This window comes from Miniopterus schreibersii (genome assembly GCF_964146895.1).
Source record: "Miniopterus schreibersii genome assembly, chromosome: 8".
NCBI classification, from domain to species: domain Eukaryota; kingdom Metazoa; phylum Chordata; class Mammalia; order Chiroptera; family Miniopteridae; genus Miniopterus; species Miniopterus schreibersii.
Genome location: NC_138109.1, coordinates 30,543,408 through 31,056,414, shown reverse-complemented (window position 1 = coordinate 31,056,414; position 513,007 = coordinate 30,543,408). Strand labels below are relative to the sequence as shown.

General features: G+C 38.7%; 5 protein-coding genes and 2 pseudogenes across 11 annotated transcripts; 3 read left to right on the top strand and 4 right to left on the bottom strand.

Annotated features, from left to right (window-relative positions):
• Nucleotides 1–4,983: 4,983 nt before the first annotated feature.
• TTC39A (tetratricopeptide repeat domain 39A) lies at nt 4,984–54,144 on the top strand. Of its 4 annotated transcripts, none has more exons than XM_081144579.1 (18): nt 4,984–5,068; nt 23,280–23,384; nt 31,771–31,902; nt 32,752–32,828; nt 34,087–34,154; nt 35,887–35,951; nt 37,820–37,919; nt 39,351–39,416; nt 41,003–41,111; nt 41,599–41,666; nt 41,746–41,805; nt 42,587–42,748; nt 47,136–47,227; nt 49,518–49,638; nt 51,438–51,549; nt 51,959–52,073; nt 53,184–53,300; nt 53,617–54,144. In XM_081144579.1, the coding sequence occupies exons 1-18, from the start codon at nt 5,016–5,018 to the stop codon at nt 53,738–53,740; spliced, it is 1,746 nt and encodes a 581-aa protein (XP_081000705.1). In that variant the 5' UTR covers nt 4,984–5,015; the 3' UTR covers nt 53,741–54,144. The 4 variants fall into 4 exon arrangements, with proteins under 4 accessions (XP_081000705.1, XP_081000706.1, XP_081000707.1 ...); XM_081144580.1 differs by lacking the exon at nt 4,984–5,068 and adding an exon at nt 13,841–13,959; XM_081144581.1 differs by lacking the exon at nt 4,984–5,068 and adding an exon at nt 14,812–14,866.
• A 9,726-nt stretch (nt 54,145–63,870) lies between these two features.
• Nucleotides 63,871–103,074, bottom strand: RNF11 (ring finger protein 11). The gene is made up of 3 exons (XM_081144750.1): nt 102,422–103,074; nt 67,602–67,771; nt 63,871–65,809 (listed from the first exon to the last, which is right to left on the bottom strand). The coding sequence occupies exons 1-3, from the start codon at nt 102,542–102,544 to the stop codon at nt 65,638–65,640; spliced, it is 465 nt and encodes a 154-aa protein (XP_081000876.1). The 5' UTR covers nt 102,545–103,074; the 3' UTR covers nt 63,871–65,637.
• Nucleotides 103,075–131,532: 28,458 nt separating this feature from the next.
• LOC308560229 (uncharacterized protein C1orf185) lies at nt 131,533–150,507 on the bottom strand (the record flags this gene model as incomplete). Of its 2 annotated transcripts, none has more annotated exons than XM_081144013.1 (5): nt 131,533–131,828; nt 133,254–133,290; nt 144,976–145,111; nt 149,067–149,172; nt 150,420–150,507. In XM_081144013.1, the coding sequence occupies 5 exons, from the start codon at nt 150,505–150,507 to the stop codon at nt 131,533–131,535; spliced, it is 663 nt and encodes a 220-aa protein (XP_081000139.1). The 2 variants fall into 2 exon arrangements, with proteins under 2 accessions (XP_081000139.1, XP_081000140.1); XM_081144014.1 differs by having other exon boundaries at nt 150,365–150,422.
• A 129-nt stretch (nt 150,508–150,636) lies between these two features.
• On the top strand, nt 150,637–151,765 carry LOC308560439 (large ribosomal subunit protein eL8 pseudogene; annotated as a pseudogene). The gene is made up of 2 exons: nt 150,637–150,650; nt 150,881–151,765. The product of its transcript is annotated as a large ribosomal subunit protein eL8 pseudogene (transcript).
• Nucleotides 151,766–170,496: 18,731 nt separating this feature from the next.
• LOC308560107 (small ribosomal subunit protein mS33 pseudogene) lies at nt 170,497–170,814 on the bottom strand (annotated as a pseudogene). Its single transcript has one exon. The product of its transcript is annotated as a small ribosomal subunit protein mS33 pseudogene (transcript).
• Nucleotides 170,815–220,897: 50,083 nt separating this feature from the next.
• On the bottom strand, nt 220,898–226,906 carry CDKN2C (cyclin dependent kinase inhibitor 2C). The gene is made up of 3 exons (XM_081144859.1): nt 225,653–226,906; nt 225,060–225,199; nt 220,898–221,650 (listed from the first exon to the last, which is right to left on the bottom strand). The coding sequence occupies exons 2-3, from the start codon at nt 225,186–225,188 to the stop codon at nt 221,273–221,275; spliced, it is 507 nt and encodes a 168-aa protein (XP_081000985.1). The 5' UTR covers nt 225,189–225,199; nt 225,653–226,906; the 3' UTR covers nt 220,898–221,272.
• A 6,605-nt stretch (nt 226,907–233,511) lies between these two features.
• Nucleotides 233,512–505,727, top strand: FAF1 (Fas associated factor 1). Its single transcript, XM_081143762.1, has 19 exons — nt 233,512–234,019; nt 258,496–258,564; nt 287,465–287,511; nt 294,505–294,722; nt 312,067–312,158; nt 314,279–314,370; nt 337,043–337,148; nt 370,788–370,874; nt 399,449–399,544; nt 408,255–408,381; nt 409,359–409,422; nt 410,390–410,471; nt 426,293–426,447; nt 449,713–449,849; nt 451,133–451,221; nt 467,949–468,029; nt 469,039–469,116; nt 473,245–473,457; nt 503,680–505,727. Exons 1-19 carry the CDS (start codon nt 233,975–233,977, stop codon nt 503,761–503,763), a joined length of 1,962 nt encoding a protein of 653 aa, XP_080999888.1. The 5' UTR covers nt 233,512–233,974; the 3' UTR covers nt 503,764–505,727.
• Nucleotides 505,728–513,007: the final 7,280 nt, after the last annotated feature.

Sequence of the window (513,007 nt, the reverse complement as noted above, 5' to 3'; positions counted from 1 at the left end):
TAAATACCACCTTTTGATGTAATAAGTGTACCCTAATCTTATGTATGTTTAACTGGATTACATAGATTCTTATCTTTTGTTAAAATATGTATACTCAGTGGACCATTATTATATTAAAGTATGTATATATTATATAAATATAAATATATATCTCTATCTTGATGCTCACTTGTGTAGGATGAATGTCTTAGAGTTGTTTTTGATTATATTTTACATTGTTGACTCTGGCTCCACAGCCTGTGCGTGAAAAGGACAGATGAGTATTCCTGCGAGCCAGTGGCACTGCCTACAAAGTGTTAACCATCTTCTACATACTTATTCAGGTTTCTCTCTTTATAGAATTTTCTCTTATGTTTCAAACTTCTAAATTGTAGCCTGTAACTATGAGAACAATAAACTTTAAGTAATAATAAAACATACTATCCATACATCTTATTTGAAATGGAGCTTGTAGGACTGGAAGTTGCTCTGGGTGAGTCAGTGAGTGAGTGGGGACTGAATTCTAGGACATTACTGTGCACTACTGTAGATTTTATAAACACTGCCCCACAGCCCTCCCCCTGCTCCCTTCTGATAGGGTCAGAAATAGAACAGCAGGGCTGTCAATGCTGCTCCATGGGCAGGGCGTGGGCTGGATTGATTAGAAATATCGAGGAGGAACTGGCTGGGTAAGGCGTAGACTATCATCATAGTGACTGTCAGGAGGGCGTGAGAGGTGGCCTGACCAGTAGGAATAAGAAATCAGGATGGATCCCAGCCAGGCGTGGCTCCAGGAGATCGAGGTTCGATTCCTGGTCAGGGCACATGCCCAGGTTGTGGGCTCCATCCCCATTTAGGGGTGTGCAGGAGGCAGCCGACAATGACTCATCATTGATGTTTCTGTCTCTCCCTCTCCCTTTCTCTGAAATCAATGAAGATTAAAAAAAAAATCAAGATGGAGAAAGAAGATAAAGGATCACACAGGATTGTTATGGCAATGTGGTTTTGGCTAGTATATGTTGGGACAGTTGTGAGATGAAGGAACTATGTTATATTCATTTTTTTTAAAAAAAAGAGGGTGTTGAACATGCAGAGGGTATAGAACTCATGACTCATATTTTCACTTTGAAATTTGTTTTTGGTTCGTTCCATTGACCCCATCTGGCACAAAGGGGTCTCTCTGGCATCGAATCGATGGAAAAAGTAAAACTTATCTGTGCTTTACATCATTACAACCAGAAAATATATCCAAAGTACGGAGACAGGCTTTTACTCCAGTGGCAGTGGCACTTAATACTTGGGGTAGCTCCTGTGGACCCATGTCCTTGTACAGGATCCTAGGTCCTCCGCAAAGAACGTACAGCAGTGCACTCTGAAGACCATCAGGCTAGATCTGGGGGGGGTGCAGCGCCCTCTGGATATGGTGCATGAGGGGGGTGGGGACAGGCTCCTCTGTGCGGATAGGTCCGTGGCCAGCTGATTGGGATGTCATCTAGGCACTCAAAATTGAGGTGCTGTGAGTGAGGGGATCTACTGCCAAGCCTCACAGATACTGCTCCCGTCAGAAGTGTTCTTTCTCAACCGCATACCCTTCCATTTCTTACAGCTCCGTTATAGTCTTATGCGACCACTGTCCTTTATGCATTCCATCCTTGACCAAAACATCGTTATCTGGTGCGGGACTATTTTGTAGAAAGGAAGAGACAAGGAAAAGTAGCTGAGGAACTTCTCTGAGCCTGGCACTAAGGCTGTCAATATATTATGCCATTTAACCTTCATAACACTTAGGAAACATGACTTACTAAGAGATGGAAAAGACTTGGCCAAGACCTCCCTTTCTCACTGCCCCTCCCTCCCCCCAGTAGGGACCAAGCCAGGTTCCAGCCCTGGTGCCTCAGCTCTGGGACCTGCTCGTCCACCACACCAGGCTGCCTTTTGCACACCTTACGAGACTAAGCAGCAACAGAAATCAAACGCAGCAACCCTGGGCCCTGAGCAACAACTGATGTTCTCAAAGAAAACCCTGATTCTTTGCAGCTTCCTGAGGTTTCCTGGCCTTGTAGAAAGAACCCAGACCTTGGAGTCTGATAAACATGGGACTAAATTCTGGTCTTACCATTTCCCAGCTATGTGACTTTGACTAAATCTCTTAACCTCCCTGGTCCTCAGTGGGGATAACAGTTACTTCACAGGGTTGTGAGGATTAAAGATGATGGATGCATGTCGTTCCTTCACGTGGCAGATATTCACTGGGAGCTCTCATGTCCATGTTTAAGAAGACAGAAAAGCTAACAATACATTTTGGGGAAATGTCTATGATTAAAGGGAATAAACTTAAGTCATCTGAAAGTTTATTAATCCAGAACACATCATTCACTAATGATGGATAAAACTCACATAGTAAGAGTGCACATAACACACACAATGTGTCCAGCACTGGTCTGTACTGTTTGCGTTAACTCATTTAGTTCTCACAATAATCCTTTAGATAGGTGCTGTTATCGCCATTCTACAGAGAGGAAACCGGTTGAGTAACTTGCCTGAAGTCACACGCAGGTATCAAGTGATGAGGCCAAGATTCCAACCCAGGCAGTCTGGCCAGAAAGCAAGGGCAAGAATAAAACCTTGGGGTTGAGATTAAAAATAAGATCAGCTTTGGGAAAGTGGTTCATAAATGCTGTATGCGTTCTAAGAGCTTGTGTGGCAGGAAGACGGGCTGGGGTTGAGATACAGAAGAGTCTGGCTGCTTGGGTTGAGTCCTAGCTCTGCCACCTAACTAGCCTTTGTGATCTTGGGCAAATTACTATAGCCTCAGTTTCTCAGCTGTAGAAATTGGGATTGTAAAAGGAACCACCTGTTAGGGTTGTTTTGATGATTAAACATGTAAAGGGTTTAGAATAATGCCTAACAGTTTTAAACAAATGATGGCGATAATGAAGAAGATGGAGAAAAGGGGGGAGAAGAACAGGAAACAGGCTTTGAAGTGTGAGAACCCTGTACCCTGGGACCAAATCCTAGCTCCTAATCTGAACTCAGGAACATTACATTTCTAAACTTCTGACTCAGATATTCTCCAGAGTTGTTACCCAGATTAGAGACAGTGTATGTAAAGGCTCTCAGTGTAGTGCCTGCCGCTGAGTAGAAACCTGATAAATTTTAGTTCCTTCTTCTTTTACTCAACACTGCCTGCAGCAGTGGTGCTAGGGTCCACGGGGGAGACAGATGTGAGGCAAATCTGAAGAGTGAGACTAGTATGGTACTTGATAACTAGTATAAGGATTAAAAAACGTAGTGCTATTTGCTGTGAGAAAGATAAAAATGTAACCTCCAAAAGGAGTGATTCTTCCATTGGGGAGACAGAGGAGGGCTTCCTGGAGGAAGTGGTGTTGGCTGTGGGCTCAGAGGCTGGGTGAGACTTTAATCCCACCTGGGATTGGACTAGGCTCTGGGCCTTTAAGAGACCAGGCTTCTGAGGCCCTGTGGTGGTCATACCTGTGATCTGGCTGTCTGCAGTGTCCAATGCCGTCAAGCTGGACAAGGCTCTGTGGGCTAAGGGGTCTGGGCCCCTGGGCACACTGTAACTGGAATTTCCAGATCTGGAAGCTCTAGCTTTGTAGTCAGATAAGCAACATTCTTGGGCCCTTGTTGATCTAAGACTATGACATAAGTGCTCAGAGAAAGGGGGAAAGGTGGTATTTTCTCTGCTACCTACCAAGTAAAAGTGAGAGAAACTTCCCAGATGATCCTTGAGGCTTCTGCCCTCTGCTTTGCCCAGGCCTCCCACTCCATGCTCAGCTCACCTGTGGGCCACCGGCAGGGTAGGGGAAGCACCAGATGGAGCAGACAGACCTGGGTGTAAGACCCAGCTCCAGAGTTTGGTCTCAGGGAAATCAGTTGCCCCTCTGAACCTCAGGTTCATCAACTGTAAAAATGGGGGTATTTCAAAAGATGAAATTAAATAAGAATTGGTGTAAAACACCTGGCTCGGGGCTTGGCATATTAGAAAATGTCTCCTACTTGTCAGAACCAATCACCATTTATTAGACACACGATTTGTGTTGCACAAGTACCAGAGGATAGAGACCCAACCCAAAAGGAGACAGAAATGGCCCCTTAGCCACCCTGCCCCTTGCCCTGTGTTCAACCCCCATCCTCTCTCACCGAGGGAACTCTCCAGGGGCCCCTGAATCCATCCTTTATGCTAGAGCAGGAGCGATCCTTCTCAAGTACCTCCTGCAGGTGCTCTCCTGCTCCATGTCCTTCGCTGAGCCTCCCAGGGAAGCCTGCTGGACCGCACTGCACTGCCAGGGGCTCACCTTGCTCCAGAGCCCATTCTTCTACGTGTTAGCTATGGAATATAAAAATTTTAAATGCGCATGACCTAAGACAAAATATGGGATTGCAAAGAAAGTCTGTACGGGAGCCAGGCTGTGGCCCATTCTCCTCTGACCACCAACTCCCACCGGGGTTCTGGGCCTCAAAGGCCTGTGAACAGGGCCGTAGGCAGCTTCTCCGCCTCTGCTCCCGGCCTCCCCCCGCCCCTCTCCTCTGTGCCGCACACTGGGCAGTAGTCCCAAGCCCCTGACCCTATTCCGGTGCCGCCCTGGCCACGCAGGTTCTGCACTTAGGCAGAAGGGAAAGGCGTCGGTGACCCCATCGTCCATCTGAACAAGCTCTAGACTGGGAGTGGAGGGGCCTGGGGTAGGTCCTGGTGCTTCCACCACTGACCCCCTTTGTGACCTTGAGCAAATCCCTGCTCGTCCCGGGCTCAGTTTCTTCTTGTGACTAATGATGACTCTTGGTGGCTCTGGACCGAGGTGGTCTTACCCTGGGACCCCGGGTTTGCTCGCGGGAGGGGACACCGACTCCCTTGCCAGGCAGGAAGGCGCCCGGCCCGGCGGGGCCGGGGAGGAGCCTCCAGTCCGGCCCCGCCCCGCCCCGCGCGCCCCGTCCAGGTGCCGCCGGAGCCGCAGCGCCCGCCACCCAGCGCCGCCACGAGGGGCCGCCCGCGCCCCCTCCGCGTCCGGCCGGGGCCCATGGCCTTTCTGACCGCCTGGAAGGGAGCGGCCTCGGGGAAGCGCGACCGCAGGTACCGAGCGGGGCGGGGACTGGGCGAGAGGCGCGGACGGGACCGAGGGCGGCTGGGGAACCACCGGCGGGGGCAGGGGCGGCTGCGGGGCACCGCTGAAGACGCGGTGTGCGGGCTGCTGGGCTCGGGAAGCCGCCCGAGGGGCAGTCCAGCGCCTCTCTCACCCCCACGAGCCCCCTGCTTGCCGGGTACGACCCCCAGCAGGGCCCCCATCCAGATCCCACTCAAGCCCCACTTTCCCTGCTGCAACCTGTGGGCACCTGCAAGGGCAACTCAAGCCATCTGGACCTCGGGCGGGTTGGGAGTCAGGTTTGGGCAGCGGAGGCCCCCCTCGTAGGCGCCCCTTGTGCATCTGGTCCTTCCCCAGGGAAGCATGAGTGGAGAGGTGGGGACCCTTTGAGCCCTGACAGGCAAGAGCAGGCACACTATCCCCCTGAGGGACTGTCCACATCTAGGGGTAGCAGTGGGGGAGGGGGGATCCTGGGTCCCTGTTCAGGTCCGTGGTGGAATTATATGCACCACAGATCCTCCAAGGTCAACCCTTCAGAGATGTGTCAATGCCTCCTGTGTGTCACCTCCACCTCCCCAGTTGTCCCCACCTCCTAGATGAGTTGGTGTCTCTAGATGTGTTCCCATGAGACACGGAAGAGGAGACAGCCCTGATCTCTCTTCTGAGCTGTCTTGCCCTCCAACTCCTTACCTTTACATATTTAAAATTTGCCGTTACCCCCGGAGGAAGACAATCCAACTCACCTCTCAGTGCCTCCCTCTGATTGTCCTATGAGCACCTCAAAACTTGGCAAACCCTAAGTCAAACTTCCCATCTTCACCCCCAAACCTGTTCCTCCTCCTGCTTTCCCATCTCAGAGAATGGCACAGTCATCCACCCAGTCACCTAATCCTGGAACCTGGGAGTTATCCCTCTCCCTTCCCTCCCCTCCCTCCAGTCTGCAAGTTCTGCTGGTTTTATCTCCTGGATGCTTCTCAGAGCTGTCCATTCCCCTTGGAGTGTTGCAGCAACCCCTAACTTTCCCAGTTCCTCCAGTCTCCTCCTTTCCATGCATCCTTCAGATTGGTCTCTTCTAAAACACAAACCAGACTAGTCATTTTCTGCTTTAAAACCCTTCCATGCTCAAGGTTAAAGTTCAAGACTCTCAAGGGGGGAGGCTGTGGCCTGCCCAGGCCTGTTTCCCATCATTCCCTGACCCTCACTCTGGTCCACCAACGCCAGATGGCTTTGCAGTGCTCTCACAATGGTGCCAGGCTGCTGGGGTAGCTCTGCATGGAATGCCTTCCTCCACTCCTGACGCTCACCCCGTAAGACTCAACTTTATGTGACCTCTTTTAGACAGGCTTTCTGACCCCACCCTTGAGTCAGACTCAGGGGTATTCAGGGCTCCAGCATCTTTGCTTTCCTCTCGTGGCTCTCATTCAGTCTTTCAACAAACATTGTTGAGCATGTACCATGTTCCAGGCAATTGTAGTAGGCGCTGGAGATATGCTATTACTTCACACATACAAGTCCCTACTCTCAGGAGACCATGTTCTAGTAGGAAAGAGAGACTAAACTAGTAGGCAGATAAACAAGTAAACACCAGATAGATGCTGTCTAAGGCTTAAAATGGGGTGATGTGATAAACTGTAAAACTGACCATGCCCAGAGCATTCCTGGAAGAGAGGAGAGCTCATGTCCAAGCCTGAGGTGTGCCTGAAGAGCAGAAAAGGATTGTTGAGGTTCAATGCCTGATGGGATCCCAGAGGCAGGCTGCCCAGAACAAACAGGACAAGGTGTTAGGATTTCATGGTGTGTTGAGAAGCCACTAGAGGGCGTTAGGGAGGAGATTTGCATATTTTAAGGTGACCCCGCTACTCCATGGGGAAAGGATTTTGTGCACAGACAGACCTCTTCAACACTGGGTCACAGTCACCCTTTTTTGTCTCCCCACTGCACGTGGAGAGTAGACAGGTTTCATCAGCTCCCATGTCCCCAGAGCCAGCACAAAATGGGGCTTAGAGTATGCTTCAGTTTTGATGAGGGGATGGGGGAATGGTTTTTGAGGAGGGTGAGATACCCTGGCTAGGGTGGTGAGGAGTGTCTGTGTCCAGATGGATTTCTTGTCCAGGGCCTGCCCTGCCTGTAAGAATCCAGCTGTGCTCTGTCTTCTAGGCACCTGGGAGCCTTCTGAGTTTCAAATGTATATATACTGCTACTGTCACAGTGTGGAGGGAGGCAGGGAGACCAGAGGGGAGGCTGGTGTGATTACCCAGGACAGAGGCTGGGTGTGGATTAGTAGAATGGAAGGAATGGGGGAAAAGAAGCTAAGAATGGACAGGCTGGGAGGTGAGATCCAGAATCACTAATGATGGGAGGGAGGTGAGAGACAGTGAGGAGGAGGGAAGAAGGGGGACTCTGGCCAAGTAGAGTCCTCTACATCCCTCCATGGGCCTGTGTGAGAGAGTATGCCTGAGGGACTGACCACATGTACCTTTGTACTTCAGGGAACTTGCAGGGCACAAATGCCCAGAAAATTCTTTGCACCCATTTGCCCCCACCAGGACTCACCCTGAGGCACAAACCCAGGTCTCCATTCTCCCAGCTTAGGACCTGTGACTTCTCCACTCTCCCCTCACCCACCACACTGCCTTGTCTCCCACAGCCTGGGCAAAGGGTGAAGAGCTTGGGAGAGTCCTCAGACTGTACTCTGCCAATTACTTATTGGCTCTGTGACCCTGGTTCAGTTACTTGACTTGTGTGAACCTCAGTTTATCCAGCTAAAAAGTAATAGCTACTCACTGAGAGGTGGAATACCTAGTGAAGTCACATTGGTAAAGGACCTAATAGCCACTGGGACATATCTGATCAGTGTTCTGTAAATGCGAGGTCATTTCCCTCTTGCACTGGTATGAGGTAACCTTCCTTCAGAGATATTTGCATTGAACAGAGGGGATTTCTGAGAGGTTTGGGAGCTAATTATGGGATTCTGGGCACAGGGTTAGGTAGTGTGAACTGAAGGTTGTTGGCATCAATTTGACACCAACAGAAATCCCCAAATTGGGGTGTGGTGAAAAATGAAACTTTATTCAGTGCAAACAGCTCAATTGTGATACCTCCCTGAAAACAGCATGGCTCTTAGGTGGCGCTGGGACCAGGGGGCTCCGGGGCCAGGCCCCTCTCTGGCTGGACAGCTCTGCTCTGCTCCTGCATTGGTCTGCTCTAGCTCCCTTCAGCAAGACTCCAACCAGGGGAAAAGTGGTCTTAAATCTTCTGGAAAATAAAAGTGTGCTCTCAGAGCCAGAGGGGAGCTGACTTATATAAACAGAATGCCTTGCCCCTGGTCCATGTTTCAGTTTGTCCTCAGGCAAATGAGGACTCCAAATCTTCACAATTTGATTGGTCCAAAAGGCACTGTCCTGATTGGTCAGAATGGAGCCACTCTGAGTGGTCAGTGAAGAAGCTGATGGGGATGTAACTGCATAGCTCCAGTTGGATGGGAAAAGCCTGGTCCTACTGGTTGAGGTAGGTTCCAGGAACTCCTTTATAAAGGCTGGCTGGTCTGGCAGAGGCAGAGTGCGCAAGGCAGCTCTGTGCAGGAGCGGGCAGGTTAGTGCAGGCTTCCCCCTGAAGTGCAGTTTGCCTGAGAGGCCCCTGCGTAGAAATGGCTACTAGGCTCTGTTTTTTTAATTTGTGCCCAATTAGCCACCGGAAGCCATTCTTAGTAGATATCCTCTTTCTCATAGTCCACAGTAGCTGGGAACTGTTACATGAGGGAAATAACACCCATGCATCTTACACAATGTAGACCACTTGGCCTACAAATAGGGCCCCTTCCCAGCCATACCAGTAGCCCCTGCTCCTGTAGGAGATAGCACCTGGAACAAAGGGGAAGTGTGGGCAGGCAGGTTGCTTTTGAGAGAGTAATTAAGTGACAGAGCTGCTCTGGGAGGGAGGGGCATCCCCAAGAATGGAGGGCTGCTGTGGCTGCTGTGGACAGAATTCTTGCTCTTGGTTTGAGCCTGAGCTCAAGGAGCTCTCCGATGCCTCCAGATAGGGAGTTTCTAATTTGATGACTGGAATCCTTGGGCATCTTTTGTGTCTCTTCCTTGGGACTGGATCTGGACTTAAGGCCAGTACTGAGTTTTCACCTCTGTAGTTCTCAGATCCTTTGAGGTGATTACCAGACTTGTCATTTTAAAATCCAAGATTCTCTGCTGTTGCAGCTTCTGATTCCAGGATTCTGATAACCCCTGTTGCCTCTTAAGAAGCAGGGAAGCGTAACAGAAGATTTTTATGATTCTATGGCCCTTCTCCAAGCCCCTCAGCCATCCCGGAAGGAGCCCTGTTCCAAGTGCTTTATGTATATTACCTCATTTGATCCTTGCGACAACCCAGTGAGGTTGGTGCCACCAGTATCCCCATTTCAGAGATGAAGTCAAGGTATCAGAGTGGGATTGTAAGCCCTGGCTTGCACACCTGCTCTCTAAACCACTCCCTGCCCTGCCTCAAGCTAGTAGGGTGACTTGCTTGGTGCTTCACAGCTAGACATGGTGGGCCGGGAGTCTAGCCAGATCTTCCTGGCTCTGCAGCCCAAGTTCTAATCCCTGACAAGATGCCACTCAATGCCAGAAATTCCTCATTAGAGCTCTGCCTCCTCTTTCCAATCAAACTGTTTTAGGGCCCTAGCCAGTTTGGCTCAGCAGTTAGACCATCAGCCCGAGGACTGAAGGGTCCAGGGTTTGATTCCGGCCAAGGGCCCATACCTCGGTTGCAGGCTCGATCTCCCGCCCTGGTCGGTGCATGTGCAGGAGGCAGCCAATCAATGCAACTCTCTCACATTGATGTTTCTCTCTCTCTTTCACTCTCTCTGAAAAGCAATGGAAAAAACATCCTCAGGTGAGGATTAAAAACAAAAAAACACACACAAAAAATGTTTGTGGTCCGTGGTGCCTAACTTGGGCTCCTTCCCTAGACCTACCCTTGGCAGCTCCTGGAAACCAGACTTTGGTAGAAGAGCTCTGATCCCAGAACTGAGAACAGGGAGGACCCTTAATCTCCTGGTCCAGTCTTCTCTCCTCTTTATATTGGGCAAGAGGATGAAAACTAAGGGCCAGAGTGGGGCCGTAACTTGACCAAGGTTACTCAGCTGGTGCGAGTGAGAGTGGGTGGTGTGGGAGGAGACTGGCCGGAGGAGCAGGCCTAGATCTTCCCCACTGGCCCCTCTCCTGGGAACATTTAAGAGCTGTGACTGTTACAGCCCTCTTCAAGAGCCCTTTGTTGCGGAGCCTGTTGTTGTGAATTATTAACGAGCTTGTAACCTGCTGGGTGGGGCTCACTCACTTTAAGACAGCCCGTTTCTCTGCCACCAGCTCCTTCTGCTAAAGGGGGAGAGCTCAGGAGTCTGAGGGCTCTGGGAGTTCTGGCTGGCAGACACAGCAGGGTGGGGGCAAGGGCACTTCATGCAAGGGAAAAACATAGAGGAAGGGACTAAGAAGGGGGCTGAGAATGGTGAAAGGGACAAGAGGTCACCCAAGTAATGCACAGCAGGCTTCACAGTATCCCTAAGAGGTTGGGACATTTATCCCAGGTTTACAGATGGAAAGACTGAGGTTCAGAGAGGAAGAAGCAGTGCTGACTTCACAGCTTAAGCTCTTTCTACAACAATGGCACCACTTTTCACACGTTACACCCCCATTTATGTGATCCCCATATCCCCACAATTTCCCCAAGGATAAATAGTCAAGACCTGGGTTTATGCTATGGCTAGACCTGAGTCCAAGTTACACTTGGTACAAGCCTGTTTTCTCATCTGTAGGATGGGAGATAAAGCTACCACAGAGCTTTCTGGAGCATTCTGAGGAGGTTTCACTAAACAAATATTTTTAGAGGGCCTTCTTAAGCTAAGAGATGGTACAGGTGAAAGCAGTCCATGCGAGGTCCTTAGGGCCATGGAAAAGTGCAGTGAGCCCAGTGATTTGTCCTTGTGAGTGGGAGGAAATGAGGGAGGAATGCAGGCCTGGTATCTCCGAGGCACACAGAACCAGGAAACTGGTCCCTGGCAGGGGAGGAAGGGACACAGGACTAGGATGCTCTCCTGGTCCCCAGAGCTTGGCTGTCAGCTCAAGTTGGGGATGGGCAGGTGGGTTGGGAGGTGGAAATAATGGTGACTCACAGACTCCTTCCTCAGGGTTGGGACTAGGCCAGAGTTCCTGGGGGCTGGGAACTGCCCCAGTGGAGTCCCTCTAAGGGGTGAGCCACTCTGATGCTCTGACTCACCAGGGGAGTGGCTCCAGCATCTGTCACTGCCGGGGTGTGGGGAGAGTTCCAGCTCCGAAGGCAGCTTGGCTGCTTATCTTGCTGATCCTCAGCTGTCATCTGTAAAAGGCAGAGAATGACAGCATCTGCCTCACCACCACCGCCACCGTCATCAGAGCACCTACATGGCAGTGTGCTCCACGCCAGGCACCATTCTTTACATTTTACACACATGGATCTTGATCCTCACAAGGCCCCATTGTAGTTATTATTTCCATTTAACTGATGAGGTAACTGAGGCTTAGAGAGGTGGTTAAAAGTGAGCATTAAATGAGATAATCTCTGTTATACACTTAACATGTGTGATTCATAATAAACCTTTGAGGACTGTCAGTTGTTGTTATAATCACCTCCGAGGGAAATGGTAAGGGGCCCACCCCAATGTTCATGTTTAGAGGTTAGTCAGGCACTGACAGAGATGTCTGGCCAGGCCCGAGCCTCCAGAAGCTCCCAGTCTGACGGCGGAGACAGATACAATCCTCGCTCCACCACCAGCACACACAGATGGTGTCAGACCAGGCAGATTAAGGCAGGTCAGAGAGGATTAGGGCAGTGTGTGCCCAGGGAGGGAGGGCCTCTGGGAAGAGGTGGCTTCTAAACTAAAACCTGCAGGGCCAGTAGGAGTTTTGACATATGGCAGGTTCTTAGTAAATGTTGGTTGAGTACAGTGAAGATTTACCTTGAAGTTAATGTAGCATAAAGAACCTCTCTCTCACTCACATGGTTCCTGCCAAGACTCTGGAGGATCCTGGCAATTTTACATTTTTTGTAAATTTGTACTTTTTTTTTTTTAAAGAAATCTTTCAATTGTAAACTTCTGCATTGACCCATGGTTAAATGAATGAATAAGTGACAAGGGAGGAAGGTGTGTTCCAGGGAGCAGGAACAGCATGTGCAAGTGCCTAGAGATTTGAAAGTGCATGGCATGTGATAGCGACCCCCCAGCCACATCACCCAGGCCCCTCTTTACATATGTTGCTGGTCTTCTCACCAGCTTCATAAACTGCAGCTGTCATCAGTGTGCCTTTGTCCACCTCCATGCTTTCATCCACGCTGTTCTCCCATCTGGAGCACTCTTTCCATGACTTCATTGTATATAAATAATATAAACTTCAAGGGTCAACTCTGTGCCCACCTTTTGCAGGAAGCCCCCAGGCCCCTCCGGTCTATGTAGCACTTTCCCGTATCTGGATTTCTATAGCCAATGGTGGACGTCATCATAGCCTGCGCCTTGTAGTTAATTATCTTTTTGCGCCTATGCCTGAGAATCCCAAAGGTGGGATGAACTTTGGAAGTGAGCATCTAGCCTCTGCTCATATCTGGGCAGGATACGACCTCGCCACCTTTGCAGATAGCCTGTTTAGATTTAAACAGCACTCCCCGAGCCTCTCCCCTGTGCCACCAGGCCCTATCTTTCTGCCTCTCCTGGGAGCTAGTCCAAACCCTCTTCCCACCACAGCTGCTTCGGCAAACTCCTCCTGCTTCCTCTTCTGACATCCTAGCTGAACCACTGGTGCTACAGTCCCTCCTCCTCCTGTCCCCTGCCTTGGTGAACCCACAGCTCTAATGGCAGCCACGTGGTCTGATGAGTCACTGGTTAAGAGCATCTGGGGCCTAGGGGTGGTGGCTGGTTAACTCCTCATGGGCCAGTGGTTCTTTCTGCCAGGAGACCAGGTGGGCTTCAACCCTGGCCCTAGACACATACCTCAGGTCTGGGCACAGTGGGCATCTGAGGGGTGGTATAGGTGACTCTCACGTAGGCACTGGGGATTCAGCGGAGAGGGAGCCCAGGGGGCAGCAGGCAAGAGTGTAACCTTTGTCGTCAGAAGGGCTGGGTTCCCATCACAACCTGCCATTTATTAGGTGAATGCCTTTGAGCAAGTCACATGAGCTCTGTGCCTCAGTTTTCCCATCTGTAAAATGGCAGTTAGGGGGATTTTTTTGAGAAGGCGAGTGTGACCTGTTGGCTAGCAGTGAGTGCTAAACCGCATGATTTCTACCTTTTTGTCTCCGCAAACACAGTCACCAGTGGGCAAATCCAAGCCTGACTCTAGAGGCCCGGACTTTCTGTGCATGAGTGCCCCCCACCAATGAGCGCGGGCGGGTGCCAGGGCTCGGTCGGGCGCTGCGAGGCCGAGGCCGAGGCCGAGCGTGGAGGCGGGGGAGTGTCGGGGAGAGCGGGAGCCTAGGGAAGAACTTTCTGGCCCCAAATAGGTGGGGCTGTGCGGGGAGCGCGCGAGCTCCGGGTCCCCGGGGGCCGCGCGCACAGGGTGCCCGGGCATGGGCCTCGCGGGCCGTGGCGCCCGCGGCTCTGGCCCGTCGGAGCCGGGGTGGGGGCGCTCGGGGCGGGCGGCGGCCGCGGCCCCACCGCGCGGGTGGGCAGCCCGAGGCCGGCCCGGCCCCGCCGCCTTCCCCGCCCCCGGCGCGCCCCTCCCCGGCCGCCGCGTCCGCAGCTCCGCGCACAGCGCCCGGCTCGGGTCCAGGCGGCAGCACCTGGGCCGCGTCTGGCGTCCGCGGGGGCCCGCCGCCCGCCCCCCTCCGCGATGACCACGGCCGGCTCCCCGGGCGCCCTGCCCGCCGGGTAAGTGCGCGGCGGGGACGGCCCGGGGGGCGCGGGCCGGGGCCGGGCCCGGGGCGTGGGGCGGGCGCCCAGCCGGCCTCCCCGCGCCACCCACCCGCGGCCCGCACTGCGGCGTCCAGCCCCCCGGGGCACCCCGCCCGCCTCCCAGCGCTGCGGCCGAGGGGAGCGGGGGAGGGGGCTGCGGGCGCTCCTGCGGGGAGAGCGGAGGGGGGCGACCCTGGGTCGTCACTCCCACCTGGGTCCCAACTTTCTCACGAATCAGTAGTAACAGGCCATCCACCTTCAGGGCCGCCTTCCTCCCCTAGTGGCCTTTACACCTGTGGGTGGACCCGTTATCACCTCCGTTACAGACGGGGAAACTGAGGCATAGCTTTTAAGTCACTTGTCTCAGGTCACCCAGGAGGTGAGCGGCGGGTCTGGGATTTGAACCCAGCTCCCTTTGATGCCAGAGCCCCCACCCGCAGGCCACACTACCTCATCTTCAGGGATATTTAGAGGAATTAAAAGGCTAAGAAATGAACCAGCCAAGCCCATTGGGCACAGCAGGAACCAGGGGAGTAAAGGTGGGTGTTGTCACTTTCGGTGTGGCTCTCCTGCCCACCCCTGCGCTAACCCCACTGAGCAACCCTGGACGACCCCTCCTCTGCCCCTGTAGCAGTGACAGCTACTAATTGCTGGGACATAAGGAGCAACTCCTCCCCCAGTGGGTAGGGGGCCGCTGCTGGGAGCCTGTACTGCTGGGAAGTTGCTGGTTGGAGATCTCGCCCAGGTGAACTGGGAGGGGTGCCAGCCCTGCCTGGAGCCTCACCACCAGGGACAATATTTGCCAAGGGCCTCAGGGCTAACACTTGAACAGGGAGGTGACAAGGCTGGTGCCAGCCGTCAGCCGGGATCCTCCACAGGACCTGTGAGTGTTCCAGGCCAAGGGCTTGGAAGGTGGGTGGCGGGGGGACATCCTGGACTGTAGAAGGTTGACTGGTGAGTCTTGTTTTGACTCTGTTGTATGGCTTTGGCCAAGCTCTTTATCCTTTCTAGACTGATTCACCGACTCTTTTATTTTTACTTGAATTTATTGGGTGGCATTGGTTAATAAAATTATATAGGTTTTGGGTGTACAGTTCTATGATACATCATCTGTGGACTGTGTTGTGTGTTCACCACCCAAGTCCAGTCTCCTTCCATCGCCATTTAAACCTCCCCTTTACTCTCTCCTGTCTTCCCCACCCCCTTCCCTCTGGTACTCATCATACTGTCGTCTGTCTATGAGTTTGTGTATATGTGTTTTTTGTTTGTTTAATCCCTTCACCTTTTTCACCTAACTTCCTAAACCCCTCCCCTCTGATAGCTGTCAGTCTGTTCTCTGCATCTATGAGCCTGTTTCTGTTTTGCTTGTTAGTTTATTTGGGTCGGTAGATTCTACATATAAGTGAAATCATATGGTATTTGTCTTTCTCTGAATGGCTTATTTCACTTAGTATAATATTCTCCAGGTCCATACTACCCAAAGCAGTCTATAGATTCAGTACAGTTCCTATCAAGATACCAATGGCATATTTCACAGAATTAGAACAAATAATCCAAAAATTTGTATGGAACCACAAAAGACCTCAAATAGCCACAACAATCTTGGGAAAGAAGAACAAAGTTGGAGGGATCATGCTACCTGATACCCAAATATACTACAAGGCCATAGTAATCAAAACAGCATGGTACTGGCATAAAAACAGACATACAGATCAATGGAACAGAATAGAGAGCCCACACCTATATGGTCAATTCATACTTGAAAAAGAAGGCAAGAACATACAATGGGCTAAAGATAATCTATTCAATAAACAATGTTGGGAAAATTGGACAGATACCAGCAAAAAAAAAAAAAAGAAACTAGACCACCTTCTTACACCATACACAAGAATAAACTCAAAATGGATTAAAGACTTAAATATTAGACTTAAAACCATAAAAATCCTAGAAGAAAAAACATGGACAGTAAAATCTTGGACATTTCTTGTAACAATGTTTTTTTCAATATATCTCCTTGGGCAAGGGAAACGAGAAAAAATAAACAAATGAGACTACATCAAACTAGAAAGTTTTTGCACAGCAAAGGAAACCATCAACAAAATGAAGAGACAACCCACTGAATGGGAGAGCATATTTGCCAACGATACATCTGATAAGGGGTTAATATCCAAAATTTACAAAAAACTCTGACAACTCAACACCAAAAACCAACAACGATTCAATTAAAACATGGACAAAGGACCTGAATAGACACTTCTCCAAAGAGGACATACAGATGGCCAGTAGACATATGAAAAGATGCTCATCCCTAATCATCAGAGAGATGCAAATTAAAACCACAATGAGATATCACCTCACACTTGTAAGAATGGCTGCCATCAATAAATCAACAAACGACAAGCCCTGGCAAGGATGTGGAGAAAGGGGAGCCCTCATGCACTGTGGGTGGGAATGCAGACTGGTGCAGCCACTGTGGAAAGCAGTATGGACTTTCCTCAAAAAATTAAAAATGGAACTACCTTATCACCCAGTGATTCTACTTCTGGGAATATATCTGACAAGGCCCAAAACACTAATTCAGAAGAATATATGTACCCCTGTGTTCGTTGCTCCCTAGACTTCCTTTTTTGTCCCTCCCCCGCCCAATATATCTCTATTGATTCCAGAGAGAGGAAGGGAGAGAGATAGAAACATCAATGATGAGAGAGTCGTCACTGATCGCTGCCTCCTGCACGCCCCCAGCTGGAGATCAAGCCCACAACCCAGGCATGTGCCCTGACCAGGAAATCGGACCACGACCTCCTGGATCCTAGGTGGATGCTCAACCGCTGAGCCACACCCAGCCAGTGCTCCCTAGACTTCTTGTCCCTCCTTTGGAAAATTCAGGGAGGCTGGGCTGGCTGCTCTCTTCCTGCTCTGGGCTGGTCTTTGTAAATCTGGAACCTAGTTAGGTCTCTTCTGCCCAGCCCTGATGGAGTACAACCCCACTGGGTCCAGAAAAGCAGTTTCCAGATCAGAAGGCAGGCGGAGCAGGGAGCCTATCAAAGAATTCTGAACTCCCAGGCTCAAAGCCACATTCATCCCTCTTCCTTGCAACTCACATCCTAGCCTGTGCCCTCTCTCTAGCTCCAGGCTCCTCAGGCCCCTTGCAGGCCTCCAGGGCAGTGAGCTCACTCTTTTAGCACTGGTGGGTCTTCCTCATACTGAACCATTCCTGTTCCCTTGCATGCCCTCCAGGTTCCACTTTTCTTTGAGGCCACACACATCTATCTTCCACTTCCCTTGCCCCTGGTCAGTGCCATCCTGGTGGGGTCTGAACAGAGTAGGGGCAAAGTCACCTTCACTGCAGACACGTATTCAGTCACTCAAACACCCCTAAGGCCTGCTTTGGGCCTGGCCCTGTGTATGAAGGTAGTGGAGAACAAACTAAGCTTTTAATCTGCACCACTTTAAAATTCATGAAATAGCCCTAGAAGTTTTTTTCTCAGTGGTTAGAGTACCAACCCTCGTACTGAAGGGTCCTGGCTTCAGTTCTGGCCAAGGGCACATACCTATGTTGCAGGCTCAGTCCCTGGCCCTGGTCGGGGCGCATGCGAGAGGCAACCAATTGATGTGTCTCTCTCATGCCGATGTTTCTCTCTCTCTCCCCCCCACTCTCTCTGAAAAGCAATGGAAAAAAATATCCTCATGTGAGGATTAAAATAAATAAATAATAAAAATAAAAATAATGAAATATTTTAAGCCTTCAGAAAAATATAGCATATAATAAAATGAACTCCATGCTCTTGACACCCAGCTTTTTCATATAGTCACATTGTCCCCCTTTATTTCATAGTCTTCTTTTAAAGAAATAAACTGTGACAGAGACTGTTGAAGCCTCTGGTGCACCTCCTCCCCACTTACCTCTACAGAGATAATTGCCATCCTGAATGTCAGTTTTATCACTTTTTTATTCTTTTGCTGAGTGTGTGTAAGCCTAAAAAATATGTAGCTTGGTCTTATTTTAAAGTTTTCATACAAATGGAGTGATACAGTATGAATCATTCTGCAGCTTGCTTTCTCTCACTCAGCTGCAGGTTTCTGAGATTTGGTCTTCTAGATCCTGTGGCTCTGATCCCAACTTGCCCCGATGGATGATATACCGCTCGATGTGAGACCCCCATTTGCTTATTTATCCAGCCTCCTCGATGAGCATTGAGGCAGTTCCCATATTCTCATATGATTGTCCTTTGCACATATGTGAGTGCTCTCCTAGGTTCCCCATAGGAGCATAATCACGGGGCCATAGGATATGTATGCTTAATCTTTTAAAGTTACTTAGTTTCAACATAGAAGCAGAGCTGCTCAGTAAAAGAAATGATGGAAATATATAATCTTAGAAAAAAATAACAATCAGTGATTTTTCTAGAGTACTTCTTACTGTGCTTTACATTGTCTCAGTTGTTCTTCACAGCGACCCTGGGAGGTAGAGCTGTTCCCCACCTCCCATTTCATTGATGGGAAAACTGAGGCTCATTGAGATTAAAGCACCTTGCCAGGTTTCTCCAGCAAGTAATTGTTGAGCTGCAGCTCAAGTCCACGGTTGTCTGCTTTCAAACCTCTTGAAGGCCATGCTGCACTCACTCCATGGCATGTGATACTTGCTTTATGCAGAGCTAAGGGGGATTCTTTGGAAGTAGAGTCACAATCATATTTGCAGTTTAGACAGGTCACTTTGGAAGTGCTGGGTCCCCATAGACACATTGCCTTACTCTCTGAGCCAAAGCTCCCCCTGAATGGTGAAGGAAGGAGTAAAAAGCCATCTCTGACTCCCATCTGCTCCCTGAATGATGGCCTTGCCCTGCCTCCACTGTCCCATACCCACCTCACCCTGACTGGAGGCAGGGCAGAGGAGTTTTCTGTCCCCAGCAGGGACTGAGGGTCCCCAGCTCCTCCTAGCCCTGCCCATCAGGCACTAAGGTAGCAGCTTCCAGGCAGATTAAAGCAGGGAGGTGGGAGGGAAGGAGAGAGTGAGGTGGCTCCAGGCTGTCAGATGCTGCCCCTCAGCTTCCAACTCCCTTCTCACCTCGACCTCAAGTCCCCCTCCCCCACTGTGCCAAGGCTCCTGGCATTGGTCACCAGCCCTGCTTCATGCTCCATCCAGTTTAGTGCCCCCTCTGATCCTCTGTTTCCCCAAGGCACAGTGGAGAGGGCACTGTCACCACTTGGGAGCTCAGGAATATATTGGCCTGGACCCAGCGAGGTGGCCTGGAGCAGAAAGACCTTGAAGACACGGGGAGAGCCTGTGGACAGGAGGGGGCCTCAGTCAGCCAGGGAGGAGGAAGGCTTGGCAGGGCTGCTTTTGCAGAAGGCATTCCTGTCTCCTTCCAGGCTCCTGGGAGGAGCAGACTAAGTTCCTGTCTTCACTCCCTTATCTTTCAAATGTAGATAAGAGCACCTGCCTCTCTGGGCTGCTGGGAGGATTGGGTGAAGTAATTAGTCACCAATTTAGATAACTTGAAATGATATTTTTGTGGTGGTGGTTAATGCTGTTATTAAGCCAACGGGGCAAACGTCCCTAGCCTCCCTGAGCGCCCCAGCCAGCCAGCCTCCCACCCCCACTATCCGCTCGGCAGGCCTTCCAGAGCCTCTGTGTCCTGCCCTGTCCTGCGGCTTGCGCCTGCTCTTCACTCTGGTATACCTCCAGCCCTTTCCTCACACTCCCTCCCCTTCTTGGACTTTTTCTCTGTCTTGTCCTCAACTCAGTTCCTCCTTTTCCAGAAAGCTTCCTCTAGTCCCACCCTCACTTCTGGGCCTCTCAGGGCCGGTGATTCCCATGAGGGCCCTGGCTGTCACTGCCACTCCCTGCATAGTCCTTCCTGTAGACTATGAGCTTCTCAAAGGCAGGCCCAGGTCTGAGTCTGCTCTATGTCCTGGGCCTGGCCCAGAACTGGAGATTAGTGGGTATTTGTGGGAGGGAAAAAATCAGTCCTAGGGCCTCCCCAGAGCAGCTTCCTGTCTGGAGAGGTCAGCTCAGACCCACCTCACTACAGTTGAAGTAGAAGAGGTGCTGGGAAATGTGTGCCTCTGTGTTGTCTGTCCATCTGTCTGTGCTTCGTTCTCTCCAGGTTATCCAAATAGGCAGAACCTCTTCCTTCGTGGGGGGTGGGGGGGGGCCATGTTGCACAGAAATGGGAGGCAGGCTCTTGGCTCTGGGATTGTGCAGAGGTGGACATAAGCCAGGACAACAGACTGGACTCCCTGGGGCTGAGCTGGTGGGCATAGGCTCGGGCAGAAACTTGGGGTAGAACCCATGCTTGGGCATGCGGCCTTGGCCGAGTCACCTCTCCTCTGTGCCTCAGACTCCTCGTCTGTAGTGGGGGTAATAACCCCACTTCACAGGGCTTAGTGAGGGCTCAAGGAGAGAATGCCCATTAAAAACCTGGGGCTATAAGCGCTCACTGCTCTTCACTGATTGATCAACCGGGATGGGTGGACTGAACACCAGGCTAAGCCCCAGGCACAAAGGAAGACACTGTCCCTGCCTCATGAAGAGAGGGACAGGGGCTGCTTCCAGTGGGGCCTTTTGGCCATAGAAAGGAACTTGGTCTTTATCCTAAGAGTAATGAGAAGGCAGTGAAGGAGTTCAAGTCCAAAAGTGTGGCATGGTCATATTTGGATTTAAAAATAATAACTTTGGCTGTTATGAGAGGAACAGATTAGAGGAAGTAACACTTCCAACATTCTCCTTTAGCAAAACTACCTAGAGGCTCGATGGGTTACAACAAACATCCTTTAAAATACACTCCTGGGCTTCTACAGAAGTAACAGAAATCCTCTCGAGCCAACAATAAAGAGGGAGCTGAAATCAGGCTGGCAAATGAGATGACACCACAGAAACATGGGGGTATTTACAAATTCCAGAAATCCAGAACCTTGAGTTTTAACTGTCACTCAAGGGATGGGAAATAAGGACCTGAGCCCGCCCAGCCACAGTTCGAGGAGTTGGAACATAGCCTCCCCGCCCCCACCACATGAATCTGGGACTTTCCAAGTGTGTGTCCTTAGCAAATAGGGGCATTGACCAGAAAAAATATCTGCCCACCGGCAAAGGGAGACAACAGTTCTGGTGGGAACAAAAAGATTCCCTAGAAAATTATAAATGTTGCCCTCACACAAATTTTGGGTCCTGAAAATGCTAAAAAAGTAACAAGTGGTCTCAGGGTGGTGGTGCTCCAGGGAACCCTGGCAAAGTGAATGAACATCCTCCCTGGAGGAACGTGTTCTCATCCCAAATGGATCCATCAAATAGTAGCTCATGGTAAAATTACAAAACACACAAGGAAACAAGACACTGTGAGCAATAGGCACCAGAAGCAAGAAATAGCAGAATTAGTTTCTCTGAGAGTCTAAGGTGCTAGAATTATGATACACAGAATAGAAATAATTGTGTTTAAAATGTGTAAAGAAATCAAAGATAGACTTAAAACAAAAAGTAGGGAAGAAAATACTGACCCCAATGGCCAAGCAGATTTGAAAAAGAAACAAATGGGACTTCTGGGGATGAAAAATGTAACCATTGAGATGAAAAACTCAGTAGACAGGATACTAGCAGATTAGACACGTCTAAAGAGAATTAGTGAAATGAGCTAAAGAAATGACTCAGACTCTAACAGAGTCAAAGAGGGAGTAAAGAAGAGAGTTAAGAGATGTGAATAGAGAATCAAATGGTCAAACAGAGAGAGCAAGGGAAGGAGGGGGCGGGAGTGGAATGGGGGGCCTCCCATCAGACCTGGGTGAAGATGATGGTGGCCTGCGCTGGAGGGCACTGGGCACTGAAGGAGGTGGGTTAAGATGTTCAGGAAGGAGAATTGATAGGGCTTAGCGATGGAGTAGGTGCTAGAGGCCAGGGAGAGGGATGTGTTAAGGATGACTATCAGATTTCTGGCTTGAGGAGCTCGGTATAGGGGTGTTATTTTTTAAAATTTAATTTTTAAAACTCCTCACCCGAGGATATTTTGTCATTGCTTTTCAGAGAGAGTGGAAGGGAAAGAGAAAGAAAGAGAAACATTGATATGAGAGAGACACATCAATTGGTTGCCTCCCGCACAGGGTACTGGAGATCAAGCCTGCAACCAATGTATCTGCCCTTGGCTGGAATCGAACCCTTCAGTCCAGGGGCCGGTGCTCTATCCACTGAGCCAAACTGGCTAGAGCAGAAGGGTGTCATTTATTAAAGACGGGGAGAACAGATTTGGGAGAACAAACAAGAGTTCAGTTTTGAACAAGACATGTTTCAATCTGCTGATGCATCACAGAAGAGGAGACATTAGAGCTGGGCTTTAAGGTATATGTAGTTTACCTGGTGGAAAACTTAACTTTTGGGAAAAAGGATCTCCTTTCAGCAAAATCACTGAGGCCCATTTTGGAAGCTTCTCTCTTCAAATGAGACCTCTTGAGAAGAGACCTTCTCAAAATCATCAGATAGGACTTTGGGATCCTCTAGTTTTCATCTCTCATTTTCAAATAGGGAACTGAGGCCCAGAACGGTCAGAGATTCGCTCTCCTAGCCTTAGACTCTTCATTCATTCATTCACTCACTTAACAAATATTTATCAAAAACTCATTTTGTATCAGATACTAGATGTTGGGGATACAGCAGTGAACAAAACAAAGATTCCTGCCCTCAGGAAGCTTGTATTTTAGTGGAAAGAGACAGACTATAAACACAAAAATAAATTTAAAAATATATGTCAGAAGGTGGTAAGAGCTATAGGAAAGTGTGAGGACTGGAATACATGGAGATGCCGTTGGGAAGGCCATCCTTGAGCGTCAGGGCCCTGGGCGGCGCCGCCCACTGGAGACCATTGTGACGGCGTGTCTGGGTTCTAGAGCGCAGGCCTGAGGCGGCCGGAGAAGGCCTAGGGAGCAGGAAGACAAGGACCGAAGTGGAATTTAGTGGGTGGGCTGTGCCCCCAGGGGGCGGGGCAGGAAAGCCCAATGGGGCAGAAGGGCCACAAAGATCCCCTTTACCCTTGTGATAGGTAAGATAAATTTATTTCTGAGTCTTCCTTGATCCCCGGTTCTCATCCCCCCAAACCCTCTCCGCCAGATCTCAGATGTCACCCCATTCTGCTCTCCTCCCACCTTCAGGAACACTTAGAGGTGGATCCAAATTATCCTTGTATCCTTGTATCCTTGGAGCTCGTGACAAGCATCCAAGGCCCACTAGGGAGGGCACGTGGTCCCCTTGAGGCCCTGTTCAGCCAGCGGGGGGGTTGAAGTCCCCGTCTCACAGCCCGTGTCTCTCTCGTCAGGACCCCCGTGAACAGCCTCCATGAGGCCTTGGATCAGTGCATGACCGCCCTGGACCTCTTCCTCACCAACCAGTTCTCAGAAGCACTCAGCTACCTCAAGCCCAGGTGAGGCCTAAGCCCAGGCCGGGGTAGGAGGGGCGAGGGCACATGTGCCTGTGCGAGCCGCATGTGAGGGTAGGGACAGGGTGGTTGGGCCGCGGAGAACCTGAGGTCTTCTGTGAGAGGATCCCCGTGGAGCCGAAAGCTTCAACCTTCTGGGTCACCGTGACCCCTGAGAGTCCCATAAAAATGGCTCAAGCTCCCCATCCCACAGCTGTGAGCAGCCAGGCCTCCCCAAGGTCACTGTGACTTCCTTCTCCTTAGGTCCTTTTGGCCTCTTCTACTTTGACTTCTTGTCCCCACTGAATCCACTTGGGGTTTCTCTGCCGTCAGTTAACACAGTCCCTTTTCTTTATTTTTCTCCAAACTGCTGAACACTTGAGTTGCTTTTACTGAAACCTTTTAGGGTAATAATGACGGCTAGTCATTTTGCCAGTTCTTCTAGCATTTACTGCCTTCTTTCTAAATAATATGCTTATACTGCTCTTTTTAGACTTTTTCAGTTTTTCAAAAACAGAAATTGAGATAAAATTCAAATATAAAATTTACCCTTTTGTTACTTTTTACACTTAAACATCACTATTGGTAAATAAGAAGTTAGCTTTCTTTTTTTAAAAAAAATTATTTATTTATTTTGAAAAGAGAGAGGAGAAGGGAAAGAGAGGGGAAAAACCCCTTCAATTTGTTGTTCCACTTATTTATGCGTTCCCTGATTCTTGTATGTGCCCTGATCAGGGATCAAACCCGAAACCTTGGTATACTGGGATGACGTGATAACCAGCTGAGCAACCCAGCCAGGGCAGAAGTTAGCTTTCTTATCTCTCCCCATCTCCCTTCCTTAGCCTCCTCTTATCATTATATCACAATATTTGGCTACATCAATAATAAATGTTTACAGTACTATAACTACGGAGTTAATGCTCATTGCAGAGACAAGTCATACATTGCAAGACTACATTTCCTTTCTAGAGTTAATCATTGTCTCACTTTTTTCATTGCCTAATTTATTATACATTTTTTCTGAACTCTATATAACCACTCCATCAGGTCTTACTATTATGAGTTTTCCCCTAAATGCTCAGAACCTGTCCCCTGGAGGACAGACACCTTTACCGGCCACCTCCCAGCTGTCTCCTGGAACTCTCTCTGCTTCTTTCCTCTTTGCTTGACCCCAGCCTTTTCTCTCTTGTCTCCTCCCTCATTTTACCAGAGCATGCCCTCTAGAAAGTTCTTTTTTTTTTTTTTTTCTGGTTAATCCTCACCCAAGGATATGTTTTTTCCATTGTTTTTCAGAGAGAGTAGAAGGGAGAGAGAGAAACGTTGATACGAGAGAGACACATTGATTGGTTGCCTCTCGAAATCGCCCCAAGGGGAGGGGGCAGGAACCCGCAATGAGGTATGTGCCCTTGACCGGAATCAAACCCTTGACCCTTCAGTTGCTCTAAATCCCTGAGCCAAACTGACTAGGGCTAGAAAGTTCTTAAGCAATTGTTGCATGAATATAATTTTCCTTATCAGAATTTTGAAGGCATTGCGCCTTGTTTTCTAGCATCTGCTGTAGCCGTGAGAACCCTAATTCTTCTTACTTTGCATGTGACCTTTATCCCCTCTCCAGAAAAGTTTAGAATCTTCTCTTTCATTCCTGCAAATCTGAGCTTTTACTATGACATGCTAGAATGTAGGTCTTTTTTATTTGGTACAGTTTATTTGAAACCGGTCTTTCAGATCTAGGAACTTCTCTTGTGTGATTCCTCCATGTAGTCTTTCCCTTTCCTTGGCTTCTTTTAAGTCAGATATTAGACTTCCTGGATCAGTCCTCTTCTAAACCTCTTATCTCTTCCTGCCCCTGGTTCAAAATTCTTTATCTTTTTTTTCTCTCTGATTTTAGAGAGATCTCCTCAATCTTATCGCTATATCCTTCTATTGACTTTTCTTTTTTTCTGTTATCATATGATTAATTTCCTAGCACTCCTCATTGTTCTCTGGATGTTCTTTTTTCCCTAAAACATCTTATTCTCAGTTTACGGGTGCACTCTGTTCTTTACATCTATATTTGGAATATGAGAGTCCTTAGGACAGGGCTTGGCATGTAGCAAGCACTCTAATAAGTACAGGGTGTCCCAAAAAAATGTATACACACTTTACCAGCGGGTAGCTCAGTTTCGAAAATGAAATGTGCTTTAATAAACACTGCCTTTATAATTATTCAAAGTGTGTGTATACATTTTGGGGGGACGCCCTATATTTATTATTATTATCACAGAATATTATCTCTTTTTAAAATGTTTTATTCTTTTCCTTCATAATCTCAGCTTTCTCCAGGTCCCCTATTTCTGTTTGATGAGGCAAATCCTCTTCCCGTGGGGGACTTTCCTTAATGCCCACTGTTCCCTGGCTGGCTATGTGGTCATATTAAAGAGCGAGTTCACTCAAAGGCCGACTGGAAAGTCCGGGCCAAGCAGCCTTGTAACTGGTGGCATCAAGTTTGGGATGATCTGGCCGAGAGCTGGCCCCAGATGTCAGCTTCTCCAGAGAAGAATCCTCCATTCCTCGGCCTAGGCAGAGAACCCCTGGCTACCTGCATTCTAGGATCAGGGTGAGGGGTGAGGTCTAATCATGTCTACTGTCTGCTTACCCTTAAATCCCCTCTTTTTAGCTCCTAGGTTGTCCTCTGCCACACCTGGTTGCCCCCCGCTCCCAGGAAAAGCAAATAATGAGGCAGGGGGATCTCTTTCCCCAAGTCCCCAAACCTGGTCTGTTCAGTTTCTCTAGTCTTAACTGACTCATTGTTCTGGGGGTTCCAAGGTGTGATGATCGTCATGAGTCTTAAAACAGTTGCTCAAGCCCAGCCAGAGTGGCTTGGTCGTTGAGCATTGACCTATGAACCAGGAGGTCACGGTTTGATTCCCAGTCACAGCACATGCCAGAACTGGGGCTCAATCCCCAGTGGGGGGCCGTGTAGGAGGCAGCCGATCAATAACTCTCTCATCTGATGTTTCTATCTCTCCCTCTCTCTTCCTCTCTTTGAAATCAATAAAAACATATTAAAACCAACCAACCAACCAACAAAAACAACACAGTTGCTCAGGCAGCAGCCCCCACACCTCTTCCCCACCCCCTGAGGGTGTCTGGGCTTGAGGTGGGGCAGGGCTGGGCAAACCAGGGTCTGCAGCAAGAGTAGCCCCCATTTGAGGCAGGCCAAGCCCCTTCTTGCTCTATCACCAAACATCCAGGTTCCCCTTCCAGTGTTTTTGGAAGGCTCCCCAGCTCCACTTCTATCCTGGCACTTGACCCTGAATCCCAGACTGTGGCCACCTTCCCTCTCTGGCCGGGCTGCCCCAGGTCACAGCTGCTCAGCCTGGCCTGCTGCACTCCCAGCTCAGACCCGGCCTGTCCCTCATGGTGTACAGCCCAGCTAAGACGAGGCCCTACCTTGGCCTACCTCTAAACTGCCCTGCAGACATGGGGCCAACAGAAGGGAGTCAGAGCCCAGAAGAAACTGTTAGAACCAGATGCTGTGGCTGCATCCAGGCCCTCAAGCTGGACCCACCGCAGAGCCCCTAAGTGACCCCTCCATGTCCCCTCCTCATTGAGGGGCTGCCTCACCTTCCCTCATCCTAAAGAAGGCACCACAGAGAGACCGTCTTCCCATGAGGCCGCCTTTCACCTCCCATAGGAGGCAGTGTAGCTCCATCTCAATCCCTGTCCCATTCCAGAAGAGGATCTTTCCTTTCTTTTTAAGTTTAAGAGTTTCCCTCAAAACAGTCAATGTCAGTAGCACACTCCCCACACCCCTTGTGAAAACCAAAAAATGTTTCCCGATATTGCCAAATGTCTGGGAGCAGCAAAAATACCTCCCCTCTTCTGATGAGAACTGCTGGTCTTCAGAAAAGAATTCTTGCTCAAAACGGCCTCCCCTCCCCAGTCCCAGCCATTGAAACTTTGAAGGATGTTGGGGTTCAGTTTCATTCACTGTTCCTTGTTGAATCCCACGTCTCATTTAATTGTTCTCACCCCGTGCAGTGGGGGACGTTACCCCTCCTGCTGGGCACGGAGCTCCGCTTGCCCGGCTTCTTCAGTCGTCACTTCTTTGAGTAGCACTGCCTTTGCTTCAAGTCCATTCTATGCCGTGTCTGCCCCTGAACACTGTCTCTGGAACATGGTAGCTACTCCATTCCGTTTTTCTTGATGAAAAAATGATCACGAGCCAGGCTTACCCAGCTCCGTGACCCAGGGCCTCCTGGGCTGTCTCAGGTCTGGAGCAGGTGGAGGAGTTTACCTTGGACAGAGGGCCTGGCACCTGCCCCTCCACCACGAGGAGGGAAGGAGGGAGAGCGGGGTGTGCGGGTGCAGGAAGTTCAGGGTGTGTCCATGCCATGTCCCAGTTCTGCTGAGGGAAGAGGCTAAGTCCCTTGCCCAGAGTGAGGGGCCAGGCTGGTGTTGGGAGTGATGGGGAGGGAGGGGAAAGTCTCAGTGTGACAGGCCTGGCTGGGGTGGGGGCCCTCCGCTCAGAGTGGGCCTGTGTGGCTGGCAGCTTCCTTCAGGGTTAGTGGGGGGAAAGTGGGCAATTGTGTGGCCAGGGTTCCTAACTGGGTGCAGCAGGAGATGGGAACGCCCAGCAGTGAATATTTCACAAGTGGCTGGTTTGAAGAAGTTGGCACATCAGGAAGAGAAGACAGGCTGGAGGTGAGTACTGAGCCAAAGCAGGAAGGTGGGGAGGTTGTGGTTGGGAGGGTAGGTGGCATCATTTAAGACACCAGAGACAGAGCCATTCTGTGGAATGATGAGGTCAAGGTGTGATCCAGGGGATGGGGTGATTGGGCACCTGTTGCTGGTTCATTTAGCAAAACCTCATGAGTTCCCCCACATGCCCAGCAGCATGCTGGGTTCTGGAGCTGCAGTTCTGAGCAAGGCATGGGCTGTTTGCAGTGAAACAGGTCATAGGGGTGCCAGGATTTATAGCTAGACCCCAACTTTTGTGGGGGAGGGCTGGTCAGGAAGGCTTTAGGACTGGCCACATAATTTCTGGGGCTCATTGCAAGATGAAAATACGCATTCCTTTGTTAAAAAATTATTAAGGATTTCAAGACAATAACAGAACATAAAACCAAGCATGGGGCCTTTTTAGGCATGAGGCCCAATGTAGCTGCACAGATCACACACCATGAAGCCAGCCCTGGAATGCTTCCTGGAGGAAGTGACATTTAAGCTGAGATGGGCTGGATGAGAAGGAGTCAGCCAGGTGGAGAGGATATTTCGAGGCAGAGAGAACAAATTGTACAAAGGCCCAGCAGCGATGGAGGGAGGGGCTCGTGTATTTGAGGGACAGACACTTGGCCTGGTTGCAGTGAGGGAGCTGAAGCAGGTCCCAGAAAGGAAAGGGTTGTGTAATGGAAGGTGGACTAGGGGAATGAATCCCCTAGAAGGTGCTTGGGCTGGAGAGGAGGGCAGTGAGGTGGGGTCTGAGAGGACCAGAAAGTGGAGGGGGCTTTAAGGAAGAGGAAGTGAGTAGAGAGGCTTGGAAGCAGAGGCCTGCCTGTCTTCCAGCCCAGAGCAGTCTTGCCCAGAGAGGCCCTCAGACCTGCGGCCTTAGGCTGGGACTGAGGTGGGGGCGTGTCCTAGGAAGGATCAGTGGGGGTTGGGCCAGAGTTGGGAGGCCCAGATGATGGGGACAGGGCTGGCTGACAAGTAGCTGACAAGGCCCTGAGCCTTGACTACTGGCAGAGGAAGGAAAGGCTGGAGGCCACTGGGCTTAGCTGACCTCCAGATGGCCAAGGAGTCTCTGGTTCCAATACCACCTCTTCTGAGGGCTCTTCCAGTGCCCCCTCTCCTATCTTGGTAGCTCTCCTGAACCCAGAAGGTGAAACCCCAGTGGGCATTATGTTCCATAGCTGGATCTGGCTCAGAGATGAGGGGTCTGTTGCTCCCAGGGGTCTGGATGCTGTAGGTGCAAGGAAGAAACTAACTTCCTTAGTTAGTTTCTGGGTGGAGTGCAAACTAACTAAACTTGGAGTGTCTGAAGTCAGGGAGGTTGTCGTACCTCTGTATCCCAAATCTCAGCCCATACCATAGTTGGGAAGCTTCCAGGTGGTGGGCTGGGGAGGGGCCAGGAGCACGTCGTGGCCTTGGGCCTCAAACTGGAAATTCCACTTTGCCTGCCAGCTGCCCAGGGGGGCTGTTCTTCCTTCTGGGCCCAGCAACAGGTGGGGCTGAGCGGGTGGGGCTGAGCACCTGGTCTCAGCCTGTTAGGGTGTGGGTTCGGGGGCAGAGAGGAAGAGAAAGGCAGGGGTTTGAGAATTAAAGAGGCCTGGTGGAAGGGGGTTATCTGGGGAGGCATGGGTCTGTGTGCTGCGAGAGAAACCCCTCTTCGAGGAGAAAGCTTTTATCTGGGGCAATGACCCATGACCCTGGCAGGACTTGGTGGGACTCACATTTATTGATCATCAGCAATATGGCCCTGGCCTGGGCATCCTATTTAAGCCACCCATAGTCCTGGGAGAGAAGGGTCATTGTATCCATTTTACAGAGTAGAAACTTGAGGCTCAGAGAGGCTACAAGACTTGCCAGAACCCCACAGCTGGTAACTGGCAAAGCCCAGATTCCAACCTGTTTCTGAGAGACTCTGAAGCCCGTGTTCTGCCCCTACTGCAGGCCGTGCCCTCCTTTCCACAAGCCATTGCCCTCAGATTAAACAGTGCCAGCAAAGATCTGGGAGGTGTCCTGATAGCTACCGGGGCTGGTAGGGGTGGACTAGCCATTGGTTTCCTTCAAAACTTTTGACTCCCTCACCTGAGGGTCAGCCAGAAGTAAAAGAGCAGCTTAACTTACAAAGGTGTTTTGTGAATGAGAAAAGCAGGAAAATGGGTTAAGTCACGTGATTTCCAATAGCGCAGCCTATAAACACCTTCGTCATCCTCTTTGCCCTGAAGTTCCCAGCATAAGCCTGGCACTGAGGAGTTTCTTAAATAATTAACAAGGGGATATAGAGGAGGGAGTGAAATCACTGCAGCACCTACTGTGTGCCAGGCAAGGGTACTCCCCAGGCAGCCCCACCTGGCAGGCCAGCATTATTGCCCCCATTTTGCAGAAACAAAAATCAAGGGCCAGACACATTATGACTTCCCCCAATACATCCCTCCTTGCCTGCTGCTCTCCCCATGTTAGACTAAGTGTGCCCCACCTCACCCCAGCCCCAACATGCCCTTAGTTGAGGGAGCTGGAGGGGAAGGCTTCCTGCCTGAGGTAGGCTCGTTTTGTCCTGTACACTGCTGATGAGGACAGAGAAGCATCTCACACAAGCTCTGTCCCTCAGGTGCCCACAGTCTGAGGAGAGCTGTGCCTCTGCTGATATAAGTTCAGTGTGAGCCTTGCCGCAGGTATAGACACATGCTTCCTGAGGAGGGAGCCCTGGATTCCAGTGGCCTTGGAGGCATTTGAAGGCCTTGACAGTTAGGGGACATGAGAGGAAGGGAAGGGCATTTCAACCTGAGGGAACAGCATGTGCAAAGACCTGGGAGGAGGGAGAGTGTGGGATCTTCTTGAGGAAAGCATGTGCGGTTCATCTTGAATGCAACCGGATCACAGGGCAGAAGCAGAAGTGACAAGCCGACTGGGCTGGAGAGGTGGGCAGGGCCTGCATTGTGTGGAGCCTCTGACCCAAGTGTTATCTCATGGGACGTGGAAACTGCGGAGGGTTTAACCCACGGGTGGGGAATGCCTGGCCTGAGGGCCGTATATGGTGTGCGAAATCATTTGGTCTGCCCCTGCCAAGGCAACTGCAGGCGGGACTCAAAATTCAATAAATCCAGGAGCTTTTTTCATAGCTAATTTTTAAGTTGATAATTTTATGTGGCCCGGGAATGATGTTATAAATATCCAAACAGCCCTTGGCAGAAAAAAGGTTCCCCATCCGTGGTTTAACCGGAAGAGCGACATGATCAGATGGTGGAATAGAAGAGGCAGGAGGTGGGGGGCCAGTGAGGAGGCCTAGGGAACAAGCACTGGACAAGCCCAGGGGTGGGGCTGAGGACAGAAGAGATCCCACAGACAGGACTTGGGCTCTGCCTGTGGAAGGTGAGGCAGAAAGCTAGAGGCAGGACCTGGCTAAATGCAGGGAGGTTCGGCCTCAGGCCAATTTTGAGTCTTATAGCAGCCTTGTTGCTACTTTCTCTATGGAACAGAAGAGAAACTGAGGCTCAGATTTGGAAAGTCATTTAAAGCCACTCAGCTGGCATCCGAGGTCTTTAGACCTTGGGCAAGTCTCCCCCGCCCCTCGTTGGACCTCCCTTTCCCCCCATGCAGAATGGGAGAGGGAATGGTGGGGAGCTGGCACAGGGCCAGCTGTTTCTGGCATTCTAGGAGTTGACACTCTTACGTCCTTTCTCTCTGGCAGAACCAAGGAGAGCATGTACCACTCCCTGACATATGCCACCATCCTGGAGATGCAAGCTATGATGACCTTTGACCCTCAGGACATCCTGCTTGCTGGCAATATGATGAAGGAGGCGCAGTTGCTGTGTCAGAGGTCAGGCCATGGGACGGGCAGGCTGAGGAGTCATGAGGCCCATCCTTCTGACACCCTGGCCTATCCCAGTGTCTAAAATGCCATTATGAGTGCTGCTGCTTTTGGCTAAGAGGATGTGCCCCCAAGTCCTAATAGCTGTCGGAGTCAGCACTGCCTCGGGAATCTTGTTGTCTGAGCCACTCACTGAGGGGCTCCCAGAGGCCAGGCCTGACTGGGAGGAGACAAATTCTGTCTGCCACTTAATAACTCTGACTTTGGGCAAGTCCCTCTGGGGATTTGACTTTCCCTGTCTATAAAAGGGTTGTCATGGTGACTGAGTGAAAATACCCATCACAGGGCCTGTTATGTAATTGGTGTTCTGTGCATGTTAACTGCTTAAATTAATGGACCAGTAGACCCTGAATGTTTGTGTGCAGGCGGTCGTTATTCATTGGGCACACAATCATGCTTGCCCTAGGCTAGGTTATGTGCCAGGTACTGACCACCCAGGGAATCATCAGACTCAGGCTGGTTTAATACTCTCACTGCCTGGTGTTACGACAAGCAAAAGCAGTGACATAGAGCATGATTCAGGGAAGCTCAAGGGGTTCTGAGGGTTCAGCTGGAGGAGCAAGGAAGGCTTCCTGGAGGAGGTGATTCCAGAGCTGTTTTGTGAAGATTGACTAGGAGCAGAGGAGGGAGAGGAGGTAACAGCAGGGCACGGGTGTGAGAAAGCCCTGGATTTGGGAGAGTTGCCAGGAGTTCAGTGTGTGTGGAGTCCTATGGGAAGGGCAGAAGATGTGGTTGGAGCCCACCTGGGACCCTCACATACCTTCCCTGAATGACCAGAGGCCCCTTTTTCCTCTTCAGGTACCGGAAGAAATCCTCAGTAACAGATTCTTTCAGCAACCTCATGCACCGCCCTACCATGGATCAATTCACGGAAGGTGTGGCATCCAGATGTCCTCTCAACCCTGCTGGCCCCAGGCAGCCCAGTTTCAGGCCCTGGCAGGGCAGGAAGGGGCAGTTATCCCCTCAGTTTTACTGAGGGGGCTGAGCCCTGGCCTGATGCTGGGACACATATGGGCCAGACCTGGGGCCTTTTGAGGAGTGGCTCTCAGGTGAAGGGGGAGCAGATAAGACTCCCTAGCCTGATGGCATCACCTGCTGCAGACTTAGAAGTCCAGGAAAGACAATGCTGTCTTCAGGTCTATGTGCTCCGCTCCTCAGGCCAGGGTGGGCTGAGCATCGTGTATGCAGTTAGGGCCGCTGGTTAATTATGGTAGTGACCTCATGTGCCCAGAGGGAATGTGGTTTTAGAAGCTGGCACACGGGACAGTGCAGCTGAAAGCAGTGGAAGAGATGGTTTGGGCTGCCGGAGCCATGCGGTGTCTATGCCACATGTGGCAGTCCTGGAGGTAGCAGCGGGCAACCATGAACAATTTGGGGCTCTTCAATATCAGGGCAAATGGCTTTCCCCACCTTGAGAGCCCTAGAAGGTTCCAGCAAGAAACAGTGCATATGATTGTGCCATTCCCTCCTTCATACCTCCCATGGCTCCCTGCTGCCCACAGGACCAAATCTGGAATCCTCCACCAGTGCTCAAGGCCCTCTGCAAGCAGTCCTCTGCCCCTCCTTGTCTTTCCCTGGCCCCTCTCTCTCCTCACCTCACCCCCACTTCAACCTCCTGGGCCTCAGCTGTCCCTAAGCATCGGAGTTGTTTGGCTGTCCTGGGCCTCTTTCTAGAAAGCTATTCCTGCCTCATCCTTCATTACTTTTTCAACTCAAATGTCCCTTCTGAAAATGTTCCCTGACTACTGGGCTGTGTTAGGTCTCCTTCCCTGACTCCCACAGCTTCTTTTTACATTGGTTCACCCCAGTGCCTTCTCCTTGCCCAGCACCATCGGGGGGTTGGTGCAGAGCCATGGCGATGCTTGCAGAACAAGAGAGCAGGCTGAGGGCCCTGTGCTGACATTCTGGGTGGTGGGGTCGGGGCCAGGTGGAAGACCAGGGAGCAGGAGATGTAAGCTAGTTCAGAACCGTGTGAGTGCTGCAGAACCTGACCTCGGTATTGGTGGAGGGGGATGAGAAGGGTGCTGACTCAGGCTCCCTTGGCCTTTTGGGAAGTGGGGGTGGGGAGAATTTGGCCCCAGCCTTCTGCCAAGAGTCCCAGGAGGCCCCGGGGCTTTGTTTTTCTCCCCACAGAGGAAATCCACGCTGAGGTCTGCTACGCAGAATGCCTGCTGCAGAGAGCTGCCCTGACCTTCCTGCAGGTAGGAACCCTCTACTCGTACAAGCAGCCTGGGGATTTCAGAAGATGGGTCTCCATGTCAAAGACAGAAGGGTCTTTAGCAGCCACGATCAGCCCCCTTGGGGTTCAAGAGAGGACTGAGGCTCAGTCACCTGGACACTTCCAGCCCTGCCCGGGCTCAGTGGTAGAGGTGATGGGCTTTATCCCTCCACACTGAGCACATGGGCTCCATCACTACCAGCATTCACATCTACCTCGTGACTTCTGTTTTCCTGCTAAAGGTCACATGGGATGACAGGCGTTGTCACAAAGCCTGCTTTACACCTGACTTATTGGAAAGCAAGTTGACTCGATTCATTGAAAAAGTTGACTTGTAGCATCTACAACAGGCTTTGCGAAAACATTACAGCTATGTGGTTTTTACATACCTTACACACACTGCATGTTTGTCTTTATGTACGTTTACATATATTATCTAATCTTCATCTCACAGGCTTGCAAAAGGGAGGGTCTGAGGGAAGGTGCCACTTTCCTAAGGTCACGTGGTTAGCAAATGGCAGGGCTGGGATTTGAACCCAGGTCTGTCGGACTAGGAGCCCATGCTCCTTACCACACAATGGTAATTATGAGACCATCGCCTCATGATTTTACCAAAAAGTTTGGGTTATAATTATCACACATAATCATCATGTAAATATGCATATGAGTGTGGGAAAGCACACATAAATTTTGTTGTTGGGGTGCTGTTTGTTTTTGTTTGCCGTTTTTCTATCTTTTTGGACCTCTAGTGATTAGAACTGGATTACTCCTAATCCTTCATTAGGATCACTGTAATAGTTGCACCATGAATGGCCTTTTATTTTATTTGTTTATTCTAGTATCACACATGATAAGTAAACACTCACAAACTTCCCACCCAACCAAGAACGGAAAACTGCTACCAAGTCTCCTCCCCCTGGGCCCCTCCCCACCCTGTGCCCTGCCTCCCTACACAGGAGGAAACCATAGCTAGAGTTTTGTTTGTCACCCCAACCCTCTTTTTTAAAAACTACCTTTCTCATCTGACTCGCGTCTGAACAGCTTATTATGTTTTAGTTGGCGTCAAGCTTTCGTAAGGCCTCCAGCTGTGCGGGACTTGCTTTCTTCGCACAGTCCTTTGTGGCTGCGTGGTGTTCCTTCGGGGAATACACCAGCCTGTTCATTCTCGCGCTCAAGGGCATTTGGGTTGATTCTGGTTCTTGGCTGCTTTGAGCAGCAGCGCTGTGCACACTCTTGAAGGTGACTTCCACAGCCCATGTTCATCCAGTTCAGGAGTGGAACTGCAGGGTGGGCTGTCGGTATTAGGGCTTTAAATTACAAATGTGATAAAAACACAAACAATCCAAACGAACGCCCGTCTTCCTTTCCCACATTCCTCCACCTGGAGGAGGCACTGTGAACCGCGCCTGATCGTGGGGAGCATCTCCTCCAGGCCTTTCTCCAAGCACACAGTATGCGTACATGCAAGGCTGGTAAAGGGGGGTTGTAGTCAAGCCCTGGGCATTTTGGAGGTCTTGTTTGGTAAGCAAGACCCTCATCTCAAGTCCCAAGGGTAGGGAGAGGTGGTTTGGCTGACCTCTGACCCCATTCCCACGGGGACCCCTCATAGAGCTGGACCCAGGGAGGGGAAGGCAGGGCCCATAGCCTTTTACGATCTTTCTCAAGCCTCTGGCTACCCACCCAGGCCCAGCTCTGAGCATCTCTCCCTCCTGCAGGATGAGAACATGGTGAGCTTCATCAAGGGCGGCATCAAGGTTCGAAACAGCTACCAGACTTACAAGTGAGTGGGGCCAGCTGGGGGCCTGGGGCACAGCACCTGCTACCTTGTGCCCCTCAGGCTGCTCTGTGGGAGGCAGGAAGCCTAGAATGCTGTGTGACCTCAGGCAGATTTCTGCACCCTCAGGATCTTAGCTTTCTGGAATATTATTCCCCTGGTTTTCCTGGGTGTATCTGTTGGTTCCCCTGAATGCTTACTCTGTGCCTGACCTTGAACTAGGGGAACATAAGACACAGATTCTGCACAAACACCTTGGTCTGGTGGGGGAGGAACACAGCAGCAGAACTCCTACAGCTCCAGTAAGGCTCAGTCCAAATGCCATTTTCCCCATGAAGCCTTCCTTCACCTCTCCCAGTACATAGTGATGGTGTCCACAAAGCTCCCACCCCCCTCTTAAGATGGGTGTTACCCAAGCGCCAAATCATTTCATCTCAGCACTGGGCAAGGCATAGGCCATATTTATGGGTGAAAGAATGAAGACTCAATACAGAGCACTTTCACCTAACATGGTACCACAAACATCCAGTATTCCAAAATCCAAAAAGCTCTGAAAGCTCATCCACCCCCAGCCCAGGTTTGGCATCAAAAATCATTTTCCATTAAAAGTTGACTTGAGACTATTTATCATCTCTATTTCCCCCATTTAATATGACCATTTCCCAGCAGAGATATTTTGCGTTTGACTGTAGGGTACTGCTGGGTGTAACGCACCATGCAGTATGCGGGCACCGCATACTTTGTGGGTCTGTGCTGGAATCTTGAGAGGGGAACCAGACCAGCATTCTGGCTCCTCCAGTCTCCCCACCAGCTGCCGGAGTGATGTTTCCAAAGCACAAACCTTGTCAGGTCACCCTCTGCCAAGTCCTGAGGCTCCTCTTGCTCTTAGAATAAATTCCCCAGTCATTGCCAAGTCATTCCTGAGAGCCCCACTGCTCTCCTTGCCCCATTTCCCACCCTGTTCCGCCTCCGACATTTAGGCACGCCTTCAGTTCTTCAAACATGTTAAGCTCATTCCTACCTCACGGCCTTTGGACATGTTCTCTGCCAGGAACACTCTTTCTGTGCCAGGCTCATTCCTACTCATCCCTTGGTTTTCAGCTCAGATGTCAGCTCCTGAGGGAAGACTTCCCTGAACCCAGACCAGATCAGGCCCTGGGACCTTCTTTGAGGCCCTTCTTACCTACACAGTGACTCGATGGGGGTCAGTCTCCTAGAGTGGGAGACTTGGGAGGGCAGCAGCTCATGGGGGGAGGGAAGAAGGCAGGCGCCTCTTTAAAGCCTCTGTCCTGTCCCAGGCAGGCTGTGATAGTGGCTTTGTACACTGGTGGCCAGGGGAAAGAGGGCTGGATTCTTCTAACCAGGAGACTGCAGGAAGACTTCTGGAAAGGGGGTGTTAGAGTTAGCTCAGTGGTTCTCAACGGGGTAGTTTTGCCCCCAATGAGACATTTTGGTTGTCACAACTGGCATCTTGTGGGTGGAGGGCAGGGATGCTAGTAAACATCCTATGATGCACAGGACAGCCCCCTCACCCCAAAAAAGAATGATCTAGACTAAAATGTCAGTAGTGCCGAGATTGAGAAAGTGTTTTAGACAAAATGCAGGGCACAAGCAACTGCCTAGATGTTGGACAAGGCAGGTGAGCTATGGCTGTTATGACTGAAATTTAGGGGAGAAGAGTATGTTATTAGGGTGGGAGATGTGGTTGGAAACTCCTGAATATCAGCTTTCTGGATTGCTGGAACTGTTATAATTCTACCACCAGTGAGCTCTGAGATCAGCTGGGAATGGGGCAACGTTAGGCCCAGCTGGAATGGCCCCCAACATTCGGCCCCCAATATGTGGCTGAAACAGGACTTTGCTTCCCTCTGCAGGGAGCTGGACAGCCTCGTGCAGTCCTCACAATACTGCAAGGGGGAGAACCACAGGCACTTTGAAGGAGGTGTGAAGCTTGGCGTGGGCGCCTTCAACCTGGTGAGTGGGAGTGGCCCTCCCATGTCCACAGTGTCTGGGCTCAAGATTAATCTTCCTTCACATCCCAGCTCCACACACGGTCTTTGCTGAGCTCCTGGCCCTGTGCCAACGCTGGGCCCAGCGATGAAGCAAACATGATGCAGCCTGGGGGACTCACAGCTGGGATGGGAGTGGGGTGGGCGCAGGCATTGGCTCCAGAGTCCCTTCTGTGCATTTCTTCCCAGGTCAAGTTGAAAGCTTAAAATCTACCATAGTGCCAGTATTTATAGCATTAGAAATTGACAATAAATCAGGGCCTTTTCAGCCCTGGAGAGCTGGTGGTTAAACATTGACCAGTGGCAGGGAAGGAGACAGGCCCGGAAACAGCTGGTAACCCACAGGGACCGGGGAGAGCCAAACTCCTTCCTGGGGGAGTTGGGGAAGGTTTCATGGAAGGGGTAGTATTTGAGCTGGATCTTGAAGCATCCATAGGTGGGGGGAGTTTTCCGGGCAGAGGAGGGCATTCTAGGTTGAAGGAACAGTGTGAGTTGAGGCAGGGAGTCTAAGAAGAGCTGTGCCTGCTCCAGGGACATGCCCAAGGGAACTGCTTGTGGACAATTTCCTCTCCTAGCCTGAGGGCCTTTCCAAAAATGTGTGTGTGATGGGGTAGGGGATAAGGGGTGGGAAGCTCTCTCTCCACTTCAGGCAAAGCCTCGTTGTTCCAAGAGCAGGCCTTGGGGTGGGGGTCCCTGCTGCACTCTGAGTTCCAGTTTCCTCATATGTAAAATGGGAGCAGGGATCCCAGGCCAAGTGCTGAAAAATACAGCTGCAAAGTGCATTGGCTGCTTTAGCACGTTATAGCCAGACCATCTTGGGTTCAAGGACTGGCTCCACTTCTGATGAGCTTTGGGGCCTTGGACATGGCCTATCACTTACCTGTGCCTCTGTTTCCCCATCTGTCAAACGGTTCAGTAAACCCTACTGTGCAGGGCTATTCTGAGGATCAAATGCAATGATGGAGCCCCTGGTGCAAAGTAGGGATTCAGTGTGATAATGACGACAGTAGCCGACTATTATGTGCAGCCCCTTCTATGTTCCCAGGGGACATGCCCAAGGGAAGCCCTTCTATGTGCTTTACATAGATTAATTTGATCCATCTGCACAGACCCCTATTCAGTAGGGGCTATTATTATTTCCATTTTACAAATGAGGGAACTGAGGCATAGAGAGGATATATCACTTGCTCAAGGTGACCCATCTGGGAGTGGTGAGACCAGGGTTTGGATGTAGTCCGCTCCTGTCGTGCTGTAATACCTCTCTGTCTGGGGAAGCTGGCTTTCCAGGAGACCGGGGGCATTGCAGACATGGGGCCTGCACCCCAGGGTTCTGGAGGTTTGGGGAGTGGGAACGGCAGCCTGCCCTTCCATGTGCCCACCTACCTCTGTCCTGCAGACGCTGTCCATGCTTCCTACTAGGATCCTGCGGCTTCTGGAATTTGTGGGATTTTCAGGAAACAAGGTAACTGCCTGTTTTCTGGGCCCCTCAGCCCCCCCGCCCCAGAAGACCTGAAGCAAGACCCTTCCCCTGGGACCATCTGGGACATGCTCAAGGGAAGCCCTACTATGCATCAGGCCTTGAGAGTGGAAACCAGACTCACTTTACTGAGGCTTTACTGAGGGCAGGAACCTGAGTACCAGATAGCAGATCGGGGAGGGCTCCCTGGTGGAGGAGGCCTGGTGTGAGGGAAGGAGCATTGGCCTAGAAGTCATCATCCCCTTCTCCCTGTAAGTCTGAGCCTCTTTTCAGTAAAACAAGGGGCTTTTTTAAGACCAGGTCAGTGTTTCTCAAACTTGAACTTTTTCTGGCCCTTGCTGATTTTTGCCATGTCTATATTATTATTACTTAGATATTATTTTTCTCAAAAGTAGCTCATAATTTTTACTTAAGCTTATTTAAAGTAAATATACAACATAGAACACCTATATTATTTGGCATGATAAGAGCACAATCATAACTAAGTACTATGAGGACCAAAGTCTTACAAAAGCCCAGCTGGATTGTGTGGTCTGCCAAGGCTATTCCCTTCGTGAGGAAGGGAGCGCAGAGCCAGAGCCATGTTGGGCACGCACCAGCACAGGGCTGAGGTGTCTCCTGGACACCGTCAGATGGACAGAGAACTAAGGAGGGAAGGCCTTGCATGGGACCCTCTGCTTCCTGACACCTGTCTGCAGACCTCTGAAATCTTTGTTGCCACCTGTAGTCCACGGCCCAGGCCAGGAAACTGGCCACAGGCTCTGAAGGTCCCTTTCAGTTTTGTTTTCTTAAGAAGGCCCTTGGGTCAGGAGTAGGATTTCAGGATGATGATGGCGGGGAAGAGCGGGAGGAAGGCCAAGAGAGGGGACAGCATGGCCTGCCTGGCCAAGGAAAGAGGGTGACGAGGCCAGAATGGAGAGACCTCCAGCACCATCTCCAACTCTGACTTTATCCTGAAAGCAGGGAGCCGTGGAGGGTTTGCAGGGGGGAGGCAGGTCAGATTTGTATAGTAGAGAAAACAAGAACACCCTGGAGGATAGTCTGCGAGGCAGAGCCTGCAGACAGGGATACAAGTAGGGCCTGGCCTCTTGCTCCTTCCCAGTCAGGCTCTGGAGCCTTCTCCTCCAGGAAGCCTTCCCAGACCACAGTCCTCATGATCCCTTCTGTGCCCTGAGCCTGTGGTTAGGATTATCTGCCTCCCTGTCATTCCTCATCCCCTTACCAGACCTGGGTCTGCTCAGGGCCTCAGCACCCACCACAGGCCAAGCAGGTGAATAAAGGGAGGGATGGGTGACGGGCTGTTGAGGAGGTGGGGACACCCAGCCCAAGACTTTGCGCTGGCCTTGGCAGCAGTGTGCGCCCCATCCGGGAAAGCAGCCCAGGCACCAAGAGGGGTAGCCCCTTGCACAGCCTGGGAGAGCTACCCCGCCTCCTGGGCCTAGAGCTGCCCCCTGCCCGCAGCTCCAGCAGCACTGCCCTCACGGCTGTCCATGACCTCCAAGCCCCTGTCCCTCCCTGGCCCCAGGTGGGCCCTAGGGAGCGCTGGCCTCAGCCTGCCCCCTTGTCCCCAGGACTATGGGCTACTGCAGCTGGAGGAGGGGGCCTCGGGGCACAGCTTCCGAGCCGTGCTCTGCGTCATGCTGCTGCTGTGCTATCACACCTTCCTCACCTTCGTGCTCGGTAAGCATGCTCCTGGGGCCAGCGCGGGGTGCCTCGGGTATGGGCAGGGGTCGTGGGGGTGAGGGACTACACACGCTGACTGGGCCCGAGACTGGGGGTGGGACACTGAAACCACAAACAACAGAGCCACGCCAACTGTCCTGAGGCCTGCTGACCACTTACTTCCTCAGAGTTTGACTGGGTTCCAGCCTCAGTTTTCTCCTCTGTGAAATGGGAATGTTCATGCCCACCTTGTAGAGGGTGTGAGGACACTGTAGGAGGCTCCTTGGGCTTCTGGGCACGGACTCTTAGTTATTGAGCCCTGGGATATGCTAGGGTGACATCTGCACTATCTTATTTCATCTTCACATCTTTCTGGAGATAGAAGAGTGTTATCCCCATTTCACAGTGGGGGAAACAGAGGCCCTGAGGAGCCCCTGGTAGGCGCTGGGAGGATCACAGGAGCTGGTGGTGGCAGTGACAGGTGTTGTACCCCTACCTCCTTCAGGCACCGGGAACGTCAACATTGAGGAGGCAGAGAAGCTCTTGAGGCCCTACCTGAAGCGGTACCCTAAGGTGAGCTCCGCCTCCTGCGCCATCCCCCCACCACCATGAGCGACCCAGGGCTCCTGGACCCACACTGGTTTCTTTGCAGGGCGCCATCTTCCTGTTCTTTGCAGGGCGAATTGAAGCCATCAAAGGCAACATTGACTCGGTGAGTAAGGGGATCCCCCCGGCCAGCGGGAAGTGAGACGCACAGACATGCTCAGGGACAGGGCCTGCTGGGAGCGGGAGAAGCACTGCTAAGGCAGTCTGGGAAGTCAAGGGAGGAGGTGGCATTTGTGGGTAGGATTTTGACAGGGAGAAAAGGAGGTGCCGGAGTGTGGCAGGAACATGGGAAGACACTTACTCAGGGAGTGGTGACAGGCTGGAGCCTGGGGAGTGCAGTGGAACCTGGTGCCAGGAGGTGAGGGCTACATAGGTGAGGGAGCCATCCAAGGGGCTGGAGAGGGGAGGGTCACAGTCCAGGCAAGACCCTGGCACTGAGCCAAGGCCCAGGATGGACTCTGCAATGGGGAGTCCTGGGGTCTCCCGCTGGCCTGGCTGTGGCTCCTCAGGGAGCAGGACAGATGCCCCAGGTCCAGGCTACTTCCTAGTAGCTACTGAAACCTTTGGAGTCTGCTCCAAAGCACAGATATTATATCATTTTAAATTAACACTTTCCACTGCCTGTTCTCCCTGTATTACAGCTCTGTGCTGTCCTTTCACTGTGTGACTGAGAGACTAGAGCCCCAGAGAGGGGCACTAACTGGGCCCAAGGCCATGTAAGACTCAGGGTATAATCAGGACTGGAAGCCAATCTCCTGGCACAGGGCTAGACCGCCGTGTGCTGGAGGAGGCTGGGCCTGCAGCGGAGTTGGGCCGATGCAGAGGGTGCAGAATGGGGCGGGCATGGGCCTGGGCACCAGCCGAGGCTGACCAGCAGGTGCCCACAGGCCATCCGGCGCTTTGAGGAGTGTTGCGAGGCCCAGCAGCACTGGAAGCAGTTCCACCACATGTGCTACTGGGAGCTGATGTGGTGCTTCACCTACAAGGGCCAGTGGAAGATGGCCTACTTCTATGCCGACCTGCTCAGCAAGGAGAACTCCTGGTCCAAGGTAGGCTCACATCAAGTGCTGGGGGACATTGGGGGGGCCAGGTCAACCCAGATTGGCCCTGCAGCCCTAGACCAAAGGCCTAACTGAACACAGATGTCCCAGCTGGAATTTAAACAGAGCCATAACTTCTAATAGGACTCAGGGTTGGAAGGAACTAAAGACTTTGAGGAACAGAGAAACTTCAGAGCTATAATGTGTCAGGATTTTTAGTCACAAGGGACAGAAACGTGGCCTACACTGCCTAGGTGAGTGCTGTCGAGTAGAACCTTCTGCTTTGGTGGAAATTCCTGCATCATCCAATACGGTAGCCACCAGCCACATGCCCACACTGAGCACCTGAAATGTTCCTAGTGCAACTGGGAAACCGAGTGTTTTCAATTTTATTTCATTTTAATTCAAATTTAAATTTTAAAAGTCGCATGGGCTAGTGACCACTGTATTGGACTATGGGAGTTTAGAACACAAAAGGCTCATTGGTTCATACAACAGAAAATTCTAGGCAAACTGACTTCAGGTAGGGCTGGATCCAGGAATTCAAATGATGTCATCTGGGCTTGGTTTTTCCACCTGTGACTGTGCTCTCCTCTATGACATCTTTGTTGGACAGGCAGGTTCTCTTCATGTGACAGGCAGGGTGCCCATGGGCTGCCTGCCCCTAACTCCCATCTTCCCTTTGGTTTCAACTGAAGCCCCACGACAGAGCCTCATTGGTCTGGCATGTCAGTGCCTGGAAACGGGGGTGGGAAGACTGATGGATGGGGAGCAGAAGAAGGGTGGTTCCCAGAAGAAAAGTGAGGTGATGTCCCCGAAAGAAGCATTGGGGGGTGGGGGTGGGTGGATTAAAGAGATGCCATCTAGGCAAAACAAAGCAAAACAGGTACCCACTGTAGGTGAAAACATAACATCCAGGTAAGTGGGGAAATAAGGATTAGCCATTGTTGCCATAGTAGTGATAGCACAGAATTCTGAACAAAGAGTTTTAGAATCCTCTAGATCATCAGAGAGCATCAATCTGGTATTGGCAAATACATAGCACATGTGTCCCAATGTCCTTAAGTCCCTATTTCTCACCCCTCCCACCTCTGTACAGAAGTCCTTCTTCAGTACCCCTGCCTGGGGACCAAGCTGAAAGGAAATGCCCTGGGGCTGGGGCCTGTGGGGCTGGGGGAAGGGCAGGCTTTTCCTGAGCTCTCACCGAGTGCCCAGCACTTGCCATTTCTTCCACACTGCACCCAGTGAGGTAGAAGTTATCTCCAATGGGCACACAAGGGCCACTGTGGCTAAGAGAGGGTATGTGGCTTTCCTGGCCCACATGGCTGTTGGTGACAGATACTGGATTTGAAGGCACCTCTGTGTATCTCAAAGGCCTGTGCTTTTCCCTTGTTGGAGGCACAGCTTGCCCTGAGACCACTCTGCTAGTAAAGGTTCCTCCTCAGGCCCAGCCTCTGTGGGCCCGGCCCTCATTCCTCAGCACTTCCCACTCCCAATAAGAGAACAGACTTGGGGAACCTTTTTGAACAAGTGACCTAGAAGCCTTCCTGTGGAATAAGTGGGTGGCTGGGTCTACCCACAGGGGAAAGAGGTGGTGGTGGGGGTGCACACAGCTGCTGAGGGGAGGGCCAGGCCTCCCAGGTGTCAGGAAGTCTGGCTGTGAGTCAGCTCAGTCTCTAGCTCGCTGTGTGACTTTGGAGTAGTCACCCCCTCTCTCTCCAGCGCTTTCCTCAGAAGGGTTTCCTGTGAAAGTGGGGGTTGTAGAACCCTGAGTTCGGGGGCCTCATTCATTCCTAATCTCCAGTCTTTGGTCACCACAGAGTCCACTAACTTTCAGCTCTAGGGGCTTGGCCTGTGGTTATTGCATCCCTCTCTGCCCTGTGGAGCCTTTGTGTTTCCCTCAGCTTGAGATGGCCAGAAATTAGGTGGTGACAACTGTGGGCTTAGTGCTGCAATGGGGGAAACCAAGGGGAGCTCAGAGGCAGCTCTGGGCAGCACAGCCACAAAGACAAGGGAGGCTTCTGGAAGAAGAGACATCTGAGCCAAGCTTTGAAGGGGGAGGAATTAAGGTGGAGAATGGAGGAAGTAAAAGGACACCCCAAGCCAAGAGAACAGAAAAGTCAAAGGCTCGGAAGCCAGGGTGCTGCTAAAAGGTTCTGTGTCACCAGGTGAAGGTTTGGTTTATGGGTAGAAGTGTAAGGGACTGTGGAGAAACCATCCCCTTTAAGCCACTTGCTGTAGCTTCTTGAAGACAGGACTGACTGCACAAGCCCTGGTAGAGTAATCCAGAAATATTAATGTGTGGAATCAATGGGCAAATAGTCTGATAACCCTGGGGAGACAGGACTTCCATCAGAGGCGACGGCTGCTGCTTTCCATCAATGTGGCCCCATAATATCCCTTGATAACTTGATGCCCATGGGTGTCACAATTCTAGGTCACTGTATCCACCCCACCTCCTGGTAACTCAAGGGGGGTGAGCTGTCGGGGGGCTGTTAGAGCAAGCCAGTGGGTAAGTGTGGCAGAGAAGGAACAATGACATCCTAGGCAGAGGAAAAATAGAGGGAAAGGCCTGGGGTGAGTTTAAGGGGTGATGGGGAGTAATTGGCAGAAGAGGAGCCAGAAAAGCAGGTCACTGGGGGCCCTACATGGCTGTTTGGGCTTTAGTCTGACAGTGAAGGAGCCCTCGATGCTTGGGCTTAGATTTGGGCTTTAAGAACTCCCTCCTGTAGGTGCTGGGCACCCTGGCCTGAGGCTGAGTGCCTCTGATGTATTCTGGAAACAGCCGAATGATGTGAGGGAGGGGGAAACAGTGGGAGAGGAGACTGGAAAGGAAACTGGGGGAGACTGGGTGGGGCCTCGCAGGCCATGAGAGGGGGTGTGGGCTTTATCCGACGTGTGATGGGACAGCGTGAGAGCACTTCAAGGACGGACTGATGTCATTTGATGTAAAAAGATCTGACTGGCATGGTGTGGGAATGGCTTGCAGGGGGCAGGAGTGGGAGCAGGAAGATCGGTGAGGAGACCATATAAACGAGGGCACTAGAAAGACATCCCTGGTGGCCTGGAGCAGGGAGCCGTGTAGAGGCTGGTGCAGTAATTGAGGTGACAGCACGAGTCCCGTGGGATTCAGAGCTGGATGGGAGGTAAAATTGTGAGGACTTAGTGACTCAGAGCCAGGATGGGGAAGAGGGAGAAGGCAGGGGTGACACCAGGAATTCCAATGCGGGTTTCAGCCAGGGGAGATTCTTCCCACCACACCCCACAAAAACCAGCTGTTCCGCATTTTGTGGAGGGCGGACTGAGGTGCTGAGGTCAGGGTAGAACTGGAAGTAGCCCTGGGCTTCAGCACGGGTGGGGCTGCCAGGTGGAGGCTGCCTTCCACCTTCCCCAGAGACTAGCCTCCAGGATGTCCTGCCCCGGTTCCCCCACCCACTGCACTTCTTTCTGGGCTAATGGCAGGTAGTTCCTTGGCAGCAGCCCCGGTGGCAGGAGCTGTGGTTCAAGGCTTGGCCACTGGGGAGCAGCACAGAGCCGGGCTCCTCTGGCACTGGACTTAGGAGAAGGGGCGCAGCTCTCAGGATGTCTGGGAGGGGGAAGGGGGGGTCTGCACAGCTGCACCTTCCCTATCAGGGGCGGCTGTGGATCCGGTGGACAAGGTCTTTAAAGGCACACAAGCCTGGGGTCACTCCCAGCTCTGCCCCCAGCAGCTCTGAGGTCCCAGGAAGCAAAGGGTGGGCACAAATTCCTTTCCGGCATTGTCTTTGGGATCGAGTGACGTGATGTAGGTAAAGCGCCCAGCACACAGTAAGGCGGTTCCGCCAAGGGATCCTGAACTGAGCCCTGACCCCGGGTCCGGCGCCCTCTTACGGCCTCACACCCTTTCTTTCATGCATCCCATACTTTATGCTACCTATTTGAGCCTCGGTCATTCACAGGCTCTGCTCAAGCTGTTCCCCTTGCCCGGAAAGTCCATCCTCGGGGTCCCTGTGAATCTTCCTGCCGGCCTTCAAGGGCCCCGTCTGAAGCGATTGCTTCCCAGGAGCCCCTGCCGCCCGCCCTTGTGCCTCCACCCTCAGCGCCGGCTGTGCGCCCCCTCGTTGCTTGACTCGCGCTCTCAGTTGCTTCAGAGCGGAGAGGGGCAGCTGCTTTGACACGGCCCGTCCTGGATTTAACATCCAGTTCAAGTCCTCAAGTTGCCTCAGCTCCCTTTCTCCCCTGGGGCCTGGGGATAATGTTAGCACCTACGCTGGGCCAAATGAGGTATTTGTGCCAAATGAGGTGCCACGTGGGTTGTGGCTTCCTCGGCCGTTTCCAAGGGCAGCGACGGGCCTGCAGCTCGGCCAGCCTCCAGCTGGGGCCTCGGCACGCGCCCGACTCCTGCTCTGCCTCACAGGCCACCTACATCTACATGAAGGCTGCCTACCTCAGCATGTTTGGGAAGGACGACTACAAGCCGTTTGGGGATGACGAAGTGGAGTTGTTTAGGTGAGTCCTACCGCTGCACCCCCGCCGTAGGCCTCAGCCAGGCTCCATCCAGACACCCCGGGCTGTGGGCACAGGGAAGGAGGCCCTGGGGCTGTCGTCACCCCTGGCCCTGAGCTCCCTGACCCTCCCCCAGGGTTCCCCACATGCCCGTCGTTCCCGTCCATCACCACCTTCTGCTGCGGCTGCCGCTTGTTAGAGCCCTAGGAATCTGTTCAGAGCTTTCTTCCACCAAAGTGGTCTTGTCAACATCCTTTCCACTGAGCCTCTTTCGTCAGGTCAGTAGGACAGATGTGGACACTGAGGTCCAGAGACGTCACTTCTGTGTTAACCTGATACCACTCAGAGAAGCACAGTAACGAGCCAAAGAGTTGGATCAAATAAACAGGATTAAATCGGCCTTTGCCATTTCTTATCTGTGTCACCTTGGACAATTTCAGCATCGATAAAATGGGAATAACCTCTGCCTTGCAGGGTTGCTCTGCTAATCAAATAGAGAATATATTTAAAGGGCCTGGTGTAGGGCCTGGAGCCACTAAACGGTGGCTGTTTTTATTCTTACCTGTGCTGCTCTGTTTGCCTTCTGCAAAGGGTCCAGAGCAGGGCCCAGCCTTGCAGGTTGAGAATGGAGCCTAGGGCCTTCCTCCAGTTGTGGTGAGGGTTGGCCTTGAAGTGGGGGTAACCTGAGCTTCTGGGGCTACCAATGTCATAGTCATAGGGCATCTATCATTTACTGAGTGCCTGTTTCTCCATCTCACATGACTCTACAAGAAAGCCTACAAGGGTAAGTATCTGTTGGGGGGAAGATAATTTCCCCTCTATTCTTCTAGGTTTTTGGCTTAACCCCCCCACCTCCATAATAAAAGGCAGATTAACAGGAGGAAAACATGCCTTGGCCGGTGTGGCTCAGCAGTTAAAGTGTTGGCCTGTGCACTGAAGGGTCTCGGGTTCGATTCCCAGTCAAGGGCACGTACCTGGGTTGCAGGTTCAATCCCCAGCTCCAGTCGGGTGCATGTGGGAGGCAACCAATTAATGTGTCTCTCACATTGATGTTTCTCTCTCTCTCTTTCCCCCTCCCTCCCTTCCACTCTCTCTAAAAAAATCAATGGAAAAAATGTCCTCCGGTGAAGATTAACAAAACAAATAAAAATAAAAAGTTAAAAAAAAATTAAAAACCAGGAGAAAAACAAACCAAAGTTTAATAACATCTATACCTCCTGAATACATGGGGCGACCCAGGAAAACTGAGCAACTCACCAAAATGGCTGAGGCCAGCCCCTTAAACACCATCTTCAGCTGAAGACTAAAGACAACGTTGGGGGTGGGGGAGTCAGTTATGTGGGGTTACCAGAAAAGCACAGTAAGCAAGGGTAAGGTTGTGATGCACATTCAAGTCACTAACTTCTGCACTGATAAGAGTATCTAGAGATTAATCATCCCCCTCTTCCTGATAGAGAGATACCTTAACAGATGGGGATTTCCTTTATAAACATATCTCACAAAAGGTAACTTCTAGGTCTTCAAGAGTTTTTCCTGTGTCTGCTCTCTCTTAAAAATAACCAGCCTAAAATAATCCTTATGTCAAAGAGGCATGTTGTGGGTAACGAATTCTGCTCCCCTTCATATCATTATCTCCATTTTAGAAATGAGAAAACAGGCCCAGAGAGGTTCTACCGAGAACAAGCGGGGGAGGTCCAGCTGTTTCCTGGGCCTGGCCAGCTAGAGCTTGAGGGTCACAGCCACACCCAGTGACTGTGGCAGAAGCTGGAGGGTGGGTTGGAGCTGGGTGAGTGAGGCCCAGATGTGGAGGCTTGCCGAGCTGCATACCACACTTTGCTCTGCCCTTGGAAACAGCTGAAGAGGCCACAGCTCCCGTGGCAAGAGCTAATTAAAGCTTCGAGCTGTGCGGTCTTGGGCAGGTCCCTCCCTCCCTTTCTCTGGGTGTTAGTCTCCCCTGTGAAATGAGGTCAGACTTCCACGGGGGCCTCCGGAAATGGGACCTGGGGAGTGGAGGGGAGAAAACGAGAAGGCAGAACAGGCCTGGGGCGTTTGTGTGTATTCTCATCTCTGCCAGCTGGTGTAGAGGAGCCCATTCCCGAGCCACAGAAACTGGTCAGGTCTTGGGACAGGGTGTGTGAAATAAGGCCATAGCCATAGGCTATGAGTCCAAAACTATCATCATATAGATGGGGAAACTGAGGCCCAGAGAGGTGCCAAGCAGACACTGGGCAGTTTGGGGACTCTCAGTTCTCTTCTGCTTTTTCTCACCCTGCCCCACCCTCCTCTTTTGCAGAGCTGTGCCAGGCCTGAAACTCAAGATAGCTGGGAAATCTCTACCCACGGAGAAGTTTGCCATCCGGAAGTCCAGGCGCTACCTCGCTCCCAAACCCATCTCATTGCCAATCCCTGCTCTGGTGGGTAGGGGGGTCTTGACTGGCCCTGCGCTCGTTTGGGATTATAGGGATTAGCTGAGAGCCAGTTCAACCACAGACCCAGAGCAAGTGGATGAGGGAGAAAGACCTCATTCCTCAGGGGCCTGGAGAGGATTTCACAGCTCACCTGGGATAGGGGTACAGATGAGTCTCAGCCAGCCCCTGCCTCTGAGAAAGTGCTGATCTACTGGGGCTGGGGGTGGGGGTGGGGAGACCACAGCCCTCCTAGACAGCCCACACCGTCCCCAGGCGGAGGCTGTTTGTGTTCCTACCCTGATTGTTTCAGTCTTGTCACATGATTGTAATTGTTGTTTACACTGTTCCCTTCACTGGACCAAGCTTTTCTGAGGCCTGGGACAGTGTTATTGTCAACTCTGAAATAACAATAATAGCTGACATTGTTATTAAGCATTTGCTGTGTTCAAGGTTCCTTACACCCGCTGCCCATGGCCTTATTTGATCCTCACAATAACCCTCCGAGTAGGTGCTAGTGGTATGCCCATTTTACACATGGGGATACTAAGTCCCAATAGATAAGTAATAAAAGTAGAAAGATATCTAGTAAGTGGATAAGATATAAGTAGAAAGATAAAATAACTTGTCCAGGTCACACAGCTAGTGAGTTAGAGTCTGGATTTGAGCCCAGACAGTCTGGTTTCTGAGTCCATATTCTAACCACTGTTACGATGCTAATTCCATGCACGCTGTTAGCGAGCATCAGACAAGGTTCCACTTTGTTAGGAGTCCTCGTTATTCAAATAGTAAGGCAGCTAAAAAAGGAGAAAAGGCCTTTAGAGACCTTTTACTGGTCCTGGATCTACTATTCCCTAATGTGTGCCCTTGGGTAGGGTCCCCTTCCCTTAATGTAAAGTGAGGATAGCATATACCTTGCCCATGTCATAGAACTAGCTGATAAAATGTGTTAGACACTTTATAAAATCAAAAAGGTCAGTAGTTATAGAATTTATTTAGAACTCGTATCCTAAATATCTCTATTTAGAAATATTTTATAAAGTAAAGCTATTATCATCAAACGGGGGAGGGGGGGTTGTAAGGAAGGGCAAGGGAAGCACCTATACCAAAACTTTAGGAGGGTATTTCCCAAACTACAATCTGAAAAATGCCATGTATGCATAAAGTGATTAAATATATTGGGTAAGACTGTTCTAAACTATGATTATAAAATGTAGACTTTTGAAGCTTTTACATACCAGTCAGCAGGGTAAGTCTCCAAAAAGCTTGAATACGGTTTTCCTCTAACTCATTTGGCCATAGAACTTTTTAAAAATGGGACATTTGCTAACTTGGGACCATCCAATTTTCAGAAATACTGGTCTACTGGTCTAAACTTAAATTCCTTCCCCAGAACATAACAAGAACCAAAACAACATTGTATTTCTAGAACTTTATGTATACAAATCACTTTTACATCTATTACTTGGTTTGAGAGTTTAGAAAATGCTAACCTAAGCTAATAGAATTGCTATGAATGAACATGTTAGTGCTCTGAGCATCCTAGCAGTCAAGGCAGAAAAAGGAATCAGGATGTGTTTCATAGTTTTCATGATGTTAACTCAAGCCGAGTGCCTTGGGAACAGGAAAGGTGACACAGTCTTAAACTCTACTGGAAATCCTGAAATGCTGAGGTAAATTATTCCCCCAATATTTTGAAGCTTAGAAGGGCCTTTAGTGATCCTCTGATCTGAGCTGCCCGTTTTACAGATGGGGAAACTGAAGCCCCGTTGAGGAAACCTAGGACTGACTTGCTCCCCTACCCTCAGGAAATGATGTACATTTGGAATGGCTACGCTGTGATTGGGAAGCAGCCAGAACTCACAGACGGGATACTTGAGATTATCACCAAGGCTGAAGAGATGCTGGAAAAGGGCCCAGGTGACTACCCCAGGCCCTGGAACCTGCCAGGCTGGGTCAGACCACGGGACTTTCCGTTGAAGTTTCCCTCTACCAAAAATGTCCTTCTTTCCTTCTCTGCCCTGGTAACTGACCTTTGCCTTTCTAGACAGTTTTGACGACAGCTCCTCCAAGCCGTCTCTTATCCCCCAGGTAGAGTCAAGGCCTCTGATGGGCTCCCACAGCCCCTGAGCTTCCTTCAGTCAGCCTTGACTTCACTGTATTGTCATCGTCTCAGTACGTCTTTCCTTCCCAGATGTGAGCTCCCCGAGGACAGGGATCATGTGTGAGCCACCTCTGTGTCCCCAGGGCCCAGCACAGAGTAGGGAGCCCATGAGTAACTTGCAGAAACGAACACGCCTGTTTCCTTCTCTCACTGTACCGTTCTCAGAGAATGAGTACTCGGTGGATGATGCGTGCTTGGTGAAGCTGCTGAAAGGCCTGTGTCTGAAATACCTGGGCCGTGTCCAGGAGGCCGAAGAGAATTTCAGGAGCATCCCTGCCAAGTAAGTGCCTCTGTGGCTGCTCCCGATCCAGAAGGCCTACTGCTGGGCCCGGTTCTCCTGGGTAGAATTTGCAGGGCTTCTTCTCCCTCCTGTGCACTCCCGTGCCTGGCCCTAGCCTCCCCCTATGCACTATGTGTGTACTAGTGTCTGCTCTGTGCCAGGGCCCCTGCTGGGCACAGATCATTCAGACCTCATCCTGTAGGGCCACCAGATTGCTCAGCTACAGGAGCCCATCCACACTGAGTTTCATGTGAAATGTGCCCCTGAAGTTTGTAATTCACCAACTCTGCCCTTGCCCCTGGGGATCACAAATGTTACAGATAGACAGCTACAGACAACTCCATCTGGTGTGATCAGGGCTGTGGCTGAGGGAAGCAGAGAAGACAGCAGGTGTCCTGAGGAGGGACCTAAACCTAATGCAAGATACTGAGAAAGGCTTTCCAAGGATGCCTTTTAAAGTGTGAAATTTATCAGGCAGAGAGAGCAATGGAGGAGGAGTTGTTAAGTGGAGCAGGTACAGCATGTGCAAATGCTTGGGGACAGAGATGCCTGAGGCTGGAGGGATAGTGATTAGGCTTTCCTAGCCTGGGTGAAATTTATAGAGGGAAAGAGTTACAAATGAAATAAGGGGGCAGGGGGCTAGCCTGAGAAGAGCCTGGCTATTTTGCTTACAAGACTGAACTTTATCCTGTAGACAGGAAAGAGCCAGAAAGGATACTAGGAAGGGCAGATCTGGGTTCTAAAAAGAAGGTTCTGGGGCAGCATGGTGGGTAGGTTAGAGGGGCCAGGTTGGAGAAAGGCCACTTCCCAATATAATAAATCATTCAACCTGGAAAAAGGGAGTTGGGGACTGACGTGAGAGTGGCTATGACACAAGCCCCATAGGTTGTTAGAGAGTTGGGTCCCAGGTGCAGAGACCTGAAAGGCTCTGCTGTGGATCCTAAGCTTTTCTAGGGCTAGGTAGTGGGAACCTTCCCAAATTGGAATTCAGAGCTGGAAACCCCACTTGAGGGCATGTGTTGGATCCTCCCATTTGGGGAAGGCCCAGGAGAAGCCTGAAGGATGTCTCAAGGGCAGAGCCTGTAAGCCATGTCCTCCTCTGCCCCACAGTGAAAAGAAGATTAAATATGACCACTACTTGATCCCCAATGCCCTGCTGGAGCTGGCCCTGCTGTTTATGGAGCAAGGCAGAAACGAAGAGGCTGTCAAACTCTTGGAAACTGCCAAGTAAGGTTTGATTAACCTTGACGAGTCCTTTGCTGCTCATGAGGTTAGGAGCTTCACCCTGGCTGGGACAGAAAGCTCAGGCGTCAGTGAGGGAGGGTGCTGGCAAGCGCAGTAGGGCAGTCCAGAGGCACCCATGTCCCTGGGAACCCAGCTCTCACCTAGTGTGGGAAGGCTTCCTCTTCAATTAACCGATGATAGATAGATGAGCTTTAGGCCTCTACAACTCTTCCTCGGCTGGTGGGCTCCCACAGCTCAGGCTGAAGAAAAAGCACTTCCTGGAGCAGCTTCATGTGTCTGATTCTCTGGTCTCTTCCAGGCAAAACTACAAGAATTATTCCATGGAGTCAAGGACACATTTCCGAATCCAGGCAGCTACACTCCAAGCCAAGTCTTCTCTAGAGAACAGCAATAGAGCCGTGGTCTCATCAGCGTCCTTGTAGCTTGGTGCCACACTCCCAAGCTAGAAGACAGACAGCTGGACAGAGCTGCTGGAAACATTTCAAAACTGATCCCCACTCCCTGCCCTGCCTTTGGGGTCCACTGGTGCTCCAATGGGATGGCACAACATGAGAGTATCCGTAATGAAGCCAAGCCGGCGTTTTCACCAGTGTGGCCAAGGTCCTTTGCCAAGGACAGAGCAGGTGGAGCCCTCTGCCTGCCCTATCACATATACGGGTACTTGTTTTTCACTGTGATGCTTAAGAGAATGTATGAACAGTTTACATTTTACTTAGAAATACAATGATGGGATCATAGTTGGCTTTTCAAAAAACCACCAACCACCCACCTGTAAATCTTTGCTTTAACCCATACTGATCGGGAGGTAAATCTGTATGCTGCCAAAGACCAAACTGCTTTTCAAACTTCAGCAAGGTCTCAGCTTCCAGGGCTGGAAGGACTCCAAGGATGGTCTGTACCTCAGGCTTCAAGGCTTCTGGGGTTGCACGTAAACACACACTATCTTACTTCTTACATTTTAACTCCCTTTGTATCTGTCCAGTTTTAAAAAAATCAAACATCTTTTTAGTGAGATAATTTTCACTTGAGTTCCTCTTTAGCAAAAATAATCCATCTCTATCAGTAAGGAATGGGGATGCCGAGGCCTGACAGAAGGGGAGCTATATGGCTCTTTCTGTGCCAAGAAGTTGGGGGGGTGGGGGGCAGTGTTTCTCAGACTGAAACCTTTGGGAATAATTTATAGAATCTTCTGTACTTCACTCCGAGGTACATTTATTTACTGAAAGCATTTTTCTTAGAAACAGAATAGTAATTCTTGGCTATTTTATATGTTTAATTTTTTTCAGTTAAGAGAAAATAGATATTTAAGTAATAAAACTTATATACTTAAAAGAGATCATGCAACATCTATTTCAGTAAAATATGTGTTGCTTGAATTCTTAGGCATGGGAAAAAGTTTGGATCAGAAATCATATGGCCCAGGTATGTTTTATTTAGACATGATATTCTAAAAAACTTACAGAAAGTTAACATTTTAAAGTGGGGAGATTTCACAAATAAATCTGGTTTCTAGGCTCTTATTTAAAAAAGATCTGGCAACATTGGGCCTCATTACCATAAAGCAGCAAGGCAACAATCAGTTGGAGCTGAGTAGAAACTACTTTGAACACTTTCTCGTCCCTAAAAGCATCTCTGCATTTGCAACCTCTGGGACTGTTCAAGTTCAGTGACCAACACTAGGTTTTACCATTCACAATGTCATGATAGCATATTCCAATTTAACCATTTCCCTAGAAAAATCATGGACACAGTAAAGATACTCATGTGTGAACATGTGACTCCCCAAATACATGAAGGCAGTTTCTGTAAGGGAAGACCACAGACAACTTTTCCAATCTGCCAGCATTGCTGTATTTAGCAAACACTTCTGAGCATCTGCCAGTGGCTGGGTGGGTTATCTATTAATATACAGTCAGCTAGCTTCGTCTGACTGACAGTGAATGAAGCAGTGGGCTTTAGGTAAGGCACGTTCTCATTAGGGAAAGAAAACAAAGCAGAAAACCCTCATTCAAGGTCCTCCTTTGCATTTAGTACTGTCAGAGCAGAAATGCTATGGAAAATTTTTTTCATTTCGTTAGAACTAGACAAAAGAATACTCTCCACAGAACAGCCCTTTGCAAGCTCAGTCTCCTTGAAAGCCTGGGTGCTGGGAGACCAGCCTGCTTCTTCTAGGTTGCTGGGCAGGGCAGGGGTGAGAAGGTGACAAGAGCCAGGCTGCCGAGAGGATTGCCTCTAGCAGCTCCCCACATTTTAGAACCCTACCTACTGCTATATAAAAGCAGCACCAGTCATAAGATACCAAATATAATTTGCAAAATAGCTTATAAAAAAAGCTTTTATTTCAACATTTATTTTTGGTGCTTTTGCTTGTACTTTAAAATTTATGCCAGATAACCGGTTTCCTTGTCCCTGTTTGTGGCTGATTTCTTGCTGGGCTTCATTAATTAGCCTATGTCACCTTTACCTCTGTTTGCTGCCTTGGCTGCAGTCTGGCTGATAAGAGAAATCAGTGGATTTTGTCTCCTTTATCCCATCTGCAGCTTGAGATAGTCTATGAAAAACATGTATGTGAAGGTGGGTAGAGGGTGAACATGTTGGGTGTCTGACGCCATATCCTCGTGCAGAGGCCTGTGAAGGTGAGAATTCTGCTACAGGCTTCTCACTGTCTTCTTTCAGCCATTTCTGGTTGCTTCTCTTACAGACTTCAGGCACACCTGCCCTGCAAAGGCAGCTGACCAGGTGGGGAGTTTTGGCCTAGAAATGAGACTTGAATTCCAGTCCTTGTTTTGCTACTGATTTTCAGAGTAACCTTGGAAAAGTCAGACCCTCTAAAAATTAGTAATTTAGACTACTCTTTCCTGCTGTCAACAGTTCTGATTCTAACTCTGGTAAAGTCTGTTGGTGGGTTTTCATCTCCAAAATGAGGCAACAGATATATAACTCCTTACTTTTTGCCAAAGCCTTGTGTCCCTAACCTACTCAACCAGAAATGATAGGCTTCTTCAATCAGGGGTCTCGGCAGAAGCCCAGGATACCCAGAGAGCAAATAATCCTCATTTGGGGCAAGTCTGCATCCTGTGCCACACAGAGGAACTCATGTGTTAGTTAGAAGCGACTGTGTAACATGACCTGAATAGGCCCTTGACAACGGAAAGTCTACCTCCGCCTCTCACCGGTCACAGGCCCTGGGCCGGCTGGGTGGTTGTCAGCAGTGTGCTGCACCCTATCAGCTCTCCCATGTGTTGGCAGGATTCCCTGTTCCTTATCTTTCAAGTCAGAATGGCAGTGTTTCCAAGACCTCTACCGTCGTTCACAGCAGAAAGCCAGGACGCCAACCCAAGACTTGGCTGAGGTCCAGGTGGGCGATTCCCAGCAAATGAACAGCACCAGGAGTTTTAGAAAGCCCTGGCCTGTGAGTACTAGAATCATTCAACAAATAAAATCCAAAGGCACTTTTTTCTGAAGTTACTCCCAAGTTTGTTTATTCTAAAATGATGAAGAATGGACAACTTCTCCGTTTGCTTCAAAATTAAAGCTTAACAGGGTACCTTTCAACAACTGTTTCCTTATGTCCTTAGCACTATCACACTAATGCAGTAATAAATGAGAGGTGCCTGGGTTCTGAAAACCACATAGCAAATGGGAACTTCTCACCCCCGTCCCCCGCTGCAGCTTCTCAGTGTTGGAAAGGGCCTTTCTGCATGGGTTAGCACAGCTCCTGGGAAACCTGGTGCAAAGTTCATTACTGCCCAACAGGGTGAGTCCACAAACAAGCAGCCTCATTTGGGGGCTTGAAAAATTCATCTCTAAATTAGCAACCTATGAATTGCTTCCACTGTATAAAGTCAACTGTCAAGTGACAAAATAGAGTCCTTCCTTTGGGAAGACACACAATTACTGAAGGTCACTATGGACTTCTTAAAGTTGACATTCAAGTTTAATCAGACACATCACAGCTAACACCTCACGAATGACTGAACTGGGTTGTCCTGTTTTTCTTCACATCATTAACAAACACTTCTAAACACCAGACACTATATGCTCTGGGTGGAAGAATTAATATCAAGTGCTCGTTATTTACTAGTTGCTAGTCTAAGCACTTCACATGGTTCTAATCCACATAACCACATTATGAAGTAGGGATTAGTATTGCCATTTTACAGATGAGAAAACGGAACCAGGTTAAATAACTTGCCTAAGACCACACAGTTACTATGCAGCATAAAGTCCAGCTTTGCTTAACTGCTGGTTGAGCTTAAACGATCAGCTTAAAGGTGGGTCTGACTTATAGGGACTTGGGCCACTGTTAGGGTACTGACTGAAAACTCAAACACTAGAAATCCTTGGCTTGGAACACAGAGCACATGTCTGTGTGGCAGTTCCCCCAGGCCACTTGGCTTCATGAGGTAGGACAGGGTCTAACTTGGACAAAGCCAAAATGGGGAAAAAAGGCAAACCTTAAGCAACAGCATTTGCTCATAGCCATCAAGGGATATTGGAGGACAAGGCATGATCCAATCCCCAGATGGACAGGTAGAGTCTGGTCAGCTATTCTGGAGACAAGTGAGGCCTGAACAGATGCAGAGGATCAGGCCTGGGCTGAGGCTTGAGGGGTAGCAAACCATATGCTAGAAGAGGTTTGGTATAAGACAGTAAGAGGTAGGAACATTTGAAAACTGGGACACATATGCTAAAGGCACTCGATTTTAAGTTTGGCAGCATCACATCTCTGGGTCAAAGTGGTCCATGGGCCAGAAATCTGTCACTCCTGTACACAGCTTTCAGATATCTATGGGAAGAGAGAGGTTGTGAGCAAATTCACAGAGAAAAGCTTGACCTACTAAAAAAACCAACTTTAAGTTCTATTCATTAAATGGGGGAGTGGGGGAAAAGCACAGACTAAATTCAAATTTAGTTGGAATAATGAGAAAATCAGTTTACACTTCCATAAAACGGGGCTAATGCCAACTGCTTCCCAGGATTGCTGAGAAAAAAATCAAGAAATCATGACAACAGCTAGCATAGCCCTTAGTCCATTAAGGTGGCAAATGCATTGGGCCACATACACTGTGGGAAGGCAGTGGTGAGTTTGGCCTAGGGGATGACTGAATCAAGCCTCTAGCACTTCTCCATCTCTCAGATTTGCTCCTGTGTTCAATTGATTCTCTTTAACTGGTTTTTCTGAATGGCAGGGGTATATGGCAGTTCAGACCTCACATCCTCACAGCTTTGTGACCAGGGGAAACGGGCTGCTTTTCCTACCTCCAGTATGAAAAATCTCAGATAAGAACCCTGATTGATCTAGCTTGGTTCAAATGTCCATCCCTTAGACCAGTGTTTCCCCAGATCAGCATTAGATCATCAGGGAATTTGTTAGAAATGCAAATTATCAGACCCCACCCAGACTGTAGGGGTGAGACCAGATAATCTAAATTTTAACAAGCTCTCCAGGTGGATGTGATGCACATTGAAGTTTGAGAGCCACACTGCTTTAGAAAGGGAGTGAGGTACTACAGTTGGTCCAGCTGTCTCATAATCCAGTGGAAGTTATTACTACAAAAAAGACAGGGTACTAGGCAGACAAAAACAACATGTATCCACTGTATGTCCTTGTTTTCAAAGTTCACATACAGGAACTCTGGTCTGCCACACTCCTAGGTGAAGGGAAGGATGAGGACAGTGGGTATCATCTGCGGTACTGGTTAGTGACAAAGCTTATCAGAAAGTTGCCTTTGCCCTTCTTGCCACCCTCAAAAATCCTGTTTATAAGATCCCTGCTTTCCAATGGGAACTTCCTTGATGATGGCTTCCTCTCAATCAGAAATGTTCAGATTCCTTAGGGCCTCTCTTCTTCCCCATTTTCTCCTTCCCTTAACTGTTGACACCCAAATGTCTTGATTTCAAGGAGCTTAGTCTGGTAAGGAAGTCATACCAATAAACAAAGAATTAGAGCCATGGAGTAAATAAACGGGATGTGTCTGGTCCAGAGGATAAGCCAACCATTGGAACAATCTGGGGAAGTGAACTATAGGGAAGAAATTATAATTCCAAAAATTACGAGACAGGAACAAGCTTGACATTTTAGAAGGCACAAAAAGAAAGTCTACAGGCTAGAAGATAGAGTACTACGAAAGAAGAGAGGCAGAAAGCCAACTGTCTCTTAAGAAGCTTGGATTTTACTCTCAGCACAGTGGGAAGCTATACAAGTTCTAAGTAGAGGAATGACATCATCCAATTTACTAGAAATTATTTTAGCTGCTTTGTGAAGAATGGATTCTATAGCGTTAAACATGGAATTTAGGAGGCTGGTGCCATGCCAAAGGCTTCTAGTAGCACTTGCCTCTGCTTTGTGTAAACTTGCTGATAAAAATATATCTTCCCTTCACCAGCTACTAGACTTAGGGAAAAAAACTTTCAACATGCTAAGTGACAGGCTCTAAGAGTCCATGTGAACTGGCACTTCATGTCCTTTACTCATCATAGACATCAGAAACCCAGTGTATCAAAATCCATACTCATAAATGTGATTTCTTTCTTCAAAGATATCTTCAAAGCCATTAACTCAAAGTTTAATAAATAACCCCGAGAACAGTACTTGCAATAACAAACCACCTCAAAATGCCTACTATAGTACCTGCTCACTACCAGAAAGGACGTTTATAAATTATTCTTCCTCATGTCAAGATCACATTGTAGTTATTAATGTAAGCGAGGGCCATGAAGACAAATGTTTGTGAAAAACAATTTCCCTTCCCCACACACTACACATCCTAAACTTGTAGCTGTTAATTTATAATCTATCTGCTGAGTTCAGCTACCCTCATAGAAGGTCATGATGGTGCAGTGTCAAAGCTCAAAGACTGGCTCTGATCTGGAATTGGCAAAATGTAGCCTATTCTCCCACCTCGAGTATGGAGAGTTATAGAAGCCAATCTCAATGTCTTTCTGATAGCATAGTGTAGGCTTCCCAATTCACACAATGCCTTCAGAGCCCAAATGACTAAGTTAATTATGTGGCCCCCAGAGAGATGCTGGGCTCATCACTTTTGCAAAGTCAACCAAATCTTCTCACAAGCATTCAGACTTCACTACTATGACAAGAATCTTGAGGGGAAAACCCTCAATTAGCTATTTGAACTTCTTTTTTCAGTGCCAAGAAATCTGGAGCCTATAAGCCCTGGTGTTACAGAAGGGGTTCAAAGCAAACTGGTGCTGCTTGTTCCTTTGAACACAGCCAGTCTTAGATGCCTAAAATGTGTGCCTTATTCATAATGCTGCTTCATTCTTCATTCATATGCAGAGGAAAACACACTTTCTGTGGAAAGCATCCAAAGATGACTAAATCTTCCAGTGGACAGTAACTTTTCTCAAGAAATAAAAATGTAAATGAAAGTATCGCTCCTAAAGTTTCCTTGAAAACTTTATGAAATGGTAAATGGTTTTAGTCTATCAGTAACAGTAGTCAGATGGTTCCAGTTATTATCCTGAGCTAATGCCTACTGCTCAGTGATAAAGCAAGAACAATGTGGACAAATAAAATGCACAGATAAATCCAAAACCCTTTTGTAAAATTTTACTAATGCCTCTCACAAAAATTTTATGAATCAGTTAATGGGTTTTAAAGGGATTCATCAGGATTTTCTATTTCCATGCTAAAGAACAAGGAAATAGCCAAGGGACAAATGGAAAAGCGAAGTCTGGATACACTTACCTGAACAATCAAACTGAGCGCCCAATACTGTTGTTATTTTTTAACCTACCCCTATATGGTTTTTAAAAGGACTGGTTAGAATTCCGTGCGCTAATCAATTTTTTGTGTGTGATGCTTTTAGTCAGAGGCTCTCATAAAACGAATTACAAAGTATATATAACTTAATATTCCCCAAATACATGTGCCTCATCCATTTACTAACTTCTATATGTTGTTTTACTATAAACCTTAATGTATTGTATTGTAACTCCTAGGAGCTAAAAAATAGATGGAGATGATTTTTCTCTAGTTAAAAATACTGTATGTGCAGAGCTAACAAACAGTCCAGCAAAATTTCCCTAAATACATAAAATTAACTTACTGTATCTTTTAAACCACTTAGGAAAAGTACTAATTTAAGATATTTATACAATGCAATATGACCAAACATTTACAGTTACTCCATTTAAACCCGAACCTTTCACTTAAATCATCACAACCTAAAGCCCTGTCTAAATCTGAACTGTGAGCACTAAATCACTATCTGAGCATAGGCAAATACGTATTTTGATGTATACAGAACCAAGAAAAAATTCTTTCGGAAACTATCTTTGATAGCTCTCAGAAAAATCTCACTTACTGGAATCAGTAATTATATTTAATGCAATGATAAAATTTTGTAGTTGGACATTTTTACTCTATACTTTAACAAGAATTTATTAAGCACCTAAGTTTTGAGTATACCTTCCTAAAGAAAAAAATGTATTTAAAGAGATAAATGGGTGGATCCAAACTTTTAACAGGCAGGCTAGCCTGTAATACTAATTCATTTCCAAAGGGAGTGGGAGCATCCAATAGCCTTTGTGAGAACAGGGACATGAAGTTAACAGAAACAAGAGGCCTCAATGGCAAAATACTTAGAAACTGGACCAAGTTGGGGGAAAAATAAGAAGGAATTCAGGTAAGGCCCCAAAGGATTAATATAATGCAGTCAGTAGAAGACTGGCTCTCATGCCCATGGCCTTTATGATGGGGACATCCTGAACCAGGCTTATGTCTTAGGGCAGTCCAGCTGAGTATATGACTAGAGCAGGGGAGCTGTTTAGAGAAGGTACAGAGGAGGGCTAAAACCAACTATCTTCTCTGGCTTTCTCTCCACCCAATAAAATAGTTGATGATCTTTAAATTCAGGTAAGTAAATTTTTTTCTTTTTAATCCTCACCCAAGGATACTTTTTCCATTGCTTTTCAAAGGGGGGGGGGGGGAGAGAGAGAGAGAGAGAAACATTGATGTGAGAGAGACACATTGATTGGTTACCTCCCCCGCACGCTGGGGATCAAGTCTGCAACCAAGGTATGTGCCCTTGGCTGAAATCGAACCCGGAACCCTTCAGTTCGTGGGCCGATGCTCTAACCACTGAGCCAAACCGGCTAGGGCTCAGGTGAGTAAATTTAATATTACTTCAGGAACCACTAACCCCAAATCCAACTTTTCCAATGTCCACTAATTTCAAAATTAAAGGCTTAAAAAATTAGTTGAGGTTATTATGTCAGCTATGATGCACTTATATGCAAGTGAATCAGTTGACTCAGAAACTTACTACCCAATCCCCTTGTAAGCAGAGGTAACCATTAAACTGCAAACATTTCTAAACTATGCCAAAGAAACTTGCCTTCTTTTCCTGTTTCCTATTTTCCTCTTTTAAAATGCATGCTTCCTGCCCTAGCCAGTTTGGCTCAATGGTTAAGAGCTTTGGGCTGAGAACTGAAGGGTCCCAGGTTCAATTCTGACCAAGGGCATGTACCTTGGCTGCAGGCTCAGTCCCCAGCCCTGGTCAATGATGTGCAGAAGGCAACCTATCAATGTGTCTCTCTCACATCGATGTTTTTTTTCTCTCTCCCCCTCCCTTCCACTCTCTCTGAAAAACAATGGGAAAAATATTCTCTGGTGAGGATTTAAAATAAACAAATAAATAAAATGCATGCTTCCTTAAGAAGGAGCTTTGTACACTGAGAATTTGTTACTTCAGTGCTCACTGTATTCTGTAAAATCATACTGTTTTAATATCACGCGGTATATACTGACAGTAGGAAGAGCGTTATAATACCTGGTTTAAGAGATTCTCTACAAACAACACTCACAGAATTGAAAAGGTTTGTGTGAACCAAACTATAAGTATCTGAAAGTATTTCAATTTGTTGGATTTACATTTAAAAGAATAAGATTCTTTTATTTTTTCATCAGGCTTTTCAAGACATTTAAAATCCTGTAGCCAAGCATGAACACAACTTGCTCAAATGTAAATATGATGAGCCTATCATTTGGCTTTAGGAAATTTGAAGCTATCAAGCTCCTAAATTTATGGTTAAATGGTATTAAATGCCAAGCCATAAAAATACTTTCCCAAAAGTATATACACTCAGAGATTTAAAAGTCATTAATTAAATCTATACATATGTATTTTAAAGAAAAGATTAGATAACTTGGGGAATACTGTCGTATAATCAACTCTAACTTTAGCCCTTTAAAACTGTATTATAACTTTATTTAACTTAGTAAAAGCCAAAATTGATGGTTCTTAACATGGTATGTGAAGATCAAAATCAAAGAATACAAAGTACCTAAAAAAAGCATTCAGCTCAATACTGATTCCTTCAATATTACCACCAAACTTCTGTGAAAGAAGCCTTGTATAAAGAAAGACTAACAGCAACATAGAAAATGATTTTTTTAAAGTTCATTTACCAAATTTAACGATCTAGAAAAAACGAAAGTCTGACTATAATACTTGATAACACAGACATCATATTTAAGTAGAAAACAAGGATAAAAACAGTAATATCACTAAAAATATTGCACAACTTCAGGTGTTTCCTCCAAATTTGCTTTATGTAATTGGGTGGATATAAATTAATGAACAAAAATTAAGCAAGATACATATAACAATTTAGCAGAACCTGACAATCTAATTCCTTTCATTTTTCTCTCTCAAATTCATCTTTAAGCCTTTCCATCATGGGGCTCATAAGAAAATTAACCAACATATGGATACTACAGTCAAATGTCAAATCTTTATGACATACTTATGACATACTAAATTCCTCTATAATGCAGTTATGAAGAACCTTCAAGATACTTGTGTTTTTCATGTAGAAAAGTGTTAGAGTCAAATATTCAACTCAATATAAAATAAGAAGAAACATTTCTGATTTGTTAGGTTGAAAGTGCTTCTCCTTCTGCTAATGAATGATTTCTTTAGCTGTAATATCACTGAGCTGAACAAATAAATCACCTTTGAGTACATAAGGAAAAATAAACACATGCTAAATGGATAAACATTAACAACTACATCTTTACTCAACCATCTCTACCTCTAACACTTAAGAAGCTTAGAGATTCAGTGTTCTTACAGTAACTGCAAGAAAAAAATAAAGGAGAAATTCCTTCTCTTCTGAGATCACAATTATGAAGTCATGTGGTTATACAAATTCTGCATTTGTGTGCAAAACATGAAATACATATATCTTAATTCTTCTTCCTTATACTAGACTTGTCAGTCAGCTAGCAGGACTTTCCAAGAAACAGAGACTGAGATGTGTTTTGTATAACTTCAGTAACCTCAGTACTACAATAATAAGAGATGCAGTATCCTTTTGCTGTGGTTCAAGACAACAGGGAAAGAGGTCACAAGAAAGATTAAATCAAAATTGTTAACACTGAGAAACTTTTCTCAGTTTCACCATGGTGCCACTTTCATTTTTACATAAGCATCGTGGCATAATTCAAGCTCAATAAATCAGAAATCTTAATATTTAAAATTTACCTTGACTTTTAATTATCACCATATTAACCAAAATAATTAGATAAAACACACAGGAAAGGGTAATATTAACCCCACTTTACTAGAGTTGGTTTCTTGACACATTAACTCATTTTTTTTATAGAAAGGGATAGTGCATCTCAGTTTGCTTACAAGCTAGGAGATCACTTTGAATTCTGCATTTCCTAACTGCAAACAGATATAGCACTTATAACAGGTTATAAATAAACTGGTTTTCAAGCATAGAGCCAGCCCCAACGATAATAATACACTATTTAAAAAGACCTAAGGCAATGAATTCCATTTCCAATGGAAAAAAAGAACTGTGCAAACAAGCTTAAAACTACTTTTTTGTGCCAGTGTTATAAAATGTAGCTTTTAATAAAACCTTGACCCAAATGCCAGCAACTTCAGAAAAGAATTTGGGTGGGGGGAAGAAGAAAGTTATTTCATTTAGGAAAAACAACCACTATCTTTTTCCTAATCTTCAACACACACAATTTAAACATATACAGCTGCTGTAACACTTTACACAATTCCTATGTACTGGAGCAATAACAAGATCTAAATACAATTATATTTTTTTAAACACTGGGTCAAGGCTTTACATAAAAATACCATCCTACTTTTCCCCCTAAGTTTCTAAAATATGACATACTTTTCCCCAACATCTGCAGCCATTCAGGAAACTTTTAGGAAACTTTTGTGCATGATCTTAATTCCTAATCCCTGGCTCTTTGGGCTCAGTGACAAAAGATCAAAACCACCAAAAATGATGGTTCACTTGAAGTCAGACGAGAAACCCTGGCTCAATTAGTCTCATAGGACGAAAGCAGTGCTGCATCAACTGGCTCCATGCAGGAGGGACACGTGAAGGATCTCATCAACCAGTCATCTATACAGTCCAGGTGATAAATGTGCATGCACGGCAGAAATCGAATCGGGTCCCCATAAACAAAGTCCATCATACAGATCACACACCTGTTGGGAGTGAGGGAGAGAAATCAGAAAGCATTTTTAGAGAAGTGATCTATCTAGAATACTCTTTAAAATCCTATTACAAAGAGTGCTAATCTGAACAGAAAAAGTGGCTTACCAGTCAGTCATCCTACCACCAAAGCAAACTGAAATTTTTTTCCTATAAGTAAGATCACCTACAATCTCTTACTTCAATCCCCTGGAAATATGCAGAGTTTGAGAGCAATCAACAGAGCAAAGAGAAATGGACCACATGGGGATCAAGTCTATTGCTAGAACTGTGTTATAAAACAGCTACATGTAGAAGACACGAGGAGAACGTGATGCTTTAGGTAGGAAACCACCAGCTAGATAAACTTCATTTACACGAAACTGAGTTTTTAGTGTAAGTCCAGGAGTAAGATTGTTTTCATTTTAATAACTATAGATATATAAAAACAGAAACACTAATTTCAGCCTATTTACTGGTCTGCTATAGGCTGGAATTCTCTTCATCAACCCCAGTTTCAAGTTCACTGCACTTTTCTTCAGGTTCAAGAAGCAACTCAATTCTGCAGTATTTCAAGTCAGTGTTCCAGACAGGCTATGATCTTAAGTGCTAGCACTAAATGGTGCTCTGGTTCAAACAGTCAAACATCAACACAGTAAATTAGATTATGCCTGTATTGGCAAGACCACTCTCAACCTAAAAAGGAGTATGGCTGTCTTCATTAGAAACTCTCAGATGATAACTCTGAGGACAAAAACTCCTCAGTAGTAAAATGTTATACAGTATTAAACTTACCAGGCTTAATAAAATTACTGTGCAAGTTAAGAAATGGGTATAAGATTTTCCTCCTATCACTAAAAAAGCTCTAACCACTGAGCCAAACCAGCTAGGGCTAAACAATTTTATTTTATTTTCAGTCTGATAGCTTTTACTTATATATACACACAAAATTCTAAGAATAAGCCAGCTGATTATGGCTACATAATCCACCAGAGTATTCCTATACCACAATTTACTTAACTATACCTCTACTATTGTTTTTCACTGAATAAAACTACAGTGAATATCTTTATGCATAAAGCTATAGGAGTTAGAGTGAAGTAGCATTTTGGGCTAGATCTCTAGAATTAGCTGTCTCAACAGGTATAGACCTGAAGGTCCCTGATACATTGCCAAATTGCTTTTCCAGATGACAAGGCAATGTTGGTACTAGTCCATAATCACATAGATGAATTGTTGTTTTTTCCCAAAATGTCTTTAATTAGGGTTTATTCCTTTTTTTATTTTAAACTTTCATTATTACAGTACATATATATTTTTTAATCCTCACCCAAGGATATTTTTTCCATTGCTTTTCAGAGAGAGTGGAAGGAAGAGAGACAGACAGAGAGAAACATCGATGTGAGAGACACACGTTGATTGGTTGCCTCCCACAAGTGCCCCGACTGGGGCAGGGGATCAAGCCTGCAACTGAGGTTGCCTCGGCCAGAATCAAACCCAGAACTCTTCTGTTCAAGGGCTGATGCTCTAACCACTGAGCAAAACCAGTTAGAGCCAGATAAATTGTTTTTTAACTGACATCAACTTTCATCTAAATGGACACAAGAAACATATAAAATGATCAGAACTCATACTATCATTTTAAAGCTATTTTTACATGAAAATTCTTTTTAAATTACTATATCTAAACATTCTCTTCCATTAACTGTTTATATTATCTGACTTCCAAAATGCAGGAGAATATTTTTCAAAAGAAAATCTCTTAAAATACACCTTTAAAACACGTATAAATTTATTGAAACTTACTCCCGGATCTTTTTTTCTGATCCATCTCTTCCAGGGTCATAAACTCCTTTAGGCAGATGCTGTATAAGGCCTATTCTTTGAGCTATCCTAATTTGTTCCTCTTCAGTCAGCTGAGTTGCTAGGCGAGTCTGGCTAGGTGTTGGGTGATAGACTGGAACTGGAACTTGTTCCTAAATTTTAAGAAATGGAAAAAAGGATTACTGAGTGAGCCAAAATGTGGCCACCTTTCCTCCCAAATGAAATACATAGCTTTTAGGGATATAAATTAAATAGCAAATATCTATTTACAACATTCATTTACTTGCATATATTACTATATGAAAGACAGTAATTTAGACATATTGCCATACTGCTTTTTTCTACTTACATTTATAAGATAATTTTATTCATACTCTTCACACATTCTTTTAACAGATATTCACTGAGTATCTATTATTTGTCAGGTAATAGGGAGTTGAGAATAAACAAAGTTCAAGTTCCTAGAGTGATGGAGGATGCTACTTTAGATAGGATGCTCAGGGAAACCTCTGATGAGACATTTGAAAAGGCACCTCAATAAAGTAAGATAGTGCATCTTTAACCTAATAATTTCATTGTGGCTAGAACTATTTGAGCCACCTAGTGTTTTCCAGAGAACAACTCTACTGAATAAACTGAGACACATTTTCAATCCATGTATGAAACTTTCACGGGAAATATGTCAAATCACAACTACTGACATTACATTAGAAAATGCTATTTCCATTCATCCTGTAGGATCACTCATGATCTCTAAAATTAAAGCACTTGTTTACAATGACAGTCAACATTTGCAACTGCGAGATTTTGCTTCCACAAATAACTGCTAAATTTGTGTTGAGCTTTAAAAAAAATTCTATAAAATGACCTCCATAATCATCCAGAGAGCTAGCATCAATTGAGGCTGTTTTGAGTTAACGGCTTCTGCAGTTGAAAATAAAATAATAGAAGACCCACAATAAGAATTTATAAGGGTCCAAGTATAAATATTCTCTTCAAAGAGAAATTTTAGGGGAAGTCTCAGATAGATATTAGGCTCAAACACTAAAATATTTCATTCAAGGAGAAATAATCTTAAACACAATGTCTCCTAAAGATACCATTATGTCTCTTTAAGTTAGTCTTATCATTATAAACCCCTTTTATGACAGTAGTTACTGAGTTTCCTATTAAAGACAGTTCAACATAAGACTTTAAATATTCCTTTTCTCTGAGATTCAGAACAAATGTACAATTAAAGAGCTCAAACCCAGTAAATCCCTTATCAAATAATTAAGAGTATATTCTCTGGCACAAGTAAAATGCCAAAGTTTCAAGTTCTATAAATTTCCATATAAACTCATTAATAGTTATTTTAAGTACTTTCATACTTCTATCTAATCATTTAGAAAATAATAAACAAGCATGTGAATGCTTATCAAAACTATTTTCTTCATCCAAATATTTATTTCATGCATATTACATGCAAAGAAGACATCATATGATTAAGTATGGCTCCTGGATCCTGAAACCTTGGGCTTAAGCTACTTCTCTGCCACTTAACAGAGTGACTATGTTTAAGCAATTTAACTCATCTGGATTAGATCCTACCTTACTTATAGTGTTGTTATAAGTCTTAAATGAGGAAGGTGGTGAACCTTGGAACTGCAGGAACTCAATAAATGGCAGTTATTATATAATCATTAATATTGCATTCAAAGAGCTATATCTATTATTACAGCCAAACTAGCATGCTTTTCCATCTTACTGCCTTTACTCTTGCTATATATTTTTTTTTTTACCTTCCCCTACAAGTCCATTGGTCTAAATTCTACCCTGTCCAGTAGGTTGTTGACATGAATGAAGCCTTCCCAAATCCTCCTCCCTGGCATCCAATATTGACAGACTCTGCCTCTAGTCTCAGCGTAATTACATAGGTGTTGTCTACCTATAAGAGAATTAGGAAGATTATAAAGAATACAGGAAACTTCAGTTACATGTGTAGTCATTAAGTGAGAAGACTGTCAATTGTTCTTTCTTTTTTTAAATTTATTGGGGTGACACTGGTTAACAAAATCCTACAGGCTTCAGGCGCACGATTCTACAACACATATGTACACTGTATTGTGTGTTCACCACCCCCAGTCAAGTCTCAGTCCATCACAATTTATCCCCCATCCTCTCCTCCACCTCCATCCACCCACCCTGTTCTAGCTTTCACAGCAGAAGATAAATACCAAACTAACTGCATTTCTCTGGTAGAGCTTGAAAGCTTTCCTTCAGCCCTATATATCTACAACAACACTATGACTACAGGCAATATTTTTTTTTAATTATTTTTTTAAATGAGTATTTCCCTTTAAATGAGCTTTGTACATATACAAAACTTTTCAGTTTGTAGCTGAAACTCAGAATATTTTATATGCATAAAGTATTCTGAAACCCTATTTTATACACTAGAAAAATAACTTTGTTAACCAGGCTTTACAGTGCATATAACAGTTATATGACTTTAGTTATTAACGATCATAAATATGGCCATTTCATCTCTGGTTTAGATAGTCACCCTTTCAAGGTTTTATACCTAGTAGGCAAGCTTTCACAGCAGAAAAGTTTCATGGTTCAGAGTAAAAAAGATTGACCTTGCTCTGCCACTTATTAGCTTTTAGGCTTTGACCAAGTTATTTAACCTCTATGAGCCTCAGTTTCTTCATGTGTAAAGTGATAGGACCACTATATGAATTAAATGGGAATTGTAAGTATCTCTGGTACAACAAGAAACAAACACATAAAGGCTCTTTAAATAAATGTTAGCTATTATTACTGCAGTTCTAATATATGACTATAGAACAGTATTCCAATGTTTACTTCTAGAAATGAATTGGATTTACAATTTTATATGTCAGTCATACCTCAATAAAGCTGAAAGTCAAATAAATAAAATTTAATTTAAAAAAAGGAATGGATTGAAAGAGGTAAGCAAACTTTTCAAGAAGGAATCTTAGAATTCATCTAAGGTCAACTCTTTGTATCGGCCCAAGCTTGTCTACCTACAGTTACATAATTACCGACTATATTGGAATTAGAATTCTGGTCTCCCTTTAAGTCAGTAATTTCCAATAAACTATGCTTGGTTGCTGGATAGCAAGAAGATTAATAAGTAAAATGATTTGGATTTTGTCCACTTACATCATTTTGAAGAACAGTACACTGAAATAACATTTCAAGAAAGCCATCAAAATAAGGCATTTCTAATAAATGGTTCTATAAAGGCTTTTCATCTTCAATAAAGGTTTTATAATTTTAATAATGTCAGAATTTAAGAATTTTAAAGAACATCAAATCCATCTATAAACTGTCCATGTAAAATCAGATTCTATTACTGGTAGAAAAATAAACTCTAATCATACCTTCTCTGTCTGTCCTTTGACTGGAACTCCTGTGGGCTACTTCAGATAGTTCTTACTGTAAGTTTGGGGGAAGGTCAAATTCTGCTGCTATGTAAGCTAAGAAAGTTGTTTTCAAACACTAGAGGACAGTTTCTCCTTGTGCTCACTTTGGGAATTTCTAGTCTCCAGTGTCACTTTCATAAACTCTCTGGTCACCTAAAAGGGATGGGCATCTCCATCCCCTCCCCACCCCTTATCTGGAGTACCTTGGCAGAATCTTAGGCATCAATGGCACACACTTTTAAAAATACTTTTATCTAAGAATATAGGATTTTCAACCTGAAAAAAGACTGGAGTCTCTGCTATTTACTGTCGTGACTCAAACCAAGTCTCTTCATGTTTCTGAATACAGGAGATAATAGCAGCACTTTAGAGGGTAATGATATACTTCTATATAAGGTAACATAAAGGGCTTTATAAATGTCAACATTTGTAAATTATTCTAATCCTTAGTTTTCTCCCCATCATCAAATGACTCTGGTTTGCAGACTTTAAGCTAACTGCTACTGTCCCTGGCTTTGGTCTTGGCTTTTTGGCTTGTCCCTAAATACAAGAAACATTTTGACCTCTGTTGTGACCCCTGCCAGCTCTGAGTTTTTCAACCCTTGGTTTACCATTCCCAATTTAAACTACCTTCCTGACTCTCAGTCCTAGTCCAGCTGACCAGTCTTGATGAGCTGTCATGTGCACCAAGATATACTGCATAAGAAGTGACAATGTAACAACTGGTATAAGACTATGGGTAATAAGGGACTCCAAAATCCTTGCACACACCTACTACAAACAAAAAGAACTAAACTGTTTATAAGTAGTATCTCTAAGCATGTGCTTTTTAAGAGGATAGATTTCTTCAGTCTTATGGTTCACTTTTATGCACAGGGAACACAAAGTACAACAGAAAAGGAAAACTATACTTTATGAAGAAACATACTAATAGATATTAAAATTAAAACCCTATCTTTTAATTATTCACATTATGGATGCATTTTCTTATTTGCTATGTTTTGGTTAAACCAAAGAATCCCTCTAAGTACCACCAGATATTTTAAATGATTTAACATTCTAATTTCAATTTATATGCAACTTTTCAGAAAGCCATAGAGGGAAGGAAATGACTAAGAACTCCTGCTATTTTAAAGATGAATGTGGCCTTACCCTTCTTACCACACACACCTAATTTTAATTGCCAGCATATTTGTTTAAACTGGCCTAATGTATGAGTTACTGTTTAGTAACTAGAGATGCGATGGTATTTTCAAGGCGGCAAAATGGAATCTTGTTTCTAATATAAGCTAGAAGCGATTGAATGGAAAATTAGACAGAGATATAAAAACCACAATAAGATATAGATTCCAGGACAGTTCTCACCATTCTAACTGATGGCTCACCGTGCCTAAACTCTTTGTATAAATAATATGATTTACGCTGAATATCTGCTTTCCTTATGGAAGTCTGGAATTTTGGTATGTGCTAGGCAGTTAGTGCCTACTCAGTATGTTGGGCTTCTCTGGTAGACAACTGTTCACACATATTGGTAGCATTCAGTGCTGGAGGAATTAAGTGGATTCTGTTTGACACCACTAAGAGGGGAATCTTGGAAGCTTGTGCCCGTTTCCTATGGACTAATGCACCGTTCCCCTTTGCTGATTCTGATTTGTATTCTTTTGCCATAATAAATCATAGCTATGGTTACAATGATATACTACATCCCATGAATCCCTCTATGGAATTAACATTCTGGATAATATTCAGAGTGAGGAATAATGTCTGCATTGACGCCTTTGTTTTCAAATAGTTTATCTGGAGACGTTCGTTAGAAATGCTCCTTTGTGAAAAACATGTTGTGACAACAGTAGTTACACTTGTGTTTTATTCCTTTTCTTGAAGTAAATTTAAAAAGATCCCTGAAGGAACTAATATTTTGAACATTTATTATTTAGCATAGAGAAAAACACTTTTGAGATAGAAGTTATGGGCTAAACACTTTTGAGATAGATGTTATGGGCTAAAATCCATATGTTGAAGTCCTAGTTCCCAGTACCTCAAACTGTGATTATTTGGAGTCACAAATCTGACTGGTTTTGTTCTGGTTTCTTCTGCCCTATACTCTTCACCTAATAACTAGGTCCATGTTAGCAGCTAAAGTTACCAACTAAATATAAATAATTCACAGATATATACTCCAGTTTAAATCTCCCTTTTAAATTCCAGGCTCTACTTAACAGTTCTAATTCAATGTCCCGAAAGTACTTCAAATTCAACGCGGCCAAAAAATGAACTCCCCTCCAAAATCTGGTTCTCTTTAAGACTTCACTGTCTCAGTGAATGACACTTTCTTTCCAGTTTTTTAAGACAGAGACATCCTTGGCACCTTGGTCTCCCTTACCCTCTCATAGTCAACACACCACCAAATTCCAGTGAGTTTATTTTCTATTGAAATACTGACAAAATCTCTTCATTTCTTTCTGTCTATTGTCAATACTTCAGTCTAAGCTCCCATCTCTTTCCTGGTATACAATACTAGGTAGCAAAATCTCAATTTGTTCTCTACCTAGAAGTTAGAGCAATCCTTTCAAAACAAATCCAACCATATGCCCTCCTCACACATACCTTAAAACTCTTTCAATAGCTTCCCACTGCTGTTAGGATGGAGGTCAAAGTTCTTAACAAGACCTCCAAAATCTGGTAACCTACCTACCTATCTCTCCTTCTTCACCTAACAATTCATTCACTGTTGTCTAGCCCCACTGGCCTTTCAGATCCTTTCAAGAACCATGGTCTTTCCTATATGAAGTCATAGCACCTGCTGTACTCTCTGCATGAAACATTGTCCTCCATCACCACTCCGCTTAAATACCTTCTTTTCTTCCTTTGGAGCTAAGTTGAACAACTACTTTCTCAGAAACCTTTCCTAACTAACCATTCTCTCCTATTATAGGTTCTTATACACCAAGTTACTTTCCTTCACAGCATCTGTCATAGATGTAATTTTATATAGTTATAATTTGAATGTTTGCCTTCCCTACCAGGCTGTAAGATCCATAAGAATTGTCTTGGCTCCTTACTGAACAGACAGATGAATAAATGGTCTACTAAAAATGTTATCTACAGCCTAGCAGGTTTGGCTCACTGGTTAGAGCGTTGGCCCACTGACTGAAGGGTCCATGGTTTTTTCAGTCCGTGGTTCGATTCTAGCCAAGGGCATATACCTCGGTTGCAAGCTCGATCCCCAGCTCCAGTCAGGGTGAGTGCGGGAGGCTACCAATCGATGTTGTCTCTCTCACATCGATGTTTCTCTCTTTCCCTCTCCCCCCCTTCTACTTTCTCTGAAAAGCAATGAAAAAACATCCTCGGATGAGGATTAAAAAAAAAAAAGTTACCTACAAATGCCAAGTAGTCACCATTAACTTGCTCCAGTATTTTTCCATTTCTGGAGACCCCCCTGCCAATTGTTAGATACTTAATAAAGTTAGTGTACATGCCATAACTGGGATCATAGAGTTGTTTTTGTGTTGCTAAGTATATTCTATAAGAATGACTGATAATAATTCCTACCTCCACCATTACTCCCAAATGTGAACCTTAAATATGACTTTAAAGACCCATGCAAAATAATGTTTAAAAATTAATCAATCCCAATGTACAAGGACACTTAGTATGAAAAGGAATGCTATGAATCAGTTTATGAAAATCTAAATCACCAATGTACTAAATTGCTAATTAATATAAATGCTGGCACCCTCATCTCTGTCTATGAATATAATTCATGAGGTATTTTGTGCTTGGGCTAAAAAGGTATGTGATTATCTGTACGATTACTTGATTAATGTACTTCCTCACCACTAGACTATAAGCTTGATAAGGGTAGGGACTGTGTCTGTTTTCTTACCAGTGTATACTATTTACTCAGCACAGTATCTGACACATAGTAGGGATTCAATAAACATTACTGGGTAACTTAATGATTTAAACCAAGGCACTCATCATGTTCCTGTAATTCATATCATATATTTGTATCAGGAATTTATAAACATGATATGAAAAAAATTGCTAATGATTTAGATTAAGCCACAATAAAACCAAAATGGGAAACTTGATATACACTATAACCAAGATTCTTACTGCAGTACCTGGTTTGTTGTCTCTTTCAAATTTCTACCTATCTATCCCACAGGAACTTCAAGACACCTAAAACCAAACTAATTATCTCTTTCTAGTTCCATAATCCTTTTCAAACTCAGTATCTATGTCCACTATCTAGGTTAATGATAGAGAAGTATAACGGAAAGAGCACAGACATTTCATGGAATTTCAGCTCTGACACTTATCAGGTATGTAACCATACTACCTCTAAGTGTAAAGGTTCCTCATCAGAAAAACGAATAGAATACCTATCTTCAAAGAGTGTTAGAAGGAATAAGTAAGAAAACGTTAAAGTACCTACCAAAATAGGGGCTCAATATCTGGGCCCTCCTCTAATGACATCATTAGTCATCCAAGGTAGACAGCTCATCCTTCCTGACTCCTCTTTCTTCCCCTCTTCCCTTTATCCCTATTTACTACTTAAATGTCTTACAATTTTATCTATCTATCCTCAATGTTGATAGAAGACACACAAGTACTTGCCCTGTGGGTTTAAATTTTGAGAAGGAGAATTCATAATAAAAGCAGCAAATATATTTCAAATAAATTTAAACACTTTTCCCCCTCCTTAATGCTTTCTTTAATTCTCCATACAAACAATAAAAAAAAGCAACACAAGAGAATCCAAGGAAAAACATTTATCTTAAATAAAATGAATAATTTAACGTTAAAAATGTGTGTTAGGAAAAGAAATGCAGCATCATGGAAGGGGGTAGAACAAAAAAGAAACAAAGGATTATAAAATATGCTGAGGCAGAGCAAAGGAAAAAGACAGGGTCAGTCACACAAAAAAGCAAGGTCTGACCTTCTCATGAGAAAAATCTCTGAAGCATTCCAGTTGCTTGTTAATATATAATGATGCACCTATAAAATGATGGCTGTTGTGAAAAATATAATGGGCCCCAATCCTAGGGAGTTTACAAGCCAAGAAAGAAACAGACCAAAGTATAAAAGTGTCTATCTGAAAGGTACTGCATTAAAAGTTGGGTTGAATTTAGGGAATATGATACAATTTCAGAAACTAAAACAATGCAGTGGGGAGGTGCCTAAATAATGTGCTGAGGCTGGAAATAGTACAAGTCTGGTTTGTGGTGAAGGAAAAATAAAGTCACTGCTAAAGAATGCAGCTTGTCACCAAAAGCTGTATCCTTTCCTCCAGTAGGAAATAAGAGTCAGCTCTTCTGATTTTTTCCTTACAGCCTGACAAGCTGCTGCTGGCACCACCCCCTCCCCAGCTGCAGTCTCCCACTGGGAATGTTTTCTCTGAATTTTGCCAGACTGAAACTCAAGGCCATAAAATGGAGGATTTGGAATAGGTGGTCTCGGTGCATATTCAAACTGCTGTTCAATGAATCTTGACCAAAAAAATCCCAAATCAACCAACCAACTGAAACACCCAAAGATTAGAATTGCAGTTCCTGAACCATAATGGATAATTTTTACATAAATTACACAATTATACGTATAGAGGGGGAAAAAGCCAGTATCCCATCTATGATTCTGACAAATGATGTTATGTTTAATGAGAAAATATCCAAACCAGTGCATGGGGAAAAACACTGCTTCCAGAGAGGTAGTTCAGCATTTATTTGCTTTTTAAAGAAATGAAAAAGTTGGTTTTCTTCATTTATTATATAAATATTCACTGACCACTTATCATACAGAGTTATAAACAGTGTCCTAATTGGAGGAGGATTGGTAAGCATTACCACCACAGCACTTAGCATTAGCAAGTCACTAGATAAGCTTATTCATCCATGGAAATCCCAAGGCAACTGAAATCAAGGTCACATTTTCAGCCCAGGCACCAATTACAGTATTTCTTGAACATCCAATCACATTTCAGATGCTGTTTTAGGCAAAGAAGAGAGATACTGACCAAGACAGATAAGGTCTCTGTCTTTATGAACCCTAAATCCCCTATAGTAAGGGGATATAGAAATAGTAAGCAAAGAGAAGATAACTACCTCACTCACAGCTCCTGCTATTCCTAAAATGCCCATGATCTGGAAACTTCTGGGATAGGTATACATTCTAGTAGACCCATAGGGTACCCATCATTTAATGATGTGTACCTCCTGACTGGTGAAGAAAGATTGAACCAATCAGAATCTTCTTTTAGAATTAGAATTGGAAAACGGGATCAACTGACCTGGAAGGTCATTAAGCAGCAAATAAGAGGCATGTGCATGTGTAAACTGAGGTTATGAGGAAACCGACAGATTAGAAATGCTGAGTGAAGCAGATATTAGGAGAACCCACAAATGAAAAACCCTGAAGCCCCTAGGTAAGAGAGATGGGTCTCGGTTCCTTGAAAGCTTTCTGATTCTAACCTATGTGTATTATTAAAATAAGCACCTCAGAGTTAATTTTGTCTAAGACAAGACTCTCCTAAGCACCACCAACCATTTTCTTTCCTAAGTTAGACTACCTTTTCCTTCTCACCAAGCAAACTGGTTTCCAGATGGGAAATAGTACCCACTTACTGAAAAAGAATTGCTCACCAGTGGGGCAGATCTCCAGGGTAGTTGTAGACCAAGAAATATTAAATGCATGAGTTATTGTTGGAACTACTTATTTGCTACAGGCAAAAAACACTGGAATTTTTCTCATTTAAGCATCCTATCTTTGAATTTTATCAGCTCAAAAAATAAAAATATGCATTTCATAATTTGTCTTTCATCCTTAAATGGAAGATGCAATATAATATTCCTATTTGAAAGCTAAGAGTAATAAGCCCAAGAATCTTTGCGAAACCAATCAGAGTCAGAATATATGTAGCCTTTAAGGAGTTAAAAGATGTAAGCTTTAAAAAAAAAACCCAAACGGTATTAATTCCAAAAAGAATATGTCTGTAGCAGCCAAGGGTTGGCTTTGGAGCACAGGAAATCTGGTATTACATTTACTGCACTAAGTTCTCTAACAGATACCATCCCCCCCTTTTTTTTAAAGTTATTTTTTGAAGGGCCAGGGCTAATATCACCAATAAAAATTAATTTCCTCCAAAGACTGCTGAACTTAGGTTGAAAGAATTTTGCAAAATAACTCTTTAGAAAGTATATTTCTTGGATTCTAACAGTTTTTGAGGCCAAATGGAAAACCATTTCAGTCTAGTAAATGTACATACCGATTAAAATATACATTCTGATTTCTAAAAGCATTGAAAAGTTTTAAAAAGTACATCTCAGTATTGAGGAAATATATCACTATGAGGAAAAAAGCCTACATTTAATATAATACCTTTATTGAGATATAAGTCACACAATATAATTAACCCATTTAAAGTATACAAGTCAACGATTTTAATATGTTAAAAGTTATGTAAAAGTTATGTAACTATTATTACAACTTTAGAATATTTTCATCATCCCCAAAAGAAACCCCATATACCCATTAGCAGTCATTCCCCATTTTCCCCCAAATTCCCCAGCCTTAGGCAACCACTAATTTGCTTTCTGTCTCTATAGATTTGTCTATTTTGGATATTTCATATAAATGAATTATGTTTTCAAATATCACACATGCTGTAGAATGTTTCAGAACCTCATTCCTTTTTACTGCTTAATATTGCATTGTATGTATATACCACATTTCGTGTAGCCATTTGTCAGCTGATGGACATTTGGATTGCTTCCACTTTATGGAATTATAAATATGAGCATTTGTGTACAAGTTTCTGTGTGGATATGTTTTCATTTCTCTTAGATATATAGCTAGGAGCAGAACTGCAGAGTCATATGATAACTCTAGGTTCAATCTTTTGAGGAACTAACAAAACTTTTCTAAAGCAATTGTACCATTTTATATTCCTACCAGCAGTGAACAAGGGTTCCTTCCAATTAATCCAAATCATTGCCAAATCTTATTTTGTCGTTTTGGTGTTTTTTTTCCCAATCCTCACCCGAGGATATGTTTAGAGAGAGGAAGGAGGGGAGAGAAAGAGAAACATCACTCTGTTGCCCCACTCCCCACATGCACTCCAAACTGGGGATCAAACCCGAAAACCAGGTATTTGCCCTGACCAGAAATCAAACCTGCAATCTTTTGGTGTATGTGATGATGCTCTAACCAACTGAGCAACCCGGAGGGGCTTATTTTGTCATTTTTATTATTGTCACCCTAGTGATTCTGATTCACATTTCCCTGAAAACAAATGATGTAAAGCATCTTTTCATGTGCTGATTGGCCATTTATATCTTCTTTGTAGAAATGCCTATTCAGATTCTTTACCCTTTTAAAACTGGGTTTTGTCTTTAATGAGTTGTAAGAGTTCTTTAAAAATTCTGGACCTCAGTCCCTTATCAGATTAATGATTTGCAATTATTTTCTTGCATTCTATGGGTTGTGTTTCCACTCTCCTGATAAAGCACATGTTTTTAATTTGATGATGTCGACCTTATTTATTTTTTGGTCACCTGTACTTTTGGTATCATATCTAAGGCTTTGCTTAATCCAAGGTCATGAAGACTTACTCCTATAATTTCTAAGAGTTTTAGAATTTACATTTAGGTACATAAACCATTGGGCTAATTTTTTTTATATGGTGTGAGAAAGGGGTCCAACTTTATTCTTTGTACTATGTGGATATGCATGTATCCTACTACCATTTGTTGAAAATTGTTTTGTAAAAGCCTACATTTTAACATGAGATTTTTCCTAGAAGCATAAAATATTTTAGCATGGTGGTGAAAGGAATAGGGATCTTACAAGACTGCTTAGCTGAAGGAGGCCTAAAGTTAGTATGACCAAGTAGGTTTTCTACATCGTCTAGTTGAATCAGTTGTTGCAGCTTCTACAAAGGTGGTTCCTTTTTTCAAATACATGATTCATTCAATACCACATCCCTAGTATTTGCCTTTTAATTGTTCATGTTGTTTCATGTAACATATTCTAACACAGAAAACAAGAAAAATTAGTTATTTTATGATGATCTTTAAGATACAGATATCAAGAATGCTCTGGATGCCAACGTTAAGACTGTACTAAACCAGGGGTGGGGAACCTTTTTTCTGCCAAGGGCCATCTGGATACTTAAGACATCATTCACAGGCCATACAAAATTATCAACTTACAAATCAGCTATGAAAAAAGCTCCTAAATTTATTGAATTTTGAGCCTGCCTGTGGTTGTGTTGCCTTGGCAGGGCCAGACCAAATTATTTGGAGACACATACAGCCCATGGGCTGGACATTTCCCACCCCTGAAATAAAGAGATGGTGATATTTATCTACTGACTACTAAGACTGTGTTGAGTGTCAGCACCTACATGTCTGGAAGTAGAAACTCAGGTTTAGTCTTTAGATTCTTCCTCAAGTTCAATTCCAGGGTTGGGTCATCAGGAAACTGTTTAACTAGTAAGAGAACTGGAAACTAGCAGAACATGAAATATAAAGTGCTTAAGTCCTTTTGGTAATGTACTTCGGAAAAAAAAAAAAAAAAGGAAAAAAAGCTTCCTAACCTTACCTCAGCAGTTCAAATGTAAGTAAAGCAAAAGTTAAAATTATTAGAGTTCTTAATCTTAGAACCCAAATGTAAAGTTGTTCTAAACAAGGCTATCTACCCATCAGCCAGCTATGTTATTTTCAAACTGAAACTGTGATCACACTATTTTTTCATAAAATGGCCCCGGCACAATTTCTAGATAATAAATACATCTCACTATCTCCTCTACCTCTACCACTACCAGGAATCAAGAAATTAGAGCTCTAAAGACCGTGGTAACATGAGAAAATACTTATAAAAGGACACTGAGTAGGTTGTGGCAAGATGGCAGCAGATTGAGTGGAAGCTACACTGATACTCTCCCAGGACCAAACTGGAATTACAACTAAAATATAGAAAAACCACCCTGAATAATCAACTGCAAACTACTCTTAGTTTAGAATTATGTAAGGAAATCTAATGGTAGAACATGCTGTGTACCGTAAGTCAGAAAAATTTGGCTCAGTCTGATGTTAAAGAAGAGCTGTGTGACTCTGTCACATCTGTTCAAATTTCCAAGAGTAGGCGACTTCAAATGTTCTTAAGTATTTGGCCTTTATATTAAGTAACAGGCATTGAGGAATCATTGAAGAGCTGTAACATAAGGGCTGTATTTTAACAGGCTGACAGTGGTAGACAACATATATTGAAGAAGGCAATGAAAGATGGTAGGAACAGAAGTTTGAGATAATAGACCAGAGGTTGTTAATCTGAAGTATAGGGCTTAAGGGATTAAATGTATTCCTTAAAATTGCACGCAAAAATCTGTGCTTTCTAGAAAGAGAATTTATAATTTTCGGCTTCTCAAGAGTTACTAAATTTTTAAAAAAAGGTCAAGAAACACTTACATAAACTTAGATGGCTGTCACAGAAACAAAAAAAAATTGAAGAAATATATGGAAAAAATCCAAACAAAGGGATGAGAAGTCTTGATATATATATATATTTTTTAAATAGGTCTTTATTGATTTCAGAGAGAGGAAAGGAGGGGGAGAGAGAGAGACAGAAACATCAATGATGAGAGAGTCATTGATCAAGCCCGCAACCCGGGCATGTGCCCTGACCGGGAATCGAACCCCGATCGCCTGGATTCCAGGTCGATGCTCAACCGCTGAGCCACACCCGGGCAGGCAAGTCTTGATTTTTGATACCCAGTCCAAGAAGCCCTTTCATCAAACAACTCTAACCAAAAGTTAGCTCTCCCATCTCAAGCCTCCTCTAGCACCTGTGACCCCATGACTGTGCACTGTTTCATATTTGTATCTTATACTTGGCCCATCGTACCCAACAGTGTGACAGCACAGACACACTAAAACTGTTGAAAAAATTATAACCACTTGAAGGTAACTTAAGTCACTCTGCAAATAAGTATAACTTAACCAATTTTTCTATTTTAGATTAAAATTACAAGTTCTATAACTGAAAAACAATGGTAGAAAAACAAATTATTTGGAAATTAGGCAATAATGTCTTCTTACAGTTTCTGAACCCAAAACAGTCTTTTCTGTAAAGAGGACTCCTTGCCCTCCAGATGGGCTAGATCCATTTAACCTTGAATAAAGGGTACCAACTTAAGACAATCAAAAGTAGTCCTAATTCTTCTCTATTAAAAGGGTCTTCTGAAAGTGACTTTCAACTGACAAAACATGTAGTTTCAGGAATTTTCCTGGCTGTCTCAGACACTGGTCCAGTGTCTCTTCTCTGTCTGGTTTACTGGCCTGGCCAGATTTCCCTAGGTGAGGTATAATTACTGCTCATTTGATCAAGTAAGTTTCCACATATCAGTTCTTTAACCTAAATATTCAGGTCGATTGTTCTATATTTTAGTTGTAATTCCAGTTTGGTCCTGGGAGGAGGACCAAATATTCAATTTCCTAACCTAAATATTCAATTTCCATCTGCTGACGCCAAAATGGACCACCTAGCTCTTTGAACCCAGCTCTTTGGGCCCCTTAACTTCTAGAGTCAAACATACAGCCCTGCTTACATGTTTACGTATCTCGAGTTAGTTTTTCATCTTGCTAAAATGCATTATCAAAAGAATGGTAACCACCCAAATGTCCATCAAATAAGGAATTGGTTAAATAAAAAATGGTACATACAATAAATACTATGTAGCTCTAGAGAAGAATGAAGCTTTTTTTGGTACTGATTGGGAAACAGCTTCAAGATATAGTAAGTAAAAAAAAAAAAAGGGGCAGAATTGTGTGTACAGTGGGCTACATTTTGTGTAAAGGGTTAGGGAGGAATATACGTATTTCTTTGCATGTGTGTAAAATCTCTTGAAGGATCCACAAATACATTAACATCAATTGTCTATGGAATATGGAACTCAGTGTCTGGAGAACAGAAGTAAGATGTTACATCTCTGTACTCTTGTAGAATTTGGCCATATGAAATGTACTATTACTTAATACTTATTAAAATGTAATTTTAAAGATTTTGTTTTATGTTTGGATCCCACTATAGAGTTTTGCTGCCTGCCCTTTTCAACCTCTTCTTTTCACTGGATCCTTCCTATCAGTTTATAAACATGATCAAGTTTTTCTCATTAAAAAAAATTAATCCACCTTCAATTCCATATCCACTATTGCCCTTATTCCTATACCCCTTTTAGAGCCAATCTTCCCAATCTGTTCTTGATGTTTCTATATCCTAATCTCCTGGACACATTCTTTCCATACAATCCATTACTAAATTCTGCTGTTTTTCTCTCTTGAATATCAACTGAATTCATACATAACCCTTAATCTCTAATGCCAACACCCTAGCTAAGATGCTATATCTAATGCAGTGGCCTCCTAACTAGTCTTCCCATATCCACTATCCCCTTTCAATTTGTTCTCAGAGATCTTTTTAAAACACAAATCTAATTTATATAACCTCCCCACCCACCCACCCCCACCTAAAGTCCTTTAATGGCTAGCTTTCCACTGCTCTAGGATAAAGTCCAAAATCCTTAATAAATAAAATAAATGTAAAGGACGAGGCATAAGCATCTTAGTGACTACCCCCAGGGTATAAACATGTACCCATTTCTCTAAAATGCTTTTCTAGAGAGGCAAGTTTGGATTCCTAAGAGACCTTGTTCGAGATGTGGGACATACAAAATATTCTAAATATATTTCACAATCTTATCTTCTTGGCTCTGCATCATGAAATGTTTTCTAAACTGCAAGTCAAGATCTACCTATGGGTTGTGAAATCAATTTTAGAGGATCACAGCTAGGACTTTTTAAAAAATGGAATATACAGAACATATAGTAAAGGTCAATACTGTTTTATGAAACTGGTTTCCAGATATATAAACTGAAGCATGGTGTAAATGTATTTTTTATAGTGAATTTCAAAAAAATGTTTGCAAGCCCAAAGTCTTAGAAGCAAATTTTTTGAGATTGTGGTGCAAAATTTTTTCATCTATGACTAAGAAATTATACTTCAAGTTAATTTTCTCAATAGATTTCAGAATTTCAGCCATTTTAAAATGGCCCCATTTCATGCTACCAATCTTAATGAAGTCTGCCTATTTACCTAATAGTGTTGCAACAGCAAAATTTAACTGAATTCCTGTACCACATACCTTTATCAGAACTCTGTGGCTCAAACCCCAAAGGCTTTGTGGTTTCTGGCAGCAGTGATATGAGCTCATGACCTGCAACTCAGAGACTGCCTCTTAGGGATTCTTAACCTTCTTTGTGGCACAGAAACCTTTGGCAAGCTGATGAAATTTATGGACCCCTTCTTGGATATTGTTTTTCAATGAATACATAAGATTACCTAGGAAATTGTTTATATTGGGATGCAGTTCTATCCCTGACCCTATAAGGGATCTGTGGACCTAAGGGTTAAATATTCATCAATCTAAAGATTACAATGAGCTTAAGAATTTAGATCTTATAAGGAGCCCTAGCTAATTAAAGCATGTTTTAAAGAATAAAGAAAAAGCATTTTAAGAAACAAAATCTAGGGAAGAGAGGAAATTCCAGATAATGAAACACAGTGAGGGGAGGGGAGAGGTATGTGAAAAATGGAACACTGATAAGCTTACCTCAATATTAAAGAAGGTTTCCTTTCCTTTATCTTTTTCTACTGTCACATGCACGTGGATTACCTACTAAAATTGACTTTATTTACTTAAGCAAATTTGTGCTAAGGAAACTAAAATAATACATCTTTTAAACTTAAAAAAACCAAGGTGTCCATGTATGAAATCCCCAAATAGTTTATTCACAAATAAAAATGCTTCTTTACTGATAGGTACTGCCTTTGGGATCTCGCTATTGGCGGTTGCTAGGAAATATGACAACCTTGATTATCTGAGTCTTCCAATATGCAGAATTGTTACTGCAAGGGTTGACACATTGATAGGAGATGAAGAACCAACTGACGGTGGGAAAAGATAATGAGAATAAAATTATTAAAACCAAGTACAAGAATTAAAAGCAGAATTGACTTCACCCAATAACACAAATAGTCCTACATAATTCAAGACTCTAGAAGTGTCATTCTATTACTTCCAGAGTATAATAACTAATCTAGCAATTTTGAAGCAATAAAATGAGATGAAAATCTGCTCAGAAGTCAACATTTCAGTGATTTATGGGAGAAAGAAACTGAAAAGTGAGTGTTCTGAAGTTTGAAAAAGGACCCAGTTGAGAAGCAGTCTTAGTAAGACACTGTTACCAAAGGTATACTGGAACCAAAAATGTTGACAAAGGGGTTATAAAATTTTATAATATATGTTTTAAGGTTTTTTAAATCCAAAATAAATCCTGTTTAAACTGGAAATTTTCACTTAAATCTAACTGCAGTTGTGCTTTCTGTAACTAGATCCATTAGATTCTCTGTGTGATTTTAATACCCCATCCTCTTTTTTTACTGTTTCAGAGTCCTGTCCTGTTTTTTTAGATATCCTTGTTCTTCCATTACCCTATAGCTTTGGGACTCTCTTAGCTCCAAATCTACTACTGTTATACTTTCTACATTTTTAAAACAATTACAGTAAAAGGCAAGAAACTAGGATACGAATGACCAGTGGTGATAATGCTAAATAAAACACATACACACCAGACAGTAAGTCCCCACTTAATGTGTTTTGGGAATTTGCAACTTTAAACGAAATAATGCAGTATAAAGAAACCAATTTTACCATAGGCTAATCGATATAAACAAGAATTAAATTCCTATGGCATATTTTGGGTTACAAAAACACCACCAAACTTCTAAATAGACCTAAAACACTTAAACATTGAATAAATATATGCTTTCCATACATTTTAAGAAAGATTAATAAAAACAAGAGAATTCTTTTCCAATCCACTTATTCCAGTTCAGGGTCCTGGGTGAACAGAGCCCATCCCAGCAGCTCAGGGCACAAGGCAGGAATCCACCCCAGGCAGGATGCCCTTCCATGGCAGGGCCACTCACACACATACCTACACTCACTCATTCTAGGACAACTGAGACACACCAATTCACCAAAGTGCACATCTTTAGATGTGGGAGGAAACTGGAATACCCGGAGAAAACCAAGCAGAAGTGAGAATGTGCCAACTCCGCACAGATAGTGGCCCCAGCCAGGAATCCTTTTTTCTCTCTCATTAATGTTATAATAAAACCACATTGAAGGAAACGATGTTATTCAAGGACCTGCTGTACTACAATTAATTGACAGGAATTGGTGCTTTAATATCAATTAATGATAAATGTACCATATTTTTAAAAAATATGTTTTTATTGATTTCAGAGAGAGGAAGGGAGAGGAAGAAAGAGATAGAAACATCAATGATGAGAATCATCAATCAGCTGCCTCCTACACACCCCCCCCTACTGGGGATTGAGCCCGAAACCTGGGCATGTGCCTTGACCAGGATCGAACGGTGACCTCCTGGTTCATGGGTTGATGCTCAAACATTAAGCAACATCGGCCAGGCTAAATGTACCATATTTTATTTTTATTTGAGAAAGGTTAGACAGGAAGCCCTGGTCACTTAAGGGAGAAAAAAAAAAAGGTAAAAGGAGAATCAGCAATTGAGGATATAGAAGAGGACATGGGAACACCAAAAACACACTTTGCTAACTTTAGCATTTTGCTGATTGGCAGTTCTGCTTATCTTCAAGTGACAAAGTAGATGTTATACACAGAGATATTTTTGTCAGTTTAGCAGAACACTGTTGTGCAATATGAAACCTACCATTATGATTTATAAAATATTTTTAACCAACCCACTTCATTATAAAGATGTTTCGTTACCTCAGTTATCACTGTATCCCAATATCCTGTTTTCTGGTAGATTTCACTCTACTGCAATGGACTCCCAGGTTCCACGACTGCCTTTGAGCCAAATCTAGGGTATCATATCTACTTTTATTCTTCTACAATTCCTTTGCCACACTGCACAATTACCTCTACTGTCTAAAACTCAATTCTCATAAGATGCCCAGTTGTACTGCAAATCTATAAGATGGGAAAAACAATAATCACTTTCACAGAAATATTACGAAAATAAAAAACTTCTGGTTTCTGGTCTGGCCTGTAAGGAGTTTGTAAGTCGCCACTCTACCATAACAAATTTCAAAAAGCTGAACAAACTGAAAAATCAACAACTCTTCTTGATCAATCAGAGAAGTGAGGTCACAGTGCAGACTACTGATCCAAAAATTAAAGACAGAAAATCACAACTTACTGGATCAGGAACCATGAGCAGAACCGGCGTTGGGATAGGAAAACCTGAACTATAAATTGATGGACTGCTGGGGGCTCAGAAAGGACAAGTCTGAGTTAAAAACTCCAGGGGTAATTTACACTTTTGTAAGTTTTATCTCCAAAAGCTCTACCAGATCCTCAGTGAATATCAAAAAAAATATCCTCGTGCTTCCAAAAGGGGGGGGGAACCACTTTGACATATACCAGAGCATTCTACGCTAATAAGGCCTGCCCTCAGGAGATACTATTTTGCTAGAGCCAACCTGCTGGGGTTTAACAGATGCTAACCTGAGGAAAGGGTAATAATAAAATCCAGCTGGTTCTAGCCTTCCATGTGGGGAAAGGGAAAATATCCAATGCCATTCACCTCTTGCCATCCTGTTCCACCTAAAGGGGAGCGGGGGCTTTCACACTGAGAAACACTGGGAATTACAAATTAAAATAAGCAAATAAAAAAATTCCATTCTATACACCTATTAGATTGGTGAAAATCCCAAACACTAACAACATCAAATACTATTTAGGATGTAGAACAGGAACTCTCATGCATTGCTGGTGGAAATGCAAAATGGCACAGCCACTGTGGAAGACAGTTTGACATTTCTTGCAAAATTAAACATACTCTTACCAAATATGATCCAGCAATTGTGTTCCTTGCTACTTACCCAAAGGAGTTAAAAATTTATGTCCACCCAAAAACCTGCACATGGATGTGTTTAGCAGCTTTTTTCATACCTGCCAAAAGCTGGAAGCAACCAAGATGTCCTTTAAAAGGTGAATGAATAAATAAACTGTAGTACATCCAGATAATGAAATACTATTTGGTGTTAAAGAGCTATTAAGTCATGAAAAGACATGGAGGAACCTCAACTGCATATTACTAAAGGAACCTTAAATGCATATTAGTAAGTGAAATAAAGCCAATCTGAAAAGGCTACTTACTGTATGATTCTAACTATATGCCATTCTCATAAAGTCAAAATTATGGAGACAGTAAAAGGATCACTGGCTGCCAGGAGTTAAGGGGAGAAAAGGATGAACAGGTGGAGCACAGAGGATTTTTAGGGCAAGGAAACTATTCTGTATGATGCTATAATGGTGGGACCATGTCATTACACATTGTCCAAACTCATAGGGTATATATAACACCAAGAGTAAACCCTAATGTAAACTATCAACTTTGGTTGATAATGATGTTTCAATGTAGATTCATTAAAAAAAAAATAAAAAATTCAAATGCAGCCCTATCAAAACCCCAGCTGGCTTATTTGTACAAATTGACAACTGATCCTAAAATTTATATGGAATTACAAAAAAACTAAGAATAGTGAAAACAATGTTGAATAACAAGAACAAAGCTGGAGGATTCACACTTCCTGTTCTCAAAACTTATTACAAAGCTAGTGTAGTACCAGCATTAAGGATAGATATACAGATCAATGGAGCAAAACTGAAGAGTCCAGAAATAAAGTCTTAAACTTACGGACAATTGATTTTGGGGAGGAACGCCAAGACAATGGGGAAAGAATACTCTTTGCAACAAATGGTGCTGTAACAGAGGACAGTCACACACAAAAGAATAAATTTGGGCCTTCCTTACACAATACACAAAAATTTACTCCAAATGGACCACATACCCTAACTGTGTGAGCCAAAAATAACTTAGAAGAAAACATAGGAGTGAACCTTTGTGACCCTAGGCTAAACTTAGACATAACCACCCAAAGCTAAAGAAACAAAAGAAAAAAATAAACTGAATTTCATCAGAATTCATAACTTTTGTGTTTCAAATAACACCATCAAGAAACTAAAAAGACAACTCACAAAATGGTAGAAAGCTGTTGCAAATCATGTATCTGACGAGGAACTAGAATATATAAAGAACTCAATAATAAAGAGACAACCCAATTAAAAACAGGCGAAGGATCTGAACAGACATTTCTCCAAAGGTATACAAATGGCCAACAAGCACACAAAAAGATGATCAACATTATCAGCCTTTAAAGAAATGTAATCAGAACCACAATGAGATACTTTACAGCCACTAGAATGGTTATAATTCTAATTTAAAAAAAAAAAAGATAAGTTTTGGCGACAACGTGCAGACATTGGAACCCTTGAGCACTGCTAGGGGTATGTAAAATAGTACAAGTGCTTTGGAAAACAGTTTGGCAGTTCCTCAAAAGGTTAAACATAGAATTACATGACACAGCAATTCCGTTAGTAGGTGTGTGACCAAGAGAAATGAAAACACATCGGTATAAAAACTTGTACACAAATATTCATACCAGCATTCATAAAAGCCAAAAAGCAGAAGCTCAAATGTTCATAAACTGAATGGCTAAACAAAATGAGGTAGATCCATACAATGAAATATTTCACAATAGAAATGAAGTCTTGCCCGGCTGGTGTAGCTCACTGGCTGAACATTGACCCATGAACCAGGAGGTCATCATTCAATTCCTGGTCAGGGCACATGCCCAGGTTTCAGGCTTGATCCCCAAAAGGGGGAGTGCAGAAGGCAGCCAATCGATGATTGATTCTCTCTTATCACCGATGTTAAGAGGTAACTCTCTTTCCCTCTCTTCCTCTCTCTGAAATCAATAAAAATATATTTAAAAAGGAATGAAGTCCTGACACATGCTACAACATAGATGAATCTTGAAAACATGCTAAGTGAAAGAGCCCAGCCACAAAAAAACACCTATTAGCATGCATACTGGATGCATTTCTTATTGGGGAAGTGCAAATTGAAACCACAATGAAATACTTCTACACATTTATCAAAATGTCTAAACTAAGACTGACAATCCTGATGGGGTAGCTCAGTTGGTTAGAGCATCATCCCGATATGCCAAGGTTGTGGGTTCAATCTCCAATCAGGGCACATACAAGATTCAACCAATGAATGCATAACTAAGTAGAACAACAAACTGATGTTTCATTCTCTCTTAAAAAAAAAAAAAAAAAAAATCAATAAAAATCAATCAATAAACAAATATAAAATAAAATAAGACGGACAATACCAGATGCTGGTAAGGATGTACTGTAAATAGAACTCCCACACATTGCTGATAGGAGTGTAAATTGGTGAAACCACTTTGGAAAATGATTTAGCAACTTATTTTGAAATGCATCAAAAAACTGGATGGATTGATAGAGGGATGGATATGTTAAAACAAATATGGCAACAAGATGGCAGTGTAGGTAACAGCGGTACCCGCTGTCTCCCACAACCACATCAAAATTACAACTAAAATACAGAACCATCATCATTCAGAACCTCCTGAAATCTAGCTAAACAGAAGTCCCACAACAAGGGAACTAAAGAAGCACATCGAGATGGGTAGGAGTGGCGCAGACTCAAGGCAGAATCTGGGCTGAATCGCGGAGAGGGACGGTGACGGTCCCACACCCAGTGCTGCAGTTTAAAAACGGGGGCGGGAGGGATATCTCTGCCATGGAGGTTTCCTGCAGGAGCAAAGGCTCCCAGCCAACATCAGGCCCCCCAGCCCAGGGTTCCAGTGCCAGGAAGAGAAGTCCTCACAACTTCAGGCTGTAAAAATCAGCGGGGATTGTGGCTGAGTGAGCAGAGGATGCTGAAGTCCCAGGTAGTTCCTCTTAAAGGGCCGGCACACAAACGTAAACAGAATCACTCCCTCAGAGCTCCAGTGCTGGGCAGCCGCTTCACAGGAACCTGGGACATTTGGGGAGGAACTAACTTGCCTGAGATTGGGACAAGAGGTGGAGGGGCAGCTTTCTCCCATACAGAAGAGCTGGCAGAGGCCACTGCTCCTTTGGCGAGCCCTCCCCCAACAGAGCCCTCAGGCAGATGCCATATTTGTGAATCCCCAGCAACCTGTTTCACAACTTTTGCCAGCCGTGGTGCTTCCTGAAGACCCCACCCCTCCCTACTTGCAAGCTCATCCAAGCCATTTCCAGTGGGTTTTCAGTGCAAGTGGCCTCTCTAGCCTCAGGTTCAGGACTCTCCTAAAATCCCTCAAACAAGCAGCAGTTGGCCTCAGTGTGCCCCATGCCTCTTGATAAGTGGCCCCAGGCACAGCACTAGTGGCAGCCTGCATTGATTCATAGCTTGGCCTCTCCTGGACACCTCCAATCCCAGCACAAGTAGCAGACATCTAACGTTTTCTCTGAAGCTCATGCTGGGTGGCCCTGGGCAAGGCACAGGCAGAGGCTGACTTTGCACCTCCTAAGAGGCCCTAGAGTCAATGCACCTGGTGGTCAGGCTCGATCACTCTGGATTACAACCCTACCACATCCACGAGTGATACACTCAAGGGGCACACTTGTTGAACACCAAAGCTCCACTGAAGTAAGTCCTGCTCCATAGGGGTGTCTCCAGCACAGCAGCTCTTTGGCTGTAGTTGCAGCTGGTCCTCACACCCGATTGGCCTGGAGGTCAATTTCTCCCAGCAACGCCAACAGCAACCAAGGCTCAACTACAACAGGACAGTGCACACAGCCCACACAGGGGAGCACCTAGAAGGCCCAGCTCAGGTGACTGGGGAGGCTGAGCCACGGGACCCTACAGGACACATACTACACAAAGCCACTCTACTAATTCCAGGAGACACAGCAGTTCTACCTAATACACAGAAACAAACACCTGGAAGAAGCCAAAGTGTGGAGGCAAAGAAACATGTCACAAAGGAAAGAACAGAAGAAATCTCCATAAAAGAAACTAAATGAAATAGAGCCAAGCAAGTTACTAGATACAGAGTTCAAAATAATGGTTATAAGGATGCTCAAGGATCTTAGTAAGATTATTAAGGAAACTAGTGAGATCATCAATGACATAATAAAGTACCAATCAGAAATGAAGGCTACAGGAACTGAAATGAAGAATAACTTACAGGGAATCAACAGCAGAGTAGAGGATGCTGAGAATCAAATCAGCAATTTGGAATATGAGGAAACAAAAAACACCCAACCAAAAGAACAAAAGGAAAAAAGAATCCAGAAATATGAAGATAGTGCAAGGAGCCTGGGACAACTTCAAGCAGCCCAACATTCGTATTATGGGGGTGCCAGAAGGGGAAGAAAGAGAGCAAGAAACTGAAAACCTATTTGAAAAAATAATTACAGAAAACTTCCCCTACCTGGGGAAAGAAATAGACTTACAAGTCCAGGAAGCACAGAGGATCCCAAACAAGAGGAACCCAAAGAGGCCCACAGCAAGACACATCATAATTAAAATGACAAAGGTTCAAGACAAAGAGAGAATCTTAAAAGCAGCAAGAGAAAAGCCGTTAGTTACTTACAAGGGAGCACCCATATGACTGTCAGCTGATTTCTCAACAGAAACCTTGCAGGGCAGAAGAGAGTGGCAAGAAATATTCAAAGTGATGAAAAACAAGGAACTACAACCAAGATTGCTCTACCCAGCAAAGCTATCATTTAAAACTGAAGGTCAGATAAAGAGCTTCACAGATAAGAAAAAGCTAAAGGAGTTCATTACCACCAGACCAGCACTACAGGAAAAGTTGAAGGGTCTCCTTTAAGAAGCTAACGAACAAAAGAATCTGACAAACAAAACAGACCAGAGACATTGAAGCATGCAACAGACGGTCATATTTCAGAGGAAAGAGGGAAGGGGAGTGAGCGGTGGGAAGAGATTAACCAAAGAAGTTATATGCATATATGCATAACCCATGGAAACAGACAATAATGGGGTAAAGCCCTTGGGGAAGGGGTGGGAGGAAGGTGGAGGGGGTCAAAGGGGGAAAAAAGTGGGATACCTATAATACTTTCAACAATAAAGATAAATCTTAAAAAAACAAAAACAAATATGGCAAATGTTAACTGCAGAATTTTAGTAGTGGGAACATGGATGTCCAAACAATTCTGTTAACTTCTCTGCGTTTTTGAAAATTACTGTAATAAAATGTGGGAAAAACTAAATATATACCTACTCCATTACAAAGCAATTCCATTCTTGGATATATACTGAAAATAAACAGGTGCTTATATACATTATGTACATAAAAATAATGTTCACAGTAGCCCTGCACAGTTTTGCTCAGTGGTTAGAGCGTCAGCCCATGAACCAAAGGGTCGCAGGTTCAATTCCCAGTCAAGGGCACACACCTCCATTGCAGGCTTGATCCCCAGTCCTGATTGGGGAGTGTGTGGGAGACAACCAATCTATGTGTCTCTCTCTCTCTCTAAAAAAAAAAAAAAAATCAATGGAAAAAATATCCTCAGGTGAGAATTAAAAAAAAAGAATGTTCAGAGCAGATTTATACAGCCCAGAATTAACACAACCCAAATGTACATCAACAGAAGAATAAAAAAATATATACTTATACAATTGAATATTGTACAGCAATAGAAAATAATATTAACTACTGTCACATACATATAAAAACACAAATGAATTTCACAATGCTGAACAAATTATTCTATTTAACTTCAAAACTAGACAAAATTATGGTTATAAGAAGTCAAAATAGTGGTTACTTTTGGGGAAGAGGTATCGACTGTTGGATGGGGTATGAGGGAGTCTTTTGGGGGGTGGAAATAGGCTATTATATGTTGATAGTGGTTCTAATATGTAAAAGTTCATTAAGCTATTAAGATACTATTAAAGATATACTGTTTATTGTATGTAAGCAATAAAAAGGTTTATACACACATATACAGGGTTGGCAAAAGTAGGTTTACAGTTGTGAGTATGCAACAGTTTATTCTTGTATTATTATTTATTATTGCAGTAGTTGTATTACAACTGTAAATCTACTTTTGCCCACCCTGTATATTACACTCTAACTGTATAAGATTATACAATTCATGGTCACCACCTACTCATTATTCTTTTGGCTACCCCACTCATAGTTTAATAAGGGCAGCTCTTTTGTTTTTACTCTTTTTTTTTTTTTAATCCTTACACGAGGATATTTTTTCCATTGATTTTTAGAGGAAGGATGGGAGAGGGGTAGAGAGAGGGAGAAACATCAATGTGAGAGAGATCTTACATCAGCTGCTTGCCTCCCACATGCACCTAGACAAGGGCCAGGGATCGAACCCAGGTTCGTGCCCTTGACAGGGAATTGAATCCGCGACCCTTTGGTGAGCAGGCTGACAGTCTAACCGCTGAGCCACTGTCCAGGGCTGCTTTTATTTACTTTTTACACTGATGTTGACATAAGACTTCATTTAAAGTCTTCAGAACCTAAAAAAGTAAATTTGTGATTCACTGCTTTATCACAAATTGATCCTCCAACTTCAAAGTTTACAACAATGTAATACTTGATTATATACTATTTTACACTGAACTAATAAAAGCTTTGTGTATATACATTAATCTTGTCCTTTCCCCTTGGTGCCTAACACATACTTGCTGACTGATAGAAAATAGCTATCAAGCCTCCTGCTTTTTAGCCTTAAAGCCTTGAATCTTAGTTATGGTAAATTGTCATCCCCCCCCCAAATATAATTAAGTGGTTATACAAAATTATATGTAATTTTAACTAGCTGGATCAGTTATAAAAGTCTCATTCTTCTTAAAGCCATTCAGCTTCATAAGAAATTCAGAAAATTTTAATAAATTTAGAAACAAATATACCTGGAGGACTGCTTTATTTCCCACACTTTCAGATCCCTTAGTTACCTTACTGTATGCTCTCTGGATTAAGTAACAAGACAATTACTCAACTGGCCCCTGGGAGGACACTCAAGGTTTGCTATTTAATTAAAAGACAGGTATATGTGCATTCACATTAAACTGAACTTAAAGTATTCTTTTTTTTTTTTTTAATCCTCACTCGAGGATATATCGTTGTTTTTAAATTCATTTTAAAGAGAGGAAGGGGGGAGGAGAGAGAGAGAAACACTGACCCATTGACTCCCATATGTGTCCCAATGTGCGGGCGGGGGGAGGGAGTACGGATGGAACCCACAACCTAGCTATGTGCCCTGACCAGGAATTGAACACTCAACCTTTCGGTATAGAGGACAACACTCCAACTCACTGAGCCACGTGGACAGGGCTGAACTTCATGTACTCATAATCAGTTAAAATAAAGGAACTCTTCTAAGACTTCAAAAGCAACATATCATAAAGCCAAACTGAATGTCAAAATCAAAAGGTCAGGCAGATTCTCCAAGAGCAGAAAATATATTTAGTTCTCCCTTATCATTTTACTTCTCAACTGCACATAGCAAGCTCTTCTACCATTAAAAACACACACTTTGGCTGTCTATAAATCAGCTTTTCCTTACACCTTTCATTCACATTTCTACTTTCTGTGAGTCTTTAGTATCTTCATCACCTCACTCTTAACTTCATTTATATTATAATTGCAAAAATCCTGAATTCTGAGCATGTTAGCACTATCATAAGTGTCTGTTAAATTCATTATTAAAAGTTACTGGTAAGGAATTGACTTCTGGAAATTTGTTCCAGCCTATTCTTTTTTAAAGAAAGTCAAGTTTTTGGATCTTATGTACCAAGTAACTTATTATCCCATCTTCTCAAGTTACCCTATAATTAGCTCTACAATTAAAGTGACACACAGACTGTCCTACTCTTAAAGGTACATACATGCTTAACGGCAAAGAATGAGCCTTAATTAAAGGACATCTAGAGTGGGAGATCAGGCATAAATAAACAAAACCCCCGCAACAAAGATTGTAAGTAAATAAGCAAACAATTAATCTTCGCTTATTCATTTTAAAAAGACCAAGGCAAGCTGAACTACATAGAACACAAACCAAACTTGAATCAAAACTATATAGAGAGATTAACTTTCCCAAATCTCATGCACTTTATAAACTAAAGTGAACAGGACAAAACTGAATAGTCAAATAAAAATAGTTAATGTGGGAGAGGAAAATAGCAGAACCCTTTAAAGTACAAAGACCAAACACTAAAACACATGATTCTGGGAAAAATTTATATAGAAGCAAACAACCAGCCTGGTCGGGTAAGTCTGCTAGAGCGTCATTCCCATACATCAAGGTTGCAGGCTTGACCCCCAGTGAGGACACATACAAGAAGCAACCAATGAATGCATAAATGGGTGGAACAACAAAATCAGTGTCTCTCTCCTTCCCCTTCCTCTCTCTCTCAAATCAATAAATAAAATCTTTTTTAAAAGAAGCTATACTCTTACAGAAAAACAGAACTGATTTTTACATTTACAATGCCTATTATGTGAAAAGCATAGTTCTAGCCATGCAAAGATGAATCATCAGACTTGGATTCCAGTAAAGGAGATGTGACATTGTTATAATTAAAATCAAATAGCGCCCTGGAGGGTTTTGCTCAGTGGTTAGAGCAGACTGAAGGGTCTCAGGGTGGATTCCTGGTCAAGAGCATGTACCTCGGTTGCAGGCTCCATCCCCTGCCCCGGTCAGGGCATGTGTGGGAGGCAACCAATTGATGTCTCTCTCTCACATCGATGTTTCTCTCTCTCCCTTCCACTCGCTCTGAAAAGCAATGGAAAAAACATCCTCAGGTGAGGATTTAAAAACAAAACAAAACTGGGAAAGTATATAAGGAGCCTGATTATGACTTTGACAGAGATTTAAGACAGAGCTCTTCAGTGACGAGTCATGAAGAATCATTAAGGACTAAGAGGCAAGGGATCTGATTTGGAAAGAATTTCTCTAGCAACAATGAATGAAATGAATGGGGAGTAGAGATGTTAAATAGGTTACTGTGTGAGGTAATGAGGACCTCAATTATGGGGTGACAGTAAAAGGGAGATGGCACAGTTCTAAGATAGTCATTGGGTGTCTACAATGTGTAAGATACCATTCTACTCCACTAAGAAAATTTAAAATTTTACATCATTCTAGTTTTTAAGGAAACTGAAATCTGGAATGATAATAATTGTTAAAGTATCAGAGCTGATTTATGAGGTAATATGATTTCTAGATAAATAATACAAACAAATTCAGGAGTGAGGGGGGAAAATGGTCAGGGAAGGCTTTATTAAAGAAGCTGGGCCCAGCCGGGCGTGGCTCAACAGTTGAGCATCGACCTAGGATCCAGGAGATCGGGGTTCAATTCCCGGTTGGGACACATGCCCGGGCTGCGGGCTAGGCAGCCGATCAATGACTCTCTCATCATTGATGTTTCTCTCTCTCTCCCCCTCCTTTCCTCTCTCTGAAATCAATAAAGATATGTTTAAAAAAAAAAAAAAAAGTTGGAGCTGATCTGCAACTCAGTGAAAAGGTAGAACTCTAAGAGGGGAAGGATAAAATTTCATACATAGGGCATTTTTTTAAAGTTAAATAATCTGTTCATAAGACCAAGATATGTGAACTGCGTTTTGGGGTAATTTCCGCCACAATGGTAAAAAAAATACCATTGTTTAAAACATAAAGAAATCTTCAATTACCTGAATTTAACTTCATAAGGGTATCAGAAAAACAAGATATTAATATATTATTATCACTCTGAATGCTTTAAAATAAGCACTATATTATAGTGATTATATTATAGACTTTTAAAGGATGGGGTTTACTTTTAATGAGTTGTAAAGAAGGGATCATGCCTTTTTTTTTTTAAAGTATCTTGAAGAAAGCTTTATTCAGTCACAATTTGAAATACCCAAAATGTTATGTTTTGTTATTTGAGAAAGAAGCTCCTCAAAACACAACATAATCTAATAAACTCTCTTCATATTTTACATGTGACAACCAGAATATGAAATCTGATCTATCAGACTCCAAAAACAGAGCTACACCTGCATTCACTGCTGTATTAACAATAACTAATTTTGCTTCTGATTTTAAAATCTCAAATGTGTTAATCACAAAGTATAGGACAGGAGGAAAAGATAAGTAAATCTCAAGTTACATAACTGCTACAAAACTGAGAGAAACCAATATTTATATATATAACCAGAGAGAAATACTGTTAAATGGCTTTTGTTGTTGTTCAATGAAGTATTAAGCTCTTTTAATACAATGCCACTCCTGAATTAGCTTATAACAAACAGGGTCTTAGAGTAACAGTAGTACCTCAACCTGTTCACATATACCTTTGGGTGCTGGGCTGCCTACCAGTCCCTTTCCTTCTATTTTATCATGACTTATCCTCCCTCTCACAACCCTTCTAAGACAGCCCTTGATGGGCAGATTTCCTTTGTATTCTTTCTAAACACTCCAGAAAGAGAGAATAGAGGGCATGCTAAATTTCTTTGTTTTTACCTTCTAATTCAAGCAAAATTCTAACTTCTTCCCTCCCATTTCTTTAGGAACAAGCATTCAAGTACTTTCTTATGAAATAAACATTTTGTTATAGAATATATACAGGGTGAACAAAACTCTAAATTAAATTATTTTAAACCCATTCCTATATTTAATATTATTGAGATTTTATTTTTAGAATTGATTCCTTAAAAATGATCCATGATGAAGAAAAAAAGGCACTAGGCATATACATAGTTTTTATAAGACATTCAAATGCACTTGCCTCAAAATAAATACATTAACTCATTTAAAAGAAATCAATTCATTCAACCAATAATTGAGTGCCTAATGTGTGCTGAGCACTGTTCTAGATACTTGTAAAACAGTATTTTTTAAAAATCCCCTTTCCTCTGGGAGTTTACCACTTAGTGGGAGGAGACAGATAATAAAAATAAACATAGTAAGTAAAGATAGAGTGTTAGTGATAAATACTATGGGGGCAAAAAATAAACAGAGTAATGAAGAATTCCAGGATGTTGTGGCAGGCTGCAATTTTAAAAAGGGTGGTCAGAAAGGGTTTAAGAAGGTGTCATTTGAGTAAAGACTTGAAGGAGGTGAGGGAGTCAGCCATGGTGATACCTGGGGTAAGAGCACTCCAGGAACAGAAACCAGGGCAAAGGTCCTGGAGTATCCTAGGAACAAGAAAGCCAGAAAGGCTAAAGGGAAGCCAGCACTGGGGAGAGTAGTAGAGGTGTAGAGAGGTATGTGTGGGGCAGAGGGTGTAGATTGTAGAGTTTACGGGACACTGTAAGGACTTTGGCTTTTATATTGAATGAAATGGGAACCCACAGAAGGCTAAGCAGGGTGTCATGATCTGTTTTATCAGAATCACTCTGGCTGCTGAGTTAAGAAAAGACTTATTGGGCCCTGGCCAGTGTGGCTCAGTTGGCTGGGCACTGTCCCATGCATGAAAGGGCTGCTAGTGCTGGTTCCATTCCTGGTCAGGGTACCTGCTTGGGTTTTGGGTTCTATCCCTGGTAGTGGGGCGTGCAGGAGGCAATCGGTGTTTCTCTCTTTCTCTTCCTCTCCCTTCCTCTCTAAAAATGAATTAAAAAATCTTAAAAAAAAGAAGAAAAAAAAAGAACAGACCTACTGGGAAGGCAAGAGAGACCAGTTAGGAAGCTACAAAAGAAACTCCTCTGACTGTAATGGTACAGTGCTTACTTTTAAACAAAATAAAAATCTCTCAGATCCTGCTAATAAGAAATAACCAGAACTTGGAGCTCTTAGCATATATTTACATTGTGAAACACAAACACAAAAACCTCTTTTCACTACAGAAAAATACCAGTGTGTTCCTTTATACTCAGCTATTTCCTTTATGAAAAAAAATTTAATCCTAGTGCAGCTAAGACTATCCTTTAAAGAAATTAGTCAGTATTTCTGTAACTCTGCTAATTATATACTATTTAAGGGGAAAAAAGGTTACTGCTGTTTTCACTGAAAATATTAATCATTTACCTTGGATTGGTGGATCTCAGGTCATCTAAATAAACCATTCCTAAAAATCTTATTTCCTTCATGGGGAACAAAATTTTTCCTACTAAAATTTCTCTTTTTATGTTCCCATTTTTAAGAAATTATTTTCTTTCAGTTGATATCAACCAAATTTGCGTATCAGCATCTGGGTCATTCATTTCAGGAAAGGACAACCACAAAAAATTCCCACTGTCACAAATAATGTGTTTCAAAAAATGTTACTCCATGATACGAAAAAAATAAAACCCACCTCTCATTATCATCTAGTCCTCCTGGAAAAGACAAATACAATTCTCAACACTTTATCATAAGGATAAGAGAAAAAGGGCAGTAAGTCAAAGATACTCAATTTGCCTGGAAAGGGGCTAAGAACATGAAAGGAGATTTTGAAGTAAAAATCCATACTTCTACAAAAATTTGCTCATGAAACTGAAATAAGCACATACATAGTCTTATAGTACTTTGAGGGAAACAAAAAGTGAAATATAAACAATTTAGTTGCTTCAAAGATACAGAAAGACATCCAAATTTAGCTTGGATTTTTTAAGAGACTTCCCCTATGACAATTCTTTGGCAGAAATGGGTATGTAAACTTACAAAACATAACACCAAATTCAAAGTCATTAATTCATTCAACAATGAAGTGATTTTCTGTGCCAGAAATTGCACAAAGCACTGGGGACATGTATCCTGTTCTCAAGGCTTACAGTCTTCATTTATCCCACAGTTACAGGGTATCTACTATGAGCCAGATGCTGGGGATACAACAGCAAACAGGAGACAGACACAGCGTTCCTACCTGTATGCAGTTTACACTGTGGGAAGAGGGAAATGCCCTAACGATGAGACACACATCTAACTAAACAAGGATATTAACACTCAAGTGTTATACGTGCTGTTTGTGGAAGTGTAGAGGGCTCAGGGGGACACAAACAAGGGAGTGATGGATTCAGAGTGGGAGGGAGGGGAATGCAGAGACTCCAGATATGAGGTGACAGGAGAGCAGTCATCAGAGGTTTAGATGTTCACCTGGCTGACCTTGGGGGAAGGGCTGGCTCCAAGCAGAGAGAGCAACTGGAGCAAAGGCAGAGAGATATGAATAGGCTGGTGTACTTGGTAAGCCTGGGATACAGAACGTGAGATAAGTCATGGAGGCTTCTGTACGCCACAATTAAGACTGGACTTTATTGGTATTTATGAAAAGCTCCTGAAGGGTTTTATTCAGAAAACCAGCTTGTGTGATCAGGTTTTTCTGGTGTCATGAGACACTGGTTTACACAGGAATGAGAAAAGAATAACACTAGATAATGATGTCACCAAGAAATAACAAAGGAGACTGCCCAATTAAGAAAACTAAACCCCCTCAGGAAAAAAATTAAGTCACTTAACTATGCAAGTTTTTCTAGAAAAAAAGTTTTTAACCAACATCACTTAAAACTGAAGGAGAGGAAAGGTTTGAATATATTATGAATTATAACATCTACATATCTACCTTGAGATTTCTCAAGAGGGCTTAGCTCTTTATTAATTGTGCAAACACATCTGGGGATCCTGATTGCTGCACAAAAAGAAACGAAACTATTTAGGACAAAGTCTTTGATACAAAGGGAGAACTACAAGTAACAGAAGGTATTTATCAAGTCATGTCTAAAGGTTTCCAAAGTTCAAGATAATCAGGTTTTATTAAGCCAGAGTGTTTAAAAGGTGTGTCATGGGGTGGAGTAAAGGAGGAGGGGTTTAAAAATTAATATATACATATGTAAACAAGTAACTTAAAATACACACACACACAAACAACTAACTTGATAATGGTGGGACTAAAATCACTACTTGAAGATCTTCTCCCAAGTAGGAAAAATGAACACCTACCAGATCCAGTTAATACAAACAGGAAAGGAGGAGAAGAGGGAGGGAGAAGAGGATAATCACACACAAAAACATAAATGGGGTGGGGGGCAATCACCCATCCAGAACCCATAATCCTGTTGGCAGTGCGATGAGGAAATCTCGATTCAGGCATAAAGGCAGGAAAATGTCACTCCCAACTCTACAAGCAAACCACCAGCAGCTGGCCGTGGGGATATATGACCACATACTAGGCTCTCACAACTCAAGGACGGAGTACCATACCCACACCGTGCTTGAGACGAGGTGAAGGATCCCCCCATTTCTGGGAGTGGGGAGCAACCAGCCTCAGATCCGGCCCTAAGCGGGTCAACGCGCCCCCCAGACCAAGCCTTGCCGACGCAAGGGGCAGTGACAGTCTCGAAGCCCCCTCAATCTCGGCCGAAGCTGCCTCTAATCCTCGCACCCCCTCTTCCCCAACACACACCCTCCCCTACCTGATATGGCGGCGGAGGCTCCTGATCCGGCTCCGTCCCCTCGCCAAAACTAGCCCGGTCGGACTGAGACTCGTGGAGCAGGGATATGTCATCCGAAGTGGGGGATTTGAGGCAGTTCCCCATCTTCCGGGGCTAGGGTGTGTGATTGGGGGGTGTGGGGGGAAGGGTAGAAAGCAGTGGCGGGGTCTTTCGTAAGCTCCGCGGTCAGCCTCGGTCGGCGAGGTGGGGTCGGGCAGCAGGCCGGGGCTCAGGCGGCGGCGGCTCCCCCGCCCCCCGGCGCCGCCGAAGGGCCGCTCATGCCAGCCCCCGGGGGTGGGGGCTCAAGGCTGGGCCGCGGGCTCCGCTGGGGTCGCGGCAGTAGCCTCCAGCGAGGCGTTGAGGTGGTGGGGGGGGCGGGCGGGGAGACGAAACACTTCCCCACCCCGCCCCCCCGCGGGGCGGCGGCGGCCACGGAGCTGCTGGGCCTAATCCAGGTCAGGAGGAGGGGGCGCGGCCGTCGCGGCTGCCTCAGCTGCTGCCTCAGCTGCCGCTGCCCCTGCAGACGCCGGAGCCGCGGCCGCGGGCCTCATCCTACTCCGCCTCAAAGCGGCGGCGGCGGCGGCGGCGGCCAAAACGAGGCCAGCTGCGGCCCTGCGTCACGCCGCCGTGCGTGCTCTGGGCCCGCCCCCGGCGCCGGGAGGCGTGGGCAGCTCGGGCTGCGCCACCCCCACCCCCGAGCTTCCTCAGCTGTTCCCGGAGCTGCGTCCGTCTCTGCTGACGCTCGGGTGGTTCGGTACCTGACTGCACACCTTTGAAGTTTCCGGCGTCTCCCTGCCGCGGCTTCTCCCTCCCCGGCGGCCTCAGCTCCTGCTTGCGCACTGCCCGGACAGTCTCCTCACCGCCTTCTGCCCAGAGGTTTATGAACCTGTATCCGAATATACCACTCCCACGGAACGTCAACATCACTCCTGTTAGAATGTTAATGGCTTCCCCTTTATCCCTTAAAGTCCAAGCTCGCTCATGAACCTTCCCTATCCAGTCGCTTCCTATCCTCCTACATCACAGCCAGAGAGAGTCTTCCTCCAGCTGCGTATCTTAGGTTGTTCTCTTCGCTTTCCCACCGCCGGGCGAAGCCACCACCATTTCGCGCGCGCGCTGTCGCGCTGCTCTCGCCGCGGCTCTCCCTGCATTCACCGTTGCCCCGTCCAGTCCACTATTGACAGTTGCATTACCTTTTAAAATGCAAATCTGATCGTCATTCTGTTTAAAACCTTCGATAACTTCCCAATACGGTTATGACTAAGTATTAATTCTTAAATGGTTTACAAATCTGCCTACCTCCCTAATCTCATTAGCACCGTTGCCTCCTCACACATTCTAAACTCTAGGCTGGCTAAATACTTGCGGTTCTCTAGAAAACTGGTTGAGGCCTTTACTCATATTATTATTATTTAACAGAAACTCACTCCAGACCTCCCTCCCTCAGGCCAACCATTATTCCCATTCAGCCTTCCTGGGCTCAACTTCATTTCTCTTGGGAAGCCTCTCCTGACCCTCCAGCCTCGGGTAGTCGCCTCTTCTGTGCTTTCAGTACCTGGGCTTTTCTCTGTCACAGTCTGATCAAGCTGAACCATCTGTCCCTCCTCTGCACAAGGCCTGGCACATTGCCTGAGGTAGAGCAGGCTCTCTTCTTGGTTGAATGAACAAAACTCAAAAAGCAATGTATGCAAAGGAAGGGAACAAGAAAGATGAGAAGGCTTCTAATATTCATGCAACAAGAAGACAGAGTTGGGCCTTGACTCTCTTTTATCCACCATTTACTGATTTAATTAATTAATTAATTAATCCTATAGGCTCCAGACGCTCCGTTAAGCACTAGGACAACTGATTTACTAGACCTGGCTTGTTGCTGATGGAGCTCAGGCTCCAGCTGGGAAGACAAAGAGACGAGTCCTCTGTCTCATCCACCCAAGGTTTTTAGAAGACTCAGGGGAGAGTAGTAATTAGACCACTTGGGTGAGGATCTGAAAGGATTCTTCGAGTCTCTATTCTACAAAATCACTATCTTATTTAAAGGCACTCATATCCCATATTAAATTTAATTCTCTTGCTGTATTCCCTCTGCTCCAAGACTTGCCTCCCTTCCCATTAATAGCTCCCACCTAATAAGGTGTAAAACTTATGCCATGTTTGCATCAGAATCTTTCACACATACCGCAAAATGATAGCTTAATTCTCTCTAACTTGGAAAAGTATAATCATTGGGTCTTTTGGGGAGAAAATTTCAGGCAAATGTCTTTTTCCCCCCATTGCCATTTTCCTTGTATCCTCTAAACTATTGCAACAGCTTCTTAAAGAAGACTTTGCCTCTGAATCATCACCCTCAAGAAAAAGGACCCAGCACATGCTTTCCCTCTCAGGCAGGCAAGCATCTTTACGTTTCTCTCCTAAACTCTTAAGGGTCCCCACGAGATTTGCAACTGGGGGGGGGGGAGTTAATGGGCAGTGGCAGCTCCTACCAGGCTAACCCCCTGAATCTGTCTCCAAGGCCCCCTTTCCTCTGACTTTTCAGTGAGCCAACAGCAACCCCACCTTTGCTCACTTTTTCCTTTATGTCTCTAGAGAGCCAAAGCAGCCCTGCCTAGGCTCTCTCCTGTTGGCTCCTTTTGATTGATGGATGAATTTTAGAGAGAGAGGAAGGGGATGGGAGAGAGAGGGAGAAAGAAAAGAACCATCAATGTGAGAGAGACACATTGATTGGTTGCCTACCATATGTACCCCTGACCGGGAATAAAGCTTCCAGTGCATGGGATGACGCTCCAACCAACTGAGCCATATCGGCCAGGACCTGTTGATTTCTTTTATTCTAAGCCCCTCCTTGTTTCACTGTCCCCAACTTTAATAAACATACTCTCAAAATCACCTGGACTTGTGCTGTGAAATCTTTCCTACACAAAGTCAAGGACCCACACACTGCAGGCTGGCCAGAGGCAGACCCACTCTGGGCCGTTCCAGTTCAGTAACAACATGGCTATTAAGAGGTAAAGTCAGGATTTGAATTATATACCCGTTGCCTTTATTAGGCTACGGGAAAGGACTACATCTTTTTTCATCATGGTACTCTTCCTTCAGTGTGTAAAAACAAGGGAATGGGGAAAGATTTAGCTTGAATGCCTGTGGCATCCACATGTACCTTTGTAAGGAGGTAGCTATTCAGTGATCTCTCTCTGTAACCCAACTTTAGAAAGGAGTCCTTGGGAAGTGCTCTGTAGACCAGAGTGGGATCTAATCACAAAACATAATATTAAATCCGAAATAGTAACCAGGACTATTGCAGTGACAAGGACTCTCCCTGACCTAACTCTGCCAGGCTCCTCTAAGCCTAAAAGGTCCTGACTTGGGTTCTGTGCTTGGCCCACATATTCCAGTTTTAGAAAGAATCTAGGTGAGTCAGTTTAGCCAGAATCTGCCACGCTGGGTATCTGACCACCTTGACTTGCCTTGAGCAAAAATTCTATCAAGTAGATTTAGCTAGAATTCCCCTTATCCCTAATGTTTCCTCTTAGTAACATTGCATCCACTGACTCCCCACCTTGCTCTTTATCCATAAATCCCCACTTGTCCTTTTTATATTCAGAATGGAGTGCAGCTCTCTACAGAGATCTCTCTTCCCCTATTGCAATAGTTCTTGAATTAAATTTGCCTTTACTACTTTAAGTTCTGTCTGGCTCTGGTTTCCTCCGACAGCAGAAGATCTAATGCAAAAGCAGATATGAGAGCCATATTTTTAAAAAATAGACTTTATCTTTTAGAGCAGTTTTAGATTCATATCAATATTAAGCAGAAGGTACAGAGGCTTATCCCCACACATGCATAGCCTTCTCATTATTAACATTCTGCACCAGAATGGTACATTTGTTACAATTGATAAACCTACAAGGACACACCCCTATCACAAAGTCCTTGCTTATGTTAGAGTCACTCTTGGTGTTGTACATTCTGTGGATTTGGACAAACTTATAATGACATGTATTAACCATTATAGCATTATACAGAATAGTTGCACTGCCCTAAAAATCCTCTGTGGTCTGTCTATTCATCTCTCTCTTACCCTAACTCCTAGCAACCTCTGATTTCTTTACTGTCTCCATAGTACCTTTTCCAGGATTTCTCATAGTTGGAATCATACAGCATGTAGCCTTTTCAGATTGTCTTTTTTAACTTAGTAATATGCAACTAAGATTCCTCCAGGCCTCTCCCTGACTTGATAGCTCATTTTGTTTTAGCACTGAATAATATTCTGCTCTCTGGAGGTCCCACAGTTTATTTATGCATTTGCCTACTGAAGGACATCTTAGTTGCTTCCAAATTTAGGGGATTTTGAAAAAACTGCTATAAAATCATAGTACAGGGTTTTTCCCCATTTTTTTCTTCATTGTGATAAAATACACTTAACAAAAAATGTACTATCCTAACCATTTTTTTAAAAGAATGTTTATTGGTTTTTAGAGGGAGAGAGGAAGAGAGAGGGAGAAAGAGAAACATCAATGTGAGAGGGCAACATCAATTGGCTGCCTCCTGCATGCCCCCTACCAGGGATCGAGCCCACACTGGGCTTGTGCCCTTGATCAGGAATCGAACCGGCAACCTTTCAGTGCACAGAATGATATCCAACCAACTGAGCCACACCAGCCAGAGCAACCCCTAACCATTTTTAAGTGTACAGTTCAGTTCACCACCATCCATCTCCAGAACACTTCTCATCATATAAAACCAAAACTACCCGTTAAACAATAACTTCCCATTCTCCCCTCCGCCAGCCCCTGGCAACCACCATTCTACTTTCTGTCTCTATGATTTTGACTACTCTTAAGTATCTAATATGAATGTAATCATACAGTTTTGTCCTTTTGTGACTGGCTTATTTCACTGAGCATAATGCCCTCAAGTTTCATCCATGTTGTAGCATACTGCAAAATGTCCTTCCTTTTTAAGGCTGAGGAATATTCCATTGCTTACCCTTTCATCCATTGATGGACAGTTGGGTTGCTTACATGTTTTAGACATTCTGAATAATGCTGCTATAAACATGGGTACACAAATATCTCTCCAGACCCTGATTTCAATTCTTTGATTTTCTACCCAGAAGTGGAATTGCTGGATTATATGGTAATTCTATGCTTAATTTTTTGAGAAACTGTCATACTGTTTTCCACAGTAGCTGTACCATTTTACCATCCCACAAACATTCTGTTTGCAAGCTTTTGTGTGGACATGCATTTTTAACTCATTTGGGTAAATATCAAGGAGCACAATTGCTGGATTGTATGGTAACGGTATGTTTAGTTTTGTAAGAAACTACCAAACTGTCTTCCAAAGTGGCTGTACCTTTCTGTATCCCCACTAGCAATGAATGAGAATTCCTGTTGCTCCATATCCTTACCAGTATTTGGTATTGTCAGTGTTCTGGGGTTTGGCCATATTAAATGTAGTGGGATCTCATTGTTTAATTTCCATTTCCCTGAAATTTTCCTTTCATATGCTTATTTTCCATGTGCATGTTTTTAATTGATAGGGTGTTTGTTAAGGTGTTTCGCAATTTTAATTTTTTAAATTTATTTTTAATTTTTTTATTGTTCAAAATATTACAGATGACCTTTTTTCTCCCTATTGACCCATTCCATCCTGCCTCACTCCCTTCCCCAGACCCTCACCACACCATTGTCTGTGTCCTTGGGTTATGCATACATGCATGTAAATTCTTTGGTTAATCTCTCCCCCTCCACCCACCGGCCCCCCTCCCTCCCTCTGAGATTCAACAGTCTGATCCATGCTTCCATGTAATTGCATCATTTCTGTCCTGTTTGGCCAAATTTTTTTAAATTCTTTTTTTTTTTTAATTTATCTTTACTGTTGAAAGTATTATAGGTGTCCCATTTCCCCCCCCCCCCAACTGACTCCCTCCACCTAGCTGCCTGCCCCCCCCTCCAGGCCTTCACCCCATTGTTGTCCGTGTCTGTAGGTTATGCACATATGCATATAACTTCTTTGGTTAATCTCTTCCCACCCTCCACCTCCTTCCCTCTTTCCTCTGAAATATGATCGTCTCTTGCATGCTCCAATGTCTCTGGAACTATTTAGTTTGTCAGATTCTTTTATTCATTAGCTTCTTCTTAAAGAAGACCCTTCAACTTTTCCTGTAGTGCTGGTCTGGTGGTGATGAACTCCTTTAGCTTTTTCTTATCTACGAAGCTCTTTATCTGACCTTCAGTTTTAAATGATAGCTTTGCTGGGTAGAGCAATCTTGGTTATAGTTCCTTGTTTTTCATCACTTTGAGTATTTCTTGCCACTCCCTTCTGGCCTGCAAGGTTTCTGTTGAGAAATCAGCTGACAGTCATATGGGTGCTCCCTTGTAAGTAACTAACAACTTTTCTCTTGCTGCTTTTAAGATTCTCTCTTTGTCTTCAGCCTTTGGCATTTTATTATGATGTGTCTTGCTGTGGGCCTCTTTGGGTTCCTCTTGTTTGGGATCCTCTGTGCTTCTTGGACTTGTAAGTCTATTTCTTTCCCCAGGTAGGGGAAGTTTTCTGTAATTATTTTTTCAAATAGGTTTTCAATTTATTGCTCTCTTTCTTCTCCTTCTGGCACCTCAATAATATGAATGTTGAGCTTCTCAAAGTTGTCCCAGAGGCTTCTTATACTATCTTCATATTTCTGGATTCTTTTTTCTTTTTGCTCTTCTGGTTGGGTGTTTTTTGTTTCCTCATATTCCAAATTGCTGATTTGATTCTCAGCATCCTCTACTCTACTGTTGATTCCCTGTAAATGATTCTTCATTTCAGTTCATGTAGCCTTATTTCAAATTGGTACTTTATTATGTCATCGATGGACTCAGTTGTTTCTGTAATACTCTTATTAATATGATTGAACATCCTTATAAACAAAATTCTGAACTCTGTATCTGTTAGCTTGCTTGGTTCTGTTTCATTTAGTTCCTCTTCTAGAGATTTCTTCTGTTTTTTCCTTTGTGACATGTTTCTTTGCTTCCACATTTTGGCTGCTTCTAGGTGTTTGTTTCTATGTATTAGGTAGAACTGCTATGTCTCCTGGAATTTGTACAGTAGCTTTGTATAGTAGGTGTCTTTTAGGGTCCAGTGGCTCAGCCTCCCCATTCACCTGAGCTGGGCCTTCTAGGTGCTCCCCTGTGTGGGCTGTGTGCTCTGACCTGTTGTAGTTGAGCCTTGGTTGCTGTTGGCGTCACTGGGAGGAATTGACCCCCAGGCCAATCTGGTGTGAAGACCAGCTGCAACTACAGCCAAAGAGCTGCTGTGTTGGAGACACCCCTATGGAGCAGAATTTTCTTCAGTGAGGCATTGCTGTTTACCAAGTGTGCCCCTTGAGCATGTCACTTGTGGATGTGGTAGGGTTGTAATCCAGTGTGGTCGAGTCTGACCACCAGGTGCACTGTCTCTGGGGCCTCCTGGGAGGTGCAAAGTCAGCCTCTGCCAGTGCCTTGCCCAAGGCCACCCAGCATGAGCTACACAGCAAACCGTAGTTGGCCGCTACTTGTGCTGGGCTTGTTGTTGTCCAGGAGAGGCCAAGCCATGAACCAATGCAGGCTGCTGCTGGTGCGAGGCCTGGGGCCACTTATCAAGCCGTACGGGGTATGATGCTTCTTGTTTGAGAGATTTTAGGAAAGTCCTAAACATAAGGCTTGAGAGGCCACTTGCACAGAAAAGCCCCTGGAAATGGCCTGGCTGAGCCTGCAGGTGGGGAGGGGCGGGGCCTCTGGGAATCATGGGCGGGGCCAAAGGTGTGAGTCAGGTGCTGGAGATTCAAATATGGCGCCCGCCTGCCGGCTGTGTGCGGGGAGGACTCGCCACAGGAGCCATGGCCTCCGCCAGCCCTTCTGCCTGGGAGGAAGCCGCCCCTCCGCCTCTCGCCCGGATCTCAGGCAGGTTAGTTCCCCCCGAGTGTCCCGGGTCCTTTCAGGCTGCTGCCCGGCGCTGGGCTCAGAGGGAGCATCCGAGTGAGTCCGCGCCGGGCCCTTTAGAGGAGCTGCCGGGGCTCCCGCAGCCTCCGCGACCCTCAGCCACAGTCTCCGCTGGTTTTACAGCCCAGAGTAGTGGGGACGTCTCTTCCCGGCCCTGGAGCCCTGGGCTGGGGGCCTGCTGTGGGGCTGGGACCGCTCCCGCCTCTGGGAAACCCCCACCGCCGAGATTCCCTCCTGGGTTTAAACCGCGGCACCGGGTGTGGGCCCTCGGCTGTGTCTCTGAGATTCAGCCCCATCCGCCCGCATCTCTGCCCCTCCTACCGGTCTCAATGCTTCTTCAGTTCCCTGGTTTGTAGGGCTTCTGTTCAGCTGGATTTCAGGAGGTTCTGAGTGATGATGGTTCTGTATTTTAGTTGTAATTTTGATGTGGTTGTGGGAGGCGGAGGGCTCAGCTGTTACCTACGCCGCCACCTTGTTCCCCCCCCTTTTTTAAAGAAAGCATCCTAGTCTTGTTTCATGAATGCAATATCAATTCTTATCTAAACACTTTGATGAGAAAAAATAAGTACATTGATGATCATTTAAATTTTATCTTCTGTTCTCTAATTTGTCAGTTTCCTTTGAGTTCCATTTTTGTTTGTTTCTTTTGCTTTTCTCATTTTGGAGTCTTTTTTTGAATATTTGGTGAATTTTTGCAACCTTGATATTAAGTAGTTAGGTACTAAGAAAGCAATTGTAAGCTCTGTGTGAATAGACAGGACTTGTTGTTTGGTGGCTTCACTGTAGGGCAGCGATTTTCAACCCACCGGTGTGCTGCAAGAATTGTTAAAACATGCAGTACATGACTATTTAGTCAGCGGCTCTGACCTCTTTTCTCTGAGACTGTCAAATAAAAAAAATGACAACAGCCAAACACAACACTAGCTGTCCAGTGTAAGTGAATCAAAATTATACACTTTTTCTTTTCAGATCAGCAAAAAATATATTTTTTGGTGTGCTGCAGAATTCTAGTAATTAATTTATGTGTGCCATGAAAAAGGTTGAAAATCGCTGCTGTAGGGTAATAAAGGGAGTTACCTTACCATTTTGCCAGGGACCCCAAAATACCTATTTGTAGTTCTTTTTTTTCCTGAAACTGACCAGTTTCTACAGTCCCTTCCCTTGGGTAGCAGAGACAGGTACGGCTGCCCAGCTCTCCACGTACTCTAAGCTGAGTAGAATAAGGGGGCAAGAGGACTCACCATTCAGTAAGCAGACATTCATTTATTTCCCCTGTTTTCAGTTGGCACTTCTCTCCCCTATTAAAGTGCCTATTTCCTCTGGGCTTTAGCCTCTCAGATGCAGTTTTTCCATAGATCAAATCTCCTGCCAGGGTAGGGAGATAAAGTAGTCTGGTTGGATGAGTTGGGAGAAGGCACCTGCAAGTCTAGTTTCTCTCTATGCAGACTTTCAACAATCTCCAGACCTCACCCCTCCCTTCCACGATGCTCTGTGCCTCAAACTACTGAGCCTTTCTCAAGAAGCAGTACAGTGTAGTAGTTAAGGGGGTGGGCTTTATAACCAGACAGCCTGGGCTTGAAATTTGGCTGTGCCCTTGGACAAATATTTGACCTCATGCTTCAGTTTCCTCATTTGTAAAATGGTGAGAATAATAGTCCTTACCTCAAAGGATGTTGTGAGGATTAAATATTCTATACTGTATGTAAAATGCTTAGGGCCATATCTGATATCTACTAAGTTATAGAATAATACAATATCATTCTTATTCTTATTAGTTTCTGTAGCATCTCATTGGAATCTCCTCTTAGCATACACTCCAGCTTTATCAACTCTGCTAACTTTTCCCTCTTCTAAATATATGCCCATTGACACTTTCTTGCATTCTCTTTCATCATGAGTTGACATCTTTAAATGATCATTTGTACTCATTTCATTTATTTATTTTTGTTCTCATTTTATTGATGTTTTGGGAGAGAAGAGATAAGCACATATATAGATTATAATATATTGTGTTATATAAAACATATATATGTTACATATAATACATCATGCATATTATATATAATATTATAACATATTACATATATGCTATTAAGTAAAACTGGTTCACTTGGTCAAAATGTAAAGCACTGAGATTATAATATCAATGTTGATAAAATTGGGAACTCATTTATTGTTATCACTATAAATTAATATAATTACTTTGGGATATAGAAATCTATATTGAGTCATAAAAAAATAACCTTTGACCTTTGACTGGTTATCTTATAAAATTACTTAGAGAAAAAAACCAATAAACAAAAATTTACTCATTTTAATAAAAATTTAGTCAACAAACTTTCCAACAGTCTCAGGATGTTAAAATTCAGTAGAAGTCTAGAGTATCCAGTTGATAATATTATATAGTAATTATTTTGGAATATGAATTACATTAAAATTTAAATATTGCAATATAATGCTAAGTGCAAAGCAAAGGACACAAACATATGTTCACTGTGGGTAAGCAATGTAAACTTTATATGCTATAAAGGGACTATGCAAAAATAAAACCAGTTCTTTTAAAGAGGTAGAATAAGGGGGAGGGGGGTTGCGTTTCTTTAAAACAAATTCCTTTTATGTTGTCATAAAAATGTTTTTATAATTTAAAAAAAGAAAACCTCAAGCCTAAAGCTGACAAAAATCATAGTGATTGTGTCTAGCAGTCCCCTTAGATGAAGATGAAAACGAAACCTTTTAGCCAAACATCTGAAAGTTTCAGAACAGCCAGGTCTTTGATGTTGGGTAGACTAAACAACCAGATGTTTGACTGAAGTTTTCCGTTTTCATCTGGAAGGCTGACATCATGTAACTATAGCCTGAGTGCATTACTGATGTCAGTCACCATAAAGTTCAACGAGTTGCTAACATGGCCCCACGCAGCTCCCCTGGCTTTCCTCATCTGCCCCTCACTCATAGCGTCTCTAGTTTGTTCTTTGCTTTGGGTGTTACATAACTCTTCGATTATTCTTCATTATCTAAAGAATAAAGGCTAAACTCCTTAGCCCTTCACGATGTGGCTCCAACTGGCATCAGGAGACCCTTACAAGGTCTACACTCTTTAGATGCTAGAAATACAGCCCTTAGCCCTCAAGATACTCATAGGTGTATTATTATTATTGTTGTTGGCTAGAGAATATTAGTGTTGTCATTCGTTGAGCTATTATGTGCCGGAGTGCTAGGATTTAGTAGACACGATTGAATTTAATCTTACCATAAGCTTCTGTGTCATTATTATTTCCATTTTACTATTAGAGAAAGAAATGCTAGAGAGGTTAGGTATCTTGCCCAGTAAGTTGCAGAGCCAGGACTCAGTCTATTGGATTCCAAAGCCTATATTATTAATCACAAGGCCATGGAGACATGTCTGCTAATAAATTTACTAAGGTATTATGGTGGCTGCATGGAAGTATGGAAAGAATGAAGACTATAAAATAATAGGAAATAAAGTAGTGATAGGCAAAGGTTTAGTCCAAGTACCATTTATAGAGTTCCTAGTATGTTTTAGGCTCTATCCCAAGTACTAGGGACACAGCAAAGTCAAATATCATTTTGTACTGAAGGAGAAATCAGTCTGATAAGGGTGTCACGCACCTAAAATTAGGTGGAAAGCACAGGTATTCCAGAAATGGAGCCAGCAGGAATGACAGTGTCATATATGCCCAGGGCTTGGCTGGGGTCTCAGGGTAAAAGTTCCAGGAACAAAGAGAAAGGAACCAGAGATATCCCAGATACCAAGTGACTTAGGGAAGAGCGCACAGGGAGATCTCTGTCTCCCTCAGGAATGTCTGAGGGATGGGGAAGGAGGAGAAACTGTTACCCATCAGAATCAAGAAAGCACTGGAACACATTACAGGAGCAACTATTCAAAACAACAGTGAAGATTCATTTATTTTACTGGTTCCCATTCTGTGCCTCTATTGGGCGCCAGGGATTCAGATAAGAGTCAGACACAGTTCCTCCCTGGAGTGGTCACTGTCTTTGGCTCGTTCTTTCCATGAAAAAAGTATGGAGAACCTATTACGAGGGAAGCAGTGTTCTAAGCATTAGGGATGCAACAGTAAACGAAACAGGCATGGCTTCATGACCTTCCTTTCTGTTAGGGGAAGAGAGACAAATATGTAAAACATATAGTATTTTTTCTTATAAAAACATTCTTATAGAGAATGTTGTGGGGGTTTTTGGTTTGTTTGTTTGAATCTTCAACCGAGGATATGTTTATTGGTTTTTGAGAGAGAGGAAGGGAGAGAGAAATAAACATCATTGTGAGAGAGATTGACTGGGAAGTGAATCAGCAACCGAGGTGTGCGCCCTGATCAGGAATTGAACCCACAACCTTTTGTTGGACAGGACAATGCCCCGACGCACCGAACCACCTGGCCAGGGGGTAAAAATATAGTATTTTAGGAGATGCTAACAGCCAGGAAGAATAAAGCAGGAAGAGGGGCAGGAAGTACCAGTGAGACAGCGGGATTAGGAAAGGCTCCTCTGGGAAGGTGATGTGTGGGCACAGGCCTGCATTTCCATAAAAGTGAGAGTATCTGGGTAGAGGGAAGAGCAAGTGCACAAGCCCTGAGGCTGGAGCGTTTGGCGTGATCCAGGAACAACACAGAGGCCATGTAATGGGCAGAGTGAGCATTCTATGACATTTTTTTTTTTAATAAAAATTTAATTGTGGGTTCTTGACTTCGTGTAGGAAAAATCTCAGCACATGACTCCAGGGGACTATGAGAATATGTTTATTAAAGCTGGGGACAGTAAAACAGGGGATCTTAGGGTAGAGGAAGCAAGGGGAGAGCCCAGGCAGGGCTGCTGTAGCTCTCTGGGAAGTCAGAGAAAAAGGGGCCTTGGGGACCGGCAGGTTCAGGGGCTAGCCCAGGACAGCTGCCACTGCCCACCGCTCCCCTCGTGGGGACCTTCACAGTTTAGGAGATGCACGCCTGTGGTGGGAGAAGTGGGAGCAGAAGGGAAGGGAATGGTGTGGGCTGCTCCCCAGAGGGGGAGAGTGGCAAGAATTTTGACTTTTATTTGGAGAAAGATGAATAGTCAGGAACTGATACAATCTGCTTTCTGACCTGAGTTTCCATTCTGGTTGGCGTGCTGATAAGGGATGAAGGCGCCAGGAGGGAGGCCAGGTAGGAGAGTGCTGCAGTCATCCAGGGGAGGGATGGCCAGGCGAGGGTCAGGCGCCCAGGGGCAGGGTGTGGTCTGATTCTGATGTGCGGTATTTTAGAGGCAGAGCTTGGTGCCTGTGCTGGTGGATGATGAAAGAAGGAAGACAAGGTGACGCCAAGGTTTTACCTTCAGGATATGGGAGAATGTCATTTGCTTTGATGAGTAAGATCGAGGAAGAAGCATGTTTTAAGAGAAAGACCTGGAGCTCAGTTTGGAAATAGCTAGCTCTACCCTGCCTGCTAAATACGCAGGGAAGACGATGCCTAAGCAATTGGAGGTAGGGGTTTGGAGTTCAGGGAAGAAGTCCAGGCTAAAGACCAAAATTTGGGAATCATCAGCATATAGATGACATCTGAAGCCACATGAGGCCACCAAGAACGTGAGTATATATACAAGAAAAAGTCCAAGAACTGAGCGCTGGGCACTCCCGCAGTTAGAGGTCAGGACCAGAAAAGGAGGCTGAGGAGCAGTTACATAAAGAAAACCAGAAGAGCATATATTCTAGAAATAAAATGAAGACCATGTTTCTAGAGAAAGGTAGTGATTAGCCCAATCACGTGCCCCCTGAGAATTGACTGTCAGACTTAACAATATGGAGGTTATTGGTGACCTGGACAAGAGAAATTCCAATAGAATATTGGGGGGGGCATAGCCAGACTGGAAAAGTTTAAGTGAGATTGAGAGGAAAGGAAGTGGACACAGTGAGAGTAGATAAGGCTTTTGAGGACTTTTGTAGCAAAGGGCAACAGGAATTAGGGTTGAAGTTGAAAGGGGGTGTAGAGTCAAGGGAGGGTGATTTTTAAGATGGGAGAAATACCAGCATTTGTGTGTGTGTGTGCTTATAGGAATAATCTAGTTTAGGGTTTTTCAACTTTGGCACTATTAACATTTTGAGCAAAATAATTTTTTGTTGTGGAGGGAGGGCTGTCCTTTTGTACTTTGTTTAGAAACATTCCTGTCATTCTACCCACTAGATGGCAGTAGAATTCCCCCACCTCTCCAGTTGTTATAAGCACTGGGTTTCTAGACATTGCCAAATGCCTCCTGGGGAGGCAGAAGAAGTGGGCAAAATCACCCCTGGCTGAGAACTGCTGATTAAAAAATATATATTGGTGATGCAGGACAGAGAATGGGAGGATTGCTGGGCAATATCCTAGAGTTAGCAAGAAGGGACGGGATCTACTGGACCAGAAGAGGGATGGGTCTGCTAGTTTCACAGACTGTGAATCCACATTAACAGAGAAAGCAGAGGGAATGGGCACAGATGCAGTTAGGTGGCTAGATGTGGTGGTAGGAACCTAGGGAAGTCCTCTTCTAGTTGTCTTTGTTTTCTCGGTAAAATAAGAAGCAGAGAAAGCAGCTAAAAGTGAGCACACTAAAGGAGGTTTCAGAAGATTGAAAATCTGATGGAAGGTCATCTAGTATGACAAAATGGACTAGTGGATTATGATTGCTGAGCAGCTTTACCTTTCAGCAGTAAAGACCCATTAAGAGTAGTCGGACTAATTAGCACTGATGTATGCTTTTCTCCAATTATACTGAGGGGCCTTGGTGCACAGAATAAGCTGAGAGTTATATGAGCAGGGTTGTAGTCTTATTGAAAGAGAATCATGAAATGAAACGGGGTGAGGAAGTTGATACTATATACAAGGGAGTGATTATAATGATTGAGCATGAAATTTAAGCTGGGTAGGGAAGGAAGTGAGGACATGAAGGGGGAATGGACAGTGGAGAGGTGGTAGAACCATCAGTGAAATATAAGTCCCTGTGGGATTGAAAGATTCTTGGAGTTGGAGTAGTAAAGAAAGTGAGCTGGAAATATAGGAGGTCAGAGAGGTACATGAAATTGAAATGATGGAGGATGCATTTATTGGTAAGGATAGGGTCTAGGGTATGACCATGGTAGTGGGTTTCAGGGTGGGTGGGGAAACAGAGTCACAAAGACAGATGCACATCAGAGCATCAGAGTCCAGGGGATGAGTAGTGACAGCAAGACCTTGGTGTAGTAACTAACACAAATAGTTACCAATTTCCACTCTACCATGGGTGACTAGCCTGAACTCTTTGTGGTAACATTTTTCCCCTTACAGGTGACCAATTAGGGGTAGCCAAGAAGATGAGGGAGAGTCTGCTGGGGAGCTTCTGGGAAATATTTCATTATTTCAAAGAAAGAGAAAGTTCCTCTTCTTCCCCTGGATTATGTAATGCGTGAAATTTGTTAGCCATCCTGTTATCAACCTGAGGATGAACACTGAAGATGGTAGAGAGAGGGGAAAACCATGGGCTCTTGATGTCACCACTGAGCCACTGGTTAATGCAGTCCTGGAGCCTGCACTATCCATACTTCCTATTGAGAAATAATCAATTCTCTTATTGTTTAAGTCAGTTTGCTGCTGTTTTCTTATTGTTAAGTCAGTTTCTGTTACTCATAGCCAAAAGCAAACACTATCTTTGAGGAACTCCCCGCCGGTGGGAAAGCCAGACATAGAAACAGACAATCACATCTCAGCATGTCAGTGCTACTCTGAAGGAAAACCAAAGGTTCTATGAGAGCCTTATGTAGGTGCCTAACCAGACTGAAGGTCAGGGAAGCCATCCCAGGGAAGAGTAGTATTTAAAAGTGAACAAGAGTTTGCTGGGCTAACAGGGGTTCCTGGAGAGAGAGTTGAATACGTGATGGGGTAGTGGCGAAAGAAAGCTCAGAACTGCCAGTAGTTTCATAGCCATTAGGAATCCTAGATGACTTCAACAAAAATAGTAGAAATTGTTGATACATATTTGCCAATTCAAAAAGTTATGTATGGCCTGGCCGGGCATGGCTCAGCGGTTGAGCATCAACCTAAGATCTAGGAGATCACGGTTCGATTCCCGGTCAGGGCACATGCCTGGGTTGTGGGCTCTATCCCCGGTTAGGGGCGTGCAGGAGGCAGCCGATCAATGACTCTCTTATCACTGATGTTTCTCTCTCTCTCTCTCCCTCTCCCTTCCTCTCTCTGAAATCAATAAAGATATATTTAAAAAAAAGTTATGTCTGTTAGATGTTCATTAGTTGCCTATCCAGCGTTTACCTTCCCTCTCCCCCTTATCCACGCTCATATTTTTTTCCTCTGGGGGCTACTCCTCCCTCCCTATCTGACTGATTCCAACCCTGCTCTAGAGGTAGACTCTCACTGACCGAAGCTGAGTAGAGCAATCTCCTCCCCCTTGACATAATGATTTGCTCTGGTAAATGAGGTATAAATCAGCCAAATAGGACAGTCCTATGACTACAGAACACAGTTCGGGGGTAACTGAAATCAAGTTTGGCACCTTCATTCACTGGTTTGAGAAACAGTGCTCTCTCCACTGCATGTAAACAAGAAAGCGTATAACTTCCTTTCCTCTGGCTGCTAATTGACGTCCACGGGAAAAGTCAGTTCAAGGATTATGTTGCAGGAACTACATACGTAGGTCAGAGATGAGACAGCTGAAGAGCAATTGAGAAGAAGCCCTGAATGAACTGCCCTGAAGTCTTCCCTGTTGCTTGACTTTCAGCTACCTTTGCCAATAAACCCTTTCATTAGTTAGGCCAATTTGAATTGAATTTTCTATTACTTGAAACTGGATGGATCCCAATTTGAAGCATATACACAGGATCAGTATGTTCATTAATAACTCACCTTATATTTTATATGGCATATGAGCAATTCACACAGAATGTCTAATTTCCCACCAGACATCTATCTGTCAACCTTAAGGGCTTGGGTTGGGACACATGGATATGACTGGAGAAGTGGACAGGGGACAGTATTTTATATTAAAAATAATGGAGAGCCAAGGGAAGGGTTTAGGTAGGTTAAACAAACAAAAGTTAATAATCTCCATGGTTTTGAGGATAAACCTTTTCAAAAGGGAAATTCTTTTTCTTTGCTTTTTTTTCTGTCAGTAAAATTCTTATTGACTTCAAAATCTACTCATTCATTCAATGGCTATTCAGTAGGCATTTACTACGTGCCAGTCACAGTTGTGTGAACTTAGGATGATACAGCAGAGAACAAAACAGACAAAAATTCCTGCCACCGTGGAACTTATGTCCTATTGGGGCCAAATAGTATCCTCTTCAAGATGTCTGTCTGAATTCTCTCAATCAAATTTAATATTTCCTTCTGCTTTTATGGCTGGTATACCACCGTAATTATACTTACGATCTACTTCAAGTTAGAGGTATTGCTTCAGGTGTCAAATGTCTCCCTCACTAAACCAAAGGGTTCTTGGGATTAGGTCCCTGTTATTAATCTGTCTCCAGAACACAGAAATGGTGCAGAACAAGTGCCATTGGGTATTTGTTGAATGCATGACTCTGTTTACAGTCTTAAAGGGGCAGGGCCACATGGTGGGGCTCTCACTGCAGCCTCTGCCAGTAATCCATTTGGAATGGTTGAGAGCCAGCGTGTCATGCATGAACTTAGGCGACCTGGAAGTTGTAAAGAAATGACATTTCTAATAAGTGATTATTACTGATAATTGGTAATAATAAAGTTCATTTGTATGACTCTAGGCATAATAGGAAATGAAAGTCTGGATAATACCATTATGAAATTCAAATAGCTGTTCAGTTTAATGACTGGAAATGGCTCTTAGATGAAGAAATGGAACAACGCCAGTGAAAAAACGGTGACTACAAGTATGAAAATATTTTTTTTGGTTTTAAATAACCCAGTGCATCTAAGTATTTCATAAATTACTGTAATTTAGGGGCAGAGACTTCTGGTTTTTCTGGAAACAAGAAAATAAAAAAATTACTGTAAATATTCAAAGCAGTTGTTGCTGCTGGAGGTCAAATGGTTGCTGTTTTATTGCTATACAGTCAACAGAGGGAGCCCCTGTTACAAAACCTCATAACATGATTTCCTTACACAATTTTGAACATTGTACATTGGTAGAAAGCCAATAGAAGACACAGAAAGAAATAGAAGAAAAGTGCAGACTAGAAGTTTTAACTTGGTTTCAAACTGTATTGGGAATCTGGAATCCCTCTTATGAAACTGGCCTTGGGGGAAGATGTTAAAAGTATTTCAAAATAGCACACACGTAGTGGACTTTTAAAAGCACTTTACATGCTGCCAGAGTAATCCTTAAAGTACACAATTCTATTACTCTCCTACTTAAAACCCTCCAATGACATTTTCATCACTTGTATGACAAATCCAAACTTACGCAACTGTGAAGACTAAAAGAGACAATAAATAGCATAGTGCCAGGCACAGCAAATTCTCGGCAAATTCTTAGTATTATTTTTCACTACTGGGTCTTCTGTTGTAGTGATCCTTCAGACTAGAATGCTTTCTAAACTGCCCCCTTGGCACTCTGGCTTTCATCTGGTTAACTTCCTTCTTTTCCATAGCTTTCAAGATCCCAGAAGTCTTGCCTCATTCTCAGTCTGGGTGTTCTGGTATGTAATCACACCATGCTGTTCACAAAAGTATCTCTCACACTAGAGAGTGTAATGATCTGCTCACAAAAGTATCTCTCGCATTTGAGAGCAGAGACCAGATCCCATAAATTGTTCTGTCTCTAATGCTTAGTGATAGGGTGACCAACTGGCCAGGATTGCCTGGAACTGCTCCAGTTTTTGCAGTAAAATCGCATATCTTTGGAACCCCACAGTTCCAGATAACTGAACAGTTGGTCACTAATACATAGTAATAGTTCAATCAATACATTTGTTTACCTAAGCAAATGTCTTTGGTGAGACACTTTTGCTTCCTGTGTGTAAATTTCTCCAACTGTACCTAAAAAGTTTAAACAAAACAACCTCTAAGGCCCCTTTTAACTCTGCCACTTTAGAATTGGATGTCACATTTATGGCCTGCCTACATTCATCATTTGACTTTACCCATACTAAGGAAATCTTAACTCGGTACCACTCTATATAATATTTTAAAAAAGCACTGTTGAAAATACTCATGATAAATTAAATGAATAGAGAAAGATATAAATCATGTACTATGGTATGATTCTGATTTTGTAAAATATATACATTTTTATGTTTTACAGAAGAAAAGGGAATAGAATTATGAATACATTTTATATTAAGGATATATTTTCCCACTTTTAGAGTTTTCAAAAATCTCTACAATGATCATGTGATTTTATAGTCAACAAGCAATACCTATAAAACACCAAAAGGTTGGTAACTGATTACATGTTTCCTTTAGTAGAGTGCTTCTCAAACACTAATGTAGGTCTGGGATGGACCTGTGATTTTGCCTTTCTAACAATCTTCCAGGTGATACCAGTGCTTCTTGTCTGTGGACCCCACTTTGAGTAGTAGGCATTAATATATATGTATTTTAATCTACATTTAACTATCAATTACAAAAATTTTAACCGCACTGTGCCTTTGCTAGTGCTTCTAAAATGACACATTTTCAGAAGCAATTCATAATTCAACTTTCTGAGAGCTGAGGAGATCAATACCTTAGCAAGCTTTGTAAACTCTAAAGTATAGTGGTTGGGAATTTCTGCCTTAGAGTTAGTTGTCTTTTGTAAATAAAAGTCAAATGCAACAAAACATATCAGACCAACCAAAATACCAGAACACTTTAGATGCTACATTACTCAAAACAGATGAACTGCCCCCTCCTCTTTGTCCCTCACAGAGCTCCTAGTAGAGTTGTGTTCCATAAATAGTGTTTGAATGAACAAATGGGTTGAATTATATAATAATAGCTAATGTTTGGATAATTTCTGTAGGCTTAAAGCACTAGTTCTCAGGTTTCAGTGTGTGTGTGTGAGACTTATCTGGGGAAATAGCTGAAATGTAGGTTCCTAGTCTATACCCTTAGAAATTCTGATTCTGGGCAGTGGAGTTCAAGAACCTGTATTTAGCAGGTATCCAGATGTAAGTTGTCTCTGGACCATATGTTGAGCAACAATGGTTTTAAACATAAAAAAAATACCACAACCTATGGTAAGAAATACATTTTACAGTATGATCTAGTTCACACACATTTATATGCAAATATAGCTGAAACAAAACTTTCCCCAAACAATACTAATGCTTACTATGTGTCATAGTCTGATATTTTCTATATTAATCATTTTATTACAAAAGCATTACCCACCACTAACCACAATGATTTCACATCATTTACCTCACTTAATTCTCACATCAGTGCTGCAAGGTAAGCACTCTTAATTCCATCTTTTTTATTTGGAAACTTAACTTTGGGGAAGATAAATGTGGCCAATGTTCCACATCACATAAGTGGCAGAGGTAGAATTCAAACTTAGAATGATAGCCCAGATCTGCTCTCACCCTAACACAGACATCCTGAAAAAACCCAGCAACCTCCAATTCTGGAATACATTCAGTCTCACTCTGGTTTCCCTAGTTGAATCCCATAACCTTTGAATACCAATTTGAAATTTCTAAGAGAAAAATAATTTGACTCAACTTGGACCAGGTGTGAACTCTGATCCATTCTGCTGTAGTCAAAAGGATGTTAAGGAGGAGATCCCCTAGTACAGTCATGGCCACCTAACTCCTACAGCAAGGGCTGAACCTGGGGGCTTATTTCAGAGAAGGGGAAAGGGCTCTGCAGTCACATAGAAACACACTTGCGTCACCTGCATTTCTCATCATTTGAGAAGGGAACCTTTCTGTCTCCCTCTCAGGTAGGTCCTCACTGCAGCATTTTACCAGAACTGGAACAGTGTAATCCAAATCTCCTTCATCTCCCAAGCCCCTGCCAAGCTCCTGCCCTCCTCACCTCCCCAAATACAGAGCAGGAATAGTTCTGGAAGTTCTCAACTGAGACAAAGAAGAATGTCAAAATGAAAAAGGCATGTCCTTCTGTCTTTGTGACTGGGACAGTGATCAACTTTCTGGGTCAATAAGGATCTTAGGAGTGTCAACAACAGCTGAGCTGAGTCTGTGTTTGAGGTTGTTACTGTTTCCCTTTTTCTCTGGGTCCTAGCAGCTGATTTTTGCTTGAGGTTTTGAAAACTCGACATTGTTTATTACATAATTCAAACCTTCCATCCAAGACACTATTTTTAACCTTTTGAAAAATGAAATATTGCAAAATTTTTCTCAAAAGTTGTTGAATAAAGAAAAAAGCATTATTGGCTTTTTAAAAAAGTATTGAAAATAGAAAATTAATGTGGCAGTTCTTGTTCCTTTCTCCTATTAAAGTAGACACACACCTCCTATGAAGCCCAGCTATGGAAGTTTCAACTATGCCAAGGAACATAAGACTAAATAATTAAAAAGGTTATAAACTCATATGGAAGTTTTAAATTTTTTAAAATATGTTTTTATGGATTTCGAGAGAGAAAGGGAAAGGGAGAGAGAGATAGAAAAACCAATGATGAGAGAGAGAATCATTGGTCGGCTGCCTCCTGCATGCCCCCCACCCAAGATCGAGCCCACAACTTGGGCATGTGCCCTGACCTGGAATCAAACTGTGACCTCCTGCTTCAGGGGTCGATGCTCAACCACTGAGCCTCCCCGGCCAGGCCATATGAAATTTTTAAAGACCTAAATCCTTTTAGGACAAATCAGAGCGCTTGCATATAAATCCTTTCTTTTCTTCACACCCCTAAGGAAGATCAACAGTTTCTTTAACCAATGTCACCCCCATAAATTTAATAAAAAATAAACTGTCTGGGGTGATGAACACACAATATAATATACAAATGATATATTATAGAATTGTACACCTGAAACCTATATAATTTTATTAGCCTATGTCACCCCAATAAATTCAATTAAAAAATAAGAAAAAACCCCAAGGATACCGGAAAATTTTTGGATGGTGTCTATGTTTTTGAAAAAGGAACAGTTCAGCATGAACTGTGGAATAAGTTCTAAGTTTTTCAGCTACAGAAACAGCAAGATGTCAGATGATTCCTCAGACTTATTTGTGATATTTTAAAGATGCAATAAAAATGGTATGTTGAAAAAAATAAAATAAAAAAACAGTTTGATTGAAGTGTTTTTTAAAGGCTCTTTTAAATTGACCACAAAGACATGGGTTCATTTCTGAGCTCTCTGTTCCGTACCATTGATCTATACATGCCTGTTCTTATGCCATTACCAGGCTGTTTTGATTACAGCGGCCTTGTAGTATAGTTTGATATCAGGTTTTGTGACACAACCAACTTTGTTCTTCTTTCTTAAGATTGCTGTGTGTATTCGAGGGGTTTTTTTGTTTCCATATAAATTTTTGGAATATTTATTCTAGATCTGTGAAATATGCCATTGGTATTTTAATAGGAATTGCATTGAATCAGATTGCTTTGGGTAGTATAAACATTTTAATTATTAAATTCTTCCAACCCATGAACATGGTATATACTTCTCCCTATTTGTATCTTCCTCAATGTTTTTCTTCAGTATCTATAATTTTCCAAGCACAGGTCTTTTACTTCCTTGGTTAAATTTATTTCTAGGTACCTTATTTTTATTGTTGTTATTGCAATAGTAAATGGGATTGATTTCTTAATTTCTCTTTCTGAGAGTTCATTATTGGTGTATAAGAATGCCACTGATTTTTGAATATTAATTTTGTATCCTGCTACTTTGCCAAATTCACTTATTAGATCTACTAGTTTTTTGGTGGAGTCTTTAAGTTCTTCTTACACAGTGGAATACAATTCAGCCATAAGAAAAGGAAATTGTCCAGCAGGTGTGGCTCAGTGGTTGAGCATCGGCCTATGATTTAGGAGATCACAGTTTGATTACTGGTCATGGCACATGACCAGGTTGTGGGCTCAATCCCCAGTATGGGGCGTGCAGGAGGCAGCTGATCAATGACTCTTGCATCATTTATGTTTCTCTGTCTCTCCCTCTCCCTTTCCCTCTCTGAAATCAATAAAGACAAATTTTTTTAAAAAAGAAAGTCTTACCTTTGGCGACAGCATGGATGGAACCTGGAGATTATTATGCTAAGTGAAATAAGCCAGTCAGAGAAAGACAAATACCATATGATCTCACTTATATGTGGACTCTAACGAATAAAATAAACTGATGAACAAAACAGAAACAGAGGCATGGACATAGGTAACTCACAACTGTCAGAGGTGAAGAGGTTTGGGAGACTGGATGAAAGAAGGTGAAGGGATTAAGCAAAAAAAAAACAAACAACCCTCCATGTATATATATATATATGTAGTATATATATATGTGTGTGTGTATATATATGTATATATATATATGTGTGTGTGTATATATATGTATATATGTATATATATATATATATATATATATATATATTTCAAAACAATGTTTACACACTTTAACAGCTGATAGCTCAATTGATGTTTCTTTCTTTTCAGCCAGACTAAGCTTTGAACAAAGGAAATTCATCCTAAAATGCTATTGGAAGTTTGAAAATGCAGTTGAAGTACAAACACTGTCTATAATTATTCAAAGTGTGTATACATTTTTTGGGGGACATAGAGTGCCCCCCCCCAAATGTATACACATTTTTTTCTTTTTTTCTTTTAATTTATTTTATTTTTATTGTTGAAACTATTACAAATGTCCCCCCCTTGCCCCATTGATCCCCTCCACCCTGCACACCCAGGCCTTCACCACACTATTGTCTGTGTCCATGGGTTATGCATACATGCATATAAGTTCTTAGGTTAATCTCTCCCCACCCACCCACCCACCCCTGCCTTCCCTCTGAGATTCATCACTCTGTTCCATGCTTCTATTCTGTTCATGGGTTTATTTTGTTCATTATTTCCACATATAAGATCATGTGATACTTGTCTTTCTCTGACTGACTTACTTTGATTAGCATAATACTCTCCTGGTCCCACCATGCTGTCTCAAAGGGTGAGGGATCCTTCATTTTTACAGCTGCCTAGTATTCCATGGTGTAAATGTCCTAGAAGATGCTTGATGTGATTTCAATCTTCTTGAACTTGTAGAGACTTGTTTTGTGTCCTAACATGTGGTCTACTTTGAGAATGTCCCATGTGTACTTGAGAGAATGTATATTTTGCAGCTTTGGGGTGAAATGTTCTGTAAATGTCAATTAAATCCATCTGATCTAGGTGTCATTTAGAGTCACTGTTTCCTTGTTGATTTTTTTGTCTGGAAGATCTATCCAGTGAAGTTAGTGGGGCGTTAAAGTCCCCTACTCTGACTGTATTGTTGTCAGTCTATCCTTTAAAGTCCTCCAGAAGTTTTTTGTTGTTTTTTTCAGCCTGTGTGTCTTTTGTTCTGAGGTGGTCTCTTGTAGACAGCATATATTTGGGTCTTGTTTTCTTATCCATTCAGCTGCCCTATGTCGATTGATTGGAGCATTTAATCCATTTATATTTAAGGTTATTATTGATAGGTACTTATCTATTGCCATTTTAATTTTTTATACCTATGTTTCTATTTCTATTTCTATTTCTTATTATAGCAGTCCCTTTAACATTTCTTACAATGCTGGTTTGGTGGTGATAAACTTCTTTAGCCTTTTTTTTGGGGGGGGGGGTCTGGGAATCTCTTTATCTCACCATCTATTGTGAATGATAGCCTTGCTGGATATCATTGGTTTCAGATCTTTGCTTTTCACTACCTTGAATACTTCATGTCATATCCTCTGGCCTGTAGAACTTCTGATGAGAAATCAACTGACAGGGTTATGGGAGCTCCTTTGTAGGTAACAGATTACTTTTCTCTTGCTGCCTTTAAGATTCTTTGTCTTGAATTTTTGGCATTTTAATTATTATGTGCCTGGCCGTGGGCCTCTTTGGGTTCTTCTTGCTTGGGACTCTCTGTGCCTCCTGAACTTGTGTGACTTTCGATATTTTATATAAGTGGAATTATACAGTACTGGACATTTGGGTTGCTTCCAGCTTTTGGTTATTATGAATAATGCTTCTATGAACATGGGTGTGCAAATATCTCTTTGACATTCTGTTTCTAATTGTTTTGGGTTTTCTACGTCTTATGGTAATTCTATTTTTAATTTTTTAAGAACTTCCATGTTGTTTTCCATTGTGGCTGCACCCTTTTATATTCCACCAACAATGCACAAGAGTTTCAATTTCTCCACAACCTCACCAAAACATTATAATTATTTTTTTTATAGTAGCCATCCTAATGGGTGGGAGGTGATACCTCATTGTAGTTCTGATTTGCATTTCTCTAATGATTAGTAATGTTGAGCATCTTTTTGTGTTTGTTTGGCCATTTATACATCATCTATGGAGAAATGTCCACTTAAGTTTCTTTGCCCATTTTAAAATTGGGTTATTTATATTTTTATTGTTCAGTTGCAGAAGTTCTTTATATACTCTGGATTTTAATCGCTTATCAGATATATGATTTGCAAATATTTTCTGCCATTCCATATGTTGCCTTTTCATTCTATTGATTGTGTCCTTTTTAAAAAAAATCTTCATTCGAGGATATTTTTTCCATTGAGTGGAAGAGAGAAAGAGAAAGAGAGAGAGAGAGAGGTATGTGAGAGAGACACATCAATTGGTTGCCCCCTGCCAGCTCCCCCACCGGGGCTGGAGGTCAAACCTGCAACTGAGATACGTGCCCTTGGCTGGAATCAAACTTGGGACCCTTCAGTCCACAGGCTGACACTCCAACCACTGAGCCGAACCAACTAGGGCCGATTGTGTCCTTTAATGTACAAAATTTTTAAAGTTTGATGTGGTCCCATTTGTCTGTTTTTGCTTTTGTTGCCTGTGCATTTAGTGTCACATTCAAATATCACTGCCAAGTCCAATATCATGGAGCTTTCCCCCTATGTTTTCTTCTAGGTGTTTTATAGTTTTAGGTCTTACAAGTAGGTCTTCATCCATTTTGAGTTAATTCCTGTATATGGTGTAAGGTAGGGTCCAACTTCATTTTTTTGCATGTGGATATCCAGTTTCCCCGGCAACATTTGTTGAAGAGGCAAACCTGTCCTTTCTCCGCTGAGCAGTCTTGGCACCCTTGTCAAAGATTGTATGATTTATAATCTTGACTGCATTATAAAACAAAGATTTGAATTGTAAAAGTGAGAAAAAGAGTAACAGTAAAGAAAGTAGAAAGGAGAAAATACTATAAAACATATTATGTAGAGGGCAATCTGGGATTGGATGAAATATTCTATGTCTGAAGTAGGGTGGAAGAAAAGGTCCAAAACAGGAAAGAGAAAGGAAGGGAGGAGAGGGAGAGAGGGAGAAGAAAAGAAAAAGGGAACCCAACCTTTTGCATTGGTGTGAGCGAAGGAGAGCCCTGCGGCATGGTGTTTGCAGTTAAAGGCCCTATAGGAATTTGTTAGTGAGTAGCCTTTCCCTGTAGAAAGCATCTGGCTCCCAGTACAATCCAGCCTCAGCCCGTGGTTATGACAGAAGGCGTTTCTCAATAGCCTCCTGCATAGTCACATATCACCAAGGACAAACTTCCTTTTATCATCCAGGAAAGAATACAGTTTATTTTTAATTCAACTGCAAATGCTACTATTTGATTTGACTTGCATTTCCCTAATAGCTAGTGAAGTTAAGCATCTTCTCACATATACGTTGACCATTTGTATGTCTTCTTTGGAGAAGTGTCTGGCTTTTATATTTTTTATTGTAAAGTACTTTCTACCCTTTTTATACGTACTCTGTGGGTGATTCTTTGAGACTGTGACTATCATGTTCTCAAAAACCTTAAACTTAGTGTTTTAATATATGCTGACCTCTTGCATACATCATTACTAAGGGAGTTTGCAAAATGGTGATTTCCTAATTCTGTCATTCTTTCTACACTTATTAGTTGACTTTCTATTCTTATCCCTTTTACATTTTAAAAAACTTCATCAGTATAGATAACTCATGGGTCTCTTTTTAATCAATATGTTATAGTCAACTATTAATTTTGACCCCAAGCTTTCCCTAATTTGACCAGCAGAAGCCCTTGAAGCTAGCTCAGGTGTCCTTTTGGCATGGTCCCATCAGTTTATGAGCACTTGCTTACTTTAAGCACAAGAAAATGTTTCAGGTTTACTTTGTATTTTCCTTTCCACAGCCCTAGAATTAGCCATTCCTTCAAGGAATGTTGTTTCCTTTGAGTGGGGAATAGTTTCTATAAATCAAGATCTGGGCATTAACTGTGCTCTTTGCCCCCGGGATGAGTTATCAGTATTAATATATATTGTGTGAACATACATAGTATAAATTTATAGTATTATAGGTATCACTGTAAATAAGTAAATACATACACATATAATATACATGCATATACATATTGATACCTCTAATTTCAACTCAATACATCATCACAGATGTGTGTTTTTTTTCTCTTTCTTGAGGACCTACTCTGCATGAGGGTCAGCTAAAGCCCCTCTAAGGAAGTAATATTTGAAATGAAATTAGAATAATATTTAGGAGCCAGCCATGCAAAACTCTAGAAGCAGATCATTTTACATGGAGGGAACAGTAAGTACAAAAGCCTAAGGCAGAAATAAGTGCGGTGTGTTCAATAAAGAGTACAGCCAGGTGGCTGGAACGTACTGAGCTACAGGGAGGAGGTTTGAAATGAAGTCTACCAGGCAGGAGGAGTTGCCTCATGTAAAGCTACATAGGAGATGGCGCGGAGTTTGGAATTTACTTTAGTACAATAGAAGAACGACTTTGCAAGTTTTTGAGAAGGGGACTGTGGTAACCTATGTTTCAAAATATTACCCTGGACATTGTTTAGTGAATGAATATTCAAAAGCAAGAAGAAAGAGTAGGAAGATAGTTATGAGACTTGCAGTAATGTAGGCAAGTTTCTCTTCATTTATTGTAATAGGTATGATTTATCTCTTGGGAAGATATGCACAGGTCTGGTCATGAGTAACTTAAACACAGAAGGTAATATATTTTGTTAATTGTTTTTCCCAAGAGAAAGAAAAAAAGGGACTAATTACATAGATAGTATTTAGATGAAAGAATAAAGATTAACTACATGGTGGGTGTCAGAAATCCCTGAGAACCATAAGTAGAAATTTGGCCAAGGGTCTCTGGTTTGAGAAGGACTCTGATTTATCTAGATTGAGTCAAGGGTCTATGGAGTCATAGCTGCTCCCATTTTCACCATAGTAGGGGTGAGGGGTGAGGAGCCACTCTGAGAAACAGACACAGAACAGGGGAAAGAAAATTATTTTCTGGATTTTTCAGATTGTTTCTGTTTCCTCTAGAGGAGAAAAATTATATTAGTTGCCAGCATCATGACATATTAATATTTGAATGGTAGGTGGTTTGTATATTATAAAATTTGGAAAAGCTGAGGGAGGTATTTTACCCAGCCCTACCAACATTGAAATTAAATTGAAAATGTCAAAAGTGTAAGGAAATGCTGTGAATGTTTTATTTAAAAATATATATTGTCCTTGCCAGTGTGGCTCAGTTGGTTGGGCTTCATCCCGGGCAGTGAAGTTTGCCGGTTTGCTTCCTGGTCAGGGCCCAGGCCCAGGTTGTGGGCCCAGCAGCGGGTGTGCAAGAGGCAGCTGATCAATGTTTCTCTCTCATTGATGTTTCTCTCTCTCTCCCCCTCTCCTTTAATCTCTCTTTAAAAATCAGTTTTAAAAAATCTGTCCTGAAGATTTCTTAAAGTATTCCTCCTATATTATGAAATATATTTGCGTTATTTTGTATTATTATGTCTTTTGAAGAGATATGAGGAGTTAAGCTGAAAGTTCATGATATCACTCTAGTTCTTCCTGTAATTTTGTTTTCAGAAATAAGAATCAGTAAGGGAAGTAGGACCACTCCATGGTAAAGAAAAAGAAAAGCAATATTAGCATGGATATGTTGAGAGACTCAGAAGCTGGTGATTCAGTTTTAACTTTACTAATTTTAGTGTATACAAAGTTTCAAAAGGAAAGTCATTCAATATTATGTTGAAGGTTTTGTATTTTAACTCCTGTATTTCTTCCTGAAAATATTTCATTAATGTCATCTTTTTGATGATCATAAAGTGTCATATTCAGTACATTCTTCTAATGGAATGGTTGACAGGTATGGAAATACTTTTTCCATTAGAGGTTCCTTGAGAAAAGGTATTGCAGAGCTCCTTTTCACTAGAGAATCATCAGAAAACCACTCATCAGCTGCTTCTATAGTTTCACTGTAATAAGAATCAGATGGTAATGTCGATAGGCTTAAGGACACATTGCTGCTCTTTGTTGTTGAGGTAGTCTCTGAAGTGTCACAAATGACCTTTTTTGTTGCAAGGCAGAATTCATCTTTAGAGTGATCTTTACTTGCTGTAAAAGAAAATTAGATTTACTATGAATATTATATATTTATGAGCCAAATCTTAATTATAAGGACAATGTTTCTGTTAAAATTTAGACTCTTGCCCTGGCCGGTGTGGCTCAGTGGGTTGGAGCATCGTCTGTACACCGCAAAGTTTCAGGTTTGCTCCCCGGTCAGGGCATATACCTAGGTTGAGGGTTCCGTACCCAGCTGGGGAGTGTTCAGGAGGCAACCAAGGAATGTTTCTCTCTCTTCTTTCCTCCTCTCTAAAATCAATAAACGTATCCTTGGGTGAGGAGTTAAAAAAATTAGAATCTTTTTAGGGTTGTAATGGACAGGATGGTGATATAGTGAAAATTCTGAGTTGCTATCATGATATGTACACTGTTAAATATGTAACTGGGAATTAGAAACATTTTTATGATAATCAAGAGTAGAAAAGTCTATTCTAAATAAAATCAATGTATGAACAGAAGAGGATTCTGAACAGGCTAGAAATATCAGTTCTGGAATGTCCCTTAAAATTAGAAAAGACAGTTTCTTAACTATTTATAGCTAAATATTGTCTTATTTTTAAAAAAACACAAGCCTCCTTGAGTCGGCAGACTACAAAATGTTTGGTCCATAGTGGAAAGGGCCTATCAGTTGGCATTATACCAATAAAAGTTAACAACTAACATTCCTACAGTGTCTTACAATTTGCAAAGCAGTTCGATAGACTTCAGTGTCACTTATCCGTGTCACTTATCCTCTCAGTAATTCTTTAAGGGAGTTATTATAGCACCACTTTACAAAAGAGGAGACTGAGAATTAGAGATGAATCACCACAGATCAGATACAAAATGGACTTCAATCTAGATTTTTGTTACTCTAAGTCTCATGCTTCTCCTAATATGTTATTTATGCTGACAGTTGGTATTTAAAAACATTGTTTTAGAAAAGATCACATTTATACAATATCTTAAAACATCTTTTACTATATTTTACATATTAACTTTTGATATTAATGTGTAACATTAATTTTGAAAGCTGTTTTAAATACCTTGTTACATTTTATATTCAGTATTTCTAAAATTGTGTAGGAGGACAATGTTTTAGATAATAAAACATAATATGTACTATCTAAAGGGTTATAAAACACTCAGGTCTTTTGACCCTCTGGCATTACTATGTGGCAATGACTATGATGCCTTTGGGTATAAATAAGGGACAAAAATTAAAATTTCACATTTTAATTTAAGATATAACATTGCAAGTTTTGTTTTCTAAAAAAAGTATGCCCATTCACATACTAATAAATTAATGTTTCCCTTGAATTTTTATGGTTTTTAAAAATACTTAGATAACATTTAGGATAGCCTCTTGATTTTTAAAGATGTGAATTGTTCTAAGTTGATTACAATTTCTTCTAATAAATTGTTGAGAACAAGTACCTTCTATATGTGCTGTTTCCTTTTTTCTTTGCTCCTCCTATATAAAAAAGTTATTTGTATTTTAAAAAACTGAATAGTTTTAATATACTTTCTTTACTATATTTGACATATACTTAAGAACAATAGATTTTAACATAAATTTTCGATGGAATAACGTTTTATTCCATGATAAGAATTTATTTCACCAAAATATATTGACAGGAAAAGTGTTGAGGTGTCATCTGAAAAGAATGTGGAATGGTTCAGAAAGGCAGCCTCCAGGGTAGGGAACGGAAGTGTGAAATACAGTTCAACAGGATTACTTCCCTCCATCCTCGCTTAGAGGCACTTGGTTAGAACTAGAGAGGGCTAACTAAGTAATTAGGATTCCCAGACTTACTCCTTTCATTAATCAATAACAACAACAAAGTGAATTCTGGCTAAAGGCTTTTATAAAAATGCAACTATTCTTTTGAAGCAAATGAAACATTTGATGAAACAATACATTCCAGATGTGTTGTGGGAAGTATGGCGGTGCAGTAGCTCTCAAACTTCAGGGCATCAGAATCAGCTGGTGTGTTTGTTAAAATGATGATTTTGGCCCGGCCGGGCGTGGCTCAGCGGTTGAGCGTCGACCTAGGATCCAGGCGATCGGGGTTCGATTCCCGGTCAGGGCACATGCCCGGGTTGTGGGCTTGATCAATGACTCTCTCATCATTGATGTTTCTATCTCTCTCTCTCCCTCTCCTTTCCTCTCTCTGAAATCAATAAAGGTTTAAAAATATATATATATAAATAAATAAAATGATGATTTTGGGGTATAATATCAGGCCCTACTGAAACACATTCTCTGGGAATATGCATTGTAACACACGCCACAACTGGTTCTGACTCAGGTTATCCTTCGACCACTGGAAAAACAATGCTAGTGCCCAGGCTGCTCGGAATGGAGCAGGTGAGGTTGAGGCTGGAGAGAGAACATTATCTCTTGTGTTCTGGGGAAACAGTGTTAGTGCTGATCTGCATTGTCCTGCCCCTCCTCATGGGCTTGCTTAGGATATACATATATAGGCACTTATATACCATAAGCACCTTTAATTTTTTGCCACTTTTACCTTTTGTTAATATAAATGCCAGTATAAGCTGCTGATCTTACCTTGTCTAAATTTAGGACCAATTCAATTTGGGACTCCTATGTAAATTATATTAGAACATTGCTTCTCAGACATCAACGTACCTATGTATTATCTGGGGAGCTTGTTAAAATGCATGTTCTAACACATTAGGTCTGGGGTTAAAGTGCATATTCTGACTCATTCGACACTGCATTTCTAACAGGCTCCCAGGTAATACTGATACTGCTGGTCTGGGAACCATGGAGTAAAACCCTAGACTGATTAAAATTCTATCCAAATTAAAGTAATGACAAATGGGCATTCTTATATATTGCTGCATAAAAACAGGTAGAATTTTTCTAGGGGGCAAGTTAACAAATCTACTTCTAGAAATTAATTATGCCAAACAAATAATTTTGGATTTGTGCAAATATTCAGTTAGTAGTATGCTCATCACAACATTGTTTAGCATTTTTAAAACCTGCAATTTAAAATTCTAAGTGTAAGAAAATAGTTAAATGTATTTTGGTATATAAATATTAATACAATGAATATTCTTTCAACTATTAAAAATGATGTTATAATATCAGAAGGACTTTAAAAATGGGGACATATCAAAAGACAGCAGAACAATCTTGAAAGGGTGCCCACTGGTTAAATTTGGGAAAATTTGAACATCAAAATAATTATAGTAATGGGTTATGATCTGCTGAATAACATAGAAGTCCATGAGAGTCTCTACTGGTAATAAATAAATAAAATAAGAAAGATAGACGAGCATCTTCCTCCCAATAGAAGCCAAATGATAAATGCAGATGGGAGGGATAGAATTGGAAAAATCATCATTTTGCTATAGTTTTGTAAAGACTGGCTCAGGCAAGAATAATTTCTACAGCTAATTAAGTAGAGTTTGATGGAAGGAAGGATATTTGCATGGCTTTGAAGTGTCACCACAGATTGTTTATTCATTGCTAGGATAAAAGTAGGAATAATACATTGCGGGGAAGAACAGACATCATTCTATGATTAACTAAAATCACTGGTGAAGAGCAGACGGACACTCTGTGCCTCCAGGTGTGATAAGCTGGATCTGATCACAGGGAAAAGCCAAACTGAGGAACAGTCCATGCTCTATAAAATAACTGGCCTGCATTCTTCAAAAATGTCAGTATCATGTAAGATGAAAAAAGGAAACTTTAAAATATTTTGAACTGAATAATGATGAAAAAAATTTTTTTGTGGGATTCAGCAAAAGCAGTGCTTAGAGGGAACCTGAATATTAAATGCTTATATTAGAAAAGAAGAAAAGCCTAAGAATAATAAAATTGAAAACTCCTAGCAATACTAGAATCAGAAATAGTGCCATCACTACAGATTCTACAGATATTAGAAGCATAATAAGAAACATAATAAACTTAACAATAGAGATGAAAGGGAAATACTTTCCATTCCTTTTGGGAATAACTGATATTAATATCAGCTAAGATAAGAAAATTACAGAATAACATACCTTGTAAACACAGATGCAAAAATTCCTTAAAATATATTAGTAAATCAAATCCAATGAGGTTTATTCTAGGAATACAGGTTGTAACATTTGAAATTCAATGTAATCCACATTAACAAAATAAAAGAGAAAACCTATGTGAACAATTTCAAAAGATGCAGAAAAAGCATTTGGCAAAATTCAGCGTTCCTTATTGATTTTTTTTTTTTTTTTTAAACCCTTTCAGTAAACTTAGAAGGGAATTTCCTCAACTTGACAATATGCATCTATAAAAATCCCATAGCTAAGCTCCTACTTAATGGTGAAGAGTTAAATATATTCTCTAAAAGACAAGGAATATAAAAAGGACATCTGCTCTCAACACTTCTCATATTTATACTGGAGGTCCTACCCAATGGAGCAAGATGAGAAAATAAAAGTATAAAGATTGGGAAAAAAGTAAAACTGATGTGTTTTGCAGATGACATGATTGTGTATGTAGAAAATCTTATGGAGTAAGCAAAAAACTCCTAGAAGTAATAAATAAATTAATTTATAAAAGACACAGAACACAAGTCAATATAAACAACAACTGTAGTAAAATCAGCATTTCACTAAAAACTAATCTATGAACCAAATGTAATTCCCATTTTAATCTCAACAAGATTTTTTTGTAGGTAGAGATAAATTTATCTTAAAATTTATGTGACAGGCAAAATAACAGGAAAAGCTACAACAATGTTGAAAAAGAATTAAATTAGAGGAAACATGCTGCTCAGTTTTATGACCTCCTGTACAGCTAGAGTGTGGTATTGGTAGTGACAGGCATACAGAGCAATGGTGCAGACAGAAAATCCAGAAATAGACCCACAAATATATACCCAACAGATTTTTGACAAAAGTTGCAAAAGCAATTAAGTGGAAAAACAGTTTTTTCAATAAACAGTGCTGGAACAATTAGACATCAGTAGCCCCCCATGTTAACTTTGATCTAAACCTCATACCTTATATAAAAATTAACTAAAAATGGATCAAAGATAGAAATATAAAAGGTAAAACTATAATAGCTAAAACAATCTTGAAAAAGAATAAAGTTAAAGAACTTCTTGATACCAAACTTACTACAAAGCTACAGTAATTAAGACAGCGTGGTACTGGTATAAGAATATATATATGGATCAATGAACTAGAGCTGAGATTCAGAAATAAATGCTCCCATTTACAGTCAATTGATTTTTGACAAGGATGCCAGGACAATTCAATAGGGAAAAAAGTTTTTTCAACTAATGGTGTAGCTATCTACATCAAATAAATGAAGTTAGACCCGTATCTTACACAAGATACAAAAACTTACTCCAAATGAATCAAACATTCAAATATAAGAGCTAAAACTATTAAATTCTTAGAAGGCTAAAACTTACATTTACAGAAAAACCTGTACACAGATGTTCATAGCATCTTTATTTTGTAATAGCTTCTAACTGGAAACAAACCCAAACATTCCTTAATAGGTAAATGGTTACACAAACTATGGTACATCCATACAGTATTATACTATTCAGCAGTAGAAAAAAGCAACCATTAATACATAAATGATTTGGAGAGATTTTAAGAATATTATGGTAAATGAAGAAAAGCCAGGATCAAAAGGCCACATGTTGTATGGTTCAATTTGTAACATTCTAGAAATGACAGAATTATAGAAACGGAGAACATGTTAATGGTTGCCAGAGGTGAGGGGAGGAAGGAGAACAGCATGAGGAAATTCGTTTGTGGTGACGGAATCATTCTGTATGTTGACTATGGTGGTAGTTATACAAATCTATACATATGATAAAATGACATTGAATTATATACAAAGAAAACAAGGAGATAAGTACATGCACACTGGTATAATCTGAGTAAGGTCTGTAGTCTAAATTTCCTGGTTTTGATAATGTTTACTTATGATAAAGTAGAAAGTATACTTTTGGTAAAGTGTACTTATGTAAGATATCATTAGGGGAAGTGGGTGATGGGTACACAGGACATCTTTATAAATTTTACAGCTTCTTGATCTGTAATCCAGAATAAGAAGATAAAAGAAATAAATTGTATTTATATTTACTAACAAACAACTGGGAGATCAAATTTAAAAATCAATACTATTTACCATAGCATAAAATACCTCAATTAAATCTAACAAATAATGTAAAAAATTTCTATACCTAAAACTATTAATAAATTTTTAAAAAGAAGACCTCAATAAAAGTAAAGTAATACTATGTTTATGGATTAAAAGAGTCAATGTTTTAAGATGTCCGTTCTCCTTAAATTGATTTATGGATTCAATGCCAGTCCAATCAAACGGATCTTTTAAAAGAACTAAACAAGCTGCTTTCTAAATTATATGGAAAAACAAAGCACTTAGAATAGAAACAAGATTCTTGAGCAAAGAAGAATATAGTTGGAGGATTTATAATACTTAATTCCATGACTCACTATAAAGCTACTGTAAGCAGGACAGCACAGTATTATTTAAGGACATACAAACAGTTCACTAAAAAGAATACAGAGTTCAACAAATAAACCAACATATATACAGTAGATTTTTAATCAAAGTGACAAATTAGTTAAATAGGGAAATAAAGATCTTTTAAACAAAATTTTCTGGAATAACTGGGTATCATCATGGATAAAGATGAACCCTGACTTCTACCTCATAGACCTAATCATAAAGCCCAACATTATAGAACAACTAAAACAAAGCACAGGAGAATATCTATGCAAATTTAGAAAGATAAATATTTGTTAGAAAGCATACAAGTTTCTTTTAAAAGGAAAAAAGTCACAGATTGGACTTTATTAACATTAAAACTTTCTGCCGATCAAATGATACCATTGTAAAAAAGAACAGACAAGCCACAGTCTGTGTGAAAATGTGTTCACAACATATATATCTCATATAATAGACTTGCATCCTACTTGTATTAAGAACTGAAAGTCATTCCCTGGCTGGACGTGGCTCAGCAGTTGAGCATCTACCTAGGATCCAGATTGAGGGTTGATTCCCGGTCAGGGCACATGCCTGCGTTGTGGGCTTGGTTCTCAGGAGGGAGCGTGCAGGAGGCAGCCGATCAATGACTCTCATCATTGATGTTTCTATCTCTCTCCCTTTTTCTCTCTGAAATCAATAAAGATATAGTAAAAAAAAAGAACTGAAAGTCATTAATTTAAAAAACAACAACAAAAGATCCATACAACTCAATTTAAATGGGCAAAAGACAAGCAGAACACAAAAGAACCTATACGATTGACCCACGAACACATGAAAAGGTCCTCAACATCTTTAGTTATCAGAGAAATGTAAACTAAAAGCATATTGAAATACCATTCCACACCCATTAAAATGGCTAAAATAAAAAATACTAATAACACTAAATGTTGACAAGGATGTAGAGCAACTGGAAATCTCACTTACTGCTGATGGGAGTGAAATAAGTTACAACCACTTTGGAAATTGTTTGGCATTTTCTTATAAAGTTACACATACATCTAACCAAGCCCCACCAATTTCATGTTCAGGTATTTTCCCAAGAAAAATGAAAATATATGTTCACTAAAAATACATGAATATTTAGAGTAACCTTATTCATACTAGTCAAAAACTGAAAACAACTCAAGTGTCCAGCAAAGGAATACATAATCAAATTGTTGTATATCCATACAATGGAACACTATTTAACAATAGAAAAAAAAGTTCTAATACACACAATAACGTGGGTGAATCCCCAAAATGTGTGTTAAGTGAAAGAAGCCAGATATAAAAGATATGTATTATATGATTCCATTTGTATGAAATCTAGGAATTGATTAAAATTAACTTTATTGACAGAAATCAGAAAGTGCTTAACTGGGGAGAGTAGAGGTAACATGAAGGAAGGTTTTCAGATGATAAAAATGCTGTGTATCTTGTTTTGGGTGTTGATACAATGGATATACAATTGTCAGTGTTCATTGAATGGAACATCTAAGGTCTTTGCTTTCTATTGTAGGTAATTGCACATCAATAAAATATTCTAAAACTCAGATCAATTTCACTTCAGTGGTATTTCCCCCCCAAGTTCATAACCCCAATATAATACGAAAAACATCAGATAAACCCAAATTGAAGGACATTTTACAAAATACACGATCAGCACTTCTTAAAGTCAGGTAAAACAAGAAAAGACAATCACAGAGCAAAGGAAATTAAAGAGACAGATGCAATATGGTATCTGGGATTAGGTCTTGAAGGAGCAAAATACATTTGTATAAAAGCTGGTGAAATATAAAGAAAGTCTGGAATTTAGTTAATAACAATATATCAATGTTGGTTTCTTAGTTTTGACAAATGTACCATGGTAATTTAAGATTTTAACATTGGGATAAACTGGGTGAAAGGTATAATAGAACTCTATATTATCTTTGCAACTTTTTAAATAAATCTAATATTATTCCAAATAAAACGTTTACTTAAAAATCATATGCAAAAGCATAAACACATAAATTTTCCTGTAATAAAAGTTCATATAAGATGTGCATGGCTTTTATGAAGGTAATTATAAAGCTTTATTGAAAGATATTAAAGATTACATAAATACAGAGAAACATCATGTTCATGGATTAGAAACTTAGTATTGTAAAGAATTGGTCTAAATTGATCTAAAACTGCACTGCATTTCCCCTCAAAATTCCAAAAGAATTTCAGTAAATGCTACTAGACAGTTGGGCAAACATATGAAAAAAAAGTGAAATTGGATTCCTTTTTACACCAAACACAGAAATCAATTCCAGATTGATTAAAGACCTATGTAGTCAAAACTATAAAACTCTTAGAAAACAATATAGAAGGACATCTTTATGACTTTGGAGTAGGGAAGGAAATAATAAATCATAAAAGAAAGGGCTGAGAAATTAGTTTACATTAAAAATAAAAGAAATTTTTGTTTATTAAAACATACCATAAAAATAATGAAAAGGAAAGCCACATATTGGATGAAGATATAAAAATTAACATAACTGACAAAGGATTAATTATCCAGAATAAATAACTCTTTTAAAGTTTTATAATAAAAAGACAAATAGAAAAAGAGGTGAGATTTGAACATGCATTTTACATAAGAGAAAATCATAGTGGCCAATGAACTTTAGAAAAAGACAATCACCCTCATTTTTTAGCAGGAAAATACAAATTAAAACTAGAATGAGATATCAAGAGAATCAGAAAACAAATCATAGGCTGGGTAAAAATGTTTGCAAACAACATATCTGATAAAAGACTGCTATTTAAAATATATAAAGACAGGGAAGGTGGGGGTGGATGGGTAAGTGGGTGGGGAGAGATCAACCAAGGAATCTATATGCATACATGCATAACCCATGGACACAGACAATAGCGTGGTGAAGGCCTGGGGTGGGGAGTGGGTGTGGGATGGAAGGGTCAATGAGGGAAAAAGGGGACATCTGTAATATTTTCAACAATAAAGATAAAAAATAAAAATAAATAAAAATAAAATACATAAAGAACTCTTAAAGCTCAACAATAAGAAAATGAACAACCCAATTAAAAATGAGCAAAAGATTTAAACAGATACCTCATCACAGATGGCAAATAAACATAGGAAAACATGTTCAACATCATATGTCAAAAGAGAAATGCAAATTAAAGCACTATATACCTATTATAACGGTGAAAATCCCAAACATTGACCAGCAAATGCTAGTGTGAATGCATAATGGTACAGCCACTTTGGCAGGCAGTTTGGCAGTTTCCAAAAAACTAAACACCTCTTACCATTCTATCCAGCAATTATGATCATTGCTGATCAAAGGAGTTGAAAACATATAGCAGCTTTGCTCGTAATTGCTAACACTTGGAAGCAACCAAGATGTCCCTCAGTAAGGGAGTGGATAAACAAACTGCGGTATATCCATGCAATGGAATATTATTCAGCGCTAAAAAGAAATGAACTTTCAAGCCTTGAAAAGTCAGGTAGAATCTTAAATGCATAGTACTAAGTGAAAGAAATCAATCTAAAAGGGCTACATACTATATGATTCTGATTATATGACATTCTGAATAAGGCAAAACTATGGAAACAGTAAAATGGTTAGTGCTTGCCAAGGGATAGAGGAGAGGGAGGAATGATCAGGCGAAGAACAACATTGTCAGGGCAGTGAAACTATTCTGTATGATACTCTCTCCCTATTCCTTTCCTTCTCCCATCCTCCCTCCTCCCGCCCCTTTCTATGGTTTTGAATATACCTATATATATATATATATATATACACCCCCATATATATATATAAAATATATATCATATACATACATTTCCCCCCCAAAAAAACCCTACAGTGTGTAACACCAAGAGTGAATCCTAATGTAAACTATGGACTTTGGGTGATAATGATGTGCCAATACAAGTTCATTAATTATAACAAATGTACCACTCTGGATGTTCATAGTGGGGGAAAGTGTGGGGGCAAAGGGTATATGGAAACTCTACTTTCTGCTCAATTTTGCTATGAACTTAAAACTGCTAAAAAAATAGTCTATTAAGAAAAAACTATAGTGAGATACTATTACACAGTCATCAGATTGTCAAAAATTTAGGAGCCTTAAAATATAAACATAAAACTTGATGTATCCATACAATGGAATGCCATATAACAGTAAAAATAATGAACTATGGGTATATGCGCCAACCTGGATGAATCTCAGAAATGTAATATTGCACAAAAAGGGAAGAGTATATTATACATGGAGCCCCAAAACATAAAATTTAATAGTACACTGTTCAAGGATCTATAACATTTATGGCAAAACCATAGAGAAAAGCATGGAAATAGTTCATTGCAACTGCAGGATAGTGGGTCCTTCAGTGAAGGGTGGGGGTGTGGGATGTAAGAGGTAAAGACTTAGGACACCTCAAAGGTACTGGTAATATTCTGTTTCTTTGTCTGGGTGGCAGGTATAAAAATTCCATTTATTATTTTTTAAACCTCCTGTATATATTCTTTTGTATGTATGTTGTATTTCACAGGAAAAGCTCTTTTAGAAACCAAGCTGTAGCTCTATACTAATCAAACAGTATTGTAAAAAGAATTTTTATCCTGCTTGCCTGTTGGAGTAGGAAAGAGGCAGAAACTGAGGCGAGTAAAAGAGTGACGCGTGAGAGAGAGTCCTTTGTATACTGAAACTGATGGTGGCTGCGGTCAGCACTGCCTACACTCTGCTTTCACACTATTTTTTATTGTGTCTTTTCTCCGAGTTAGTTTCCTTTCACTCACCATCAAGAGTCCCAAATTTGTGTTTGCCTGTACATTATCTCTCCCACTAGACTATAAATCTCATGGAAGCAGGGACTCTTGTCTCTCCTGTTCACTATCAAATTTCCAGTTGCCTAGAACAGTACATAAGCATTTATTATATATTTGCTGAATGAATAATAAACAGTCTAATTAAAATCTAGTACTCTTATATATGTACTTCTTTCATCATAGCGCTCATGACATTTTTGTAATCTTTTTTGGTATGTATCCATCATTGGATATGAAGACACCATTATATCAATAGTACCTACCAAAATTCCTAGCATGTGATGGCTATCAGTAAATTCAATTAATATTAAATGCATACACAGAAACATTGTTTTCTCTGGAATGCTATCTCTATTTCAAATTATCCTTCATTGGAAAGTCAGAGCTTTCTTTAATAACCTTTAGAATTAATTTGATCATTAAACCTGCCTGTTTAAAGCCCTCCAGTAATACTGAAGGTATACTTGTATTGTGCTCACTATGTGGCCAGGTACTATCCTGAGTGTTTCTGTATACTAATTCATTTAATTCCTGTAACAATTCTATGGAGATGAAATCATCTTCGTTTTGCAGATGAGGAAATTGAGACACAAGGAAGTTAAGTAATTTGCCTAAAATGACACAATTAGTAGTGGTAAAGCAATGCCTCCAGTGGATCTGTAGAGACTATGGGGTAAGATCCAAAACCCTTAGAAAACAAATAAGGCTCTTCACAACGTCACCTCCAGAATCTTTTCCCACCACTCCCTTCTATAAACCCTAGGCTCCAAACATAAAATTTTTCTGAACACGTTACTTCCCTTCATTGCTACAAGCCTTTGAACATACTGTCCTTTGTTTTCTTGCCTCCTGGCAAACTTCTATTCACTTCTTAAACGTCTTCTCTGGGAAGCCTCTTAATTTATGCTCCCTTGTCTGCATTTCTTCAATTTTGTGGCTCTTATCACATTATGTTATAATTTTCAGTTTTTCTTCTCTACTAACTTTGGGATCATCTAGGTCTGGACTCATGTCTTATTTGTTTATGCAGACTAAGTGCCAAAACTAGCGTTGCCATATTTAAGGCACTCAAAAAATGTTTGTTAAACAAATGAATAAACACTGAGTTCAACTTGAGTTCAATATTCAAGATGTACAGTGAAAGTTTGACATCTTATCATTTTGTTGATACTTTACTATTAATGTTACAAAACCACTAAAGTATTTGTTTTGTTTAGCTATATCGGCTTTCAGTTTCTACTGGTCTTTCCCTTGTTCTGCTTAGCACTTTTTTGACACATTTTAAAAAGTTAATTATGTGTCTGCCTTTCACACTTGTACTAGCTAGCACCTCAAATGTCAGGTTCCTATCCTACCTCCCCAGTGTGAGAGGTGGGGTGAGCTGGGCAGAGCTTGGAGTATAATGAAGGCTTAGGAAGTCCTTAATTTTAATCAGTTGGTTCTGTTAGATTATCTGGTTATCTGGGTACCCTCTTATCTCCGTATCTCTTTCCTCTGATGGGCCTGGCAGTTTTGCTTTGCTTTTCTTAGCCATTTATCTTCACCCTGTAACAATCAGAATAGGGGAATGTAGGTTCTCAGGCTAGAGACATAGTGAAGCAACTACAGAAGGAGACGTTTTCATTCAGTGTTTCAGCGTCCTATAATGTAAACCCTAACTAGCTTGGGTAATTTAAATTTAGCTCAAGTTATTGTCCTTCAGGTTGAAAAATAACAGTAGGTACTCTGTCTTTCAAAATTGAAAGACAACAACACTAATGACATGGTATCAAAAAAATTATTTGAAAAAATTGCACTCTACCTGTAATTGGAATATTCCAGTATGAAAATTTCGAGAAATAAAAACACACTGAGAATGAGATTTACTCTCCGCCTCTGATGATCTTTGGCTGCATCTCTCATCAGTTGCTTTAAATGTGGAATTTTGAAATATTTCTCTGAAAAATATGTTATAGAGAATGTTATTAAAAATGAATTGTATTATAAACCAATGAAAATTATTTTGTTTCCACCCAGCCGGTGTGGCTAAGTGGTTGAGTGTCGGCCCATGAACCAAGAGGTCACCGCTTTGATTCTTGGTCAGGGCACATGCCCTGGTTTTGGGCTTGATCCCCAGTGGGAGGCGTGCAAGAGGCAGCCAATTGATGTTTCTCATCCATGTTCCTATCTCTCTATCCCTCTCCCTTCCTCTCTCTCTAAAAATCAATTAAAACATATTTTTAAAAAGTAAAAATAAAAAATTTATTTTGTTTCCAATAGTTACATATAAGGGTTTAAAAATCAGAATAAATACATTACTACATATTTATTTTTAAATGCCCAAGTCAATTTATATATTCCCTTCTCGTATGTTACTGATTATACTTATTTTATTCATAGAATGTAAATTAAATTGCTTCTTATGCAGGGTTAATATTTATAGTTTGAAGATCAACCATGATTTTTCTAAATTTAAAATATTTTTCAATTACAGTTTACATTCAATATAGTTCTGTATTGGTCTCAGATGTACAGCATAGTAGCTAGAAAATAATGTACTTTACAGGGTGGTTCCCCCTAATATTTCAAGTACTCACCTGGCCACATACATAGTTACTATGATATTATTGACTATATTCTCTATGCTGTATTTACATCTCAGTGATTATTCTGTTACTACCAATTTGTATTTCTTAATTCCTTCACCTTTTACACCCAGTCCCCAAACCCCCTTCCCCTCTGTCAACTGTCAGTCTGTTCTCTGTATGAGTCTGTTTCTATTTTGTTTATTTATTTTGTTTAGAGTCCATATTTAAGTGAAATCGTATGTAAGCATGAGTTTTTTATATCCTTTTTTCTGGCTGTGAGAAAATTAATTGACTTTAATGTTAGTCTTTTCAGAAATTTACCTTTAATGACAAAGGAAATTAACTGAAATGAAACCCAATGGTCAATTTTATATTTAATAATGTTTCTGACAAAAGTGGGAGGAAACTGAATTGTAACTAATGACTTACAAAAGAAGAGTACCTGTGATCTTTATCTATGCAACCGCAAACAATTTTAAGAGAGAGTTTAAAATAACAAAACAGCAAGTAAAACCCCAGATGATCAAAGACAGATATGTAAAGGCAATGTAGTTTCTAACAGTCATTCTAAACTTACTGATTTAAATAATAATGTTAATTGCCATTTCTTCTTTCAGAGATACTAGAGAATTTCCAAATTAATTCAAGAGTATATTATGTTACTTAATGAGGTATTAACAATTAGGGTTTATTCATTTATGGAATTAAGTTCACTTGATGAATATTTATTGAGTACTTACTATGTGTCAGGCACTGTGCCGGGTGTTGTGTATATAGTGGCAAAGGAAAATAAACAGTCACTACCCTCATAGAATTGTCATAGCTCTCATGGAACTTAAACACTAGTAAGGAAGACAGACAATAAAATAATCACAATAAGATGAAAAATTACAAGTATGGGAAGTGTCATCAAGGAAAGCTACCTGGTACTGTGTGAGTACTATATAACATAGGGAATTAATCTGCTTAGAGGGGTCAGGGAAGGCTTTTCTGAGGAAGGATAATTGAATTGGACATGTGAAGAAATAGTAGTTATTAGAGTGTGGTGGAGGAGGACAAGTGGGAGTAAGAATATTCTAGTCAGAGAGAATATCAAGTCCAAAGGCTAGTGGCTGTGTGCTGTATGTAAAGTGGCAGAAGCACAGAAAGCAAGAGGGAAAGTGGGAGATAAAATTGGGGAGTATGCATGGGAAGACCACGCAGGGGCTTAAAAGTCATGTATTTTGTCTTTATCCTAAAGGCAATGAGAAGTCCTGTATAATAGAGTGGGGATGGGGTGCAAGGCTGGGATCACCTGATCAGATTTGTGTTTGGACAATGTCTGGCCTAAGTGTGGAGAGATCAAACAAGGCTGACAGTGAACGCAGGGGTCACTTACAACTCCTGCAGCAGTCTACGTGGGGGATACGATAACGTGGACAAGGTGGCGGCAATGTGGCGGAGAGAAACGGATAGATCTGAGAAATTTATGAGGTAAAAGAAATAGAACTTGGGGATGGTTCAAATTTAGGGGGATGGGAAGGCGTAAGGGAGATATCAAGTATGTCTTCCATCTTTAGAAAAAAATACTCTTCCTTGACCCCACATCCTCCTCCAGCTACTGCCCCATTTATCAACCCCCCTTCACACACGCACGCACGCACACAGAGCTTCTTGAAAGAGGTATCTATACTTATCTCAATATTCTCAACTCTTGTGTTTTACTCAAAGGTAAGCTTCTGAACCTATCACCCCATCAAAATTCTTTAAGGCCACCAATAACGTCCAAGTTGCCAAATCCAAAAATTATTTCTCTAATCTCACTTTTCTCAACTTCTTAAGCATCTTGAATATAACTGGTTGTTGCCTTCTTCCTGAAACATGTTCATAATGTCATAATTTTGCCTTTCTTGACATGTTTCCCAGATATTGTTGATTCTTCCTACTCTTTGTTAAATTTCTAACTGTTGGTGGGCTGAAGGGTACAATCCTAGGTTTTTCTCTTTCAACAATCACTCCCAAGCCCTGGACGGGTAGCTCAGTTGGCTAGAGCATCATCCCAATAGGCCAAGGTTGTGGGTTCGATCCCCAGTCAACCACTCAGTGATTGAGTGTTGACCCATGAACCAAGAGGTCATTGGTTCGATTCCTGGTCAGGGCACATGCCCAGGTTTCAGGTTCGATCCCCAGTGGGGGACGTACAGGAGGCAGCCAATTGATGTTTCTCTCTCATTGATGTTTCTATCTATCCCTCTCCTTTGCCCTCTCTCTAGAATCAATAAAAACATATTTTAAAAAAGAATCAACCAATGAATGCATAAAATAAGTGGAACAGCAAATTGATGTCTCTCTCCCCCTCCTCCTCTCTTTCTAAAGTCAATCAATAATAATAATAATAATAATAATAAACCAAATCACTCCCTGGTTAGTCTCATCCAGTTCTATGACTTTAAGAGAACCTAAATCTTCAGTCCTAGATTCTTTCCTGAAGTTCATGTCATATCCAACTGTCTATTTGAAATTTCCATTTGGATGTCTAATAGGCTTTCAAAAGTACATCCAAAATACAACTCCTAGTTTATTACCATTCCCTCAGCTTGCTCTCTCCTACAATCATCTTATCTCAGTAAATGGAATGAATAACTAAACAGTTGCTCCCGGTAAATATGTAGGTGTTAGCATTAGTTTGGCCATTTCACTTCATCTTTCCTTACCTCATTCGGTTCATCAAGCCCTGCTAACTTTATCTGCAAAACACAGTCCAAATCCAACTCCTTTTCACCTCCTCTGCTTCCATATTAGTCCAAGGCACTATCATCTCTCACCTGGACTGTGTAAAGCCTCCTAACTTGTCTCTCTGCTTTCACCCTTGCTCCATTAAAATTCAGGCTTCACAGAGAAGAAAAATATTTTAAAAATATAAATCAGAACTTTCATATATTGCCAGTTGGAGTGTACACCCACTTTGGAAAACTGGCAGTTTCTTATAAAGTTAATCATATGATCCATCAATTTCACTCTTAAGTATTTACCCAACAGAAGTGAAAGCACATGTACAAAAATATTTATACAAGAATGTTCACAGCAGCCTCATTCCTAACAGCTAAAAACTTGAAATGACCCAAATGTCACAGAAGAATGAACAAACAGACTCAGGTATATTCATTCATACAATGGGATACTAGTCATCAAAAAAAAGAATGAACTGCAGATAAATACAACTTTGGTATATAGTCTTATAAAATTTTCTTTACACCATTAATTCTCAAATGCAGATGTTTATGAACCCAAGAAAACTAAGATTTGAGAGGCTGGAAATTAAGTAAAATACTCTGATAAAACTTACCTTCGTTTGCAAATCAGGAACCACAAAGCTGATGCCAAAGCAAAGAAACCAATTCCAAAGGCAACAGCAGCAGCCGCCAGAAAATAGGTTAAGTGATTAGAAAAACCTACACAAATAAATTATAAAAGAATATTTCATGCATGTATCTTCAATCTCCAGGTAAAAATAAACAATATTTCAAGCAATACTACATAGTGTAGTGTCAAGACATTAACTAGGAAATTGGGAGACCTGAATTTTGTACTGTGCAATTCTCATAAATTTAAAGATCCTAATCATGCTGATTAGGGCCCAGTGTGCATTTCTCTGACCCTGCCAGGAACTGAGACCTTGGCTTTATTTGTTTTTCTACAGCTTTCACCTCCGTTTTTCTTAAGTAGTTTTCTCCCTTCCCAGTCCAGCTGTGAATTTTTGTTATTTTTCTAGTATTCTTTGCAGTCTTCCAAAATAAGGCATTCATTTTAATATTTTGATTATCAATCACTACAAAAAGTTGGATGAAGGTAATAAAGAACAAGTATAAGGACTTTATAAAGACATAACACATTCTCTGAAAATAACACAATTAATTCTGAAACTAATAACCTAATATGTATCTGAAAGCTTCCATACTTATGGATACTTATAATCACACATAAATAACTCATGCATTAAAGAAGAAATAAATGGAAATACATGGAACTAACCAATAGTGAAAGCCCTCTGTATAAATACTTGCAGCAACAAAGCCGGAGCCAAATTCAAGGGAAATGTATGACCCTAAATACATATATTAGAAAAGAAATCTGAAAAATAATGAGCTTGGCATTCAAATTACAAGTTGAAAAGGACCAGCAAAATAAACCCAAGTAATGTAGAGGAAAGAAATAAAGAACAGAAATTATGAAATACAAATTAAGATTTTTGGTAAAGACTAATAAGACGACAAATCTCTACTAAGATTAACCAAATAAAAAAGAAGGCATAAGTAAACAATGTTAAAAATGAAGAACAAACAAGCTATAGCAGAGATTAAAATAAGAAAATACTTTTAACAAATTTATGCTGTTTTAAAACTTATACTAATTATTATATATACCTAAAAAATGACTTACAAAAAGTGACTCAAGAAGTAATAGAAAACCTAAACGAACATGTATCCATTAAATTGAATCAGCAATTACAAAATTTCCCCAAAACAAAAAGCAGGCCCCAATAACTTTATAATTTCTACTGTATACCCATGATTCAAGTATTTCTTATCTTATACAAGCTCTTCCAGAAAATAGAAAGAGATTGCTGGCTGTTTGTCCAAATACATTTTCCTCTTCTTCCCAGGCAAAAAGCTAGACTAGATGTCCCAGCTTCCCATACCATTAGGTGAAGCCATGTGACGGAGTTCTAACCAACGGAATTTGAGTGGAGGTGATGTCATAAAAAGCTCCCAAGCACCTTTCTCCATGTTCTTCCTCCTTCGGGTTTAGCTGGGATGGAGACACCTGGAGGGAACTTTGGAAGCCATGTGTCATCATGAATCTGACTGACATTCAACCCAAATAAAATGCAAACACAACACACCAGAATCTGTGGGATGCCACCAAAGCAGTACTTATGGGAAGAAATCTATACCAAAAAACTGCAATATTAGGGGAAAATTTATGAAAAATCTTAAAAACTAGACCAAGTAGAGCAAATTAAGCCCAATATAAACAGAAGGGGGGAAAAACCTAAAAACTAAAGTGGAAACCAGTGAAACAGAAAACAGAAAAACAATAGAGAAAATCAATAAAACCAAAAGCTGGCTGAGGTCTACAAAATTGAAATCTTTTAGCTAGACGGATCAATAAAAAAGAAAAAGGGTCTTTCCTCCCGCCGCCCGAGACACAGAGAGGAAAGAAGGCTAAGAGGAAGCAGGTGGACTGGCCCCTGCCGTCGTGAGGCAGGAGGCCAAAACGGTGGTAAATCCCGTTTGAGAAAATGCCTAAGAATTTTGGCATTGAACAGGACACCCAGCCCAAAGGGGACCTCACGCGCTTTGTCAAATGGCCCCGCTCCACTTAGCAGCGGGGGCAAAGGGCTGTCCTCCTCTAAGCACCTGAAAGTGCCGCCTGCAATGAGCCAGTTCTCCCAGGCCGTGGTCTGCCAGGCGGCTCGGCTGCTTGGGCTGGCCCACAGCACAGAGGGGCCAACGCGAAAGCCGCAGAGGCTGTTGGCCTGGGCTGAGAAAAAGGCTGCCGGCGAAGGGAATATCCCCACCAACAGGCCACCTGTCTAGCAGGGGTTAACACTGTCACCACCTTGGTAGAGAAGAAGAAGATGAGCCGGCAGTAATTGCACATGATGGGGATCCCATCGAGCTGCTTGTCTTCCTGCCCGCCCCGTGCTGTCAGATGGGGTTTCCCTGCTGCATTATCAAGGGGAACGCCATGCTGGGGTGTCTAGTCCACAGGAAAACCTGCACCACTTTCGCCTTCACACAGATTAACTTGGAAGACAAAGGAGCTCTGGCTCAGCTGGTGAAAGCTATCTGGACCAATGACAATGACAAATATGATGAGATCTGCTACCACTGGGTAGGCAACGTCCTTGGTCCCAAGTCGGTGGCTCACATTGCCAAGCCAAAAAAGGCAAAGGCTAAAGAAATAAAATGGGCACAATTACCAATATCAGAAATTAGAGAGGTGACATTATTACAGGTTCTACAGATAGTAAAAGAATAGTAAGGCAGTATTATGAACAATTTTATGCTAATAAGTTTAACAACTTACATGACATGGAAAAATTCCTTAAAAGAACATAAATTGCCAAGCTTATTCAAGGAGAAATGAGCAACATAAACAGACACATATTGACTAAAGAAACAGAAACAGAAATTGTAGTTAAAATGCTTCCTACAAGGAAAACTCCATGTCCAGGTGGCTTCACTGGTAAATTCTACTAAACATTTAAGGGTTAGTATGAAATAAGAATTAGTATTAAGGTAATACTAATTCTACACAAATGCTTCCAAAAATGTAAATACAAGAGAACACTTTTCAATTCATTCTATGAGGCCAGCATTAACTTGTTACCAAAACCAGACAAGAGCGAGAGAAAGAGAGGAAATTATAAATTGAACATAAATGCAAAATGCATCTATGTTAGGCATCATGAACATAGATGCAAAAATTCTAAACAACGTTTTAGCAAATATAACATTATAGTAAAAGGATAATACATCATGACCAAGTGAGGTTTATCTCAAGAATATGGAGTTGGTTTAGCATTTTAAAACCAATCCAAGAAATACACCATATCAACAAGTTTGGAAAGAAAATCCACATGATCAAAATGGATCTATGTCAATAGATACGAAAAATTTTTAAAAGATCCAACATCTATTCCTGATTTTTTTAAAAAAATACAGAAAATTCTCAGCAAACTAGGATACAAGGAAAACTTTATCTTTGTTTTCAGGTTCCTCAACCTGATAAAGGCCATTTACAAAAAAAATCAGACTGAATGGTAAAAAACGGAATGTTTTCTTCCTAAAATCAGGAGCAATACAGTGAAATCCACTCTCACAACTTCTGTTCAACCCTGCACTGAAGGTTCTAGTGCAGCCAGGCATGGAAAAGAAATAAAACGCATCTTGATTAAAAAAGAACTAAATGTTTGTATTCTCAGTGTTATAGTCCGAACATTTTTGTGCCCCCCAAATTCATATGTTGAAATCCTAATGCCCAATGTGATATCTGTACTCAATGAGTATTGGAAGGTGGGGCCTTCTGGAGGTACGCAGGTCTTGACGGTGGAGCCCTCAGGAATGGGATTAGTGCAATTAGGAAAAAGATTCCACCGAGGCCCCTGGCCCCTTCCAACCATATGAGGACACAGCAATAAGCAGGAAGAGGGAGCTCCCCAGACACAAAACTTGACCGTGCAGGTACCCTAATCTCAGACTTCCAGCTACCAGAACTGTGAGAAATAAATTTCTGTTGTTTATAAGCCACCCAGTTTGTGGTATTTTATTATAGCAGCTCAAATGGACTAAGACACACAGAGAACATGATCATCAATGTAAAAAAAACCCTGTGGAATTAAAATAAACTAGAACAGGTGAGTTTAAAAAGATTGCAGGATACGAGATCAATATACAAAAAACAACTGTCTTCTAAAACTGCAAAACTCCTAGAAGAAAACAGGAAAAAAGTTTTATGATGTTAGTCTTGGCAGTAATTTCATGAATGTGACACCAAAAGCAAATATAGACAAATGGGATTATATCAAACTAAAAAGTTTCTGCACAGCAAAGGAAACAGAGTAAAAAGCAACATACAGAATGGAAAAAATATCTGCAAATCATGAGGGCTTAATTTCCAAAATATAAAAGCTAAACCCAATAGCAAAGAAACTAATACGCCAACTTAAAAATGGGCTAAAGACTTGACTAGACATTTTTTCAGAGAAGGCACACAAATGGCCAACAAGCATATGAATAGATGTTAAACATCACTAATTTTTAGGGAAATGCAAATCAAAATCACAGTGAGATATCAACTCACACCTGTTAGGGTGGCCATTAAAAAACAAACAAACACAAGTGTGGCTGAGAATGTGGAGAAATTGGAACTCTTGTACACTGTTGGTGGAAATGCAAAATGGTGTAGCTGCTATAAAAACAGTATGGAGTTTCCTCAAAAATTAAAATTATAACTATCATATGATCCTGCAATCCCACTACATCTACCTCAGGGTGGGGGGGGAGGGAGATTAAATTAGCTAATGAATGAAAAATGTATTAAAAGCTGGAAAAAGTTATCAATATATGTTATTAATCTGGTGAGAGTAAAAAGTCAATTTCCTTAATTTTCAAAGCAGATCATATACTTTATTACTTGTATATCTATCATATAAAATACATTTTTCCTTCAGTAAATAATGACTTTGAATCCTTGTCAGTTTTCTTGAACTGACTGCTATCTGGCTCCTCACAAAGTCAGTGCAGACAAATGAAACTTGAAATAGTAAAGATATATAATCAAATATTACTTGCAATAAGTGACACTTAGAAAATATATCTAAGCCATAATTAGTATTTCTACAGAAATGTCTTTAATGCTGTTATAATATTGTATCATTTTTGCTGCTTTTAAGTAACTAAAACAACTCATAACAAAATAAAAATTTGTTCATTCTTACACAAATGATCCTGACTTGTGCATAGTTTTCTTTATGCTAATTTATCAAACCCTACGTTTTGCTTCTCCATCTGTGGTTAAAGACACATCACTCTAAACAAATAAAAATGTTTAAAATAAGGAGCTTACCGCTTGGTGTTTATTTGAAATCACATTTTTTCATTCTGAAGAGTCTCAGTAAAGTGTAGGTTATGGCAGAATGTCTCTTTGCCTGCTTTAACTAGGGCTATGTTAAATTGACAAAATACCACCTTACTCCTGCTTGAGTATCTCTTTCACTATACAGGTTAGCAAATAGCTTAGTATCAACACAAATATCCAAACAAATGTGAGTAAATCATTGCTACGTGAAGGACTTCATACATGAATGATTTCGCTCTTTACATGCTGAAGCCTTGCCTCTCAGGGCGTCCTACCGCGTCTGCAGCCCGCAGGCAGGCACCAGGCTTGCCCGGCCGCAGGCGCAGGCCCAGCCCCGCAGCCGGCTGAGCGCGCGCGCCCCGCCCCGCCCTGCGGCCCGGACGCCCCGGCGATGGCTCCTTAGACGCCGCTGATTCGTTCCTTGAATACTGTGGTCCCCAAGTCTTTACAAATGAACTTCCCACCTAACTCACCCTTGAACCTTGCGGTCTGTTTTGTAAACCTCTTGGGAGGGGCTCAGGGGTGCAGCTGCCCCGCCCCCCAAGTCCCCAGTCCGGTCTCTCGTTGCTAGGAGACCGAGGAACGCGCTCCTTTCCCCACGGGAGTGAGCCTGGAGCTCGGGGAGCCCACCCAAGGCCCCCAAGCCCTCCAGCCGGTCCCTAATATTATGTCTTTATAACAAGGATATAATAAATGATCATATAGAAAATAACCATCTAAACATTAACTCTATTAGCCATCGTATTATTCTAAGTGTCTCTTACATAACGATTCTGTGACAAATTTCTTTTAGAATTTGATATCAAGAAATCTTTTCAGACCAACGGACAATGTGTTCATCTATCAGATAATAAGAATAAGCGCTTCTCTGCTTTGGACACTAAACAGTTCAAACTAAAACGCATGCTTGATTATGGAAATTATGTTAACCCAAACACTCAACTTTTAAATGTATGGCTTTTCCATTTTTCCTTCTAGTTTATATCTTTGATATCTTTAGCAGTTCTATTTATGTGACTTTTTTTGAAAACTATTTTAAATCCTTTTTGAAACTAAGAAAGGTACTCATTTAAGAAATTTGCTGGCCCTAGCTGGTTTGGCTCAGTGGTTAGATCAGCGGGTGGACTGAAGGTTCTGAGGTTTGATTCCAGTCAAAGGCAGGTACCTGGCTGCAAGCTCATCCCTGGCCCCGTTTTGGCCATGTGTGGGAGGCAACCAATCCATTGTCTCTCTCACATTGATGTTTCTCTCTCTCCCTTCCACTCTCCCTGAAAAGCAATGGGAAAAATATCCTCAGGTGAGGTTGACTTTTTGAAAAATGACAGTATTAATAAAGAAAAACCTTTAAAATAATTTAAGCTGTCTTTTGAAGAGATTACAAAGGAGTAACCATGTTGGATAAGCAAGGAAACATATTACAAGGACTAATTGAAATCTAACATAAAAGTATGCACAAATGAAAAAACACTTCCCTTGCTTGCTACTGTCCCTTGCACTGCACCAAAAACTTTTGGCATTGAGAGAAGACTCTATGGAGATTAAGCAAAAATTGACCTATTTGCAAGAAAACTTGACACATTACATTTGTCAAGCCAGGAAATGTTAAACAATTTAATAAATGGAACTGCCAGCAGAGTGATATTTAATTTTTTGTTGTTGTTGTTATCCTGTGATCCCCATCAGGAAGTTTAATAGTTAATTAGCTGGGCTAGTGTTGGGGTTACTTTTTAAATACACTATTTTCACAAGTATCCTATTATTTGTACTAGACGTCAATCTAGGAGAATAGCAAAAACAGCATCAGAAACACTCAATAGAGTTGGTGACATATTCACCTAATGAATTCCACTTTGCCTTGGTTGAGGTTCCCTATCTTATCCCCAAAGAAGAGCTCCAAAATAATTACAACTTGAAAGGGAAGAGGTTTTAGCTGTTATCTTTAAAGTTTATATTAATGACGTGACAATGCCATCCTTCCTTATGCTATATGTGCTGCCGAAGTGAGCATCACCCTGCCTTGTGTTAGATATAAAATAAATACGAGATTGACAATAAACTGGGGCTTACTTCCTTCTAAGAGTAGAAGTGTCTACAACTAGACTAAGTTTTCATTGTAAAATACTTTCAGGCTAAGAAAAAGTTTCTGTTTGCTGCACATATTTCTTTTTCCTTCCTTCACCATTTTTTCAGTAGTAGGTAAATTTTGTGTCTACTTTGAGCTATGAAGCCTCCAGCCTTAGTCATTACATTCTGACAGCATGCTAACTTTTGTCACCTACCATAACTGTGAAATGGCAAATTTGTGTTGTTTTAAGACACTAAGTTTGTAGTAGTCAAAATCTAATACACCGTTTCATATGAAACGAACATTTAACAAAATTTTTCTTCAGAGTGCACACTCAAATTACCCACCAACTCACCTCACTTTTAGAGAGTGAAGAGCTGAGGTGGAGGACAGTTTGTCTCTACTTCAGAGTGTCAACTGATAGTCACTGGTGCTAATTCAATGCCAACAGGCATCCCCAATTTGGGTGCAGCGAAGAAGGAAACCTTAGTACGTTTCCTTAGTACAAGCAGCTCGATTATGATACAGCACAACTGTGAAAAGAGCACAGCTGTGAGGCAGCCCTGGGGCCAGACCCCTCTCCAGCTAGACAGGTCTGCTCTGCTGCACGCAGGTTGGCTTTGGGCTCACTGGTCAACTCTCCTCTGCTCACTCTGACTAGACAGCCTTGGTGACTCAGCCAGAGAAACACACTCTTCCGTCCTCAGTGGACAATGAAAACACTCCTATTAGTGCAGGGGAGCTGGCTTATATAGACAGAAGTCCCCACCCCTGGTCCATGATTGGTCTGTCCTCATGCAAATAAGGACTCCAAAACTTCGCAGTTTGATTGGTCCAAAAGGCACTGTCCTGATTGGTCAGAATAGAGCCACTCTGGTTGGTCGAAGCTGCACAGCTCTGATTGGATGGGGAAAGCCTCAGTCCTACTGGTTGAAATAGGATTCCAGGAACTCCTTTATAAGGGCTGGCTCAGCGGGCAGAAAAATTGTACGGAGGACAGTTCAGTACACGAGGCAAACAGCTTAGTGCAGGCTTCTTCCTGGAGTGCAGTTTGTGTGAGGCTCTTGTGTAGAAATGGTTCCTAGGCTCTGTTTTTTGTTGGGTGGTGGTGGTGGTTGTGTTTTTAATTTGAGCCCAGTTAGCCACCAGCAGCCCTTCTTAGTAGATACTTCTTTCTCAGGCCCACAAAGGGAATAATGAACATATCCAAGCCATGAAGTATTTTTACACATGGAGAAAAAACACACAATTGTTAAATTCACAGTAGAAAGAGATTGCTGAAGCGGACTGAGATAAGCGATGCCAGCAAGAAAAAAAAATCCTTCTCAAATAGTTTCAATATTTCCTTAGAGTTCAAACTTTAGCATAGGATTCCAGGTCTTTCTATGAATAAAGAAAGCATACAGTGTGCCAAGACATTACTAAATCCTTATTTTCAGGCAGGCAACATGGTCTAAAGAATGAATGTAGGATTTGGAGAAACGAGATTTGGATTCAAGTTTGTGCTTTGATATTTGACAGCACTGCTACCTTAGTTACTAAATTAGATTTTCCCTCAACTATCTCTCCCAATGCATCTGCTTGAGATATATAAATGCTTTTCACATCAGAATACTCAGCACTTCTTGAATATGCCCAGGTTTTTCATCTTTGCTAATCATTTACCTAGTTCCACCCTTTTGCCTGTTGAAACTTGCCTATTTTTAAAATTTCAGTAAAAATGCCACTTTCTTCATGAAGCTATCACAGATTTTACCAGTTGGAATTAATTCTGCTTCCCCTCTCCTACCTTGGTTGGTGGTGGTTTATCTATAGCACCATCCGTCTACCTCCTTCATGTATCTATCTCACAAAATCACATCAAGTCAAAACTAGAGCCTGAAAGATACTGGTAGCTTAGAGGAAGTTTGGTCACATCAATCCTCTCTTAATTTCAGTTCGCTTCTACCCAAGCCATCACAAATAAACATACAATCTAAAAATTGTAGTTTTGCTGTGTGGGCTCAACTTCAAGACAAATCCCCTAAGTGTCCCTTCCAGTCAGAATGCCTATTAAGCTCCTTTTCTTTAAGGAAATACAGGAGCTCCCACTGCTGGAAGATGCTCCCTTCTACTAGACTGTAAACTCTCAGGGCTAGGTGCACAATGCCCTCAGTGCACTCCCTACTTGCTGGACTCGAGGAAAAGCAAACAAAACTAATCAAGAATCAAAAAGAGGCAATTGGGTATGGCCCCTTGGAAGGCAAAGTTAACAGAAGAGGGCTTTGAAATGCAATTTGAGGTCAGAAGAAACAGATGCTCTTTTAGCATAAAAATACCTAAAGAGCCTGGCTGGGCGTGGCCCAGCGCTTGAGCTTTGACCTAGGATCCAGGAGATCTCAGTTCGACTCCTGGTCAGGGCACATGCCCGGGTTGCGGGCTCGATCACCAGAGAAGGGCATGCAGGAGGCAGCCAATCAGTGATTCTCTCTCATCATTGATGTTTCTCTCTCTCTCTCCCTCTCCCTTTCTCTCTCTGAAATCAATAAAGATATATATTTTTAAAAATACCTAAATATTTTTTACTAGATATAATAGTAAAGAATATGAATATGATATGCATGCCAGACGAGGGCTATTGGTAGAAGATTAATCTTCACAAGTGAGAAATATCTGATTTTTAAATATCCAATAGCAATCAACAACATATAAGCAAAAGTGAATGGGAAGACAAAGCTTGACGTTTACGCCTTTCTTTATTCAGCAGAGAAAACAGGCAAGAGAGATGTTAATAAGGCGCCACTGCGGGGCTGAGGCATGAATTCCTAGATGTAAATCCAGGGTAGAGGAAAGGCTACCACCTGGGACAAAGGGGATGAGGGGAGTTTGGGGGGGTGGTCTTAGGGTATGGAGGAAAGGACCCAGGAATTAAAATATGCTGGTTGCAGGGAGAGGTGAGAAGTTACTTTAAGGGAGAGAAAGGTCTCTGTGGGGTATTTTTCAGTGGTAGAGGGAGTGTCCAAGAGAATCTGTGCTTCTCCAGATGCATGCTTTGTGCAAAGGAAGCTGAATTTAGGGGGATCATGTTCAATTTTTCATCTCTCTCATGCATATTTAGCATGATTTGGATTTGATCATTGTGAAACAAGTGCAGAACTAATTGAACCTTCTTTGGGCTTCCCTGTTTGTTTACTGATAAGAGAAGGGAGCATTTTCACACCCTTTTCCTATCAGTGTACGGTACCTTAGGAGTAGGTGATGGGGGTGGGGGAATCTCTTCTGGAGCTCAGCTGGCCTGCTTATTCCGCAAATATTCTTGTTTTATAAAATTTACATAGGTAAAGAAAAGATTGCCAGCACACTTGTGGAAGCCACATTATGTTTAATGTAATGAAAGAGAAATAGTCATAAGCATTCCACAATTATTTTATATATTTTCTCAACAGAGAAATAATCTGTTGCCAGGAAGAAAAGACTTGTTACAACCTCACTGTGAGCTTCCCTCATACTCTGCTTAAACTCTTATTTAAAGGAGTCCGTTAGTGCCGCACAGTCACACGTATAACTGACATAAGTGTTGGGGACAGGGGAAAAGTACTTTGACCCTTCATTTCTCATTCAGGGTATGTGAGGAAGTCTCAGGTATCAATATTGCCTATGACAGCTCTCTTATATTCCACACAGAGAAATAATGTCTCCAGAAACTCTTCTCTACCAACCTGGCATATCTTTCAATGCAATGACATAAGCCTAAGTAATGAAAATTGTACAACTTTTTAACTTTCAAAAGCCTATCCTATGAAATTAATGGACAAATATACAGTCTTTGACTACTTGTTCAAATCTTTGAGTATTAAGAAATAGTATTAAAAATGCTAATGAAGTGCATTCATACAGAGGAAAAACACTGTGATCTAACGACTACCAATAGTTATCGTGGCAACTTTATCTGTGGAGCGTTTCTTTCTTTTACTTAAGGTATTCGAAGGAACAGGCTTGTGAAAGCTCAATTTTGACGGTAAGTATTCCACCTCATTAAGGAGTCTGTAAAATTAACTGGTAGTTTTCTCTTCTTGCTTACCTGGCATAAGACTTCCTGGCCTTCAAGTTTTAAATCCATCAGAAAAAAAAACCTATGCTTTACATTTGTGAAAAATGTTCCTGTGTTTCCCTCCATGCGGCAATTCTGTAGTTAAAAAAAAAAGAATAGATTTATGAGATCACAGTTTTACTAGCTTTAAGTAATATATTCAACTTATTCAATATATTCTCTTCGGAAACCATCATGAATTTTCCAATAAATGTAGTGATTACTCTTTTTTTAAATATATTTGCATTGTTTGAATATGATGTAATAAACTCAAATGTGACATTAACTACAAGTCACATTTACATTTTTCTTCTTTTCCAGAATATTTTTTGCTTTAGATACCTGTCTCTTTTATGATTCATTCCTGCCACTTGTTAATTGAAATATATCACATACAACGTTTGATTCTTTTGTGACATCTCCCATTTGGCCATAGGAACTCATTAGTTTGAAAATCTAAGTGAAATTCTTTCAAAATGTTCTGGAGATTCCCCCATATTCCATTATATTGTTTGACAATTTAAATGAATAATAGGATTTTAGCTTTTCTTAAATAAATTCTGAAACTGCAGTTCCACTTTTACTTTTTAGAACAAATTGAATAACTTCCAAAATCTATTAGTCATTGTATTTCAAAGATTTCTTGAGTTACCGTTTATACAATCAAACCTACACTTTTCTGTTACTTGGTGACTCTTTTGAACTCTGGTTACTTTTTTTGTTTCACAGAGGTTAAGAAGGACACAGGGCTTATACTTCCCTTTTGGTAAATTCTGGTAAATGTATTTTCTAAGAATACTTGCCAAGTGTTTCTACCATTTATTAAACTATTTAATAACCATAAACCTCAATGACATGCTTTAAATAAAACATCATGGGGTGTTTTTCCTTTTTTTTCTGTTTAATACATAATACATTTTTAAAGTACAGATTTAAACATCATATGGTTTCTATGTTTTGAAACACTAATGAATTATCTTTAAAAATTGTTAGCAGTGTACTAAAAACATATCTCTTTCATTTGTAGTGTGAATGATTCTTTTCATTGTTCTGAAGAGAGTTGGTTGAACTTAATACTGAGATGCTTACTAAGTCTTTTTTATTCTCATGAGCTTTTCTCAATGAATTCATCATCTATGTATGTGTCAGATCACATTGTTAATATTTAATGTTGGATTGGTATCCTTTTCAATTCCCTTCTTTCTTAAAGTAATTTAAAATTCCTTTATAACATGTAATCTGATACATCTGTATTTCAAACTTATAATTTCCAACAATTATCATTTTTCTGTTAAAGTAGAATTGACTTCCTTTTTTCTTGTTTATGATTTTAAAATAGATGTTTTTATGATTTCACTGTTATTCATATTCTTTTTGTTTACCTTATAAAATGATTCTTAAAATATTTTCAAATAAAAGTTTTTGTTGCCAATTCTTGCCTTTGTTTTACATTTTCTGTCGAAACTCCCTGCTTTTCTAACATCCATAAAATCATTTCGCTTTCTAACACTTTAATAAATTAAACTGAGTTGGGGTCTGTTCTAAATTTGAAGATGGTAGCTGCCCAATATAAGTAGTTTAGTTCAGCACTCATATTGATCCCCCCTTTTTTGACCCAAAAAGCATAATAAAATACAACCATAACATAATAAAGCAGATGTCTTTAATCACTTTGTTATTCAATATTTAAATCATTAATTATAATTAAAATTATTTTGTAAAGTTCTATGTATCAGTCAAAAATGCCACTGGAAAAATCTGCTAAAGAAAGTAGTAAGAATATTAACCATAAAACGAAGCTGTCTTATGAAAATCTGATTCCATTAGCTTAATTTAGGAAAGCTTTCCCTGACTCTCATTGGGTGAGTTAACTCCTTCTATTAACTTCTATAAACCCTTGGGTATATCTTTATCAGAATATCTTAATGTACTTTAGTTGTTTGATTTTTGGTTTATACCCAGCCTGAATTGTAAACTCAGTGGAATTCTGGCTTAAGGTTTGTACTTTCTAACATCTCACTTGAAGTCTTTGCTCCACTTTTCTCATTTTCTCTTGCTTTCTAGTCCCCTTTGCCTTCAACCCACCCACCCAGCTCTTGTTCTGTTTTCTTGGAAGTAACCTAGGTCAGGGTATAACACTTACAAAAATGATAATTACCTCTTACTAAAGCACTTCTTTCTGCATGGACAGTGCTTGTAAAGAAAGAATTTTCATTTTTTTAGAATTTGTTTTAGTCAAGTCCAACAGAGCACAGTCCCTGTGGCCCATCTGCTAGAACACAAAAATAGCCTCACTATGTAGAAACAGATGTTTAAAATGGTATTAATTAAAATGAGATTCCACCTGTAATAGAAAACAGAAAATGGATGCAAAAGGAATGCTGTAAGCTGGCAATGCTTGCTATTGCTTTCCATTCCCTTAGGAATGTATATTTGTGGGTAAAATCTTGCTAATAGGAATATGTTTCTGGTTTTAGTCTCTAGTGATATGGGTTATTAGTTATACTGAAACACCATCACCCTAGACTTGTTAGGAAGATAGCAATCATGAAAGAAAAAAAACACACCTCTAGGATGGATGATTTTTTTTACCAATGAACAAAGTTATCTTGGGCAGAAAATTAATGACTTTCCTATATTAGTGACAGAAATGAACATTTACTATTTACCCTCTATGTCAGGTGCTTTACTGTACATATTCACAAGAAATCTATAAAGGAGATGTTATCCTCACTTTATAGATGAGGAAATTGAGACTGAGTGATATATTAAATAACTTGCCCAAAGTTGCAGCTACATTGGAATCCAAGACTCATATTCCTAAGCTGTCCACTGTTTAGCACCATCTTTTCAATAATGCAGGCACACAGAGGCTAAAAACCCTACACTGTCAATGGAGTATGTAAATCCAGGTTTGTCAGAATCTAAAGCCTATGTACATCTGTATATTTTGGGCCTTTGTCTCCAACTTCATTTAGCCTCGTGTATGGTAAGGAGAGAAAGAAGAGAATACCTAGTGACGCAGGCAGTTTTAAGTTATAATTAGCAAGCCCAGGCTAGCATTTAAGAAACTGTAAACAGTTCAGAAAAACATTATATGAATTGGTGAAAAGAGATGAATCATTTTTAACTATATGTAAAAATGTGGTTTAACTTCTTAAACCATATTCTTTCATTCATCCAACAAATATTTGTTGATTATTTTATGTGAATCATAGGATGGATCAGACAAAAGTCCCTGTCTTCTTGGAATTTACATTCCGTTTGGAGATGTAGTCAAGAAAAAGGTAAATATATATTAGCAAAATATTTTGCACATTAGATTATGAATGTTAAAAAGAAACATAGAGTCGAGAATGGGGACAGGAAGGGAGTGGTAGGGATTGCTGCGATTTTAGGTGGGTGGCCAAGGAGGACCTTACCTGGAGGAGATGAAAGGAAGGGCCGTCTGCTCTCGGCGGCGTGCATCCCAGCAGCTGGACTGTCAGGCGCAGAGCCTGAGGCCCGCGAGGCAGGGCCGAGTGTGGGGGAGGCGGACGGTAAGGTGAAGCTGGAGCGGTAAAGAAAGGGGATTCAAGCCACGAAGGGGCTTGTGGGTCCAAATAAGGGCTTTGACTTTTATTCTGATGAGATGGAAACTATTGAAGGATATTGAACTGATGGGTAACCTAGTCTGACTTATGGGTTTTTAAAAAATCGTGGTAAAATACACATAAAATTTATTATTTTAACTGTTTCTAAGTGTACAGTTTAGTAGTAGTAAATACATTCACATCGCTGGGCAGCTGTCACCACCCTCCGTTTCCATGATGCTGTTCATCTTGTGACACTGAAACTCCACACCTGACGCCCCTTTCTCTCCACCACTAGCCCCTGGCAACCGCCACTATACCTCCTTTATGATTCTGACTAAGTGTCTCATATAAGTGGAATCATGTAGCATTTTGTGCCTGGCTTATTTCACTTGGCATAATACCACCAAGGTTCATTCATGTTGCAACATATTGCAAAATTCCCTTCCTTTAAAGACTGAATAATATTCCATTATATGTACATACCACACTTTCTTTACTCATTCATCTGTTCGTAGACATTTAGGTTGTTTCTGTATCTTGGCTATTGTGAATAATGCTGATATGACCACGAGTGTACAGATATCAAGTTGAGACCCTGCTTTCAAATCTTTTGGGTTTATACCCAGAAGTGGAATTGCTGAGCCACATGGTAATTCTATTTTTAATTCATTAAGGAAACTTCATACTGTTTTCTACAGTGGTTGTGCCATTTCACATTCCCACCAGCAGGGCACAAGTGTTCCAGTTTCTCTACATCCTGTCAACACTTGTCATTTTCCCTTTTTTTATTTTTGCCATCATATGTGTGTGAAGTAGTATCTCATTGTAGAAGGATTTGCATTTCCCTGATAATCAGTGATGTTGAGACCTTTTCATGTGCTTTTTGGCCATTCGTATATCTTCTTTAGAGATATGTCTATTCAGGTACTTTGTCCATTTTTGAAATGTTTGGTTTTTTGTTGCTGAGTTTGAGGAGCTCTCTATATATTCTGGATATTAATCCTTTATCAGATATACGACTTGCAAATATTTCTCCCATTCTGTGGGTTACCTTTCTACTCTATGGATAGTGCCTTTTTATGTACAATAAGAATTTGATGGCCAGTCATTAGTACATATATTTTGATGGTCTGTCATTAGGCACTAAATGTTTATAATTATATTTTCTTGCTGTATTGAAACTTTTATTAATATATGATACTCTTTGTCTCTTGTAACCTTTTTTGATTTAAAGTTCATTTTGTCTGATATTGTTATAGCCACAACTAATCTCTTTTAGTTAGCATTTGCATGGAATATCTTTTTCCACACTTTCACTTTCAACCTCTTTGTGTCTTTTGATCTCAAGTGAGTCTCTTGTAAACAGCATATAATTTGGTCATATGTTTTTAATCCATTCTGCCAATCTCTGTCTTTTTTCCCTTTCTTCCAACTTAATTTTATCAAAGTATATTTTATACATAGTTAAATGTACAAATCTCAACTATACAGGTGAATGAGCTTTGACAAATGTATGCACTGTGTAGCCAATACCACAATCAAGACACAGAACATTATCATCATTCGGAAAGCTCCTGAGTTTGTACTGAATCATATTTCTGTTGAGAATCAGAAAAGTTCACATCCTGTTCATATCCTCAGACACAAATTAACACACTTTCAGCTTTTAACAACTTTTTGTGCATCAGTAGATGAGGAAAATTTTGCATGGCTTAGATTATTTCTTTAAAATTTCAGCATTTATTTGTTTTTGTATAGAGTATGTAGTAGAATAATCATAGACCAACGCCTCTGCCAAATTCAACATTGTAGTATGTCCAGAATATTTATTTTCTGGCTAAAAGTCACTTTTAGTTACATAAAGTTAATTTTGTTATAAATCTTCACTTTTTTTCTTTTCTTTAGTTTTGAACCTTTTATATACATATATTTTTTTCAATTACAGTTTACTTTCAATATTATTTTTTATTGGTTTCAGTTGTACAGCATATGACCCAGCAATTCCACTTCTGGTTATATATCTGAAGAAACCCAAAACACGAATTTGAAAGAATATAAACACCCCTATGTTCATTGCAGCATTATTTACAATAGCCAAGACATGGAAGCAACCCAAGTGCCCATCAATAGGCCAGTGGATAAAAAGGTGGTAGTACAGCTCTGGCCAGTTTGGCTCGGTGGTTAGAGCGTCGGCCCATGGACTGAAGGGTCTTGGGTTCGATTCTGGTCAGGGGCACGTACCTCGGTTTCAGGCTCGATCCCGGGCCCCAGGGCCTCATGCAGGAGGCAACCAATCAATGTGTTTCTCACAGTGATGTTTTTCTCTCTCTCTCTCTTCTTCCACTCTCTCTGAAAAGCAATGGAAAAAATATCCTCCAGTGAGAATTTTAAAAAGAATGAAATCTTACCATTTACAAAAACATGGATGGACCTAGAGGTTATTATGCTAAGTGAAATAAGTCAGTCAGAGAAATACAAATACCATATGATTTCACTTATATGTGGAATCTAAAGAACAAAATAAACAAGCAAACAAAACAGACTCATAGACACAGACAGGAGAGTAGACTGGTGGTTGCCAGAGGGGAGGAGAAGAGGGGCACTTGGAAGAAGGAGGTGAAGGGATTAAGAAGCACAAATTGGTAGTTACAAAACAGTCACAGAGATGTAAAGTAAAGAATAGGGTATGTCGTCAGTAGTATTGTTATAACTATGTATGGGCCAGTTGGGTACTGGAAAGGTTGAGGGGCTCACTGTGTAAAGTATGTCATTGTCTAACCACTAATCTGTACACCTGAAACCAATACAAAATAATGTTGAAAGTAAACTAACTGAAAAACAACAACATTGTTTAGAATTAGCATCACTGTGATAGCTTATCTGCATTAATAGAAGTATCTTCCTTCTATTGATGTAATTGCTCCCCTTTCCTTTCTCATAAATGCCTCTTGCCTCTGTCTCCCAACACTGAGAACACTATTTGGGGCTTCTGCCTGAATCAGTGCTTCATGAATAGCTATTCTTTTTTTGGATCTCAAAAAATACTTGTTGCCACTCACTTTAGCCTTTTTAGGTTAACAGCTTCTAGCGGTTACTATCTTTTTTGGGTCCTGGCCTCGCATTACTTAGCCTTGTGTCCCTCTGCCTTTGTCATCACATCATGATTTTTTAAACTTTTCCTTTTTGCCTCACTCTTATGGACCCTCATGATTACACTTGGTTCTTCTGGATGATCCAGCACAATCTCCCCCATCACAATATCCTTAATTTAGTCATATTTTCAAAGCCCCCTTTGCCACGCAAGGTAACATATTAGAACATGAACATCTTTGGGAGGCCATTTTTTGGCTTATCACAAGAACCCTGATGAGAATTTAATATAAAGAAGCCCACAAGGCTTCTTTGTGTTAGTGGAAGTATCATTCTACCACTTATTCAGATATAAGCCTGAGTCATATTTGATTCCACCTTCACCTTACCTTCTACTCTCACTCCCATTCAGTGACCTGGTTTTGCTAATTATTTCTTAGTGGTGTATTTGAAATCTACTCCTTTCCCATTCCAGATGTCACTACACCTGTTCAGATCCTCAGTACCTTATGCCTGAAATCCTGTGATAGTGTTATTGCTCTCTGTGTGATTTTTCTTTTCCCCTTTTGGTTCGCTCTAACCACCTATGTCACATTAATTTTTGTAAAATACTGCTTTGGCCGTTTCACCTTTCCTATTTAAAAACCTTCCATGGTATTCCAAGCGCTCTACTGTCTGGTCTCTACGAACATATTTCACTTGGCTTTTATTAAATTTGTCTCCCAACACATGATGTGCATGTACACTATGATTCCTATCTTGATTTTTCTATTCATACTTTTTAAAATTATTTTTTTAAAGCCAAAGCCCATTGTCTTTTTATCATGCCATTGAAATCAAGGGGGAAATCCTCCATGCACACAAAATACCAAACATCAGAGGGAAAACAAATAGTTCTGGTCTTGACAAGAAAACTCCAATGAAACAATCTGGCTGGCCAGATTAAAGTGTGTGTTTTTCTGATTGTAGTTGGTCCTTGTCTTAACTCTTAGCCACTGGTCTCCTGAAATGTGTTGCTTCCATGGCATCAAGAGTCAACTCTTTCCTCTTATCTTCTACTTGTCAACTGCTCCACCACTCAGTGCAGGCTGCTCTGAGTGACACAGTGCTTTATCAGCTGGCTTTAGGGTCCAGCTTAGGTAAGCGCCTTTTAGCATTCGCTTCTGACTTTCGGCATGGACCTGGCACACCTGTCCTCTGCAGGGCTGTCTGCAAACTTCCTGGGAAACACTGCGAAGGCTCCCTGCAGGCGAACCAACCACCGAGTCTGTGCTTTCTCACTCAGGTTGGCTGTTGGTATCTATATAGTTACTCTCTTTAACGTAACATGTTAGTTCTTCTAAGCTCCTGTAATGCAGGCCTTCTCCAAAAGCTGGAGATGACATAAACCAGAACATGACTGGGGTGTTCTGCACTGGGCTCGGGCAGCAAGCCTGTTTTTCAGCCCAGCATCCCGCGGCGCCCATCCAACCACCAGGCTCAGGAGCACTGGCCAACAGCGCACCTGCGCTTTCCCAAGCAAATCCTTGGGACCTTGTCAATAGTTTATAACATGCCCGGCCGGGCGTGGCTCAGCGGTTGAGTGTTGACCTGGGATCCAGGCGATTGGGGTTCGATTCCCAGTCAGGGCACATGCCCGGGTTGTGGGCTCGATCAATGACTCTCTCATCATTGATGTTTCTTTCTCTCTCCCTCTCCTTTCCTCTCTCTGAAATCAATAAAGATATATTTTTTAAAAAATAGTTTATAACATGCACACATTCAGTCACAGTTTTATAAACTAAGTCTACTCAGCTGTGTCTTCCACAACCAGCATTTGTCAGGCACGTGGCAGGTGCTCTGGAAAGAGTTCTACATGGATTCGCAGCTTCTACTGGAATTCACATCTATCAGATACAAATCATACAGTTTTTGTCGTTTTTATTTTTATCAACTATAATATAGGCCCTGGCCATACCATCTGGATTATGTATCTTTTAAAAATATCATTTATCTAAACATATGTAGTGAGATTCTTACTAGTGCAGGAATTATTCATAGGGGAGTTATTGCCAATGCTTCTAAAGCTGCTATACATGCTCTGGCCTGTGCACGGTGCTCTCCTTCCCCGTGAGAGAGGGAGAAACAGGTTAAGTGGTTAAGATGGTAAATTTTGTTTTTTACCACAATAAAAAAAGAGAAAAAGTACGTAAAAAAATTTACTATACAGTGCTAGAGATCTTCAGAGCAACTCTTGGGGGAAAAAAGAAATCAGAGAAGCCCTCACAACCTGACTAGAGGCTCATTGCTAGGCTACAATAAAATGAGCAGCTAGCTCCTCAAATACAGACAACAGTCATCTCTCAGAGAAATAACATCTCACGTACTCTCTCTGGCAAAGTCCAAGCTTTTTCGCAGAACTTGCAAAAGGCCCTTCATGATCTGACCCCTATTTCCTTATGACCAACCAGCACTAGTTAGTGGTCTGTCTTCAGTTCCCGGAACAGGACAGCTTCTTACCTTAGGTGTTCTCTGTGCCTCAACACTTTCCCTGTCATTTTTCCTTCTGCTCTACTCTACTCATCCTTCAGAGCCAGCTTAAGTATCTTAGGGAGGCCTTCTTTAAATTCCCTACTGAGGTTTGGGCCTCTTGCTGTCTCTGGATCAATCCATCAATCCTTCCACACTCTCTCAGAAGTCTGGATTTTTCCTTTGTAGCATTTCGTACAATTGTATTTATGTAATTAGGTAATATCAGTCTCTCCCACAGGCCTGAAAGTCCTACCAGGTAGGGGCTGATTCTCTTGCTAATCACTGTATTACCAGGGCCCCAGTACCATGTACACAGCAGATACTTAACACTCTTACCAGGTATATACTCTTTTGTTAGATATTCTCAAAGGAGTAGGTGGAGAGGCACATAAAGTTTGTGAGCTTGGTGATGGAGACAGTGGCTGAACAGCCAGAGATCAAAGACTTCAGCACTGGTTACGTGGGGGAAGCAAGAGGGGGTAATGAGGAGACGACAGGGTGCTTTTTAAATGTTTTCCTCCCCTTGCCCAACACCCCACTCTCACCCCAACAAGCTGTTCGGCAATAATCTGTGCATTCATTTCTTTAGGGAATGAGGTAAACCTCAGATTACAAAACCAAGACCAAAATAACTGTGCAGAATTAGAATGTGTTCAAGAAACCAGTCACACTTCAGCTGCATCAGACTTCACGGAGATGACTGTTCCTCCAAATCCCCGTCAGCTCAGAAAGCCCACATTCGTCCAACAGGGGAAAGAATAAATACTCTCGCTTCTGCTCTCGGTCGCTGAGAGGAGGTCTCTCTCCGGACTGACCAACACTATTTCTTTCTTACTGTTCTCTTCCCTTCTCCTTTCCTTGGTTTCCCCTTTCCACGAAGCTTCTTCAGGCGCATCTGCTCCTCCTTGAAGTCCTGGTGCTCGTCTCTGTAGGGGCCATAAAAACACAGTGTCCCCACGAGCGCAGAATCAGGGTTGTGATTTGGTACCAGTCATAAGTCTCCTCCCTCTTGGCCAAAGGCTGCTCACTGAAGAGTCACCACTTTCATGGATTTGGAATCAGAAGGCCTGGCAGCTTCACCAGACAGCCAGGCTCCCAGACAACACATGCGCAAGGCGTATTCTGAAAGTGAAGACATTTTGGGGGCAGCAGGGAGGGAAAGTCCCTAGTGGGTGACCTTCTTCTCCCACACACCCCGGTCTGGAAGCTCTATTCATGCTTTTGTCTAGCTCTTAACCTTTCCTTTGAGACTGAGCTGTTTTCCCTCATAGTCCCACTGCATCATTGCGCAGCTGCCTCCTGGACTTCTATAGCATTTAGAATATATATACCACTACTTGACATTTAATATATACATTATATTACAAACTTTGTTTCTAGGTATGTAACACGGTGGTGTAAGACGCTAGTTTCCTGAACTTAGTTTTTCCAAACTATTCTTTTCCCCTTAAACTGGGATCTAGAGACTGATTAGCTTGTGTAAAATTGCTGAGCCACTCGTGGCGACCCTGATCGTCTCTAGGCCTGGGCCAGCGAAGGAGTGGAGAAAGGAGCAGGAGAAAGATGGTGGGTCTGGAAAAGAGAATCAGGGAGAGCCTGTATCCACGCTATTTGGCATGGCAAGGAAATGTGATTTTCATTTTTGTCCAATGACCATGTCTGTGGATAGCTGGGGCTTCAGCCACTCTGCTGTGGCCCCCTCCTGGAAGACTGCCCATTGGACAGGATTACTCTAGCCTCGAGGGGCTTCGGGGCAGGCAGCTGGGAACTGGGCCGGTGGGTGTAAAAAGGAGTGGGGAATATACAAGTTAACTGAGGACACTGTGCTACTTCTGAGGAAAATCCTAAGGAGTTATATGTTCAGAAGAGAAGAAAGTTGTACATGTTAGGTCCTATGACACCAAAAAGAGGGAGCACCTAGGGTGTTAATTTGGCTTTGACAAGGAGACTCTGAACTAAAAGGCTTGTACAAGTATAATCACATTTTGGCTAGTCTTTTTCTGTTTTATATATTGTTTTTCTGTCATGGCTAGAGGTGTTGGTAATTACACTACACCACCAACACATTTTTGACAATAGAATGTTAATATTTGTAACAATGGAGTCTTAATATTTGTCACTCATATAGAAATGAGGTTATTATAGTTGCCACATGATGTTTCATGGGAAGAATCTGATGAGAAGGTGAGGAGACTGTAATGTTACTCTTTACTTACCTTGTAATTTAAAATTAGGAGATACTGGTGCCACTTGTCAATGGAGCTCTTCTTGGTTTTCCCCTGCTACTCTGAAGAGTGTGTCGGAAGGAAAAAAATAAATTACCATACATTTGTAACAAGTGACTACCTGGGACAAGGGATAAACTTTATGGACAGTCTTATAATAAGACTATTTTGAATATGAGTAAAAACCCTATTATGATGTGAAACAAGTACATCCCCCAAATTTTAATTTCATAAAATCCAAGATCATATTGTGAGACTTATGAAATGAAATGGAGGTAAGCTTGTGCAACTGGTGGCCCATAGGTACAGGTCTGTTTACACCATTCAGATCTATCCAGATACTAGCTGTAGTGCTGGCAGATGTTTACTCTGGCTGAAGTTCTGACAGAAATGATTCTGGGTTCTACGTCTAGTTGGGACTTCTGGGCAGCTGCAGTGATTCCAGGAATCTCCTCCTTTGTTGGCACCCAGTTTGTTGGTTGATCTAGGGAGATAGGGTCAGGAGAATATAGGACTGTGGAGACCCCACTCGCCGCCCTACTGGCCTTTCTGATGGTGTGGAATGTTGTTTCCTTGTACAGTCTCTGCCTTCTGCCCACATTCTCTTCTCATCCCTCCCACCACCACTTCTCTCACATATACACAAAAATAAGAACTTTAGCTTATCCATCCATTTTTTAGAACAGGGATTGAGTGAAAACAATTGCCAATTGTGTTATACCCAAATAATCTTATTGTGCTGCTCATTATCGTTGGATTTTACTATCTGAAAGGAGGTTCCTAAGAACAGAACTGAAGTTACATAATAGGACCACTTTTGCTATGTCGAGGAATAGCAAGGAGGGCATTGTGGCTGGAACAGAGTGAGAAAAAGGTAGCATTGTTGAGTATTAGGTTAGAGGAGTAAAGAGGGGAGGTCCAGATCATGAAAGCCATCTAGGTCGTATTAGGGGCTTAGGTTTTACTCTGAGTGAGACCAAAATCTATTGGACTGTTTTGAAAAGAGAAGTGACATTATCTGTCTATATGCAGACAAACAGGATTACTCTGGATGGTGTATTGAGAATAGATTCTGGGAAGTTGGGGGTAGGCTGACAAAAACAAAAGCAAATATATCACTTAAGAGAGAATATTAAAATAGTTGAGATGAGAGAGATGGCAATTTGGACCAGGGTGGTAACACTGGAGATTGTAAGAATGATGAAAGTCTGGATATATTTTAAAGACGGAGCCAACAGAATTTGCTATCTAATTGAATATGAGATATGAAATAAAGGGGTCTGAAGATGACACCAAGTTTTTCTCTGTATAATTGAAAGTATGGAGTTGCCAAGAGGAGTTGGTTTGAGGGTGAATATCAAGCCCAGTTTTGGTTTTTTTCTGACACCACATTTTTAATTTCTGCTGTAAATCCAGCCACCCCCCTCATAGAGCCTGCACTGCTCTTTCTGCTCCATTGCCAAGTTTACCAGAGCACAGGGTTGTCTTGAAAATAGATTTCAATTAAACACATTTTGAAATTGCAGAGTTCAGTTGCAAAGCCCCAATCTTTTTCATTGTAACAAAGGTCATATTGTGTATAAAGCTGGATGGTTTATGGTTCCACTTTATTGTGAACCAACACAGGGCTGGCTTATTTTTAATACCACTTATAAGAAGTCTCAAAAGGCACTGGGACTGTAGAGTTGCATCATTGCATGAACCTGTTTTCACCCTTCTGGAAGGCAAAGGCTGCTCTGACCCTTCACCCCATCAAGCCAGGCACCAGTGCATTCCCTCTGCTCTCCAAACTCCTGGCTGCTTCCCGGGTCTGTATTGGAAATCGAGGCTTTTTCTTACCCTCATCCCCCTACTATCTCCACCCTCTTAAATTCCACTTTACAACACACAAAGCAAGATCGCCTTTGTTAAAAAGTCTAATGTTCTTAATTAGTTGAATCAGTTGGGCTAATTAGAACACCAATTAGAACTGGCAGATTAAACCCAGTTTTTAACATTAATGTTGAGGTACTATTAAATATCTAAGTAAACATGCCAAGGAAGCAATTAGATAAACATGTCTAGAGTTCAAGGGAGAAGTCCAGGCTGGAGTTATAAAAAAAGGGGGTTGGAGTCTAAGAACTGAGTCTTGGCATACTTCAACATTTAGAGATTGTTTATTTGTTCATTCCTTCATTCAGCTATTCCCAAAAGGCAAAAGTATTTAATGGGGGGCAAAGAAAAAGACCACAGTCTGGGAGGCAGGTGACATTGTTCTGGGACTGTACTGGTTGTGTGACCTTGAGCAAGAAACTACTCCACTCTGGGTCCATGTAATACTTGAGTCAGCATTTTCGAAATGCAGGCTACAAGTTTGACCCCACCTAATACACCAGAGCTTGGAGAGGCAGATCTTACAAATAGCTGGGGCAGATGGAGGCCAGGGACCAGGATGCCACTCTATTGCAGAGATCATCCACACCATGTAGTTAAAATTTCAGGGTGAATATGTGTCATCTTAGACATATCCATCTCGGGTCTGAGGTCCTTGGGGAACCAGGGCATGCAGGTGCAGGGGGTTTAGGGAGCAAGGAGTTAACTCTGTTATATATTTTTTTAAAGGTTATAAATTCAAGTTGTTCAACATTCAAAAGATAGAAATGAGTGAATAACAAAATATCTATCTTCCATTTTCATTCCCTTCTCATCCAGAAGCTAATGTTAGTTTCATATGTATGGCTGCTTAGTCTTTTATCATATGACTATATGAACGTAGCTAGCTCCCAGTTGATGAATATCAAGAGTTGCTTCCAATCTTTTGCTAATAAAACTCTGCTGCAACGAATAACCTTTTACATATGTAATTTCATATATATGCAAATAAATCTGTAGAATAAATTCTTATAAGTGGAATTGTTAGTTTAAAGGATATGTACATTTGTAATTTTGATAGACTTTGCCAATCTCTCCTCTATGGAAATACCACCATATACTTTCATTAACAATGTATGAGGATTTCTGGTTTCCAGTAACACATGTAGGGAGCTTAGCCACTCCATCCTAACAAGAAGTAGAAAGCTGAACAGACCAGAAAACAAATAACTCATTTTGGATCCATGAGAGAGGGGAAGACACAGGGCAAACTACTGCTCCTAAGATTGGAGAGACAGACAAGTGATACAAGGAATTATGGCTCATGATGGGAAACCACTGCAGGAACCAGTGCCAGGTTAGGAAAACATGAATTGTAATTGATTAATTGCTGTACGCTCAATGTAGACAAGTCTAAGAGTTGAAAACTCCAGTAAAACAAGTCATGGGAGAGCCCTCACAATGTTGTGATATTTCTCTCCTGGAACTCATCCAGGTCCCCACAGTAAATGCTGGAGGAAAATTTCCTCATGTTTGCAGCAGGAGGAGGGGAAAAGGAACCATTTTGAAATATGCCAGACCACTCTGTTCTTGGCAGGGTCTGCTCTCAGGAAAAAATAATTAACTAGAGACTAACCTGCTGGGATAATATCAGAGTCTACCTGTCCTGGGGGAAAGGAAATAGCCAACTCCAGCCCCCTTTAGCCGTCCTGCCTCACCTAGGGGTTAAGAAGAAAACTGAGAAATACTTGTGAAGTTCACAGTCAAGGCATAGGCTTCCTAGAAGACTGAGATATTACTATGGGACTATAGAACATTTCCCCTTTCATGACACCTTACCACCACATTACAATAAAGGCCTATTTATAGCAGTTTCTTTTGCCCAGTACATCATGTCCAGGTATGAAGAAAAAAATTACAGGGCATACTAAAAGGCAAAAAACATGCTTTGAAGACACAGAGCAAGCATAAGAATGAGAGATGACAGGAATGTTGGAATTATCATAATAGGAATTTAAAACAACAATGATTAATATGCAACAGCCCTATTGGATAGAGAACAGTTGTGCAATGTAAGCAGAGAGATGGAAATCCTAAGCAAGAACCAAAAATAAATACTAAAGATAAAAATACTGTAACAGAAATGATGGACTTATTAATAACCTGGATATGGCTGAGTAGATAATCTCTGAGCTTGAGGATATATCAATAGAAACCCTCAGAACTTAAAAGCAAAGAGAAAAAAGGCTGAAGAAAACAACAACAACAGAATATCTAAGGACTGTGGGATAAGTACAAAAGGTGTTAACATTTGTAACTGTTAAATACCAGGAGAGGAAAAAAGGGATAGAAAAAATAAAAATGATTAAGAACTTCCTTAAATTAATGTCAGACATCAAATCAAAGATCCAGGCACTCAGATAACATCAAGCAGGATGAATGTCAAAAAACTACACCTAGGCATGTTTTTTTCAAATTATAGAAAACCAAAGGTAAAGAAAAAATTCTGAAGGAAGCCAGAGGGAAGGAACTTAACCTATAAGAAAACGAAGGTAAATTACATCTGACTTCTCAGAAACCATGCAAGAAGAGAGTGGTGAGAAGTAAAGTATTATGAAAAACCCACCAACCTAGAATTCTGTACCTGTAAATTTCTCCTTCAAAAGCAGAGAAATAAAAACTTTCTCAGACAAACAAAAATTGAGAGAATTTGTTGCTAGTAAATCTGCCTTGCCAGCCATGTTTAAAGAAGGTCTTTATAGAGAAGGAAAATAGTATAGGTCAGAAACTCAGATCTACATAAAGAAAAGGAAAGCATCGGAGAAGGAATAGGGAAGGCTTCCAGTCAAGACAGCAGCATAAGTAGATGCAGCACTCAAATCCTTCCACACCACATCAAAATTACAACTAAACCAGAAAAACCATCACTCAGAACTGCCTGAAATCTAGTTGAATGGAAGTCCTACAAGTAGGAATTTAAATAAGAAGCCACATCGAAACTGCTAGTTGGGGGTGGAGACGTGGATGGCCTGGACCCACACTCACATGTGGATAAAAATTGGGAAGGATATCTTGGCTGTGGAGGTCCCTGCAGAGGAGTGAGTGGTCCCAGCCTCACATCAGGCCTCTTAGTCCAGGGTTCTAGTAGAAGTTCCCATAACTTCTGGCTGTAAATCCAGCAGGGATTGTGGCTGAGTAAGACGGAGGGCTTGCTGGAGTCCAAGGCAATTCCTCTTAAAGGGCCCACACACAGACTTACTTTGACTTCCTCCCTCTGAGCTCCAGCACTGGGGCAGCACCTTGAAAGGAACCAGGGACATACAGAGAGGAGCTGAATTATCTGGAATCAGGACAAGAGCTGAGGGGCAGCTTTCTGCCAGACAAAAGTGCTGGCAGAGATCATTTTTCCTTTTCTGAGACCTGCCCACTCCCCCCAGAGCCAGCAGGCAGACACCATATCTGAGTCTCTCATCAACCTGGCTATCACTGTTTGCCCAGCTCTGGGGATTCCCTGAGACCCTGGCCTTCCCAGGCAGGGCACAGGTGGTGGCTGACCTGGCATTTCTGGGAGGCTCCAGAGCCAGTGCACCTGGTGCACAGCTACAGACTACACCAGATTACAACCCTACCACCTTTACAAGCAACACACTCAAAGGGCGAACTCAGTGAGCACCAGAGCCCCACTGAAGCAAGTCCTGCTCCCTAGGGTCAGCTCCTGCATAATAACTTTTCCTCTGTAGTTAGATCTGGCCCTGGCAGCTGATTGGCTTGGGGGTCAATCCCTCCCAGTGAGGCCAATAGCAATCAAGGCTCAACTACAACAGGACAGTACACACAGCCCACACAAGGGTGCAGGTGGAGCACTCAGCTCAGTGACTGGGGAGGCTGTGCCACTGGACCCTATAGAACACCCACTACACAAGGTCACTCTACCAAGTCTGGGAGATGTAACAGCTCTATCTAGTACATAGAAACAAACACAGGGAAGCCAGCCAAAATGCAGAGACAAATAAACAGGTCCCAAATTAAAGAACAGGAGAAATCTCCAGAAAAAGAACTAAATGAAATGGAGGCAAGCAAACTACCAGATACAGAGTTCAAAACAATGGTTATAAAGATGCTCAAGGATCTCACTGAGAACTTCAAGAAACTTAGTGAGCCCGGCCAGGTGTGGCTCAGCGGTTGAGCATCGACCTAGGATCCAGGCGATCAGGGTTTGATTCCCGGTCAGGGTACATGCCCGGGTTGTGGGCTCGATCCCCAGTCAGGGGCGTGCAGGAGTTAGCCGATCAATGACTCACCATTGATGTTTCTGTCTCTCTCTCCCTCTCCTTTCCTCTCTCTGAAATCAATAAAGATATATTTTTTAAAAAAGAAAAAGAAACTTAGTGAGACCCTCAACAGCATGCAAGGGGACATAGAAACCATAAAAAAGAGCCAGTCAGAAATGAAAGATGCACTCATTGAAATGACGAATAATTTACAGGGAGTCAACAGTGGAGTAGATGAATCAAATCAGCACTTTGGAATATAAAGAAGCAAGAAACACCCAATCAGAACAGCAAAAAGAAAAAACAATCCAAAAAAAAATGAAAATAGTGTAGGAAGCCTCTAGGACAACTTCAAGCGTTTCAACATTTGCATCATGAGGGTGATGGATAGAGAAGAGAGAGAGCAAGAAATTGAAAACCTATTTGGAAAAAATAATGACAGAAAAATTCCCTAACCTGGTGAAGGAAATAGACATACAAGTCCAGGAAGTGCAAAGAGGCCCAAACAAGATGAACCCAAAGAGGCCCACACCCAGACACATCATAATTAAAATGCAAAAGGTTAAAGACAAAGAGAGAATCTTAAAAGCAGCAAGAGAAAAGCAGTTAGTTACCTGCAAGGGAACTCCCATAAGACTGTCAGCTGATTTCTCAGCAGAAACTTTGCAGGCCAGAAAGGAGTGGCAAGAAATATTCAAAGTGATGAAAAGCAAACAACTACAACCAAGATTACTCTGCCAACAAAGCTGTCATTTAGAATCGAAAGAAATATAAATAGCTTCCCAGATAAGAAAAAGCTAAAGGAGTTCATCACCACCATTCCAGTAGTACATGAAATGTTAAATGGTCTCCTTTAAGAAGAAGAAAAAAAATAAAAATCTTAAAAATAAAATGGCAATAAATACATATCTATCAACAATTGAATCTAAAAAGCAAAATAAACGAACAAGCAGAACAGAAAAAGACTCAGATACACAGAACATTTTGACAGTTGCCAGATGGGAGGGGTGTTGGGGGGATGGGTGAAAAAGTGAAGAGATTAAGAAGTACAAATTAGATGTTACAGAATAGTCATGGGGATGTAAATACAGCACAGGGAATATAGTCAATAATATTCTAATAACTATGTATGGTGTCAGATGGGTATGAGAGCTATTGGGATCATCCCTTAGAAAGTTATATAATGACTAATCACTGGGGTGTACACCAGAAACTAATATAATATTGTATGTGAGCTGTAATTGAAAAAAAAAATTTTAAAGGAGTAAGGGATAATTAAAAACTTCTACTTTCCTTATTCTCAATTGACTCAACATATAACATTTTGTTCAAAATGATACCAAATGTATTCAATTATATTTATATGTGCGTATATGCTTATATATAAGTAAAATGAATGACATCAGTGATATAAGGAATGGGAGGGAGTGATTTGGATTATTTTGTTATTATATAGTATGCTACCCATGAAGTGTTATAGTGTTATTTGAAAGCTGAATTGGATTAGTTGTAAATGTATATTCCAAACTCTTGGGCATGAAATATATTTTTAAAATAAGTATAAATGATTGCTAAGAAAAAGAAAATAGAATCATATAAAATAGTCAATTAAAACAATGTATGAGAATGCCTCTATTTCCCCACATCCTCAAATATATGATATTGATTGGTTGATTGATTGATTGATTTTAGAGAGAAAGGGAGAGAGGAGAGAGAGAGAAACATCAATCAGCTGCCTCCTGCATGCCTTCTACTGGGGATTGAGCCTGAAACCTGAGCATGTGCTCTGGCCAGGAATCTATCCGGTGACCTCTTGGTGCATGGGACCTCAACTGAGTGACACTGACCAGGTGGTATTTTTGTTTGTTTGTTTGTTTGTTTGTTTTGCCAATGTAGGGAAACATGATGTCACACAGTAGTTCTAATTTATTTTTTTTATTATGAGGAAGTTGGGTTTTTTTTTTTACTAATGTATTTGAAGTATTTCTATTTTCTTTCTGTGAGCTGTCAATTGATCGTAGACTTTTAAGGGGAAAAATGAGTTTCAGAATACTTTTTTTGAATGATATTATAGAAAATACTTTCATCATTTAACTTTAGATTATTTTGAAAAAGTATTCCATAAAACAGTTGGGAAAATCTGTAAGGAGCAGTGGTTGTACTTATATATGATAGCTACAGTGACCTTACTTTATATGTAAACAGAACAAAACTAAACATTTTCTGTCAACCTTTTAGTACATTTATCTTCATAATACATGGGTCAGAGAATTTATGTCTAAAAGATTTGTTGGAGTGACATCAGCAAGATGGCAGAATAGGAAGTTTTAGCCCTTGATTCCCTACAGATACACAGATTTAACAACAATATAAGTAACAAAATACCTTTATGAGAAGTATGGAATCCAGTTAAGAAGTTGCAATACTCCCCACAAACACAAAGCTGAAGTCAGTTGCTGAATGGGTAAAAAGCAATTTCACTTTACCTGTAGTACAGCTTAGCGCTGCTAGACTGTGATTCCTACTTTGGGGTGAAGTAGAGAGAGTGGGGCAAACTTCCAATTCTCTGGCCTTTCTGTGTACTTGCAAGAGGGGCCAACTTCTGTCTCATGTCACACAGAGCACTGAAAGAACTGGCATAGTCCATAGGCTTTGGGTAGCTAAGGAAATGGACACATTATTGCACCTGCCATGGCTTTGGAGAAGAAAGAGTGGAGCATCCCCTCAAAGGAGCCAGTCTTTTAGTGCATCACCCAAGGGCTGGTTTTTATTTCACTTCACACAGAACACTGACATAGGCACCAGAGGGTGCAAGAAATTATGGGCTCTTGAAAAGAAAAAGAAAAAAAGACTGGATGCCTGAGGAAGCTAAGAACCAAGTCCCAAAATCTCTAGCCAGGCTGAGTGGTGGAGATCTTTCCCAGTGAAAGACAGTCCGTATAGACTAGGAGAGGGGCCTGTTTCTTCAAATGTGCAGGCACCAATACGAATCTACAAGGAATATGAAGAACCAAGAAAATACAACACAATAATAAAAAAAACACACACCTAAGTCTCCAGTAACAAACCCTTAAAAATGGAGAGCTATGAATTATCTGACAAAGAATTCAAAATATTTTTTCTAAAGAAGCTCAGTGAATTACAGAGAACACAGGCAAAAATATGAAATTAGGAAAACTAAATGAAACCAGGAAATGATACATGAACAAAATGCAAATATTAACAAAGGGATAGAAACAATAGAGGAGAACCAAACAAAAAGTCTAGAGCTGAATAGTACAATAATTGAACTAAAAAAATCAGCAGAGGTGTTCAACACTAGACTTGATCAAACAAGAAAGTCAGCAAACTGCGTGGTTGAGCCGTCAACCAATGCACTGAGAGGTTACTGGTTTGATTACACGTCAGGGCACATGCCCGGGTTGTGGGCTTGACCCCCAGTAGGGTGTGTGCAGGAGGCAGCCAATTGATATTTCTCTCTCCCTCTGCCTTCCTCTCTAAAATCAATAAAAACATATTTTTTAAAAACCACTATCACCAGATTTCTCAGTAGAAACCTTGCAGACCAGAAGGGAGTCAGGTGATATATTCAGCACTAAAAGAAAAAAACAACAAACCAAAAACCTGTAAACCAAGACTACTATACTGGGCAAAACAGTTTTTCAGAAATGAAGGAAAAATATTTTCTCAAACAAACAAAAGCTGAGGGAGTTCATCACCACTAGATCTGCCTTACAAGAAATGCTAAAGGCAGTTCTGCAAGTTGAAATGAAAGGATGCTAAAAATAGCACCATGAAGGCATATGAAAGTGTAAAACTCACCAGTATGGTAAATATATAAAGTACAGAATACTGTAATAATATGATGGTAGTGTGTAAAACATTTTTGCTTTAGTGTAAAAGTTAAAAGACAAAACTTACACCAATAACTATAAGTACAAAAATTTGTTAATGGGATACAAAAATGTATAGTGTTACATCAATAACATACAGTATAAGGGGAGAAGTAAAAGTGCAGAGTTTTTGTATATGATTGAAGTTAAGTTGTTATCAGTTTAAAATAGACTTATAATTATATGATATTTGATGTAAGTCTCATGGTCATCGCAAAGAAAATACCAGTAGTGCATACACAAAAGAAAAAGGAATCAGATCATATCACTATAAAAATCAACAAATCACAGAGGAAGACAGCAAGAAAGAAGAAAAAAGATTTTTTAAAACCCCACAAAAGAGACAGAAAACAATTAAGAAATTGGCAGTAGTGCTTTGCCTTCATGGCTCAGTGGTTGAGCGTGAACCTATGAACCAGGAGGTCACGGTTCAATTCCTGGTCAGGGCACATGGCAGGTTTCAGCTCAATCCCCAGTGAGGGTCTTGCAGGAGGCAGCTGATCAATGACTCTCTCATCATTGATGTTTTCATCTCTCTCTCCCTCTCCCTTCCTCTCTCTGAAATCAATAAAAATATATTAAAAAAAAAAAAAAAAAGAAATTGGCGGCAGTAAGACCTCACTTATCAATAATGACTTTAAACATATGGGGTTAGAGCCGTGGCTGGTTAGCTCAGTTGGTTAGAGCTTTGGCCCATACACCAAGGTTGTGAGTTGAATTTTCTGTCAAGGCACATACAAGAATCAACCAATGAATGCATAACTAAGTGGAACAACAAATCCATGTTTCTTCCGATCTCTCTCCCTCTCTTTCTAAAATCAATCAATAAATAAAAATAAATAGAATCTGGACTTTGAAGTCTTGAGTTAAATTTAGGAATACTAGCTGGGTGAACTTGGTGAGTTATAGAACTACTCAGAGTCTCAATTTTTCTTATCTGCAAAGTAGAGTAATCACTCAATAGTCCCACTGAGTGACTAAACTTAAATTTCCAAAACATTTTTTTCTTTTTAAAAACCTACTTTGTAATGATTCCCATCTTTTAACACATCCCGAAGTTAAATCAGTATAAAATTACACAGCACATTTATATTTATATATGTCAGCATACATATACATTATACATACTAAAATATATCAGACTAAAATATAACCTATTTGGTGTATTCAGATCAACCAGCCAGTTTGAAATTTTACATAAACATTAATGCAGAAATACTTTAAAAAGAAAAAAATAACCATGCTGGAGCTGGTTCAAGAATTTACTTATATAATTGAAGTGCCTTGAAAGAGATTGAGGAAGATTACTTGCGAAGATTTTATTTTACTTACTTAAACTTTATTATAAAAATTTTATTTGTTTTTCCACAAATACCGTCATTTTCCATATTTCCATATAAATGTTTGCACAGTTCAGCTATTTGATAAAATATCCACAAGATGGTGCCATGGTTAACATGTTAACATGAGAATTTGAAAACTGGAAGTCTCTGGAGAAAGTGTTTGACACATCATTATATATGGTAAAATTACCATCAAATTTTCATTCATTTGTTACAATATTTATGTATTTCAAATGTTCAAATTATTACATTTTAGTATCAAGATTTTTATTCTTTGTATACATATTTTTTCAAAGGGAACATTAAACAAATATTATTTTAAGTTGCCAATAGAGACATGCATTACTAATGAATGGATATGTTTTTAATGATCTCTTGCTCCGTCTTTACCACCAAGATTAAGAATAATACCCAAATGGCATCCCATTAACTTGCATAAGTTAAACTTATACACAGGCCAGGTCTTTGCTATGGAATGAATTGTGTCCCTTCTCCCCCAAATTTATATGTTGAAGATTTAACCTTCAATGTGATGGTATTTAGAGATGGGGCTAAGATGGGGGGTTATTAGGTTTAGATGAGATCATGAGAGTGGGGCCCTCATGTTGGGATTAGTGCCCCTATAAGAAAAGACAACAGAGATCTTGCTCTCTCACAAGAGACTAATTGTACTAGCATCTTTTTCTTTTTTAAAATCCTCTCCTAAGGATATTTTTTCTATTATTTTCCAAGAGAATGCAAGGGAGAGAGAGAGACAGCAATGTAAGAGAGATACATCGATTGGTTGCCTCCTTCACACTCCCCAACCAGGGCCAGGGATGGAGCCTGCAACCAAGATGCGTGCCCTTGGCTGGAATCAAACCTGGGACCCTTCAGTCCGCAGGCTGAGACTCTAACCACTGAGCCAAACTGGCCAGGGATGTACTAGCATCTTGATTTTTTACTTTCAGCCTCTAAAACTGAGAAAATAAACGTCTGTTGTTTAAGCTACCCGGACTATAAATAGTACTTTGTTATGGTAGCCTGAGCCGACTAAGTCTTCAGCAAAGAAAATTACCCAAATTACAGAAAACAATTATTAAAAAATAAAGCTTATGCCTGGCCAGGTGTGGATCAGTGGTTGAACATCAACCTAAGAACCATGATCTATTCCCGGTCAGGGCACATGACCAGGTTGCAAGCTCGATCCCCAGTAGGGGGCATGCAGGAGGCAGCCGATCAATGACTCTCTCATCATTGATGTTTCTCTCTCTCTCCCTCTCCCTTCCTCTCTCTGAAATCAATAAAAACATATAAAATTTTAAAAATAAATAAAGCTTATTTACATGGTAGATGGAAATTGGTATAGCTAATAATAATTAGCTATTATTTAGAATTAACCATATATAATTGTTAATTTTTAAGGCTGTTGCAATTCACCATAGCTGTAGTAATAATGGTTATGTTGATGAAATATCTAATCATTTTAAGGGTGTGATCTGAAAGAATTTAGCTGGGAACTTGATGAGGGAGTAGGGAGAATCTCCAAAATAGCCAAAGGTGTACAGCAGGAATACTCGACATTTATGAAACAGCTGAAGAGGGAAGCTAGAAAATGGATAAACGTGAAGTGAAGAACCTTACTGTGGAAAAGAGGAAGATGAAGATGTATTTTGAGAATAAATTCTTACATATGGAATTGCTGGTCAAAGGATAAATATATAGGGTATCCCCCCAAAATGTTTATACACACCTTGAATAATGATAAAGACAGTGTTAATTAGAATACATTTTATTTTCAAAATTGAGCTATCAACTATTAAAGTGTGTATACATTTTTGAGGGACACCCTGTATATATAACGTGTTATATATCTCTTTACTCACCTCTATACTCACCAATATAGTACATTGAGAATGTACTATATTTCATTCCCATCAGCAATGTATGAAAGCATTGTTTCCTGAAAGCCTCACCAGTGCAGTGTATTGAAAAACTTGTGAAGTCTGGCCAATCTGACAGGTGAGAAATGGTATCAGTGTAAGTTTTTAGTCTGAAGGACTCCCTTGAGTATTTGTTTTAGCACAGGTCTGCTAGTGATGAATTAACTCAGAGAGTCACAGTGTTTGTTTATCTGGGAATGTCGTATGTTTTCCTTCAATTTTGAAGGATGGTTTGGCTTGATATAGAATTCTTGTTTGACTGTCTTTTTTTTAGTACTTTGAATATGTCATCCCACAACTTCCAGCCTCCAGGATTTCTGATTAGCAATCAGCTGTTAATCTTATTTAGGATATCTTTTACCGGATGAGTTGTATCTCCCTTATTGTTTTCAAGATTCTCTTTTTGTCCTTCAGCAGTTTGAATATGAAGTGTCTAGGTGTGGATCTCTTTGAGTTTATTCCACTTGGAATCTAATCTGCTACTTGGATAAGTAAGTTAATGTTTTTAGGCAAAATTGGGAAGATTTTGACCATTATGTCTTCAAATATTCTTTCTGCCCTTTCTCTCCTTTAATTCTGGGACTTCCCTTATGCATATGTTGATATGTTTTATGGTGTCCCACAGGTCTCTGAGACTCAGTTTATTCTTATTTCTTTCTTTTCCCCAGACTGGATAATCTCAATTATGTAGTCTCAGATGCATAATGGTATATGTGTATAATGTATAATGGTAGTCCAGGAAGTAGAGGAGAGAGAAAAAGGAGCAGAAAAAAAATACTTGAAGAAATTATGCCCAAAAACTTTCTAAATTTGATGTAAAAAATAATCTATACATCAAAAAAGCTCAGCAGGCTTCAAATAGGATAAATAAAAGATATCCACACCTAGATACAATCACAGGCTTCTACAAGCCAGCCTTATGGTTTTTTTGGCAATGCAATTTTTTTAAATGTTTAGTAGGTTTCTGATTTACTCCCAGACGTTCTATGTGCTAATACTCACAGTTCAAGTTGTTTTCTCAAGACTAGTTTGTTTATCCACTCATCTATTGATAGGCACTTGGGTTGCTTCCATTTCTTGGCTATTGCAAATAATGCTGCAATGAACATAGGGGTGCATATATTCTTTTAAATGAATGTTTTTGGGTTTCTTCAGATATATACCCAGAAGTGGATCACTGGATCATAAGGCAGTTCCATTTTTATTTTTTCAGGAACCTCCATATTGAACGTAAACTGTAACTGAAATAAAAAAGACTAATTTGTTTACATCCCTTTGTCTCTTCAAGATCTACCCCTTAGTCTAATCTTTGCAGCTGATGCAGTTGCCATTTTTTTAGAAGTGTTTTTTTTATCTTTTATTGAGGCAACAATGCTTTAGAACATTATATAAATTACAGGTGTACAACTTTATAAGTCGACATCTGTATGTACTACATTATGCTCACCACCAAAGTCTAGTTTCCATCCATCACCATACAATGCAGGCCCTTTACCTGTTTTGCCCTCCCTCTGCCCCTCCTTTCTCTCTGGTAACCACAAATCTGTTGTTTGCCTCTATAAGTTTATTATTGTTTTGTTTGTTCATTTTTTGTTGTTGTTTTGTTTTTACTATTCCACATACGAGTGACCTTGCGCTGTATTTGTCTTTTTCCATTTGACATATTTCACTTAGCATAATACTCTCAAAGTCGATCCATGTTGTCACAAATGGCAGGATTTCACCTTTTATTATGACTGAGTCATATTCCATTGTGTATATACTACTTCTTTATCTATTCATCTGTCGATGGACACTTAATTTGTTGCCATTTCACAGCTATTGTAAATAATGCTACAATGAACATAGGAGTACATATCTTTTTGAATTGGTGTTTTCATTTTCTTCAGATAAATTCCCAGAAGTGGAATTGTTGGATGATATGATAGTTCTGTACTTAATTTTTGAGCAGTCTCCATACTGTTTTTCATAGTGGCTATGCACAGGGTTCCCTTTTCTCTATCTTCTCTGACACTTGTTGTTTCTTTGCTTTTTGATGATAACCATTCTAATAGGTGTGAGGTGAGATCTCATTGTGGTTTTGATTTGCATTTCCCTAATAATTAGTGATGTTGAATATTTTTTCATGTGCCTATCGGCCGTTTGTATACTTTTTGGAAAAATATCTATTCAGATTCTCTGCCCATGTTTTAGTTGGTTTGTTTGGGGTTTTGTTGTTGTTGAGATGTATGAATCCTTTATATATTTTGGATATTAGCTCCTTATCAGACAGTATGATTTGCAAATATCTTTTCCCATTTGGTAGATTGCCTTTTAACTTTTTTGATAGTTTTCTTTGCTGTGCAGAAGCTTTTTAGTTTGATGTAGTTCAGTTTGTTTATTTTTACTTTTGTTTCCTTTGCCGTTGGAGTTGAATCCACAAAAATACCACTAAGAAAGATGTCCCAGCACAATTCATTGAAGAGACTTTCCTTTCTCCATTGCATGTTCTTGGCCCTTCTGTCATAAATTAGTTGTCCATATATGTGTGAGTTTATCTGTGGGCTCTTGATTCTGTTTCATTGGTCTATTTTTCTCCCAGTACCATACTGTTTTGATTACTGTAGCTTTGTTGTATAATTTAAAGTCCCTCTGGCTTTGATTCCCACCCCCCCACCCCCCTCAGGATTGCTTTGGCTATTCAGAGTCTTCTGTACTTTAATATAAATTTTAGGATTTTTTGGACTCTGCTGAAACCCACCAGAGCATTTCCTCAGATTTCTGACACTTTGTAGAAGGAGCAACTCCAAAACATGCTTGCTCCCTCTGACTCTCCTCCCACTCCAGATATTAATGGGGGAAATAATACCCTTAGAGGTCCCTGGAATCTAAAAGAGTGTTTCATTATATGAATGTACCACATTTTACTCATTTTACTGTTGATGAACATGTTCATTTCCAATTGGGTAAGGATAAATACTGCTACCATGAAGACACTGCACATATCCTTTTTGTGATCATACATATGCATTGCTATTGGGAGTGAGATTCTTGGGTCATAATGTATTAACTTATACATAACAAGAGTTTGCCAAAGTGACTATGCCAGTGTACCCACTTTTAAACAATAGATGATTGTTTTGTTTCCTCCATTCTTTTGCTAACACTGGTCATTACCTGTTTTAATACATGTGTTATATTGTGGTTGACGCTGTGGGTTTAATTTTCATGTACCTGATGATAAATGCAGTTGAACACTTTTCATAGGCCTACCAGCGTTTTGGATCCCCCCCCCTTTTTGTTTTTAGTAAAATGCCTGTTCAAATTGTCCCTCCCAACATTTTTCTACCAAAGTGACTTTTTCTTGTTGACTTTTGGAGTCCTTCCTATTTCCTCTATAGAGTCATTTGTTGAATACAGAAATGTCAAACATCTTCTCCCATTATTGCCTTGCATTTTCAATGGAGTCTCAATGTGCAGAAGTTATTCTTTTTCTTATCCTCACCTGAGGATATGTTGTTTTTTAAATTGATTTTTAGAGACAGGAAGGGAGAGAGAGAGAGAAACATCGATGTGAGAGAGAAACATTGATCAGTTGCCTCCCATACACTCCCAGAGTGGAGGCAATTGAACCCGAAACCTAGGTATGTGTCCTAACCAGGAATTGAATCCACAGCCTTTTTGGTGTATGGCATGATGCTCCAACTAACGAAGCCAGGGCAGAAGTTATCAATTTTAACGCATTCCAATTTCTTTTCCTTTATGTTTAGTAATGTATGTGCCCTACTTAGGAAACTTTCTCAGTTACATAGGAGTGAGCACATTACAGATTTGTTCACCTTATATTTACTGTGCTTTATGTTCTAAGTACTGCATTGGATAGTGGAAATAGAAGTAACTAATACAAATACTGTCTTTACTCTCTTAGAATTTTCAGTCTAGTAATAATAAGTAACTACCAATTTGATGCAAGTTTGTTGAATGTTATGATGAGATAGTATAATATGCTCAGAGAGTTTGGATTAAGAGGAACTACCCTGGTCTGTGGGGTCTGTGGGGTCTGTGGGGTCTGTGGGGTCAGGAAGGACTTCCTTAAAAAACTGTTTTTTGAACTGAGATGTGATGAATGACTAGATTTAGAGAAATGATAAAGTATGTCAGATACTTGGATCTACCCAACTAGGTCAGACTTGAAGGGAAAACCAAGCACCAATTCTTCTGTTTACTAAACTGAAATATATACCCCTTTATTTTTCTACCCAATCTGGTTCAAATATGCAAGTAAAACACATTGCTTACAATGTAGATGAACCTTGAAAACGTTATGCCAAGTGAAAGAAACCAGATACAAACAGCCACACATTGGATGATTTCATTTACTTGAAATGTATATAATAGACAAATCTATAAAGACAAAGTAGATTAGCAGTTGACAAGGTATGGAGAAAAATGAATGGGAAGTAAATATTAATAAACATTGATTTCTTGTAGGGGTGATGAAAGTGCCCTGAGATTAGATAGTTATGATTGCTGTACAACTCTTTGATATTATTAAAAATTACTAAATTAAATACATGAAAGGGGTGACTTTTTATTGAATTTATTGGGGTGACATAAATTAATAAAATTACATAGGTTTCAGATATACAATTCTAAAATACATCATCTGTATATTGTATTGTGACCCCGGTCAAGTCTCCTTCCATCACCATTTATCCCCCTTTACCCTCTTCTACCAACCCTCACCCCCTTTCCCGTTGGCAATCGCATTGTTGTCTGTGTCCATGAGTCTTTCTTTTTTTCCCTTTGCTTTAATACCTTCACCCATCTCACCCAGCCCCCAAACCTCTATCCTCTGACAGCTGTCAGTCTGTTCTCTGTATCCATGAGTCTGTCTCCACTTTGTTTGTTAGTTTCTGTTGTTCATTTAGATTCCACATATAAGTGAAATCATATGGTACTTGTCTTTCTGGCTTGTCTGACTGGCTTATTTCACTTAGCATAATAATCTCCAGGTCCATCCATGTTGTTGTAAAAGGTAAGATTTAGTTCTTTTTTATGGCTGAGTAGTATTCCACTTTTTTATCCACTCATCTATTGATGGGTACTGGGCTCTTTCCAAATCTTGTCTATTGTAAACAATGCTGCATTGAACATAGGGGTGCATATATAATTTTGAATTAGTGTTTTGGGTTTCTTTGGATAAATTCCCAAAGTGGAATTGCTGGGTCATAAGACAGTTCCATTTTTAATTTTTGGAGGAAACTCCATACTGCTTTCCACAGCGGCTGCACCAGGCTGCATTTCCACCAACAGTGCACCAGGGTTTCCTTTTCTCCACCTCTTTGCCAACGCTTGTTGTTTGTTTATTGATGATAGCCATTCTGACAGGTGTGATGTGCTACCTCATTGTGGTTTTAATTTGCATCTCTCTGATGATTAGTGATGTTAATCATTTCTTCATATGTGGATTGGCCATCTGCATGTCCTCTTTGGAGAAGCTTCTATTCAGGTCCTTTGCGCATTTTTAAACTGGATTGTTTGTTTTTTTGTGTCTGTGTGTTGAGTTTTATTAGTTTCTTATAAATTTTGGATATCAAGCCCTTATCAGATGTATCAGTGGATATGTTCTCCCATTCAGTGGGTCATCTTTTCATTTTGTTGACGGTTTCCTTTGCTGTGCAAAAACTTTTTAGTTTGATGTAGCCCCATTTGTTTTTGTTTTTTTTCTTTTGTTTCCCTTGCCCTAGGAGATGTATTAGAAAAAATATTGCAAATAGAAATGTCCAAGATTTTACTGTCTATGTTTTCTTCTAGGATTTTTATGGTTTCAAGTCTAACATTTAAGTCTTTAATCCATTTTGAGTTTAGTCTTGTGTATGGTGTAAGAAAGTGATCTATTTTATTTTTTATTTTTGCAGGTATCTGTCCAATTTTCTCAACACGATTTAGTGAATAGACTATCTTTACTCCATTGCATTTTCACCTCCTTTGTCAAATGTTAATTGACTATAACAGTGTGGGTTTCTTTCTGGGCTCTCTATTCTGTTCCATTGATCTATATGTCTGTTTTTACGCCAGTGCTATGTTGCTTTGATTACAGTGATCTTGTAGTATAGTTTGATATCAGGTAGTGTGATTCCTCCAACTTCCTTTTTCTTTCTCAAGTTTGCTGTGGCTATTAAGGGTCTTTTGTGGTTCCATATAAATTTTTGGAATATTTGTTCTAGTTCTGTGAAATACACCACTGGTAGCATGATAGAAATTGCACTGAATGTATAGATTGCTTTAGATCGTATGGACATTTTAATAATGTTAATTCTTCCTATCCATGAACACTGTATATGCTTCCACTTATATGTATCTTCTTCAATTTCTTTCTTCAGTGTCTTTTTGCATCCTTGGTTAAATTTATTCCTAGGTATTTTATTTTTTGGAGCAATTATAAATGGGATTGTTTCCTTAGTTTCCCTTTCTGAGAGCTCATTATTGGTGTATAATGCAATTGGATATTTACTTTGTATCCTGATACTTTACTGAATTTGTTTATCACTTCTAGTAGTTTTTTGGTGTAATCTTTAGGGTTCTCTATATACAGTATTATGTCATCTGGAAATAATGACAGCTTTAATTCTTCCTTTCCAATTTGGGTGCATGTTATTTCTTCTTCTTGTCTGATCGCCGTGACCAGGACTTCCAGTACTATGTTGAATAAGAGTGGTGAGAGCTAACATCTCTGTCTTGTTCCTGATCTTAAGGGAAATACTTTTAGTTTTTGCCCATTGAGAATGACGTTTGCTCTGGGTTTGCCACATATGGCCTTTATTATGTTGAGGTATATTCCCTCTATTCCCACTTTGCTGAGAGTTTTTATCATAAATGGGTGCTAGATTTTATCAAATGCTTTTTCTGCATCTATTGATGTGATCAAGTGGTTTTTATCCTTTGTTTTGTTTATGTGGTATATCATGTTTATTGATTTGCAGATACTGTGCCAACCTTGCATCCCTGGAATAAATCCCACTTGATCATGGTGTATGAACTTTTTAATGTATTGCTGTATTCAGTATGCTAATATTTGTTGAGGATCTTAGCATCTATGTTCATCAGGGAAACTGGACTATAATTTTCTTTCTTTGTAGTATCTTAATCTGGCTTGGGAATTATGATAATGCTGGCCTCATAAAATGAGCTTGGGAGTCTTCCCTCTTCTTGAATTTTTTGGAATAGTTTGAGAAGGATGGGTGTTAATGCTTCTGAATGTTTAGTAAAATTCACCTGTGAAGCCATCTGGTCCAAGGCTTTTTGAGGGGTAGGGGGTGGGGGGGTATTTTTTACTGCTTCAATGTAATTAGTTGTAATCTGTCTATTCAGATTCTATGATTCTTCCTGATTTAGATTTAGAAGGTTGTATGTTTCTAGGAATTTATCCATTTCTTCCAGATTGTACAATTTGTTGCAATATAGTTATTCATAATACTTTCTTACAACCTGATATATATCCTAGGGGAAGGGAAACAAAGGAAAAATAAACAAATGGGACTGTATCAAACTAAAAATCTTCTGTAAAGCAAAAGAAACCATCAACAAATTGAAAAGGGAATCCACTGTATGGGAGAACATATTTTCCAATGATACATCTGATAATGGGTTCATTTCTAAAATATGTAAAGAACTTACACAACTCAACACCAGGAAGACAAACAATCCAATTTAAAAATGGCCAGAGGACCTAAACACTTCTCCAAAAAGGACATACAGATGGCCAATAGACATATGAAAAAATGCTCAGCATCACTAATCATCAAGAGAGATGCAAATTAAAACCACAATGAGATATCACCTCACACCTGCCAGAATGGCCATCAACAAATCAACAAACAAAAAGTACTGGCGAGGATGTGGAGAAAAGGGAACGCTCATGCACTGCTGGTGGGAATACAGGTTAGTGCAGCCACTGTGGAAAGCAGTATGGAGTTTCCTCCAAAAATTAAAAATGGAACTGCCTTTTGACCCAGCAATCCCACTTCTGGGAATATATCCTAAGAATCCCAAAACACCATTCAAAAAGAATATATGCACCCCTATGTTCACAGTAGCGTTACTCACAAGAGCCAAGATCTAGAAACAGCCCAAGTGCCCATCAGTAGATGAGTGGATAAAAAAGCTGTGGTACATTTATACAATGGAATATTATAAGTCTATAAAAAAAAAAAAAAAAAAAAAAAGGAACTCATACCTTTTGCAACAGCATGGAGGGAACTGGAGATTATCATGCTAAGTGAAATTAGCTAGTCAGAGGAAGACAAATACCATATGATCTCACTTACGTGTGGAACCTAATGAACAAAATAAACTGACAGACAAAATAGGATCAGAGGCATGGATAGATGGAACAGACTGACAGTTGTCAGAGGGGAGGCGGGACGGGAGTACTGGATGAAACATGGTGAAAGGATTAGCCAAAGAACATGTATGTGTCTAACCCATAGACACAGACAACAGTGTGGTAATGTCCAGAGGGATAGGTGGGTGGGGGTGGGGTGGGGGTGGGCTAAGGTGGGGAAATGGGGAAATCTGTAATAATGTCAACAATAAAAATAAAGTTAAAACAGGAAAATAAAATAAAATTATTTTTTAAAGTCAATATTCATCTGTGTTAACAGTATTTAGAATGAAAAGTAATGTTAATCATTTGTGATCAAAATACTCCTGGATAATGGAATTTGGGGTGGAAATGGTACACTTTAAAAGATACAAGACAGACTGGAGCACGTCCAGAGGTGAAAAAATAGAAATCTGAGAAAACTCCACTGTGTACATGAAGAAATTTTGAAGGAAATGGAATGTTTAGCGTAGGTGAGGGGAAATTTCAGGAAATAGAAGTGTTCACTTCAACATAAGTTCCCTGTCACTGGCGGTGTTGAAGTAAAATCTGAGATCATCTGTTGAAGATCTTCATGAGGAGTTCAAGTGTTTATGGGGAGTTTTAGTAGAATGTAATTAATGCCTTTAGATTTTATATTATTTGATATTTTCTTCAATTAAAAAATTTCAAAATACATTATTTCCTTTGTTAGAAACCAAACTCTGTATAATGAATAAAACAAAGCAGAAAGATGAGATTATTGCAAGGTTTTTGACTTGCAAGCTGGGTAACTAAAGGCTATGGAAGTAATGAGTTCCAAGTTCCTTACAGACTAAGGGATTTGCATGGGATGGATACAGAAATATTTTGGCTTTTTCAACTGATTGATTGCTTAATGGTCTTCTTTCTTATTTGGATCATGGTAGCTAAGTCAGGGGAACAAAGAAGTCCAAAGATGAGCTTGGTTATTGGCTGGTATCCTCTGCTGATTTCTAAGAAGAGTTGTAAATTCTTATAAAGTTAGGTTAAGTTTCCTTTATGCGCCTGCAATAACCATCTCCATTTGGTCCTTGACATAAGTGACTCCATTTAAATTTGATACTACATGTGATATTAATTAATCCTCTGAAGACCTAATATTAGACATTGGGGAAGCAACATAGCATATAGTAAATATGATCATAGTCTTTGGAGCAGTTGTCTAGGTTCAGGTCTTATTCTGTCACTTACTAGCTTTGTGACCTTGGACAAGTTACTTAACATCAATATTTTGGAGGTTTTACCCAGCCCAAAGCAATGTGTATTCTCATTTGTAAAATGAGAATAATACTACCTACCTCATGAGATTATTATAAAGATTTAATGACTTCATATTTGTAAAGTGTTTAGAACAGTAACTGACACTTTGTAAGCATTATAAATGTATTGTTAAAATATTGAGAGTTTTGCTCTGGCTGGTTTGGCTCAGTGGTTAAAGCATTGGCTTGCGGACTGAAGGGTCTCAGTTTCGATTCCTAGTCAAGAGCACATACCTCGGTTACAGGTTCGATCCCCTACCCTAGTTGGGGTTCCTGCGGGAGGCAGCCAATTGATGTGTCTGTCTCACATCGATGTTTCTCCCTCTCTCTCCCTCTCCCTTCCACTCTCTCTAAATCAATGGAAAAAATATCCTTGGATGAGAATAAAAAATATATATATTGAGGGTTTCTAGTAAAAGTTTTAAGAGGCTCTAAGGTTAAGACTGAGCTCTGTATTTTATATGGTGCATTTAAATGTTAAAATACATAGTTTTTCTTCTAATTTAGACTTTTTGGTACTGTTTTGTTATATTTTTAAATGAGGGAATCTTTTCATGTCACAACTTAAAAATAATAGATCTAATAACATCAGTAAATTAATGATGCTCTGCTGTGTAGATATTTATACATTTAAATCTTAATTACCTTATGCTCTTTCCCCCCCACATTTTCTCTCCATGAAGTTTAAATTCCAGAGTGTTTCTCCCCTAAGTTATTTTAAGGCCTGTCTTTTGTCACTTTGTTTTTGCTCACCCCAAATGCAACAATACCCTTGCTTAATCAGGTTAACTTATGCATCTGGAATTGCAACATAAAGGTCCCAAAACAGCACTTGAGAAATTATGATTTATACTTAATGTGTTACAGGTGGCTTCTTAGGACAAATGCTTATTTCTTGTGTCATTAAAATGATAAATTTCTAAATCCTCAAATTGCATTTCTGTTAAAAGTTTACTGTAGTTCAGTTTCTTCTAAATTTTGGTTTTGGATACACATTCTAAATAATACTTTCGACCTTATGTTTACAAGAGCAAAATTACCATTAAAATCCTAGAAGCAGATGAATATTTACAAATTTCCTGCTATTAAAACATCATAAGTTATTTAGACTAAACTGTACCAGATTTTATAACATGTTCTAGAGATTGTCTAGTAAGAAATTTACATCAGATCACTATAAAAACCAATAGGAATGTAATGGGTGAGACAGTCTCAAATATAAATTACAACAAAATAAGCAACTGTGATAATATTTTTAACCTGTGATCTGTTACATTGATATTTGAGAGCCTGACTAGCAGCCAATTTGTATCTTTTGAGAATATTATCATCAATTTCTAATTTTAAAAAGTTTACAATGAAATAAATACAATAATCATGTCTTACAAATACATTTGACTATAGTTTTGCTAAATTAATGTTTTACTATTTAATAGTTACTTTAAAATGAATTTAGGGACCAAACATATGGTTTCCAATAAGCTTTTATGTGATGCTGAAAACATATTTTGTTGACTTAAAAATAAAAAGTGTGTTGTACTGCAATAATACAGCTAGGTTTTATCTTAGGTACATCTGCACAAATTGTCAAGCAAATGCCCATCATTTTGGTACAAAATAATTAATCCTGTATAACTCTGTATATAATTTCTTAGAAAAATACTGTTTTGTTAATTATTAAATGAAGATGGTTGTTTTCTAAATTTTAAATATGATAAAGTCACTTTAAAAGTGCTATGAGTATAGTCATTTCTATACTTTTTAATGTTTAATGCCGTTGTATTCCTGATGAATGATCATATAAACAAGCTGTGCTAGCCTGATTTGCCCACTTTTATTTCTCTTATGGTTACTCTTAAGGTAAGATTGTAGATATACTTGGGCAAAATCATCTACTCCCTATTTAAATCATTTGGCTGCTAAAATTGTTTCTGGGACTATGAACAACTTTCAGTATTTGAATGTCTACCTGAAGGGAGTAAATTTAGTGCCATCCTTGTATTACTCAAGTCAGGAATTATAGAGTTGTCTTTTTTGAGCCTGTGGACCATAGAAAAACCCTAGGTTCTACTATTAAACATGTAGAAGAAACTCAATGGAGTAGCCTACCAGGGTTTTCCTTAATTCTTAAGTCATTCACAAAATTTGTATTGTGCCTAATTTATGTCAGGCTCTTTGCATGTATTAATAATACTTTTTTAAAAACAAAATAAACAAAAATGGTTTTCTCAAGACTACAATGTAGTGAAAGAGTCAGACAAGTAACAAAAACTTATATGTTACTTGATAGGGTGCTAGAAGAGTTTAGCAAAGAGGTTCCTAATCGTGCCCGAGATGGCTTCGACAAGATGCTGAGTTAAGACTTAAAATTTTGTGTAAATTACGAGGGAAACTTTGTGATAGGGTAAGAGGATGAAAAGGATATTCCAGGCAGGAAACAGCATTGGCAAAAGCAAAGAGTTTCTCCCTAGCCAGTTTTGCTCAGTGGTTAGTGTCGGCCCTCAGACTGAAGGGTCCCAGGTTCAATCCCCACCCCTGCCGGGCATGTGCAGGAGTCAACCAACTGATGTGTCTCTCTCACAGTGATGTGTTGTCGTTTTCTTTTCTCTCTCCCTCCCTTCCACTCTATTTGAAAAGCAATTGAAAAAATGTCCTCGGTGAGGATTTTAATAAATAAATATAAATATATAATAAATGCTGTTGGGAAAATTGGACAAGTAGGTGCAAAAAAAAGAATTTAGACCACCAACTTACACCATACACAAGAATAAACTCAAAATGGATAAGACTTAAATATACATCATGAAACCATAAAAATCCTAGAAGAAATCATACGCAACAAAATCTCAGACATCTCTCCTAGCAATATGTTTGCTGATACATCTCCTAGGGCAAGGGAAAAACGAAGCAAAAAAAGAAACAAATGGTACTACATCATTTGTTAATTTCTAAATTAAAATTTTTTCCTTTTATCTTATTTGTAGGAGTCTTTGTAAACTTGGGATACAAGTCCTTTGTTAGATATTTGTGTTGTGAATATCTCCTCTAGACTGTAGCCTTTCTTTTACTCTCTTACTAGTCTTTTTGATGAACTAAACTTCTTAATGTTCAATTCATTAATTTTTATTTGAGAGTTGGTGTTTCTTTGTGTCCTGTTTAAATCTTTGCCTACAAGGTCATAATTTTCTCCTATGTTTTTCTCTGTAAACTCAATTGTTTTAGCCTTCCCATTTAGATTTGTGATTTATCTCAACTAATTCTTATGGATGGTATAAATTAGGGTTAAGTCTAATTGTTTTTCAAACAGATAGCCACTTTATCTAGCATCATTGTTTAAAACATTATTCTTCCACTTAATGCAATTACATCTTCATTGTAAATCAGATGACTGTATATGTGAGTCAATTTCTGAACTCTCAGTTCTGTACCAATATTGGTCTGTATGTCTATTGTCTTAGCTCACTCAGACTGCTGTAACAAATTACCATAGACTGGGTGCTTAAACAACAAACATTTGTTCCTCACAGTCCTGGAAGCCGGGCAGTCCAAGATCAAGGTGCCTGCAGGTCCGGTGTCTGGTGACGTCCTGCTTCCAGGTTTGCAGATGGCTGTGTTCTACCTGTAGCCTGATGCTGATGGAGAGGAGAGAGAGGGAGTAAGTTCTCCTTTAACTTCTTTTCAAAAAAATTTTTTTAATCCTCATCGAGGATAGGTATTTTTTTTAATTGATTCTAGAGAGGGAGGAAGGGGGAGAGAGACACACTGATTGGTTTCTTCCCCCACTCGGCCCAACAGGGGCCAGGATTGAACCTGCAACCTAGGTACATGCGCTTGACAGGAATTGAAACTGAGGCCCTTCAGTCCACGGGCCAACACTCTAACCACTGAACCAAACCAGCTAGGGCCATTTAATTTTTTAAAATAAATTATAACTTACTCCTTTTAAAAATATATATATATGTCTTTAATGATTTCAGAAAGCAGAAGGGAGTGGGAGGGATAGAGATAGAAACATCAATGATGAGAGTCATTGATCGGCTGCCTCCTGATTATTGGTGTCATTCTTTTCTTTATATATGTAATTTTTAATTATATGTAGACATAGTATAAAATAGGACCATAGAGAATACTGGTGATTTTATTTTACCCTAGAGATAGTTCACTCTTTCTCTAAGTAAGTGGAGTAAGGCGAAGATCATGTTAGAACAATCTGGAATTGAGCTGCAAAGCTGAGAAGCAGTTTTAGTAAAACCCTGTCCACTTCTGATTTGTCCCTTTTTTTAGAGGTGGCTCTTCTTCGCTTTTCATTGAAAGCTTGGTAGGTCTGCAGTACTGAGCTACTCTGGGAGAAGCTTGAAACATCACTGGAGATTTAGTCAAAGGTTTGAACATCGTGTATCACAAATAAATTTTACTCTACCTTTTCAGGTCAGATCCATCCTCAAGTGTGACCGTCCTAGGCTTTTTTTTTTTTTTTTTTTTTTTGCATGTCATCCTTGCACAGGGGCTACGCTAATCTCCTCTATATAGTTCCAATTTTAGTCAATGTGCTGCCAAAGTGCACCCATCCCAGGCTTTTGATTGAAAGTCGGGTTAGACTCTGTCTCCTCAGCTCTGAAATTTCTATGGAAATTTCTTAGGAAACTTTGCAATTTTGAACTTAATTCTTTTGCTTCTCTCTTCACGTACATTTAAAACCTGGCACTTTTTCTTGAGAGGGAAACTTGTTGTGTGTTTGTTGCAGGCCCATTCACTTTAGCAAGACTCTTTGTATCCTAAGCACCATGAAATTTCCCTCAGCCTCCCTGGCCCAGGTCCACCAGCCTTCTGATCTACTCTGTCAGAAAATGTCCCATGTGATAAACTGGCTGCATATTTGGGGTGCTTCTAAATTCCAATTCATTATGCCAGCCAATGTGGCTGTCAAATGGTTTTTTGTTTCTTTTTCTCCCAAGGGAGTCCTCTGAATAGGCTAAGCCCAATTTCACTGTCTGTGCCTAGAATCAGCAAGTATAATGAGGAAAGAAAACAGTTAGCTATTGTCAACTTACCTGTAGAGGGCTCATCCCTCTGAAATTTTAATTCATCTAAATGAACACTGATATATTTTAAAATATGATCCTTATAATTTTATCCATTTTTTCTAGTTGTTGCAGGAGAACATTGATTTATCCTTCCCACTATATTCTATCTACAAGTAGAACTATTATTACTATTTACAGCGAATTTTCCTGATCGATTCTTTTTTTTGGTCAATCCTCACCCAAAAATATCTTTCCATTGATTTTTTTTTAGAGAGAGTGGAGGGGAGGGAGGGAGACACACACATACACACACACACACACACACACACACACACACACACACACACAGAAACATCCATGCGAGAGAGACGTATAGATTGCTTGCCTTCTGCAGGCACTCTGACCAGGACTGGAGATCGAACCTGCAACCCAGGTACATGCCGTTGACCGGGAATTGAACCTGCAACCCTTTGGTGCGAGGGCCAACATTGTAACCACTGAGCAATACCAGCCAAGGCAGGATTTTTCTTTTTGTGAAATATATGTTAGTCTTTTGCCTCTTTTTTCATCTGGGTTATCTACTTCTTAATGATTTGAAGGACCTTTTTATATATTTTTCTAGAATGAGTCCTTAGTAATTTTTATGTGTTGCAAATATATTCTATTCCTCTGTAGCTTTAAAAAAATCTTTTCTGTGGCCCTGGCTGGTGTGGCTCAGTTGGTTGTGGCATCTTCCTGTGCACTGAAAGGTTGTGGCTTTGATTCCTGGTCAGGGCACATGCCTAGGTTATGGGTTCCATCCCTGGTCAGGGGTGTATGGGAGGCAACCAACTAATGCTTCGCTCTCACATTGATGTCTCTCTCTCTCTCTCTCAAATCAATAAACATATCCTTGGGTGAGGATTAATAAAACTTTTCTGGCCCTGGCCAGTTTGGCTTGGCCATTAGAGTGTCGGCCCATAGACCAAAGGGTCACAGGTGCCATTCCTGGTGAAGGGCATGTACCTCAGTTGCTGGTTCAGTCCCAATCCCCAGGCCCAGTCAGGGCAAGGGTGGGAGGCAATCAATTGATGTGTCTCTCTCACATAGATATTTCTCTCCCCGCCCCGCCCTCCACTCTCTCTCTAAGAATCAATGAAATAAATACCCTCTTGTGAGGATTAAAAACAAAAACCTTTCCTGTGGATATATAATATATTATAATAAAAATAATATAATAAAAATGTTTGAAAATATTTTAGACATATTAAGATTGAGATGCCTGTAGACCATCTAAGTGGAACTGTTAAGGCCACCATTATAGATTTGGGAGTGTATTTATTCAAAGAAATCCAAAACAGTAATTTAAAAAGATATATGTTCATTGCAGCATTATTTACAGTAACCTTGAAGATATAGAAGCAACCTAAGTGCTCATCAATAAGCAATTAGAAAAAGATGTAATACACACACACACACACACACACACACACACACACAAGGTGTCCCCCCAAAAATGTATACATACTTAACAGCTGATTCTATTATATTTTGAAAATGAAATGTATTTTAATAAACACTGCCTATGTAATTATTCAGTGTGTATACATTTTGGGGGACACCCTGTATATTTATATGTACATATACACAATGGAATATTACTCAGCTATAAAAAAGAATGAAATCTTACCATCTACAAAAAATGGATGGACCTAGAGATTATTATGCTAAGTGAAATAAGTCAGACAGAGAAAGACAAATACCATATGATTTCACTTATATGTGGAATCTCTCTCTCTAAAAATCAATAAAAACATATTTTTTTAAAAAAAGAATCTAAGTCATATGTAGGCAGTACAAACAACATCTACAGGCCAAAACTGTAATTCCAAGGAGCAAAAACCAAGTTTATCTTCCTGACAGTTTTAGCACCTATCACAGCCTTCACATGTAGTGGCACTCAAATGTGTATTGAATATGCAAATTGCATCTAACACACATTACTTTCTTGAACAATAATAATCTTATATGTTTAAGTGGAGAGAGCTTCTCTCTTTTAAACAGTTATGACTTTTCTAAAATTTTGCATATAAAGTAGTTACTGCAGTTAAAAAGTCAGGATAATTTTTTATAAGACTCTGACTATTTCAAGTTTAGAACTATGTCCTATTTGGCAGTTATATATTTCAAATGAATAAAACTATTTTCTCATGGGACTAGTGAAGAAACCAGAGAAATCAGCAATAAACTAAGCAGAGGTTTAAAAGGATACTGGCACAAAGGTGTAAAACAGGTTTTCTTTTATATATACTTTTTAAGTGTGTGAGCAGTGAATTAAAGAGCGTTAGAAAAAAAGTATTTTTGCCATTTAGAGGAATTTACCATGAATTTGCATCTGTTATATTATTCCATTCTATGTGAAAAAGATAAAGCATTGTCTTTTTAAAAGAACAAACTGGCTCTAGATAATTAAAAATATCCATTTTTTAAAAAGATTTGTTTAGGTCACATAAATTAACTCACATTTGAAAATATGCTACACATGAAAATATTTTATAGAGCACTATAAGCACTAAATGCTGGGTTTATTTTTCTTTCCTAGTTTCCTACTTAGTCTCCTATATTATATATGTATGGAATTATTTAATATTTATACACAAGCAATTAAATGATTATGCTGCAACATTATAGCCAAAATCATATTTTTTGCCAGAATCAATTCATCTAGGTGCTTTGAGTAGGATTGACTCAGTGTCCCCAGAGATGGGTGTAACTCAGTCTTGGCCAGATTGAAGTAAGCCACAGTAATTACTTCACAGATTGGTATACCAGCTAATTAGAACCAATGAGGCTCAATGATGAAGAAGGTAAGTCATCAGATTCATAATATATTTTGGTGATGTAGTCAGTAGGATTTGCTAATAGTTCGGATGGTGTAAGAGGAAGAGAGGAGTCAAGGCTAATTAACCTGAGCATTTCAGTGATGGTGGGCCATTTACTGAGACAGGAAACACAAGAGAAGATACAAGTTTTATGGAGTAAAAGCTAAGGGTTTAGTTTTGGACATAATAAATTTCACATGCCTATTAGACACATAATAAGAGATGTCAAGTAAACAGTGGTACATATGAATTTAAGAGAAATTTAGAATTCCTTAGGGTAGATTCCTAGTAGTAGAGTTGCTGGATCAAAGGTCATTGCATTTTAACAGAGTTGTGCTGGAGCCAGCTCCCACTGGCTCATGAGAACCAACTGTTAAATTTTCAAGAATTTTGTGAGCCAGTTGTTTGAAATAGATACTTTAAAAATTAAATTATATAAATTTACATTTAAATACATTACATTTTTTTAAATGAAAAAGGGGGTACTGTCAGAGGAGGCCTAGTAGAGAGTCAGGACTTTCACAACTGCCCAGCAGTAATGAGCCTACTTCCCTCCTCAACACTGTCAGTGCAGGTCATATGGGAAGCAGTAATAAGGCTCTCCTATCTTTCCCAAGCAGGGAGGTATCAGTTGAAGAACTAATGGGGAGCCAGAACTCCCATATCTGCCCAGCAGTAATGAATAGCTCCCACCTGCCTGTCAGCAGAGTCCAAATCAGAAACATGGACTTCTACTCCAACCTGGTAATAATGAGGTGATGTGTTCCTTTCCTCCCCTGCCATATCAATTTTAGAGACACCTAGCTAAAACAGGTAAGATCCAGAGTCTCATAATACAAAACCCAAAATACGCAAGTGTCATGCATCCTACCCAGAATCTCAAACTGAATTACAGAAAGGAAAAGAAAAAAAAGACAATCAATAGCTGCCAACCTTAAATTACAGAGATGTTAGACATATTTGACAAACATTTTAAAGCAACCATCATAAAAATACTTCAATGAGCAATTACAAACATGCTTGAAACAAATGAAAAAATAGAAAGTGTTGGCAAGAATTAAAAAATATAAAGAAGAACCAAGTGGAAATTTTCAAACTGAAAAATATAATAACCAAATTAAAAATTCAATAGATGGACTCAACAGCAGAATAGAGGGATTACAAGGAAGAATCAGTAAACTATAAGACAGAACAAAGAAATTAATCTGAACAACAAAGAAAGAACAGACTAAAAAAATGAACAGATCCTCAGGAATCTTTGTACTATAACAAAAGATCTAATATTTATGTCACCTGAGTCCTAAAAGGAGAAGAGAAAATGGGCATGGCTGAAAAAGTACTTGAAGAAATAATGGTTAAAATCTTCCCAAATGTGGCAAAAGTCATGAACGTACATATTCAAGAGTCTGAATGTACCCCAGAAAGAATAAACCCAAAGAAACCCAAATCAAAACATCATAGTCAGACTTTTGAAAATTAAAGACAAATTAAAACTCTTGAAATCAGGGAGAGAGAAACAACACTTTATCAGAGAAAATTCAAATGACAATGGATTTCTCATTAAAATCCAAGGCCAGAAAGAAGTGGCACAGAACTTTGCAAATGCTGAAAGACAGTAAAACTTAACCCAGAATCTTATATCCAGCAAAAATATCCTTCAGGAATGAAGGGAGAACCAAGAAATTTTCAAATGAAGGAAAACTAAATTTGTCACCACAGAACTACACTAAAAGAATGGTTAAGAGGAGGGAGGAGGAAACACGATGGCGGCGTAGGTAACAGCTGAGCCCGCCACCTCCTGCAACCACATCAGAATCACAACTAAAATACAGAACCACCATCACTCAGAGCCTCCTGAAATCCAGCTGAACAGAAGCCCTACAACCAGGGAACTGAAGAAGCACCGAGACCGGTAGGAGGGGCGCAGACGCGGGCAGATCGGGTCTGAGTCACAGAGACGCAGCCGTGGGCCCACACCTGATGCCTCGGTTCAAACCCAGGAGGGAATCTCAGTGGTGGGGGTTCCCCGGAGGAGTGAGGGGTCCCAGCCCCACAGCAGGCCCCCAGCCTAGGGCTCCAGGGCCAGGAAGAGAAGTCCCCACAACTTGGGGCTGTGAAAACCCATGGGGACTGTCTCTGAGGGTCATGGAGGCTGCAGGAGCCCCAGGAGCTCCTCTTAAAGGGCCTGCGCACGGACTCAGACGCGCTCCCTCTGAGCCCAGCCCCGGGCAGCAGCTTGAAAGGTGCCTGGGACACTTGGGGAGGAACTAACCTGCCTGGAATTGGGGTGAGAGGTGGAGGGGCAGCTTTCTCCCAGGCAGAAGGGCTGACAGAGGCCATTGCTCCTTTGGCGAGCCCTCTTCCCACACAGCTGGGAGGCAGAGGTCATATTTGAATCTCCAGCACCTGACTCTCACCTTTGGCCCTGCCCCATGATTCCCGGAGGCCCCGCCCCTCCCCACCTGCAAGCTCATCCCGGCCATTTCTAGTGGCTTTTCTGTGCAAGTGGCCTCTCCAGCCTTATGCTTAGGACTTTCCTAAAATCTCTCAAACAAGCAGCAGCAGGCCCCATATGTCTTGTCAAGTGGCCCCAGGCCTGGCACTAGTGGCAGCCTGCATTGGTTCATTGCTTGGCCTCTCCTGGACACTGCCAAGCCTAGCACAAGTAGCAGCCAACCATGCTGCTACTCATGCTGGGTGGCCCTGGGCAAGGCACTGGCAGGAGCTGACTTTGCACCTCCTGGGAGGCCCCAGAGACAGTGCACCTGGTGGTCAGAACTCAACTACACTGGATTACAACCCTATCATATCCACGAGTGACACGCTCAAGGGGCGCACTTGGTGAACACCAAAGCTCCACTGAAGTAAATCCTGCTCCATAGGGGTGTCTCCAGCACAGCAGCTCTTTGGCTGTAGTTGCAGCTGGTCCTCACAGCTGATTGGCTGGAAGGTCAATTCCTCCCACTGATGGCAACAGCAACCAAGGCTCAACTACAACAGGGCAGAGCACACAGCCCACACAGGGGAGCACCTAGAAGGCCCAGCTCAGGTGACTGGGGAGGCTGAGCCACTGGACCCTACAAGACACCTACTACACAAAGCCACTCTACAAATTCCAGGAGACACAGCAGCTCTACCTAATACACAGAAACAAACACCTGGAAGAAGTCAAAATGTGGAGGCAAAGAAACATGTCACAAAGGAAAGAACAGAAGAAATCTCTAGAAGAGGAACTAAATGAAATGGAACCAAGCAAGCTAACAGATACAGAGTTCAGAATTTTGTTTATAAGGATGCTCAAGCATATTATTACAAAAACAACTGAGAAAATCGATGACATAATAAAGTAGCAATTTGAAATGAAGGCTACATGAACTGAAATGAAGAATAATTTACAGGGAATCAACAGTGGAGTAGAGGATGCTGAGAATCAAATCAGCAATTTGAAACATGAGGAAACAAAAAACACCCAACCAGAAGAGCAAAAAGAAAAAAGAATCCAGAAATATGAAGATAGTATAAGAAGCCTCTGGGACAAGTTCAAGAGGCCCAACATTTGTATTATTGGGATTCCAGAAGGAGAAGAAAGAGAGCAAAAACTGAAAACCTGTTTGAAAAAATAATTACAGAAAGCTTCCCCTACCTGGGGAAAGAAATAGACTTACAAGTCCAAGAAGCACAGAGGATCCCAAACAAGAGGAACCCAAAGAGACCCACAGCAAGACACATCATAATTAAAATGCCAAAAGTTCAAGACAAAGAGAAAACCTTAAAAGCAGCAAGAGAAAAGCCGTTAGTTACCTACAAGGGAGCACCCATATGACTGTCAGCTGATTTCTCAACAGAAACCTTGCAGGCCAGAAGGGAGTGGCAAGAAACATTCAAAGTGATGAAAAACAAGGAACTACAACCAAGACTGCTCTACCCAGCAAAGCTATCATTTAGAACTGAAGGTCAGATAAAGAGCTTCACAGGTAAGAAAAAGCTAAAGGAGTTCATCACCACCAAACCAGAACTATAGGAAATGTTGAAGGGTCTTCTTTAAGAAGAAGCTAATGAACAAAAGAATCTGATGAACTAAATAGATCAAGAGACACTGATGCATGCAACAGATGATCATATTTCAGAGGAAAGAGGGAAGGGTGGTGGAGGGTGGGAAGAGATTAACCAAAGAAGTTATATGCATATATGCATAACCCATGGACACAGTCAAAACAGGGTGAAGGCCTGGGGAGGGGGTGGGAGTGAAGTGGAGGGAGTCAAGTGGGGGGAAAAATGGGACACCTGTAATACTTTCAACAATAAAGATACATTTTTTAAAAAATTGTTAAAAGAAGTACTCTAAACAGAAAAGAAGGAACTAAAAGAAGCAACCTTGGAGCATCAGAAATAAGAAAACAATATAGTAAGCAAAAATATGATTAAATATAATAGATTTTCCCTCTTTTTTAAGGCTTCTAAAATATGTTTGACAGCTGAGGCAAAATTGCAACACTGATATGATGGTAAATGTACATAGAGGAAATATTTAAGGCAATTATATTATAAAGAAGGAAATATAAAGGAACAGAAAGAAAAGTAAGGTTTTTGTACTCCCTCAAAATAATAAGATGACAACTTCAGTAGACTATGATAAGTTCCATATGTTGTATGTTGTATGTTGTAATACCTAGAGCAATTCCTAAAAAAACTGTACAAAGAGATGCATTCAAAAACACTATAAACAAATCAAAATGGAATTCTAAAAAGATTCAAGTAATCCACAGGAAGGCAGGAATAGAAAACAGAAGTTAGAAACAGAGAGAACAAACAGAAAATAAAAAATAAAATACAATTTAAGCTGTAACATATTAATAATTACATTAAATGTAAATGGTCTAAATATCAAGTAATAGAGGTTGGCAGAGTGAATTAAAAAACATGACAGCCCGGCTGGGCGTGGCTCAGAGGTTGAGTGTCAACCTAGGATCCAGGCGATCAGGGTTTGATTCCCGATCATGGCACATGCCCGGGTTGCAGGCTCAGTTCCCAGTCAGGGGCATGCAGGAGGCAGCTGATCAATGACTCTCTCATCATTGATGTTTCTATCTCTCTCTCTCCCTCTCCTTTCCTCTCTCTGAAATCAATAAAGATATATTTAAAAAAAACAAAAACAAAAAAAATGACTCAACTATATCCTATCTGGAAGAAACTCATTTCAAATATGGTGAGCTGACAGTAAAAGATGGAGAAAGAGTCATCATACAAACATTAGTTAAAAGAAAGTAGTAATGGCTAAATTAATATCAGAATAAGTACACTTCAGAGAAAAGAAAATTACCAGAAACAGAGAAATACATTATACAATGATCAATGCACCAAGCAGACATAGTAATCCTAAATATGTATGCACCAAACAACAGATCTGCAAAACGAGTGAAGTGAAAAATGATAGAACTGAAAGGATAGACAAATCCACAATTATAGTTGGAGACTTTGACACCAGCCTGTCAACAGCTGATAGATTGGATAGCAGATTTAAATATAAAAGCTAGTTATTGGAAGAAAAAATTAAAAATATATCTTCATGACCACGAATCAAGCAAAGGTTTTCCAGACAGGACCCAGATAAACATAATAGAAAAAATTTGATTAAATAGGCTTCAACAAAGCTTAAATCTTCCACTTATTGTATGGATATACCATTATTGATTCATTACTTAATGGACATTTGAGTTGTATCTACTTTTTTGGCTCTTACGTATAATGCTACTATGAACATGTGTACAAGTTTTTAGGGTACACTTAAGAGTAAAATTTTGTGCCAGCTGGTGTGGCTCAGTGGTTGAACATTGACCTATGATCCAGGAGATCAAGGTTCCATTCCCTGTCTGCTCCAGGTTTTGCAGTGGACTGAAAGTTCTCAGGTTCCATCCCAGTCAAGGACACATACCTTGGTTGGAGGCTTGATCTCAGGCCCTGGTCAGAGCTTGTGCGGGAGGCAGCCAATGGCTGTGTCTCTCTCACATTGATGTGTCTCCCCCCCCTTCTGTTCTCTCTGAAAAGCAATGGAGAAAATATCAATCTTACTTGCTCAAAGTGTATTCATATTGCTGAATTCTATTTGCTAATATTTCATTAAGAGGTATTATATCCATGTATATGAGGGATATTCTATAGTTTTACTTTCTTGTAATACCTGGTTTTTGTATCAGGGTAATGCTGATGTCATAAGACGAATTGGAAAGTATTTCTACTTCCTCTATTTTCTGAAAAAGTTTGTGTAAGATTAGCATTGGTTCTTTCTTGAAAGTTTGATAAAATTAACCAGTGAAGTCATTTGTCCCCGGAATTCCCTTTGCAGAAATATTTTAAACCAGCAATTTTCAACTGGTGTGCCCCAAGAATTTTTAAAGCATGTAATACCTATTTAGTCAGAGGCACTGACCTCTTTTCCCTTAGATTGTCAAATTAAAAAATGACAACAGCCAACACAAGAGCTGTCTGGTGTGAATGCCTGTCTTGAACCATAAATATATAGGTCATATGATAGAGTTGCATCTTATTGGTCACATTGCATAATAAGGTTGCATCTGTTTGTTTAATTCTTGGTACCAGAAAGCCTTATATATACAAGCATAGGCACCTGATTTTTTAAAAAGTCACTTTGGAGCAAAAAGGGTAGGTAATTGCTATTTTTTTTGGTAAATCAGTCACAATTATACCTATTTTTTTGTCAGATGGGCAAAAAATATTTTTTTGGGCGTGCCTCAGAATTTTAGTAATTATTTTATGTGTGCCATGAGGTGAAAAGGGTTAAAAATCACTGGCCCTAAGCATTGTCATTATATATATATTTGAGAGAGACAGAGGAAGGGAGAGAGAGAGAAACATCAATGATGGGGAATCAAACTAGCAACGTTTTGGTATATGGGACAATGTCAAACCAACTGAGCCATACCTGCCAGGGCTAAGCATTGTCTTTTATCCCCCATAAAGTCTCTTTACAACTAAAACTTTAGGTTATCAGGTGTTATGGATTGAGTTGTGCACCTCCCCCCCTCGCCACTCCCCCTTTCCCAAATGTGGTCCTAACCTCCAGTACCTGTGAATGTGATCTTATTTGGAAATAGAGTCTTCGCAGATGATCAAGTTAAGATGAAGGTGGGCCCCAATTCGTTATAACTGGTGTCCTTATAAAAGGGGAGATGTGGACACAGAGGCAGACACACATAGAGGGGAGATAATGTAAAGACACAGAGAGAACGCCATCTGCAAGCTAAGGAACACCTGAGGTTACTAGGAGAAAGGAAGGGGGGAAAATTCTCCTTCAGCCTTTAGAAGAAACCAATTCATTTCAGGCTTCTAGCATTTAGAAGTTTGAGACAATAAATATCTGTTGTTTAAGCCACTCAGTTGCGGTACTTGGCTATGGCAGCCCCAGGAAACTAATATACTAGGCATCAGTGATGCTCCCCAGAACAGCTGGCATCAGCACCCACTTTCCCTCATTTTTGGTCTCTGTAGATTTCCTTTGTTTTCTCACCAGTGCAAATCTGCATTCCAAAGTATGTTAAAAAAATATTTTATCCAACAACTTATTTGCTTTGTTTTGAAAAGATTTTTTAGGAAACTTAGTCTTCAATTGTTGTTAATGGAAATCTACTTGACTCTTCTAGAGTAACTTTCTGAAAATGGTGTTTGGTTTCTCTCAGGTACTTATTAACTTCCAAGTCTAATTTATTATTTCTTTTGTGCCTTTATTATGCCTCATATCCTATTATACTCTGTATATGGTATTTTCCTCACTAAATTGCCAGTTCCTTGAGGGTTGAGAGGGTGTGTTACTCACCTTTTAATACTCAGTATATAGAAAAATACTTTACATACAATAGATATTTAATAAATGTGGTTGTTAAACTGAATGTATTTGTATATTGGTCACATGTGTGTAAGCTGGTGAAGTGATGACTTTCAGTCTTAATTCAAAGTTTTTATTTTTAATCCACAAATGTCTGTTACTCAAGGTTATAGTCACTTAAGAGGAATTTTCTTTTCTTTCTACTAATATAACTAAAAGTCTCAGGTGTGTGGCCTTCCAAGTCTCTTACTAATAACTATCACTCCTAATTATTACAGCCCTATAAAGTAAATTATTGTCTCCATTTTACAGATGAGGAAATGAGGATCAGAAAGGTTAAGTGCCTGTTTCAAGGTAAGATACATAGTAAGTACCACAGAGAAATAAAATTTGTCTCTAAAGCCATTCATTCACTATCCTGCACTGACTATTTACTATGGATCCCATCATGTAATGATTATGAAACTTCTAGGTACTTTTCTATTCCCATTTGAATCAGAGTTATAACAGTCACTCATTCAAAAATAATGAAAGCTACCTTTCAAAATACCTGCTTATGTATGCTTCTAATAATATAATTTATGTCCATGCAGTCACTTTCCATTGTTCACCTGATATATTTGTTAGATATAGACAACCTCAGAGAGTACATGCTAGAAAAACAGTCACTTGTTTTAAGGTGGCTTTTCTTTTTTCTTCTCAGTAGGGGAAGTTTTTCACTGTAGTATATTTAAATCTGTATCTTAAGCCTCCTAATAAGATTTTCCCTAATAGGCTGCTTTTTTGGTGCAATCTGTACCACATACTACCATGCGCTTGCTCAGACTTTGCTTGCATTTCAGTTGTTATATGGATGCCATATGTAAACTTTATTTACCCAAATAGTTTTTTAAGTTTTTTGAGGTCAAGAATGGATTTTCTGTTTCTTTGCATTCCCCATAATAATATTTGCCATTTATTAAAGGATTACTGAGTACCAGGAAATTTATACACATTTCATTTATTATTTACAATAACATGGCAAATTAGGTATTATTACCCTCATTTACAGATGTGGAAAGTCTCAGGTATAATTAGTCCCAAGGTTGTAAACCTATTAAGTGACTATAATGATGGGTTCTTAATGTGGGAGTGTTGAGTTGACTGATTAGTGGTAATTTCCCTGAAAGAGCTTTCCATCTGGCCATAATGAAGTTAAAAAAAAAAAGAAAGAAAAAAGACATGGGTTTGTACTCTTATGTTATAAATTACCAGCCTGTAACCATGGGCAAGTTACAAAGCATCATTAAATCTACGTTTCCCAATTTGTAAAATGGGAGAATAAAGCCCAATCCATGAGAATCCATGAGGGGGTTATGAGTATTATATTAGGTAATACAGATAGAAAATAATAAACATTGATTTAATAACTCACTTGATTTGTTTCTTTTCTCTCTCCTTTTACTGAAATGTAAACTGAATTAATATATGTATAAATTAAGAAGTACTAAAAGGAAAGACATTTATTAAAGTATCTCCTGCTTTTCTTTGTATACATGCAATTTAATAGCCTACTAGGTAATGACAAAATTCAATATAATGCAGCATTTTTTATATGCTAACATATTCATGACTATATTAAAATATCTTTAGAGAATCCTCTCAGATCAATTACTATCACACATTCTAAATAGAGACCCACTTGTTTTTTTAGGATGTTCATATCCCTTTCTTAAATATTTAGGACTTTATTTCCTACAATATTAGATAAGAAATCAGTAATCTTTTAATCTAATGGAAAGAGATTTAAATATTTTGTTCTTACCACTCCTTTTCTCCAAATTAATAGAAGATTTTTGTGTAAGTCAATTTTTCTGTTGGTTGATTTAATATCATAGTTGTTCTATAACTTGAATTTTATGTCTGAATTTTATGTTTTGATCTGGCTTCTCTTCAGGCTGTTCTGTTCATGAATAAAGAGAAACCCTGCCAATAGCCATACAGAGTCCTATACTTTAAATCTACATATGTAAAACTCAAAACAATGATATAAAATATTACTATACTGTAGAAATGTTGAATTAATCTTACATTGATCCTAAATATAATCTGTTTGTTCCCAAAAATGTGCTACTAAAAATTCCCATATCTTCATCCTGGTCATTCCAGACAGAACATTTTCCTTAGAAGGCACTGATCTTTAAAGTGCTTTTATGTTGGTAAGCCTCAAGCTTTATTTGCTGATCTTAGGGCATGGCGCATGGTCTTCCAATAGGACCAGATAAGCTAAAAGGTATTTTGGAGTACTTTTTTGGAAAAATTTAAAAAATGAGAATGTTAATAAGTTGGTGTTGTGTGTTTTATAGATATGAGTCATATTTTGAAGAACTGTGCATTTTAAATATTTAAGACATGCTACATAAACGATTTTAAAGAAATTGAAAGTGATCATTTATTTTCAGCTGATGTTCTTATGTACAGTTCTTTTATATTGCTACATTAATATTTTCCACATGACATCTGTGAAGTCCCTCTGGATGCAGAATATCTGTATTCCTTCTTTTAACAGTCTTTGTGTCAACTTATTTGCTTTTCCAGTAGGTAAATGGTGTATTTAAAATCTGTAGGCAATTTATACTAGCTCAGTCATTTCGATTACTCTTAAACAGATTAGCCAGCATTTGGTCAGTTCTGTGTTTTCTTCCCTGTGGCTCTACTTGGACTTCATATTAAACAACCCCTCAGCTTAGTCCAGATGTCCAACTGTATCCACTCACCATTTTAGAATGGTGCTGAACTTGCTATTTTTGGGCAGAATGTGTGTCTGTTGTATTTAAATAAAACATATATATGTAACTTAAAAATATGGCCATAAATAGTAAGTGGTTATCATCTAGCTATGTGTTTTAAAAGCATTATCCAAATGAAATAGAAAAACAAAAACAAAAACAAAACAAACTTCACTGGAAACTGTAAAATTATCCATACCAAGAAAATTAATTTGTTTATATTTCCCATGATGGTGTAATGAAAACATATTTTTTAGTCTTACTTGCCCTGATTTTGAATTCTTGGGCAAATATCTTTTACTGGTCTTGTTTTGTCCTTGGTTTTGGATTATTTAGCAAATTGTCCATTATGTAATTAATATGAAATTATCCTACAGATATGGCTACCTAAAACATTTAAAATATCTATTCTTGCCCTAACCGGTTTGGCCCAGTGTTTAGAGCATTGGCCCACGGACTGAAGGGTTGTGGGTTCGATTCTGGCCAAGGGCACCATACTTCAGTTGTAGGCTGGATCCCTGGCCCCAGCCAGGGCACATGCAGGAGGCAACCAATCAATGTGTCTCCCTCACACCGATGTTTCTATCTCTCTCTCTCTCTTTCTCTCTCCCCCTTCCGCTCTCTCTGAAAAGCAATGGAAAAACTTGGGTAAGGATTAAAAAAATACAAAAAAATAAAAAAAACATATCTATTCTTCCCTCTTGTCGCTATCACAATTCTATTTTTAATATTTCAAAACTGATTACATTAATTGTCATATATATTTGCCTCATGACAAGAATTTGAAACAAAAGTTAGATAGAGCTAGGACCTGCATCAGTGTTTTTAGTTCTAAAATTTTAATTTCTTACTTTTCCTTGGATCACTAATGAAAATGATCTCACCTATATCTAAAAAATTATCAGCTTGTATTTCTGTAGCAGATCATAATTTAACATCTTTAAAATAGTAATGTTAAGTGAACTGGTAGTATTTGTTTAAAATATCTATTTGCTCATTACTAAACTTTAGTAAGAAATACCTAAACATATACACATATACAGGAAAATACTCATATAGGACAGAACCACAAAGTATTATTTTGATTACCTGTCTAATACCAACTATATACTTATAGGTAAACATAGAAAAGTTTGGTCCATGTGTCAAGTGCAAAAGAAATAATAAACACTACAATCAAAATAGGCCATTTACCAGAAGGAGTAATTTATTTTTAAAAAAACATTACTTTGGATTTGGCATCATCGTTCTCTCCATATTTTTCTATAAATATCTACATTTTAACTTTTTATTGGGTAAAGCAATTAGCCTTAATATGGTAAATTAAAATATGTTAAATTATTTCCCAAAGACCAGAAATTAAAGATTTTCTAAATCTTGATTGTGTGCTGAAAATCTTAGCATATGTGAAAATATTAAATACATTTTAAGATTTCAACTAATTTATATTCAAAACTGAAATACACACTTGCAACAACCTAACATCTACACTTATTTCTATTAACTTTACTTTAAATAAAATACAGGCTGAATGCTTGCACTCATAGGCCTATGATCAAATTAAATTAATGGGAATAATAATTACTTTTAGCATTACAAAATATGATTTTTAAAGTTGAAATAATGTTTGTGAATAAAGAAATAGATGGCTGAGGAAGCACGAATAAAGGAGAATTGGAAACCTCTTTCTACATGCTATGTTCATCACCTAAAACGTAGAGGAAAAAAATTTTAAAAAAATAAAAAAGGATAGGGGCAGCCAAAAATATAGGTGAGTATAGTGAATTTTTTTTCTTTTTAAGAAAAAGGCTGTGTTTTAACTATATTTTACTTAACACTGAAAAAGAGACTCTGGAATGGTCAATTACCTTTATATCTCATGATGATTATTATGTAATAACATCTTTCACAGTTAAAAATAATATCACATTACACACTATAGCTTATTTGAATATTGAGATAGGCAATATCTCAATCACCATCAAATGCTACTCAATTTAATAAATTGATCCCATTTATTCTTCTAATATACGAGGTTTTAAAATTTTCATCTTAAATGATCACCACACTATAATAACTGATTTACAAATTAATTATCCTAGGCCTTTCAAATGTTAACATTCATTCATATCTGTTCTAAACTTTGACAAAAGAAGAAATGCATATTTCTTTTTAAATGCGCTATATAAGGTAGGTCTGAAGTTCTTGAAGTAGCAGAGTGGGCATCAGAATGCTGCTGCACTATTGAGGACAGTCACTTCTGAGTAAAAATATCTGAAAGAGAAACTGTGGAACAAGAACTATTTGGGCCCAAGGGGCTTTTATGATACTTCCAAAATGTAAGAGATGGAGATATTCTGGTACACAGAATAGCCAAATTATAGAGTAATTAGTCCTAAAGACCAGTAAGTTTTATTTTACTTTAGGAAATCATGTTTCCAAGGCATAAATTTTAAACTCAGGGCAGACGTTTTTAACCAGCAAGTTATGCAGACTGTACACTTAGAAGAGACAGAGGAGTGGACCATATTTTAATTTGGTTGTGATAATTGGGTTGCATTTCTAATTAAAACTTTAACATTAAAAGATGTCAGTTTATATATTGAACTTTCATTATTCACATAACTAATCTGAAAACTAAGGCATATAATAAAAAAATTAGTCAGCATGATACTGCTTTATATGGTCAAGATAAAGTATCAATTTTTTCTAAGTAACTGCTATACTGATGAAATGTAAGGAAAAGCAGAGACTTCTGTTTCCAAACATTTCAATGGAGATTTTTTTAGCTTTTCACATATTGATCCCAGAAATTGTTCCATTATTTTAATGTTAAGAGACAATTAATATCACTATTATACCCATTCGAATGCGTTTGAGGGCTTGCTAAATTATTTCTTTTATAGTACTGGTTATATGTGGGATTTCTCTTTATTGCTCAAAAGAAATGACGGGTAGTTTGGATAAGGCTTTTAAGCTTCCTCCCCAAAAGAGCTGACGTTTTTGGCTAAATAGTTTTTTGGGGTGGGGGAAGTGAGAGAAGAGAAAAAGACTGTATGTAGAATTATTGAATAGGCCTACACAGTAAAATCCGTCCTAGACCAGTAAGGATGGGTGCGTGGAGAAAGAGAGGTGAGGTGGAATAGCTGAAGTGTACTAATATCTGTATTTTTTTTTTTAATGTGCAAACTCTTCTCCTGCCCCACCCCCTCCCCCTCCTCGTCTGTGCTGGTACCTCTGGATGGTTCAGAAGCCATTTTAGAAATCAGGAAGCAAAATGTGAGTTACACTTGTGCCCTTGCAGGTGCTGTGGCGGCGAGCATAACCTTTGCTGGCCTGCCGGGTGTGTTACCATGCTGTTCTTTAATGTCTTTGAGGATTAAAGAGGACACAGAAAATTCCAAACCCACATCCTTACACCTGAAACTCGCACAATGTTTCCATAGCAGATGGCAAAACATCTCACTGGCACCTTAATTTACCAAGTCAATACCCAGATCTGGGGGGGTTTATTCTTTGGAGGCATCGCTGAAGATCCATACTCGATTTTCGGATCTCTCCTGGGTAGAAGAACCAAGAAGACCCCTTCTAGGTATTTTGCGCACCGCAGCCCCACACAAGGTGCCTGCGGGCCTGCAGTTCTCCCGAGTTGCACTCCGAGGGTCTTTACGAATGAACGTTTCGATCCTGGACGTGTAGTCCCTTATGGGGGCAACAGCAACACCGCGGGGAATCCTCGAGAGTCCCCGGGCCGAGAAGCCTCGGAGGTGTTTGCCTCCGCGCACCGGGACGCGAGGCTGGGGCCCGGCTGTCCTCAGCTGTCAGGGGGAGGCGGGGGTGCTGGCACCGGCTCCGGGCTCGGAGCCGCCCGAGCGCCGCGCCGCGCGCGCCCCGCCGCCAGCTCACCTCTGCGAGAGCCGCCGCCGCGCCCGGCTGACCCGCTCCCGCGCCGCCCTCCCGCCCCGGTCCGCAGGCGCAGGTCGCCCGAGCCCTCCCGCGGGGTGGCCGCCGCCTCCTCGGGGACCGCTGCCTGCGGGCCGAGGCCGGTGGACCCTGGCCGCCCCTCAGCCCGCAGCTCCCGGGGCGCCGCGGCGGAGGCCGGGAGGCGCCGGGCCCGCTCCGCCTCCCCGCCCCCGGCTCCCGCCTCCCGCCCGCGGCGCCCCGCGCCCGCTCGCCCCAGCGGGCTGGCGCGGCAGCGCACACACTCACTGCGAGGGCGCCTCCAAGGTTACCCGCGGGGTGGGGGCTGGGGCAGGCTCCGGCCCCCGGCCTCGGCCGCTCGGCTCTCGCCGCCGCGCTCCCACCGCCGCGGCCCTTCCTCCGCCCCGCGGCCGCCGCCGTCCAAACCCCAGCGGCGCAGAATAAGCTCCCAAGTCCGGGGAGGGAGGCCGAGCGGGGAGGCAGGCGGGCGTCAGGGCGGGGGGCGGCCTGGGCCGGGGCCGGGTGCCCCGAGAGCGGGGTCAGGCGAGGTCGCGGCGGGAGGGCTGCGGCGCGGCGGGCGCCCCGGGCCCCGGGCTGGGCCGGGGGCTGCAGGCAGCGCGGCGGCGCCCGAGGCGCCCCGGGCCCGCTGGGGGGCAGAGACAAGCGGGCGGCCAAACCTGCCGAGGAAACAGACTAAATAAAAAGAGACTGTTATTTAAGGCGCGGAAATTTGAAATATTTGGACAGGAAGAGAAAAGAAAAGAAACCTTAGCGAGGGAGGGAAAAGAAGAAGAAAAAAAAAAAAAAGCTCGAGCTAACGGTTTTGAAACTCCCCCTCCCACCCCCACCCCGGGCTTGTCTGCGCGCCCTGAGCGAGCTCTGGGTTCCAGCTTCCTCGCTAGAGAGCCGGGAGCTGCAGTCGGAGGAGCCTGGACAGTGTCGAAGGGGCAGAAAGGACGCCTTCGCAGCCCCCCCAAAGAGGGCTTGGCTGGCAATGGGCTCAGCTCTGCCCTGGGTCCCAGGCTGGACTGTCTACTGCCTGCACTAGGTCCCTGCGTGGACGTGTGTGTGCGTGTGTTTTAACTGCCGTGTAAAATCCAAACAGTCTCTGGAGACCAAGAGAGGGCCCCCCGCCCCGAAGCCGTCCGACGGAGGTCACTCAGGGCAGTCGGCAAGGCTGTAAACAGGACCCTTCCTCGTGAGCTCGCAGCGCTTCGGGGCTATTCCTTCTACCCCCGGCGAAAACCAAAAGCCGAAAGCACCTTTTTGGGAACTGAGATTTCGAAACCAGTCCCGAGCCACGGACTCCACAACGTTTGTCTGATAAACACGATAAGGGAGATTTATAATATTACCGATTGAATTGCTTGCGGGGACCGAATTCTGTTATCAATCACCCAGCGGTGTGTGTGTGTGTGTGTGTGTGTGTACATGCTCATCTCACACCTTTACCAGATGCGTAATGTTTGGCACAAAACTATTGATTCACTACCGAAATATGGTAAAATGCAGCTGGCTTAATGGCTCGGGAACCAGAACGTAGACTGAGGGACAGTTGGTGCCCCCCTCCCCGCGAGGTGTAAGTCCGGATTCAGCTGATCCCGGCCGGAGGCTGAGCCTGAGTGTCCCCGACGTGGATGCGGACACTGTGCAGAGCTGAATGTGAGAGCGCATCTCTGTTTAGCATCCTCCATCCCTTCTATAGCATCGTCCCCTGCGGCTCTGATCACTCCATTAATTAGCACTGGCCTCTCTCTTCTGCGTCTGCCTAAGTTCAGGCTCTTCCCCACCTCAGCTCACTGCAGATCAGACCCCATTAAACTCAGCAACACCACTTCTTTCTTCCCATACATTTCGGCAGATTCAAGAGTCTTACCGAATATTATCGAGGTTTTTGAGAGAATGAATAATGGCTTTTCATATTTCCTAGAGGGGACCACATAACTCATTTCTAAAATACTTAGATTAGCAAAGCTATTTCCTGCGAAGAGCCAGAGAAATGTGGCTATGTTTCATGACTAGCAACTTTTAGGCTGATGAAAAAAGATAAGAGCTCCTTCTCCCCTTGTGCTCCGACCACCTAAGAACAAAGAAACTGAAGTACTTCTTTTTAGCTTTATGAACGTCCTAAAACTTTATATTTGAAGTCTCTAAAGAGCAATTTTAATACTGAGACTTGGTGGATAAGAAAAGGCCATTCAACTCAGAAAGGTCCATCTTTGCAGTTGCAACTTGTAAGAAGGGTTGTTTTTTATTTTTTAGTAATAGTCTTGTGTTTAAGAAATATTCATCTTACTTAAGCAGTATGCTTGTACATTGATTCTAGTTTTAAGATCCAAATATAACAATTTTTCCTTCAAAACCATCTCAATTTCTACTGTTTCTAAGATTTCAAATGTTTTAAATTTGATTTCATGTTGCTGTCAAAAATAAATTTATTCAGTAACTTGTGGTTAGAGGTGGCAGAAGTTAAAACCTTGTTGCACTTCACTTAGAGAAGGTGAATTTTAGTGCCAGATTAAAAGGATTAAACTTTTCTCTTATATTCTTTTTATATTATTATGGAAAACAAATTACTGAAAACCACTTGCCTGCAACCATTCCAATCCTTGTTAGGGCAGGCATCAGAACCATGTCCTTCAATAAACCTTGAAGTATTTTGTTCTTTTTGGAGCGAGGGCAGAGAGCTTATGAAGCAGAAGGAGGAAACTTTCACATAAAACATCTCTGTTCATGTGGGAGATGATGAATAAAGTATTTATATATTTGTAAATGGTAACTGCATTGAAATCCTTTGGTTAAAATCTTTAATTAAAATGGAAGAGTAGTAGGTGCTGGAAAATTCTCTCAGAAATCTGATATATCTATTTCATTCAAAAATTATTTTTAGCTAAACATATTCTTTACAATATTTTATATACCTTTACTAAAAAGTTTCGTGGGAATCAAGTACTATATGTAGGAGTGGCCTACTTATTTATTGTAAGCGTTTCTATATTTATTACACTGCAGTCCCTAAAATACTTATGACCCTCATATGTAATTTATATATTTTTTCTTTCTGAGCTTTCTATTCCCTAAAAATTGATATTTGTATTATTTTTAATACTTAAACATTTTATCATTTTACATTTCGGTCATTCAGGGAGAAAAAGCCAGTATTGCACTTAGTATACTTATGGTATTATTTTGGGGAAATTTATTAACCAGTTGTTTCATTTGTGATTTTTAAAAAATCATCTAATGGGAGACACTTTTAAGGCAGCAGTTTCTTTTAAAAGTGTCTTTAAACGCTCATATATAATTGCTTTTAGATTACTATTCTGAAACCTGTTTTTCAACCATTCAACTTAAGTTTGAGGAAAAGGGAAGATTGTATATTAGGATAAATTCACATTGAAATAATTTCAGGTTTGATCTTAAAAAAAAAAAGTAATTCTTATCCTATTTTAAAGCAGAAATACAAGGCACCAAGTAAACTCTTTTGGGAGAGACATCAGGAGAGGAAAAAAAGAATAGCTGAATCCCCATGAGAATATGTCTAGTTTTTCAATTGGTCTACGTTTTCTAATGTTGAGATGTAAAACATGATCTTCTAGCAAGTGGCAAATTATGTGAGGGTTATAGAGGAGTGGGAGTCACAGAAAAACATTGTCCTGTTTTGGAAAAGTGTTTTAATTAGGCAAAAGAAGCATCAAGACAAACCATTTTTAAAACAAAGTCTCCAAGTTGGGTATTGAGATTGGCAAATGGAGAAAGAAGCCATGAAAAAGTCAAGGAAAGATAAAATAATAATAAGAAAGCCAAAGCTATTTGCAATTATATGTTAGAACTCAGGATTTTGCTGGTGAAAAAGATGTTGCTTAATTAAATATGTTCATAAACTTGCAGTAAGATTTCCATTTAGCAATTTTAGAAGATTTAACAAGCTGCTTAAAATATGACAAAACTGAGTTTTAACAAATGATATTAAAACCGGACAGCCAACCATTTGACAAAATAGGAGGCAGTGTGGGAGAGCCCTCCCCGCATTCATTGCAGATTCTCAGCTCCCTCGGCCCGGTTTCCCTCCATCAGGCTAACGACCTCATTCCTGCGGTAGAGCCTCGCCAAGTCGCAGGCGGTATCCCCGTTGTGGTTCCGATGCCCCACGTTGCTGGCGGTGTGCTTCACAAGGAACTCCACCACCTGGAAGTGGCCTTCTTTGGCAGCCAAGTGCAAGGGCAGATTCCCTTCGTTATCCTCGATGTTAACATCAGCTTGAAACTCCAGCAAAGTCTGTAAAGTGTCCAGGAAACCTGCTCTGGCTGCATCGTGAATGACAGCGAAACCAGTTCCGTCTTTCAAATTGGGATTAGCACCTCTAAGGAGTAGTCTCCTGGCAATCTCGGGATTTCCAAGCTTCATAACCTAGAAAAGAAGGAAAAAAGGTAGAATCCTTTAAGTGCTTCTACTACAAGAATATTTTAAAATATCCACCTCTCCTATTTACGTAACGATTTATCATTGGTGAAGGAGTACTTGGGGAAGATGCATGTGATAGAGTTTGAAGGACACAGTTGCTGGAAGGAAAGTACTAGTAGGTAAAACTAGAAGAAAACTTAAAATTGAGCTTAGATGATGGAATATCTTAAACAGGCCCCAAAGTAGGATAAATTGATCAATAAAATAGAACTAGTCCAAACTGTATAAAATTCACTCACAACTCAGTTCTCTATCTCCCACGAAGGGTTGTGTAATTTCATGAATTTATTAAAAGAAATGGAATTTGAGATTTAAATAAGAGCCTTCTTCTGTGCTTGTTCATACCATAAAATGTACCTAGGGTATTTGTTATGGAAAATCAAATGTGGGCAAAATTTATTTTCTAAATAGCTACTGAAAAGAAATAAGGAGAGTGAGTTTCTTTAAATTCCCCAAGAAGTGTTTCTACACATCAGACTCCATCACCTAGTGTAAAAATGATCTATTAAAAATCCAGACCTGATCTTTTCTTAAATGATTAATTTTCACACAACATTTCCCAATAGATATAGTGACAAATTTCCAGTGTTTAAAAATTTTTTTTTTCTTTTCAAGTTATCACATATTGGCTATGAGGTGTATTCAGTGCTTAGAATCTTTCACTTGAAATTTTAAAATGTTACTGATTATTAAGGTGTTAAGTAAATAACAGTGTTCTCCGTGGTTTATGATACTGACTTATCTAAAACTAAGATCATGATACGCCTTGTATTAGATAGGAGATGATTGTATGGCAACTGCTCTAGAAAAGAATGAAATGGTCGAATCCTACTATATTACTTACTATTTTTTAAAGTTCTAACTAGCCTCCTGATTTTCAAGTGAGCAAAAGAAGAGAAAATTAGATATTTAATGTGTACTTTGGGACACAAACAGCTTTGTGTATGGTTTGAGCCTATTTAATAATCAACTGGTGATCCCATCTTATTTCCTTTTGCAGTTATTGTCAGGAATTTAGGAACACTTTAAAAGCCAGAATGTGGTATTAAAATTTGCTGTCAACATACAAATAATTCACATGACAAAGACTTATCTACTGTTGTTTGAATATACATATTTCACTTTAGTAAGAGGTATCTATTAGGCTCTAATAATTGTAAAGTATCTTGTAGAGCAGAATGCAGTTAGTTATATAATACATATAACTTAGTTGTGAAAAAATATAGTCTCATTAACATGCCAGAAAATTTCAGCATTTTAACTTGTTTCATTTATATTTAGGTATACTCATAATAATATAAATTTATAATAAATAGAATGCATAATAGACACTCAAATATTTGTGAAATTAAATATAACCCATTGGAAAATACCCACAAAGTTGATCTATCCCTTTAGAATGTTTTTTTTTTAAATAACCACAAATTAAGTAATATAATTAAATATATTTAGAATGAATAACATTTTATAAATGAAAACTACATAGATGTCCAAGATATTAAGCTTCCCTGTCGATAAAACCCTGCTGGCTTTTAGCCCTGCCTTTGGGGCAGTGGTAAAAATGATACGTAATTTATTTTTCAAGAACTTCAATGAAATATACTTTTTGATTATTAGAAATCAACACAGTCTAATTTTTGCCACGACTGCCTGTAAAGATTTAGTCACATTTAAGGACCTGGACTGGGAAAAATAAGAAACAGACAACATGGATCTTTGTAAAGCAAATGTACGATTAAGGCCTTTGATATTATTCTGGTTGAAAAGCTTATACTAGCAAGGGGGAAAAAAACTTTTACTATTGAGTTAAATAAACATAAACGTAGAAGGAAATTTGCCATCTTTCACAGAAAATAACAGTAATGTTGGAAATTGTTTTAAAAGAAAGTTTTTCTTGAGTTATGACACAACTTCAGAGTCAGGATTATACATACTGAAAATAAGCCTTGAGACTCCTGTTTATGTGTGTTTCATTATATGTACAAGGGCTAAACCACAGTAAGTGGGTGTTAGTATCTTGATAAGCATGTTTAATATAAACAAGATTGCAGAATTGTATTTAAAATGTTTGTCCAAACTTTTTTCAGTATTAATTTCCCAGTCTTCCTGTTTGTCAAAAGTCCTGCAAGATCTTATTCTGAATATGGGTTAAGTAGCTCATTGTTTGTGAGATTTATAATCTTTTAGTTTTCCATAGAAAACTTTTAAATATTTTAAATTTGTGGCATTGCTATCATCACCACACCTGGTAAAACTACTAGGTAGAAAAAGAAAAAAATTCATTTCCCCATTTAATCTACTTGAAATAACAAGACAAATTATTTAATATCTATGCGAAAGCTTCCACAATACTGGAAATTTTGCAAGGTCAGTGTATTCTGATTTAACGTGTACAGACTGTATGGGCGGTGTCAGTTAATAGCATATCTCCTGCCACTTATATTTTCTAATTCTTGTAACTAAAACAAAGCACCCTAAAAACCCTCTCCCCAATTTTCAATGCTTCAAGTGTGGCATTTCCGAATAAGACCAGCTCATAAGAATATCATCAGAATTCTGATAAAGCAACTATTTGAGACCACTTTTCCATTTTTCTGTTTTAAGCCTTTCAACTAAGTTACAGGATAACATTCAGAGGAGGAAAAAAATTATCAGGTACAATACTTGGCAGCTGGGCTTGTTTCATTTGTTGCTTGTAAATCTAATTACTAAAAATTAGAACATACCGCGGCATGACCGCAGAGACAAAAACACAAGCTGAGCTCTGATTAGAAAATTCAACTTTTTATTCCTCCTCAATCCTGAATGGGTGGATGGTATTACATTAACTGTGAAATGTACATCCTGTCCCCATGCCAATCCACCCATTCCAAACGAGGGAAGGTCGTTTGTCAGAACTTGAAGCATCTGAAGGAAAAACAGCCTCGCCAGTAGTCAAGAAAATTAACGTTAAGTCAATTATTGGAGCAAAGTACGGAAACCACTAATAGCAGCGTATTTACTTCAAATAATAATCATAATAATGTGTTTACAGAGCTGTCTAACCCCCACCCCCCCCAAAACTCGGCGCTGCTACGATTACTTTCAAATACCCACCGTCATAAAAACATTCTGAAAATAAGACCAAACCTGGAACCTACTTGATACCGAGGACGTTATTGGATTTGAAGAGTTTGTTCAAAGTACGTCATTTTGGGGAGTTGGATCCACTTAAAGATATAAAAATATGGCAACCAACTAGGTTTAAAAACACTGAAATTTTGTACCCCTGAAAGCTTAAAAGCTGCTGTTCTAGAAACCCGGGTCACGTAGGCAACATTGTTGACCTGTTTTCCCTACCTCTCTGGATACCAACCTGCAGCGCAGTCCTTCCAAATCCATTTTGTGCATTGACGTTTACATTATTTTGCAACAAACTAGTAAGTTGCTCTAGGTCCCCCCTGGCAGCTGCGGACGCCAACTCGTTCCCCCAAGGTTCGGCCATTCTTTAGGGTCCTGACGATCGGGAAAAGATGAATTAGTTGTTTTTCTTTTTTCCCTTTCCTTTGCTCCTAACCAGGCTGCATGATGGCATCGGAGACTGACAGAACGACTGGGATGGTTAATCTGGAGTAGAGCTTGGTAGTAAATACTAGTAAGATCTGCCTGCCAAAAGCCCGCCCCTCGATTCACACGTGATTATTCAGCAAAACTGAGCCATTGGAGAGGGGCTCCGCTCCTCGCTTTTTAGCTTAACCCCTATGAAGAACTCTGGTGATTCAACAGAGAGACACACAGACACATTCCTGGTAAATTACTCTGGACGTACAATTCAGGCAGAGCTGTCACTACAACACTATAGATCTCTGCGAGGAATGTGTGCGGAGGCTTAAGGAACTAGAACCAGGGAGAAAACACCGCGGAAGAAAAGACATTTTGGGGGAGGGGGAAGAAAAGGCGTTAACCCACCCTTGTTCACGGTGGTGACTTGAGCCGCGCCGGCCAGAACTGCAGGGGCAGGTCCTCCGAGAGGCTCGGTCTCCATCCGTCACGCCCGAAGGGGTAGTCCCGAGTCCTCCGCTGCCGGGAGAGCGCAGCTGTAGCTGGATGCTGACGTACTCCGGGGGGGTTAAAGATGATCGCCAAAGGCAAACGGGAGTAGTAGTTCCGTGGCCCTCAAGTTACAGGTCGTAACGACTCCTCCGTGGCCTCGGCTTCTCGGGAGGGGCCTTGATTCGCGTCCAGGCCGAGCGGCGGGCTAACGCTGCGCGGGAAGGCTCCGGAGCCAGCCCGCCGGGCCACCGCAGCCCCGCCGAGCCTCAGAGGCCGTGGGAGCCAGGCTCGGCGCGCGTCTTCGGAGACCGCCGGGCGCGCGGCGGGCCTCGGGCGAGCGGGTCATGCCGGCCCCACCGGGTCCCGGGACTTCCAGCGGCGTGAGGAAGGGGAGAGCGAAGTGGGAAGCGTCTATAGAGCCAGGGCTGCAGCGAGCTGCGGCATCGCGGCTGCACAGGGCAGCCCGCCGGTAACTTCCCGCCTACGACCGAGCCAGTTCAGGCTTCCTGCGGTAGACGCTCACGGAGCTGCCGCCGCCGTCTTTTCCTTCCTCTCCCGGTTTTCTGAGGGCCTCTGGAGATCGGGAAGGTCCTGGGAGGCTTGGGCCAAGCTCCGAGTAGGGGGAGTCGCCACAATTCCAGGACGCAGCCAGTCCCGCCGCCCTGCCGGCGACAGCCCAGCAGCTTCGGCGACCGGTGCCACTTCGCCAACCTCTCGTGGTTCCCCGACCTCTGCCCCCAGCCGCTGCCGCCGACACGGCAGCGGCCGCCAGCCAGCTGTGTCCTGGGGCCGAACTGGGTAGCACCGCTTCGCTCCGAGCCGCAGCGCTCCCAGTGACAGTTTCTTTTGTAGCTGGTCTCCCCAAATCTCCGGTCCCTGCTCCCTTCACTCCTACAGACACTTGAGCGTTGTCCCCCTTTCTGCTCTTTCCCTTCCTCTCCTTCCTTGCTTCTTTTTTCTCTCAAACAATTGCTGCTTCTGCTGCTGCCGCAGAGACGGTGCCGGTTTCTTCTCCCTTTTTTCCGACCTCATCAGCTTTTTTTGAAAAGAAAAAAATTGAGCGCTTTTTGAGTTGAAAAACCCGCCCCCATTTTAACGGCAGAGTTTTAAGGAGGCTCCGCCGAGTTGCAGCGCCGCGGGAGCGGGAAGGCCGGGCCCCGCCCCCGCCCCGCCCCCCGCCCTGGTGGCGCTCGCGCTCCCCGCCTCTCGCCCCGCCCCCGGCCCGCCGCCCTTTCTCCCGCCTCCCGGGCTCCCCGCCTCCCCGCCTCCCTTCCTCGGTCTCTAGCTTCGGCTCCCACCCGCCAACCCCGCGGCCTGTTTCTGCTGGCGGGCGGAGTGGAGTCGGAGACGCGAAACCCGGGGCTGCGGCGAGCCCGGCGGGGGCGGGCGGGAGGGGAAGAGGCTTGTTCATGAAGCGGCGGCGGAGAGCCGCAGGGCCTCAGGGGCTGGGCGCCGCGGGCGGCCGGGAGGCGGAGAGCCGGCCGCCCCTGCGCTCCCCGCCCGGCTCTCGAAGTTCCGGCGGCGAGGCCTGCGCGGCCGCCTCCTGCCCTGGGCTCGCGCCGCGTAGGCTGGTCCTGCTCTCCGCCGCCGGCCTCGCACCTGCCGGGGCAGCCCAGGGCCGCGGCGGGCAGCGGCGGCCGGGGGTGGAGGGCGAGACCCGGCCTGACCGCAGCAACAGGGCTCAGCAAAAGCAAAAGTCCTTTCATAGAGTGATTTGTTTTTTTTAAGAACACTAAAGACATGGTATATAGGTAAGAAATCATGACGAACTCTGAAAACTTAACGTTCCAGGGACTCGAAACTGGGAAATACTCCATTTCTTCAGAGAAAGGGAGAAAAGCAATTTACGTTAAAGCGGAACTTAAAATAAGTCTTGGGAAGGATTTTCTAACAAGGCTATTTTTTTTTATTTTATTGCCAGAGTTCTCACTTTGACTACATAGATGGGGGCTTGTTTGTGGGGGAAGGGGAAGGAGTGTCTAAATGGAAATCGTTTATTTCAATCACCGGAGACACCAGTTCTCTCTGTACTTTTAAACTTCCTCTTTTAGCTACGTAAGATTAATTAAGTACAGCTTTCTATATTTTTTGTTCTTAAAAATATCCAACACGGTTACATGATGCGCCCAGTGGTCAAAATGAAACCAAGCAAAAAATGACAAGTGGTCTAATTAGTATGGACCTCTAGCAAGCATATCTTCAAGTAACATCTGTACCCCGCTCCTTGAAGTATACTGGGAATTTTAGCAACAAAAACACCAGAAACATCTGGATAATCATCTAGCAGCAGACTGGCTGGTAGGTGGGGGGTGAGGAAGGGGGGGGGTGTAAACTGGGAAGAATCTGGCAGTGTTTACTTTAACTGAATTGTTGAGAAAAAAAATAACCAGAGCTCTTTTCTTAGGTAACTAAACTTCAAATGTGAATCAAGCGTGAACTACACCACAAGAAATAACTCTTCTCTTTTCTTACACATATTTAGATATTTCAAATATAACATTTAGGATTCCATTTTTATCAGTAAATACCATAAATAATACAATTTACTTTTAATTATTCTGGGAATTTACTGTATAATATGTTAGTACAGCTGGAGGGTGTGATGATATAGTAGCACTGTTGGCTGATAAGAGAAAACTGGCGTTAATCCAGTTCATGAGAATTGCTTTCTAGCATTATTATGGTTTCTTGCTAAGAGAAGATACTGTAAGGAGGAAGAATGTTAAACTGTACTCATGTAACTCATAACACATAGGTACACATGCGTTATAATGTTCATGAGATAAAGTACATTTGCTGAGTAACAGTAAATTTAAGATGCATACAGTAGAGCTGGATTAAGATTTTTGGAGGAACTAAGCACTGAAAAGATTTTGATGTCTCACCACCTCACATGTAAATAAAATAAAAATAATACAAAACAAAAAAATAAGTGTAAAAAAGTTCAACAAAGTTCTATTTTTCCCCTTGATGACTACTTCAGTGCTTTTGCTGAAATATTAAATTCTATAAGAAGGTATTTTTGTCTTTTACTCTGGCATTGCTGGTGCCCTAAAGCATATGCTCAGTCAGCTTATTGTGTAAACCAGAAGTGGCAGCACAGAGGTTTTAGTCTTAGTGCAGAGAGTGTACGTAAGCACTCCCAAGTACCTCTGATGAAAATCTAGTATTTATTGAATGCCAGTCCACTGAAGTGGATTCAAAAGTATCTCTGCCCTCAATACGCTTACATTCTAACATGGTGTACAAGAAAGATTCACAATTAATTATCTATTATATTGAAAGTAGTGGTTTCTCTTTTAACTTAATAATGACATATCTCTCAAACACTGAAAATAGAGGCTTTATAGTTGGATATTAAATACTTAGTGTCATGGAAATCTTTTTTCAGCAGTTCATACTCATTTTAAAGGGCTTATATAAATATAATTTAATCACATTATTTTGTGACTTTCCCTCATTGACTTAAGTGTGTACAGTTTCTGAATGATTACCTTATGGAAATATATGGTATTTATAATTTTTTTACCTAGGCTCAAAGTCTTCCTCCTGTATTTATAGATACAACAGAGGTAGAAAACAGACTGGTATCCTCAGGGGACCTTTTAATCATTTCATAATTGTGGCTTTGACATTTTATTTCTGAGATTTAGCAGGCTTTTTCATGTGGGTACTCACATTACTTATAAAAAATTTTTTTAATTTATTAATTTTTAGAGAGAGAGAAACATTGATTTGTTGGTCCACTTATGTACGCATTCATTGGTTGCTTCTTGTATGTGCCCTGACTGGGGATCGAACCCACAACCTTGGCAACACCCTAACCAAGTGAGCTATGTGGCCAGAGCAGAAAGTCTTTTTGTAAAGTAAGAAAAAATTGCCCAATAAACAACTCAGAAGCTTAAACATAATAGCAATAATTAAACTTGTATAGTGTTTCATGGTTATAAAATTTGATGCACACATTATTTAATCTTTACAACAGCTCTTTGAGGTAAAATAATTATCCTCATTTTTCAAGTGAAGGAATTGAGGCTTATAGAGGTTTTGACTTAAAGCCAGTAAATTGTGGAAATAGGATTTGAACTCAGATCTTGAGGCCTCAAATCTTATGCCTCTTTCATTACTTAAGAGTCCAGGATTAGGCACTAATGAAACTATACATATATATTTTAAAAAGTATATCTTTATTGATTTCAGAGAGAGGAAGGAAGAGAGAGAGAGAGAGAGAAACATCAATGATGAGAGTCATGATCAGCTGCCTCCTGCACTCCCCCTACTGGGGATTTAGCCTGCAACCTGGGCATGTGCCCTGACTGGAATTAAAACCTCCATCTCCTGGATCATAGGTGGGTGCTCAACTGCTGAGCCATGCCAGCTGGGCTGAAATATATTTTTGATTAGTTAAGTGAGGATCTAACAATGTAGTAGCATTAATCTTCTCATAAATTATAATCAAATAGTATTGCTAAAGAGCTTGATTAACTTAACCAAAGGATCAAGGTTAACACCACCAGTAATAAGTCATGTTGATATCATGTGATGAGGATACATCCTCTGTGGTATTCTTCCCCCAAATCCATAAACTCAGTATAATTCAGAGAAAACAACAGACAAACCTAAACTGAGGGACATTCTATAGAGTTCCTAACTTCAAAAGTCAAGACTGAGGAAATATCACAGATTGGAAGAGGCTAATGAAACATGACGACTAAATGTAATGTATGGTATTCTGGACTGAACCTGAAACAGAAAAAGGACATTAATGTAAAAACCCAAATGGAGTCTCTAGAATATAATTAATAGTATTGTACCAATGTTAATGTCTTAGTTTTGATAGCTATACCACAATTGCGTAAGATGATAACATTAGAGGAAGCTGGATAAAAGGTAAACAGGAATATTTTGTACTATCTTTGCAACTATTCTCTAAATCTAAGATTATTTCAAATAAAAATTTAGCCCAATAATAAACTTTATTATATATTTAAGAGAAAGATGAAGTAAAAGTTTCTTTTAGGTAATGATAAGATCAAAGAACATGGAAGTCCTCAAAAAAGATCTATACAGTTGGGCTCCATGAGTTAATGCAGTAGATCAACTATGAGAATGGATAGATTAAAAATATTTTCTTTTGTTCATTTTATGTACAAAGAACCTCTATATATTTTTATTCTCTCAGTTTGTGACACAGATGAAATTGTTTCTCTTAAGGAAGGAATTCTAGAGAAATGAAAAGTGATTTTTCCCCTCCTTAATTCAGTATTTATTTATTTTTCTTTCATTCCTTTTCTTATAGTGGACAATTACTCTGGATACTGGCTATCCAACCATGAAGAGTTAGGTCATTGGAAATAGTTCCATCAGGATCTCTACAAACTTTGCAGTGTGGAGGGTGAATTGCAGGGTAAGGTAAATGCAAAGAGCACTAGTTTTGACCTAGTCTTGAATACTAGGTCTGTCACTTTGTATCATGACTTTGGTAAAATTCTTTACCTCTCAGAGCAGTTTTTTATTCTCTAAACTGGTGGCTGTAAGAATTAAGTGAGATAGGTGTGAATGGTACCTATACACTCTAGACATCCAATAAAAATTCAAAAATATTGTTACATACTCAAAATTTTGCTATGTGTGAACTATGATGAATATAAAAAATATATGAGATGAAATGGCTTATAACTCAAGAACTTTTAAAATTGAATTTATTGGGGTGACATAGGTTAATATATAGGTTTCAGAGGAATAATTCTATAATACATCAAGGAACTTTCAACCTCTGGGGAGAGATTAAAACAGGCATAGATTAAACAAATGGAGAAAAAATTACAGATTTTATCAGAGTATTAAATTGTGTTGTTAAGATAGTAAAAGCAGTGGTTATAAAGGAGAAGAATCCTGTTGGCTTAAGTTTTATGAAAGAGGTGGCCCTGAGAAAAGCATTTAGGAATTGGTATGCAGAGTAGTAATAGCAACAATATGTTTGTAAAGCTTTAAAGTTTTTGAAGAGTTTTCACAAGCATTATGTTACTCAATATTCACAATTATAAGTTTTATAAACCCCATTTTAGAGACAAAGAAATTGAGACCCAAGTTTTTGTTAAGGGGAAGAGTTAGAACTCAAGCCTAGTAAATGCTGACTATGAAATATATGCTCATTTTGTAAAAGTATTTTGTTTTCCATGCATTTTCATAATTGTTTTCTCATCACCTGAAACAGTCATGTCAGAAATTAAAGTCAGAGACTAAGTGATCCATCCAAGTTCCCCCAGCTGATTAGCTGGGAAAGCAGTACTGGAACCCATGTACCTGAATGTCTAAGTTATTCTTCCCATTACATAATTTCCAGATGGAGAGAAGGGAGGGAGAAGGGGTGCAGCACTGGACTTGAATGGGTTTTTTTCTCTCCATCATCACAGAGATAAACCTCAACTTTTCAGGGTTGCATTAATCCTAGTCTTGTAACTAGAGACAATCTCTCACCTGCCTCGTGCTTAGAGTGATATACAGTATGAATGGGAAAACTGAATTGCCACACTTAAATTGCGGTACTGTGTTTCACTTCATTATTCACATTTTAGCTCTATTTTGGGATTACTTCCTTAGGGTCGGCAATTAAACAAACACTTCAATCATGTGACTATGGAGGGTTCTACTCCTTATCTAATTAATTCTGGTCTAAATACAGATTATGACATAGAGTTGTAGGCCAGGCTCTTTTCACTTAAAGAACACAGAGAATAAACCTGGGTCTTTAGAATACCCTAGTGCTCTTCTTTGTGCTCAGGAAATACAAGGACCCAGGTCTTGATTCTATATGGTGATTTCACTAGTCTGTTTTTAACTCTACAGCACAAAGTCAGCAATCTTACTTCACACTTTCAGGGTTTTACATACTTTCCAAGGCAAGTAAATGCTCTGTGACAGTTCAGAAGATGGTATTTTTCCAAGTCAAAGTTGAACATATTCTAGTCACTCTTCCTCCAACCAGGATGCCAAATTGTCACACTTCATTATACATAGTTTTTGGCCATTCTTGACTCAAAGCCTGTCAATTTCCGACCATAAGCTGAAAGTTAGTAACTGGTAATTTCTTCACTTCTGAAAGTATTTCAATTGACCCACTATATTTAAAGTTGGACTCATTTTCCCCATTTGTAAGATGTCCCTGACTTAAAAAATAACAGAAAGGTTTTAATTTCTCACAACTAACAAGAAAATGCTCTTTTTTGGGGGTCTATTTTCTCACATTTCTCAGCTTTCTTGTCTCCCCATGTCTGCCATGGCAGCCTGGTTACCTCCCAGTTGCTGAGAGTCTGAGGATGCAGGCGTCAGGGGGATTGGGTTTAAGTGTGACAGTGTGAAAACTGATTTTGACAGTGAGGTTGAACGTAAAAGACTGTATATGAAGTTGTATTTTGGTGAGACTTTGTTAGAGAAAACGTACATTTATGAAACGCTGTTCGTTAGACGGGCTGTCAGAGTGCGCTGAGTTGGTTTGTGAGCCTCGATGTGTCTGTGTGTTGACTAAGTAACCGCGTAAAGCGCAGAATCTGATCCCGGCCCCAGCCAGGGGCGGCTGTGCCGCGAGGCCTCTGCTTCATTCCAAACCGGAATAACCTGTTGCGGGACTCCCGCAATCGTAGGTTGGCGTCCCCTGCAGCAGCGCGCGGATCCCCGCCCGGTAGTGGCGCGCCCAGCGCTTGACAGAAGGGCAGTCACGTGGCAGCCGCAAAGCGGCGCTTTGCGACCTCGATGACAGGCAAAATGTGCGACATGCGTGGTGCTGGCCAACCAGGGGCGGAAGCGGCCGGGAAGGAAGAGGAGGAGGCGGAGGCGGCCGCGGCGTTCGCCCGCCCGCCTGTGTGCTCGATTTCCCCGCCCCCGCCCGCCGGTCTCGCCGCGGCTCAGGAGCTGGTGCGTGCTGTCGCAGCCTGACTTCATCCTGGCCGGCTACAGTAAGACCGGACCCGCATCCGCACGAACCTCCCAGTCTGGGCGTCTGCGGCGCGGGCTCCGCGGGGCGCAGGCGAGCGGCCCGGGCTCCTGAAGGTTACCAAGTGCATGAGCTCCTAGCCTCCCGCGCTGCCCCGCCCGCCAGTCCGCCGGCCCGCCCGCCGGCTCGTCCGCCCGCCCCTCGGCGCCCGGCGGCGGCGGCGAAGGTGGCGACGGCCGCAGGAGGCGCCGTCTCCCTCCCAGGTGCGCGCTTCGCTCCCGGAGCGGCGGAACTCGGCTGCCGCCATGGCGTCCAACATGGACCGGGAGATGATCCTGGCGGATTTTCAGGTGAAGTATCTGGCCCTGTCCCTCTACCACCTCCAACCTCTTGGGTTCCCGGTGCCAGAAGGGTGGCCTCTTCCCAGTGTATGAGCACTGCAGTGGTTGGGGGTTTTACATGGTACAGAGAGTGTATGTGTGTGTGTGTGTGTGTGTGTGGTGAGGCATGGGAGAACGTGTAATTCGTATGCTGTGTTGGGTGTGTGTAAAATGTGTTAAGTACAGCTGGCTTGAATGGGATTTGTAGGGTGAAAGGGTGTTATGGCAGTTGGGTTATGTATGTGGACTGTGTAGTGTTTCCTGTATTATATGGAGAATGTGTAGAATTGGGGAGTATTAAGTGTGGGGCTTTTAAAGTATGGGGTGTTTTGGGTCAAGAGTTTGGGTTGTTCCATGAGGAGGGTGTTGTATGGAGTGTGGGTGTGGGTGTGTTGTATTTAGGAGAGAGTAAAAAAGAATGGTGAGGAGGAGTTGGAGAGGGTAGGGGGGCATCCTGGTCGGTTTCAAGAAGAAATAAACATTATGCCTTATTGGAATCTTTGGAGGGTAGGAATATAAAGAGGATGCAGATAGATTATATTTACCACAGTATCTTTGCATTGAATCCATAAGCTTAAATTACCAATTCATATTTGCAGATTCCCCTTTCCCACAGATTTGAGTTGCTTGGTTGGTGTCCTTTCTCCAGGAATAATTTAAAGGATATGCAAAGGTTATATCCCCTTACTGAGCTCAACTGTAGTGACACTGGGATATCTTAGGGAGGCCTTTTGAAAGTAGAACTGTATGCATTGTGAAAGACTTGGAGTTAGAACCAATACCCTATGAACACCACCTTTGCCTTTGATATTTGGTGAAAATATTGTAGTGAGATCTTTTTAACCATTCATTTTGGCATTAACTTAGAAGCTGTTGTTATGTACAGGCAGACTTTCTCTTCTTTCTTTAGCACTGTCACCATTGCACAAGTCTAACACTGGCATTGTAGATCATATTTTTCCCTTACTGAGATTTTGTAGGGCTTTTCTTCTCCCTCTTTCTTTGATTTTTTTTTTAAGCCCCCCTCCCAACTTAATATTCTGATGGCCATTTCCAGAGTTTGCTCTTTTGATTATCCACTGGTATCTGATATATTAGGAATATGCACCTATCTGCATTTGATTATACTGTAACTTCCAAACTCTGACAGAAGTGTTCTGAAACTAAAAGTTGACCACAGATTTTGGTGTTTTGTAGGATCAGGATTGGCCTGAGATTTTTTTGCCCATGTAAATCTTCTCATCTTCTTTTTTGTATTCTCCAGTTCAGTCATTTATCTAATATAGAATGTGGTGGTTTGAAAAAGGACTCTATATTTTGAGGAGTGGTTTTATTCTATTATAAAATTGTTATATTATGGTAGAAATGGCTTTTGACAGCAACAAGTGTAGTATACCTCATTAAAAGCTTTAAAATTTAAGGTAATTATAACTTTGTTTTGATTTCACCAGGCTTTCTACTTTAATAATTTGTAACTGTTTGCTCTCCTTTTTTCTTTTTTCTTTTTCTTTTTTAATATATCTTTATTGATTTCAGAGAGAGGAAAGGAGAGGGAGAGAGAGAGATAGAAACATTAATGATGAGAGAGTCATTGATTGAGCCCGCAACCCAGGCATGTGCCCTAACCAGGAATCAAACCCTGATCGCCTGGATCCCAGGTCGACGGTCAACCGCTGAGCCACGCCCGGCTGGGCATCTTTTTATTTTTAAAAAATTTTTTAATTTCTTTTTTGTTTTGTTTGCTTGCTCTGTTCTTACTTATGACAATTATTATGCTTATTGTCAACCTTATATTGGCCAAGGACAGGAAATTTAGGATTCTTGTACTTAGAGGCAAAATCAGATTTTCTGACAAGCATTTGGGACAAGCATTTTGATCACATTCATACTACATTCTAATCAGTTTTTCTCTTCACACCAGTGGCAATTCTGTGAACAATTATTTACAAAATGGAAAAAAGCTTATGCATCTGCAATGAACAATTGTTTGCTAAATGGTGAGAACTAATTTCATATTGTTAAATAGGTATGAAAACATTGGTAGAATAAAAAGTTACTTAGAAAACTATACACATCTTATGCACGTTAGCCTTTTGTGTATGTTTAGGAACCTTGTATTCTTCTTACAAATGATGATTCTGGATCAACTTGTTCTTGTGGACTTAGTTTTAAAATTGACCTATTTTTAAAAAATTTCACAAGATTTTTATAGGATTAACTTTAAAAAAAAAAAGCATTTCTCCAGTTTTCAGGAACCAGGTACAGTAATTTATGTTAAAGATTGCAGCTCAAGACTTGGAATGTGGATACTTGGATGAAACTGGTTTCTTCTATAACTGGGCAGATCGGTTTCCCCACTCAAAAGGGAACATAGTAAAATTATATTCTATTTACTTCATATGATTGTGAAAATTAAAAATAGTTTTGGGAGCTCAGTTTTGGGTTTCTAGACAGGGACATGATTTTTAAATGTGATTAGATTTTAAAAATAAATAAGTTTCAGATTTTGATTATTGTTGGATAATAGGTTCTTATAAGTTCAAGGTCTAAATATGGAAAAGCTTTTGAGAAGGATTTTTGTATTGTCTTTAACTGTTTCAACTCAATACAGAAAGGGTTTCTGTTGAAATCAGTGGATAACAATAATATGAGGTAAATAGAACATAATTTTACTTTATTCAAGTTTGGGTGGGGAAATTGATTTGCTCAGTTGTGGAAAAAACCAGTATCATTCAAGTACTGTATCCAGATGACAAGTCTTGAGCTATAATTATGTACATATATATGTTTATATATGTGTGTGTATGTAAATAAAACCTGGTTTCTTATAACTGGGTAAGTAGTGGATGGAAGATTATAGCTGAGACTTAATGGGATAGGGTTGGGACTTTGTAGATAAGTGAACTCATTACAAAACAAATATATTCCAAGTTGTCTTCTAAAAGATTATTCCCCCAAATAAAAACAGCTCCTAATTAAAACAAAATTTAAATTGTGGTGAAACACATATAACCAAAAATTTGCCGTCTTAACCATTTTTAAGTGTCCTGTTCAGTGACATTAAGTTCATTCACTTTGTGCAGCCATTACCACCATCCATCTCCAGAACTCCTTTTATCTTGCAAAACTATAACTCTATATCTATTAAACAGTAATTTCCCATTCTTTCCTCTTTCTAGCCCCTGGCAACCGCCATTCCATTTTTCTGTTTCTATGAATGTGAATACTCTATGTAACTCATTTAAGTGGAATCATATAGTATTTGTCCTTTTGTGACTGGCTTATTTCACTTGGCATAATGTCTTCAGTGTTTCTCCATGTTACAGCACGTGTCAGAAATTATTTTTTAAGGCTAAATAATATTGCATTGTATATATATATATATATACATATATATATATATGTATATATATATGTACCACATTTTGTTTATCCATTTATCTGCTCATGGACACCTTTATCCATGTTTTGGCTATTGTGAATCATTAATGCTGATATGAACATGTTGTACTAATATCTGTTCCAGTCCCTGCTTTCAATTCTTTTGAGTATATACCCAGAAGTGGAAGTACTGGATCATATGATATTTTTATTTTTTATTTTTTTAGGAACCGCCATACTGTTTTCCATAATGGCTGTACCACGAAAATTTTTATTAGAGAGAATTACAGCAGTCTTTTAAATCAATTATTTGTAAATTCAACTCTGAGCAAGTGAGTTCTAGAATTTGGAATAGTCTAACAAAAATTAGCTTTAAATGTAAATAGTGTTAGCACAGTATGTTGCTGGTAAAGGAATGAATAGAGTAGTACACCTACAGTTTTGGCTGGCCAGAGCCAGGAGGAGGTGTAAAGGAATTTCCGGGGTTTAGAAAACAGGCAGGCATTGATGAATCATGAGATTTTTTTTTCTTCCTTAATGTCTTTTTATAACAAAGAGATGCTTTTAGGTGAAAGTTCCAAATCTTGTTCGTTTTGTAATTGAGAATTCCTTAACATTTTTTTAAAGGTGGTGGTGGTGGTATGGTGGAGTGGTGGTGGTAGTGGTGGATGGGGGTGGATGGTGGTCTAAGATGATATTTTCATAACATAATTAGTCTCACATGTTGGTCTCATATATTTTTCTATTTATGTTTCTCTATTACTGATAATATAAAGATAAAGATCATTATACTACTCTCATTAGTAGTATTTTCTTTCAAACTTTTTCAGGAACAAAACCTTATCTGCCTTGCTAAAAAGTATTCTTTTTGAACCTAGTTCCAGTGGTCACAGATTAGGAATCCCTTTATTTCTTTTCTAATTTAGCATTGATTTTTATGTTACTTTCAGTTATGGTTTCTGGTTAACACAATTGTGCCTTTGTTTTCTCCTTCTGGTCTTTCCAGCTAGTAATACTTTTGTTTCCTAAATTGCTTTATACATTTTCATATATTGGATGATCACCATGGGACTTTTAAGTTTTCATGTGCCTGTCAACTTGTCTTTAAAACATGGACCCTTCCATGACACTACTGGTAACTCACTTGCAAGTAGTTTCTGCCCCTTCATATAATTTTTTCTCGTAAGTGAAGCTGTGAATGCCCCTCCTCCTCTTCCTTCCCCTCCCTCCCTCCCTCCCTCCCTCCCTCCCTCCCTCCCTCCTCCTTCTTCCTCCTCCTCCTTCTTCCTTCTTCATTTGGCACAAAGAGATATCTTCTACAAAAGAGGATGCCAGACCGTGGGAGTATAAATACTATCAACCCACACTGCTGGGTATCTTTTGTGATGTTGTGGATTAGGGACCTAACTAATGGACCGTCAGATATATTTACTGGGAGGTTACCTTGTGGGGGAGATAGAGTACCATGACTGAAAGTAGTCTTGTTACCATGCTTTCTTTTCTTTCTTCACTATTCTCTTCTCTTTATTTATAAACAACAAATCATGTTGTTTTAGTGTTTGGGTTGTCAGTCATTGGGAAAATAAGGCTTTGATGTGTAGAATAAAATTTTGTACTTAGTGGTTAACAGCATGGATTTTGAGGTCAGTTCACATGAATTTAAATCACAGCTCTGCCACTCACTCATCTAGTGACCTTTGACCAATCACTTCATACCTCTTTGCCTCAGTTTCCTCATATGAAAAATGTGTTAATTCATGTAATTAACACAGATGTCTGACATAGAAAGTATTCAGTACATTTTAGCTGTTATTTTCATTTTTGACAACTTTAAGATACATACTAGTTCTCTGCAGGAGACTTCAGAAATCATCTATTTCCAGCTTCTCAATTTTCCTTTTGTGGAAGTTGATACCGAGGAAAAAGAAGTGACTTGTCCAAGGTCATGGGTTGGTTTGAAACAGATTTTTTCCCCAGGTATACATAAGAGTATTCATTTTCTAGGTTGTCAGTTAGCTTGGAGCTTTAGAGGAAAACAAGACTCACCATTCAGAAGTTTCTCCACATGATAAAACTTAATATAAGCCCTGGCTGGGTAGCTCATCCCAATACACCAAGGTTCTAGATTCGATCCCCAGTCAGGGCATACACAAGAATCAACCAATGAATGCATAAATAAGTGGAACAACAAATTGATGTTTCTCTCTCCCCCCTTCCTCTCTCTCTCTAAAAAAATAATTTAAAAAATATTTTAAAACTTACATATAAAATAAATTAACAGTGCCTGGCATATAGCAGACATGCTATAAGGAAGGAAGGGAGAAAAGGAGGGACAGAGGGATAGAGGGACACACAGGGGAAGGAAGGGAGGGACTGGCAGTTTATCTGGTTATTCCTAGGCTACCATTCTTTCCAATCCAGTGCCATGTTTTTAAGCTCACAGGTTGTCAGAGTCTTGAGATTTTTGAGCGTGGTGGGGTTGATGCTTGTTGTTTGCCAAACTGGTTTTATGATCAGGGATCAGGAAATTACAACCTATGAGCTGGCTGCCTGTTTTTGTACATAAAGGTTTATTGGAACATAGTCACACTCATTCATTTACTTATTGTCTATGACTGCTTTCTCACTGCAGTGACCAAGGTGAGCAATTGAGACAGAGACTTTATGGCCCACAAGCCTAAAATATTTACTGACTGGGCCTTTAAAATGAAGTTATCACCCACCCACACCGCAATGAAACCAGTACTTTTCTTTCTAGATTTTAGTAACTGCAAAGTACTAGAACATTTGCATGCCTCACAGGTTATTATATGGTTATATATAATACCATAAACATACGTGGTTACACCTCCATCGGAAGCAGTTAGAACATTGCACTTAAGCAGACTGGAGTTCTAGTTTTCCCCCAGTTTTTCTGCTTTGCTTTCTGTTTTGGCTGTGGTTCTCTGAGAAAGCCATTTATCCTTTCTGGGTTTCAGTTATTCAGTCTATAAATTTGAGGTTTGTGTAGAGCCATATCTACCCCAGAACAGAAGAATGGACTAGATCAGGTATTCAGATAGTCTGGACAATCACTTGGCAGCAGTGGGGTTGAGGACATTATAATTTAGGTAACTGATCTAGATTAGGGATCAGCAAACTACATCCTGAGGACCAGACCATCACCCTTTTTTGGTCAATAAAGTCTTAATTGGAAGAGAGTCATGCATATTAATTTACATATTGTCTTGTTTACATACTGCCCTTTGCCTTCAATAGCAGAATTTAGTAGTTGATTGTATGGCCTATAATTTAGTAGTTGATTGTATGGCCTATGTGGCACTGGACTGGAATGAATGGTAGCCTAGGAATAACCAGACAAAGTGCCGGACAGTCCCTCCCTTCCTTCCCATGTGTCCCTCCATCCGTCCGTCCGTCCCTCCCTCCTTTTCTTTCTTCCTTCCTTATAGCATGTCTGCTATGTGCCAGGCACTGTTAATTTATTTTATATGTAAGTTTTAAAATCTTTTTTTAAATTATTTTTTTAGAGAGAGAGGAAGGGAGGGAGAAATAGAAAAAAAATATTTACCCTGCTCCTAACAGGAAAGTTTGCTGATCCCTGATTGAGATCAGTGGTTTTCAACACAGTGGATGATTCCTGTTCCCCAGGGGATAATTAGGCACTGTCTAGAGACATTTTTGGCCGCTAAAACTAGGGTGTGTTACTGGCTTGTGGGTAGAGGCCAGGGATGCTGCTAAACATTCTATAATGCACAAGACATCCTCCCAAACTAAAGAATTATCCGCCCCAAATGTCAATAGTGTTGAAAACACTAGATGTAAATCTGTGGTTCTCAAACTTTAGCTTGCATAAGAATAACCTGGACTTGTTAAACTACTGGTTGCTGGACCCCCACCCCAGAGTTTCTGATTCGCTGGATCTTGGGTGGAGCCTGCAAATTTGCATTTCTTACAGGACTCAGGGTTATGCTGATGCTACTGATCCTAGGACTACACTTGAGAACAACTGATCTAGATGACTTTTGAAGTTACATCCATTCCTATGATTCTTTGATGTTGTGATCTTAAGTACTGTTCCATTTTTATGACATAGGAAAAATAAATATTTCAGTACATGCTTGATGCTCACAATGGAATATGCTGTTTCATGACTCCATGTCTTTGAACCCCTTTTGTTTTAATGTCCCTTTTGGAAAACTTGTATTTATCTTTCAAAATCCACCTCCTACCTTTTGCTTATAACATCTGTGTCCAGTAGGGTTAATCATTTCTTATGTATCTTGTGTTTCTCTTTTCAGTCTTATGCCACATTGTCAATAATCACTTTACATGTTTCTTTCCCCTACTGTCAGCTCTTTGAGTGAACAACTGCCTAGGTCTTAACCATCTGTTCCTACAGTATCTAGTAAGAGGTACTCAGTGAATGTTTTTTGAAGGAATATTATGAATATTGGTTGGTATGGTACAAATGAATACAGTAGAATTGTACATTTTTATGTATTTTTAAGCATCTATCCTTGCTGATATATGATTTTGAGTAATAAAATCTGTCATTGCCCAGCCGGGTGTGGCTCAGCGGTTGAGCGTCGATCTAGGATCCAGGCGATCGGGGTTCGATTCCTGGTCAGGGCACATGCCCAGGTTGTGGGCTCGATCCCCAGTCAGGGGCGCGCAGGAGGCAGCCGATCAATGACTCTCTCATCATTGATGTTTCTATCTCTCTCTCTCTCCCTCTCTTTTCCTCTCTCTGAAATCAAGATATATTTAAAAAATAAAAATAAAATCTGTCATTGAGAGAATTAAAATTTATTGAATTGAGGATTATGACTTCGAAGTGACCCCATTTATATGAGTCTGGCAAAATTAACAGAATAATTGCACCTGCCTTTTTATATTTACTTGCATTTATAGAGGAATAATTATGATATAAAGAATGAGATGTCAGGTTTGTGATGAAGAAAAGAAGAAAAGTTTCCAGGTCATGTGTACCTTAATGGCTTTAGGGTTAGGTTTCAGTCACCTGTTTTGTTTTGTTGTTTTTCCTCTCTGTAATTTACCCTGGTTCCCTGGATTCTTTAATGATTGAGATGTAATAGAAGAGTGTTAGTGAGAGAAAGCTTTGTCTCTTGTGCCCTTTAGGCTTTCTACCCTGTTTCTCCTAAGGGAAAAGTAGTGGTTCAACTTTTTTTTTAAATCTTTATTGATTTCAGAGAGAGGAAAGGCGAGGGAGAGAGAGAGATAGAAACATCAATGATCAGAGTGTCACTGATCGAGCCTGCAACCCGGGCAGGTGCCCTGACCAGGAATTGAACCCCGATCGCCTGGATCCCAGGTCGACGCTCAAACGCTGAGCCACGCCCAGCTGGGCTCAACTTTTTTTTTTAAAGTCAATTTCAGTTGTATCCTTTGGAATGCAGTTAAAGTGAGGTGGAGACACAATTGAGCATTCTAATTTTACGTTTAATGGGGGAGGAATAATAACATTACCATGTAGCCTTTTTTTTTTTTTTTTTAAGATGTGCCCCAGGCATTAAAGTGCTCTAGCCACCAACACAGGAATCAAGGGTTAGCATGAACTAAGGACTAAGTCTGCTTCGCCCCTGACTGATATAAGAGCAACATCACCAGTCAGGTGTCTCCTTGCCCATTGCCATGTGGTAACATCAAGCTTTTGATTGCTTTGTATGTGCCAGCTACTGTGCTAGGTTCTTTTTTTTTTGTTAATCCTCACTGGAGGATATTTTTCCATTGATTTTTTTTTTTTTTTTTTAGAGAGAGTGGAGGGGAAGAGACAGCAAAACATCCACGTGAGAGAGATACATTGATTGGTTGCCTCCTACACACCAGGGATTGATACTGCAATCGAGATACGTGCCCTTGACCTGGAATTAAACCCGTGACCCTTCAGTCCTCAGGCCAACGCTCTAACCACTGAGCCAAACTAGCTAGGGCTGTGCTCTGCTCTGAACATCTAAATTCCATAGTGACCCTGTGTTGGGATCTAGTGATACAGTTCTCCATGGTTTCTCTATGTTTTGTGAGCAGAGGCACTGACTGCTTTTGTTTCTGACTGTCTTTTCAAGGATGTTTGTATAGTGAGCAGCCTTGGAAGATATAGTGTCTCCCTCTGGAGCAAAGAGCAGGCATGCATAGTATCCTTTTTTTTTTTTTTTTTTAAAGAGTTTAAAGTGAAAATGAGTTTATTAGTGAAGCAGTGGGACAGAGAGAAGGCTGCTCCGCAGGCAAAGCATCCCATAGTAACCATTTTAAAAGATTTGGGTTCTCTAGGCTCTGGGTATCTCTTCTGTAGTGCAGTCCACTGTATGTGCAGGTGTCAGTTGGCCTACTTTGTGTTGCCCTGTGGGAAATAGGACTGGGGAACTGTGTAAGAAAATGCTGATATTCTAACTATTGATATTGCCGTGAGTCATAAAGTTCATTTTCTCCAACCCAGGAGTCTAGGTCTTTTGCCAGCACCCATGAAACTGGCAGGCTAACTTGTTAGCTTGCAAGTATGGTAAAATCTCAGATTCTTCACTGCTCTTAATAGTTTTGGCAATAAGGATGGAATGTTGACAGACACATGACTTTTGAAAGGAAGGTGAGGGCCCCATGGGTTGGTTAATAAAATTTGGGGAAAGCCCATGGGAATTGGTAGCAGACATGTTGACCAGATTGTTAAGTGGTTCTCTATTTTATTGCCTGGTAATGAGGAAGAATTAAGGACATGGTTGCAGACTGAGTACCAAGAATTAGTTTGAAAGACAGCTACCTGAACATTCCTCTGGCTGTTGCTAACTCTCAACAACTTCAAATATTCTGTCTGGTTGGGGGATTTTTTTCCACTAATTTATCTGTCAGGCTAAGGTTCGAACTCCACCCTATGTAACTTCTAGTACTAAGATTTGTCCAGGCTGGGCAGAAGGTTCTGCCTCTGTTCAGACAACTCTTACAGACATTTGTACACTTACACTTACGTGGGAAAGAAGGCAAATTTGCAACCTCTATGGGCAGAATGCAAAGTTGTTAGAACTTTCACTGCTTTGTCTGAGATAAGAGGATGGGGGTACATAATGTGTATGGCTCAGCCTCTGCTTTAGAGGAGGCTTTATTCCCCACTTCACTGTTAGCAATGCCGCTGACTGAATGGGGTCCTCAGTTCATAGAGGTTTACCTAAACCTAGCCTGGTGCATCAGTGGTTCAGCCATGCTGAAACTGATTGCGTGACCTCGTCTTCTGGGGCTGTTTAGCCTATGTACCGGCTGTGCACTCTGATAATGGATGTAGTTGCTCTCTTCAGGGGACAGAAGTAAAGGCTGTTCTTATAGCTCTGGCCAGTGCTCTTCCCTCATGAAACTCGTATTTCTGCTGGCCCTGTTGCCAACGAATGTCCTACCTATTTGATCTGCCACTTGGAAACTATAGACTGGAAGATTAAAGACAGCTCTCTTTGAAGCTGGAACTATGGAAACAAATTATAGTTGCTGATCAAGCTGTCTGGATCGCTCCTGTAGATCCCCACAGTAAGGGCCTCTTTTCTCATGAAGCCCACTGGAATCAGGCTTCTTATTGAGCCTACACTGCCCAGAGCCATCATTGTTGCCTAGATCTATTATTTTGTCAAATGTCACAGCACATCAACTATCATTAACTGTGTGCAGACTAAAAGATTTTATGTTTCTGATGCAGACGATGCTATTGCTTGCCAGACTTGTGACTCCTGCCAAAAGTTGACCTGTTTGTCACATAATGAGAGAAGCCACCTTGCATGGGATTTGGCCCCTGTCTACTTTTAGCAAATTGAATATGTTGTGCCTCTAACCTCCCTCTCAGAGGTATCAGTGGTACCTCACTGCTGTTGATACTTTTTCTGGTTATGGTGTTGCTATTCTAGCCCAGTTAGGTGACTGGTCATACCATTGTGGCCCTTGAAACTAATATGTGTTATGTTTTCAGGTTTTTTGGACCATTTTCAGTCTGATGATGGTGCACTTCTTTTTGTTAAAGCCTCTCAACAGTGAGCTGATAGTAAAGATATTTGAGGGACGTTCCATGCTCCCTTTCATCCATAGGCATCTGGTATGTGGATGAATGTTGGAACAGCAGTCATTTTGGTCACTGAATGTAGCTATCCCCAGAAAGGGATCTCATTTTGGTCACTTCTGGGGTAATGATCAGGACAGAATGGGTAGAAGGTTAATAGCCAATAAAATTCAGGATTCCATCCTGACCATTTCTGGTCATGATGCTTTTTTTTTCTCTCTTAGCAGCAACCCAAGGCCAACCTATTGGTACACCTTCTGTGTGGCAGCTCTCCAAAAGGTGGCCTAGGGGATTCAAACTTAATTTTGGTTCAGCCACCTGAGATTCTCTTGTTGGTTTGACATGGTCCTAGATCATAAGGATAATGACTAAGTTGAGTACACTGCTTGCTGCGCCCCCCTAGAGTGACCCTTGTGGGTCAGTGGGGACCATAAATAGGTTTCTGTAGGTTCTAGAAAATTCCCTTGACCCTCTTGTACCTAACATTTTCCAATGAGAGGTTTGAGTGTGACTAGGAGATGATGACTGGGAAAAAGATGAAGTTATAGCTACTGGAAGGGGACCTAATGATTTTGTGGCACTGAAGGGAAAGTAACAGCTTCAACACCTGGGAGGGAATACCTTAGAACCCAGAAAGTTTGGGGAAGGGAAAGACATTAATGCTCTTTGTCTTTCAGAACCACACCTGAAGCCTAATCAGTATGTACCATCTAATCTGTGATAGCCATTGTTATTATTCCCATTTTGAAGATTAAAAAGTGGATGTGTAAAAAGGTTAAGTAATTATTTAATGACAGGTTGTCATAACAAGGCTGGGTTTTGCACTCAGGTGTGCTCTACTCCAAAGTCAAGTCTATGATCTTATATATCCACATTTCTTAAATGGGTATGCTAGGGAGTACTCCAAGCTAACCAGTAAATAGGCATTTTTTTTTTTTTTTTTTTTTAGAATTAATTCTGAGCAGTTTATTTCTGAGTCGTTACAGCTCTACCATTGGACATAGAAAAGCGGCAGGTAAACACTGGGAGCACACGTATGTCCCTCTCTAAAGAAGATACGTTATAGGTACAGGAAAAATGCAGCAAACAGTAGAGTGTTCAGAGTTAACTTTTGACAGTTCAGATGAATAGGCACATCTTGTTGCACCAATTTAAAAGAAACTTAAAAAGAATTATGTGGTTTTAAAAAATTAAAACAATTCTCATGAAGTAAATCTAAATTTTGCACGAATTTAAAAGAGAAAATGAAATTTCAAAGAAATTAAAGGGATGTGGCTTACTTTTCTTTGGTTCATTCCTCCCCTTCTCCAATGGGGAACATGTTTCCCTTCCTCTATCATTATAACTACAGTAGTTGAAAAAAATAGTACGTACTGCACTTTACAAGATTGGCTTTTAAATAACACATCGAAGTTGCATCCAGGTTTTTTTTTGGGCCATGCCCGGCCAGGCAATACAATATTTCAGAAGAGGTTTGGAGCCCAGCGGTTGAGTGTCTACCTGGGATCCAGGTGATTGGGGTTTGATTCCCGATCAGGGCACATGCTCGGGTTGCAGGCTCGATTCCCAGTCAGGGGTGTGCAGGAGGCAGCTGATCAATGACTCTCTCATCATTGATGTTTCTATCTTTCTCTCTCCCTCTCCTTTCCTCTCTCTAAATCAATAAAGATATATTTAAAAAAAAAACACACAAAAAAACCAAAAGAGGTTTGGAGTAGAGTAGAAAATGGCCTCTCTGCTAATTTTGCACATTCTATTATTAATGCTGTCACCTTACAATTTTATTACATATTTAATGGATAGTAACTTAAAATGCTACAAGTGCAGGTGAGGCTGTCTCCCTCACCGTAAATTTAATCATTTGAGTATCTCAGGGTAAGTGGAGTACTTTATATTTATCGTTGTTAACTTCCATTCCTCTACCTGTTCTTAATCATCTGTCTAGGAATTTGCTCCATATGAAATTTTTCTTACATTTTCTTTGGCTTCTGCATTTCCCTTTCTGTTGGCTCCCTCTTCAACCAATTTCCAATTTAAAACCTTATCAAGCAACTCTCAATTTAAAATACACTTCATTGACCCCTGTGTCCTATTATGAGTGGTTCCTTATTTTTCTCTCCTTTTCCCTTATATTTCTCCTAAATGTTAATGTATCTTAAGGATCTGTCCTTATTCCCCCTTCCTTTCCACGCTACCCCATCACATATGGTCTCTTTGGATAATCACCTTTTCTTTGGTTTTAACTATCCATTATATATGTGCTATTGACTCCCAAAGAAACCGCCTTATTCCTTACTTCTCTTGAACCCCATATTCAATTGCTTATATAGGATGGAGGTCAAGTTCATTGGTATGGCTAACAAAGCTCTTTATGTTTGGCCATATGTAATCTACACTTTTCCTTATATGTAGCCTATACTTTTTTTGTTCTATAGTGATACTTTGATGCTTGTAATTTTCTTAAACACATCATTTCATGTCTCTTGCCTTTGCCAGTTCTTCCATTGCCTGCCTCCCAGTTTTTTATTTCTCCCTTAATACTCAGCATAGACACTATCTCCTATAAAGACTTACATGACACTCCCTCCTTTGTATTTACAATTCTTAAACACACATACATCATTGTACCTATTAAATTACTTTGTAAATATTTGTTTACTTGTCTTTCTTACTAATTTGTGAGTTCTTTATAGTCAGGAGCTATATATTATTCATTTTAGTGTTCCTAATGCCTAGCACACTCCTGACACATAGTGTGTTCTCACTGAATATTAAGGTGAACTGAACTAGTTTCAAGCTTGTTGAAATAAGATGTACGTGAGAAGCATGTGATTTTTTTGAATCTTGATTTTGTCATCAGAATATAAGCCAGATTAGCTGTGTTATTTGCATATGTAAATAAACATCAGTCTGTTAGTTAACACTAAGTGTTTGGAATATGTCATATTTATCTCTGTATTGCTAGTACCTAATACAGTGCCTTCCAAATGTCAGGCTACCATTGTTTATTGAACTGAAGCAAATTAAATTGAAATTAGATGGAAGTATTCATGCTACAAAGATACAATATGGCTAATAGCATTCATCTTTACTACTTTGTCTTTAAGAATAAATCACAGAAATTTTGTCAGTTGCCTTATTAAAATCTAGATTTAGGAAATACATATTATGTTCCTGATATGGAAGTCAAATGATCAAAAATTCCTTTGGCATCATTTATTCATAATCATACACTTTCCCTTCTAAGGATTTATAGGTCAACATCTCTAAGAATTTGTTCTAAAAATTTGCAGTAATTGATGGCAAAGTAATAGGTATGTAATTGTCTTAATTTTTTAATTTTTCTCCTCTTTCGAAGTGCTCCTGGCATTCTTCATATTTAAAAATAAAACCTCCAGGCTCAGCGGTTGAGCGTCAACCTGGAATCCAGGCGATCCGGGTTCGATTCCCGGTCAGGGCACATGCCTGGGTTGTGGGCTCGATCAGTGACTCTCTCATCATTGATGTTTCTATCTCTCTCTCCCTCTCCTTTCCTCCTTCTGAAATCAATAAAGATATATTTTAAAAAAATTAAATTAATTAAAAAATAAATAAAATAATAAAATAAAATAAAATCCCCAGAGATGTCCAGTTGGGTGCAGATTTAATTGGTAAGATTTTTCAGTACATTTTCAGGCTCTTGGTGCATGAGATAAATGTACAGATTCAAGAAGTTCAATGAACACCAAGTAGGATTAATACAAAGAAAGTCACACATAGGCACATTATAGTCAAAGTACTGAAAACCAAAGATAAGAAAAAGTCTTAAAATATCTAGAGGAAAAGCCCTAGCCAGTTTGACTTGGTGGTTAGAGTGTTCACTAGAAGGGTCCCAGGTTCGATTCCAGCCAAAGGCGGGTACCTTGTTTGTGCGCTTGATCCCCAGCTCCAGTAGGGGTGCATGCGGGAGGCAACCAATCGATGTGTCTCTCTCACATTGGTGTTTCTCTCTCCCTCTCTGCCCCCACCCCCTCCTTTCTTCTGTCCTTCCCTCCCTCCCTTCCACTCTGTTAGAAAAAGCAATGGAAAAAATATCCTCAGGGGAGGATTAAAATATCTAGAGACAAAAAAGGCATTCCATGAAAAGAATAATAAGAAGGTAATTAACTTCTCATCAGAAACAACGAGATACAGGGGACAATGGAATGATCTTTAAGTGTGGAAGGAAAAAATGATCAAGCTAGAATTTTATACCTACCATAATTATCCTTCAAAAGTAAAAGTGAAGGGATTTCCAGAAAATAAAACCTGAGAGGATTTGTTGTCAACAGACCTGAAGATTATAAGGAATGCTAGTGGGAGTTCTTTAGGCTGAAGAGAAACAATGCCAGATGGAAATGGGGACCTTTGGAAGAAGTAAAGAGCACTGAAAATGACATATATGTGGGTAAATATAAAAATTATGTCTCTTCATAATTAAAAACAATTGACAAAAATAACAGTATATAGTAGAGTTTTATATTTTATGTAGAAGTAAAATATATGACAATAGCTGAAAGAAAAGGCATAAATAGACTCTTTAAGGCTCTTATATTATGTGGGATGTAGTAATAATATTAACTTAAGGTAGACTGATAAGTTATGGATGCATATCATAATTTGTAGAATAACCAGTAATAAATAGAAGAATTATAGTTAAAAAGTCAATCGAGGAAATAAAATGGAAGGCTAAAAATAGGCTCAACCTTAAGTGCAGATAAGGAAGAAAACTGAAAGAAAACAATTGAGACATTACAAACACACAAAAAAGATGGTAGACTTAAACTCAGCCATATCAGTAGTTACATTAAATACATAGAGACTACACAGTAATCAAAAGGGTAGAGACTGTCAGATTAGATTAAAAAAAAAACCTGATCTATATTGTTTACAAGAGGGGTATTTGAAACATAAAGACCCAGTTAGGCTGGAAGTGGATGGATGAAAAAAGAAACACTATGTAGACACCAATCATAACAAAGCTGGTATGATTAATTGAAACCAGATCAAGTAGACTTTAAGATAAAGAGTATTACTAGAAATGAAAACATTCTGGCCCATTGTTTTTCTACTTTCCAAACCTGGGTAAATTATGTGGCCTTTTGTTTTTGTATCTATAAATAGAAATTAATGTTTGAGCTCTTATGCTAGGCACTTTATTTACATTATGAATCCTTGTAATAGCCTTGCAATATGTTATTCCTACGTACGGGTGAAAGTATTAAGGCACAGAAAGGTTAATAACTTTCTAAGGTCACAGGGCTGGTAAATGGCAAAGCTTGGATTTGAAACCAGTTCTGCTTTGATTCAGACTTGATTTTTTTTCACTGTACATTGTTTCCTGACAACATACCTTCCTGGAAAGGACTGTATCCTATGCTTTGCTTCTTTATCAATACACCTAATTGGAAGAGCTGTCCTGAGTTCACCTACCTAGTTTATTGTGCCCTTTAGGAATCATTCTTCTTTAAGTCTTATAAGAATAGCTATAGTCAAATATTATCAATAGGCTGATTGAAAAATTTCTGTGTTGACATTATGATTTTACTATTCATCAGTACATTTCAAAGATGCTTCTCTCCTGAAATACTTTGTTAACTATAGCCCCTAAATTCCCCTAAGACATTGTTAATTTGCTTACATTTTTAAAAAAAATGTTTTTATTGATTTCAGAAAGAGGAAGGGAGAGAGAAACAGCAATGATGAGAGTCATTGTTTGGCTGCCTCCTGCACACTCCCTACTGGAGATTGAGCCTGCAACCCGGGCATGTGCCCTGACTGGGAATTGAACTCTGACCTCCTGGTTTATGGGTCAGCACTCAACCACTGAGCCACATCAGCCAGGCAAATTTGTGTACCTCTTGATTAAGTTAAATGAAAGAGATGTAGTGGCTTAGATAATTAGCGTCCACTTGGAAAAAAGATATTGGCATCTTAAAGCGTACTGTGAATTCTTTATATAATTTGCATAATGTATGTTATTTCCCTCTTAGAGTTGTAGACTATAAATTACTGATTTTTGTTTAGTCTATTTCATCATATTTGTAGTTTCTGGTCAGACTGAGTACTTATAAGTTATATTTTACAGTAATGGTATAAAAAAAGCTAGGTATGATTTGTTTGTGCTCATTAAAGAATTTTACAAATCTCTGGATATACTTCGTTGCTTGAAGTACTGTGATGCTTAAGAGCAGGAGCTTTGCCTTTTACCCACAGTATTTCCAGGCCTTGCCTGGCACATAGTAGGCATTCAGTTTAATAGTTTTTGGTAATTATTTTTTTATTACTTTTTCCAATTATTGTCACCTAAAAGTCTTCTGTAAAAATTGGTATTTAATGATGTGTTCCCATAAAGATGTATTAAATGTTTGCTCCCTCTTGTGGATATAAAGGAGATTGTAAGCTCTTATGAATCTGTTCTCTAGTTTTGTTAGTAAAAGATATACTAGTAAAATTTACTAAAACTTTCCTCTTTTTTGGAAGGGTATTAATCCATACAGTGTTATCAAGTTAATAATTTTGAATTTCACATACACACATAAAACAGGTACAATTCATGCTCACGTATCATTTTTTTTAGTGTCTGGGATAACATTTGCATACTGTTATTCAAGTCAGAACTTAATAGCATCTGTGAGCATATCCTTTCTGCTTTTCTGCATATAAATTATGTGAATCATGAGATAACTTGTTTTTTTGTTTTAGTTCTAAAACAATAGTAGATATTTTTGGATATATGTAAGAGTGTTAGTGAGAGTACTGTTTCCTAATGGCATTAAGCATCCCCCCTTTTTTTTTATTGTTGAAAATATTACAGATTTCCCCTTTTTCCCCATTGACCCCTTCCACCTGGCACCACTCCCTGCCCTAGGCCTTCACCACACTATTGTCTGTGTCCATGGGTTATGCATATATGCAGATAAATTCTTTGGTTAATCTCTCCCCACCCCCCTCCCACCCCACCTTCCCTCTGAGATTCGTCAGTCTGTTCCATGTTTCTGTGTCACTGAATCTGTTTTGTTCATCAGTTTATTATGTTCTTTAGATTCCACATATAAATGAGATCATGTGGACAGTAAGGATGAACCTGGAGAATATTATGCTAAGCATCCCTTGTTTTGATCAAACTAAAAATAATTAGTTGACCTTCCCAGCTTTTAAAATCAGAACACCTGAGCAAACTTTTTTTTAAAAAAAGTGCATAATTGCCCAGCCGGGCGTGGCTCAGTGGTCGAGCATCTACCTAGGAGCATCTACCAGGAGATCAGGGTTCGATTCCCGGTCGGGATACATGCCTGGGTTCCGGGCTGCAGCCAATCAATGACTCTCTCATCATTGATGTTTCTACCTCTCTCTCTTCCTCTCTCTGAAATCAATAAAGATATATATATATATATATTTTTAAAAAGTGCATAATAGTTTTGGTCTAAAGAATTATTTTAACTGAGACTATAAGCAACTGGGCCTTGCGAATGCTTTGACATGTAGAAAAACATTTTCAACACATGTATGTATCTTTGACATTTTTTCTGTATACTTAGAGACTTTCATGTTACTTTGACTTCTTTTTCTATTTACTTCTGTCATTAATAGAAGTTGAATTTTATTTTGAGACTGTTTTTGGAATAGAAAACAGTGTCTTCACCATTTCAGAAGAATTGGGCTGTGTGTGTCAAAGACAAATAGCATGCAATAAGTGTGCACTGTAGTGTGGATGTTGGACTCTCAATATGGCTCACTTACTGGACAGATGACTTGCTCCTGAAACCAGTCTGGCTATGAGCATGATTCAGATTCTCACCTCAGCAAAATCACAATTTATCTGTCATTAAAGCAAACAAAAAACCAAAACTTTATGGTGGTATAATATTCATATAGCAAAGAACACAAACCATTAAAGTATAGTTGATGACTTTGCACAAAACGAACACATAAATGAGCCAACACTCAAGTTAAGAAAACAGAATATAAGCAAAACTCTAGAAGCCTCCTTCTAGTCATCTCCCCCCATGCTCTAAGGATAACCCAGTACTTTGAATCTAACATTTTATATATATTAATTTTGCCTGCTTTTAAACTTTATATTCATGGAACCATACAGTTGGCTTTTTTTTCTTACTATGGCAAAATGTACATAACAAAATATACCTTTGTAACCATTTTTAAGTGTACAATTCAGTGGCATTAAGTACACTCACATTGTTGTGCACCATCACCACTGTCTATTTTCAGAATTTTTTTCACTGAAACTATACCCTCTAGCTCCAGGCAACCACCATTACAGTTTTTGTCTCTGTGGATTTGACTTCTAGATATTTCATCTGAGTGGAATCATACAATACTTGTCCTTTTGTGTCTAGCTTATTTTACTTAGCATAATGACCTCAAGGTTCATTTATGTTATAGTATGTTTCAATTTCCTTTTTGAGACTGGGTAATATTCTGTTGTATGTATATACCACATTTTATTTACCCATTCATTCATCAATTGACTTTCGAGTTGTTTGCACCTTTTAGGTATTGTAAACAATGCTGCTGTGAACATGAGTGTACAAATATCTGTTCAAGACCTAGCTTTCAGTTCTTTTGGGTATATACCTAGAAGTGGAATTGCTGGATCAAGTGGCAATTCTATGTTTAATATTTTGAGGACATAATAGGCTTTTGTCATGTATTTACTTTATATCTTGTAACGTTATAAATTCCCATATCACTCTAGAAGGTTTTTCTTTAAAAAGAAAAAATTCAGAGGATTTACCATATACAGTCATTCATCTGTGATAAAATATATCTTTGCTTCTTTCCAGTCTTTATGACTTTTTCTTTCTTTTTCTTGCATTGGCTGGGACCTCCTATAAAATGTTGACTAGAATTGGTGACAGCAGACATCTTTGCCTTGTTCCCAATCTTAGGGAGAAAGTATTGTCTTTCACTGTTGAGTATGATGTTAGTATAAATTTTCAGATTTCTTTCATCAAGTTGAGGAGGTTTCCTCTATCCCTAGTTTGCTAAATTTTAAAAAGTCATGCTTGAATGGTTGCTAAATTTTGTCAGATACTTTTTTTCTTATAGTGAGGTAATTATATAGATTGTCTCCATTGTTCTGTTAATATAGCGAATTACACTGATTTCCTCATATGAAACCATCTTTGCTCTGCTGGAAGAAACCCCACTTGGTCATCATATGTTATCCTTTTTATATGTTCCTGGATTTGATTTTGTTAAGGATTTTTGCACCTATGTTCATGGGGAAGTTAGTCCAGATCTGGAGAAATTGTGGATCTAGCTCCTACTCCATGTCAGTGAGGCAGTCCAGCAGATCAGTGACGGTGTGTATGAGCTACAATAGCACCTTGTGCCATACATACCGTAACTTTTTCAGGGCAGTAACGCCTGCTGCTTCCATTCACTGAGTTATCTACTATGTGTCAGGCAATCTGCTGTGTGCCAGGATTATAACTCTGACTATGGTAGTCAGTGATCTCTGCATTTATGGCATTTGGAGTCTAGTGAGGGAATAGAGGCACATTTAAACAGCCACATGTAATAAATGCTGTTATAGTTTATAGGATATTTATAAGTATTTTTAGAGGTGCCTGAAAAATGCATTATCAAAATATTTAAGGCTTCTCAGGCTTGATTCTCTCAACTTACTAGCAGTACCTAGTTAATTTCTGTGAATTGACTATATGCATAACTTAGATGAAGGAAATATTTGTATGAAAGTTAGCTCAACAGAATTCAATTCTAGAGTGGCTTCTACTAAAAAAAAACTTAATGTTTTAAGAAAAACTTTCAAAAGAAAGTTATTTAAGAAGCAAACTGAGATAGTTAAGACCAGTATCTCCTATTATCTATTTAACTGCTGTTTGACAAAATGTATGTACGCTTGCACCGTGGCGCTGTTTGGCATATATAAGCATTTACAAACTTGTGCGTAGATTGCATCAGTGTAGAATCATATGTCAGCTTATTTTGGGAATTGGTAGAGACATGATTTATTTCTCTTAGTACACATTGCCAACAGAGGCATCTGTGTAGGTTGTTATAACCTGACTAATGATGTTAAAAAGAACAATAACAGCACAACCATTCTTGGTAAGATTTAAAGTAGTATAATTCAGTATTCCCTTTTTAATAGCAACAAGACTTTTGCACCAAGTTAAAGTGATTTACCTGAAAATATCTAGCTGGAGCTCAGGAAGTGGGCAGGATTCTACTTGTAGTGTACCAGTGGTTCTCAAATTTTAATCTGTGTAAGAATCACCTGGGATGCTTAGTAAAATGTATGTTCTGGAGACCCACTTCCAGAAAGTCTGATTCAGTAGTCTCAGGCAGAATTAAAAAACCTAAGCATTCCAGGTAAACCTGATGTAGGAAGTTTGAGGACCATAACTGTAAGTAACACTTTAGTCCACCATGCTGCTGCTATACTCTCTGTGACAGTGACTTGTCATGTTACTGCTCAAGCCCTTCTGCTGCTTCATCTTTCTGGAGTTGGTGGCCTTGAAATCATATTGTCCTTACTATTACAGCACTGACAGTAATAGTGTGCTCTGTGTTGTGCACAGATCCTCTCAGTAACAGGTCCTCTCAGTGCTCTGCTTTTAAGTATTGCTTGGATAGAGCTGAATTTTCTCATAATGTTGGGGTAATTCATCTATCACTCCTTTCCTCCATTTTCCCCAATAATTCTTAATTTAAAAAGTTTTTTCTGACATAAATTTATGCTTTAGTAAAAGTGAATTAATGTTAGTTTTCTAACATGAATGCTCTTTCCCTGTCTTTCCACTTCTCACCTTTGTCCCTACCTCTTCCTTCCATCACTCCTTTGGGCTTCTCAAGTCTGGAATTGAATAGGTACTTAATAAATACAATGAATAAGGGAATAATAAGTCTAGACTTTTCTAAATATTAGTCAAGTATAAATTTCATGGCTGTTCTACCGATTCATGGAAAGAGATTTTTCTTACAAGACAATAATGAAAACAAAATTCAGGATAGAAGTTAACTTAGTGGAGAAAGAAAGGTAATTAGAAAGTAGCACTCAAAAGGCTTCAAAGATAATGATAATGATGTCATTTTTTAGTTGGGTAGTGGGTATATTAGTATTAGCAAGTATTTGTAAATTGGCTTTTCATCTTTGCTCAAAATAGGGAGAAGTGAAATATGAAACAACTATTATTGGGACCATTTGTAATATAAGTGGGAAGATCTCTGTACTCGGGATGTACAAAATGAAATCCCGAGATAGGAGATATTTGGAAACTTGGCTTTGATGAGTTTAGTAGGAAACTCACAGCACAACTAAGTGTTAACTAAGGGCTTATCTTAATTAAACAGGATTTTTTTGTAGTAAAATTATATACATAACATAAAATTTATCATTTTAATCATTTTAAGTTTACAGTTCTGTGGCATTGTTATTCACATTGCTGTGTAACCGTTACCACTATCCATTTCCAAAACTGAAACTCTACCCATTAAACACTAACTCCCCATTCCCTTCCCCGCTAGCCCTTGACAACAACCATTGTACTCTTTGTCTCTATGAATTTGACTATTCTAGGTACCTCATATAAGTGGAATCATACAATGTTTGTCCTCTCGTGTTTGGATTTTTAAAATTTAGTATCTTCAGAGTTTATCCATATTGTAGCATGTGTTAGAATTTCCTTCCTTTTTTAAGGCTAACACTTCATTACATTGCATGCATATACCCCATTTTGTTTATCTAGTCATCTGTCAATGGACACTTAGGTGGAATGGAATGGAGATTATCCCGTAGTCCTTATTCTAGGATACCAGCGAAAATTAAACTTTGTGGTAGTTAGTATCTGTTGCCGCTATTGGATTTGTCACCAGAGGTATATTGCCATGTAACTAATATGGTTTATTAGCAAATGTAGTCGTTCCTATTCTAGTCCCCTCCTTCCTCTCATGTTTTGGCTATTTTGAATAATGCTGCTGTGGACAAGAGTGTACAGAGATCCATTCGAGTCCCTGCTTTCAGTTCTTTGAGTATATACCCAGAATTAGAATTGCTGGATTGTATGGTAATTCTATGTTTAACTGATTGGTTGTCTCCTGCACACTCCCCGACTGGGGATTGAACCCACAACCTGGGTATGTGCCTTGGCCAGAAATCGAACCTCCCACCTTTGGTGTGTAAGACAATACTACAACCAACTGAGCCACTCCGGCCAGGACTATGTGTTTAATTTTTTGAGGACTCTCATACTTAAACAGTTTTTATACAGTTTTCATTTATGCAGCTAGTTTTTGCAAGGTCCCAGAGGAGGAACTTGTTGGAATCATTTGAGAGAGCAAGCTGGAAACCAAGCCAAGTAAGAGGTTATAAAGAATGGAGTGGATACTATCCTGTAGTCCTTGTTCTAGGAAACCAGGGAAAATGAAACTTTGTGGTAGTTTGTATCTGTTGCCGCTATTGGATTTGTCACCAGAGGTATATTGCCGTATAACTAATATGGTTGGTTAGCAAATGTAGTCCTTCCTATTCTAGCCCCTTCCTCCCTTTAAATCGCTCGTTACTCCTATAGTTCTCTTTTCATTGCAATTTCTATTAGATACCCTAATGTTCTAATTTTTTTTTTGTTACGAAACTAGAATTTTTGTTAGTGCTGCACAGTGATTTAATTCATGCATATACTAAAGATGCATTATTTTAATTCCTCTGAAAGGTGTTTATTTACCACCAGTTATATGAGACATTATAAAAAGGAGTGAGCAATTTTTCTATATATTATAATTAAGAAACCTCCAGAATATATCTTTGATTGAATAAAATAAGTTGTAGAAAAGTTTGTGTACTGTGCTATCATTTAAGACTGATAACAATATTAAAATATAAAAATATTCACTTCTATTTTTTTACAGTGGGAAAAAATTCATAAATATTCATTATGCTGTTTACCTTTTTAAGGTTAATTAACCTCCCCATTCCCAAAATTATATATAAAATTCTTATTTACTTTGTTTCCAGGCATGTACTGGCATTGAAAACATTGATGAAGCTATTACATTGCTTGAACAAAATAATTGGGACTTAGTGGTAAGTACTTTTTTATTTTTCCAGCTTTATTGAGCTATAATTGACATATAATATTATGTAAGTTTAAGGTGTACAATGTGATGATTCGATATGTGGATGTGTTGTGAAATGATTATAGTAAGGTTAGTTAACACATCCATTACCTCACATAATTACTTTTTTATGTGGTGAGAACTTTTAAGATTTACTCTCTTAACAACTTTATGTATACAGTAAAGTATTGTTAACTATAGTTACCATACTGTACATTATATCCTCAGAACTTACAACTGAAAGTTTGTACCCTTTGACTACCTTTGACTATACTCATTCCCCCTACCCCTGGCCGCCACCAATCTACTCTGCTTCTATGGGTTTGATTTTCTTTTCAGATTCTACATATAAGTGAGATCACACAATATTTGTTTTTCTCTGACTTATTTCAAGTGCTTTTTTTGTTTATCTGACCACTAATCAAATTTTATGAATTCTTGAATGTCTTAATATTCTTATAGTTGATTCTGCATGCCGTAGCCCATCTCTAACTCTAATCTGAATGGATAAAACCTAAATGTTGTATCTTTAATATGAAATTCATATTTAATATCAAGTTCAGTATTAAATTACTAAATTATGAATTCTTATGTAATTTAAATAATTTAAAAACTTATGTAACTCTGTATTAAGGTTCATCTTCCCTGTAATATTGTGGTGGAGATACTTGAAAGAAGAGAATAGCCAGACTTGTCTGAATAACTCTATTTGATGTTTCCCCCTTACTTCCTGGGGCCTTCACTGATGATTACTCCTTTCTGAAGCTGTTAAAGAAGTGGCATTCTGCTGTGGTTTTCCTTATGAACTTCAGGCAGTTTATTATAAAAGTGGTTTAGGGTTTTTTTTTTGGTTTTTTTTTTTGGGTGGAGGAGGTGACAGGAACTCAAAGGCAATGCCCATTACAGCACTACACATTCACAAAATTGTAATTTATTTACAATTGCAAAGCAAACTAAAAAATGCACAACAATCTTGGAGCAGTATTGGTTGTATTGGGATGGCACAGATATCCTTCATTGCTTTTGAAATCCTAAAAAAGTCTAATTGCAATTTAGAAGAAGTGCTAATTTTTGAAAGTCAAAACTTGAGATGTGTACTTATAGAGCTGAGGTTAGATATGTAGGCATATTCAAATCCATGCATGGACTTACATAACCAATTATCAGTTATCTGTGTGCTTTGTGTAGATTTACTACTATTAATTTTATTACTCAAAATATAAAAAACATTTATTTTTAGCTTGTAAAAGTAATAACGCTCATTGTAATGTACTGAGAAGATAAATTTACAAAGAAGAAATTAATAATCACCTTTAATCCCCTGACTTAGAGATAGTAATTGATTAACATTTTGGGGTATATTATTTTAGGATGTTTTCTCTTAATTATGTGATTAAAGTACAAATGAGATTGTTTTGTTTCTACTGTTTCATGATCTACATTTTTTTAATAATAACCTATCATTAATGTTTTTTGTTCAAGTAAATGTTACTGTTCATCATATTAAAAAATGTTTGTTTAATGTTTACATGGTGTGGTTTTAGCATACTAATTTTACTAATCAGTAGACATTTAAGAATTTTGCAGTATTTTGCTATTATATATTGCTGTAGAAAACATTTTTGTACATATATCCAATTATACTGAACCTATTATTTCCCTAGAGGATCTTAAATAAATTCAACTTATAATTAAATTTCTTGGTCAAATTGTACGCATACTTTTAAGTTTTTAGATACTTATAGTTAAATTGCCTTCCAGGATGGTTGCACTAATTTAAATTTCTAACAACTATATATATTTTGAGATTGCCTATTTCATTAAACCGTGCTTTCTTCTTATTATTATTGTGTTGTTGTTTTTTTAAATATATCTTTATTGATTTCAGAGAGAGGAAAGGAGAGGGAGAGAGAGAGCGATAGAAACCTCAATGATGAGAGAGTCATTGATCGGCTGCAGCTCGCAACCCGGGCATATGCCCTGACCGGGAATCGAACCCTGATCTCCTGGATCCCAGGTCGATGCTCAACCACTGAGCCACGCTCGGCCGGGCTTATTATTATTGTTTTAATATTCTGTCACTTGTCAGAATTTACAAATATTTGTATAGCCTGTCTCCAAATCCATACTTCTACCACTGTTCTGTATCCTTAACAAAGCACAGTGTAGGGGGAAGGGGCAGCAACTTATTTGGAATGATGTTCCTAGGTTTCTTGTCTTGAAGCTTCTTTTGCAATAAAGGGCATTGCTCTATTTAGTTTGTACATTTTTATGGTATTTTTTGGAGAGGCTGATGTAAATTATTGGTTGAGATTAAAAATGCCACCGAGCCACTCTTGCTGCATGGTATGGTTGAGAGGGATATGAGGTGGAGTTAAAGGGAGGCTGTGGACTGGGAGTAATAAACTACAAATCTTTGATGTGAGAATTACCATTTATGGGGTTGGATGTAAGTTTTTTCCTTATCTGCTTCCTGTTGGTTTATGTTCATTAGTTTTGAAGGTTAAAACATTTTTGGTTCTGGATCTTTTCTCAATCCAATCTGTCTAGAGTATTACAGAAGGATAATTTTCCCAGATAGTGTTAAATATTTGAATGGTACAAGTGCTTTCCAACTGTTTCTGAGTTAATTGATTTTGGAAAATGTTGTAATAGCACTTGATTTAAAAACACACTGGTGCTGTATTTGTGCAGAAATGTGATCTTCCACTGTATTGGGCCCAAGCAAAAGCATCAGGCTATCTTTCACAAGCTGAAAACTTTGGCTTTCTTTTGAAATATATGTCCTAGCTAGCTTTTCTCTACAAGTAATCAGCTTTTATCCACAGTAAAGATTTGTTGTACTGAAAAATTGATAAAACACGTGGTCTCTTATGCATGGATATTATAATCATAAATGAGAATAACTTCCTGAAAAAATATTGCAAATATTTTAGCTATTTTATAGATATAGTCACACAAATAAAAAGTATTCTATATAATAAAATAGCACAGTTTCAGGAATTTAGTCATTAGTCACTTTTCCTGATCATGCACATTATTTTTGTTATATAGCTATCCACAAAGCAGTGCTTCCAAACCCTATGTTTTAAGTACCCCACAATTAGACTCTACTTATTTTGAGTCAGTTACAAGTTGTGTTATGTATACTAAAATTTTGAAGACAAAATAATATAAACTTTAGTACTATTGGAAAGCATCTCAGGCTACTGTTTTACTTGACATACAGCCTGTAGTACCCCCTGCCTCCACCTACCTCAGACATTCATTTTTCACTTTTTCCTGCACTTACAGTTGATTCCTTCCTTGCAGATGAGTATTTTCAATTTATATACTGAAAGATAAATACGTAAGGAAGAGTTATTAGTAATGGATTAGAACTTTTACCAAAGGACTGCCTTCTTACATGGAGTATGCTACGTGATTACTAAAAATTGTAATCTGAGCTCCACAATTGACCCATTGCTCATTTTCTGTTTTTAGTATAGAAGAATTTGGACCAGTGGAGAACAGAAGTCTACATGGTTTGTGTTAATTTTGAGTAATCAAACTGTGAGGCAGCTAACTATAGTGGTACACCCATTGCATTAATCTTGAATCAGAAGCCCTGGCTTTTCAAACCTGTTGCCATTATTTTATTGAGTATGGCATAGGTCAAGTTACTTTTCCCTGAACTTCTGAACAACTTCTTATAAATTAAGAGTTTGGACCAGATTATACTCAAGATCCCTTGCATGAAATATTTATGAAGAATCTGTTTCTGTCCTAGTTTCTGTTAAGGTTCTCCAAAAAGCAGTAAATCATGAATAGTAATATAAGCAAACATTTTAATAGAACTTGATGAGTTTGAAACCCTTGTGTACGTACCATTTTGTTTAACCCTTTAAACAACTTTATGATGTAGATAATGGCAGACAGGACAAGATGCTATGCCAGTTGTTTCACAGAAGGCCTGTATATATGAAATTCCTTTAATTAATTAAAATTTCTAATAAATTATAGGAGATCCAAGGAAAGATAGCTGACGTATACTTGGTAACCCAATGCTAAGAGAAAGTAAAAGTAAACATTAACCTAGCCATACTACATTTTAAGTATTCTATGTTCTTAGGAAATGATTTTTGAACTTTGTACTCAATTTCTGCTCTAGTTTGCTGCCTCTGCTGACATAGCTGTTTTGTTGAAGAAAGACTCTATTCAGAGGACTTGTATTTATTTTTGACTACATGTTCCAACTTAAGGCAAAAATGAAACAAATCAGCCTATTTTTGGATCATTACTGAATTTCTAGTCTTCAAAGATAATATTGTATTAATAGAAGCTTATAATAAATTCATAAACACTGAAGAGTCAAACCCAAGGAAAATTATCATGCACATAATCTGTCTCATTTTAAGATTAATTTAAGTTTGCGAAGACATTTCCATTTCACTAATTTTCACTTTTGAAGAAATGTTTCTAAATGATTATTCTAAAATTCCTTAGAACAGTTTCTTCTACCCTACTCAGGATGTGGCTATAGAGTTCCTCGAATGTGCACTGCGTTTCTACTTTATACAGTGTTATGAACACCTGCAGTTTTATGAATGAACTAGTTTAACCAGTGACATAATGAGTCTCTGTCATCCTCAGAAAGCAGCCAAGCATTGAGCGCTGCCCTTCATCAATGGCCATTAGACACTGGCTTATGTTTGCACGGATCCTTGCTATGACAAAAGAGAAGTTACTGTGAAGGAATATCTCGTCATATCAATTTCTCTTCCTTTAATATAGCCTTCTTTGTATTCCTTGTTTTTAAGGGGCCATAAGCCCATTATTCTACAGAATTTTTCAATTTATCAATTTGTAATTTGACCACCATCTCACCTCTACTGTCTCTCTTTTTATTGAGGGTCTACTTTGTGCTAGGTATCATGTCAAGTGATTTACCTACATTATTTCATTTACTCTTTACATCAGCTCCCAAAAATGGATAGGTAAGCATTATCTTTATTTTATAGATGACAAACTGAGGTCCAGTGATGTTAAGTAAACTACCTAAGCTCACACTGCTGATAGGGGTAAAACTGATTTTGAACCCAAATCTGTCCATAAAATTTTTCATAGCTTTAAAATCACGATTTCAGGTTATTAGATTTTCTGTATTCAGTATGTTAGTCTCTGAACGTCTATATTTTTCTTTAAAATTTATTTTCCAATTACAGTTTACATTCAATATTGTATTAGCTTTAGGTACATAGCATAGTGGTTAAATAGTCATATACTTTACAAACTGATGCCCCTGGTATTTCAGGTATTCACCTGGCACTATACATAGTTATTACAGTATTATTGACTATATTCCTTATGCTGTACTTTACATCCCCTTGACTGTTTTGTAACTGCCAATTTGTACCTCTTAATCCCTACACCTTTTGCACCTAGCCCCCCAAACCCCCTCCCCTCTCTCAACCATCAGTCTGTTCTCTGAACTTCTGTATTTTTCTTTCTACAACTCACAACTGATTTCACATTGTCAAGTGAAAGAGCTTTTGCTATAGTTACATAGTGGTACTTTAAGTATGTTTATGCTTTGTTGTTAAATGTACTGTAAGATTCTAGAGTAAGGGAATTATGTTTCTTATTAATTTCATCTTGGCACATGGTAGTTGCTTAATAAATGATTATTTGACTGATTGATCTTATTATTAGTTCACTTATTTTTAAGTCTGTTTTTCATCTTTGTCATTTGGATACTTGAAAAGTTTGACTCTTACCGCCATTACTGTTCCTTATCTGGCAAACGGAAGGTTTGAGGAAGGAAGGAGGATAACCCAGATAACCAAGGAATAGGATTGGGCTGATTTCTTTGATCTCACTAATAAAATTCATATGTCTCTATCTATTGTAGCTCTTGGAGAAATATTTTTCACAAACAGATCCTTTCCTTTGCAATTTTTTTTAAGCATCTCATAAAAATTTTCCCCTCTTCTGTTTATTTCTGGTGTGCCATTTTACCATAAAGAAAGTGCATCAGATAATCTACTTGAAATTTTTCATAAGTTTTGCCTCTCAGGAGAAAATTAAGTGTGCTAAAAGACGACTGCTTATTTAAAATGTAGTTAGGTAGGTATAAAAATTGTTTCCTATGTTTCAAAGGAAAACTTAAGGTTTTACAAACATGAAATTCTCAGTTTACTAAACTCACAGTTGTTTACATTATCTAATCAGAACTGTTTGAGGTCCACATTTCCCGCCTGACTGAAACTTGAGTTTCTGCTTAGTTTTTTATTGGATTTTGCTTCATACTCTGTGTTTTTTCCTTGAAATATAATACAGTTCTAGAATTACTATATTTATGAGCCAAATGTCTCTTCTTTTATAAAAACTTATGGTAGAAAAAAGTTCAGAAGCTTTAAGACTTAGTAAAAATGTGGGGCGTTAATCACCTAGCAGGAAATGATGTGCCCATTGTTAAATGAAATTTATAAATGTGGCTAATATTTATTGTTTTTTATTTCTAGTACTACTTATCTAACCTGTTTCAGAGCACATTAAACTATTTAAATTAAATTGTAAAGAGTTAGCTCACTGCTAATTCTGAAAGTAGTAGTAATATATGCTACTTATGACTTGAACTATTAAAAGAAAATAAAAATGTAAATGGTTCTGTTTTAAAAAAATTGTTCAGTTCAATCAGATGCAGTCTGATCTTGATACTTTATAAAAGCATGCTAACCTACAATTGGCTTGATTTTAAAAATAGAAGTAAACTAGCATTTAACTAATTTATTTCTATTACTGGAAGTGGTTTAAACAAAATATTGCAGCAAAGTTAGTGGTTTAGCACACCTGTAAATGTGATGACTTGCAGTTCCTTCTGCTGGTTTGAAGGATCAGCTGACATAAATCAGTGTGTGCTTGGAAAAGAAAAAGTAATATAGCAGTTGAAGTTCCTGTTTTTATAATTCTTTTTATTTGTACCGACAGTTAAAAAATTTAGCTACTTAATGGTAATACAATTTCTTTTTTTTTTTTTTTTTTAAATATATCTTTATTGATTTCAGAGAAAGGAAAGGAGAGGGAGAGAGAGATAGAAACCTCAATGATGAGAGAGTCATTGATCGAGCCCGCAACCCAGGCATGTGCCCTGACCGGGAATCGAACCTTGATCGCCTGGATCCCAGGTTGACGCTCAACCGCTGAGCCACGCCCGGCTGGGCTAATTTCTTTAAAATGTTAGTTATACTTCTATCTTTAAGTTAAATGGAAACAAAAATGTTCACATGCAAAATTTTATATTTCCTTATTTTCATTACAAAATTTTTTTTTGAGGTAAGACTGCTTAAAATCTCAGCAATTTAATTCTCTTTTAATAATCTATTTTTAGATTTTGTTTGGTTTATATTTGTTTACTTTGATGGTTTAGTAGTTTTTTAATTTTTTGGTGTACTCATGTAGTAGTACTTTCTCTCTTGAGCATGGGTTTTTCTCAAACACATACTTGTTCTATGTCTTAAAAAAATCATAGTCAAGCTTGAAATCTTTCTACATGGTAAATAGAGGTAAAATAGTTCCATAGTTCTTCAGATGCCAAGATGCTCTAAGATCAACTATGCTTTGTCTATATTCACTTTAAACTGAACAGTGGAGTTGTTCTTTGAATACCTCTGTTACAGAATTTAGACCATCTTCCTTAGCTTCCTTACCATTTAACCCTACCTCTTCATTATGAATGAGCTTCCATAACTCAGGAGCATGCATGACTTCATACAGCCAAATAAGCCTGTGTCCTCAGACATGCCATATATATTCCTACAGCCAAGCTTTAGCTTTATAGGTCTCCCTGGATTCCCTCCGAACCCCCTTTCTGTTGCCTCTCCAGATTTCATCCTTACTCTAAGGCCTAACATCCTCTTCTCTGAGGGGGGACACCTATCTTTGGAGCTCTGTGTCCCTTATTGTGGTACTATTCTTCTAACACTTAGCCTTTGCTACATTGTTTGTTCCTCTTCCCTTCACTCCAACACATGGGCATGTGCATACATTTTACTCCCCCACACACCTCCCTCCCTCCCTCCCTCCCTCCCTCCCTCCCTCCCAAGAAAATGTGTAAAATTGTTGAAAGAATTAAAATTACTTCCAGCTAGTGTGTAAGGAATCACTTCATGGATATGCATATACTTTGATTCATAGATATAGCTAGGAAAATGCATTATACAATACCTTTAATAAATTCATTACCAGCAGTTGTGTAGAAGATGTTTTTGAAGCTATTTGAGTAGTTCTAATGTATTGCTATATTACCAACATGTTGGCATTTTGATTTTTTTTTCCACCAAGAAATTTGTTGTCTTCTTAATTTCAAAATTGAGGTATAGTTCTAGAGGCCAGTCAGTAGTCTGTAAGTAGAGGTCTGTTTTGTAGTTGACATGGCAAGTGTAATAGCCCTCTCACAAATTCTAGGCTTGAAATTTAGCAGTTTTAGTAGAATATGTCTCAGATTTGTTCAATCTGGACTAATTTCCCTCAGGCATCCAGTGACCTATTCAAAATATAGATTTATGTCTTTGTATTTCTGGAAAGCTTTCTTAGAATATAGTTTTAAATTTTAGTTCTGTTCCATTGCTTTGTTTTTTGTTTTCAAGGTCTCAACAGTATGAATATTATTTATTATTTTGTCTCTCTTCTACTTCTACTACTTTCTCTCTGGTCCTTTTTACTTTTTTCATTACGTTTTTTTCATTCTGTTGGTTGTTTTCCTGCCTTTCTTAAATGCCCCTCAATTAAATTTTGTTGACATCTATTTTCTCTTGGGCACCTTTTAATTCTTCATTTAAGTATACAGTTTGGAGTATTGATTTACAGGTGTGTTTTTTTCCTGTTTCATGGTTATTTTTGGAAGGAATTTTCCTCACTTGATATGTACGAAATTTCATTTCCTGATTTAAAAAAAAAATTTTTTTTTTGCAGTAGCTCTTAATATATTTGTTGGTTTGTGTGAATGTTCATTTTTATGGTAATGCCGTGATTTACAAGATTTTTATTTAATGGCGCCCTCTTCTGTCAGTTTGGCTAAGTTCAGATACTTTAGCTAGTTTTTTTGGTTGGTTTGGTGTGTGTGGGGGGGGGGGGCGGGGGAAGGATGTGAAGGGATAGTGAGGAGTAGTAAGTGCTTTCACTTTATGGTTCTTGTTTGTCTTATAAGACCCTAAAATTTCATGTTTTACTTCTTCTCCCCCTTTACTACTCCATTGGTAACGGGAGTTTTTCACTTTCTTTTCTCTCTGCAGGAGCTATGTGTTTCTTAGACTGCCTCTTTAAATTTATGCCCATTCCTTTGCGTTGTGCTTTTTGAAGTCCCTTTCCTGTGATATTTGCTCTGATCTGTTTGTACACTCTTTAGTGTTTTCAAATAGATAGGACTTAGGCTCTCAGGCAATAGTTTTAGAGCAATGCAATTCTCTGTTTTCCCTTGTCTGTCTTTTCAGTATTTCTGGGCCTGTCTGTGTGGTGTAGGGATGGCACCAGGAGAGGCCATGTGATAAGAGTTGGTAATTTCTCCCTTTTTATTTACAGTTATTTTGAAATTTCAATATTCTTTTTCTACGAGTCATGATGAGGCCATGATTTTTGTTCAGTTTTATTTTCCCCGTGTTTAGTTTTGTTTTGGATGGTGTAACAGTTTGGGTCCAATCTGGATATGGAAAACCACACAGTAGGTTAAATGGGTAAAGTTGAATATAAATAATTGTTAACTGTGATGTGATATGATGAAACTGTCTTGTACCTTAGGACTGAGGGAGAGAGTACCCATGGAAGGACAAATTAGAAGGGATTAAGACCTTGTTGGAGAATTAGTCACTGGGCAAGTAATTGGCATTCTCAGGTGTACAGATGCGGGGGCAAGTGAGCAATTAGTAGTGTGGGTATGCAGTGGGCTTGCATGGAATTGGGGATCCTTTGGGCACAGACAGGCTGTATGTGGAGGGTAAGGAACTTTTAGAAGGAGTAGCAGCAAGGTGTGAACCCTCTGGCCACGGGAAGGCTGTACACAGGGACTTGTAGAGGGAGTCAAGGTACTGGTGATTGGGCAGGAAACCTTTGGACACTGGTTTCCATGTTGAAAGGGCCATGGAAAGATTATCACTAGGCCGAGACTGCAAAGGTTGCAGAGGAATCATGCTTTGGGTCGATGACTGGAGTCACTGGGTGTCCTCGCTCCCACACTGCTGTTTCCCATGCTGCAGCTGGAAACTGCAGGAGTACCTTTTCCTTCTGCAGTGTCCTTCCAATTCTCTCTGCTGGGCAAGTAAACTTAACATTGTGCTCACTTTAAAAGAGATGTTTAAAGGAATACTTGTTTGTTTTTTAAATAACATAATGTCATTGAAGTGTGCATTCGGATGTGACAGTTAGTAAATTGATTAAAAACACAGATGGAAATACTGGATGACAGATAATTAGGCAGCCACTGTTGACTTCAGTTACCTGGAAATGCCACCAAATTTTATATATGTATACCTTTTCTCTTATTAAACCTTTGCTTTGGAATGCCATCCCTTGGCATTGCAAATCTTTCCTTCCTCTCAGCCTGTCAAATATTTATCCTGCCTCAGGCACACCCTGTTATATTCTTGACCTTAACTTTTTTATTACCAATCACTGATATCTTCTTCATAATCTTAATTTCAAGTATCCCTCTTTCCCACCCTCATCTCATCCCCTTTAATAATCTGACTTGGAAAGTCCTTTAAGCATGCTAGAATCTATGATTCATTGATTTTGCTACCTTTACACTGTCTTTCAGATCCTGTGTATCCACTTTTCTTGACTAGATTTTCTGGTTCCATCATTATATTGACTCTACCATAGATCCAAACTTGGAAGTCTAGTTCTTCTGACTCTAGATTCATATTCCACTATACTAGAGATGGCAAACAGTTTTTAACACACAAACCAACTCTGTTCAACTTTTTTCCCCCTCACTGTGAGCCAAGGCAAATTGATAGTGTCTGCCTCAAAAAGTGTATTAAAGGCTTCTGGGATCATATCCAATTTAGCAGGAAAAATGACATAATTGCTTCTGAATACATACTGAATATTTGTTTTAGAGAATCTTAATCAGTTGTGATCACTGGTATGTTCAAATAATGAATTTGGGTTTTGGTTTTAGACGAAGATAAATGGCATCGGTAACATCTCTACTCCCAACACCTGGCATGATGTTCTAAAAAGCTAATATGTAATTCCAAAATAAATTTTTCTTTTTCACTTATTAATTAATTAATTAATTAATTAATTAAAATATTATATTGAGTTCCTACTATGTGCCAGCACTTTTCTAGGCACTGGGAATATAGCAGTGAACAAGGCAAACAAGGTCCATCTTATTGAAACTGAGAGTCTTGGATGGGTGGGAACCCTATTATTTGCAAGTAAATTTATAAATATACAATATAATCTTAGAAAGTGATAGGTACCATGAAGAAAAACAAACAGGACTAAAGATAGAGTAATTTTATATTGTGGAGTCAGGTAAGGTTATTTTATGGGGTAGCATTTTTGTTGACACCTGAGAATGAGGAGCCAGCCATGTAAAGATTGAAGAAAAAGCATTGTAGCGACAAAGGGAAGAGCAAATACAAAGACCCTGAGGTGATGCCAACCTATGTTTGAGGAAGAGGTAGAAGTCTGATGTGGCTAGAGTATAGTGAGAAAAAGAGGGGGAATTCCTAGAGAAGCCAGAACAAAAAATGGGGGCCTGATTTTGTAGCACTTTGTAGATGAGTTTTGTGTGTATCAAGAGCATTCAATTTGATAACTCATAATCCAAAAATGATTTTCTCACTAAATGTATGAAACATTTAAATACATGCTTAATAATGATATAAAGTTATATTGGTTTGGATTACAAAGTTGTGTTCTCTTACAATAGACCTCAAATGACAAGCTATTTAATAACTGTCAATGAAGAAACAATGGAAGAACTCTTCATTGTTCTGAAGAAATCTTTACATAGACCCTTGGTTTTTTTTTTGTATTTACCTACCTTTCACCATCTGGACTGCACTGATCTAGGAGCTCAAAATAGAGAGTTTTTCATCAGAATGAAAGTATTGGTTCTGGTCAGTCAATGTGAAAGGGTTAAACTTTTAGTGGGTGTAATGAAGTTCAGTGCAGTTAGTCAGTGTATCTGGACCCAGTACTCCTATTTCGGGTGAGAAGACTCAGTATACTTAGACAAGTATAATAGGATCTTAAATTTTTGGTCAGTAAGTGAGATGAAGTCTAGAATTCCACGTAAGTTAGAAAGTATAATGAGGCGCTTTTGTTCCTAGTCAGGAAATGTAACCAAGTCCAAATCTCTTAGTCTGGAAATGCAGTGACCTAGCATTTTTGGTTAGGAAGTATAATAGTCCAACACTTAGGCACATATTGCTTAGCAACTGGTATGAAGGTTTGACGGAAAGGAAATAGAAACTAATGGTCACAGTGAAGTTTTAGAATCGTTACTTTATTCAAGCCATGCTTTTTTTTTTTTTTTAAAGAGTGTTTTTACTTTTTTTTTTTTTTTAAAACATGTCTTTATTGATTTCAGAGAGGAGGGTAGAGGGGGAGAGAGAGAAACATCAATGATGAGAGAATCATTGATTGGCTGCCTCCTGCATGCGCCCTGCTGGGGATGGAGCCTGCAACCTGGTCATGTGCCCTGATTGGGAATCGAACCTCGATCTCCTGGATCCTAGGTCGGTTCCTCAACCGCTGAGCCATGTCCGGCCAGCTCAAGCCATGCTTTTGATTGATCTCTTTAAAACTGTGTGCCTCATATCTGGGCTTTTCTTTATCTTGATAACTTCCCTTAAAAAACCTTTTACTCTCTGGATTTTCATTCTCTCCAAGTATTTTTGTATCATTATATTAATTAATTGGCTTGTTCAAAATGTTGCTTTTCAAATAACTTCATATTGTTTTCTCTATTTTTCCTGTGCTAGTCAAAGGCTTAGACTTCTTACCCTTATCTTCCTTTTTATTGAAACCTTGAAGGCAGAGAAACAAATGTAAAACATAACTAGGTTTAGCCCGTTTCTTCTGAGTTTACTACTATTATATTTTAAAAATATAATTAATTATTTTAATACATGAACAAGTACATAGATATTGGAAAAATTGAAAATTACATAAAAGCAACAAAGGAGAAAGCCACTTATAATCCTGCGCTACAACTTTTGGTGGCGTTTTGGTATATTTCTTTTTAGTCTTTTTTATTTTTCTCACATGCTTATGTGTAAGCATGCTTACATATATATCACTTTTTCTTAAACTGTTTTGGATCACACATATCTTAAAATTTTTGAAACCCATAGATGAGAAAAAAGTGCATAAAAGTTAAAGGAAAAATTTATGTATATTTTCAGGGGGATTCAGGAATCAGCCTGTTAGCATGAGTCTTTTTCATTTATTGTCATGTGTTGTTGCTGAAACTTCTTATTTTAGATCTCATTCTGCTGCAATAGAGCCATTGCTGCCCCAGATCCTGGGGTCATGGTAATGCTATAGTTGGAATGTAAGGTTATAGTTACCACTCTCATAGTTCATGTTCACTGTTAGCTATTTTGTCAAAGTGTGACACTCGGGTACCAGGGGGCTGGGTCCTGAGGGACTTCCAATTTCAGTAACATGTAGTGTCAGTGCCAGTATTACCTCAGTAACTCAGGTTGCAGTTTTTTATTAACTCAGTAGTAACCCATTGTAAGATGTACCATAATAATTTTTTAAAATTAATCCTCGATTGATATACATTTAAGCTAATTTTTCAGTATTTATTATAAGTGAAACAGTGTACAGTAAATACCCTTACATATACTTGTCTGACAATTTCTGTGTATTATATTCCTAGAAGTAAAATTGCTCAGTCAAATTTGATATGAATTGCCTGGTTACACTTGATTACTGTACCAGTTTATAGACAACAAAGTTTATCTTTGCTAACACTAGGCATTATGGAATATTTTTACTAGTTATAATTTTTAAAAAGTGAAATGCATAGATCTTAAGCATACAGATATATGAATTTTGACAATTCTATATATCTGTGTACCTAATACTTCCATCAATATATAGAACATTTCCGTTATCACAAAAAGTTTTCTAGCAAATCTTCCTCATATGTTTATAGGTCATTTATTTATAGTCTTTGGTAAAGGATCCAGATCTTTTGTGCATTGTATTTGGATTGTTTTTCTTATTACTGAATTATAGGATATATACATATATATAAAGATGCTTGCCCTTTGTCAGATATATGTATTGTAAATATTTTTTTCTGGGATATGGCTTACCATTTCTTTTTCTTAATACTATCATTTGAAATACAGAGGGTTTTAATTTTGATGTTCATTTTATGTATTATTTTCTTTAATTATTCATGCTTTTGTTATCTAGGAAATTCTTGCCTTATACAAGGTCATAAAGTTTTTCTTCTTTGTTGTTCCCTGCAAGTTTTATAGTTTTAGCTTTTATGTTAAGGTATAAAATCCATTTTGAGGTAATGTTCTTGTATGGTGTAAATTTAGATTCGAAGTTCTTTTTATTTTATATTTTCTGCCAATGGATATCTAGTTGTCCAGCACCATTTGTGAAAAGATTATTCCTTCCTCATTAAATTACCTTGTTACCCTTATTGAAAATCAGTAAACTTATATGTTATACTATAGCTTTGAGGAATGGGTTTGTTCCTATTCCTCATAGTGTTGAAGTAGGGAATTAGGATCTAGTTCAGTTTGACTCAGTGGTTAGAATGTTGGCCTGAGGACCCAAGGGTTGAGGGTTCAATTCCTGGTCAGGGGCACATACCTCGGTTTTTAAACCAAAAACCTAAGAGTAAAGTTGCTTATTTAGCCTGGCCGACGTGGCTCAGTGGTTGAGCATCGACCTGTGATCCAGGAGAACAGGGTTCATTTCCCTGTCAGGGCACAGGTCCGGGTTGTGCGTTTGATCCCCAGTGGGGACGTGCAGGAGGCAGCTGATCCATGACTCTCTTCATCACTGATGTTTCTCTCTCTCCCTTTCCCTCTCCCTCTCTCTGAAATCAATAAAGATATATATATATATATATATATATGTTTTAAAAGTTGCTTATTAAAAGAGATTCCTCTGCCCTGTTTGTTTTTTTTAATGCTTTTGATACTCTATGAAATTAATTTCCAGAAAGGTTGTATCTGTTTGCAATCCCACCAGCAGTATATAAGAAAGCCTTTTCATTGTATTCTTAGCAACAGTAGATACCTGTGTGTGTGTCTGTGTGTGTGTGTGTGTGTGTCTCTATATTTGCCAGTCTAAGTAAGCATGCTCTTTTGTTTTGATTTTTATGTCTTTGGTTGAGATTTTGTCTTCTCATATGTTGTATTGGTCATTTATATTTATTCCCTGTGAGTTTTGTATACTTCGTCTATTTTTTCAGTTACTTAAAATTTCTTTAGTGAATTTCTATAACTAGCTATTAAATACATGTGCTTTAAAAAAATCATGTATGTGTGCTTATTTTTTCCTATTTTGTTATTTAAATTTCTGGGGCTTGTGAGTGTACAGTTTTACTTTTGTGTGGTCAAATCTGTCAACTTCTTTTTTCCTTTGTTAGTATGCTTACATAGGGCTTTTTTACTATAAGATCATATTGCTTCTAGCACTGCTATGTTTTCTTTTTTTTTTCACATTTAACTCTTTAATCAACGTAAGATCTGTTATTGTAGAAATAATCTAACTTACTGTTTTCTCAGTTAATTAGTCGTTAATTTTAACTAGGAACATTTTCTTACAGTCCGTTTTCTCTTTGACTTGAAATGTCACCTTTAGCATATGTTGATGTTTTCTATATGCTAGGGTTTCTTTTTGTCCCTCTGATTTTTAAAATTTGTTTTTGCCCTGCCCGAGTGGCTCAGTTGGCTGGAGTGTCGTCCCGTACATCAAGAAGTGGCAGGTTCTACATTTTTCGATCCCTGGTCGGGGCCTGTGCCGAGGCAACTAATTGCTGTTTCCCCTTCTCTCTCCCTTCCTTTCTCTCGAAAATCAGTAGACATGTCTTTGGGTGAGGATTAAAAAAAAATTGTTCTTGAACTAACTTCAAGTGGTTTTCCTTAAGTTCATTATACTTCTTTCACAAAAATGTTTTGTTTGCTTTCAACTGGTTTTTCCTCAAGATAGGTTTTAGAAGTATTTTGTTCAGCTTACAAGAACAAAATGTTGGTATTACTATTGGAATTTCTTTATTCTTAGAAAGGTAACTTGGGAGGAATTGGCATTTCAATAGTGTTTCCATTCAGGGATAGATTCCCATTTTTTCAAATTTTCTTTTTATGTTCTTCAGTACACTTTTAAGTGTTTCTGTTTGAAAGTGAGACAAGAAGCAATAGGAGTTGATAAACAAGACTTTGAGCCTTGGGGGATGTTGTAATATAGAATAGCTTATCTATGTGATAAATTAGTAACGAATTCTCTTCCGATTATAAAATGTAGGTTGGTAAAACTTAGAAATGTTTTTATAAAAGATGTACTGTTTGCTGAAGTGGCCAATCTGAATTTATCTAATGATTGTCATAGAAAACTTGTAAGAACAACCTTTTAAAAAAATGTGTGTCTTAGGGATGATGAAGAGATGGTTAAACACAGTGTTTAATCTAGATCCCTGTGATGTGGCTACAGATATCTTCCACCAACCTACCTGGCTCTAAAAAGGATATAGAAAGGCACCAAGGTTTGGATGGGGTGTGTGTGCCCAATGACCAAACTGCTATTACTTTTATAACCTCACAATTTTTCTCAAGGTACTAATTATGCGTTTTTTATTTGGAATGATATTTTTCTTATTTTACTCACTTGCAAAAGCAGTTTGGCTCATGAGGTTTAAACAACTGAAATGCTGGCCCTTGGTTTGTCAATAATTGGCAGCTCAGTTACAGGATGCAAAATAGCTGCCCAGATTTAGAAGAAACAAGTGGAATAGGAAAAAAGAGAAGGGTGTGTGGGTAGATTCTTGGTTTCCTGATGTTTCCACTCAGTGGTACAAAATGCTCTGAAAGAGGAATTGACTTTTGGGAGTTGCCTTTGACTGCCTTTAATCTTGAGCAGCAGTCTCAGTTTCCTACTTACCCTGGCACACCTGCCTGTTTTCCTGTTGTGGAATGTGTTGAAGAAGGCAACAGATGGGTGTCAGCACTTTGAGGTTAGGCTATAATGAGAGGCCACTTAGTTGAGGGTGAATCAGTTTATGGTTTATAGCACACGATGTTAGTATTTCACAGTTGGTAACATGGTGAAAGTCAAATTGTGATACTTGTTTGAACAACAGACCTTTCTGACTAGCCTGGTTCCATTTTTTACCTTTATGTTACAGTATACTACTTACAGTAGTGCATATCCCTACCCCTCTCTTTTCCACATATGATTGTACCATACTACCTCTTTCACGAAGTCATTGCACCAGTTACATTACTGTTGGCAGATTATGAGAGTTCCAGATGTTCTGTGTCCTAGCCAGTACTTGATACTGTCAACCTTTTTATTTTCATCCATTCTCTTGGGCATATCGTCATTTCATTGTGGTTTTATACTTCCCTGATTAGTAATGCCCATTTGGTTGTGCCCGCTTCTGAGTACCTACTCAAATCTCTTGCCTATTTTTCTGTTGGGTTGTACGTCTTTTTGCTTTGATTTGCAAGAGTTCCATACATTTTCTATTTGGGAGCTCTTTGTTGTTATGTGTTGTGAAGATCTTCTTCCGTTCTGTTGTTTGCCTTTTTGCTTTTAAATGGTGTTATTAATGAGCAGAAATGACTAATTTTAATATAGTTCTGTTTATTACTCTTTTCCTTAATTGAATTAGCTTTTAGAGTCCTGTGGGGTTTTTTTTGTTTTGTTTTGTTTTAAAGAAGCCTCTGCCTGTCCTGAGCTAACGAAGATGTTCTTCTATATTTTTTAAAAGAAGCTTTGCCTTTTACATTTAGATTGTAATTCATCTGGAGTTGATTTTTGTGTGTAGTATGAGAAAGGCCCAAGTTTTTTTGTTTTGTTTTTCTGATGGATATCCATTTGATTTACTATCATTTATTGAAAAGACCATTCTTTGTTATAAATCAAGTATTCCTATATGCATGCACCTGTTTTTGAAAACTCTGTTCTGTTCTATTGCTCTACTTGTCAATTCTTGCTTCAGTACTGCCTTGTTTTATTTAATGTAAAACTTAAAAAGTCTTTAGTCTGGTGGGGTAGGTCCTCAAGCTTTGTCCTCTTCAAGATTGCCTTGGTTATTCTTGGGTCTTTGCATATTCATGTGTATTTACAATCAGGTTATCAATTTCCATTAAAAAATCCACCAGCATTATAATTGAAATTATATTGAATTTGAAAATGAATCTGGAGAGAAGTAACATCTTTACAGCAAAAAGCCTTCAAACCCATGAACACAGAGTATCACTCTATTGAACTAGTCTTTAATGTCCCTTCATACTCTTTTTGGTTCTCTTTGTTGTTATTGCATACATTTTTCATTAGATAGTCTTGAGGTACTTAAGTGTTTATGATACTGTTGTAAATGTTGTGTTTTTAAAATTTCAAAAATTTTTTTTTCAATACTTAAAATTTTTTTATTGCATATTATACTGGTTCAGACCTCTTGTACAGTATTAAAAGGAGTGATGCTACTGGGCATCCTCGAATCATTTCCATTTTTAAAGGTAAAGATTTCACTATTTAAACTAAAAGTGATATTAGTTGTAGGTCTTCTGTAGCTACCCTTTATCAGGTTAAGGAAATTTCTACTCTTTTAAAATCTTTTAGCAATTATAACTGATGTTTTTATTAAATACATTTCCTACATAGATTAAAATGGCCATAGGAATTTTCTTCTTTATTCTGTTAATGTTTTGCATTACAGTGATTGATATTTTAATATTATATATTATTTTTCACTTATTTCAGATGTACTTTGCTAATGTTTTATTTAGGAATTTTGTATCTGTGCTAATGAAAGAAACTGGTATATAATTTTTTCTCTCTTGTAATGTTGTTAACATGTTTTGGTATCAGGGTTATCTGACTTCATAAAAGGTTGCCAGATTTAGCACATAAAAATTTCATGCATACTTATACTAAAAAATATTATTTATCTGAAATTCAGATTTAATTTGGCATCCTGTATTTTATCTGGCAGCACTACCCATAAGTCAAATTTAGAAATGTTGCTTCTCTTTATGGGGTGAAATCATGATGATATGTGCTTTGTAGTTCCATCTAAGTGTTCACTTTTCCTCCTTTTGTTGCCTTCTGTTTCATTGGTTATTTTTATCGTTCCTTCATGCCCCTTTTCTCTTCTCATTTGGTAATTATATATTCTTTAAAAATCTTTTAGCATATTTTCTTGGAAATCAGAAAGTGGATATTTGACTTAGCAAATTCTAATATTGATACATTGTAAGGATCTTAGAACTGTTTATTACCATTTATTCTCCTCTCAATTTATGTACTATTTATTTTGTTAGGTACTTTAGTTTTGTAGGAAAAATTTAATCCTCACAAATTACTGTTGTTATTACTTTAAGCAGTCAGTATTCATTTAGATTTACCTATATTTCTCCCCATCTTTTTTTTTTCTTCATTTATGATCTTCAATTTAGGATCATTTTCCTTCTACTGTAGTACACACTTTCGAGTTTCCATTAATGAAGAGTTGATGGGGAGAAACTCTTTCAGGTTTAGTTTGTCTAAAACATCTTTTTCCCCCCTTCTTTTTATTCTTGAAAATATCACCCCTTGTTATAGAATTTTAGATTGGTTGTCACTTTCTTTCAGTACATTGATTAAAGATATCATTCTGTTATCTTGTGGTCTTCTTTTGCTTCTGATGGGAAGTTAGCTGCCATTGTCACTGCCATTCTTACAACTATAATGTGCCCTTTGACTTTTGTAACTTAAAATTTTTTAATTGGGCATAATTTACATAGAGTGGTGTGTAAACTTTAAAGAGTTCAGTTCAACTAACTGTGATACATGGGTATCATGTTTTATTGATGGCTTTTTCTAAATAGGAGGTGTTTTCAAGGATGAAGTCTAGGTACTTGATCCAGGCTAATCCTCATAGGGTCTTGACCCAGTATGTCTAAGGATTTGTAGTAACTCAAACACTGGCAATAAATCTAGCTAATAATGTCCTTTAGACATTGACCATTTCACTTTTAACTTTGGATGGCGGAAAGTTTTCCTCCTTTGTCACTATTTTTCTCCCTTTAATTTCTCAAAGATACTAAGTTTTTTCCTACCTTACAACATTTGTATATGGAATTTTCTCTACCTCAAATATTCTTTCCCCAATTTTTCAAGTAACTGACTTCATCTGTTAGGTCTTAGCAAATATTTTACCTCTTCAGAGGACTTTTTTTGATCACAGAAATTTCCTTCATTTACACTACCACATTTTTGTCATAGCACTCAGTTCTTTTGCTCTATATTGCTTAGTTCATTGTATAGTTAATGCCCATCGTTTGCCAATATCCCCAAACTCTCTTGTCATCTGGCTTTCAGCTATCATCCAATGATAGGCAGTGTCAAGAGATTGGAGAGTGATAAACTAAGCTATTTCCCCCCTTTCTCTCCCTGTTTCTGTGGAGTCTCCTGTGGTGATTCCCATCTCTTGAGTCTGAGAGGAAATAAATATCTGGGCAGTTATCTGACCGTTGGTACCCAGTACCCAAGACGTTTCCAAAGTGGACACTGATTAGTTTGCCATGAAATCATGGGTCCTTGACACACACATAAACTCTCTGTTGCCAATAACCAGTACTAGCTTTCCTTGTCCGTTTTCCTCTCTCCTGCCTTTCATCCGCTTCTGTGGTTGACAGTGGGAGTGTGGGGAGAGGGAGAGAGAGGGTGGTAGTTTGGAGGAGTTTTTAATCTGTGTGGAAGTAAGCAGACAATATTTCTCAAAATAAGTTGCATATCATTTTCAGTTATATAAAGTTAGGAGAGGAGCTTTGTTTATTGTTCTAAAAATGGAAAAAAATATAACCAACCTAATGGTTTGTACCGTTTTAGCACTTTTGACTTCTGTGTGCTAATATTTGAACAGTGTGCAAATCAGATGGTAATCGGTCAGTAGAGGATCAACAAGTAGAGGAATTGGAATGACCCTGGATTTTAGTAGTGCTGATCTTGTGCAAATTGCTCAAATTACTGAACTTGAGGTAATTATCCTGTAGATCTATTGTGTAATAAATTGAAAGCAATTTTGTTTTGTCATTCTTTAGTATATTTGGAGCACCAGTTTCACAGCTTTCTTTGTATCTTCTAGAAAATCAATTAGCTCTAAGTGCTATGGTAATACATGGCTCTTGCCTATGAGAGCATAGACTCCAATTGAGGACAAAAAGCACATAGATAGGAGATAAGGGATTAAACATTATAAGGCCAAATGTAATAGGTGTTAAGTGAATAGACCATAAAATGTGTCTTCAAATAGGTTTAGGCAATAAAAATTGAGAATATGAGGATGATTGAGAATGCTCAGGGATGGAGGAGAGGTTTGAATTGGGCCTTGTAATTACTGGCTGGAGTGGATGAGCCTAGCTACTTTTAAAATAAGTATAAGGGTTTATTGTTTGTGTCTGAATTTAAGATGGTTCTCATTTTCACAGTGACAAAATAATGAAAATATTGTGGTCAGCCTGAATATTGAAACATCTTAAGTTTGTAGAAGACATAGTCATTAAGTTTAGTTTATTAAGTTATACGTATATTTAATATTATATAACATAAAATATCACTTTAGAAATATTGCTTTTCTTACTTTCTTTGAAATAATTGCTTTTTTATATTTATTACATGAAATAACATTATTCAAACCCTTCACATGCATTTTATTTTCTTTACATGCAAAAATAATTTTTTTGTTCTTCAATTATTGTTTACATTTAGTCCTTCACATGCATTTTAAACATTAGTGTCTTTCTCATTACCAGAGTTAGTCTGTCAGTTTTTCAGAGCACATGTTCTTAATTTTTGCTGAAGTGGTTTGAGCTAGAGCACTTAAAAAATGTGGATATATGGTACCTTTTCTGGGAATTTTAATCTCTAGTCAAAAAGAACTCATGTGCTATCATGAGCTTTACAGTGAAAACCTTTCAAGTGATCTTTAACCGTCTTTTTTATAATGGCATCTAAAAGTTTTAATTGTGAGCTTATACGCCCCCAAATAATTATGAAATCTGTGTTGAATTTCTTTGCTATTCTTTTTAACTGATTCCATCAGGTAACCTGTTTCACTGTCTATAACTAGTATTGCCTGAAGTTGTTTTAGGCTCCATGTCTTTTTTTTTTTTTTTTTACATATAAATATATCTTTATTGATTTCAGAGAGAGGAAGGGAGAGAGAGAGAGAGAGAGCGAGCGAGAGAGAGAAACATCAGTGATGAGAGAGTCATTGATCAGCTGCCCCCTGCATGCCCCCGACTGGGGATGGAGCCCGCAACCCGGGCATGTGCCCTGACCAGGAATCAAATCCCTATCGCTTGGATCCTAGGTCGACGCTCAACTGTTGAGCCATGCCCGGCTGGGCAGGCTCCATGTCTTTTCTAAACAATTTATTGTTCTTCAAAAATAAAATAATTATAAGGAAGAACTCAACTATAAGGTTTCTTTTATCTCTTCTTTGGGCAAATTTTGGCAAAATAACTTAGCGCTATATTCAGTGTCATCATCTAAAATGGACCAAAATATTACAAGTAAGGTAGTAAGTGAGGTGAAGGAGATGGCTAAAGTGGAATGGATAGTCTAGAACAGTGCTGTCCAATACAGAAGCTACTAACTCCATGTAGATACTTGAATTTAAATTAAATGATTAATAATTGTTATTTATTAAATTATAATTCAGTTCCTTGGTTACACTGGCCATACTTCAAGTGCCACGTAGGGCTAGTGGCTACAATACATATATCTGCGGGCAAGAACATTTCAGACAGGGAAATAATAACCACAGTGAACCTTGAGTGGGAAGTCAGGCCTGGCATTTTCCAGGAACATCAAGAAGGCAGGTGTGATTCAGGAAAGGAGGAGGAGGAGGTGAAATTAGAGAGATTACAGTAGTGAGAGAGGTATGAAATATTTTAAGGATGTTGTCTTTTTATCTTAGAATAAAGCCAATGGAAGATTTTGAGTAGAGGATTGACATGATCTGATTTATATTTTAATAGCTTCACTGTGGCCACTCTGATGAGAACGCACTGAAGGTGAGCAAGTGCAAAGCGAGGAAATCAGTTAGGTGGCTATTGCAGTAGTGAAGAAATAGAGGTTTGGACCAGAGTGGTAGCAGTGAAATGTTATCAGATTCTGGATGTGTTTTAACTTTTTAGCAATCAGAATTTGCTAATGAATGGGGAAGGAAGGAGTAGTGAGAGAAAGAGGGAGTCAAGGATAAGTCCAAAGATTTTGGCTGGACCAAATGGAAGCATAAAATTGCCATTTATTGAGACAGAGACTGTCTTTATTCTGCTTAGTGTTGTTCTCTTATATCCCCTCCTGGTTTCTCAAGGCTTGGGGCTGTCTTGTCCATGTGTTATCCACAATACCTAGCACAGTTCTTGCATCGAGTAATTGCAACCTATTTTCCTGAATTAAATTGATTTTAGATGTTCATCAACCTCAAATTGGAGGCAGCTATATACAGAGCTTTAGTAACAAGGAAAAGTGTTTTCCTTATGTGGCTTCTTGTAATATAAAACAGATATGGCTTGCTGGCTTTGCTGAACCATCCAAAAGGCTTGAATACTGCAGAACGTCTACCTCCATAGATTCTTCAAACTGCTGAACTTCTGATATTTTTCTCTTTTTCAGGAATGTTCTTAGCCTAAATTACTCTGTTAAAATATATAAGTAAGGTTTGAATACATTTCATTCTTACCAACTTTTAAATATGTTTAGAAAAACTTTCTGGGCTTTCCACAGTGTTAATCTTAAGAAGGGTAAAATACTTGTTAATTTTGAAAGTGCAAGGTGTTCTGAGTCAGTGGGTCAAACAGTTTGGGGAAGATTCCTCCAGGAGAAACCTGAGAGAAAGCCAGAAAGGAAGCTTGGAGCCTTGGTTACCAGGCTAAGGAGTTGGACTCAATGTCCTTTAAGTACTGAGAGGATCTGGTTGAGGTAGCACTGAGGTTTTTTATGTGGTTCTCCCAGTTTGCTGTTTGGTTTTTCATTCATATTTATTTGACAAGAGTGAGTCTCTTGAGTACCATTATTGGTCTTAGGATCTGCCTCATATTCTGTTGGTTTTAATGAGGTCTGCAGCAATCTTGATTCTGTATGTTGGACTATTTTGATAGTGATAACTACTTGGAAGTATTTAGTGAACATTTTTGCATTTGTTGAAGAACAGATTATGGAATGGTCACATTTCTTAAATTGTTTTGCTTTCTATTTTCTTTGCCTTAAAAAAATCAGATTAGAACTTACTAAAACCAAATATTTGGCCATTAGAAGCTGTTTTAGGATTTGGAATTCTTTTCTACTGCAAAAGTAAACATCAGGGTTAATAAGAAATTTAAGTTTTTAGAGTTAGTTGTAGGGCTGTTAAACTACTTACTTTTCTTCTACTTGGTCTCTTCATCTTATCTGTAACTGATAGAGTATTTTGATGGTGGTAGAACATTATTTAAATAGTGAAGAGAGGTAATATCTGTAGAAATAAGTTGTCTGCAATAGGTAAGTGTTGTGAGTGGAAACATTTTGATTTTATTTTTATAATGTTCATTCTTTGCCTTTAAAAGTTTGTGTTAAAACTGGTTTGTGATTTTAAACAAGTATAAATTTCAGTATGGCAATGGTTAGAATAAAAGCAGCTCACCTTTATTGAGTAGTTTACTATGTATCAAACATCACCAAAGCATTTTATATGTGTTAACAGGTTTCATAAAAACCCAGTGAACAAGTACTATTATCACACCCCCATTTTACTGGTGAGAGAACTAGGGCAGAAATAAATTAAGTAACTTTCTCAAGATTACACAACTAGTAAATGATGAAGCCGGAATGCAACAGCTTTCTGGATTAAGAGTCCTCACTTTGAGTATATGAAGGATTTATGCCTTTAGACATTAAGTAACTTGTGAAATAAAGAATTTAGGTGGAAATAATAGATTCTATATGTAATGGCAGAGGAAAAAGTTTTATATAGCTCTCTAAAATTTATCCAATAAACTGTCTGTAGTTGTTCTTAAACCTGGCTGTGCATCACAAGCGCTTGAGGAGTTTGGAGTGTGAGGTGGGGAGGAGGGATTTCTGGGCCCCATTCCAGACCACCTGAAATCATTAGGAGCAGAATTTAAGTATATCTGGATTTCCAACCCAGCATGAGGCAGCACATAACAAAATAGATTAAGACAAAAACACTATGTAATGGTGATGGATAATTATGGTAGCTAACATTTGTAGAGTACTTTGTCTGTATTATCTCATTTAACCCTTATAATAACCTTGTGAAGTTGATATTATTACCTTAATTTTATAGATAAGGAAACGGAATTTGAGAGTAATCAAGTTAATATGACCAAAGTCACACTGGTAATTTTGTATAAAGGTAAACATATAACCTAGCAATTGTACGCTATTTATCTAAAGAAATGAAAACATATGCCCAAAACAAATATTTATATATTAATATTCATAGCAATTTTTTAAATAATACTCAATTACTGGAAACAACCCAAATGTCCAACAGACAAATGTTTGGGCTATACCTCTGGATACAATGGAATACTACTCAGCAATAAAAAGGAACAGACTATGGACACATTCGGCTACATGGGTGCATCTCAAGAATATTAAGCTAACCGGAAATGGGGAACCTTTTTTCTGCCAAGGGCCATTTGGATATTTATAACATCATTCGAGGGCCATACACAATTATCAACTTAAAAATTAGCCTGCAATATTTGTTCAAACAATTAACTCACCCCTAATGCGATGGTTGGGAACTGGTTCTCTTTGGTGAGGACTTGGCATGGCCCACAGGCTGGATGTTCCCCAACCCTGAGCTAAATGAATGAAGTCAGACACATAAGAGAAAATACTATATGATTTCATGTGTGTGAAACTCTAGAAAAGACAAATTTGATCTCTAGTTAAAGAAGGCAGATCAAGGATTACTTGGGGTTGGTGGGGAATGATAGGGAAGGGACTATAGGGAAATGTAGGGATGATGACTATGGTGGTGGTGCATGAATCTATCAAAACTTTTCAAATTCTACACTTAAAATGGATTCATTTTCTCATCAATAAAGCCAATTTTTAAAAAGAGAACCATAAAGAAATCTAGTTAAAATACACTAAAATGTCTCTGGCCGATGTGGTTCAGTGATTAGAGTGTCAGCCCATGCACCAAAGGGTCATGGGTTCGACTCCCAGTCAAGGGCACATACCTGGGTTGCAGGTTCGTTACCCTCCCCCCTACCCCAGTGGGGGCTCATGTGGGAGGCAACCAATCAATGTGCCTCTCTTACATTGATGTTTCCCTCCCCCCCCCCCTTCCACTCAATGGAAAAGATATCCCTGGGTGAGGATGAACAAAAAACAACAAAAACAACAAAAACAACAACAACACTAAAATGGCTGAAATTAAAACAACTAACAACACCAAATGATGGGGAGGATTTGGAAGACTGGCACTCTCATACATTGCTGATGTGAATGTAAAATGGTACACTACTTTGGAAACAGCTTGACAGTGTTATGTAAAGTTAAACACACTTACCATACAATCCCACAGTTCTACTCTCAGGAATTTACCCAATAGAAATAAAAATATATGTCTACCAAAGACTAGTACTACTTTTCACTTATCCTTTAGTTTTAGTTGAGACATTGTTTCAACCAGGAAGCTTTCTCTGAGCCTCCCTCAAGTCTTGACTGTGTGGCTTTTCTTTGGACTCATTCATTTAACAAATCATCATTGAGTGTCTTTTATGTGCTGGAACTGTGCTAGGCAACGGGGATTAAGAGGTGAACAAGCTTGATATCGTTTCTTCCATCTGGAGCCTACAGTCTAGTGAGAAAGGCAGACGTAAAACAATCACCAAATAAGTAATTAGGAATTATATGAAGGAAAAGTATAGGGTTCTATGTGATGAGAGTAAACCTACTTAGATATGGGGGTTGACCAAAGAAAAAAATTATTTAAAGCATATTTAACAGAAACCCTTATGATTATTAAAATTTAGCCAGACAAAGGATGGGGAAACAGCATTGCAAAAGATACAGTATTTCAAAGGTTCTAAGAAATAGAACTTGATGCTTCTGAGGAACAAAATAGCAGGCCCACTTTTGGCTGAGGTTGTAGTATTAGCTCATTATACAGATGAGAAACCTGAGGCTCAGAGGGGTTCAGTGATTATAGAATATACTGAGGTCATCAGTAAATTAATTAAATGGGAGAGTCTAGATTCAAACTTTGGACTTTATAAATTCTTAGTGTTCTTTCCGTTATACCTTGGCATTCTCTAATGAATATTTGAACAAAATCTTTCCAAACTATGGTATTTTGTTTATTTTCCAACACCATAGAACATTCTTTTACTATTTTCTGTTTTTTAGCAAAGTAGATATTGTACGTGGAACTATTGCTGTCAGTAGAAAAGGGATAATTGACCTGGCACTAGGCAGAGATGCTTGCATTGAGTTTGTGGCTTTGAAAACTGATTTTAGCATTTGTTTGACTCAAAGAATTTATTGAGCCTCCAGAGTTGTCAGGGCTATGGCATCTACTGTCTACATTACTCTGTGGATTTCTTTGTTGTTGTTTTTTTGCCAGTAGAGCATTTCAACTCTCAAAATTCATAGCAAGCATCTTATATTCTTACTTCATTTCCGTTCAACAGTATAACATTATAAACTTGATCCATCTTTGACAAGTATTTAAGTTAATATTTCACAAAATATACAAACTCCTTTTGGCAGTTGATTTCCAGACAGCTGATAAAACATTGAAATGTTAGTTTTTTAAAAATCCATTTTGATGTGAACATAGATGGGGAAAGGGAGGGAAGAAGTTGTTATGATGCAAAGACAAAGTTGGGTAGGACATCATTTTCCTCTAGACAATCTTCTCTGTTACCCTGCAGTGAACTGCCCGCAATCTAGCATGTAACAGCCTACTTGCTTAGAAGTTTTCAAAAACATCCAGACCATGGCACTTGTGCTACGTTCTAAGTAATTGATGACTTATTAGCTTAGGGACCAATTTTAGGAATGTTTTATATAGGGAAACTTCTCCAGTGATGCTCCTGCCTCCTTTTGTGATCTGATAAAATCGTGGTGTTGCTTTTGTCAACGAACTTTTACCCCTATGTTTTTTCCTTTTAAATGGTCTTTTCAAAAAGAATAATGATTATAACGCGAAAGAATGAATTTAATTCCCTGAGCTAATTTTAAAAATTCTTTTTGGAGTTTTTCATTTGTGATTTTATATCTTGTTTTTCTCCACCTGAGGAAGAAAATAATATTAAAAAGATTACTTAAAGGTACTGATTTTACTTGTTTTGACATCCTTAAACATTGGTTTTGTCGGTGTTTTGCTTGAATGAGGACTGTGGAATTAAGCTTTTTATGACTCAGAATTTGGAGATATTATTATGCCATATACATGTTTTAAAATTTTTCTAAAATGAGGTTTTGTTATAGAGAAATAGAGAAATATTTAATAGATGATATTTTGTATCATTAAGGAAACATTTAGTATTTTGTTTAGAATTTTCAAAATCTGTTATTTTCCTTTATAATGTTCACCACCCCACTGCAACCTACTCCTGAACATTTTTCTGTTTCTTTAAATGGCCTTCTCTGTTTTCTGTTTGCAGGCAGCTATCAATGGTGTAATACCCCAGGAAAATGGCATTCTACAAAGGTATGTTATACGGTGCTTAAAGATAAGATGAGAATTTAGCAAAGCAAAAAAGAAGACATTTGTTAATTTTTTTTGGTTTCACTTTTTGATAGAGCATTTGATCTTTGGTGTATAAGTTCATTTTAATATAGTTACTATTCTTTCAGACATTTTTGTTAGTTATATTAATTTCCTAAAGTCTCAACTTTTAACCATATAATGTTATTTCAGGTTGGGTGATATAATTTTTAAAGGTGGTTTTATTTTATTTTTAAGAAAGCTTTTCAAGGTCATGTCTAATGTGAAAGATGAAGGAACTGAATCCTTGGTTTAAACCATTGTAGTGAGAAAATAATACATGGTTCATTAGCCTCAGAGCATGGCTATCATCTACCGATACAGGCTTTATCTCCAGTTTTACTACATTATTTTTTCCCTTTCTTTTGGTTTTTAAATTAAGTACATGATAACTTGCCACAATTTCAGTAAGTCCTTAATAATGAAACTTCCCAGAGCACTGAACTACTTTACCTGAAGAATCCAATATTGACATGTGGGATGGTCTTCGTGGTTTTGTGTCATTGCCAGAAGGTGAAATTGGAAGATGATGCCAAGAGAACTATAATAGTTACAAAATAATTTCTTTAATTAAAAATACATTCATAACTTTTCTCTCCTTAAAATTGGAGACTCTGGTTTTGAATTAAAAGAGCACTCTATAAAGTCATAGGAGGTAAAACCATTCTCCCTTCCAAGTGTAGTTTAATTGCTTGACTCCCCCCCCTTCTCTATTCAAACTTTGGCTTGAGTTTTGGTGGCTGGGATTTCTAAGTCATTGAAGCGTGATCTGCTAAGTGCAGATGAGGCAAACAGAAACAGCAGACTAGGAATAAGGTTGTTTTGGAGAGGAAGAAAAGTGCTGTTGCAAAAACATCAAAAAATTCACCAGGAACAGCAAAATGTGCTGTACTTATAGGAAACTGTGTATATTTAGAAAGGAAGCAAAATTCTGTTTGGTGCCTATACTACCACCGTTTGATTAATGGCTTTTAGGTGAAAACAATGATAAACAGACCTATCCTTTACTTTAAAAAAAAAAAGTCAGAGTTTCATCCAGAGTAAATGTAGCTGATTTCTAAAGCCTGTGCTACTTTTTTTTTTTTAATCTTTTTTGTTTTGTTTTGTTCAAAAGTATTCAATTCTAACCTTGTCTAGAAAGCAAACCAGATGATTATAGGAGCCTCCTTCATGATCATTTTTTTTTTTCTTGGTTTAGAAAGTTTTAGCCTGCTAAATATGGCTCCAGTTTTATTCTTGAGTAAATGTTATTCTGCTTTTTGTGCCAAAATTTTTGCTTGCTGAACCCTTGTGGATTCAGCTGCTGGGTTCTGAGTGCATACTGGATATATCTTACATTTAATGGTATTTGCTATGGGTGAATGACCTGTAGAAATTCCCTCTTCCCTGGAAACATCCCATCTCTCTTGTTGCCAATGAAACTTTTTGCTTAATATATTAAGTAGAGATTTAGTTGTGAATTGATTTATAGTAAGGTTTCTATGATATTTGGGGTATAACTTTCATCAGGGGGGGTTTTTGTTTTTGTTTGCTTGTTAAATTAAAGGAGTGAATCATGTCCTCAGAAGAAAGTCAGTTGTATTTAGTAACAGTCTTCAACTGTTTTCCTTCTTACTAACCTTTCTTCTTCAGCTTTGAAATCACTGTGAATTCAATAAAACTGAAAATTCTTCTGTATGGCTACTGACCACAGGAAAATGAAAGAGGGCTCTTTGTACTTACTCATAGGCTTAACACTGAAAATGGAAGTCACAATGCTGGGAATGGTATATGTCGGCAGTTAAAAGGATCTTTGTTTTGCATGTTTGATTTTTGTGGTAAAGTTGAATGTAGTTTGTGAATACAATAGACTCTTAATTTGTCAGTTTATACCTTAATAGAGAAAAGAGCTACCAAAAAGAGTTATAAAAAATATTTTTGGAGGGAAAAGAGCCCAATCCCTCTGCTTTATAACTTTTTTGAAATCAGAATTTTGTGTGAATTTGAAAGTGGGAATATGGTTTTTAAGGTGCCCATAATGTTTAAGGGCAAAGAAATAACTTTTTTTTTTAATGCTTAACTCACTCTGAGAGGTAATTAACATCTTTTTCCTTATTTAATACTCATTATAAACCTTAAGAGATAAATGTGTTCATGTATCGTAGATGAGGAAACTCAAGGTTAGAGAGTTTACATAGATTCGTAGTAGGTAGGGAAGTCTGGATTGCTTCCTTTTAAAAGCCATGCTCTTTATTTTATACCACTCTCTCCTCTTCAAGGTCAATAAGCCAGTCATGTCACAAATTTTGTCTTAAGATTTTTTTCCTTTGGGTAAAAAAATTGAAATTTAATGTGTGTATATAACAGCTTTCTCCCACAGCTTTGTTTTTACAGTTATTATTTTAGTTGTAAGCAAGTAAAGGCAGATATTATTGTCCCTCATTTTACAGGTAGAGAGAATAAGGCATAAGGTGACTTGGCGCAGATGATACAGCCTGATGTTGATGGAGTCGGGAACATAAGCAAGTCTTCTGCCTCACCCTCCAAGGCTTATTTTATTAGACAGTATACTGCTAATAAAACATATTTATAAAGTGTGTAACTTATATTGTCACAAATGTAAATCATTCATTCAGTCATAAACACCAAGTGTGTATATGTATATTTCTACATCTTTCATATCCAAAAAAGGTATCCCTTTCTTTTTTTTTATTGTTAATCCTCACCGCAGGATATTTTTTCCTTTTTTTAGAGAGAGAGTAGAAGGAAGGGGGAGAGACAGAGAGAGAGAGAAACATTGATGTGAGAGAGACATTGATTGGTTGCTTTGCGTAATCATCCCGACCTGGGCTGGGGATCGAGCCTGCAGCCAAGGTACATGCCCTTGACCGGAATCAAACCTGAGACTCTTCAGTCCTTGGGCTGATCCTCTACCCACTGAGCCAAACCAGCTAGGGTGGAAAGGTATCCCTTTCAAGGCAACTGTCTCAGGTAAGGAAGAGTATTGACAGTTTTCAGTCAAGAGGACTATCCTTTTCAGTCATGGGAGGAGGAGCTGTTTCTGCTTATAAAACAAATGCAGAGGGATTCCAGGGGTTCAAGATTCTAACCATCTGAGTCCACTCAGGTATCCCCATTTTACATATTAAGGTCCTACTCCTTCCAAAACTGCCTTAACTTTTAAAAGAACCACTTTAAAAGCTCTGTAGCTTTCTTTTCAAGACTTGAACTGGAAGTTAAAAACCCTAAATATGTCATTTTCTTCAGTAGGTTCTCCATTAGAGTCAGAAGCAGCCAGCCCATAGTCCTTGTTGTCATTATTACCACCATAATGGTCAAGCCAAACTGTCACTTGTTCTGCTGAGGCACTTGTTTCAGAAGTATGTAATTATAATTAACTACAAGTGATAATTTAATTAATTATTATGCCTATTATGGCTTGGATCACTAGTATCCCATTTTCCACTGGCAAGGTGCTCAGCAGTACATTGAAGGTCAAGGACATAATTAAGCCAATTCCTGAATCCTGTGTTTCCTGGGACACCTCCATTATCAAGAAAATGAAACCACACTAGGGTATTTCAACAGAGGGGATTTAATGAAGGATTGGTTAAATAGGTGTGGAAGACAAAGAGCACTAAAAGTAAAACTGAAGTAACCTGGATATAATAAGTGCTTCAAGAAGTTACCACTCTTAGATCTAGGGAAGAAGGGATTAACAGAATTTTGAAGCTCAGAGGGAACCCTTGGCGCTTAGGATATGACCTCTGGAGTGCACACTGTCTAGTTACTACTGGTATCTCTGAGGAGATGTCAAGAAGTTGTTATTAGAGTGCTGAAAAAAAGGAGACAAAGCTACAGGGTGGAGCTGAGTGAAATGCATGCACACAGGAAGAAGGAAGTTGTTCCTCTTCTCTTCCTAATTACTTTATCTGATATTCCCTATTCAAAGAATCTGTCAGGAAACAATATGCCAAAGGGAAAGGCAGAGTGGGGCAAAAGTAGGTTTATAGTTGTTCATATGGAAAATAATACAGTAGTTAATAAATAATAATACAAACCATTTTGCATAATCACAACTGTAAACCTACTTTTGCTTCACCCTGTGTATAAATTTGCAGAATCCTAGCTCCAGCATCACAGAATAGATAATAGAATGGTGGATTTGGAGTTAAGAAAACAATTAAGTCAATAAACAGCCTACTAACTTTTGCTGTTTTTCTTGCTTTCCGAGAAGCTGTGACAAAATTTAGAGATGTGAAGTATGGTCATTGCACAGATTCTGTTCATAGATACTTAGGGGCTCACTTTGGATTCCAACAGTGGCGTTCTTTCCTGCTTTGGACGTTTTCTCTGTTCCCATGTCTTCCTTCCAAGATTGCTTTCCTTGAATCGAATAATTGGAAGAAAGGGTAGATTTTTGTCTGTAGATCAGTGATTACTATAGTATCTGAACTCTGCTGAGATCTAACCTAGTCACTTTCAGACTTTTTGGACTATGACCTACAATGAGAAATACTTGTAATCTAAAATACACATATACAAATATGTACCAGAATAAGAGTTTTATGAAGCAATATTTTGTCCTAATTATTAAGTGACACATACTGATCATTTCTATTCTGTTCCATTAATTGCATTACATTGCATTGCATTCCATTCTATTCTTTACGAGACAGATCACCATTTACTAAATCAGTTATGTAATCTATAATTTGGTAAACAATGATTAAAGCAATATTGTGAAGTAAATGTAAATATTTTATCCTGCTTAATTGTATGTACAGTGCTTAACTTGGCATGTTTTGGTCATTCTTTTTATTGTCCCTATTCTGGTTTCCAGCTTATTGTTTTTCCTTAAATTTTGGGAGAGAAGAAAGATGTTTTAGGCTGAGCTTGTTCTGGTGGTGATGGAAGATATATATAAAATATGTTTCAATGGAAGCATTACATATGTTCCTTTGATTTCCACTTTTCCCAGTGAGGGAAATAAGTGACAATATATGATAAATTAAGTCAGAGAAAACCAAATTCTTTAATTGTTATTCTCTACTCATTATTTATCAAATATTTGAGTACCTTCTTTATATAAAATCTTGAGCTCAGGGCAAAGAATACGGCCATTAAAAACATGTCAGCCTTGTTGTGGTGGAACTTACATTCTAGTGGGGACTTAAATGTCAAATGATTAGTTATACAACTAAATATATAGTTATTGATAGTGGTGAGGAATTTGAACCAGTCTGAGATAGTGACTTATGTTCTGAGTTGATAAACATTCAGTCTGAGATATGAAGGATAATATAATTAGCTAGAAAAAAACATGGAATTTGAGGATGGGATGGGAAGGAAAGAATAGTCCTAGAAGGAATACTGTATGTTCCCCCATGAAATAGGATCAAAGTGAGACAGAAGTGAAAGGCTGTTGTGGCTATATTAGCATAGAGAGATAGAGATAGCATAACACAAGATGGACTGAGAAGATAGATAAATTCAGATCATAGAGGATCTTGTATGCCACTTTATTTGTATGAAGAACAGAGGGGAGTATGGAAGAAAATAATATGAAGACATTTCTGTCTTTAATTTCAGTCTAGTGGTGGTATGGAGTGAAATGCAGGGGAGATTAGTTAGGGCACTTTTGCGTTGGTCCATATAAAAAAGTGATTGTGGCTTAGAGTACGGTGACAGCTTCTGAGGGGAAAGGTGAATGACTTATTTAAGAGATATTTGGAGGGTGACTTGGAAAGGGCTGATTAGATGTGAAAGTTGAGAAGAAGGGGTCAAAGATAGTGCCAGAGGTTTCTGGCTGTGGGAGCTGATATGAGTAATACTGGAGAAGGATCAGGCTTGGGGAAACATTAATGCTTTACAACTTTGAATATACAGTACTGAGTTTGAGATCTTACTAGATACCAGGCATTGTGCTAAACTTGTCATACACGCTATCTGATTTAATCCTTACAAATATAATTATTTTTATTAGAACCAAGATTTCATTTTTAAAGAAGGGAAATATTTGAACATATTTAAATGTTTTTGAGAAGAATCCAAGGGGAGATGTTGAAGAACTGGAAAGGAAGGGATAATAATCCTTAATGTAAAGCTAATGAGAAGATGGTTTTAGATTTTGCAGATAGAACAATGTCTTCTCTATTTTATAAGAAGAGATAAAGGGTGTACATACATGGGTTAGTTTATGTATTTGATGTCAAAAAGGTAAGGGAATTTTCTCTTGATGGCATGTTTTCTCTGCAAAGTAGGAAAAAAAAAAATCACCTTTTAAGACTGAGGAATGAGCCCTAGCCATTTTTCTCAGCGGTTAGAGCGTCAACCTGCGTACTGAAGGGTCTCGGGTTTGATTCTAGCCAAGGGCATGTACCTCGGTTGCAGGCTCAGGGTGGGTGCAGGAGGCAACCAATCAATGTGTCTCACATCAATGTTTCTCTCTCTCTGTCCCTTCCACTCTCTGAAAAGCAATGGAGGAAAATATCCTCAGGTGAGGATTAAAAAATAAAAAGTAAATAAAATAAAAAAGAGTGAGATGGGGAGAATGGAAGTTTAAGGAAGGTGAAGTTTCAAAATAGTGTTTGTGAAAAGTAGAAGTAATGAATCAAATAATGATTTATTATTTGAGAATGAGTAAAGAAGATACAGAGTTTAAAATGACGTTTCACCAACATCATAACATAAGGCAAAAGTCTAATTAAATGCTAAATGATATGTATGCTACTGCTGAGAGACATAAAAAACGCACAAGGATGGGACAGAGAATAATATGGCCTTTAGTCATTTGGAAAGATTTTGTGGAAGAAGTAGAACTTAAGGTTAGGCCTTGATGCCTAGGTAGGTAAATTTGGTGGGAAGAACAACACAAACCAAGTATGGAGCAGGTCCTTAGTAGTAATCTGTATTGATTTGGTTGATGACAATCCTTCTTTTATGTCCATATTTTAGTGACTATGGAGGTGAAACTGTACCACGACCTGTATTTGATCCAGCAAGCCACCCCGCTCCAGCTCCAGCTCCAGCTCCAGCTCCCTCTTCCTCTTCCGCATTTCGACCTGTGATGCCATCTAGGCAAATTGTAGAAAGGCAACCTCGGATGCTGGACTTCAGGGTTGAGTACAGAGACAGGAATGTTGATGTGGTGCTTGAAGACAGCTGTACTGTTGGTAAGGTTTTTCCTACCATAAAGCTTTCATAAATAAACAGTTCATTAGGTAAACATTCAGTTTGTATTTTTCTTCTTTTGAGTTGACTGCCAACAAGAAGAGGGGAAAAGCAAATTGAAACTATTTTCTCATACAGATTATTGTGCTGTATTTTTAAATACTGTGTTCAGGTTGAGGTAAGTTTGAGAATACTTTTTTTTGTTCCACATATGTGGAATGGTATATGATGTTGTTTTAGCACAGATGCCAATCAAACTTCTAGGAGCTTTAAAAATGCCATACTTATTAGGTACACTGCATATCGGACTTGAGAGCTGAAGCTCACTTACTTTTCATACTATGAGAGAAGAAATAAGGCGTGTTTTTATCACTGCTTTTCCCTGCCAGCTGGATAAATGCTTCAGTACTATTCTTTCAAAGGAAACTCAAAGTGTATGCCTGCCATTTGTAGAGAAGCTATGTTGAGCTCATGTTTGGTTCAGATTATTTGAACCATGTTTGTTGTAGAACCAGAAATTGTATTAATTTCTATTTTAATGTAGTTTTGCCTTAAATCTAAATACTGGATATTTCTGAACTTTTGTCTTTGTTCCTTTTTGAGGAGATTCTTTCCTAATTTTATTAATTTATTACAGAGAAAAGCAAGGCTATTAAAAGAATCATCATTCCCAAACACTAGTCAGATTGTTATTCCCTTACTTAAAGCCACTTAGAAACTTTCCATTGTTTTTAGGATAAAATTCCAATCATTTAACATGGCTGTAAGTCCCTGCTACATTTCTAATTTTCATCTATTACCACTCTCATCGTTCATCATGCCTAAGTTGTAATGGACTTCTTCAGTTTTTTTGAATAGGTTCAGGACCTATATACTTACTCCTCCTTCTGCCTGGATTCCTTATTCCTCTCCTACTCCAACCATTTCACCCCATGCCCACCCTGTACTCCCAAATATTCTCCTGTACATTCCCTTTTTTAAAAAACTGTGGTTAAAAAAACATATAATATGAAATCTAAGCTCTTAACAAAATTTTTAAGTGTATAGTATAGTTTTGTTAACTACATGCACATTGTTGTACAGCCGATCTGTACAACTTTTTCATCTTGAGTAACTGAAACATTGTATCCACTGAACAGCAACTTTCCATTTTCCCCTTTGGCCAACCTCTGGCAACCGTCATTCTACTTTCTGCTTTTATAAGTTTGATTACTTTAAATGCCTCATATAAGTGGAATCATACAGTATTTGTCCTTCTGTGTCTGGTTTATTTCTCTTAGTATGATATCCTCAAGTTTTATATATTGTAGTATATTATGGGATTTTCTCCTTTTTTAAGGCTGAATGATATTCTGTTGTGTGTATGTCACATTTTCTTTATCCATTCATCTGTTGAAGGACAGTTAGGTTGTTTCTATCTCTTGGCTATTGTGAATAATGCTGTAGTGAACATGGAACTGCAGAACTCTTTTGAGACCCTGCTTTCCATTATTTTGGATAAATACCCAGAAGTGGGATTGCTGGCTCATGTCAATTCTGTTTTTAATTTTTTTAAGCACTTCCGTACTCTTTTTCCTTAGTGGCTGCTTCATTTTGCATTCCCACCAATAGTGCATAGGGGTTCCAACTTATCATCCTTGCAAACACTTGTTTTCCGGTTTTTAGTTTTTGTTGTTGTTTTTGTTTTGTTTTTAGACCCCGGAGTTCTCAGTAGGAAACCCCTCAGCTGAGATATCCCTCTGGACCTTCAGCTGCTGCCTATGGGAGCCTGGCCAGCCCTCTCTCACCTCTGCACTTCCTACCAGTCTCTATGTCGTCTCCACTTTAGGTCCTTGGTTATGAGGGTCCTCTCTAGCTAGTCTTCAGTTGATTATTCAGGATGTTTTTTCTATATTTTAGTTGTAATTCCAGTTTGGTCCTGGGAGAGTGTCAGTGCAGCTTCCACTTAATCCACCGCCATCTTGGAATCTTATTTTGTTTTTAAATATAATGGCCATTTTCAGAGGTAGAAGATGATATCTCATTTTGGTTTCAGTTTGCATTTTCATGATGATTGCTATTGTTGAACATTTTTTATTTACCTGTTGGTCATTTGTATGTATTCTTTGGAAAAATGTCTATTCAGGTCCTTTGCCCATTTTTAAATCGGGTTGTTTACTTTTTTGCTATTGAACTGTAGGAGTTTTTTATATGTTTTGGATATTAATTCCTATCACATATATGATTTGCATATATTTTCTCCTGTTCTGTATGTTGCCTTTTTCATTCTGTTGATTGCTTCCTTTGCTTTACAGATTTTTAGTAGTCCCACTTGTCTATTTTTACTTTTGTTGTTTATGCTTCTGGTGTCAAATCTAAGACATCGTTTCCAAGACCAATGCTGTGGAGCTTTTTCTGGGAATTTTGTTTCAGGTCTTACATTTATATCTTTAATCCATTTTGAGTTAATTTTTGTGTATAGTGTAAGCTAAAGGTCCAACTTCATTCTATTGCATGTAGATACACAGTTTTCTCTGCATGATTTGTTAAAAGAAATGATCCTTTCCTCATTGTGTAGACTTGGCATCTTTGTCAAAGATCATTTGACCTATATGTGTGGGTTCATTTCTGTGCTCTGTATTCCATTCCATTGGTTTATGTGCCTATCTTTATGCCAGTACCATACTGTTTTGATTACTTTGTAACATGTTTTGGAAGTCAGGAAATGTGAGGCCTCCAGCTTCATTCTTTTTTCTCAAAGATTGTTTTGACTATTCAGGGTCCTTTGTGGTTCCATATGAAATTTAGTGCTTTTTTTCCTATTTTTGCAAAAAATGCCATTGGGATTTGATGGAGATCTCATTGAATCTTAGGTCACTTCGGGTAGTATGGATATGATAACAGTATTGAGTCTGAATCCATGAACATGTGATAATCTTTCCATTTATTTATTTCTTCTTTAATTTCTTTCAGCAGTGTTTTTGGAGTTTTCATTGTGCAAGTCTTTTGACTCCTTGGTTAAGTTTATTTCTATTATTTTATTCTTCTTGATGCCATTATACATAGGATTCTTTTCTTAGTTTCCTTTTTGTATTATTTGTTGTTTGTGTATAGAAACATAACTAATTTTGTATGTTAATTTTGTATCCTGCAACTTTGCCAAATTTGTTTATTAGTTCTAATAGGTTGTTGTTGTTGTTTGTTTTTGTGGACTCTTTAGTTTTATATGTATAAGATTATATCATCTGCGAACAGAGATAGTTTTATAAAGTTATAATAATTTATTTTAACTCAGTAACTTCAATTATTTATATACAAAACTCTAGTTTCATACTCCCAGCCCCTTTTTTATTGCAGCCACAAGTTACAACTCTTTATATTTTGTATCCATTGACATATTTTTTAGCTATATTTATTTTTATACATTTGTCTTTTAACTTCTATACCAAATTAAGTGATTTAAACACCACCATTACAGTATTTTGTATTCGCCTATAGGATTTGGAAGTTGTTTATATATTTACCTTTATCAGCCTACTTAATACTCCTGTGTTGCTGTCTGGTGTTCTTTTGTTGCAATTTGAAATACTTACAAGGATTTCTTATAAGGCAGGCATAGCGTTGCATCTTGAAGTACTTAAAAGCATTTCTTATAAGGCAGGTCTAGTGTTGATGCATTCTCTCAGCTTTTGTTTATTTGGTAAAGTCTTTATTTCTCCTTAATGTTAAAGGACAGTTTTCCTAGACATAGTATTCTTGTTTCACATTTTTCTGTCTTTCAGCATTTTGAATATCTCATCCTACTGCTTTGTGGTCTTCAAGGTTTCTGCTGAGAGATCTGTTGATAGTCTTGTGGAGGCTTCCTGTATGTGATAAACTCTTCTGTTGCTGCTTTCAAATTTCTTTTTGTCCTTTAATTTGACAATTTGATTTTAAAGTGTTTTGGTGTGGACTTCTTAGGGCTCATCCTTTTGAAATCTTTTGTGTTTCATGAAACTGTATGTCTGTTTTCTTTCTCAGATTTGGGAAGTGTTGGTCCATTATTTCTTCAAATAAGTTTTCTGCCCCTTTCTTTCTTTTCTCTTCTGCGACTCCGATAATGCACATATCAGCTCTTTAATGGTGTCCCGTTAAGTCCTTTAGGCTTTCTTCACTCTTTTTCACGCTTCTTTCTTTTTTCTCCTCTGAATGGATAATTTCAAATGACATGTCTTCAAGTTTACAGATTCTGTATTCTAGTTGATCAGTTCTGTTGTTGAACCCCTTTAGAGAAATATTCAATTAAATTATTGTAATCTTTAGCTCTAAAATTTTTGTTTGGTTCTTTTTTTATAGTTTATATCTCTTTGTTGATATTTAAAATGAATTTTGTATTTTCAAAATCACCAAAACCCATCTACTGATATTTGAAAATTTTTTTTTTAACCTTTTCACTAGTATTTAGTCAGAATCGACCATGCTTATTGCACATATGGATTTTCAGTAATATTACTAATACATCCTTGGTGTATTAGGAGACTCCTTAGTAGGAAGTTACTAGGCCTTTACCTTATTAGCTTTGTGATGAATATTTTATTATCATGAGGCAAATAACTCAAATATCACACTTTTTCTTTTTAAATCTTAAAATTATCTCAGATTTTTATCGTTTTAAACAAACTGGAATGCAGTCTTATATTAAATACATTTTAACTGCTATTATGTTGCATGTGGCTGAGCTGTTAATGGTGTTTCATTTCAAAGTGACCTGTGTTTTTTTTGTTTGCATATGGTGGAAGTTCATGAATATTTTAATAATTTGAACTGCTTTTTTATTGGTTTACTCAGTTTTAGTGAAATGCCCTACTCATTTCAAGGGCTGTGATCAGAAACACTGGCTTCAATGGATTATATATGTTAACATTGTATTTTAATTCTATCTGAAATTGGAGAACATGACTCTGGTACTATTTTAATGCATATTGGCTTTGTAATTCACTGTAAAAACCCAAGTATGGTAGAGTAGAAGCATATATTATAAATGAAATTTGAATCAAAATGAATTATAAATCAGATATTGTTATTATATACTCTGCACCTTCTCCTGCTTCTCCTGTTTCAAACTTTTTATTTGTTCTGGATTATATTCTCTTATTATAATTACATGCCAATCAGAGAATCATGTCATATACCTTCTTTGTTTGTTGATGTGCATCACCACGGAAGGTCTACTCAGGGATATTTGGGACTTGATGGAAATTTTTTCTTTTACTCCTTTTATTGCATTTGATTAAGATCTGTGGTTTTTATCACAGTATCACTTGAATCTCCTTTATTTTGAACCTCTCTGTTATAGTTCATGAATTAATTTCATTCATAATTATTAAAATAACTCCTGTTTAATCTTCATTTTTTTCAGTTCTTTGTCCTTGTATTTTACATAATTGCCCTATAGTGATCTTTCTAGAGTATAAATCTCCTTATATATCTTTCATTGGTTCTCTGTTTCCTATATTCTATTTTATTTGCCTTTTCCTGTTTTAGTTTTCTAGAAAACTAATAGTCATCTTTGAATATTTCATGTAAATATTTCCCCTTCTGAAGCCTTTCTTCACCTCCATGGACATAGTTAAGTTGATTCATCTCCTCTGATTCCATAAAAAGTCATGTAGACTTTTAAAATGGATTTTGCCCGGCCAGGCTTTGCTCAGTGGTTGAGCAGAGACCTAGGATCCAGGAGACCGAGGTCAGGGCACATGCCCGGGTTACGAACTTGATATCCCCAGTAGGGGACATGCAGGAGGCAGCTGATCAATGACTCTCTCATCATTGATGTTTCTATCTGTCTCTCTCCCTCTCCCTTCCTGTCTCTGAAATCAATAAAGATATATTTTAAAATAATAATAATAATAAAATAAAATGAATTTTAAGACATCCTACCCCCCCAAGGGTGATCTTTTTATTTTTATTTATTGTGTTGTATTTTTGGCAAAGAAGAAAAACAAATATTACTTTATTTTTGAGTCAAATATAAAAGCCTGAATACTTTCCATAAGAAAATAATTCAATATAAGCTGTACAATGACTGCAAACAGGAAATTTGCCACATAGCAGTTTGCATTTATGCCTGGCTCTCCTTATCTCCTTATGACAAGATATATAGATGTCAGATCTATTGACCTCTTCCATGAGTTTTTCAATGCTGTGCTATTTGAGTTTTTAGGAATTTAGATAGACAGGAACCAGATATTACAGTACTATCAGAGATTATAAAATAAATTTAAATTAAAAAGAAAGAATGTTTGGGCACCAAGCAGTACCTGTTGAGAAAATAAATGGCTCAATAAATGAGCATATGTATGTATTTACATGTATATTAATTCATCTACCATAGGAAATTTAAAAAATACACTCATAGTTTATGTGACCTGTAATATAATTGTTAGTTTATAAATATAGATCATCGTACTGTTAATTAAGGAACTGGATAAATACTAATTTTTCTGTGTATGTATAAATATAAAAATGCAGAGATGCTAAATAAGATAGTCCAGTTTTCCATGTTGTTGGAAAGACTAGGAAGACAAAGTATAAAAGCAAGCCTAAAGACAGCCAAGAACTATATCAGAGTGACACCTAGTGGCAATTGTATTGGTCTGTTAATGTTTTTAGTGTCCTGTTTGTTAACTACAGTTTCATTTTATTACAGAATTCTTCTGTTGGTTTTTTTTAATCTTGAATAAATTTTAAAAATTATTTTAAATCATTGGTTCATCTATGAAATGACTAGTGTGATATTGAGGGTAGGAATTATTGTGTATTTTAACTATAAGATCTAGCAATGGATTTGATTTAATCTAGCAAACGTATTTGTCCGATAGTTAGTTGAATCAGTGCTGTCTCTAAACCTACTTTTGCTGGGTTTATTCAGCACAACCTTAGTTCCATTTCTGGACTATAGCAGAAAAATAAGTCTGTTATTAGTTGAACCATTTGCCTTATTTTTTTTTCTTCTGTTTTTAATCTGATTTCTGAATACTACCTTTATTATATTGTGTACCATTTTAGTTTAAAAGAATCATCTTGAGTATGGAAATAGTTAAGACATTTCATTTAGCAAGTGTATTTTGAGCTTGAAAAAGTAGTTCAGGATATTTCAAATGAAATTTTGTCTTGAATCTGTAAACTTAGTTTCTGGTTTTGATTCTGCAATTCAGATTATGTAATTCTTGGCACATGCCTTAAACTTCCTGTGCCTTAGGCAGCCCTTTATGAATAGTAAGTGCTATATAAGTAGTTGGTTTTTGTTATTAGTACATGTGAAAAGAAGGAAAGAGTAGCAATCTTATTTACTTTGTATAGATGTTGGGAGTATGAAAAGACAAGCATAGCTTGTTTTTTGGGGAGGAAAGACAGCAAATGTTGTGCATTAGTAACGTTGTTCTTTGGTCCATTTACAAGTATCTGTTGCTTCTATGCCAACAATTATGTACTCCCCAAATTACATATAAAATCATTTTAAAATCTAAGCATCTCAAACTGTGATCTTAATGTGTATAGTTTATTTTTATTTATATGTTAGAACTGTTTCTTTAAAATGTTTCATTTTAAAATATGTACTTGGAGTAAAAAAATTTTTTAATAGAGAAATATATAAAGAACAAAATGAGTATTTCCCCCTTTCCTCATTCTTAATTCCCTGCTATTATCAGTTTTGTTTATAGTTTAAGATTGCTGTTTTATAGAAAGCCTTTAAACTTCACTTTGTTTAAAGCTATTGTTCTCTCAACTACTTTTATCCCTCAGGTCACCTTTGTTGTCTTATCTTTAAAGCAAGGCAATGAAGATCAGAACCTAGACTAATGTTTTTTAACATCTTTCCGCCATTTATCTTTCAGTTTCCTCTTTCTTTGATACTTCCCCATAATTTTTGATTCTTACTTTGAAAGATTCTAAAATAGCCTTTTCTTTTTTAAAAGGAATAAACATATATAGCAATGGCTATAATAGTAAATAGCACGTTACGTTCCCAAGGTCTTATATTTAGCAATTACTGCTGAAAATTAGGAAGTAAATTCCAAAGATTTTTGTAAAATCAGAATAGGTCATTTCATTATAGATGTTTGTTTATTACTTTGGGCTTAAAATTATGCTAAGTTCTTGGGGTATACATAAGTAAGACAGTTCTTATCTCAGGACTCCATGGTCTATATTTATTTAGGAGGTGGGAGAAATATGTGGAAATAAAGGGCATTTATCTGTTCATTCACTCATTCATTCATTTATTCACACACACACACACACACACACACACACACACACACACACACACACTATTTGCTATACACTAACCACTGTACTCACTGTTCCTATACAATTCACAGTTCCTATACAACTCTTACAACAACTGTGAGACAGACATTATTATTCCTGTTTCAAAGATGAATAAACAGAGTTTCTGAACCACAAATTCAGCCTGACTGGGGCCGGGGATCCAGCCTGCAACCGAGGTACATGTCCTTGGCTGAAATTTAACTCGAGACCCTTCAGTCCGTGGGCCGATGCTCTAATTATTGAGCCAAACCGGCTAGGGCAGCAAACTTGCTATAAGTAGAAGCAGGACACTCTAAAACGGATGGGGAATTTCCACCCCGTGGGCCACATACAGCCCACAAAATCATTTCCTCTTGTCCTGCCAAGGCAACTGCAGGCGGGACTCATAATTCAGTAAATCTAGGAGCTTTCTTCATAGCTAATTTTTAAATTGATAATTTTGTATGGCCCTTGGCAGAAAAAAGGTTCCCTACCCCTGCTCTAAAATAATGATAAAAATGTAGTATAATAAATCATAAGTAACAGTCATTTATTATCATTATCAACTATTATTTACTGTATATAATTATATGTGATACACTTTTATATGACTAGCAGTGCAGTAGGTTTGTTTACACCATTGTCACCACAAGGGTGATGTTATGTGTGACGTTATGATGGCTACATCGTCAGTAGGTGATAGGAATTTTTCAGCTTCATTATAATATTATGGGACCATCATAGTATTTGCAGTTCATTGTTGACTGCTATGTTGTTCCGTGGAGCATGGCTGTATTTATGATTTTTAAATAATTACAGGTGTTACCTTAATGTTATTTTTTGTTAAATTTGTGTATTTGAGCAGCAAGATATGCAGGGGCTGCATCTTTGAATCTGTGAGATTAGAATGTTATAGAGGGAAAAACAATGGAGCATTGCCTTGTAGTTTTTGCCATTAAGTCACTACTCATTCTTGGGTTAATCATATCCCAAAGGGGTGTTAAACAGCCTCTGAGATGGGTTCTTTCTAGCCCTGAAAATCTAATGTTCCTCCTCTGATACAAAATCTTAATCTGATTTTTTTCTCAAAAGAATAGCTTTCATATTTGAAACAAGAATTTGTAGGGGCTGCTGGCTTATGATGTTTAAAATGAGGAAATGAATAGAGGCAGTAAAAGATTTCTGAAAGGACAAAAATTTTAATGGAATGAAGGGGGAGGAAATTTGTTTTTGAGAATTGTGCTTGAGAAAAATCCACATGACATTTTTTTGTACATTTGTTTCTTGTAAGTGGCAGGTTTGATTTCCTTATTGTGTCTACTGAGGTAGGCTGTCTCATTTTTCTGTTAAGGGCAGTTTTAACCTTTCGGTGTCACCTTGTGTTGACATTTTTTAAATTAAAAAAAAAATGGTAATAGGTGGCATTAATATGAAATGTGTTCTTAGTTGTTTGTTTGTTTTTTTTAAAAAAGTTAATGTGGAATTTGAGGCCCAGAGGGGACCTGTAACTTGCCTTCAGTAATAGTCATGTAGTGATGGAACTGTCATAAGGCTCTCATCCTAGTGATCATAACATTGCAACAGTGCGCTGTGTTCTGCTTGGAAATTATTAGTACACCCCCAGTATAGAATTTTTCTTTTACACCTCCGTGTTTGTTTTCTACAAATTATAAAGGTTTAGTACTATAAGTTTAAATCATGAATTTCTTCCAAATGATTTTAAAAGAAGGTAGTAAATTCTATAGACAATGTATTTATTAAAACTATTAAATCTGAAGGAAAATAAAAATGACTATATAAAATTATTTTTCCTCAGGCATTTAAATGACAGATAAAGAATTTGTAAATCTGTTTTCAATTTATTGGAGTGTAGCAGACTAAACAGAATGACCTTTTGCCAATTAGTTCTCTATTGGGCGGGCCAAAATCTGTTTATAGTAATTGCTGACTAAGATTTGAGGTAGGCTTTCTTTCTTTTTTTCTTTTCTTTTTTCAGTTTTCTCATCACTAAAAACTGAAAGTTCTTGAGAAAGGTTGCTGTTAAAAAAAAAAAAAAAGCAAGACATTTATTATATTCAGCAACATTTGGAATATCCATATTGATCTATAAAATAAATTGTTATATGTAATAATTTAGGGTTCATGTGAATATAAAACCACATGAATGTAAAATATCTATCATAATTTCCAATGTAAAGGTAAGCATTACTGTGTAAAATAGAATCAATGTGCCTAATAATGGTCTCATATGCTTTTATGAGCTACATCTTTGACAGGTTCGTTTTTCTGAACTATTCAAACCAGGGAAAAGATTGCGATTTTTATCTGTAATATAACTTTGTATGAGAAATGAAAAATTATGAGTTTCTGTTTCTGCGCTCAAGAGGAGTAACTGGCATGCTACCTGCTAAAGCACCTAGAAAACTTGGCAGAATATCTGAAACAATTGTGTTGAGGTATTGGATAACAGGAAGTGCAGTGGGCCTGTCATCCCTGAGGAAAGGGAAATAAAGACGTAAACTCTGGCTGCCTCTGATTTCTGCCTGGAGGGAATTTCTAGACCACCTTACAGGGATAGGGAACCCAAGCAGAGCCTAACAGTTTTTCTAAGTTGAAAAAAAGAATTGGAGATCCATGAGGCTGAAATTACTAGACTGTAAAGGGTGGAGAAATAGAGAAAAGAGAGCTACACAGAGGAAAAACTACAGAAATCTGGACTGTACTCACTTCAAATCTTTGACTGAATAGTAAACTGCACATCATGGGTAAGCCAAACAATTTTTTGAGCTCATAGGAGACTATTAAATTTCTTTTACCCAGAGGAAAGAGATTCTGTTGCATATGTGGGACAATTAATAGAGATTCCAGAGAAATATTTTTCATATTAGTAATTAATTTTCAAAAATAAAAAGTACTGAGTAAAAGGGCATTGTTTTACATTTTTCCAATTCTTCAATCTCTATGTAGAAGACTGCTGGATTGTTATATCTACTTCTCCATTCTTTCTGTTGCAGTGTGTTACTTCTGTTGAAATATTTTAAGAAATTGCCGCCACAAACAGGTATATAATTGGAGAAGGGAGGAGTATTTTAATAGCCCTTTCAGATAATATTCTTATAGTCTTACTTGATACTATTATTTGATGGTGAACCAAAACTTGGCAAGTGCTAGTTTGTTAAAGGTTAGTTGCAATGTAAAATCTGAAAGCACATCAGTGAAAATTTAGCATTCTTTTATTTTAAAATCCATTCTTTTAAAATTCTTTAAGTGCATGATTTTGTAATATCATGAAGTAGTCATTTGGAAAACATTAGTTCACTTTGTCATAAATATCAACCAAATGTTGACACATTACATTGTATAATATCAATAGATCACATTGCTGATATCATCACTGATCTCACAGAAAAATATTTTAAGTTTTGGGAAGCTATCAGGCTTATAGTGGCATATACATTTTTAATTTAGATTTTAGTTTGAAGACAAATTCTGTTATTGACAAAAATGTCACTTATTTTCCTTGGATTGACAGGCTTACTTTGTTTATTTTTAAGGAAATACCAAGTCTGAAAAATATAGTGTGCAGTCATTTGTTCAAGTGAAAATGGTGGTTGGTGAAAAATACAGTTTATCTCAATGCAAACACATGCTTTTCCTCAAACTTCCATTGTACTTTAGTATGAAGCAGAAATTCTTTATGGGTGTTTCCCATTTCACCACACACAATATTAAAAGCATCAAGATTTGATTAATAATTTTTGTTATTGCATGGCTTTTTAAAAATAATGCAAGTATTTGGTGGTGAAGAATACAATGCAGTGTAGTAGTTCAGCTTATCACCAGTACTTTGATTTGTGGTAAAGTACCAGCAGTTTATTTTAATTTTTTAATTTTTTATTGATTTCAGAGAGAGGAAGGGAGTGGGGGAGAGAGAGATAGAAACATCAATGATGAGAGAGTCATTGATCAGCCGCCTCCTGCACACCCTCTGCTGGGGATGGAGCCCGAAACCCAGGCGTGTGGCCTGACCGGGAATCAAACCCCAATCTCCTGGATTGTAGTTTGATGCTCATCCTCTGAGCCACGCCATTTGGGCAGTACTAGCAGTTTTACTTAGCATTAATTTTTTATAGTCAGTTTCAAGGAATCCCAGGAATCTATAAAGTATACTTTTGAGAATTGCTGCTCTAATTCCACCCCCAAAAAATGTTGTAAAGAAGTCTCAAAAGACCTGATAGGCATGATATTTAAGGGCCCATTAAAATAAACTTTTATACTCTTTAAAGGCAAACCACTAAATTCAGGCACTCATTAATGTACTTTTCATAAAGCCTGGAATTCAGTCAAAAACTAGTAGACTTAAGAAGTAGCAAAATTGTGAGCCATAAACTGAAGAAAACTTAGAAATTAGAAATACATCTGTAAATGGAAAAAATAATGAAATTAGCAGCGGAAGACTTAAAAACAGCTTTTATAAATATGCTTATACATTTAAAGGAAATCAAGAAATTAATGGAGAAAGAAATGAAAAATATTAAAAAAATAGCCAAATGAAAATTCTAGAGCTAAAATATAAGATTTGCAATAAAAAATTTACATAAAAGGATTTAACAGATTATATGCTGTTGAAGAAAAGATCACTGAATTTGAAGACATAGCACTAAAAACAATGCAGAGTGAAGTAATAATAACAGAAATACAGGGGAGTGTGAGAAGAATAGAGCCTGAGTGACCTGTGGGGAAATATAAAGTGGTCTAATGTATGTGTGATTAGAGTGTCCCGGAAATGGGGGCTTTTCGAAGGGGGGATTTTAAAGAAATAATAGCACAAAATTACCCAAATTTTATGAAAACTATAAACTCACAGATTTAAGAAGCTTATTAGTAACTCCAAGCAGGAGTAACTCAAAGGAAACTATGTCATAAAATTGCTGAAAGTCAGGAGTACAAAAAGTTTTAAAGGAGCACCAACCAGGTAAGGAAACAGAAACACACTCCATATAGGGAAAGAGACATTGAAAAATAATGACTGCTGACTTCTCTGAAGCAGTGCCAGCCAGGAGACAATTTGGTGATTTTTTCAGTGCTGAAGGAATAAAATGCCAACATGGAACGCTACACCTAACAAAAATATCTTTCAGAAATGAAGACTAAATAAAGATACTTTTCACACAAATAAAAACTATGAGAAATGTTAAAGGAAGTTTCTCAGACTGGAAAGAAATTATACCAGCTGGAAAATTAGATTAACACAAATAAATGAAGAGCGCCAGAAATGTTAAATTATATGAAAATGTTTCTGTCCTATTTTTAATTTCTTTCAAAGATAATTGAGTACTCACTTTGGCAGCACATATGCTAAAATTAGAACAATACAGATATGATTAGCATACCCCTTTTGCAAGGATGACATGCATATTCATGAAGTGTTTATATTTTGTGCAGCCCTTCTACCCTTCGCTGATTAGCTCAGAAGAAACAATATGTCAAGCACAATGTGTGGCACTCAATGGCAAAATTGTGACTTTTCACCCTAAAAAAAGATAATTGACATTTTAAAGTAAAAATGACGGTAATGTATCAAGGGGTTTATAAATTATGTAGAAGTAAAGATATGAGAATACTAAAAAAGAACAGGAAAGGGAAATTGAAGTATATGGTTGTAAGACAAATTCTGTGTTATTTGAAGGTAGACTCTGCCAAATCTGCATATTCTAAACTCTAGATCCATCACTAAAACAGTGAAGCACAGATAATATTAAGCCAAGGGTTGAAATGAAGTGGAATGCCTAAAAGTACTCAATAAATTCAAATGAAGGTACAAAAAGATGATAAAAGAAATAAGAAAAATCAGATAGGACAAATAGAAAAATAATAAGACTGTATGGATCTCAAACAAGAAAGAGCTAAAGGAGTTTATCACCACCAAACCAGCAACGAGACTTCTAGAAGAAAGAGGAGGAGGGGAAGGAAGGATAAAAAATATAAATAAGATGGCAATAGCTACATACTTGTCACTAATACTCTAAGTGTAAATAGATTAAATGCTCCAATCAAAAGACAGGGTGGATGGATGGATAACAAAACAAGACCCATACATATGCTACCTATAAGAAATCTACTTTTGGTCAAAAGACACATACACTGAAAGTAAAGGAATGGAAAAAGATATTTTATGAAAATGGAAACAACAAAAAGGTGGGGTAGCAATACTTATATCAGACAAATAGACTTTAAAACAGAAACTATAACCAGAGACAAAAAAGGACCCAGCAGTTCCATTTACGGGTATTTATCCAATGAAACCCAAAACACTAATTGAAAAGACATATGCATGTCTGTGTTCATTGAAGCATTATTTACAGTGGCTAAGATATGGAAACAACTTTAAATGTCCATTGATGGGCAAATGGATAAAGAAGAGGTGGTACATATATACAATGGAATATTACTCAGCCATAAAAAAAGAATGAAGCCTTGCCATCGTTGTGGTTTTGATTTGCATTTCTCTAATGATTAGTGGTTATGACAGCTTTTTTGTACTTTTGGCCATTTGTATATCTTCTCTAGGAAAATGTCTCTACAGGACCTTCACCCATTTAAAAATTAGATTATTTGGTGTTTTTATTTAAGAGTTCTTTATATATTTTGCATATTAATCCCATACCAGATAAATAGTTTGCAAATTCAGTGGGCTGTTCTCGATGACATCAGCATATCTTCACAATTTACCAAGTAACATATGGCGCTACCATAGTGGCTGTGCCATTTTGTGTTAAGATCTTTGGAGTCAGGAAAATCCAGATATGAATACTTTCTCTGCAACTTACTGCATTCTAGCACTTAACTGCCTCAAATTATTTTGGATGTCCTTGAAACCATTACTACTGTCTATTAAGAATCTGTACTGGTCAGGTACTATGCTATTACCTTAATCAATATGTATTGCCTTAATCAGTGCAACTCAAATAACCAACATTTTTTGAGTCCCTTGTATTGAACACATACTAACACAAAATATTTTCCATGCCTTATGTCATGTAATACAGCAAACCAATGAATTGTTGGTACTCTAGTTATCATCCCCACTGTACAGAAGAAGAAATTGAGACCAATAGAGAACAGTTTTTAAAATGAGGAACGCAGGTTGCTGTCATGCTTCTGGTTTTGTTTTCTATTTTCCTCTACCTGTGAAACAAAGGATTATTTGTTTTCTATGTTACCCAAACTTGCTGCAAAGAGTAACTGGGACTTTAACCTAAAATCTGTTTTTGTTTGTCCTTTAAGAAATTTTTTTATGTTATGGATGCTAAGTGTTTCCAAGAGTCTGAGTGGGCAGTGTCAGGGTGTCAGGTGAAGATAGGTGTCTAAGAGGAAAGCACTGGGGAGACTTGCAAGAGCATAAGCCCAGTTCTAGGCAAGTACAGCTCTAAAAATAGCAACCTTAGCCACAAGCAAAAAGGCAATATTTATATGTATATTTATATTTGGTATAAAAAAGTATGGCTCACCTTTCTACCATTTCCATAAATAGTATAATCTTTTGTCAACAGTGACATTTTTGAAGGCCAAAGTTGATAACAATTTATGCTTTTAAAATATTGAACCAGAATTCTTTTTATGATGTTTAATCACTATTCCAAAGTGTCCAGATAGGAATTTTTTTAAAGAAAGTACAAAAATATAATTCAGTCCATGAAGGGTTTGCTTGTAGCATTGCTTACTTAGGCAGCTATATTTCCACAGAACTTATGTAACATAAGCTATTTCCCCTCTTCTATTGCTTTATCACATAGAATTATTTTTTCCCCTCTCAATATATAACTATCAGCTTTTTCAGTATTCAGTCACTTATAATTGGAATTGAATTATGTGTTAATCTAAAATTTTAGACCAGCACCAACCTAACAAAAGCAGACGTATGAAATATTTGTATATTTTGACTCAACTACCCATTTAATAAACTTTAGTACCAGAAATTAGCTGATTGATTCATAAGTAGACTTGATTCCTGATAATTTGTGGAGCACTGGGGAAATTGTGATTCCTCACTGTTTCTCATTAGCATCATGTTTATCTTTGCCTTTATACCTTTTAGTCTTTTGTCTTTATAAAATAGAATATTCTTGCCTTTGGTTTGGCTCTCCTTCACAGTCCAGTCATACTTCAGCTTGGTTTAAACCCAGTTTTTCTTCAAGCTGGGTTTAAGACTCATCTCTCTTACAAAGCTTTCTCTATTTGATCCAATACCATGTTTTGTTTTGTTTTCCTTTTCTGAAAATCTGTTGCTTTTCTCTTTAACACAATTTAAATTATGTTCTAAATTATTGGCTTTATTTTTTTCAGCTGCTTTCATTGATGTTATTTCCTTTCATCCTTGGACCCTAGGGGTAGAGAAGATAGGCATAATTTTAGATGCAAAAACTAAGAATAGAGGTTTTTGGTTTCTTCAAGATGAGACTTCAATCCAAATCTTCCTTCTAAAATCTGCTTTCCCTATACTATAATGGCTGAGATTTTATACTTGCTACTCATACCATATACTGAGCACATATAGTTATTATCAGTTGATTGGTTTAAAATAGATTGTTTCTTTTCAAACCCCAATCACTGATATCTATTTCTTTAAAAAGCTATGCAAGCCCGGCCGGGAGTGGCTCAGCGGTTGAGCGTCTACGTAGGGTCCAGGCGATCGGGGTTCGATTCCTGGTCAGGGCACATGCCCAGGTTGTGGGCTCGATCAATGACTCTCTCATCATTGATGTTTCTATCTCTCTTCCTCCCTCTCCCTTCCTCTCTCTGAAATCAATAAAGATATATTAAAAAAAAAAAAGAAAAAAGCTATGCAATTAATTAACTACCTAATTAATTGTGGAGTCTTTTATCATAACTAATGTTGAAGCCTGAGTTCTTCAAATGGCAACATGTTGTTTGATCAAGATTTGAAGTTTGGATTATTGAAATTTTTGTTATTCACTCATCAGATACGTTTGATATGAATGCTAGCCCTAGATAAGAACAAATGTTGATTTCATTATTTTGTTAGTAATATTCAGTCTTTTCTTCTTTATACAGGAGAAATTAAACAGATTCTAGAAAATGAACTCCAGATACCTGTGTCTAAAATGCTGTTAAAAGGCTGGAAGACTGGAGATGTGGAAGACAGTGTGAGTTTCTTATTTACTTGTTTGTTTCTTATTATTTTTAAATTATAGTTCACATTTTATATTATTCTATAATAGTTTCAGGTATACAGCATTATGGTTATCATATACTTTGCAGAGTGGTCCCTCTGATATATCAGGTACCCAACTGGCCCCATATAGTGTGAGTTTCTCAAATTGCCAGCTGTGCAATTGACTAAGTGATGTATAAAAGTTGGGTTTTATTAATGTTGTTACATAAGGAGTAGATTTGGCAATAATTTAGTTTAAGAAATTAGCAATGTTTTTCAGGATAACACATATTTATGATAAACCGACAGGTTTAATGGAGTTCAGTATATAAATGAAAACACTAGTATGTTTTTCCCATTTTTAACTAGTTTATAGGAGTTAGTTTGATATTCTTTTGAGAGCTTTTACCTTTTTCTCAAATCTCATAGGGTGTCAAGTGCTCTGGAATAATAATTTACTGAACAGCTGTTTATTGGCCTGAAAGAAGACATACATGGTGTATACGTATATATCAAGTATTGATTATAGAACATATGCCCTGACCTGGAATTGGACTGGCAACTTCTTGGTGCATGGGACAATGCTCAACCAACTGAGCCACACTGGCCAGGGCCAAAGTGATCCTTTCATATCAATCATATCACTCCAATAGCTTCCCATCTTATTCAGAGTAAAAGTCAAAGCCATTACATTAGCCTAAATAATTCAACGCATATCTTCCCCCTACCATTTCTATTACCTCTCTGATCTGTCTCCTACCAGTGTTTATTTGGCTTCAGTTACATTGGATTCCTTGTTCTTTTTATATATATATATATATATCTTTATTGATTTCAGAGAAAGGAAAGGAGAGGGAGAGAGAGAGGTAGAAACATCAATGATGAGTCATTGATCGGCTGCCTAGACCGCAATCCGGGCATGTGCCCTGACTGGGAATTGAACCCCGATCGCCTGGATCCTAGGTCTACACTCAATCGCTGAGCCACGCCTTGCCAGGCTGGATTCCTTGTTCTTTATTAATAATTTTGCCCAGCTGTTGCCTTTGCCTGAAATATTTTTTTTTCTATGTATTCTCATAGTTTCCTCAACAACTACAAGTCTTTGCTCAAATGAGAATGACTCTGATCACCCAATTTAAAGTTATGTAACTCCCTATCCCCATACTCTTCACCCCTATTTCCCTACTTTGTGTTTAATAGAAAAAAATTATGACTTTCTAATACTCAGTTATATAGATTACTTATTTTATTTATTTCTACTAAAGTGTAAACTCTATAAGATCAGGGGTTTAAAATTGTTCTGTCCACTGCTATATTCTTAGTGTTTAGAATAGTCCTGGCACAGAGTAGGTAACTCAATAAATATCTGTTGAATAAATATGTATGTCCTGGGTTATGATGTAAAGATGTAAAATGTGTTTCTTAATGTGTATTGCTGTCAAAAAATGTTTGAAGTATATTAGCAAGTATTTACCATCAAGTTGGGAGTTTGAAAAGTATGTAGGAATCTTATGGCAAAGAAACTTAGTGAAATTTTGTATGGTTATCAAGACAGTAGGTCAGATGTAGCTCAAGAGTAATTTATTCACTCCAGACAGAGTGCTTTAACAGAAAAATTCTCTGAAGTAAGAGTTAAGCCATTTAAGTGACTTAATAGAGACCTCATCCAAGTCACTTCACGTCTCAGGCTGCAGCTCCTCACCTGTAAAGTCATTGGGTTGAGGTGCTCTCAGTGATTTTTTTCTAGGTCTAATGATCTCTGAAAACCTACATTGGTAATTTTTGCTATAATGCTCCTGGAATGAAGTGCATATTAGTTGCAAGGATATACTTCTTCAATGAAGATTTTAATGAGTCTTAACAGTGTTATCTATTTATAGCCCTTCATGAGCTACAGAATTTGTATTTTAACATTCATATTTATGCTAATTTATGATGTGTATGATAGAAACAAGGTTATTTCGATTCAGTAGTTGTTCTGCACTTACCCTATTTAGGAAATTGTCAAAAGATAAAGTCAAACTATAGCATTGACAGTTTTTTAAGAACTATAGGAAAAAAATTAATAATGTACAATTGGCACTCATTTTGTGTTTTTTTTTTCTTTTTCAGACGGTCTTAAAGTCGCTACATTTGCCAAAAAACAATAGTCTTTATGTTCTTACACCAGACTTGCCACCACCTTCATCATCTAGTCATGCTGGGTAAGGTGCTTGCTTTTTCTGTAAATCTGAAATGAAAGTTTGCTTGTTAATTATAATGCTTTAAGCTATATATAAATATCAAAGTCAAGTCAAAATCTTGTTGAAGCTTTAACTTACTGACAGCTATTAATTATATAAATTTTCAAATTATATGGTGTGGATAGTTTGGTTGGTTTTGGTGGTGGCACATTTTTTCCAAAGAAAATATTTAGCAAAATACCATTATGTAAAAAATAGTCAAAAGTGTCATTTCTCTGTTTGAAGGGGAAGAACTAGAGTTGGAGGGAAGAGAATGAATAAATGGAATTCCAGCCTATTCCATGGCTAAAGAAGGTGTACCTTTGATGAAAGTTCATTGGGCTTTGCAGAATACAACTTGAAAAACACTGATATAATGTATTTTATATTTCTGATATTATTTCCTCCCAAAATTACTGTGCTCTGGAAGGCAACTTAGGCTAGACGATTGATTATTTACTTATTTATTTACCTGTTTATCAAAAACTGTGAAAAGATCACATATTTAATTTTTTTAGATTCCCATCCCCCCACTCTTCTCACCTTTGGCAACCATCAACTTGTTATCTATATCTGTGGGTCTGTTTCTGTTTTATTTTGTTTTATTTATTTGTTTTGTTTTTACAGATTCCACGCATAAGTGAAATCATACGGTGTTTGTCTTCTCTGATGACTTATCTCACATAGCGTAATACCCTCTAGATCCATGTATGTTGTCACAAATGGCAAGATTTCATTCTTTTTTGTTGCTGAATAATATATATGTACCAAATCTTTATCTATTTATCTATCGATAGACAGCTAGGTTGCTTCCATATCTTGGCTAGTACTAGTAATGCTGGAATGAATAGGGGTGCATGCATCTTTTCAAATTAGTGTTTTTGTTTTCTTTGGATAAATATCCAGAAATGGAATTGCTGGATTGTATAGCAACTGTATTTTTAATTTTTTTAAATTAAATTTTAAGCAGGAATCTCCATACTGTTTTTCATATTGCACTACCTTACAATCCTGCTCATGATGTACGAGGCTTCCCTTTTGTCCAAATCCTTGCCAGCACTTGTTATTTGTGGATTTATTTATAATAGTCATTCTGACCAGTGTGAGATATCTTGTTGTGGTTTTAATTTGCATTTCCTTGATGATTAGTGGTGTTGAGCATCTCATCATGCGTCTGTTAGCTGTGTGTGTGTGTCCTCTTTGGAGGAATGTCTATTCAGATCCTCTGCCTATTTTTTAAATTAGATTGTTTATCTTTTTGGTGTTAAGTTGTATGAGTTCCTTATATATTTTGAATATTAACCCCTTATCAGATATATGATTAGCAAATATTTTCTCCCATTCAATAGGTTGGCTTTTCATTTTGTTGATGGTTTCCTTCTCTGTACAAAACCTTTTTAGTTTGATGTAGTTCCATTTGTTTATCTTTTTTTTCTTTTGTTTTTCTTGCCCAAGGAGACATATCCAAAAAGATATTGCTAAGAGGAGTGTCAAAGAGATTGCTGTCTATGTTTTCTTCTAGGAGTTTTATGGTTTCCAGTCTTAAGTTTAAGTCTTTAATCCATTTTGAGTTTTGGGGGTTTTTTTTATATGGTGTAAAAAAGTGGTCCAATTTCATTTTTTTACATGTGTCTGTTCTAGTTTCCCAACACCACTTATTGAAGGGACTATCTTTACCCCATTGTATATTCTTTGCCACCTTTGTTGTAGATTATTTGACCATATAAGCAAGGATTTATTTCTGGCCTCTCTATTCTATTTCATTGATCTGTGTATCTGTTTTCATGCCAATACCATACCATTTTAATTATTCTAGCTTTATAGTATAGTTTTATATCAGGGAGTTTGATATCTCCCACTTTGTTCTTTCTCAAAATGTCTTTAGCTATTGGGGTCTTTTGTGGTTCCATATAAATTTTAGGATTAGTTCCAATTCTGAGAAGAATGCCATTGGTATTTTAACAGGGATTGCATTGAATCTGTATATTTGTTTAGGTAGTAAGGACATTTTAACAATATTAATCCTCCCAGTCTATGAGCAAGGTCTATCCTTTTATTTATTTGTATCTTCTTCAGTTTCTTTCTTCAGTGTCATAGTTTTCAGAGTACAGGTCTTTCACCTCTTTGGTTAAATTTATTCCTAGGTATTGTATGCTTTTTGATAAATGGGGTAGTTTTCTTAATTTCTCCTTCTGATCATTCATTATTGTTGTATAGAAATGTAACAGATATCTGTGTCCTGAAACTTTATTGAATTCATTTATTAGTTTGACTAGTTGTTTGGTGGAGTCTTTAGGGTTTTCTATATATAACATCATGTCATCTATAAATATTAAGATTGTTTACTTATTCTTTTCCAATTTGTATGCCTTTTATTTCTTTTTTGTCTTGTCTGATTGCTGTGGGTAGGACTTTCAATACTCTTGAATAGAAATGGTGATAATGGGCAATCTTGTTTTGTTTCTGATCTTAGAGGAAAAGCTTTTAGCTTTTCACCGTTGAGTACAATATTAGCTGTGGGTTTGCCATATAGAGCGTTTATTATGTTGAGGTATGTTTCCTCTATACCCACTTGTTGAGAGGTTTTATAATAAAAGGATGTTGAATTTTGTCAAATGCTTTTTCTGCATCTGTTGAGGTGATCATATAGTTTTTATCCTTATTTTGTTAATGTGATGTATCCTGTTGATTGGTTTACAGATGTTGAACCATCCTTGCATCCTTGGGATAAATTCCATTTGGTCATGGTGTATAATCCTTTAAGTGTATTGTTGAATCCAGTTTGATAATATTTTGTTGAGAATATTTGCATCTGTGTTCATCAAGGATATTGGCCTGTAATTTTCTATAATATAAAATTTTATTAAGACTTTCTCTCTGTTTGGAGTAGAGCATCTCATTCTTTCTTCAGTTTTCAGAGTGAAACTCAGTACATTTATAGAATGAACAAATTAATGTTTAATTATATATTGTGTTGTTATTGCTAGATGAAGCAAACTGATCTGAAGTGAATGATTATGCTAGTGTTAGAGTCATAATTTTTGTGAGTACAATCTCATTTCAGAACTATATTTGAGTTGTTTTAGATATTTATAATTTTTATACACTTTTTTTTTTTTAATGCAACTTGTTGATTTTGTGTGGTAGAGAGACCTGTATTCCTAAATTTTTGAGTATTGTCAAACTTTTACCCACCATTTACCTAATATCTTTATTATTTATGTAGTGGAAGGAAAACATTTCTGTTGTTCTCTACGACACATCTCATAGAACACTTCTGGCCACAAAATATGTGTTTTTTTGTCTTTGTTTTTTCACACACCAGGCAATTCTTCAACACCCACTGGATGTTCTACAATTTAACTAAATTCTGATACTACCTATATGTAGATAGCATCAGACCCAACAGGTTCATGGCTCAGTCCCACAAGGCTGCCCCCCACATCAGTTCAGTAATTGCAAGTCTAGGTTGTCACCTGTTTCTGACCAACTATAATTGGAGGTTTACGTAACTTCCATTTTGGGTTTGATAATTTGCTAGAATAACTCATTGAACTCGGAAATGTTCCCTATTTACTGTTACTGATTTGTTAAAAAGCATATTTTAAAGGATATAAATGAACAGCCAGATGAAAAGATACATAGGACGAGATTCAGAAGGATCTGGAGCACAGGAGCTTCTGTGCCTGTAAAGCTGATGGTGTGCCCCCCTCCTAGCACATGGATGAATTCTTATTCCCCAACTGGAAGTTCTCCAAAATCCTTCAGTTAAGGTTTTTTGTTTGTTTGTTTTTATGGAGGCTTTTTTACATAGGCATGATTGACTAAGTCATTGGCTGTTATTAGTAATTAACTCAGCTTCTTGCCCCTCTTCTCTCCTCATAGGTGGGAAAAGGGGGATGTGGATAGCATCTAATCACAAGGTTGGTTCCCTATTAATCCCCATCCTGAGGGGTTTTCTAAAAGCCACCTTATTAACAAACTCAGGTGTGGTGAAAGGGGCTTGTGAGTAAGAAAAAACTCCTTGCTCCTTTCACCTTTATCACTCTTATCACTTAGAAAATTCCAAGGGTTTTTAGGAGCTCTATATGGGGGAAAAACCAAGTAGAAATTACTGAACTAAAAAAAGTTAAATTTAATGTAATTGTATTTGGTAGTCCTTTAATAGTTTGTTTTAGGTTAAGAATTTAAAGATTTCTCGGGTTGCTCCTTACCCTCTATGTCCAGATCATATGCTAGTAGGAAGTTGAATTTGCATACTATCACAAATAGCCAAACAGTATTTGTAGTCCTGCTGTTTATAGTAATGTCTATATAAACACCAGATAAGATTAAGTTAAACAAAGAGTTATAGATATGGTTCTTTATGTAGTCAGGTAGAACATTATTTTCTAGGTTTGTTAACCAAGTGTAATCACTGTCATCAAATATGTAATCCACATAATTATAAGCAGATAGGAGATAATATTGGTTGTAATCTATTACTTTCCAGTAGCATGATTAAATGGATTTATCAAAAAGTCTTCCTGGGCTAATGGAAATGTTCTTCATTGCCATGTGGCTGACCTTAGTTTGATTGCCAATTGCTCAATCCCTAGGCAAGCAGGAGCCTACAATGCTTCTGAAATGCAGTGTTTATTGGAAAATGAATCTTCATATAGCACTAAAGTAGTCTTTTCTAGTTGGTTTTGTAGATTTTTACCAAGTTATAATGATGATGTTTTCTGTGTTGGAACAATAAGAAAAAGAGAAAAATTCAAAGTGGAACAAAAGACACAAAGCACAGAGTAAGTGGGTGATGGGAGGAGGGGCATGTAGAATTTCCTGCTGATGAAAAAGTCATATTAATGAATATTTTATTAAGATATAACTAAAAAGCAAAGGTGTATTTATTTTAGTTTGTTAATATATCTTTCTGTAAAACTAGACATTTTTGTGTGTGTGATATATATCTTAAATTCTGATTTCATAGGAGACAAAAAACAAAACAAAATTTATGCAGAATCTTAAAGGCTAATGGTAATAATTACTTTTAACTTGTAATTTTTATATTGTGTTTCACCAAATAAAAATAATTTTTTGACACCTTAACTATATAGTGGAGTCCAAAAATAGTTCCCTGTTGAGTTATATATAGCCATCATGTTATCAAGTATGGTAGACAGATAAAATTGCTGTGTACTAAACTTCACAATGACTTAATTTGATTTGTTTTTGCAGAGTTTTGTTATACTTGGTGAATTCATAGAAAACTTATTTGTAACTTATAACCTAATTTATAATCTAAAAAGGAGAAAATAAAAGGTAGTTCTGATTTTTAGTGTTATATTTGAGAATTGGCAAATGAATGGGAGAGCTCTGAAGTTGGTAGAGAAAAATAGGAAAGTTTATGAACATATTTTCCCATCCCTGTTTTAGTATCAGATTTGGGATTTTTTTTTAATCCTCACCCAAGGATATGCTTTTTTTAAAATTTTTTTATTAGCGAGAGAGAGAGAAAGAGAGAAACATTGATGTGAGAGAGAAACATCAATTGGTTGCCTTCCATGTACACTCCAACTGAGAAACATCAATTGGTGGCCTCCCATGTACACTCCAACTGGGGATTGAACCGAAACCTAGGTATATGCCCTGACTGGAAATCAAACCTGCATCCTTTGGTTGCACAACCTTTAGTGTATGAGATGACACTCCAGCAACTGAGCCACCCGGCCAGGGCCAGATTTGGGATTTTTTTTTTTTTTTAAATATATCTTTATTGATTTCAGAGAGAGGAAAGGAGAGGGAGAGAGAGATAGAAACATCAATGATCAGAGAGTCATTGATCAAGCCTACAACCTGGGCATGTGCCCTGACTGGGAATCGAACCCCGATCGCCTGGATCCCAGGTCGACGCTCAACCGCTGAGCCACGCCCCGCCGGGCTGGGATTTTTTTTTTAAATGGTATATTTTATTTAGGTCTTTGGTTTGATGTTTAATTAGTTTTATTGTTTTATTTCTCTGAGATGAGTCAGTGGATGTTGGCAGTGGAGGGAAGCTGGATAATAAACTGCCGGTTAATTGCAATGCAGAACTATGGCAAAGTCCTGCTGGTATATTCTACCATTCCATTTCCAGTGTAATGGCAAACATTAGGTTCTTTCTTTATAAAATACCAGTTTTCTCAAACAGACTAGACAGCATTGGTATTATAGTGCCACTCTTAAAATTTATTATAACCAAATTGGGAAAGTAATATGATTATTACCTGTTTTGCCAGATAAAAGACATCACAGGGTATAATGAGAAAAATTTTGGATTGTAGTCCCAACTTGGCTAGGGGCTTATTTTTTTATTTATAAAATGGGAAGCATTTTTTTTAGTTTTCAGCGTGGTTGTGAAAATTTAGTAAGCAGGAGTGGTATTATATGTGAAAGCACAAATTTCAGAGAACAATAATTAAAATGATTTATTTATGCTAATAAATACCAGTAGTAATACTTTTTATTCAACTTACTTGATTTTTATAACAACCCTGTAAGGATGTAAGGATACTTCTATTTTATAAATGAGGAAATTGAAGTGTTTAAACAAAGAGTTTTGTAGACTGTTCAAGGTCAACAATAAATACGGACTCTGAAGTCTGTATCTGACTCTCCATCTACAGTAGCTTTGAAATTCTTGACAGAAAAATGCAATGCTTTATTCCAAAGATGCCTACTTTTTTGGAGGCTGATCTTTAGGATGAGATTTTTTTAAAATCTTTTAACTTATCATTATATACTCTTTGAAAGGCATTTATATGCATTATTTCACTTATTTTAATTCTTTTAAGAATATTCATAAAATTTTAGTATGTTAATTCACTTTTAGTTACAGTACGTTATTGATCATTTAGTAAAATATAGATGTATAAGAACATGCTTTTAAACTGTTTATGGACAAACTGCTTTATTCCCAAGGTTTGGTGAGAACTACAGATACAGAGAACTGTATCATAAATTATATGCTATAAAATTTTTTTAAACTTGATTTTACTTGAAATTATATGCTATAAATTTTTTTTTTAACTTGATTTTATTGCCACTAGGGGGTGCCTGGTAATTGAGTCTTATTTTGGATTTACAACTTCTTTCTGGGGAAAAAAAAAAGCCAAGAGCTGTAAAATTATGATATGAGCCTCCTATAATTGAATTTTATTTAGAATTATTTTAAAGTAAATTATGTTTTTCAGAAAACAGAATGTCAAGTTTTTTGAGAATTTAAGAGCAAATTCTTAAATCATAATTTTTATAACAGTTGAAAAGCATTTAAATATGCTTTGAAAAGCACCTTAAAAAGCATTTAAAAGTACTCCTATGGCACAGCTTCAAATTGTACTGTAAATCATGGTAAAATTAGAAAGGGGGAAAAAACCTGTTAATTATGCATGTTTCATATTATTATAGGAAAGATTCAGTCCATCAAAGATTTATTGATTACCTACTAGATAAAAACAAGTTCTGTTCTCAAGGGGCTTAAAACCTATTCATTAAAGACATTAGGCTTTTTCTTAATTCATCTCTTTACAGAAATTTTCCTTAGATACCGCTCATTCTTGATGTTCTGTCGCCACTCAGGTTGACTCCTCAGTAAGATCCTCTTTTCTTCATCTGCTCTAAAGGTTGCTTTTGTTCCTGAAAGTTCTATTTTTAGCAGTCCCTGTTAGTGTATACCTTCTCTCTGACATCTAGTCTCAACCCTGCAATTTCCAAATATGTAAGGTGACTTACAAATCTCTATTTATAAACCCATATGTCCTAGATGCCAATGGAACTTTTTATTGGTGTGTGTCCCATATGTAATTTTAAAGCCATGCCTACAACTGAGACAATTCTGAAAAATCTGTACTGCTACCTGTATGTTTTTTTCTCAAATGTACTGTGGTGCAAAATACTGCTGTATATTCCAAGGATGATGATGATTATTTAAAAGGCCATTGAATTTGGCATATAAGTAATGACTTTGTTGAGATCATTTTTGTCACAGAGAGGATGAGAACAAGATTGTGGTAAATTTTAAGGGATAAGTGAGAAATGAGGAATTGGAGTTACGTTCATTTTCAGAAAACTTAACTGTGAAGGGAAGGAGTTGAGGGAAGAATAGGGTCAAGAATTATTGCAAGTATGAGGAAAAAGAGACAACAAGTAGGCGAAAAATGTTAAAGTGAAACCGAAAGAGGGCTGGTGGCCAAAAGGGGTATGGGAATGTCTTAGCTTGAACTGTTATAACAAAATACGGTAGAAGGGTGGCTTGCAAAACAGACATTTATTCCTCACAGTTCTTGAGTCTGGAAAGTCCAAGATCAAGGTTCTAGCAAGGTTTGGTTTCTGGTGAGAGCTCCCTTCCTGGCTCACTTTCTCACTGTGTACTCACTCACATGGCAGAGAGAAAACTCGAATAAAGACACCAGTCCTGTTGTATTAGGGTCCCCCTTTATGCCCTCATTTCACCTTATCTTACTCCTGAAAACTGTCTCCATATACAGCCGTATTGGGAGTTAGGACTTCAACCTAAGACTTCTATGCAGTATGCACTTCAGTTCATGGGTGCAGGGCGGAGTCCAGGATTAGGGGTTGAAATGAAGTTAGCTAGCAGGTTTAGGGACAGTAGGAAAGGTAGAAGAGAAGATAGGAGCAAATGGAGAACATTTCTGGGTTCTGGATTTCCAGCTGTTATAGTAATAGTTGATGACAAAGTGCAAATTGTAGATAATACTGAGATAGGAGGTAAGTAGTAGTTATAATAAGGATGTTAAGGAAGTGTGAAGTTATAAGTATATGGTAAGTGACAGTGATATGACAATTACCATTTATGAAGACAGGCTTTTTGCCAAGCTCTTTTTATATATTATGTTATTAAATCCTCATGATAAGTCATATGTAGATATTATTACCTGCATTTTGCAGATAGGGAAACTAATTTAGGGGTAGTGGTGAGTTGATGAAGAGAGTTATTGGTTATTGGGAGTTCGTTTAAGTTCTTGTTTGAAGAAGGCTACAGATACTTTAGTCTGTACAGTAGGTTCTCAGATAACATCATTTTGTTCAACATTGTTATATTATAAAGTTATTGAGATGCTATAGGAACCTAACTAATGTTTATATCAGTTCACCTGGGGTAAAACTGATTTTGTTCTATGTCATTTCCTCTAAATTTGCATAACCTGTCATCAACGTTAAGTGAGGACTTACTGTATTAGGAAAACATAAACCTAGGTACAGATGTTACGGCCTGTAAGTACTATAGCCTGTAAAGGACTTATATAATCTTGTCCCGGACTTTCTCTCTTATTTCATCTTTTATCACTCTCCCTCTGGCTCATAGCTGGCCAGCCACACTGGCCTCTTTGCTCTTCTTTAAACATTCTAAGCTTACTTCCACTTCAGGGAATTTGCACTTTGCACTTTCCTCGCCTAGAATGATCTTCCACCAGTTATCAACTTGGCTCATTCCTTCACTTTATTCAGGCCCCTGTTCAAATGTCACATCCTCAGAGAGGCTTTTCTTGATTCCCCTGTCTAACCGGTCCCTCTGTCGTACCCTCTGTCTTGCTTTATCACTATAATACATTATATTAGTAATATATTCATATTTGTTGTCAGTATGCCTCATTACACTGTAAAGCTACAAGAAATCAGGGACTGTTTTTGTCCACTGTTGTATCCCCAGCAGCCAAAAGAGTACCCAAAACATAATAGGTACTTAGAAATATTTGTGGAATGAATACTGTAAAGTTACACATTCCTAAGGATTTTGCCTCTTATGAGAGACAAAAGCTAAGGAGTTCTAATGGTGAGATAACAAGCATCATGCAGAACAGAGATTAGGTATTTGGGGACCAGAAGATCCTACAAGTGTCCAAAAATGTAGTAAGCTAGACAGTCTTCACTCCTTGAAATGAGCTTAGCCTTTATTTTTGTCCCGTTCCTTATGGTGTTTCCCATCATAGTGTGGAGTAATGGAGAGAGCTGGGGCTTTATATTCACACACTCTTCAGTCCCATGTCTGTCCTACATTGGTTTTGTGGTCTCACGCAACACCTTTCTGTGGAGCCTTAGTTTCCCTAGTATTATTTTTTTGTCTGTCCTCTTTCGAACCAGATCCTGAGTATTCTTAGTGAGCCTCTCCCTCAGTTTATGAAAAAGTTATCTATGGAAGAGGCCCTTAATAAACAAACATTTGTTGTAATGAATATGAAGGTTCATGACTAATTGCGGAATGTGATTTTTGTTCCATGCATCTGTAGTCTCCTCATTGGCTGTTTTACTAATTATCAAAATCATTATAAAGTATTTTTCAGATAAATGGAGAGTCCATTTGTCATGTTATTCACACAGGATGACAAATATTCACTCATTTACCAGATACAGATTGAGTACCACCTTACAGTGTGTTAAGTCCTTGTTTTAGGTGCTGGGGATACAGTGAGGAACAAAATGACAAGGTGCCTGCTTTCATGGAATTTACAATATGTGTAGAGGTGGGTGTAGGGTGGGGGAACAGGCAAAAAACTATGAACAAGAAAAAAACATGAAATGATAATAAGTGCTTTGCAGAAAATCAAAATAGAGTGGCATGATAAGAAGTAATTGAATGACTACTCTAGGTTATAAGGTCTGGAAAAGCCTTTCTGAATATGTACTGTTTAAGCTGAGACATGAATGATTGAGGAGCCATTCAAATGAAGAGTATTCTAAGCAGGAGAAATAGCCAGTGCCAAAGCTCTCAGGTCACGTATAGATATACTAGTTGGAGAAGGTTTAATATTTTGGAATCTGGTGTTACTAATGACTACCTTGCTAGCAAAGGATTGAGTGGTTGGCTTGGGAATAAAAGACAGTCTTTTCAACTTTGCTTTGGTCGAATTCTACTAAGTGATGAAAATGTCCAGCTTCATTTTAATTATATAGATTTTCTTAATTTGTATGGCAAGGTGGTAGAAAATAAAGTATGCCTTGTGTGTAGTTGTCCCTTTTATAAGTAGTAATTGAGTTTTGCTGTTGAACTTTGACCTTTTTTATACTGGGAGGATGGCTCCAGTTAATATTTTAATGACTTCTATGAGGGTGTTGTTGAGCTCCGGTCATGTAGTCAAGCATATGGTCTTCTTGTGTGGCCTCTGAGTTGTGAAGTTACTTTTAACTGTGGCTTTGAATTAGTTGCTGTTTGTGATAAGAGTACATTCAGGGTGCTAACTGGTACTCTGGTGATAGTTGAGTAAACCACAGGAATTAAAATATATGCCCCTTTTTTTGTCATTGGAAAACCATTGGTGGAAAGCAGGTGACAGTAGCCTTGCATTAGGGTAGGGCGGTATATTTCCCAGTGGGTGCTGTGGAAGGAATTGAGTAGTGCGTCAAAGTTGAAAAGACTGTGAGTTCTAGCCTTACCTCTGCTACAGAATCATTATATGAGTTAGGGCAGGTCACTCCTCTGCTCTGGATCTCAGATACTACTGGAAAATAAAGAGGCTTTTCTATATTCTTCGGCATCCAAGGTGCCACAAGTTCTTCCTTGTCTCTATAGTTAACAGTGGATTATACACACAAAAATTAGTATCCAAATTGGAAAACAAAACAGCTTTAATTAGCCTGACTAGCATCCAAAGGAACATATGGCTTAGACTTGAGTCCTAAGTGGGGTCCTTTACCTCTCACAGATCTAGGTCTTAGGACCCAGATGCTCAGGTAGCCTTAGAAAGAATTATGACTGGATCTTCAGAGCCTGATGGACTGATGTAGTAGGCCTGCCTCACTAACCTAATCACAACATGAAAGACAGTTTAGAGAATTCATGGCATAGAACGTGAAAGAGGAAGCTGCTCATCTAATCCCTGTCTTCTGGGAAACCTAACCTAATATAATGTGACCTTGTGGATAATTGTAATAGTCTCTTCTCTTCCTGTGGGAGCATCAAGTTTAGAATGGGGAAAGCATGCTGCAAGTGTTTCCATGAAAACTCTTCCTTTGTGGGGAGAAGCAGCATGGGCAGAAATAGTATTTTCCCTATGAGTAGAGGCAGAAGCTTGAAGCAAAGGTAACAAAACATTCTTCTCATGATCCTTGAGGTCGCTTCTCTCTACTTTTGATATGCACTTCACTCTATTTATTAAGTATGGTATAATAAGGGAAAGACTGAAGTATTCCTCTTCTATCTCAGCTTCTTGTAACCATCCGGCCGCTGTGGTAATAAGCATCCACCTGCGCCCCTACCTTTGATCTAGCTAAGAAGTGCCACTCTGTGGGTGGTATGTGTGTTGGTACTCATACAAACTTACTTACCTTTTTTTTCCTCTTCTCATTTCCATCTCTCCCACCCTGCACTGAGGACATTCTAAACACTCATCTGCCCCTATGATCCCAATGAAGAAAGATAACTGAGAAGTATTATGGAACTGTTGTGGGATTCAGTTATTAGGATGACATTCTGAGGATGCTTTCAAATGGCTTTCATTCTACTTCTGTTTCCCCAACACCTCACAATCTCTGCACAGATTTAATCCTTGTGATATTTTCCCACTCTTTTGTCTATATCTGCTATTTCAGTGTTTGGTGTATTCCCTTAATGCAAGAAGAGTCATATGGAACTTCTGAGTTAGAATGAGAGGAAAGGAGTAGGATATCATCTTTTGAAGGAGTTAAAGCAATCTCTAGTTTCATTTTTATGACTGGAGGAACTGAGGTACAGAAAGAGGAAGTTAGATAGTTATTAGGCCTTAGCTTCTTCATCCAGAATGATCAGGATGATAATTTCTGCCTCAAAGGGCCTTTGGAGAGGTGCAGTATGGTTAAATAAGATAGCATATGTGAGCACTGGACCTGGCACAGTGCAGGTGCTCAGTAGTTTCTTTTTCTCAGATCACAGAGTTAGTTAATAAATGAGTCAGGACTTAGCTCTCATATGGTTCTTAACTCCAAATAACTCATCATAATGCCTTTGAGCATTGCTCAAAAGGTCAGTGTCAATGTGGTCCTCAACATAATGTCTCATTTCAACCTATTTCCTATGTAAAGTAAACTAAGCAGTGCCTATTGGCTTATAGTAGATGCTCACTAAATCCTTTAAATGGATGGATGAAGTGATGCAGCTTCTTCAGGAAGAGATGAACAGCTTCCAGTGGGGGAACTTCTTTGGCTAAGGATTTTTATTTTTGAACTAGAAAAAAGCAATAGGTTTTAACCTCCAAATAATTTGCTGAAACATCACTTGAAATAGTTGTTCTAAAAGTGTGGCTTCTTTATGGTAGCTTTTTATTGATTAATATTTGCGAGGTTTTAGCAGTGGGCAGAGGCCTTAAATAGCCTATAAGTGACAGTTTTCTGAAAACTTTATATATGCAAGTAAATGGTCTAAATAGATCAACTAATTTTGTTTTTCAAAAATGCTCTACAAAACAACCTTTTTTTGGTTTGTTTTCACAAAGGATATTTACTTGTGAAAATGCTTTACCAGTGTTGTAATTAGTACAATATTTGATAACAATTAGATTACATCATTCTTAAAATAACTCAAGAATAAGTTGATTTATTTATAAATTTGTTATATTTTATTGATTTGTCCATTCTAAATTTATCGAAAATAAATTGATATAATCAATGTTTCAAGTACATTATTGCATACTATTCAACTTAAATTTAATTCTAGTGAGTGTTATTAGATTTTATAAAAGTGAAATTTGGGAAGTACTCGGTTGGTAAATGTCTCAGTAAGCAGCTACTGAAAAGTCGCTCATTTTAAGAAGAGGGCATTTCCCTAAAGTTATGCATTCCAAGTGAAAGAAGAAACTTGTCCCCAATTAAAGCATTGATGGAGATCACAACACATCTAATTGGATTGATGTACCAAACCCATTTATATAGTTTACTGCCTATTGATAGGTCAGTGACTACTGAGATTAGCTTGTTAATATCACACTTTGAAAAAGAACCGCAGGTATTCCCTATGGTTGATTTAATGGACACTCAGAAACTTGAGCAGTAATTCATGAAACAGAAATCAATGTATCTGTAAATGTAATTTTTGGGCTTTCTTCATATTTTTTCTGGATGGATAGAATTATGTTTTGACAGTTTTGCTATAAACTACTTGATGAATCACAATATATCACTATCACTGCTAATTACCACATTTTGATTAATCTTATATACTTTGGTTAATACATTTTTCTGAATCCAATATATCACTATATTGATAAACAGTAATTATAGACATAAGGACACCTGAACTTTGAAATCATCATGAAAAATGTTATTAAGAATTATGTGAAACCAAATGTTTGTTTATCTAGACATACTTAATTGCCAGCAAAGAAAGCAATTAAAAGTTGCTGCAGAGTAAGAGGCCAACCTTTGTTAAACATGGTTTTAAGATTGTTACAGAACTTGTGGTGATGATAACATGGTGTCTTGGAGGATGTTAACAACTGTAGCAGAGTGTTAATTAAGAGTGGTGTAATCTTCAGCTCAGAATTATTAGTATTATATCTTAGTTTAGCTGGACAGGAGCAAAACCTAGTTTCAGTTACGATGAGGGCTCAAGTTGTATTTATAGTAGAAAGATTAACATTTTCTTTTTATACTGTTCCTGAGACAATTTAAAAATCCTGAATGAAATACAGTCAAATGTAAACATCAAGTCCCTAGCTCATTTACATGTGTGCCAGATTTTCAAACTGATTGCTATTTGAACCTAATCTGTCATTGCTGGCTGCATTAGCTACAACAAACATTACATTTACATATTGATTTCTTATTTTGTTTTAGTGTAAATAATCCATAATTATAGTAAATTTGGTCTTTTGTTGACAAGGCTCATGTGACTCTTAAGTTTAGAATGGAAATTTAAATTGCTGTATGTCATGCTTTTTAATTTAAAATCTTGATGTATCTGAAAGGATAAAAAGATCATTGCAGATCATAAAATATTCCCAATGAAACAAAAGAGAGAGCATTTTGTAAGACCTTTTGGAATGATATAAATTGTAAAGTCTTAGTGAAAAATTCAACAGAACATTCCAAGTTTATTTACATTTTATAGTAAGAAGTCACAATAATTTGGAAGAAATTACTGTTTTGCTTCAATATCAGATCATATTTTTAAAAACCTATTGGAAATTAGCCTTCTAAACCTATTATTTTGCATTGATATTTTTGTTTAAAATATCCAGTGCAAGAAAATAAATAGACTACGCACACAGCAGGAATGAAACGGGATTTTCAGTTTCTATATTGGTGTTAATACTTTACTCATCTTAACTACATATACAGCATTGATTTGAGAAGTTTAATTTCATTGACAACAACCCATATTGTATCAGTGGACATATGGTCTTATTAAGTAGCAATGGCAACAAATTCATGGTTTTCACTTACATTAATTAAAAGTGTATTGTATTTTCAAGTTAATTGCAAAAATGGTAGCTATCAGGTTGTTCTTTTTTTTTTCTTTTGGTTTACAGTTTTTTTATGGAGATATAATTTATATGCAGTAAATGCACAATTCTCAACCACCCCCTATTTATATGAGTTTTAACAAAAGCATATTGTTTTCTGCTGTGGATTTTAATGAGTGGGATTTTAATTTGCATGTGTATATACAGGTGTTTACAGACAGACAGACATTTAGAAGCCTGTGCTGAACTGATGGCAGCTGTTTATTTGAATGTTGTGAATACAGAAGCCCTAAAAGCCCTTATATTAGTCAATTCAGGCTGCTATAACAAAATACCATAGACTGGGTGGCTTAAACAACACATATTTAGTCCTCACAATTCTGGTGCCTGCAGATTTGCTCCCTAGTGAGAGAGCCCTCTTCCTGACTTGAAGATGGCTGCCTTCTCACTGTGTTCTCATTTGGTGGAGAAAGAAAAAGCTCTAGTCTTTTTCTCTTAGAAGAACACTAATCCCATCATGGGGGGCCCCACCCTCATGACTTCCTCTATCTAAACTTAATCACCTTCCAAAAGCCCAAACCCTAAATACCGTCACATTGGGGGTTACACTTTTAGCATGAATTTGAGGTAGGACACAAATATTTAGTCCATAACAGCCCTGAAGCCCAAGACTGAATTTGTTTTTTTCCTAGTCTAGTTATTTAATCTTGATAGATCTGTACTTTATAACAGTGAGTGCTTCCCCTAGAACTGTTACTGTTTTAATAGGAAAGCTATGGTTTAGTTTGTTCAAATCTGCCCACTGAAGACTTTAAGAGGATTCTTGATTCAAGGAATTGCTGGAGAGGAAATCCTTAAATTACTGTTATTATTCTTGATGCAGACGCCTATTACTATTCTACCCTATGAAATGGGCTTTATTCTGTTCGGCTGCAGGAAAGCCATTTCTCTTCTTAATCAGGAATAATGGGAGGTATATAGCTACTTGGTTGTCAGATGATCGTTTCACTGCTGTAATACAGCCTTAAGTTAACCTTGAAAAATCTCTCCATCCTATGTATTAAAATAGCCATGGGCTTTGGTCACTAAAGTACTCTCTCAATGTGAAATGAACTCAATCAAGACAGTAAAGACTGTTACATTTACTCCCTTAATGTTGTTGCTTTTATCAGTACTGGACATATGGCCCTGCTGGTGTGGCTCATTTGTTGAGTGTCAACCCATGAACCAGGAGATCACAGTTTGATTCCCCGTCAGGGCACATGCCTGGGTTTTGGGCTCGATCCCCAGTGGGGGGCATGCAGGAGGCATCCGATCAATGACTCTCTCTCTGTCATTGATGTTTCTATCTCTTTCTCCCTCTCCCTTCTTCTCTCTGAAATCAGTAAGAACATATTTAAGAAAAACAAAAACTGGCCATATGGAGATTAAAAATGTGTGAATTTTTATGTTTGCATGTATAAATATGTAGCTTCATTTATTTATTGTGGCTTTTGTGTTAAAATTTGCTATACATTATTTTCCCTTTATTAAAAAAAATGGGAAGGTTATAGAAAATGTATTAAATTAAGCCAGTAAATTAAAATGAATTTGGTACATATTAGAAGGCAGATGTTTTACAGATGACTTTTTTTATGCTAACTATCCTAACCAACCATTAGAAGATGCTGTTAAGGAGAAAACTGCTCCTAGATGCAGCAGTGGAGGACTCAACTCATTCTGCTAAGCAGCAGCTAGAATCAATTTGCCTAGATCATATTTTAGCAATAAGGTCTTTGCAAATTGTGCAGATCACCACAGTAAATTTCTTAAAGCCTTCCCTCACCCCTTCCCACTCCTCCTTTCCCTGGGGGGGGACCTTACCAAACAAAACTAACTCAGTTTACATGCCAGATTCTGTGGATTTCTTTATATTTCCATATCTTAGGAAAAAAATGGTAGTAGAGTTCTTAGCAAGCTACCATATATGAATTGTAAGCATGCTTGTCTGCCATCTCTCAATAAACTCGATGAAGACAGAAGTATGAGCTAACCTTCCGTACCTGGAGGACAGATATGAATTAGACCTGGGTCACTGCTACTTTTTTTGTGTGTGATATTACGCAAGTAATTTAACGTGAGTTTCCTCATCTGTAAAGTGAATATGGTAACTTCTTAAATTGACAGGAAACTCTTTGCCTAATGCATAGTAACACTCATTAAAGACTAGCCATTATTATTAATGGCTACGTGAATGTATCAAGTTGAAGTCTGAGATTGCAGATAACACCCTCAGCTTACTCCTCCAAACAAACCATTCTCACAGGGACCATGAATGTCATATATAACCCTGAACAAGATCTGCGTGAAGAAGAATGTGCATCAGGATAACAGTAGGCACAATGTACAGTGTGCTCATTGCAGCAAAACCGGCTTCATCCTCCGTGAACTGCGGAGGAGTGGAACCAAAATATGAAAACGGCTGCCGCAGGAGCACCGTGGATCCTGTTGTTAATGTTTCACTTCACTGTAGGATTTTAAAGTATGGAAATCCCTCAAAAGTGGTCTGTTTTCAATAAGTTATAACAGGTCACCTTAAAGCTTACATGGCAATAAAAACTCCCACTTGGCTTCCTAATATTTAATATTCATAGTTCAGTGAAGTAAGGACGATTATCCTTTTTCTGAAGAGGAAACAGAATTTATAGAGTAACTAAGTGCCCAACATAGGGCCTTGTATGTGGTAGACACTCAATAAATACTGTTGAAAGAATGTGTGATTGACATTCCGAGGTCATATAGCTAGCAAGTAGTAGAGCAGGGATTCAAATCTGGCTCTAAGACCCCTGAACAGTTTAAAGCCATAAATATTTTTTTCTTGACAATTTACCCTTCCCCAGGGCTGTTGAGGAATTGTAGAACTAGACTGAATTGGTGTTCTTCTAAAGTAGTTTGGCAGTTATTGCTGGTCCTGGCAAACCTTTCTGCAAAGTTATTGCACAAGTCTGCCAGTCAAGATCAAGAAACATATCTAAGAAGTTGCATAATGACCAGCACTAAAAGTGTTAAACGCATGCATAGATTCATATGTGAGAATAAAGGAGGATCTATAATAATCCAGACTTCTGGAATTCTGAGCTCCTTGGCCTAGCATGTGAAGCCCCCATATGTAGGTCCTTACTGTTTTTCACATTTTCTCTTTCACAGACCCTTCACATCCCCTTAAACTTCTTCCTCATTGTTTTCTACACCCTTCTCTATATTCTCCAGTTTCTTTTATTTTTTTATTTTTAAGGGGGGGAGGGGAAGGAAGGAGGGAGGGAGGGAAGGAAGGAGGGAGGGAGGGAAGGAAGGAGGGGTATTTTGTGGTTGCACCTATTTGTGCATTCATTGGTTGATTTCTTGTATGTGCTCTGACCAGAGATTAAACCCACAACCTTGGCGTATTGGGACAACGCTCTAACCAATTGAGCCACTGGTCAAGGCTATTCTCCAGTTTCTATCTCTGCTCAAACTAGTCTGTATAAAAGCATCCTCCATATCCACTTGTCAGATTACTTTTCATTCTTCTTCATGTCACTTCAAAGTATTCACTCCCACGTCTGTACACTCGTCACTTCCGTTTTAATCTCTCTAAATAGTCTTTCTTGAGGTCAGTGGTTATGTCTTTATTCCTGTATTATTACAGATAATAGGAATCAAATAATTATGGAAAGAATGAATGGTGAACTTCTAGCAGGAGTTGTTCATCTTTTTATCCCCAAAGCAGCCTAGCCATTTGGTAGATAGGATGCTGACATGTAAAGAACATGGAATCAAATATAGTTTAGAAACTGGGCTCCATATTTAGCTGCATAATCTTGGGCAGTTCCTTAACCTTTGTGAATCACAATTTTATTAATAAAATGGCACTTCACAGGTAGGCTGAAAAAATGAGAATTAGTTGTTTTTATATGGAGTTCAGAATATGCAGAGCTGTTCCTTAATATTTATAGGATTGAACTGAATCACCTTTTAGTATGAGAGTTGCCAAGGGGAAATACTGATGGATCATAAGATATTTACCCTCAAAAGGCTTATAGTCTTGAATTTAGGATTTCTACACAGAAGACAAAGCAAACTGTACTAAATATGCTATAATTAAGTATTAAATAAAGTATGTGATACAGGAATTCAGAGAAGAGGAGGTCTATAATAAATACAAATGGTAGGCTAGAGGTGGTCTGAAAGCTGTGTAGTATTTGGGATGGGGGTGAGGGACAAGAAGGAGGATGAGAACAACATGAGCAGTGATTTTATTGAGCATAGTGTGATGTTTTTACAGGAGCGAAATTAACCAAGCTCTAGAGCAAAAAGCCAAATTTTAGAAAATAGTTGTGAAATAGGTCTACCAATGAAAGGCCTTGAAACTCCAGGTAGGCTTTCCATTACCATTCCCTACCCCAGGTTCATTTAACACCCATATATTGAACATTGACCCAGCCAACTCTTTTAGCCTCACTACACTACTTTCATTCACCCTTCATTGCTGTCACACTGAGCTTTTCAGTTTCCTGAACAAGGTCATTTTTCTGGCCTTACTGCACTTTAATATATGAAAACCATTTAGCATAATTGCTCCTAACTGAAACAGTTACTTCTTTTGGCTCCCTTACTAGACTTTCTTGGTTTTTCTCTTATCTCACTGACCATTTACTGATCTTTTTTACACTGACTCGTCCTCTGCTTGGTTTCAAATTATTGGAATGCCCCACGGCTCAATTTTGGCCTCTTTCCTTTTCTTTAGTAACCTATTTTCCCAGGTGATTTCTTTTGACCACAAAATCTTAATACTGTCTATATGCTGTCAACTCTCCTACTCCAAGCTCTCTTACTTGACCATCAACTCCTATGTAACTGTACATGGTAACTCTTTTTGGATGTCTAATAGTCATGTTAAAACAGCATTTCAATTTTCCCACCCAGCCTGTTCCTACTCCAGTTTCCTTTGTTAAATGCATTTCCATCCTTCCATTTGCTCAGGCCAGAAACCTTGGAGTTATGTTTTTCTCTCACACTTCTGCTTCTAAAATACATGTGAACCTGACAACTCTTCACCTTCTTTGCCTCTGTTACCTTAGTCCAATCCACCATCACCTCTTGCCAGGACTAGCCTCCTGTCTGCTCTCCATGCCTTCAGTCTTTCCTCACTGTAGCCAAAGCAGCCAGAATAATACTTGTATAGGTGTAAGTGTAAGTCAAATCTTGACCATTTCCTTGCATAAAACTCTCCAGTGGTTTTCCTTTGCAATTACTATAAATCCCAAGTTCTTTATTAGAATCTACAAGGACCTACCTAATCGGACTCCTGCTTTTTCTCTTTTTTAAATCATACTAGCCTCAACTTTCTCAGAGATCCCTTCCTCAACTATTCTGTTGAAAATAATTTTCTTCACCCTGCCCTTCTGTTACCTTTTGTATTGTAATCCTGTTTTATTTTCTTCACAGCACTTACTATTCTCTAAAATTACTTACTCATTTACTTAATTATTGTTTGTGTTTTTTACTAGAATATAGGTTTCATAAAATCAGAGACCGTGATTTTCTTGTTTACCTCTGTATCCCTAGCAACTAGAACAATATCATAAACATTGGTAGGTGCCCACTAAATATATGTTAAGAGTGAATGAATATGCTATGTTCTTTGATTTATTTCTTTATCTAAAAAGTGCCACCCATCTCTTTTCCCCAGGCAAAAGTTTTATCCCTTCCAGGTAATAAACTTGAAGGTTCTACTTACCCTTCATATTTTAACTTATATCTTTCTTTGAAGCTTTCCCCTAAACTCTTTCCCCACTCAATGGGACAGAGTTTAGCACTTCCTTCTCAGTTTTCATAGTACTTTTTTTTTTTTTTTTTTCAGTTTCTCAGTTGTAGCTATTACATATTATGGCTATTTATGTATTTGTCTACCTTTATGAAACTGTGAAGCTTTTTATGAATAGGAACTATGTATTATTTGGTTAGTTTTCTTAGCACTTGGAATAATTAATGCAAACATAATTAATATAAACATTGATTTAATGTTTATAAATAAATGAATCAAAATCTTAATTCCCGTGGTAGTTTTCCAGAAGGCAAGATTGTTGTTTTAGATATAAAATTGAATAAGATTCTTGCCTTCTGGCAATTTTCAGTTTATTCATTATTCAATCAGTGTTTATCTGTAGTGTGCAAAGCATTATGCATAGGTGCTAAGGAGACAGGGACAAAGGTCCTTGCCTAAAGAAACTCGTGGGGTATCATTCCCTTTGATTTTGATTAATAGTATTTCATGCTATGTATTGGTGTAATCAACCTGTGAACTCCCTAGGAGACAATAGGACAGATAGACTAACTGCCTAATTCTAACCTTATGTTGCATGTATGTTTATCACATAGTTACAGATTGGCAAAGGAGGAGTGGTGAAGGCCGGAATGATATAGCACACCCAAATATTTTCCCGATTCCCTAAGCATGGTGCCGTTACACTCGAGGCTGGCAGTACTGATTATTCATAAATAATTGTGATAGGTTTTTGTCTTCACTGCTGATCGTGCTTCTTAGTATTGTCATACAAATAAAACCATGACTTATGCTTCTTAATATATGTTGCTAATTTCATGAACTCTTCATGGTTCTAAAACATTCCTAATATTTTGGAACTTTAGCATAGAATTTAATGTTGCTCTGAATTCTCCAGTTTCTGAATTCTATATATTTCTTAGTCCTAAGTGAAAGCACAATTATTTTGAAAGAATTTTGGCATAGCAACTGAAGTTCTATAGATTTTAATATCTTCTGAATTTTGACTTAAAATCATATTTCTATTCTTACATAACATTCATGAATATAAACAATAGCTTCATATTTCTCTTCTTCCAGAACAGCGACTATACATTTTAGTAACGTATTTGGAATTTGATATAAGTGACAAATTTGGTTCTTTTGGAGGAAATACATATGCAGACAATAGCATATGATTTGTAGAAAATTCTTATGGATGCAAAATATTTAAATTGAAGTTTAAAAACACCTTGGTAGAGAAGGAGTTAACAGGTTAGCTCCCCTTGGTTGTTCTCAGCATGCTCTTTTGCCTTTAGGAGCTGAAAAGATGATAACATTGGGTCCGGACATGCCTGTGTGGAGGTTATAGTACTCCTGGGGTTTTTTGCAGCTAGCTGTAAAGCAAGCTAGAACTTGTTCATCTCAGAGTTTCTTGTTTTTCTTTCAACCCTTTCAGTGCCCTGCAGGAGTCATTAAATCAAAACTTCATGCTGATCATCACCCACCGAGAAGTCCAGCGGGAGTACAACCTGAACTTCTCAGGAAGCAGTACCATTCAAGAGGTGAGTTATGTCTCACAGCTAAGGAATAAAGGTAACTCATTATAGCTAATGTTGACCCTGTTAGAGAGGGCTTATCTGTTCTGGTTGGAAACTCTCTTTATGTTTCATTATTGGGCTCTTAATTTTAATTAACTGGAGCATCATGATTACTGTAGACATATTAAGCGATTTGACCTAGAAAGACAGTGTTGTAAATGGGAGCTCTTGATAATTCTTAAAATAGTCAACTTAAAACTCTCTTTAAAATACTCATTATTTAACATATTTCATGGTTTTACAGTAATTATTCAAAATACTAATTTGGAAATTATTGCCAGCATGCATTTTTGAACATGCTTATATTTTATTTGAAAGGTTGCTCTCAAATATATTATTTAAAATGTATTCCCTGCCTGTTTCCAAAAAGAATTTGAGGAAGCTTTTCTTAAGTAGCTCAATCCCAGTCTTGGGCAGTATTTGAGGAATGCTGATGGAAACCTTCAGTCATTTAACTCAGAATATCTGAGAAGAGTCTATTTATAGTCAGTATTTTTTTCTTCTTCAATGTAGCCAACCAGGGCCACTGTTTCAAAAAAGAACCTCCCCCAAGAAAGAAGAGGTATCTTCTTATCTGTGACCCCACCTACCTAAAAGCCAATGATTTATCTCCATGGGGTGAAAGTGTGTAAGGTTATGACAGGACTTGTGTTTAGAAACACTGAAATGATTGTTATATTACCCCTTGTAACTTGTGAAGACGTTAATCATTTGCCTACTAATGTTTTTATAAAGAGAATTAATCATACTTAATCTTGGATTATTTCATAAATTTTTTCTTGGACTACATTGCTTAAAATAATTATTAATGTCATATTGAAATTCAGACAGAACAAGTTGTTTTCATCCTAATAATTTTTCAGAAGTGTATGAATTGTTTCAGTAGGCTAGACTATTGATGGTTCCATTTTTCCATGTTTTGTCAATGAATTTCAACTTCTGAATTTGTCATAAATAACTCATTGCTTCAAATTTATTTTCTCTATCTCTTGAATGTTTGTTGAATAGTAACTAAATTCTTGAAAATTTATTTGGCTCCTAATTTGAATTAAAGGCTTGAGCTATTTGTATTTTTTTATCGTGGTTTAATATATATTGATTACAATTTCATTTTTAACCTCTTTGATAGGTGTCCTAGTCTCTAAAGTTAGATTTTTAATTTCTTGAATAATAATTGTTTTTACATAAGAAATAGTGTTTAAATGTGGCTGTATCACAGAGTTATTCTGGGAACTTCATGATAGTAAAACTTAAATTATATATTGAGTATAATTAAATAAGGAAATTTAGTTTCAAAATAACTACAGTTTAATCAAGAAAAGCAAAGATAATAAGAAGTAAATTTTATTCTGTTGATTTATTTTTTAATTGAAGACTAGTATAATGCATTATGGATAAGTATAAACTGGTTTATTTTTCTTTCTGAATGAAATCTTTATTGCTAAAATTTTACTTTTTTTTCCATTTCCAGTTTCTGTAGTTTGAGTGTATTTCTGCTTTCTCCCACAAGAGGGCAGGAAGGACTATTACACTGATAATCTGAAAATGCCATTCAGTGTTTTCAAATTAGCTTCTCTTATATTAACAAAAAGGAGCATAATGGCCAAGTTATTGTTTGATTTACAGATAATTGGCATATCGCAGGGAGGAGACTTAATTTCACCCTTTTAAATTAAACAGGGAGATTTAAAAAGACATAAAATATTCATTAATGTTCGGTGATTATAAAGTAGTGGCATATATTTATTTTGCCTTTATTACTGTTTCGATGGGAAAATACTGCAAATATTTCCGAAATCGAGGTGGCCATACTGACGAGTTGAAATGTTTAAGCAGCGCTAGTGCAGTCTGCTCACACCTGATACCCTATGCAAAATGACTCAAAATGACTGCATCAATTATTAAAAGAAATACTTAAAATTCCGCAGATGTGCCGTTGTGTGCCACAGTTGACTGAAACTGTTCTTCATGGCCTGCTATTTAGATTAACAAATACATTTTAAGCTTCAAGGACTTAAAAACAGTAAATCTTTTTCATACCATTTTCTAAATGAAAAATGCCCCAGAAATAGTTTTGCAAAGACCAATATTCTTATGTATTTCTTGGCAACAGTTTGATTTCTTCTCCTATTTCATTTTTCTTTTTCTCCTTTTTTTTAGTTGATGTAAAATAATACTTTGAAATGCTTCTTGCCAAGAAAAAATAAATCCAGTTGTTTCTAATATCAGTTGCCTTTCTGTGTGAAAACCAGGTACACATAGGCTCTTTATTCTTGTACGATTTAGAAAAAGGACTTGGATTATCCTCGTTAGGCCTAGGATCCCACTCTGAAGGCCTAGTCCTAAAACTTCCTTCTTCAATTCATGGGATACCTGGTGAGGTGGAGTTTCAGGAGGCCAAGATGCGATTATGCGACAGTCATGCAACCCACAGCAACACATAAGTACCTGCAGTTTTTGTTGTGCATGACTGAAAGTCAGTTTGCTATAATCTTAAAATGCTTTTGCAGTATTATTTTATAAATGCTAGAATTGTTGCTATTAATGTGGAAGCTTAATGATGCCGTATATCCTAAATTGTAAATGAATTTCTATCTCCAGTTTCAGAGATTGCTTTTCAGTGTTTTTAATACATCCAAGAATGAGTTCTGGTCAATATATGAAGGAAACTAAGAAATTAAAAAGAACACACACAGATTCCCCCCCCCCCAGTGTAGTAGTATATTATCTTTGTTGTAGTTTAAAAAGATGTACCATTTTTTGGTAATTTTAATTTTTAAAAGCCTTGCATTTTTTCAGTGAAGGCTTCTGTAATATCCCCCCCCCAAAGGGATATTTTTATTAAATGAAATAGGGTTGAAAAAGGCACTATGATTTCAACTTTTAGTTAAACAAAATACATTTTTTAAATATTGAGTTAGAAAATAGAACTTAGAAGCAGTTAGAATTTCAAATAAACTCTTCAGTGACCATATGTTCATGCAAGTTATAGTAATAAACCGAGTTGTACAAGTGTTCGTTCATTCTGGTCTGTGGTCTCTTGCCTCACAATGCATGACTTATGTCCTGTGGGTGCTCAAGATTTTAATTTAAGCTAGTTAGGTATTGAGGTTATTTATTTTTTTAAAGCTCTTTACAAATCCTTCCGCTTATATTATCCTCCTACTTGAGGAAAAGGCAGAGACAATATAAAAAGGTCAGAATGGAGAGTTACAAGTAGTTGTAAGAATAAATAGCCTTTCTCTTTTCCATTATGTGAAATAGTTTGTAAAATATATCTAATAATAGAATAATAACTGTGATAATCTGTCTTTTTACCTTTTTGGTCCTAAATTACTTACTTGTCATACTTAAAAATAGTGAATTTCCTTGAAAATTTAAACAAGTTTACCATATCTTAATGAGTATTCTACACTGAGAATTTAGATTTTTAAACAGTTAATTATACAGATTCTAGTAATTTTAATACTATTAAAGATCTGTGGTTACAAATGCACTTGGGATTGGTTAAATTAAGGGAGGGAAAGATGGATTTGCCTACTGCAAATCCTAAACCCAGGTGTGGAAAAGGATATGAAGCCCCTGAAATCAAGCCAACTTTTCTTGGAAAAGAATTCTTTGTTGTCCACCTTGTACTGCAAAGCTTCTAGTGGGCAGAATATCCACTTTTCTTTGTAGATGTCATACAAACTTAAGGAATATATACATGACCCAGGATAGCAATGATAAGAAACCTAAGTATTTTTGGTGTGGAAACATGAAGTATTACCTGTTTATTACAGCAAGAAGCACAATGAATAGCTGTTAGAATTATTTAAATCCTCTTCCAAGTTTCACTTTACCCTAGAATTCTCACTGTTTTATTAATGTTGATTTAGTTCTTAATGGGAATAAAGGAAAAATTGACAAACTATAAAGATATATCTTGCATGGAATAGTAAAATATTTCGCTACTAATACTAGTGATTGTCAACTGGGAAGCCAACAGTTTGAATTAGCAATAAGAAGAGAATTAAGTACACAAATCATGTCAGTCCTTACAAATAATCTTGGCTAAATAATTGTGAAATCATGAGCTAATTCTGATTCTTCAAATTTGAAACTTGTGTTGGGTTTTGTGTCTGTTTTTCTACTTGCTACTTTCTCAACTTGCTTGGCTAACATATATTTTAAACTATTTTTTAATGCTGGAGGTCATTAACAGTAATTAAATTTGTAGTTTTTTACAGATTGTACTAATGGGCAATTTTCTAGTAGTGAGTTGACTATAACTTCTTAACTAGCATGCCCTTTTTGTAAATGTTGTAGGTGTAGTGTTTTTTTTATTTGTTTGTTTGTTTTCCAGTATGGGGGGGCAGGGGAGGCTGCTGGCACAGAACTGAAGAGCAGAGTAGCTTAGAATGTGCATATGCAAGAGGGGAAATTAAATTGTGTGCTTATTTAATTAAAAGTTTAAGTAGTTTATTTTTATTGCAAGATAAATGGCATATATAAGCTCAATTAGAATGAACCCATTTTAATTACCGTATATCGTAGTTCGATTTTTTAAAACTTAAAATCACAAATGACATTTTAGCAAGAATGAAAGAAATGTAATTTCTTAAGCGACTGGACAATGAATTTAAACCTTTATTCAGCTTTCAGAAAAAGAGATTATGAGTTTCTTTCAAATATACACATATATTATTTTAAGTTACATTTTATAACTGAAATCTTTTGAAGTTATACCATTTCAACTGAACAAATCAGTAATGACAGTTTTATAAATATTGAGGTTTTCTGTGATTCTTAATAAATTATTCTCTTCGGAAATAAGTTTAAGTAATATTTACAATGCAGCCATTTCGAACTGATACGTCTCCCCCCCGCCCGAAAGTATTTTAGAATAATCTCTTGAAAATTATTTTTAGCCCATGTAAATATTTGTTCACCTTCATTTCAAGAAGATAGAAACAATGAAATTTTGTTAGGAATTAAGGGCAGTGTTTTAGCTCTTTGTTACTTAAGATTTGCGTATTCTAACATCTACTTGGCCGACCACGTTTCATAAGCTGTGATTTGTGGGTTGGTAGTTTTGAAATGCCTGGGTTAAGAGAAATTATGTTCAGTTATCAGAAACTAATAAACATAAGACATTTTTATATGCAAGAAAAGGCAGAGAGTAAATAATTGCACTGGTGACCAATACTGTAATAATCCTGTTTTACAATATGCACTTGACAGGTTGTAATAGTGCTAATTGAAGAGACTAATTCACACTTGCTTCATTCTATTCAAAGGCAAAATCAGCAGCTTGTTTTGCTTTTGACCAGATGGTCCTCATGAACACCTACTGTGCACTTTAAGTGCTTTACTAGAATTACAAAGGCTGGGGGCTGTGTTCGACTCCAAATGATTTGAGAAGAGAGTGGGAGAGGGGGGAAAAACCCCTCTGTGCTCAATGGATTTGGTGCAAGTAAATTAATTCTAGTGGACCCATTACACACTGAGCCCCCTTTTCAAAGCTTGGAGCCTCCTAGCTTGCTCTGTAGCAATGAGAAAGAGAAAGAGAAAGGCAGATTACTGCAAACAGAAATAAAAAAAAGGGCTATGAAAGGGAGAAAAGAGGCCTTGAAGCCTTTCATATCACTGAGTTTTTCAAGTGCGTTATTTTTGGGGAGGGTGGATGTATGAAAAGCCAATTGGAGTTTTTTTTGTTTTAAAGGGTGCTATTTAAGCACCATGAATATAGGCGCAAGAGCAACAGTTGACTGAGTTTACTGTGGTGAAGCTTTGTGTCCGAGGATGAATCAAATCCATTATATTCAATTCTTTGTGTTTTAACATGAATGTAGGTTTAGTTTCACAAGACTGTGTCTGTTTAGGATAATTATAATTTAATATTTTCCTTTCATAAAGTTATCACTGTAGATGTCTAAAATTTTAATCAAAGCAGATTTTGTACATTGACTTTGAAGCACCCTGACAGTTTAAAATTCAAAGGAAAGCTTTTTTAGTTTTCAAAAGAAAAGAAAGGCTCATTCTAATGGCATTGAAGCAGAGATTATTATAACTAATTAGAAGTCACACATCTGTTAGCTTTTGGTTTGTGACTTACTTATGTATTTTTTGAGTAAAATACATACTTTAAAAATATATTGATGTTATTAAGTGAACCCAAAGGGAAAAAATGAACTTAAAAGAGAACCATTTATGTGAGCCAGCCATTTTTGCATGTTTCTACATGATCCCATAAAAATATGTAATATATTAAATTCCATTAAATGTGAATTAGAATTGTTTAATTAATAACCTTAAGTTGGAATACACATCTAAACAAAATCTTTTTACATTTCTTATTAGCACAATTCTGATTATTAACTAACATTATTATATAATAGTAATATAAGCAGACCCAGTTTGTGCAAATTTATAGTTATTCCTTATCCTTAAAGCTGCTCATGTACAATATTGTAATTTGGAATACTGACATTGTAAAATAATTAATTCTTATAATCTATGTGGGTTAAGATATAAGGGATCACATCTAGGAATACATGTCAGTTATTTTATTTGTTTTTATACTTTAATTCTCGTGATATGTATTTGTTGCATGGTTTATTTTTGTTTGATGGCATATACTACTGATATAATTCAGGTTCATTTTAATTCTAGCTATTAGCAAAGAATACAACAAAATCATACCAGTAGTATACAACTTAATGATAATTGTAAACATTTCATTATTTCTAAGTTTGGCTCATTTCTTTAAGTGAATGTCTAGAATTTATGTTTAAAAAGGCATAATGCACCATTGTACTTTATATGCCAATATGTTTTAATTACGTTTTTATAAAATATAGAAATGCAAAAATAACCACAAAATTATTTTAGATTTTATTTCTCAAATACTTTCAATGAAGAAAGTAGCATGTATTCTTTGATATTTAAAATAAAATTGTATTAATTTCCTATTAGTGTGGGCATTACTTTGGGACTTATTCACTGACATATAAGTTATGGGGTGGGGAGGAATGTAAGAGGAATCCCCAAACCTTCAACCAACAAAACATTCAGTGAAATTGATAAGCAATGAGGTGTTAATGATTTGATATCCTTGGGGAGAAAAGGATGTCAAGAAAAAAAATTTGAATGATTGAAAAAAAAACTTCCTGAAATTTTTTTTTGCAGTAGACTATTTAAAATAAAGGTTAGATTCTCTTTCTTGTAGGTACCATAAAAATCTGTCTTTAAAGGCAGAACCTCAATTAGCAGAAGTTGATTGATCATGACCATGCAGTCACTTACTTAGGTGGGGCTGGTTCTCTGGTTTCACAGACACAGTAGTTGGAGCCTTTCTCCTCAAGAAGAGTTTATTTCAGTGTTAAGTATTAACCCCCTAGATTCCTGAATGCCGGAGACAAGATTCTCTCCTGTAGGGTGAAGGTTAGAAAAGGCTGCAATTTCTTTATACACTTAAGCTGAAATACCATGTTACTTAAGCTGAAATACCATGTTATTTAAGCTGAGGAATATTTTAACATTTAAGCATACTCCAGCCATAAAGTAAAAATAGTAACCTGCATAATCTTCTCCCCACCCCACCCCAGCAAAAACAGAAAAACAAAAAAAAACTAGTAAGTGAAAGGATGAGTAAGTGAAAGGGAGTGCTAGACCAAGACTAGGTATATTAAGTTAAGGCCTGCATGTAGAAAATTATTTACATGCTTGTCCTTATATACCAAAGATTTTTTTTTTCCTTTATCATAACCTCTTTTAAAGCATCTGTTTATGGTAATTTTTCTTTTGTATAATGCATCTTGTATATAACTTAATGCTGTCTTGTCAAGGAGTTATTCTTTTTCAAATATATTTAGTATGACAAATATAGTTTTAAAAATCCTGCTGTACCATTTAGAGCTTTATTACCTTATTATTACTCTCAATTATAGTCCTGGTATTTTTCTAATTTTTTTTTTTTTTTTAAGGAAAAAAGACTTTAAAAGCTCATAGCAAACATTTTCTATAAATGACAAAATGTATTCCTTGCTTTGTGGTCATTGCGTGACCAGACAGTAGAATACTGGATTGTTTTAAGGTTTTTACAGCTGCAAGGCAAAAGCATCTGCTCATTGCAAAGCCGGCATTGTTTAATTTTGACACTGACTTTTCCATGCGTCTTGTACCAAGCACTGGATTAGATGCCACTAAGATGAAATTTGTTTTAAGTTGCTCCCAAAGTGCAGCTGTCCCGATCTACTGCCTTGTAGCTTAACCAAAGCAGACAGACATAGGATCAATCAGAATCTTTTTACAGGGTCATCTCACTGGACTAGGGAGGCTCAGAGGAAGAATGTTAATGATATTATTTATTGTGAATAACTGCAAAATTAGTTTCCAGGCTGATTTAGTGTATGTAGAACTATACCTGCCCACATACCTTTTTGGGATAGTAAAACCATTATTAAATATTTAACTTTTAAACTGGAACATAATGGTCAAATATTAAGGTGCCTATGTGTATATTAGGCACTATTCTTCAGCAGTCGATTGCAAGAAAAATTAGTTTATTGGTCACTAAAGTAGACTGAAAATAAAACTCAATCTAAAATGGCTCTACTAAAATCTTGAAAAGTGGACATTTTTATAGAATGATAATTTTTCTTTAATGTTTCAAGTGAATGAAAAATGAAAGAGCACCTCACTTCCCGGGTTTCCTGGGATTGTGTGAATTTCTACCCAGCTGGTCCAAATTGATTGATACAGGGCCAAATATTTGTCTGCCTACATTTCAAAGTCTATAATTTGCTAATGAATTGTGGTAATAATCTTTCATCATACATGAAAGATTTAGCCAAACAATTTGCTAAGTATGTATTTTGATCATAAAATTTTTGGACATGCACCAAGCTTTACATCTATTTTACAGCTAATACATGGGCGTGGAGGGAGAGCAGGGGAGAAATAATACTGAACATGGACACGCGATGGAAAGGGATGAAGGAAATGAGGGAAGAAGGCAAAGGAGTAATACTGGGAAAGTCCTGTAGTTCTATAAGTGGCAGTGGAAAACAAATTAGATTTGCACTTAGAATGCAAAATAGAATTTTAAAATGCTGGCAGAGTTTTAGTCTGTGGTACCCAGAGGTATGGAATCCATGTAGATAAAGGCAAGGAAGGAATCTTTTTTTTTTTTTTTTTTTTTTGGCTACAGCTATTTCACACATTGATTATGGAATAACTTTTTAGAAACTTTATGCTAGAAAAGTCAAAAGCCCACAATTTGGAAGTAATTGAAGGAATAAGAATAAAAGCCAGATGTTTGTTAGGGTTGATTTAGATCCAGAAGAAGAAAAAAGCAGTGAAGAAGAATCAAGTACATTCACATTCTTGTCAACTACCACTGCCACCCACCTCCAGAAACGTTTTCATCTTTCCAGATTGAAACCCCAAAGCTGTTAAAGAGTAACTCCCCATTTCTACCTCCTCCCCAGCCCTTGGCAACCACCATTTTACTCTCTGTTATCTATGAATTTAACTACTCTAGGTACCTCATATAAATGAATTCATATTTGTCTTTTGTGACTGGCTTATTTTACTTAGCATAATGTCTTTAAGGTTTATTCATGTCATAGCAAATGTCAGAATTTCCTTTTTAAGGCTGAATAATAGTCCATTTTGTGTACATACCACAATTTGTCTATTCATCTGTTGATAGGACATTTGGGTTACTTTTACCTTTTGGCTCTTGTGAATAATGCTTTATGAACATGAGTGTCCAAATATCTATCTAAGCCCTGCTTTCAATTCTTTTGTATATATACCCACGAGTGAAACGATGGATCATATGGTAATTCTATGTTTAACTTTTTCAGGAACTATCATACTGTTTTCCATAGTAACTGCACCATTTTACGTTTTTTTTGTTGTTGTTTTTTAATATGTATTTATTGATTTCAGAGAAAGGAACGGAGAGGGAGAGATAGAAACATCAATGATGAGAGTCATTGATCAGTTATCTCCTGCGTGCCCCCCACTAGGGATTGAGCCCCCAACCCGGGCATGTGCCCTGACCGGGAATTGAACCTTGATCTCCTGGATCATAGGCCAATGCTCAACCGCTGAGCCACGCCCTGCTGGGCCATTTAAGTTTTTACCAGCAATATGTAAGTGTTCCAATTTCTCCATATTCTTACCAACACTTACTACTTTCTGTCTTTTTAATAATAGCCATGCTAGTGGAGGTGAAATGGTAGACATATATTGAGCATGGAATGAATATGGAGGATAAAAATGTTAGTCTCTTAGAGAAACATATTTTCTTTGGGGGAAATTATCATCATGGTTTTTATTTCATAGAAATTTGAATGAATGTTTATGGAGACCCTTCTAGTCAGTGATATTCTGCTTGTTGACCTTAAGTTGTTGGTAACAACTTCCTTGAGGGGAAGGATGAGGAAGCTTCATGTTGGCTTAGTCTTTTATACTTTTCAACTTCCTTTCCCCTGCTTTAGTTCATTTGATTTTTATAGTATCTCCTAGTGTTAGGCCTGCTGCATATGGCTGTGCAGGTTGAAAGTGGCACCTCCTGAAGCTGTGCAACAAAATGGTCTTAATGAGCATGTGAATGTAAGACTTGATGGTCACTCTCCCTGCTATGTTGGTAGCTTGAAATCGGCAACAGTAAGAGTATTTACACCATGGAAATTGGCAAACACTTCAAATAATAGCTTTTTGTTTTGGGAGAGCTGAATTATCAGCCTATCACTGGTTGTGTGTCTCTACCCCCAGTAGATTGTGAACTCCTTTAGATTCATTTCTGCCTCAATGCCTAGGCTGTGATAGGAATACTCTTTACTGAATTAATGAATAAGTAAGTGATAGAATATATCAGGTGCCTTATTATTCTACTGCCTGACTCCTGCTGGCAGAGAATGAATTTCAGAATCTAGTGTATTTTTTTCGAACAAGTTTAGAAATGGCCTATTGTCATGGACTGCAGTTTTCTTTCTGCCTCAGAGTTTGAACCAAAAAAAGTGTCTATTGGAAATCAAGGCTATTAAACACACATGTTTCAATAGCACAGTAAGGATGGCATTTCTGTCCATTATCACCTTGTTAAGCTACTCCTGCTATGACTTTGCTGCCTACTAAGTTTTTGGCATCCATTGCTTAACTGCCTGACTCACCTTTCAGTTTCCAAGTTGGAAGCCAATAGTGTGAACCATCTCAAATTAGCTGAAAGATTTTCTTTTACATTATAAGAGGTAACTGACTGATTAATTCTCTCTATTCGTAGATGGTATAAGTTCCCACAAATGATAATATAACATCTTAGGACATTAAAATATTACTTTAAAAATCACTGTATTACCCAACAACTTGTACTGTTTTTTTTACTATTAATGTCCCTCTCAATTTTATCAAAAGTAACATTTATATAAAATGAAATTTGAGGATAATGTTGAGTCATTTGGATTTTTAATTTTTTTCTAAAACACCCTCCATAATTAAGATGGATATAAGCTTAAAAAACAGTGCTATGTTTTCTGACCATTCCATATGCCATCTTTTGTGATCTAAACTCAGAACCATTTTTAGTATCTTTTGAAATTTGAACAAGATAAATATTATGTTTGGATCACAACACTGTTAAAAGATTGGAAGTAGCAACTTATTCTCAGGAGTTCTGAGTTTTATGTTTTATATAGCGTTTCTACATGATATATAGTACTTTCAGCTTTTTTCAAAAATGAGATGTCCTGGTATGTATTAAATATGTAGCAGATTCACTCTTGTAACCAAGGAGGTAAGTAGGCAGATCACTTACCAACATAATTTTTTTTTTTTAAGTTCTGCTCTCACTTTACATAAAAGGTAAGTATTTTGTTGGTAAAATTGAGACAGACAGAAAATGACATTAGACTACATGCCTATTTGTTGGTTTTGTTTAAAGTGCGAAAATTTCAAGCAGTTCTAATTAGGTGTAAGTGCACTCTATCTCTAAAGGTACATCTCTCAGTAGTTTTAGCTATTCAATTGCACATTGAAATTCTGTGCTGTATGGAATTAATATACCGTGGATACTGAAGATATTCAACTCAAGAAGAAGAATAATGGAGTGGTGGCATTTTAATAAAGCCATGCCTATTCTATGGAAAATTTAAGAGATAGAAGCTATTCAAAAAAGTGGGAGATTCTTGTTTGGGTTTAAAATTTATAGTGTGCTAGTATTTGTTTGCAAGTGTGTGCATATGAGAATACTATTAAGTCATTCCTGAGACTAAAAAATATTTGTAATTTACAATAAATCAAAACAAAAAATTAACTACTTTTTGTTTTTCTGACAAAGTCGATGTCATCACAAATTCTGGTAGAAAAGAAACATGCAACTAAGAAAGTTTTTTTATTTTTAAAGCATTTTATAAAAAATAATTGGAGCCCGGCCAGGCGTGGCTCAGCAGTTGAGCGTCGACCTAGGATCCAGGATCCAGGCAATCGCGGTTTGATTTGTGGTCAGGGCACATGCAGGCTCAATCCCCAGTCAGGGGCGTGCAGGAGGCAGCCGATCAATGACTCTCTCATCATTGATGTTTCTATCTCTCTCTCTCCCTCTCCTTTCCTCTCTCTGGAGTCAATAAAGAAATATTTAAAAAATAATAATAATAATTGGAATTTTGAATATAGTGTCTGTGATCTATAATATATGGCCAGTTTGTATGTGTAGAAGCAGCAGTTCAGGTTACCATACAAAACAGCTTTCTATAGACCCCCTATATAATTGGTTCGCTTAAATTCTGTGCTTAAGTGTTCTAACTATAATAATGGGGAAATCAGAAGTACTTTAAGTGGATCTGAGCATCAGAGAGAGGGATAAAAATTCTCTCAAAATTCTGATTACTTGTGAGAGATTTTTGTTATGGAGACCACTTCATTAAGTAGTTGGTTTCACCAGATGATCCTGTAGGTCACTTCTTAGAATCTGTGATAGATTTTCAGTGTTTATTAAATAATGTGATAGAGCATTATAACTTCTTTTGAAGGTATCCTTTCTCCAAAATGCATTTTATCTAAATAGTGTATAGCAGGAAATAAACTAAAAAATTATAATTAATATTTAGTGATAAAGCTAATTGTCAGTCATACTTGGACATTAGTTTTACAAAACATTAATTAGATATTCCTGTTATCAGTCTGTTACATAATCAGAACATAACATTTCTTCAACTTGGAAGATACTATTTTAATCTTTTAAGATCGACTAATTCTGTAGGGTAATTCCATATGAAACCAAAGTGATTTCTTGAGAACCTACTATGTGTAGTAGATATATCACAGTGAAAGTGATTATCCTTTTTAGCTAGATTTTATCTCAAGCCAACATATTACTTATTTTGAAATAAAGGTGTAAGTTTCAGGCTCTAGAACTTCCTGTTTAGGTCATCTACCAGAAATGGAATATATTGTCAGTCTTTGTGACAGTGCTATTAGATGCATTAACTGCCAAGATGTATGTTTTAGAACAGCAATTTTCAACCTTTTTCATTTCATGGTACATATAAACCAATTTCTAAAATTTTGTGTAACACCCCAAAATATATATTTTTTGGTCTGACAAAAAATAGGTATAATTGATTTGTTTACACCAACTGCTGTTGTTATGTTGGCTATTGTCATTTTTTTATTTGACAATCGAAGGAAGAGAAAGTTAGTGCCCCAGACTAAGTAGTCAGGTACTGCATGTTTTAGAATTTCTTGTGGCACACTGGTTGAAAATTGGTGGTTAAGACTCTACATGTACAGAAATTATTTGAGTTTAAAATATATGTGACATACAAATACATGTGTAAATATGTAGCAGTTACCAATATTTCTATTTTATATTTACCACCTATGTGCTTTACATTTTAACTGCATGATGTTATAATTTTATTAATTGTAAAAATGTGTTTTCAGCACATTTTTGAATCTACATGGAAATATAACTCGGCTGTTCTTCAGGCCGGAGCATAAACATCAGCTTAAAAAGAGCTTCTCTGACACGTCTCCTCAGTCTAACTAGATCGCCCCTCCTTTGCTACCTTCCATCATTAAGCCCAGTTTATTTCCTTCATAGGACTGATCATAGTTGTAATAATGTATTTGGTTACTTGTCTTTTCTACTAGACTATAGGCTTCATGGATGCAAAACCATGTCTTTCTCATTTCCAAGCACCCAATTTAATAACTACAACAAAATTTTACCGCCTCTAAGACTCTTTTCTAGTCAAACTCATTCTCTGCTTCTCTTATACTGAAAAAGCACGTGCACTAAATGAACCACTTATTAACTTTCTGACCTTGGGACGTTATTTAGCCTCAGTTTCCTCATCCCTGAGATGACCTTTCTCAAGGGTTTGTTACGATAATTAACTTTATGAGTGCATTTAAAGCTCTTAACACAATGCCTAAAACATTATAAGCATTCAGTATGTGTTTTTTATATTATTTTAAGACATATTATTGCCTGGATTGTGTGAAAATTGTTAGCCATTGTGTCCATTTCTCTTTGCTTTAAGCTTCAGGAGGAGAGTGGGTGTGTCTTGTCTAAACTGCTGTATTTAGTGCAGTGTTTTGTAGCAAGTTAAGGTCTAGTTCAACACCCATTTGATGCTTGATTCTATCCCCTAAATATCTGTAGAGAAGTAATAATTGCTGTAATCATGTCCAAAACTCATGGTTGTTATGAGATAAAAACAACCAACTTCACCTTTATTCCACCTTGTTCACCACAAGCTCCAGCCACTCAGGCTGCTCTTGGATTCTTTAGGCACACCCCCCGCAGCTTCTTGTACCTTTGCTTGTTCATGCTCTTCTCTGCTCTGCCTGTTTTTATATTCCATATCCATATATAGAAATTTTTTAAGGTTCGTGTTCAAAGGTACCACCTCCATAAACCTTTCTCTAATCTTTCACAGAGATAGTATAACATTTTCCTCTTGGTTCTTTGTCCGTGACTTTCTTTTAATACCTAATAATGTAGTATCTTAAATTTGGTCATTTGTGTAAGATCTGCCTGTGTGAAAGAAATATAGACTCCTACATTCAACAGATATTCATGGTGCTCCTGCCGTGTACTAAGCACCATGCTAGCAGCAGTGTGATAACACAAAGATAATTTGCATGTAGACTCTCTAAGCAGATGAACCTATACATATTACAGATGATTACAAGTGCTGGAACAGAAGTCCGTTGGAAGATTGCAGGGACTGGGGTTAGCTTTATGTGTGGGGTTGCAGAAGGCCTTCTTACAAGGCAGTATTTGAGGTGGACCTTTAAAATGATTAAGAATTTTCGAAGTGTATAAAAGGGGAAAGGATGGAAGTGTTAAAGAAACTGCATTTTAAGGAACCATCATTTATCTGATATACTTAGGAAAATGATTGATTTATCTTTAAGTCCTCTCAGGGTCTACCCAGCATAGTGCTTGACATATGGGAAGTTTTAATGTTAGAATAATAAATACCTAACCTGTGAATTAAATAAAAATGGCACTGTGGTTTCAATAATGTACATACAGTTGCTTGATTACTTGGTCCCTGTATACTTGCCTATCAGGCTAATGCTGTTTGGACTTAAGACTATTTGGAGAAATGCCTAATGCAGTTTTAGATTTTGTATTGTGAGATATCTTACAGAGTGGAGGTGTGGCCCTGGCAGGTTTGCTCAGTGGTTAGAGCATTGGCTTGTGAACCGAAGGGTCATGGGTTCGATTTCCGGTCAAGGGCACATACCTCGGTTGTAATTGATTGATATTTCACCTTCCCTCTCTAGAAATTGATGAAGAAAATGTCCTCGAGTGAGGATTAAAAAAATAAGAGTGGAGGTGTAAAGCGGGGGTGGGGGGCAGTTAAAGCTGCATGGGGCAGGGGAGAAGGGCCTGAGATCAAGTGTTAATTTTGAATGGATAGTGGCTTAGTCTTGTTATCCAAAATATACAAATTAGTTATTTTCCTTTTGTAGTTTACATAGGTGGCCTAGATTTATACTTTTCTCAACTTAGTAATATGAAATAAAATGAAGAAATTATCCCATACATTCAGGTTGACATTGAAAAGTATAATTTTCCCATTATAGTGTTAGTAATTTTTTTAATTACTCAAAAAGTACATGAACCCAGCCAGAGTGGCTCAGTTGGTTGAGCGTCATCCTGTGCACCAAAGGGTTGCTGGTTCGATCCCCAGTTGGGGCATATACCCCCCCCCCCTTCCTCTCTCTAAGTGTATCCTTGTGTGAGGATTTAAAAAAAAGTACATGAATAATATTTTTATTGTAGCCCAGCTGGCATGGTTCAGCAGTTGAGCATTGACCTATGATCCAGGAGACCACAGTTCCATTCTTGGTCAGGGCACATGCCCAGGTTGCAGGCTCCATCCCCAGTAGGGGGCGTGCAAGAGGCAGCTGATCAATGACTCTCTCATCGTTGATGTTTCTGTCTCTCTCTCCCTCTCCCTCTCCCTTCCTCCCTGAAATCAATAAAGATTTTTTTTTTTTTTTTAAAGAGTTCCAGTCCTCACCTCTCCAGAAACATTTAAAGACATGCATTTTATTGTGACTCAGGAGCTCAGAAGTCTAGAAGATAACATGTGGCAGTCCTTTGTGAGTTGTGTGGATTTCTCTAGGATAGCTATTTAGAAATAGAATGACTGGGTTGAAGGTTATATTCATTTTATTTTGATAGTTATTGGCAAATTGCCCCCCTCAAAAAAGCGTTACCTACTTCTTCACCCACTAGCAATATGTGAGCATGCATGTTATATTGTATTCTTACCAACAATGGATTATGTCAGTGTTTTTAGTTGTTCTGCAGTTGAAAGGTGTGAATATTTTTTTGTTTTAGTTTGTATTTCCTTAATTACTAGTGAAGTTAAGCACTTTTCTCTGTGTATCTTAATGATATTATAGTTTCCAAACTAATTTACTGTAGTGTTTCTTGAATTAGAAAGTGATTAGCTAATGTGCATATAGTAATGAATGAAGTATAACAACATTGAAACAATTCACATTGTTCATTTTACTATAGACCAAGTGTATGTTGTAGTGTTAATTTATTGCCCTTTTCATATATAGCACAACTGGAATAAAAGAGAGGCAGAATCACATGGTGGTTAAAAGTATGGGCTCTTGAACCAGACTGCCTGGATGAGAATACAGCTCCAGCACTTATTATTATGTGATCTTTGTTAAGTTCTGTATACTCTCTGTGCCTCAGATGCCTCATCTACAGATGAATAAAGAAAAATGTGATTTATACATACAATATAATATTATTCAACCTTAAAAAGGAAAGAAATCCTTCCATTTGCAACAACATGGATCAACCTGTAAGACATTATGCTAAGTGAAATAGACAGACACAGAGGGACAAATACTACATAATACCACTTAAATGAGCAGCTTAAATAGTCAAATCCATAGAAGGAGGAGTAGAATAGTGGTTGCCGGATGATGGGAGGAAGAAATGGGAAGATATTAGTCTAAAGGTATAAAGTTTTATAGTTATACAAGATGAATAAGTCCTATTGTAAAGATAGTATATGTAGTTAACAATACTGTATTGTATACTTAAAATTTTGCTAAGAGAGTAGATCTTATGTTAAATGCTCGTATACAAAATGATAGTAATAATAATGTTAAGTCAAGAGGGTGGGTGAAGGAAACTTTTGTAGGTGATAGATATGTTTATGACGTAAATTGTAAGGATAGTTTCACAGATGTATGCTGATCTCCAAATTATCAAGTTGGATACATTAAATATGTACATTTAAAAAAAAATTTCAATCATATCTCAATAAAGTGGCTAAGAAAGAAAATTTATGAAAATAGTTAATATCTATAAAGTGCTTAGAATAGTGAATGGTCATAGTAAGTTATTTGAATGTCTGCTAAGTGAATTAGTTAAATTAATAAAATTTTTTGCACATTGAATACATGTAATCTTTAACCCACTAGATCTTGGCAGTTCTAATAAAGCTGCATGATGCAAAGATGTACTACAGCTCAAGTGTTAATGTCTAAAAATCACATCTTAAACATATGCCTTATAAGTATCTTCCAGGGTGATTATTAACATGAAAAGAATATCTAAAATATTCTCTTTTTTTCTTAAATAAGTTGAATGAAAAAGGAGTTAGTTTCATTTATAAGTGTTCATAGATTGACCCTCAGAAACTAAGACTTTTACTTGGAGCATTTAGTGATATGGTAGTAATATGGTAGGAAAAAACCCCATAGGTTTTTGAACTTGGAAAAAAGTAGGGTTCCAATCCAGTTCTACCACATAATAATGCCATTGGTGTGATCATGAAATGTAGTAACATATTCACAGTACTTAGGTCAGTGCCCTGGCATTCAATAAATGGTAGTTGCAGCCGTTATAATGGTCTCTTCTCTGTGCCCTCCTAAAACTTTATCTGTCAATGTCTTTATTGTTCATTGTACCATGTATATTTGTTTCTGGGTGCAACCTTCACAGGGCTGTGACTTCCCTGAAGACAAGAATATTGTATCTATCTTTGTACCCCTCCTGCAGAGGTTGCAACTGGCAACTGCAAGGCTTTTGTCTGGTTGCCAGTTTTGGTCCCAGAGTATCTTAAATTTGAACTGGTTGCCAATATTTAAAAGTTAGAAAGCTTTCCATTTAAAAACAACAAAATAGGATTCCTGGTTTCTGGCTTCTCTCAAAGAATCAGAAAATTCTGATAACACCAAACCCCAGATTTTCCATAGCAAGAATCAGCTTTTCTGGAATAGCAGCTGCCTCCTTGGATGAGGCATGCTCTCTGGTTTGCCGTAGTCCCCTACACCCAAATATTGCTTCCTCAAAACGAAGCCTGAATATCATTTGCCCATCACATTCACTCATTTATGTTTACCTATCTGACTGCTCTAGAGACTTGGATTTGAGAAAGCTGCTCGAAGTGACTGTCAGAGAGTCTGGAACTTAGGATGTCCTCGCCAAATGTTTGTTGAATGGATAAATGAAAGAACCACAAACATATAGACAAATAGGAGGTTTACCAGATTTACTTTAATACACACAAGGTGATAAGGGTCTAGCTCTGCTTTAGCAACAGCTATTCCCATCATCTTTTTCAGTGTGCATAGTGAAGGAGTGGTAGTGTTGGGATGTCAGAGAACAATGCTCTGAAACAACTGGCTTTCATTGGATGTGATTACCAGGCTGCCACAATTTTCAAAAAATAGACACCCTCAAATTTAATTATTACTGGCATAATGCAGTGAAGCATGACAAAAACTATGATCAAATGCATTTGCTATTTATTTTGGAATGCATGACAATATCTGTTCATTTGAGCAAAAACATACAAACAACACCCAACTTGTTTGAAGATAGGATATCTTTGATCAGAATCTCTGAAATATCCCTTTGAGTTAGCTATTAGTATAAACTATATTAATTTGTACCTGACAGTAATTTGGGATTTATGCTTATTTAGTCTAGTTGAACTAATACACATTCCAAATCTGTGAAGGAAGACTTAGCCAAGTAAGTGAACAGTGTGGGTAACATTTCTTTGGCAACAATTGGGGTGGGGGTTAATGATCTGAAAAAGAACTAACTTTGTTAGTTTTAGTTTTTACAGAAAAATCATGGTACAGTAAAAAAGAGAAAGTGCCTCAGAGTCCCGTAGATTTCCTTTTGAGTCCTGCTTCTGCTACTTACATGGAGAGTTTGGACCCTCAGTTGCCTTTTCTGTAAAGAAAGGTTAAAGCTGCATTGAACTTGACAGTAAGAATTAGAATATCTACATGTATGTAAAGCACCGGATAAAACCTTTGCATTTCATGTTTTGTCCAACTGGAGCAGTCTTTCTGGGATTTGTACCTTATTCAGGATTCAGACCATCTAAAGTTGAGAATGACTGGTAGGACTCTAATATTACCCTTCAGAGAACTTATCTAATAAACAGGAAATTATCTTGTTTATATATTCACTTACTGCTTTTCTGTCTCCTTCCCCTCCCCTCCCCGCCATACACATACTATAGAAGGAATGTGACCTCGTGAAGGGTTACTTGAACACAAGCACGGTGATACCAAGTAACTTAGCTTCTAAGTAACTTAACAGACAGGTAGGGTATAGAGTGTGGATACTCTGGACAAAGGTCACATCATAGGTGGGACAGAGTAGGACAGTGGGAGATTTCATCACACTACTCAAAACAGCATGCAATTTAAAATTTACAAATTGTTTCTTTCTGGGATTTTTCATTTAATTCCAGATTACAGTTGATCATGGCTAACTGAAACTTTGGAAAGTGAAACTACAGGTAAGGACAGAGTGCTGTACTACAAAATAGTACCTTCCTCATAGTAGGTACTCACTATAGATATATATTGACTGGCTAGACAACTGAATGAGTGCTCGTGTATTATTAGCACTTAGTGAATATACTTGTTAAATTTAGAACAGGTTTATCTGTTGCTTATAAGTCCAGTGAGAAATTCTCCTACTACTTTGTAGCAGTACATTTTATATTTTCTTTAAAAATATTTTTTAACCCCAGCCACGTGGCTCAGTTGGTTGGAGCATCGTCCTGTACATTAAAGAGGTTGCAGGTTCCCCTCCCAATCAGGGTGCATACGTAGATTAGATTGCAGGTTCAATCCCCTGTCGCGGTGCATGTCAAAGGCAACTGATTGATACTTCTTTCTCATATTGGTGTTTCTCTCTCACATTGATGTTTCTTTCTCTCCCTCTTGCTCTAAAAAGTATATATATATATTTAAAATGTCACCCTAATTTTAAACTAATAAAGAGATGATCTGCTTTTTGTAAGGAGGCAGCAGTGTTTTATATTTAATTAACTCTCTTCTCTGGTCCCATCTGCATTTTTTTCATTAATTTATTCAGTCATTTTTACTAACCCCTTTTTTTTATCCTCACCTGAGGATATGTTCATTGATCTTAGAGAGAGAGGCAGGTGGAGAGAGAGAGAGAGAAAGAAAGAGAAACTGATGTGAGAGAGAAACATCAATTATCTGCCTCCAGTATGTGCCCTGAGAATTTAACACACAACCTTTTTTTGGGGTGCATGGGATGACACTCCAACCAATTGAGCTACCCAGCCAGGGCTTTACTTATCATTTTTAAAAAATCCTATAACAAGTGTATTTATATTGTAAATAACTATTCACATATTTTACCCCCAACTAAATTTATTTCCTTAAGGGAGTGTAGAGGTCTTTCTCTGCTGTACTGTGATCATTCAAGTGATAGATGCTCAGCAAGAACTTACTGAAGCAATAAGGAACTGAGTTTGAAACTGGTAGCGGTTATAGCATCCATTACGCCTGTCTCTGTTCAGCTCTGCTCCTGTGAATGCTTTAGGGATCTTGGCCCTAAGAAAAGGAATTAATGTTGAATCATCACTCTCTTAAATAAAAAAACTGCCAGGTATACAGGTAACATGATTTACTGTAGTAACTTCTAAGTCATTGTAATCATTTCCAGGTAATCATTTTTGTGAATAAATGAATGAATTGATGTATATTAGACCCACATAAGGTGGCAGCTATGTTAGTCAAAGTTACATTTTTAATTAAAGAATATTTCACCATCTTGGATATTTAGTAATTATAACATAGTCCATTATTTATCTGTTGTTTTTCCCCCCAAGAAGGTATAATTTATGTGTATTCTATAATTATTCCTTAAATTTTGGGATACTAAAACATAGTTCCTAATGATACTTATTAGGCTACTTTGAAATGACATTATTAAAAACAATGAAAGTATAAGTGTGGGAAATTAATTTAGCACAATATTTCTACATTTACATCTCAAGGACTATAAAGAAATAAAAATGAGATGAAGCATTTAAGTATATATGTAGTTTATCAGTGGTACGTTTTTATGTTGCTCTGTGTTCTCTGCTTCTTTACGTAACCTTAACTCACTGTCCAGTAGGATAGTACTAGTGACATGTGGCAATTTAAATTAAAACTAATTAAATTAAATAGTTAAAAAATAGGTTTCTTGATCATACTAGCTATGTTTTAGGTGCTCAGTAGCCACATAGGGCTCATGGCTACCCTGTTGGAGAGCACAGATGGAGAACATTTCTGTCACCACAGAGTGTTCTCTTCGTGCGGTAGACCATCATCTGCACAGTTCTGTACCTTTTATTTTGCCACATTGCACATTAGATTTTTTTTGTTTGTAATTTGAAAATGAAGTTAATATATCCTAGAAATATTACCTTGCTAACTTCTTGATATCACTTCTCTCCAAAATGGTTGTTTTATCAACTACATATTTAAATTATGTTTGTTTTTTTGTTTTTCAATTTATTAACATAGTCAACACCTGACGTTTTTCCATTATTTAAAACTCTAAACTCTGTGATGAATACAGTTGAAGTAATCCCTCTAGGTATTATTCACCTTTAAGACAACATAGTGGATGACAGTGTCTCCATGAGCCTTTTACCATATACAATGAAAAAAAAATACTTATTAAATGGTGATTTTTCTCCCTTTATCTTATTAAGTAAATTATATGGTCCTTTTTTTATGGAAACCTCCATAGTTAGAGATGTAAAACAGCAATTTCTTGGTTCTATAGCATGACATAGTTCAGAGCTGAGATTAGAGAAACCCCGTAGAGTTGTTAATACTTGAGGGCATCCCCAGCTAGAAAAGTATGTGAATTTAGGCATGGGAGGAAGGAAGGATCTGCTTTAAATTTAGTGTAGGGTCACTGAATCTTAATGATAGATTAAACAAGGGAGCTAGAATAATGAATAGGGGTATGCAGTGTGTAGCACTAATACCAGAAGTCCATGGTTTGTGGCGGTTTTTTAATGTCCTTTCCCATATGGTTTTGAATAGAGTAGGTTATGGCAGGGATGAGCTAAGGAATAGCTTTGTTAATGAATAAATAGGAGTAATTTTTTTAACAGGAGACTTACTGCAGTTCATTTAGAATGCCTGCTTATTTAATGCATCATGTGATTTAAAAAATTTTCTGATCTTAATAATACATTAAGTGGAGATGCTAAGGTATTCCTGTTATTTTCTTTATAAAACAGCTATGTTTACTTTTTGGAGCCAACCCTAACAGTGAGATCCTTGGGTTGGGGTTTTAACTGCCTTAATTAAAAGCCAGTTTTACGGAGCTTCTGAGTATTGGCAGCATTAGTCTTCAGATAGGGCTTGGTGTGCAGTATTAGACTTTCATTCATACTTTCAATTCACTTTGATAAGCTTTAATAAAATTGTCATTTGGATCAGTTTCCAACTTTACCTCCTTTGCCTAAATTAACTAGATAAGTAATTTTGGTGTCTATCCTCTTATTATAACTTTGCTCTTAGCCCAGGCAGGTACTTTCCTTAAGATACCCTCCTTGCTCTCCCACCCACATCTCTCTCAGACACAGTAATTCTGAAAGCTGATCATGGAAAGTAGCAAGTTTGAATCAGTAAACCTGTCCAGATACACTTTTAAATATCTCTTGGGGCTCTTCTTTAGAGGAGATTGCTTAATATTTCTAAAAGGAGAGATTAAGTAGGTTGTCTCTGCTGCCTTGGTTAAGTACAGTAAAGGGAAGTGTAACTCTCCTGACTCCAGGGCCCCAAATGCAAACACTGGCCTAGTTGTTCCCAAACTTTCTCCTTGAAGTGGGTGACTTGAATGGTTTATTTTCCCTTGATGAGTTGTCGCCCCCCCTCTCCTGCCACTTTAGTATTCATGGCAGACCCCAACACTAATTCCCTTTGTTGTCTTTGTTTTTTGCATTTTTTTGTTAACAAGAAAAGATAAAATTATAAGAGACCTGATTATAGACTGAGGTTCCATTGCTGATGGTTCCCACCACTTTTTTTTAGCATCTCAAGAGAAAGGCAAAGGCCTGGATGGGCAACAGAAAGCAGCAGAGCAAACATAAACATCATGGCTTAGCATCAATGTGGTGCTACCAGAGCGGGAAGGGATACAGTCTTCATCGAAATATAAAGATGGGTCTTTGCCAAAACCAGTAAGATTGTCAGCATTTTTTAAAAAGTTGAAGTTTGTTATAGAAGCAATGGTTTCTAAAAATAAAACAATTTTTTAAGAAGAAAGAAGAAATGGATTAAGAATTTAAAGAACCTACATTACCACCCTGACTTAGGTATTAACTAACGGAATGACATTTGGACAGCTAGCTTAATTTGTGCATGCACTGGTGTATATGTGTGTGTATGTAAAATTTAAAAGAAAATGCAATTCTATAAAAAGCAAATTGGCAGAGGATGGCATTTCCTCACATCTTTCTTATAGATGCAACTTTATTTTAGAACTTACAAAGGTTGTAAATAAGACAAGTATTTGATTCAGAGTTTCACTTATCCAAATCCAAAGCGTAGAACAAGGGTTGGCAAGAGTCCGCAACTACTGAGAGAAGGAAAACTGGAATAACAAGATAGGCATAATTGATTTACTGTATATTGGCAAAGTGGCAGGAGCAGGTCCATAGTGTGAATGTCCTCGTATTACTTTATTCCATACAAAACTCTTACATTAGAAGGTGTGAGACACAGAGGCATTGGGCACAAGTTGGTGAGAGGAAGGGCCTTTGCTAACCCTCACAGGATAAGGTTTGTTTACTGTTCTCATTGTTCTCCTTTTACCATGATGTATTTTCCTTGTTGTTGTTTTTTTTAATCTTGCTATTTCTTTTCCAGCTGTGTGTGACACCAGGAACTGCCCTCTTACTGTGAAGGCAGCATTCAATTGTTGAAACACTTAACAAGTTGCTATTTGATCTGGCAGTTGTCCTTCCTCTGCAGCACTTAAAAGTACAAAATTGACAGCCTGTAACTGCTCTTCATTGCCTGTTGCAGCGCAACAGGTGTGAAAAGATTCATTGATCTCATGACAGGTTTTGCTCATAGTTGGTCACTCTTACATTTACCATTTAATGCCCACTGTTCAGCGTAAGTGTAAATGGTCTCATAGAAAATTCTCACACATTACAATTATAAAAGTGTCAGGAGGAAAATAATTTTAAAGATAATTATTGTAACCCTTTATTTTACAGAAGAGGAAATCCAGTGTAAGAGAAGATATGTCATAGTCATGGAAGAATCTAGACTCTCAGAATTAAATCTCATCTCACTATTCATGAACATGAGTAACCTTAGGCAAATTATTTGTCTCTGAGCCTCAGTCTCCTTGTTTGTAAAATGAAGATAATCATACATGTGAAAGGTATCATGAGGATGATATGTTAACATAAAACTTAGTTTGTTTTTTTATCCTCACCAAGGATATGTGTATTGATTTTAGAGAGAGGGGAAGGGAAAGAGGGAGAGAGAGAGAGAAAGAAACATCAATGTGAGAGAGAAACATCGATCAATTGCCTCCCTTATGCACCCTGACAAGGGATCAAACCTGCAACCTAGGTATGTTCCCTGACCAGGAATTGAACCCCCAACCTTTCGGTGTATGGTTTGACACTACAGCCTACTGAGCCACACAGCCAGGGCAAACCTAAAACTTAAAATTTTTTTCTTATTACAGAAGTAATAGAAACTTAGAAAAGATAGATACACAGAAAATAAAAATGAATTATAATCCCATGATACAAGGGGAACAGGTTTTAACATTTGTTATGTATCTTTTTTCTGTGCATATATATTGTATAACATACATATGTACATATAATATATATGTATGTATGTAACTTAATAAAAAGAAAGTTACATCATTTTGTAACTTGGTTTTCTTTAATCATTAACAACTTTTAATGTTATTAAATATTCTTCTGCATTGGAGTCAACAAACTTTTTCTGTAAAAGCTAGATGATACATACTTTAGGCTTTGCAGGCCGTACAGTTTCTGTTGCATCTACTTAACTATACCATCATGATAGTGCAAAAGGAGCCACAGACAATATATAAAATTGAAGTGGTGGTGTTCCAATACAATTTGATTTATAGAAGCAGACAGCAGACTGGATTTGGCCTCTGGGCTGTACTTTGCTGACCCTGGTTCTATGTCATTTTAATGGCTGCATGATATTTCATTTATTTATTTAGCTATTAGCTATTATTGGACATTAGATTGTGCCATCTTTGTGTGTATATGAGGATAAGGCTGCAATGAGTATTGTAGCTAAACATTTGGTTTACATGTATGATTATGTCCTTAAGATTAACTTGCACCCTGCTTCTGACATTGTATCAGATTGTTGAGCTTCTAAAATTCAGGCTTCAAAATCATAACATTTCTGATGTATAATTATTTTTTGGTTTATGTGACCAATCTTTGAAGTAGTACACAAAATTGAACTTTATAAAATGGTTTTAGGTTAAAATAAAACTCCTAGAAATGTTCTTATAATTTCTATAGTTATTTCTAGGATTAATCTTTGACTTAATTGGTGTTTTTCTTTGTGCAAGGAATTATAAATTAATTTACATGATTTTAAATAGGGAAAATTTAAGAGCATTTATTGAGTGACTGATGTTTTATTCATTGCAGGCAGTAAAAAACATTAAATAGTTGGAAAAACTTTGCTCTCTCACTGTTTACATAAAGTATAGAGAGGAGATATTTCCCTCTAGGACAAGGTCTTAAGTTATATGAAGTTAACCTCTTACTGGTTTTCCTTTGGGTCTTGTTTCAGCTAGTCTATGAGAGAGAGACACAAAAAAGTCAAACATAGTTTCTCTGGTGTTTAGGAGCATTTCTTCAGTTCAGCAGATGTGTACAGGTGTCTTCCAAGTTTATTTAGTGTGACCAATAGGTCATTTATTGTGGATTTGCAATTTTATTGCAATGTCCAAATATATATTATAGCCAGAAAGTAATCACACTTAAGCTTAAGGCAGAAAAACTGAAGATTAACACAGAGTTTTAATAATGAAGATTATTATTTATCATTATAAATAATGATATGTAGTCTATGTAGTCTGTAATGAAGAGGTAGTACCTTCTCTCATTAATTTGTTAGACTGAAAATGATCACTATATCATCTAAAAAATTATAGCATTTCTAGAAATTTTGTAACATCATTATTAATCATATTTAATCTCAAAAAAGGACTTGCCATGTTAGGCCAGAGTTCAAAGAACTTTAGAATCTAAACCATTGAGGTATGGCTATCTGGGAGATCCTATAATTCATACATCCTAAGACAGTGCTGCTTAAACTTTGGCTTGGTAAGAATTACCTAGAGGGCTTGTTAAAACACAGATTGCTGTGTCCCAGAGTTTCTAATACACCAGGCCTTGAGTGGTTGCCCCCAAATTTTCATATTTGGTGGTTTCTAGGTGCTACTAGTATTGCTTGTCCAGGCACTACACTTTGAGAACCATTGTTGCAGGAAAAAAAATTGTTCCATTTTTGTGTTGTTTTTTTATGATTTCAACTTCTGCGACTTCACAGTTTCTCTAACCTTTCCCCCCCCCCCTAAAATTTAACATCTTTTCTATTTGTGAAGTATACTGTCTTACTCATCTGTAAACATTTTCTTAGCACTTTAGGAATTCTTTTTTAAAATCCAGGCTTAATCTTTAACTAAAGAATTGATTTTAATAAATTCATGGTAATTAGTTCACTTTTAAATGATCTAACTTTGCAATTTTTTAATCATTTTCACCCACACCAAACTTTTAGGAGAGGAAATTATGAATATGACTGTATTTCTAATGAAAGCGTTGAATCTTACTCCTGGTCGTTTTTCAGGGTGGCTGCCATCTATTTCCAATTATATTTATTCAAACTAGTTTCCATATTTGATTGACTTTATTGTCATCATTTCCAGTAATATCTTAAGATGCAGTTGTCAGATTTCTTTACAGACAGGTAAAAGGTGTAATAAGTTTTTTTAGTATGCAAAGCAAAACTTACAGTTGTCAGAAAAAAAGAATTGTTAGAGCCGAGGATGTTTTAAAAGAACAGAATACACTAGGTTCAAAGCCCAATTGAATGAAACTTCAATTTTATAGTTTTGGGTTTTTCCCCAAACAACATTTTTACTGCTTTCTGGAAAAATTGTTCTGGAAAAATGATATTTGAGAAAAAGAAATGTCTCAAATTACTGTTTTTATGAGGAGAGAATCGCTGAGTCTTTTAAATGGTTAATGAGAAGAAGTAATAGTTAAACACTTGGAGCATTGATTTCTGATTTGAATTCTCCAGCACAAGCCAGCCCTGAGGGAAGGGGGAAAGCTTGCTAATTAACATTTGATTACTGATGCCACCTTCTCATTCCCTTTGCGCCATCCGGTTTCAAGGGTTTTGTTCAGGAAGGATTTTTAGGAGGGTTTTAACTTGCATTTTAGTGAAACAAATCCATGCACAACTGTGAGTCTACAGTTCGTTAAAAAAAGAAGAAAAAGAAAAGGACTTAGATATGAAGTGTGTGTTCACACCCCAGTCTGGATCCGATGTGATTGGCTTCTTAACCGTAAGCCTTTCAGAGCACAGGGATTGCTAGGAAACTGGAGCTAAGCCTAGTCTGTGTGCTTTATTTTGATTTACACACACACACACACACACACACACACACACACACACACACACACACACACACTTGTTTAGTGCCATTATTTAGCAGATTCTTGCCCAGAGCATCATTTGATAATGTGAAGTACTTGGAATTCAAAGTTTTATATCTTTAAATTTTGGGTAAGTTCAGGTTCTAATATGACCAACAGTCTTTTTCTTCTAAGATTGGTAAGAGAATAGATGTCTGTGGTTTCAGGGTGCTTTTTGTAAGGATTGTAATTTGCCACAAGTATTATTAATTCAGAAAAATCTAGAAACTAGGGTGCTAACAAAATGATAGCTGTTTTAAGCCCATGGCAAGAAATATTTTCTTTTTTTTTTTTTTTTTTTTTACTGTTTTAAAATGTTTGCTATTTGAAGAATCATGACCAGATTTCAAAATTTTAAAGATAATGAAATAAATTAATAGAACTTTACAACTACATCATTTAGCAGTGTTCTGTCAAACCATAGTCTCACTGTTTTTAAAAAAACCAACTAGACTTTTTAGTATAACAAAAGCAAAACCCAAGATGTTTCTTTATCCTAGAAAACATTTGCCCTACATGGTTCTTCTGTCCGTGTCTCTCACCTGCAGTTGCTTGCAGTGTTCCTTTCTGATGTGTTGTGTTTATGGGCACTTTATTGTTTTTCTTTCGTCTTCTAGCCTTAATAGTTTATACTTGCCCTAATTACTTACTTGTCTTACATAATATTTAGCTCTTCTTTTCCTGTACCTGGGATTAACTCCAGTATTTTCATAAAATCATAGGAATTCAGAGCTTTGAAAATCAGAATTGATCTAGTTTTATTCTCTTTTTAAAAACTGAGTAAATTAAGTCTCAGAGAGATTCTACCAACTTGCCTACAGTAACCACTGGGCAAATTTAGGACGCGACATCTTGTTCTCTGCCTCTTGTTATGCTGCAACACCTCAAACTTTGTGACTTTTCTTTCTATTATCAGAAATTGTTTTCACTTGGATAAATGTTTGACCAACATTTAGCTCACAAGTAATGATTTTATTATAGCTGACAAAGTTGTCTACTAAGTTTTATATTTTTCTGTTTGAATAGCTATAGACAACTCATGGGAGGCTAATTCTGAGCCTCAAAACTTAGTTTAGCAGAGTAACTTCCTAAGACTTCTAAGAAATTCTGATAAAATGTAAAAAGTAAAAATTGTTTGAAAATGTATGGAACTCAAAACTTTGTGAGAGAAGAATATTTCATATGATTTTATATTGAGCAGGTCAGAATAAAATGATCTTTTCCCTAGTGTTCATCAATGAAATTTTCATGAGGAAATATGAAGTTTGATATGGAGGTCATTGCTTAGATTCTTACATTAATTATAGTTTATAAATAGATGTTTATTAACAATGACGAGCAAATAATAAACCTGTCCCATATCAATACTGTACCAAGTTAATCTGATTTGAATTTTTCCTTTGTCACAATTGTCTTATCTGAAGCAACAGGGAAGAAATTATATTCTCTTTTTAGCAAACGTAGAAAACAAACTCTGGAAAAATCCATTGTCAATCTAGAACACTTGATCCAAATACAATATAGTCTGTAACATAATTTTAATGTTCAGCTGGTAATCAAAGCATTTATTAAGTTTCTTCAGAACTAATTGAAACATTTGCATAGTTTAACATCCTGAAATCTCATAGATTTAGAGCTTAATGCACAACAAGAATTGAAAAGATTATGAAGGTTCAGCATTATCTTGAGTCAATGCTGATCAAAGAAAATGTGTAAGACAAAAAGGCCCTTAGGAAATGTTGCCCTGTGAAGTGCCACTTGTCCTTAACTGGAATTTAACACAAATCTCTAAAGATGAAATTCCATCAGAAGTAGAACAATAATGGCAGCTGGGCTTGCCAGCTACAGCAACCCAGCCTGTGTGTGTTTTCTGCCTCTCTCAAGTGCTCTCAAATCTCTCAAATCAATCAGTGATCTCTCAATCTCTCTCTCTCCTCCCCCCGCCTTCTCTTCGTCTCCCTTTTAAAAAATCCCTTCTCTCTCCTTCCGCCTCTTTATCTCTCCCTCCTCTGGTCCTTCATCCCTCATCCCTTTCTGAGAGAACTCTGTCCTTCATTTGATTCATGATCATCTTAAATCACTCTGCATCATTTTATATATAGCTGTATTTTGTCTCTCAGGTTTTCTAGGATACTAATATTTTTTAAAATCATGATTTTTACTTTTGCTTTGTATACATTTTAGACCTTTCCTTCCCTGCAGAATTGTGACTTAAAATTTTAATTAAAGAAAACTATCAATAAAGATAATGGAATTTTTATATCTTCATTAGTAAAACCTTTAACCACTTTGTACTTTTGCTACCTTATCACGTGTGTTTCTTCAATATAATGTTAAAATCTGCCTATGGTTACAGCATTGATAAACATGGAATTATTTTTGAAAGACTAATTTGTTTTTGTTGTTATTTAGTGATTGTGGTATAACACAAAATTCTTTTGGCTTAATCTCAGAAGCTCTGTGAACTTATCTTTTCCATTGGGACAAACATTAGCCTAATATGCTTTACTTTGTACCCTCTCAGCCAAGTTCTGTCTGCATTAACCAGTTCATTCTATGACAAGTTGCTTAACAGACGTCATTCTGGGGAGAACAATGAAGCCAGATACTTGTGCAATGGCTAACATTACTCTAACTTTGATCACTTTTGTTCAGCACATCAGTCTGGCATTGTGCTTTATACCAACATAACACTATAGCCAGAACATGCTTTTCAGGCTTACAATAGCAAAGGAATGTTATTCAGTTCAGTGCAGTTACAAACGAGTTAATGAAAGAAGAAGAATACTGTTTATTTCATAATACCATATTGTTGTGTTTTGGAATTAAGGTGGAATTTAAAGAATCCCCTTCCAAAGTTATTTGTTTGTATACCCAGCTCATAGTATTTGTGTATACTACCCAATACCAGGGTAGCCTTGGTGAAACCTTTCCAACAGATACAAATATTTGTCCTGCTTTTTTTTGTTCTACAAAATAGCAGATGAAGCTTGGTGTATCTAGACAGCATAATTGAAAACTAACTTTAAGAAAGGAATTTTTTTGGCCTCGAGCCCTAAAATCTTCTCATACTCCCCCTCTTCTTTCCCTATATTAATGTAATGTTTTAGGTTTATGGACCACCTTTCTCCTTAAAAGCTCTAATGCTTAAGCATGACAAAATAGTCTTCGCTAGTGGAAATGATCAGAGGTTGAATTTGGTTAAATTGTTGTGTTAATAATGACTTATGAAAATTTCCAAACTTTATGTGACTCACCATAAACAAAATACTGCATGGTATTCTCTGCATACCAATACTGGCCATCGCTAAGAACCTCTGAAGAAAGGCTGTTTGTTTGAGTTGAGTGGGCATCAAGCCATGCCTCCACGCCCCTCAGTTCTCATTTGCTAAGTCTTTTTTCACAGGTGTACATTAGAGATAAAAATAGATTAAGTTCCACATTGTGTTTTTGTTTTTTCCTTTCCCCAGTGAATATATATCTCTGTTTCACTGGAAAGGTAACTTAGATGTTTTTATGTATAATAAACAGAAATGTGATACAAAATGCCGTAATTGGACAATATGATTCTTTAGACTTCTGCATTTTAAAAACATGAATGAATACTGCTTGTTTTTCATAATGAAGTCTTGTTATAGAACATACAGGGTGGGGCAAAAGGAAGTTTACAGTCGTGAGTATCTAAACTACAGTTTATTTTTGTATTATTTATTGATTATTGTATCATTTTCCATATGAACAACTGTAAACCTATTTTTGTCCCATTCTATATTATGTGCAACATTCAATACTAGCTTCATTTGTTATAGTAGTGTAATCCCATAACTAAACTATCTAAATTAAGATAAATAATCTCTCCATTCTTAACAATTTGATAATTTATTTTATTTGTGAATATGGAACAAAATAGAATTTTTGTAACTTATTTAAAACTGAAGAAAGTTATGATACTTCTTAATTAGTGGATAACATAGGGCTTATAACCTTGCAACACTTTATTCTGATAAATTATCTCCTCTCCTTCTAAAATGAAAGTTACAGTATTGCATGTTGAAAATAGTTTTTCATCTTTAACAGTATTAAAATAAGAAGTATCATTACTGTATTTTATTTTTAGGAAGGGCCTAAGCAGTGTATTGGTAGATGGCTCTCAGTTAATAAATATTCTGTTGAAATAGTTTTTAATTTGGATGATTTCCAAGAAATATCCTGTGCTGATTTATTAAGTTCTTATATCTTTGAAGCTTATGTCAAATAATAAAGAAAACTTCAGGTTTTTCCTCCCACCTGCTCTTCCCCTTCAAAAAAAAAAATCACATTTCTCTCTCTCACATAGAAACTTGAAATATACCTTTTGTTGGAATTATTTTACATCTTGAGTCATTTAAAAATTACATAGATTATAAAACTTTTAATTATAGTCTGTCCTAGGTGTACTATGTACCTGAAGTTTCTTAACTGAAAAGAAACTTGAAGCAATCCAGGAATATATAAAAACAATTGGCAGCTGGGGGTGTTTCTTTTTTTAAAAATTTTTCAATTACAGTTTACATTTAATATTATTTTGTATTGGTTTCAAGTGTGCAACATAGTGGTTACATAATCATATACTTTACAAAATGATCACTCCAATAAGTCTAGTACTCATCTGACACCGTACATAGTGATTACAGCATTACTGACTGTATTCCCTATGCTGTATTTTACATCCCCGTGACTATTTTGTAACTACCAATTTGTACTTAATCCTTTCACCTTTTTAACCCATTCTGCCAACACCCCCTCTCCTCTGGCAACCATCAGTCTGTTCTTTGCAAATTTCATCTAACCTTTAATGACAATCTGCTTTTAAATTTGGTTTAGATTTTTTTTTTTACAAAATTTTTCTGACTTGTGTTTTCCTAGTTTCAAATTCTTGTTTTGAATCTAGGAGAAAACAAGAGGAAATATAATGTATGCTACATAAATTGACTGGCAATTATCCTAAGTCATATGGAAACCCTATTTTTAATTTCACTATCTCTCTTTACAGGTAAAAAGAAATGTATATGACCTTACGAGTATCCCCGTTCGCCATCAGTTATGGGAAGGCTGGCCAGCTTCTGCCACAGATGACTCAGTAAGTAACAGTTGACTTGCCAGTTTTATATTCTCCTCTCTCTTGCCACTTTCAGCCTAACTGGCTATGATAATAAGCAGAATCAAATAATATTTCATTGAAAACATTTTATAAATCAAATAATATGAAAATAAGAGTTGTAATAATTTGAGTTCACTTGCAGAGCAGATTTCATAAGCCGAGTATATCAGCCTTCTGTTGATAGTATTACAATATCAATATCAGGAACTTAATGCTGCTTGATTTGACTTACATTTTTCCTTGATCAAAAGAATATATTCAGCTGTTACTGATGAAATTTCCCAAGCACAGAATTTTTCCCCCTAAATTACAGATATCTCAAAGTCAATTAATCATTACATATTTAATTTTCAAACTACATTACCTATAGTTAATTTTTACAGTTAACATTAATAGCACTCTATTCTTAAATATACCCATAATTTTCACTACCATAAAAACTGGAAGAAAATATTTAGTCTGACATTTTTACCTATTATTATATCTACTTATGATTTTTCTGTTGTAAATTTTAAAACCTTTCCTATCTCTGCCCTACTTCTAAGTGATTATTCTCTTCCAAGAGTAAGCTTTCTCATCTAAGGAGGCCAACTGAAATTACGTTTTGGCCACTTTGGGTTGTTTTAATCAGATACCCTCTTTCTCTCTCTCTCTCTCTCTCTCTCTCTCTCTCTCTCTTTCTCTTTCTTCTTTCTTTCTTCTTTCTTTCTTTCTTTCTTTCTTTCTTTCTTTCTTTCTTTCTTTCTTTCTTTCTTTCTCTACAAAGTGAGAATGTTTCAAGAATTTTGAAGTTAAATCTGATTTTAAAATAAGGCAAAAAAAATTGAGACTTTGTAAACGTCTTGTAATAAATACTCAAATGATGTAAGACTTGAACTACCTTTTGGAATTTCCTAGTAAATATTACATTTCTATCTGGATAATAATTACTGCTCCTCTCTCAGCACTGCCATTATACATTTTAATATGAGTGAATTCTTTGTGGAAGACAGAAACATTTTTAAAGCAATTTGGTTATGTAGATGCTACTTGAGTCTAATTATTCCACAGTCTAAACACTCTACCTTTGTAAAATGCTTTGTGGATCATGAAACTTTAAAATAATCAGAAAATAGAAAAACTTTTTTTTTTAAGTGAACCCTTCCAGGTAGGGTCGGGGAGAATGTTTATGCATAGGCATTTACATTTATTTCTAAATAACTGATTTTAACATTGATATTATAGTATCTCATTAGAATTATTGACTGGTTGTCCATGGCTAAGAGTAGGGATGTGGTTGTTGGTTTTAGTTTGTTTTTCTTTTTCCCTGTTAGAGTGAGAAATTTGACAGAAAGTGTGTTACGCTTAATTTTACAAAAATAGAAAGTAATTTTAATAAATAATAGCCTTCTTTTTATCCAAGGAGACATGAATAAACCAGAAATGTTCTTAGTATTGTCTAGTAACTACCACAAGACCTAATAACATTAAGAGAAGAAAATAATTAAGATCTAAGTATGTCACTTAAATTCACTGAGGATTAGCAATAAATAATATGTATAAGTACCAGGCTCATAGTAGACACTCAATAAATGAGGGTCAGTATTGTAATTCATATGAACATAACTCATAAAAGGATCACAGGTGAAAATTGACTGGTTTAAGTAAATTAAATGGTATCAGATTTGTATAAAAATAACCTATGTGGGTGGGAAATGATGGATATATAAATAAATTCAGGTTAGCCATCTATTGATCATTGTTAAAGCTGAGTGATATGTATATTGGGTTTATTATACTATTCTCTAAACTTTTTTATGTACTTGAAAATCTTTGTAATAAAAAAGTTTACAGCAAAAATAATTGCCTAGCCCTGGCCAGTGTGGCTCAGCTGGTTGGAGCATTGCCCCATAAACCAAAAGGTGGCAGGTTCCATTTCTGGTCAGGGCACATACCCACGTTTTGGGTTCGATCCCTAGTTGGGGTGCGTATGGGAGGTAGCCAAGTGATGTTTCTCTCTCACATCAATGTTTCTCCCCCCCCCTCTAAAATAAATAAATAGACAAATAAAAATAATTGTCTGGTTTAAGAGCAAGAACATAAGGTAATAAAGTCCAGAAATGTGAAACTGCATAGGGTTGGAAAAGCCCAAACTGCTTTTGAATCCCACAGTTGTAGAAGCCAGATTGAAATGGGCTTATCAGATGCAAGTTCCAAGAGTGATAGGCAAATTTAGTGAAATACTGTAGATTCTTCTGTAGCATAGTGCCTTATACATTAGGTGTTAAATCATTGAATTGAGTGGAAACCATCTTTTATGAGGCTCATGTTTTAATGATTATCATAACATTTACATTTTTACCAAGAGTTCTAATGCAGTTTCACTACTACAGGAAAATAGGAAAGCAGCTAGAACTCGCCATATCCAAGACTATAATGCTACCTAGTGCTGCACATAAGTCACAGCAAACACAAGGGGGAACCTGCAGTAAGAGGCTTGATTCTTTTTGCCTCATTATTCCTTTTTGCACCTTGTCCCAGAACCTGTGAAATGATGCCTGCCCTTGCCTCCCAAGAGCAAATGTTGCCATATTGGCAGGATGTTGCCTTGAGCTGTATGATTTGCTACAACAAAGATGTTTGAGGCCAGGCTGCTTTTAACTGGTGCCATAGCCGACCCACTGGCTCCAGAGCTCGAGCTTTGACAAAAATGGCTTACAACTGTAGTCTTCTACGGAGATCCTAGCCAAAGAAATGTCATGAAACCTTTCTTTCATTAGGACTATAAAAACTCATAAAGCTGGTGCCTGTAATCTATATTGTTGCAGGCGATGGTGTTTTTATACTTATTTAAATCACTCAAGTGGAGGCATCTGCTACAAAACAAGATCATCCTCACAGCTTGGGGCATGAATTGGGTATAGCTGAGAAATGTCAGCTGTGTAAACAGCCTGAAATGTGTTACCAACAAAAGTATAATTAATATCTTTCCAAGACAGTGTACCATAACTTAATACTTAGAATGGTTTAACTTTCAGAGAAAGCACCTGAACATTTTCTTCCCAGTGCCAGAGTAGAGGATTGCTTATAAAGGTCATTGAAAGCAAGGTTAGTTTGCACTTTTCCTGCTCAGTTGCAGAGATTTGTATGGCTTGGAATATAGTATAGTAACTTTCAGGTACCGCTGGCTTCCATGAATTTGTGGAAATATTGTAAATCAAGAAGTTAATAGATTTGGTGTGATGGAAATGTTCTAAAATTAGATTGTGGCAATGGTAGCACAACTGTAAATTTACTAAAAAAATCGTTGAACAGTTTAAAAATGAGTACACTTTATGGTATGTAAAGTATACCTCAAATAAAGGTATTTTTTAAAGAAATTAATGAAGAACTAGATTCAAATACTTTTTTATTTATGTTTTTATGAGAAATACTTTGCTATTAACAGAGATGTTTTCTTTAATGTACTTCTCATTAACCTTTTACTTAGCAAACAGGGCAAAGAAGTAGACTTCTTACACTTAGATCCTTGTAACATCTTCAGTCACTTCTCAACCTGATAGACTACAGCCTTTTGACATTTTCAGCATTATTCAATGAAGTCAACAATCATTTAAAACATTGTTGCCCCACCTCCCCTCAGGGTTAAAATATTTTCATTGCCTCTAGATACAATACTCTAATGGGGTATAGGATACTGTATGAATTGTCAATAACTCTTTCAGTTCCTTTTGCGCTCTTTCACCAGGGAAGTAGGTAGCTAAAGCTTCACCAGTAGGGGAATGTTTTCATGCTGTGACAGTTCATCTGTGAGAACAAGGAGTTGCAAGTAGGCGGAATCTCATTTTACACTTTAACAAGGATGCTCTTCGTTTCCAGAGAGTAGAAATAATTTTAACACTGTGAATTATGTCTAGACACCTTATTGCATTGCAGATAACATGAATATATATAGTTTATAAAATTCCAGGCTTTAATAGTGCTTACACTAAGAGGAAAAATCCTTCCGTTTTAAAGTTTTTTTTGTCACGTGCCCCACCCCCCTTTTTTGAGATTATTTATGGTCTTCTGTGGTTCTGTCATTGGCTGAGGAATGTTAAATCAGAATTTGAGAAATTAGGATTTTAGAGCCCGAGGTCTTTAAGCATGTGTTAGGAGTCAGAAAGGTATTTAGTAAATGCTTTCACATTAAAAAAGAGATCATTTCTAAACAGAACCAGTACACGGTCGCTTTTCTGGAAAATAGGATAAAAACTGCACATCCCCACCTTCCTTTCTTTTAGATAGAAAGGAGTTTGTGAGTGAGAGGCGGCCATCGGGTTGGATCCTCCTGGTGGGGGCAGTTTTCTTCTGTAAGGTCTCCTGATGCCGTGTGCTGGGCAGGCGTTGAATTGCAGGCGCTCCCCTGATCCTGGGTTTCTGGCCTCCACCTTATAGGAGCTGCTGTGCAGATTCAGAATCTCAGTTACAACATACCATGCTGTAGCTACCTACTAAGTAAACTCATAAACCTCCACTATAGTCATTTCACCTGTTCCTGCAAGGTAACTATTTCTGAATTGCAGAATGAATCACATTCAGCTGTGCTTACGCATCTTCAGTGGCCACCTAGTACTTGCTGATTATGTACAGATTTTATGCTGGCATTTAAAACCTTTCATTCATTGGTCTGAAACTTCTCTTCCAGGTTTATTTCTTCATACACACCCAGAGGAAATATTTCTTGAATAATTGACTGAATGTGATACTATAAATATCTCAACTTTAGCTAAATACAAATTTTTCTGTTCTTCAAATATACTTGGTGCTCTCTCCCACTCTGTGTCATTTAATCATACTATTCCTTCCACCTAGAATCCCTATAGCAATTCTCTCCTTTCTTCAAGACCGTTCTTTAAGAAGTGTTGCCTGTATCCCTCTTCCCATGCCACCTTCTTCAACCCAGTTAAAAATTAGCTTATATTTCTATTCTATTTAAACTAGTGTCATTTTTCCTTATTTTGTTTTTATCTTCTTTCATTTCGATTTTGCTAACAGATGGAAATGGTAAAAAAATGGTTTCCCAGCGAAGGGGACATGTCATTACATTTTGATTTGTGCACAGATATGTTCTAAGACCCCCAGCGGATGCCTAAATCTGCAGATGGTACTGAACCCTGTATATATTATATTTTTTCACTCAAAGGAAACACTTTACAGCTTCTTTGGCATATCTGAATTGCTAGCATCACTACTCTGTGCTTTGGGACCACTATTAAAAAATAAGGGTTACTTGAACACAAGTAGTGTGATACCACAACAGTCCATCTGATAACAGCTGCTACGTGACTAACAGGCGGGCAGCGTATACAGTGTGGATACTCTGGGCAAAGGGGTGGTTCATATCCCAGGTGGGGCAGAGCAGGACAGTGCGGGATTTCATCGTGCTACTCAGAACAGCATGCAATTTGAAACTAGTTTATTTCTGGAATTCTCCATTTAATATTTTGGACCATGGTTGACTACGGCTAACTGAAACTGAAGAAAACAAAACTGGGTGGGGGTGGGGATACTGTACTTGTGTTTTCTCCTTTTGTAAATTCAAAACATTGGGAGCAAGAACTGTTTTCCTCATCTTTGTATGCTGCACGGATGAAACGCAGTTTTACATGTTCGCTCATTTGCCTTGTTCACCGCGCCACTAAGTCGACATCTATGAAAATAAACAACTTGATCATAATAACTTAATAAACTGAGAATTAGGGTCATTTTCTTTCTGATAACTAAATTACCAGAATTCTTTAGTGGCAAGTAGTATAACAGTAGGAGGGGGCAGCTACACTGAGCTGATTTGTACCTGGGGGGGGGGGGAGTGAGCAGATCAATGCAAATTTATTGAATCCTAATATTGCTATTATTTGGTTAAGTTACTTAATGTGTGAATTTCAGTTTCCTCATCAGCAAAATGAGGATGATGTTAACACCCTTGGAATGCTATTGTGAAGATTAAATTTATTGCATAATAGGTCAAACCACATGAAATTGCCACTTTTTAAAGATAAAATGATTGAATATTAGGAATTTATATGGTTTTACCTAATATGTAAAGTACATACAATGCAGGGTTTGGCAGTTATGGCTGTCAGCCCAAATCCCACTCACCATCTGTTTTTGTAAGTAATGTTTTATTAGAACAAAATCACATCCACTTATTTATTTATTGTAGATAGCTGCTTTTACACTATAACAAACAGCAGGGCTGTTTAGTTGCAACAAAACCACATGGCCCACAAAGCCTCAAATATCTGCTATTTGGTCCTTTACAGAAAAAGTTTGCCAATCCTTGGTGTAATGTCTGGCATTCAGTAGGCATTCAACAAACATTAGCTCCTTTTCCCTTGAGTAAGCACCTTCTTTATATTGCATACACATGCAGAATCAGAAGCATTCTTTGAGTAGCTTAAGGGTCATCTTATGCTATTTAAATTACTATGCTAGCCTGTCCTAGGTCAGACAGATTCAGGCAATCTTTAGACATTTTTACTGACTTTTTTTTATTTGGCAAGGTCATAGATAATGTTGCTTCTGATAGTGGTGAGACTCAGTAGTTTCAGAGGGTTCATTGCCCTTGTCAACATATAGAGTCTTTTACAAATAACACAGGCAAAGACTAAATAGACGAAAGAACAGCTTTGAAAGCAGTAAAAGAAAGTTTGAGTTTAAAAGGAATGAAAAGTTATGAAATGGACTATATCCTTAACAGAGAGAGTGAAAAATTCAGGAAAGTGGAATGAAACATTCAAGGGACATATTTACTTAGTCAGTATGAGGGAGAATACATGGAATTGAGAGCCCCCAGTTGTGAATCTTGATTTTGGTTTATTAAAATTATAAAGCTGTAGACTACTGTTTCTGCTCATGAAAGGGTAACTACAATGGGAATTTTATTCCTTCTATAAACAACTAGAACACTGAATAAAATCTGTGCAACAACTGTTTTCAGATATTAGACAGCAGATAGTGCAGGATTCTGAAAAAGGAAACAAATAAGCCCTATGGTAGTCTTACATTCTGCCTGGAGGCAATTTGTGGTTCCCAGAGCAGGGAAAGGAAACCAAAAATGGGACCTGGTGATTTTATTGAGCTTGAAGAGACAGAGCTCCAGAAAACTACATAGGTTTGCCCTGGTCTTTAACTGAATACCAATTTGTGCACACATAGGGTGAAATTCCTGGAGGCTGGATGAAAAACAACTGCCAGATAAAAGGACAATTAACTGGGACCTGTAGGGCATGCAGTTCTCAGAGCTCACACAGAACTTGGAATAGTTTTTTTTTTTTTAATACATCTTTACTGATTTCAGAGAGAGGAAAGGAGAGGGAGAGAGAGAGATAGAAACATCAATGATGAGAGAGTGTCATTGATCAAGCCTGCAACCGGGCATGTGCCCTGACCGGGAATCGAACCCCGATCGCCTGGATCCTAGGTCGACACTCAACCACCGCTGAGCCACGCCCGGCCCAGCAGAACTTGGAAATAGTTTGAGTTCCCACCAGCCATAGTAGAGACATCTCAGTGAATACATGGGACATTCAAGAGATACCCTCAGAAGAATCACGCCTTGGTGGAGTGGGTAAACTAGACCTAAAGTGAAGGCTACTCTAGGACTGCCCTTTTCTAAGCATAAAAATAATTTTCAAAAGGAACAAGCTGATTAACTGGTTTTGTTCTTTAAGAACAGAGTTCAGCATCCAACCAAAAGTTACTATCCAGCCTAGCCAGCGTGGCTCTGTGGTAGAGTGTCAACCTATGAACCAGGCGGTTATGGTTCAATTCCCAGTTCGCGCACATGCCCAGGTTTCAGGCTCTATCCCCAGTTGGGGCCATGCAGGAGGCGGACAATCAATGACTCTCTCATCATTGATGTTTCTCTCTTGCTCCCTCTCCCTTCCTGTCTCTTAAATCAATAAAAACATATTTTTTCTAAAGAGTTACTATCCATATGAAGAAGTAGGAAAATCTAACTCATAACCAGAAGAGAAATCAGTCAAAAGAAATAGACATAGAATTGACTTAGATAATGAAATTTAGCAGCTAGAGATTTAGGTATTATAAATATTATGAATATGCTTAACTATTTAAAGGAAAATACAAATTTAATGAGGAGAGAATAAATATGTAAAATAGAATAACTTGTTCTAGATATAACAATATAATATCTGAAATAAAAATTTTTCTGGATGGGCTTAACAGCACTTTAGAAACTGCCAAAGAAAAGACTGGTGAACTTGGAGATATAGCAATAGCAACTATCTAAACTGAAGCACAGAGGAAAAAGTATCAAGGATAAATATATAAAGTATCAATGACCTCTGGGACAAAATTCAAGCAGTCTAACATACATGCAATTGGAATCCTAGAAGAAGAGAAAAAATGGGGTGTGGGGAGGAGGAGAGGAGGCCAAAAACAAAAAAAAATTGAAATAATTTCTGAAATTTTTCCATATATGATGAAAACTATAAAACTTATAGATTCATGAAGCTTAATGAATCCCATGAAAGGTAAATACAAAGAATTCTGTACTAAGGAGTTCATAATCAAATTGCTGAAAACAAGTTATTAAGAGAAAAATTTCAAAGCAGACAATAGAAAAATAAACATTATACAGAACAGTTATAGACTAGATATCTTGTCAGAAACAATGCAAGCCAAAAAATGGTGGAATCACATTTTTAAAGTACTGAATGGTTAAAAAAATGACAACTTAGAATTCTGTATCAGGTGAAAATAATCTTTCAAAACTGAAGCCAAAATAAAAACTTTTTCACCCAAACAAAAACAGACAATTTGGTGGCTGCCAGCAAACCTGTACTACAAGAAGTATTAAAGGAGGTTCTTGAGGCAAAAGGAAAATGATAGCAAAATAAACTTGGATCTACACAGAAGAATGAAAAGAGCTCGTAATGGTAAAACTGGTTAAATAGAAAAGACATTTCTTTGTGTTTTTAATTTCTTTAAAAGATAACTTTAGGATTTTTTTATTTTTATTTTTTGAGAGAAGAAGGCGGGGGGGGGGGAGACGGACAGAGAGAAACATTGATCGGCTGCCTCCTGCACACCACTCACCAGGGATCAAGCCCAAAACCCAGGCATGCGCCCTGACTGGCAACCTTTCAGTGTACCAGGCAATGCCCAACCAACTAAGCTGCACCTGCCAGGGCTAAAAGATAACTTTAAAGAAAAGAACAAATGTAGAATTTGAACATATGTAGAAGTAAAATACATGACTGACTCAAATGACAGAGTGAAATTATACTGTTGTAGGTTTCCTATGTTATGCGTGAAGTGGTATAGTAATGCATTAAAGGTAGTCTGTTATATTAATGATGCATATTGTAAACCTTAGAGCAACTACTAAAAAAAACACACAAAAAGTATAGGTAATAAAGCTTTAAAAGCGATAAAATGAAGCCCTGGCTGGCATGGCTTAGCCATTAGAGCATCGGCCCTTGGACCAAAGGGTCGTGGATTCGATTCCTGGTCAAGAGCACAGACCTGGGTTGCAGGTTCGATCCCCGGCCCCCATCAGGGTGCATGCAGGAGGCAACCAATTGGTGTGTCTCTCTCACATCAGTGTTTCTCTTCTTCTCTCCCTCTCTCCCTTCCTCATTCCAATCTCTGAAATACCAATGGAAAAAATATCCTCGGGTGAGGATTAACAAGAACAAAAAAGATAAAATGGAATACTTAAAAATAATAAAAAATAAGGCAGGAAAAAAGAAAAAGGAACAAAGAAAAGGTGGAATACATATAAAACAAATAGCAAAATGGTAGGTTTAAGTCCAGCCATAGTGATAATTACAGTAAATATAAATGGTCAACACATTAAAGAACAAAGGTTTTCAAAAGGAATTTTTAAAAGCAAGACTCAACTATATGCTGCCTATATGAAATGTACTTTAAATATAATGACAATGATAAGGTAAACATAAATGAGCACAAAATATTTACCAAACTAATATAAGGAAGCTGTTGCCCTGGCCAGTGTGGCTCTGTGGTTAGACTATTAGACTGCACAACGAAGTGTCTCAGGTTCGATTCCTGGTCAAGGGCACATACCTAGGTTGCAGGTTTGATCCCCAGCCCAGGGCCACGTGCGGGAGGCAACCAATTGATATGTCTCTCACATTGATGTTCCCCTCCCTCCCTCCCTCGCTCGCGCTCTCTCTTAGAGAGGACACTAAAAGCCCTCTCCGTAAAAAAAAAAACAAACAACCGATAACTTGGACTTCATCACAATTTACAATTTTTGCTCTTCAAAAGATACCATTTAGAAAAGGTGGGGGGGCAAAGGCTAGGAGAAAATATTTACAAAACATATTTGGTATAGGGCCTATATGCAGGTTATACAAAGACTTACAGCTAAATAATAGCACAAGGCAATTTGGGGAGGTGATAGAAATTTTTGGTATTTTGATTGAGGGATGTGAGTCAGTGGTTAGAAGAGTGTGTATGTATGTCAAAACCCCTTGAACAAGTGCACTTAAAATGGGTAGTTTAACTAGTGTGGATTAGGATAAATATGTTGATCTGAGGCCATATTGGTAAATGAGAAGATGAAATGCAGAACCAGTATTCAACTCCAAATTTCCCCTTCCCTGTGCCGGTGTTCTTTCTTTTGTACCATACTATTTCCTATGTGTTCTGTATTTCTCAAAATAGTTCCAACTTTAAAATAATCTAGCCTAATTTTTTTCCACGTTGCGCTCATACTGGTTTGAAGCTTTACAATTATTCAATAAAAGACAGAAATCGAGAAACAAAATCAGCCTTTATTTTCCTTTATTAGGTTAGCACTTGTGTGTCTTGAATAGAAATGAATTTTAAATTTTCACTCTAGCACTTTGGTTTGTGTGTGTGTTCTCGAATAGTAGCTATGTCATTAATGAGGCGGGGAATGAGCAGCAATACTCACTATTTTGTTACCCACAGTTACTTAACAAGTGTTAGATGAGTATATTAGGACACATTTATATAGTGATTTGTGAAGCATACTTCATATACATGATCTCATTTGAGCCACGTAGTAGATTATAAGTAAATAATTTTTGATAGAAATAGTATACAGTGGAATACAGTTCCTATCCATTGTAAATTTTCCTGGGGGTTACTTCAAACCATCTTTTCCTCCTTAGCTAGCTCTTCGAGAGGAGTACTGTATACTGTATTTGTTTACTTATGCCTCTCTTTATGAGACTATGAGCTCCTTGAGGACAGGAAGCAGGCCTTCTTCATCTTTGTGTTGCAAGTGCCTGGCACAGCCCCTGGCACAAAATAAACACTCAGTAAATGTTTCTTGTATTTATATTAAATGTGACACTGAAAAGTCAAGTGATTGGCTTTAAAATGCAATAAATAACTGCCAGCCCAGTACTCCAATACACATTACTGCTTTCTTCAGAGGCACCCCTGATCTTTTTCAAAAAGCCAAGCCCTTTTCCTCTGTTACTGAAAAAGGTCTTACTGGAACCCTTGTACCTGACCCTATTCTGTAACTGAGAAATGGAAGGTTGTTTATAATACACATGTGTGCTAACTAATCTCTGGCATTTGTGTTTGCAAGTTAACATGCTGTCTCTTGCATTTGAACAGCTGTAACATATGTGATAAGATTTCTTAATAAGTCACTTTCTTGAGCAATGGAAATATGAATATGAAGAGTAGTGTTCCTAGCTTGTTAAGTTGTACTTTTAGACCCTTGGGTTTTAGATACAATCAATTGCATGTAATTCTCTGTTTGAGAAAGGTAGTGAAGGTAGGATTATAGCCTGTTTTGGAGCTAACAAAGATTCCATGCCATTTTTTGATATATAAAAAAAACGGGGGGGGGGGGGCGGTGTTTGCAACTGTGTCTAATTGGTTAAATTCTTATAAATTTTCTAACCTGAACAGAAGGCTTGAAATGAGAATTTATGCAATGTAAGTAGCCTTCTGAGCTCAAGGCGACTTATAGTCAAATCAGTTGCTACTCCACATGATGACATTGTTTAATATTCTACATGTAGAATATATAGGGTTGTTTTGATAAATATCTGTAAGAGATTGTTGGTACTGATTGTTTTCACAGCCAGTGAAAGTCTTTTTGTTCTTTTATTATATGTTTGTTGGCAGTTGTGATCGACATGGAATAAACTGCTTTACAGTTTATTACTTTCAAAGTACAAATTTAAATGCTGTGGATTCAGATGTATAAAAGAGATAAAATTACAGACAGCTTTGAGTGGCAGTTACACATCAAACCTCACGGGGGTTTGACAGGCAACGAATATCGTTATTAGACGCTTTTTCCATAATTGCTGACATTTATCCAGTGTTTCACAGTATTTGCTAATGTATTAATGCAGTCAATCTCTGAGAGGCTGCACATGCCTTTTTAGCCCTGGCTTTTATGGGATTCTGAAATTCATAGACCCACAGATACTTATTCCCTCCTGGTTGCCGTAGTGACAGAGCTCAGAGATAAGCCAAGACAGAGCCCTTTTGTGATTGCTTTTCAGGTGACATTCAGCGGCAGCTTGAGTAGAGTGTCCTTTTATAGTTCCTGTAATTCAGAAAATGATAACAGCTTTTTGCTGCTTAGAAGAGAAGTCTGTGGACTGCTCCCGGTGGGATTTCAGTTTGCTATGCCACTTCATACCAACACCAGCCTGATAAAGTTCTTATTATTGTGGAGATTTCAGAGTGCAAGGGGACTGAATTAATTATGACAGGTTAGGAAATACAGGACCGATACTACAAATAAAACTTTAAAGAACCAATAGATGTTCTCCAACCATATGTAACAAATTAATTGGGCATTTTAAGCTGTTAGTGATGATATACTTAGGCAATTGCTTAATAAGTGCACTTGACTACTGAATTGCTTGTGAACCATGCTAGCTATTTCATCTTAAAGTTTAGAAGTTATCTTTTGTTTCTGTGTATCATTTTCTTATTTGAAACTATTGCTTCAACATTTCATTGTTTTGAGGCAGATAGCTTTATTTGGACACTTTCTTAGTCAGGGTTATTTCACAGATTTTTTTTTTTCTTCAGTATTTTCAGCAGTGGAATAATTAAAAATGAATGTTTTATAAGTAGCAGCTTATATAAAGTGCTTCAAATTCAAAAGAAACACTTGTGGTGGTAGAGCATGGTTGGGGTTGGGGACAAAGTCAGTTCAAGCAATAATTGGAGAAAATATAATTTTATTTGGAAAAACCATTGATGCCCTAAGAAGCCATGTTTTTCCCCTAGACTCTTAAAGCTGGGACAGTTAATAGTCTTAATTCTGGAAGAAGAACTCCAGTAACAATGGGTAAGTGTGGGAAACCTTGAGAGCTGGAAACCACTGTGTGTGTAGTTGATGGTTATTGAAAAGAGGCAAAAAAAAACCCACATAAAAACCACACCAAGAAGAAGCAGGAACACTAACTCAAATTAAACCATGTAAATCTGAAGGGAAGTATGAAGCACTTAAATATCTTACCCCTAAAATTTAAATGTAATTCACAGTTAAACAGGAAGCAGGTAGAATGAGCTGAATAGAGAAGTAACTTGAGAATCTGAAGAGATGGAAAATTTCTAAATTGCTGGTGAACCGTGCTAGATGAACAAACATATGGTTAGCACATGAATGAAGGCTCAGAAGAGAAATCTGGCCTAAAAAATTGAATTGGTTATCTTGGATTAGGTGTGCAGTTGAAAAGCTGGAGATCTGATTCGTGTTACTTGTTTCTAACCTTTTAGTCTCAATTAGAGCAGATGTAAACTCAACTCTCATTAAATTCAAATATTTGTAATTCAGACAAAAACGGGTAACCTTCAGACTAGTAACAAACAAGTATGACATTTTCAAATGATATTTAATAGACCCTTATTAACACTGTGTTACCCCATGGTATTCATTGCCTCTTTTTACTTCTTGTGGTTAACTTAATAATTAATCATCAGCTTTGATATACTAAATAAGAGAAAAAAACAAGAGAGAAATCTCTAAGAGTTGTATTATTGTATGAAGTGTTTTTCTGTGCTGCGGTTATCCACTTAGGATTCTTTCTCAAAATTTAGTCATCCACTGAGAAGGTCTTAAGACCATATCACCCTGGCCAGTGTGACTCAGCGGTTAGAGCACCCGCCCGTGCACCAAAGGGTTGTGGATTCAATCCCTGGTCAAGAGCACATTCCTGAGTTCCAGGTTTGATCTCTGGACCCGATCAGGGCGAGTGCAGGAGGCAACCAATCGATATGTCTCTCTCTCTCTCTCTTCCTCTTCGCCCACCCCCCTCTCCCTTCCTCTCCCTGTAAAATCAGTAAACATAAATGAATGAATATAAACTAGCAGTCTGCAAGTGCTCTTTACTTGGTATGGGTTGTTTCAAATTTGATGCATCTGTTGAGCTAGTTGACACTTGAGCCTCTGAGGAGATGAAACTCAATACAGATAAGGTTCAGTATAGTTAGGAGATGGTGAGAGCAGCAGGGTCATGGTGTAGGAGAAGATGATATTAATGAGCCTAGGGTATGGAGACTAGGGTACAGTATGGAGTTACCAAGTCTAAGGTGAGGGAAAGAACCAGGTCCTAGAAGAGGACTGGGGAACAGGATGGAGTCTAGAGGAAGCTCCAGGCTGCCTCCCAGTTATGCCCAATTGTGACCACCACTGTACCCAGATATACATAGCTATACTGTCAAAGGTTCCCCAGGGGAGCCAGATTTTCTTTTCCTCACAGTATCCCCAAGGACGTCCCACTCTAATAGAGCATCACTCACTGACACTTGCCCCTTAGCTGCCTATCTGTGTCTAAAATGGCAGCCTACTGGTTCTTAAGCCCGAAGAAACCAACTTTGGTCAATGCCTCCTCAACTGGCAAACCAAGAGAAGGCTCTCATCACCCTCTTTTCCCAGCAGACTTCCCTCAAGACTGGCTCCAGTGTGGCATTTTTTCTCCCAGGCCATAACTGAGGAAAGGTTTTAGTGTTAGGAAATTGGAGGAGGTCAAGATTGGGTAATGTTAAGTTGGTCCTGTCAAATAGGCTTGAATGTCATTTTAGTGGGGGAAGAGTTTATATGACATCGTTTGGAGGCTCTTGTATTAAGTGGTGAAATATGTGAGTATCTTGAATGACAAAATGTGGAAAAAGAGTGTGGTACATTGAAGCCTATAGGCCTAGCTCATAGTCTTCCCTTTGCAACTTGTCATCTTTTTGACCTTGGGTAAGTCACATAAGTCCTCTGGAGTTTGGTTTCCTTCACAACGAATTATATTAGAAGATAGGCATGTGACCATGTAATAGAAGACCTTAAAGTAGCTTCAGGCAGATTTACTAATTTTACTAAGCCCATGTTTCCTCATCTGTCACATGGGAATGTTAGCAACTTTAGGATTAAATGGGTTAATGAATATGGATTGTCTGTCTAAGTAAAAGTTCGTTTCTTTCATGTGGGTGAACAGATACAGATTCTGGAATCAGAACAACTTGAGTTAGAATTAAGTTTCAACCCTACCAGGAGCAAATAGTTTCTCAGGACTTTCCTGAAACAAGGGTAATAATACCTACCTTATAGAGCCCTTGTATTAATAAGAGGTAGGAGGTGAATTTAAAGTGTCTGGTGCATAGTAGGTTCTCAATAAATATTGGAGTCTTCTGCCTTTTATTTTACTATCTTTCCTACCCCTCACCTTCAAGGTTTCTTCTAACTTTAAAATTCTCTAATTCTATACAATTCTAATACATAAGTCTTTAGCAAATGAAATGGATCAACTAAAAATAAGTAATTTCAAATAATATACAATTCCTGAATGATAACCTTACTAGTGTCTTTGAAAAAATAAAGCTTTCCTTAATTCTCAAATTATTTCTTGCATTCATTTTGCTGACAGATCTCCAGAGATTTTTATGTTTGTTTTTGAAGGGATATTTTTAACATTATTATTATATGTTGATCAAAATAATGTTGTATAAAATAATTTATTCCTAGCCTCTGAAAATTTTTTTCAATTTTTAGTTTTGTTATATTCACATTAAAGTGTCTTTTTTTTTTTTAACTATAGTACTTTTCAACAATTTTTTTTAGCTCAAAGTTACAGGTTGATTCAGTTTTTGAAAAATAACATTTGTAATTAGCACACAACAATAATTACTGCCTGTTTTGGGGAGTTAACATTTTAGCACAGCTTTTATCTTAAACTAATTTTTTTAGCATTGATAAGTGCTAGAGGTATGAATCTGCCCACAGAAGACATGCTTGACTCAGGAGTGGAGCATTATTTTATCTTGTGTCAGAATTTTTTAAAAGATTATTAGATTTGAGAATTTTCCTATTTTTTTAATACAAAAATTATTATTGTGGGTGTGTACATGTACCTAGAAGAACCAGTGAACCAGTAAGTATAAACATACACATATATTATAGAGAGGATTACTTACTAGTTCTTATATTTACCTGAGTGTGAATCCTAAAAAATATAATAGTAAAATAATGCTGGTATGTAATTACTCTTATGTGAGTCACTATTTAAAATGTGTTAGAGTATTTTTATTTATAGTATACCTTACTGGATCATTTCTGTAACACTCTGTAAACATTTTTATTAGCTACATTATGCATCCCTGTAATTTTGAATCATATCTTACAAAGTAAAGTTGAAGTGACATTTAAATTTCTCTAATTCCCATGAAGACCACAGAGATGAAATATATTAGAATACACAGATAACTATACACAGACATTAAATATGAAATGAAACTAGTGCTCCATTATAAAAAAGTGAAAATATATAAGTTCAAATTATGTTGATGTTGAATTTGAGTGGTGTGTATTTTGCTTATTTTGACTGGTGGTTTTAAGTCATCAGTGACTACCAAATTAAATTTAACCTGTCTTTATGGCAGAATCCTTTTGAACCTTATACTTTTCACTCAAACTGGAGGTCAGACAGCACTCTAATGATCGTTGTTAGTACTTCTTATTTCGCTTTGGAGTGGTTTCCAGGTAGATTTTTATTTCTCTAGAAAATTGAAAGTATCTTTTATATTTTATCTTGGCAAGGAAAGTAGGGAAAGTACCAATTTAATTTCAAGAAATAGACATTTATTATGTGGCCGGACTATCAAAGCAACCTACTAAGTCCTATGAGGGGCTAAGAAATGAGAATATAAGATCCAGGCTATGTCCTCAAGGACCTTAAGGTCCAATACCTAATTATAGACACAGTTAAAAGAACCACATACCAAGAATTCTAGAGGTTCACAATAAGGATATGGGAGCTGAGCAGAAGGAGAAAAAGCACTTGGCTGGGATGGGCCAGGCATAGATTAACTAGCAAGATGAATTTCTTTTTTCTCATTTCTAGATTACACCCATTTAAGCTGCTGTGCCTAACTTGGTGTAGTTAATTCAGACTCTGTTTTCCCCAGGAGCAAAAAGCCATGACAAAATGCCCAGCAGTACTATGTACATGTGCTGAGACCAAAGCTGTTACCATAACTGCCTGAGTTTTGCCAAGGAATTAGATGCTGCTGGAAAAATATCCAGAGCGCCTGTGTTTGCTGTCCAAAGAGTTCCACAGTGTTGTGGGGTAAATGGCATCTCACTATTGACTAGACATGTGTCAAATGGCTGGTTGGTACTCTTTATGCATACAAAGCAGGCTTCAGATGGGTCCTTGTATATTTGAAGGTTCTGTGGTTATGATGAGCTGAAGTCGCCACTGCTTAATACAGTAGCTCTCTAAAATAATGATGTTTTTCCGCTAGCAGAATCTCTTAATCAAACTTAAATTGAGGAGCCAGCTTGAGGTAAAAGCACTTTTCTAACCTCAGATTTTGTCTTGATTCTCTGTATGTTTTAATTATAGAATAAGGTAAAGGACTTGTTTTAATAAGATCCTGGATTTGTATAATCAGTATTTCCTGTGTTGACATTATATGCTTTTGTTAGTAATGACGTTCTAAATGTTAGAAAAATGAAGAAAAATATCTTGAGGAGTATTTTGTTTTTGTTTTTGTTTTTTTGGGGTTTTGTTTTTGTTTGTTTTTTTTGCATAAAATACCCCGTTTGTGTTCTGGTTTAAGAAAAATTCTACACTTCTATTCATGTATATGATGGTTTTAAAATTTGTGGAATTGTTAAGGTACTGCAATTGTTGCCATGCCAGAATTACCATGGATTCACCAGTGAATATGATTTCCTGCAAGCAGGCAATTAATTTCTTCTGTTGAATTCCTGCTCAGCATAATTATTTTGTCCTTTGCTTTTCGTAAGTGTTTAAAATTAGATTCTGTGTCAGAGTTAGTCTCTGTAATCTCTGGCTCGCATCATCAAATTTGGTTGCTGTGTGTGTGTGGTGTGAAAACAACATTGAATTCCTTTTAAGTCTGACCAGGTAATGGGCATTGGCATTTGTGAATCAGATTGTGCATGCTGTGGCAAATACACATCCATTCACTGTTGTTTTGTTACTGTACATTAACACTGATTATGAAGTGGACATATTTATTTCCCAGGCTTTCTAGATCACCATCTAAATAACAGCAGCAAATAGAGAAGTTTCCAGAGCTTAGCCATCATCATTTGGTGTTTCCTTGAGTCCAAATTGAAGTAAAAATGGTATAAAAGACCATTTTATTTTTTAAGTTCCCTATCTGGAGAGAGTAATTAACTCAAGATCCACAATTAGCCTCACAGCAGTCCGTATGAACCACCCCCAACCATCCCAGGTCTTTCAGAGGTGGCATAATTCTGAGATTATTTTGCACTTGAAACAGAGAGGCTTATAATAAGCAGCCTGAAACACATTTAAGAGTGTGAGGTTTTTCCTTTTTCTTTTTGTGTTAATGTCTGCTTTCTCTAACGATAATTTTCTGGCTTGCAAGTGGAATAAAAACAAGTATTAGGAGAAAATGCTTCCTTCCTACCTAGTTATAAAGCTGCCTTTATAACTGCTTTGCTTTACTGGAAATTTCGTTATTGAATTAATTTCCTGACACAAAATAATTAAAATGAATCAAATATTCAAGCTTTGGAGAGAACCATGAAGAAAACTTAGGCCCATTCATTACATTGCCTCCTGGTAAAGTGTAATAAATTACTGGCCCTTCCTGTTTACCTTTTGATTTGATTTTGTTTTAAAAGGAATGTTCAGTTGCAGAGCATTCCTGCATAATTCAGATATGACAAAGCTCAACCCTGGGAACCTTTTCTGTGCCTCTCTGAATATTTTTTATGCAACCTGCTTTTATAGGTTTAAATTACATTCTGTGACACTGTTTTTGTGGTTGAATTAGAAACTTTTTTTTTTTTTTTTTGTAGTTAAACCTGTGATAAGTAATTGTCACAGTTAGCGCCCTGGTCCAATGCTAATTTGAAGTGACATGTCCATACTGGCCCTGCGTAACATGAAGAAGCCTAACAGGTGTGAGGGGTGTGGCTTCCCATGGGCTCTGTTGAACTTCTAACCAGAGAAAAATAGCAGAAAAAGTGAAATGAACCTTGAATAAAGCTGTCAGCAGCAATTATCTCAGCAACACTTTGTGGGGAGATAAAATAAGCACTAGTGCTTTTATAACCTGAACACACTGCACCCAGGATAGATTTTTCACCCATTTAACATAAACTGCTGAATACCTTTCAAGAAATATTTTCAAAGAGCCTAATTAAACAATAGCAGTTATCATTAAATATGAATTGTTGGAAGACATGCATTCTTTATTTTAACACATGGCTTCTTTTAGGTGCTTGTTTAAGTAGTTTTGGTAACAAAACTTTTTCCCCATGCTTCTGGTTTGGGTAAGCCTTTATGGTGTGAAATCTCAAGTAGTGTATAGGACATTATATTATCTTCTGGGAAAGGATGCTTTCAGAGTTAGAAAAATGCTTCAGAGTTTGGTTTGCAGTTACTTTGAGAGGTATTCAATGTATTGGCCTGGCCCGAATGGAACAGGATAGTTTGTGTTATTGAGATGAATGAACTGCAAGTAATCATATCACCACTGCTGCTGTACTTCTTGGAGAGGTATAACACACTGTACTTCTTGAGTGGAGTAGGAAGGACCCAGGGAAGATTTATTAAATCTTTTTCAATTTGTTCTCCAACCACCATCGTTGTTTTCTTGGAAAGCAGTATTTTTAAAGTATACTTTAATACACTTCTAAAATAATTCAAATGACATAATGACTATGTTTGCCTGACCCTAATGGAAATATAGAAAACTTAAAAGTGTGATTTTTCGTAACAAATTTTCAGGCTATAGAAGCTAACTGGGCAAAAAAACACACAGATGAGATTTTGCAACATAAATGACTCTTTATTTCTTTCATCACCTTTCTATACCTTAAAATAGAGTTATGATTTCAGGTAATCTAATGACATCTAGAGATTAATTTTTTTTTCATAATTTAACTTTACCATGTTTCTGCACCTAATAAATCAGAGGCTTAACAAGCTAGCCAGGTTGGTTCACATTTAAAGTGGAGGTGATGTCATTTAAAAAAACACAAAGAGTCGATATATGTTAGTCCTGATTCTGCTATATTTATTAGCTGTGTGAAAAGAACCTCACTTTTCTGTGGAATGGGACTGTGGCAAACTATACCAGGTGCATTCTTACTAAGGGTATAACAAGTATTAAATATAACAGAATAAAATAGAGCTAACGTGGTCCACTCTGTATTCACAAACCTGTAGCTTAGAGAACTATTAACTTCATCAAAGCAGAAACTATTCACCATTGGCTGTATCCCTGAGCACTCAGCTGAGTGCTTGGCACATAATGGATGCTCAGTAACTATTAGTTAAATGAATGAATAATAGTATTTTGCACTCTACTTAAAACAAATTTAGTACTAATTTAGTCTGTTCCCCAATTATATAGCTAAATTTCTACCATCAATTATATATGATTGATGGTAAAAATTTTGCTATATATAAAATTTATACATATATATACATATATATGAATGAACTCCTTAATCCTCACAACGGTCTTACGACTTAGAAACTTTACAGAAGAGGGGATTGAGGCACTGAGAAGATAGAAAACTTTTCCAAAGTCATATAGCTATTAGCGGACAGAGCCAGGATTTCAAACACTGGCATTTTGGCTTTGGGGCCCAAGTTAATAGTCACTCTGCTTTTATACTTCTCCACAGAGGTATAGGGCCACCTGATTACCAAAGAAATTGCCTTACAGAGACAGATGGTTATCCAGGAACTTCTTTGTTACAGGTGCAAGTGATTTGAGAGACATGGAGTTGCATTTTGGGGGTGAGATTCCTTCCTTGTTCAGTGGGACACTTCTCTCCCTCACCTTCCAAAACAGCAGGTCCCCTGATCCACTGTACCCATTGAAGCAGTGTCACTGCCTTTCTTGGGACTACCTCTTCCTAAGAGACAGAAATGTGAAACAGGACTATGACCTGGGTAGACTTCCACAAATGTAGGATGACAGAGTTTGATGCCTAGATGTTTGGCTTTCCCCTCAGTTGGGTCCAGTTCCTAGACCAGGCTTTATTCCCTTTAACCCAGACCCTAATCTACCTACGTAAGAGCTCTGTCTTTAAAATCCCCACTCCCTGCTTCTACTCAGCTCCCACCTGGAATTCTGGTCCTTCCCTTGGGAACTAGCTGACTAAAAGGCGTTTATTTCTGGAAGATTTGTACAAGTGTCACTAAGTATGAGTGACTGCCAAGACAGGTATTTTAGAGAACAGAAAAAATGTTGAGGTTGGTGAGGGTATAGAAGGCTTTCAGGAAGAAACTGAGCTGAGTTTTGAAGAAGTGCTATCACTTACTTTTCTCTTAGGAGCTGAGCATACCTATGAAGTGGACAGGTGGAGAGGAATGGGAGGAAACCAGGCAAGAGTCATGACGTGAGCAGAAGCCTAGGAGTAGACAAGTGCGAGCCATATTTTGGGATCGATGAACAAACCAACCTGAACACAGTATGAAAAAGTAGTGGGGGTTAAGAGCTGTAATAGCTGGGAAGGCGGGCCAGGTTATGGTCTTGAAAATTTTGTTCAGAGTGAGAGAAAAGAACTTGGAAATCATCTCGTCCTTTTTTCTTTCTTTTTTTTTCTTTTTTAAAATTTTACAGGTGATAAGATGGAAAGGAGAGAGTTGATCAAGATCTCACAATGAATAAGAGGCAGAGTTAGGATTTTAACCCAGGTCCTTTTTTTTTTTTTTTTTTTTTAAGTAGTGTTTTTGTATTAGCCCACCAATATTTTTACACACCTGGAATCCTATCAGAGGCAGCATTGATGGGAGAAAGTCATAAAATGGCACCATGCAGCCTTAAGACGTAAAAGAACAGTAGTCGTTTTGCTTTTATAGTGGTGACAGAAGAAAATAAGCTTCCAGGATGGATAAATGTATTTAAGCTGAAAATTCTCACTGGCTTAGCTGGTCTCCCAAACTCACCAAAGCAGATAGGAACACTCCTTTCCTCTGCCCCCAATAACCTGTTTTCCTATCTCTCAATCTTGCTTAAGTTCATCTGACAGGAATTAAATAGGAAACCTGTAGCAAGTTTCACTTTTGGACATCACTTGTAACATATCCTTTTAAAAATTTCAGTCATAAGCAGGTGGTGAATGTCAGAGATGGGCTCTTAAAAACACTCAGAGCCAAAATATATCTAAACATACTCTCCACTGGGTGGCACTTAGAAGAATTTCATAGAAGCTCTTGAGACGAGATAAGAAGCCCCTCAATAAGTTTACCTGGTTCACCTAGGAAGAAAATATTTTACTACATATTGGTCAACATCTGGATATCTTTGGTGTGGAAAAGATGAAGTAATATATTTGGTTGTTCTGTGTATGTTTCAGAACACATTCTAATTTTGTTAAATGTAGTTGACGTAAGATGTAAAACACTTATATCAATAAACACTTAACTGGTAGTGATCCTGTCATCTAGGCTTAAATTCTTAAAGACAGAGATAATTGGGGATTGCTTCTGAAAACACCTATATCAAAATCTATCTTTCTGGCAAAGAGCCAAAAATGAAGTGTTGTGTGGTGATTGTTTTTTAAAAAGTTTCAAGATTAATTAAGTGCTAGGCACTTTTTCACTTATCATCTTTTTAATGATGTCTACAAGAATATAATTCCCATTTCTTAATGAGGAAACTGGGGTCTTATGAGGTCAAGCCACTTCCCTGGGAAATGACATTAAATATCAAAGCCAAGATCCAAGGCCAGGTTATCTGCATCCAAGTGCCCGACATATAACAGGAACTTAATAAATGTTTATTGAATGATTATAGACTCTCAGTAACTATGATTAATATTATTTATTCAGCAACTAGCTCTAAGGTATGAAGTACTTATGGGGAAGAAAAGCAAGGTCAAGAGAAATCTACATGTTTCAACTTACTTTTCCCCCCTCATCAGCCTTGTGAGTTAGATGCAATATATTTAATGTTCTTTTCCCTCTTCTGCCCTCCACCAGAGGGTGCTCATAAGCAATTAAGTGACACAGAAGTAGAGACAGGAACTGAGAAACTAGTGCGATTTTAATTCACAGCATAGATTATTGGCCTCTGTGTAAAATAGTTGACTTTAAAACAGAACTCTTGATTCAACTGAAAATAGCTTCTTTGAATTAAAGTTGCCTTGCAAATAACAGCTTGTGTGCCTCTCTGAGCTAGTATCTATATAGATAAACCTGCACATTCTTGCTGAATGAGTGTGAGACTGTGCCACTAGGCAGTGTGAGCTGGTCTAATACGGCTGTTTCTTATATAACTTAATGCTCTTCATAAGTACTCTAGTATTCTGAAGTACTTCAGAAGCTCTTCTAGTGTACATACTAGAATAATAAAATCCAAGAATGTTATCTTCTGTATATTCAGTTTATGAAAGCATATCTGTTTAGAAATTGTAATTATGTTACAATGGGCAACTCTATCTCCTGATGGTGTAATCCGGTTTAGAGGCTGGGATGCAATGGAAGATTAAAAAAAACACACCTTTGTGTTGAGCAATCTCTTCTGATAGAAGGACCTCAAGATAATGTTGGACCACTGCAAGAAAGCATGAAGGTGGGCAATTCTAATGTGGAAAAGTAGCATCAGGTGATTCTTGTTTTCAAGATTTGAAGATTAAAAGAAACAACAACAAAAACAAGTCAGGAGCATTTTAAATTATTTTTTCTAAAATTTTATTTTAGAAATTTGAGATTATTAAACCAAAAGAGTAATTAGTATTTTGCAACAAACTAGAACACCTTTGAAGAACACAGTTAAGGTTATTTAGTAGAAAGACCTAGGTTAGAAGTTACGAGAACATGCTTGTGCTGTCATTAAGCAGATGTGTGACTTGGGGCAAACAACTTTACCTCTGTACATCTCAGGTTCTGGGTCTTCTTGTGAGGAGAAACTGCTTTTTATTTGGAATCTGTTGAGGATGGTGGGGCTACTGATAGAAGAAGTTTAGGAGTAGCCTGCTGATAAACTTCTCTCTGAGGATTCTCATTTACCAGCTTGGAAGGGAGCAGGGCATGCTTGACGGAGGAGGTAAGGCAGCAGTGCGTAACTCCGCTACGGCTTCACGATGAGGGGTTCTCCTGCTTGGGAGAGCAGCAGTCGGTGAATTCTAGGGACCTTTCCCACTCTAATATCGTATGAGTCTAAACTGAAACCATCTACAGCCATCTTGTTTCTTCAAACTCTGCTTGCTTGTATGATAGCATTCATATTTATGTACATAGAAGGCCTCAGAATTTGTTACTGTTGTTACTGTTGATGTTTATTTCATTAAGCCTTACCAACTTGCCAAATCCATTGAGGACTGTAACACAGCAAGGCCAGGCAGAGGACACAGTTTTTGAGCTATTTACACAGGAGCTTTGTACATAATTGATCTTGACCTGCACATCTCTTGTAATATTTCACTGGTTCCAGATTATTATTAGTCACTTCCTTTTTAACAGTGTGCATTTTTTTATGAGGTGACTAAACTGCTCTTTAACCCTGCTACAAGAATGTGGCAGTGGGCTAGTCCAGACAAGTGGATGTGCACTTGGTAACTAACATTCTTAATAAGCTTGCTTCAGCCTGCCACAAATTAAAGCTCTGTGATTTTTCTAGCACATAGTGATTAAAAAAAAAAAAACTAAAAAAAAAAACTTGGATTGTGAATAAATAAGTTTTTTTGATTTGCACTCTGGTTGGCAGTAAATGAAACTTCAGCCTCATGATTTGGTTTGTCTTAAAGCAACCTCAATAATCTGTCTAGCTAAGCTGTGAGCATCTGAAAATTTTAAAGAGGTGATCTAGCAGTGATCTTAAGGGTTCCTTACTCATAAAAGACTTGTCAGTCAGACATGTGATATAGTTGAGAACTCCATGGCCTTTGGAGTCAAATATGGTTTGCTACTTAGTAATTGATTGATCTTAGACATGTAGTTCTACCTTTCTAAGGCTGTTTTGTGATCGATGCAACTGTGATTATCTTTATTTGGCAGCATTGTCACATGCGGTAGACATATGTTAAGCACTTAATATGTAGTTCCTGAGAAATGGAGTTGCTATTTTAATTAATCCAAAGAAAGTAATTATTGTTTTTCAGACCATAAGACAACATATAGTAGGGCCTTAGTAGGGCTGTTTGATTGAATGCTTTTTTAAAAAAATATCTTTATTGTTGAAAGTATTACAGATGTCCCAATTGAATGCTTTTTAAATGGCTGTGAGCTAAAACTGCCTGAGTTTGAATTTTGGCCAACTACTCAGTACCTGTGTGACTTCAGGCCAGCTTCTTAATCTGTGTAAGGTTTAGTATCCTCGTCTTTAAAATGGGGATTAATAATACCTATCTGACAGTTACTGTATTAAGTGCTGTAATGAGTACAAAGCACTTTCCATAGTACCAATATGTATCAAATTCTCAATAATAGCAATTACTAAAATATTTTTAAAATTATTGAGTAATTTCATGAGTATTTGTATAATTAGTTCAAAACTTATAAAATTATAAACTTCAAAATATGTGTAGTTTATTGTAGATCAATTTTGCCTCAATAAAGCAACACTTGGGGCATGTGTGTAGTGTAGGTGTGTCTGTCTGTCTATGTTCTTTGTACTGCAATAATTGTGTTTAATGCTGGTGTCTAGTAACATTCCCAAACCTGGATGGAATTAATTATGCTGTTCCCTTATCAGCATGACAAGCTTGAAATATGTTTTTTTTTTAAAGTTCTTATATTAGTGTTCTTTTTAAAACAGGGGAGTTGTATTTTACAAACTGCTTTTTTTAAAGTTTTAAATAGTAAAGTTGTGGTTTGAGAATTGTTGGATTGTGTTACTAAGTGTGTTATATGCAGGGCAAGTATCCTGCATTGTGATTACTAAGATCTGAAATAGTGATACAGAGGCTCACTTGGTCAGTTGTAGACCAAGGAAAAGTGTTGGCCGCTCTCCTCTTATCTCAGGAATGATTAATAGCCATGGAGATGGTTAATGCTCATAACTGTAGAAACAAGCCCATTGAGGAGCCAGCCATTTATAGAACCATGTACTTTCAGTGAGCACTTTTCCTCCACCTCCTTCTGTGACTAAGCTGTACGCAAAGGTAGTCACAGTGGGAATTTAATCACCATTTCTCTTTTCCAGGTCCTAAAAATAATGATCATTGGAATGATAACAGCTCTTCTGCCTATGTCAATATAGTTTCAAAGCCAGTTTTTACTTACTTTATTACATTTAACCCTTTCAAAATTCCACTGAGAGCAAGGGCAGAGATTACTCATCTCAATTAATAAATGAGAAAACTCTGGCTTAGAATAGTGAAATGACTTTCCCAAGATCAGGAGACTAGGCAGTACTTGAATTGAGATTTTCCTGGTACCTGGTCGAGGTTTCTTTCCATTACGCTACACTGATTGACAGTGATGTTTACCATCATTATTATTTGATTACCAGAGGATTTCACATGGGGGTAGAGAACTTTTTTCAAATGCAAAATATTGTGAAGGTAATGTGGCTTGAAATTTAGACTATAGCTTCTTACCCAACTTAGCTTTGCTTTTATTTGTACTGAAATGAAATAAATTGAGCTAATTATGACAATTATGTTGATGAATATGATTGAATAGAAATGACAGAATCAATGCACATTTGCTTTTTTAAAAAACTAATCAGTTCTAGCATTTTTTAAGTACAATACCAAAACATCTAAATGCAAAACAAACAAAACCTCTAACCAGACTAAGTGAAAAAATAACAATACTCCCCCGGCCGGGCGTGGCTCAGCGGTTGAGCATCGACCTAGGATCCAGGTGATCGGGGTTCGATTCCCAGTCAGGGCACATGCCCGGGTTGCCAGCTTGATCCCCAGTTGGGGGTGTGCAGGAGGCAGCCAGTCAATGATGACTCTCTCATCATTGATGTTTCAATCTCTCCCTCTCCCTTCCTCTCTCTGAAATCAATAAAGATATATTAAAAAATAATAATAACAATACTCAAGCATATGCTTTTTATCAGTGTAATCTATATGACAGCACATGATAGAAAATAATAGGATATTTATTTGACATTTGCTTTTTTCACTTTAATATTCTTCAGATAATTAGCCTGATTATAATACATGTTTGAAATGTTATGATCAACCTACTATTGTTTCTTTAGCTGTTCCCTATGAATTTACAGATATTTGGGTTTCCTCAAGTATCAGTTTAATTCACACCTCCCCAAAAGTTACCAATGGATGTTTTCAGTGTACTTTTGGATATTCTATTTTATTTCTAATAATAATAAAAGAAACTTCACTTTATATAATTGTTATATTAAATACACATGCTTCTTTTTATGAACAATATTTAATATTGTTTTAATATTTTTATGTAGACAAAAATAACATGCACTCACAATTCCTCATATTTGCCCAAACTTAATTTAAACCTCAGAAGAGTTATTTAATATATAACCCACTATAAACTTTAAAGAAGTAAATGTATATTGCTCTGTTTGGGCTAAACTAGGAGGATTCTTTGGGTAGTGTTTTAGATCACAATGGTAACAAAAACAGTAAACTGAGTGTGTGCTAGGTACTGTGCTAACTGCTTTGCATACATTATAGATTCATAAGCTACAATAATCTAAAATTGTGGGTCAAAATTAATTAAAGCGTAAATGACATAGTTACCCTGTGTGGACACCTTATAAAAATCCTTCAGTGCCCTCCAAAAAAGATTTGTAGAGTATTGCCCTGGGAATTAGGAAATTGAGGTATTATTATGCTAATCAGAAAGGTAACAGATCTGCTAGGGGTAGGGAGATGTATATGATAGTTCTATTTTAGGCTTGCTTCAGTTTTCTGGAGCCCAAGTCTGTTGTCTAATGAGTAATAAATAGCCTCGACTATTGTAGCATTCGTATATGGAAAGAATTTCAAATTTTAAGAGCCTTCCTGATAATGTAATCTCAGGGCTACCAGAGTGATCTTTCTAACGTAGCTTCAGAGATAATAAAAAATATTCCAAAAGTAAAAACCTTGCGTAAAACATGGCCTCATTTTGTTTATGAATGATGGACTCTGCTTTTTGCAGATGTGTCTTGCTGAATCAGGACTCTCTTATCCCTGCCATCGACTGACAGTGGGAAGAAGATCCTCACCTGCACAGACCCGGGAGCAGTCCGAGGAGGTAAGCCTGTTTGCCAGCTTTTCAGTGAACAGAAGGCCTGCCATCCACCCACCTGCCCACTTCCTATTCTTTTTTATCTGCCCCAGCACTGAATAGATAAAGTTAATGTAGCGTGAATAAAGTCTCAGTAAATTCTTTAAGGCAGAAACTTTCCATGCAAGGTTATTGCTAATGTGATCTTTCTTGTTCTATACGTTTCATGTTTCAGCAGACAGAATTTGGGTGGATTGATTGAAATGATTTTTACTTAGAACTTTCAGGTTAACAAAGGAATTTTCTTTGCTACTGACTGTGTGTTAGGATTGAGTACATTTATTAGGATTGATTCTCAAGGTTCTTTGCACCATCTGTGAGCCGGGCTTGTGCAAAGATGAGTAACAGTTTACCTATACCAAGGTGCTCAGCCTCAAAGGTGATAGATTAGTAAACTAATAATGGCATATTGTAATAAATACAGTGATAGCAGCCAGTGTACATAGGGCGCTATAGGAACAAAAAAGAGGACCAGATAAGATTGATCATGTTTGTTTATGTGATGTCCCAGCATGTGTCTTTGTGGGTCTGGAACAATATTAAAAGGCAGTACCTTTTCCATGGCTACAAATAGCACTCTGTCCAACTATGACTTTGGTTATAAGGGAATGGGAAAGAGCCCGAACATTATAGTTCATCTGTTTAAAGAGTATTTATTGAGCTCCTATTATATGCTAGTAAAAGCCATCACCATGACTTAAAAAATGTAGGCTACAGAGGCCATAACTAAATAGCACAGAAAAAGTTTATTTATACCAATGTTTTTCATACAAGTATTTAAAAGCTTGGGCTTGTTCAGTAAAACCGTTTTCCACTTACATTCTATATAAATATGGTTGCAAACTCTTATTTAAACTAACTATATATTTTGGACACTCCTTATGGAAACTGCCACAGGACCTCTCCAGCAATCCTCTGCATGTGTATTTGTATCAGTTAAATATGTGAAAGAGAAATGGGACTGCGTAAGTGAAGGTCTAGTCTGTGATCATCCTATAAAAATGATCATTTGCTACTCTGATTTTTAACCTTTTTTAGAAATCCACAAAGAAAGAAGGGTTTCCCCCCCTTGCTACAAATACTGTACTGTTTTCTTGGGCCTCTAAAAATGTTAATTTCCTTTAAAGAACCCATATAGTTTTTTCCAGAACTTCATCTCACTAATTCTCATGAAAGAAAAAATGGTACTGAGTTTCATACTTGGCAGAAATTGCCAGAAATAATTTACTGAAATATTTCTTTTTAGTATTTATTTCTAATATTTCTGAGTATATTTTAAATGGCTAAAGTAGGTTATGCTTCAACTCTTTAATGTATAAGTCTACTAATATTAAAAAGTGGCCAACTAGCTCCACCCAAAATTCTTAATTGTTTTATTATTTGAGAGGTGACAGATACCTGTTTCACTTCATTTGATTTCCTTCTCTTACCTCGCCATTATATGTGAGAAGTCAGTGTCATACAGTGAGGAGCACTGTTTGTGCAACTGGCACAGTCTTTAGGTTAATTAGAGAAGGGAGAATGAGCTTAGGAGCTTTGCCAAACTAAAGCAGCCACACCTTGGGAATATTTTAAAATCTGATTATCTGAGATGAATCCATTATTCTTCCTTCCCTGGCTAACAGTAAATACCATCTCCTCCAGGGAGCTGGTGAGAAATGGGAAAGAAGCTGTCACGTAGTTTTTACATTGTCATAGAGTTGTAAAACTGGAAGGAATTTTTAATTTAATTTCTACTCTTCCATCCATCCATCCCTCATTCAAACATTTATTTAATGTCTTCTAAGTGCCAAACATTAGGACCACAGTCTGTATGCTGAAAGAGCTCACCGAAAATATCTCCTCAAAATATAAGTTTGTTTTACCTCTAATGACAGGGTTCTATCTTTATGAGGCAACCAGTTCCATTGTTGAGCAGCTCTGTCTGTTGAAATTTCCTTATATTAAACTGGAACCTATGTCTTTGTAGCTTCCACCCTGTGGTTCTACTTCTTTCTTGTAGCTTTAACCTTTCTTCTAAATGACTTCATGTATTTCAAGACAATTACATTTTGCTATTGGCTATCTTAATAACTCTTGAGTTAGGAAGGAAGTATTTGAGACCAATAGTGAAATTCAGGTTTTGAATTTTATGAATTAGAGTTACGTGTCCTCTAGCTGGAGAAGTTTTCTTTCTTACATTCTCCTTCTGGCCCTGCAAATACATTTTATTTATGATAATTCAACATTTCTCTCTCCTTCTCATCTTTCCCTTGCTCCTGATTCCCCTTTTAGTGATCTTTCTGTATCTCTGGGTACCTAGCTAGGTACCTATCTCTCTTTTTCCCAACTCCTTGGGTGGGACAGTGTAGGGACCCTCCGACCCAGGCTCCTTGGGAATTGTCCAGTCCTCAGTGGAAAGTGGAGGAGTAGCCCAAGAATAACAAAAACAAATTCTAAATGTAGTCAATGTGAAAGCCATCAGTTTATAACTTCAGTTACAGAAACATCTATTGAATACTTACTATGTGTGAGTCAGATGACTATGAACTGATAATTTTATATTATATAATTAATGAGAAAATTGAGCAAGCACAAGATATTAGGGGAGGCCCAAAGGTTGGGGGTATGTAACCTTCAAAAATATTTACAACCAAAAGCCTTGTCTGCCTTTTCCCCCTCTGTAGGCCTAACACCTAGCATAGTGCCTGGTACATACCAGCCACAGAAGAAGTACTTGTGAATGAGTGTTTTTAAAAAAAGGAAGACTAGAGGAGTTGACATCCGAATTGAATTATAAAGAATGAGTCATAGTCATCCAAATGAAGAAACATGGAAATGGTATTCCATTAAGAGGAAACAGCACGATCTGATGAGTAAATGGGGAAAGATGAGTGCAGTTTGGTGTTTGTGCAAAATAAAATGGGAGACAGAGAAAGATAAGAGATGAGACTAAGGCGAGTCGGTCTTGTATGTCTAGTGAGGGAGCTGAACTCTAGGAAGCCATAGTAGGGTGCAGAGTGGGGAGTGGCTTTTTGTTTTGTTTTGTTTTTCTGCTGTGCAGAGACTAAATGCAAAGGAAGCGAGAGTAGAGACAGAGAAATCAGATATGAATCTATTGTATTAGTACTGCAAAAGATAATGAGATCTTGAACTAGAACATGATTAGTAAAAAAGAGAAGGATATGGATTCAGGAAATATTTGGGAGGGGAAATCAGTAGGACTGGTAACTGATAGCATCTATGGAAAAAAAGAGAGAGGGAGGAGGTAAGAATGATACCTAGGTTTTGGCTTATGTGACAAGATTCATTCAATAAATTCTGATTACATACCCACTCTGTGCCTGGTACTGGTCTGAGTGCTGAGAATACGGCTGTGAGCAAAGCAGAGTCTTTCCATAAAGGAGCTAGCCTGTACCTAACAAAACAAAACAAAAGAAATTGAATGCAGATAATTGCCAGAAGTCTGTGTTTCAGTTTTCAAAACATGGTTAGACAAATACTTAGCTTGTCTTCCAGCGGTGTGATGGATTCCACATACTACTAGCTCCTGAATCATAGGCAGACAAGTTAAATAGTAATCTAGTCCCTCCTGAACTTCTCTGACTGAGCGCGCACTGCAGGTTCACTCTACAAAACTGAACTGACCATCTCCCCCGAACCCAGCTCCTCACTGTGTTCATGCTCATTGTCAACCCCGGCCGAAAACTTCATTCCTGTCACTGAGGGCTCACTACTTGTTCTGATGATACATCGAGATTTACATTGTGATACATTGTGACCCTTTTTTTGTTCAAATAGCTTACTTTTACATTAGCATCACCTTTGTTACCCTACCTTGTTAGCTGAGAAGTTTCTTGCTATTGAGTTCATACTCTGCCCATCGTCTTGACTCTACCCCTACCTCTCCAGCGTGGGAGGGGAGGGCCTACCTCGCACTTTTATCCTCCCCTCTCTGTTGGCTCCTTGGTTCCTCTTCACCCTAAAAGCATGTTCAGGTCCACTCACCCTAATATGTGTATGCATGTGTACATATGCACATACACACATTCCTTCAACCCAGTGTCCCCCAAGCTCTAGCTTCGTCTTCCTGTTTTTTTACAGGCGAGCTTTTTAGAATAATTTATACTGGTTGACTCTATTTCTTTATTTTCTATTCACTTAACTCACTACAATTTGTCTTCTTCTACCATGTTTATTATAATTGAACGTAACTGTTAGAGTCAGATAATAGTTTTGTAAGATACCATGCTATGCTGTCTCTTTTCATAGCCACCTTTGTGGGTCAATATTAGTCACATTGTACATTGTGGATGCGAAGACACTTGCTCAAAGTTGTGCAGAAAATGGTATTCGATGCCAGTTCTTTTGGTTATAAAGTCAGGTGTCTTTGTGATGATTTTCTTGTCATAATACAATAGCTATCTCTTTCTTCATTCTCATCCTACTGAGCCTGTGTATGGTTCTTGTCTCCAACGAAATTTGCTCAGACCTTGCTTCAAAGATTCTCTCTCTCAATTGGCTTCCTAATCTTTGGCAGCTTACCTCTACCTCTCACTGTTTCTCTTCCTTCACCAATTGAAATATATAAATGTATAATTACATGTGTAAAAACTCTTGTCTTTATCACTCTTGTTCCTTTATTTTTAACTGATCGATCTTATTCATTCCATAACCCTAACTATTATCTTTATACTGCTGACTTCCAAATCTAAGTTTTCTCTGGGCCTCTCTCCTGAGCTGCTAAGATTTTTTTCCAGCCGCCTACGATATTTTTACCTGGATGTCCTGCAGTTTTCTCGAGTTTATTCTGAGAACTGGTGTCTATCCTCCCTTACCAGGCCTAATCCTCTCTACCCACCTGATCAGTCACCCGAATCGCGGTGTCATATTCACTTCTGCCTTTTTTTTCTTTTTCTTTTGATCCTTAAGTCTAGTTGGTCAACAGTTCCCATCAGTTCTGCTGAAGTATATTTTATGTCCATCCCCTTCATTTAATTCCCACTGTTCCTGCTCAAGTATAGGTTCTCAAGTCTTCTTAATTGGGACTTTGAAATATGTCTCCCTTCTCATGTCTTTAGGTGTAATCTGCCGTATACCACCCCAAACACACACACACAGAGCCATCAGTTATTCCATTGAACAGTCAGTCCTCTGCCTAAAAACCTTTAGTGATTTCCCTATTGCCGTCTGAGTAAAGTCCAAGTACCTCAGTGTACTAATTTTAGGACTGCCACATCAAGTTTTATCAAACCTTTGGCCCTTCCTCCCAGTCCACATTCCTCTTCCATGCATAGAACTAATGATTCAATTTGCTGTGCTGGGTTCTTTATTGACTTTTTAAAATATCCAATTCCTTGCTTGAGTTTTTTGTCTGACTGGAGTACAACTCCCATCCTACCAATTTTCTACTACATACACTCCACAACAGTGATATCTTTTTTTAAGGTATGGGTTAAATATTAACACTTCTGTGAAACCTTACAGTCTTCTTCATTGGTCCTAGAGCAACTAGTCACTCTCTCTTTTATTTTCCAATAGCCTTTGCTTATACTTTTGTTGTATCTCTTATCATACTGAAAAAGACATACTATATTTGCAATTAAATATACCTTCCTTTAGAATGGGAATTTCTTGAAGGCTGGAACTGTGTTTTATCTCTGTATCCCTAAATTTTAACCTGGTGTTTTGACATAATGATTGGTTGGTGAAAGGAATATCTGTTTCAGTTATAAGCTTGCCTTAGTGCCAAGTATATATGAGTCCTAAATTTTTGTCTCAAATAGATTGGTTATTATCTCCTGTAGGAAGTTTGCTCTCATCCCTCCAGTGCATGAAATGCTGTCTTCTGAACTTATCTGTCATAACACTTATCACATTATAATTATCTTTATATTTTATATGGTATTCCTTGAGAGAGTATGATCTGTATCTTTCACACAGGTCCAGGCAGTGTGGCATTTAGGTAGGGGTTTATAAATATTTGTTAAATGACAAAAGGAATGAATGAATGTAATAAACAGCTAAAATAGAATCACACATTTTTTAGCTGTTTTAAAAATTCTGAATAAACAGCTTCTCTCTATTCAGAGAACTTTAGGGTAGCCATGACTGAACCAAGAGATTATTATTCTCATCAGCAAACATTAATGAAAAAAAGATTGTTTATCTCATTTTTTAGAAAAAGCTTTTCCTAACCTGTTAGGTGGCTGATAAGAAAATGTGAAGAGATTGGGAGTTCCTTATACATAATTAAGTAGCTCATTCTTGCAAATACTTCAATAATTCATATTTGAAATATACTTTTTTTCAACAAAATCGGCTTTTTAGATACTTCCCTTTGAAGATGATATCATTGTAGGATTTCATTTTCTTGGCTCTTCAGAGATATGGGAACTCTGTACTTTGTGAAGACAAAATGAGTAATGGGTTACATAGGCACAAAATTAAAATAACCATCCTAGTATGAAGTAAAGTCCTATTGTTATGGAAAGGGGCTGTTATTTGATCGAAAACTGCATTAGGAGAAAGAGGATAGATATGGGGAACTAAAGTAAAGGGGGGGAGGAAAAGATGGTATGTAGAACAATCCCTTTCTTTTCTTCTGTGTTCTCCCACCCTCCTTTTTAACCCCGATGCCCCTTAAAGGGAGGGGTGAGTACTAGGCAAGACTAATTGAAGGCTGAGATGATAGCTTAGCTAATAGAGTACGTGAGAAGGTTTGTCATACTGGCCTTTTGTTTCTTTCCACTTGCCTATGAACCTGGGTAAGCATCCTAAAGGAACACGTAGTGTATCTTTAAGGTTTTGAGCTTTACCTGTTTAAGACTGAGCCTAGAAGTTCAAGGGAGCTTCATGTTCCAAATATTTGCCTACCTGAAATACAGAGGGAATTCAAGCACAGTTGTGGTTTTAGTACATGTGTTGTTTTGAGGAGGAGGCTCCCTCACTGCCTTGAAATGAGAAGGATGTTTTTAAATATCTAAGCTGTTGAATTGCTAAAATCAGGAAGAGGTCTTGGCTCTACAAAGCAAAACACTAAAGCAGGATTAGGATTGCAAGTATAACCAAGGCTTCTGAGAAATAATGGTACAGTCAGAATAGCAGATAGACTGCTTAGGGCAAGGACATGCATTTTTATTTATTCAATAAGCATATGTTTACTACCTTCTCTGTTCAAACCATTGGGAAGACTGACTTTAAAATAAGGGAAAATGTTACAGTTCTGGGCATTAATGCTTAGATATGCCCAAGGAAGAAATGCTAAGCCTACTGAGTCAAATGGAGTAAATATCTTGGCTTTCTCATTTGGAGCTGTTAGACTCACTAGATCAGTAGTTTTTAAAATAGTTCCATAGTGTCCTGAGAGCCATCAGAGGTACCCCGCCTGTCAAAGGGATATGAGGAGGAAAAGGCCAAGCTCAAGAGCATTAGGTTCTCCCTTGCCCTCTCCCTACATCCGTCAGAGTGCCCTTACTTTTCATATATTGTATGTACTGTAATTTTGCATAATGTTTTGCTTGAGGTCAGGGGAAGGAGGTAGGTAACCCTGTGAAGAGAAGTTTGAAAATCATTGATGGGAGATCTTTAAAATCCCTTCTAGCCTTAAAATCTGATTCTGACTGGCTGAACTCTAACAACCCCTCTAGCTAAGTTTTATGAGTCTTTGATTCTAAGTTTCTTTTAATACTTTTCTGGCAAATATTTATCTTTAAGTTAGGCTCTTTTACATCGACCAAAGGATCAAATAGTTTCCCCATTTTCGTAACTTAAGTACACAGCACACCATATTTTAAAAGATAGAAATTTCATTTATTAAATAGACTTCATAGACTTTATTTATTGAACATAGTACAGACAGGTATTTTGCCAGATACCTTGCTAGGACCTTGCTCTTATCCAAGGCATGAATATTTGTTAGTATTCACAACTCACTTAGAATGTGTTAAGTCTTTGTATTTTTGAAATGCTATTCTAACCTACTTAGCAGCCTACTTCATATTTTGAAGCTGCTTTTAATTGTAATACTTTAAATCTCAATGATGTTCTGAAAACAAAATAAGCAGAGCATGTTTAACAGTGCACAGCATGTGGTATATTCTCAATAGATGTTTATTTAATTGAAGCATCATTATTACATTTAATAGCCTGCAGTTTACAAAAAGCTTTCACATATAGTGTATTTATTTTATCTTCCAATAACTGTGAGGAGAGTGTGCCATATTTCACTAATGAAAATTTTGAGAACCATTGCAGTAAAGAAGTGCCAAGTTTGAAAATGCTACCCTTGCTTTACCTGACAAACGTCAATTACTGTGAGCTTTTAAAAAGTCTCACATAGCTTACTTTGTCTTTGACCTCTCTGATTGTACCTATCGCCTCCTTTATTGAGCAAATATTTATTGAGCACTTAATTGTGTTACTATAGGCTGGGAATAAAACAGACAAAAATCCATGATTTCATTAAGTTTGTGAACATCCTTTATTTTCCTTCAGTCTCCAACCTTTAGTCTAGGGGTATCACAGCAAGTTTAGAAATATATGTAAGCCTTAAACTGAAAAATATTAAGCTTTGCTCTGGCAAATGGCTCCTTATTTAATAAAACTTTTTTAATGCTAAATGTGATTACATAACTTACATTTTGGAATTTGATTTCTTAAAGTCAATGTGAAACTAATCAGGACTTTCCTTAATTAGCAAAGCACCGATGTTCATATGGTTAGTGACAGTGATGGAGATGACTTTGAAGATGCTCCCGAATTTGGGGTGGATGATGGAGAAGTATTCGGCATGGCGTCATCTGCCCTGAGAAAATCTCCAATGAGTGAGTATTAATAGCTCTTTGGGTTCAGCATTATAATTCCCCCTCTTATTGCAGAAACTTATGAAGAGTAGTGAACTAAAAAGTTTCTTACTGACTTTCAGTTTTGGAGAGAGAAAATGTAGCAAATAGGCGTTATTCATTAGAACTAGAGGCTCTTGAGTTTTGATTTTATTAAACCCAATGATTTCCATGCTTTAGTAAAATTCATAAAATGCAAGGGAATGTAACTTGTTTCACATGTATAATTAGCTATGAATCTCTCTCTTTACATTAAACCCAGAGATTGATAAACAAATAGCTGGACTTTCTGTGACTCTAGCTGTTTCCCCACATCTTATTGGAGTTACCAGTTTTCAGAGTAGTAAAATTACTTTTCCATTCACTGGTATCCATCTTTGGAAGAAAGAAAAAGTAAACTAAATGTGCTATTTCCCTGACTTCCACCGTACAAGGTGCATACTGTGTAGTATCATAAATGGTTGTTATATGCAAAATGACCATTAAAATAAGTCCTTAAATGGTTCATTTACTCTGAAATTAGGGAATTCCTGGGGGCAGAAATAGATATATCTGTATTAAATTGACTGTTTTCCTGATTAATAGGTTTTTAAAAGAAATTGACATCCTATTTATATAATTTAATCACAAGATGTCATTTCAAGAAAACATTGAAATTCTGATTGATGTCTGGCACATGTTTTAAATGCTTATTAGCAGGATTGTGTCGGTTGCTTTTCCAAAATTTATGAGCTTGGGACTTTTTTAAGTTTCTTTTTTAAAATTTAATGAAATCTTCTAATGTATATTGAATTAAGATGTCTCCTCAGATATATCACAGAAGCTAAAATTTAATTTTATTTCCTCTTTATTGATTAAATATATTTCTTATATGTGGGATTAGATGTTACGTGGTTTGTTTTCTGTGTCTATTTGTTTTGTTTTTTTTGTTTTTGTTTTTTCTTTTGTTTGTTTTTTAGTGCCAGAAAACGCAGAAAATGAAGGAGATGCCTTATTACAATTTACAGCAGAGTTTTCTTCAAGGTAGGGTTAGGACATTAACTATATAAAATTGATGTTCTTTTAATGCTACTGTGATTTTTCTGGAGCAATTTTAATTATAGATTGTTTGTTTTAAATTTCTTCTTAAAGTACTCAAAGAATACATTTATCAATGTATATAGTCCCGATAGTGAAACACATAGTATTCAATGTTGATTAACTCATTAACCATTTATGCCACTTCAGAGATGTATTCATCTTATCTCTGTATCTTTCTTTATTGAAGCGCAACAAATGGATCACTAATTTAATATCTTGACTGTATTCCCAAAAGACTAGGTTATAAAATACGGCTTTTTAGTATATCCTAGGACAAACAAAATATGCTTTAAAATAGTATTATACAAAAAAATAATTTTAAATGTAAATGAATTTTTTTAAATTTTTGTTTTGGAATCATTAGCATTTCTTCTTTTAAGAGTCTAATATAGCATATTTTATATGCATCTGAGATTCTCCTAAGTAAAAAGAATTTAAGTATTTAACCCTAAATTTTCATGTAAATGATATTTCTCTTTAGTTCTATTTTCTGGTGTAATAGTATAATTTGGAAGCTTTGCAGGATCCCATTTTTTCCCCCTCTCTGTTGGACTTCCAGATTAAATGAACTAAAATGCAAAGTTAAGGCCACAGTAGCTACAAAAATCTTATGACAGTGGGTAAACCAGGAATTGCTACTTATAAATGGCATGGTTTTGTGGCACTTACTAAGTACATTTGTTAGATGTACTTACAATTCCAGTGTTCTAATATATCAGTATAGGCCAAGAAGAACTCTAAGAACTAATGAAGCTCATTCCCAAGCCTTTAAAGAAATGTTTTAGTGTTTGGTCTGTACGTAAGTAAGAGATATTAGCCTCAAATTTACTTGTCATTGGTTGTTAGACTTGTGTAACTTTGAAGTTAATTTGAAATATATTTTAATTAATAGACTTATTTTTTCCTATAGATATGGAGACTGCCATCCTGTATTTTTTATTGGCTCATTAGAAGCTGCTTTTCAAGAGGCCTTCTATGTGAAAGCCCGAGGTGTAAGTGCAATCTTCCTTTTTCTGGTTAAAAAGTACATCCCATAGGTTTACCACTAGGCCTGGGGCAAGGCTTAATGTTTTCTGTTTTTTTCAGATTAAAGACTTGATTTTGTTTCTGGTTCATCCATCAACCTAATCATCACCAAGATGCCCATTTCAGAGGGGTAGTAGTATGATAGGGCACTGCTGCTGCTTACAAAAGGCCTTGAAACAGGGGTTTTTTTGGTAGGGAAATAAGAAGGGTGACATGCTTAGAAGGGACCAGGCTACTTGTGTGTATTCTTTTCAGTTATGTGATTGACAGGTTCTTGCTAAAGGATTTGTTTTTCAGTCTTTTCCCATTATGATTATTCCATCTAGTGTATATTTAATAGCTGCAACATATTTTTCCCCAAAGTCCTTTTAGACAGCAAAAAGATTCTTCTTTAAACTCAGACATGGGCTTTATGATCTTGAAATCAAGTAGACTGAAGTTTATAACAAGAATTCAGAAGGTACATTTTGAGCAAGAAGGTTCTAGGCGACCATGCTATGTTGACACAGCAGTTGATACCTCAGTAATCTGGCTCCTGCCTATTTATTTGTACAGCTTCAGCTTTTCCCATCTCCTGCCTTACACTTAATAAATCTAGCAATAGTGTTATCATTTTTATTTTCCCATAATTTTACTCTTTTTTTAATGTTTCCCCACTGTCAGGAATGCCTTTCATCCTGCTTCTTACCTGGTTGACTCTTCATCTACACTCCTCTGATACTTAACCTTTCCTCACTTTTCCACTATTCACTCTAACAGTGCTGCACCCACTCCCTTAGTACTTTGCAGTGATACCCTCTGTTCTTACTGTTACACTTCACACATTGCTTGTAATTATCCATTCTCTTTCTCTGAATCTTCTCTAGATTTTATTTGATTTTTAGCATCCTTATACATAGCAAATACTCTATATGTTTAGTGAAAAGGAAAAAAAGAGAGAGAGAGGAAGGAATAGTGTGTAGATGGAGTAGAAGGAAAGTTATTGAATTAAAGAGGGCTTGGAATTTTGAGAATAGAGTTCAAGGATGCCTCTGAAATTTCTATTTTCTATTGTATTGTAAACTCTAACCTAAAGAAAACTGTATTAGCCCGGCTGTGCGTGGCTCAGCGGTTGAGCGTCGACCTAAGATCCAGGCGATCGGGGTTCGATTCCTGGTCAGGGCACATGCCCGGGTTGCGGGCTGCAGCCGATCAATGACTCTCTCATCATTGATGTTTCTGTCTCTCTCTCTCCCCCTCCTTTCCTCTCTCTGAAATCAATAAAGATATATTTGAAAAACAAAAAAACAAAAAACTGTATTATAAACAAATTTTTAAAATTGAATTGCCAGACAATAATTAGTGATCAAACTTAGTTATCACTGACAGTTTGAAGAAGTAGATTAAGAAATATGAACGCCAGATGTTTTTTACCCTAAGAATAGTGGAGTACCCCATCATAAAGGCTGTTTTAAGCATCTCTTTTTAACTCTTAAGTCTATATTAAATGGGCATTATTTTTGAAGAAATACATTTTTATAATACGTTTATATAGTTTCCATAAATATAGGTTTATGGAATATACTGAAAAGCAAAAAGAAAATATTGTAATACAGATTTATGGTTAACTTGATATATTTTTTCCATAATTTTTATTATATATTTCAATGAGTGTATTTGTGCATATTTAATATAAAATTGAGTCATGTTATAATTTTGTTAAAACCGTTTATTTTCACGTTTTAATATTATATGGTTATTTTCTTAATTATATTTTATAGTATTTTAACTCTTTATTAAAATGATTTTAATACAGAAAAAGTAAAACAGAATAGTATAATGAACATCCAAATTCCCTATACCTCGATTTAATAATTACTAAAATTTTGCCATATCTGTTTCTTCTATATGCAGGGCTTTTAAAAGTTTTAATAGTGTTTTAAGGTTTAGTAACTTCAAAAGTTTAACTCTACTCGCTTATAAAAGAGCAGCATCTGAAATTTAATTATTTGCATTTTTTGTACTTTTTTAAATATAGGATTTGATGAGTAATTTTTTATGATAAATTTTTGTACCATTTCTTCTTTGATTGACAGTGACAAACATTGACTGGAACAGAAAATAAATTTATTATTGAAAATTCACAAAAACAAATATAAAAGAAATGTAAATAAAGTTTCAAATGATATTTTTTAAGTTTGTAGTAGTTAAATGTTCAAAATTATTAAAACGTAAAACTGCACAAAAACATTTAAGATACCTTTGTATATTCATTATTTTTTATTAAACCATTTTAAAGTATATTGCACACATCATATTTTACCCCTAAAAACTTCTGCATGCATTTTCCAAAAATAATGATATTTTCCTACATTATCATAGTACCATTATCACATGTAACAAAATTAATAGCAATTCCCTAATATTATCTAATATCTTTTTAACTGTTTTTTGTTTTTTTGAACCATGATCCACTCAAGAATCATGAATTATATTTGGTTGTTAGATTTCTTAAATCTCTTTTAAGCAAGCACCACCTCTCCATTTTTTATTTTTATTTTTTCACATTTGCTTTGTGAAGAAGTCATGCTAGATGACTTATACATTGTTCCAAATTCTGGATTTGTGTGATTGTTTCCTTATGATATTATTTAACTTGTTCCTCTACCTCTGTATTTCCTGAGAAATGGATATTAGGTGTAACAGCTTTGTTTGATTCAGGATGAACTTTTCTTGCAAGAATGCTTTGTAAGTAATGCTGAATACTTTTTCGTAACAGGATTTTTAATGGATATAGAGTCTTATTGTATAGCCATGTTATTATATTTAAATAGTCACTCATTATTGTTGAACATAAACATATTTGAAAGAGTATCTAATTACAGCTTTAAAATAATTTATTTTTCAATTCATTCTTTCATAAGAATGTATTTGAAATATATCTGTCTCTGCTTTCCAGCAAGACTGCTAAGCCATTGAAGTAACTGGAAGATGTCAGGGCCTTTTGTAACTTAAACTGTAGCTTCCAGAATATGCTTAGACATCTTTTAAGTCCCATTTTAAAAAGCACTGTAAGATATACTATGAATACCTTAAACATTATAACTTTAAATGAAGATACTTATTTAAATACACAGTGCATAATAGACAAAAGAACTTTTACTAAGCACCTTATACAATAAATTGCCACTTGGATTTATTCAGACTGATGATCCCTAGGGGAACATAAACTCTTACTTATTAACTTCTGGGTATTTCTAATGAAGCAATTGATTGTTTTTTATTAATGCCTTGGTGTTTTAACAGATGAAAATTATCGGTTCATGTAATTAAATGGTTTGCTTCATCTTAGATTTCTGCAAAAATCCACTGACCTCTTTGGACTCCTAAACTGTCCTTATCTTTCTCCCCTTGTCCAGGACTTTTTTCTCATTTCTCTTTTCCAAGTTAAAGATCAACAGTTTATGCATTGTTTACTATGATGCTCTAAAATTAAGTAAAATTTATCCACATGATAGATAAATTATTCAAAATTAAATCTAAGCATGTACGTTTATTACAGTCAACCAGATTATATGCATATAACATCAATACGAACATCACAGGAATGCGGAGGCTCGGAAAAGCTGGGTGACTGGCCTGAGACATAGTGCATAGTAAGCAGCAGAGGCCAAAGAAGGGCTCAGGTGTCCTGCACAGGTCATAGTGGTTTACATTGGACCATCGTATTTATTTTCAGTGCTAACTGCTGTACTTAAAAAAGTTTTCAACATTTTTTAAAACTTCTGAATGAGTCATTTTTAAGATTTGCTGATCAAATATTTGAAGGCAAGTGTGACCGATACTGTGGCATTCTTACTAAACTTCTTTCATCTTAAATATCACGTGTTTAATTTAAACTGTGGGAGGCACATTAATTTTACCAGGGCAACAGATGAGCTTCAAGCACCAGCATTCTTCACCTGAAGTGAGAAATTGAGTTCCAAGAGTAAATAAAAACAAGATTGAAGGTTTAAATCCTCTGCTAGGCTTTTTGAACTTATATACTCATTAAATGTTTATTGGAGTGGTGGGATTACAAAGGATTTGGGGAGCTTCATCAGCTCGTATATAGCTAATCACTTAGTAAAACACTACATTTGATAAAGTGTTTCTCACAATGCCACATTCAATCCATCTTAATGAAAACTGCTTCAAACTGATTTTATTTGAGAGCACTTCTTGGTGAGAGAGTGCTCATAGTTCTTTCTGTGTTTTTCATAAGAAATTTACAATACTATCCAAAGCAGAGTTCCAACTTCTATTAAACAGATATTCTAAGTCCTTGTGTTTAAGTTTATTACGACAAAGTTTGACTTTTGACAATGTGTTAATAAGTTTTACTATCCCCTTCCTTTCCCTCAACTATTAGGGATGTTCATTCAGTTGATGGCCGTGAATATTTACCATATGCCAAATGTGGTACAAAGGTTTCCTGTCCTTGAGATGCTCACAGTCTAGTAGAGAAGATAAGACAATAGAAACAGATCTATATAGTATAACATGGCATAGTTCAACTACCTTTGAAGTTCAGGGAGATTTCTCAAGGTACCTCTGACCTGAATCTTATAAGATGACTAATACTTAGGCAAATTACAGAATTGTTACCAGGAATAAAAAGGTCTAAGGAGATTAAAATGAGGGAAATACAAATTAAAAAATTAAGATGGAGACCAAAAAATGCAAGACAGAGAGGTAGGTTGCATGAGGCTGGGAAGATCAGCAAGGGCCAAGGCATGACGGGGGTTGTGATTCCCTGCATTACCTAGCATTTTAAAGATATTTGTTGAGTGAAGCTTATATTTTATCTTTAGATAAGTGAACAATGGTTAGCTTCCTTAATTAAGGTTGCAGAAGAGTTACCACTGGCGACATCATGAGTCCTTAGGAGTTTCTTAAAAGAAGGTTCGTTTTCTCCTTAAAGCCTTTCCACCTCTCATTTCTGCCACCGCAGAATTCTCTTCACAACAAAAAGAACCCTAGAGAATGATTAGACATTTGTAGTAACTAAAAATCAACAGCAATATAAATCCCAGTGCCAGCGTTTATCTCCCCTGTGAAAGTTTGTTCCTTTTCCGGCATCCCCTTGGGAGACTGGGCTTTGATATCAGTAATCCTGTTATATCTCCTTAGATCTTGACTTCAGACCATTGCCAATTCCAAATATTACACATAAATTAAGAAAACCAGTGCTCAATTTGTGATTTCCCACTTGGTAACTGTGTGGCCCCAAACAAGTAATGAGCCGGTTTCTAATCTGGGAAAAAAAAAAAAGATGATGATGATAATATCTATATGGTGTGACAAGGTGTAAATGGGATGCCACCCATAAATGCACCAGCACTGTGGCTATGGTGCTGTGAAGCAGTTTTGGACAAATTTGAGAAATTTTTTTTAAAATAACAAAACTGATTTTCTCATGTAATTCATGAACTAGCCCTAAGAACAGTTCCAGAAAGGAATTTGGAGAACCCATATGAGCATTTATAGCACTAAAATTAGTGTTTTTCTTTAACAGCACCTGCTATCAAGTTTTATTACCTTTTTTTAAAAAATCAGCCCATTTTAAAATAGTGCTATTTCTTTTTCCTCATGTTAAATCTAAATACCATCACTGATCAATATTTTTTAAGAAAAATAAGTTGGTCACTCATCTGAAGCCACAGCTGTAGTTGGTGAGTTTCCAGCACTCTATCCAGAAAAACTAGGCAAACAAACTTATTTCTGCTTTGGAAAAAATGCCCAGTCTGTTCATCTTGTCTTTTGTTTTCTTTTCAATTTAAATTCCTTAAAGGCAGACAATGTGTTTGAGTAATTTTATATGACAGCTAGGACAGAATTCTACACATCTGTGAAATAAGACTTAGATGCTAATATTTTTAAAAATATAGTTTTATTGTGCAAATGAAATGTTTGTTGTAAAATAATAATATAGATGTATTTAAAGTAGAAAATGAGTTACCACATAATCCCAAATCTGAAAATAACCGCTCTTAAATATTTTTACTTTGAAATGTGGATTTTTTTAAAAGAAACTTGCAAGCATGTATATAAATAAAAAAGTTGATGTTTTACATAAATGCAACTGAATCAAATCCATTATTCTATAATTAGATGTGAACACTAAATGGTACATTGTTAGCACCATATTTAGAATTTGCCTCTAATTCTCCACCTGAGTTCTCAGATTTACCTAGTTTAAATTGTAAAAATCTTAGTGTCCATATTAAAATTATTTTTTAAATTAGTTAAAATTTTATGAAATTAGTTTTAAGATATGCTGCTATGTAAAATGTCCTCATTTTATCACTTTTGCCATCTTCTTGAGAACCATTTATCTATATTTGAAAAGCAATATAGGTAAAATTTATTAAAATATCAAAAGCAAGGCTGATTTCTATTAATGGACTTTATCCATATTTGTATCATTTCTCCCAAAGGGCCCTTTCTAGCCCTAGAAAATATTTGTTATTCATATTACCTATTTTAAAAGGATAAAGAGCTAAATTGGATCTCCAGCTATTTCACTTGGAAATTTCAAGAAATCTATTCCATGTCTAATCTTAATATTTTCACTTAAAAATAAGAGATATGGTAGAAAGAATACTAATTATATTTGAAAACAGGCTCCCCAATTACTAGGTGTGTGCTATTAATGAGATTACTCAACTTCTCTGAGGATCAATTTCTATATTTAAAAATTTGTATTGTAATATATACCTCACAGAGTTTAACAAAAATTAATATATGTAAAACATCTTTTTAAAAAAAATCCTCACCCAAGTATATGTTTTTATTGATTTTTAGAGAGAGAGGAAGGGAGAAAGAAAGAGAAACATCAATTTGAGATAGAAACATTGATCAGTTGCTTCCCATATGCACCTTGACAGGATCAAACCCGCAACCTAGGTATGTGCCTGTGACCTCTTGGTGTACGGGGCGATGCTCCAACCAACTGAGCCACATGGCCAAGGCAAAATATCTTGAAATGTATGTGAAACATCTTTAAGGCACAGATGGACATTGAATAAATTAGGCAGATTTAGATATGAAACTAGGTCCTGAAACTAGCTATATAAGCCTTCATTTTATTTTCTCTCAAATGGGGATAAAAATATCTTGGCAATTAACCCATCTTGGAATAATGAATCTTTACCTTAACAGTAATCAAGTTTTTCAGATGCACGTGTTGAGAAGATAAATAGGCCTGTTTCATTGGTATATGTGGTACAAGGAAGGGAGCAGTAGGTGATATGGCTAAAATAGAGGAATACAGTGGGGTTTCATCGTGGAAGTTCCTTAATACCAAGTAAAGACTTTTGTTGTTGTTAGGCAGTGGTTAGCTTTTGAAAGTTCTCAAAGAAGAGAGTGACACTGTCAGAGCTGTACTACAGTCCTGTGCTGCATAACAACATGGCATTTCAGGTAGATGTACACTGTACTATTACACTATTAAAAATACCATTAGGGCCTGGCCGGCGTGGCTCAGCGGTTGAGCATCGACCTAGGATTCAGGAGCTCTTGGTTCAGTTCCCGGTCGGGGCACATGCCCGGGTTGCAGGCTCAATCCCCAGTTGGAGGTGTGCAGGAGGAAGCTGATCAGTGACTCTTTCTCATCATTGATGTTTCTATCTCTCTCTCTCCCTCTCCCTTCCTCTCTCTGAAATCAATAAAGATATTTTTTAAAAAATAATAAAATAAATAAAAATAAATAAATAAATAAATAAATAAAAATTCCAGTAGACCCTCCTCTCTGGATATGTATATTAAATGGACTGGACCACATGTTAGCAGTGAAGGCTGTCCCTGATCTTTGCATGAACACCAAACTAGATGCACGCCAAGCAGCAACCTCCATGTCTTCTTTTGCCTTCATCCAATCATGGTTTCTACTTGGCCTTCTTAGGATAGGGTCCCCTCCTCTCTTCTCACTAACAGATTACAAAGTGGAGCTTTCTAAATGACGAGTCAGGTCATTTGTGAAAGGCCAGTGGCAGCTATAATCCCTTAAGTATAAGTCAGGGCCCATTGGAGGCTATGAGTCTTTCTCATGGGCCAAGAACAAATCTATAAATGTATATATTCAGATCTTATGGGTTAATGACTATTATTTTTATGTACAATTAAGGATTTCTTGTAGTTAACCTATAGAGTTGAGTTTGGTTGCTTGTAACAGAAAAATAAAAATTAATGGCATAAACAAAATAAAAGTTAATTTATCTTTTTACTTCAGGAAGTCCACAGGTAGTCTGTCCAGGGCTAGTATGGCATATCAAAGTCAGAAACTCAGGTTCCTTCTATTATGTTGCTCCACTGTATGGTACAATTCAGGTTATATCACGATTCAGTATGACTCCTACAGCTCAGACCAGCACATCTGCTTATATTGGCCAGAACTTAGTTACATACCACCCTTGTTTAAAAGGGAGACTGAGAAATGTATTCTTTATTTCAGTCAGCCATGAATCTAACTTAAAAAATAAAAGATTTTTCTCTTTAAGGAAGAAATGGAAAATACTTAGGGAGTACTAACAGTTTCTGCCACTCCTATTAAATGAGTGGTTAAGAGTTACTACAGTCCTAGATGTTTATACTCAGTTTAGCTTGTTATAATTTACAACATTCTGCTTTGAAATCTGCCAGACCATACTTGACAGTATTAGAAAGTTGCTGAACATGTACACCCACAAATCACTGAAATTCCTATGATTTTTCAGGAAGAATGCATTATTATCAATACATTTTAATGAAAAATTACTGTTAGTTTATCTTCAGTTCTTTATTGCTGTGGTTCTCTGACCCCCTTGAATATGGAAACAGATGAGATGGGTAGGCTATGGGTTCTTTTTCTCTTCTTCAGCGATCTCAAAATGAGTGGAGAGGGGTGTGTTTGTTGATATCTGCCTTTCCAAGTGGGTACCTCACATTCACACTGATGGTGTTCTGCCCGTTTTGCAGGCCTGTGATTAACTAGGGGTAGTTATTCCTATCAGAAGAGAAGAGTAGAGGATCAGAAAGATCCTGCCTGCTCTTTTATGTGACTGCTTTTCCAGCTGTTGTTACTGCTCCTAAGTGTTCACCTGGAAAACCAATGAGATGAGGTCTTTGGTCTGGCCTGAAACTTCCCCCTTTCTTGCCTCCACACTGCCTCTCCCAACCTCCCCAAAGAGCCTGGCTGCCTCTCTACAGTTTGCCATAGTAGCCAATCACTTGAGCTTCTAACTTAGTCACATGTTCTCCTTCCTCAAAGATATTTCATGACCTGATTATTACAGCCTAAACAATGAAAACTGATAAAGCTTTATACCTAGTGAACATTTGTCAGCTTATTTCATGAAGAGAGTTTGATTTTACTTTAGGCTTTTTTGTTTTTCCTAACCTATGATTTCTATATGAGAATTCTTCCTATGTGAGACTCAAATATGTCTGTATCCTCAGGAGTTCAAAGTGCTACCGTAGCATCTGCTTCAGGAAGTGAGAGGAAAAAGACACCATCTTGGCATCTGCTCATCCTCAGTAGCTGGCTCTTTCCTTTTGGAACCTTTCTACTTCGTTGCTGCCGGTTGATCCCCAAACTCAGCTTTGGGAGCCAAAAAAGGCAAAGTGTCATTCTTTCCACAGATCATTCTCCACTCAGGTTCTTCTCTCTTCAAAAATTACTAAATTTGAAGATTTTGAACAGATCAGGCCATTGACATCACTGGGCTTTTCCCAAACTTTTCTCTTTGTTTTTTCTCTTTTTTGCTCTTTCTTTTTCTCACGATAACCTGAATTTAAAAATTCAGGGCAAGTCACAGAGAAGTCATTTCTTAACCTGCTTTTAAAATTCAGCTCAAGCCCGGCCGGGCGTGGCTCAGTGGTTGAGCGTCAACCTAGGATCCAGGCGATTGGGGTTCGATTCCCGGTCAGGGCACATGCCCGGGTTGCGGGCTGCAGCCGATCAATGACTCTCTCATCATTGATGTTTCTCTCTCTCTCCCTCTCCTTTCCTCTCTCTGAAATCAATAAAGATATATTTAAATAAATAAATAAATAAATAAATAAATAAATAAATAAATAAGTAAGTAAATAAGTAAATAAATAAAATAAAATAAAATTCAGCTCAAGTATCACCTTCATAAAGAGGCAGCCAGTCTGATGTTCATGCCTGGACCCTGGGACCTCCTCTATTGTAGCCCTCATATCACCACTCCCATCTAAACAAAGTGTTGAACTTCTCACCTCCAGAGCTATGTGGCACCCAAGGCACAGAATAGTGAAGTATCTTTCCCAAAGTCACACAGCTGGAAGGTGGCAAAGCAGGGATTTAAACCCAAACAGTGTGGCTTCATGTTGCTCTGCCTCTATTTACTTGAGTCACCACTGCATGCTGGGCTGCGCCTATGAACATCCAAGTACAGGAGCAGGATTATGGACTAGGCAGTATACTGGAGCGGCCCTCATTAGAGCCTAGATTTAAACAATAAGTAAAACAGCTACAGAGGGCATGTTGAGGTACTTGGAGAAATTTGAATATGGACTCTAGATTAGATGATATTATTGTAACAATATTAAATGTCTTACGTGTGATAAAGATATTATGATTATATAAGGGAATGTCCTTGTGTCTTAGGAGACCGAACTTAGAGTATTTAGGGTGGAAGTGTCATAATGTTCATGATATATGCAATTTTAAATGTTTCAGGAGAAGCATAAAAAGAATGAGAGCAGATATGGCAGAATGTTAATAATTAATAAATCTAGGGAAAGCAAGTAATAGGGATGATGATTTGGAGTATTATGGTGATGATGATAGAAAAGGAGGGAAACTGGAAGAGAAGTAAAGTCAGGTCCCAATTTACACACAGGAAATAATTTTATTTTAAATTTATTTGAATTATTATACTGGAAAAAACTGACCTATCATTTCTAGAAATTATTTTTCATATCAACTTTAAAATCATTGACCATTCAGATTATGAATGTTCTGGTGCTCAAAAGAAACTAGACAACTTTCTTTTCAGTTCATCAGTAAATATTTTCTGAGCATCTGCTCTGTGCCTGGCTCATTTTTTCCAGCTCTAATGTTCTATGTTTCTGTGATGCTGTGTCTAAATACAATAGCTACTGTATTTAGTGAGTCGCACTGTTTGTCGTCAGCTTGGTATTTCCTAAGCATCAGTTTAGTACCTTAGTTCCTGGATTTGAATGTGAAGATTAGTGAGGTCCTAATGGCAGGGACACAGTTAAGCATCCCAAACACTGTTGCCAGTAGGAGAAATGAAGGAGCTGCATAATCTTGAATACATTTTTATGGCTATCATTTCTCTTGGAATTGCTTTCAAATCCTTTATTTTGCATGGGTGGTTCTGGAATCTTCATCCTAACAAGCTGCATTTTATTCAGCACCTACTATGGGTCGAGCATTTTAAATAGCTACTTTACCTACTGCATCCACAATCCTTACTACACCCATCTTGTCCCAAATTCTCACAGCTGGTAAGTGGCAAAACTGGGTTAGCACAGAGCTTTCTGTTGCTTTAAAATTAGGAGACTTTCCTTTACACTGTGTTACCAAAACCTCGATCATAAAGAGGGAGTCTGAGGAGAGTGTGTTGCTGGGCAGCTTGCCTTTGTCATGTACCAGACTTACACCCTGTCTGCCAAATTAGAAAGTACAAATAAAATATAGTTTTTTAAATTCTCCAGTGTTACCACTTATCATATGGAACTGTGATGAAACCTTTGCTTCCCCATATACCATCCTCCCTCCAACTCTTTGAGGGCAAGGGAACTTTGTTTTATTCATCTTTATATGCTCAGTGCCTAACACATAGGCACTCTGCAAATGTTATTGAACTAAAATATTAATGGACCAAAGGGAAAATGGTTATAGTAATAGAAAACAGAACACTTTTTATGCTTTCTCTGTGTACTAGATGCCCTTTCTTCACAGAAGCATTTTCCTGACATGCTGAATTCAGTTTTCACTGTTTCGGCCTGTGTTTAATTCAGCTCAATAAAATAATCAGAAATCTGAGTTGGGTTCATTTAGCCATGCCTATAATTTAATGAGTTTTTTGTAGCCCAAATTTAGCAGTATTTACATATTATTAAGAGTCTTTATATTTTCCTTATTATTACTGTCATAATAACAAAAGAAAACTTTTTGTTGAAAGCTTATTACGTTAGAGAGAAAAGATTATTTTAAGATTAGGCCATCTCCCTTTTTGAAAGCTTTTATGGGAGTACCCCAGCCTGAAGATCCTCTTCTGATACTCTTTTTATCACCTCCTTTCTCACAGTTTAGAGCTTAAAATGAGATTTTTTTTTAAGTGTGTTTTCCTGGCATCTCATGTTTAACAGTGTCAGGGGTTTGTGTCCCTGGAACGAAAACTGTTTCTCCAGAACCTTTTCTCTCTCAGCTTCCAGTGAAAAGAGGGGCAAGGGGAGCCAGTAGCTTACCACAAAGCAATGCCACCACAAAGGAAAGATTAAGGGTTTAGAGAGAGGTCAATGTGGGTTTTTCTCTAACTAAACACTTTCCTAAAGTTTCCTTGTGGAAAAATAATGAAGTCATCTCAGAGTTTTTAAAGAATTTTTATTTCTTTTTCACCGTCTGCATTCGCTTGTCTTCTCAGCATGGATGTTTAATCTTCCTAGGCTTTGTGAATTGGCCCAAATGAATAAGTGGTGAGCTGTCTCTCTAGGAGCTAGAGGCTTATTCTAAGGGCCTAATCACTGAGTAAACACATCTTTGCCCTCCCTCTCACAAGTGCGATATAATAGTCGAGATTCTAGCACAGTAACCTGGATATTGCAGGGACCAATGCTTTGAAATGCAGAGTGGTTGATCCTCCAAAACAGGCAGTGCCTGATCTTCGCCTGCCTCTTTCTTCTTTTGTAAATTAAATATTGCCAAAGAGATGCTGTTTTATTGCCTGATATTGTGCATTAGTGCCCTGGATTTCCAAGTTTAGTTTCAGTCAACACTGTCGGCTGCACTTATAGGGAACTCTGCATGTTGGGTTTCTTGGTAGGCTCTTTGGCACATGTGTGTTTGGTTTGGAAGAGCATTTAAATTAAATCAGCGAGATAGCTATGTAAATCGCTAATCTCTTTCCCAAAGTCTAAATGTTCCATTGCAGTGTTCTTGAGAGAAATAGGCATTTTAATGATTTAACCATTGCCATTGTTTGGTTAGAAATATGCTGATTTAAAAGTGGACTGCTCTCTTGTTCCCAGTGTCTCATTAAATGTAGTTGCTGAGATACGATCAAGCAGAATTAGAGGTTGACATCCCTCTGTCTGTTCTGCTAGAGAGCTCCTAAGAAGAGGAACTCTGAGTTTGTTAGTGCTGCCAGGTTCAGTGCCTTTCCCTAAAGCAGCAGATTTCTAGATTCATTTACTAAAAGTGATTTGGCATTGCTGCCGCCATTTGGTGTCTTTTTTCCAGGAGGGGCTGTGGTTGAAATCAGCATTCAACTTTCTTGCATCAAACATCCTGAGACCTATGCTAACTTAGGGATACAAAGAAGACTGAAAGAGACGCAGTCCTTACACTTGAGAGACTTTGTCTTGAGGGGATACTGGTAAACAATTATAATACTAATGGGAAGAGATAGAGGCCCAGGAAAGGAAGCTCTTAACTCTGCCTAAGGGAATCAGGGAAGGTTTCACCGAGGAATTCGCTTTGAGACTTAAAGGATGAGTCGGAATTTATCAGATTAAGTGTCTCCAACAATGTATCTGATTACAAACTTCCTAGGAGCCAGCTACTGTTATCTGCAGACTCCAACATAGGTGTAGAACCCTGAGTCTTTCTTATTCACGATTTATTTTATCCCCACTGCTTCCTCCTGGGCATGACACAGAGTATTTCAACAGATGCTTGTTGAATGAGTGAATAAATGACTTGAAACATGGAAGCAGCTGCTGTTGGAGTAGCTGAGGTATTTGTACTTAGGAATCCTGTTCTTATTCCCATCACATGCTGTCTGTCCAGCTCCAGAAGCACTGCTGTATGAGCAGTGGCCAGTCTGGCATCTTCATATTACATAAGCACTTTAAGCCTTGCCTATAGTGCTGGCAATTTCCCTGCTACTATCAAAGAAAGGACGTTAGGCTTAAAGTCAGTCAATCTGGGTTCTAATCTCAGATGTACTGCTAGTTATAGAATTTAGGACAAGTCAGTTTTCTAAGCCTAAATTTTCTCATATACTAATAAAGTTTAAAATACTATTTTACAGGTGTATTCTGGGGGCTAAAATAGATAGTGAGTGTGTATTTGACTGCCTCCTCTTCATAGTAGACGGTTTTGGAATCTTTTTTTTTTTTTTAAATATATCCTTATTGATTTCAGAGAGAGGAAGGAGAGGGAGAGAGAGATAGAAACATCAATGATGAGAGAGTCATTAATCGGCTGCTTCCTGCATGGGGGTCGAGGCCGCAACCCAGGCATGTGCCCTGACTGGGAATCGAACCCCGATCGCCTGGATCCTAGGCCGATGCTCAACCGCTGAGCCACGCCCGGCCGGGCTGCTTTTGGAGTCTTAATCTACCTTCATCTAGTACAAAGTTTAACTTTGAACAAAATAATGACTTCTTTTATATTATTACAATTTGGTTTATTTATCAGGATAATTCTATCAGATAAGTTCCTCAGACTTCATTAACCTTTCATCAACAGGTGCCTTATATTTTTCTATAAATGTCCGTTTGTTTAGTATCTCACACAAGTTTTTCTTTATTATCATCACATCCTTATTTAATATAAAGGGAAAGACCCTGAGCTTCCTTGAAATTTTTCTTTGCCAGAATTTCAGATTGATTTATACATCCTCTTTACTGTAAAATTTTATCTTTCCATTTCCTAATAACTGACTATTCTTAAACTCAGCTCTTCTACAAGGTAGCACCAAGATGTGAGTTAACAATAATTTAGGCTCATCACCATTATTGTTGTTAAAGCTGATATCTTGTGATTTATGTTGCTCAATTTTAGTTTTTAGTTTCATTTATTTTATTGAATGTCCAGGTATGATGGGACACTTTTAAGAGACCAAATGTCATTTCATGAAAGCAAGTTTTATCAGGCAAAAGAGAAAGAATAATTTCCCATATAAGAAATTACATTGCATATTTTCTGAAATATAAACTAGAAAGAATTCACGTGAAGTGAACATTTTTTATCCTTTCAAATGGCAATTAAACGTCACATGCTCTTAAATAGGAGCTTTAAGTTAAATAAGGGCTTTAATATGGGAACACATTAAGGGCTTTAAAATTACCTGTAGAACTAAAACAAAACTTCCTTTTAGACCTTTTCCTTTCAAGTAGAAGAGACTTCAGTGGTTAGGTTAAAAATATCTGAGAGTTTGGCATTCACTCTTAATCAGTGTGTTTCTTTGTCTAGTTGAATACTTCAAAGTTAATTTTTCCCTTACATATAAAGTGTGTATTAAATAAAGAATGGTAAACACGTTTTATTTAAAGAAAATGCAATTCTTTTGTAATTCCTGCTTGAAATAGGCTTGCACATGTTAACAGGAGTCTGTGATAACAGTGTGTAAAATAGAATATAATCATCCAGCCTCTTTAGGGTGTAAGGAAGCAAATTCATTCATATTAGTAAATGCTTTAGGAACTGCAAGTGTTGGGTACTCTTTCAGGGAGTAGCATTTAATTTTTGTCTTTGCTGCTTATATTGACTGATTATGCTCTTTTAAAATTCAAGAAATCCTATGTTAGTGCATATTTTAACTCGTCAGTTTTTTTCTTCTCTTTTCAGAGAAAGCTTCTTGCTATCTACCTCCACCATGATGAAAGTGTATTAACCAACGTGTTCTGCTCACAAATGCTTTGTGCTGAATCTATTGTCTCTTATCTGAGTCAAAATTTTATAACCTGGGCTTGGGATCTGACAAAGGACGCCAATAGAGCAAGGTAATATTGTCATTCACAAGTTACAGTTGGACTTCCGTTTTTTTAAAAAGTCATCATTGTATTTGGTTCATAAACATTTTAATCCCCAGCATTAAATTCTCTACCATTATATTTAATTAGATATAAGCTATTTGTTGTAGCTAAGATATGCTATTTATTAGTCACAATTATGAATTCCTTAACTTGCAAAGATTTCTTAAATGCAGGAATAACTAGAAAACCAAAACACATTGTTCTCACCTTTTTGCAGTAAGAGATATAGAACATTTCTGTTTAGTGTGTGTTCTGATGTTGTAATATATTATTGAACATTTAGAGAAAAATCTATGTTTTTAAATAATGTTTAGAAAAGGCAAGGCAACTAACATATAATCCTAGTAGTAAGTCTATTTTTTAATAATTCCAGTGAAGAAGGCAGGACATTCTGGACCAGTCCAGTAGAGTTGGTAATAGCTTAACTCTAGCATATGCTAATTGATGTAATCGCTTTATTGCACACATTCTTTTGCACAAATCCATATTCTCAGTAGGAAAAAAAATCCCTTTTCTAGCTGTCAGGGTGAATTTATTTAGTTCGTTAATCATAATATCTGTAAGTGATGAATAATTCTTCATATTTTGCCTATTTGCATTTCCCATCTGAAATATATTTCGTGTTAATTACACACGTGGCCATAACATCCCGTGATGCTACTTTGGGTGTGTTAACACAATCATAATCACAGGCTGTTGGTTTATGAACAAGGAGATTAAATTAATTCATTTTAAGGCAAGTCTATTGTAGTTACCTAATTTAAGCGATTATAGAACAATTAGAAATTAAATCATCTTACTTGTCTTTTTATTATTTTGTGGCTCACTGAATTTTTGCTCATCACTCAGACTTTGTTTTATGTAAGCTGAATCTGAAAAGAAAGATGATTCTTCCCTTAAATGGGAAGCAAAAGAATGTTGAAGCAATTCCTTCATCTAATACTTCATTTCTTTAAGCAAATGGTTAGGAAATTTCATAGGATGACTTCGTTCTGCCTTGGAAATGTCTCCTGTTATACATAAATAAAGAACCTCTAGCACCTGTATTTGTTTAAATTAAATCAGGCTATTATGCACACTCAGTTAAAGGTGATGAAAAGCAGTGCCAAAAACAGATAAAAATGCAGCATCGAAGGTCTTTCATGAGGCAAAATACATAGACTGGAGACTTGGCTAAATCTTTTGCCATTCACTGGCAGTAAGGAATCTCCTCCTTTCCTTTTATCCACAACTTGATGGAGAAGGAAACACTCTTTCTAAACCATCTGTAGTGGCTAAGTTCAGCGGGCTACCTGCTGTTATTTTGTTCTATCCTCCATTTAATTCCTTAGTGCCTTTTATTTTACAATGACAAAAAATTTCAGTGTAGTTTCTTTTGAAAAACAGTGTTTGAGGGGTTTTTTTATGACTGGCAATCAACAGCCATGTAATTGCTTTGTTATGTTTTACTAAAGAAGTCTGTTAAGTAGCACAACTTTGATACACTAGTAATAAGAGTTTGCAGGTTACAGAGACACCTGTGGTGACCAAAGCGACAGAAGCTGCTTATTAGAAAGAGCCAGTACAGCTGTGTCCTATTAACTCCTTATGACACTTTTTTAAAACACAAAATAAAGGCCTTGTTTAAGGCTTTAGAGCTATTTCTCAATGAATTGCAGGACTGACTATGAAGTATGATAGGCTATTTCAATTTACGTTTTTTAAAATGTGGCATCCCTTACTAAGTTTCTGTCATGAAAATAAAAAGAAGTGATATTAAAGACTGAACATAGAAATATCTAGGAATTCAATTTAATAACAGAAAGAATGTAACAATTTCTGGAATTTAAAATACTTGGCATCCTTATTTAAAATCAAATTCTATGTTACAAATTTAAAACTATTTAAAGGTAAGTTATTATATTTCTCTCTACAAAGTAACAAAACTATGTAGCTACTTTTTGTGTGCAGCTCCTCATTATTACTGTTAAGGCAAATGGGAAAATACACATCTTACAAATGTAAAATGAAAATTCATTGCCATGGTATATTCCTAAAAGAGAATAAAAGTGGATTTCCTTTTGACATGTGAAACTGTAAGGGAATTAATTAATTAGGCTGATGTAGTAGCCCCCAAAAAGGTTAACTTTAGCCAAGATTTCTTACTACCTATCATAGATTCATTTAAATAAAATTATCTAATTGAGTTCTATCTCTGTGGTCTCTTGGATTTTATCACCACATTTATCCAAAGGTGTTTGTCAGGAAAATTGATTGCACCATCCACTTAATGCTATTACCACTAACAAAACCTCAAACTTTTAATTCAATGGAAGACTGCTGCACTAATATTTATTCATCAGTGGGCTACATGCCATCATTTGTCTATTACCAGAAAGTTAAAATAGCACAGATTTATATTTGGAAATCGAGAAGAGATTTTTAGGCATCACAGATAAGATTGTTGCTGTGGTTTTCCTTTTACCTGTGGGTTGTTGTTGGTGTTTTATTCGGGGGTTTTTATGACAAATGTAAAAGTTTGGAAATGAATTTATGGTGGATTGCTTATCTGGTCCCATATCTGACTATTCTAGTTGAGGCTAATCATACAAATTTAGAGAATCCTGAGCCTGTAAGATACTTAGTCTGGATGCTTCCTTAGTGGTTTTCTGGGACTACCCCTGATATAATAGCCGGGGGAAATTGATGCCCAAGATGGGTAAGGACTTGCCAAGCAAATTTATTTTTGTTTAAGAAATACTCTGATTAAGCCTACAGAAGCATTAGTTCTCCACAATTTGCTGCGAATCTCTCACATGTGTAGAATATAAGTGAAGGATATTGAACTAAGTGAATGCTTTGGTAGGGTTACTAGAATGTCAACTGCTATTATGTTAAATTTCTTCATTGCACTAATAAACTCGAGTAAAAAAGAAACACTTCTATAGGATGTCACAACCCCTGTGATGTTGATAATTTTGGACTTCCCACCTCCAAAATGATTCTAATAACTTTCTAAGTTGAATACTTAAATTAACCAACCTATATCTGTATAAAGTGGATTACAATAATTTCTAGATTGATCTTGGAATATTCCAAATATGAATGAGACATCAGACTTTAGCTGTAATGATTATGTAATGATTCTTACAGTGCACATGCTCACTAAATTATGATCTAGAGGGTTTATTCATTTTATTTGTCTCATTAAACAAGGAACTGTACAAAATTTTAGGAGAAAGAAAATAAGTGTTTGGCAAATAAATGTATTGTATCCAGTTCCACCTGAGAATGTTGCTTGTACTTTCGGTATTGTATATCGAAATGGAGGTTTCTTTCTTGGGAAAATAAACAAGTCTCTTGGCTGCCATGTCTAGTTAGATTTCAGGGCCATTGTTTCTTTTTCTTTCTTTAAAATATATCTTTATTGATTTCAGAGAGAGGAAGGGAGAGGGAGAGAGAGAGATAGAAACATCAATGATGGGAGAGTCGTCATTGGCCAGCTGCCTCCTGCACGCCCCCGACTGGGGATCAAGTCTGTAACCCGGGCATGTGCCCTGACTGGGAATCGAACTGTGATCTCCTAGATCCTAGGTCGATGCTCAACTGCTGAGCCACGCCCGGCTAGGCAGGGCCATTGTTTCTTAAAGCAGTAAGCAGAAAGTCCTTGCTAGTCTTGAGAGGTGCTAACGGGTATAATTTTCTAAATATCCATTTAAACAATGATACAGATGGAAGCAGTGAGATACAACTGTAAATGAAAGGCACGAAAGAGCTAAAAACAGATAGATAATAGTAAATAAGGAGATCCTACAAATCACTTCTGGAAGTGGCTAAAATATATTTTAAGAAAGGTATATTTCTTTTTTATTTATTTATTGAATAAACATCTAGTGAATGTTTAATATGAACCAGGGATTGTGCTCTGCAGTGAGGATTAAAAGTTGAAAAAGATGCAGTGCTAATACTCAGACACTTGTGGTCTAGTAGGCAGGACAGACATAGCACTAATACGTAACATGAAGTATGTACAAGGTGCTTTGAGAGTATAAATGAGCTTCATAGTGAGTTACTCTACCTGAGGGGCCCGGGAAGGACTGGAGAGAGCACACACACAAAGATGAAATTAGACTTTTACTCCTAATCAGAGGTTTTTATATTAGCAGTATTCCCAGTTTATTGGGTTGCAGATATTTGTTATTTTTACAAAAGGATATGGGCATTTTAAACCTTATCTACATTAGGTATCTAAAATGGAGGGTCAGTAGTTTACATAACTGTGGAAGAGAGGAAAAAATAAAAGGATCTGGCCAGCTAATATATTCCTGTATGTCTGAACCAGACTGAGGATTAGGGTCAACCACCTGGGATGGACAGATCTCAAGAAGTTGTTCTGTTAATGATTCATCCCAGTTTTGGCATATGCTTGCAGACAAGTATGGAGCAGAGATCAGATACTCTTTTGAATTATAATATGTGGAAAACCATCACGGATTTAATTAATACAATAAAAGTACTTTTAGCACAATATATTCATAGTGAATGAATTCTTGGGCTATGAAAGAATAATTTCTTAAAATTCAAGGCAGATATCACTCTGGGAAGCCTTGCCTCTCTCCATCCTTCTCTGGCCTCATTCTGGGTAAAATGCACATTTCATAATGCTTCCATATATCCCTATACTAACTGTATCAGTGGCACTCATTACATTGTATGGTTTTTCTCTATGTCTCAATTGTCAGCTCCCCAAGGGAGCCATGTCTGTAATCTCAGTGTGTTGCACAGTGCCTTTTTAAAAGTAAATATTATACTTATATGCATAAATGCATAACCCATGGACACAGGCAATGATATGGGGAAGGCCTGGGGGTAGGGTGGATGCAGGGTGGAGGGAATCAATGGGGGGGAAGGGGGAGCATCTGTAATACTTTCAACAATAAAGATAAATTTTTAAAAATAAATAAAAATAAGTGTTATAGTGATAAAAAGCACAAACACAAATAATCTCTAATAGGCTTATTGAAAAATAAGACAGCCCAGCCAGGCATGTCTCAGTGGTTGAGTGTCGACCTAGGATCCAGGAGATCGCCGTTCAGTTCCCGGTCAGGGCACATGCCCGGGTTGCATGCTTGCAGCCGATCAATGACGACTTTCTTATCATTGATGTTTCAGCTCTCTCTCTCCCTCTCCCTTCCTCTCTGAAATCAATAAAGATATATTAAAAAATAAAAACAAATAAGACAGACCAACTTGGGTAGTGGAAAGAGCAGTGGAAATGCTGCTGTGTCCCTCTAATTGTGTGATCTTCCCCCAGAGTCATTAATAGGACTAATAAAGCACAAACTCATTCTCCTTGCAGATTGAACTAAAGATATCCACACTGGGCACCATATCTTCTGCTGGCCCTGTAGTACCCAAGGATATTTTGGCTTGTGCTCATGTGTTCTGGGTACCCGTAGGCCATCTGGAAAGAGACTTGAAATCCACCCTAGATGAATTCATCCAGTGGTTCCAGAGTTCCTTCCCCAGACTCACCAAGTCCCTACCATACCCCTGATGCAACTGGCCTCTCAGATTGCATCATTCTGGGATGGTACCCTGAGCCTTCTGCAATGGTCGTGGCATTGATTAAATAAAATGTCCATGGGACCAGAATGCTACACCGGCTATATGGTGACATATGCCCAGCAGCCAGCCAGTTCCCTTTGGGCACTGTCGGAATGAAATAGAGATAGCACTATATAAAACAATAACAGAGTAAAAAGCATTAATTTGCTTTCCTCTATTAGACGTTTGCTGGGTACATGGGAACATTGGCACATGAGTGCCCTCAGTGTTAAGCTGTAGGTTCTAGGCTGAAGTTGCTTTGTCAAAGAAAGTCACATAACATTATTGCAGAGTAACCACCAGTAATAAGTGAGTTAGCAGGTATCTCTTGTTCTGACAAGGAGAGCCTACAGGGCAGATGTCTCCATTAGTCCGTCCAGTATAGGTACTTGTTTAGATTATCTAATTCTAAAAGACTTAAACGTTGAATTGACGAGGATAATGCCAACTGGGTAACCAGCCAGCTGTGAGTGCTGAAGAATGAGTTGCCGATATGCGAAGAAGTTCCTGAGGTGAAAATGCCTCACACATCAGCGCACGTGCTACAAAGTGTTAAACCAGGCATTTGCACACCATTTCTAAGCAGCGTTCAGAGTAGCTGCAAACTGTTCCCGAGGAATTGCTGACAGTGCCTGAGTTGCACAGTTTGCTTGTAACATGTACGTAGCATTGTATTAAATTTTGCATTCACAGTACCAGTGTTCACAGACAGAATTCTATTGCCTGTCAATATTAGCTTTTGAACTTAATACCCTTGGGTGCAGTATTTCAGGTAACTGTAAACTGCCGCTGCTGTGCTGACAGGTACTTGTTAGCCTTAATATTCAATGTAGTTTTCTGCACTACTTAATCTCTGGCAAGAGTTAATTGACTTAAAGTTTGTATTATTAGTAGCTGTCTTCTCCTGCACTTTCCATCTCGGTAATTAGCCATATTCACAGTGGCTTACCCTTAATTCCAAACTAGTCAGTGGTTCATGCCTGGCTGAAGCCTAGCTGACCATGTTACTCTAACCCTACTCCCATTTGATCCAGCAAATATAGCCCAGGTGTGGGGTCTGTATGGGAGACTCAAGGAGTGTTAATTTACAACTGCTAGCTTAGAGCAGATATGGATTCTGCAGAAGTAGCTGAGAAACAGATGGACATGTTGTGGTCAGGGAACTAAGACTTCCAGAGAGCCTTTAGTGCCAGACTTCCATGATTTCCCCCAAACTTCTTTATTCCCGGTTTGCTACGTTTTCTTTCCAAGACTTTAAAAGGAAATGTATTGCTATCCTAAACATCCCAGGTCAAGGGCTTAATTACTGCTTTAAAATAAAGGTTCCAAAACACCGGGAGAGTTTGTCGTTTTCTCCCTGGTTGGTTTTGTGAGGAGGGAGAGACGGTGAGGAGGAACCCCTCCTGTTCCGTGATTACATCCCACCCGCTCATTTTCTCCTTTTCTCCTCCGCTTTTGATTTTTAGTGGCAGTCTTAACAGAATGTCAAGATCAATTTGCAGCATGGTTTAACTCAAGGTTTGCGTTCTGCCAGCAGCAATTGTCCCTGCAAACAATGCCGTGTGTTCTTGTAACTTCAGAAGCTTTTAGAAGGATCATGGCAAGGGCAGCATCTAATGACTTTATTAGTGTAGGGTTTCAAATGGGCTCAGTAATTGTTCATATCTCTTTGTCAGCAAGTCATAATTACTGCTCAGCATTGTCCAAGGGTGCACTTGTGAATAGTTTCCTAATAGTACTGAAAGGAAGGGAAAGAGGGGAATGATAAAAGGTGATGGCCTCTTATGATTGAGAACAAGCCAGCCTGTATATAGATGATGCTAAACTGTTTATAATACATTCTTTCTTCTTTTTAAAATAGAAGATTATCCTTTTAAAAATGTTCTTTGAAATAATTTTAAATTACCAGTTTATAAGCCTTTTTTACTCTGATGTATTTAACTCAGATACAATAGTTGATGTGTTTTCACAGTCTAGGTGGAAACTGTTGTTAGAAAAGAACAGTACAAAGGTGATACTGTTGACAAAATAGTTCAAAAGAATAGCATTGTAAATTTTTATCAAATCTTATTTTTCTCATGTACTGTATCTTTCCTGTTTTACTTCATTGGTATTCTGCCCCTACTAGTTTGTGATGATCTAGTCAGAGTGACCTTAGTGGGGTGTAGCTAAGGAATCATTTTCTGCCTATTTCACCAGTAAAGGCAGCTTCTTTACCCTTGGAACTCTCCTCCAAGCTCATGTCATTTGTGACAGGAGCTTCTATGAGAGTATGATTTGCTAAGAGTAAGACTGTCATTGCTGCTTTTTTAAAAGCCAAAACACATAACAACTGAACCATTAATTAAGCACCTACTGTGTGCCAGGCACTATATGCATGAACTCATTCAACCCTTGCTCTGTACACTACCTCATTTAACCACAGTTCTGAAAAGTAAGTTGCAAAGGTTCAGTTTCACATATGAAGAAACTATTTTTGGCTCAAAGAGGTTCTGTAACTTACCCAAGGTCATGCAAATGGCTGTACCAGATGTAAATCCCAAATCTACCTATGCTTTTCTGCTACATAGTGTTTTGTTTACCATGACCTTGCCAGGCTAGATTATTCATCAACAAAAATGTACTGAATAGCCCGGCTGGTGTGGCTAAGTGTTTGAGCATCAACCCATGAACCAGGAGGTCACTGCTTCCATTCCGTCAGGGCACATGCCTGGGTTGCGGACTTGATCCCCAATGAGAGATGTGCAGGAGGTAGCCAGTCAATGTTTCTCTCTCATTGATGTTTCTATCTCTCAATCACTCTCCCTTCCTCTCCGTAAAATCAATAAAAACATTTAAAAAAAAAAAAAAAAGGTACTGAATAACTGTGTGCAAAGCCCTGCGGGAGATATAAGAAAACTATAAAACATGAACGTTCTGCTCAGGGAACAAGTAAACCTGCCCCCCCCAATTCACCAAATGTTAGAACTGGGGGTAGAATCTTCTTTGTCAGTGTCCAGTTTGCAGCCGTCCAGGCATTTCCCCCTGTGCAGGTATACCTCGTTTTATTGCACTTTGCTTTATTACACTTCACAGACTTTTTTTTTACAAATTGAAGGCCAGGCCCTCCACTAGCAAAAAGATTACAACTTTTGCTTTATTGCAATATTCTTTATTACAGTGGTCTGGAACTGAACCAGCAATATCTCTGAGGTATGCCTGCAGTATACTTAGCTGATGTATATACTCCCTGACTGAGTACTGCTAGGGAGAGTGAAATGAGATCTTCAAAAGATAGTATGTTTTTGATCTACTGTAAAAGCTGAAAAAGGTTTTCGCTATAGCGCTTCTTCGAATAGAGAGCTTCTGTGACCTTCTCCCTTTTGGCTCTAGTTTTGGCCTTGGAATTATGTAGAATAAGCCTAACTTCTCTTCTGCATGACAGTGCTTTATCAGCTTAACCACAGCTATCTTGTTTGCCCTAAGTTTCTTGCCTTTTCTCACCAAGTATGCTTATTTCTTTCCATTGTTCCCCATATGATAGGATGTCTAGACTCAGCCCATTCTAAAGGTGCTAGAATCAAGCATGGTGCTCCAGAGGACACTCTTGCTGCTGTGTTCACTTCTATAATTTTATTATTGGCTCCTGTTAAACTGGGGAGTCAGTTAAAACCCCCTATAGTTTTTCAGGTAGGAGGCTGCCCAGAATGAGCTGGGTCTGAGTCCTTATTAAACCAGATCTCTGCCTTTCTCTAGTAATATAATTGATTGACAAGATCTTTTGAAATTCAGATTCTATTAACTCTCCCAAGTTTTATCACTCATAAATGATACCTTAACTTCTTATCATCTTTTGTCATCATTCTTGATAATCCTCTTAGTTCCTAGACATGTCCAACTCCAGAAAATTTTTCTTTTTCTCCTTATTTACCACACTTGAATGTGGTCATCAACAGAAAATATATCACCTTATATATTTTGATTTCAAACACCTGGCTCTGACCAACACTTCCTATCACATGCTCAAGTATCAGCAGTGCTAATGTTTGTGATCTCATAATACCATCCAATCTATGGATACCCCCCCCACACTTGACTTTATTCACCCTTTCCTGTCTCCAGTCTTCATTTTTCTCCTTGTCCTATTTAGATTTCAAGGTCCGCCATTACCACTTCCTTGTATACTTGAAACTCCCTCTCCACTGTCTCCCTCCATTGTGCTCATTTTGTTGAACCCAGTTATTTGCTTTCTCTATACCTGTGCGCTTGCAGTTGAACTGAGTGGAGAAAATTGCACTGAAACAGTTCCTGTTCCTCTCTATTCCCCTTCCCAGCTTCCCTCACTGGTTGATTGAGAAAACAGACGTCATCAGGCAGAAATGACCTTAGTATTCTGTTCTTTGAGTTTCCATGTACATGTCTCCTCTTTCGAAAGGCCTGGTGAGCCTTTCTAGGGAGGGCTTCCCCACCATTATTCTCTTTCATAGTACTCACACACCTAGAACTTTTCATCATAAGCTGTTACTTTTGCTTAATAAAAATTTTATTTTCTAATTCTTCCACTGGGATATAAGCTTCATAAAAGCAAGAATCGCATCAGTCTTTTTCACTTGTATTTCTTACTACAATCTCAGTGATTATTTGTTGGATATTATAAGAATGCTTGACGGCCTAATGGCTAAGAGTATGGGTGAGTTTTGGATTCAGTCAGACGAGGACTGGAATTCTAGCCATGCTACTAGGCCAACACAGTGATGCTGGCAAGCTGCCGAAACCCTCTAAGTTGCAGTTTCTGTATCGGAAATGGCGATAAAAAACCATATCCCTCAAAGTTATTAGAATTGAATGACATAATTGATTTTTTAAAGTCTGGCACCATATATACATATATATATATGTATGTGTGTGTGTGTGTGTGTGTGTGTGTGTGTATTTGATTTCTTTGTCTCCGACATTTATGAAAATGTTGATAGGACAAAGCCAAGTGGTAAACTATTTGAGGTCACTCTCAATTTGGTTGCAGTCTACAGGTTCAATTTTCTGGTGACAAAGAATTTATCTGACTTAGCCTGCATTTCTGAATCTTATCCTGAAGACTTTTAGATGCTTTGTCATATGCCTTACTGAATTCCAGCTAGTTGAAGCTTATGAAATGCTCCGGAGTTCTCAGCCTAGTAACCTCGTGGTTAGTTGGGCTTGTTGTGTTCTTAATAACCCATGCTACCTCCTAGTCATCACTAATGTATGCTAAGTGTTCATACACCATTGTCTAAGTGACTTTTCTAAATTGTTTTTTAGGGGACTGAGATCAAGTTTACTGGTCTGAACTTTTTGAAAATCAGGGTATTTACTTGTCTTTCTTTAGGAAAGCAGATTCCTCAGATAGTAGCACTTCCTATTATCATTCATTCTTGCTTTTTGCTGTCCCATTTGTTCAACTACCTATCCATTTCTTTATCCAGTAAAGTATCCATTAAGCATTTACTGTACCCTATTGCTCTCCTTATTTTCTCTTCTGCATATTTTTGCCTATTTTTCCACTTAGCATTTATTATTTTCCTACTTTAAAAATGGGTGTAATAGCTACATACAAATAAATACAATATAAAACAGGAAAATGAAAATAAAATCAGATGAAGACCAATTAAAAGTGTCAAATAATGAGTATTTATAAACACTTGGGTTGACTCAAGTTTTGTACATAAACACTGAATACAGCTCTGTAATTGTGGCAGCTAAAGGAGAAAAAAGGAAATGTAATAGGCATATCCTCATTTATTAGTTTGGCCATCTAATATATATTTATTGAGTTTCTGTTATTTGCCAGTTACTTTAGCCTTGAGTTTATAGTTTATCATTTACAGTTCTGAATGAAGGAAGCCTAATAGTTCATCTCAAGATTTCCTGGAACTAGACTTAGTCTGCTAACTTTGTAAATTATATAAATGTCTAATCACTATGTTGTATAACTCATATAACATTGTATGTCAACTGTAATTGAAAAATTAAAAATAATTTTTAAAAGTGTTTTTAAAATTTCCTGGCACTGAATTCAAGGGAGGATTTTATTATATACTTTTCTGTTTGCGAGTCAATAGGTAACATAATAGACAATTCTTTTTCTACTGTTATTTTGCATAAGACAGATTATTTTAAACAGATGTTTCTTCTGCCAGCCCTCTGTAAAAAGCAGAGGGCTTTGTATTAAATCTTTTTTAGAATTATGGTAATTCTTTAGGGAGGTAGAAGAGGATACAGGAAGGATAAATGGTGATGGAAGGAGACTTGACTTGGGATGGTAAACACAATACAATATACAGATGATGTATTATAGAATTGTACATTTGAAACCTATATAATTTTATTAACCAATGTCACCCCAATAAATTCAATAAAAAAAATCATTTTGGGCACACACACACGCACAAAATATTTCTTTTTGATGATCTAACTCGTAACAGCTATAGAGCTCGAGGAAAGCCCTACCTAGTCAAGCTATTCATTCAACCCTGTCAAACATCAATTGTCTCAAGTGAGCCTTTGTCATGTGCTGGGTTGTAATTGATTCTTGCTTGAAATCTTTGATGAGTGACTGAAGTGCTAATGTCTGCTCTGTTGGTCATTTATCTTTTAAAGACTCTCTTTCTGTATATAAGATTTCTACTGGATAAAGCAATCTTGGTTGCTTGTTCTTGCTTTTCATTACTTTGAGAACTTCATGCCACTCCCTTCTGGCCTGAAGAGTTTCTGTTAAGAAATCTGATGTCAGCCTTATGGGGGGGTCCCTTGTAGGTCACTGCTTGTCTCTCTCTTTGCCCTTGACATTTGCCATTTTAATTATGATGTGTCTTGGAGTGGGTCTCTTTGGAGAGATTAACCAAAGAATTTATATGCATATATGCACAACCCAAGGATGCGAATAATGGTGTGGAGAGGGACTGGGGAGGGAGGTGGGGCAGGGTGGAATGGGTCATTGGGGGGAAAAAAGGGACGGCTGTAATATTTTGAACCAAAAAATTTAAATTAAAAAAAAAAGTCTAATGCTCTCCCACTTTTTTTTAATCTACTAGAATGATAGCTCTTTTCAAATACATAAGGAAATGTCAAGGTTCCAAGAGAAACTGACCAACTCTGAAATAAATGATGCTGGACATATTTTATATAATAATAAAATCACAATTTCGCAGCTGGCAAAAAATTAGAGAAAGTGACTTGTGAAAAAAAAATTCTTTACTTTAAATCTCTATCCTCAAGTAGGACATGATCTTATCATATGATGATGCTGATACATACTTTAGAAATTATACAACAGTGTAATACAGTGCCAAGCGTGGTGCTGAGTACAACTCCTTGTTTAGAGATATGAGTGATAATTGCTGTTATAACTTATTTTAGGAACCATTTGCCATAGTCTTAATTTTGGAGGGGAGGGGCAGAGAAAGGAAAACCAACTTTGACTCTGAAGCACATAAAAGAGAGGGAAAAGAAGTAATATTTGTTAACCCACAGACTAATTCTAAAAATAGGTATCATTATCTTCATTTTATATATAAGAAAGCTAAGGCTCACAAAGATTTAAGTTATCCAAAGAAACAACTAGCAAGTGAAAAATCAGGTTTGTTTGACTCCAAAGTCTTTGTTCTTCCCACAGTATTATGCTGTTTGCAATAATTCCTGCTTTCTCTAATATGTTAACATCTGGATATTTTAAACCTCTTTTAACTCACAGTTTCAGTCAGTGGGTGGTGACAGGATGAAATTATGTAAAAACTGCAGTATGCTAAAAATCAAGAGGGAAGCTTAGTGTCATGAACTTGTGGACCAATGCCTGCTTACTTAGCAGGTCCAAATCACCTAGAGGTGGAAGCACAGTAAAAGAGCCTTGGAAACCATGGTAATTCACACCAATTGTTTTAATGAAACTTATTTCAGAAATAGTGGAAGAGGGAAAGGAAAGTGGTATGGTCAACATTGTCATTGTGGAGATAAAGGTTACTGAAGCATGAATTGGCCCATTCATGCAACACATGTATGTTAGTCACTAGGTGCTAGGAATGCAGAGATGATTCCTCTCATCCTAATCCTGTTCAAAAGCACCATCTTGGAACACAGAATTCTCCCTGACGTATAAGCACCCATTCCCTTCTCTGATTCCCTCCAGCACTTAGTCTGAACTACTAAAACTAGGCCCCAGTTATATAACATGTATGCTTCCTTTCTGGGGTCCTTGATTTGTTAAATCCAAAATATCCTTAGTGTCTTAAGGACAGAAACCATGTCTTGTCATGTATTTAGTGGGCCCTCATAAATACTGATTGTTTGGTAAAAGAACACAGAAGAAATATTACCTGGCATTTAACATAAATTTGCTCTCTTATACAGTCCCTGGAAAATGAACCTTCTCTTCACATTTCCAGAGAAGGAATTTCTGTATTTGATAAGAGATTGAATTAGATGTTTTCTCTTATTTCTCCCAACTGAAATTTATATGGGGTATTTAAAATAAATGTTTATGTTCTTACTAGTGGTGAGAAAAAGAAAACCAATTATGTATTTATTATTATCATTCCTCCAAAAAGTTGGTATAAAGTAGTCCCTATAGATTAGCTTCAGCCCTGTCATTAAACTGTCAGTGCCTCAAAGCCTTTCCACTTGAGTGATTTCTAGATGACAATAAGGAAATAGATTAAGAAGTTATTTAGTTTGGTTTTTTATTTTACTCTTCATCCAAGGATATGTTTATTGATTTTTAGAGAGAGAGGAAGGGATAGAGAGAGAAAAGCATCAATGTGTGAGAGAAACATCTATTGGTTGCCTCCTGTACTCACCCTGACCAGGAATTGAACTTGCAACCTTTTGGTACATGGGACAATGCTCCAACCCACTAGGCAACCCAGCCAGGGCTAGTTATTTGTTTTGTTTTTTTTTTAGAGAGAGAGAGACAGACAGGCAGACGTTCATTTGTTGTTCCAGTTATTTATGCATTCATTGGTTGATCCTTTTATGTGCCCTGACTGGGGATGGAGCCCCCAACCTTGGCGTATCAGGATGACATTCTAACCAACTGAGCTACCCGACCAGAAGTTATTTAATTTTTTAAAATTCTGTCCACTAATCTATTGAGATAATTTGACAGTTTACTATTACTGGAAAGTCTAAGCCTCAGAGAGTTAAGAGATGCTTTTGAGATGAAATCTACCCAAAATCTCATTCTGCGTTTTCTTAAAATTGCCTTTAATTTGGCTATGCTCTCTAACATTCATACACTATTTGCATTTGCGTGGAGAGGCCTTATGCCATCCTTTTATCAAACAATTTGATAATATGTATCAACAGTCATTAAATGATTCTACCTTTTTACCCTGTAATTCCACTTCACAGACTTGTTTTTCTAGGGATGTAATTCAGGGTATTTATCCTAGTATTCTTTATAATAAAATTAAAAAAATTAAGAAAAACTAAAAAAAAAAAATCTGCTCTAAGTGAATAGTTATAAATATGACAATGTATACATCTACACAATGGAATATTATTCAACCATTTAAAATACTGTTTCATTACTGTTGTGTAGAAGGCTAAAAATTGTATCCACCCAGACAAAGATTATCACAGAAAAAGATATACTTGAGCAAAAGACTGATAAAAAATAGACAAATGTGATTAACATTGTATTTAAAATTTATGGAATTGATATTACATGCAGTTTTTCTTTATTTTTATAAGGGAATTACTATCTTTCAAATTTCATATTTCATGATTGGCTAATATATTCACATTAGTCAAGACTCAAAAGGCGTAAAAAGGTATGTAATGAAAAGTCTCCTACTTACCCCTCTCATTTATTTTCCCCAGAGGCGATGTTATAAGTTTCTTATTTATCCATCCAGAGGTTATTTTACATATAAACAAGCTAATACACTATATTTATTTTCCCCCAGTTTTACACAAATGGTAAACACTAATAGCCTGCTTTTCCCATTAACATTATATCTTAAATATTATTCCATATTAGCTCATAAAGAACTCTTTATATTTTATGACTACATAGTATTCGTATATCTGTAGACTAAATTCCCAGATGCAGAAGTGCTGGTTTAAGAGTATAGGTGCATTTTTAATTTTAATAGATATTGGCAAATTGCCCACAGGTAGTTGGTACCAATCTCACTCTTATTAACGGTATGCAGCAGTGCCTATTTTTCCTATAACTTTGTCAATGCAAGGTATTACCAAATTTTGTTACCTTTACTAATCTAACAGATAAAAAAGCTTTCTTGCCTGACCAGAGTGGCTCAGTTGGTTGAGAGTCATTCATCCTGTGCACCGAAAGGTTGCTGGTTAGATAGGGCACATGCCTGGGTTTTGGGTTTGATCTCCGGTTGGGGCACGTACTGAAGCAGCTGATCAGTGTTTCTCTCCCTCTCTCATTCTCTCTCTCTCTCTCTCTCTCTCTCTCTCCCCCCTCTCCTCTCTCCTCCCCCTCCCCCCTCTCCCCCCTCTGTCTGTCTTTTACGCCCACTCCCCCAAGTATGTTCTTGGGTAAGGATTTTTTTTTTTTAACATTTTTTTGGTGTAGCTTTCATTAGGAGTTAACACATTCTGAGTTACTTTGAGTGTCTTTTCAGTGTTTCTGAGCCATTACTGTTTCCATTTCTGGAAGCTGTCTTTTATATTGTTTGTTGATCTTTTCCTCATTGTTTTGTTAGAGTTCTTTATATACAGGAGTGGGCAAAAGTAGGTTTACAATTGTGAGTATGTGAAACACAATTTATTCTTATTTATTATTAATTAATTATTGTATTATTTTCCATATGAACAACTGTAAACCTACTTTGGTCCACTCTTGTATTAGGGATACTAGCCTTTTTTCTGTGGTTTGAAATTCAGAATTTTTCCCTCTGTTTATCATTTATCTTTTGTCCTTGTTTTGGTATTTTTTTTACCATGTAAAAATAGTCAAAATTACCAACTTTGACTTTCATAATTCACTCTGCTCCAGCTATACTAACCTTCTTGTTTCCGTTTGTGTGTTTTTTAATTCTTACCCTAGGATATAATTTTATTGATTTGAGAGAGAGAGAAAGGGAGACAGAGAGAGAAAGAAACATGGATCAGTTGCCCCCCATGCCTGCCCTGATGGGGGGTGGAACCTGCAACCTGGATATGTGTCCCGCTGGGAATAGCACCTGCCATCTTTTGGTGTATGGGACAGCGCTCCACCAACTGACTGCGCTGGCGAGGACCTTCTTATCTTTCACTGTGCTAGATGCTTTTCTCTCTCTTTTTTTTTAATCCTCACCCAAGGATATTTTTTCCATTGCTTGTCAGAGAGAGTGGAAGAGGGAGAGAGAGAGAGAGAGAAAGGGGGGTGGAGAAACATGGATGTGAGAGACATGCATCGATTGGTTGCCTCCTGCTCGCGTGCTGACCGGGGCTGGGAATTGAGCCTGCAACCGAGGTACATGCCTTTGGCTGGAATTGAACCCGGGACCCTTTGGCCAGCGGGCTGACGCTCTAACCACTGAGCCAAACCGGCTAGGGCTGTGCTAAATACTTGTCCATTTGCTGTTCTCTCTGCCTTGAATTCTCTTCCTGGAGATATGTGTTGTGTTTCCCTTCCTCCGCCACTTTGAGCCTTTGATCAAATATCAACTATTCAGTGAGACTTGCCCTGACTTCTTATTTTATGTTGCAACCTCCCTTTCCCTGCTTTGTTTTTGCTCTGTCACCTGGAGCTCATATTCTTTAGAGGTTTCTGTTTATTTGTCTCATATTTGATCGCAGCTCATCTATATAAATGAAACAAGTGAGAATTAACATCTTCAACGTGGTAAAATCACCTCAGTAGACTGGACACTTGGTCTAGTGAAGCTGCCATTGCCCAAAACATTTTGGGGACAACTTCTTTCAAAACAGCCTTCAGAAGCAGCTTAAAGCCTTACAAGGAAAGCAATCCTATGTCCTGAAAGCAGTGCTTTTTAAAGTGTAGTCCATTAACCCGGAGTGGGGTTAGCAGTTTATTAAAAAAGCAGTTTCCTGGGCCTTACCCCAGATTTATTGACTCAGTCTCTGAGGGAATGGGGCTGAGGACCTTGCCTTTCTTAAAATATGTCTTTATTGATTTCAGAGAGACAGAGAGAGAGAGAAACATCAATGATGAGAGTCATTGATTGGCTGCCTCCTGCACGCCCCCGCACACCAGGGGTCAAGCCCACAACCTGGACAAGTGCCCCAACCAGGAGTCGAACCTCAATCTCATGGATCATAGGTCGATGCTCAACCATTGAGCCATGCCAGCTGTGCAGGAACTTGCCTTTTAAATAAACTTGTGATTCCTAGACCATTAAAGCTTGAAGATCACTGCGTGTATAGTCAGTGCCCCTAGCTTAGTCATGTACCTTGTTTACCTAACTCAGTTTGAACCAAAGACTTAAGACTATTTCCAAAATTCAAAGCCACTGTCAAAGAACAAACAGGTATGTCCCAGGGGTGCTTAAGATCATTCCTAATGGAGGAGCTCCAGAAATGAGCTGAAGGATGGGATGAGTGTGCAGATTGTGGAAATGATGTTGTAAGAGACAAAACTCTTTGGCTAGCCTGGTTTGCGTATGTCTGGAACCTCACTTCACACATTAAAGGACCTTGCCTTCAATTTCCCTATTAAAGGGAAAGGGGAAAAAAGAAGAATTGTGTGTTGGAAAATAGGTAGATGATCTCTAAGATACTTTATCTTACGTTCTGGTTTTTCTACCTATGTACATAAATATGAATGAACAAACACATGAATGAATATGTGTAAGTAAGGAGGCTTATTACTATAGTTAAAAATACTGGTTTGGTTTGTTACCAAACTGGCTTCAAAAGAAGTAGTATAAGGTTAGCAGCTGTAGCTAAGGAAGTATATACAAAAGACTTGCCTCAAACTATGAGAAGTCCTATAGCACTGCTGGCCATGAATTTCTTCTGCTCAGTAAACTTGTTTTGGAGAAGTGATTCACACGTTATCACGTGTGATATTTAATGGGTTTAATGACTCAGGAGTAAGCAGCCTCAATTTCATCAGTTGTTATTACCTATTCACGTTTTCTGATTCTTCCTGATTCAGTTTTACATGATCTCACTCATATGTGGAATCTAATAAACAAGGTAGACTGAGGAACAAAATAGATCCAGAGACATGGAAACATGGAACAGACGAAGGTGGGGGTGGAAGAGTGGGTGGGGAGAGGTTAATCAAAGAACTTATATGCATATATGCATAACCCATGGGCACAGACAATAGCGGGGGGGGGGGCAGATGCAGGGTGGAAGAATCATGGGGGGAAAAAAGGATATCTGTAATACTTTGAACAGTAAAGATAAATAAAAATTTCTTTTTTAAAAACAGTAAGCAGCCGGAAACTTTGATGTTGATTCTTGATTATAAAGTAATCAACATTACTAAACAGAGATGTATTAAAAAGAAAAAAGTAATTTTAGTTTCATATCCACTTTCAAATATGTGAATTTTTTTAATATTGCAAAGATTGCACAACTGTGGCATCTTTAATTGTATTTTCTTACTTTCCAAATATCAATACCTGCTCTTTCATTCTCTGAATGAAAGTAAAACCAGTGACTGGTTTTATTTAGTCAACAATTCTTTGATGCTGTATCTTATGCAAAAACAATCTTTCAGTGTTGGCCCATCAGTGTAAGCTATCATTTTAATCCTGAAAGTTATTGTGATAAAAATGTTAAATATCATTATACAACTAAGAATAATAAAATAGGTACCAATTTTAAGGGACTACCAATTCTCGGTGTTTTCTATATCTTACAAGGATATAAGTGTTTTAAAGATGTGTTATTCCCGCTTTACATCTTGGGTGCCTTTAAACTTGTGGGAGTTGCACTGAAATGCAATATTCAGGAAGCCCCACAAATTTTGTGGCCTCCATTTTTTATCAAATGTGCCTTTTTTACATTGTCTAGTACAGAGTAGCTAGGTAGTAAATGTTTATGGAATTTCATCACCTTCCCCCTAAATTGGTTTCTTTTAGTATATATTTTATGTTGGAGCACAACTTAGTAAAAGTTAATGACTTATGTAATTATGACTTTGATTGAAAGAAACTAAGCTATATCCTGTTTTGAATTAAAATGAGATTACTTGTTCCCTTATCTGATTTATTAGTAATCCTGATTTCCATTAGCAAGTTAGAAAAGATCTATGCTGCCCAGCCAGGTTTGGCTCAGAGGTTGAGCGTCGACCTAGGATCCAGGCGATCAGGGTTCGATTCCCCGTCAGTGCACATGCCCAGGTTGCAGGCTCGACCCCCAGTCGGGGGCGTGCAGGAAGCAGCCGATCAGTGACTCTCCCATCATTGATGTTTCTATCTCTCTTTCTCCCTCTCCTTTCCTCTCTCTGAAATCAATAAAGATATATTAAATAAATAAATAAATGCCCTTGTCTTAAAAAAATAAAAAATAAAAAAAGATCTATGCTTCAGAGACTGAAAATTTTACTAAGGGTTAATATATGCTAGCCATCCAATGCTCTGTTTTTTTCTCCCCAAACTTTTGATTAAAAGGTAAGATTTTATCTTAGATTTCTGATAGCAAGAACTGGTAAATATGAGCTACTGATTATATTTTGTTTCTTTACCAAGGTTAAAGTTTTAGACTTCCCACTCCCTAATTCCCCTACCCCCCAGAGACAAATGAGTTGCTTTGTTATACCTGATTTGTGATTAACTGTTTTTCTTTAATTCATTTTCTTAACTCTTCCTTTTTGTTCCCCCTACCTCTCGATCTCCGTTCCTTCATCCCTCATTTTACTCCCCTAGTGAGGGCATTTGTTCTTTGTCTTTTCATATTTGTCACTTTAGCTTTTGGTTTGAGAGGTTGATTAATCAACTTGTTATTCCCCAAATAGATCTGTGATGAGTAGGTTGTTTGATTTATTAAAATATTTTATAATTAAAAAAACAAAGCCATTTCTCCTTGCCTCAGAACAGTTGCCTTTGCCTCCCCCCTTTGAGATTGAGATTGCAGGAATCCAATTGTTGTAGACACCATTTATCCCTTCATGACACCTCACCCTGAGCAACACCATATGCAGTTAGGGTGACAAACTTTGGTGCTGCTACTAAATGCAGTGGCATGCTTACCTCCTCTAAAAGAAGAAAATACCGCAATTAAAAGAACCACATTTTTTCTCTCTCTTAAAACAACTTGTTTTTTTCCAAGTCTGTGTTTGTTCTGGTGTTTTGAACTGGATTTTTGCTGCTGGGAGTGTGCTGTGAATGCTAACATTGTGCTGGGAGTGATCTTTACAAGAAGCGGAGCCTCCAGCCATGAGAAAGATTTGATATCTGTGTTGTGAAGTTCTTGTAAATTGTAGTAGAAGGAATTGACAAGTAGGAGTTTTGTAATTTGTGGCTGTCATTGCTCCTACAGGCTCCCAATAATTGCAGTTTGAAAATCTCAACGTACACATGATTCATATCTTAGGAAGGTTAATCGCATTAATTAAAATTTTAACGTAGCCTCTCTTTGGTTAGAATAAATTGTTTGTTAAGACCACTAGGAAGCATCAACTGGCTGTGTGATCCCTGTATTTCTCAACTCCCTCCAAAACAGAACAGTTTACTTGGTAGAAAACTGATCACTTTGCTGTTTTTTTATGGTTAATTGAACAGCTGTATCTTTGAAGTCTACATCTCTCTTGAATACATTGTGTGTAGTTTTGAAATTTGTGTTATGTATTATTTTAAACTCAATAAGATAACTACATTTTCATAATTTTTTTTCCTTCTAGCTCATTTTCACAAAAAGAATTTGCAAAGTACACAATTTTCAGGCAAAATTGTCTTGAAATTGAATTCATAAATCATTAAGCCTGCCTGCCTGCCTTCCTTTTTGAGGAGTATCTCGTTTAGTACTTAGTATCACTTGTGACGCTAGTTCTGTGATGGGCATCTACTGCCTGATATCCATTTAATCATTAGTGTGAAAGCAACAAGGACTTATTTTCTCCCTTTTGTAGGAAATGACATTCTTTGTTTTTGGTTGTTTCATTTGTTTTTTGACATCTTTAGTTTCAGAGGTTGCCAATGATCAGATCAGGGTCAAGATTGACTTCAAATATTTTAGTAAGAAGCGGAAAGAAAAATGAGATCTTAACTTTCTAGTCTCCTAAACTACACATCATTGAAAAACTGAAGCTATATGGGTGTGAAATTTGGAATGGAGGTTTAGGCTGCTTGAATACCTTTTATACCGTAATAGTTGTGGAACATGAAGATCTGAGTTTTCATAGGGGCACTGATATTTCATGGCCAACAGTGGGTTTCTTAAGGCTTTGTCATTTCAAATTGGCATGCAGTCTGGTTACTGTTGCTGTAAATGTGTATATGAGCCTGCCTTACAATGAACTTATTTGCAGTGCTTGTAACTTGTCTTGACATTCTTGCTAACAGTTGCAGTGGCCCTTAACGCGGTCTACTTTATGTAGTCACATCACAGGTTTTGTGGAGGATTCAGTCTAAGTTTGGGGGATGAATTTCTGTAGACAAGAAATATATTGGCTTTAAAAATTAAGAGGTTTGATTCTGTTTTGAATTTGGATATCAAATGAATCTGAGCATATGACATTTTAATGCCGTTTGTCTTTTCAAATAGATTTACCTTCTAATGCATGTGACAACAGGACTTTGCTCATCAGCTAGAACATACATTTCAGAGGCGTTGTTACCTAAAATATTATCATAAGGCATAAAAAACACACGATTTAAGTTGCCTTTCATGAACATAATTAAGAATTAATAAGCCAGTACCAGTGGCTAGTCCCCAGAATTTCCACTGTTTTGCCTTTTGTGACCTGTGTTATTAAAAGTCCATTATTTTTACAGACTTTATTAAATTGGATCTTATTAAAGCATTCTATATTTGCATTTGGTCTTTCATAATTCATTATTATTATGACATTTACTTTTTACCATCAGATCTGAAAACATATCATAAGCTACCCTTTTCTCTTGAAAGAAATGCTAATTTCAAACAGTCCTCTAATAGAAGAGAAAAGCTTTATCAGTTTTTTCATTTATTCCAGATCGTGTTAAGAATACTAATGCTAGACTTCAGTATGCTAATATCTCTGAGCTTTTTTTGGTCAAAAGCTTAGAATTATTATTTTTATCCATACTAAGTATGGAACTAGAAGACCTGCCACTATTGGAGAAAACACAATTCTAAAATATAATTCTTGATTCTAAAAACTTGTGAAAATGTTGCTAAATCCTGTTTAGATTAGGATAATAGTCAGTTTAACTTTGTCCCATGCAATATTTGTCCTATTTAAGAAATTATTTTCTCTTAAAATTCATTTTGTTTGTTTTTCACGTAGTTTAGGGTAGTATAGCTTAACAACGTTTAAGATGAAGAATCCTATGCTTTCAGCCCCATACAGCATTTAGGGCATGCTGCCTGCTTTTCTATATGATAATCATTTCTGTATCATTTATTATGTAGTGGAAAACTTAATATGGCTAGACTTTACATATTGCTATCAGACAAGTTGCCTAATTTTAACATAACTAATAAAACAGTGAGGTTTTTGTTGGGGTACTAGTAAATTTATTAAACTCTGAAATGAAGCTTATTTTGGATTTTATCTCATTTTAGATTTCTGACAATGTGCAATAGGCACTTTGGCAGTGTTGTTGCACAAACCATTCGGACTCAAAAAACAGACCAGTTTCCACTTTTTCTGATTATTATGGGAAAGCGATCGTCTAATGAAGTGTTAAATGTGATACAAGGTAAAGTACATGTCACATGGGAGTACAGTGTCTTGTGTATATGATAACCATATAACATTTACCATCAAAGCTGACAGCAACTCTTTGTATTGGTGAATATTTTTGCATTTTAAAATGTAGAACTTCCTGAAGAACAACTTCAGAAAGTACAGGTACTATGAAAAATGGAATATGCTGCATGAAAATCCAACAGAAACACCTTAATAAAATTACACAGCCCTTGGGACTTAGGATAATCATGTTAAATGTTCGAAATTGCTAAATTCCCTAAACTGGCAATTAAGTCATAACCAGTTGTCAAATATGACATTTCATATATGTATATATACACAGAGATTTCTTCTGTGTGTATGATTAGTTGAAAGAAATGCTCATCTTTAGTTATCTAGAAAAACCAGGGATTGGATATTGCAAATGGAATTGTTTACAGTGGCAGTTGTTTCCCTTTATTTGTGTGAATCCATGTCTAAGATGCGTTTCTGAGGCATGAAGTTATAGGATACCTGTGAATTTAAACTTTACCAAAACAATTAACCTTTACATTCTTTATCCCCAAAAAAGTGAATGATTTTTTTCCTGTTATTCATTTACCCCAAGGATTTGTGTAAAGTGTGGCTTTATTCATGGCAAAGCTAAAATGGAAATAGTGTCTCTTCTCTATGCTACAGGGAAAAAGACGTTTCAGGTGCCCTGTGCTAAATAAAACCTTCAGTATTTTATGTTTTCTCTGTAACTAGTGCATTGAGTTTCATAAATAATGTTTAAGAAGACCTGCTCAGGGAACAAATTGCATAGATGAATAAATTGCCTAAGAATCAGAGCACTACAAATAAAAAATGGAAATCCAAGGGTTTGCTTAGGGACAAAAATCTACATTAAAGGTGATCGTAAGCTTTTTGCCATTTATTATGTCTGTTAACAATAACTACCAGTGATAGTGTGTGTACTGTGTACCAGGCACTTTACATTACCTCTACAGAGGTTGTGTTAGCTTTATTTTGCAGATAAGAACATTGATCCTTAGAGAGCTACAGTCAGTCACTCATTCATTTATTTATTTGTTTATATTAAGTGAATATTTGTTAAATTCTTGTCATGTGCTAGATAATTTCTAGGTACTAGATCATAGTGGTGGAACTAGGGTTATAACTATGACTACAAAACCAGTTTTAACTAGATAATAGCATACTAATTTGTAAATTTTTTAGGTTGTAGTTATTTTTTATGATTGATTCTAGAATGACTTCCCATAACTAAGTTTGGCGATCTCCATATGTTGCTAGGTAACACAACAGTGGATGAGTTAATGATGAGACTCATGGCGGCAATGGAGATCTTCACTGCCCAACAACAGGAAGATATAAAGGATGAGGTAAGGTGAAAGGTTAAGTAGACCTTTACTAGGGTTTTGATAATTTGTCAAATGGGTGATGCTTGCCTTTGTCATGACTGATAAGAATGATGAAGATGCATTTTCAGATTAAACAGGACTTTTATGTCATTGAGTTTACCTAGCAGTCCACTCTTTTCATGACCCCATGACCCAGCAGTTTGTTTAACTTTATGGACGTTTATACTTTGCTAGATTTGGCGTGGTGACAGGAGGTCAATTTGCAGGAAATGAATTCCAGAGCATACTTATGGAAGAAACTACAGTCCAGAAATCTTTTCTACTATATGGGTTTTTTACTCACCCTTAAGATCCTTTTTACTCTTTTTAAATATTGAGATTGATTAGCAATAAACACATTTTACATTTCAATACGTTTTTGAAACCCTGGAAGAATTAGTAAAAGATCTCCAAAATTCTGAATTTCTCTTAACATATTCAGGTGGTATGGAGGACATGAGCGTGGAACCTCAAATAAACTACTAATAACAGCAGTACTGACAATGACAGTGGTAGTCAACACTTGCTGAATATTTATACTGTGCTAAGCATTTTACATTTATCATGTAATCCTCAAAACAACCCCATGAGGTTGTATATGAATCGGACAGTCTGGCAGGAAACAGATGGCACTTTGAAACTGGGTTATTTGAAAGGAGTATAAAGATATGGGCAGGGTTAATAGAAGTTAACAATGGGTAGCACAGGGTCTAGGGCTTAGGGAGCCATTACCATCCCTATGCTTAAAGTCCTAGGGGAGGGCGGTGTATGGAGAGGACAGCTTCTGATAGAGGGATTATATCCAGCCCTGGGTGACCTGGTAGGGAGGAAACCAGGGAGTAGCTTCACTTCCCTTTCACACTCTGATCTCCTGTTAGTGCCTCCTATTGATCAAACCCAACTAGAACCTCCCTGGGCAAAAAGCTAGGTAGAGCGTGGATACTGAGGGGCAGATGGAAGATAATCTAGCATAGATTGGTACTATTATCTCCACTTTTCAGATGAGAAAACTAAAGATCAAAAAAGTTAATTTACCTAAGGTCATATGGCTGGTGGGACCTATATTAATCTCAAGTGACCTGTAATAATCTCAGGTAACCATTAGTGCTTTATCAGTCAAGAAATTTCTAAATTTGGAAAATAGCTTTAAGATAAAATGTGAAACAAATATTAACATTTGTTAATTTGGCATGCCAGATGCACAGCTTTTATAAAATTATTTTTAACGTTGTTTTTTAGTTAAATTACAAAAAGATTTCTGTAGAACAAATAAGGGAGACTTTGATTTCTGAGCAATGAAGAAAAGTTTCCAGGTGTAGTGAATGTTTTTAATAGAATGCCCTTTGTTGCAAATGGAAAACATGTAGACAATTTTAACATAACCTTGTACTGTTGTATTTTACTTTATTTACTTGTTTGTCTTTCATAAGACTGAGTTTGTTAAAAGAACAAGGCTTGTATCGTATTCACATTTGTAGCTCTATCCCCTGACATTGTACCTAGGAGTAGACACTCAATAAATGTTTGTCAAATGATTGGATAAATGAATACTTGGAAGAATTTACAGGAAATAATATTACTTAAAAAAATAATACTCAATTACAATGGTATAACACCTGATATATCCACATTAACAAATGTGGAAACTTGGAGTGTTATAACTAGTTTACAGTTTTACTGCTCATTAAGTTTCTTTTATTGCTGGTTTTAAAAACACTGTAATTTTTCTTTATAGTCAGTGTTTCATTTACTCTGAGGGAAAGGTAATTGGGTATATGGTGGAAAGATGTTTATCTGTTACTCTGTAAATTGACAGTGACATTTCAAAATAATGAAGTACTGTGCTTAGTTAGGAATTTGTAATAATAGGCGTGCTGCCTTTCAAGATTACATTTATCCTAAAATAGAGGCATTGATTGACAATAATTTACTAAATACATTCTTCAGCCATTTAAATCTTGAGTCTCAGTAGTACTAGATTTACAGATTATGCTGTATAATAATAGGAAAGCACAATATTTGCATGCACATTCCCAGGTCATTCTTTTATCTTAATTTGTGTTCCTTGTAATTCATTGATAAAGCAATTGGCTTTAATTCCTTCAGTACTTAGCACAAAATTGGGTATGAGGGTTACAAGAAAAATCCAAGGCTCCATATAATTGACATTTTTATTGAAATTTAACTGCAAGAGGTAAGGATTTCTCTTTGTTGTAGAGTGCCTTCATGAAAATTATTATTCAGGTCATAAGTAGAGTTCCTAGGAAAAGCTTTTCTAAGTTTAAAGACTTCTTTTGGACGGACTGTGCATAGACCATAATGAGTTGAGTGTATGTGACAAGAAACACTGTTCCTTCTAATTGTGAATTTGCCTTCACTTTTAAAAAAATTTCAAATAAGACATCTTAAGCTTCCAGTTAAAATCAAATTCATGAATGATTCTGTTAGCAGAATCATTAAAGTGATGGATGTAACTGAACCAAAGTTAAGTTTAAATTCAAGCCTAGGAAGCCATCCTCCAAACCTGTGTAAAGCTTTTATTAAAGCCAAGCCCAAACCATATTCTTACTGAGTCATTCTTTAGTGGTCCAGACTGGACTAGCCTTTATATCACTAATTGTTCCATCTCTAACCAGGAAGTGTACATTATATGAGCCTCTTTTTGACAAACCTGCCTATAGCTTTTTCATAGACATTTTCATTAATGGTATCAGTTTGGTTTTGTAAGTGTTTACTGAGCATTTATCAAGCGCATAGTGCTAGGCTAGATCCTGGGGACCGAGAGGTGCTTTGCTGCAGTGAGGGCGCTGTTGGCAACCAAGGGGTAAGGGGGGAAGCAGTTATCGCTGTATGGCAGTGGCCACGATCAGTTTCTGCTTTTAGCCTTCTTCCAAACAATAGATACTTTCTAACATGTAAATGGATTCAGTTTTTTTCATATGCACTGGTGTTTTTTTAACCATGAGTAATCTAGAAACCTCTGATTATCAATAAGTTATGATAGTTCCTTATCTGTTTTCATTCATTCATTTGTTCGTCCTTTCAACACTAATTTATTTAGAACCTTCTACCATAGGTACAAGGATTACTCCTTTTCAGTCCAACCTCTCTGATTAACTTGTATCTGAGCAGTAGCTCAGTATTGTCAGAAATCAGATGTTGGAGATAGGACAGATTTCAAGGACAGTTACATCATTCTCACGTCTTTGTTAATTCTAAGAATACACTAGCGAAACATGGGCAACATTTGCCAGAGGGGCATTCTGGTGTGCTTATTGGTTCATGCAGCTTTTTGTGTTGCCAAAAGAAATTGTTGGTTTTGTGGTTTGCTCCGTGGAATGTGTAACTTTTTGTGCTAAGTGTTGTCTTTATCTTACTGTTTTAAGCACTCCATTCCTTTTCCTTTCCTCTGTTTAAAATCTTATTGTGATTGTTGTCACACCCATTCTGTTTCCAGAGTTAGTGATAAACAGGATTCTGGCTTCTGTAGATATATTCTTCAAACAGGAATAAGTCAGCCCAAGTACCCATCAGTAGATGAGTGGATAAAAAAGCTATGGCACATTTACAGCGTGGAGTACTATGCAGCTGTGAAGAGGAAGGACCTTTTGGCCTTCGGCACAGCATGGAGGGAACTAGAGAGTATTATGCTAAGTGACATGAGCCAGTTATAGAAGGACAAGTACCAAATGATCTCGCTTATATGTGGAACATAATAAACAAAATAAACTGATGAACAAAGTGGATCCAGTAATGTAGAAGTTTGGAACAAACTGAGGGGTCTCAGAGGGAAGGCAGGGAGGGGGGTATGGGTGGGGAGAGATTAATCAGGGAACTTAACATGTTTATGGGCATGGCCCATGGACGTGGACATTGATGTGGGGAGGGCCTGGGGGTGGGATGGATGTGGGGTGGAGGGGATCAGTAGGGTTAAAAGGGGGGCATCTGTAATGGTCTCAACAATAAAGATAAAGAAACATTAAAAATAACAGGATTAAGTCATCACAAGATAGAGACTAAAAGTATTTTCTTGAAAAACTAAAGCCAAGTTTATAAAACAAACCAATTTTTTTTAAAAAATAGATTTCTATTGATTTCAGAGAGGAAGGGAGGAAAGAGAGACAGAAACATCAACGATGAGAGAGTCATTGATTGGCTGCCTCCTGCACGCCCCCTGCTGGGGATCAAGCCTGAAACCCAGGCATGTGCCCCGACCGGGAATCATCAAACTGCAATCTCCTGGATCATAGGTTGATGCTCAACCGCTGAGCCACGCCGCTAGGCGAACAGACCAACTTTTAAAAGGATCCTTTACTATTAGTCTTTTAAAAATATATATCTGAACTACTTCCTGAAGCTAGCAAGAACTCATTGGTCAATAGTTCTTTAGGAGAGTTTTCCTTGATATAGCTGTATTTAAACTTATATGTGAGATACAAAAAACGCTGTATTTTTAAACATCAGAACTCCATAGAAAAAGCAAGTCATAAAAGATCTAATACCCAGCAGTAACTCTGAGGAGGAGTTGCTAACTGAGTTGACTGTTAATGATGAGGGTATTAAATGGATAGTTGAGAAAGGCATAGATGCCTTTCTGTAGGTGTTTTCTGCGCAGAAAAAGGGTTCTTGGTTTTTGGGGGGTTTTTAGATATAATTGACATATAACATTATATTATTTTCAAGTGTACAACATAATGATTCGATATTGTGAAATGTTCACCAAAAAAGTTACTTAATATTCATCACCATATAGTTACATTTTTTGAGTGTATGGTAAGAACTTTTAAGCAACTTTCAAATATACTATACAGTATTATTAACTATAGTCACCGTGCTGTACATTACATCTTTATGACTTATTTATTTTATAACAGGAAGTTGTACGTTTTGACCACATTCATTTCACCCATCCCCCACCCCCTGTGTCTGGTAACCACCAATCTGTTCTCTGTATCTATGAACTTGATTTTTTTTTTTTTAGATTCCACATATAAGTGAGATCATACAGTATTTGTCTTTCTCTTTCTGACTTATATTACTTTCTGTAGCTAATTTCTTTTAGTTTTCATGATAATCTTAGGAGATAGTTATTGTCCCCATTTTATTAAGGAGGAAACCGAGGCTTTTCAGAAGTTAAATAAATTGCCCAAAGTCATACAGTTGTGTCAAAACCAGATACACACATATGTGCTTTACATACATCATGATCCCTTTTAAAGCTGAGTTACATTTGCATTAAAAATTCATGGGATAAACTAAAGCAGCGCTCTTCCCAAGAGTAGGTAGAATCAGAGCGGGCTGCCCTGAAGAGTAGGTCAGACATTCCTAGATTCCCAAATATCCTGTTCACTTGAATAGAATAAGGAGGTTTGTCATAGCTGTCTACCCCTGCGCATGGAATAATGCTCACTGTTAAAAAGTTATTTCCACACCCCGTTTATTTACATTTGTTGCTCTTAACGCATCTGCTGATAGATCTGTTCATCCATGCTTGACACCTCAGAGTAGAAGTTAATAACTTGTCATGTATGAAACTAATATAAAGAGATTTATAACTCAACTTTGACATTCCAATTCGACACACCTGTTCAGAGCCAGTCCTTCACATTTTTCCTTCCTTTGCCTGAGGTGGAGACTTCTTCATGGATTACAGTAACACTTTTTGACAAGCTTAGACTAGGTGGAACTGCCTTGTAATGACAGAAGACAATTGATGATATCTCAGTAATGCATTCTTTTTCGATTTGGGCTGTCAACATTTATTACTGACAAAGGCACTCATTGTTAAATAGCTGGCCCAACCTGTCCACTTTTTGTTTTTAGTAACTGTACAGTCTAACAAAGTATGTTTACTTTCTAGCAATGCAGCTTTGGGGGAAATTTACCTAGTTATTGTATTTTCTTTTATGTACCATTGTTTTAGAAGTAGCTATCTTAGTGTTGTCCAAATAAAAATTGAAAACCTCTGCTTCTTCTAAAGCCTTCTCAAGTGGCAGTTGAGACCTTCTCAATGTCATAAACCTGACAGGCACCTAAGGAAAATGTTAACTGACACTCTCTTAAGTCAAATTCTTTTAAAAGATTCCAAAGAAACTGTTTATGACTTAAGTATTACACTACCTAAACCTCTATCTTTGGAGACAGTCATATCCTACGTGAATTTTTCTTTCCACTAGGTAATATATAATGATGTTTGTAAGAAGGAATTTGGTTGCTGGAAGTACCTTTACCTTGAATTTGTTTGCTACCAGATTGAGGGCCTTCCACTGGTTGTTTATGGAGAGGTTTAAAAAAAAAAAGCCAGAGACTAATTTTCTTTAAGAAACTTACTTTTTACAGTGGAAAAGCTAAAGTGTATTCTTACAAAAATAGTTTGTTGTGTGACCTAGACTTCAGGAAGAGTGATCCTCATAATCAGGAGAGTCTTCTCTGAAGAGATAAGATTTGACCTAGTACTAGAAAGGACAGAACAATTTGTGTGTGCAGAGGTAAAAGGAAGAAACATTATGATGTGGAGAAAGTATGAGCAAAAGACTGAAGAAGTTGAAGTCATGTAGGTCCAGTTTACAGAAAGCAGAGAATTTGTATAGAAAAATAGCAGGGGGAGAAATTCTATTGCCTACTATTAGTGTTTTTAACAAGTCACCTTTGCCTTTCCAAATTACTTTTCTGTGATTTGTATGCCTCTCATTGGGGGATCCTAAGAACTTTTTGGCACTTTTCCTCCAGTTAAAAATTTGCCTTAATTCCAGTTACCCTATCCAATCACAATATGGTACAAAAATGCAGTAATGGCAATAATTACAAAGTACAGAGATGGCACGAAGAAGACTTCTTACAGGAGGCAACGTTGACTCTTAAAGGATGCTATGTAGACATTCACCAGGTAAACCTTCATTAATTCATTTCTTGGCCCCTAAACCAGCACATTTTTATGAAGGACCTGCTACATGCCCTCATTGTGCTAAGCATTAGTAGATAGAAGGATGACACAGTCCTTTAAGTGTTCAATGACACGCAAAGGATTTCAATATAATGTTATAACCCTGTGATGGAAATAAATGTAGGGTGTTAAATCTGCCTATCAAACTCAGAAAGAAAGGCCTCAACAGGGAAAATAATTTTAAGCTGAAACTGAAAAAAAATTAGCTACGTTTTTTCCACTGTAAAAGCTATTAGAAAATTAGAAAATGATCATCACAATAAGTTGTTAACATTTATCACCATACATACAGAATTTTTTCTTGTGATAAGTACTTTTAAGATTTACCCTCTTAGCACCTTTCAAATATGCAGTGCTGTATTATTAACGATAGTTGCCCAGCTGTACATTATATCCCATAACTTACTTATTTTATAACTAGAAATTTGTGCCTTTTGACTTTCTTTACGCATTGTGCCCAACCCCCACTCCCCACCTCTGGCAGCCACCAATCTGTTCTCTGTATCTGTATCTATGAGCTTGGCATTTTCTTTTAATTCCACATATAAGTGAGATCATATGGTATTTGTCTTTCTCTGTCTGACTTACTTCACTTAGCATAGTGTTCTCAAGGTCCATCCAAGTTGTCACAAATGGCAAGGTCTTATTCTGTTTTATGGCTGAATAGTATTTATGTGTGCGTGGGTGTGCGTGGATGTGACATCTTCTTTATCCATTCATCCATCAATGGACACTTAGGTTGTTTCCATGTCTTAGCTATTGTCAGTAATACTGCAGTGAACATGGGGGTGCAGATATCTTTTCAAGTTAGTGTTTTTATTATCTTCAGATAAATACCCAGAAGTGGATTTGCTGGATCATATGGTAGTTTTGGTTTTAACTTTTTGAGGACCCTCCATACTGTCTTCCCCAGTGGCTGCACCAATTCATACATTTTCCTTTTAAAAAAATTATCTTACGTATTTTTGCTAGAAAAAATGCTTCCGTAAATTCTTTTTTTCATAAAGCTCTTTTATCATATGCATGTATATATATTTGATTTTATTACTTCAGCAGTAGTAAAGGGTTACCCTGAGGAAAAGATGGGTTAGAATAATTATATGTAAAGTGCAAAGAACACAACCTGTGAAATCTATTCACTGCATATATTCCAGGCATAACTGAGACAAAGAACATACACTTTGCGGTCCTGAACTAGTTTATTCATGCAAAGCAATAGAACTATTCAGCTTTGCAACCACCCCAAAGTGTTTGTGAACATCTCTTACCTGGGAAGGGGGTTAAACCTATATAGCTTTTTAATCCAAATAATAACTTTAATGTATAGCTATAGCTATTTAATTATTATTTACTAGGAGGCTGAACTACAGAATTTCACTTTGAAAGTTAGGGCCAGCCAGCCATGGAGAACAATCTGTCATATGCTTAAGAATCCTTTCATATTTGCTTCTCAGAATGACAGCCTTCTGTCAGAGAAGGAACTAACAAATACCTGCCCACTCACTCCCTCATTCACGTTGAGAGAACTGCCCATTCCCCATCCATGTGCTTTCTCTTTAACCACGAACAGTTTAGCTGGTAAAATGCTTGCTCTGAATTTCAGTCCAACAAAAATTTTTTCAGTGCCTGCCATATGCCAAGCTACACCTGGTAACACAGTTTCTACCCTCAGAAAGCATGCCACTTATTTCTAACGATGAAGCCTCAGTACATAAAGCAATTATTGAGTAATTAGGTTCGAAGCAGGGAGGTGTAGGTCACATCCAAGCGGAATAGAAGGAAGTTAGTTCAGAAGATTAAGAGATGAGAGTAGGCTAGGGGAATCTGAAGGGAGCCGTGGTTTGAATTAGGCCCTGAGTAACTGGAAGAGTCCTTACTTAAGAGTATCTCACTGTCTGAGAACCAACTAAAAGTTAACAGTTAAGAGATATGGTGCCCTATTGCCTCAATTCAAATCCTAGCTCTGCTACTTAGCAGCTGTATAACCTGAATCTGTTTGGGCCTCACTTTCTTCAATTAGTAGTTATTTAATAGGATTAAAGCAGTTGACACATGTAAGTGCTTAGATTGGTACCTGGCATCTAGTAAGCACTTAGAAAATGTTTTCTACAAAAATAATAATAATAAAAACTGAGTTTGGGTGAATGAGTAGGAAGTAATCATTTGGATTAAGGAGGAAGTGCCTTGAAAAAAATGTGGAAATGTGATAGGCATGTAGATGTAAAATGACTTAGGACATGTGGGCAATCAATGAGAAGTAATTCAATAAGGCGAGAAGGAGGTGTTGCCAGAGGGAAGGGAGGAGAGAAGAGGCTGAAAATGTGCATTAGAGCCACACCCGGAAGGTACTTCTATGCTCTCTTGTAGAGTTTAAACCTTAAACTGTAGGCAGTGAGTAGCCATCACTTTTTTAAGTGGGAAATAACATGATTTGATTAGTAATTTAGGATATAATTCTGTTGACTATGCTATTTGCTCATCACTTTGTTCATATCTTTATGACAGTTATAATTTATCTCTTATTTTGTTTTCTTTTTGAGGTACAGTACTTTTCAAAGTGTAGTCTGTTGACCACACATTTACAAAATACAGATTTTTGAGCTCCCATGCTAGACCTACTGAATCAGAATCTACAAATAGGCTAGATAATTTGTTTTCACAGATTTCCTGTATAACAAGTGTTCCCCTATGCATCTTAAAATTTGAGAACCATTGGTTTAGTGAACAGTACATAGGCATTAGAAATAGATAAACATAATTACAAAACCTGGTCTAGTCCCTGACAAGCAAATTATGTAGACTTAAATTCAAGTCTCAGCCTCCCCATATGTCAAATGGAAATAATAATATCCTATTGCAGTACTGTGGGAATGAAAAGAAAACAACATATGTAAAATGACTAATCCATAATAGACTCTCATACGTATTGCCTTCCTTTCCAAGTTTATTTCTTACAACTAGTGAGAAAAGGAAACTATGTCATACTCATCTTATTGTTTCCAGTTTCTAACACAAAGCCTAACATATAGTTGGTGTGCATAAATGTTTTATAAATGTGTAAATGAAGGAATGAATGAATTTTATGAGGAGGGACCAGAAATTGGGGGACCTGTTATGAGACTAATGCTATATAGTCTAAGCAGATGACGGCAAAAATCTGAACTTGAGTCACCATGCTTGGAAAATGAGAAGGCTTTATGCTAGGTTACCAAGCAATAAGATTTTCTCTGGATTGGTATAGCCATAACATAAACTCTCACAAGTCTGCTTCCTCTAAAACAGACACTGAGACAGCAGTCTTATCATGTGAAATTCTGCCACTAAAGAAATTAGCAAACCAGTTTAAATCCAGCTTTTCAACTCACTCCCACATACCACTTCCATCCAGAGGAAAAAGAATCTTTTCTAAACATCACCGGAAATTCCAGAGACTTACATTCTAGCAAAGCAAGACAGTCTCAGGACTTGGAAATTACTTGCTACTTCATCTTTCTATTTTTATAGTCCTACAATGGACTATCTTGAACTTTCTCTGTTTAAAACTTTTGGTAACTACGGTTTAAAATATAACCAATTAATCTAACACTAAGGCTCAGTCTTTGATATAATAGGTATCAAACCTATTTTTTCAGGTATGTAACCTGAAAGAATGTTGAGTGTTAGGTTTGCCATAATACTTATTTCACTGTTTTTGAGCAGTTTCATTAATGATTTTATAGGCAAATCAGTTTAACAGATATAAACTTATAATACAAATGCCTGTGGAGCCAAATGCTCACCCATTCTTCAATTTCTAAGGACCTACAAAGTACCAAGCACTGCTTGGGATTCGGGATACAGAGCTAAACAAGGAAAAGTCTCTTCATTTTGCTTAGGATCTGAAAAGAGAAGTAAACATAAATAGACAATAACAGCTCTACAGGGTAATACAAGGCTGAAGGTACAGATCCATTCCTTACCGCCTTGCTCTTCTCTATGGAGAGTCCATTGGTAATAAAATAAACTAAGCCTATATTTGTTTTTCCTATTCAGTTCTCACAACAAGTGAAATATTGTGTTCCTTGTAGCAAATGGAAACAGTTTATTCCAAGGAAAATCATCCCATGACTATCTCCCACACTGCTTCAGGACTATATAATGTTTGGAAGGAAGAAAAATTAGAAGGGGGAAAACACAATGAGCATGCATGTTGAAGAGAAGTGAAATGGCAGAAAGCTCTAGATGAGGCACATTCTAAGAAGCTGTGTGATCCTGGGAAAATCACTTAAACTTTCTGAGTCTCAATTTCTTAATTTCTAAGTGGGGATAAAAGTCATTTCCTGGCCAACCTAATTATTGTATCACATGTGGAAGTGCTTTGTAAACTTTGAAATATAAGACTTTAAAGGATTAAAAGTCTTAGATAAAAATATAGGTAGAGGGATATTCATTAGTATTATATTTTCCTTTGCGAATGCTTAGTTAATGGTAGCTTTTTTTAACAAGGAAATGAGCTTTTTACAGAGTGGAAACCACATGATAAATTAGGCCTAGGACCAAGGAATTCATTGTTACCATAGAGTGGATGAGGCCTTGTAAGTCATTTCTGATTTCATTAACAAAATGATCATTTCTTTCAGTCTGGAGACTTAGTATATTTTAGACACTGTTCCACCATGCGTTCCTCTAGTTAATCCTCACAGCCTGGGTCACTTTTATATATCTGAGAAAGTCTTTATTTTTGCCTTCAATTTTCAAAGATATTTTACTGATATAGAATTCTAGGTTGACAATTGTTTTTTCTTTCAGTGTTTTAAAGATGTTGCTCCACTGTCTTGTTATATTTCAATTTTATATTCTGCAGCTGTTTCTGATGAGAAGTCTGCTCACCTTATTTTGTTCATAATAATACATATGTCTTTTCTCTGATGGCTTTTAAGATTTTTTTCTTTTTGCTTTGAATTTTATGCAGTTTGGGTTTGATGTGCCTCGGCATAGCTTTGTCTATGTTTCTTTTCCTGGTATTCATTTAGGTTCTTAGAATGGTGGCTTTATAGTTTTCATCATATTTGAAAAACTGTGGTCATTATTTCTTAAAATAAGTTTTCTCCCCCAGCACCCTATTTTCAGATTCCAATTACACTTATGTTAGACTGCTGAAAGTTATCTCACAGATAACATTTCCAACTTCCTACCTTGCTTGGATCCAAAATAAAATCTTCTGGTTCATACTGGGCCTGTAGGTTACCAAGATGTATAATCTACCTTGTCATGTTCCATATTATATCATCATTTCCTGCTCTGATTTTCAGTTTCCTCTTTATTTCTAGTACCTAGGAATTTCTCTTTCTTTCTCACATGCTCAGTAATACTTTGTAATATTTTTGCTCTATTTTATCTACTCTTTCTACTTATATTGAAAGAATTTCAGGTTATCTTGATCTATATCTCTTTACGGATATATACTAGGACCATTTCCCGGTTTACAAGGTCCTACTTATTAAGGGTAAAGAGCAGAGTGTACATTCTGACCTGGGCATTCAGAAGAACAAATAAATACCATATATACATATGTACGTGTGTATGCATTTGTTAAGTATTCGAAACAAGCCTAATCACTATAGCCCACTTCAATTTGATAATTCAGAACTTTGCATTAGTTTTTTGGGGATTAACTGGTGATTACTGATTTTAAACACTACTGAGGAGTAACAAGTTACACCTAAATTTCATTTCTGGTTAAGCTCCTCATTTAGGAACCATTTGACAGCTCATAAAATGTTGTTGTTGTTTTTAATGGGTTGTAGTAAAATCTGATTCAATGGCCACTTTCTCAGAGAGATAGAACTACACTGAGCTATTTGGTGTGGCACCATTGCAGGGAGAAAACAGGCTTTGGGGGAGAGAAAAACTAGGTTTAAATTCTAATTCCAGCACGCTTAACAAGTCATACAATACTCTGAATAAGAAATAGACTTACATAAAAATTGCTAGTCTGAAGAATACTCAGAACTTCAGGTATGTAACTGTTGAACACTGAGAATGCCACTGTTTCATCTAACAAATATGCAGTGAATGCTTGCCATACGTAAGATAGTACCCTAGATGTTAGAGGAGAATACAGAATCCTTCCCCTACGGGATCTTACAGCTCAGGTAGGGAGCAGTGAGACAAATATACAAGTGAGTGTAGAACAAAGCAGAATAAGAGCAGTGACAAGTATGCTACAGCTGAAAGGCTCCAGTGGAGGCTATTAATTCTGAGCAGTCCAGCTTCTCACTTTGTGTGGCAAAGAGTGTTTTCATACCAAGCAGCCCAAGCCATAGCCCAGGCAGCACCTGAGACCTATTCCTGAACCTGATTATCCAGCTGTTCCACCTCAACATAATCAACATGAATTTCTATTCACTTTGTCCAGTGTGTCCTCTCAGATTTAGCAAGAGGATCCTTCACAAGGACATTCATTGTAGGACACAAGAGGAGTTCCAAGAGACACATCTACAAGTTATGAGAACACATTTAGACATGAAATGTTAACCACAACACCTGGGATTTTCTTAAAAATCTAATCATGTAGTATAATACAGGGAAGCACCTAAGTAGTGTTCTCTAAATCCCAGAATTGGAGATTACTGTGAATAGGACAGTTGGAGAGACAAGTATAAAATCTACAAGATAAAAAAGGAGAAATAATAGCCATTCATAAGCAACTACCAACATACAGGAAGCTGTGAAAATAATGAGTTTAGGAAAGTTCATCTGGAGCCAGCCCTCTGTCTGCTATGGTCAGAGAGGGCTGTGGGCAAGGGGAAGAGCATTGGATTTGGGGGAAGAGGGTGGAGGAAGGAAACTGTCAGGAGACTTGGATTTAAGTATAAACCCTGCCACTGACTTAACAAGTAGTCGTGTAAGTAACTTACTCTCATGATTTCATTTTCTTCACCTGTATAGTGGCTCTTTTGGACATGTTGGTCTCTTATATTTATAAAAGTAAATGAAAAGTTGGTAGGATTTTGAATGATAAAGCTGATGGAGCAGGAAGTCTTTCAGGTGGAGAGAGCCACATTATTTAAGGCACAAAAGGAAAATAATATAAAACTTGAACACTGGGCTCTTTACAATAAATCAGTAGACTCCATAAAATAATGAAAGTAGTCCACGAGTAATTATCCATCTCTTCTCCTGTTGAACTGTGGCCTGCCTCTATATCCCCAGTGCTGGTTTGATGCCTGGTATGATTCAAATTAGTTGAATCATTAAGTTGGTTCTTAATGAATATTTGTAAGAGGGAAGGGAGGGAAGATGAAGGGAGAGAGAGGAGAAGGGAAGGAAGGAAGTTGGCAGGTTCAGGAAGTCCTCTCACAACAGGTGCCACATTTTGTGGTAGGGATCCATGTATTTAATGGCCTTTCATATCTGCAACAGTCTCTTTTAAAACAGAGCTGTTTATTAAGAATGCTTTTATTATAAACTATATTTGTGCTCAAAGAGCTCCAACTGTGGTAGCTCTTAGAAGGTTCCTTTGTTGAGTATACATTGTGTCATAGCATGTCATTTGCCCAGCCAGTCAGTGGTATGGACTCACATGGGGCTGCTTTGTGGATGAGCTTTATCTTTTTCCTCCTGAATTTTTACTTCAAACAATAAATATTTTATGCCCAGAAAGACAATTTATTTATTCAACAGGTGCTTATTAAACACTTCCCAAAAGCTAGACATTGTGTGAAATACTCAGAATGCAGAGGTGTATGTTATAGACAAGGTCCCTGCCTTTATGATGCTTACAGTGTCATGGGAGAATCGCACATAAAATAAATAATTATATGAAATTAATGCAATTGTGATTAATACTTTATAGGGAAAGTACAGAATGTTACAAGAGGAACCTACGTTAATTTGGAGGGGTGGGATCGGGAAAGTAAGGTAAAAATAAAATGTTAAAGATCTTAAATATTTTCTCATTTGAAATATAAAACAATAAGATTACTCCCACAAGTTGTTGATTATATTAGGTGTATCTAAATTTGGACACATAGACTAGTCTACAGAAGCATAGAATTATTAGAAATTCAATCTTTTAATTTAATGACAGACTGAAAAGGGAGACATTATTTATCCAAGAATACACAGCTTGCTTCTGGCAAGGCTAGGTCTTGAACATGGGTCTGCTAATCCTCCTGTTACTCTCCTCAGTGACTTAAAAATGAAGATGTTGTATATCAAATATAGGTCAGCCATGGCCAAGAGAACTGTTAAGTAACCGCTCTGTACAAACTTGTATATTGAGTGGGGGAAGGAATTTAGAGAGTACTGAATTAGGCAATGCAAATATAAAAAGAAATACACAAAATATGTCCTATCAGGCTTATTGTATCCGGTCATAGTAAAGCTGTAGCATATAAACCAAAGTGGGAAATATCCAGTTGGAATTAGTGAAGATATATTTAAATGAATATGCTTCTATTTCTTTAAAATATAAATACGACTCAATACAAGTCTACAAGTAGAAGTTTTTAAAACCCATTTTATTCATGTGTAGTCTTATATGACATGTAAATTATTCTGTTTTGCAGCCTGTGTGGTCTCTCAGGTTAATCGTTGTTCCTTATATTTTGTTCTAACGTATATTTTCCCTAGCATACCCTTTCATCAGAGAGAGTGTAGCAGTTAGCTTCAGGTCAACAACACCTAAATCCTCCTAATTTTTTACTTGAAAGATTGGGAATCAATGTGAAATTAGTTGAATCATTGAAACTAAAGTGCGTTTGAGGCTTCAGGGAGAAATTCAGACTTGAATTAAAGAGCACGTAAGACAGTGCTGAGCATACACTCAACCTTGAGTGAGCATATATTGACTAGGAGAGATAAAAAGTTACTATTAAGTTAAACCATATGAAATTCCATTTTTAATGTCAAAATAATTAAATATTGATGACTTATATGATTTAGCCTATTACACAGAATGACCAAACAGGAAATCTGTAGTCTAATGTCAATAGGTGTGGGTATTTATTACATTTAAGTACATGTATATTGACTATACTCCAGAATTTAACAAATGAGAAGTTCTGGCAGTTGAATTAACGTTTAATTTCATATGAAATTGCAATTTAAATGTAGGCAGATGGCATAATTACTTAAGAAGCTAAAAATATTCTAAAAGATCTTAAACTTATAGAAGTTCGTTATGCACACTTCACGGGTGTGAATGTAGTGAGGAAATACTTGATAACCAAGCTTTAGTGGTGTGGTGTGGACTGAAGTTAACTAGGGTATTTCGCTTTCAGACTCTTTCTGTACTGGCCAGGGGATTACTGCCTAGTCCTTCACTCTCTCCCAGTCTTTTAGCCCCAGTGCTGACCATCTCCAAGTTTATCTTAGAAGAATCAGGAGGAAAGCAAAGGGATCTGATCATTGTGAAAATGAACTGTCAGGTGCTTTGCCAGACAGTTTATGTATCATTGCATTTAATTCTCACAACAACCCTATGAGACAAATACTAGTTTTATTTCATAGTTGAGGGAACTGAGACCTAGAAAGGTTAAATAATTTGACCAAGGTCACACAGTTTGTAGGTGGTAGAGAGCTAGGCTTCAGACATTCTAAATTTCACTATATACCGTTCTGCTCATCTTATTGTTTGTTTGCTTATTTATCTTTTATGCACCTTAAAAGTGTCTTGTTTACTTACAGTAAATTCACACATGAGTAAAACAAGGGAATTGTCGGGTTTTTTTCCTTTTAAAAAGTAGTATGGTAAAACACATTTGAATCTTTTCCTTTTAAGGATGAACGTGAAGCCAGAGAAAATGTGAAGAGAGAGCAAGATGAGGCCTATCGCCTTTCACTTGAGGCTGACAGGGCAAAGGTAGGTTTGGTCAAGGGACTTCTGGGATAAAGAACTCAATCCAAAATGGTCTTTCATTACTTAAGTGCCAGCCCTTTTGTCACTTTGATCCCCAAGAATGTTGGGTTTGCAATGGGGAAAGCTAGATTCAAGTAACAGAAAGAATATAGCTCTACCCCTGGGTCCTTAAAGTATGGTTCATTTTGACAAGATAAAGTTTGTTGGGAATAATAAAAATGAAAACAAAAATGGGTCTACTATCTCTTTATTTGATTTTTAGTCTAGGGTCCAACCTAGCAATTTTTAAAAAGCTTTTCAGGTGATTCTAATGTGCAGTCAGGGTTGAGATTTAATGCTTTTTGAGCACCTGCTTCTGTACCATGCATTGAAGGAGGGTAAAATGAATAAGCCACAGTTTCTGCTCTCAAAACTCTGGTATGGATTAGCTTAAGTCAAGAGCACAGGGAGCTGTAACACTTAGGCTAGGCTCCTAAATGTTGTGCGGGAAGCACTGGGTCCTGTGGGAGTTCAGTGAACAGGAGAGCAGTGGAAAGGTTTTGGGGTTTTTTTGTTTTGGAAAGCCAAGGAGTGGGAATGGATGGGGGAGAGTTTCATAGAAGAGGCTATGTATGTGAACTGGATAAAGAGGGGTGGGAGAGGAAAAGTAATACATGCTAACAACAAGGGGCCAGAAAGCAAGGGGTGCACGATAGAGGCCGACAAGGATAGGGCTTGATATTTGGGTAAAGGAAACGTAGCAGGAAAGACTAGAAAGGAAGACCAGAGGAAGGTTCTGTTGAATGCAACACTACCCAGAGCTAGGTATTTGAATAGGAACCCAACATGCACAGGGAGCTATGCTTTGTTGTTGCTTTCATTTTTTTTATTGTTTCAGAGAGAAATATTTCCATTACCACAGTGCACCTCTGGGTCATGCTGGGAATGAGCTCTGTTTTCCCCTTTCCTTTCTTTTTCCTTAAAGTAAATCAGTGTTTATTGAGTGCTGGCTCCCCTTCTCTTTTATCAACAGAGGGAAGCTCATGAGAGAGAGATGGCAGAACAGTTTCGTTTGGAACAGATTCGCAAAGAACAAGAAGAGGAACGTGAGGTAGGGCATACCTTTTAAAAATGTTACTCAAAAGCTAGGTTTGTTTCCTCTGCATTTGATACTGAGGCTGTTAGTAGTTCTTAGAACTTTTCCCAGACTCATTTTACTATGGAAAATCTTAACCTTTACTAATCTGTTATATGAAACTCTTAGAAAACTTGACCTTAGACTAGATTCATAGTTTTGTCTTCTTTTCAATTCCTTTCCCCTCTTCTTGCCTGACAAATACTCCTTTTCTTCCTGGATATTGTCTCACCTCAAAAATACAAAGATTGTATTTTCAGCCATTTGCCCAGGCTTCACTTTACCCAGTAAAAGACTGAGTTACTTCCGCAACCTCTTGCACTGGGCCCCTAAATTTGGGAAATCCTTTTGGCTTGGCTGATTTTTTTCACCCCTGAGTTCATGTCATGTCCATAACTGTAGAGATTTTTTCATTCACTCATTTTGCAATTTTTTTTTTTTTAATATTTGATGTGTGCCCACAGTCTGTCAGGGGATAGGCATGCAGACATGGGTCCTCCCATCCAGGAGTTCCTAGTCTTGTAAAAATAGAATTACACTACTACATGTAACGTTATTGTAGAGGTTTGCCTTAAGCGCAGTGAAAACAAAGAGAAGTGGTGTCAAATCACTTCCTAGGGTGGCTTCACAAAAAAGAACGTTTTTCTAGACATGGTACTAATAGCAAGATTTACTTATAAAAAGAGGAAGCCAAGCCATCTAACAAGTGATGGAAAGGCCTGGAGAGCCCTAACTTGAGCTGAGGAAATCTCCATTAGTCACCATTCTCAGTCAGAGGATGCCACCTCGTACTTACTCAACTAATGTTTTTTGAGTAAGAACTGTGCTGAGCACTGAAAGATAAACAAAGGATAATAAAACATTTTCTGCCTGCCAGAAAAGATTACATCTTATAGAGAAGATGCAAACTGTCTACAAGTAACAGCAAGTCAAGGAAAAATGTGCAAAATAACATGAGAAGTAAAAGCAAAATACTTAAGGAGTTCAAGGGCAAAGTAAAAATCAGTTACAGCTTTGAGAATCAGACAACACTGTAGAAGAAGTGATATTTGAGCCCGCTATTCAAATATGTGTAATATTTTACTGTTTAGAAATCAGAGTTTACTCATGTTCAAACACTTACTGAGTGCCTGTCATGTATGTGCAAGACACTATGCCTGACAAACCCAAGTCTCTGTATGCTGAGGGCTCTTAGTTATAGAAGATAGAAAATATTTTGTTGAGCATCACCTGTATCTCAAGTGCTCCACTAGCTGCTTTTTTTTTGTTTACTCATTGACCGTTAAACCAAGCTATAAGGTTAGAGGTTTCTCTACAAGTGAGAAAAACTAAAGCTCATTTGAGAAGTCACACATAGAAATGGGAACCACTAAGATTCTCACCTCAGTCTTTCTGACTGCAAAGCTCATGCTCCATTCCAGTAAAGGCCATATGTCACTGTACGTATCTATAGGAATCATGTATGCAAAGTTTCACAAAAGTTTACATAAAAGAGAGGTCTGTTACTATGCTTTAAGCCTCTTTCAAGAAATACAGTTTAAAAATTTAGGACTTTTGCTTTTTCATGTTCTTTTACACAGGCTTCTCTCTTAATAGCATATCTTCAACCATATACTTGCTAAATGTCAGGTATAATGTTGTGGATCTAGAGCTTGGGAGCATATGTACTTTCTCCTGATGATTTACCTCATTTACCCTGGGCTGAAATTTTCTCTCTTTCAAATATAGATAAAGCCTGTCCTCTCATAGGAGGCTCCATAAACATCCTTTGGTGTACCTCAGTAGATATGTTCCGGCTGTAAACATGTGAGAGGATGGGCATGGGGGGAAGGGAGCCTCTCCAAGAATGGAGGTGGGACCATGAATAGGTTATTAAAGTAAAATTGCTGTTTATAATTTGTGTCTTTACCTTATGTGCGTTACTTCTTGGCGCATAAAAATAACACCACTACAGCCTGGGCCATAGGATAATCCTCTCTGCTGTCATCATTATCACTATCTATTGTGCAATTAATATGTGCTAAACTCTGTGCTGAGCACTTTACAGACCTTATCTTATTGAGTGTCTACAACAACTTAATAAGGTAGCTGCCAGTACATAAATACACCTCATAATTACAGAGACCGTATATCCATAATTTTTTAGATAGTCAATTTGAAGTATTCTACTGTTACTTTCATGAACCATTAAAATAGACTAGAAATTCTAGTCTTATGGCATCCAAATCACAATCTACAGACTGTTTCTCATATCCACTGCAGCCCAAAGGTCATACATCTGAATTGTAGTTAAGAAATATGATCATTTACCTTAACGCTGTATTTTCAGCGAGCTAGTTATACTGCATAAAGCTTTATCTTTTGTTCAAAGTCCTGTATTTTGTCATTGTTTTAAAGTTTTTATTGAACTATAACATTCATATGAAAAAGTGTATAAATGTTAAGTGTGCAACTTGATAAATTTTCAGAAAGGGAACATGCCTCTATAACTAGCACCCTGATCAAGCATCTCAGAAGTCTTTTTGCCCCTTCCTGAGAATTACCTTCTCAAAGTTAATCACTATCTTGACTTTTAACACTGAAGTTTAAAAAACTTTAAATGTAATACATGATTAGGAAATAGGCTTTGGGTGTGACAGAGGTTCAAATCCTGGCCATTAGGCATACAACAGTCTTTGGGAATTTCAGGTACCTCTCGTAAGATATAGAGCCAATAACATCTTCCTCACAAAGGTTCTTGCATAACATGCAGTAATGTTTATAAAACACCTAGCAAGTGCTGCCCGTTGCCAGCACTCAGTAAGTTCCTAGCATCGAACCTCATGCTTCAGTGCTGTGCTCAGCAGAGGACAGGCGCTTTTGGTGCCATCATTAGTCCCTTTGCACCTACTTTAAACCAGAACTTAACATGATATTTCCTGGTTTCTCCCGCTGTTCTCCCCTTAATCCACCTGTCTGCTTGCTTTCTGTTTTGACATTTCCATGCACAATATAACAACAGATGCTACATTATTGTCTGAACCCAACCAATTATATTACAGAAGGATAAACAACAGTAGCTCATTACCCCATTCATTGTGCAGACAATGTCTGCTCCTCAGTGTACCCCATCTCCCGGGCTTTTCCCCAGAATGAAAACAGACCTCAGATATCCCACACCACTGGTCCAATGTGGGAAACAATGAAGAGATATTGGGTAAGTTGGCAGAAAAAAACTATCAGTAGCTCAGTTTGAAATACACTGGCTAAAAGCAAAGGCCTCATATAAGTAAACATTGTTGAAAAACAATGATATAAGGGACACCTATACTCGAATAGCAGCCTTAGTAAACACTATTATTAAACTTCAGTTTGGCTTGCTCAACAAATACAGTTTTTTATCTGCATTTTTTTCCTATGGAGTTACCTTTCAATTTAATAATATGTGTCATCAAGGTGGGATTTATTTTAATTATTTGTTTCTTGGGCTAATATGGCAATTTTTAACCAGTGTGCTGCAAGAATTATTAAAACATGCAATACCTGACTATTTAGTTACGGGCACGGACCTTATTTCCCTGAGATTGTCAAATAAAAAAATGACAACAGCCAACACAACAGTAGCCATCCAGTATAAATGCTCTGACTTGAACCATAAATATATAGGTCATATGGAGTTGCATCTTATTTGTCACATCGCATAATAAGGTTGCATCTGATTGGTTAATTCTTTGTTCCTTATATACAAGAATAGGCACCTGATTTTTTTAATAAATCACTTTGGAGCAAAAAGGCAGGCAGTTACTATTATTATTTTTGTAAATCAATCAACATTATACCTATTTTTTGTCAGATCAGTAAAAGATCAATTTTTTGATGTGCCTCAGAATTTGAGTAATTAATTTATATGTGCTGTGAGATGAAAAAGGTTGAAAATTGCTGGGCTAATAGTAAAAAATGAAAAGCACATGATTCTATTATTCAAATATTAGATTTGGTTAATAAATGGGCAACACTTTTTGATGAGTTTCTAGAAAGTAGCAGCTTGTTTCTGATCTCTCTCTGCCCTACTCCTCACAGTCTCTCCTATTATAAAGTTTAACATCTGGTTTTTGCTCTCCTTAGGCCATTCGGCTGTCCTTAGAGCAGGCCCTGCCTCCAGAGCCAAAAGAAGATGCTGAGCCCGTGAGCAAACTGCGGATCCGGACCCCCAGTGGAGAGTTCCTCGAGCGGCGTTTCCTGGCCAGCAATAAGCTCCAGATTGTCTTTGATTTTGTAGCTTCCAAAGGATTTCCATGGGATGAGTTCAAGTTACTGAGCACCTTTCCTAGGAGAGACGTGAGTTCCTATGCCTATCTTGGGAAGTCTGTCCAGATAGGAGATATCCCATCATTAGGGCCCGACAAAGTAGTCCAAGGAAAGCCCCATGGTACAGCCCGCTACAAGACCGCACACTCATCGCTCCTTCTTTGTCCTGCACACCATTCTTTCCTCAGCCTTTGTGAAAGGTATGCCTCCTAGGCTGGCAGACATGCCCAGTAGCCTATGCTAGAATTTAGATACTAGGTATGTTTTTTCCTAGCTAGTTCCCCTGTTTCAGCATTCATACAGGCTTTCCCAAGATCTCATCTCTGTAAACCTCAGAATAGACCTGCAAATTGTGTGCTTAAGAGCTTAACAGATCAAGGTGAGTGATTATAAGTTTACTAAGAATGAGTCATATTATTAGCCTGGGAAGTCAGGGAGGGTAACCTATATTCACTGTGTATCTGCATTTCAGCAAGAGTCTATTTATTTATTTATTTATTTATTGTTAATCATCACATGAGGATATTTTTTCATTGCTTTTCAGAGAGAGTAGAAGGAAGGAAGGGAGAGGGGGAGGCAGGGAGAGAGAGAAACATTGATGTGAAAGAGACACATCAGTGTTCTGGTTACGATGTTTTGGTAGTGTTCTGGTTGCGATGTTTTGATTGCCTCCCGCACAAACCCTGACCAGGTATGGGGGGCGAACCCACAACCCAGGTACATGTCCTTGACCAGGAATTGAACCCACGACCTTTTGGTGTGCAGGCTGATGCTCTCACCATTGAGCCACACCGGCCAGGGCTCAGCAAGATTCCTAATAGTTTCTCATAGTATTCTGAGGCAAAGTAGAGAGATAAATCTACAGTTAGGTGGATTCATTGCTGATTAAATGGTGGTCCAGAAAGAGTTGACTAAGAGACTGCCTTTTCCCTGGAGGTTTTTTAAAATATTTAATCCTTTATTACTCACCATGCTTATTAACAACTTAAATGAAGACTTTGGCAGATTTTTGCATTATGGAAAATAAGAATCAAGAAAACCTTAAAATACTAAAACAATAGACAAAAATGAACTAGAGAAATATTATAGAAATATAGAAAGAGAGATTACTGCATTAGGTTTAGAAAATCAGTTTCTCAAGTTTGGGATAGAAAGACCATGCTTTAGCAGAGATGATGGTTGAATTAAGCTGACTATACATTAGTAATGCGTTTTGGCTGCCAACAAAAAGCTAGCTATATTTTTAGCTAGCTATATATTTATATACCTCTTATATATTATAAGAGGTATAATCTTATAATCCCAACAAGAGGATAAATTGATGGTCCTATTCAGCCCTATACTAAGATAAACTACCCCTGAAAGAGTCCTTAGACTCCATGCCGAAACCAGAAGAAACAGGAACATGTCTAGAGCAGGGCTGATAGGAAGGTGAGGGAAATGGAAATTTTGTCATTTGAGTAACATTGCCTCTAGAGAAGGAAAGGCTACAGGAGACCGATTGTTGTCTTCAGCTAATTGAAGGCCCACCATGGAAAAGGGATCTGACTTTGAGGCTCCAAGAACAGAAGTGGGACCAATCAGTTGAAAGTTATAGGAGGCAAGAAAGTGTCCTGTAAGAAAGTATTTTCTAAGAGAGGACTATCCTGTGTTGTAAGGTAGTGATTTTTCTATCATTGGAGATAACCCAACACTAGTGAGTGATCCCTTTTCAGCAATAATGGATATATATTGGAGAAGGATTCATTCTTGGTGTTCCTACTTTATATGGGATGAGACTTGGACTAGGTCACCTTTAAGATACATAGTAAGTCTTAATATTCTGTGATTCTGTTATGGTCGAGTAATATGAGGTTTAGTAACCTGGACTTTAACACACAAAACCCAAGAATTTGTTTAATGTTCATCGTAGTCCCTCACATTGGCTGTCAGATTTATAGGATAGAGACAGAAACCAGCAGTATGTTTAGCTCTGCCATGCAGCCTCAAATCCCCTAGGTAGAATGAGTCTACCTCTTATGTCTAAATCAAGGAGACTAGAGTGGACCCCAGGTGCTGACCATTGTCCCCTCTCACTAGCTCTGCCTGTTGCTCCGAACTCTTCCTCTTAATTCATATACTATATTATGCACAGTCACGCACAAGGGAGCACGTGTGCACATGCTGTGAACCGCACGTCCAAGTACCTTAACCAAGTACCTCACTGTAGCTAAACTCTAACTGTGTGAAGCTTAGAAAAGAGCTACTAGTAACGGGTTCAAAATTAGCCTTATGTTCTATGCTGAACTTCTCACCTTGGAGAACTTACAAAACAGGAGCTAAATTAGCTCTTCCCAACCCTTGTTTTGTTTTGTTTTTTAATTGAGGTACAGTTGACATATAACTTTATATTAGTTTCAGGTGTACAGCATGATTGGATATTTGTGTACCCTGAGAAATGATCACCACAGTAAGTCTAGTTAACATTCGTCACCATACAGTTACTAAGTTTTTTCTTCTCAAGACGAGAAATTGAAGATCCCAGCCCTTGATTATTTTCACTCCCCTCTGTGCCTCATCTGTAAAGTGGAAGTACTAGAAAATATAGAGCCTAAAGACCTTCTGGCTTTTAAAATCAAACTTTCTTTTCTTTCAAAATAATTTTTAAACCTTACTTTTGGGGGTAGTGTGGGAGGAGCAGACTCTTTAAAGGATCTTGGTTTTTTGATCAGCGTTAATGACATCTTCCCACAGGGTAAAATGTGGACTCTAGAAAGTAGGGGAACTGTAAAGTGAAATGCAGAGGGTTGTTGGGCCTGCTACCTGCTTGCCTTGAACTCTACTTACCAAGAATTCAGCCTCTTCGGTGCAGACTGTTAAGTGTCAGTATGGATTAGCCCTCACTAGAGGATCAGTCACTTAGTTATAGAGAAAATTTACTCTTATTTAGATTGCAGTCATGCACACGTTGTTACACTGCTGAAGAACACTACTCAATCTGGTTACCAGTCTAGTCTCCCAGTGTCCCTTTCACTCCTGGCCCCATTTCTACCTCCATTGCCATCCCAACGGCAGTTTAGATTAAGTTTGGCCCAGTTGCCCAGAGGAAAATTCTAACCAAAGTTTTCTTCCTATAGGAAAAAATTAAGAGCTTCCCAGTATCCATCACAGGTCCATTTTATGGTTTTTGGTCAACCTGAAATTATCTGCTATACAGTGGGGTTTTTTAAAAATCCCACTGATCAATTCCTTTCTTGTTTAAAAAATTTAGTAGCTCCCTACTGCGCTAGGATAAGTACAGACCCCTTAGAATGTTTCAAAAAACTCTACAATCTGGTTCATACCTCCCTCTCCCACCTTAAATCCTGCTTATTTCCATTGCTTATTTCCATTACCAGGAGATAGGAGATTGCTCAGTATTCACTAAAGACACATGAGGCTCTCATGCCCATGTGCTTTTTTATATTCTGTTCCCCCTCCCTTGAATATCCACCCTTCCCGCTTTTCCTGGCCTGTTGGAACTCGTCATTTAATGTGCAGCTGAAATGTCATCCTCTCTGGGAAGACCTCCCCTTCTCCCAAGCTCTTCACCTATGTACCCATTGCAGTTTGTACATTCCTCTCTCATAGCACTTGTCCTATTGTTTACAGACACTGTCCATATCCTCTTCATGTCTATCTCCCCTGGTCCTGCACGGTGCCTCACCCATAAGCATTCAGTTACTGTTGTTGAATGTTAATGACCTCAGGTCTGATCCTAAAGCTCTGATTCCAGGGTGAACTAGAGAGGTTGTTCCAAATAAGAACAGATGCTCTAGGCCCACCCAGATTCCAGACCCAAACCTAAACCCAGAAAGCCCACCCAGGACTCGTTAGACCTCCTAGAGCCAGGGGTAGGGTGAGAGTTAATGGCCCTTCACCCTTCTCTGAATGCTTTTTCAAGTCAAATGACTAGTGTTTTTGCAAGGCTATTCTGTAACAGCCATCTGTGTCTGCAAGGATTAGGATCTAATTTGTAAAAGTCATCTTAAATTACAGCTAAACTAAAGACTGTTAAAAAGCACATCTTAAGACCTCACCTCTTTAATAACAAATAACATAAGACTTAACTCTAGGAGTCTTATTGTGTCTCCAGCCTTTTCTCCACAAAGCAGAGACTGGTTTCTCACCAAAGGACCTGTCCTGTGCCTCCGCCCCCAACCAAAACAATACTTCATGTTAAGATTTCCCAGCTGTCCAACTATTTACTGTATGTCCAGGGGGTATACTACTGAACTGAGCACCGTGCAGCAACCCAAATAGCAGTAGACACAGGCCTTCCCCAGAAAAACTGATTGTCAGGATGCCGAGAACATTGGGTTATTTGTGTTTTTGTTACTTTGTTCTCCATTTTGCTAGTAAGAGTTACTGAGAAAAGACATAGTATTCACTCCCTGAGTTCAGTCACTCCCCTCTGCCTCTTGGGTATGTTAGAGCCATGTGAACATCAGCAGCCTATTTGCCTTGCTTGGGCATTGCAAGGTAGTTGGTAGTGAATAGCTGAGTCCTAAAAGCTAAGGAATGGCACTGGCCCCCAGTACTACTCACCCTGCCTAGGATCCAGAGTTAGGGCCCCCTGCCAGCCCCCCAGTTCTCCTCTAGACCTACAGCGGCCGAACGCCACTCAGTGTGAGTTCAGCACCCCAACCTTCTTCCTTTTCCTGCCCTCCCCTCCTTCTTTCCAGTCCCGTTGTACCCTTTTTATCCCCTTCTTCGTTCCGCTCTTTCTTCCTCCTCATTTTCTATCCCGTGGTTCTTTCCTTTCCTGCCTCCTCTGGGTTTTTTCTTTTGTCTATTCATATACATGTCACTCAGAGAAGTTCCACCTACAACTGTGCAAATGAAATGAAGCTCAGTTTTGTACATTTGGGAAGATTTCATCATCTCTGATTTCTTCATATTGTCTTTGTGATTTCTGTTCCTAGGCCACAACCAAATGTAGGTAAAATGTATAATTTAGTTGCATTTCACACTCTGTTTATCCAGCAATCTTTAATTTCTCCAGCACTGTGCCAAGTGCTAAGAAAGAAGGGTTGGTCGTTGCCTCTGAGACTACCCTGGCCTCTCATGCAAATAATCCTCATAGTGCAGTTCATGGGTCCTAAGAGAAGTCAGACAAAAAGGGCAATAGATATTAGAGTTGGCAAAGATCCCTGCTGGCCTGGGTGACCAAGAAAAACTTTGTAAATAGGAGATAGCAAGTGAACAAAACTTTGAGATAGATAGGATTTTTGGTGGCTGATAAAGATAGAACATTATCTAGCAGCTGGACAGCTTGAGGAAAGAAGCATGTTGGAATGTTCAAGGCATGGCTAGATGGTGGAATGTAGATCACATTGGTTGAAATATGAGATTTGTATAGCAAAGTTCTGAGAAAAGGCTGAAGGGGGATTGTATGAAATCTAGAATGCCAGCCAAGGAAGCTTGGCTTTGTTCCATGTAAAGTTTGTTGAGCAAAGGAATGACATGGCCATTATCTTCAAGTAGGAATAATTACCCATACAGTACTCCATGATTTACAAATTCACATTACCTGGCACTCAGTAAATTCACTGGTGCTCAGTAAATGTCAGTCCCCTGATCTCTTCTCTGTCATTATCTTGGTGATCGCACTCAGTCTTATGGCTTTAAATGTCATACATATGGTTACAACTCCAAACGTATATCTCTAGCCCAAGCTCTCTCCTAACTGCAGGCATCTATACATACAATTGCCTACTCATCATCTCCACTTTATGTCTAACCGGCATCTCAAACATGTCAAAACTGAACTATTGATTCCTACCCTCCCCGAAACCACTCCTCCATAGTCTTCCTCATCTCATTAAATGGCAGCCTCATTTTTTTGTTTAGGTTAGAAACCTTGGAATCATCCCTGACTTCTCTTTCATTTCTCTATCCAACTCACAAGCAAATCCTGTTGGGTTTTTTTGCTGTTGTTTTGGGTTTTTTAATCCTCACCTGAGGATATTTTTTCCATTGCTTTTCAGAGAGAGTGGAAAGGGAGAGAGAGAGAGAAACATTGATGTGAGAGACACATCGATTGGTTGCCTCTCTCACACGCCCTGACTGGGGCCAGGATTGAGCCTGCCCTTAGCAGGAATCAAACCCAGTACTCTTCAGTCAGTGGGCCGACGCCCTAACCACTGAGCAAACCGGCTAGGGCAAGTTCTGTTGGTTTTACCTTCAAAATATACCCAGAACCTACTTCTCATTGCTTCCACAAACCTTTGATGTGGATAAGATTTTTGATGGGCTGATAAAGACAGAACATTCTGCAGCAGCCAGGACAACTAGGCCCTAGTCCAAGCAACTGTAATCTCTTGTCCAGATTATTGTAATGGTGTCATAACTGGCCATTCTGCCTCCATGCACGCACCCCCACCCTTTAGTCTCTTTTTCTAAAAAAAATAGTCAAAATGATTTTTTTAAAAAAATAAGGCCGTTCATGTCACTTTCTCTTCTCAAAACCCTGTAATGGCGCCCCATCTGGCATTTCTCTGACACCGCTCAGTCTTATCCAGTCACCCTGGTATCCCTTGCTATTTTTGAAACACCGCGAAACATTTTCCCATCTCCTAGCCTTGCACTTAAACTTTCTTCCTCTAGATATCTATATTGCTCATGCCCTTACTTCCTTCAGGTCTCTGCTCAAATAGTGCCTTTTCACGGAGGCCTTTTCTGACCAACTCATAAAATAAGTTTTCCTTCCCTCCTCCCTGCCCCCACTTTCCCCACCCTGCCAGACTGGCAACTCCTGTGCCTCTTACCCTGCTTTCTTTTTCTCCACTGAACTGATCACCATCTGACATAACAGATATTTAGTTATTTATTGGCTGCCACCTATAATGAAAGCTTTTTGAAGTCGGGAACCTTACATGTTCTGTGCTGTATACCTGGCACTAAGAGCAGTACCTGGAACTTAGTTGAAGCTCAGTAAATATTTGATAAATGAATGAAGCAAAAAAATAACCTGTGAAGAAATAATAATGCTGTCTAACATGTATTGAGTTCCCACTGTGTCAGGTAACCACGCTGTGCACTTTACAAGTATCATCTAATTGAATCCCTGTAACAACCCTATGAGATCAGTATTATCCTTACTTTATAGCTGAAAAAAAAGGCACAAAGAAGATTTCTAACTCATGTCCAAAATCTATTATACCAGGCAAATATTATTTCCATTTTACAGATACAGAAGCTAAAACTGTAAGTTAAGTGTTTTGCCCAAGACCATGTAACCAAGAAGTAAAAATTAAATATAAAGGTGCTGATTCTTTCTGTTATATCTCACTGGCAGCCTGGAAAGGGGAACTTACATGGGGAAAGCCTGAAGCCAGAAGAATGGCAAGGGATATTGCAATACTTAAAATGAGGTTGATAAAAATGCAGCCAGGAAGAGCAAGATTAGAGAAATGCTTCTATGTATTCTACTAACACCTGGGCTAAGTATTTCTTTTCATTTTTATTGTTGACAGTATTATAGATGTCTCCCATTTTCCCCCTTTTTGCCCACTTCCACCCAGCCCACCCCCCTTGGCCATCACCACACTGTTGTCTGTGTCCATGGGCTACACATACATGTTCTTTGACTAATCTCCTATCGATGGTTCCATAGCTTCTCCTGTTCTCTCCATACTTGGCATCAGGAAGACATTTGTTCTAACGCTGGCACTTCCTTCTGTTTGTTGAGTTAAACCGAGTACCTTCTTTTTCTGTATTTCAGTTACTTCATCTGTCAAGTGAGTATCATGTCAGTGTGTCCTCACAGATATTTTGTGATGATAAGATCAAAAGTGATCATGAGAACACTTTGTAAATGGCAGAGGGCCATGCCATTTGATTTAGTAGTGCTGAGTTTTTTACCCTTCTCCAGCAAGTCACTGTATTTGACCTGTTTCTAGCTTTTAAAAAATAAGTTTTTAGACACATTCCTCATTCTTAATATGGCCTGCCCTTTGTCACTTGTGTTATAGTAGACCCTTCCTTAGAAGAAAGTCCACTATTTACTGCAGTACTCCCAGGGCAAGAAAAATGTGTTCTGAGCATTAGTGGTCATGACAGGGAGACAGCACGATGATATGATATAAGGAACCAGTTATCAGGTGGACCTCGGACGAGTCGCATAACCTCTCTGAACTGCTTCCTTCATCTTAAAGGCAGGTAACAGTAGCCTTGTGCAAGGAGTTGTAAGAACTAAGTGAGATGATTTGAGGGCAAGTACATGACACATGGTAGGTACTTGGGACATGTGAAAGATATGTGGACCTAGTGCTGAGAAGGAATCACACAGCTCACTAACGAGACATGCCCCTGGGCAGGGCACTGTGGGCAGGATGAAACCATACTCCTCACTGTCAGTCACACTTCTCTTTAAGGAAGCATATTCTCGCCTCCCTCCAGGTTACTCTTTCTACAACCATGGTGCAGTTTTGTGCTGTTTCAAGATGAATTGGGTCCATAAGTGTGTGGCTGTCTGATGTGAAAGTTTTCTTTGAAGTTTTTGTAGCTAATTTGGTTAACTCTTCGGTTCTTATAGCCTTTTTGAGCTTTCAGCCATACAAAGAAATTAATTATTAATATCCCACTCTGTGCTAGACACTTTAGAAAGTATCCTCTCATTTAATCTTTATACAAACCCTGAGGTATAGATAGTAGCCCCATTTTACAAATAAGACAATTTGAAGACAATTCCAACGTCTACGCTTTTTATCCTAAACAGAACACTTTTTTATATAATGTGTTAAGGGGTCCCTAAGACCACTTCCAGTTTTGATGATTTCCTAGTAGGACTCACAGGCCTGAGCAGGTAGTAATACTCATGGCCATGATTTACTAGAGCAAAAAGATACAAAGCAAAATCAGCATAGAGAAAAGGCACATGGGGCAGAGTCCAGGGGAAACCAGGCACAAGCTTCTAAGGGTCCTCTCCCAGTAGAATCACACTGGGTGAGCTTAATTCCCAGCAATGGTTTGAGACAACATGTGAAAAGTTGCCAAGCAGGGAAACTTATTATAGAGACTCAGTGTCCAGGGTTTTTAATGTGGGCTGATCACTAAAGTAGGTACCATTTGCCTGGCACATACCAAAATTCCAGAATCCCAGAAGGAAAGCAGATGTTCAGCATAAACTTTGTTGTTTGCACAGTTTAGGCTTAGAGAGCCACTCTTATCAGTTCTGGGAATAGTGGGAACCCTCTCGAAAACCAAGTTCCCAGACGCCAGCCAAAGGCCAACCTTTTAAGCAAGCCTTTTAAAGAATAGCAGTCAGGCCTGCTAAGTTAACTCTTTTCTGTGCAGATCATCCTCCCTTTGCTTTTTTTTTTTTTTTTTTAGTAGTAGTAATTTATTAAATATCAGAATGTCTTACAGTCAGTGGCATCTTAGATTCAGTGTCTACATGGTATTTTTAAAAACTGGAAGCATCATTTAAAAATCAGGAAATTACACACATAAACCCACTTTTCTGCCTTCTCTCTGTTGACTCAGAAGGTCTAGTTCCCCTGGGTGGCATCACCCTCAGGATTATAGTAGGTAGGGCCCAAGCAGCAGCTGCCCCTTGAACTGGAACAGGCCAGAGTAAGTCCCCTCAATTCTTTAACACCTCCTCCACCCCATAGTACTCCTGAACCTGACGCCATGTCAGTTGCCATTTCACCTTCCTTGCTCCTAACCAAGACATCCTTACAGAAAAAATTATATTCAGTGGGACGGACCCTACATGCAGGGTGATAACACCTGCAGTATTGGTGTCAGTTATGCTTTTTAGGGATCCTGGATTTAAACAGTTAAAACAAATTCCATTAACCATTAAGGTCTATCTTAGAAATCCAGTTGACTTCCTCCTTAAGTTCCTGTATTAACTTTTTCTTTAACCTGGCCCAAGGCATCAATTCCAGCATAGCATAACCTGGCTAAGTTGAAGCTGCCTGAACGCCTTCCAGGGCTGAGGCAGTATCACTATGTCAGGGTAAACACAAGAAATACAATTCCGGAGGGCACACATGCTACCCTTGGGAATAAAGTTACCAATTGTTAGAGCACCCCAAGTAGGACATACATTAGTCGGGCTCCCTGTCCTACCACCCTCCAGTAAATTCTCATTCTGTTAGTTGAGCCCTTGGTTTCAGAGGGATTGCCTAGGGCAGTCAGTCTTCGTTTTTGCTTGTCCATGACACTAGTCCGTTCACGTCATGAATCTGGAGGTGTTCTGTATGGAAGCGTAGGAGCTCAGGCCATCTCATAGTCACCACTGTCAAGTGTGATTGCAGACTCAGTGGTCAGTTTGAATTCAAAGCATTCACAGCAGCTTGGAAAGGCAGCATGGGGGCTTTTCCTTCTGGGGGAAGTGAAAGTTTCCAGGAACAGTTTTGAAAAGCAAAGGTCTTTTATGCCTTCCTTCCTCCCTTGCATTTTCCCAGGTGCCAGAATTTTGTTTTGTTTGTATTGTTTTTCTTCTTTGTTACAAAATCAGTGTGTCCTATTTAGCATCATAATTTTTCTTTTTTTTATTGTTCCTTACTCTCAGACCTTTTTTCTGGAAGAATTGTATTTGTAAAAGGGACAAAAGATTTTTATAAAAAACTTAGTTTTATACAACTTAAACAGAAAGACACATCATGTTTATGAATTGGTTAGGACAAAATTTTGAAATAAAAAATTTTTTCAAAATGAGTTCATAACCTCCTACCCCTTTCATCCTGTTCATTTATCCAGTGAGTAGCCTAGAAAAGATTAGTCCCTTTTTGAGAACAGCAGTATATAGTAACTCAGCTGTTTTTCTAAGGTGTATGTACCAGGAGAAGGGTGAGAGAAGTAGTCAAGCTATTTATAGTTGCAAACTGCAACTAATATAGGAAGTGAAACACAAGTTAACAACAGTGAGACATCCCCTGAAGGAAGGCAAGAGTCTATCTGTAAGGAATGGGCAGAAAGGTCACTCTCCTTGTGATGTGTCCTCTCCTGACTTAGAGCTTTTGGCAGTAATCACAAATTAAGAATGCAGTCAGTCTCTGTATCAAATCAGAGCTAATCAGCAGCTTGATTTTAGATGACCCATGAAAAAACAAATTCTTTCCTGTGGGCTTTTTTGTGTAACCCAGATGGTGCAGACAGCATCCATGATGTTTTCACAGTTTCAGGCCCCACAGGGAGGTGTCCTAAATCTACAGTGGTCCCAGAGTCAAAGTTCTGTTCCTGGACCTGTACTTGCTTTCGCTTCAGCACAGCACATTCTGATGCTGAAACAACTTACAGGAGACAGTAACAGGTTTTAGTTGAGAGCCAGGTCCAGACAGTTAGGATCTATGGAGTTAGGATTTCAAAAGAAGGCAGCAACTTTTCTTCAGCAGCAGCAAAGCGAAGATGCTGCAGGGCCAGGAGCTGCATTCCAAATTCAGGTGACAATCAAGGCTTTTCTAAGTCTTTTGGTCTTGTTCAAATTTATGTACTCAAAGACATGCATGACACTGGAAAGTCATCAGCCTCTAAAGATTAGACATCTGATTTTATAAGAGCTCATTAACAAACTAAAAACTGCTTTTTAAAATTCCCAAAGCATATATCCAGGAATGGCCTCTCTTTTTCATGTCGTCCCCGTTTTTCCAAAGGCTCCAATAAGGAAAAATCATTAGTTCTGGAGACTTGTTCTGTTTCTAGTACTCATAGAGTTTAAATTCTAACTCATTCATCAGATGCAAAAAGCAAGGAAATTGTGTTCTAACACTTTTTCTTTGCAGCTTTCTTTGGTTGGGATGATTCCTCTAGCATTTATGAAATTAGAAGCATATAATGTTTTATATCAATTTTTACTTCATATCCAGATACAACCACCACAAAACACAAAATCATTATTATTTTTTTAATTCCCTCCCCCCTTTTTTTCCTCATGGCATATTTTCTCAAACACCTAGCAGTAATTTAGCAGTTACGAGGTTAATATTAAAGTTCCTGGGGGAAAGATGGCTGCTGGAATGCAAGGCAAGTGGGGGAGGGAGCAGTACTTGACCCCTGCTGCCGGGGTGACTACAGTTAAGCTGAAAAAAGTGACTGAAGTGTTTTTCTCCATTTTTTTCCCCCTCTGGTTTATCTAACATTGTGCTTCAGCTCTGGGACTGATTTAACTTTTTTTTTTTTTCCTTCCACTTGATGGAGAGAACAGCACCAACTTTAACATTTATGGCCCATTCAAAGCTCACCTTTGGAAATTTGGGGATCTTTTGCATTGCCACCTGGAAGAGAACAAAAACCAAAGGCATTAGAAGGCTCACTTTAGCCACTACAGCTAAAAGCAGTCTGGCTAGCCAGCAATTCAGCTCTCCTGGAATTGGATATATAATTTTAAAATCCCATAGGTAACTTTTACCTCTCACAACAGACAGCAGCTCAGCTGCTGTTTCATACCATGGATGAATGACTCCATATCCATCCAGGCACCAGAGTTTCATCATACCCTGCCCCTTCATTCTTTCTTTTCCCAAACAGTATTTTCACCATATTTGATGAGTCAGATCAGGTTGTTCTTTTCAATCCCACTTCTGACACCAACTCTGTGGGGATGAGTTCCCAAGACCACTCCAAGGTTTAGTGATTCCCTAGCAAAACATACAGGACTCTGCGTAGAGTAACACCCATAGCTATGATTTATTATAGCAAAAGGATACAACACAAAATGAGCACAGAGAAAAGGCATATGAGGTGAAGTCCATGGGAAACTAGGCACAATCTTCCAATAGTCCTCTCCAAGTAGAATCACACAGGATGAGCCTAATTCCCCCAGCAATGATTTGAAGCAACACATGCGAAATATTGCCAACTAAGGAAGCTTATTAGGGACTCGGTACCCAAGGTTTTTATTGGAGGTTGATCACTTAGGTACTCTTTGCCTGGCACATACCAGAATTACAGAATCCCAGAAGGAAAGCAGATGTTCAGCATAAACTTTGTTGTTTAGGCTTAGTGAGCCACTCTTATAAATTCTGGGAATAGTGGGAACCCACCTGCCCCTCAAACCCAAGTTCCCAAATGCCAGCCAAGGGCAAACCTTGTAAGCAAGCCTTTCAAAAGAATAGCTGTTAAGCCTGCTATGTTGACTTTTCTCTGCCATATAATTTTATTTTTTAAGATATTGACATCTCAAATTCACTTCTGGGATTTACTACTGGATATGTAAGTTGAACTCTATAAACTGGGAAATTTCTAAGCATTTGATTTTTGCCTCTCACCTTCACTCATAACAAAAGCTAAATGTAGCTTCAGAAAAATTCTAATAATAACCCTGTGTTTTCAAAGGAGATTTTCAAGAGAACCTGAGGTAAACACAGTCCCTGGATGTGGCCATGTCTTCCTTTCTAGGGTGCCAACATCTTCTATGTAAATTTGCCCCCAAAACTGCAATGGTCTGCTCAGGACCCCTGCAGTTGTCCTTGAGGCTGCAGCCACTTTTCCTCACAAGGAGAATACTTTCTCAACCTGGCTACTTAAAATAAAAGGGAAGTTGTTGGTATTTATTTTTCCTTGCTTGTCTTATAAGCAAATATAAATCAACACTGTAAGGATGATTTATTTAACACTACCTGTTCTTTTAAATCACATTTCAGAGGCACTGTAGCCTGAAACAAGAGCATACCAAGACTGTGAAATCAAATGGACCTGGCTTTGAATTCTGGATCAGCTCTTCATTGAGTGATTTTAGAGAGATTACTTAATCTCTTGGTAAAATGGAAGTAATGATACCTACTTCAAAGCCTTGTAAGCATTAAATGAAAGAATGAATGTAAAATGTTTAATACGTACGGCATTTAACACAGTAAGAATTTAATAATAGTAACTGGTATGATGGTAATGGTGGTGATAGCTCCCCTCTTCCTCCCCACTTCCTCCTTCCTTATCCTTTTTGTTTGTTTGTTTGTTTGTTTCAAGAGACAAAAAAGTCCAGTATTAAATGTGCCTTACATGCTAATAAGTTGCAGAGCAGTGGCTCCAACTAGGTCTTTTGATTCCACATTTCTACCTTTTTCCCTACTGCCTCAAACTTGTTATTTTTTTTCAGGAAGGATTAGAGTAGAGAGACCCTAGGAAAGGGAAACCAAATAGGACTATTGCAGTAGACAAGACAGCAGGCTGTGAGAATCTAAACTAAGATGGCGCCTGGCTGGTGTGGCTTAGTGGTTGAGCATCGATCTATGACCTGGGAGATCTCAGTTCGATTCCTCGTCAGGGCACATGCCCAGGTTTCGGGCTTAATCCCCAGTAGGGGGCGTGCAGGAGGCAGCCGATCAATGACTGTCTCTCATCATTGAAGTTTCTATCTCTCTCTCCTTCTCCCTCTCCCTTCCTCTCTCTGAATTCAGTAAAGACTTTTAAAAAACAAATAAATGAACTAAGATGGCAGCAATGGGATTAAAGAGAAGGCAGCAAAATCAGGAGGAAGGAAGAATCAATGGAATTTGGTGGTTTCTAGCTATGTCCAAGTGGGGGCGGTAGGAACAAGGAGTTGTCAGAGGTAACTTAGAGGCTTTCCAACATGAATGACTAGAGAGATCATAGTTCATGTGCAGAAACCAAGGAAGACAGATGAGGAGGTAGATTCACTTGGGGATTTGCTGAGTCTGAGATGCCGGGAGGAAGTCTGGGTGGTGCTTTCTAACAGAGGAAAAAGAGATTTAAATTGTGAGAGTGGCAACCACCAGAAAATGTCCCTAGAAGTGACTGGGGCAGCTTTGAAGGAGATGAGTCATGGAGAGACAGTATAGGCTAGTGGTTGAAAGATTGGGTTCTGGAGTCCTAGACTGAATCTCAACTCAGCCATTTCCTAGGTCTTTGATCTTGGGTAAATTACTTAGCCTCTATGTAGTTCAGTTTCCTCATGTAGACGATAAGGATAATGATAGTACGTACTTCACGGGGCCGTTGTGAAAATGAAATGAAGTGATACTTATAAAGCACCAGCACATGGCAAATGCTCCGCATTTTTAAGCTATTGTGATGAAGTTGATGGCAGGAAGAGGGAAGGATCTTGCTACAGAGGTATTGAGAGAAAGGTGGTATTATGTAAGAAAACCCATTATTGTATGCCTCTGACCAGATCAAAGGAATGCACAAAGAAGTTTTTAAAATGTGTTTGAGGTGATTACAGCCATTTCATGGAAGCTGAGTGGAATTCAGAGTCTTAATAAAATCTGCCTCTGCCTTTTTCTAAACTATTTACGAAGAACTTGGTGTGGTAGGGATTGATGACAATGAATAAAGCCATTTATTTGTATGCTTATTATGTGCACAATCAAGTATATTCTCTGAAAGATAGATCTTATCCCCATTTTACAGATGAGAACACAGAAGCTTAGGAGAGCTTAAATTTCTCAAGGTTGCACAATAAATATCATTACCAGTATTTGATTCCCAAAACCCAAGTACTTTCCCCATACCATGCTAAACATAAGATCGGCTGACTGTTACTGATTATGATAGGTATGTTGGTGAGTTTAAACCTTTATCAACTTTTTTATTTTGTCCCAGAACTTAACTTTTATAAGGTGTTTATAAAGTACTATACTATTCAAAATGCTATAATAGAAATCAAATAAACTTTTGAAGGCTGTACGTACAATCCAATCTGACTTCATTGAGCCATAAATAAAAAATCATTAGTTCTGTGTTCAGTATGCCAGGTGCTTCTGCAGACAAGCTTCGCTCACTTAAAGTCTGTATAATAACCCCACTGTAAATAAAAATAACTGCAAGTGTGTATATGTGCAGATTAACCTTTTCTCGACACTCCTTGTAATTTTCAAAACCAGTGCTGGAGTTCTGAAGTGCATTAGCCATGCAACAGCATGCCACATCCCCCGGGCTCACTGCAGTGCCAGCCCCAGCCCCAGCCCCAGCCCACTTCACCCAGACTGCACCTGCTCTTCACCTACAACCAGGCTTTAGGCTTGATGTCTATGGCTCAGTCTCAGACTTGAAGGTTCTTTTGACATTTCCAAATTTATTTCACTTTCTTTCTTCTAGTAGGCTGTATGTAAGAGCCTTGTGTGAACAGGCCTTCCTCGTGCATGGATATTAGACTGTGAGAACTAGAAAAGACCCCTATTTTATAGATTAAGAAACCCAAGATGCAGAGAAGGAAAGTAACTTGATCAAGGCCTAGGAAAATCAAAAGACACCAAAAGTAGAAATGGTTGGCCCAAATTTACAATAGTCACAAAATGCAGGTAAGATACACATTTTGTAGACAACAAAAATAATTGTACACATCAAATCTGAAGTTATTTGGGGTTATGTCTAATTCATCTGAGTACAGTGCCTACCACATAGTAAACAACTGATAATTGGTTTATTCGTGAAAGTATAAGTCAGTAAAATGGTTAGGTTATAGGAGAGAGTTGTGTGTGTGAGAATGAGACACGGAGGAAAGAGAAACATGGAGCTGACTAAGACCCTGAGGCTGAGTTAGGTGTTTACCTTCCTCATGCTCCCTGCTGCCCTCTTCCCTGTTGTAGCCCTTTTCTGACACAGTTTCTGACATCATAGTAAACATTCAGGAAATACTTGTTTAGTAAATAAATGAGAAGAAAAACGTATTCCTACCTATTTATGCATATACTGTTTTTGTTTGGTTTTTGTTTTTGTATTTTTCATCCTACCAGGCAGAAACTCATGGTATCCTCAAGGCTTGAGGATAGGCAGGAGAGGGACCACATTATAGTGACATTCACCCTCACTTATTCCTAGTTTCCCGCCTTCCCTGCCCCATAGTCACTGAAGAAAACTCCAAAGTCCGGATGGGGCGGGACCGTGGAATCTGGATTTTGAGCTCTAGAAGTCACCCCTCTGGTTAAAATTTTCAGGTGTTTTTTAACAACCAGTTAGTTGTCAGCATCTCGTGTTGATGTCTCCACAGGACATTCTCAGAAAGATATGACATAGTGGGAAGGGCCTAAGGTGAGAACCAGGCACCCTGGGGCAGAATTTTTATTCTTCTAGCCATTCGCTGTGTGATTTCCTGCAAGGTGCATGCTTTCCTGGGTCTTATTTTCCTCTTATGAAATATGAAGGGATTAAAATAAGTGCTTCCTAAATCCCCCCTCAGCTCTGACACTGTGTGACTCTGTGAGTAAAGGACCTGAATATACAAAATACCTGCCCCACTGACAGCTCTCTCCTGAAAGCTGGAACAAAGCCATCGGCTTCCTGGCCCTTCTGGCTTTATTTAATATTGCCTTCTCCTCCCTTTATATGAGAATGTCTCTGTCCCCGCAGTTTATGGGGACTTAAGCTTTATTTACTGTAGCTGGAGGCTCTATAAGCCGGGGCTTTGACAATATTTCACATTTATTTATCTGAGCCAGAGCTTAGGATCAGGTGGCAGCTAAGTCACTTAAGGTTATTCAAATGCATTGAAAATGTTGCTTAATAATTCAGAACCAGTTTTCTCTGTTTAGAGTATTAAGATTTTTTAAATCCTTCTAATTAGCCAATTCCAACAGTAGTTTAAGTAGGGAAAGATCTGTCCCTTCTGAAAGGGTTACTGATGCAGACTTACTGTCAATCCCTATGTCTGCAGCAGGACTGACTAAGGCAAGGGCCGGAGAGAGTCAAGAGCCTGGGGACCTGCCAATAGTATCTGCTAATAGTAACAGGTCCTGCCTGTTGCAGGGGTGGGGCTGGGGGAAGAGGCCTCAGGATACTGCTCCTCTTGACTCCCTTTCTTTGACTTGGTGGAGGGTCTAGCAAGGAGTGGGGAGCCCCTACTCAGTCACTCAGTAGATCCTCTTTCAGCAAACATCTATTGAATTCACACTGTTTCCAGCAGTGGACTAGGCCTTGGGGATAGATAGCCAGTGAGACCTCATCATATGCCCTCAGAATTCAACCTGAGAGACTCATAGACAAACAATTGCACAATAACCTGAGATGCATAACAGACAGATAACTCAGTGTGGGACTGTAGCTGGCCTTTGAGTTAGATTCTCCAGAAATGGATGGCCTTGCCTGGTTAAAGTATAGGAGTGCTGTTTAAGCAAAGGGCAACATTGCCAGTGCCTACATTACAGGTGAAACACTGACCTTGAATCTGCCAGCAGACATGGCATCCACCTGTCTGAGGATCCTAAGGTGAAACAAAGGTATTAGTGCAGCAAACGTGAATTGACCACGTTCAGGACAGTGGAATAGGCACATGAAGGAGAGACCACAATGAACATATATGGCCCCTGTGTTTCAGGAGCCCAATGAATGGGAGAAGATACCACTTACGATTACCTCTGTTACAAGGAACAGGAGAAAGATTAATTTAGGCTGTCACTTAGGCCTACTTTTGTGGATGAAGTAGCATTTGAGCCGAGCCCTGAAGGATATATAAATTTTCAACGGGATAAAGGACAGTCTAGTAGGAAAAAAACAAAAGCAAAGATTCAGGTAAGAACAGTACCATATTTGGGGGAATAGCAAACTGCTCTAATTGGCTGGAGCATAAGGTCTATGAGGGGATAGTATTTAGAGAAAGAATGTTGAGGCCAAGCCATGACCACCCTTTCAAAAAGTTTAGGCCCAGATATCACTTATGTGATATATATTTTTCAAAATAAAATAGAATAACATCTGTTTTGCCACTTAACTCTTAAAATGCTGTTTTTAAAGGCTTACTCTGTATTTTTCAATGTTCGATAATGACCAAACATTTTCTGCTCTGATCATTTATTCAACAAGCATTTATTGAGAGTATGTAATGGGCCAGGTTCTTTGCTAGAAGCTGGAAATATAGAAGCAGGAGACACAGTGCTTGCCTTTAAGTTGCTCGAAAGTGGCTTGCGCAAGATCACACACGTAGTCCAAAGAAGAATGCTAGGGCTAGGGCCAGGTTTGCAGTCTCCCAGAGGCTGTGTTCCCTTCTTTCCTCCTCTACTCTGAGCCCTGACCCTCTGTGGACATGGGGACCAAACTGATAGAAAATGAGCATGCGGAAGAGTCTGGCCAGATAAAAGACATATGTCTGGCCACCTTCAAGTACCAATACCTTAGCATCTTCTCTACTGAATACTTTTGTTTCTCATCATGGCACTTTTCCTTAAATCCAGGACAGTATCTGGGAGTTTCTCATACGAGTTTGGTATTATATAAGTGTCTGCTGGATGAGCCTTCAAAGAAAACACCTGCTCTGTTCATGGTTCTTGCCTTCCAGTTTCATAAGCTTTTGGGCAGATGAAATGTAATATGAAAATAGCTCAGAGAGAGCCTTGGTAACATTTAAGATATTGAACGAGCTGCATCTGGTAACTAGAAAATTTAATGATCTCCTGCTGATTTGGTAATTGGATAAGTAAATACATCAGAATAAATCACACCGGCAAGTCTTTTGTATGTCGTTAGGGACTCAACTCTTTTAACTCCTGTTCAAAGCTCCAGCTCTTGAGTGGTGTTTGCGTGCAGAGTTACACACATACCAGATCTGTAGCCCTGCTTGAGTATTGAAATGCATTCAAAATGCTCACTTCCTCCCTAGCCACTCTGCCTGAGAGTACCTCGAGCATACCACTCCAGATCTCTCTGAAGCTGGGGAGTGTAAATTTAACAAGACATTCACACCCTTCATTATCCAGCTCCACACTGTCTTTTCAGCCTTGTCTTCCATTATGACTGTGCATGAGCCTTGCCAGAAACACCACCCATTCACAAATTGGGAAAACGAGGCCAAAGCAAAAGGGCCTATCCTGTTGCCCTAAGGAACCAACCATTGGAAAATTTTAAGTAGGAGAGACAGGATCAGATATTTTGTTCAACTCTAAAGTGGCAGTGTGAAGAGACCCAGAGGGAAATGGTCTCTTAGAGCCTATTAGTTGGGTAATGTCACCAGCTTACAGATGAGAAATTTGGGTTTTCTGGAGGTTAAATGACTTGCTCAAGAGCATACATGCAGAACTGGGATTCGAAACCCACCAGTGCTCTTTCTTACTGCCTGCTAGTTAGGACTTAATCCTCACCTAGTGATGAAGCTCTGGACAGACAGTAACCAGGATTTCTCAGGTCTATAAGCTGGGGTAGCAGTTCCGAACCTAACCAGCTAACAGGTTTCTCTCCAAACACAGCTGTTAGTGTTGTGGACCAGTCTTTTATCAGAGGCATTCTAGAAACCTTTTACACAAGAACCTGGCAGCCTTCCATGGTATCACCTCTGAAAGTGAGGCATGTCCCCTAGATCAGTGCCTCCCAGCCTTTTTCAGATATCTGCACACATTGAAAATGTTTGTGTGCCTCCTTGGAATAACCATACTAGGTTTCTCAGGGTCATAGACAACCCAGCCCTGAGGTTCTGGCTGCCCTGAGGGGTGAGAGGTCAGCATGTTGCCACAATGCAGAATCCTCATTCACTAAGTTGCCTGTACTTTTTTATTGAGCTTTCAGGGACAGTGAGCTTGCAAACCACTCTGTAAAGCAGGACTGGCTTACGTGAAATCGTGTCTTCTAGAGCCCAGGAGGAACTAACCTTGGGAACTGGCTTCCCAGGATGAGGAGACATGCCTCTTTCATTCTTTCTATATTCACTCTACAGACTTGGATCTCCTCCTGTTTCTAGACTAAAGAGGTTTTTCCCTTCCCACCCCCACCCTACCCTCTTGTTAGAAGCCCCTCTATTCCCTCTGGACTCCCCACACACACATGCACTGTCATTGTTGTTTAATAGTATAGTGACCAAAGCCACCAGCATGAATACCAGTGCAAGGAGAAGGTCACATCTTTTATTTGGTGTTTAGAGTCTCCCTGACAGTGTGCCAAGTGGGAGGCCATTTGACATTAGTATCATTTTAGAGTTGTGTCTTCATTAAGTAGCCGTCAAAAAGCTGGGAATGAAGACTCCAGATTTGGTTCCAGATCTGCCATGAATGCTCAGTAACCTTGCGTAAACACTTTCCACTGACTGGGCTTTTCTGTCCCCATCTGTTACAGAGATGGCCTCTAAAAACCCCTCCAGCTCTAATAGTCACTAGGTCTATGATAATTGAGGAGCGAGTTGAGTGAAGCTCACCCAAATGCCTAAAGTAGTAATGTACTCTGTTATGGGGAGATAAGTGCTTCAGTTACATGAAGGGGACCATCCTTTCAAGCCGGAGACATAGAATAAATAGTCCAGTGTATGACTACGATACTAAAATTAGATATCTAATATGGTGGTTAAGATGGAGCCCTGGCTGGGTAGTTCAGTTGGCTAGAGCATCATCCTTATACATCAAGGTTCTGGGTTCAATCCCCAGTCATGGTACATACACAAATCAACCAATGAATGCATAAATAAGTGGAACAACAAATTGATGTCTCTTTCTCTCCCTCTCCCTGTCTCCCTTTCTCCCTCTCTCTCCCCCCCTCTATAAAATCAATAAGTAAATGAAAAAGAACACTTTGGAGCCAGACCTCGTTTTAAATCCTTGCTGTGCCACTTCCTGCCTGTATAATCTTAGACAGGTTATATAAACTCTCTGAGCTTCTATTCCTCATTAATTTTAAAGTGGGGGTGGTAGTACCTCCTTCATAAGGTTGTATAGTGCTTATAAAGCACTCAGAAGAGTTAGCACGTAGTAAGCTCCAGTGAATGTTAACTGTTATTATTATAATGTGATAAAACAAAGAACAGATAGGACAGCCCACAAGATAATTTTCATCCCTTGGTCACCTTAGTCTTCTCTTCCTTGTCATTCATTTTTTTTCTTCTTTTTTTTGTTTAATCCTCACCTGAGGATATTTTTTCTTTTAGAGTGGGAGGGGGAGAGAGAGAGAAACATCTATGTGAGAGAGACATTGATTGGTTGCCTTCCACACAGGCCTCCAGGAGGCTGGGGATTGAACCTACAACCCAGGCAGGTGCCCTTGACCGGGAATCAAACCCGCAACCCTTCGGTGTGTGGCGCATTGCTCTAACTACTGAGCCACACTGGCCAGGGCTCCTTGTCCTTCCTTTACCTTCTCATTCATTCCACCTTCTTCCCACCTAAAAAAAAGTCAGGGGAAGAAAATGTGCTGTAGGCACCTTATGCTTTGCAGCCACAGAAGCCCACCCAACCTCACTCTCTACAACCCCGGTTGTTCTAACACAGCTTAGTAATGGAGTATTGTCACTGTTTCCTGGAAACCTTCACCCCAGTGCCACTTCTCTGCTGTGATCCAGTGAGACATTGGTCCAAAAACTACACAAGGAGCTAGGATGGAAATAGCCATAGAGTAGTCCCATAGTGGACCGACCCTTCCAGACTAGAAGTTTCTTTTGGGGTTGCATTACCGTCTGCAGCAAATGTAGAGGAGAATTTGCTAGGAGCTACAACTGGCACTGTGGATGATGACAACAATGTTGATGATGATTAGTAAGCCTCATGTTTGCAAAAGACTTTACAGTTACAAAAGCCTTTCACACGCTAGTCAGCACATGGCCAGCAGCTCAGCTCTGAAATTCTCCCTCTGATACTTTGTGGGTATAACTTCTCTCTTTAGGGATTCCCAGTTCATCAAAAAGTGTTACAGAAAATGGGAAATTAGCAATTAGGACCAAGGTGACAGTAACAAAAGATAACCTATGGAGAACAACAAAGTCCGTAACACAACTGGGATATGAGCCACAACACAGCTACCAGTGAGTGCCTGCTGTCCTTATGCCCGAGGGAAAGCCAGCCAGTCACATTAACTGTCCTTGTTTAGAAGTAGGATCGGAGGTTAAGAGGCAATAAAGAGCAATGCTGGAGTATAGGCTGGAAGCTCACAAACCTGGGTGCAAATTCTGGCCTCCTCTTTCCCAGCTATGTAATCTCAGGCAAGTCCCTTAGTCATTTTTTATCTCAGAGAATTCATCTATAATGAGTACTTATCTCATCTATGAGTACTTATCTCACAGAAGCGTTGTGACCATTTAATTAGGTTAATTTATGTAGAACAAGTGTGATAGTGCTTGGCACTTATAAGATGTCAAGTTAATGGTAACTTTTTTGGTAGTATGACATTAACAGTTATTTTTTAAACTTGTGATATTTAATATGCATGTTTTTCTAATGGAGTACTAACGGAATATAGTTTACTCATGGCATTCCAAAGTATTCCCTCAAGTTCAAAGTAAGTGCTAATTTTGAACAAAACCAAAAGCAGATACAATCTGCTTTACTGTAATCTGGAAATTTACTTAGTTAGCCTTCTTGCTGCCTCATAGAGTAGACAGAGCTCAGGATTTGAAGTGAAAAGACCTGAGTTCAAATGTGAGTTCCACCAATTTCTACTTGTATGACCACGTGTAAGTAATGTTCCCACTTGAGCTTTGCTCTTCTCATTGTAAAACTGAGGATAAGTCAGCCCAGTCTCCTAGCATAGCTCTGAAGTTTAGGTACTATTTGGGAAAGTACTTTGAAAGTTGTAAAATAATAGTCATTATTATTATGTACACATTCTTCAGAGAGAAGATTATTAGCACATTCCCTTTGTGTTCAAATAGCTTGGGTGTAAAGAAGCGTCTCGTTAAGAATAAGCTTTGTTGTAGCTTTATGTTACATGGGAAATGTATTTTTGAACTGATTTATGGCCTGACTGGGGCACTCTCTCATCTTCTAATCAGGGCCAAACAGGCTTTGAGAAAAATAGAGGTGTAGCCCTTCTATCAGATTACATCAGATCATGATTGTGAAGAACTTGCTTAGTGCTGTGTGGTACTTGGGGCTTTAAGGGCCATTAAATAATATATTTTTACTTAACTAGTTCAAGACTAATTGAAAGACAAGACCAATTGAAAGATAGACATAGGACTCAGGTGGGGATAAAAATATTACCTTTGTTACTGAAAAGGTTGATCAGAGATTGTGACCTGGGATCTGAGGCAAGGGGATTGCTGATATAATCCTTGCCCCTAAATTAGAGACTTGCCCACCCAGTCCTTGGCATAGCTGGACACTACAGGCCCCTTATACCTTATAACAAGAAGGCAGGCTGGCTCCCAAAAAGGGTTTGGACAAATGTGTAAATGGCATCTGTTTATCATCATGGTTGGTGAACAGAGTATTTTCACTGCCCTAAAAATCCTCTGTGCTCTGTCTCTTTATTTCTCCACTCCCCCACCCCCTAACAACTAGTGTTTTTTGTTTGTTTGTTTGTTTGTTTGTTTTTTGGCTATTTCCCTAGTTTTACCTATTTCAGAATGTAATAGTTGGAATCGTACAGTATGTAGCCTTTTCAACACTGGCTTTCTTCACTTAATAATATGCATTTAAGATTCCCCCGTGTCTTTTCATGGCTTGATAGCTCATTTCTTCTTAGCACATCTTGGTTGCTTTCAGGTTTTGGCACTTATGAATAAAGGTGCTATAAACATCTGTGTGCAGGGTGGGCGTTTTTGTGTGTTTTTTTGTGAACATACATTTTCAGTTCCCTTGGGTAAATGCCAAGGAGCATGACTATTGAATTGTCTAATAAGAATATGCTTCCTTTTTAAGAAACCACCAAACTGTCTTCTAAAGTAGCTATATGTGTGTAGGCGTATCTCAGTTATAATTTGCATTTCCTAGTGGCATATGAGTATCTTTTCATGTGTTTATTTGCCATCTGTGTATCTTCCTTGGTGAGGTATCTTTCAGGTCTTTGGCCCACTTTTTAATTGGATTGTTTTCTTACTGAGTTTTAAGAGTTCTTCGTATATTTTAGATAATAGTTCTTTATCAGAGGTACCTTTTGCAAATATTTTACCACAGTCTGTTGATGTCTCCTTCTCTTGATGGTGTCTTTTGCAGAGCAGAAGTTTTTAATTTTAATGAAGTTTAGTTTATCAATTATTTCTTTCATAGATTGTGCCTTTGGTGTTGTATCTAAAAAGTCATACCCTGGCCAGTGGTGTTCAGTTGGTTGAGTGTTGTCCCATGCACCAAAAGGTCACCAGTTCAATTCCCAGTGAAGGCACAGGCCAGGGTTGGGGGCACAGTCCGCGGTGGGGGGTGTGCAGGAGGCAAACATTTAAAAATAAAATAAAGTCATTACATCTCCAAGGTCATTTAGGTTTTTTTTCTGTTATCTTCTAGGAATTTTACAGTTTTGTGTTTTACATTCTGAGTTAATTTTTGTAAAGGATATTAGGTCCACCTGCATCTAGAATCTGTTTGCATGTGGATATTCAGTTGTTTCCGCACCACTTGTTGGAACTGGCATTTTTACTAAATTGAAAATATTAGATCCAGACTTTCCTTTATTCAACTGCAAACTAAAAGCATTTCTTAGCCCTGGCCAGTGTGGCTCAGTTGGTTGAAGCATCATCCCGTGCACTGGAAGGTCAAGGGTTTGATTCCCGGCAGTCAATTAATGTTTCTTTCTTTCTCTCTCTCTCTCCCCCCTTCCTCCTTCTCTAAAATCAATTTTAAAAATTAGTAAATAAAAATAAAAGCATTTCCTTGGCAAAATTAAAGAAAATAAAAAGGATTAATAATAATGCCTATACCCTACATGACTGTGAGTTAATGGGTGTGTAAATATCTTGCAAACTATAAGGTATTGTGCATATATTGCTGCTACTGTTATTTTTAGTATTATTCAGCTCCTGCCCTCAAGTAGCTCCCAGCCTACTAGTAGTATGATGTTTATGCTCAGATATTTTTTAAATTTTTTTTTTTTTTAAGTGAGAAGCAGAATGGTGTGGCCAGAAAGAATCCCAAATTAGAAGTCAGAAACTCTGGGGCAGACTACTGCATCTGCACCTTATCAGCTGTGCGACCCGGGCCAAGTCACTTGACCTCTCTGAGCCTCAGGTTGCCCACCTGTGAAATGAAGGGTTAGACTATTTCACATTATTACTTTAGTGCGAAAATAGACATTTGATTTTCCTAAGTATAATGAATAAAATGTCAAGATGGTTGAATTTCCTCTTCTAACATAGACAGAGCCAAGCCATACCTCTTCTCTGAGAATACCTCTCCTCCCCAAGAAGCCCCAAAGGTGGCTTTCCCTGTGGATTTAGTGAGTAATTCAGTAAAGTCTCAAGTAAATGGCAGAACATAAGCTCAGGTAGGGTTTTTGTATTCGTATTTTATAAACATTTCAGGATTTTTTCCTGACCCTTAACCTTTTGCCATTCTTAAAGTGAAGATCTTATATCCTGGAAGCTTGGTTAGAAACAACCTCAGGGTCATCTCATCCAACTTCTTTCTCCGTGTGGCTCCTATTCTTAGCAGCACCTCTGGCAGATGAGTAGTAGTTAAACATATGGATTTCAAAGCTAGATCGCCTTGATTCACATCTGGCTCTGCTCTCAATAGCTTTGAGACCTTGGGCAAGTTAGTCTGTTCCATGGCTCAGTTTCTTCATCTGTAAAATGAGAATAATAACAGTACTTATCTCAGATAACATACCCCAGAAGGTTATTATAAAAATTAAATTATTTTTAAAATGTAAAGTGCTTGGAATATACCGGGAGAAAAGTAAATGCTCCATAAATGTTAGCTATGCCCTAGCCGGTTTTGCTCAGTGGTTAGAGTGTCCACCTGGGGACTGAAGGGTCCCGGGTTCAATTCTGGCCAAGAGCACATACCTCAGTTGCAGGCTCAGTCCCGGTTGGAGTGCAGGCGGGAGGCAACCAGTCGATGTTTCTCTCTCACGTTGATGTTTCTCTCTCTCTCCTCCTTTCACTCTCTTAAAAGCAATGGAAAAAATATCCTCAGGTGAGGATTAAATAAATAATGTTAGCCATTATTATCATCATCATCATCATCATCATGTTTTCAAATAAGCCTCTATTTGAAAGCTGCTAGGGACACTAGAGAGTACACTCCTACTCTCCCTCCCCCTCCATCACCCCAAGGCAGCCTGTTGACATGTTGGCCGGAAGCTTCTGGTTACCATGCGCTTTGGAGTCAGACTTGAGTTTGAAACTTTATTCTGTGTGCAGCCTTGGGCGAGATAAGCTGGGGTATCTTCAACTGCAAAATGGGAATCATGATACCTACTCCACTGGGTGTTTTGAGGACTAGTTAAGGTACTGTATATAAAGTAGTTAGCATGGTCCAGCTGCATGGCAGGCACTCAGTAAATGATAGTTGCTGCGATGATGATGATATGGTGATGATTGTAATGATGGTGAACAAAAAGAAAAGAAAGGATAGGAGGAGGAAAAAGGTAAAAAAGAAGCAGGGGTAGCCACACCACCAGCTGCTGCTCTGTTAAGTTCTTTCTGACCTGCTGGGTTCTCTTTCTTTGCTATGTTACCTCACTGATCCCAGCTCTACCCACTGGAGCTCTGTCTACTTGTCAGTCCTTCAGATACTCAAAGAGGGTGCACACAGCCCCCTGCCTGCCCTATGGCAGTGCCCCTCTCCAGGAAGACATGCCCACTCTTCAGCTGTTTCTCAGAGAACATGGTGTTTAGGCTGGTCCCTCCTGGCATGCTCTGCATCCCTTGAATGGCCCAGAGCACAACAGCACAGTTTCATAGTAAGGCCCCTATTTTGCTGGAATGAAGCATGGTGTCCTACATCCCCCTAGGTTCCCCACAGTCTCTTTGTCCACACCAGGCAAATGAGAATGAAAACAGAGATTGTCCTGTTCACTTTGAAATTCCTGTCTGAAATGACCTTCAGAGAAAAAAAAAATTGCTTCTGGCCTGGGGCACTAGATCAAGCAGCCGTGTTTGCTGTGCAGTCCATTGTGGCCCAGCCCTACTGCAGTTAGAAGAGGGGATCTCTAGATATTGAGGCATCACCCAATCAGGGAAAAGGGAGCACTTCTGCTGGGCACTGGAGTAGAAACAAGAAAGGCAGCCTGGTGCATACTGAGCTCCAGAAGGTTTTGGAGAAAGAGCTCCAGCATTGGGGTCAGACAGACCAGGTCCTTTACCCAGGGCAACACTCAGCCAGTGATGGCTGCCACCCACTGAGTGCTTCCTGGCTCGGGCACTGTGCCCGTGGCCTCACCAACATTATTCCAGCTATCACAACAACCTGTAAAGGAGAAACTGATTCTTCTCATCATACAGGTGGGAAAACTGAGGCTCTCTGGTTTTGTAACTTCTTCAAGATCATATAGGTATTAAGTGGCAGCTGGGATTTGAATCTAGGTCAGCCTCACTCTTTCTAACCATTGTGCTGTACGGACAGGCCCTACTGTCCATGTGGCTGTAAATAAGTGGCAACCATTCTGATCCTCAATTTTGTCATCTCCACCTACCCTGCATAGTTGTTCTAGGAATTAAGTGGAATAACATATTTAAAGTGTCTGGCATGTAACAGATGTTCAAGAAATTTTAGTTTCCCCTCCTCACATCCCAGCTCTCCCACTTAAAGTGACAGGGAAAATCTCTTTTTCTGGACACAGTTTTCTCATGTAGAAGCTGGGTGTGTTTTCTGAACCTCTAACCTTGTGTGGTGACAAGTCAGGTGGGGTTTGGCTTGGACCTGAGGCTCCAGCCTCCTGGCCTCTTTTGCTTTGCAGCATATCTTTCTGCCAGTATGCACAGCCCTGGCACTGTTATGATTATGCTTTCTCCCGGCAAACATCATATTTACAAACCACAAATAACAAAGTAGAGTGTGCCGGAAGAGCTCTGGCATGTTAATTAAGAACAATAGCAGAAGCAGCTGGGCAGAAAATGCCAGTGAGTCAGAAGCAGAGGCAGCACAGCTCTGCTTGTTGACAGACGCCAGCGCCGTGTTGTACATTAATTGGGGAAGTGGGTAAACATTTGCCAGCGCTTGCCCCCAGTGCATTGGAAGACGGACAGCAGGCTGGCCCTCCCCACCAGCTTGCCTGCCCATGTGCCCACAGCCCCAGAGATACCAGTAGAACAGCTTTGCTCTGGGTTCCTATAAGCAGAGAAGATTCTAGAGGCGGATGTGTCTCCTTAATGACCCTCCTGGGCATACCCAGTTTCCGTCTGGATACAGTTGAAGATAGTGTTCCTCCTTCAGTTCAGCGGCCTGCCTGTGACTCTCAGCCCTCCAGGACCCCCGTCCTGGTGGGCTAGGAGAAGACAGTGGAGCCATCTTATTAGGTGTGACTTGAGTTGAGCAGAGGACAAGATTGCCTGCCTCGGGTGCTGCAGTCTCTGTTCATGGGCCCAAGCTCCTGTAGCTGGCAGAGCACACTGCCCAGCCTCTTGTCATGCACATTTAAAGCTGCCCATCTACCAGTGTCCATCCTCATAGTTGCTCACACACATGGCAGCTATCACTGAGTATCAGCTCTGGGCCAGACACTGTGCTAATTATATATTTTTTCTCATTTAATCCTCACATCAGCCCTGCAAGATTGATACTAACTCCAAAGCCACAAAGCTAATAGCCAACACAGCTGTGATTTAAACCAGAATCTTTCTGGTTCCAAAACCCATTGTCCTTTCCACTAAACCGGCATTTCTTAGCATTTTAAAATTCACGATCCCTTTTGTTAAACAGGAAATTTTTGTGTCTTTCACTCTCCAATTCATAAAATGTCCATCCACGTCCCATCTCTGCCCCCGACCTAGGAGATTATAAACCTAATTTAGGATCCCTGTATGATTAGCATATCCCAACTGAGCCAAGATTTTGTCCAGTTTTACTCTCTGGTTCACATTATAAAATAATGTTTTTTTAATTTCTAAAATATAGTCATGTTACAACACTGACTCCTTTTTTTCAAACTAAACACACACACACATACACACACACAACAAGGAGATTGTGACATGCCTCCCTGAAGAGCCGCTCCTCGGCAGGGTGATGCTCGTCTTTGGGTGTGGCGGAGTGGGTGTTCTGCAGTGTATTACAGCTGGTTTAGCAGGCAGATGCGTCCCAAAGGCTTAGCTCTCATCCCACCAAGCAGAAGAGGCCTCCCTGCTGTCAGGAGCTAACCAGGGCAAGGTCCCCAGGAATACCACTCAGCCATTTAACCGGCATCCTTTCCTCAGGGCCTCCTGTTCTGGTGGCCAAGCTGAGTTGTACAGGAGGCAAAAAACCTCCACCTGCCCAGGAAGAGGTCCAGTCTCCTGAACCTGTGCCTTGAGGTCAAATGCTAGTTCCTCCGCTAAACTACAGGACTTGACCTCTCTGAGCCCTGGCTTCCTCACTTATAAACTGGGAATAACAGCACCTACGCCCCAGGGCTGTTCTGAGGATCAGATAAGAGAACAGCTGTGAGAATGCTCATGCCAGGGCACAGAAGGCTCAAAATCAGTGTGTGTGGGCAGGACCTGAGTGTCATGGGAGAAAACAGCACTCATTCCAGTCTTTTGAGTATGTGCTTTCTTTTTCTTTTTAGATAACCCAGCTGGACCCAAATAAATCATTATTGGAAGTAAAGTTGTTCCCTCAAGAAACCCTTTTTCTTGAAGCAAAAGAGTAAACGGCTCAGCGGGAAACCAGCCACTCCTTGACACGCCGGAGGCCGGCCTCAAGAGAAGGGCTCCTTGCCAACCCACCTACACACGCTCGACTCACTGAATTCAGTGTCACACTCTGCCTCTTGCAAGATTGCTGGAAAAAAGTAATAATAAACATAGCTACTTAAAATGTCCCATCCACGAGTATATGTTCCCAACCCTCCTTCCAGAGAGTTACAGCTCTGCCACCCCCACCCCGCCACCCCCGCCTCGCCCCGTTCAGTGACTGATGCACTGGTTCAGTGCGCGTGACCATAGTAGAATCAATACCTCTCCAGTGCCCACCTGCTCCCCAGTGTCCAGGACAGTTCTGTCTGTCCTGGGACACCAGGACGCTGTGTATTTGATATGTCTCATTGAGCCAGGGCTCACACACCTCTGCCTTTTTATTTTCATAACTGGATTTCTACTTTGTCACCTAATCTTCAGAGGCAGGGGGAAAAATCAGATGGAACTTCTTGGCTTGGAGATGAAACATTATTGGAGGAGAAAAATGCATATCATTTTGATGGTACTTTCTGACCTCTTTTACAAGGATGTAAAGTTGTGTTTGAGGACTGCATTTGACATATATGCAAGATATTTATTTACTGCTGCTGCCTTGGGTCTCCAGGTTCCATCTAGGAGGTGTTTGCTGTTCCGTTGCAGCGTGGGAAACTGTAAGCGCAATGTGAATGTTGAGACAGTGTGAAAAGGACCAGCACCAGGACTTTGATATCTGGCCTGGCTGCAGGAAGCTGCTCTTGAGTTTGCATTTGGGCAGTTGGGCCTCATGGATACCAGCTCCCAGGCTGCTGGGCCTTTAGTGTACAGTGAACGCAGTTCCCTCCCGCTTTTCTCTCCCTCTTTCCTTCACTAATTTGGACCTTGTCACTTGGTGTTTTAAACCCCTTGTCTATCACCAAAATCTGATAAGCCACCCCTTGGACTCTTGAGTCCGCTGTAATAAGGAATTTGCTCCACTTTTTATTCTTTTAATGTTTTAATATTAGATATTGGGCTCCCATCTCCAATGAAAGGGATCTCATTCAGTGGCTGAAAATGCTGATTTCATATATTTAAGAGAGCAAACTTGGGGACTCAGCTCAAAAGTCATGTGCTGTCTAAACCCACATATTATAATTTTGGGGTGATTTAGTTAATGTGGATTTTTGTTAATCTATGGATTTGGGGTTTAGAGTTCAGTTTACTGTTTATACTTTCACTGACAATGATTTCTTTTCAGTCTTAGAATGTTCCTCTATATGTTTCTGTGTCACCTGTGTTCTCTATCTTAGGGGTTGGGATCCTGATTTGACATCTGTACTTTTCCAAATGAGAGTCTAAGTGCTGGGGTTTTCCCCTGGCCCAAGCCAAGGGGTTATCAAAAGACTCTTAACTGAAACCTGAGATATGCCTGGTTGTTCTCCCTCTGCCCCAAAGTGGGCATTGGCCAAGAAAATTCCATCTCCACCTTTTCTCTGACGCTCCAACCAGGGACCTCCCCTGAACACTCTCTTAAAAAGAGATGTGTTCCTAACAGACTAGTGCTGCGTCTGCCCAGGTGCAGGCCTTCTCTGGCCCCCAAGGTCTCTCCAGGAGACTGAAGGAGGAGACCCACTGTGTGGGAATTCAGCCTGAGCACTTTTCTCCGGCTCCACTCCACCTTAGCCTCGGGCCCCACTGCTACAGATGCACCAGGGCACCAGCTCTTCTTTTTCCAGGTAGACCTTGCTCTGTAGCGGCCATGGAGACGCTACAGCCCTGAACTCAGGCCATACTCAGGAACAGCAGCAAGGGTGTGGGTGGGGTTGGAGGGACTTTCATGTTAAACTGTTCCACCTGACTTGGGTTTGATATCATCATATTGTTCCCTCAGCATCTTCACTTCTGTATCCCAATATAGACTTTACTCTGAAACTGATTTCATAAAAGTTATTAAACGCTACTTGAATGTGTATGGAGTTTACACACCCTTTTTCAACCCTGTTGTGGAAGGTTCTTGCTCAGTCCCACGAAATCCTTTCCAATGGGCCCTGTTGCTGGGAAAAGCTCAGCTAATTCTCACTGTTCATGCATGTCATTCTGGTCTACCAAGCTCCAGAACAGGAGGCCAAAGCAGTTTCATGCCTTTTCTTATAAACACAACATTAAAATGACTACAGAAACATGAAGTGACTTGTCACCACAGAAATAGCAATGTCCTTGACAATTCTTTCTCCTACCCTTAAGCTTCCTTGGGCTTTGCATCCCAGCCTCCAGACACAGAGTTGGTCAGCACCTGTGCTTGGTGTTCATAAGCCCAGCTGTATACAGAGAAGGTCCAGGGTCGCTCGTCACCCCACCCCCATTCTGGTTCACTCTAGGTTTCTTGGAGTATCAATTGTACATTTAGAGCATTAGTTTGAAGATTTAAGGAAGTATTTCCAATTTCCCACTGCCTCTCGGAAGGTGCTGTTTCAGGGAGGTTTCTGGTCTGTGACATTACCATGCTCTGGCACCACTGATTTTAGGGGACACAGGTGCTCTTCTCTGAATTATAAGCATCCAAAGTCCGAGTTGGATGAGAGCACCTTTTATCGTATAAAAAAATAGAATTTAGGCCTCTATAAATTTACTTGGTGACATTAGAAACATAAGTTTTCAGTTTCATCAAAGTTGCTACTCCCAAAACTAGACCTGCCGACCTGAGTGCTGGTCCATGGGACGGGTTTTAAAGATGCCACAGAACACTGGCAGGTTTCCCCAGAACGGCGGAGGAGTTCATTTGGGTGTGGGAGGTCTTAATTGTCTCCTTGAGCAGCATCACTGACTGAGGCTCTTCCACCAGCCCCTCCCTCATCCAGTCCTGGGTCCCACCAGCCCCTCACCCACCCAGTCCTGGGTCCCACAAGGGGTTGGGATGTGGAATCCTAAGTTCAGTCCAGGCGTAACTCACATAGCTCTCATCGTCTACATGAGCCTTTCACGTGCATTATCTCATTTGATTCTTTATAAAATTCTTGATGGGAGGCCACACACACACTCCAGAGACTTCACTGTCTTCCAATTTGAGCCTTCGTTCTGCCACTTCATAGCTATATCACCTTAAGATGAGTAGCCTCTCTAAACCTCAGTGTCCTCATAACATCCAGATAGCACTCTAGAGTTCAGCACACCTGCCACACCCACCACAGGCCACCGCAGCGAGGGAAGCAGGGCAGAGGTGATCGTTACATTTTTGCACATGGGCACAGAGGGTAGTGGCCTGCCTGACGTCACACAGGATGTCAGCAGGACAGTCAAGCCCTGGACTCAGGTTTTCAGGTCTATAGCTCTTCCATGAAGAACCTCTAAATCTCATGTCCGAAAAATTGTTGGAATCCCCTACACTCGTGTACAGAAAGTTTTGTGCACTTTTCCAGAAGGGGAATCTGTATTCGTCAGGTTCCCAGCGGGCTCCACTGATGACAGAAACAACGAACCACCACTTACATCATGCAAACGTCAGACTGCAGAGTCGAATCTGTCCATTCTCCTCCAGCCATATTTTTACCTAAAGGAGAGCTGCAGCCCCCAGAGAGGGTGAGAGGCAGCAAGTGGGCTTTCTTGCCTGGACCCCCCTCTCTCTGCACTTAGTGCTTCTCCCTTGTCTCAAATAATCTGCTTTGGAAGATGACCCTTAACAACCCCAGCTGGTCAGACAGCTCCTCCCTGCTGTATTTTGAAAGTTTGTCCTGAAAGGAAATATCAATGAAAGACTTGCTCTCCAGTCTTTGGTCTATTAACTCTTAATTTGTACACTGTTGGTTCTCAGTTCTGAGTAGTGATCTGATGCGTGGTTAAGAGAATAGCCTCTGGAGCCACACTGCCTGCGGCCAAGCCACTGCACTCACTAGTAGTGGGCCTGTGGGGAGTCACTTCACCTTCCCGCACCTCAGCTTTTTAGCCATAAAAAGCTGCTCCCATCCCTTCAAAGGCTTCCCACTGCCCTTCAAATAAAACCCAAACTCTTGGCTTGGAGATAACAGTGAAGATTAAATGAATCAACAGTTAACAGTTGGTTAACATGCAAAGCAGTCAGAACAGCTATTACCTGGATTATAAAAGGAAAGGGTGAGGACAGCAGTGAGAAGTGGCAGCTTATGGGGGAAGACAAGACGTGAAAAGCAGGCACAGGATGTCCAGGAGCACTGCTCCAGAGCCCTCCAGGGAAGGCCAGAGGGTCCTGCACCAAGGGCCACTGCTACTAGTGTCCAAAAGGACAAGCCTGAGGCATCGTGGGAAAAGGAGGAGGACTGACTTGCTGAGCACTTAGTCTGTGCCCAGTACTGTGCTCGGAGCATTACATACATTATCTCACATAACCCACAACTGCGCTGCCGGTGGGTGACCTTGACCCCATTTCAGAGAAGCAACAGGCTGGAAGAGGCGCCCACTGCTAATAAAGAGCAGAGCAGAGCAGAGTTTGGGACCCAGGCCTTACTCCAGGGCTCCTGCAGTGTTCATGACAACGCAGTGCCGCTTTCGAGGGAAGTATGACATCACCAAGGCATTTCAAATAACAATTACAATAATACAATGTTTTTACAATACCAGTGGTAGCAAAAAAGGGGTAAAGCCACGTTTTTGTAGGAAACTCAGCTCTCCAAAGTGACTCAGCCCCAGTGTGCCAGGAGCCAGTTTGAGCAGTGCCTCTCTTAAGCACATGCAGGGACTGAAGAAGGGTCCGGAGCTTCCAGTTTGGCGTCTCCAAAATCTGTTCCCTCCTCCTCCATCTGCTGTCCCACTGACATGTCTTCCCTTTGACCGTTACTCTCTCTCAGGTTATAAAAACCACATCCTAATTGATCTGCCTTTCTCCAGTTCCTTCCCTTCTAGACCAGTCTCCACACAGCTGCTGGAAAGAGCCTTCTAAAGCCCCTGCCTCGCCAGGCCACATCCCCACTCCCATCCCTTCAAAGGCTTCCCATTGCCCTTCCAATAAAACCCAAACTCTTGGCTTGGATGTAAAACTCCTGTCATCTGGCTTCTGCCTCCCCATCTGTGTCAGCAGCCGCGCCCTCGCCACCACCCCTCCTGACTCCCTGAAGTTCCCTGTGAGCACTCACTTCTGCCACCTCCGGCCTTCTACACCATTCCCTTTGCCCGAGGACTCTTCCATCACATCTGGACTCCGACCACTCCCTCGTCCTCCACTTGCCCTTCGGACTTCACTTCTCCGGACGCTTTCCTGACGCCTTCCTGACGCCTGCCACGCCCCCCAGGTTAGGCGCTGTGCTGTGAATCTCACAGCACCGGTCACTCTGAACTCTCTAGGTCTTGGCTCACATGCCCTCCCTACCACCCCAAAGGGTCTGAGTCCCTTCACGTCCTCAAGCCTAGCAAAATGACTAGTACATAGTAAGCACACAGTAAATTGGGACTTTAACAGAATTTAAATGGAGGAAATGATGTCCGCGTGCTCATAAGCTGGTCACCTCCATCGCTAACATCCAGCTCTTCTGGGAACATCGTGAGGGCAGAGACCAGATCGTAATTATCTGTTTATCTCCTGAGCCAGCCCAGGGTTTGGCACACAGCAGTCGTGCACCCAGCGGTTACTGAAGCAGTTAGTTAATTGGAACTGGAGCAAAACCAGCTGGAGCTCCTGAGAAGAGATGAGTAAAGGAATTGGTGCTGAGTACTAGCCGAGCCCTGCACGGTGCTAAGGGCTCTGTGCGCCCTGTCCTCCCGCATCATCCTGAGTTACTCTGTGAGGTCACTGCTGTTAGCATCCTCATTTCAGTTAGGAAAACTGAGGCTCAGAGAAGTTATGCCACTGTCCCAGAGACACACAGCTAGCAGGGAGAGAAGCTGAGCTGCCACTCTGGATCTGAGCCCAAAGCTCATGCCTGATCTCGTGGACAAGGCCCCCTCTCTGATCTGCTTCGCTAGCTGTAGCGTCCAACCCACACACTCCTCCCCTTGCCTTCTAGGATACCGCACCCCTCCAGTGTTCCTTCCACCTCTGTTCCTTCCACTTCTCTGCTTTGCCTGTAAAATGTCAGCAGCCCCTGAGCTCCTTGCTCTGCCCTCTGCTCTTCTCAAAATCTCCTTAGATAAGACACAATTTGTACTTCTAAGGCTCAGTTTGGATTTTGCCTAAGGAATAACTCCATGAGGGTGGGGTCTGTCAATTTGATTGGTTTATCCCCCAGCACAGACTAGCACTGTGTAGGTGCTTGATAAATAGCTGTTGTTAATATAATGCACATTTATATCACCTTTATTTTATGCCAGGCACTAAGTGCTTTACTTGTATGAACTCATTTACTTCTCACAACAACCCTATGGAGGAGGAGGAGCTGTTACTATCCCAATTTATGGTTGAGCAAACTGAGGCACAAGAGAATGTTTGTCTATTGTGCCTCTGACAAGAGACAGTGGGGCATCCTGGGCACTGGGTCCTAAGGGATGAGTAGAAGTTTTCTGGGTAACTGGCTGGCCTAGAGCTGGGAACCTGGAGGAGGCATCTGTGCATCAGCGCCAGCTCAAGCCTGGAGTCTGAGCCACCCATTGGGGCAAAAAAGCTGAATTATGAGCCAGCTCCCCAGACTCCAAACCACCAGGGGCTCCAGACCAACCAGTATGGGACCCTGAGCCAGCCATGCAGCGTGGAACTCACCCACCAAACACAGAGACTGTGCAGTACCAGCGGGAAGCGGGGGTGGAGGGAGTGGGAGGCGGGTGGTGGTGGTGGTGGAAGAAGTCAGAGTAGGAGACTCTGAGGGGAAGACGCCAAGGTGAGCACGTGAGTGTGACCTGGGTGGGGGTGGATTGGGTTTCCACCTCCTAGCCCCATTCCCCCCTCATATCTTCATTTTGGCCATGACGTGGGGGGGATGACAGGCTGGAAGTATGTGGACCAATGGTCCCTCAAGGCACTTTGGAGGAGGGGTGGGGACTCAAACTCAGGCTTATCTTGCCTAAGAGCCTAGCCCTCAAGTCCTTCCTCTTCATAGCTCCTCCCCCACAGGCTGTCCTTCAGGCAATCCGATTCCAGGGTGGCCGGGGGCGAGCCCAGAGAGGGCTGGCAACTCACCCACAGTTACACAGCCTGGCCAAGGCTCTGAGTCTGGGTGGCGCGTTGGCCGGGGCTGAATCCCAGAGTCACTGTTTCCAAAGGCCCTCTTGGGAACAGATGGGTGCCAGGAAAAGGAAGGTCCAAAGAAGATCACCCTGCCGGTGCACACTGTCCCCCAAAGCCCAGGAGGGCCTGCAGGTCACTTGGGCCTTTGCACTCTTTCTCTTCTCTGAGCAGAATCGCCTCTCCCTCAATTCCTCAGCTTGGTCAATTCTGGGTCCTTCCAAACTCAGCTTTGGAAACTGCGAGAACTAATTTTAAATGGGGGAGGGGTCAGAAAGGAGGCCGACTTAGAAATAAATATATTATAATCAGTAACTTACTTATGTTGCCATCGTAACCAGTTAGACGTCGTAATGGGTGAAAAGATACTGTTCACAATAGCCGCATAAAATACTAAGGAATATGCTTAAGAAACAACTGCAGGAACAAAATGACAAAATTTACAAAGGGACATAGATGTCACGAATAAAGTCAGCTGGTCCTAGATGGAAATATTACAGATTGTGAAGATGCAAAACCTCCTTCAAATTAATTTATAAAGGATTTGAAGTCAAATTTTCAAAGGATTTTTTAATTTTCTTTTTGAAATCAGCTTTGAAAATTTTAAAATATTTATTCAGAAGACTATCTTTCCAAAATACCCATGAGAATTTTGAAAGAGAAGAATCAGGATCTGGAGGGTAAGTTGCCCTCCAAGTACTACAGAACTACAATAACTAAACAAGGGAGGCTGGTGCAAAAGCCAACAGCTCCCGGGAAGAGAAGGAGCTGAAGCCACCTAAGCCGACGGCCCCTCCCCCCCCAGAATTCAGGAAACAGCCTGTGATCAGTGGGGGAAGGGGGGGCATTAAGTAGTGATGTGATAAGTGGCTAATCATTTGGTACAAGTTCAATGACAAACTTAACTTCACCAACCTCCCACCAAAATTAATTTCAAATGAATTAAAGATATAAATGTAAATAATGAAAAAGAGGTAATATAAAATATAGGGGAATGCTTTTAGAAAGTTAGATTTGAATAATCCTTAAGTATGATACTGTAAATAGAATCTATAAAGAAAAAAATTACAGATTTGGCTACATTAAAATTTTAACTTCAGTATAACAATAACAAAACAGGATGAACAAAAAAATGGAGAGATACAGCATATGTTATAAATAAGAGAATACTAATGTCTTTAATATATAAATAGCTATTACAAATTAAGGAAAGGAAAATCTCTATGATAGAAAAAATAAGCAAAGAACGTATGCAGAATTTTGTAAAAAACACTAATGACTAACACATATAGAATAAAACTAAGGAATAACTAAGGATATGTAAATTACAATGACAAAATATTGGGAGCTTTTCCTGCTCGAATTGTCATTGATTAAAAAGATCAGCAAGATTCACTGCTGTTGAGTGTGTTTGTTGACACAACCTTTCCTGAGAGCTATTTGACAGGTAACTATCAAAAGCCTAAAAAAAAAACCAAGCCTCTGAACAATCAGTCCTATTTCTAGGAATTTATCCTAAGGAAACAATAAGGCGAATTCACAAAGAATGTTCATTGTTGCAATGTTTATAATAGCAAAATTGGAAACAAACTAAATATTTATTAATAGGAAAATGGCTAAATAAATTCAGGTACATCCATAAAATGAAATATTAAGCAATTCTTTTAAAAGATTATGTAGACATATTATTATGAAAAAATGTTCATCATTTATAAATAAAAAGTAATGAAAAGTACGTTTTTTGTAAATATAGGTACACAGAAAAAAATGTGTTCCAAATACACTTTGCTGGGTTGTCTAAAATGTTTTATATTTTACTTTATCAGAACAAGCAATGATGTTTCCATTGGGGATCCCTAGAGGCTCCCATCAGGGCTTCCTTCTTTCGCAGGTCTTCCTCGCCGCTCCTCGCCCCCTCCCCCCGCAGCTCTGTTCTGTGGGGTGCCCGTGTCCCCAGGCGTGTGACCAGCCCTGTAAGGGCCCACGCAGCGCGGCCCTTCTCTGCGCGCCCTCAGGGCCGGGCACGGAGGGCTGAGGGCGCGTGTTCTCTGGGTGAGAGGCGTGAGCCGGCGGGAGGAACCGACGGGAAGGCCCCGGCCAGAGCCGACGGCGAGAGCAAA

Excerpts from the sequence above, each read along its gene's own strand:
- TTC39A (XM_081144579.1), top strand. The coding sequence starts at position 5,016 with ATGGCCTTTCTGACCGCCTGGAAGGGAGCGGCCTCGGGGAAGCGCGAC. Across the intron at positions 23,385-31,770 it reads CTCAGCTACCTCAAGCCCAG|AACCAAGGAGAGCATGTACC; the intron begins GTGAGGCCTAAG and ends TCTCTCTGGCAG. Across the intron at positions 47,228-49,517 it reads GACGAAGTGGAGTTGTTTAG|AGCTGTGCCAGGCCTGAAAC; the intron begins GTGAGTCCTACC and ends CCTCTTTTGCAG.
- RNF11 (XM_081144750.1), bottom strand. The coding sequence starts at position 102,544 with ATGGGGAACTGCCTCAAATCCCCCACTTCGGATGACATATCCCTGCTC. Across the intron at positions 67,772-102,421 it reads AGCCTCCGCCGCCATATCAG|GAACAAGTTCCAGTTCCAGT; the intron begins GTAGGGGAGGGT and ends CTTAAAATTTAG. Across the intron at positions 65,810-67,601 it reads TCAGAAAAAAAGATCCGGGA|GTGTGTGATCTGTATGATGG; the intron begins GTAAGTTTCAAT and ends CACTCCCAACAG.
- CDKN2C (XM_081144859.1), bottom strand. The coding sequence starts at position 225,188 with ATGGCCGAACCTTGGGGGAACGAGTTGGCGTCCGCAGCTGCCAGGGGG. Across the intron at positions 221,651-225,059 it reads TTGGAAGGACTGCGCTGCAG|GTTATGAAGCTTGGAAATCC; the intron begins GTTGGTATCCAG and ends CTTCTTTTCTAG.
- FAF1 (XM_081143762.1), top strand. The coding sequence starts at position 233,975 with ATGGCGTCCAACATGGACCGGGAGATGATCCTGGCGGATTTTCAG. Across the intron at positions 370,875-399,448 it reads CTTCTGCCACAGATGACTCA|ATGTGTCTTGCTGAATCAGG; the intron begins GTAAGTAACAGT and ends TGCTTTTTGCAG. Across the intron at positions 473,458-503,679 it reads GCACCTTTCCTAGGAGAGAC|ATAACCCAGCTGGACCCAAA; the intron begins GTGAGTTCCTAT and ends TTTTCTTTTTAG.